This window comes from Homo sapiens, chromosome 4 (assembly GCF_000001405.40).
Source record: "Homo sapiens chromosome 4, GRCh38.p14 Primary Assembly".
Classification (NCBI taxonomy): Eukaryota; Metazoa; Chordata; class Mammalia; order Primates; family Hominidae; genus Homo; species Homo sapiens.
Window position 1 is genome coordinate 8,170,186 of NC_000004.12, and position 514,732 is coordinate 8,684,917.

Sequence of the window (514,732 nt, forward strand, 5' to 3'; positions counted from 1 at the left end):
CTGAAACTGACTATTAATGGACTACTCATCCCAATGGATGGGAACGCAATGAAGAGTTCTTCTACTGGGAGGGAGGGGGCAGAAGACTGCAAATGACCCTTATTACCACGAGAGCTGGGGGTGCGCCTTCACCATGAGAGCCTCAGCCCGGAAGCTTCACTGGGGCATTTCTAGGTTCTTCCATGCCCAGCGATAATGGTAAATAGGCAATTGCAACACTACTGACCGGCAGACACAAAGGACTCAGGGCTCGGATACCTTAGAGCTGAGGGTGTGGGTCACCAAGCCTGACTGACAGGCTGTCCAGGGTGCACGGCGGGAGTGGCTGGTGGAGGAGATGGTGGCGTCCACCATAGCCCCGGGATCACCCGCAGCCACGGGGCCGGGACTTGTCTGGCTAACCCTCCTGGAGGAGTCTGCAGAGATGGTGGGCAGCTGGTGGCCCCATGGTGGGCTGGCCTTTCTGAGGCAGTAGTGGGGGAGCCACATGGGGGTGGACTGTGGGGGCACCTGAGGGGCGGCCTTCCCATAGCCCTGGCCAGGTAGGGGAAAACAGTGGGGCAGAATTAGAATGTGACTGCACTGCTGCCTTGGCCACTTGCAGACGTCTCTCTCTGATTCTGCCCCTGGCTTCACTGACATCTGACATGGGATGGTCTTGGGGCTTCCTGGCATGCCAGCCCAGTCTTGAGAGGGAACTGGCAGCCACAGGCACAGTGACCCATGGGGCATGGGAGCCTATGAATGCACGGCCCCCTCTTCCAAGCTGCAAGTGGACAATTTTTTTTTTTTTTTGAGACAGCATCTCACTCTGTCGCTCAGGCTGGAGTGCAGTGGCGAGATCTCAACTCACCACAACCTCCGCCTCCCAGGTTAAAGCGATTCTCCTGCCTCAGCCTCCCAAATAGCTGGGACTACAGGCACCCACCACCACGCCCAGCTAATTTTTATATTTTTAGTAGAGACTGGGTTTTGCCATGTTGGCCAGGCTGATCTCGAACTCCTGATGTCAGGTGATCCACCCACCTCGGCCTCCCAAAATGCTGGGATTACAGGCGTGAGCCACCACGCCCGGCCTGCAAGTGGACAAATCTAAGCCATGTTCTGCTTGGTTCCTCTGACGATCCCAGCCATCCAGCCCCAGGTGCCCGCAGGGGAGAAGTCCATGGACAATGCCCCCGTATGGGCCGCCTCCCTCCTGGCTCCCTCTCCCCAGCCCCACTCCTGTTGCCCTGGGCCCTTTAGAAATTAACTTCCTCTTCTGGAACTGGGTCTCCAGCTCTGCTTTCCAGAGAGGGGTGTGGGTGGGGGAACCAGCTTGAGGCAGGGAAGGAGCAGGGAGCAGGAACCCAGGCTGGCGGGCAGGTACCCAGGAGCCTCGAATGCCAGGCGCAGACACTGGGCTCCTTGGGCTCTCAGCAAATGAAAGTGGCTAAGTCTTTGTGCCTGAGGTGTCTGAATAACAGCAATTGCAGACTTGACCCAGGAGAGAGAGGGAGAGACCGACAGAGACCACAGGCACCCACACATACACAACCGGAGAGAGAGAGGGAGGGAAGGAGAGAGACCCAGAGAGGAAGAAACAGGGAGACGCCGGGAAATGACAGGGGAAGAGACTGGGGTGGAAGGGAGGGAAAACAGAGTTGCTGGATGTGGAAGATCAGCCCTGCCACCCCTCCAGCCTGGGATTCTGTCTCATAGGACCTTCTGTTCACAGTTCTCCCAGGAACATTTGGGACCGGACCCTTCTGGATACCAGGGGCGGGATGGTGGCTTCATTCTGAGGATGGATGCCTGAGGGCATTGGGACTCCGTGTTCTCAGGGAGTCCTTGAAGAGAAAGGCTGAAGGGAAGGAAAAAATCAAGAGATGTTTCGCTCACATTAGCCTCCTGCCCTGAGGATTCTGAGCTCATCCCAGCTGCTGTGAGGGAGCCGTGGGACGGCATGCAGGGGTTCTTGCTGATGCTGAGTTATCTGACCTACTCTCCAAATAGCCAACTATCTGCTTTCTTGCACAGAAGGAAAGGGAAGTGGGAGGAGAGAAGACGCAGACACCAGTGGGCTCTGAACTTTCGTCAGGGAGAGGTCCCCATGTAGGTTTCTGAGCAGAAACGCCCAGGACCCGCAGGACCAGCGTCGCCATTGTCCCACTGCCACTCCCTCTCCGGCCTCACTCTTCTCGTCTTTGCAGTGGGCATGTTCACACGCAACCCGCAGGCTGGCGGTGACGGTTTCGTGGGGCGATGTGCATGAGCAGGTGCTCATGAAGCCGGCCCCGCCCACACATGCAGATGGCGCGAAGAGGGGCTCCCCCAGCTCTCTGACTCTGACAGCTCAGTTTCCTGGGAGTCCTGCACCTCCCTGCTCCCCTGATGTGTTAACTGTCCTCCAGTGCTGGGAGGCCACGCAGGCAGGCAGCTGAGAACTCCCAGCTCACCCCCAAGCTAAGTATGCTTCAAGGTCTGACCCTAATGAGGGTCCCAAGCAGTGTACCCACGGGGCACTCCTGACCTCGCCACAGAGGAATCAAAGCTGAACAGACACGAGAACCCCAGTGCACACAAACCAGATGGCACAAGGACCAGACGTCTGAGCCGTTTAGCCAGCTCCGCCGCCCGCTGGGAAAGACACTGAATTCACAGAGACCTGTTTTTAGGCCGGGCGCGGTGGTTCACACCTGTAATCCCGGCACTTTGGGAGGCTGAGGTGGGGGGATCACGAGGTCAGGAGATCAAGACCATCCTGGCTAACACGGTGAAACGCAGTCTCTATTAAAAATACAAAAAAATTAGCCAGTCGTGGTGGCGGGCGCCTGTAGTCCCAGCTACTCGGGAGGCTGAGGCAGGAGGATGGCGTGAACCTGGGAGGCAGAGCTTGCAGTGAGCCGAGATCGCACCACTGCACTCCAGCCTGGGTGACAGCAAGACTCTGTCTCAAAAAAAAAAAAAGGCCGGCGCGGTGGCTCAGGCTGGTGGATCACAAGGTCAGGAGATCGAGACCATCCTGGCTAATGTGCTGAAACCCTGTCTCTACTAAAAACACAAAAAAATTAGCCAGGCGTGGTGGCGGGCGCCTGTAGTCCCAGCTACCTGGGAGGCTGCAGCAAGAGAATAGCGTGAACCTGGGAGGTGGAGCTTGCAGTGAGCTGAGAGCATGCCACTGCACTCCAGCCTGGGCAACTGAGCAAGACTCCATCTCAAAAAAAAAAAAAAAAAAAAGACCTGTTTTTAAGAAGTGATGAAATTACCTTTTATTTTTGCAGGGGTGGGTGAGTAAATGAATGGATGCACAGGATAAAACTCAGAATGGTGAGAACCCAAACAAGGTAACTGTTACTGTATATAAAAGTTTAAAAAATAATAGTACTGAAACAACACCACCACTAGATAAGCACCCTCCTATGCTGGGCACACAGCATTCCCTTATGCTACCTAGAAGCCCTCACTGAGCCTGCACCACCATCGCCCTTGCACAGATGAGGAAACCGAGGCTGACTCAGCAGAGGGGAGTTCCCAGGGTCATGGAACCGGAGGTGGCAGTGCCAGGACTGAAGACCAGGCCCGCAGTGCACTGTGAAGTCACACAGTAGGTTGAAGTTGTTCTGCCAGGGTGAGTCTGGATTCTGGAATGTTCGTCCACTACACCAGGGTCAGTGCCTGCCCACTTGTGCCCTTCCTCCTGGGAAATCACTCCCCATAGCTTATTAACCCCCAGGGGGAACTGAAGGTACCTGCTGCTGCCCATGGCCAAGGTGGCCACACCTGCCCCTCGGGGCTGGAGGCCAGGAGCAGAGGCGCCAGCCAGCCTGGCAGAAGGGACTCTGGGGGCAGGGCCAGAGGCGATGAAGAGTGGCCATCACAGCCCAAGGCTTAGCCATGCCCTGCCTCCCCTCTCTCCCGCCTTTCTCAGGGTCTCTGGGGCCCCCTCCTGGCTGTGGCCTCCCCCGGGCTGGGTTTCCTGGTGGCCCTCTGGAGTGCAAGAGACCTGGACTGGGCCGACTGGACCGTCCCACACCCTGACCAACTGTGAGACCCAGGTGTTTCCTGAGCCCTCGCTGCTCCTCCTCCATAAAAGGGAGCTGGCACTGGCCTTGCAGGGCTAGCGAGGGGCAGAATGGCATAGGAGAAGGGACTTCAGGGAGATGTGCAATAAGCATCTTCAGGCCAGGAGCTGGAGGTTTTAGATCGATCGATGGATTGATTTGGTAAAGTCTGGAACTTGGGTGAAAAGGCAGACTAGGCTGCATTCACTCAATGGCTTCTTGCTGCCAATTAAAACTGTAAGTGTGCAGGGTGACTGTCGTTCCTACAGTTACGTGTGTGGCATCTCCAGTAAAGATGAACCTGACTAGGAATCACTTATTTTTCTGGCTAGGCTTATGCCTCGCATGTGTCACAACGTTAACAGAGTTATTTGTATATTTGGCCCACCAGTTAAAGAACCTCCTACAGATGTTACTCCCACTTTCTTGACAACAGGGGTGCTCAGTACTTTACGCCAAGCTGATTTTGAGGCCCATAACATTCTCAGGGAGTCTGGGTATGCTGGGAAAATCAGCCAGATGCCGGTGATTTTGACACCATTACATTTTGATAGGGACCCACTTCAAAAGCAGCCTTCATGCCAGAGATCTGTGGTTATTCGAACCTTTATTACTAGTGACTCCCTGACTGGTATACCTGCAACACCTGGCAATGAGATCCCTGTAGAGGTGGTATTAAAGATGGTCACTGAGATTAAGAAGATTCCTGGTATTTCTCGAATTATGTATGACTTAACATCAAAGCCCCCAGGAACTACTGAGTGGGAGTAATAAACTTCTTGTTCTATTAAAAAAAAAAAAAAAAACAGAAAGAAAAGAAAAGGCAGACTAGGAAAACTGAGGACTCCAGGAGTCAGAGGTGGGCAGGAGAGGAGACAGCGGCACAGGGCCACCACAAGTTTGTGTCATCCGGTCCACCCTGACCCACTTCACAGCTGGGGACACCCAGGCTCAGAGAGGTTGAGTGCTCTGCCCAAGGTCACACAGCCAGCTTTTGGTAGAGCCAGGAACACCAAGGTGAAGTACATTCTAATCCCAGTGTCTTTAGTGAATTGGACGGACCAAGGGGGACTGCCAGAGCATTTTATCAGATCACTGTCATCCTTGTCTTTTCAGAAAGTCAGGCTCTGTTTATTATTTGCTCTCTCAAGGTACAAACAGACCTGGGACCTTCCTGTGTTTTCTTATCCAGAAGAGACACTGCCTTTCCGGGGGCCATAGGGGAAGGGAGTGGACGCTAATGCACCGACAGCTACACGACAAAGGCCTGACGCCAGAGCAACCCTCAAGTGACTGAGTGTCCTTGGCACTTCACCTGCGTGATCTCCTCCCAACAGAGCCGGAGGCTGCTACCTGCATTTCACAGGTGAGAAAACCAAGGCACACGAGGCCATGCCCTCCCCAGTAGCCAGCAAATGGCAGAGTAGAAGCACAGACCGTAAGTCTGCTTGGCACACAGCACAGTCACAGCTGGAATCATGAACCTCACCTTGCCTTCCTTCGTTTAATCACAAACGGTGCTTCCGTGTGGGCTGGGGAGGAAGAGAGGTTGAATCCTGTATTTTTAGTGGCTTAAAACAGCATTTATTTTTGCAGTTTCTGTGGGTCAGGAATCAGGTGCCTCTGGCTGAAGGCCACTCATGAGGTTGCAGTCAGCGCTGGCAGGGTCTGTGGTCTCATCTGAAAGTTCACTGGGGGAGGATCCACCTCTGAACCTGCTCATGCATGAGCCTCATTTGTGAGATGAACAAACTGAGTCTTAGAGAGGTTAAGGGTCTCACTCCAGAAAATACAGCTGGAAGGATCAGGGCCAGGTGAATTCATCAGCCTGTGCGGAGACGGGCTCCAGGTGGATGCAGCTCCTGGGGCTTCCCAGGGCATGGAACCCACTGTCTTCTGTCTTTGCTGGCAGCTGCCACCGTGGGCACCCACAGCACACTCCTCAGACATCCATCCACAAATCCCAGCCAGGCCAGGCCTTTCTGTAATCCCGTCCTGACTTCATAGATGTCTCCGAGGCTCAGGTGGGGCAGCTGCCCAGGGTCACACACTGGGGGTTTGGTGGAGGTGGGATGCAAACCAGGTCTTCTGGCCGAAAGCCCCTGTTCTTGCTCCATCAAACAGCTTCCTGTGTCCAGTGGCAGAGACACCTGAGCCCCAGTGCAGGGCCTCACCTTGATACAATCAACTCGTGACCTGGTCATCACAAGCATGGTGCCACAGGCATGGCCGAAGACACCCCCAGGGAGGCAAGTATGATGGTGGAGTCCAGGCTGAGGGGCCAGAGTGCCTGGGCCGTCCCCACGTTCATCCCACTCCCCAGCAGGAGATGTTGGGAGCTCCCCACCCCTGCATCATCTCTCAGCTCGTCACTCTAAAGAGTGAAGCCAGAAGCTCCCACCTCACAGGCTACACTGGTGATCAGATGGGGCAGCCCAGTGGAGCGGTAGCTGAGTCAGCACATGCAGGATACATGCACGGGACACTGTCCCTCCACTGCAGAGATCCATGCACGTTCTCTGCCGTTCAGTGCAGTACTACTGTATGCCTAAGGGCTGGGGATCTCACAACTGGAGAGAGCCAGATGAAGCCCAGCCCACCACTTCCTGGGCAAGCCATGCCCCTCTCCCATCCATGGAAGGGGTTGGTTTAGGAACGTGCACTCAGGGTGCTCCCACTGAGGGGAAGCACAGGAGGGTCTCAGCCTAGCGCCTGTCCAAGACCAGAGCTCAATCCTGGGTGCTGCTGTTGTTCTTCTGATTTTCCGCTAGAGGACAGCGGCGGGTCAGGGCCGTCCTCTCCAGGCTGACACTAACTGGGCCTGTAAATGTCAGGGGAGCTGTAGAGGTTGGTGCTCTGTCTACACACGAGGAGGGACTTGCTCAAAGCTACCAGGGAGAGCTGCCCCCGGCTCCCAGGACCCATCACACGCTTGTTCACAATGGGCACTTGTGGAGAGACACACCACAGACAGGTATTGCAAACTTGTCGGGGGAGCCTAAAGGACTGCAAACTTGTGGGAGGAGTCGGGGCCCCCGTGTCAGGGGCTGCTGAAGACTGAGGCCCTAGGAGCCCCCTGTGCAAGGTGTGCTGTCCTTGGGCTGGGCCAGGGACTCTGGGCCCCTGAAGAGGGACACCTCTTTTGTCTATAAACTTTCTCAGAAACACCATCCTCCATACACTTGCACCAACAAATGGCTTTTATTATCACACTAATGACATTTCTTCTGATTGCAAAAATAATCATCTTCTGATTTTAAAAGTAATGCACATGAAAAATACAGAAAGAGGATAATGAACATTTATTCACTCCAACCTGTCACTCTGATGACCACAGCAAATGTTTCCACATTCTTCTGTCCAACTTTTTTCTTCTTAAGAGCATTTTTAGAAGCACGATGTTTTGAGATCTCGCCTGCCTGGGGGAATACATTGAGACTGTCTCCCACGCAGTCACTGTTCTACTGGAACATTGCCAGTCACTCTCAGTGGCTCCTGACTCCCTGCTGGGCTGGGCAGACCCCTGGTGTCAGGGACCAAGCTGGCTTTGGGGAGGGTGGGTCCCGGGGAGGGGTGAGGTCCAGCTCCTGTTGCCAGGTCAGAAGGGCGCAGTTCAGGTCCTGTGTGGCCTCAGTGTTACCCACCCCACTGGCCTCAGCCGTTCATTTGTGAAGCTGGGATTCCCCCACTCAGGGGGTCCAACTGTCCCTGCTCTGCCAGAGCACCCACCTTTCCTTTGCCTCTCTCTGTGTCTTGCTCTGGCCTCAGGGTATACTGCTTATCCCAGAGAGAAACAACGGAACCAGCCACTGGCTGCTGCGGGGCCTCTGCTTCTGCTGCTTGGGGTCTGGGTCCAGCAGTGTCCATCGTTATGTGGGATCTTCCAGCCTATCGTGGGCGGCCTCCACGCAGGGGGCCATGCCTGCCCTTCAAGGCCACCTTTCACCCTTCACTCCCTCACTCGCCCTGCGAACCCCTCCTAGCTGTGGGAGACTCGCCTCACGGGGACCCTGTCAAATCTCCATCCCTTTTAGGGTAGCAGGGTGGCCTGGCCGGCACTTTTAGGATCAAGACTGACCAAAAGAAGGTGAATTGGCTTTATTTATTTCTAGAAAAGTCTTATAGAGTAAGACAATACATAGGTAAGTCGTGTTTCTCTCTCTCTCTCTTTTTTTTTTTGTTTGTTTGTTTTAGACAGAGTATCACTCTGTCGCCCAGGCTGGAGTGCAGTGGTGCAATCTCAGCTCACTGCAACCTCCGCCTCCCGGGTTCAAGCGATTCTCCTGCCTCAGCCTCCCAAGTAGCTGGGACTACAGGTGCATACCACCACACCCAGCTAATTTTTGTATTTTTAGTAGAGACGGGGTTTCACCATGTTGGCCAGGATTGTCTGGATCTCTTGACCTTATGATCTGTCCATCTTGGCCTCCCAAAGTGCTGGGATTACAGGCGTGAGCCACCGCGTCCAGCCATGTGTTCTTAAATGAATTCTGGCTCCATAGTGCCAGTTCCCAAGGCACAAGGAATTATGCATATTTTTGTTTGTTTGTTTGTTTTAGAGACAGGGTCCCACTCTGTTGCCCAGGCTGGAGTGCAGTGGCACCATCATAGCCCACTGCAGCCTCTACCTCCTGGACTTAAGGGAGCCTCCCACCTCAGTCTCCCAACTAGCTGGGACTGCAGGTGTGTGCCACCATGCCCGGCTAATTTTTCGTAGAGACAAGGTCTCACTACATTGCTCAGGCTGGTCTCAAACTCTTGGGCTCAAGCAATCCTCTTCCCTCAGCCTCCCAAAGTGCTGGGATTACAGGCGTGAGCCACCGTGCCTGGCCTCACACACATCTTGTACACATCAGTGAAGCCCCTTCTCATGTGAATTCTGAGTCCACCATCTTAGAATAAAAGGAGGCGGCAGGGAGGCTGCCACAGTGTGGACGCTCCTGTCGTTAGGGAGTTCTTGACAATGAGAAGGGAGCAGAGGTGTCTTGCTCCAGCTCTCACACAATCCCGGCCTCCCTCAGCCTGCCGGAGCTGTGGGGGTGTCGGTGGAGAAGGAAAATGCCTCCCCACAGTCTGGCAGGTGGGGAGGTGCCTGCTCGGTAACTCAGCCCCATGCCCTCGCTGGAAGGTGCACAGAGCATGCCCAGCTAAGCCCTTCCAGATGCAGATGGGGAGACTGAGGCTGGGATTTTAAATGCAGCCTCTTGACACAGCTCAGCCCCGGGAGGGGACCTGACGGGCTGGGGAGAGCAGAGGTCAGAACCTCTAGCACAGAAGAGCTCCAAGTCTCTGCAACTTTAGCCATGGGAGGTGCCTGGGTGCAGACCCAGCTTGGGGCTTCCAGAGTAAGAATGTGTCCAAGCTGCTGGGCTGCGCAGACCCGGTCTCTGCCCTTGGAAATGGGGAAGGCTGCACAGACCTCACTAAGGGGTGGGGGGCGGGGGTGACACCCAAGTCAGAGGCACAAAGAGAAGCACCCAGAGAAGCCCCTGGTCCCCGCCAGGCTCCTGACCTGCAGAGGGTCCATGGTAGAGAGTGGCCTGGGACTAATCTCTTCTCAGCCCCAGGGCCTGGCCTCCCTGGTCTAGTGGCCAGGGCACACACCTGTGGCCACCAGGAGCTTGCGGCCCTCCAGGAATTCCAGGGCTCTGGCCAGGTTCCTGAGGATGGAGCCGCTGGAGGCTCAGTCACAGCTCAGCTCCGGCAGGGTGTCAGTCAGCAGGGACCTCCGTGTGGCTGTGGGGTCAGAGAGCTCACCCCATGAACAGCGGACTCTTAGCGCCTGCTGTGGGCAGGCTGAAAGTGTCGCCCCATGTGGCCAGGCTTCCTGGGTTTTCAAGAACAGCAGGATGTCTGGCTTTCGGGGGAATCTCCACCAGCTTTATTGCTGGAAACACACTGGGAAGTCTTTAAATCTCACCCCAGCGCACTGAGGGCCACTGACAAGGGTGATGCTCGGGCAATGTGAGCTCCCAAGGTGGGGCCTGTCCGAAATCCCTGGTCCTGGAGCAGTGCCCAGTGAATGTGGGGGAAGGAAGCCTCTAGTGGGAGGGACAGGGCAGAGACCCAGTGACTATTGTTACCAGATTGCAACGAGCAGGGCATTATAGAGGTAAATTTGGTGTTTTCCTAATTAAAAGCAAAGAAAAATGTCAAACAATTCACACCTCATTCATTCATTCACATAGATAACAAGAAATGCTTGGGAAGTTCCTGCCCAGCCCCGAGGACCAGCTCAGGCCCCAAGTCCAGCACTTTCCCCGTCCCCACTGAGTCACAGCGTAAGTCACCTGACAGGGCTGGGTCAGGATCACCTGGGTGCCCGATAAAAATACACATCAGGGGTGTGTGTGTGTGTGCATGAATGTACATATGTCTCTGTGTGTGTGAGAGTGTATATATGTGTACATATGTGAGTGCACCTGTGTATATGTGCATGTGTGTATGTATGTGCACACATGTGTATGTGCATATGTGTATATATGTGTATCTGTGTGCATGTATGTGTATGCATGTGTGCATGTGTGTGTATATATGTGAATGCACCCGCATGTATGTGTATGTGTGTAGGTATGTGCACATGTGTGTATGTGTATATGTGTGTGCATGCATGTATGTGTATGTATATGTGCACATGTATCTGTGTGTCCATGTGTCTGTGTGCACATGTGTATGTGTATATATGTGTGTGAGTGCACTTGTGTTTATGTGTATGTGTGTGCTTGTATGTGTATGCATGTGTGCATGTGTCTCTGTGTGTACATATGTCTCTGTGTGTATGTGTATACGTGTGTGTGTGAGTGCACCTGTGTGTATGTGTATATGGGTATATGTATGTGCACACGTGTGTGTATGTGTGCATATGTGTGTGCGTGCATGTATGTGTATGCATGTGCGCACATGTGTGTCTGTGTGTGTGTGTCTCTGTGTGTAGGTCATTGTTTTAAGCCCTGAATGTTGATTAACTCGTTTATTCCTCATAAATACCCGATGAAGTAGGCCAACTACCTATTGTTCTTCCAGCACAAACACCAGGAAAGGGAGGCACAGAGAGGTTAAGAAACTTGCCCTGTGTCACACAGCCAGTCACAAAGGCGGTGCCCAGCTCCTGGGGGTTCAGGGTGCCTGTGTCTGTCAAGGCCCCTGGTGAGCATCTGAAGGTAAGAGTGCTGTTTGGAACAGAGGTTCCCAGAGTCACCTGATGACAAGCATCGCTTAGGAGCTTGTTAAAAATCCAGATTTCTGGGCCCCACTCTGGGAGATCCTGATACAGGGGGTCCCGAGTCAAGAATCTGAATCTTTAAGGACATCCCAGGTGACTCTATCTTGAGCGAGTTTGGGGACCAGTCCCTCTGGGCACCACATGAGAGGTCCTGCCCATCTTTGCTGGCCTTGCACTGGGCCCTATGGCACAAAATAGGTGCTCAGTAAATGTTTACTGGACTCCCAGCTAGCTGCCGTGACGGCCCAGCTGCAGAAACCGGCTTGGGTGAGACTGGTTCTCCTCATCCCAGCAGAGCAGGGCCTGGAATCTGTTCCTAGGGCCCAGCCTCTCTCCTCTCTGAGCAGGGAACAGGGAGGTGGTCTGAAACCCCCAAAGCCCTGGGCAGACTGGACCGGCCCAGGAGCGCCTCAGCCAAGCTCCCTGCGGTGGCTCCTCCCCACCCTGCTTGGGAATTCTGGCCCAGGAGAGCTAACAGTTCTGACAGCTGATAAGGAGGAGGAAGGTCAGGGAGGAGAAAGCCCTTCCCAGGGTGGGGTGGGGCAGGCAGGCCACAGCAGCACAGCCAATGACCCAGGCCGGCCGCCCAGGTCATCTGATTGGAGCCCAGAGGCCAGGCTCACTAAAAATGTGCACCTTCTTGCCTGGACAGGGTGCTGGGCTGTGTGGCTGTCCTGAGGAACTGTGATAGCAACAGCTGTGGCCCTGCAGCAGGTGGTGGGCCCGGGATCCAGCCTCCCCTCTTCCCTTCCCTGGCAGGGTAAGTTCCAGAGCATTTTGCTGGGTCTGCGCTTGGAAAGCCCTCCCTGCCGAGGCTAAAGCCCTCAGCCCCATGCTCAGTGTCACCTGTCGAGACAGGTGAGGCCGGAGAGGGTTTTCATGGGGAGGGTGCACCCAAAACTCGAAACTCACCTGGCCAGAAGCAGCAGGGCGGGTGCTGCCTCGAATGGGGTTTCAGGCGAAGGGCCAGCCTGGTGTTCCCATGTATGAGAAATGGGCCAATAGCCTGATGGGTGGAGCTGGATGCTGTCAGGGTGGCAGGATGAGGTGGGAGTGCTGTCTCCCCAGGATCCCGACGACTGGGCGGGCAGGGTGCCTGGTGGAAAGGTGAGGTGCCAAGAGGCTGTGGCCAGGGGTTCTGATCCCAGCTTGCCACTGAGTGATTCCACCCTCCGTGCCTCAGTTTCCCCATCTGTAAGATGAGGCATTGGTGTTGGTGCCCAGGGCAGTGTCCGCATGTGGCCAGCAGCCATAGTTGATGGAAACAGTGCAATGCTGGTGACCCTGGAGGACGCAGGAGCCCTGGGCGGGCCCAGAGTCAGTCTTCCCCTGCACCCTGTGTCTTTCATGCTGCCCCTGCCCTCCTGCTACACCAGTGCCAGGGGTCTCAGAGGGGTTCCAGTGGCTCTCTGCATCTCCGAAGCCTCAGTCCCCCTCATGGGGCCAGGGTTCCCACCTGCCACTGGGGATGAGACCGCCTTCTCTCAGGGCTGGACTTGGGAGTGGGTTTTGAAGGAGGCAGGGACTGGACGCAGAGGCTGTTGGGGCAGTGGGGAGGCGCAGGGGCCTGACCCAGAGGAGGGCAGAGGAGAGGCTGCCCTGGGGGTGAGGGGGATCCATGGCCCCTGGCAAGGGGTGGGGCCTCTGTGAGCCTCAGTTTCTCAGCATGCCATCCGCCTGGCGACCTTGCCTCCCTCTCCCGCTGGGGCTATAGAATGGTCTGGAGCCCTCTGTGGCAGCAGCAGCCCCAGGCGAGTTCTGTTCACTACGAAGGAGCCCGTCCTCATCCTCCCCCTCGTTTACAGAGGAAGGCCGGCGCTCAAGGTGGCAGGACTGGCTGAGGACCACGGCAGGTCACGCCTGGGGCTAGGATGCCCTTCCAAAGCCCTGCCTCGGTTTCCTGGTGCTGTGGGAACAATGACCAGAAACCGGCCCTGCCCCACGCATCTCTGTGATTAACTCACTCCCTGTACAGTAGAGGGAGGCGTGGCCCAGGGAGGCTCCCGGGCTGGCCTGAGGCCCATGGCAAGCAGCCCCACCCAAGCAGGCGGCTCCAGGCTTGGCTGGGATCCCGCAGTGACGCTTGGGTGTCTTTGGGCCTTAAAAGTTCATCAAACTTGTTCCACCCTACAGGGACTTTTTGTTTGTTTTTCTTTTAATAGACTGAATTCTTTGGAATCCTCTTAGATTTACAAAACAGTCAGGAAGACAGTTCAGAGAGTTCTCGTAAAACCCCACCCAGCGGCCTCTATGATTAGCATCTCACCTTGGTATGGTACATTTGTCATAACTAATGAGCCAATACCACCAATGCCTGATTACCAGCTGCAGCCCACACCTGACTCAGATTTCCTTCGTCTTTACCTAACGCCTTCGCCTGCCCCGGGATCCCACCCAGGACCCCACTTTGTATTTAGTCCTCCTATGCAAGTCCATGGTGGTGGGCATTCACCACCATGCCCAACTAATTTTTGTATTTTTAGTAGATACGGGGTTTCACCATGTTGGCCAGGCTGGTCTCGAACTCCTGACCTCATGATCCGCCCACCTCAGCCTCCCAAAGTGCTGTATTACAGGCATGAGCCACTGCGCCTGGCCGTGTGTCTTTTCTTTTAGGCCCTCTCAGCTGACAGAGCATGAAGGCATATATGTGTACACCAACCATGTATATATGCATGTCTCTAAGTATGCCTAGATGCAATATCTGTATCTCTATTAGGTTAAATGTGAGTTCATACTGACGTCTCCAACTCAAATCCATTATTACTAAGTGGATTCCAGCTCTGCCCCACCAGCAATCTGTAACCGCCCACTCCAACATTGAGACACCTGGCTTTCACCATTAGCCATCCATTGACTTAACAGTTCTGTTCCAGTCTACATGTACGGAAGTATCAGAATGGCTGACCCATACCCCTGTGGGAGGCAACTTTATTCATTAATTTTTTGAGACAGGCTGTTGCTCTGTGCCCCGGCTGGAGTGCAGTGGTGTGAGCATGGCTCACTGCAGCCTCGACCTCCCTGGCTCAAATAATCCTCCTGGCTTAGTCTCCTGAGTAGCTGGGACTACAGGCACATGCCACCACACCCAGCTAATTTTTTATTTTTTCTAGAGACAGGGTCTCATCATGTTGCTCAGGCTGGTCTCGAACCCCTGGGCTCACGTGATCCTCCCGCCTCAGCCTCCCAAAGTACTGGGATTACAGGTATGAGCCACTGTGGCCGGCTGGAAAGCAACTTTATCAGCCAGAGTGGAATGCATCTGTGGGGCTCCTTTTGCCTTCAGTTTCACAGACTTAGTGGAACTTTCTTCCTCTCACTTCAGTGAGATTGTCGTATACATTTGTGATACAGTTATTAATTGTTTTGTCAATCTCACGAGATTGTCGTATACATTTGTGATACAGTTAATTCTTTTGTCAATCTCATGAGATTGTCGTATACATTTGTGATACAGTTAATTGTTTTGTCAATCTCATGAGATTGTCGTATACATTTGTGATACAGTTAATTGTTTTGTCACATTTCACATTCATCCTGGGAGTCCCCTGTCTGCCTAGGTTTGTTCTTTTTTTTTTTTTTCTTTAAAATATGATTTGCGTACATAGGGTGCGGTGGCTCACACCTGTAATCCTAGCACTTTGGGAGGCTGAGGCGGGTGGATCACTTGAGGTCAGGAGTTCGACACCAGTCTGACCAACATGATCAAACCCCATCTCTACTAAAAATACAAAAATTAGCCAGGAGTGTTTGCGGGTGCCTGTAGTCGCAGCTACTCAGGAGGCTGAAGCAGGAGAATCACTTGAACCCGGGATGCGGAGGTTGTGGGGAGCCGAGATTGAGCAGTTACACTACAGCCTGGGCAACAAGAGCGAAACTCCGTCTCAAAAAAAACAAAAAAAGCGCACACATTAAGGCTCCCTGTGCTGTAAAGTTCAATGTCTTTTGGGAAATGGAGTCATGTATCTGTCATCACAGCATCATCCAGAATAGTTTCAGCACCGAGAACTCCCCTGTGGCTCACCGACTCAGCTCCCCACTGTTGCCAATGCATTCATCCTCCTGCGGTTTCTTTTCACAAGTGCAAACAGATGCGAACGCATCCTAACCCCACTTTCAGACAGAAAATGGAGCAGACACTCTGAAGCTTGCTTTTTTCTGCTTAATACGTCTCAGGGATCTTTCCTTGTTGGCACTCAGAGAAAGCCTTGCTTCTGTATCACAGCTGCTGGCTACCTGTTGTGTGGCTGCAGTGTGGTTTATCGGACACCCAGGTTACCTCCAAGGCATTGCTGTTAGAAATAAGCTGTATGGACAACCACGTACCCTGCTGTTTCAGAAGTCGACAGTCATCTGCAGGGTGAACTCCCAGGAGTGGGGTTGCTGGGCAAAGGGTCAGCACAGTCGTGGTTTTATGAGCGTTGGTCATTTGCCCTCAGATGGGCCCCACTGGCACCATGCTCTCTGCAGCCTGCCCAGGGTCTGCTCCTGGATGCCCAGTGCTGCCACTCCAGGAGGTGCCACAGGGTCCCCTTGGGGTCTTTTTGCACTCCCTGACAGGGGGACATTGAGCAACATTTCCTACATTTTACGGTGATAGGCAGGAGCTGTCCGCGCGGGCCCCTCGCTGTTTTACTGTGGAGTTGTCGATTTTTTCCTCTGGTGCTTGAAGTGGAGGTCAGCTTCTCAAGCGGGGTTTAATTAACAGCAGCTGCTGGCGGAGGGGCTGGGGCCAGCCTGACTCCGAACCAAGACCAGCAGCAAAATTTGCTTGTTGCACATTAAAAGTAATGGGAGTGAGGAACATCAGACAAACCCCAGTGCAAGCACAATCACAAAGATACCTGCCAGTTCTCCCCAGAACTGTCAAGGTCAGGAAAACAGGGACATCTGAAAAACCTTCCCGGCCAAAAGGCACCCCAAAAGACGAGGTGATGAAACCAGACGTGGTGTCCCCCATGGGCTTCTGCGTGGAGCAGAAGACGGATGTTAGGGGAAACTAAGGAAGTCGAGTCGAGTGTGAATTGTGAGTAAAAATAGCAGGTCCACGTTGGTTTACTGAATGTGACAGGTTACGCAGGTGTGAGATGGTCATCACGGGGGAGGCTGATGGGAGTTTATGCCAATGCCCTGCACTGGCTTCCCAACTTATCTATCTAAAACTTTAAAATAAAGTTTAGGTTAAAAAAACACTTTTAAAAAGCCCCTTGAGGCTGGGTGCGGTGGCTCACGCCTGTAATCCCAGCACTTTGGGAGATGGAGGTGGGTAGATCACTTGAGGTCAAAAGTTCAAGACCAGCCCGGCCAACATGGTGAAACCCCATCTCTACTAAAAATACAAAAATTAGCTGGGCGTGGTGGCGGGCACCTGTAATCCCAGCTACTCGGGAGGCTGAGGTGGGAGAATCGCTTGAACCCAGAAGGTGGAGGTTGCAGTGAGCCGAGATCATACCACTGCACTCCAGCCTGGGTGACAGGGCAAGACTACGTCTCAAAAAAAAAAAAAAAAAAGGACATGCTCCTGTAGGCACATTGCTGTGCCTTTGCCCATTCTGGGACTCCTGCCCGACTTCCCTTGCCCTCTCTGACACCTGCCATCCTTCAAAGCCCTGCTCAAATGTCACTGCCTCCAGGAAGCCTTCCCTGACTGCCAGGCACAGTTAATATCCTCACTCGTACCCTCTGCCACCCAACGCCACTCCTGTTCCACACTATCAGTTGGATTTGTCTGACGTGTTTCTCATATTAGACAGGGGATATGGGTTTGGGGGAGGAAGACCACGACAGCAAAGTGCACTCCTGCTCCCATCTTAGCAAGGACACCTGCTATCAACAGGCTTTGTCATTGATGCTGTTGACCCTGGTCACCTGGCTGAAGGGTGTTGGTTGGGTTTCCCCATTTCCACACTATCCTCTGTGGAAGGACGCCACCATGCGCATCCCACAATAAAGGAGTGGGGGTCATGCTCCGCCCACCAGCCTAAGTTAGTTGGAATTCTTTTGCCCGGGGGGGTCTGTCTGTCTCTTCTCCCCCATTTACCCAGCTATCCCATGACTTATTTGTACTGGTGTGGACTCATACATATTTGTTTTCTTTTCTTTTCTTTTTTTTTTTTTTTGGAGATGGAGTCTTGCTCTATCACCAGGCTGGAGTGCAGTGGCGTGATCTCAGCTCACTGCAACTTCCGCCTTCTGGGTTCAAGCAATTCTTCTGTGGCAGCTGCCCGAGTAGCTGGGATTACAGGCACGTGCCACCGCGCCCATCTAATTTTTGTATTTTTAGTAGAGACGGGGTTTCACCATATTGGCCAGGCTGCTCTTGAACTCCTGACCTTGTGATCCACTTGTCTCCGCCTCCCAAAGTGCTGGGATTACAGGCGTGAGCCACCGCATCCGGCCTACATATTTGTTTTCTACATGGGATTGACATTACCACTGCTTTACCTGTGTTTTGTTGCTCACTTTGTCCCAGTTTTGGCCACTGGGAGCTCTTTCAGTTGATTCCTGTCTCCCTTTGTCACAGTTCCATCATTTCGGGGATCTATTGATCCATTTAACTATTGGTCGGTTGATGGATCACACTTCGTTACTTCCTGATGCGACAAGACACTCCACGCCCACTGTGTTTATTTCCTGCCAGGGAATGTATTTCACAAATATTTCACGTGTGGAGGCTGGCGCAGAGCCCCTCCTCCAGGCAGCCTCCCCAGCTCTCTACGGGCAGGACTGGGGCTGTGCAGTGCTCCCCTTTCCCAACCCCTCTGCAATGGCTGCTCTGGCCGAGCTGTCCCATCTGGCTCCATGGCTGTCTCCACCATGAGGCCGAGTCTGGGCTCTCTAGAGGGCAGTAGGCATCTGACTCATCCATGTCGGATGCTGAGCCAGGCCCAGCATCGGGCAGGCAGGTTGGATCTGGGCAACACCGCCTGCTGACCCTGCCCCACTGAATAATAATGACGACGACTGCTCTCCTTTGTGGGACCCCTCCCCTACGCTGGCAGGTGTTGGGCCTGGGCAGGGCCGTAAAGCAGCTCCCCAAGGTGCTTCAAACCTAGGCTTCAGAATCTGCTCTCCATCATTGGGTTGCACCCCAGCATGAGCTATGTGGGCCAGTGGGGGAGTTTCCCGGTCCCCCCTCTGTGGTACCTGGACCGCTACGCTACCCTTGGTGAGCAGGGGAGGGCTATGCCAGGGTAGAAGGGGTGAGGGATATATCCATCCTGCAGCAAGCAAGTGAGGGGAGACCCCGGGACCCACACCTGGCTGGACACCAAAGTGGTGGGCCACGCCCCTGTGACGCCACCTGGGAGACACCCCAGCGGGTTAGCAGGCATGTGAGGTAGCAGCTGTGGATGTTGGCCCAACAAGGGGCTGCTGCCTGGAGCCTGCACTGGGTACCCGTCACGAGGCAGCCACCTCCTCCCTGTCTCTCCGGTGTCCCAGGGGGAGGTGCAGCCAGTGCTGTAGCCAGATCCTGCCGGGCACTGCTCACAGGCACACGTGGCTCGACACATGAGGCGGGAGAGCTCAAACCTCACCTAGGGCAAGTCCGTGCCTGCTGCAAGCCGGTGGTTCCCTCCCACCCAGCTGCCCACACAGCTTTGCCTCAGCAGAAGTGCACTTGACTGGGCTCTGCCCCCTTCTGCGTGTCTGGCAGAGGTGAACCCGGCTCGGAATACATGGGGCTGTTGGCTCCCACCTGGCTTGGGCAGCCCGGCCCCCTGTCACTGGCACTTGGTTTGTTAGTCATTCAGCAAACGCTTGCAGAGTGTGGTGCTGTGCTGGGCACGTGGCCCACAGAGAGCAAGGCCCGCCAGTCTCCTCGCTGGAGGAGCCCGCAGTGCAGGGGACCTGCCTAGGAAGCAAGTGGTGGTGACAGATGATGGCCCCAGTCCCAGGAGGGGCGGAGCATGCTGAGTCTTTCCAGGGCGCAGGGCAAGGGCTGGCCGGGCCGGCGGCCGGGGTAGGCCTCTTTGAGGAGGCAACACACCGCCGTCACAGCCTGGAGGAGAAGGGGTGCCAGGAAGGAGTGGTGTGCAGAAGCCAGGGCAGGCATTGGGGGTGTGGGACAGCACAGGGTGGCCAGGGCCCCGCCAGGGGTGGGAGAGGGGAGAGCAGGGTGAGGCTGGCAAGGATGGCTTGGATGTAACCAGGTGGGGAAAGAGAGGGGTCATGCGCCAAGTGCCCTGTGGTGCCATCTGCTAAGATTCAGGGCCGGCGGGGGGCAGTAGGTGTCCAGTTCTGGCTGGGTGGTGTCTGGGCTGGCTACTGGCCATCAGAGAGGCAGACGGTGGCACTGGCACAGGCCCTCATTCTGAGCTGCAGCCTGGGGACCTCAGTGAAAGCAGATGGCTCTGAAGACCCCGCCGGCGTGAGCTCCCCGCACAGAGTGTGGCCCTTAGAGAAGGCATGACCTTTAGGGAGGAGGAGGCTGGGAAACGGGAGGTGTCCAAAGGGTGTGGTCAGCGGGTGGACCAGTGGCCCAGAGAGACATGGAAGAGGGAGCCGGGAAGGGACTGCTGGGCTTGGCCACGTGGAAAACACTGGTGACCTGTGCCTGGGTAGTTTTGGGGAGCGCGGCGTGGGTGCGTTGATGCGAGGCCAGGAAGTAGGGCCTGGAAAGTAGCACTTGAGGTTTTGCTGGGAGGCGGCAGCACTGGCCGCAGGTGCCTGCGATCACCAGTGTGCTCCCCGTGACATCTGGCCCAGTCCAGGTGGGTAGCAGGGAGTCTGCAGGAATCCCCCTTGGAGCCCTCCTCCCCTCTGCCTGCTGTGACCTCAGCCTCGGAGCCTCGAGCTCCCAGGAGATGGCTCCCAGCTGGGAGGACTTCACTCCTTCGGCGGAGTTGGGGGACTGTGTGCTTGGGTTGGGTTAATGACTGTGTAAGCCAAGGTCAGGATCAACCCCCATCACTGGGCTCTGCAGAATGCCAAAATTCCAGCTGGGGTCCCACCCCTGATTCAGGAAAGTTGGGGCTCTGAGGAGTTCGGGCCTATGGGATTGGAGGTCCTGGGGGGACTCATCTGTAAGCTGGGATCTGATGTCCCCGGGCTCTTGGGAGAATGGCAGCCTTGCAGCCCCTGCTGTGTGCCCTCATCTGGGACCTTCTCCTCTGTGCACTCTCTCGGTCACCCACACCCCACCAGCCGGCTGGTCCACAGGGTGTTTCTGAGGCTTGGCCTCTTCTGGCTCTGTGATCTTTTTTTGGAGACAGAGCCTGGCTCTGTCGCCCAGGCTGGAGTGCAGTAGTGTGGTTATCGCTCGCTGCAGCCTCCAACTCCTGGGCTCAAGCAATGCTCCCACCTCAGCCTCCCGAGCAGCTGGGACTACAGGCACGCACCACCATGCCCAGCTAATTTTTTTGTATTTTTTGTAGAGACGGGTTTCACCATGTTGCCCAGGCTGGTCTTGAACTCCTGGACTCAAGCGATCCTCCTGCCTCGGCCTCCTAAAGTGCTAGGATTACAGGCGTAATCCACTGCGCCCAGCCCTGGCTCTGTGATTTTACCCTCTCCGCACCTCTGTTCCTTGTGGTTTTAAAGGTGGAGATGCTGAGGACTGGCGGGAGCTGCAGGGCTGCTGTGGGGGCTCCTATGTAGGCAGTGAGGGCTCTTTGGTCAGCTTCCTCCAAGGAAGGAAGGTCCCTCTTCTGAAATCTCCTCTGGGGAAACAGCTCGCTTCCCTCACCACCCCCAGATGAGGAGCACTGTGCTAAGGAGTCTCAGGCACCTGGTCAGCAGGTCAGGCAGACCCAGGGAGAAGGAAGGACTGTGGACCTGCTGGGCCGCAGAGTCAGCGATTCCCTGGGCTCCAGGCTGACGCCTGCCCCGACAAATCAGGACATTCCGGCCAGTTCGGGGGTGGGTGTCTTCAGTTCCAGCCCAGGCACGAGAACTGCTGACCACTTCCTGCAGGCCTCCGACCCGGCGGCCCAGCCACCCATCCGGCTGGGGTGGCCATCAGTCATCTGGAAAGCCTATGAGCCCCGTGTCCTCGTTTTGCAAAGAGCAGTTCCTGAAATCATGGGGCCTAGAGCTCTGCTCTTCTGATCAGGGGCCGGTTTCAGCAGCAAAGGCCAGAAATAACACATGGTGTGAGCGCTGCTGAATAGGGCACCGTCCTAGCCCTTTCCGGGGGATGACTCATCATGCTACCATTCCAGCACCAGCTGGTACGGGGCTCCAGGCTAGCGGCTTATCATGCCGGCCCGGATACACCCGTCCTCAAACTTGGGTGCGCAGAGGAATCAACTCAGGAAGGAACCTCAGGAGAGATTTGTGCAGGTCCTTCCCCCCATTCTTGGGTCTGAGTAGGGCTTGATAATGCCTTGGGAGGTGTGCGGGGCCATCTTTGCTTGTTTGTGTTTCTGGGAAACACTGCGTTCAGCAGAGACAGCATTTTATACAGGAGGAATCGGAGGCCGGGAAAGATGACGGGGCTGCTCAGCGTGGAGCTGGGGTCCGGCCGGGCTGTGTTTTCCAGGGGCAGGAGCTGATCTCTGAGTTACATTTATTTATTTATTTATTTATTTATTTATTTATTTATTTATTATTTTTGAGACGGAGTCTTGCTCTGTCACCCAGGCTGGAGTGCAATGGCGCGATCTCGGCTCACTGCCACCTCGGCCTCCCAGGTTCAAGTGATTCTCTCACCTCTGCCTCCCAAGTAGCTAAGATTACAGGCACCTGCCACCACACTCAGCTAATTTTTGTATTTTTTTTTATTAGAGATGGGATTTCACCATGTGGGCCAGGCTGGTCCCGAACTCCTGACCTCAAGTGATCTGCACCCCCCTCGGCCTCCCAAAGTGCTGGGATTACAGGCGTGAGCCACTGCGCCCGGCCCTCAGTCACCTTTAAAATGAAAGGGCCACGGAATCACCAGGAACTCTCCTTCCTGTGACCTTGGGTAAAGGTCATTTTCGCCCTGCCCCTCAGTCTCCCCATTTGTAAGCCTGAAGGTTGTAAATTACAATCTTCTTATCCAACCACTTGTCTTTATTTTATTTTATTTTATTTTATTTTATTTTATTTTATTTTATTTTATTTCATTTTATTTTTGAGATGGAGTCTCACTCTGTTGCCCAGGCTGGAGTGCCGTGGCATGATCTCAGCTCACTGCAACCTCTGCCTACTGGGTTCAAGCAATTCTCCCGCCTCAGCCTCCTGAGTAGCTGGGATCACAGGCGTGTGCCACAACGCCCAGCTAATTTTTGTATTTTTAGTAGAGGTGGGGTTTCACTGTGTTGGTCAGGCTGGTCTCAAACTCCTGACCTCGTGATCCACCTGCCTTGGTCTCCCTAAGTGCTGGGATTACAGGCGTGAGCCACGGTGCCCGGCCCACTTGTCTTTATTTGTTGCCTTCTCTTCTGCTCCGAGTTTAGGTTCATGTCGCCACCTGGTGATTGGCTTCTCTGTGCATATATTTGCACAGTTGCAGGCATGACCAGGGTGGAGCAGTGAAGCGGGGCCTGACGTGATGTACCATGTTTCAAGCCTGTTTCACAGCACAAGACAGCCTCAGCTCTGTGGTCCACAAACCACATGACCACATCTGGCCCCCTGTCTTGTATAATAGATAGTTTTCTTGGCATATGGCCACACCTGTTCACTTACTGCTATCTGTCTGCTTTCCTGCTGTAAGGGCAGGGTTGTGACGGACCTGATGGCTGGCAAAGCCAAATACGCATCCCCCGGCCCTACCCAGAGCACGTTTGCCTCCCCTCTTCTAGAACGACCTTGGAGGCTCCTGCGCGCCTGTTTCTGCTGGACAGGGCCAATGGGAGAACCAGCAGCCTGCGAAAGTGGGGAGAGTATGGGTAGCCTCTAGCCCCTGGCCTCCGCATTCCTGAGAGTCACTTTTATGGCATTGTAGATTAACCCCTTGGGGTGCAAGCATGCTGGCCTCTCCTTGGCTACCAGTGTCCATAGTCCCCTGAAGTGGCTGTGGGAGCCACTTCACTGCCTGCCAGGAGCACAATTGTTTGAGCTGGCCCTGACCCCTGAGAAACCCTTTACGCCCCTGCTTTGCCTGGTTCCTCTCCCTCCAAGTCTCAGCCCAGATGCCTCCTCTTTCAGGAAGCCTTCCTTGATTTCATCCTCCTCTCTTTCCTCCCAGGCCTCCCTTTGCTGCTGCACCAATCATGCTTTGCCATCCTGATCTGTTTCCCAGTCAGTTTCCTCCACTTGTCTGTAAGCTCCTCCTGTGAGCAGCCAAACCATGGGACAGGTAGGGTCCCACAAAGCAGAGCTGAGATGGGGGTGCTGCCATCGCCAGTGGCAGGTGGGGCTCCAAGCTGCAAAAAGCAGCATTACCTGGAGGTGGGGAGTGGGACCGACCCTCAGAAGTGCAGTTTCCTGTGAGGGATGCAGTCCCCAGGACCCCTGCTGGTATGGGGGCAGGTCCGGATCACCTTCTGAGCCCAAGATGATTCACTGCAGAGAACTGAAGATGCTCTGAGACAGTGTGATGAAGCCAGAAACTGCCTGTGCCTTCCTATGACTGCAGCTGTCATCATTTGCTGCAGGAGGCTGAAAAACGCAAAGACAAAAGCCACCACCCGTGCGGGAGGTAGAAGGCAGGGCCCCTGCTCCCCAGCCAGCACCCCTGGCTTGAGTTGCAGCCTGGGGCTCGGGCCTCAGGGAGCCTGGTCAGCACTCAGGGTGTGCCTCCGAGGCTCTGGCTAGGAGCTGTCCTGGGACCTTCGAGATGGATAATTAAAAGGGGCGGCGGGGGGTGTTGGTGGTGGCGCTAAAAAGCCACAGCTGAAGGGTGTGGCTGGGGGCTTCACGCTGCTCTGTCCCAGGTGGGCCAGATTTGGGCTTTCCTGAAGGAAGGACACAGGAACAGATTTGGTAGCTTCTTTGAGCGACCTGGGAGAGTCACAGAAAAAGTCTGAAGGCGCACTCGCGTTTCCCAGGCCATCGTGGCCATGCCTGCCGCTTCTAGTGCTGGCTAGAAATCGTGTCCTGGCACCTTGTCTGCCCAGACTCCTGAGCAGCCAGACCCTGGGATGGGAAGCACTTGCTGAAAATGAGCTTGTTCCGCCCTCAGGGAAAGCCTCTGGTCAGGGTGGCTTGTTTTGTTTTCTCTCTAACTCTAACATACCTGTTCAGCAGCTTCCCAGCCCGGAGCAGGCCAGAAACGGGGAACAATCTGGTGTAAAAGGCAGGTGGGGAGATGGAGAAACTCTAAGACTATCCCCTCACCCTGGCGATGGGTCACCTTGCCTTATAATTCAGTAAAACACCAGCTGGTCCCAGAGATCAGGAAAGGGACAGAGGACGGTCGTTGCTTTCCAGAGCACCATTGCAAAGATTAACTCTGGAGCTTGGTGCTCGAAGGAGTGGGTGTTAGGTTCCCTGGAAAACCCCAGACTCCTGGGCAGGACTTGCTTCCCGGGGTTTCCGGCAATTGAGGGCACCACTGCCTTTGTCTCCGGCTGCTCCACTCACACCTTAGAAAGCCCCAGAGGGCAGTTGAGGGAGGGGTGAGGAACACAGGTTTGGTGCTGGAAGGACTGGGATCTGGGCTGGTTCTGCCACATAGGAGCTGTGTGGCCCTGGGCAGGTCATGCCTCCTCTAGACCCTCTGTGAATCAGTCCAGCGGGCATCAGGAGACACTCACCAGCAGGCATCAGGAGATACTCACCAGCAGGCATCAGGAGACAGTCAAGCTGGTGGCGCCATCAGCAAGCCCCATGTGATGACAATCCTTGTGAAGGACTGAGCATCTTCTTGGCAAGTGACAATTTGAATTTATTACAACCACATCAGGGAGCAGAACTGGAGGGCACTTAGAAATCTCCAAGCCCAACTCTACCATTTGCAAGATGGAGAGACTGAGGCCCAGAGGAGTGACAGATTGTCCCGGGAGAATTGAAGCCTGAGCTGGGGTTCGGACAGGTCCTCTGGCAGGCAGGGCTGTGTGTGCTTCTGCCCCAGTGTCTGCAGCCTCCAGTTGGGCGTGCTTGGAAAGCCCCCAGCCCTGAAGGCTCAGGCACCTTCCTCTAGGAGGCTGCTGGGTGTGCTGTGTGGAGTCGGGGTGCTCTGTGCAGTTGGGGAGGCTCTTGGAAAATTCCCCCGGCCTTGGGCCAGAAGTACAGCTGCAGAGACAAACAGGATACGGGGTCTCCAGCCACAGCAGGGGACAATGGCCAGGAGAGGAAATGTCTCCAGACCCGTGTGTGGATGTGGAGCCCGTCTGGGGGCTTTTTTCAACGTAGCTTCCAGAAAAACAAACACAGGGGAAGCCAAGCATCTCTGGCCAGGAGATGAAATGTGTTCTGCCTACTCTGGAGAAGGGGTGGAGGTGTGAGCAGGCTGGAGAACTGGGGGCACCCGCTTTGAGTCTCAGGTCACAGATGGGAAACTGAGGCCCAGAGAAGGAGGTGCCACAGGCAGGCAGCAAGTTGACACAGGTGGTCTTGGGCGCCAACTCCCCACTTCTCCCCACAGCCCCTTGGGGCCATCATCTGAGCAGGGGCACAGGGCAGCCCCATCCCGTGATGGGGGTGACGAGGCCAGGGCACTGGTAGGAGGCGCTAACCTCCCAGGGACGTCGGTTCTTCCCCACCTGCCTGTCGAGCGCAGCCCCTCTGTGCTCCTCGCTGGGCCAAGGCTGCGGAGAGGACCCGGCACGGGCATTTGTTACATGCACAGAATCTCAGTGCAACTGAGGTGTGCACCTGTGCTTGGCTTGTTAGAAAAGTCCTTGAGTCTAATTTAATCTTTACGATGACTCAGGGCCTGGCCACAGATCTCACGTCCCCACCCGCCTGACACCCAGGGCTACTTGGAGGAAGTGACCACTCCATGAGGTTGTGTTGATGGATGTGTTGGACCCGAGGCACGAATGTGACCCTCGGTGGAGAAGACTCGCTGAGCAGGGGAGGGAGCCTCAGAGGCTACAGGTGGCACTGGTGGGGACGTGGGGAGAGGAAGACCTGGAGGGGTGGGGTGGGGTGATGTTGGGTGCTTCTGTGGGCATCCACAGGTCCTGGGCACTGGGGTGGCAGATGCCTCGGGGGTGGCCACTCACCCAGGAAAGCAGCCCACATGGAGGAGAGGTGGGTGCCCAGAGTTGCACCCATTCCACAGGGAAGCTGCCAGTAGAATCCAGCTCCCAAAGTGCTCTGGGCTTCAGCAGTGGGACCTTTGTCAAGGGTGGAAGCATTACCCAGTCCCCTGAGACAGGGGAGGCAGAGGGAGCTGGACAGAGGCCTCCAGCTGGTGGGGGCTGGGCAGGAAGAAAGTTGAGCCCTGATGGGAGAAGGAAGGTGGGAGATGGGGCTGGCAGGTGTCTGCAAGGAAGGGTGGGGTGCTGAGGGCTGGAGTCCAGGAGGGGCTTCAGGATGGGGTCCCTGGACCTTGTATCGTCCATCCCCAAGGCCCAAGGAGGGGGCTGAGAGGACAGCAGGCTGCAGGGACTGCAGGCTGTTGGGGTTGAGGGGCTGTGATTGGGGGCCAATGTTTCTAACCACTGTCCCAGGCCTGCTTCACAGCTTATGTACCGAGCTGACACCAAAAGGTAGGACCACCCTGAACCTGTGAACCTGACCTTATTTGGGAAAGGAATCTTTGCAGATATAATTTCCTTAAGGGTCTCCAGATGAGATCATCTTGGGTTATTTAGGTGGACCCCAAATCCAGTGACAGGGCGCTTAAGGGAGACTGAAGAGGAGACACAGACACAGAGGAGGAGGCTGGGTGGAGACAAGGGCAAAGACTGGAGCGATGCCACCTCTAGCCGGAGCATACCTGGAGCCCCAGAGGCTGGAGCAGGCAGGAAGAGGCCTCCCCTGGAGCTTCTGGAGGGAGCATGGCCCTTCCGACAGCTTGATTTTGGACTTTTGGCCTCCAGAACTGTAAGAGATGACATTTCTGCTGTCTGGAGACCCCAGTTTGTGGCACACAGTTGTGGCAGCCCCATGAAACTGATAGAGTGACTGCCCCTCGACGAGGCCAGAGAGAACACCATCTTCCTCCTCAGACGCAGCCGGGGCTGGGGAGCCGTGTCCCCGCAGGGAAGAAGAGCTGGTCTGGGAGCTGCGGCCCCTCTGCCTGTGGGTCAGACTTTCAGATTGCTGCCACTGGGGATTCTCTCAAAGTGTCCTTTGGTGCCTCTGAACCCTCCAACCCACCGTGTGCTCACTGAGCATGTTGATGGCATGGAAGGTGGGGCCTGGCCAGGCCGGGCCGGGGAGCCTGGAGGCTGGGCCCCTAAGGGGCTTGGGCCTCACCTGGGCCATCCTCGAGTTCTTTTCAGGGCAGCGAGGGGCATGCCTAGGGCATCTGCAGCTGCACCCCCGATCCCGGGCCCTGGCCTCAGTGGGGCGGAGGGAGGGTGTGACTTGAGGGCTCACCGTGCAGGATGCAGGGACTTGAGGTAAGCGTCAGCCCCTGGGCAGAGCCTGTGATTAGAGAAAGGTGAACAGGACGGGAGGGCGAGGATGAAGGACGCAGGTGTGGGCTGGAGGGGCTTTGACCTGAGTAGCTCACCTGGGCTGGGAGTTCTCAGCCTGGGGTGACTTCACCCCCAGGGGATCAATATCTGAGCTATGTTTGGCTGCTATGATTAGAGGAGGGGGCTACTGGCATCCAGTGGGTGGAGGCCAGGGACCAGCTAAAACCCTCCAGTGCACAGGACAGCCCCCCGCCCTGCAACAAAGAAGGATGCGGCCCCAAATGTCGGTAGTGCCTTGGTTGAAAAGCCCAGCCCTAAAGCCTTCAGAACCAGTCAGACCTGGTTCCAGTCTTATCTTCTTGTTGGTCACTGGCCTTGGGCATGTCACATTACCTCCCTGAGCCTTAGTTTTCCTGTCTGTGAGATGGATACATAACTATTTGACTTAGGGATTATTCTTGGTTTTCTCAAACCAGGTGTGTGTAAAGCTCCGACCTATCACAGCACAGGCTGGAGGGATCCCTCCCATTCCCACTTCCTAGAGCTGGGCCGGAGCCCGCAGCCCACACCCACCACGTGGGTGCTCACACTCCTGTGTTGGCAAGGGCATCAGAGCAGGCAGACAGGCGGGACCAACAGGGCAATTTGAGTTCAGTTCTGCCTCTTGTCCCAGCTGACGTGAGCCCAGGCCAGGCTTCCTCAGCAGGCAGGGGCGAGATTACGTGCTTTGGCCTTGGGTCTGCCTGGCTGGGAAGGTTTCTGCTCTCAAACCTGGCTCAGGCCTGGAGACGGTGGGAGGGTAAAGAGGTAGACCCGTTGGGACAGGCCAGGCTAGCAAGGAGAGCTTGCGGTGAGGAGGAGGGGAGCCCATCTCTTCCCCTAAATGTTCCCATTGATGGAGCCAGTGGCCCGGAGGGCACCCGGGCAGAGACGGAAGAAATTGCACGTGAGCGTTTGTGTGCATACGTGTGCCTGTCCATGTGTGCACACACTTGTGCTTGTGAGTCTCTGTGTGCCCATGCATATGTATGTGTGTCTGCATGCACATGCGTGTGTGTGTGCATGCATGTATGTGTGCAGGCATGCGTGTGTGTGTGTGTGCAGTAAATGGAAGAGGAACAGAGATCAGAGCTGAGGCTGGCAGGGCTGAGGCAGCCGGTGGCTGGTGGACTTCCCCAATCCCAGCCTGGCGGGGGACTGGGTGCCCCTAGCCTCTACTACAGAGCCTGGGGGCTGGGCAGCGGGCAGGCAGGACAGGGCCTGGACCTCGTCCAGGAAAGAGCTAATGATCAACCGGCTGCGGTGTCTGTGCAGCCGCCCTGGGCCTGCCTCTCCGTCACCGGCCCTCAGGCGCAGGGAGGAAGTAGGGCAGGAAGCAGGGGGCGGAGGCCGCTGTGCAGTCAGCCTGGCTGTGGGCGGCCCCTGCCTGCTCCGTCCAGCTGGAGACAGCCCCGTGGGGCCAGCCAGCGCTGGGCCAGGAGCGGCCACCTGGTTCCTGCGTGCTACGGCCCTGTGGGCCTGGGAGCTGCCTCTGAGGAACACGCCGCAGGTATGGGGGGCTCCGGGGCAGGCGGGGCGTGGACTGGCCGAGCAGGCTGCTGTCTGCCAGTCTTGCCATGGTTGGATCTTTACACTTTCTTGAGGACTTTTCTGACCTGTTTGGGATGGGGGTGGAGCGAAACTGCGAGCTGGGGGCCTCGGGGAGGTCGTCGGCACCCTCAGCAGACCCCACTCAGAGCTCACAGGTGCTGGCAGTGCCAATCCGCAGTGATTGAGGGCAATGATTTCAGCTTTGACCAAGCACCCTTGCTTCTGGGACCTGGCCTGACCCCGTGCTGGCCCTTGGCATGAGCGGCCCTGGGGGTCTGGGAGCAGAGCCAGCCTGTCGCTGGATTCCAAGTCCAGCGGATCTCAGGTGTGACCCCAGCGCCCGGTTAGCTTGGGCCACACTACCAGACCTACCAGGGCGAGCCCAGCGCCTCAGCCTCACCCGGCACCGCAGTGGCTATAACTGGCCACTCTGATGCCGCCACCTGGGCCTCTTTTCCAACAACCAAATGGACCAGCAACTGGACCAGGGGCTTCAGCCTGAAAATTCCAGGGAGGGTCTGGGCCCAGCCTTCAACTGCAGGTGTGCCGGGGCGTGTGCTCCTGTGTGTGTACACCACTGAGACCCCCTCTGGGCCTGTGCGTGATCCCCAGGAGCCCTGGGAGCCCTGCCCTGTCTGTGAAGCGGGAGTTTCCAACCTTTTGCCGTTGACGAGGCTCAGATGAGATGAATAGCAAAGTGACGCTGGGGGGTGTTAGCGGTGTCGGCCAGTGCCAGGGCCAGGGGCAGCCTGCATGTGGGCCGGCCACTCAGGGTGTGGCCTCCCAGCGCCAGGCAGCGGGGCTGCGGCTGAGCTTGTGGCTGGAGGCAAGGCTGGGCCCGAGTCAGGTCTGGGTTTAGGATGGGTATGTGGGGGCTGGGCTCTGACCACCTGGGTTCAACCCCACCTGTGCTGCTTGGCTGTGTGACCTTGGGCAGGCAGAGTCACCGCAGCTGATGGCTCATCCGTGAAAGGGGCACAGCTGTGCCTCCCTCCTCCAGGTGAGCCGAGGATGCTGTGAGCACCCTGGATGGCCATAATTATGTGACTGTCAACACTGTTGTTGACAGTGATGACAACTGTGTCCCGTGTGGGGCGCTGGGCCAGCGTTTTTTGCATGGAGACGTCACTCACTCTTCCAGCAACACGGGTGACGATGGCCGCACAACACAGAAGAGCAAGGCAGGGCCCAGCAGCGCACGGGTGCGCCGGTTTCCCCTGCTGCCAGAGCGCAGGACACAGCCCTCTCGGTCGTGTTCTCTCGCGGCTCTGGAGGTCGGAATTCCGAACTCAAGGCGTCCCTCAGAAGGCTACTGGGCGGCTCCTCCCTGCCTCTTCCCGCTGCCTGTGGCTCAGGGCGCTCCTTGGCTGTGATTACATCAGTCCACTCTCCGCCCTGGTGGTCACATGGCCTCCTGCCCGGCTCCTCTGTGTGTCTCCGTGTCCTCTCTTTTACTTACAAGGACACCACGCACTGGATTTAGGGCCATCCTCATCTGGAACACCCTCATCCCAAGGGAAGGTCGCTTCATCTGCGCAGACCATTTCCAAATAAGGCCCCATTCTGAGGTTTCTGGGGGCATGAATTTTGAAAGGACAGTGTCACCCCAGGATGCGAGGTGACAAGCCAACCCTCCGGAGGTGCTTGGTGGCATAGGTGAGGTCTCAATGGCCCTAGAAGTATTTGTTCCGTAAGAGCCTGGCGAAAGCTTGGCCAAAGCTTCCCAAACCCATTCAGGGCTGGCCGCGGCCCTCTCCCTTCTTCTTCCAACCCACATTCACCAAACTCTGACTGTGGACCAGGAGCACTGTCCCTTTAACCCACTCGACCCACTTGTGCGGTGTGCGTGCTCATTCTCATTTTCTGGCTCAGTAAATTGAGGCATGGAGAGGCCTCCCAGACACCGGGGTTTGGCCCCACGTCTCCGTGTTCTGGAGCCAAACTCCACCCCTTCCCCCGGGGCTGGAGGCTGGCCTGGGGCTGGAGCCTGTTCTGACCCATCCAGGGCCCCCCAAGGGTTTGTCCTGATGATAAACTGAACAAACAGGATGAAGGCAGGAAGGAGAGAGTCCTGCAGGCTGCTTGGTGGTCCCCCAGCTGGGTGAGCTGGCCCCTGGGGGCGTCAACACCTGCCCGTGGTTGGGGCCTCTGCTTGTGCAGTGGTGGCTGGGCCTGCAGGGCTGAGGGAGGGGACGCTGTGGAGAAGGAGCTCACTTCCTCATCGCCAGGCTCTGCACAGGAATCCCACGCTTAGGGTTATAACAGCAGGTGGGAAATTCCCTGAGCCTGGGGAGCCCTCCTTTTCTCAGAAGACAGTCTCTGAGTACCAGCTGTGTGCCAGGCCCGGAGAAGCCCTGGATGCCGTTTCGAACAGGCCTGTTCCTAACCCAGGGGGAGGTGGTGGGCTGGGAGGCAGGCAGGTGTCCCGGGCATCAGCCAGTGGATGGAGAGAGGCTGCTGGGACTCCTGCTCTGCCTATAGGGACATAAGACCCAGCTTCTGAGGGACAAAAAGGCAGAGATGGGAGGACAAGGACTCCAAGGTCAGGCGTTCGGAGCGAAAGACCCCTTAAACCAGGGAGCTCGCATGCCCAGGGAGTGGATTCCAGCGCTTTGTTGAGACGCCTCCATGTGCTTCCGGAGAGGAGATGGGAAGACAGCCTGGCCTTGCAGGCAGGGGCTTCCTGGTGCTGCCACAGACTCAGGGCCAGGTGGTGGGCACAGGCAGCCACAGGTGCCAGGACCGCAGTCCTGCAGAGCAAGGAGGAGAAAGCAAAGTCCGAGGCTGGGCGAGGGCAGCCAGGGCATCCTGCACTGCCCCTGAAGGTGCCCAGAGCTCTCCAGGCGTGACCAGGGTCCCAGGACATGGGAACAGGGAGGGTGAAGGCCCCAGGCTGCACAGGGCATTTGATCAGTGAGGCTGTGTTCTGCGTCCGCAGTTCCACTCACGCTTCCTCCTTTGGAAAGCAAGTCTCATGGGCTGCACCCTGCTCCCACTCCTGGGCGAACAGCTTCCCCGGAGGGTCTCTTGGGTGCCTCTTGGCGTCAGATGTCTCCTGATTCACCATTCCCGGCCCCCACAGGTCCTGGTCCCTGCCCCTCAGAGGTGGTTGGGGGGTGGGAAGGATTTGGCCACAAACTGATCAATCAGATTACAGTTGGAGCAGGTGTGCAGATGGAAGGTGGGGTGCCGGGGCACTTCACAGCCAGGGGCTGTCGCCTCTGCAAGCCTTGCTGGCCCGGGGCTGATCCGGCTGAGGCCCTGCACTCTGAGCATCCCCAGGGAGCCTTCCCTGACTGTGGGATTCCCTCCCCGGCCAGAGCTAGGGGACCCTCTCTATGCCTCATAGAACCTCCCTCACGGAACCATCACTATTCTGTCGAAATTCCCAACTTAGCAGGCCTGGGTCTCCCTCCCTCTGTGTGGGAGGTGGGTGGTTGTTGAAACCAAGGACTTTAGACCGTGGGCTCCTCCCGCCCCTGCTCTGCTGATGGAGCCCAAGGTATGAGGTGAGCTGGGGCCTGGGAGGCCAGTTCTCAGGGTGACAGCCACAGCCATGGGGGCAGGGGTGATGGCTGGGCTTACATGACACCCACTCGTCCCTGTCTGCAGCCAACTTGCCCCCCATGAGGGTTTCCTCATCCTGTACTAAACATTACACAGGAGCTGCCTCTTGGGGAGCAGCCTCTGTGAAGGGACCTGTCGCCACAGTGGTGGCCCGAGCCGAGAGCAGTGCGGGGAGGGAGGAGGTGCTCGTGGGTGGGAAAAGGCATGGCAGGGATGGCAGCTTCAGTGTGCACTTCTGCTTTGGTCTGACAGGTGTGCGGGTGCGTGTGTGTGTGTGTGTGTGTGCTTGCACACAGGCTTGAGAATTGCCTAGCCCCTCAGAGCCTCAGTTTCCCCATCTCTGCACTGGGGAGGTAGGCCTTCCCTGGGGGTTGCTGGACCAAGGTGTCTGGTACCAGGAGGTGTGCCAGTTGGCACCTACTGTCCTGGGACTGTCCTGAGGTCAGTCTTGACCGCCTCTGGGTTTTCAGGCTCAGAGCCTCGGGGGAGGGCTGGGGGTGCTGGGGAAGGAAACTGGGCTCCATCTGTGCTTGATGTATGGTGAGATTTTCCGTGCTGCTGTCTAACGCAGGCCCAGCTTGCCCTGTTTGGTAAAAAACTGAGGTGGGGAAGAAATAAGCCCAGCATCTCCGCAACTCCTACCTCCCATCTCCCCGCCCCTGCAAGACATTCTGAGCAGACACTGGGACAGACTTTGTGGCGCATGGACTCGTCCCCCTGCTCCTGGCTTGAAGCTCCCAGGGGTGCCTCTCTGCCCTTCCCAGGTGCTCGATGTCCAGGGCCTCCTGCCTCCCCTTCACAGCTGCGTCCTCTGTCCCTGACTGCAGACCCCACGCACCCCCAACAGCTGCCTGATTTGCCTCCCAGTCCCCTGCCACGTTCCCCGCCCAGAGAGCAGGGTGGAAGTGGGAGATGGGGATAAGGACAGGAGGCTCTGGGGGTTGTCCTGGCAGCTGGAAGGCCCCAGCCTCGTGGGCCCATCAGGGCTCTGAGGCCCGGACGGAGGCCCTGGCAAGCCCTGGGTGCCCTGCCCCCCAGCATCCACCACAAAAGGGGTGACAGGACAGCAGGAGGCCAGACTTGCACTTTTGCTCCCAGACAGAGGTCAGAGGCATGGCCGTCCCGGTTCTCCATGCCCTGCCTGCAGAGGGGATGTTTGCTGGCCACTGAGGGGCTTCAAGCCAGGAGCAAGGGGACGAGTCCACGCACCGGAAAGTCTGTCCCAGTGTTTGCTCAGAATATCTTGCTGGGCGGGGAGATGGGAGGCAGGAGCTGCGGGGCACGCTGGGCTTATTTCTTCCCCACCTCACATTTCACCAAGCAGGGGCAGCAGAGCCTGTATTAGACAGCAGCAGGGAAAATCTTCTCACCACACATCAGGCACGGATGGAACCCCTTTTCCTTCCTCTGCATCCCCATTGCTCCCCGAGGCTCTGGACTTGAAAACTGCCCTGGCCATGGTGTTCTGGAGGGGCAGGGTGGACCTTTCCCCACCCACAATCAGTGAACAGTGAGGCCCCCCATGACCAAGCCCTCCCTTTGGGGACAGCAGGGTTCTGACTATGTGCTTGCCATCCTCCTCTCTTATTAGCGCCTCTGTCTGAGGCCGGAGCTGAGGAGGACGTGGCTGACCCCGTCCCTGCGGCCACAGCTGGGGTTTGTCCCCTGTGCACCTCAGCCCTGGCCCAGGCTGCCGTCCCCATGGCCCCTGTGCCTATTTGTGACGCTGGAAGGGGGACTCGAATGTGTCCTTCTGTGTCTTCTGACAGGCGACGGAGCACTGTTCCGGGAGCACGGTCTGTTGGGTGTGACGGCCCAGCAAAGAGGCAGTGACCGGCTCCTGAGGAGGGGCACAAGGCACCCAGGGGTTCTGCCTCGACAGGGAAGGGGACTCCAGGCAGAAAACCAGCGAGAGGAGGCCCCGTGGAGGAAGGGAGCACAGCAAACCCGAGATAGGGAGGGGAGGCGCAGCAGCGGTGCGGGATCACGCCCACCACAACACGGTGCACGGTGCGGTGAGGGGCTCGCTGGATCTGAAAGGTGCAGGCGCTCAGCAACGCTGGTGTTCTCTTTCTGGACCCCAGGCCTGGACACAACCTCCGTGCTGGTTCTGGAGGGGCCACCTCTCCTGACCACACCCCCTCTGTCCACAGGGCCAGGCATGTGAGGTCTCTGCGGGTCATGGAGAACCTCCCTGCCGTGACCACTGAGGAGCCGACCCCCATGGGGAGGGGTCCTGTGGGACCCTCAGGAGGTGGCAGCACCCGGGACCAGGTCCGGACTGTGGTCATGAGGCCCTCTGTGAGCTGGGAGAAAGCGGGGCCCGAGGAGGCCAAGGCGCCAGTGAGAGGCGGTGAGTTCATTCCACCCTCACCACCCGCCCTCCATCCCACCCACTTCTCCACCCCACCCGCCCCGTCCATCCATCCCTCACCACCCTGCCTGCCTCCAGGCCTCTTGGGGCTGGGGCTGGAGTCTGCTCTCCATCACTTCTCGTTTCCTTCCCCCGCGTGTGTTTAACAGGAGCCACTGTGCCCGCTGAGTCACTTGAGAGGCCAGGGCCCAGCTCGTGTTTTTCCAGGGACGCGTCAGTGATAACAAAACTGGCAAAGAACGAGGCAGGGGCCTTTGAACCCCCATGTTCAGAGACCGTTCCAGAAACAGTCCGATGGGTTTGGCCTTGGAACCCCTGAGAGTCCTCAGGATGAGGCATCCTCGTTCTCCAGGAGGCACCCAAGGTGCAGAGAGGGAAGGGCCGGGCCAGGCCACCCTGTGGTCAGGGGCCGGGCCAGGACGTGTGCCCAGTTTCCTGAATTCCCGGGAGACCTGAAGAGTGACCTAGGTGATCTCCAGGATCCCCTCTTACCCCCATCCTGAGACCCTGAAGGGGACGAGGGGAGAGGCAGGGGAGACCAAGGCCTGCACGGCCCCTCCCGGCAGGAGACAGCTGCGGTTGTGACCCGTCCCTGGGCCTCGTCCTCCCAGTGTCCAGCCTCAGCCCAGTCTCCTCTTAGCTGCCTATGTCCCTGTCTTGGGACTCCAGGGCTTGGCACATGGTAGGTGCTTCGTCACTGTTCAAGGGATTGATGAATGAAGGATGTGTTTGGACAGTGGCGTGGAAACCTCAGATGCTGTCGCCTGGCTCACAGCCAGGTGTGGGAGTGTTTTATACCTGCGATCCTGCCCTTCTGCTTGAGGGTGGAGATGGGAGGGGGTGGATGGCCTCCTGCACTGATCACAAAGGGGAAGTGGTCTGCAGGCACTGGCATGCCTGGGCAGGAAGGGCGGCTCAGAGGTTTGGGGTGGGGCCTGGGCCTGGGGAGCCCACCTGGCCATGGAATCGCGTTCCCTCCAGGGCAGGCCTCATGAAAGGAAGGGGCTGCGCTGTGCCCAGGGCCACGAGTGCACAAGGAGACTGAGACGCGCAGGAGGGCCCTGGCCAGCCTCCCACAGAGCCGCGGGGCCCAGGGAGGAGCTGGGAGCCTCTGGGAAGGGGAGTGGTAGGAGTTGGAAGCCTTTGCCCTGAGTGGCTGGGTGTTTCCTCCTCCGGAGGCTCAGCAAAGCACCGTGGCATCGCCTCTCCCTGGAGTGAATCTCTGTGGACCGAGCGGAGGGGAGCTGAGGAAACTTTCCCTGCTTGGCCAAGGGAAAGCTGGCTTGGGGTGGGGCTCCTCATCAGCTCCTTCACCTCCTCGTCTTCTCTGGACAATTTCAGATAGACATCAAAGGTGGCAAGAAATAGTACAGATAATTCCATTTGCCCATACCCAGGTTCCCTGAATGTTCGCATTTTAGGACTTTTACTTTGTGTGTGTACTCGTGTGTGTGTGTGTGTGTGTGTGTGTGTGTGTGTGTGATTTTCTTCTGATCCTTTTGGGAGTAAATTGCAGACATGATGCCCCTTCATCCTAAAAGGTGTCCATATTTCCTAAAACCAGTACATTCTCTTATATAACCGCATTGTAATTATTTCAATGTTAATTCCCTGCTTTTAATAACACCATCACCTCATCTACAGGCCTCATTCAGATCTTGCCATTTATCCCAATAATATCCTTTATAGCAAAAAAAAAAAAAAAAAAAATTCCTGGGTCACACCTTGTGTTCTGACGTGACCGCGACCTCTCTGAGGTACCTTTTAATCTGGAGGCTGCTGTTTTGAAGGATACAGTTTGGATCTTTTGTAGAATGTCCCTCGATTCGAGTGCAGCTACTATTTCTTCACGATCACATTAGGGATTTGGGCAGGAATCCCGCAGAAGTGATGTTTCTTCAGTGCAGACGATGTCTATTAGTCTCTGGCTGGTGACGCTAATTTTGGTCCCTTGGAGAAGGGGCGGCTGCCAGTTCTCCCCACTGCACAGTTATTTTTCTCCCCTCTGCAGTTAGTAAGTAGCTGGGGGGACAACACTCTGAAACTGCGTGAATATCCTGTTCCTCATCAAATTCATGAAGCGCTACTGTCTCATCATGGGCTGGCCTGGCTGAAATAATCCTTGCGACAGAGGCTGCCAGGCAGTGACTGTCTAATTAGGCAACCCTTCTCCATTCAGCAATCAGCTTTCAACTCTAAGGAAGAGCTGTCCCGCTCCCCAGTTATCCATTGATTTATTTCATTGTAGGCTCACACATCTTTAATTGCATCTCCATACTATATACATCATTACCTATTTTGTCATTCAAATCACCCTAGATTTGGGCTTTCCCTGTGTCTTCGTCACTTAGTGGGTGCGTCCTCACTTTCTGGGACATGAGATATTCCAGGCTTATCTTGCACTTTCCCTGCCATAGCCCTGGGATCGGCCATATCCACAGCCCCGTGTTTCCAGGGAGCCCTGGCTTTTCAACTGGAGGATGGTGTTTAGAAGCTGTTGGGCCGGAACTCTATCAACTTCAATAGGGATGGCACCTTGTTTGAGAGACTGAAGAGGAGACCCAGAGCCAGCGACCATGACACAGGGTTGATTGAGAGGACTTGCGTACAGGGTGGTTCAGCAGTGGCGGGCTGGACAGGACCCCTGTGAAAAGCATGCAGTTGATGTAGCATTTTCCCTTAGCACCCTCCCTCTACCATCCTCCACCTGGCAACCCTCATCCAACCCTTCCAAGCAAAGGGGCAGGATCTGCATGGCCTGCATTCCCTGCAATGAGCCAGGGGCTCAGATCTTCTTCAGACAGGGAGTGAATCTCCAGGCTGGCTGCTGCTGGATTCTTTAGCTCAAAATCCGAGCACACGTTCTTCTTAGCCCATGGGGGCATCTGCGGGGTGTGTTTCGGTTACCGCTGTCAGGTGCATCGGCCAACGGAGTCAAGATCTGAGCACCACATACTTCTTTCCATTTGAAACATTTCTTTCTTTTTTTTTATTTTTTGAGATGGAGTCTCGCTCTGTTGCCCAGGCTGGAGTGCAATGGTGTGATCTCGACTCACTACAACCTCCGCCTCCTGGGTTCAAGTGATTCTCCTGCCTCAGCCTCCCGAGTAGCTGGGACTACAGGTGTGCGCCACCCTGCCCGGCTAATTTTTGTATTTTTAGTAAAGATGGGGTTTACCATGTTGAAACTCCTAACCTCAGGTGATCCACCTGTCTGAGCCTCCTAAAGTGCTGGGATAACAGGCGTGAGCCACTGCGCCCGGCCCATTTGAGACATTTCTGAGCCCCCACTGCATGCCTAGCTCTGGGCTTGGGCTGGGGCTGCAGAGCAAGTGAGGCCTAGGAATGGGCTCTGGCCACACCGGGCGAGTGCACGCCACTGCAGGTGGTCAGCAAATGCGGGTGTGAAGTGAACACCGTCCCAATGCAAGGCCCAAGACCACTGTGGCTGTGCGGCGCCCAGGGCTCTGAGTGAGACGTCTAGGAGGCTGTGAAGACCGGCCACACAGAAGTTCACTACTCTCTGCTGCAGTTGCAGGTTTTCCTAATCAGATCCCCCTGGATCCTGAGGCCTGGATAGAGAAACTGCGCAGGACAGAGATGAAGTGCCCAGGCCAAGATGCAAACTCTGCAGGACCAATGGCCAGAGGGGTGACCCCCAGCAGGGAACCAAGCAACCAGTAGGGGTCTATGTCCTGGCTCCTACCTGCACAAGCTGTGAGGCTGAGCCCGTCTGTGGGCTCAGATAAAGTCCTCCAAAGATGCCCATGTCCTTATCCCCACGACCTACGCCTGCATTACCTCATCCAGCAAAGGGGACTTTGCAGATGTGATCAAAGGCAAGGATCTCGAGATGGAGAGATGATCCCGGATGCTCCAGTGGGCCCTCCATGGAATCACAGGGCTTTTGTAGGAGGAAGGCAGGAGGGAGAGGCAGAAAAGGAGATGCAGTGACAAAGCGGAAGTAGAAGTGGCGGCCACAAGCCGAGGGACGTGTGCGGCCTCTTGAAGGCGAGGAGTGGATTCTCCCCAGAGCCCCTGGGAGGAACAGGGCCCTGTCCACACCCTCACTTTAGCTCTGTGAGGCCCATTGGAACTTGAGAGCGGCGGGATCATACGAGTCGTGTGGTCTTAAGCCTCTGAGTGTGGGGCAGCTTGTCACAGCATGCTGGGAAGTGCAGGCAGCTTCCCTCCTTGCTGGGCTCTGGGGAGACTGGAGGAAGGCAGCTGTGGGAAAGGCGGCTCGTGCGGGACAGAACTCACCTCTTTTCTTGCAGAGAGACCTGGAGCGTTTGGCGCCTTCAGAGGAGCCAGGCCTTTGCTTGGTCTCCCCTAATCCTGGGAACCTGCTGTGTTGCAGACGAGGCTCCTCCTGCCCGCGTGGCTGGGCCTGCTGCTGGGACCCCTCCCTGCCAGATGGGGGTTTATCCCACAGGTAAACATCCTGGGCCCTACACAGGGCTTCAGGTTCAAATCCGGGCTGTGCCGCTCCCTGGGCATCCAAGAGTCCAACCCAGGGCTTCTCAAAGTGTGGCCTCAGACTTCCCACCTTAAAATCATGATGGGAATAGAAAGAAGGGTTTGTTAAATGCGCATGCCCAGGTCCTGCACCCAGAGGGGGACATGGCCCCTGGGGCTCCCCTAGGCATCCCTGTGTGCACCTGCACAAACGGCAGACACGGTCCTGGGGGCTCCGTGGGTGACACCCCAGGGAGGGGCTTCACAGGTGCCATATGGTAAGAGGTAGACGAAAGTACCCACTGCGTCGTGGGGTGAGGTGTCCAGGCACAGGCTTCCCAGGGATGGGATCGCCGCAGGGCACAGGTGGAGGGAGGCAGCCCTGGGCCGGGGAGCAGAGCCCACAAAGGGGGCCCAGGAAGCTGCTGGCTGTGAAGGTGTAAGAAGCCCCTTACCCTGGAGACCCCCCAACCCCCCGCTGGGGAGGAATGGAGACCCCAGCATCCATTGCTGGCTTTGCCCCTTGGCGGTGATGCCCGACTGTCCTTTGACTTTCCTTTTGTGTGGTCAGCACTGCTGGTGGCCACTCGGGATGACCAGGACGCATTAGGCAATAGGACCGTTATTTAGAATTTGAAAATGCAGGCTGGGCGCGGTGGCTCACGCCTGTAATCCCAGCACTTTGGGAGGCCGAGGCGGGTGGATCACTTGAGGTCAGGAGTTCAAGATCAGCCTGGCCCATATGGTGAAACCCCATCTCTACTAAAAATACAAAAATTAGCTGGCGCATGCCTGTAATCCCAGCTATTTGGGAGGCTGAGGCAGAAGAATCACTTGAACCCAGGAGGCAGAGGTAGTGAGCCGAGATTGCGCCATTGCACTCCAGCCTGGGCAACTTCTGAAAAAAAAAAAAAAAAAAAAAAAAAAAAGGCCGTCACAGCTCAGGAACCATTGTGGAATGATGGGCTGGTGCCTCCTGTTGGGGGAGTGGATTCCAGATTCCAGAAGTCTCCAGGTTGGCCCGGTTGGCCCTTCCCCCATAGGGGGTGAGGGTGTTTGCTCAAGGGTCCCCTAGCAGAAAACTCTCAGGCAGGTGCTTTAAGCTTATTCAAAGGTGTGAGAATCCATCTCTGTCTCTGTCTCATTTCCATCTGTCTCTCCCTCCCATTTTCTCCCCTCTCCCTCTCTCTCTTCCTCCCGGTTTCTCTCCCCTCCCTCCCTCTCTCCCTCTGGGTTTCTCCCCCCTCCCTCCCTCTCCCCCTCCCATTTTCTTCCCCCTCCTGGTTTCTCCCCTCTACCTCCCTCTCCCCCCACCTGTTTTCTCCCTTCTCCCTCCCTCCTTCCTCCCCTTTTCTCCCCACTCCCTCCCTCTCCCCCTTCTGGTTTCTCCCCTCTCCCTCCCTCTCCCCACCGTCCTGTTTTCTCCCCCTCCCTCCTTCTCCCCCTCCCGTTTTCTCCCTCCTCCCTCCTTCTCCCCCTCCCGGTGTCTCCCCTCTCCCCCTCCTGGTTTCTCCCCTCTTCCTTCCTCTCCCCCTCCTGGTTTCTCCCCTCTTCCTTCCTCTCCCCCTCCTGGTTTCTCCCCTCTCCCTCCCTCTCCACCCGCCCCCGCACCGTTTTCTCCCTTCTCCCTCCCTCTCCCCCTCCCGGTGTCTCCCCTCTCCCTGCTCTCCTTCTCCCCTTCTACTCCTCATTCTCTTCCCCTCTCCCCACCTTCTCCCTTGGGGCAGCCATGCTCTGCAGAGGCCAAAGCCCCTGGAATGCCACTGCCTAGAGATCTGGGGCCGAGTCTTGACCTGGAGGATTGGGAACACTTTTTTCTCAGCGTCTCCAGGCACTGGGAAGGGATAGTGCATAGGGCAGATGGGGTCACAGCCCCAGGAGCCTGGATTCTAGTGGGAAATTGCCAACCTCAGACATTGAGGAGGGGGCTGGATCTCAGGAGCTCCACAGCCCCCGTGGCAGGTGGCCCCTGAATGGGACACAGCAGACAGAGCACGTGCCCACCCCTGCGGAAGATTCCGCTGGATGGTGCCACAGGGATGGCCCAGAGTAGGGCCGATGGGTCGGACCATGCTGCCATGGGGTCCCAATGGCTCTGCGCAGACCAGGGGACAGACAGGAGGGAGGGCCAGGTGTGGACAGCTGCCCAGGTCAGACCCGCCAAGGCTCAGAACCACGATGGGGGCAGGAGTGGGGTGGGGGGTGGAGCCCATGGGGTTGCTGGTGGCTGATGTGGTGTGTGAGTAGGAGGTGTCATTGATCCGAGCAGGGGTGGGGGCCCTCTGCCCTCTGAGAGACAGGGAAGAAGTGGAGAGGAGCCGGCTTAGGGAGGCAGAACTGAGATTTCCAAGGTGCTTGTGGCGTGTTTGCTGGAGGTGGGTGCCCCCATGGTCCCAGACTCCCCACCTTACAGTCACCATGGGCGTGGAGGAGGAGCTTGCTAAGTGCGGCTGTCCAGGTCCTGTGCCCGCAAGTTCCAATGCAGCAACCCTCTGGGGCGGAGCGCTGAGGGGAGGGGTTGGAGGTCACGGTGACAGGGAGGAGAGACCATCTGTGCGCAGTGGTTTCTGTGCCGGCCTGGCCTGCAGGGGACATGAGTCCACTTGTCCCCACCACTCCACAGGACAGGCACTCACCCCGAAAGAAACAGGCTGGGAGCTAGGCAGTGGTCCAAGGCCTTTATAGGGGTGGGGCAAGGTTGAGATCTAAACCCGGGGCTTGGGCTCCCCAGGAGCTCACTGCCCAGGCCTTCGGGGTCAGGTGTGTGGGTTGGAGGCTGGCAGGTGGAGTACAGTGCCCCACAGACTTCCCAGCCCAGGTCAGACCAACTGCCCAACCTCCGTCTGCCCCTCCAGACCTGACCCTGCAGCTGCTGGCTGTGCGGAGGAAGAGCAGACTGCGGGACCCCGGCCTACAGCAGACCCTCCGGGGCCAGCTCCGCCTGCTGGAGAATGATAGCCGGGAGATGGCCCGCGTGCTTGGGGTGAGTAGCCCTCTGGGGCCTGCTCAGGGATGGGAGCTGGAGTCAGGGGGAGGGAGGGGCTGAGGTGCAGTGTCTGAGACTGGGGACACAGGAGGCAGGCCTCAGAGAGCGAGAGCCACTCAGGACAGTGGTGGCCTTGGAGGGGCGGCTGTGATACCCAGTGGGTGGCGAGGGCTTGTTTCTCCCACTTGCTTTGTGGAGGGCACTGTGATCGTCCCTCTGCTCTCCCACAGCCCCAGCAACAGGGGACCTCGAGCTGTCCCTTTCTCCACCTGCCCTCCACCCACAAGGACTGTCAAAGTCTCTTTGATGGGGAGTTAAGGACAAGTGTGAAGTTAGTCTTATTTTTTCTGGTGACAAAGCCAGCCTCCTGTGGGCTTCTGCACATACCAGCCTTCTGGGGAGGCTGGCACAGGGTGTGTCTTGACCTGGCAGACCTCCCCATGGCTGAGGGCTGGGGGCTTGGGAGCTGGGCTGGGCGTTACCACCACTGACTGGGGTTGGACCAGCCTGGCCTTGGCCGGTGCCTCTTAGCCTCTGTGAACTCCGCTTCCTCAGCCACATACTGGGGATGCTTAGAATTACGTCCCCGGGAGCTGACTTGAGGGTTATGTGATTAACTCACACCAAGCACCTGCAGGCTGCTGGACACATAGTACCTGCTCAACACGTGGGGCTGTCGTGCATGATGTCGGGCACAGGTGAACTGGGTCAGCATGCTGGCTCCGGGTTTGAATCTCAGCTGAGCCACTGACAGGTCAGACCTTGAATAAGAAATGGGGCCTTCAGCGGGACATGGTGGCTCACACCTGTAATCCTAGCACTTTGGGCGAACGACGAAGAAGGATCACTTGAGCCCAGGAGTTTAAGACCAGCTTCAGCAACATAGGGAGACCTCGTCTCTACAAAAAAATTTAAAAAGTTAGCCAGGCGTGATGGTGTGCACCTGTGGGAGAGTAAAATGGGTGGATTATCTGAGCCCAGGAGGTTGAGGCTGCAATGAACCATGGTTATGCCACTGCACTCCAGCCTGGGCAGCAGAGTGGGGCCTCATCTCTGGAAAAAAAAAAAAAAAGAAAGAAACGGGGCCTTATTTTTTGTCTCTGAAATGGAGACTCTAATAGTACCCCCCGACACACACTTCCCGAGTCGGAAGAGTTCCAGTGTTAGCTGCTGTTATTTTTTCATGCCCCTATCAACACTGATTAATAGAAATCAGAGGAGAGGGGATGCTGGCGGGGGGATGGAAATCAGAGCTGATGCTGCAGGTGGGGCTGGGGCCACTCAGGGCTGAGAGCACAGCCGAACAGGGACCAGCTTAGGTCGGGAGAAGCGGCGGTCACTGGTGTGTGGGGGATAAGGCAGGTAGAGTGCTGAGGGGGAGGTGTAGAGGGTGAGGAGCCAGGGCATGGGGGCCACGTGAGCTCTGGGAAGGGCAGGGGCTTCTCCCCACAGGCTCTGGGGAGCCACGGCTGGCTTGAGAGCAGGGGAGGAGCTGACTTGGGCTGTGAAGGAATCTGCCCTGGGTGTGTCGTCCCCCGCCGGGGCCACATCTGCAAGATGTCTCTGTCATGTGGACGCTGTCCTCCTGACAGATGCCCCAGAGCTCCTGGGGACCTCTCGAATTCCTATTTCTTTCTCTTAAGGAATTATCAGCCAGGCTGCTGTCCATCCACAGTGACCAGGACCGGATCGTGGTGACGTTTAAGACTTTTGAAGAAATCTGGAAGTTTTCCACCTACCATGCTCTCGGTAAAGAGGTGACCCTCCCAGAATTGGTCATGGGGACGCCCGTCGGAAGGTGCTGGTTACACACCGTGCACTTAGATTACAAACTGGTGCTTTGTTTATTTATTTATTGATGTATTGTTTTAAGACGAAGTCTTGCTCTGTCGCCCAGGCTGGAGTGCAATGGCGCAATCTTAGCTCACTGCAACCCCTGCTCCCCGGGTTCAAGCGATTCTCCTGCCTCAGCTTCCTGAGTAGCTGGGATTATAAGTACGAGCTACCATGCCCAGCTAAATTTTTTGTATTTTTAGTAGAGATGGGGTTTCACCATGTTGACCAAGCTGATCTCAAACTCCTGGCTTCAGGTGATCCGCCCGCCTTGCCCTCCCAAAGTGCTGGGATTACAGGCATGAGCCATGAATCTGTGCTTTAGAACAGGCAGGCTCACAAAGGCCTCACTAGCAAGATAACAACACTGGTGTGCGCACCTGGTGCTCAGGGAGAAATGCCGGGTAGGCGGAGTCGTAGACGGATGTGGGTCTTTGTTGCAGGAATGATTTAGGCTGTGCTTCTAGTTGCCTTCACACTCTGCCCTCTGTAATTTCACTCAACCAGAACTTGAGGGAAGCTGCCGTCCAGTGGCCTCAGTGCTGACCGGGAAAGCTGTTATTTGAAAGCTGACCCACGTGAGCTCTTCCTGGCACATTCCCTGTTCCATTTGGAGGAATTCCAGGCTCTAACGGAGCCTCCCTGGGGATCTTGCGACACCACCCTTGATTTGAGGGCTAAGTGAGTTAGGGAGTAAGAATTGTAGCCACAATTCCCCAAGCACCGGTGAGCAGGGCTGAGGCTCATCCCACTGTGGACGTGGGCTTCTTGATCCGGTTCTTGGAGGAAGTGGCTCATCTGTGGCTGCCCATCCACAGTGATGGCCATTGTGGGGGGATGTCCATCCAGAGGGCAGCAGGCTTCCTGTCTCCCTCTTTCAGAGTCCACTCTACGCTGAGTGTGGAGGCAGGATTCTCACATCACTTGCCTGTGCCTTACACGTGCACCGAGCCTCCTAGTTCAGCTGCGGTGAACGAAGGCTCACTGCCCCAGACGAGAGGGGGGAGCTCGCAGCATCCCAGAGACAAGGCTTCACCTGATAGAAATGGAAACAGATACCAGCTCATGATGCGGGGCGGGGCTTGCACATGGGCATTTCAGACCCACCTTGCTGCTGGCCCATACCCCCTGCGGCCTGCACGGCCCCCGACCATATGGTCTCCATCTCACAGAGGGGAATATGGAGGCGTGGAGAGGTCAGATAACTTGACCACGGTTGCCGCTGGTGGGTGGTGGAGCTGGGCTTGACCTCTCACAGCCCGGGTGGTCAGGCCGTGGGCTGCTGTGTGTAGCCAGCACTGTGGGCACCCCAGGGCAGGTGGGTGTCTTCCATGGTCTCCCTGGACCTGGTCAGTGCAGGGCTCAGCCGACCTGGGACCACACAGGCTTCCCTGCCTCCCTGCCCCTCTTCTGGAGCCCTCGGGTGACTGGGCCTGGCCTCCACAGGCTTCACTCATCACTGCCTGGCAAACCTGCTCATGGACCAGGCCTTCTGGCTGCTCTTGCCCAGTGAGGAGGAGGAGACGGCCATCCAAGTCCATGTGGATGAGAACGCCTTAAGGCTGACCCACGAGAGCCTCCTCATCCAAGAAGGTGAGCGTTGCATGGGGTGATGGCCGAGATCCAGCTGTGCGGGGCACTCCCGGGCCATGGGGTGACAGCCTGGATCCCGCTGTGCTGAGCATGTCTGGGGCTGTGGGCTGCGGAGCCTCTGGAGGCTGAGGGGTGCTTCAGGCAGGGAGGTGTGCTTGGTGTGGCACTGTCACTTAGCTCTAGAGACCCTGGCCAGCCCCCAGGGACACAGAGGTGCCTGGGAAACAGTGGAAGGGAGGTTCTGTCTAGTGCCAGTCCCCAGCTCGTGTCTCTGACATGGCTGCTGCCCTGGCCTTGTGGCTGGCCGCCGAGTCTGAGGAGGGGACATGAGGCTGTCTTTCCTACCCGACCACAGCAGGAGGGGGCCTGCCAGCAGTGGCTGGGGTCACTGGGGCAGTCCATGGAGAAGGGCCCTGGGGGTCCCACCTTTGGCTCCGCATCGCACAGTCAGGGAAACTGAGGCCCAGGGCGAGGGTCTGAGGCTGAGCCAGCCTCACACACCACATGGAGGCAGAGCTGGGACCTCGCCCTGGGCCCACCTCTCCTTCTGAGCCCCTTTGGGTCTCTGTGCCTGCAGACACTGGGGGGGCCGCTCCTGTGGGTGTTGCCTTCGTTGTCTGTCCGGCAGGGGTGTGGGGGGCAGGGCCACAGCTGCGCCCAGTCCGGCCACCCTCAGTGACCACCTCCATCCTTTTGAAGGGCCCTTCTTTGTCCTGTGTCCTGACCACCATGTGAGAGTGATGACGGGTCCCCGGGATGCAGGAAATGGCCCCCAGGCCCTCAGGCAGGCTTCGGGGGCACCCCAGGGAGAGGCGGCCCCGGAAACAGACTCTTCACCGCCGAGCCCCAGCGTGTCCTCCGAGGAGGTGGCAGTGGCGGCCGCCCCGGAGCCTTTGATTCCATTTCATCAGTAGGTACCGGCCTTTGCTGCTCTGAGAGCTGTTGGCCTCGCTGAGACTCCCAGGCCCGGGTCATCTGGAGGTCAAGGGGATGGACAGGGAATGGTGGGGGCCCCGGACAGACCTGGCCATGGCCTTGTTCTGCTGCTTCCCAGCTGTGTGGCCTCGGCAATTTGGCCCACCTCTCTGGGCCTCTGGCCTGCCAGCTGCATGATAGGCCAATGACATCCACTTGGCAGGGCTATCCTGGGGTTCGCTGGCACAGGAGATGTGGCATGAGCTCTCACCAGGCTCATCCGAAAAGCTTTTGAGGAAGCTACATAAAACATGCGTATCCAGAGTGAGAAGGCACACGGGACCCACAGATAGAGCCAGGGGATGTGAGGACAGGTGACATGCAAACTCCTGTTCACTTGCTGAAGCGGGGGGCATTAACTTGGGTTGGAGCTTCCTGGTAGCCAAAGCAAAGAGAGAACCTCAATCTCTTGATTTGCAGTGTCTCAAGTGACAGGCTGTGGCTTGGCTTCTCTCATTACTGAGACCCAAGAGGAGCTTCTCCTAAGAATCCTTCCTATGTGCTCTGGCCAGTGGTGTCCCAACAGGGGACACTGAGAGTGTTCTGCCATCTGGGAAAGAGGGATTGTCAGTCATCTAGTCCAGCTTCCTTTTTTTTCTGGCTGAAGGAACTGAGGCTGAGAGAGGAGTGATCTGTCCAGGTTATATGGCAAAGTCACAGTGGTACTAGGATTTGAATCCAGGCCTCCAGAGCCCCAGGCTGGGATCTCCCTCACCCCTCACTGTGTGGAGCTGGGGGAGGCAGGTGCTTTGGAGGTCTGCAGGGTTCCAGGCCCACAGGGGTGGCGGTGTTTCCAGGACACGGGCCCTAGGCTGAGGGGTGCGGGGCTCCCTGGGGGCAGTGCCACACGCACGGGGCCTGAAGGCCACACACCTGGGCAGGCATGTGTGTGTGTGTGTGTGTGCACGTGTGTGTGTTGGGGGAGGCGAGGGACCTGCTCAGGTTGCTGGGGGCTGCTGGCCTGTCCAGTCTCTGCACAGGATGTATCTGCCCCAAATCTGAAATCCCGCAGCAAAGACCTCCCTCTTCCGGCTCCAGGTGGGCTCTTAGGATCCCCCAGGACCCCATCGACGATGCCATGGGTGGCCCTGTGATGCCCGGCAACCCGCTGATGGGTAAGTGTTTCCATGGGCCTCTCTTTTTTGGGGAAATGTGTGTGCTAGGGAGCAGCACCAACATTTTGGAAGTTGCCCTACATCCTCCCTGAGCCAGAGAGATAGCTATCAGGTAGTGCAAGAGTAATTGTGGTTTTTGTTATTGCTTTCAATGGCAAAAACCGCAATTACTTTTGTACCAACCGAGTCTTCTCCAGCTTGTGAGGTCATAACTGACACTCAGGAAGCTCTGGGGGCTGGTGCAGCGTCATAGGATGCTCAGTGAAGCTGCACCAGGGCCCCCGGCCACTGTCTGCAAAGAGCTCCCAAACGCCACTTCTCAGACAGTGCAACCCAACAGTCTCAGAGTCTAGCCTTCTGTCACCATGGGAAACGCCTGGAAGGCCCTGGGCCGAGGTGGGCTGGCGCTGGCTGAATTTGCCACGTGCACTAACAGAGGACCGTGACCGCGTCCTCTTTATGAAAAGCTGGCACTGCCAGCAGCCCTTCTCCTTGGATGCCGGGTCCAGCGCTTTGTGCTCTGTGGCAAGCTGCCGGTGTCTGGATGGCCTGTGCACCTGTCAGAGCTGCCGGTGTCTGGGTGGCCTGTGCACCTGTCAGAGCTGCCGGTGTCTGGGTGGCCTGCGCACCTGTCAGGGGGACTAAAGCCCCATGCAGGAGCCGGGTGGGGAGTAGGTGGGGCCGGGGGTTGTGGCTGCAGAAGGAAAGGAGGAAAGAGCCTTGGCCTTGGAGGCTGATGGCCGAGGCTTATTTATCAACATCTCTGAGCCTCCATTTTTCTCATCTTCAACAGAGGGATAAAAACATCCCCTCTGAGGACCACGTAGACATTCCCTCCCTCATTGCGGAAACCAAGCTTTACTACGAACCTCCTAGTAACCAAAAGATGAATTCCCCATGGTTCAGGGTGGCTGGCATCGGCCCTGTCTGCCCGCTCTGGCCCCCATTTGGTCTCCCTGGCACTCACCATGTGGCTTTCTTCCGCAGCTGTGGGCCTGGCCTCGGCATTGGCAGACTTCCAGGGCTCGGGGCCCGAAGAGATGACCTTCCGAGGTGGCGACCTCATCGAGATCCTTGGGGCGCAGGTGCCCAGCCTGCCCTGGTGCGTGGGCCGACACGCAGCCTCGGGCCGGGTGGGGTTTGTGCGGAGCAGCCTCATCAGCATGCAGGGCCCCGTGTCCGAGTGAGTGGCTGGAGCCCCGCCCCTTTCCTGAACCCACCCCCATCTCACCTAAGGGGACGTTGCTGCGTCCACCTGGCTCCCCAGGTAACAAGCCTGAAAGTCACTGTGGACGATGCCTAGTCTCTTCCCTTGTCCTCAGGCTGCTGCCCCCTTGGCCCCAGTGCCTGACTCCAGGGTTCCCTGGCGTCCTTTCTCCGGGCTGCTGCAGGGAGAGCGTTCCCTCGAATGCACACCTGCCCATGTGCATCATCTTTCCGTGGCTACCGTGATAAGGCACTGCACGCCGGGGGCTTAAAGCAACAGAAATGTGCTTGTTCAGAGTTGTGGAGGCCAAAAGTCTAAAACCAAGGCCAGAAGGGCCACATTTTCTCTGGAGACTCTAGGGGAGGGTCCTTCTTGCCTCTTCCAGCTCCTGGTGGCCGTGGGCGTTCCTTGACCTGTGGCCACATCACTGCACTCTGCCGCCGTCTCCACGTGGCTGTCTTCCTCTGTGTGTCTTCCGTATTCTCTTCTTAAAAGGGTGCCCATCTCCTAGCACCCATCCAACTCCAATCTGACCTCATCTTAGCTGAACTAATTACATCTGCAAAGATCCTTTCTCCAAGAAAGCTTACCTTCTGAGGTTCCGGGAGACATGAATTGAGGGACACGATTTAATCCAGTACACACGTCGCTCTCCTCCGTTAAGCCCCAGGAAGCTTCTGGGCCCGACCTTGCAGGCCCCCATGGGCTGCACAGAGTACCTTGTGCCTTCCAAAACTGCTCTGGGTGACACGTGTGTCCTTCTGCCTGGGATGCCCCCTCTCCCTGAACCCCGTGTTCTCCTGGGGCCTTCCATCAGCCCCCGTGGCTCCTCTGGGGGGGGCACTCTTCTGGCCATACGCCTCTTCCTATGTGATTTACACGCCACCCATGACCTGCCTGCTCCCAGCCAGGGAACTCCAAGAGAAGAATTCCCTGGTCACTTCTGTGTTCTCACTGCCCAGTGCGAGCAGCAGCAGGGGGTCTTTGGAGAGGAGTCAGCTGTGCCCATCCTTTGATGGAATTCTGTTTCCCTGGCCTTGTCCTTGTTAAGACCTCAGTCAAGGAGCCCAGAGAATGTGGGTGCATGGAGAGGCCACCTTCTGGGTCATGTGATCCTGGTCCTGGCCCCACCAATGAGATGCTTGTCTTCAGTGGTCCTGTTCAATGTTTAGGGCTGCGACAGACCAACACCTCTCAGACCAGGTCTCAGAGGCCGTTTGTCACCATGCCTCATCAAGCCGTTCACTTGTTCCCCTCATGGAAAGGGTCCGTCTGCTCTGGTACCTCTGGCACCTGTGCATCAGAAGCAGCTGGAAGCTGGCCAGGCCATGCACTGATGGCAGGAGCTAGACCAGCAGTTCCCAAAGCATGTTCTCACACACTGCTCCATCATAGACTTCATCATGCCCTAAGGAGTGGGGAAAAGCTTTGTCCACATCCCTTGTGGGTGATCCCAGGGATTCCCAGCACAAACAAGGCATCTTTTTCCTGTTGAAATGCCTTTTCCACACTTACTTAACCTCCAGAATCCTCCACAACCCTGTTTGCTTTTGGCTGAGCTGGTGTTCCATGGGACACTCTTTGGGGATCCTTGGTCTAGCTGATCCCTACCATCTCCAAGGGAGACCACAAATTCTCAACAGGTCACTGGGGGCCGTGTGAAGTCAACATGTACTGAACTTACAAGGGGTCAGAGAAGAGCCAGGGAATGAGCTAGTTTGTTCCCTTCCTTTAACCCAGAAGGATGACGGGGCTGGGTGCCATTAGTCCTGTTCACAGCTGGAGAAATTCTGACTTCTCTCATTCACTCAACAAATGTTTGCTGAATATCTTTCCTATTCCAGACCCGGGGTTTTCATCTTTTATTTAGTGAACAACCTGGTAGCTCTTCTTTTTTTTTTTCTTTAACTTTATTTTTGACACAATTTCAGACTTAGAAGAAAGTTGCAAAAAGAGTATAACATTCCCACACGCCCTCACCCAGATTGCACAAATGTTAACATGTTATGACATTTGCTTTATTGCTTTCTCTCTTTCACTTCTATTTTTTTCTAAACACTTTGAGAGTAAGTTGCAAACATGATGTTCCTTTACCCCTAAATAATGCAGTATGTGGTTCCTAAAACCAGGACATCTGCTTACATAACTACAGTACAACTGTCGAAATCAGGAAATGAACGCAGATACAATGCCATTATCTACAGATCTTACTCAGATTTTGCCAGGAGCCACAATGATGGCCTTTGTAGACAATGACAATTTCAGACCACGTGTTCTATTCAGACGTCATGTCTTGCCTCCTTAATGTGAAACAGCTTTTCAGTCTTTTTCTGATGTTTTTAAAGAATACAGGCCTGTTATTTTGTAGAATGTGCTGTAAGCTACTCTAAGTTTTTTTAAAATCTGAATAAGATGCATTTCAAAGCTTCATATTATACTGGTAATTTAGTCCTATAAGCAAAAATTGCCTCCTTTCTCCTCCCCTCTCTCCCTCTCTCTCTGTTTCTTCCTGTAGTTCTTCTCCCTGACTTTATGAGAGTGCCCTGAGTGTATGTTGGGCACTCTGGGGAGCACTGAGGTTGTACAGAATCAGTGGGAGTTTACAATGTGGAGAGATTGGATTGGTTCTGTCTGCAGCTGTCACAGGGGACTTCATAAGGGAGGGGACATTTGGAATGGGGCTTTGAAGGCTGCCTAGGAGCTCACTGTCCTAGGACACCATTACTTGTTTGCATCTGTTTCAGCCTTTCCTGCTTCTGGGTATCTGCCCCTGGCCAGACAAGGCACCCCTTGAGGTCAGGATCTGGTTTTTTTTTTTTTTTTTTTTTTTTTTTTTTCAGACAAAGTCTTGCTCTGTCACCCAGGCTGGAGTGCAGTGGTGTGAACTCGGCTCACTGCAACCTCTTCCTCCTCTGTTCAAGTGATTCTCCTGCCTCAGCCTCCCGAACAGCTGGAATTACAGGCTCATGCCACCACGCCTGGCTAATTTTTGTATTTTTGTAGAGATGGGGGTTTCACCATGTTGGCCAGGCTGGTCTTGAACCCTTGACCTCAAGTGATCCGCCCACCTCAGCCTCCCAAAGTGCTGAGATTACAGGTGTGAGCCACCATGCCTGGACTTTTTGTTGTTGTTGTTGTTGTTTTTAAATCTCTGTCTCTACCCCTGGGCAGAGAGTAGTGCTCCGAGACTATCTGTCTGTCAAATCAAGGAATGGAAATGTGCTTAGTGTGAAATGCTGACTTTGCAAATATGTTGTTTTGAATAAAGCACTTTATTTTTTCCAGGTTGGAAAGTGCGATTTTTCTCAATGAGGAAGAAAAGTCATTCTTCAGCGAGGGCTGCTTTTCTGAGGAGGATGCCAGGCAGTTGCTGAGGCGGATGTCGGGCACCGATGTCTGCAGCGTGTACAGCCTGGGTGCGTGTGGGCGATGCCTGTGGTGGGGCCACTGCCCTCCCCTTTCCCTTCTGCAGCCCCTGCTGCCCTCGTCCATCCACAGATAGTGCCAGCCCCTGGATGCTGAAAGGTGAACAGACAGAGGCTGCCGCTGCCTCCAGGGCACATAGGGGCTGCAGACAAGCCAGACAGGAGAGAGGATGGGTGAGGAGCTGAGGGCGTGGGAATGTGGCCCCTGAGACTCCTGTGGGCACCAGGGAAGCCCTTCCTGCCCTGACCCCAGGCACCTGCCTGAGACGCTGGGCGAGGGAGAGGGTATGGGTCTGGTTCTAATTTGCCAGCCCTGAGGGCTCCTGTTTGGGGCCCAGCCCTCTGCCCACTGCACTTTGCCTGGGTGAGAGTGACTTTTCTCCTTGTCACAAGAGAAAGAACCCAGACTGTGGTGTGGCCTGGTCACCTGGCTGCCAGGGAGTGTCATGGTGGGACCCCAGGGCTGCCGTCTCCTAAGGACAGAGATAGTCCCTCTGACCTCAGTGCCCCTCTGTGTGCAAAAGCTTTCTCTGGGGGCTGCAGTGCAACGCATAGATGAAGTTGGCATGTCATCCACAACATAAAGAAACATGGCAGAGGCCGTGCTATCTGCTGGGTGTAGATAAACACAAATGTGTGGCTACACACCCACTTTTTTTTTTTTTTTTTTTGAGACAGAGTCCTGTGCTGTTGCCCAGGCTGGAGTGCAGTGGCATGATCTCGGCTCACTGCAACCTCTGCCTCCCGGGTTCAAGCGATTCTCGTGTCTCAGCCTCCCAAGTAGCTGGAACTACAGGCACGCGCCACCACACCCTGGATTAGTTTTGCATTTTTTTATACAGACAGAGTTTCGCCATGTTGGCCAGGCTGTTCTCGAACTCCTGAGCTCAGGTGATCCGCCAGCCTCAGCCTCCCAAAGTGCTGGGATTACAGCTGTGAGCCACTGTGCCCAGCATCTACACACCTACTTGTATACCTATGTGCACATGTACAAACACAGACATAAACACACAAATACGCATGTAAATACACACTGTGTGCATGCACACATGCACTCACAAGTATACACACACACACACCCACCCATGCAGACATGTGTGCACATGTGCCTGCAGAGGTGTATACACACATACACACATGTGCATGCACCTTCCTCACAAGGTGTACACGCACACGTACATACATATCCATGCACCCCCTCACACACATATGCACACACATATATAAACAGATACATTTCCACACACACTTTTTTCCTGCTTGCTCGATGACATGCATTACAAGACCTTTTCTCCCACCAGTATTAGAGTTAACATTTGTAGATCCCACAAATCAACTTCCCTTCCTGAATGGACAAACTTAGACTTGACCTCAGCATATCAAGGCTCAGACCCCCTGGATGGTATCTCCTGTCCTTTTTAGGAAGCAGGTTTGGGACCCTCCACACCGTGGGGTGTTGTGGGCAGGGGCATTGCAGGGTGCAGGTGTCATAAGTGGGGGTGTTGCAGGATGCAGGTGTTGTGAGATGGAGGCATTGCAGGGTGCTCCCCAGAACTGCACACCTGTTATCGCAGTTCACAGCGCTTGACGCTGTCCACATCTCCACATCTTTTTACAGCTATTTCTCACTTGACCTCCACGGAAACCCAGTAAGCAGTTAGTGTCAGCCACTTTACGGGGGTGAAACTGAGACCCGGTAGCTGCCTGCCCTGGGATGAAGAGGGTGGGGGTGCACTGGAGCAGTGTTGATCCCTGGGCTGTCGGACTCAGAGCTGCTGCCTGTTCAATGCGCCCTGCTCCCTGATGGAGCTGATGGAAGCCGAGAGCGTGCTCCCCACTGATGATGGGAGGATGTCCCCAGAAGACGGGAGAGTGGAATCCCCACAGGGGTTGGGTGGGGTGGAGGCCTGGAGATGCTAGAACATGAGAATTCTCTGGCCCATTGGCTGGTGCCTCTCCCTCAGGTGTCAGCAGTGCTCCTATGCTGGTTGCACCTGACCCTGCAACACCTCAGCCTGCAACACCTGCACCCTGCAACACTCCAGCCCGCAACACCAGCACCCTGCAACATCTCAGCCCTCAATACCTGCACCCAGCAATGCTCTCACCCTGCAACATCGACACTAGCTCAACCTGGCAGGGGACCAGAGGTACTGGCTGGGGGTGTTGATTGCTTCTCTTTTCTCCCTTGCCAGACTCAGTAGAGGAAGCTGAGACCGAGCAGCCGCAGGAAAAAGGTGGGTTTTGCCAGTGGCTCAGGCTTCCTCTGGTTATGAGCTGGGCCTTGGGGTAACGCTGGGGGAGGTGACAAAGCTGAGCACGGTGGGCATTGGGTGCGGCTGTCACCCCTCTGTGGTGTGGGCTGGGGGCTTGGGGGAGGTTGCCTGAGGTGGGCCTGAACCTCCCGTCCACTGTGGCACTGGAGGCCGTGGGGTCCCGCACTTCTTCCAATGAACATGCTGGCCCCCGCCTGGTCCCCGCCCAAGATGGAGCATCCTTTCCACTGCTTGGGTCCACTTGTAGCTGTGGGTTCCTTTCTCATGACCTGGAGAAGCTGCAGCTTGCCCTCTGCTCTGCCTCAGAGATGGGAGGCCACACTGCCCTCAGTGGGTGGCAGAATTCAGAGCCTTAGGTTGCAGGGGCCTCAACTGAGGTCCCTCAAGGGTCTGCTCCTTCCTGAGGGGCTGATTGAGGGAGACCCTTCCATCTCCCCTCTACAGCTCTGTCTCTTCCCCTCACACAGGGTCCGCATGGGGAGAGCCTGGGGATGTGGACACCCCAAGAGCCCTCGGAAGTTCCCTGGGAATGGGATCCATTCCAGTACATTTGGGATGCAGGCAGGAGGTCCCAGAGGAGGCCTGGAAGCCAGTGGGGAAGGGAAGGCTGTTGTAGGTTTTCCTGGGGGAGGGGGTGGATCCACCCTCTGCCGAAGTCCCTGGAGCAAATGCGAGTGACTCCAGCTGCCCCCAAGGCCAGGGTAATAGCTGGGAGGGGCTGTTTGCCTCTGCCGGGCAGGGAGATTTCTTAGCTAATCTAGTGTAGTCAAGTCACATTTGCCTCTAAATCATATGTAATTTTTTTTTAATTCCAAGGCTTTACAGATGAATAAGGAGACAGTTTGTAGTGAAAATATTTTTTACATGTGAGCTTGAAACAGAGAGTCTATTTAAATCTAGATTCTTTCCTTCCCAGTAATGTCTCCTTTCGTCCCAGGTTTTCCAACAGGAAATGCGCTTGTTTGCTCACCTCTGGGAGGGGGCTTTGGCTGGGAATCCACCAAAGCCAGCAGGCGCCAGCAGGCTGCGTGGGCAGCCTGGCCTTTGTTAACCCTTTAGGAACTGCGGGCTTCAGGTTTTCAGACCATCCAAGGTGAAGGTGGTCACAGGAGCCTGGAAGCTTTCCCATCCTTCCTGCAGGGATGGTCCATTTCCCTGCATGGAGCTGGGTACATGGCTACAACATCCCTGTCCTCTGCTGTGGGTAGCTTTACCAATTTTGCATAGCAGCTTTTGAGCTGATCAGTAGCTCTGACTGGCTGTTGAGGATTTCATGGATTCCTGTACCCCATCGAGGGGCCCAGTATGCTGACAAAAATTACATTTGTAGTCGTAGTGCTGCGTACACTTGGGTGCAGTTAGAAGGCTTTGATTCTTTCTAAAGGGAAAGGCATCTCTGAGGGATCACTGAGCTGACACATAGTCTCCTAAAACCATGCTGTCAGGTGGGCAACAAAGGAGGACAGGAGGGTGATTTCATAGGAGAGTTGGGCCATGGGCCTGTGTTTTCCCTGTCCCCACAGTGCCGGAGTTCCTATGTGCTCCAGGCCCTGGGTTTGCATTGCACATAATTCTCAAGGGCTCATGGCAAGCCGGTAGGGTGGTATCGTCTGGAAAGTGCTGCGCCGGGGACACAGAGGCTGGGGATGAGGGGACCCTGCCCCCAGTGGACCCAGGACTCACTGCTGGACTCTAATCTGTCTAGGTGTTTTTGTGACTTGCAGAAATACCTCCACCTTGCCTGAGCCTGGAGCCACAGGAGACCTTGCAGAAGGTGAAGAATGTTCTGGAACAATGCAAGACCTGCCCAGGCTGCCCCCAGGAGCCAGCGTCCTGGGGTCTCTGTGCGGCATCCAGCGACGTGAGCTTGCAGGACCCCGAGGAGCCCTCCTTCTGCTTGGAAGCCGAGGACGACTGGGAGGACCCAGAGGCCCTGAGCTCACTGCTGCTGTTCCTGAACGCCCCTGGGTACAAGGCCAGCTTCCGTGGCCTGTACGATGTGGCGCTGCCGTGGCTGAGCAGCGTGTTCCGCAGCTTCAGCGACGAGGAGGAGCTGACTGGGCGCCTGGCACAGGCCCGGGGGGCGGCCAAGAAAGCTGGCCTCCTCATGGCCCTGGCCAGGCTCTGCTTCCTCCTGGGGCGGCTGTGCAGCAGGAGGCTCAAGCTGTCCCAGGCCCGGGTGTACTTTGAGGAAGCGCTGGGGGCCCTGGAGGGCAGCTTCGGGGACCTGTTCCTAGTGGTGGCTGTGTACGCCAACCTGGCCAGCATTTACCGGAAGCAGAAGAACCGGGAGAAGTGTGCACAGGTGGTGCCCAAAGCCATGGCCCTGCTCCTGGGGACGCCTGACCACATCTGCAGCACCGAGGCGGAGGGGGAGCTCCTGCAGCTGGCGCTGCGGCGGGCGGTGGGTGGCCAGAGCCTGCAGGCCGAGGCCCGGGCCTGCTTCCTGCTGGCCAGGCACCACGTGCACCTCAAGCAGCCCGAGGAGGCCCTGCCCTTCCTAGAGCGGCTGCTGCTTTTGCACAGGGACTCGGGAGCCCCAGAGGCCGCGTGGCTCTCAGACTGCTACCTACTCCTGGCTGACATCTACAGCCGCAAGTGCCTGCCCCACCTGGTGCTGAGCTGTGTCAAGGTGGCCTCATTGCGGACACGGGGCTCGCTGGCCGGCTCGCTGAGGAGTGTGAACCTGGTGCTCCAGAACGCCCCCCAGCCCCACAGCCTCCCTGCCCAAACTTCCCACTACCTCAGGCAAGCGCTGGCCTCCCTGACCCCGGGCACAGGCCAGGCGCTGCGCGGCCCCCTCTACACCAGCTTGGCCCAGCTGTACAGCCACCATGGCTGCCACGGCCCGGCCATCACCTTCATGACGCAGGCAGTGGAAGCCAGTGCTATTGCCGGAGTCCGTGCCATCGTGGACCACCTGGTGGCCCTGGCCTGGCTGCACGTGCTTCATGGGCAGAGCCCGGTGGCCCTGGACATCCTGCAGTCTGTCCGGGATGCAGTGGTGGCCAGCGAGGACCAGGAGGGCGTGATTGCCAACATGGTGGCCGTGGCTCTGAAGAGGACGGGCCGGACGAGGCAGGCAGCTGAGAGCTACTACCGCGCCCTGCGGGTGGCTCGGGACCTGGGCCAGCAAAGGAACCAGGCAGTGGGGCTGGCCAACTTCGGGGCCCTGTGCCTGCATGCGGGTGCCAGCAGGCTGGCCCAGCACTACCTCCTGGAGGCCGTGCGGCTGTTCTCGAGGCTGCCCCTTGGGGAGTGTGGCCGGGACTTCACCCACGTGCTCCTGCAGCTGGGCCATCTCTGCACCCGCCAGGGCCCGGCCCAGCAGGGCAAGGGCTACTACGAGTGGGCCCTTCTGGTCGCCGTGGAGATGGGCCACGTGGAGAGTGAGTGCCCCAGTTCCTTCTGTGTGCCTTCCGGGGCCACTCGGGTCAGGGCACACCTGGGGTTTGTGATTCAGACACAAGCGGTGGTTTTTCCACCATCGAAAGTGCTGAGTCATGGCAAACAGCAGATGTTGGCAAGCGCCCTGGAGACAGGCAGTTCCCACGCAGGGCCAGGCCCTCTCTGCCCTACTGGGGGAGCCAGCTCCTCCCGGTTTGCCCAGGGACCATCCTGCCTTGAGCACTGAAAGTCCTGCATGCTGGGAATCCCTGAAGTCTGGGCAACGGGCGGTGGGTCACCCTAGACATAACCCTGGAAGCGAGGCAGGCTCCGCTGAGCTGGGACTTGGGGCCCCTCCATGAGCCAGGCCCTGAACGCCGGTGCTTGTGCCCATGTTATCTGCTTGACATCTCGGCAGCCCTGTGCACCTGTCATCCCACTTCACAGAGGACGCAGGGGCGGGTGGTTACCCAAAGCCGCAGAAAAGTTTATGCAAAAGCAGCTCGTTGTGCAGAGTGTGCCACGTCCCACCCACAAATGGGGCTTGTGGGGTCCTTGGGTGGCAGGGGCTGAGCATGGGAAAGTGAGCTTCAGGCCAGAGAAGCCACAAAAGGGTGAGTGGTGTGATGGCGGGGCAGCTCTTGGCCCCGGGTTAGGGAAGCCTCTTTAGTCTGGGGCCAGAGGGTTGAGAAGATTTAGTCAAGTAATACGTGGTGGGTGAGGGGCTGGTGGTGTAGCCTGTGTGAAGGCCCAGGGGTGAGCGAGTAGGGGTGAGTGAGTGGGGGTGTGATGGGGGTGAGTGAGCAGGGGGTGAGTGAGTGGGGGTGTGATGGGGGTGAGCAGGGGGTGAGTGAGCGGGGGTGTGAGCGGGTGAGCGGGGATGAGTGGGGTGTAAGTGGGGGTGAGTGAGCAGGGCCTATGCAGGGAGGTGCAGAGTTGGGCGTGGGTTGGTTGGGTGCTGGATGGTGAGAAGCTCTGCTGGAGAGCTAAGCAGGGCCTGGGGCCTCAGGCTGTGGCTTGGCCTTTTCCCTAAGGGCACTGGGGAGCCATCTGCCCAAGGAGGAGTGGGGGGGTTCAGACCCAGGCTTCTTCCCCAGGGCCATTCTCTGACTGCAAGGAGACCCTCCAGAAACCCGGCACCCCAGCCCCCACAGCAGCCTCCGGTGGGTCCTGGCACAATAGCCTGTGGCACCTCCTACGAGGCCCTCCCCGGGGTGCTGGGGGATTCAGACTTGGAAACGCAGGCCAGGGAACGAGGATCATGCTTCCCTGTCTCCCCACCCCGCGTTGAACAGTCGAGGAGACCGGGGGCCAGGGGACGAGGATCATGCTTCCCTGTCTCCCCACCCCGCGTTGAACAGTCGAGGAGACCGGGGGCCAGGGGACGAGGATCATGCTTCCCTGTCTCCCCACCCCGCGTTGAACAGTCGAGAAGACCGAGGGTGGGGCTGATACCCCACATGCTTACTTGTGGTCATTTTTGAGTCACTTTTGGTAGTTTGTGTCTTTCTAGGAGTTTGGCTGTTGCGTCTAGATGATCTGATTTGTTGGCATACAATTGTTCGTAGTGTTCTCATGGAATCCTTTTATTTCTGTCAGGTCAGCAATAATGTTCCCTCTTTCATTTCTGATTTTAGAAACTTGGGTTTTTAATTTTTAATTTATTTATTTTTATTAGAGATGGGGTCTCGTCATGTTCCCCCAGGCTGGTCTTGAATGCTGGCCTCAAGCGATCCTCCCACCTCGGCCTCACAAAGTGCTGGGATGACAGGCGTGAGCCATGGTGCTCGGTCTCTGATTTTAGTCATTTGTGTCCCATCTTTCTTTTCTTGGTCAGTCTGGTGAAAGATTTGTCAATTTTGTTAATATTTTTGAAAAACCCACCTTTGGGTCTGTTGATTAGCTCTTTTGTTTTTCCATTCTCTGTATTTTTACTTCCCATTTCCACTCTCATGTTTATTATTTTCTTCCTTTTACTCGCTTTGGGTTTAGTTCATTCTTCTTTTTCTAGTTTCTTAAGGTGGAAGGTTGGGTTTTTGATTTGAGATTTTTCTTCTTTCTTTGCATGTAGACATTTAGAGTTACACATTTCCCTTTCAGCACTGCCTTAGCTGCATCTTGGAATTTTTGATATGCTGTGCTTTTTTTTTTTTTTTTTTAGACAGAGTTTTGCTCTGTTGCTCAGGCTGGAGTGCAGTGGTGCAATCTCGGCTCACTGCAACCTCTACCCGGGTTCAAGCCATTCTCCTGCCTCGGCCTCCTGAGTAGCTGGGATTACAGACATGCACCACCACACCCGGCTAATTTTTGTATTTTTTTGTAGAGACGGGGGTTTCACCATGTTTCCCAGGCTAGTCTCAAACTCCTGGACTCAAGCGATCCTCCCGCCTCGGCCTCCCGCAGTGCTGGGATGACAGGCATGAGCCATTGCTCTGGCCCGTGCTGTGCGTTTGTTTTCATTCTTCTCAAATTAGTTTTCAGTTTCCCTGATGGTCTCTTCTTTCACTCACTGGTTGTTTAGGAGTGTGTCATTTCCACATATTTTTGACTTTCCCAAATTTCCTTCACTGTTGATGTCCAGTTTCACGCCAGTACAACTGAAGAACACTCCTGCTTTGGTCTCAGTCCTTTTCCATTCACTGAGGCTCATTGTGGGGCCTGGCACGTGGCCTGTCTTGGGGAATGTCCCATGGGCGCTTGAGAGGACTGTGTATTCTGCCGTTGTTGGGTGGCGTGTGTGATAGATGTCCACTCGGCGTACCTGGTTTCTGGTGTTCATCTCCGGAATGTTGCTGACACTAGAAAATCAGCAGCTTTCCACCGTTCCCAGCGCCTTGGCTTTGGGAGAGGCCCGTGAGCCTGTGGGTTTGGAGCCTGGCTGCACGGGAGGAGCACGTGTGGGAATGCCAGGGGCCGGCTTTGAGCCCCATTCCCCCAACATGATGCCGTGTGTGGCAGACGTGACATTTGGTTTTGCTCCCCCAGGGTTCCATCTGCGACAGGGGCTACTTGTGTCCCTGGCCTCGTCAGCTCGGGCTGAAGGCGGCCCTGGTCCTGGCCAGAGGGGCTTTGTGAAGCAGAAATAGATGGCCTGGTGCAGGGGCCAAGCTCGGCTAGGGCCTCAGCCCTGGGAGTTGTAAAGAAGGCCGGCCTCTACCATGGGCATCTGCACCAAGCTGTGCCCATGTCACGGTGTGCTCAGCGGTTCCCCGCCTGTGGGGCCCAGGCTCACAGAGGTGTGAAAGAGGCAAGCACACCGCAGGGGCCTCTGAGCCCAGCCAGCCTCGCTTCAATGCTGGGAGGCTGACGTCTTCCTTTTTGTCTTCTGCCCAGGCCAGCTGCGGGCCGTCCAGCGGCTGTGCCACTTCTACAGCGCCGTCATGCCCAGCGAGGCCCAGTGTGTCATCTACCATGAGCTCCAGCTCTCCCTGGCCTGCAAGGTGGCCGACAAGGTGCTGGAGGGGCAGCTCCTGGAGACCATCAGCCAGCTCTACCTGTCCCTGGGCACCGAGCGGTGAGGGCTGGCTCTGTGGTGGTGGGGGCGGGGGGAGGGGGCAAAGGGGGCGGCGGGGCGGGGGCACAGGGAAGCTGGCCCAGGGCCCCAGCAGCCCCTCTCCTTGGGATCATTTGGTTCCTTGGCATCGGATGCTCTGAGCTGGGGGGCCTGGGGTTGTCCCAGGGCTGCTGATGACCCGTGAGTCCCAGCTTGAGCTTCCCTTGTTGGGTGACACGTCTTCCCATCCCTGCTTGCACACCTCCCCAAAGGTCATCTCAACCCCAGCAGAAGCAGTTACATGCATTCTGGGCTGTTCTTCCTACCTGGTGGCTTTTGTCATCTGACCTCTGCCTGCCCCGAGTCTTCACTCCTGGCCTTCACCTGTCCCCTTAAATGTGACCACAGCAGCCACCTGTGGCTTCTCTCCCACAGAAGACAGAGCCAGTTGTGTCACCTGCTTCCCTGGGGCAGGGTTTCAAGGTCTCACATCCCACATGTGGCCCACTTGGCTCTCCTGGAGCATCCTGACCTGGTGGGGTAACCATGGCCCTGGCCACCCCACCCACAGGGCCCAGTGACATTGCTGCACTCACACCCCTTCGACTCACCAAGAGAGCAGGGAAGGAGCCGGATTCCACAGGGACCCGGGAGATCGGCTCCAGCCTTGGCCTCAGGTTCACAGCAGGAAAATGGGCCAGTGTGTTAGAGCCATGTTCTCAAAGTGTGGTCCCTGGACCAGCAGAGCAGCATCCATGTCACCTAGGAGCTTGTGGCAAGTGGGAGTTCTAGGGCCCGCCCCAGGCCCGTGGAGCCAGAAGCTCTGGGGGCAGGCCAGCAAGCTATATGGACAGGCCTCTGGATGACTGTGATGCCTGCGCACCTTGAGAACCATCGGCCTGGATAGCATCTGAACACTGATGGCTCCTGGTGCGTCTAGAGAAGACACAGGCCATGTCTGGGACGCGGGGGAGATGGACTAGCACGCTCCCCCAGCCACAGGGCAGCATGATGCCCAGTTCCCTCAGAAGGATGTCCTTCGTCTTTTCCTTGCCGTGTGTGTTCAACCCCACCCTCTCAGCAGCCCGGGAAGGGCAGGACACTGCACACACAAGAGGGCCGTTCCCAGTCCCATTCCAGATTCATCTGTCACCAGACCCACGGGAGGAGGCAGACTGGTTCCAGGAGGATGACAGCCCTTGTTCTGACACCTGTGTCTGATACCAGGGCCTACAAATCCGCACTGGACTACACCAAACGAAGTCTGGGGATTTTCATTGACCTCCAGAAGAAAGAGAAGGAGGCGCATGCCTGGCTGCAAGCAGGGAAGATCTATTACATCTTGCGGCAGAGCGAGCTGGTGGACCTCTACATCCAGGTGAGTGATGAGGGATGCAGGAGGGCCTCTGCACATGTTCACTCTCCATCCATCCATCCGTCCATTGATGATGATGATAGATGATCCTTCCATCATCTATCCATTTACCTGTTCATCCTTCCTTCCATCCATCCATCCTTCCATCATCTACCCATTCACCTATGGGTCCTTCCATCCATCCATCATCCATCCATCCATCCTTCCATTATCCATCCATTCACCTGTTCATCCATCCATCCATCCATCATCCATCCATCCTTCCATTATCCATCCATTCACCTGTTCGTCCTTCCATCCATCCATCATCCGTCCATCCATCCATCAGGCATCCATCCTTCCATCATCCATCCATTCACCTATCATCCTTCCATTCATCCATCCATCATCCATCCATCCATCATTCATCCACTCTTTTGTCATCCATCCAATCACCCATCAATCCATCCATTCACCTGTTTGTCCATCCATCCATCCATCATCCATCCATCCTTCCATTTATCCATCCATCATCCATCCATCCATTCATCCATCATTCATCCATCCTTTTATCATCCATCCATTTATTCATCCATCATTCCATCATCCATCCATTCACCTGTTGATCCTTCCATCATCCATCCATTTATCCATTCATCCATCCATCCATCCTTCCATCATCCATCCATCCATCATCCATCCATTCATCCATCCACCATCCACCATCCTTCCATCATCCATCCATTCACCCATCCATCCATTCACCTGTTTGTCCACCCATCCATTTATCCATCCATCATTCATCCATCCACCCACCCATCTACCCATTAATCCATCCCTCCATTCGTCTGTCTGTCCATTTGTTTATCCATACATTCGTCTATCCACCCATCTATCCATCCATATGTACATACATACATCATCCACCCTCCACCCATCCATCCATACATTATCCACCCACCCATACATACACACATCATTCAACCCATCCATCCATCCATCCACCCATCCATCCATTCATCTGTCCATCCGTCCGTCCATCCATCCATCCACCCACCTATACATCTGCTCATCCATTTATCCATCCATCCACCCATCCATCCATCCATCCATCCATGTACCTATACATCTGCTCATCCATTTATCCATCCATCCACTCATTCCTAAGCCACTGCTGAGCACCTGTTGTATGCCTTTCCCCTCTCTCCCACTGGTTCCCTCATATCCTCCCCCAATGGCCAGCATCTTCTCCCTGAGGGCAGAGGCACAGCCCCTCACAGTGCCCAGCACCTGCTGGTATACAGCACATGCTCAAATAATGTGGCCTCTCAGTTAACATACAGAAGAACTTGCTCCAAGCGACATGTGGCAAATCTCCTTACAAAATGCATCTGTCATAGCAGCAGTTTCCAGAGGCTTTCCCAAACACAGTGTGATCTGGAACAAACTGGGAAGCCCAAGAGCCTGGTGAAGCTTTTGTTTTTGAGCACCTGCTGTATACTTCCTTGAGCTGAGGAGAAGGATCAAGAGCTCATGGCCAAGAGGGGACCAGCCCACCCACAAACACTGTTGATGTGGGGTCCTGAGCTGTGGCAGGGATGTGGCAACTCAGAAAGGAGCCAGGGGATGGGCTCCCAGCAATCTGGGGGCCATGGAGGCTGGTTTGAGTGCAGGGGGAGTGGGCTAGGGCTAGCCCTGGTGGCAGGATTCACAGATGTCGGGCTCCTGGGCTGCAGCTGCACAGTCACCTCCTGGCACTCGGGTGCATGAGATCATTGTCCCCATGCCAGCGGTGGGGGCGGCCCTAATGCACAGGGTCTGAAAAAGGCTCAGTTGCACCTGCAGTGTGTGAGAGGAAGGAGGCTGGGCGGGGGAGTCCGACCTGGGTGGGCGTGGCCACCTCACCAGGTGTGGGTCTTGAGGGAACTTCTGCCTCCTTTCAGGTGGCACAGAACGTGGCCCTGTACACAGGCGACCCCAACCTGGGGCTGGAGCTGTTTGAGGCGGCTGGAGACATCTTCTTCGACGGGGCCTGGGAGCGGGAGAAAGCTGTGTCCTTCTACCGGGTGAGCTGGCCTGTGGGCTGATGTGGGTGGGCCCCAGGGGGGGCACCTTGAGGGCTGAGGCACAGGTGTGGCAGGGCAGAGCCCTCGCACCTGGAGGCAGGGCCGCCCATGCACATGCTTAGTTTCCTAGTGGTTTCACCGGGAATGATATTGACTGTGCCCCCCGCCCGGGACAAACACTTGGGGCCTGGACACAGCAATGGCCTTACCCTTGCACCCGATGATCTCAAGCAACCTTGAGTGGGAAGTCCTGTCCCCATCTTACAGATGAGGAAACTGAGGCTCAGAGAGGCACAGGGACACGTCAAAGGACACACGGCATGCCAGTGGGAGGCCCAGGGCCAGGGCCCAGGTCTGCATGCACCCCGAAGCGGGGACGGCTTCCCCCTTCCTCTGAGCTCATGGTGTGGCTCAGCCCTGGGCACAGATAAATGTCGTGTTTTTAGAGCAGAGAGGAGTGCAGGCTCCCCCCAGTCAGACCCCTGGTGCCCAGGCGGGAGGGGCTGGTTTGAGGCTGCCGGGTGTAGCTGGATGGGCCTCAGGTGACTCTTCAGCCCCTAGCTTGGGTGTCTGAACCGCCCTTTATCTCAGAGCACACAGCTGTGTCGAGGCCCAGGGGTAGCTGGGGCGTGGGAAGCTCCGAGCACATGTTTGAGCTCTGAGGAGGGCGCTGGGCAAGGTGGGTGCTGCGGGAAGCCTGACCCCACCTGCCTGTGTGGCAGGACCGGGCCCTGCCCCTGGCAGTGACTACGGGCAACCGCAAGGCGGAGCTGCGGCTGTGCAACAAGCTGGTGGCACTGCTGGCCACGCTGGAGGAGCCCCAGGAGGGCTTGGAGTTTGCCCACATGGCCCTAGCACTCAGCATCACCCTGGGTAAGCCCCCTGAGCCCCTGCCCTGCCAGGACCCACACTTTGCCAGAGCTCAGCCTCCAGGTCTGCAGGGCAGGAGCCGAAACAGCTGCCGGATTTTCCTGGTCTCCTGTCCAGGCAGGCACATCTGCCCAGCTGGCTCCCCCGTCCGGCCGTGGGGCACAGCCCGAGGTCCTTCACTCAGTGCAGAGCTCCCTGCCTGGCTGAGCTCTGCTTCCTGTGCCTCTTCCCCCTGCTGACCACGAGGGCTGCCCAGTGTGCCCTCTGCCTTCCAGACATGCCAGACATCTCGTTGGTCCCTGCATGTGCCAGGCTGAGTGGCACATTCCCTTTCTCTTGTGCCCTTCCCACCCTCATCAACCACACGGCTCTGTGGCTGATGAAGTCCCAGTTCCCCTTCCAGCAGCCTGCCCCTTAATGCCGGGCATCCCCCGGTGCTGTGCCAGGGTCGTCTGTCCTCTAGAGAGAGGGAGCCCCAGACAGGCCACATGCCCCAGCGCCTTGTGGCCCAGGGCCTGGTACACAGGTGTGCAGCCGCGTGGGAATGCATTGAATGCAGGCTCCACAGCACTCACCCTGAAAAGGGGAGGACACCGGAGACAGCCTGGGTGGGCTCGCGCATCTGTGGGGGGACCTGGAGCTCAGGCACGCAGTGACTCCCCAAGGTAGGGGACTCTGATGATGACACACCCAGGAAGAGTTGGATGTCATGTCTGTGGGTTGCCTGGAGCCCTGGTGCCCAGGAGCGCGTGGGCTGCATGCCTTTTGGGCTCTCCTGGTTAAAAACAGTGAGCAAAGGCAGGTGGCTATATGTAGGCACAGAGCTGGGCCATCCAAGTCCGACTTTGCCAAAGCCTCACGGTAGATGGGGGCAGGCCTTATTAGTTCTGCTTTGTAGATGGGAAAGTGAGTCTGGGAGCTGGGAAGGGACTGGCCAGAACTGCCCAGGTGACCGCAGTGCCTGGAGGCGAGCCAGGTGCTGCCGGGGTCTGCATGCCTGCCCCGGGGAGCCACGTCCTCACACCTGCCCCCTTGGCCTGCACCCCAGGGGACCGGCTGAACGAGCGCGTGGCCTACCACCGGCTGGCCGCCCTGCAACACCGACTGGGCCATGGCGAGCTGGCAGAGCACTTCTACCTCAAGGCCCTGTCGCTCTGCAACTCGCCGCTGGAGTTTGACGAGGAGACCCTCTACTACGTGAAGGTGTACCTGGTGCTCGGTGACATCATCTTCTACGACCTGAAGGTGGGTGGGGAGGGGCTGGGCTCAGGGTGTTCCCGGCCCCCTTGGAGTGGGATCTCCACCCAGACCCCTGAGGCATGTGTTCCAGCCTTCCTTAAGAATGGCCCAGTGGCCTCCCTGGAGCGCTGCGCCCGGCTGGAGGAGCTGGCAAGGTTAGCAGACACAACCCAGCTCCCGAGCGGCCAGGCCTCACCCTCAAGAACTCAGCCTCAGCCAGGGAGGCTGATACATGAGTGGGCAATGGTGGCCTCTCGGTAAAGAAGGGGGATTGTAGTCAGGGGGGCCCTCCTGGAGAAGGGGACACCAAAGCTGAGTCTTGGCAGTCAAGTGTCAAGTTGTATCTAACAAAGAAAACAGGGTAGGGAGAAGGACATTTGGGGGGATGGCATCATCCTCACATTGAATCCATGTTGCAACATCCAACCCAAATCCTGGCGCCTCTGCTAGGAAGCCTGCCAGGGTGCCAGCCTGCACTGAGCAACTCCTTCCTGGAGTCCCGAGACACCTTGAATCTTCACATCACCCAGGCAGGGTGGGGCGGGGCCGGTGTCTTACCACCTGCTTCACAGACAGGGAAACCCCAGCTCAGGGCAGGTGCAGTGGGGCGGGGCCCCAGACAGCCAGGCTGAGGCCTTGCTGGTCGGGTCTGTCTGGAGAGGAGGTGCTGGGACCTGTGCTCCCTCTGCGCCCAGCCCTGCAGGGGTGGAGAACTGGGACCGGCAGACTCGGATCTGGGATGTCCCCACCCCCTTGCCCAGCAGGCGCCCGCCCCTACTCAGCATCACACTGGCACTGCATCGGTGCTCGTTGTGGGCTGGGGGGCCAGGGCGCTCCAGTCCAGGGACTGAGCTCTTGGGGGCCTTAGAACAACATGAGGAGCTGCGGCAACCCTAAGACCCCGCCCCGTATCCCCCGCGGCAGGCCTGGGGCTGCCAGGGAGGCCCCCGCCCGGTGCTGGGGACACCTGGTGGTCAGAAGCGGTCCCTGTGGCCTCCCAAGTCCCAGCCAGACGGGGAAGTGCCAGGTGTCTGGCCCAGAGGGACGCTGCTCACTGCTCAGGGGCTGGCCTGGGACCCAGGGGACGGGCCTTCCAGAGGGGACTTTATCTCTCTTAGTCATGCCTGCTGCCCACTCCGCCCACCCAGGAGGAAGGAAAGGACGAAGTAGTCCCTGAGAGGCCAAAGTCCATGGCTGGGGTCAAGGGGCACAGCCCTCTGGGCCTCATGGTGACTGTGCTGTCAGCGCAGGCCAGCTTCCCACAGGGAGGCCCCCTCGGAATTCCCCCAGGGCTGCTGTCTTTCCAAGGCCACACCCTCCTCCTTGTGTAGAGGTGCCGGATCCAGGGCCCAGAGAGGTGGCAGAGAAAGCCGGTTTGGATGGGGCCTGGAAGGCTGGCAGAGAGGCAGGGGTAAATGGGCATCTTTGCCGATTGCCTCTAAAATGGGGTCCCCTTTAGTCTACATGTGAGAGTGAGCCCTGGAATAGGGTGGATTAGGTGTGTCCTGGCTCAGCCTGCCACCCACTAGCTGCTGCACGCACTACAGGCACATGCAAATGCACATGCACGCTGCACGCACAGGGACACACACACACACACAGAGACACATGCACACACATGGACATGCACACATGAGCACACACAGGCACAGGCACAGAGACACATGCACACATGGACACGCACACGCAAATGCACACAGGCACACGCACACACAGGCACAGGCCCCATGTACACACAGGCACATGCACAAATACACAGGCACATGCACACACACGGACACGCACACGCAGATGCACACAGGCATATGCACACATAGGCACACACAGGCACACGCAAATGCACCCAGGCACATGCACACAGGCACACACACAGACATGCACACACACAGGCACATGCACACGCAAATGCACAGAGGCACACGCACACAGGCACGTGCACACACACAGGCATACACGGACACAGGCACATGCACACAGAGACACATATGCTTTGGCTGGCTCCTTCCTGTTTAGTTGGGATGCCACCCGCTTCAGGAAGCCCTTGCCTCCCACCCCAGGCTGAGTCTGGGGCCTCCTGGGCCCCCACAGGCTCCTGGGCTTGCCTCTGCCACAGCCCTGGCCACCCTGTGTGATCAGTGTTCACTCCCAGGTCCCCCAGAGGAGCAGGGACGTTAGGCTCAGCCATGCACCCGGCACAGAGTCCAGTGTTCGGTGGGGCTGGGGGGCGTTGGATGAGCAGTGATGTGACTCGGGCCCTTCTCGCACCCCTGCCCTGTGTGTGGGGCGGGGCCGTGAGGGCATGGGCTGCTGCATCTTAGACTTTGTCCTTGGCCCTGGGAGCCATCTTGAGATGGTAAAGGGGAATGGGCCAAGCTTGGGTCTTAGAGAGGTCCCTTGGGTGACCCCCATGTGGAGGAGGTGCCTGGGGAGAAGCTGGGTGGGGGATGGGAGGGTCAAGGAGGAGGTCTGGGAAGTGGCATCCCAACCCAGGGATGGTGAGTTTGAGCCACAGATGCATTGAAAATGGGAGTGGATGTCTGGGGCATCACACTCCGTCAATATTTCAGGGAAGATTCCCAGAGAGGACACCTGGGAGATGCTTTTATACCTGGCCCGGCCCATGGAGGGCCTGGAAATGGTCAGCATGGACAGGGGCCAGAGGGAAGCCTGGGTCACTCAACACTGTGCCCCTGCTGTGGCTGGGAGCCATGGGTCCTGCATGGAACTCTCAGAGCAGGCAGGATCCGCCCCAACCTCAGCCCACGGGGAAAGCAGCCACTGCCTGCAGAGAGGGTGGGGCTGGGACAGGAGGCTCGGGGTGAGTGGGGTGTAGGGACAATCAGGAATCCTTCCAGGGGGTGCCAGGGCCGTCTCCACCTCCTGCAGCTGAGCCCACAGCAGTGTCACAGGCTTCGGGGCTCATGGGGTGAGCCAGCATTGGCCGGACATGTGGAATGACCTGGGCACAGGAACGGCCTCTGGGGAGACTGGCTCCGAGTCCCCCTTTTGCTGAGCATGGCCTGTCCCCTTCAGGACCCGTTTGATGCAGCCGGGTACTACCAGCTGGCGCTGGCAGCCGCCGTGGACCTGGGCAACAAGAAGGCACAGCTGAAGATCTACACGCGGCTGGCCACCATCTACCACAACTTCCTCCTGGACCGTGAGAAGTCGCTCTTCTTCTACCAGAAGGCCAGGACCTTCGCCACAGAGCTCAACGTCCGCAGGGTCAACCTGCCTCCTCTGCCACTCTGCGGGTGGGCCCCCTGGTTGGCCCCCAGCCACCCTCGCTGAGGACAGCATCCAAGGGAGTGGGTTTTGTGCAAGGGCTGGGGGTCTCCTGCCTCTCCTGGTGTCGCCGGTGGCTCATTTTCTGGCAAATGGAGGCACGAACGCAGGGGCCAAATAGCAATAAATGGGTTTTGTTTTTTTTTTGCAATAACTTATTGAAGTCAGCAGGGCATCCTTCCCTAGTATGCTTCCTGGGGCGTGTCTAGGGGCCAGCTCCCTTCCCTGGGGGCAGCCCTGCTGCTATGTCCTGATCTTGGGTATGAGAAGGACCCCGAGTCCAACAGACCTGTGCCAGGTCACCATGAGCCTGGGTTTCGTTGGCGGCCAGAGGGGAGACGGTGGTGGAACTCCCTGGGCAGCTGCTCGGAGCTTTTGCCGTAGGTCTTGTGCCACCCTTGCCTTTAATCCTCAGGCCACTGTGCGCGGAGGTGGGGGCTGCTAGTGCCCCCATTCGCCAGTGAAGAAATAGAGACACAGAGAGGTTAACTGTCTGGCCCACCATCACACAGACGCAGAGCCCAGTGCGCTGACCACACCACCCTGCCGGCCTGCTGCCAGGAAGGTGCCCCCATTAGGACCCAAGGTCAGTTCCTGCACCTCTCTTGTGGTGTCAGGAGAGCCACAGGGCGGTGAGGGTGGCCCAGGGGATCCCCCACTAAGTGTCCTCTGGTCCCAGACTTGGCTGGGCTGAGCCTGACCAGTCCCACCTCCAGCCACTGGTCAGTCCTGTGGGAAGTGAGATGCAGGGATCTCTGCCTGTGTAGACGCTGCTGCCCAGTGTTGAAAGCCTTTTCTGGGCTGCCCCTCAGCCCTCCCCATGTACCCCTCCCCTTCCGGCCCCCGGCCCTCATCTCAGTCCCCAGGAATCCCAGGTTTTCCTTCTTGGAATCTCTTGGCCCCAGGAAACACGGCTCACACGGTCTCTTCGCCAGTTTACGGCAAGGAAACCGAGGTTCAGAGATTGTGGGTGCCCCACGTGATTCTCACAAACACTGCACTCTCCCAGGCCCCTCTTTTAAACACTTTTAAAATGAGGTGACATTCACATCGCATGAAATTAACTATTTCAACGTGAATAATGTGGTGGCATTTGTGCACTCACAGTGCTGTGCACCCACCCACACCGTCTAGTTTCAAAAGGCATTCATCTCCCCAGAAGAAACCTCCCGTCCTCATTAAGCAGTTACCCCTCCTTGGTATCCCCCAAGCCCCTCTCCTGGGGTCCGAAGAGGGACTTGCCAGTGAGCGGAGCTCTGATAATAAGGAATCAGGCACCCACTGCTGGTCCAGGCCTGGGTTGGTTTTCCACCCAGCAGAGGTGGCAGAGCCAGGAGGGTCTGGGAGCGCTACAGGGGAGCCCCATGCTTGCCGCCGGAGCCCTGCCCCGCCCCGAGCTTCCCCACCAGGGGGCAGCAGAGAGCTTTCCAGAACCCGCCGCGGGGCTGGAGGGAAGCAGTGGCTCAGAGCTGCTGACAAACCTCATGTTGACCCCAGACCGCTGTCTCTGTGGGTTGGGCTTGGGAATTGGAGAGGAGGCCGCATGATTGGAAACATGAAGACGGCACGGCCTGGCTGGAGCAGCGGGAAGCGTCGTCACGGTCACTGAGGACACAGACCTCCTGCCTGCCGGGCCGGGCCTGCAGCCATTCCTCTCGGGGTGGGGTCTGCAGTTCCGGGTTGCTCTCAGCCCCCGACCTGCCTCAGAGTCCTGGGGGCTTTGGGACTGTGCCTCCCCATTTCCACCCACCCTGGCTGGTGCCATCAGGGGCCTGGATCCTGGGATCCTGTTCCTCTCGGGCAGCAGAGCATGGGGGACCAGAGGAAACGGTGGGTCTTCAAGCCCCACATTCAAACCCCAGCCCACCACTCACAGTCTGGGGGTTCGGGGTGAGGGAGTTGATTTCTCTGAGCCCCAGTTTGGTCACCACTAAAATGAGACTGACATACTGGGGCAGAGTGCCAGCCCCAGGGCCAATAGAGGCCTGTTTCCTACTAACAATACTTCTTACTCCTAAGAAAAGCTCCAACAACCACACGCTATGGAACACTCAACCCAGGTCAACTTGTCAGAGACATGTGAACCAGAGCAGCTCCATCTTGAATGGGGGCTGGGTAAAGTGAGGCTGAGACCTGCCGGGCTGCATTCCCAGGAGGTTAGGCATTCTTAGTCCCAGGATGAGATAGGAGGTCGCACAAGATACAGGTCATGAAGACCTTGCTGATAAAGCAGTTTGCAGTAAAGAAGCCGGCCAAAGCCCACCAAACCCAAGGTGGCCACGAGAGTGACCTCTGATTGTCCTCACGGCTCATTATATGCTAATTAGAATGCATTAGCTGCTAAAAGACACCCCCACCAGCACCATGACAGTTTACAGATGCCATGACAACGTCTGGAGGTTACCTTATAAGGTCTCAAAAGGGAGGGGAGAAACTCTCAGTTCTGGGAATTGCCCACCCTTTTCCTGGAAAACTCATGAATAGTTCACCCCTTGTTTAGCATATGATCAAGAAATAACCATGAAAATGGGCAACCAGCAGCCTTTGGGGCCGCTCTGCCTATGGAGTAGCCATTCTTTTTTTTTTTTTTTTGAAATGGAGTCTCGCTCTGTTGCCCAGGCTGCAGTGCAGTAGCGTGATGTCGGCTCACTACAACCTCCGCCTCCCAGGTTCAAGCAATTCTCCTGCCTCAGCCTTTCTAGTAGCTGGGATTACAGGAACCCGCCACCACGCCCAGCTAATTTTTTGTATTTTAGTAGAGACAGGGTTTTGCCGTGTCGGACCAGGCTGGTCTCGAACTCCTCACCTCAGGTGATCCACCTGCCTCGGCATCCCAAAGTTATGGGATTACAGGAGTGAGCCACTGTGCCTGGCCAGAGTAGCCATTCTTTTATTCCTTTTCTTTCCTAATAAACTTGCTTTCACTTTATGGACTCGCCCCGAATTCTTTCTTCTGTGAGATCCAAGAACCCTCTCTTGGGGTCTGGGTCGGGACCCCTTTCCAGTAACAAACTTGCTTAACCTCTCAGACCCTTCGTCTCTTCATCTGTCACCAAAGACAAAGCCTACCCCAAGGTTCCAAGAGTGAGGAGAGAATGCATGGGAAACGAGGGGCACAGAGTTGGTGTGCAGAACCAGGCAGCCAGTCCCGTTGTTCTGTGGTGGGTGGAGGTCAGGGCTCGGCTGGCTAAGGCCTAAGCCCACTGGTCTCCAGCCCTGCTCTGCCCGTCGGAGGCTGGTTCCCGGGCAACAACCGCCGCAACAACAACCCCCTTCAGCAAAGTAGGCATGAGATGAAGAGATGTCCAGTGGGCACGTGCCCAGCTCTACGCAGCCAGTGGTCTCGCAGCCCAGAAGCCAGCTGCCCCAATTTTAGAAGGAGGCGGCCATGATCCCCAGGTTAACTCAGTCACCTTCCCACACACATTCAGCAAGCGCCCACTGCATGGGCTGCAGAAACTGCCTCAGGCAGGTGCAGGGAACTCCAGGAGTGTTCCAGGCCCTCCCAGAGGTGCTCCTGGGACTGCAGCTGAAATCACACTCCTTGTTGGGGTCCCTGGAGACTCTCCCCTGAACAGAGATGGAAAGAGCCTTGCCCAAGGTCACACAGCCCCCTCTCCTGACTCAGAGGCAAGGGAGCTCCGCCCAGCACAGCCGCCTGCACTCTCCTGGAGCCCACATCCTTCCCTGTACTGGTTCCTCCAGGGGTAAATATCGGCCGAGTCCAAGTTGGACCCTCATTTTGGATGAGGGAGCCGAGGCTCAGAGAGGGAGGGTCACCATCCTAAGGGTATGGAATGATCAGCATCCCAAGGGAACTGGCTGACCTGCTGCTGTTCCCTTGAATGGAGAGAGCACCATCTCCACACAAGGGAACAGCAGGGCCACCCAGTTCTAGGCAGGATTGGGCAGCATACAGGCCACCATTCCAAGGGTGCCCAGCAAGTCTACATCAGCCTTACCTTCGCCACGGAGCCCAGGAGTTGAGAGGAGGTGGTTTACGGCCCAGCGTGAGGCCAAACTCTCTCCTGAGCAGGGTTCTCCGGAGATGGGAGAGGCCACCTCAGGCAGAAGTGAGCTCCCCGTCTGCAGAGGGGTTCAAGCAGGCCACAAGGGTCTCCCACGTGAGTGGAGAAGTGTGTCCGGGTGACACTGTTTGGGCATAAAGGTGCCCTTGGACTCCAGTTGGCGCCATCAGTGATCCAGACTGTGTTTCCAGGGAGCTTGGCCGCAGTCAACTCACACGCCCTGTGTCCAGCGCCCGGCCTGGGGAGCAGGCTGTGGGTCTTAGGCCGGGCAGCTGGCGAGACCTGTGCACCGGCAGCAGGGTGGGGTCTATGCAAGCTCAGGGGCAGGAAGCAGGCTTGAGTCCAGGCTCTGCCTCTCTCTGACTCGCCCTGACCCAGAGCACCGGGCAGTGGGCTCCCGTTCGTATGCCTTGCCCCTCTGCGAGCCTCAGTTTTCTCAGCTATAAAATGGGGCAATGAGATGTACCTTGCTGAGCTACTATGAAGATCAACAGCATCGTAGGAAACATTTAGCACATTTTCCAGGGCTTGTCAGGTCCTCCAGGGTTGATGGAAAAACACAGCGAAAAGAATAATATGCCTCCCCCCAGATGGAAGTGCAGGCAGGCGGAATTCTAAACTGACTCTGCGTGCCTCCTTCCTCTTCAGCACAGGTGAGTCTGGGCTGTGATAGGATTATCACTTCTGCAAGTAGGTTGCAGTACGTGGGAAGGGTGAAGAGGTCTGCAGATGTAATTAAGGTCTCTAATCAGTTGACTTGGAGTTATTCAAAGGAAGATGATTGCAGATGGGCTTCGCCTAATCAAGTGAGTCCTGTGTAAGAGGGTTCAGCCTTCTCTGATTCTCCTACTGGCCTGGAAGTAAACAGCTTCCAGGCTGCACAGCACAGTAAACAGTGGGCTCCCCACAGAGAGGCCGGCCCAGTAGGGGCTGCAGGCTCTCTAGGAGCTCAACGGTCCCCAGCTGGCAGCCCTCAAGCACACGGGACCCCAGACCTACAATGGCACGGAGCTGAATTCTGCCAACAACCACGTGAATTTGGAAGGACGCTGAATCGTGGGGGAGATCACAGCCCAGCTGGCACCTCAATTACAGTTTGTGGTGACCCTGGGCAGAGAATCACATGAGGCTTCTGATGCAAGAAGCAACCCAAGAAAGGGGCGTTGCTTTAGGCTGCTGAATTTGTGATAATTTGGTACACAGCATAGATAGCAAATACAAGGCCAAGCCTAGGAATGGGGAGGCCGAGCCCCAGGCATCCCTCCAGCCCTGAAGGACTCATGGTGGGCGGTAGCCAGGCAGCCCTTCCCGAGGTCGCCTCCTCGCCTGCCCACTTACCTGTACCAGCAGGTCCACTCCTCAAACTGAGGTCTTCACGTTCAGCTCCCACACCAGGAATTAAGGAAGAAGGGAGAAGGAGGAGTAAGGCAGGAGAATGGGGAATTGGGGTAGCCAAGGGCTGGGGCATGAGCAAAGGAATAGCAGGTGCGGCCAGTTAGAGTAAGCCAGAGAACTGCAGGGGCAGCTGGTTCTAGGCAGGACTGGGCGGCACCCAGGCCACATCCTCGCTTCTGCGATAACAACACAGAAATTTCTACCGCAGCCTCTGATGGACCGCGGGCCAAGTGTCCACTTCACCTCTGATGGACCGCGGGCCAAGTGTCCACTTCACCTCTGATGGACCGCGGGCCAAGTGTCCACTTCACCTCTGATGGACTGCGGGCCAGTCCTTCATAGGGCGTAGCCAACTGGGGGCCTCTCGAGGGCACCCAGGGGTGTTGCCAAGTTCTTTAGCTTAATAAACACGTGAATTGAGGGGCCCTCAAGCCGCTTGCTAGAGCCGCTCCCACTCTGTGAATTGCACTTTTGCTTCTTCAGGAAATGTGTTTTGGTTGCTCCGTTCTTCTGTTGCTTGGTCTCTTGTTGCTTCTCTTGTTGCTTTGTGCGTTTTGTTCAACATGCCAAGACCCTGGACAACTCACAGTAATGACCTTCCATCGGGGAGCAGGGGGGCAGGTGTTGGGACCCCTGGCCTCCACCCTCCACCCAGCTGTGTGACCCCAGGACAGCCTGGGCTTCAGGTGGCCTTCTCTGCAGAGCACAGGGCACACGTCCTGAGCCCTGGCGTGGGCGTCCTGCGAGCACGGCCTCCTGTCCTGGACCCTGTTCGTCCGCTGCCGTGCTCACCAGGCCAGCCCTCGGTAACCCGCCAGAGCCAAACACAGGATTTCACAACCCCGGCCACTTTGGCCTGGGTCTGTGCGGCATCCCAGGAAAAGAGAATTCCAGGGCCAGGAGGTCTCCAGGAAGCAGGGCCGACCTCGTCCCTCCCATAGCAAACACGGCAGCTCCTCGTCTGTGACGGCTCCGATAAGCCCAGACTGCAGGATGAGGAGACCTCTGGGGACTCATCCGCATGGGGAGGGCTGGGTTTCCAGAGAAGTCTGAGAGGGGAGGCAGTTTCACAATGCCAGCACCCCAGGCTTCAGGCCAGGCCCAGCCCCTCTGGGGAGGATAGCCGGTGCCAGTCCCCTTGCCCTGTCCCCAGAGCCTCAGGGACTCCAAGAGGCCCAGGGGCAAGCCTCTCCCTTCACCTCCTGACCCTTGTCGGCCCCAAAGGGGAGCCCCTGTGTGCATCCCCACCTCCTATGCAGGAACGCACAGCAGACTGGCTATCTCCAGGCCAGCAGGGAGGACCCCGCTGTGTGGTCACGGCTCACACTGCCGGGCCCTGTGAACACACCCGTTCCCGACAGGGCCTGGATCCAGGGCAGAGTGCAAAGCTGGGCTGGTTCTGACCTAAGCCTTGTTTCCAGCACAAGCTTCGGGGGCCCCACCCGGGATGGGCCATGGTGACGGAGGAGGAGTGATGTTACCTTCCCACATGGATCCCACATGCTCTGGGACAGCCCTCCCTGTGCCGGGGGAAGTGCCCTGGAGGGAAGGAGGCCCTGGGACCACTGTGAGCTCAGCCTTCAGCCTTATGGGAGCTTCACCCCAAGCCCCTGACCCTGTAGGGACAGATCAAAGGAACCTCCAGAGCCACCTATGCTCTGGGGTCCCACTGGTGATCAATGCTCTTAGCAAAGGAGAGATGGTGTCGACCTCAACCTGACCAGGGCTTTCTGCTTTACCTAACAGCGGACGTAAGAAGCATTCCACTCAAGTTCAAGAGCAAGGCTCATCGTGTGGTCAACATTATACTGGAAGTCCCAGACAACGCAGCAAAACAAGGAAAAAGAAATCGATTCAAAGAATTGTTAAAGAAGAAACAAACTGACATGATTCACAAATGACAGGGTTGTTTACCCAGAAAATCCAAGACATCCCAGACAGCTTTTAGGGTCACTAAGAGGCCAAGTTTCCTGGGAAAAGAGTAAACAAAAGTCAATTCCATTCCCACAGACCTGGAACAGTGAGTTGGGAAATGCGATTATAACAATTACGCAATGTTGAATATCAAGAAGATAGACACTATGTATGATGGTTAATACTGTCAACTTGATTGGATTGAAGGATACAAAGTATTAATCCTGGGTGTGTCTGTGAGGGTGTTGCCAAGGGAGATTAACATTTGAGTCAGTGGGCTGGGAAAGGCAGACCCACCCTTAATCTGGGTGGGCACCATCTGATCAGCCTCTCACGTCCTCCTCAAAAACCCATTCCTGCCACATAACAAACCCAAAGGTGGAAAGCAAAAATGATGTTAACTTCTTTAAAAAATGAGGCTATTGGCCAGCCGTGGTGGCTCACGCCTGTAATCCCAGCACTTTGGGATGCCAAGGCAGGCAGATCACCTGAGGTCAGGAGTTTGAGACCAGCCTGGCCAACATGGTGCAACCCCGTCTCTACTAAAAATACAAAAATTAGCTGGGCAGGGTGGCACACGCCTGTAGTCCCAGCTACTCGGGAGGCTGAGGCAGGACAATCGCTTGAACCCGGGAGGCAGAGCTTGCAGTGAGCCAAGATTGCGCCACTGCACTCCATCTGGGCAACAGAGCACAACTCTGTCTCAAAAAAAAAAAAAAAAAAAAAAAAAAAGATATCGTCATGAGCCACAGTGGGAAAGAATTTCTCAAACAAGGCACCTAGAACATAAAAGGAAAAGATGACTAAGTTTGGCTATATTAAAATTACAAACCACTGTGTGGAAAAGACACCATGGACACAGAAAAGACATCATGGACACGGAAAACACACCATGGACACAGAAAAGACACCATGGACACAGAAAAGACAGGCCCCGAGCTCGGAGAAGATACTTGCAGCACAGGTTTTAGTCAGGGCTCTCCAGGGAAATGGGGCCAATAGGATATATATATATATATATATATATATATATATATACACACACACACACACACATACACACACACACACACACAGACACACAGGTAAATATGTACACTTATACATCATATGCATATATGTTCATACACATAGATACACACACACATACGGAGATTGATTACGGGAACTCAAGTGACTGTGGAGGCAGAGAAGTCCTATGAGATGCTGCCTATGAAGCTGGAGACCAGGAGAGCTGGTGGTGTGATTTCAGGTCTGACAGTCTGAGAACGAGGGGAGCTGATGCTCAAGGGCAGGGGAAGACGGATGTCCCAGCTCTACAGCAGACAGGGAGAGGATTTGCCCTCCCCTTACCTTTTTGGCCCATCTGGACCCTCAAGGAATGGGATGACGCTGCCTACCCTGGTGCTGATGAGGGCAGCCTTCTTTAATACTATGGATTCAAATGCTAAACTCTTCTAGAAGCGCTCTCACACACACCCCCCCAGAAATACTTTACCAGCCCAGTCAAGCTGGCACAAAATTGACACTCACCACATGTGTGCATGGTGCGCTACGTGGAATATATAGAGTTTATCATGTGCACGTGTGTAATACAGAATCTAATAGATTTCTTATGACATTTTATGTATGTATAACATCTGCAAACGTCATGTGTAACAAAGTACACGCATGCATGTGTGTAATATAGGATCTAATGTGTCAGATATGACATTTTATGTATAACATCTGCAAACATCATGTATAAGCAAGTACACGCATACACACGTACAGTTACAGACGTATTAATGATGGGATACATTCTGAGAAACGCGATGTTAACGCATGTTTGTGTGAACATCCTGGAGTGCTTATACACACCTAGATGGTCTGGCCACTGTACACTGGGCAGAGGGCAAAGCCTCTTGCTCCCAGGCTGCACGCCTGCATGGCGTGTGACTGTACTGAACACCACAGGCAGCTGTCACAGCACGGGAAGGATTTGTCTAATCATTGAAAAGGCATAGGGAGAGTTGGGGCAGCCCTCATAGAGCTGTCCCTGCACCCTCAGTGCTCATCGTTGGCCAATCTCCCCTACACATGGGGAACGAGGGACAGGCCTATGGCCACAGGGCTGGGAGGCACCCTGGCTCCACTGCTCAGAGCTCATTGCTGTGGGAAGTCAGCCCCTTGGAGTCCTGGCTTCCTCCTCTGCAAAATGGGGACAGTGATGCTGATGTCAGAGGTTCCTGTGAGGGTCATGTGAGGGTGTGTTTGTAAAGAACAAGCCCTCAATACACAGTGCTGTTACTGTTAGCTTTTTTTTTTTCTTTTTTTTTGTTTCTGAGACAGGGTCTCACTATGTTGTCCAGGTTTGTCTTGAACTCCTGAGCTCAAGTGGTCCTCATGCCTCAGCCTCCTGAGTAGCTGGGACCATGGCTGTTTCGCAGCACATCCAGCTGTTGTTGTTATCTTTTTAATGGAAAAAGCCTGGACAGGAGAGACCGGCGTGCATGGGCAGTAATCTATCCACCCCCGTGCATGGGCTGCACTCTACCCTTGGCCTGGTGGGCTCCTACCCACCCTTCAGGACCCCATGTGAATGACCCCCTTATAAGCCTTTTCTGCCTGCACCATCCCCTGGCAATTCCCCCACCTGGCTCTCTACACTCCCGAGTAGTGTTCATTGCACTGAATTGCCACCCACCTGTTTACCCAGCTCCTCCACTCCATGAGGTCCCGGAGCCTGGAGTGGGTCTCGCTCACCATCACCTGCCCACCAGCACAGGGTCCGCGCCTAGCAGGCGTTTGTTGAGGGAATAAACAAGCCCAGGCGCGGGTGTAAGAACTCCTGAAGGAAGGCAGGTTCCACGAGTATTGAAATCCCCTGAGAGGGACCTGAAAGGGAGGCAGAAAGCTTTGCCTGGGGCTGGGGTTTGGAAGGAGGCCTCGGCCTCCGAGGTCCAGTGGCAGGTGTGTCCCATGTGGTTGGGAAAGGGTTCTGAGTGTGCGGGAAGATATCCCATGAAGGGAATCTCTGGAGGCTTCTGCACTGAACGGAATGTTCTTTGCTCTTTCTCAGAAGTCCCTGCAGCCCCTTTCCTGACTGGACCTTTTGCAATGAGTGATTGTCGTGAGCATTTTCCACCGGGGATGGACCCACCGGCTCTTTTGAATTTCCTGCTGCAGAAATCGTGGCCAGGCTGCTTTTGTTAACTGCATGTTTGACAAATGAATATTCTCGAACACCCGTTCTGAACAATGGCCTGCGCTTCTTGGTGGGCAGTTGGGGCCGCTGCCATTTTAGGGACAAGGTGCATTACAGAGATCGCATGGTCACAGCCCCTTCTCGCAGCTGAGGCCCAAAGAGGGGAAGGGCAGAGCCTGGACATCCCTGCAGCCTCCAGCTTCCCCACAGCACCTGTGGTGGCGTTCCCATGGTAACCCTGGGGGTCAGCAGGCAGGGGCATCAGCCGTCGCTGGGAGGCTGCAGCAGGAGACAGGGCGGTGCCAGCCAGGTTGCTCCACGCCACCAATCTCCCCTCATCACCTGTGTCCATCTTGACGCGCCGTGTGTCTCACTAACCCTTTATTTCTCTGTTGCGTGAGGACCCTTGGTGCACAGCTCGGGGGAATAAAAATGGCATTGCAATTTGGGGCCAAAATGAAAGGGCAGGCGTTCTTTACCTGTTGGTCTGGCCGAAAGTCTAGCTCCGCACTCCAGGAGGCCTGTCTCAGTTTCCAGTCACCGCCATAACAAGTTACCCCAGTTTAGTGGCTTGAAGCAGCAGACGTGCCTCCTCTCACGGTTCTGGAGGCCAGGGGTCCAAATCAAGGCATCATCGGCAGGGCCATGCCCTCGGAAGGTGGGGAGAGGACCCTTCCTGCCCCTCCCAGGCTGCTGGCGACCCACAGCGCTCCCCTCTCTGCAGTGTCTTTACAAGGCCTTCTGCTCTGCGTGTCTGTTCCAACCTCCCTCTGCCTCTGTCTCCTAAGGACACTTGTGGTGGCGTTTAGGGCCTACTCAGATAGTCCGGGATCATCCCTCCATCCCAAGTCCCTGGGCTGAATCCCCGTATCCCTATGAGATCACAGGTGCTGGTTCCAGGTTCCCGGCACGAAGTCCTAGGGGGCCATTTTCTGGCTGACCACCAGGGATGCGCTCCAGATGAGCCAAGAGAGGGGCTTGAAGCCCTGGTGGATTCGAGAAGCAGGAGGCCGCAGGATGCAGAGCGGTGGGAGGCAGAACAGGGGAGGGTTGGCCTGAGGGAGCTGGTCTGCGGGAGGGGGGTGACGCCACTCCTGAGGCTGGGGAGGGCTGTGCGTGGCCAGGGTGGTCAGGTCCAAATGTCAAGGGGTACCTGCCTCTTGATGGGGCAATGAGGTCATGGAGGTCATCAGCCCCAGGCAGTGGCCGGGAATGGAGACATGGACCCAGATGAACTGGAAGCATGTTTACCCCGTTTCCCAGGGAAGGACGATTCAGGGCCACCTCCAGCCTCCCCACAGCCACCCCAGCACCCCCAGCTGCCGTGTTTCACCATGGCCGGAATCAGCATGGATTTACAGTGCATTTCCTAAGCCACTGCTTGCGTCTGCTGCATGACCCTACGTCCCTGTGGTTTTCTTATCTAGCATTTTGATGGGGAGTGGGGGAAGGGTGGCGGGTGTCGCTTAGTGAAAGAATATGCCCCTCTGTGGCAGGCAGCTCTGTGCTCCGCGGCTGGCTCTCCTATGCTCTTATCCCTGGGAGACTGTCTGTCCTCAGTTTCCCCACCTGTAATGTGGGATCGCGAACATCACAGAGGGGTTCCTTCCTCTCCCTCCCTGCCTTCCTCTCTCCTTCCTTCTTTCTGCCTCTCCTTCCCTCCTTCTTTCCCCTTTCCCTGCCTCTCTTCTCTCCTTCTATCCTTCCCTTTTCCCTCCCTCCCTTCCTGCTTTGACCATCTCCATGTGGAGGCGTGCATGACTAAGAGGAGCTGCCTCGTCTCTGTTGGGGTCCTGGTGACAGCACTGGGCATGGGGTGCTCCTGGAGGTTTGAGGGGCTCACTTCTATCCACCTCCAGAGCAGGTTTCCTTGTTCAGAGCAAGTGGACAGAATGACCCCCGGAGGGTCCCTGTCCACTTGTTACCGTGCAAAGGTCCCAAGCCCTCAGGGAGAAAGGAGGTCAGACACTGTTTGGCCTCTCCGGAGTCCAAACAGACAGGGCCCTGGTGCCTGGGTGTCTGGGCTGAGGTTGCAGGCTGGGGCTTGGGAAGATCAAGACCCTCTGAGTTTGCAAATTAGCTGAGGTTCAGAAGAAGCTTCAGCTATTGAAAGTAAAAATTGCTGGTCGAACTCTGTGGCTGAGATGCTGATGAATGAATGATACACAGCTGAACAGATGGGCATTGTCAGCGAGGGAGAGGATCTTGTTTTTTGTGGGTAATAGTTTCATTTCTGGATAAGTTATTTTCTTTTTTTTTCTTTTTTTTTGAGACTGAGTCTCTCTCTGTCGCCCAGGCTGGAGTGCAGTGGAGCGATCTCAGCTCACTGCAAGCTCCGCCTCCTGGGTTCACGCCATTCTCCTGCCTCAGCCTCCCGAGTAGCTGGGACTACAGGCGCCCGCCACCACGCCCGGCTAATTTTTTGTATTTTTTAGTAGAGACGGGGTTTCACCATGTTAGCCAGGATGGTCTCGATCTCCTGACCTCGTGATCCGCCCGCCTCGGCCTCCCAAAGTGCTGGAATTACAGGTGTGAGCCACAGCGCCCAGCCGAAAAGTTATTTTCAAATAGGTGACTCTCTTGTCATCAACAGTAACTTGGAATTGAGGAAGTAAGGTTGTGTGTGTGTGTTGTGTGTGTGTGTTGTTGTGTTTTGTGGGCATGTGTGTGCCTGTGTTTTGTGTGTGTGAGAGAGGGGGAGAGAGGCTCTGGCTGCATTGAGAACCTCCGTTTTCCTCTTACCAGTATGTGAGCGTCTTGGCAGGTCTGCGTGTCCAGGCCCGTCCCTCTTCTTTCTGTTTCTAGTAAAACCCCACAGCATTCCACTGTGCCAATGCCACTGGCTCAATCCATTCATTCCTGCTGCTATCACAGAATACTGCGGCCTGGGTGGCTTACAAACAGCAGACAGTTCTTCCTCCCCGTTCTGGAGGCTGGAAAGTGCAAGTTCAAGGAGAAGTAGTTTCAGTGTCTGGTGAGGGCTGCATCCTGATTTGTGGATGGGCTGGAGACGGCCACGTCCTGATTCATGGATGGGCTGGTGAGAGCCGCGTCCTGATTCGTGGATGGGCTGGAGAGGGCCGCGTCCTGATTCGTGGATGGGCAGGTGAGGGCCGTGTTCTGATTCGTGGATGGGCTGGAGAGGGCCACGTCCTGATTCGTGGATGGGCTGGAGAGGGCCGTGTCCTGATTCGTGGATAGGCTGGTGAGGGCTGCGTCCTGATTCATGGATGGGCTGGTGAGGCTGGTGAGGGCTGCGTCCTGATTCATGGACGGGCTGGTGAGCGCCCTGTCCTGATTCGTGGATGGGCCGGTGAGGCTAGAGTGCAGTGGCATGATCACAGTTCATGGAAGCCTCAAACTCCCAGGCTCAAGCAATCCTCCCACCTCAGCCTCCTAAGTAGCTGGGACTATAGATGCATGTCACCATGCTTGCTAATTTTGTTTATTTTTTGCAGAGACGGGGTCTCACTATGTTGCCCAGGCTGGTCTTGAACTCCTGGCCTCAAGTGATCCTCCTGTCTCAGCCTCACAAAATGCTGGCATTGTACACATAAGCCACAGCACCCGACTACAATGAAGATCTTGGCACATGAATTCTGTCTTTCCATGATTATATGCCCCAAGTCAGGTCTTCTGAAGTCATAAATTGTGAGGAGAAATCCAGTCCAGGGCCTTCCTGCACAGCCCCCTATAGCTGGTGGGGCCAGGGAAGATGCTCTCTCAACTCTGGGTTGATAGAGCCATGTGCTGGCTGTGTGACCAGAGGCAAGTCACTTTCCTCTCTGACCCTCTGGTTTCTTATTTTGTTTTTTTCTGAGACGGAGTCTTGCTCTGTTGCCCAGGCTGAAGTGCAATGGCGCAGTCTTGGCTCATTGCAAACTCTGCCTCCTATGTTCAAGCGGTTCTCCAGCCTCAGCCTCCTGAGTAGCTGGGACTACAGGCGCGCGCCACCATGCCGGCTAATTTTTGTATTTTTAGCAGAGACAGGGTTTCACCATGTTGGCTGGTCTCAAACTCCTGACCTCAGGTGATCCGCCCACCTCGGCCTCTCAAAGTGCTGGGATTACAGGCATGAGCCACTGTGCCCAGCCTGGTTTCTCTTCTGTACAATGCAATACACAAAGAGGGATGGGCATGTTTCCAAGTGCACCAGAAGCAGGTGGGCTCTAAACAGGGCATCCCAGCATGTGCCACGCCAGTAAGAGATCACAGCACCGTTCATCGGTCTGTTCATAGGGCCCCTGTTTTTTAAGTCCCTGCTGGTGCTGGGTCAGGAGTAGGCTGAGAGGAACAGAGATAAATGATGCATCCCATACTGTGGAGCGGAGGTGGACACTGCTGCTATTCTAGCCAAGAGGCAGACTGGCACGGGGCACGGGGCCACAGAGAAGGGAGGCGGGGAATCCCACCTGGGAGCAAGTGAGGCTTCACAGCGGGGTGCAGTGCAGGGGTCCACCTGGGGTGCGACACCTCAGCATGTCCTGCCTCCCTGTCCTCCCCCTGCTCCCTGAGTGCTGCTCAGGCATCCCCAGGACTCAGAGTGCTTGGGGAATACGTGTTAAATCACAGAGCCAGTGAGGAAAGAGCAAACGGGTGACGGTGCAGGGAGGGGGAGTTCCAGACAGAGCCAGCTAGAGGGTGAGGCCTTCTGGGACAATGACTTGTAGGGTGTGACAGCAGTGTGGGCTGCAGGGAGGGTTCGATCAAGCAGGCTGCCAAATGGGAGGGTTTCAGTATGAGCAGCTGCTGGCCAGACCCCAGGCATCATCCAAGAGTGGGCAGGAGCCACGCTGACACAAGCATCTCTGGCATTCTTGGCTCTCTGTCCCCGACCCCTCCCCTTGGCTTCTGTCTGTGTCACTCACAGGAGACTCATCCAGCACCATGAACCAGTTACAGAGAGGTGGCTTTCTAAACCTTTTAAAACATCTAATGCCTTTTAAAGATAGTGTTCAATGACGTCAAAGATACATTAAGAGAGGCCCTCCTCCTGGAGAAAGAAGAAACCTGGTAAAACCTTCCCAGAAAGCAAGCTGGCCCAGAGTCTTTTTTTTTTTTTTTGAGACAGAGTCTCACTCTGTCGCCCAGGCTGGAGTGCAGTGGAGCGATCTCAGCTCACTGCAAGCTCCACCTCCCGGGTTCATGCCATTCTCCTGCCTCAGCCTCCTGAGTAGCTGGGACTACAGGCGCCCGCCACCACGCCTGGCTAATTTTTTGTATTTTTTTAGTAGAGATGGGGTTTCACCGTGTTAGCCAGGATGGTCTCAATCTCCTGACCTCGTGATCCGCCCACCTCGGCCTCCCAAAATGCTGGGATTACAGGTGTGAGCCACCTTGCCTGGCCCCCAAGAGTCTTAAAAGAGTTGATATTCATGGGCCTGTGAAGACTCTTATCCTCACCTTATTCTTATCTACGTCTTAACGAAGTCCCTGCAGAGGCCCTCAACGGTTTACGCCCAAGACAGTTCATCACAGGGTTAGTAATCCCAGCACTCAGTGATGGGGCTGACTGAACAGAACATAAGCCCACACCCATTGGCTGGTGTGGACCTGTTCAAAGCATGTGTTCCAAAGAAGTTTTTTTGTTTGTTTGTTTTTTGTTTTTTTGAGACAGATTTTTACTCCGTCGTGCACTGTTGTGCAGTGACACAAGCTCAGCTCACTGCAACCTCCGCCTCTCAGGTTCAAGCGATTCTCCTGCCTCAGCCTCCCAAGTAGCTGGGAGTATAGGCATGTGCCACCATGCTTGGCTAATTTTTGTATTTTTAGTAGGCATGGGGTTTCACCATGTTGGTCAGGCTGGTCTTGAACTCCTGACCTCAAGTGATCTGCCTGCCTCGGCCTCCCAAAGTGCTGGGATTACAGGCGTGAGCCACCACGCCTGGCCAAAAGAAGTTTAATAAAAGGAGAATTCACCTTTTATTTATAAGTCAATGGCCACGCGCGGTGGCTCACACCTGTAATCCCAGCACTTTGGGAGGCCAAGGCGGGCGGATAATTTGAGGTCAGGAGTTCGGAACCAGCCTGACCAACATGGTGAAATCCCGTGTCTACTAAAAATACAAAAAGCAGGGCGTGGTGGTGCATGCCTGTCATCCTGACAAGTCAGGAAGCTGAGGCAGGAGAATTGCTTGAACCTGGGAGGCGGAGATTGCAGTGAGCCAAGATCGTGCCATTGCACTCCAGCCTGGGCAACCAAAACGAAACTCCATCTCAAAACAAATAATAAGTCAAATAAGTAGAACATTCCACTATAGCGTGAGCACGGTGACAAAAATAAGTGTGCCTCATGCACATATCCTGCTGTTCATTTGCCTTTGGGTTTTCTACCCCTTTCTCTACCCTTCCCCAGTCTGTTCTGTGTCTTGGGAAGAAAATATTTCCCAGGCTCCCTTTCCAACCAGCTTTCTGCTGGGCTCAGCTGATGGGAGGTCCCCAGGTGAGAGGAGGGGAGAAGCCAGGATGTTTCTCCCGTTGTGTATGTGCACACACATGCACTCCTACATACACTCTGATATAGGTTGGCTGTGTCCCCACCCAAGTCTCATCTTGAATTCCCACGTGTTGTGGGAGGGACCTGGTGGGAGGTAATTGAATCATGGGGGTAGGTCTTTTTCATGCTGTTCTCGTGATAGTGAGTCTCATGAGATCTGATGGTTATTGTAAGTGGGAGGAGGGTTCCTGCACTAGCTCTTTTTGCTTGCCGGCATCCATGTAAGATGTGACTTGCTTTTCCTTGCCTTATGCCATGATTGTGAGGGTTCCCCAGCCACATGGAACTGTAAGTCCAAATAAACCTCTTTCTTTGTAAATTGCCCAGCCTCGGGTATGTCTTTATCAGGAGTGAAAACAGACTAATACACACTCCCTTTGTGACCTGAGCTCCAGCCAAGGAACCCCAGCCCAGGGCTCCAGCATTCCCACCTCCTGCCTCTGCTGCTCCAGTCCTGGTGGGGTAACAGCCCCCTGCTCTGTGCCTCAGTGTCCTCTGAGTGGCTTTTCTGTCCCTCCATCACCTGTGTGACCAATACCCTAAATTAATCACCTGTCTTAAATACCCAGAGTGGTTTCCATCTTTCAGGCAGAAGGTGCTTTTTATTTTTCTTTTGAAATAATTATAGATTTACAAGACTTTGCAAAGATAGGAAGAGAGGTCTCATGCACCCTTCCCCCAGCTTCCCCTAGTGATCTTATGTGACTATAATACAGTATGGAAGCCAGGAAATTGATGTGGGTACAATGCGTGTCCTTAGTTCTGTGTCATTTTATCACGTGCATGGATTCCTGTAAGCACCACCACCGTCAAGACACAGCAGTGTGGCCGCCACAAAGCCCTCCCTCGGCTGCCCTGTGGTGGCCAGACCCACCTCCCCACCCACCACAGCAACTGTAAATCTGAACTTCATCCTTATGGGTTTGTCAATTCAAGATCATATACATGGAGTCACGCAGTAGGTGACGTTCTGAGATTGGCTTTTCCCCTCAGTGTAATGTGTTTGCAGTGCAGCCCCCTTGCTGGGCCATCAGCCGTTTGCTCCTTTTTATAGCCGAGCTGTGGCCACGGTGGACAGTGTGGTCTGTGACGGTGTAATAACTCATCTAGTATGTCTGGTTGTTGACAGTTTCTGGCTGTTACAAATAAAGCTGCAGTGAACAGCTCTGTACAGGTGTTTGTGTACCTGTGTCTTCATTTCCCTGGGACAATCGCCCAGGAGCCAAGAGCTGGGTCGCATGTGTGTGTTTTGGATTGTTAAGAAACTGCCAAAGCATTTTCCACAGTGGATGTACCATTTTACATTTCCCAAGAGGGTTTTGATCAGTATGCAAATCTAGAAGAAAAACACAAAAATGATGATTATTTTTGACTGGCATAATTAAATATAATTTTTTTTTGAGACGGAGTCTCACTCTGTCACCCAGGCTAGAGTGCAGTGGCTCGATTTCAGCTCACTGCAATCTCTGCCTCCTGGATTCAAGCAATTCTCTGCCTCAGCCTCTCGAGTAGTGGGGATTACAGGTGCCCACCACCACGCCCAGATAATTTTTGTATTTTTCGTAGAGACGGGGTTTCACAATCTTGGCCAGGCTGGTCTTGAACCCCCAAACTCATGATCCACCCACCTCAGCCTCCCAAAGTGCTGGGATTACAGGCGTGAGGCACTGCTCCTGGCCAAATATAATTTTTATTCCTTGCATGTATATGCCTGTATCTTCCACATTTTATAAAATAAATCAGAAGGATATCCTGTAAAAATTATTTAACAAAAAGAACACTCTCATGAAATTATGATTTTTAAAAGGAAGATACTGCAAGGTCTGTTAGTGTGATCTTAACTATGTAACGCACACTCACACACACACTTGCCCACACACACACAAACACAGCCCAAGACTCAAGTCCACAGGAGAGCAGCCTGGAGGTCACAAGGCCCCATGCTGACTGGAGATTCAGGTGCAGTTTCCTGGGGCGGTTTTTGGTGGCTGCCATGACAAATGACCACACGTGGTGGGTTAAAGCAACAGAAATGTGCCCCCCCACAGTTCTCTGGAGGCCAGAAATCCTAAATCAAGGTGTGGGCAGGGCTGTGTGCCCCCCAAAGCCTCCGGGGGAGGATCCTCCTGCCTCTGCCGTTCCTGGTGGCTCTAGGTGTTCCTTGGCTTGTGGCCATGTCACTCCAGTCCCTACCTCTGTCTTCACGGAGCCCTCCTTCCCTCTCCTGCTCCTCCTCCGTGTGTCTCTCATAAGGACGATCATCAGTAAACTCAGGGCCTTCTGGCTAATCCGGGATGATCTCAACTTGATCACATCTGCAAAGACACTTTTTGCAAACATGGTCAAATGGTGTTTGCAAAACGCCTGGGGGCTGGGATATGGATGTATCTTTCTCAGGGCCAGCAACCCACCTACTACAGCGGGTGACTTTTGAAATGTTTGCATACTCTGCTACTTTTTAAATTACCCACAATGAGAATGTATATTTTTGTTGTTTATTTTTTTTAGACAGGGTCTCACTCTGTCACCCAGGCTGGAGTTTAGTGGTGTGATCTTGGCTCACTGAAGCTTTGACCTCCAGGCTCCAGAGTAGCTAGGACCACAGGGGCATGGCCACTACACCAGGCTAACTTTTTGTATTCTTAGTAGAGACAGGGTCTCGCTATGTTGCCCAGGCTGGTCTCGAACTCTTGGACTCAAGTGATCCACCTGCCTCGGCCTCTCAAAGTGCTGGAATTACAGGCATGAGCCACTGTGCCTGGCATGAGAATGTGCACTTTTTGTTACGATAGACGATGACTAATAATGCTACTAATAATAAACAGTTGCATAAAAGTAATCGTTATTTTTCCCAACTTGAGAATGAGCCAGAGGCAGAAAGGGAGAGACAGTCGACAGAGCTTCCTCAAACATCCCCACCAGGCGCTGAAGTGGTTCCAGTTCTCCGGCCTTGTAAACCTGCCGGGGGAGCTTCCTGCCGCTGAGCACTTGCGAGCAGCCTTGATTACATTTCCTCGGGGTAGATTCCGGGAGCTGCTGGGCCTGGGTGCACAGGGACACTCAGCTCTCGGTGGCTCTGGAATCTCTCTCTCTCTCTGGCCACCTCCCCCACTCCCCATTCTGTAAGGCACCCAGCCTGGGGTCAGAGAAGCCCGGATGGGGTGAGGTGGGGGCTTGCTCCTGAAGATGCTCTCAGGATTGTCCATGCGTCCACGTGGCTTCTCTCATGGTGCCTGCATCTGAGCCGCTGCTACTTCCTGACAGGGATACAAGGCAGGTGCACGTTGAGGGACCCTCACTCCACCCAGACCGAGGCCTGAGGGGCCAAGTGCGTGGACGCCATCCTTCCAGTCATTCCGTGGACTATCCCTCCAATCGCTGTGGCGAAACGCACTGCTCATGGACACAGCCGAGCACCTATTTCTGAAGGGTCTGAGTTTCTGGGGTCCCACCTTTCTTTGAATTTGTGCTACATTTTCATTAACTTTTCTCACCGAACATGTGAGTACAAAGAGGCACGGCAGGAAATCCCCGGTTCCCAGACGTGGCCCTCCCTGCTTCACTGTGCAGTAGCAACTGCCCCCCCCCCCGATTTCTACCCAGGGAATCAGGAGCCATCGCCCCAGCCTGTGGAATCACCCTCTGGGCCCATTTGTTCAGCAGAACGAGGGGCCCAACTGGCCAGGTGGCAGGTTCGTCTTCTGATTGATGGGGCCATTTCTGTGGCCCCTGTTGGAAGCACTCCTGCCATGGGAACCAAGACTCCTGCCAGCAGAGCTCAAAGAAAATATGGATTTAGCCTTCACTGACAATGTCACCAGCTTTAGTCCAGGCCGCATGCCTCGTAGGGGAAGCCCAGGGGCAGTGTTCGTCCAGAACCAGGGCCTCCCCGGCCTGGGGGCAGCGACGCCTAACCTGGATATTGACAGGAGGAAGAATCCACGGAAGTGGAAAGGGCACTGCAGGGCGAAGGCCTGCAGGCTGGAGAAGGCCGGCATGTCGCTGCAGGAGCCTGGGGAACCGGTGAGCCACAGCAGATGGAGGGGGGAGGCTCCAGAGCCCTCTACTCCACCGCCAGGGCCAGGCCTGCGGGCAGGGGTGCCGGGAAGCGGACGCCTCGGGGGTGACGTCACTGACCACCAGTGGCTGTAGCAGGAGTGGAAGTGCTCAGCCTGCACAAAGATACCACAAGGTCTGTGCTGACCCAGAGACCCACAGATGGGGCAGGGGTGAAGCAGGGGGGCCCCTTTGGGGGCAGGGAATCCACCGCGGCTGCATGGCTGGAGCTTCCTGCCAACTGCAGGAAAATTATAGGGGTCCTTGCCACAGCTGGAGGGAGCATACCGCAGCCCTGCAGGAAGCAGGAACACACTCTTGTCCACCCTCCGGGCCTGCCCAGGGGCTCCTCCACAGCCGCTGAGTGTCACCTCTTGAAGGGTTTGTCATCGTACATATCCATACGGAGATATTGAAGATTAAGGGGACAATGTCTCTGCACATCCAGATGCCACAAAAGTGCCCTCTGCGGACACAACCCTGGCGGGGCCACCTCCTCTCTCGACCCCAGCTGCTCCCCACCCCGTCCTTGCCTCTCCACCCATGCAGCCCCCAGCACCCCTGCCACACTTGGTGTCACATCCAAACCTTTGCCAGGGCCTGCACCCTGGGCCTGACCCCACTCTAGCCCACCCACCCCCGCTTTCACCACCCGCTGCTGCCCCACACTTGGCCAGAAAGAGCGATTCGAGGCCTTCCCTCTGTCCTGGCCTGTCCCTGCCACGCCTATTCCCAGCAGTGGGACGTTTAGGACATGCAAGTGCTGGCGGGTGGCATGGTCAATGCCACCAGCAGCACCCACAGCTGGGCCTGGGAAGAGAATTCCAGCCAAACCTGCATCCAGTCCAGGGCAACAGGGCCCAGGGTTACGGGCACTCCGGCAGGAGTCCAGGGCCCCAGGGTCAGCCCCGCCCTTCTGCCATCCCGCTGTGACCCTGAGCAGGTGATCCCGCCTCCCAGACCCTCGGCTCCGTCCCTGCACTGACTCCCACCAGCCCCTGCTGACCCAGGCTGCTCGTCAGGCCTCATGCAGCCCACAGGACAGGCACTGCCGGGAAGGTGCAGCTGTGGGGAAGGGGCAGGCAGAGCCCCCGCTCTCAGCCATGGCTGGAGGACATGGACTGCAGTCTGCAGCGCGAGGCCTGTGGGGTGGTGGCCTCCCAGGGTAGAGGCTCTCTCAGGGCCCTGGGCTGGGTTCCCAGCAAGGTGGCCGCTCAGTTCTGCCGAGTGAGCCTGGATTGCAGCATCGCTAGCCAGGGCATCTCAGTGACGGCAGAGGTTGCAGGAAGGTGAGGGGATTTCCCAATTCCAAATGTCACCTCCATCCCTCCTGTGCCAGGCTCCCAGCCTGACCTGTCTGACCTCTCTCCTCAGGCCTTGGCTTAGGTCGGGGTCCCCCAGATGCAGACGTGAGCCTGACTTTGACCTTTGTGGTGCAGGTGTGGAGCGGTGTGTGGTGCTCAGGAGGGCGCTGAGCAGTTCACGGCTGGAGGGCACCGGTGTCTGCACTGCACCCTGACACAGCCTGGGAAAAAGTGTGTGCGCACGTGGGAGACAGACAGACACGTGAGAGATGGAGCGACACACACATGCAGAGATGTAGAGACACAGAGAGAGATGCACAGAGACACAGAGAGAACAGAGACACAGAGAGAGACACAGAGACACAGAGACAGAGAGAGAACAGAGACACAGAGAGACACAGAGACACACAGAGAGACACACAGAGACACAGAGACACAGAGAGAACAGAGACACAGAAAGAACAGAGACACGCAGAGAGATATAGAGACGCAGAGAGATATAGAGACACAGAGAGGACAGAGACAGAGAGAGACACAGAGACAGAGAAAGACACACAGAGAGACATAGAGACATAGAGATACAGAGGGATACAGAGAGACAGAGACATACAGAGACAGAGACAGAAAGACAGAGACACAGCGAGAAACAAAGACATGCAGACAGACACATAGAGAGACATAAAGACACAGAGACAGAGACAGAGAGACACGGAGAGACAGGGAGTGATTGAGGGATGGAAGGAGACAGAGAGAGGTGGAGGGACAGAGCCAGAGCCAGAGCGGTAAAGCGGATGTCATAGGACGTGAGCGTCTGGGGACCCTGGGGAAGGTGCATGGCATTCTTTGTCACTCTCATGTGTCTACGACTCTATAATTATCTCAAATAAAAGCTCAGAACACGTGGAAGGAGGTGCATCTTGGAGGAGGGATGCGGGGCCAGGCTGGCCCAGCACGGAACAGGGAACGCTGCCCGAGTCAGGCAGGAGTAGGATGGCGGGGACACCAGGGCCCATAGCAGCAGGAGGCGGCGGGGTCGAGGATTGGCTACTCCTGGGGATGGGGTTTCTTTCTGGGGTGGTGGGAATGTTTTAAAATTGATGCCAGTGATGGGGGCACATGTGTGGATGTACCAAACACTGCTGAATCTCACACTTTACAAGCATGAATTGTATAGTTCGTGAATTATCTCACAAAAAAGCGGTTGCATATATATGTTACACAAATTATCTATACATTATATACAATAATATATTTTATATTAAGATAGTATATATTATGTATTATTTTTATATATTTTATTTAAGACTTTTTCTTGCTGGAGGTGTGAATAGGGAGAGGCTCCACAGGAAATCCCAGTTTCCTGACGGGGTACACCCTGCCCCACTGCACGTCCGCAGCCCCAGCCGCTTTCTCCTCGGGAAGGAGGAGGGTTCGCCCCAGCAGGTAGAACAGCCCCTGTTGCCCATTTGCTCAGCAGAATGGAGGCCCACGTGGCCAGGTAGCATGGGACGGGGTGGGCTGGAAATGGAGGCCCACATGGCCAGGTAGCGTGGGATGAGGTGTGCTGGAAATCAGGGTCTGGGAAGGTGGAGCAGTTTCAGGTGATGCTGGAGCTGGGTGTGGGAGTTGGGGCCCGGGAGGGATGGAGGAGGAAGTCCCTGCAGTGGGGGTCCTGGGAACAGGGAGGCCGGATGCACTGCTGTCCCCACCCGTGGAGTCTCTAGGACGAGGGTGGGGCTGACTCCCAGGACTTGGGAGGGAGGGGGTCAGGTTGGGTCAGGGAAGAGACGACAGCGGGTGGAGGTTTGTGTGTGTTTCAGATAGAGACGGCTGTGCATGGGTGTGAGCTGTTGAGGCATTTTGCCCGAGCGTATCTTAGAGGTGGTGGCATTTAGGGATGAGGGGTGGGGTGTCACTTCACCTCTCGGAGCCTCTGCGTTCTTCCCTAGGACATGGGAATGGTCACAGGATTCAACCACACCTGGTCAGGGAGCAGTGGGAACGGGCTCAGCACTCGCACTGTGGAGGAGGCACCTGAGGAGCAGCTGTTTCCCCGCAGGAGCCCGAGGGTCACCAGAGGCCTCCTTGCCCCTCAGGGCGGAAGCCCCACCTTCCCGGCCCTCTTCAGTCCCCCAGGCCCCTGGGACCCTACAGAGGCAGCTCAAGCATCCCAGCCTTACCCCACAGAGCAGTGTCCCCCCTACTCACCCCCGACAGCTTCCCTATTCCTGACACCCAGGTGGCCAGAACCACAATTTAGGCCATTACCTCACCCCAGCTCCCACTGGAGGATGGAGGCCTCAGACGACCCCTGGCCAGTGGCCCCTCAGAAGGTGGACAGAGGCCGAGCGGCCTCCAGGACAGCAGCACCGTCTGCGGGCAGGTGGGGCTGGCAGTCTTGGGAGAGCCCCCTCCCTGGACAGGACATCCCCTCCCAGGAGGCAGAGGCCGCTGTGGTCCAGGGTGTTCACATTCAGCCCCTCCTGGCAGGGCTGGGTGGAGTCAGGGTGATTTCCAAGAGGGGTTCGGGCTCCAGAAAGCCAAAGGAGGAGCGCCATGTGAAAAAGAAAAAGGAGACCCTTGCCCAGCTGCGTGACCCTGATTCATCGTTTCATTTCATCAGCCAGGGTGGGTTCCATGCCCTCGAAGCCATCTCCCCGCTCCTTCCCCCTCCTCCCAGCCTTCCTCCTGTGAGCCTCCACTTCGCTTCTGTACAAGATGAGTCCCTCTGCCTAGGTTCCAATCCAATGCTGCAGCTCACTCACTGTGTGATCTTGGACACAGCGATGAGCTGTTGAGCCTCTCTGTGCCTTGCTTTCTTTATCTGTGCAATGGGCATGGCAATAGTAAGACCTCCTTCAGAGGGTGTGGTAAGGGCTAGACACCTGCACAGTCCCTAGTACACAGTACATCACAGAAGCTCAATCAATGCGACCTACTAGTATCAGTTAGCCTGGTTGTCTCAGCCACCCACTTTCCCTTTGTGGGCCTCAGTTTTTCCTTCCATAAAATGGGTATGGAACAGCAGTGTGGCTCTGGAGGAAGAACATACACTTTGGGGTCAGATCCGACTTTTCCTAAGCCTGGGTCCATCACCTAAAGGCTGAGGGGCCTTCGGCAAGTCGTGTAAACTCCCCTAGCTCGGCTTTCTGTACCTATAAAATGGCTGTAACTGGCATTCCCCCTTGAGGGGTTGTTCCCAGAGCTTACAGAAGCACCCAAGGACGGCAGAGCTGATGTCAGTGTTGGGAGGTGCAGAAAGGGTGGCCCATATCACAACCTACGCCCACCCCCCACCCATCAGCCTGAGCAGAGCCCACCCTCTGAGTCACCCACTCACACAGCCACCGCGTCTTATCACAGCTGATGATGGTCTTCAAGGTCCCTGGAGTGGTGTAAGTGATGACCTCATCTGAGACGAAGCCTGGACTTGGGCAGGGGTCAAGCCAAAGGGCCGAGCCTGCCCACAGCTTGGAGGGCTCCTCTGCAGGCCCAGGATGCGCACTGCTGTCCAGCTCTGGGCGGAGATGGAGGGATGGGATGGGGCCATGGGGTCCTGGCATGGGACAAGAGTACCCTGGAGAGAGGCAGACCCAGGCCCAGCCTGGAGGGAGTGAATTCCATTCCACTGAGGATAAGCAACGTCTCATCTTATGCTTGTTTGTAAAGAACTATCAATATTTCGGGCAGGGTGACAAGCGGGAGTAAGTAGAAATGAGCGAAGGAGGGGTGTACGTAAATTAAACAAGCTTCCTGGCATTGTTGAAGAACGAGCTGAGATAACACGGGCCAGAGGGCCGGCCCTGCGCCTGCACACGTTGGCCTGGCGGAGCCTGTATCTGGAGCTCTGGGCTGACGACAGAGGCGGTCCTGTGCTGGGAAGCCAGAGACTTAGAGGAACCTCCCGGGTGGATCCCAGGCCCTTGGGGAATCCTCTCCTACTCCTGGCCCCTAAGTCAGGTGTTCAGGGTTGGGGATGGGAGGCCCCAAAGTTTACTGAGTGAGAGGCAGTGCAGGGCGGGAGCAGCAGGGGGCGCGGCTCTCCTGAGGACAGCGCTGGGCTCCTGCCAAGCTCAAGGCAGCCACTGTGAGCCCTGCCTGCCCATTTCAGGGAAGAGCAAAGGCCACCCCAGGGAACTGCATCCCAGCTGCAGAGCAGAGAAGGGTCTTTTCACTCCGGGCCTCAGTTTCCCTCTCTGTACAAGAGGACTAAATCCCCACTGCAAGGTGGTCAAGATGGTGACCGTTGGGGGCAGCATGGTCTCCAGGGAGGAGCAAGGACTTGACCTAAGGACAGGCCAAGATCTGAGGCCCACCTGCCAGAATCTCTGGCCTTGCACTCCCCCAGCCCTGTTCTAAGGATCCTAACGCCCACCTCTCAGGCGCTTCGTGAAGACTGAGTCAAGTGTATGCAGAGCGCTCCAGCAGCCTCAGGGCCTACACATCGGTAGCTGTGGTTCCTTGGAAGCTGTGGCAGGCTGTGCAAACTCTGACCTGCTGCAGCGCCGGTCCTGGACTCTCTCAGAGACTCAGTTTCCCCATTGTAGAGGAAAAGCTTAGGGGAAATGAGCTCTTGGGCCCTTCCCAGGGACTTAGTTTTCTGCGCACTGAAGGATCCAGGGATGGAAAAGTGTTGATCTTCAGGGCCAGGTGTCTGCAGGAAAACACAGGCCCCCCAAAAAGCCAGCTCTGGGCCACAGTAGCCCACCAAGGCTTACTCGAGGGGCAGGCATCCTGGGCACGTGAAAAATTCTCCTTGCGCCTTAGGCAAGCCCACCCTGCAGAGACATGAACCGGGAGCCCTGGCCAAGGTTGAGGGAGGTTCAGCCCAGCCCTGAGGTCCCCAACTCCTAGCATTCTGGGTCATTCCAAAAAATGGCCTGAAATTCTCCACATCTTCAAAGTAAAGTGCACTTGAGGTTTGTAGAGGCAGAAACGCAGGTGCTATTGCCCCTTGTCAAAGGGCCTTTTAGGGGGAGAAGCTCCAGGTCCCTTCTCTCCCCGTCCCCTGGGACCCTTCAACCTTTCACTCTCTCTGGGTCCTATGGGGGCTCACACTTGGCGCCCCGCCTCCTCCCACCTCATCCTCCCCAGACATCTTGTCTGATGGGGCCGCTCCCTACTCAACGCCTCCCCAGGCCTTTGAGGACCCAGGGCCCTCAGGGATCAGGCCCCTCCACCTTCCCATTCCCCGAGGCCCTTTAACCTCCAGCTCCCCCTCCCTCCTCTGGACCAGAGGTACCCCTCCCCATTCTTAACTTGGGTATCTGTGAACCTGGATGGAAAAACGTCTTTATTTACCCCAACAACTCCAACTGAAGTCCAGCATTCATTCCTTTGGGGGTGCAGTTGACCCCAGCCAGCAGGGCCTGTGGCTCCACGGCCAGCAGAAGCAGTGTTTACATCCCCATGTTACCGCCCTCACCGAAGGTGTCTCCAGTGGCAGCCCTCTGCACAGGGCTGCTGCGAAGTGTCCACTGGTATCAGACGACAGACCGACCAGAACCTGCCATTAACATGCTGATAAAGAAGCCCATAGGCCACGCTGTCATGAATTGTTTCATGTATTTTGATAACTGTGTTTTGATAGAATTGTTCCCCTTTGTGACCCCATGGTCTTTGTTTTATGCGTTTAAATCTACTTGACGACATCGTTCTGAAAAGGACACCCAGGCTTCGCCAGGCAGCCCAGGGTACTAGGAACACACACAGTGTGAAGACCGCAGCTCCAGGCTGTGCGCGCGGCGTTATCTCCTGCTGCCCCGACCTGCTTTTGCTTGGGAGCCTCTGCCCAGGTCACGGCCAGCTCCCGCTTCCCATCCTTCCTCTTCAGGCTTGACATTCACCTCCAAGGGGGGTTCTGCCTTCTCTCACAACTCCGCAGCCTTCACCCCATCAGCTGACGCACTGTCACCAGATTCTGACTCTCGTGATGGGACCTGGGTCTGAAGGGGCCCTGCAGAAAATGCAGGAGCAATGATGAGAATGGAAACAGCTTCCGGTTCCGTGGACAGCGAGGACTCGGGAACACTGCTCAGCCATGGCCTCTGTGGTTCTTCCAACGACCCTATGAGGTTGAGAAATGCTGTCAATTCCCCTTTCCTGGAGGAGGAAACTGAGGCACAGAGGAGACTGGACACGGACAGACCCCTCCAGAGCGGGGAGAACGCATCCCCCAACGTTTCTGGGATAGGCTGGGCCCGGGGGTCCCCACCAGAAAGGACCCCTGCGTGTCTGTAGCCTCGGGTTTTCTCGACCAGGCCGACCAGAGTCCCAAGGCCTGCCGGGTGGGTCCAGGCCCGGAAGGCCAGGCGGGGCCCTGTCGGGGCCTGGGCGGGGCTGGCGGAGGGGCCGGGCCGCCCCTTCCAGCGAGGGCGGGCTGGGCGGTCGCCTTTAAAGGCGCGGGACCCGCCGCCCGCGGACCGTCAGGCTGGAGGGAGCTGGTCCCTGCGCTCCCTGCGCCCTGGGGATGCCCCTGCCGCCCTGACGCCCGCCAGCCTGAGCCACCGGCGCATGTGACCGCGCGTCCGCCCCAGTCCCATCCGTAGGCGCCCGGCGCCCGGCCCCGCAGCGGCCTCGTTGTCCCCGCCGGCCCCCGCCCGGTCTCCCGCGCTGCCACCCGCCGCCGGCCCTGCCGCCATGCAGGCGCGAGCGCTGCTCCTGGCCGCGTTGGCCGCGCTGGCGCTGGCCCGGGAGCCCCCTGCGGCGCCGTGTCCCGCGCGCTGCGACGTGTCGCGGTGTCCCAGCCCCCGCTGCCCCGGCGGCTACGTGCCCGACCTCTGCAACTGCTGCCTGGTGTGCGCCGCCAGCGAGGGCGAGCCCTGTGGCGGCCCTCTGGACTCGCCTTGCGGCGAGAGCCTGGAGTGCGTGCGCGGCCTATGCCGCTGCCGCTGGTCGCACGCCGTGTGTGGCACCGACGGGCACACCTATGCCAACGTGTGCGCGCTGCAGGCGGCCAGCCGCCGCGCGCTGCAGCTCTCCGGGACGCCCGTGCGCCAGCTGCAGAAGGGCGCCTGCCCGTTGGGTAAGCGCTCGGGGGCCAGGGAGGAAGTGAAGCTTCTTTCTCTTGGGGAAACTAAGGCCGGGAGTTAGGGCCGAGCTCGAGGTCGCCCTTCCCTGGGCACCACCGGGTGGCCCTTCAGAAATCATCCCACCAGCCCTCTGGTCTTTCAGATGAAGAAACTGAGGCCCGGAAAGGTAAACCGCTGTCCCCAAGGTCACAGAATTAGAGTCAAAAGGGAAACCCGGTGGTCTCCTGGCCACCCGAGGGGCCTCATCTAGGACTGTTTCCAGCTCTGGTCTCTTCAGAACTGATGTCTCGTGCCCATTCCCTTGATCCTTGGACCCCTGCTCTGTCCGGGTATTGAGTGAAGGGCACTCTTTCCTGCCCTAACTCTCCAGCCGGGGTGCCCTCTTGGGTGATGCCTTCTTTCCTGGAGACTGTGGTTAAGTGCATGTCTCCACAGGACTGTGTGGGAAGGGTCAGGGTGCAGGTCCCTGAACTGCTTAGGGCGCCCCAGGGAGAGGCTGCTTGGGGGAGAGAATGTCGGGGTCAGACCCTAGAACAGCCTCCCTTGAGGCAGTCGGCTCTAGGTTGCATCTCACCGTGCAGGTTGACTCTGTACGTGGAGGAAAATGCTGGAAAACCTGCTGTACCTTTTTCCCTGTTTGGGGTGCCTCTTAGGAAAGCAGACTCTGCTGTGGCCGGACAGGGGTTCACTGAAGACAGGCGACGGGCCCCAGGTTCATGGATAGGAGTCAGGGTCCTGCGTGCCATCAGCTTGCAGGTGGCAGGGAGAGATGCAGTAGCTGCCAGAACAGGCTCCGTGGAGCCTCAGGAGCACCATGGGGAGCACCAACTGCCGGGGCTCCTGGGAAGCCTGCAGAGGGCTTCCTCATTTTTTCTGCGGTCCGCTGAACACAATTCCAAGTGTTTTCATGGTGTAAAAAGGTTGGGGAACTGAGCGCTCTATTCCTGTAGTGGAGACTCACAGGCTCAATCTATCAGAGGTTCTGAGAAAACCTGCAGTGTCCTCAATTGATGAAACCCAGGGCTTCCCCAGAGAATTTCAACAGAGAGCTCTTCTTTTCTGGCAGAACACGTGACCTCCTCCCAGCACGCTGGGGTTCCTGGGAGCCCCGTGTGGGAAGCATCATTCGAGATTAGCTAGGATTATGTGGAAGAGCCACCGCAGGGTTTGGCGGGGAGTCCCAGTCCACCTTGTGCTGGTACAACGCCTGAGACTGGGCAGTTTATACAGGACAGAGATGTATTTCTCGCAGCTCTGGAGGCTGGAAAGTTCAAGACCAAGGTGCCAGCAGGCTTGGTTGTCTGGTGAGGGCTGCACTCTGCGGAAGGGAGGAAGCTGCGTCTTCACACGGCAGAAGTGCAGGCAGGGACAAGGCCGAACGCTGCCTGTAGCCTCTCTCATAAGGAGCTTCTGCCCACGCTCGAAAGGAGGAACCCTTGTGACCTCATCACCTCCTAACACCCCACCTTTTCATACCATCACATTGGCAACACCTCTGTTTTGGAGGGAACATGTTCAAACCATCATGGGGGTGAGGGTGATGAGGTCCGGCTTGTGTTGAGACTGCCCAGGAGGCTGAGGGGTGCGAGTGTGGGGCTGCGGGGTCTTGGAGACGTTGTCATTGACTCAACGCCTGCTGCACTGTCACAGTGGCACATCAGTTTGGGGCTTGGTGCTGGGGTACCTTTCCTGGGCCTGCCCGTTGCAGCCCAGCTGTGTGCATGGGGGCCACCTCCCCACCCCGCTCCCCACCGTGGAAGGCACTATGAGAATAGGGCTGCAGGGCTCAGGGCTGGCAGGGAGCTGGAGGCAGCCTGGGTGTTCTGAGACACTCACTGACTTCTGGAGTTCGCGTCATGAGGCACTTTCTCTGTGTGCCTGGCTGGCCCCAGGCTGGTGACAGGGCACAGCCATGTAGCAGACCCTGTTGGTGCCCTCAAGCCTCACAGACCATCGAGGGGACAGAAGGGAGGAGGAAAATAGTCTTATCCCCAGAGACAGGTGCATGGGGAGCTCAGAAGGCCAGGAGGTGGCCGTGAGCGTGGGGGGTCATGGGCTGAGGCCTCAGTGCTCCGGGGTCTGCAGTCCCAGCGCACCTCTTCCCGATGAGGTGACCTTAGACCACTTGCTCACCGTGAGTTTCCTCAAATGAGAAGCGGGGACCTGCAGGAGAGCTGCTGCCAGACACGAAGGCACACGCCCCTTGCCTGATGGGCAACCCCCAGACCACGTTGTTTCATATGTTGTTATCACTGTGGCGACCGACCCAAATCTGTCTCACCCAGCAAGGTCAGGAGAGGCTCTCCAGAGGAGGCGCTTCTGTGCCAAGCTGTGGAGGAGGACTGGGAACTGCCTGGGGAAGGATGGGGAGGACAGAGAGGGCATGGGCAAGGCAGAGACCTGCACAGGACCCGAGAGCCCTGTCGCCACCAGAGCCCACGGAGCCAGGTGGGGAAATGGGGCCTGGTGGGGAGGGGAGGCAGAGAGTGCAGGTGGGAGGCTGCTGGCCATCTCCAGGGCGCCGTTCACACTGTGGGCGGTGTGCAGCCCTGCCACTGTAGCCCGGTGCACGGGGACCTTGGACAGCCAGCTTTCGGCAGGGCGACACGCAGAGTCCACTCCCTGTGGAGGCCTTGGGTGCCCGGCCTCTCCCCAGCCCTGTCTCATTTCCCACGGCAAGCCTGGTCCTTTCCCAGGCACCACAGATGTGCTGCTGGAGGCCAGGAAGGGTGAGGGACTGCTCTGAGGTCACATGGTCAGGAAGTGACCCGGCTGGGCCTGGCCTGGGTCTGGCTGGCTTTGCAGGCTATGCTCTGTGGGCCTCCTGGCTTTTCCTCTGCAAGGGGTGGCAGGGCCCCTGAGGCTGGGAGTCGGGTCAGGCCTGGGCCCCCGGCTCCATCAGGCTCAGCCTCCATGGAGTATTCCAGCAGCGTAGCCGGCTTCTGCCCTCCCGAGGTCCCAGCCAGAAGTTGCTGGGTGCCGGTCACACTTAGTGGTGTGCCAGGCGCTGCCGGGCATTTCTGGGAGGAAGTCCTGCCTGATGAGGGCAGCCTCCTGTGGGCTGAGGTTCCTTGTGCTCTCCTCTCCCCTCCCCATGTCAGCTCCTCCGCCTTCTCCCACCCTCTAGGCAGGAAGGTCTCCTTGGTCCCTTCTCGCCACCCTCCCCCCCGCACCCCCGCCCCAGTAAGCTCATCTGCCATGAAGTCCTCCCCAGGTGCTGGGACTTCGGGCCCTATCTCCAGCCCCCGGGTCTCTCCTGAGTTAGAGTCACGTGGAGATGCCTGCTGAGCCGCCTCGGGCTCTACTCTTCCCAGCCCCACTGAAAGGAGCACCACGATGTTCAGTGGGGAGCCTCGATCCCCTCCGTCCCTCCGCCCCTCATTCCCCTCTTCCCCTCACTCCCCTCAATGCCTGCTGCACTGTCACAGTGGCTCATCAGTTTGGGACTTGGTGTGGGGGTACCTTTCCTGGGCCTGCCCATTGCAGCCCAGCTGTGTGGATGGGGGCCCTTACTCCTCTCCACCCCTCATTCCTCTCTGCCTCTCACTCCCCTCCACCCCTCATTCTCCTGTGCACCGGGAGTCCCCTCAGCTCATCCACAAAACATCTCCTGGGGCGCTCTGACTTCCCCCTCCATCCTCCCTTCCATCACTTCTCACACAGCAGCCAGGATCACCTTGGTCAATCTGTCCTGCCCATGACCTGCAGGCTTCCTTGCAAGGCACCCCAGCACTTACCTTGACTCACAGGGCCCTGTGCCTGCCACCTGGCCCGCATCACCCTCGGTGCCGTCTCCCACTGTCCCCTCATCCCCTGTGCTCTGGCCTCATGGCCTCACCGGTCTCTTTCCCACCTCGAGGCCTTTGCACGCAATGTGCCCACTGCCCGGCGTTTCCTTCCCTTGCCTTAGCGTGGTGGGTTCCTCATCCTGCCTTCACCCGGATGTCCCACCGCCCCTGAGCCACCTGCCCTGGCCACTGTGCCCAGGTCATCCTTCATTGCTTGGTGAGCACACCCAGGGTCTCCGGTGGGCCCTGCACACAGATGTGACTGTGGGTCAATTTCTCTGCGTGATCCCCATCTCCTCCAGGCTCGAAGCCTCGCCGGGCAGGGGCCTGGGCCAGTGCGTGGCCTCTGTAGATGACACGAAATGAGACGAGGGCCCATGTGATGTGTGAATCTCCTCTAACCCTCTGGGCCCTTCTTGCATCCCTCCAGTGACAGAGGCTCACCACTTCTCAGGGGAACCCTCGCATCTTCTCAGGTCCATGTTAAGGCATCGCAGTTGCACAGAGTGGATAAATGTCCATCCACGGGATGGTAAAAGCAGGGATAAATGCGTTTCTGAGGGCCTGTGTGGAGAAGGGTTTCCCTTTGCGCGTAACCAGAGCTCTGAGGCCATGCAGCCTCTCCTCTGGCTGCAGATAAACAGGCCTTGGAGCCTGCCATGCGCTCAGAATGTAGAGCCCCAGAGCAGTTTACAAGGTGGCATTTAATCACCGGCTTTTATTGTGCAACCCCAAGCAGGTTCTGATGGCATCTCCCGGTTGTATTTATTGAAGAACTTGGGTTGGCTTTTGATTTGTAATCCTCTTAGCAGCTTCCTGGGGCTGCACATGCCTTGGAGTTCAGCATCTGGGACCACTCAGGCAAGATGACGCCTCCCCTCCTGCCCCGCCCACTCCCGCTGGGGCTGCAGTGCTGAGCCACAGCATCTGGCGGCACTGGAGGACTTGGAACTGCCGGCAGAGCTGCTTGGCCAAGAGCTTTCGCCAAGGCTGCCAGGAGCCAGGAGTCCAGCCGGACTGGAGCTGAGACCAGGGCGCTGTGCAGCTGCCCTTCCTGCCGGGGCTTGGCCTAGCAAATGCACCCTCACCCCATCTGCCATCCTGTGGTCTTCCCCCGACAGGCCTCTGCCCTCCCATGCAGCCCCACACAGCAGCCTGAAGGGACTTGGCGAGACCCGGACCCTCCCTGCCGAAAGCTGGGCCATGGCTCCCACGGCCTCAGGACTAAGCATAGCCTCCTGGCAGGCTCGCAGGCTTGGTGACCCCAACCACTGCCTCCTGCCCACATCACCACAGCCGCAGACCCCTGTGAAACCCCCATCCTGCATTGTGAGGGACCAATGACAATGCATGGAGCCCAGAAGAGGAAGAAACCACCTTCAGAGTGGAGAGAGGGCTAGATCAGGAGGGCTTTCTGGAGATGGGGGCGTCTAGTTGTGGAGAGGTGGGTACAAGGGGGCCTGTGCACCCTTGGCCTCCCACAGGCTCACCAGGGCCTGCCAGGTGGTCTGAACACCTTCCGCCCAGGCTTGCTTTGAGGGAGGGAGGCCACCAGGTTTCACAAGGGTGAACGGTGTGACACTGGGCACTGTTCCAGGCCCACAAAGCCTTCAACACATCATTGGGGTATTGATGTCCTGGTCCTGTATGAGAAAGGGTTCAGGGAGCTGTAGGAAGCTGCCCTCGGTCACTCAGGTAGGGATGGATGGTTCTGCCCTGAGCCCAGGTCCCCTGGTTCCCCAGCCAGTGCTCTGAATACCAGGCAGGCCCCTAGCAGCTCGAAGTGTCTGCCTTGTTTGGTTTTGATGAGGGTGTTTGTGGACTAATGGGTGGGACAGGGTTTAAAATCATAGACCGCTGTCCTTGGTGCAGCAAAGATATGGCGAGGACACGTCCATATGTTCCCCAAGCTGAAAGCCAGGTCTAGTGCAGGGGTAGCAGGTGACTCCCTGGAATTGTGCAATGTACAGCCTGCCCACCTGTGTGCATTACCCTGCTCCAGCACATAATGGGCAGAGCACCAGGACTGGGACCCAGTTCTGTCCCTCATGTCTGGCTGCTCAGGGTGGAGTCCCAGCTCTGCCCCAGAAGTCTCTGAAGCTCTTTGCACCTCAGTTTCTTCATCTGTGAAATGGATAACAGTGGGACCCCCCTCACTGGTCACTGGGCAAATGAGATGATGGACTGAGTGTGCTTTGCACGGTGCCGGGCTCATAGAAGTTGATGTGAAGAAAGGATGGCAGGTGGACGCGTCTTACAGAAGTGGAGTTAGTGAGAGTGAGGGAGAGGGGTCGAGGAAGGGGAGGAGCTGGAAGGCGGTGTCTGTGGAGGTGCTGCCATGTGCTGGCCCTGCCGGAGGGAGTTTCATTGGCCCCGGTCAAGGCAGGGAGGGCTTCCTGTAAGAGGAGGGCCAGGGGCTGTCTTCCTTGCCTTCAGTGGCATGGAAGTGCCTGACCCATGGCACTGTGCACAAGGACCAGCCTTCTTGGTAAATCACAGGCAGGCTGGCGGCAGCACCTCCTCCTCCTCCCAGGGGCTGGCTGTGGCCCAGCTGGGTGTGGAGTTTCACAGCCAGAGGAGCCAGGCTGGCCCCACATTGAGCTCGGGTCTAGGTTGAGCTTTTCTGGGGCTGGACAGGTTGTCACATTTGCCAAGGGCCAGCACGGAGCAGGGGAAGCGCCCAGGTCAGGGCTTGCGGGGCCTGGCTGTGCACCTTGGGCAGGTCCCGTGGCCTCTCTAAGCCTTGTTTCCTTGCCTGTAAAATGGACTCAGTTCCTGTCTTGCAGAATTGCTGCAAGAATTCAATGAGATCACAAACTTCGGAGCCCAGCCTGACGTCCCATGCCCAAATCGGGTCCCGCCTGCGAGGTGTGGCCCGTGGAGGGGGAGGCAGCGGGTTCCTCTGGGCCTGGGCTGCAGCCCTCATCCCGCCTGCGTTCCACATGAACAGGTCTCTGGGCTTGAGGGTGGCAGATGGCAGCATCCACCCCACGGGGAGCCACAGCTGGACCTGAGGCTTGTGGGGGCACGGTTCACTTGGGGACATGGCTCGGTGGGGCAAAGTTCACTAGGGGACAGGCAAGTTTTCCAGAGGAGGAAAAGCAAAGGAAGCTGCCCTGGGAACTAGTTAGACCCAGGAGGCAGCCCCTTTAGTGGTGGGCGGGGCTGGGGGCTGTTGAGGGGGCCCCTGGAATGGCTCCTCTGTCTCTGAAGAGCATTCATTCGCTCCCTCATTTGCTTCCTGCCCACTGCAGCGGGCCAGGTCCAGCCCAGACGCAGGGGTGCAGGCCACAGGTACACTCCCAAGGGACTAGCTTTGGGAAGGGTACGAGGTGCTGTTGGGCCCAGAAGGAGAGGTGGATCACCACGCTTGCAAAGTCAGGGTAGGCTCCCCAGAGGAGGCGCTGCTGGCCTGGGCCCTGAGGAATGACAGGAAGGGCATATTCCCAGAGGAGGGAACCACATGTGCAAAGGCACAGTGACACTTAGGAGCCTGCACGCGCAGGAAGCAGAGCCGAGGTCCACAGGGGAGAGTGGCAGCACGTGAGGCTGCAGATGTCAATGGGACCAGGACACCCCAGGCCTTGAATGCCCTGCTTAGAGGTTGCCATCTGGTCTGTAGACCATGGTCACCGTTATGGACAGATGGGCACAGCCTGGGACCCATGGCTATCCACTCATGGCTCCTCCATCCCCAGCTCACAGCTGACCACTGGGTGGCAGAGGGGTCTGCTAATTGCAGAGGGCACTAAAAGAAGGGGCAGGGACCTTAGAGATGGAGGAACAGAACTGGGTGTCAGTCCCAGCTCTGCACATTATGTGCTAGAGGGACTGATGCATACAGTTGGGCAGGTTGTGCACTGCACAACTGCAGGGAAGCTGGCCACTCTGATATTTGTCAGTAAGGGCCTGGAGTTACGCAGTGTACAAACACAAGGTATCCCCACAGAGTATCTGGGCCTCAGTGTCGCCATCTGTTCCATGGCAGTTATGACTGTCCAGAGCCAGCACGTGGTCCTCTCTCAGGGTTGGCCACAGTCCCCCAGGACTCCTGGGAGTTCCATCAGGCAGGGCTGTTGGAGCTGGAGCCCTGGCACCCTACTTGTCTCCCCTGCCCTGTTGCGCCCCTTCCTCTCCTGGGATGTGACACCGGACACCTAGCCTCGGGCCTTGATTGCTTTGCTCTGTGTGAGGGTCTCCCTGACTGAAACTTCCAGGGCTTTAGATTCCAGTTTATTGAGGAAAAAAAAAAAAAAAAGGCTAACGGCTGAATCTGGTTGAGACTGACTGTTGACTTCAGAACTTTGGCTCGAGGATGGGGTGGGGGTGGAGGTTGTCAAAAACCCCCAAATAAACAGAGTCTGCTTCCCAGCCGTGGGGCCCACGGTTTTCCTGTGGAAAGAGGCAGTGGGAACCGCGTCCTCCCTTCCCCCTGATTCATGGCTGATTCATCTGCGTGTTGGGAGGAGGAGCTGGGGCACGGGGGCCCCTGCCCCCACCCCACCACCCACCGAGGTCCGCTTAAAGGGACAGGACCTGGTGGGGCCCTGCAGGGGTGCCCCAGGCTCTGGGGTTGCCTAGACCCTGAAATCCAGCAGACCTGGGCCAGCGCCAGGCCTGCCCTCCCTCAGTGATTGATCTTTGCCTCTAAGCCTCAGTCTCCTGGGCCATAAAATGGGCGAGTGCTGCTGCTTTTGTGAGGCTGCTTGGAGACTTGGTTAATCAGCTGACCCACATTCTTTCTTCAGGGTGCTCTTTGCAGACCTACTGTGTGCTGGCTCAGAGAGCATCAAGAAGGGCCCCCTTGAACTTCTCTCCCTTCTCTCTATCTTCCTCCCCTCCTCTCTCCGCCCCTCCTCCCCCTCCATCCCTTCCCTCTGAAATGTCTCAGCGGCTGTCTCACCCTGTGCTGGTTACCACTGGGGTGTGGAAGCGAACCAGATGGTCTCTGTCCCAAAGGAGCCTGGGGTGTGGGGTGGGCACGTGCGGGCTTCTCTTTGGAGACTCTGTGGGAAACAGGCCACCTCCCAGCCCAGCCCCACGGCCCTTCTGTCTCAGGCCTTGCTCTCCCTCCCTGTTTTATTTTCTCTTTGAAAAATGAAAAAAAGTCACTGTAACTTTACCCCAACCACAAATAACCACCATGTAGTAGAATTTTGATGTTTCCTGCAAGGCTTTTACTTAACGAATATTTCACAGAGGGTTTTAAAACAAATCATCCCCTATAAAATCGAGTGTCACCTATTTTAAGTGACCTCTGGGAGACCACACTGGGGAGAAAGTCCTTCCGGTGGAGGCCGCAGTGCTGTGCAGATCTTCAGGCTGCCGCGTCAGAGCTCAGGGGCCCAGCAGCCCAGGCGCTTGAGGGGGTCCAGGGGCTGGGCTTTGGCAAGCAGGGGGTGGACACGTTGGGGTCCAGAGAGCTTTCCGGCCCTGGGTGTTGGAGTGTCTGAGTCCAGGATGGAGACACACAGGAAGGCAGCCTTTTCTAATCACCTGTGGGAGGAGAGGTGCTGCCATTCCTCCTTCTGCTGTGTTCACACTGGGCCCAGGTCCCTGTGTGCCGTGGCTGCCTGCACAGGCAATGCGGGCTCAGCCTGTGGCTTTCCATGTGCTGTGCCCCTGCCCGTGGGCTCTTCCAGGCCTGGGTCAGGGCACCTCTGCACTCACCCACCCCACGCCGGGCTCCTCTCTGCCTCATCCCTGGTGATGCTGTGCTGTCTCTGGTCGGTCACTGACTTGACCCTTGCCCCCAGCTGAACCACTGTGTCTCCAGCAGCTGTCACAGGTGGGCACACAGGAGGCACCCTGCACGAGTGGCTTGAATAAGGCTGTGAGCAGCGGCAGATTCGGTACAACTGGGGCTGCTGCGGGGCTGCCTGGAGGAGGCAGGATTAGGGCCGGGCCCAGGACCAACCAGAGCATCTTGGTAGGGAGAGTAGAGAGAGGTCGTGCAGGGGGAGGTGTAGAGAGGTGGATGATGAGCAGAAACTGGAGTTGGTGGCCCGACAAAGGCCACACGGTAGGAGAGGTAATATGGTCCCACCTGGGGGCTGTGCCCGTGCCCTGGCGCTTCTCCTCAGGCGAGGCACATGGGGCGCCAGCCTCAGGCCCCAGGGCACACAGGGGAGCAGCAGACCGGCTGAGTCCTCCCTCCTGGAGGGAGGAGGGCCTGGGCCTGGGGGTTGCCCTGGGATCCCTCTGGGTCGTGGAAATTGTGGGTCTGAGCGCATCTTGTGAGAGCTCTGAACCAGCTCCAAACCTCACCAGGGAAGCAGGCTTTGTGGCTGGTGTCCTTCCTCTCTACTTGGGTGCTAGAAAATGAACTCAAGTTCCCAGGGGCAGGGAGGAGAAGCAGACAGGCCTGGGCTGCCCACTCGGGCCGCACGGCAGCTTCACCTCACCAAGGGAGCCGCCTGCTTTGTAGGTGTCGAGCAGGGCAGCGCATCCCTCATGGAAGCAAACGTGGGCAGAGAGAGCCCTGGGCCCACAGCAGGCCCTGCCCCTGGGGTGTTTGTTAATGTGACCTCTGAACCTGAGACCCCGCTCTGCCGCAGTGGTTTGATCTATGAGGAGCCTCGCGGTGGCCGGCGTCTCCCAGCCAGGCTCTAGCCACCCCAGACAGGTGGCCTTTGATTCAGGCTGACTGAAGTGGACGAGGGCTGGTGTGGTTGGTGCCTGCGGGCCGGTTGAGAGGCAGACATCGGAAGTCTGGGAGACCCAACACCAGAGCTCGAGCCAACCCCCTAGGTCCCAGCTCAGGCTAAAGGGCTCTTCAGGGCCTTGGGGAGCTGCAGGGCAGAGGTGGGGGCACCCAGGGAAAGGAGGCCTGCGGCCTGCGTTCAGATCCTGGTTCTCCCCTCCCAGCCGTGAGTCCTTGGGCAGGGGGGTTCTTCTTACAGAGCCTCAGTGTCCCCACCTTTAAAATAGAGGAAAAGTTTCCTTCCCCTGGCTGCCCCTGGAGAGTTGGGTGAATGAATTGGGATGTGCCTGGGGATTGTGTTTGCCCTGTGATGATTCCTAGAGCACGGACCGCGGCCCGGGCCCTGCCCCCACAGTGGCATCCACCATGGTACCTTCGTGCCTTTGGACGATCCAGAAAACCAGATTTTCCCTCGGTCCCCATGCCCGGCCACTTCCCAGAGATCAAGAGAAATGTGGGCTGCAAAGCTGGAAAGCTGGACGTTATGGACTGAGCCCTCTTTGCTCCCCATTGCCAAGGTGGCTGGGTGGGTGGGTAGCCCCCCGGGCAGGGACTCGAAGTTTGCAGTCCTCCACACTCAGTTCCCACAGATGTGGTAGGAGGGCATATTCAGTCCCATTTTTCAGATGAGGAGTTGAGGCCCAGAGAACGTAAGTAATCTGTCTGAGGCCACACAGCTAGAAAGCAGCCAGGCCCAGCCGAACCCCTGGTGTGTGCAGCCCCCAGCCCAGTTGCTCATTGCGGGGCTCGGGAGCCACGAGCGAGGCTGAGCAGCATGTGTTCCAGATGGTGGGAACTGGAGAGAGCCCGGCACAGGCCCGTGCAGGGAACCCCGAGGGCTGTGGGCCCCGTGCCACTGCATGCCTCAGGCCTGTGGTCCTGGCAGCCACAGCCCCTACTGCTGACGGCAGCAGGAATCTGAGCCCGGGAAGGGTCCAGGGAAGTTCGTGAACCATCTAGCAAGTCGGGCTGGGGTGTGGCCAAGTTAGACACAGATGTAGGGCCCTGTGGACTCAGAAATTGGCAGCTCTTTTGGCCCAGAGGGGCCACACTGTGTCCGGGCCTGGGTAGCTCAGAAGGGTCACCTGGGGGTCTTCCACTACACCCCCGCCTGGACACTGCTGTAGCCCCAGGGCTCGGAGGGACCAGCTGGAGCCCATGAGGAGAGGGCCAGTTCTCTCCTGTAAGGGTATTGCTGTAGCATGAGGGAACAGACAAGGCCCAGGGGGACTAACCCGAGATCCAGCCCTGGCCTCACTCCCGTGTGGCTCACGGCAATATCCTAACCTCTCTCTGAGCCTCCTGCCCAGCCTAGCAGGGTCCAGTGAGGGGGGTGAGGAAGCCCAGCACGTGGAAGCCTTTTTAACCATTCTCGGGGTGAGCGAGCCCCTTCCCAAATGCCTGGTGTCACTGCACTGCTGTGTGGTAGGGGGTCCCCAACGGGCTCAGTGTGGGCTGAGGCTGGCTCTGAACTGGGACAGGGGTCTCAGGAAGAGCCTCCTCCTTCTGCCCACTGGGCATAGGCCTCTGGGAGCTGGCAGCATCGTGATCTCACTGATGCACCTGGCCCTTCCCGCCAGCGCAGGTCTCCACCAGCTGAGCAGCCCGCGCTACAAGTTCAACTTCATTGCTGACGTGGTGGAGAAGATCGCACCAGCCGTGGTCCACATAGAGCTCTTCCTGAGGTGGGTGAATACCCCTCGCCCCTCTCTGCCTCCTGGTGTCCCCTGGTACACCCGCCAGCTGCTGGGGCCCAAACCAGGCTTGATTCTGCAGCCTGGGCCACAGAAACTGGAGTGGCCTGGGGTCAGGCTGACCTCAGTCACATCTGCTGGCTGCCTGTGTGCCCCTGGGGAAGGACATCCCCGCTGAAGTGACTCCGCACCTGCTGGAGCTGTAGGCACCAAGAAGGTGCACAGCTGTGGGTCTTTGTCCCTTCATGCTGCTGCCCATGCTATTGGATACATGCAATGTGTTGGTCGTCCTGAGGGGCCGTGCAGTAAAGCAGACACAGACAGAACCCAGCGGAGGAGATGCCAGGAGACAGCAGGTGTGTGTGCAAGGAGCAGAGGCATGGCAGGCAGAGAGCAGGGCTCGGGGCAGTGGGAACCGGGGGCTCGGGAGGCCTCACAAGCTAAGCCTGAAGTAGGCACCCCGGGAGCTGGGCCAGTGGATGCAGGGCAGTGGGGGCAGCTCGCAAGCACCGAGGCCCGTGTGGCCGGAGCGGGGAGGAATGAGGGATGGGTGAGTGAACGCACGAATCAGTGCATGGATGAGTGAGGGGAGGAATGAGTTAGTGAAGGAAGTGGCAGAATGAATGAGTGAGGGAGGGAATGAGTGAGTGTCCAATGGATGAGTAAAAGAATGAATGAATGAGTGGAGTCGGTCAATAGGGAAGCGGGATGTCCCAGCCCCGTAGAGGAAGTGGTGTGTACCGTGTGGCTTCACCCCCGAGCAAGGCCTCTCCTTGCAGATGCACAGGCAAAGCCTCCTCCCCTTCTTCCCACAGGGCCTGCCCCGGTCCCTGCCACCATCCCCAGCCTCTCCTACTTCCCCCATCACAGAGACCCTCTGAGCTGGTTTGGGGGAGCCCTGCCTTCAGAACCTCCCGCTGTGCAAGCTGCCCAATGTCTGATCGCTCACACCGAATCCTGAGGGCTCATCCCAGATTGACTTATATCCCGCAGAAGCAGACTGAATGACTCTTCTGAAGTTTAGAGTGTTTCTCCCATCCACCTTTGCTGGCCCTTTGGTCCCTGGGTGTGCACAGAGCCGGCAAACAGCCTGATGAGGAGGCCCCGGAACCAAGCCTCATTCCACCCTGATAGGGATCAGACGGCGGGTCCAGGCGGACACGGAGCCGGCAATGAGCAGTCACCAGAGGCCGCAGGCCAGGGCTCCAGGGACTTGCTTGTTTTCACGGTACTTTCCCTGAGGCCTCCAGCCTCCCTGTGACGAGGCTCCACTGCCCTAGGCCCGGCCCTGGGGACTGAGCATCTGGTGGCTCATGGGGAGATCCCAGGAGTGATTCCTGCTCCAGCACCGCCTCCCTGCTGGCTGGCTCGGCGCTTGTCTGGTCCAAGCCCCTGTCACTAGGCGTCACGGCCCCTCTGCCCTCCCCATCCCGGGCTCTCCAGCAGAGGTCGTGCTCCTTGAACAGGGGTGTGAGAGCGCGTGACGGGCATATAGCACCTCAGCATCACATCCTCCACACCTGCTGGGAGCTCCCTGGGCTGTGGGCTGTGTAGCCCATGTTTCTCAAAACAGCCCTGGAGGCACCACCCATGCAGGACCCACAGCCCTGGTTGCCACCCTGTCCGGTGCCCCGTGCTGATGGACCTCTCACTGCCCCCTTGGCAGCACACTGACCCCTCACTGCCCTTCCCTCGAGCCCCGGGCCCTGAGACATGTCATTGAGGAAATTATAACTGGATGCACTAAGTGGCACGTTGCTGGCCTTCCAGGAGGTAGGGATGGGGGCAGCATCTTTCTGGAAGGCCCCAGCCACCAGGCTCTGAACCAACTAATTACTGACTCCAGCCCGGCTGGGAGGCCGTTTCTGCCCTCAGAGCCTCCAGTGACTGATGCTCTGAGTGGGTGGGTGAGACCCAGCAAAGATGAGACAGATGCTTTTCCAGCACAGGCCTCCCGGCTGTGACCCCTGACCTGAGGTCTGAGTGTGGGCATGGAGGCCAGTGGGCAGCCGCGGGCATTTTCTGCAGACCCCGCAGGTGCCTGGCCCTGTGAGGCACCCTGGGGCTTCCGCAGGCAAAACAGGTGCAGTTCCTACTCTGGGGCACACACGGAGTGGGTGTGGCAGAAGCTGGCTGCGGATGTGAGTGGACAGATGCTGGGGTCACCGTGTGGGGTGGCCAAGTGGCCAGATGCCCAGGCTGCCTGGGGCAGACCCCTGCTTTGCCCTTTGCCTGCCCGCCTGACCTAGGCAAGTAGTTCAGCGTCTCGGGACTCAGTTTTCCCACCATAAAGACCTGAGAGTTAGGGACGACAGTAGTTTCTTGTGGCTGCCATAACAAAGTACCACAGACTGCATGGCTTAAAATGACAGAGATGTTTGCTCCCATGGTTCTGGAGGCTGGAAGTCCTAATCAAGGTGTCAAGGTCCTAATCAAGCAGGGCTGCTTTCTTCTGGGGGATGTTGGGGGAGTGTCCCAGGCCCCTCTACTGGCTCTAGTGTTTTCCGCAGTCCTTGGTACGCCTCGGCCCTTAGACCCCTCTCTCTGCTCTGTCTCCATCATCTCATGGCCTTCCCCTCTGTGAGACTGGACTTCCCTCCCTTAAAGACAACACAGACACACTCTGATGTCACCGTAACTTCAGGACACCTGCAAAGACCCTGTTTCCAAATAAAGTCACATTCACAGTCACATGGGGTTAGGACTTGGCCGTATCTCTTGGCAGGGATACAGCTCACCACAGCACCCCCCTTGCAGGGTGCCCATGAGCATTCAATGGCCTGCCTGCCTCAGAGGGAGCACAGGGTGGCATTCGCTGCCATCTCTGGTCCTGTGGGTCACAGCGAAGCTCCTGTACTTTGCAGAGACTGTCACCTCCCTGCACGTGCCAGACGCTCCCATCCCTCCATGCTTTGTCTCTTGCTCTCACCTGCCTGCACGTGCCAGACGTTTCCATCCCTCCATACTTTGTCCCTCGCACATTTTCCTTGCTCATCTCTACTAAGCAGCCTCAGGGAGTGAGTACCTGCTCTGGGCTGGGCCCCACGCTGGGGTCCCGAAGGTTCCCACCCTGGAGAAGGTCCCAGGCTGTGTCTGGCATTCAGCCTCCTCCCCTGCTGGATGTGGGGCTGTGGTTTCTACTCAGAGAGCTCTGGTGAGAACTGGGGATTGTTGCCCATCGGCAGACACCAATGCAAACCCAGGCCAGCTCCACACCGTTCACAGAGGGCAGGGCCCAGGCTGGCCTCATCTGTGCCTCTGCACCCCTGCCCTCGGGGTGTCCAGGGCTCGGGTCCTGCATCTGCCTGCTGCCAGCACTGCCACATTTGGGGCTTTAGGCAGCTAGCCTGGGGGTGAGGGTAGAGGGAGGTGGGAATAAGCCTTCTCAGCCCTCCCAGCACTCACCCTGTCGGGATGATCAGGAATCTGCCCCAGCCTCTGGGGAGCCTCCCTTCCTGGGTACCTGCTGCAGCCCTGCAGGATGCTGTGTGTGCAATGGGGCTTTTCCCCTAGGGCCAATTATTGTCCTGTTTGTTGAGAGGCGTTTTAGAGCCCAGGCATCACCACTCGGCGGAGGAGGTGTTGTTGTCCCATTTCCCAAATGGGGAGACCAAGGCTCAGAGAGCTTCACTGACCTGCCCACGGTCAGGCAGATAATAAGTGGGTCCTGGACTTGGGATTAGCATCCTGGTCTGTCTGGCTCCGTGCTCCGTAGTCAGGATGGCGAGTGCAAGCTGGGAGTCATCTGACATGTCGCAGGCAGCCTGTCTCATCTCAGCAAATTGCAGCGAGAGGTGATCATCATCACCTCTTTATGGCTGTGAATGGGTGCAGGCGCCGGTGACTTGGCCAGGTCACAGGGCCAGGATTCAAATGGGAGCTTGAGGGACTCCAGACCTGTGTTCTGTCAGCCACACACTGGCTCTGCTCCTCGCTGACCAGCCCCACCACTGCGCCTGACTCCCCCGCGTCCTAGCCCCACCCTAAATGCCCGCCTGTGTCTCCCTGGCTGCAGACACCCGCTGTTTGGCCGCAACGTGCCCCTGTCCAGCGGTTCTGGCTTCATCATGTCAGAGGCCGGCCTGATCATCACCAATGCCCACGTGGTGTCCAGCAACAGTGCTGCCCCGGGCAGGCAGCAGCTCAAGGTGCAGCTACAGAATGGGGACTCCTATGAGGCCACCATCAAAGACATCGACAAGAAGTCGGACATTGCCACCATCAAGATCCATCCCAAGGTGGGTGGGCGTGGGTGGAGGGGCGGAAGCACCTGGGGCTGGGCATGGTGGCCTCTTCCCAGACGCCGGAACCCAGAGGCAAGCTAGCCCCACCTTCCATCAGCCAGGGGGAGGAAACTGGGCCCAGGGAGGACTGGCAGCTGGCCCAGGGTCACGGCTTGGAAAAGACCTAGAACCCAGGTCTTTGGACTCCTTGTCCTGCGCTCCCTGAGCCGCTAGGTGCAGGGCAGAGCCAGGAAGCATGTGGCCCACAGTGGGTGGGCTGTGGTCCCATATCACACCCCACGGAGGCTCTTCACTGTCTTACCTGGGCCCACTACTGGGGATGCACCTGCCCCATGGGATGGCATCTGGGTTTGGGCGTGGAGGCCAGGGGGCTGCCGTGGGGAACACTTGGGACAGGGACCCCATCCCTCCACCTTCACGTCTGTACCTCCCACCAGCTGACCCAGAAGAGGCCTGCACTGAGGCCCCCAGAATCCTCTTCTTCCTCCACCGGCTGTTTCTGGAAGGCCTGCTCTCAGCCAGGCGCTGACTGCACTCCTCTAATTCTCACCACAGGCCTGGGAGGAAAGGGCCTGTATGAGTCTGTTTTCACACTGCTATAAAGAACTACCTGAGACTGGGTCATTTATGAAGAAAAGAGGGTTCGTTGACTCAGAGTTCTGTAGGCTGTACAGGAAGCATGACCAGGAGGCCTCAGGAGACATACAATCATGACGGAAGGCAAAGGGGAAGCAGGGACATCTTCTCATGGCAGAGCCGGAGAGAGAGAGAGTGAAGTGGGACATGCCACACATTTTAAAACCATCAGATCTCGTGAGAACTCACCACCATGAGAACAGCATGGGGGAAGTCTGCCCCCATGATCCCATCACCTCCCACCAGGCCCGTCCCCCAACACATGGGGATTACAATTTGACATGAGATTTGGGTGGCGACACAGAGCCAAACCATATCAGGGACCTCATTATCTTGGGATTTCAGACGGGGCAACTGAGGCTTGGAAGTTAGGTAACTCGTCCAAGATCACAGCGCACTGGAGCAGGGCTGGCCCGCTCAGCTAGGACCCCGGCCTCCCTCCAGCTTGTTCTTGTCTTGCCCAATGCCATGCTTATGTGACCCTGGGGACCACAGTTGAGTTACTTGCAGCTCCCCATGCCATGAGGTCACTGAGTCCCATGTCTCACACCAGCGTTGGACCCGGAGCTTCCCTTGGACTGGGAAGTTCACCTTGGCTGGTTTGAATTTGGCTTCCTCTCTTTCTGAATGAACGTTTACAGCATTTGTGATGAAATCTTTTGCAAGGGGGTTTCCTCTTGCCCCATCAAGGGAGAGGAGATTTAATGGTTCCAAGGAGTTCCCCTAATGGGGACCCTTCCCTGCTTTTCAGACTTTTCACGGTCGCGATTGAGTCTGGGGGCATCACCTCCATTTTAAAGTTAAGGAAACCCACTGAGGGGTGTGCTCACGGACAGGAGTTGGCAAATTTTCTTTTCTTTTTTTTGAAATGGGGTTTTGCCCTTGTTGCCCAGGCTGGAGTGCAATGGCGTCATCTCGGCTCACCACAACCTCCGCCTCCCGGGTTCAAGCAATTCTCCTGCCTCAGCCCCCCGAGTAGCTAGGATCACAGGCATGTGCCACCACACTGGCCAATTTTTTTGTATTTTTAGTAGAGACGGGGTTTCTCCATGTTGGTCAGGCTGGTCTTGAACTCCCAACCACAGGTGATCCACCTGCCTTGGCCTCCCAAAGTACCGGGATTACAGGCGTGAACCACCGTGCCTAGCCTTTTTTTTTTTTTTTTGAGACGGGTTCTTGCTCTGTCACCCAGGCTGGAGTGCAGTAGCAGGATCTCGGCTCACTGCAACCTCCACCTCCCAGGTTCAAGTAATTCCCCTGTCTCAGTCTCCCAAGTAGCTGTGACTATAGGTGCATGCCACCACCCTCAGCTAATTTTTGTATTTTTAGTAGAGATGGGTTTCACCATGTTGGCCAGGCTGGTCTTGAACTCCTGACCTCAGGTGATCCCCTGCCTTGGCCTCCCAAAGTGCTAGGATTACAGGAATGAGCCACTGCACCCCACCCCCAAATTTTCCTTCCTTCCTTCCGTCCGTCCTTCCTTCCTTCCTTCCTTCCTTCCTTCCTTCCTCCCTTCCTCCCCCTCTCTCTCTCTTTTTTTTTTTTTCAGGGTCTCGCTCTGTTGCCCAGGCTGGAGTGCAGTGGCACAATCACAGCTCACTGCAGCGTCAAACTCCTGGGCTTAAGGGATCTTCCCACCTTGGCCTTCCATATAGCTAGGACTACAGGCATGCACCACCATACCTGGCTAATTTTTAAATTTTTGGTAGAGATAGGGTCTCGCTGTATTGCCCAGGCTGGTCTAGAACTCGTGGGCTCAAGCAATCCTCCTGCCTCGGCCTCCCAAAGTGTTGGGATTACAGGTGTGAGCCATGGTGCCCAGCCAACAAATTTTCCATGAAGCCAAATGGTAAATATTTTATCTTTGCAAGCCCTGTGGTCTCTGTCACAACCACGCATCTCTGCTGTGGCAAAAATGCAGCCTTAGGCTGCACAGGTGGGTGTGGCTGCGTTCCAGTGAAGCTTGATTCACAAAACAGGCAATGGACAGCGTTTGGGCCTTGGGCCAGTTTGCAACCCCCGCTCGAGGACCCCTGTGGGAAGAGGAGAGCGAGACTAGGGGCAGGTCTGTCTCCCCTTCCGGCGGCTGTGGCAGAATGCTGGCAGGACTGGTGGGGTGGTATCCAGGTGGGCCTGAGCAGGACGCCCCACCAGCCACCTGTGGCAAATGGGTGCCAGCAGAGCTAGTGTGATTCATGTCCTGCAGGCCCTGGTCAGCACCCATGGCCATGAGCTGAGGTGGGAAACGCCCTCCTAGCCCCTAGGCATTAAATCGAGCCATGGGAAAGGCTCCTGACCCTCACCTGTGCCCCCTCCTTGGGTGCAGGGAGGATGGCTGACCCTCCCCAGCTCACGGCCTCACCTGTGCACCCTCCTTGGGTGCAGGGAGGATGACTGACCCTCCCCAGCTCATGGCCTCACCTGTGCGCCCTCCTTGGGTGCAGGGAGGATGGGCTGACCCTCCCCAGCTCATGGCCTCACCTGTGCGCCCTCCTTGGGTGCAGGGAGGATGGGCTGACCCTCCCCAGTTCACGGCCTCACCTGTGCACCCTCCTTGGGTGCAGGGAGGACGGGCTGACCCTCCTCAGTTCACGGCCTCCCAGAGATTTCAGACGTTATTTCTGCCTCTTCGGCCGGTCAGCAATGGAAAATGTCATCTCTCCGGGCCCTCACCTTCCAATGTGCAGGCCTGGTTCCGCCACCTGGCATTCTCTCTGCCATTGACTGAAGCTTCTTGAGCACAGAGAATAGAGGAGCGGCCTGAGTCTTTCCCACACCAGCGCCCGCCCACCAAGGGCTCCCGTAATCCTGTGCGGGGCTCCACGTCGTCCCCATTATTGACAGCTTTCTCCTCGTATTGAAAGCTGCAAAGAGAAACTTTCTTATTTGACATGATGGTGTATAATAAAAGGGAAGAGGACTGAAACGATGAGAAGGACCAGTGGCCTGGTGGAGGGGAGCCATCCAGAGGGTCAGAGGCATGGGGTCCTGCCCCACTGATCTCCTAAGTTGGGGCAATGCTCTTGAGACCTGGCCGATCGCAGATCCACGGGAAGCTACAGGGTAGTGCCACAAGGTCCCAGGAGACTTTCCGCCAGCTTCCCTCAACGGTGACATCTTAGGTAATGGGTGCAAAACCAGAACCAGGAAGTTGATGTGGGTACGAGCACAGAACCGCCTTCCCCAATTTATCGTGTGTGTGTGTGCGCTTCGGCACCTTCTAACAAGCACCCGGGATTACCTTCTCAGAGTGTGCACCACGCAGCTTCTGGAACACAGAGCTTGGCTGTTCTCCTTGCTGCCAGGCTAGTTGCAGAGTCAGATAATCAGACAGACAGGCTCCGCTGGGCCCGCGCAAAAGCAGAAGAGGGGTGTGCAGGTGTCTCAGTGTGCGCGGCGTGGGGTGGAGCTCGGCTAGTGGCTTCACTTCTCCAGGCCTGAGTTCCCCCGTGTGTCTCTACTGGGAGATGAGATGGAACTGGATCAAGGATGTCAGAGTCCTTAGCTGGGCTCCAGTTGTCTGCAGATCTCTCTCCATCAAATGCATCAGTTTGTGTGTGGTGCATATGGTGTAGTAGTTTTTACCAGGTGTCTGCAGCTTTTACCAGATTTTTAGAGGCCATGTGACCATCAGATCATTGGGCTCAACGACCTTGGAGGCTGTGCTCAGCTGCACATGATGAGCACCCATGCCTGCCCTGGGGGAACCTCTGGTCCCTGGCACAGCTGAGCCTCTGTTCCGTGTACTCCAGCCCTGGGTCTCAGCACAGGACTGCCCTGGTCTTGGTCTGCACTGGTGACCTGCCTGAGCCTTCACAGTCCTGGTGGCTTTGCACAGATGTGCATGCCTTCCCTGGGACCCCCCTGCCAGGATCTGACTCCGGTCCCCGCTGAAGGTAGACGGCTAAGCCTCCCTCTCTGTGTCTTCTCCTTCTCTCTCCTAGAAAAAGCTCCCTGTGTTGTTGCTGGGTCACTCGGCCGACCTGCGGCCTGGGGAGTTTGTGGTGGCCATCGGCAGTCCCTTCGCCCTACAGAACACAGTGACAACGGGCATCGTCAGCACTGCCCAGCGGGAGGGCAGGGAGCTGGGCCTCCGGGACTCCGACATGGACTACATCCAGACGGATGCCATCATCAACGTGAGTCCCAGGGACAGGAGGCCGGGGCACCTGCCATCTGTGCCCAAGACCTCAACCTCGAGGTGGTCTCTGACTCGGCTTGCCCCCCTCCCCAGAGCCATTCTGGCACTCGACACATCCACTTGCTAGAAAGTTCTCTCTTTACATTCGGTGGAGCTCTAACCCTGTGACTTCCACCCCAGGGTGCCAGGCACGCTGGGAGTCAGAGGCTGCTGTCCTCGCTCGGGCAGCCTTTCAGAGAAACAGAGGCATGGCCACAGCCCGCAAACACCTTTGCCCAGCTTACACACCCTGGCCAACATTGCTTTTCATTATTATTGTGATTATGTTGGTGGCACGTTTAGCATTCACAAAGCACTTCACCCAGATGCCCCAGATCACGTCCATCCAGCTTTGCCGCAGCTCAGGCACTTGGCTGGAATCCGAGTCTTTGTAGAGGGCCCCCCCAGGCCAGCAGGATGGGAAGTAATACCCCCATTCTCCATGCACCAGGCGGTGCTGCCTGGCCTCCGGGGTGTAGATGCCGAAGCGTATGGTTTGTGCAGAGAACAGTGACAGTCAGACCTCGGTCATCAGGCAGCCATCCACATGGCCTTCTTATCTGTGAAATGGGGGCAGCACTGAGGCCTTTCGATGCTGCTGAGGATGAGACCTGCTTATGTGTCTCTGCACTGGTTAGAGGCAGATCTGGAGAAGGGGCTCCAGGAAGCCTCAGGCGGGGTCAGGCACAGCTAATGCTGTTTCCTCCCCTTGCAGTACGGGAACTCCGGGGGACCACTGGTGAACCTGGTAAGTGTCCCCTAGAGCCAAAATCTCTCAGGTTTCTGGGGTTCTTCTCACATGGGGGTGCTCAGCCTTGAGGTGGGACAGGGCCCACAATATGGTCCTAGAACATTTACACCAACAGTCGGGAGTGCAGCTGGGCCGGAGGCCTGGAAGGAGGAAAGACCAAGGCTGCCCCAAGCGCCTCGGGGATGCTAGTGGCCACCAGGAATGAGGACTCACCCATGAGCAGCAGCTCAGTCCAGGGCCATGTGCCTGTCAGGGGAGCTGGGGCAAGGGAGACGCAGGTGTGGGGCTGCTCACCTCAGCCCTCCCTGCCCTGGATGTACACACAGGATGACAGGGGCACCCTCATTCTCCCCTTCCCAGTTGTGTCTTGAGCCTCAAAGTCAAGCTCAGCCTCATCCCAGGTGAGATTTTTCCAGAATAAACCAGGAAGCTCAGTTCAGAGCTCCTAGGCCCTGAAGGATCGGACGGTCCCACCCCTGAAGCTCCTATCCATGGCTGGGGAGGTGTCCAGATGTGAACAAGCCCAAGCACCATGTGAGCCACATGAGATAGCTCTGGAGGGACGCTGGGCAGGAAGACCTGGCAGCTGATGTGAGATCAGGGAGGGCTTCCTGGAGGTGAGAGCATTATACAACAGCCATCGAGATTGAGGAGGACTGGGTACAGGAAGAAGAAATCCCAGGGAGAAGGCACAACATGAGCATTGCAGGAGGCTCTCAGAGGCTTAGGGAGGGGGAGGTCAGACAAGGGGACAATGAAAGGGGCTGGTGGCCCATGTCCTGCTGCCTCAGGCCTCGTGTGCAGATGGGGCTTCACCCTATGTGCCCAAGATGTCTCCCAGGCTTTTGGCAGGGCTGAGGCCGTGCCCTGGTTTCAAGGAAGCTCGTGTGTGTGGTTTAGGCTGGAGGCCAGAAAGCCAGGCCCAGGAGGCTGCTCCGCATGGTCCAGGCAGTAGAGATGGGCACAGAGGGCCGAGGGTGGACACAGAACTCAATCTACTGGATCTCACACTCGGATGCTCTTCCTGCCTCCTGAGCTTCCAGGGACCAGGAGGACAAAGGGTGCCTTGACCCAAAGCTCTGCCCCAGGCCCCAGAGGGATCCCTGGTGAGCTGGCCAGGCCCTGACAGGGAGGGCAGGGCTAGGGGTATAAGCCAGGCTGTGGGGTGGGGCTCCTTTCCAGGAGTGTGCCTGAGTGTGAGGTCCCCAGGGGCCAGGTCAGATCCTGCCCAAGTGGTACCAGCCTCATGGGGGGCAGGGCAGGTTTGGAGGGTCTCCAAAGAGAGGGATGGGGGGGTCAAGGAGCTCCCCTGGTCCCACCTGCCAGCCCCCCACTTCTGGAAGGTAGGGATAGACAGGGTCTCTGTCCCCGACAGGCCTTACCATGTTCCTCCCTCTCTCGGTCCCTCCAAACATGGCTTGGCGGTGTCCTTGGCCCAGTGGCCGTGCTTCTTAGAGGCAGAGTGGCCAGAGCCTGGGGGCAGGCCCGAGCTGCAAGCTTCCCTGGAAATACTCTCCAGGGATGGGGAAGGGGGATCTCCAGGATTTGGAGAGGTAGGGTCACTGACACAGGTGTGATCCTGAGAGTGAGCTTTTCAGGGGAGTTGGGGGCTGTAGGGGGATTGACAGCTGGGGTCAGCCTCTAGAAACAGAGCTGTGGACACAGTGCTTTGTGGGCAGGGGTTTGCCTGGGTTCCCCCAACTGATGCCTGCTCTTACCTCCCTGCCCAGGATGGCGAGGTCATTGGCATCAACACGCTCAAGGTCACGGCTGGCATCTCCTTTGCCATCCCCTCAGACCGCATCACACGGTTCCTCACAGAGTTCCAAGACAAGCAGATCAAAGGTAAAGAGCTCACCTGGAGGGGGCCAGAGGCAGGGGGCACTCTCCCAGGGCTACAGCCCCTTAACACCCCAGCCCTGGGACCAAGGCCCACCGGAGGTGCTGGGTGAACTTTGCTCACTACTGGACAGGTCCTGTCTGCCCACCCCAAAGCTGTGAGACCCCCAGGACAGCTTATCCTCAGCCTCTTTCAGGATCTTCCCCCTGCCTATCATCGATTCGTGATCGGCTTCATCCCCTGCCCCTCCAAGGCTGTCTCCTTTTGGCTGGGGAATCTCCGAGCTCAGCTCCCACCATCAGCTTCCTGGACTCCCTGGGCTCCTCTCATTTGGGCTGCTCTTTAGTTGTCAGGTGTTTCTTTCCTTCTATCCGTCCGTCCGTCCGTCCATCCATCCATCCATCCATCCATCCATCCATCCATCCATCCATCCATCCATCCATCCATCCATCCATCCATCCATCCATCCATCCATCCATCCATCCATCCATCCATCCATCCATCCATCCATCCACACCTTTCTACCCATCTACCCATCCATCCACCCACCCATCTTTCCATCCACCCATCCACCTATCCATCCATCCATCCACCCATCTATCCATCCACCCACCCACCCAGCCATTCATCCATTCATCCATCCATCCACCTATCCATCATCCATCCATCCTATATCCATCCATCCACCCAACCACTCATTTATCCTTCCAACCACCAATTCTTCCATCCATCATCCATTCATCCACCCATCCATCCGTCCATCCATCATCCATCCATTTACCCATCCATCCATCCATCTACTCATCCATTCATCCACTCATCCACCCACCTATCCACCCATTCACCCACCTGGCCACCATTTCTTCCTTCCTTTATTTTTTCCTTTCTTTTTTTCCTTCTCTCCTTCCTTCCACCCATCCACCCACCCACTCATTCACCTGTCTACCTATCCACCCATCCATCCATCCGTCTACCCACCTGTCCCTCTATCCCTGTCCGTCTATTCTTCCATCCATCTACCCACTCCTGAGTACTTCCTCTTCCAGCCTGTGGCCCATGGAGATCACATGGTAGAATATCCTCTATGCCAGGGGAGCAGAGTCCAATACCTCGTCTTTGGAAGTCACCCTCCTCCAAGCCCCCATTTCCTTGCCCCCATTTCCTCACCCCATCAAAAAGGGATACCCAGCCCACCCTGCCCACTCCTAGATTGCCATGAGCACCCATCTGGGAGAGGCCTCGCCAGGGCACTAGGCAACTCTCCCAAGTGAGAGCATGCCCATTGCCTCCTTAAGTGGGCAGTCGCAGCCACCTTCCAGAGCAGGGCCATGCTTCCAATCGCAGGGCCTTTCCTGGGGGCCTCTCCCTCCCCACCTTCTCTTCAGCCCTAGTGAGCTTCTCCCTCCTGCCATTGTGTCTCCTGTGCCCACCTCCTGGCCAACGCCCAGGCCTGACTCAGCAACTCACACTTCCACATTGCTTTGCTGTCTCCTCCCAGCCCCCTCACTGGCAGTTCATTGAGAGCAGGGGGCTTCCTCACGTTTCCCCCTCCTCCATGACCCCGTCAGCCAAGCACATGGACCCCAGTGCAGCCAAGGCTGGTGCCATGAGGGCTGGTCACATGAAGAGCTGCTGTTGAGGATGCCGCCATTGTTCTTCTGTGTCCATTATGGGAAGACAATCTGGAGCCAGGCAGAGCCTGTCTTTCCCAAAGAAGCTGAAGTCTTCTTCTCTTGAACAGTGGGGACCATCTAATCTCTTGAGCCCTTTTCCTGTTGGCTTCTAGGAAGCTCAGAGCTAGATTCAGGGGTGCACCCAGACCTGTCCTAGCATGCTCCTTTCCCTAATGACCGAGTCTTTCCTGTTGAATTATCCCATTCTCCATGGGTGCCTTTGACTTTGGCCTCCTTACTGGAAATTAGCGGAGCTGCTGTTTGCACACACTGAGCTGTGAGGTGGCTTTCCTTGGAAGTGGATGATAGTGTCCTCTTCCCTTCTTGCCTCTCTCTTTCTCCTGAGACAGGATCCCCCTGGGGCCTAGGTTTGCTCCTTTGTTGTACAGGGGCTGTCCCAGTTAGTGCTGACCTCATCCCAGAACCCCCTGGGAAATATCCCCTGTCCTCAGAGCTGTGTCCCCTCCCCAAGGACAGTGCAGACTAACTGAGGAGCCTGATAAACCTTAGCTGCATGGCACACTTGCAATTTTAAAATCCTTCTGAAGTTGACTGGTGTTTGTACTTGCTTCTCTTTTTTATTTAATAAAATCCAATGATCCAAACCCAGTTAATCTAAAGTTCTTTGAAATGAACCATCTTTTTATTAAATCAAGGAGATGTTAAGTGCATTTATTATTCTCGTCTGGAGGTGGGGTGCAGAGGCCTCTGAGGGGCTTTCAGGGTAAAGAGTGGCCACCATGCATGTTGGGGGAGCCCCAGGAGGGCTTGGGGTCCAGCCAGCCTTAGGACCAGAGAGTAGCCCCACATGGGGTGGTGTGGGGTGTTTGATTCATGGAGTGGGGCCGTTTGTGGGCATCTGCCCCTCTGTGGACTGTGGGGAACAGTGCAGTTCATAGGTGGGAGACCTCTGGCCTGGGGGGTAAACCCCTCGTTTATCCTGTGGCCCACAAGCCAAGGGAGAGCTGTAGGGAGGGGAGGGGACAGGGACAAAGACATGTGCTTTCCCTGGTCTCAGACATCACAGAGTTCCCAGATCTCTGACATCACAGGATTCCTCGATCTCAGAGGCCACAGGGTTCCTTAGTCTCAGAAGTCACAGGGTCCTGTGGTCTCAAAAACCGTAAGTTTCCCTGGTCTCAGAGTTCACAGGGTTCCCCAGCCTCAGAGGTCACAGGGTCCCTTGGTCTCAGAAGCCAAAAGGTTCCCTGGTCTCAGAAGCCATAAGGTCCCTTGGTCTCAGGCCCCTGTGCTGGGTAGAGTCCTGAGTCCTTCCCAATAGTGGAAAAGTCTGGGGAAGGCAGCCCAGCCACCTGGCAGGAGCAGGGCCAGGAGCAGGACGGGCAGGGAGGCTGGTGGCCCCATACTTGGTGTGTGTTCTGCTCACCTCTCAAGTTCAAGGAGAAGAGGCTTCAGAGTCCCCTATCCTGAGCACAGTGAGTCGTGCTTTCCCCAGCTCTGGCCCAGGGGCATTACCAGGCCTCTGCTTTCCCGCCCGCACAGTGGGTCTAAGTCAGAGGGGACCACAGTCATTGTTCAAATGCTGGCTCTGTGTCTTGGACTCCTGTGAGCCAGAGGTCCTGCCCTCCCGCTTTCCTTCTAGCAGGGAGACGGGCCACAAAAACGCCCCCAGATGCCACAGATCAAAGTGAGGGGTGCTGGGAGGAGGCTGGGGCAGGGCTGTGGCCTCGAGGGTGAGGGCTGCATGACGGGGCAGGAGACCTCTCTGAGGAGGTGACCCACCTCCAGCAGAGACTGTGGGAAGGGAGTGGGGCAGGCTCTGGAGATTGCAGGGGACTCCCAGGCAGTGGGAGTGGGAAGGGCCCATGTCCCAGGTGGGCTGTGCAGGTCCTGTCGAGGATCCCACCCCCTGGATTTAGAAGCCACCTAGAGAGTGATCCCCCGGATTTACGCCTCCAGCCTGGCCCCTCCTGCTCCAGGCTCAGACGCGCAGCTGCTTGTGGGATGGACCCACCAATGTCCACAGGCAGTTCCCACTAAGAGCACCTGTCAAGACCCCCCTGCTCCTGCAGCCCCACCTGCCGTCCCCACTGAGTTATGTCAGCCTTGTCCCTCTGTCCCTCTGTCCCTCTGGACTTCCCACATGCCTCATCCACTGTCAGCGAGTCCATTGGCCCAGGCTTCAGGATGCATCCACCCCGGGCCTCGTCGCCGCTCCGCCTCCACCTCCACCTCCGGGTCCAGCACCGGGGCACTCGCTGCCCTGGACCGTTACCTCTCTGGGCTCCTCCGGATGCTGCCCCATCCTCCACAGACCCTCCCACAGCCAGAAAGGCCCTTTCAAAACTAACGGCAGATCACGTCTGGTGATTCAAGGCCAAATCCAAAGCCTTCCAGGGCCCACTGGACCCATGGGTCAGGCCTCCCGGCCAGCTCTGACCCCATCTCCCACATGGTTTATTCATCAGCTGTTCATCTTTGGTGTGTTTAAATATTTGGCCCATTAAAAACATTTAGGTTATTTGTGTTCTTACTAGTAGGTTGTGAGAGTTCTTTCTACATTCTGGATAGGAGCCCTTTATCAGATAAGCAAATTGCAAATATTTTCTCCCAGTCTGTGGCTTGTCTTTTTCATTCTCTGAATAGTGTTTTTAAAGAGCAGAAGTTTTGTAAATTTTGATGAAGTCTGTTTTTTTTTTTAATTTGTCATGCGTTTGGTGTTGTATCTAAGACGTCTTTGCTAACCCAAGATCAGAAAGATTTTTCTCCTACAATTTCTTCTAGAAGTTTTACTTTTTGAGGTTTCAGATTTAGGACTGCGATGCATTTTGAATTAGTATATTTTTAAATAGTGCAAAGTATAGATCGAGGTTTGGGCGTTTTTGTTATTTTTGCCTTGGAAATTCAGTTGTTCTAGCACCATTTGTTGAAAGACTGTTCTCTACTGAAGTGCCTTCGCACCGTTGTCCAAAAGAGAATGACCATGTGCCATTCCAGCTGTCTGTGTTTAGGCCAATATTCAGTACTGCACTGGCCCGATTACTGTGGCCTCACGGTAGGTCTAAAAGGCAGGCAGTGTGAGTCCCCCGACTTTATTCTTCCTTTTCCAAGTTGTGTGGACTCCTCAGACCCTTTGCATTTCTATATGAATTTCAGAATAAGCTTGTCAATTTCTACAAAAAGAAAAATAAAGCCTGCTGATGATCTGATTGGGATTCCATTGAATTTACAGATCAATTTGGGGAAATTTGGCATTTTAACAATGGTAACTCTTCTGATCCATGAATACAGACTACCTCTCCATTTATTTATATCTTCTTTAACTTCTCTCTGCAATGTTTTATAGTTTTCGGTGTACTGGTTTTTGGGCATTTTTCATCAGATTTATTCATAAGTATTTCTTAATTTTGATGCTATTATAAATGATGTATTCTTTTAAATTTCAGTTTCTGCTGGTTGGTTAAGAGAATATTCAAATTAAAATGATTTTTGGATGTTCACCATAAGATATCCTGTAAGCTTGATAACTCACTTACTGCTTCTAGAAACTTTTTTTGTAGATTCCATCAGATTTCCTACATAGATGGCTATGCAGTCTGTGAATAAAGACAGTTTTACTTCTTCCTTTCCAATCTGAATGCCTTTTTTTTTTCTTGCCTGGCTAGAACTTCCAGTAAAATATTGAATGAAAGGGGTAAGAGTGGACATCCTTGTCCCGTTCGTGATCTTGGGGAGAAAACATTCAGTCTTTCACCATTAAGTACGGTGCTAGCTACAAATTTGCATAGATATCCTTTCTCAGGTTGAAAAGTTCCCTTCTATTTCTGGTTTTTATTGGGAATAGATGTTACTTTTTGTCAGAGGCTTTTTGTGCATCTCTGGAGATGATCATATGGTGTTCCTTTCTAGTCTGTTAATGTGGTAAATTGCATTGGTTGATTTTTAAATGTTAAACCAACTTTGCATTCCTGGGATGAACCTCACTTATCACTTATTTGTGATGTATTATCCTTTTTTTTTTTTTTTTGAGATGGAGTCTCACTCTGTCGCCCAGGCTGGAGTACGGTGGTGTGATCTTGGCTCCCTGCAACCTCTACCTCCCAGGCTCAAGTGATTCTTCTGCCTCAGCCTCCCACGTAGCTGGGATTATAGGTGCCCACGATCATGCCCAGCTAATTTTTGTATTTTTAGTAGAGATGGGGTTTCACCATGTTGGCCAGGCTGGTCTCAGACTCCTGACTTCAGGTGATCCACCTGCCTTGGCCTCCCAGAGTGCTGGGATTACAGGCATGAGCCACTATGCCCGGCTGTATTATCCTTTTAAATGTATTTATGGATTTGATTTGTTTAAAGAATTTTTGTATCTGTTTTCATGAGGGATATTGGTCTAGTTTTCTCTTCTGGTTTTTGTATTCAGATAAGGAGGTTAGAAGTAGCCACTCATTTTCAGTTTTCTGGAGGAGTTTGTATAGAATTAGTACTATTTCTTCCTTAAACATCTGGTGGAATTCTCCAGTGAGATCTTTTAGGCTTGAAGTTTTTTTTTGTAGGAAGATTTTTAACTCCAAATTCAATTTCTTTAATAGATGTAGTGCTATTTGCGTTATTTCTTCTTGAATGAGATTTGGTGGTTTGGAAATTTCAAGAAATTTGCTTCTTTTGTCTAAGTGATTAAATTCATTGACATCAAGTTGTTCACAATATTCTCTTATTATTCTTTTAATATCTGTAGAATCTGTAGTGATGTCACCTCTGTAATTTGTGATGTTGATAACTGTGTCTTTTTGTCATGATCGATCTTGCTAAAGATTTATCAGTTTTATTGATCTTAAAGAATCAGCTTTATTTTTTATTTTCACTATTGTGTTTCTTTGATTTACATTCTTATCTTTATTTCATTGATTTACACTCTTCATTGATTCACACTCATCTTTATTATGGATTCACACTCATCTTTATTATTGATTCACACTCTCAGCTTTATTATTGATTCACACTCTTATTAGATTCACACTTTATTACTGACTCACACTCTTACCTTTATTGATTCACACTCATCTTTATTATTGATTCACACTCTCAGCTTTATTATTGATCCAGTCATCTTTATTATTGATTCACACTCAGCTTTATTATTGAGTCACACTCATCTTTATTATTGATTCACACTCATCTTTATTGATTCACACTCATCTTTATTATTGATTCACACTCTCAGCTTTATTATCGATTCACACTCTTTATTATTGATTCACACCCATCTTTATTATTGATTCACACTCTCAGCTTTATTGAGTCACACTCTTATTAGATTCACACTCTTTATTGACTCACACTTTATTATTCACACTCATCTTTATTGATTCACACTCTCAGCTTTATTATTGATTCACAGACATCTTTATTATTGATTCACACTCAGCTTTATTGATTCACACTCATCTTTATTATTGAGTCACACTCATCTTTATTATTGATTCACACTCATCTTTATTATTGAGTCACACTCTCAGCTTTATTATTGATTCACACTCAGCTTTATTATTGATTTTCACTATCAGGTTTATTATTGATTCACACTATCAGCTTTATTATTGACTCACACTCAGCTTTATTGAGTCACACTCTCAGCTTTATTATTGAGTCACACTCTCAGCTTTATTGATTCACACTCTCAGCTTTATTATTAATTCACACTCAACTTTATTATTGATTCAGACTTTTAATTATTTTTTTTCTTCTGGTTATTCTAGGTTTTATTTGGTCTTTTTATAGTTTTTAAGACGGAAACTGAGGTTATTGATTTGAGACTTTTCTTATTTTCTAATATAGACACTTTAGTACTATTAATTTCCCTCTACCTCTACAACCTACAAATTTTAATATATTATACATTCATTTTTATTCAGCTGAACATAATTTCTAATTTCTCTTTTTACTTATTTGAAGATGAGTAATTTAGAATGTATTATTAATTTCCAAGAATTTGGGAATTTTCTGGATACCTATTATTGATTTCTAATTGTGGTCAGAACTCTTATATAAAATGAAAATTCTAAATTTATTGACTCTTGTTTATTTCTGGATCTGAGACACCTGCTAACTCACAGATTGGAGCAGCTTGGGGGATGGAGACACTATCTCAGTGAGTTGCGTGTGCAGTGCCCCAGCCACAGGGCCTGGCACATGGTTAGTACTCACTGGACATTAGCAGCGAGTATCGTTTTGAGGAAGACCAGTGGGAGGTGATGAGTTCAGTTCCAAGCAGGGAACATTTGGGGAAGCAGCAGTATGGAAGCCAGAAAGGACAGCCCCACTGGCCACTGGGGTTGGGTTGGAGCTCAGCTGGGAGAGCAGATGTCGGAGCTCACATGGTTGGATGCAGGATGCGGTGGACATGAAGCCACCTGTGGGGCGAGCCACACTAGAGCTAGAATACCCCTCAGCTCCATGATGATGGTCAGGAGAGGGCAGCTTTGCTGGACCGCAGGGGGACTGGGCCAGCTCAAGCAGAATGACACCTGCTGCTTCCTGGTCCTGCAGGGGAACTTCTGTCCTCTGCCTGTCCCCTGAGGGAGCGTGGTGGCTTTTCACAGCAGCCCTAACGGAGTCTCGCCGTGTTTCATTTCCAGACTGGAAGAAGCGCTTCATCGGCATACGGATGCGGACGATCACACCAAGGTGAGTGTCTGAAGAGTGCCATCCCCTGCTACCCCTTCCTCTCATCCCTCACCCTGACCCTCCCTCCAGACCCTGGCTGGCTGTGTTCGGCTCCTTGCAGGTGCCCAGACGGGCCGATGCACTCAGGCCTCTGACCGTTGCTCAGGCCAGTCCTTTTGCGTGGACCTTTCCCTCTTTGCCTTATAGATTCCTTCTGCTCTTTCAGGACGCTATCTCTTTCCATGGCTGCTATAACAAATTACTATAAGCCTGGTGGCTTAAAACAGCAGAAATGTGTTCCCTCTCAGTTCTGGAGGTCGGGGATCTGAAGTCAAGGGGTCGGCAGGGCTGCACTCTGCCTCTGAGGCTCCAGGGAAAGCTACTTCCTTGCCCCTTCCAGCTTCTGCTGGCTCCAGGCATCCTTGGCTTGTGGCTGCCTCCCTGCAGTCTCTACCTCTGTCTTCACTTGACCTTCTTTCTCTCTGAGTATCTGTGTGCACATCTCTCTCTCGTTTCTCTTATGAAAACATCCATCATTGGAGTTAGGGCCCACTCTAAACCAAGAAGGTCTCTTCTCAAGATCTTCAACTAATGACATCTATAAAGGTCCTATTTCCAAACAAGGTCACATTCTGAGGCTCTGGGTGTACACGAATTTGGGGGAACACCATTCTGCATTCCCAGGACACTCAAGTGGCAGAAGGTGCCTCCTCATAGCACACAGAGCCCTGGCCTCCCTCTCCAGCCTTGAACTCATCCTGCTGTGTCGGAATCACCTGTGGTGGGACCGCCCCACCCCATCCTGCCTCCTCGGCTGTCAGCTCCTTGGGAGCAAGGACTGTGACCTACTTATTCCTCCACTCTGCCCCAAAAGCAGGTCCACTGCAGAGCAGGTGCCTGGAAATGCTGAATGAGTGCAAGAAAGAAGGGGCTGGGGGAGAGGAAGCAGGGGCAGGATAGAAGGGAGGCTGGAAGTACAAACTTGAGCTTCGAGGTTTGAAGAAGGGAGAGGTCACTGCATCGGGAGCCTAGGAAGAACTCGAGAATGCTCAAGTGACCATTTCCTCAAAGCACACAGTCCCTAAAGCTGTCATTCCTCCTGTTTCACCAACTCTGCTAATCTAGGGGTGACATTTGAAAAAAATTATCAATGTCCAGTATGCCAATTTATCTTTTGTTTTCTGTCTCTTTTATCTGTCTGTCCATCCCACCTCTGTCCAGTCTTCTGTCTGTCTGTTCCATGACTCAGCATTGTCTGTTCATTCCATGACTCAGCATTGTCTGTCCGTTCCGTGACTCAGCATTGTCTGTACGTTCCGTGACTCAGCATTGTCTGTCCATTCCATGACTCAGCATTGCCTGTCTGTCCATTTCTCCTTCTATCCACCCATCCAGCATCATTCCTTCATTCATCCATCCATCCATCCATCCATCCATCCTCCCGCCCCTCCTCCCACCTGTCTACCCACTCTCTCTCCTCTCTTCACGCTTCTAACCAGCTATTGCTACCACGTTTCTCTTAAGAAGCACATCTGGTAGGGGACACAGAGTGGCCAGTGGTGGGACAGGGCAGTATGGGGGCCCAGAGGTGGCTCCTCTTCTGGTCTGGTGCTGGAGGGAGGGAGGGGCAGCTTCATACCAAAGAGCTGGGCAAAGGCTCAGGGGAGGGGCCTTGACGGCAGACTCTTTCCAGCCTGGTGGATGAGCTGAAGGCCAGCAACCCGGACTTCCCAGAGGTCAGCAGTGGAATTTATGTGCAAGAGGTTGCGCCGAATTCACCTTCTCAGAGGTAGGCTCTGCCAGAGGAGATCGCTCGAGGCATGGGGCAGGCGTGAGGTCTGGGCTGGGGCTGCCCCACTGACCTCATGTGACCTTGAGCTTCCCAGCAAAGTGACCGGGAAGGGGCAGGTGGATTCTAGCGTGTCTGCTAAGCCAGAGGAGGCTGGAGAGCTGAATGGTCCCTAGAGCCCTGACTGTGTACGTCCTAAGTCCCACAATGTCATTTCCTTCGAGAAGCAGAGGCTGAAGAGTCCCTGTTGGGCTAAGAACCCACTCCAAGCCAGACTCTTTCACTAGCTGGGGACCAGCCTGGGTCCTGGGTCTTTCTGGGACTCAGCTTCCTCATTGTAAAGTGGAGATAATTCAGCCTATTGTTTTTTTTTTTTTTTTTTTTTTTTTTTTTTTGAGACAGTCTCCCTCTTGTTGCCCAGCCTGGAGTGCAGTGTCGCGATCTCAGCTCACTGCAACCTCTGCCTCCTGGGCTCAAGCGACTCTCCTGCCTCAGCCTTCTGAGTAGCTCAGATTACAAGTGCCCACCACCATGCCCTGCTAATTGTTTTTGTATTTTTAGTAGAGAAGGGGTTTCACCACGTTGGCCAGGCTAGTCTTGAACTGCTGACCTCAGGCGATCCACCTGCCTTGGCCTCCCAAAGTGCTGGGATTTCTACCCCCAGGAGACTTTGTAGATGAAATGGATAAAGGATTGCTTTCTTTGAAGTCTTCCAGTACTAGAGAAATGTTAAGCATTGCAACACCATAGGCTGAGGCAGGCGTGCAGCGACACTACCACATGCTGGCATGGCTGACCCACTCCCAAGAAGGGCTCTGAACCAGTTGCCTCCCCTCCTTAGCCTCGGTCTTCATCTGCAGTGGGAAAAATCCACATATAAGTGGACCCACACAGTTCAGACCCATGTTGTTCAAGGGCCGACTGTACTGTGCATCCTCAGAGGCTGGGCTTGAAGGTGGGAGGCCCCGCGTGAACTTCTGTGATGAGCACAGATGGCACACTTGTCCTGCCCGCAGCAGGCCTGCAGTAAAAATTGTTGAAATTGGGTGAAATTTTCCACACACATCTCAGTTAATCCTCACTGCAGCCAGGGAGGTGCAGGCTCCTGCCCTCACCCATTTTACAGGTGGAGGGACTGAGGTTTAGAGAAGTTACTCTTCCAGGTCACACAGCTGGCATGTGAGGGTCCTGATGCTGGTGCCCACGCAGCTGAGCACAGTACCATCACCTTCCTTCCCAGCAGTGGGGAGGTCTCAGTGAGCCTCATGCAGAGAGAAGGCTGGCCCCGTGAGCTCTGCCTCCCACATAGACGTCTTCGTAACTGCAGTAACAGCAGAACCTACTCCTGGGCCTTTATAATTTGCAAAGTGCGTTTCCACATAGGATGGTAGACATGAAAACTGAGGCACAAGGGGACAGAGTGCCTGGCCCAGCTAGGAGGGCTGCAGCGGGAGCTTGAACCCACCCTTCTGACGCATGGGAGAAGCAGTTTGAAAGGTTGTTTCCCTGTCGTGTGACATTGGTTTTCTTCTGGTGTGAGAGCTTTGGGGCTGGGGCACTGTTCTTTCCCATCGAGATGACTTTTGTTGAAATGTTGTCATTGACCCTGACTGTGCCTCGCTCTGGGCCGGGCCTGGGAAGGCTGTGCCTGGGGAGGCGGTGGGTGGTGACCCCGTCTCTCCTGTTGGCAGAGGCGGCATCCAAGATGGTGACATCATCGTCAAGGTCAACGGGCGTCCTCTAGTGGACTCGAGTGAGCTGCAGGAGGCCGTGCTGACCGAGTCTCCTCTCCTACTGGAGGTGCGGCGGGGGAACGACGACCTCCTCTTCAGCATCGCACCTGAGGTGGTCATGTGAGGGGCGCATTCCTCCAGCGCCAAGCGTCAGAGCCTGCAGACAACGGAGGGCAGCGCCCCCCCGAGATCAGGACGAAGGACCACCGTCGGTCCTCAGCAGGGCGGCAGCCTCCTCCTGGCTGTCCGGGGCAGAGCGGAGGCTGGGCTTGGCCAGGGGCCCGAATTTCCGCCTGGGGAGTGTTGGATCCACATCCCGGTGCCGGGGAGGGAAGCCCAACATCCCCTTGTACAGATGATCCTGAAAGTCACTTCCAAGTTCTCCGGATATTCACAAAACTGCCTTCCATGGAGGTCCCCTCCTCTCCTAGCTTCCCGCCTCTGCCCCTGTGAACACCCATCTGCAGTATCCCCTGCTCCTGCCCCTCCTACTGCAGGTCTGGGCTGCCAAGCTTCTTCCCCCCTGACAAACGCCCACCTGACCTGAGGCCCCAGCTTCCCTCTGCCCTAGGACTTACCAAGCTGTAGGGCCAGGGCTGCTGCCTGCCAGCCTGGGGTCCCTGGAGGACAGGTCACATCTGATCCCTTTGGGGTGCGGGGGTGGGGTCCAGCCCAGAGCAGGCACTGAGTGAATGCCCCCTGGCTGCGGAGCTGAGCCCCGCCCTGCCATGAGGTTTTCCTCCCCAGGCAGGCAGGAGGCCGCGGGGAGCACGTGGAAAGTTGGCTGCTGCCTGGGGAAGCTTCTCCTCCCCAAGGCGGCCATGGGGCAGCCTGCAGAGGACAGTGGACGTGGAGCTGCGGGGTGTGAGGACTGAGCCGGCTTCCCCTTCCCACGCAGCTCTGGGATGCAGCAGCCGCTCGCATGGAAGTGCCGCCCAGAGGCATGCAGGCTGCTGGGCACCACCCCCTCATCCAGGGAACGAGTGTGTCTCAAGGGGCATTTGTGAGCTTTGCTGTAAATGGATTCCCAGTGTTGCTTGTACTGTATGTTTCTCTACTGTATGGAAAATAAAGTTTACAAGCACACGGTTCTCAGCCAGCAGGGCACTGGGGCAGCCTACCCACCACTGGCCAGGGTTCTTCCTGGGGACCCATCTAACACATGACTGGGCATACCTGCAAAGACACGGGCCTTTAAAGGGTTTCTATGACAGCTGAGCACTGGGGCACACCAGGTCTCGGGGTCATGTGGCGCTGTGGAGGGCCAGCTCCGAGTCAGGCAGCCCGGCTCAAGTCCTGGCTCCTCCGCTTACTTCCGGCTTCGTGGTCTTGGGCAAGAGATGTTCCCCTCCCTACCTTGGCCTCTGCCTCTGTCCAGCAGGAAGGCTGGCTCTGCTGTGCTGACCTCCTGGATGCCCTGGGATGCAAGGTGACAGATGCAGCACTTGGGAAGCCACCCGGCTTACGGGGAGCTCCCACTAAGCCCCACTGTGCACGTCTGGTCACATGAAGAACCCTTTCTCACATCTATTTCACCCTCCCTGCCACCCATCCAGCGATGGGGAAACTGAGGCAGAGAGCAATTTCAATGAGCAGGAGGTCCAGGGACACTGCCCAGAGTAGCTGGAAGCGCAGCACTGGGAACCGTGAACTTGCCCCCAACCCTCTGCTCCACCCAGAGTGGGCCACCCCTGCCAGGCCCCCAGCCACTCTGGGCCCATCTAGGCTTCCATCCACCTGCCAGGCTTAGGCAGCCATGTCCACCTTCCAGGCCCTGCTCTCACTCCCGCCTGCGGCCTGGGCTCTCCACACACACCCTGGCCCCAGAGAGTAGGCTGTTGCCCCTCAGTCTTTGGGCCCTGGCTGAGAGGAGCCTATTGGGTGTTGGGGGGCTGAGGTCGGGAAGAGGGCATGGAGAGCTCTGACCTTACCAATTATTGGAGAGGCGAGCACTTGGGGGAGGGTTGAGGGCCACCAGGGAAACCACGACCCCCATTCCCACAGCTCTCCCAAATCTGGAGGGTCAGCGGTAACTGTGGTGATTTCTGGGGTCCTGTAGGTTCTGGGGGAACCGGGTCTGGAGATTCTGCCCATTCACACTGTCCCTGCATCGGTGTCCACCACATGAAGCCACTTCTCCCTTGATGGCTATTCCCACCTTGCGGGGGACAAGTCTTGACACCCCAGCTCAGACCACCTTCTCAACCCCCTGTGTCTGCCCTGCAAATGCCTCAGGGGAGAGCGGATCACAAATCCCAAACCCACCCACTCACTCACAGATGGGCCATGCTCTGCCTCAGGGGAGAGCGGATCACAAACCCACCTGCTCACTCACAGATGGGCTGTGCTCTCCTGGCTCTGTCTGGGTCGCGCTCACCTTGCAGCCTGGCTTCGGAGTCCCAAGATCCCTTGCAGGGGCCTGACGAGCACAGCGGAGCTCCTCATCAGGAGGCTGAGCTCAGATGAGCCTCTGAGCCTCGGTTCCTCCACCTGTCAAATGGAGATAATGTTGTTTTCCTTTTTCTTTTTTTTTTTGAGATGGAGTTTCACTCTGTCGCCCAGTGGTGTCACCTCTGCTCACCACAACCTCCACCTCCTGGGTTCAAGCAATTCTCCTGCCTCAGCCTCCCAAGTAGCTGGGACTACAGGTGCCTGCCACCACGCCCAGCTAATTTTTGTATTTTTAGTAGGGACGGGGTTTTACCGTATTGCCAGCTGACCTTGTGATGCGCCTGCCTTGGCCTCCCAAAGTGCTGGAATTACAGGTGTGAGCCAATGTGCCTGGCCGATAATGTTGTTTTCTTAACAGTTTGGGTTCCATTGAAGGAGATAAACTGGCTGCGTGAGCACTGAATTAAACAGCATGAGGAGGATCCTACTCACACTCCAGGACAGAATGTGCCCCCGAGATGTTGCCTCCCACCACCCTCCTTCTCCCTGCCCCTGGCCCCAAATGACCATGGCCTCCGGATGCCCATCTGTGCAGCAGGGAGGTGGGACGGGGGTCTCTGAGCTTGGGAGTGAGCGGGCCTGGGCTGTGGTCCCAGTTCTGACACCCTTGAACTGACCTCTGTGGGGGTCTCCAGCTCTGGGCTTCTGCATTCAGGAGGCCTGTGGCTGCCACCTCCAGAGGAAGAGGGACAGTGGCACTCAGACAGCCCTCCCTCAGGGTCACACTCTCGCCCACCCCGGCTGGCCCTGTCGTAGTGGGAGGTTGAGACCTCTGTCCTCTCAGCCCCCGAGACCTGACTGTTCCCTCCGGGCAGAGCCGCCTCCCTGGCTGCCCTTCCAGCTGCACTCCGTAAAAAAACAACCTTTGCAGAGGCTGCCGGCTGCTGCCCCGCCATTGTGCAACCCTCTGGCTCCTGTGCAGCCCCAGCTGCTGGGCCGCCACCCACCCCTCCGCGTGTCCCGTGAAGATGTAAACAGGGTGCTCACAAGGCCAGCGCCCACCAGGAGGAGCACCCTGCCCCAGGCTGGGTCCTCAGTGAGCACCTGGAATCTCACAGGCACAGGTCCCCATGTCCCAACACCCCATGTGACAGAGACAGAAACTGAGGCCTGGAGAGGGCGAGGACCTGTTCCAGGTCACATGTGAGCCAGTGGCTGGGCTCCAGGTGACCAGCATCAGGCTCCCGTCTGTCCCTTCAGGCAGCCGTGGTGCAACTGCTGCAGGACAGACCTCCACTGCCCTGACGCGGGGCCCAGCCAGTGCCTCCAGGAGGGCAGACCCTGCCTCCCACTGCTCACCCGTGGGTCACACATCTTCCTTCCAGAGTCCCTGCCTGCTCCCTCTGGGGTGAGTGGGTTCAGAATGGATGAGCACAGTTGGAAATTTCAGAATGGGTCAGAGTTGAAGGAGAAGGGGAGTGCCCGGGGCTGTCACCCACACCTGCTTCATTCCTACTGACCATTCCCTCTATCATGGGCCGAAGAATGGCCCCCAAAGGCATCCATGTCATGATCCTCGGAGCCCTGGAATGTCTTATATGGCAAAAGGGACTTAGCACATGTGATCAAGGCAGACTCTAAAGTGGGGACATGATCCTGATTGTAGGGTGGGCCTGATGTGACACAAGGGTACTTATAAGAGGGACACAGAAAGGTTCAGCAGAAGTTAGAAAGTGGGATGATGGAGTGACAGGTGGGGGCTCTGTGGGGAGTGGCTGAGAATGCAGAGGACTTCCAGAAGCTGGAAAGGCAAGGAAAGACAGGAAATAGTCCCTTCAGAGCCCACAGAAGGAGCCACCCCACTGACTCCTTGACTTTAGCCCAGACAAACTGATTGTAGACTCTGGCTTCTAGGACTGTGAGAGAAGGAGCGTGTGCTGTCTTAGTCGGTGAGGTTCATGGTCATTTGTTAACAGCAGCCGCAGGAACCACATCCACTCTTCAAGCTGGCCTCCAACTTCACTCCCGCCGGGAAGCCCCACCCTGCCCACGCCGAGGGCCTGGGGACCCTTTAGAGCCCTCATGGTCTCTGGTTTCTGGCTTATTTCCTTGTTCCTCTGGATGTTGACTGCTCCTTGCTTCCCCACCCGCTAGAAACATTGGCTCCAGGAGCTCAGGAACTTTGCTTAAACCACAGCCATGTCCCCAGAGCCAACCCCAGTGCCGGGGCAGAGCAGGTGCTCAGTGAATGGGTCTTAGTTTGAATGGGACTCGTGGGCTTGAAAGTTCATCTCAGCTCTGTAACTCTGGGGCCTATGTTGCCATGTCACTCCAAGCAAACCCCAAAATCCAATATCCAGGAAGGCCAGGATGTCAGGGATGGGAAGATGCAGGGTCAAGAGGTGGGGGTGGGAGGAAAATGGCCCCACTCTCCTCATAGCTACTGATCCTCTGAGCCTCAGGATCCTCTCTGAAAGTGGAGGAGCAATCTTCACTCTGCAGATATCCCCTCCAAAGGAGAAGCCCACGTGCTGCCCTGCACCCATGCAGCCATCACTGATCCCTGCACCCACGCAGCCATCACTGAGCCCTGCACCCACGCAGCCATCACTGAGCCCTGCACCCACGCAGCCATCACTGAGCCCCTCTCCCAGGACCTCTCTAGGCTCCAGGGACACCCCAGGCAGGAGAGCCTCCAAGGGGAAATCCCCTCTCCTCACCTCGCCAGTTCCTGCCGCTGTCCCACTCCCTCCTCTCACTTCAGAAGAAGGGACCCCTCCTCCCTGGGCTCTGGGGCCACCCTCCATGGCTCCTTAGAGGAGAGGAGACCTTATCTCACCTCTCACCAACTGAGAGCTGCCCTCTCCTTGAGCTGCCCAAGTCCTCTCCTGTGATGTTTTATCATCACCTCACACAGTGGCCACAATCCGCACTCACCTTCCTGTCCCCAAAGAGCTCCCTTTTGCCTTCTGGGGTCCGGAGGAGAGTTCGGAGGTCGGCCATCTGCAAAACACTCCCTAACCCACTGTTCTCCTTTGACTACTGTTCACACTTTGCAGGGGACAGGCCCTGACACCTGAGCTCAGATCACCTTCTTGACCTGTGTCTGCCCAAAAATGCCAGGGAAGGAGGCGATCACCTCAAGAGGCAGGACGTCAGTGATCTTTGGGGAGAGGGCTGCTGATGGGATGGGCTGAAGGGAGGTTCTGGGGAGTCAAGACTTGGGTGCTGGTCACCTGGGGTTTGCTTTGTGATAGTGCATTGGATTGTTAGGTTTCTCTGCAAATCCTCCCAGACCAGCAAGCCCGGCCCTTCAAACCCAGGCCAGGCAAACGTCAGAAGGATGTCCACAGCACACATGAGTATGTGAACTCACAGCTCATGTGTGTGCACACTCAGATGCTTGTATGCATGGCACAGCACGTGTGAGTGTGCAAACACAGCTCACATGAGTACACACACTCGGATACATGTGCATGGCATAGCACATATAAGTGTGTACACTTCCAGCTCACAGGAATTTGCACACAGAGATGCATGTGTGCCTGCCACTGCACATGTGAGTATGTACACTCAGAGCTCATGAGTTCATGCATGCGTGCATGGGCACAGCATACATGGGGTGGGTTTTCTGGGAGCTGACAGACATGCTTGAAACACTTTTATTTTTTCAAAATCATTTTTTACTGTCAAGTGTGGCACATATAACAATGTGCCACAAACCTAAACAGTCCAATGCACTATCAAAAAGCAAACCCCACATGACCAGCCCCCAAGTCCTGACTCCCCAGAACTTCCCTCCAGCCCATCCCATCAACAGCCCTCTTCCCAGAAGGGTCACTGACGTCCTGCCCCTTGAGGTGATCGCCTCCTTCACTTTATAATTTTGCCACCTAAGCATGCATTGCTAAGCACAGTTGCACGCTGCCTGCATTTTTCACATGAAATTACACTGATGTACTCACTTGCATCTGGCTTCTGCTCAACATTACATTTGTGAGATTCATCCATGTTGATGTGTGCAGCTGAAGGCTACCAATATCCACCATTGTATAGTATCTGCTCTGGGAACATGTGGCAATTCCTTTACCTGGTCTCCTGTTGATGGCCACTTTGGGGTGTTTCTAACTTGGGGCTATGGTGCATCATGACATAACATCCTCATAGCTGTGTCTTGTGACTTGTGGAAGCATCTCTGTTGGGCGTATTTCTAGGACTGAAGCTGCTGGGCCATATAGTATACATATATTCAGTTTTGGTAGAAATGCAAACTTTTCAAAGTAGTTTAACTACTTTGCACTCCCAACAGCAGTGTGTGAATTCCTGTTGCTCCACATCCTCACCAACACTTGATGTTGTCATTCTTGGATGTGAGACATTTTGTGGGCATGCAGCGGTAACTCATGGATTTCAATTTGCAATTCCATGATTCTTAATGAGGGAGGTCTGGCAACTTCTCAAGTACTGTATTTATTGGTAATTTAGATGTCCTCTCTGGAGCAGTACCTGTTTGAGTCTTGCCCATTATTCTCTTAAATTGCCTTTTTCTTACTGTGTGGCAGGAGTTCTTTTATATACTGTAGAAATGAACTCTTTGTTTTATGTATATAAAATTCCTTCTCTTGTGGATATATCTGGAAAACATTATGCTAAGTGAAACAAGTAAGCCATAGAAGGACAAATACTGCATGCTTCCTCTTACATGAGGCATCTAAAACAGTTAAAAGCATAGAAGTAGACAATATAATGGTGGTTACCATGGGATGGGAAGAGAGAGATATGAGGAACTGCTGTTCAATGGTTATAAAATTACAGTTACACAAGATGAGTAAGTTCTAGTGACCTATTGTTCAACATGGTTTCTATAGTCAGCTATATGATATTATATACTTAAAATTTTGTTAAGAGGGAAGATTTATTTTCTGTTCTGTGGGAGAGTTTGTATAAGTTTGGCATTCTTTCTCTCTTAAATGGCAATAGAATTGACATCTGTTCTTGGAGTCTTGTTTGTGGAATGGTTTAAATTATGGATTTAATTGTTTGAATAGTTATAGGACTGTTTAGATTTTCCATTTCTTCTTGTGTCTGTTTAGGTAAGTTGTATTTCTGAGAATGTGTTCATTTCATCTAAAATGTCAAACGTAGGCTGGATGCGATGGCTCACATCTGTAATTTCAGCACTTTGGGAGGCCGAGGTGGGCTGATCACAAGGTCAGGAGATCGAGACCATCCTGGCTAACACAGTGAAACCCTGTCTCTCCTAAAAATACAAAAAAATTAGCTGGGCATGGTGGCAGGTGCCTGTAGTCCCAGCTACTCGGGAGGCTGAGGCAGGAGAATGGTGTGAACCCGGGAGGCGGAGCTTGCAGTGAGCCGAGATCGCCACTGCACTCCAGCCTGGGCGACAAAGCAAGACTCCACCTCAAAAAAAAAAAAAAAAGTCAAATGTATCAACATAAAGTTGTTTATAATTTCCTCTTTTTATTTCTTTGATGTCTTCAGTTTCTCCAATTACGTCTCTATTTTCATTTTTGACTTTGCTATTTGTTCTCTCTCTCAAGCTTTATCAGGAGGTTAAATTTTGTTACTCTTTAAAGAACCAAATTTGGCTGTGTTGATCCTTTTCATTGTATATTTGCTTTCTATTTCATTAACTGCTGCTCTTACCCTTATTATTTCTTGTCTTCTACTTTCTACCTTGGGTTTAATTTGCCTCTCAAGAAGAACTTTAAAACATATGCTGAAAGTATAAACTACCCGCTAGCACAGCTTCAGCGGTATCACTCATTGGGTTTTTCTGAACTTCTGCTCGACAAATGTTGCCCTCCTAGGTTGTTCCAGAATCAATATCATATTATGTTTAGAGCACAGAATCTGGAACCACACAATCTGCATTTGAATTTCAGCTCTGAAACTTTCTAGCTATGTGGCCATTGCCAATTTAGTTAATTTCTCTTTCCTCAGTTTTCTCATCTGTGAAATGGAGCTCATTATCATTCTCCCTTGGAGAGCGAATGATTAAACAGTATAGATACCCACTCATAATATGCTGTTAGCTATTACCATTTTATTACTCTGAGTTTTCTACCTCTTCGTCTTTGGCTATATAAATTCAGAAAGATTACCTTGACTTTTCCTTCTATTTTATTTTTTTCATGTACTCCTTCTTATTCTCAGATTGCTTCTTTCTTTATAGTAGCCTATTCTCGTTTTATGGATGCAAAATCTGAAATCTCTCTGGGGATAGTAATTAATATGCTTTTAATACAACTTGTTAGAAAGCACGGTGGGCTCTGTTTTCTCTATAGCTCTTGTCCACCCCAGACTGCCTCCTGGCCACTGGTCTTACTCTAGGGTCTGCTGGTCCTGTGTGTCTGTTTGAACATATGGCTGGAGGACCTGGCAGATTCAGCTAAGCACCTGTGTGGGTTTTCTTGGACATCTCCAGTCTCTGTCCTGAAAGAGAAGCTGGCCTTGACCTGTGGGTGCTAGGCAGGTGTGTCTACCAGCAGGCTTCACTTGAGGGGGCACCGAGGGGAGAGGGCAGGGAGGCTGCCTTCCAATCCCCAATGAGGAGCACCTTCGTTTGGAATACCGACCCCTGCCTTGAGACCTGGCATCTCCAGAATTGCTGGAGAGCTTCCTGCCACCACCCAGTTCAGCTCATCTGCAAACAAGTCTCAAATCCACCTGTGGGTTTTCTTTCCCTCTTCCCAGTCCATGCTCCAAACCTGTAAACCCCAGGAGGCCCTCCTGTGGTGCTGGTCTCCCGGCACCTCTATAGCCTTCTTTCCCTGGTCCTTCAGCAGCGGCTCCTGCACTCTCAGCTGAGATGCATCTTACAGAAATTGTCAGAATCTTCAGTTGGTGCAAGCCCCTGTTCAGAGCCAAACCCTGGCTCTGGCAAGTTTGGCAATCTCTCTGAACCTTAGTTTCCCTATCTGTAAAATGGAGTCTTTAATATGCATCTCACAGAGTTGTTACAACAGTTACCTGATCCTCCTCCCCTCTGGCCTGTTGCATGTCTTGGTGAAACTAGAAAAAGCTTCCTGTTCCCCAAGACACCTTCCTGCCATTGCTGAGGAGATTGCAGTGGCGGATGTACAGCACGCTCTGACCTTGAACGTGAATGGCACGGTCTAGGGAGGGCCTCCTGGATGTGATGGACATGGACATGTCTGAGGACCCAGCCACAGCAGGCACTGCAGAGCTGCTGTCCCCACTCCTGCTTCAGGAGAGAAACCCTTTCCAAACAGACCCGTTCTGCTCCTCCACTCTCCCCTGGCTGACGGCATTCCCTGGGACTCCTGGCCCTTAAGCAAGGGTGCAGGGGACACCACGCTCCATGTTTGGTTGGCCACACCTGAGTCACTGGGTGGCAGAGTGTAGGCATGGCAGGTTCCCGCCACACACGTGCAGACAGAATGTGCCCCTGCAGGGCCTCCTCGCCACCTGCAAGGCTGGCTCTGTGCCAGCGCCTGGCAATGTGAGAAGCTCAGGAAGCCGGGGGCAACTCCAGCCAAGGGTGGCCAGCAAGGCCCCCTTTGTGTATTTTCACATTCACTGAAATGAAGCAAAGCCTGCTTTTAGAGAGTTCGTGACCCGAAACGTGATTGCAAGGTTACCGAGTCTTTCCAAACATTTCCCTTTGCATCTGTGCTGTGGCTCCGCCTTCCCTCCAGTTCAGCCCTGCTCCGATGCTGACTCAGAGACCAAGGAATGCTCCTTGCTGTGTGTGCCCCCACCCTCCCCCACCTCCAGATGCGGCCTTCCTCACCCTGCCTCAGGCCCACCGGAGACCCGGAGACAGTGAGGGGCTTGAGACACTTTGGGTAAATTTCTTCCTCGGCTCAGCTTCATGGGCCGGCTAGTTTTAGAGTCCCCTCCACAGTCAGTGCCCAGGATTCATGCATCCCCAGCCAGGCCTCATCCGGCCCAGGCACCTGCCCAGCTCCTTCTCCTCATGCCTGGCTTCCTTCTGTCATTCCAGGACCAGGCCCCCCTGTGACCAGAACTCCTGCGACTACGCCCTGCTGTAGCCAGCACCTCTGCAACCAGGACACCTGTGACGGCCCCCTCCCTGCAACCAGGCCTCCTGTGACACCCCCCGATCCCTGCTGCAACCAGGGCCCCCTGTTGCAACCAGGGCCCCCTGCTGCAACCAGGGCCCCCTGCTGCAACCAGGGCCCCCTGAGACAGTCTCCTCCCTGCAGCCAGGCCTCCTGCAATGCCCCGCCCTGCAACCAGGCCCGCCTGGGATGAGGCCTCCCACCCCCGGCCGTGACCAGGCCCCCTGCATTCTTCTCAGCCCCTTCACCATCTCTCCTCCTGCCCACCATTGGCTTACCCTGCAGGTTGTATCACCACCCGGGACCCTCTTCCTCCTTAGGCTCAACAGTAATGCTAGTCTTGTTGTGGGCCGACAGGTGTGCAGAATAAATGTTGTGGAATCTTGGGTAAAGAAGACCTGGCGGGAGCTGAGAGCCAGGCACACACGTGTGAGCATTTGTCTAGCGTGTGAGCACGCTGTCTAGGGCCAGGGCCCCAAGCCGGGCCTGAATCAAGTATTCAGGTGTGAGTGGTTTGTTGCGAGGTGATCCCTGGAAGCCCTAGTGGGACAGCAGGGAAGCGAGACAGGGAGGGAAAGGAGCCCATGTGCCTTCTTCAGACTGCCCTGGTGGGTGCCCAGGCACCATCCTTCTGTGACCTCTGCAGTGGTGTGTGGGACACACGGCAGCCTCGCCCACCAAGGGGAGAGGGAGCTGGGTGTTCCTCCTCCACTCCTGTCGTCCCTGGCCGAGGGCTGCTCTAGAAGACGTGGCCGGCCCGGCCCCTCCAGCAGGCCCTGGGTGAGGGCAGAGAGGAGGACTCAGGCAAAGAGCTACCGGCACTTACAATAAGACACGGTCAGCAGGGTGGGGTGATGGGGGGCGTGGAAACCCCACAGGCAGCATCTGCGGCACAGGACACACCTGTGGGGATGCACACCTGAGATGCTTCAGTGCATTAGGTGTTGTGCAGCCCTCAGAGCCCACGGTTTAACCTCTTTTTGCCTTGTTTATATTCTAGATAGGAACATTTTAAGATCATGAAATATTTCAAGCACATAACAAATAGAAAACATAGTTAACCTATGAATCTATCATCTGGCCTGTCACACTGTTGCATTCTGATAATGAAATATCTAAAATATACCACAGCCTCGGTTCTGATTTCTGTCACCTGCCATTTGTTCTGCCAGCGGGTTCTATTGTGGTGGGGTCAGAAGCATGCCAAAGTATAACTGTCAGCCTTGTAGGCAAATGGTCTTTTCTCTCTAGTGGATTTTACAATCCTCTCGTTAGGCCAGCACAGTGGCTCACGCCTATGATCCCAGCACTTTGGGAGGTCGAGGTGGGAGGATCACCTGAGCCCAGGAGTTGGAGACCAGTCCGGATAATATAGGGAGATCTTGTCTCTACAAAAAGATTTAAAAATTAGGCATGAGCCTGTAGTCCCAGTTACTCGGGAGGCTGAGGTGGGAGGATCACTTGAGCCCAGAAGGCAGAGGTTGCAGAGGTTGCAGTGAGCTGTGATTGCACCACTGCACTCCAGCCAGGGCAAGAGAGCGAGACCCTGTCTCAAAAAAAAAAAAAAAAAAGATTCTCTGTCTTTGGTGTTTCAGCTTTGTCACAATGTGATTATTTATGGCTTTCATTTGTTCTGAAAAATGGTTATTGTCCTTTTAATATTACTTATCCTCATGTTAAATACATCGTAGTACATACATGTAACAGACCCCAATGTTACATACACATTACAGACCTCATCCTCCTCAGAAGGGATTCCCCAGGCCAGCCAATTCTCCGGGGCAGATGTCTGCAAACTGCAGCCTGCAGACCACATCCAGCACACAGCCTGTTTTTATATGGCCCAGAAGATAAGACTGGTTTCTATATGTTTAAAAGGTTGTTAAAAGAAGGAGGAGGAGGAATATATATATATAGCTTGCCACAAACTTTCAAAGTGAAAAAGATTACTCCTGGGGCACACTGGTACGGGCTTTTTGTAGAAAAAACAAGGAGATAAGTCTGTTTTGTCCCTAGTCTGTGTGGCAATGAAGTCTGGTTTGGTTTTGTTTCTTCATGTCAATAGAAATGATCACTTGTGGAACTCTGAGTGTTCACCAGATACCAGGCTAAGGGCTTGAAAGGCTTGATTTTTGGTTCCACATTCACGGTAACCCTGGGATAACAGCAGTGTCTGCATCCTAACAAAGTGAACGCTCAGACAGCTCAGGTAGCTTGTCCATACCAGCGTGTCTAAAACACGGCAGAGGCCCGGTGCGCTGGCTCACATCTGTAATCCCAGCAATTTGGGAGGCCAAAGCAGGAGGATTGCTTGAGTCCAGGAGTTGAAGACCAGCCTGAGAAAAATAGGGAAACCCCATCTCTATAAAAAATCAAAAAGTTAGCCGGCATGGTAGCACATGCCTGTGGTCCAGCTACTTGGGAGGTTGAGATGGGAGGATTGCTTGAGCCCAGGAGGTCGAGGCTGCAGTGAACCAAGATCGCGCCACTACACTCCAGCCTGAGCGACAGAGCCAGACCTTGTCTCAAAATAAACTAAAGTAAAATGTGGCAGTGTGTGAATTGCAATCCATGCCACTCTGACCGTGGGATCTAAGACTCTGATCACCACACTACACAGCTCACTGCCCCTCCCCTTAGACCTTGGTTTCCTTTCCTATAGAAAGAAAAGCTTCGTTGATCCGGCATCAGACCTTTCCAGAGGGAGTTGCCTGGTCTGGGCTTGAAGGCTAACAGAGATGGTCACACACAGTCCCTGGCCTCGGGGGATCTCCGTCTGGCAGAGAAAGCATCTTAGCGTGATCACTGCTCTGAGAGACGAAGCATCCAATCCAATCCAGCAGACAGGGTGTGCTTCCTGGAGGAGGTGACATTTGAGCTGGGCTTTGGGGGTGAATAAGAGGAGGATGAACTGCAAGACAGAGGAACAATGTCATGGAGAAATTAAGCTCATAGTCTTTGGGTTCAACAGATTTGAATTCAAATTCCAAACCACCTACTTACCAACTAGTAGGACAAATTACTTACCCCTTTTGAGCCTCAATACTGTCATCCATGAAATGGAATAATAAATTATCCATCTCATGGGTGGTTATGCGGGGACAATGCCTAAAATGTAGGCATTCAGTGCAGTATCTGCACATGGTGAGATCATGATAAGTAACTTGGGGCTATGATAACTTGTGTATTGCTAAGATGGTCCAAAAAGTCTTCCCAGGCCTTAGATCCAGTGGCTTTCAACTTAGTATTAATTACAATAACAAACTATCTTGAGCGTACTCACTGTAACAAGTAGGATCTCTGCTTCCTCTCTGAGGTCAGCGTGCTCACACACGCCTGGCACCATGGCCTGCCCCAGGAGGAAGCTGCCTTTTTATGAGATGAACTGCAGAGCCTTTATGCATGCATTTTTATGCTGTATTTGGTAGGAAGCACTGATGCGCCCAGGTCATCCAAGGGCTGGGTCGTGATCTGGCCTCCGTCCACTGGAAGTCAAAGCCTCTGCCAGAAGTCCATGTCATCCACAAAGAGATAAATTTTCTTCTATTTTGGTGTAGCGAAGAGGGCCTGTTCATGGAAGGGATCCAAGTTGGCCACTATCTTGACAATGTGTTTGATTTTAATGCTCAATTACATCTAAAAATAGGTCTGGGAGAGGTGACTGCCGAGGCGGCCATCCTGCTTGGCCAGCTGAAGGTTTGAGACTCAGGATGGGGTCATGGCTGAGACTATGAGGGCTGCTCGTGCATGACCCTGCCTGCTGGCCTCCATGGGCCCACTATCTGAATGTGGTTACCCTTCTCCCCAGGACCAGGTGCCACCTCCTCTGGGAAGCTTTCCCTGCCCGTCCACAGGGTATGCCTCCTTGTTCCTCTCCTGCCATCGGTTTACGTGCCTGTCTCCATCAACAGACCAGGAGCTCCTGAGGACAGGGACTGAGTCTGCCTGATTCATCTCTGCATTCCTAGCACTTACCTTGGTGCTTAGTGAAAGCTCGAACCTGCCTGGGTTCCCACCTTGTCTCTGCTACCCCCAGCTCTGTGAACTCAGGTAAGCTTCTCTCCCTCTCTGGGCCTCAGCTTCTATGCACAGGAAGCAGAACAGCCGTCCCTCCTCATGGGGGTGGTAGTGAGCCTCAGAATTTCCAGACATCCCCTTCCTTGCTGCCCCTGGACTCCTGTGCTCACATGAGCAGCTCTTTCACCTGGTGCAACCTGTACATGGGACTCAACAATAGTGGTGCACACCTCAAAGGGGTTCTGTTAGGATGAAATGGGATAATTTTGGCAAAGTTAAACTAAAACTAAAACTCCCCTCCCCAATATTAGCAACTATTGGCATTGTATGGGTCCGTTCTCACACTGCTATGAAGAAATACCCGAGACTGGGTAATTTATAAAGAAAAGAGGTTTAATTGATTCACAGTTCTGCATGGCTGGGGAGGCCTCAAGGAACTTACAGTCATGGCAGAAGGCACCTCTTCACATGGCAGCAGTAGAGAGAATGAGAGCAAGCAGGGGAAATGCCAGGTGCTTATAAAACCATAAGATCTCAGGAGACTCCCTCATTATCAAGAGAACAGCATGGGAGAAACCACCCCCATGATTCAATTACCTCCACCTGGTCCCACCCTTGACACATGGGGATTATGGGGATTACAATTCAAGGTGAGATCTGGATGAGGACACAGAGCCACACCATATCAGGCATCATCACTATCACCATCATCATCGCCATCATCAAAACCAGCATCATCACCATCACCACCAGCATCACCATAACCCACATCCTCATCATTACCACCATCAACACCATCATCATCACCATTACCCTCGTCATCACCATCCTCATCATTATCATCATCACCATCACCACCATTACCATCATCACCACCATCACCCTCATCCTCATTATTAGCACCATCAACACCATCATCATCACCATTACTGTCATCATCACCATCACTATCATCATCAGCATCATTATCATTATCATCATCACCATTACCACCATCACCATCATGATCAACATTACCCTCATCCTCATCATTACCACCATCAACACCATCATCACCGTCACCATCATCAACACCATCATCATCATCACCATCACCCTTATCTTCATCATTGTCACAATTACTGCCATCACCATCACCACTACCTTCACCATCACCATCATCATCATCACCACCATCAACATCAGTGTTTCCCAAGAAGAATCCACTTGCATAAATATAGAAGAGACAAATATTAACTTTACTGAAAATTTCCTGGGGTACAAGGGAAGGAAGGCATATCTCAGCCTCTCAGCAAATGACATGAAGATTTTTCAAGATCCCCACAGTAGGATTTGCTCCCTTTGGAACCCTAGTCATCACTGGAGGGCTGTTTTCCCCTCCAACCTGTCCCACCTGCTCTTTCACTTTCCTCTCTTCCCCTCCCAGTTCTCCCTGAGTAACGCTGAGTCCCTTGAACTGTTTTGCAGAGTCATTTTTCTCTCCCCGAGTGGCACCGGGCTCAGCAGACACTCTGGCCATGAAGGCATCTTCTGACTCAAGCAGGTCTAGATGTCTACCCCCAAGGAATCCCAGAACAGTTGATCTCTCTTTTTATTTTTTTATTTTTTGAGATGGAGTTTTGCTCTTGTTGCCCAGGCTGGAGTGCAATGGCGTGATCTCGGCTCACTGCAACCTCTGCCTCCCAGGTTCAAGCAATTCTCCTGCCTCAGCCTCCCGAGTAGCTGGGATTATAGGCATGCACCACCACGCCCAGGTAATTTTGTGTTTTTAGTAGAGACGGGGTTTCTCCATGTTGAGGATGGTCTCGAACTCCTGACCTCAGGAGTTCGCCCGCCTCGGCCTCCCAAAGTGCTGGGATTACAGGCATGAGTCACCAGCGCAGTCGATCTCTTCTATAACGTTTGTTCCATGGTGTTCTGTAGAATGTGTATCCGGCCTTGTGCTAAGCCCTGGTGCACTGCGTCTTATCCAGTCTTTCCAGGAGAAACTGTAGCTTAGAGATGTTGGAGAACTTACTCTTGCAGCACAACCCATAAGTGGTGGTTTCAGGAAGAAGATGCTTGGCACAGCACCAGCCAGGGAATTGCCCAAGTGTCAGCTGTTATGTCATCCGTGCCACTAGTTCAGTGAAACTAACATGAGACCTGGGACTAGCTGTGTGGCCTTGGAAGAGTGATCTCTTTCTAAGCCTCAGTTTCCTCACCTGTAAAAGAAGGATGATAACAGCTACCCCTGGGGTTTTGGAAGGTTGTGGAGCAGTGGGTGGTAGATGACCCTGAGAGAAACAGCATAACTGAAGCATACCCTGAGAATGACCCCATGGTCTGAGAAGAATATATGTTCAGAGTTCTGAGCTAAGGAACGTGGGAGTGGCCAACCCAGAGTTTCATTCCTTATCTGAGTAACATCTGAGCTCCTGGCCCCATCCTATGGAATGCAGGCCGTACAGGGGATTGAGACCCTGTGTTTTGGGTTATGTGAACGTTGCCAGGTGGAGGGAGGTTGTTAGGGGGAGGCGCCAAGGAAAAGTGCTACATAAACCACATGCTTTTTGCAAGCAGTTGAGGTTCTCCTGTCCACCCAGCCACCACTGGTCCATCCCTGTAAGCTTCCGTCTAATGAAGCCCTAGGTCTCGGTGCTGTCCCTGGGTCTCTTCTTCAGCCTCTTGAATCTGGTGCCATCCCTATTGAAATCAATAGGGCCTGACAGGCAGGCTGAAGAATGTGTGCAGGAAGGTCCTCTGACAAAAGGGGTTCCAACAGGGTTTTTCAATAAAGGTCCCAGGATAGTCACAGCCATGCAGTCCAGGGGGCAGTGGGTCTTGGCCACCAAGTGCAGTGGGGCAGGCCTGGAAGTGGCCTGAGGCAAACCCTGCCCCATAGTGTGCCACACACATGGAAAAGGACACCCAACCCAGTCAAAGCCTCCTCTCTTTTGGGAAGACAGTTGCTGTGCCTCCAGAGGGACACACGTTTGGATGAAGGTGGCTGTCCTGCCCAGCTTCTTCTCTGGTTCTCTTTGAATCAGGAACAGCTGAGGACCTAGGGTGGCTCAGCCGATGAGGGCACGCACTCAAGTGGTTCCCACCAGACACAATGGTGTGCATCACTTCCCCTCTCCAAGTTCAATGTCATCATATTGGTAGCTTGAAATTGGCTGTAGTGAGAGCATTTACACCATGGAAATTGGCAGACACAGTCTATATTTTGTTCTTTTGTTTTTTTCAGAGCCAACTACTAAGCCTGTAGCAGCCTCCCAAACTGCCCAGTCTTGTTCAGATGCACCTCCAGAAACACAGGGGTCCAAAATGCCCCTTCCCAGACACCCTGAGGAGTAGAACAGTGCCAGCAGGCTCCAGGGATGAGGGACTAGCTACCACATTCCCTTTCCCAAGCCTCAGTTTCCCCACCTGTAAGATGAGGGATATGGGCTCTGACTTTCTGAGTTTGGAAAATAAAGTGCTCCCCAAACTGGGCTGCTTTCTCTGCCTCAATTTTTCTTACTGGAGAGTCAAAGGCCCTGAATTACTTTCATCTAAGGGATGCTTAGGCATGGGCACACAGGACACTCACACCTTGCTGGTGGCCACACCCTCCCGCTGACCCTGCAGGACAGTTTGGCTCTGTCCGTCTATTCAAGAGGTAAATGCTCATCCCCTTTGACCCAGCAATTCCGCTCCTAGAAGCTCATTCCAGAGAATCACATACATGTGTGTGCCAAGAAGCACTTGCTCATGGGGATGTCCATCCATTCAGCTGCTAACAAGCCCTCACTTGGCCAAGCTCAAATTCTATTGTGGGGGAGGGTAACCTTGAGTGGCCTTAGAAAAACAAATTGTCGCTTCCCCAGCTCCTGCCTCTGTGAGTCACCCCCCCAAGTGCTCTGCCTGCAGCCACTTGCCCTGGCAGGAAGACCCTTGGGCAGGCCCCACCATGGCTCCACTCTGGAATGCTGGGCACTTTGCCCCACTACGCTCTACAAAGGCATCCCTTCCTTCTGGGCAGGTGAGCAGTCTCTCTATACCCCTCACCTGGCTTTCAGGCTGCATGCTCCTCTTTACCAACCTGTGGGTGGAAACACCCAGTCCTCTCCAAAACACCCTCACTCCAGTCTCTCAGCCATTTTTAGCAAACTGATGATGGGCCAAGGTTGATACACCCAGCACCCCTTAGTCTCCCCTTGATCCCTCCTTCAGAGAGGTTCTGGCTCCCTCTTCAGAAGGTGTGGGCACCCAGTATCTTTGCTCTCGGCACAAATTCTGGGCAGAGAGAGACCCATCTAACATGCCCATTACCATAGTGATGCCACGTTGACCACTCACCATGTGGAAGGCATTGTGCTGAGCACTTGATGTCCATGATGTCATCAAATCCTCAGGTGACCCTGTAACCTCATTTGTGGTCCACTTTTGCAGATGAGGAGATGTGCTCAGAGAGGTTAAGGGACATGCCCAGGATGCACAGCTGGAGGGTGGCAGAACTGAACGTAAGACTGGGCTTATCTGATTCCAAAGCCCAAGCTGTGCATACCACGCACGCTGCCTGTAAACACACCCCGCACCTCCAGCCTCTGCCTTCACTTGTTTTTCAAGTGACTAAGGGTCCTACTTTTGAGTCAGGATCTCTGAGCTGCAACTAGCCTTTGGGACAGGCTTAAGTTCAGGGCTTGGCAGTTACAGGCTGCCAATAAATATTTGTTGAATGAATGAATGCTTTGTGGCCTCTCCAGGACTGGGTTAGAGCTGGCATGAACACTCCTTACCCTCTGTTTTCTTCATCAAACCTCCCTAAGTACCTGCTTTGGGCCAGAGGAGACACGGACTCAGAGAAGAGGCAGGTGGTCTCACTGTTCAACTCCCCTGGGCCCTCGGCACAGGCTAATCATCAAATGCCGCTCCTGTGCAGGACATGGGTGCAGTCTCAGAGGTCCTCAGGTTGTCGGAGGACACAGAAGCAGGCTCCGATGATGCTCTGTCCGCCCACCCTTGGCAAGCTCACCTGCAGATGGCTTCCATCATTCCAGCTAAGGGCCACTTCTGTCTGTCTGCCTGTGGCAACCTCAGGCCACAGGACCAGCCTGGGAGTGTGCCAACCTGTCCGCACTGCAGGCCAGACATGCTGGGGAGGCAATGTCTACAGTTGCCCTCTACCAGGAGGGAGAGCAGTTTATGGGTGAAATCAGTTTTCTCGTGCCTCAGTGGGGTGTGCTCCACAGTCTCCCAGAGAGCCCCACTAGGAGTGAGCCCCAGTTGCCCACAGCTGTGACCTGTGTGTTGATGCATCCTCCTTTCTCTGACTCACTTGCCCACACCCCTACCAAGGCTTCCTGGGATCAACAACTACTTACTCCCAAAATCTTGCTCCCCAATCAGCTTTTGGGGAAGTCAAACTATGCTTATTAATGCAGTCAGGAAGTGGCAGAGAGGGGACATGTCCCCTTCCCCAGCCTGATCCCCTTTACCAGATTCCATTGCAAGGGTGAAAAAGCTCAGTGAACCATAATGGGGCTGGTCAAGTGCTTTAAGCAAAGGAGCAAGCTCTGTGGGCCCAGGAAATCAGAGAAGGCTTCCTGGAGGAAGTAGCACTGGATTCTAGCCTTGAAGGCTTAGCAGAGTATGAGGGGCAAGTCCCTAAGTGCCTTTAGGCCTCCTTGAGGCCTTTCCACTGTGGGTTCTGTAAACAGAGAGACTCAACTGTGAACTGCAGTTGAATTTTTTGACAATATCCACTCCATCATTTATTATAAAGGCCTTTTAAAGTAAAAGACCCCAGCTGGAGGAATAATCCCCTCTTGGATGGGATCTAAGCCATGGAAAATGGGATGCTTCCCAGGTGTTCCATCTCTGCAGATATAAAACACAGAGGGGCCCAGATCTCAGGCCAGCCTGAACTGAGCTTCTCTGCAGGATGATCTCCTCACCAGAACCCCTGGACAGGAGGGTCTGCCAGATCCCAGGAAGGAGATGTGTGAAGCCAGCCTTGGTGACACTCCTGGGCCCCATCCAGTCAGTTATGAAAAGTCTCTGCTGCTAAACTCATCTGCCTCAGCCTGTCTCTGGCCTGTCTTCTTTCTTTCTGCATTTCTTCCTTTTAAAAAAGTTTATTGCTCTTTTCTAATGTTAAAAGTAACACATACTGATTGCAGAAAATCCAGAAAAGCACAAAGAAAAAAATTAAAATCACTCGTAATGTCAACATGCAGTGACATCTACTGATGTTTGAGTGTGTGTCCATATAGTCTTTTTGTAAGGTCCTGGACAGAGCAAGCAAGCAGTCTTTTTTGATATCCACAGAATAACTTGCTAGGGTCTTGATTGGAATGGCATCGGGTCTATAAAGACTGACATCTTGATGATATTGAATCTTCCTATCCATGAACATGGGATATCTCTCTATTTATTTAGTTCTTTGATTTTCCAGTCTTTTTTCTATGTCTGAATTTTGTTGACTGAAAACACCCTCTAAGTAGGTTTCAGTCCTGCTTTCTCCCTTAATGTTATGTCATGTTAAGCCTCTCTCTAAGCAGAGATGTTAATTACTGCCTCATTTTCCAATATGTGGAGACACAGAAATGTGCCTAACCATTCACCATTATTGTACTTCTAGGTTGTTTTCAGGTTTGTCACTAACTATAAAAACAATAATAAAATCATGCTTGACTTTTGTTCATTAAAATTTCAAAGCAGTTCAGCAAAAAGCTCAGAAAACAGCTCACGCACACTCAACTAGCCATCTATATTACTGTGCAATCTTCACCCCCTCAGTGTCATCGCTGAGACCTACTGTATGTCGGGCCCTGGGAGAATCAGAGCCCAGGAAGCTCCTAAAGTATGGGATCAGCCGGGTGCGGTGGCTTACGCCTATAATCCCAGCAGTTTGGGAGGCCGAGGCGGGCGGATCACAAGGTCAGGAGATCGAGACCATCCTGGCTAACATGGTGAAACCCCGTCTCTACTAAAAATACAAAAAATTAGCCGGGCGTGGTGGTGGGCACCTGTAGTCCCAGCTACTTGGGAGGCTGAGGCAGGAGAATGGCATGAACCCGGGAGGCGGAGCTTGCAGTGAGCCGAGATCATGCCACTGCACTTCAGCCTGGGCGACAGAGCGAGACTCCATCTCAAAAAAAAAAAAAAAAAAAAAGTATGGGATCAGGGAAAGGGCCCATCTGCCAATGATCAACCAGTCTAAGTGTATGGGGCTGACCACTTTCTTGAGGGATGATCTATGATTTTTCAAAAACAGCCTCAGATTGATTTCTTTGGGGGCTCTTATGAGACTCTATTCCACTGTTGACACCTTCAGAATTCACTGTTGCTGAAAACCCTAAAACTTTAGAACAATTCCTTCATCCTATTTTCCTGTGATTTTTTTTTTTAAATGAACTTCTTACTGGCTGTAACCTACACACAGAAAAGGGCTCCAGTTGTAAATGTGCTGCTTGAAGAATTTTCACAGTGTAAGTACTCCATGTAACTAGCACCTGATCAGAAAGAGAACACTACCAGCCCCCCGGGGATTCCCAAGTAGAGTCTAGTCCAATGATTCTCAATCAGGGGCAATGTTGCCTACAGGGGCATTTGGCAATGTCTGCAGACATTTTTTATTGTCATAATTGAGAGGAATGCTGCTCGCATCCAGTGGATAGAGGCTGGGGATGCCGCTCAATATCCCACGGTGCGCAGGACAGACCCACAAACAGAATTGTCTGCCCCTAAATGTCCAAAGCACTGAGGTTAGGAAACCCAGTTCAAATCTACCCTAACTTCTAACTGCACAGACTAGTTAGAATAGTTAGACTAGTTGTGCTAGTCAGGCTGCTTTTCATTTAATCCAACAACTGGGCCTGGGTAGGTTTTGTCTTACAGAGTCGGCTTCTGATTCTCATCAGTTACTTCCTATCTTCTCCTCAACTGAATCCAGACTCTCATCAAATCCTGCCTGATTTAGGGCCAAAGCTCCCCGGTGGCTCCCACCCCTCGCTCCAGCCCAGGTGCAGAATGGTGCCTGACCTAGAACAGACATTCCAAGGTTATGAATGAATGAATAGGGGGATGAATAAATGATGCCACCCCTGCCTCAAAGCCTGCCAAGTCAGCATGATGCTCCCCCAGGGACCAAGGCAGCTCACCATGGTGGGATCCTCACAGGGTCAGGGGCTCTCGGGAAACATGAAAAGCTTTCTCTCAAAGTTGAGAAGCCCTGGGAGGAGTGATGGGTGGGCATCCCTGGTGTTTCTCCCATGCTGGGGACCCAGAGATAGGCCCAGGAGGCACCGGCCAGCCCCAGGACTCCCCAGCACTGTGAATGACCTGGAAACAGGTGAGCTGCATGACAGGGATATCTATGGCTAGAGAGGCAGGAGGAGGATAATCCCTGGAGGAGGCCAGGAGGAGGCTGGCAAAACTCAAGGGACCAGGGGGACGAGGAGGCTGGTCATATGCTCTAGAGCTCTGCCCGCTTTGACTTCCCAGGAAGGCAGGAGACTGGACTCTGGCCTGGGGGAGGAAGGGATGTACCAGGTCTGGGGAAGGCAGTGCCAGGAACAGGCCCAACAGGCACACAGGGTCACTGGGTCCCCCCTCAGCGATCTCCCTCATACTCACTGCTGTGCAGAGGAACTGGACCTTGGAGACAGCACAGGCCAGGTGGCTCTGTCCTCCTCTGGGCCTGGACCCCACAGTCCCTGGGACGCAGAGCTGCTGGGGCGGCGTCAGGCCCCGCAAGATGACATCCTGCACTTCCACGGCCCTGAGAGTGGGCAGCTCCTTAAACTAGGGCCCTGGGGCCCACCCTAGTCCTAGCCCTACGCAAGCCACCTAGTTTTTCAGTTAGGGCATGGGGGTGTAGGGAGGGTGCGATGGGCAGGAATGACTTGGGAAACAAGGACCCGCTTAGAAGGTAAGGCCTCCAGGGCAGGGCCCCCTGCCACTTGTCTGCAGAGCTCCAGCCCCAGCACAAAGATGCCAATGACATCCTGCACAGAACTGGCACAGATGCCAGGGAGTGTGTGATGGGATAGTTAGCCCGGGCACCAACTAGGATGGGGCAGATAGGTTTGGCCTGGCGTCCTAGCTCCCCCTCCTCCAGCTGTGAGACCTTGAATGCGTCAGGGGATCTCTCAGGCCTCAGCTTTCTCCTCTGTTGAATGGGTATAGGAGTCTCCACCTCACAGGCTCATCACGGGGAGTCTCAGATTCCCTGTGGGCAAGTGCCATGCACAGTTGCTCAGCTCAGGCTGGGCGGGCATTCACTCTGTCCACTCTCTCCTCCCTTCTCCAGCGCGTGAGTCTGAGACATGAACAGCAAAGAAGGCCACCTCCCAACCCCTCGGCACACACAAGTCTGTTCAAGGAAGACTTATGAATGGCTGTCCCTGCTCCTAGACTGGCCAGCTGGCCATGGCTGAGGTCCCACAGGCTGGCAGACCTGGGCGGGGTGAGGTAGTGTCTGGTGCCGGGCCCGGGTCTGGTGCCTGCATGGTGACAGCAACAAAAGCAGGGCCGGGTGGTGCATGGGGAAGCCCCCGGGGAGACTCTATGACACAAGCCAGTCCCCCTGAGCCACTTCCCCACTTGGGACCCTCAACCTGTGCAATGGGAGAGAAAGCCCCAAGCTGGCCTCCTGCCCAGGGGACTGAGAGGGAAGTGGGTGGGAGGTCCTCAGGCACAGTGGTACTCCTGGGGTCCCGCCAGCCAGACCATTCAAGGTCACAGGGACAGACAGCAAAACTTGATTTTGCAAAAACAAGGTCACTTGGTTACAGCAAAACACCTGCAGCCAGAGACGCCACAGAGAGTCACACACAGTCCCATGGACAGAGGCACACTGACCTGGAGGCACCCTTGGCCCTGAGCAGACCAGGCAGCCTCAGAAGCCCCGGGGCCTGGGTACTCGGGCCTGGGTGGGAGCAGCCGTAGCGGGGAGGCCTGGTCATCAACTGGCGCGTCTGCAGAAGGCTCTGGCGGCAACAAGAGTGACACCTGGTCTCCTGTGAGGAGCCAGCACTGGATATGGGCTTGAGGTTCATGGTCTCCCTCTGGTTCTGTGCAGTTACTGCTCTGTGCTCCCGGGGATGGGGCCCAGGCCGTGTGGGGACGGGGCGCAGCAGGGAACCCTGGATGGAGCTGCCACAGTGAGGTGAGCTGCCCCAGACCCACAGGCAAGGAGACCCCAGAGGCCTTTGGGGGAGGTGGGGCTGAGGCAGGGGCAGAGCCGAGACCACAGTGGCCTCCATCTCCCCGATGGATACCAGGAGAGGAGCAGACACAATGGCTTCATCCTTCACATTTTAAAGAAGGAGCCACTGAAGCTTGTGACCTGGGCATGAGAGGCATCCAGGCTGTGGCCTGTGGCCCGGGCACAGAGAGAGGGGCTAGGGAGCTGTGGGGCAGGCAGGAGACCACTGTCAGTGTCTGTGACATGCGTGTCCACACACACCCTGGACTCACGTGTCCACACCCATTGAACTCACACGCCTCACCCCACTTCGAAAGCCAAGCCCTTGGGGAGACATGGGCAGCTGCTGGGGTGGCTCCCCCTCCACTCTCCAGGGAGCCTTCTCCAGCCGCCAGCTGGCACTGTGTCCCACACATGCCGTCTCTGAGCTCCAGTGTCTAGAGGAAGGAGTGAGAACATCATGTTCACGTCAGCAGGAGGTCAGGATCTGTCCTCGTAGCTCTGGACATGCAAAGCCACCTCCCCCTGGAAACCTTGTCAGAACCAAGAAGGCTGCTTCGGAAGACTCCCAGGGCTCACTGTGGTGGGCAGAAGGCCAGAGGAAGGAAGGAAGGGGGCTGACAGGCCCCCAGGTACTCGCAGTGAAAGCATTCCCGAAAGCACTGCTTAAGCACCATTTGTGTGCCTGGCCCAGTGCTGGTCACTTGAGGGCATCAGGGATCAAAATTCTCACTGTCAGCCAGGAGCTCCTGGGACCATAGAGGGGCGGCCTTTACCACAAGGCTGCCGAGAGTGGAGGAGGCTTGTCTTTGAGGTGCAGGTGTGGCCAGGGCCCTGCCAACACATCCCTGGATCCATCCGTGCCTGGATAAGGCATGATCTCCTGTTAGTCTTATCCATTGCTGAGTCAATCAATGGCCCCTTTGGCTGAAGGTGATTTGAATTGTGTTTCTGCATCTTATGATCAAGAGAGTCCAGACAAACTCAGTCACTGGTGAGGGTTTTCTGTATCTGAAAGTCATGATCTGAAGACTTGGTCCGAGGATGCCAGGGAGGAAGCAGCTGCCAGTGAGTCAGCCTCAGGTGCTTGAATCTTGCTGAGCCCTTGTGCCCCCTCTGCCCATCTGACCCAGGCCACGCGATGACTCCCATGGGCCCCAGGAGCGTTGGCTTCAGTGGACGTCTCCCTCCATTAAAACAAAAGTTAAAACTGCGTTTTATAGCTGTGTTGGTACAAAGATGAACAGTATGCAGGCTGGATTCACTATTATACATGCATCATTATTATATTCACTTTTTCCTCTGACTTTGAAAGAAATTGAAACATTACCATGTGTGTTTTCCCAGCCAGATGGGGAGTCAGCCCTGACCTAGTCAGGATCCGAGAGGGTTGGTCCCTCAGAGACTCAGATGTTATATTCTATGGACAGAATGTCTGTGTCCCCCAGAGTTCACGTGTTGACACCCTAACCCACAATGGGATTGCATTAGGAGGTGGGGCGTTTGGGAGGTGATAAGGTCATGAGGGTGGGGCCCTCATGCAGGGGATACGTGCCCTTATAAGAGAGGCTTGGGAGATGCTCACGCTCTTTCCACCACATGAGGATGCAGGGAGAAGGCAACTGCCTGCCAGCCAGAAAGAGGCCCTCACGAGAACCCCACCATGCTGGCACCCTGACTTCAGACCTCCAGCCTCCAGCACTGTGAAAAAGAAATGTTGTTTGTAAGCTGCCCAGTGTATGGCACTTAGTTCTAGCAGCCAGGATGGACTAAGACACGTATTCATCCTGCAGCACACCCCAAACGTAGGGCAACCCTGCTGCCGAGGCAAACTGCCCACTGGGCACACTGTGCAGGAGCCCGTGAAGGGGACAAGGGGTTGCTGGACATCTGCTAAAATACCCACAGGCACTGGCACAGGATGGCCTGGCAGAGTGAGACCACTGGACCACACAGGAAGAAAAGTCCACAAGGATGGAGATCCGAGAGGTGTGATCAGAAAAAGGTGATGCTAGTAGCTCAGGTGGCCCCTGGAGACGTAGAGGGAGCCCCCTGCAGAGTACCTGGCCAGGTGCCCAGTGACCTCCTCACCATCTCCACCCATCAGCCCCATCCCTGGCACCCAGAAATCACTCTGGACACCTGGCTCCCTCACCCCACACCTCCAGGAAATCCACACCTCCACAGCCCTTATCCCAGTATTCCAGGCCCTCCACATTCTTGCCCTGCGTGTCTCTGTCTCATGGCCACCTTCCTGAGCCGTGTTCAACTGCTGGCAAGAGAGAGACGTCTGGAGCAATCCTCACTGCGTCTGGAAGGCCCCAGGCTACCTGGTTCAGGTTGCTGGACGGCTTCCATGGCCCAGCCCTACCCAGGGCCTGGATCTGGCCAGCGTTCACAAGCTGGGTTTCTGCACCCCCTTTCTAGAAGGTGTGGGTTCCCTGGCTTGACACTGGTGAGCACACTGGACTTGGCTGTGATGATGGTCCCAGGAGGACGGTGAGTGATGCTGCCCAACAGGGAGGGCAGGGGCAGGGTAGGTGCCAAGTCCTCATGAGAACCACAGGGAGCCAGCAGGCCCAGCTCGGCTTTGAGGGAAGCTCCTGCATCCCAGAATGCTGCAGCTCTAGGGTGGGGACCAGGGGGCCACAGTCTGCATGAGGTCTCAGCTTCTTGAGGATGCACTAGAGGCCTGCTCCAAGCAGAACCTCAGGAGGTGTCCATCATGAGTACCCGGGGAAACGAAACTCCCCTGGCTCTTTTGCAGGCCACCCAACACCTGGCAGTAAGAGGAATAATAGCAAATATGGGAACCCACTGTATGCTGCTCAGTGCTCGCCAAACCGCATCTCATTATTGTTTTGGTTCTCAAAATATCTCTCTTCTCCCCATTTTGCAGATGAGGAAACTGAGGCCCAGGGTTCCAGATCTCCTAACCTTAGTTTATGTAGCTGTAAAGGCAGCACTGTGATTTCAACCTTATAACCTGTGCTCTTAACCAAGACAATGCCACTTCCAGTTCATAGTAGACAGGAGGGGACAGAGTGTGCTTCCTCTCCAAGAGTTACCTGCAGCAGCGGCAGGCTCTGGAGCCTCGAGTGCCCCCCAGTATCTTACAACCTCACTCCGGGTCCATTCTCAGAGAAAGGCACAAGAGACACTGGGATGCATTTGGCAAATGCATCCTCAATGTCCCACTGGGTCAGGGTCACGTCATCTCTGCTGCCCTTGACTCCCCTCCCCCTCCTGCCAAAAGAAAGCCAATGGGCAGGGAGCGGGGGCTCTGTTCATGGCTGAACCCTCCAGAGCCACTGGAGGTCACAATGAGTGCAGGCCTCTGGGCCGAAAGGTGAAATCCGGCATTAGCATTGCAGTTGACAAGGTTTGTCACCGAACCAAACTGGGTTTGGTTTGTTTGCCTATGTGCAAGGGAAAGCTGAACACAGAAGCACCAGTGACAAAGGCTTATTGCCAGGCAGCTGAACAAGGAGACAGGAGTTGAGCTCAAATCTGTCTGCCCCCGTACCAGCCTTGCCACCATGGATTTAAGGGAGAGATTCTGAGTTTGGAGTTTCGTGGTTGGGCAGTGACTGGCTAGAAGGAAGGGAGTCTGGGGGGTCCCTGGGGCTTGGGCTGCTGCCCTAGCATGCTTCTTCATGGGTTGCATGTTCAGAAAATGGCAACATCTAATCTGGAGGTGGAGTTTCTGGCCCTCTGACGTCAAAAAGCCACTCATGGGGCACGCAAGTCTATTCTGCACAGACTCCAGTCAGCCATGTTGGTTCCCGCGAGTCTCAGCTCATGGGCGAATTTTGTTGCAGATGGAAGGCACGGTAACAAACTTTTCTCCCTTGCTGTCCTGCAAGAGCAGCTCAGAAAATTTTGCTAGTGAGCAAATTCTCTTAACCCTTTGGGGCCGGGTTTCAGGTGCTTACATTGTTTCTCCTCTTGACTTCACCTGGGAAGTCAGGTTTTTACCCCCATTTTATAGATGAGAAAGGGAAGCTCAGAGCACAAAGCAACATGCCTGACTCCCAGCGGGACATCTGTTCATTGACTCTACAGACACTGCGTGCTAGGTCCTGGGTGCTGGTGAGGCTGGGACCCAGCCTGGGTCTCCTGACCCCATAAGAAAGAGGTTTCCTGGGGTAACAGCTGCAGCCTCTGAAAAGGAAAAATCCTTCTCCAAGTTCCTGGAAATATCCAGGGCTTTGCAATGCAGGGCGTACTCCTCCCAGGGACCCTCCTGGCTTCTCTGGAGCCTTGGGTGAGTGGTCAGTGCTCACCTGCCCCTGGGGTTGTGGCACTATACGATTGGGTCTTTCCCAGTCAGGGTTCCTTCTGGAACCCACCACCCTCCCACTCCTCCCCTACAGTGATCGTCCTGGTGCTGTGCTCAGTGTCCACTGAACACACCACACGTACAGCCAACACTAGCTTCGTGAGTCCTACTCCACGCCACGGGCAATGCGAGCCTTGGGGATGTGGACACAGACACGCTGGGTTGAGACACTCAGCTGTTGTCCCAAGTGGTGCTGTGCTGGTAAATGTTTAACAACTGGCTCTTGGTTGGGGCAGTGTGACGTGCAGCATTCCCCAGTTTCCACAGTGTGAATACTCCCCCTACGTTGCCAACACAAGGTCGCTGGTGCAGAGCTGGGAGGAGATGCACACAGTTGGCTCTGCTAGCTGAGCAGGGTGAAGCCGGCACCAGGACACCATTGACTAAGGGCCATGGAGACCCAAGAGGCAGCTGTTGTAGGAGAGGGCCAGGGCCAGGTATGTTTTAGGTGTCTCAGGAAAACCTCCTGCTCCAAGCGGGTGGATGGGGAGAGAGCAGTGCTGCGGTGCAGGAGAAGATAGTTCTGGAAGCACCACCTGCCATGGGCCTACTTCACAACAGGCACTGTGTTCAGTGTGCCAGACACCACCTCAGCCAGTTCTCACAGCTGACAGGTGAGATAGTTGTGACAATAATAAATTGATTGTACTTTTAGTTCCCTCACATTGTAACGCCCCAGTGGCTCCACATTAGATGAATTTGAGGGAAAAAACAAAGCCACTGTTTCAGCCTTGAATTATTCTGAGTTTTTTTTAGTCTAGTCTCCATGACCATATGTAAAACCAAGACTTAACTTTTTTTCTATCCAAAGAACACATGAATGAGGGCCAAATAAGACTTTTCTAAAAATCAATCATTTATTTGTTCATTTAAATTTTGTATAGGTAACAGAAGAGGGAAGGGTCACATATAAAGAATTAGGAATCAGAACAGCTTCAGACTTGATGATAGCTATACTGACAGCTAGAAGATGATGAGGCAATTCCTGCAAAATTGGCCTCTGCCTGCCTTTTACTGAAGGAAAGTGATCTCCAAACTAGAATTCTATACCCAGCCGAACTGTCGATCAAGGCTGCAGATCTGATAAGGTCATTTTCAGACATTTAGGATTGCAATAATTTTTACTTCCCCAGAACCATCATTAGAAAGTCAACAGAGCATGAACTGCATAAAAACAAGGGAGATATGGAATAGCTGATGTGTCCCAAGGTCTAGAGAGGAGATTTAGACAACAGGCAGAGAGTTTGGGGTTACATTAGCATTAGGCATGCACACGCACACACACACACACACACACACAAAAACAAAAAAAAAAACAAAAAACAATATCTTTATGGGGAAAAGTTAAGAAGGGAAAAGTAATCATAGTATATTACACAGCTCTGCTCTGAGTTACATTTATATAATCATGCTTATCTATGTGGTGAGTTCTTATAATTTTATGTTGCCTCAACATTGATTTTGAATATAAATTGGACTTTCTCATACAGAAGCAGGGCTCAATCACCATCGACACGGTTTCCAGTTCTCCACTTCCTCCCAGTTCCTTGATGTGTCAATCCAGATATCTGGCATATGCAACTTCCTCCTGGTGAACACCTCCATATGGAACATCCAGATACAACCTTCTTGACTCATCCCACTGACTCACCCCACATGGACCGTGCAGATATGCCACAGTAGCCACCTCTCAGTCACAGCATGACTTCTGGAACTTGTGCCTGCTTGCTTCAAACCCACCGATTAAAACTTCCTGCAGGAAATCTGTATAGAGAATGCCCTAGACTCCAATAAAGGCAAGGGTCCTTCTGTCTCTCTCCCTCACATGCTCCCTGACTTCTGTGTGTGTGGCCTCTGGGCATGCCGTGTACCCTCAGGACCTGTAAGTAATAAAATCTTTATTTCCATCTTGTGTTTCTCCTAATCATTGAAAGGCTGCTTTCCATCTCAGAGATCTTAAACTAAAACAATCTGACACGAATCACACTCTCTTTGCGCTTGGGGGTAGGCTGATGGGAAGGAGGGTGTGAGGTTGGGGGCAGGAAATGAGGGAAAGCTAAAACCTCCTCTTCCATGAAGGGAAGTCAATAGGTCTTGACTAAACTGGAAAATTGAAAAGCAGCAATATAAGAATGTTATTTAGGAAAATACAGGCATACATTGTTTTATCGCACTTCACAGGTACTACATTTCTTTTTACAAATTGAAGGTCTGTGGCAACCTTGCATTGAGCAAGTCTATCGGCACCATTTTTCCAACAGCATGTGCTCACTTGGTGTCTGTGTCAGCATTTTTTAGCAATAAAATATTTTGAAATTAAGGTATATACATTTTAAGACAGAATGCTAATATTATATGCTTAGTAGACTACAGTAGAGTGTCAACATAACTTTTATATGCACTGGGAAACCAAAAAAGTTGTGTGACTTGCTTTATTGTGATATTCACTTTATTGCAATGGTCTGGAACAAAACTTGCAATATTCTGAGGTATTCTTACACCAACAAAATTGGCTTTTTTTTTTAAAAAAAAATAAAGGAAGTGGTTGCCTATGGGGAAGAATAATTTGAGTGGGTGGGGTAGAGGGGCAGGGCACTGCTGGTTTTTATAGAAAGCCCTGGGGATTATTTAACTTCTTAGATTACATGCACATGCAACCTTTTTTTTTTTTTTTTTTTTTTTTGAGACGGAGTTTCGCTCTGTCGCCCAGGCTGGAGTGCAGTGGCGCGATCTCGACTCACTGCAAGCTCCGCCTCCCAGGTTCACGCCATTCTCCTGCCTCAGCCTCCCGTGTAGCTGGGACTACAGGCGCGCGCCACCATGCCCGGCTAATTTTTGTATTTTTAGTAGAGACGGGGTTTCACCGTGTTAGCCAGGATGGTCTCGATCTCCTGACCTCGTGATCCGCCCGTCTCGGCCTCCCAAAGTGCTGGGATTACAGGCGTGAGCCACCGTGCCCGGCCGCAACTTTTTTCTAAGATCTTTAAAATTTTTTAATTGATATGTAATAATTATACCTATTTATTTTGTACATGTGATAGTTCAGTACATGTATACAATGTGTAATGATCAAATCAGGGCAACTGGGATAGCCATCACCTAAAACATATGTCATTTCTTTGCGTTGAAATCATTCAAAATCTTCTCTTCTAGCTGTTTTTAAATATTTAATACATTATTGTTAACTGTAGTCACCCTAGTAATTTTCCATTCATTCACTAACTTCTTCCTAAACCACTCTTCCTTACCCTTACCAGCCTGTGAGAATTACTATTCTACTTTCTATGAGGTCAACTTTTTTAGCTCCCACATATGAGTGAGATCATGCAATATTTGTCTTTCTGTGCCTGGCTTATTTCACTTCACATAATGACCTACAAAATCCACGTATCTAGACATGACAGGATTTCATTATTTTACATGAACAAATTGTATTCCATTATATATACCACATTTCCTCATCCATCCATCTGTTGATGGACACTTGGCTTGATGTTGATTCCGTCTCTTGGCTATCGGGAATACTGCCACAGTAAACATGGGAGTGCTGATATCTCTTCAACATACTAATTTCATGTCCTTTGGACATAATCCCAGTAGTGGGATTGCTAGATCATATGGTACTTCTATTTTTAGTTTTTTGCAGAACTTCCATGCTATTGTCCATAATGGCTGTACTAATTTACATTCCCACCAACAATATGTAAGAGTTCCCCTTTCTCCCCATCCTTGACAGCATTTTTTGGTCTTTTTGAATAGTCATGTTAACTGGGGCAACGTGACTTCTCACTGTGGTTTTGATTTGCATTTTCCTGATGATTACTAATGTGGAGCATGGTTTCATATGCTGGCCATTTGTATGTCTTCTTTTGAGAAATGTCTATTCAAACCATTTGCCCATTTATTTCTTTTTTTGTTTCCCTTTTTTAATTTAAAAATTATTTTTGTCATTTTTTAGTACTTTTTATTTTTTCTTATTTTTCTTTTCATATCACAGCCAAGACCAACATTTGCTCATTTTAATTGGATTATCTGATTTTTACCAAGTTATTTTAATTCCTTATATATTCTAGATATTAATTCCTTGGTGGATGAATATTTAACAAATATGTTTTCCCATTCTGTAGGTTGTCTCTACTCTTTGTTGATTGTTTTCTTTGCTGTGGAAAAGTTTTTTAGTTTGATATAATGCGCTTTGTCTATTTCTACTTTTGTTGCCTGAGTTTTTGAGGTCTTACCCAAAAAATCTTCGTCCAGACCAATGCCCTGAAGTATTTCCTCTGTTTCATAGTTTCAGGTCTTATGTTCAAGTTTTTAATCCTTCTTGAATTGCTTTTTGTATATGGTAAAAGATAGGGGTCTAATTTCATTCTTCTGCATATCAATATCCAGTTTTCCCAGTACCATTCATGGAGAGACTATTCTTTCCCCAACATATATTCTTACCACTTTCATCAAAAAATCAGTTGACTGAAAATGCATGGATTTAGTTCTGGGTTCTCTATTCTATTCCACTGAGTGATATGTCTGTTTTTATGTCAGTACCAAGTTGTTTGGTTACTATAGCTTTGGTTACTATAGTATATTTGCAGTCAGGTAGTATGATACCTCCAGCTTTGTTCATTCTAGGGATTGCTTTGGCTATTCGAGGTCTTTATGGTTTTAGATGAATTTTAGGATTTTTTTCTATTTCTGTGAAGAATGTTATTGGTATTTTGATAGAGATTATATTGAATCTGTAGATCACTTTTGGTAATATGAACATTTTAACATTAATTCTTTCAAATTCCAACAAAATTAATTCCATGAACGTGGAATATCTTGAAATTTTTTGTGTGTCCTCTTCAATTTCTTTCATCAGTGATTTATAGTTCTTGTTATAGAAATCTTTTACCTCTGGTTAAATTTACTCCTAGGCATTTCATTTTTTGCAGCTATTATAGATAGGATTGCTTTCTTGATTTGTTAATATTGCTCACTATTGGCATACAGAAATGTTACTGATTTTTGTATGTTGATTTCGTATCCTGCAACTTTACTAAATTGATCAGTTCTACCAGTTTTTTGAGGCATCTTTGGGTTTTTGTTATTTTTGAGATGGAATCTCACTCTTGTTGCCCAGGCTGTGTGCAATGGTGAGATCTTGGCTCACTGCAACGTCTGCCTCCAGGGTTCAAGCAATTATCCTGCCTCAGCCTCCCAAGTAGCTGAGATTACAGGCGCCCGCCACCACGCTCAGCTAATTGCTGTATTTTTAGTAGAGATGGGGTTTCACCATGTTGGCCAGGCTAGTCTCCAACTCCTGACCTCAGGTGATCTACCCACCTCAGCCTCCCAAAGTGCTGGGATTACAGGCGTGAGCCACTGCGCCTGGCTATCTTTGGGTTTTTCTAAATATAATCATGTCATCTGCAAACAGGAAAAATTTGACTTTCTAATTTGTCTAATCCTTTCTTTCTCTTGCCTCATTGCTCTGGCTAGGACTTCAGTACTAAGTTGAATAAAAGTGGTGAAAGTGGGCATACTTTCAACTTTTCCCATTTGGTATGATCTTAGCAGAATGCATATTCAACTTTGATTAAAAACAAACTTAAAGAAAAGGCTTTATGATCAGCCATCAACTTTTTTAAGGGACAGCTCAAATGGTGGCCTAAGGGAAGTTTGCCGCAGCAGCGGATGAAGACCCTTTCCTCCCATCTACACCTCAGGAGGAGGAAAACACGGGCCCAAGTGTCCCAGATGCACGGGGAAGTCATAGTAGAGGAGGCAGTGGCTTGGGGTGTGGGGCTGTGGCCGCTGACAGCTTCCAGAATCTTGGCCTCGCCTCCCCTGTTAGGTCTTAATGGACGCCCTTGAGGGAGGGGCCATGTTTTCCTCAGCCTTGGACAGGACACAGGCCTGGGCTGGCTGCCGGTGCTCAGCCCTGCGTGGCTGGCTGACTTGGCCAGCTCTTGTGTTCTGTGGGGGACTTTGTCCTGCTTCCTCCACCAGATGTAAAGCCAGTGATTGTTTTTTTCTATTTGAAGGCCACAAACAGAGGGAAGGCCAAGGCTCACTTGTATTCTGAGAAAAAGATGATGTTCTGGTCTCTCTACACCCTGTGTGGGAAGAAACAACCCCTCAATATGGGGGAGCGGCCAGAACCATGATCCCAGGCCCCATCTGTCTTCAGGCTTTGGGCGAATTTCCTCCAAATTACTGGCAAATTCTACAGTTCCCACGACAGCTGCAAACACTTAATTTTTTTGTTGTTGTTTTTACATTTTTTTTTTTAAATTTTTGAGACAGAGTCTCCCTCTGTCTCCCAGGCTGGAGTGCAATGGTGACATCTCAGCTCACTGCAACTTCTGCCTCCTGGGTTCAAGCGATTCTCCTGCCTCAGACTCCCAAGTAGCTGGGATTTCAGGCACCTGCCACTAAGCCCGGCTAATTTTTATATGTTTAGTAGAGATGGGGTTTCACCATGTTGGCCAGGCTGGTCTCAAATTCCTGACAGGTGATCCACCCGCCTCGGCCCCCCAAAGTGCCGGGATTACAGGTGCGAGCCACCGAGCCAGCCTGCAAATATTTTGTTTTCTCCCTATAAGCCCTATGGCCAGATATACCAGGTCCAGTTTTCAAATCCCTACATCTGCCCTAACCCCTGTGTGCCTGGGAAGTGACTGTGCTCCTGGGTGGTGAGGGGGACGTGGAGGGGATTTAACATGTACTTGGTTCTGTGCTGGGCATTTTGTAGCCCGCAGTACTGGGATTACAGGCCTGAGCCACGGTGCCCAGCCTGAAGTATGGTTTTATTCAGTGGCTCCCTTACACTGTCTGTCTCTGTCTCGGCTGCCCGCTCTGGCTCTGAGTCTCCTGTCGCTCCCACGCCTGCAGCTGCATTCCCTGGCCTGCAAGGCTGGCTCTCCCTTACAGGGTCAAAACCTTCACTCTCTCTCTCTGGGCGCAAGCCAAATGCACAGCAGCAGCAGGACAGTCATACCTTTTACAAACAGCAGTGACTCTGAGCCAGGTGATGAGCCTTCCCATGTTATGGCTGTCTGTGAAACCGCTTTGTGATGTGTGGATTCATCGCACAGAGTTAAACCTTTCTTTTGATTCAGCAGACTGGAAACACTCTTTTTGTAGAATCTGCGAAGGGACATTTTGGAGCCCATTGAAGCCTATAGTGAAAAACCGAATATTCTACGATAGAAACCATGGAGGCCTATAGTGAAAAACTGAATATCCCATGATAAAAAACAGAAAGAAGCTATCTGCGAAACCACTTTGCGATGTGTGGATTCATCTCACAGAGTTAAACCTTTCTTCTGATTCAGCAGACTGGAAACACTCTTTTTGTAGAATCTGTGAGGGGACATTTCGGAGCCCATTGAGGCCTATAGTGAAAAACCGAATATCCTGAGATAAAAACTAGAAAGAAGCTATCTGTGAGACCGCTTTGCGATGTATGAATTCATCTCACAGAGTTAAACCTTTCTTCTGATTCAGCAGACTGGAAACACTCTTTTTGTAGAATCTGTGACGGGACATTTCGGAGCCCATTGAGACCTGTAGTGAAAAACCGAATATCCCACAATAAAAACTAGAAAGAAGTTATCTGTGAAACCGCTTTGCGATGTTTGTTTTTAAAATCCTCCTCTTCCCACTAGAATGTAAGCTTCAGAAGAACAGGCTATTCATTCTGCCCACTGTGTGCACCCAGCCTGGAACGGTGCCCAGAGTGGGTTAGTGTGCGGTGTGCACGTACTGACCTGGTGGTGATGAAGGGCGCAGGAAGGACACGCGACCTGATCTTTATCCTAAGGAGCCCACACTGGAACAGGATTAGATTGAAGGTAGATTAGAGGGAAGCATGGAGGAGGAGCGGCTGGCCTGGTGGGCTCAGGAGGGCCCCCTGGAGGAGGTGAGCCAGCAGTTGCTGTCACATTCAGAGACCCTGAGGATGTCTGACTGCCCTGCGAATTGGGCTCTGCAGAGGGCAGGGGTCTGTCGATTTGCTGTAGCCCCAGGAACTACAGGCACCCAATCCATGGAGGCCTTTGTCCAACAAGTATTCATTGGACGCTTGTCATACATGTGGTTCTGAAGACCCGGAGGAGAACCGCAGAGCCATGGCCCGGCCCTCATCTCCATTGAGAGCTGGTCCCTGGTACAGAGGCAGGCTCCTGGGGCGGCAGAGATGGGTGGGGGGCAGGGCGTTGGGAGTTGAAGGCACCACTGCGGGTTGGTCTGGGAACAGCCCCTGGATGAGGAGAAGCAGGGAGGACAGTGACAGGAACGATTCTGGAGTGGAGGGAACCGCTTGTGCAGAGGCTCTGAGCAGGAGGCCCGCTGTCCCGCTTTCCTGGAGCAGCCTCAGGGGGTTCTGGAAGGCCTGGCCGGACCCGTTGCACAGAGAATTCCAGCCAGGGAGGGCCGGGCGCTTGTGAGCCGACCTGCTCCAGAGCAGCTGTCGGTGCTGTCCGTGGGTCCCGCTGCGACCTGGCAAGGGCCCACTGGGGATGAGTGGAGGACTGGAAGTGTCCAAATCCCACTCCGCTGTTGTGTTTTGGTTTGGGTGTGTGTGTGTTTAAGAAGAAACAGCTGCAAGGCCAAGAGAGAATGGATGTTTGGAAAAAGTTCTGATGCTTATAGACTCAGGGCTGGCCACGGTGAGCCCACATACCGCGGGGCTGAGCTGCCTGGTCCGGGATCAGAAGCAGAACCCAGCCACCGCAGTGCCAGGCCTGCCTCCTCAGGCCCCAGACTTAGGCCCGCACAAACTCCTCCTTCCTTCGTCCTCTCTGACGAGCTCACAGCCCTCCCGGCAGAGGGGCCTCAGACCCAGCACGCTCTGTGGGTGTCCCACGCGCTGCTGGGAGCCCAGCCCCTGGGCAGGCAGGGTCCCCGGACATAGCCATAGCATCCGGCCTGGGGATTTCTGCCCCCTGAGATCCCTCTGAGAGTGGAGCTGGCCCTGTGTGCCCTGGGGTTCCCCAGGCTGGACCCTCCTGCCTCACTCTGGTGGCTGCACGGCAGCGGCCGTCACCATCTACTGAACCCCAATATGAGCTGGGTCCGGCATCACAGTGAGTCTTCACAGGAGCCCTGCCATGTAGGCGATGCTGTACCTAGTTTACAGACGAGAAAACTGAGGCTCCGAAAGTCTGTGTCACTTGCTGGGGTTCTGGAGTCATGGCCGGCCAGGAACTCTGACACCAATACACGAGATATTTCCCTCCTAGATATCCAGGTCAGGCCCAGGAAAGGGATAAGAGCCGGTGGGTTTAGGGAAAAGGTGCAGGCCTGGAAAACCCAGAACAGGAGTCCGGCTAGATTCCTGCATCAGTGCTGAGAGCTCAGGGATGCTGAGCTCCCAAGCACAGAGCCCAGGGAAGCTCACTGACCTTCCCCATCCCTCGCTGAAGGGGGCCGGCTTCTTCCCGTGCCCCTGTAACCGCCACCGGCCTCTGCGTCCACCCTGCACACCCACAGCAGGGCGGCAAACCCAGAGCATGCCACACATATTTGGGTCGTCTGTCCACCCTTGCTGTGCCGTGTGTCATCATGAGACTTGGAAAGCAGCTTCATGTCCAGTAGTGGGGAGGGGCTGAGTGCTGGTGATCACTGGTTTCATGGGATATTAGGTCACCATTTAAAAAGAGGCGAATGAGGACGACGCAGTGCCACGGGAAATACTTACAGCCGAGGTCAATGGAGGAAGTGAGAGGAAAAGGCACATGAGTGACAGGAGCATAATTATATTCAGAAAATCACTCCAAGAACAAGTCTGGAAAGAAACGCCCCAGAATGACGGCATTTGTTGTTTGGGGGTGAGCAGGTGGGACTCTGGGAGATTCTTTTCCTTGATTTTAACATTTTACATGAAGTATTTATTTTGTTTATGATTTTATAAAGAAACCTTCACGGAGAGAAATGACCTCAGCTAGAAGGCTAAAATCAAAGGACTTTGCGTTCCAATGCCTTCACTAAGCAGGTGGAAAGAACTGAGGCCCAGAGGGATATGGTCACCCAAGGCTCCACAGCAGAGAGAAGGATCCAGGCCCCTTAATGCATGGTGGTGCTGTTCCCACCACAAAGGCTGGGCCAGCAGCTGGGGGTCCCAGGGAGGACACAGCCTCACTTCCAGGGGCCTGGCCAGGCAGGGATGGAGATGGAGTCGGGGGGAACTAGGAAAAGCCTCCCAGGGCAGCCCGGCCGTGGAGGGATGAGCGCCCGAACACGATTTGCCTTGAGTTGGAATCGCTCTTCCACGCCCTGCCCCAGGAGCTTCAGAGGTTCAAGGATCCATCTTGCAATCTTTAGGTGGACAGAACACAAATGGGCCGAGTCCCTTTTTGCAGAGGTGGCGTCAGCCTGGGCAGGGAAGAGGCATGGGCGGTGGAACCAAATCACCCTGATTTCAAACAGAGGGAGTTGGGCAGGCATTTCACAAAGGAAAGCGTCCCACAGCCAATTAACTTGGGAAGATGCTCGGCTCTGTCAGCCATCAGGGCATGCAAATTAAAACCCCTCGAGATCCTCCTGCGCGCCCACCGGAAAGGATGAAGTGAAGCGGATGGAACATACCAAGTGCCGGTGAGATCCTGGGGCGAGGGAGCTTGGGGAGGGTGCAGCTGCTGGGAGTGGGAACTGGAATGAGTGCTTTGGAGGACTGTTTGGCAGGATCCACCCAACATTCACAGGTGTCCTGGGCAGGTGGACACCCTGCGGATGTCTTGTTGGGTGCAAGAAGTTCCGCCTGTTGAGGGCTTCGCTCAGCGCGGCGTCTACCCCTGGCTGAAGGACACACGGCCCTTTTTGTGCGTCTTTTCCCTTCTGAGGAGCCCCTGCCTCGCTGAGCTTCCCCGTCCGTCCCTGAAGGGGGCTGGCTTCTTCCTGTGCCCCTTTAACAGCCATCGGCCTCTGCGTCCACCCTGCACACCCACGGCAGGGCGGCAAACCCAGAGCACGCCGCACAGCCCTGCTTGCGCACAGCCCTGCTCCCGCGCGCCCGTGGTCGGCGCCGCTCGGGCTGGCTGGCGTGTTTGGGATCACTGTTTAGAGGACAGTCCTGACACGTCCCGCTGTGACACGCGTGCTACCTCGCCGGCCGGCCCTGGACTTTGCTCTGGCGTGTGGCCGAGCACACTTGTCGTCAGAACCCTCTCGTTGGCAAGAGGCACTGGATGCAGGGCTGGGGCTCAGGTCCTTGCTGTATGATGGGAATCACGTTCCTGGCTCTTTCTGGGCCTCAGTTTCCCCATATACAGAACCGTGGGAGAGCCAGAAGATTTCCAAAGGCCCTCTTAGGTGCCACCTCTCCTGGCACACTGCCTCGGGTTCCCCGGCCTCCTGAGAGCCAGGCAGCGGGAGGTGAGGAGCCGCGGTAACCTGCGCCTCCGGAGGCTGGCCCTCTGCTGGGGAGTTCAAACACGGTGTACCATGTAGCACCCCCAATTACTCACTTGTTCAGAGCCCAGCACATAGCAAACACTTAGTAGGTATTTGCTGGATAAATGGCTCATTGCGAAAGGGGCTGGATGGAGGTGGGAAAGCCGCTGGGTGTGTCCAGGCAATGAGCTGGGGTGTATGTGGGGATGCTCTGGGTGTATGTGGGGGTGGAACCAGAGGGGATGGGAGCACTGGATGGAGATGATGGGAAGGGCTGGGTGGTTGGGAGGGGGACTGGGTAGATGTGGGGGAGGGTCAGGAGGCATGAAGGGTGAACACTGGGTTAAAATGGGGGAAGCGTCTGGGAGAAGTTGGGGAGGGGTCTCGGGAGGGTGAGGTAGGTGGGGAGGGGCTGGAAGGCTGGCGCTGATGGACGGCGGCCACCACAGCCCTCTTGTGCCTCTGAAGCTCATTATCTTAGAGTTTCAAGGTCACGTCAGGCAAGTGTGGAGCCCAGGTGGGGGCTGGAGTTTGTGGAAACCAGCCTGGTCTTGGAGCACATCAGGGAAAGGAAATCACTGCCCGGCGGCCGGCCCGGGGGCGCTTCTCCAGCCTGGCTTCAGGAAGACCGTGAGCAAACACAGACCAGACGGGGCTGAGGCCAGCAGCTGGGCAGGGAGCCACGCTGGCCTCATGCTGTCCCCACAAAGGGCTCCTGTCCCCTGGGCTGGGGATGGTGTCACAGCTTCCTGAGCAGTGTCGTCTCGGCTCCCGGAACTCCTGGTAGGTGGGCCAGGCCTGGGGTGGGATGCCTGGGCTGGGGGTAGGGGAGCAGCATCCCCAGAGCTGTTATCCTCTTCATCATTGTGGCTGCAGAGAGGGGAACTGAGGCAGGGCCTAAAACCGAGGTCACTACAGAGATGCCACCAGAACCGCAAGCCTCTGCCTTTCTGCCCCGTGCACTTTCTGTGATGGTTAGGGTTAGGGTTAGGGTTAGGGTTCATGTTAGGGTTAGGGTAGGCTTACCTCACTGCAGAGCCAGAGAACACACCCCCGTAGGGGAGCTGAGGGAGGTCTGAGCCTCCAGCTGCTGCCTGTTTCTCCATGGGTCCTGGTGAGGGTGGACCACCCCAAGCCTACCTTGAATCTGTTCCTTGACATGCTCCTTAGATTGAGTCTTTAAAACCCTGCCTGTCCCAAGTACTCAGAATCAGAAAGAATCACCCAACTGTGTTCTGTGGCACCAGGTATCAATTCCCTGTGTACCTCCATGGACTCAGCGCCATCTCAGAAGTGAGGGCGGAGGGAAGGAACCTTCTAGAAGGAGGAGTTTGCTGCAGAACATCCAGAGCCCACAGCACTGAGTCGTCTCCATGCCCCTTGCCTGTGGTTCTCTGTAGCACATGGCAGGGGGGTGGGTGGTGCAGCACCTCCTTCTGATGCGTTGAGTGTCAGCACTGCAAGGTCCCCTACCCCATGCCCAGTGCCCAGTGCCCAGTCCCGTGGGAGCTCCTCATTTGGGGCAGAGACCAGGGCAGAGGCAGCGAGGGCTCCTCTCCTCCCTCACTCAGGGGCTACAGGCTGGTCACTTGAGCTCTCTGGAAATCAGTCTCCTCATCTGGAAAACGGGGCTCATCCTGACCTTGTGATGGGCATGAGGTGATGGTATCAGATAATGTGCGCGAACGACCCTGTAAATCATAAATTGGTTGCAGTTTCTCTCCAGCGACACCCTAGTACACTTTGGAGCCTGGTGAACTTGAGTTTGCATGCCAGCTCCTGACCTCCTATGGCCCACGTCCTCACTGGAGGATGGGCTCTGGAGGCTGGAGGGCTGGTGGAAGAGGAAGTGAGATGGCAGTTCGCTGGCTTCTGCATCAGGCCCCAACTGTACCCTGGGCCTCCCAGGCTTGCACGTGCCTCCTCACAGCTTCCCTTGAACATCCTGTATCATCCAGCAGCCCTAAACCGTGTGATTTTTTCCTCTGGGAGGTGACAGCCTGGACCAGAAGTTGAAACCTGGCCCCAGGGTATGGTGTGCCCCACTGTCAGAGGGACCTCAGATGAGCCACTAAGCCTCTCTCTGCCTCAGTTTCCTTATCTAAAATGGGTGGAATCAGCTGGGCGCCGTGGCTCATGCCTGTAATCCCAGCACTTTGGGAGGGCGAGGCGGGTGGATCATTTGAGGTCAGGAGTTCAAGACCAGCCTGGCCAACATGGTGAAACCCCATCTCTACTAAAAAAATACAAAAATTGGCTGGGTATGGTGGCGGGTGCCTATAATCCCAGCTACTCGGGAGGCTGAGGCAGGAGAAATCACTTGAGCCTGGGAGGCAGAGGTTGTGGTGAGCTGAGCTCGTGCCACTGTACTCCAGCCTGGGTGACAGAGCGAGACCCTGTCTGTAAAATAAAATAAATAAAATAAAATAAAATAAAATAAAATAAAATAAAATAAAATAGGTGGAATCATCTGGTCCCTGGCTGGGCTCACAAAAATCCCACAGGGAATGAATGATTATCAGTCTACTGGGGCTGCCATAGTGGGGTTCCACAGACTGGGGGCTGGAACAACAGACATTTATTTTCTCACAGCTCAGGGGGCTGAGAGTCTGAGACCAAGGTGTCGACAGGATTGGTTTCTCCTGAGGCCTCTCTCCTCGGCCTGCAGATGCCACCTTCCCTCCGTGTCCTCACCTGGTCATCCCTCTGTGACTGTCTGTGTCCTCATCTCTTATAAGGATACCAGTCAGACTGGATTAGAGCCCACTCTGATGACCTCACTTTACCTTAATCACTTTTTTTTTTTTGACACAGAGTTTTGCTTTTGTCACCCAGGCTGGAGTGCAATGGCGCGATCTCAGCTCACAGCAACCTCTGCCTCCTGGGTTCAAGTGATTTGTCTGCCTCAGCCTCCCGAGTAGCTGGGATTACAAGCATGTGCCACCGTGCCAGGCTAATTTTGTATTTTTAGTAGAGATGGGGTTTATCCATGTTGGTCAGGCTGGTCACAAACTCCCTACCTCAGGTGATCCACCCACCTTGGCCTCCCAAAGTGCTGGGATGACAGGCGTGAGCCACCGCGCCCGGCCTAATCACCTCTTAAAAAGCCCTGTCTTGGCCAGGCGTGGTGGCTCACGCCTATAATCCCAGCACTTTGGGAGGTAGAGGTGGGCGGATCACGAGGTCAGGAGATAGAGACCATCCTGGCTAACATGGTGAAACCCTGTCCCTACTAAAAATACAAAAAAAATAGCGAGGCGTGGTGGCACACACCTATAGTTCCAGCTACTCGGGAGGCTGAGGTAGGAGAATCCCTTGAACCTAGGAGGCAGAGGTTGCAGTGAGCCAAGATCGCACCACTGCACTCCTGGAGGTTAGGGCTTCAACATACAAATTGTAGGGGGATGCAACTGAACCTGTAACACCTTGTGTGGTCATCACTCCAGGGAAGGATGTAAAGAGCTAGGACTCCCACAGCATTGTGTTTGCAAAGGAAGACCCGGGACCTTCAAGGTCTTTGTTGCTGACCTCCTCTCCCTCAGGAAAGGCAGAGGGTCATCTCCTCCCTGGAGTGGCTTCTCCCATGCTGACCTCACTTCTGGGAGGGGCCAGGAGGAACCTGCCTGCGTTTCTGAAGCCCAGCTCTAGCACATTTCACCCAGAGGCCAGGATCCCATGCAGAATGCCAGAGGCTGAGGGCAGCGGGCCGACCTCCCTTGGCAGTTTCAGAGTCTTTCTTCAGTGCTCTGTTATTTTATACAGGATTCCTATATGCGAAAAGAAATGCATACCTTACAAAATTCCTCAGTTACTGTAATTGGCAAGTAAGGATCTCTGGAAAGAGCATTTGCTCATTTAATAGGACTGGAAGGGAGCCGCAGCTTTTTAAATTTTTTTTCCTGGTGATGGTTTTTAAAGAATTTAAAATGCAATGATATTGCAAGGAAGAGTGGACTTTTCCCTGGTTGGCAGACTCCATCTAGCCATGGCATACTGCAGCAAGATTTCTGCGGCTGCCCACACGTCCTGCCTGGTGTAGAGGTGGTTCCGTCCAAGCTCCTCGGCTCACCACTGACCTCAGCTGAGCCCCTCACGCGCGGGTCCTACGAGAGGCACAGCAAGGAGACACCCGTCCCTGGTCAGGGGAACAGAGGGGAGCCGGCCCCTCATGCACAGCCCATAGTTGGGGGACAGCAGAGCCCATGTCTCCTGTGGGGAGGGCAGAGACCCACACTGGTTGGAGTGGCGAGGCCATGCCTGGAAGTCCGGCACTGGCGCACTGGCCAGCATGGCCCCCTTCCTGCTTCACCATCTAGACCTGCCCAATTCATTCCTTTAATTCATTAACTCACTTCTTCATTCACTCACTTCACTTGTTCATCATTCCCCCATTCCACTCCAGGGCTTGCTGAGTGCTTTCCCAGTGTTTGTGTGCGGCCCTGTGCTGGGAGCTGGAGACAGGGACCCTCCAGACCTGGGTCCTGGGCTCCACGAGCTTCCAGGCCGCTGAGAGGAGTGGCCAGGCCCAGTCAGTGCTGTCCTGAGGGCTGGGGCTGCTGCAGCCAATGGTGACAGAGGCCCACCAAGTGATTCCTTCTGGAGAACAGGCCATGGCTGGGTCGGAAGGTGACAGGCTCCTGTGACCCTGACGCCAGGGGAAACTCGAGTCTTGCCGCCTATACTATGTTCACATCCACACAGAGGCTGCTGGTCAGGGACGTGGGGAAGGGTGGGGAGGGCACAGAGGGGGAGCGCCTCCCAGCCGTCCTGGGTTGGGAAGGGCTAGATGGCCAGGTGTGTAGGGGTGGTGCTCACACAGATACAAAGGCCAGGCTCCGCAGGGGCCAGGCCTTCTGTGCAGGACTGGGATGCGCAGACAAGGGTCCGCCCAGAGCTCACACTGTGGCTACCCTAGATCCTGAGAAAGCCCCACACTGAGGAGGGAGAACCGGAAGCCGAGAGCAGAGCCGGCCTGGGCACACACGGGCAAGGACACAGAGAACACAGGGCGGGACTGTTGTCCTCACCTCAGCAGCTTCACCAGCGCACGGATGGCCCCTCCCCTGCCCCCAGGGACACTGACCACCCCCCTTTCCTCCTCAGAATTCAGGCCCAGTGAATAGGCAGAGGTCCTGAGACTGTGGCCATCAGAAATGTCTAAGGGTACAAGAAGGAGTACAGTTTCCTGGGCCCAGCTCCTAGGGTCCAGTCTAGCCACAGCCCCTCTGTGTGCTCAGGACTGTTAGAGACTTTCACATATATTATCTCAGCCTATGCTTAGGACTCTGGAAGGCAGGTAGTTCTACAACCTTTACATAGGAGGAAACCAATTTGGAAAGGTTAAGAAACATTCCCAATGTGCCACTTCACAGCAAATGACAAAGTTAAGATTTGAACCTGGGCCTAACTCCCAAGCCTGTCTGCTTTATACGCTCCTGTGCCATGTCCCGAAGGCTGGCAGAAAAGACATCGACCAGGGTCTTTAAGGATGATGACGTAGGAAAATCTTCCTAAAAAATTATTTTGTTTTTAGAAGCCTTGCTCTGAAGCAAAGAAAAAAACAATTCAAGAGATGTCAAGAATTTTTGGCAAACAAATAATGCATCGAAGAACAAACACCCAGGGAGGACGCGTGGGCAGCTGTTCTTGGGTTGTTTTCATTCCCCAAGTGCTCGGCCCTGTAAGACTAGATGTGTATTTTCTCTTGCAAAGCAAACAGTTCAGCACAATGTGGGCCTCCTTGCTTGAAAGAATTCAGATGGAGCTTGTGAACCACATAAAAGGTTGAGCAAACCTTGTTCCAAACTCAGTGCAGTGGCTGGGCACAGAGCCGCCCGGGACTGAGCAAACCTCCTCGTCTATCTCCTAGGCAAGGGTGTACATGGAGGGGGTGAATGGAGGAAGGTCCTTCCACAAGTCACTGCACATTTTCCCTTCACAACACAACACGGGGCTCCCACTGACCACTGCAGAGCTGGGGACATCCTCCTCCAAGCTTCACAAAGCAAACCAAGTCCCTTCCTGGGCGGCTGCTGGACAGCCTGGTGGGATGGAAATGAGCTGAGGTCAGTCCCTGCACTTGAATGGGTGCAGGTGGGTGGGGCCTTCCTGGAAGCCACAGGAACACCGGTTTCTGGGTTCTCATGCAGAGTGGCCCTGACTTCCCAGATTTAGGATCAAAGCCCAGAGCCCAAGGGAAACCCTCTGATGTAAGCTGCATGACAGCAAGTGGCCCCAGAGGGGAATGCAAAGGCGAGAGTGCCGGGGACCACGGCACAGCACATGCGGCACAGGCCCGCCCAGGCCAGAGACTGAGCGCATCTTCCCCTCCTCACATGGAGAGTAGAGGCTCCGGCAGGGCCACAGCCCCCCAGCTGGGTTCTTCTGCACGTGCCTGTGGGGCCAAGCAGTCCCCACCGTGGCCAATGCTGGGGCTCCGTGCAAGAAGTCTGTCGCACCCTGCCCAGCTGCCTCGAGCAATTAGGAGGCGGCTCCCACACCAGGAAGGCCACCTCCAAGGTTCCTAGGTCTGGTCCAGAGAGACAGGATGCTCACAGGCAGGCAGCAAGTCCAAACAGAAGCCTGGGCTCCACTCGAGCCATGGCCCCAGGGCTCAGGAGAGCCACCCAGGGTGGACGGAGTCGCATCTGTGCATGCCCACCTTGCACTGCAGAGGGACCCAAAAGTGCTCTGCCCTGGTTTTTATACCCTGGGCACCACTGGGCTCACCGAGCAGACGTGTTGCAGAGTATCCTATCTGGGAGGACCAAGGCCACACCCTGGGCTGTTCGGGTCATTTCCTCCTTTTTCCAGGGTGTTGCATTCGGTCAGTTCTGCAGGAGAACTGCAAGCCAGAGAGGGAAGAGTTGTCGTCCATCCAGGGCCCTGTCCTCCTGCAGTCACGGCCTGTAGTTGTGCTTCCACTGTGGTCCGTGATTCCCATGGCATGCCCCACTCCATAGGGTGGCTTTGGTCTCATCGTGGTGGCACCATGGCTGAGGCCACCTGAAGCTCCTAAGTGTCCAGGGCAATGTCCCCCGGAAGTGAGAGGCCACTTCTGTCCCAACGTCCCCAGCCAGTCTTTAAGACTCAACAGGACCCTTGGACTTTGCCTCATCACTGAGCCAGTCCTTGGGGCCAAGGGAATGGAAGGTGCTAGGGCACTTCAGCTAAGGCGAACCAGTGCCAGTGCTGGGGCAGGGCAGCTTCCCAAGGCTTGGGGCTGTCCACATCTGGGGAGAAATCTGGACAGAACTGGGGTTCTGTTAGTGAGGAGGAAGGGTTGGAAGTTGGACAGGAAGCCCACAGGGTCCACCACACAAGGAGAGAAGCCAAGACCCCCTGACTTCCAGGGGACCCATGGCTGGGGCATGCTTCAGATGGGGACACGGCCCCATGGGACCCATGAAAAGCCTGTGAAGTGTCTTAGTAAAAGGCCCACATGAACAAAGTCAAGGAGGAAGGCAGTTTCTGGTGACGAGGAGGTGGTCCTATGGCACATGCTGTCCCCACACAGTGCTACGTGTAGCTAGGTGTTCACTAAATGCTGGTCAGATGGACACTCCCTGCTGGCCGGCAGCCCAGGGGCTGGAACCACCTAAAACCTGGAGGGTGGGGTGGATACACAATGATGGGGGAACGTGATTCACGCTTGGGCTGAGCCGTCAGAAGTGCATCCAAACCAAGTTTCCAAGAGGCTGCTCCATGTCAACTACACATCCTAAAATGAAAGAGTTCCCACGCCTCCGCCACCATCAAGATCCTTAGCAGTGACAGCCGCAAAGACCTCAACCCCAAGATATTTCTGGGCTTTCACAGATGATGGGGTCTGGCTGATTTTTATCTTCTTCATCCGCCTGTGGTTTTGAGATGTCTCTGCAGGCATGCATCCCAGCTGGCCCCGTGTAGCCGCAGGAAGCTCCCTCTGTGTTTAAGCTCACAGTGAGAAACTTCTCTCATTCTGCAGGCATCTCCCTTGGTGAGTCACAGAGATTTCTGGCCACGGGCACAACCATGGGCACACACTTGTGTCCACTGCCAAGCAAGACTGTCTTTCCAGTCCACCGTCCACATGGCATCAAACTAATACGAAGGCTGAAGGCATTCCCATAATGGCAGACACCAAGCAATGGTTCCCCAGCATGGTGTGAAAGATTGATCCCGCAGGGCCAGCAGATGTCATTAGACAGGAAAGTTAAATGACGGGTAAAAGTTTTGGAAGGTGTATTAGTCCGTTCTCACGCTACTATAAAGAACTGCCCAAGACTGGGTAGTTTATAAAGGAAAGAGGTTTAATTGACTCACAGTTTAGCATGGCTGGGGAGGCCTCAGGAAACTTACAGTCATGGCGGAAGGGGAAGGAAACACGTCCGTTTTCACATGACGGCAGGAAGGAGAAGTGCCAATTAAAAGGAGGAATGCCCCTTATAAAACCATCAGATCTCATGAGAACTCACTCACCATCACAAGAACAGCATGGAGGTAACTACCCCGTGATTCAATTACCTCCCACCAGGTCCCTTCCATGACTCGTGGGGATTATGGGAACTACAGTTCAAGATGAGATTTGGGTGGGGACACAGCCAAACTATATCAGAAGGGTAAGGGTAAACCATCACTATTTGCCAATGATAGAGAAGGAAAACCAAAGAGAATCAATGAAAAACTGTCATAATTAAAATAAGGTTTCAATAAGGTGACCAAAATAAACATACAAAAATCACACAGCTTTTTATTACAAACAGCTTGAAGAAATAGTCTTAGATGGGAAGACCACTTACCATGAAGACAAAGATTCTCCTGATGTGAATCTAAAAGTTAAACAAAACCTCCAGACAAACTCCAGAGAGCATTCTTTAATATGGGGGTGGGAGAATGCCCAGACTTGACAAATAACACCAAAGTTCACATACATAAGACATTTTTGGAAAAGATGAGAAACGAGGCTTTATTTGCTCCAACAGATATTAAAAGTATGAGAACCACAACCATGAAAACAACAGAAGCTGATGTGAGAAACAACACTAAAATTAAACAGTGCAGACACAGGTCCAGCGACAATGATTTTAGCACTCATACAGGTGGCATTTCGGTCAGTGCATGATGATTCAGTGGGCAAAGCATTTCAGATCCTTGTCTCATATCACACCTCGAAATACATTCCTGGTCAATTAAACACTGAAACGTACTCAGAGAAAAAGAGATGAAAGTGTAAATAATCTTTGTGTGAGAAAGGACTTTCCAAGCATGACCTCAAAGGCTAGAGCATAAGAGTCTTCGTTTTAAAATGTGCAGGCATTTCTGATTTAAAAATGTAAACTATAGCAGGTTACATCAAAAAGGAAAAAAATACAGTTAAATGGCAAATGATGCATGAGGAATAATGATTTACAGTGAATATGTTACAGGTTTGCTGTGCTTAATATGTACAAATATCTTACAAGCCAACAAAATATTTTCAAAACTAAATGCCTTCTTAGATAGAGAACAAGAATGGGCAGTTATCACAGCAGAACATATATGAACAGACTTCAAGCACGGGGGAAGGTATGTTCAGCCACAGTAGGGGCAATAAGAAGGAAATCTATACAGAAGACACCAATTTTATGTTCTCATCAGGTCGGCAACAGGCAGAGAACAAACAGGCCACTGCTGGCAAGACTCCTACATTCTAGAGGGAATGAGGGCTTCCTGTTGAACATGCTGGGAAGAGGAGACTTACCATGTGCTGTCTGCAGGCCGGGCTTTGTTGCTTTCATGCATTAACCCGTTTTAACGCCAACAACAGCAGGATGAGGAAGATTCTCTTATTCATTTCATCAGTGAGGGAAGTCCCACATCCAATAGACAGTGTAGCTGGTGTCCATCCAGGAGCCTGCCCTAGACTCTGCTCCCTCATCCCCACTTGTGGCTCTACCTGCCCCACTGCCTCCCACACTGCTGGTATAAGAAATCTCCCCTGTGCAGAGCATGTCTCAGCAAGCCACTGGGACCAACTCACGCACAGTGATGCATGTGCACGGATGGCTGCCACGGAGCAGAAGCCTTGATCTCTCCATCTCTCAGGAGGAAGTTTGCTAAACTTGTACATTCATGTTACTTGACTGGGAAAATGGCTGTGCCATCACTTTAAGTGGAAAAAGATGTCCACAGAGTATGACCCATTTCTGAAAGGAAAACCACACACACGTACACAGAGGAAGAAAGTGTGCAGAATGGTGTACGCTAACATGATCCCGGCAGGTGAGAGGAAGAAAGTGTGCAGAATGGGGAACACTAACCTGTTCCTGGCAGGTGAGGGGAAGCAAGTATGCAGAACTGTGCACGCTAACATGATCCCAGCAGGCGAGAGGAAGAAAGTGTGCAGAATGGTGCACGCCAACATGATCCCAGCAGGTGACAGGAAGAAAGTGAGCAGAATGGTGCATGCTAAGATGATCCCAGCAGGTGAGAGGAAGAAAGTGTGCAGAACGGTGCACACTAACATGATCCCAGCAGGGGAGAGGAAGAAAGTGTGCAGAACAGTGCACACTAACATGATCCCAGCAGGCGAGAAGAAGAAGGTGAAGTGAGCAGAATGGTGCATGCTAAGATGACCCTGGCAGATGAGGGGAAGGAAGTGTGCAGAATGGTGCATGCTAACGTGATCCCGGCAGGTGAGAGGAAGAAAGTGTGGAGAACGGTGCACGCTTACATGATCCTGGCAGGTGAGAGGAAGAAAGTGAGCAGAATGGTGCATGCTAAGATGATCCCGGCAGGTGAGGGGAAGAAAGTGAGCAGAACGGTGCATGCTAACATGAAGCCAGCAGGTGAGGGAAAGGAGAACAGTGCACACTAACACGTTCCCAGCAGCTGAGAGAAAAGTGGACACCAGGGCCAGGAGACGGGGGCCCTCGAGGGGAATGCAGGGAGGACTCTGGGGCAGGGGCAAATCACTGTCAATGTTCAGCTTCAGTGCTGGGTGCAGGAACACTGGCATGAACCAAGGAGTACAATGAATCAAATTCTGGGCCCCTGTGGCCCAAAAGTAAATCAATTAAATTGGAGGGGCAACTATTTCTCCATGTGGAGTTATAAGTGATATCTATTTTCATCTTTAAAGTTTTCTACATTACCAAAATAGTACCTAATAATCACGTTAGTTTTACAATCAGAAAACGGTGGCAGCAAGCAATGACATTAAACTGAACATTTTTATTCCAATTATTCAAGTTTTTGCTGCACAGTATTTTCAAATGTTTTATTTTCAAAATGACTATTACAAAAAATGTAGTTTCCAGAATGTCATGGCTACACCTCAACCTACTCCACTCTTGCAGTGGGGGCAACAGCTTTAGGAGCAGGGACCGTGTGTGGGGGCTGCACCCTTGCAGTGCGTGGCCTGGACACGGCCCAAGCCCTCCGCCGCCCACAGACAACACTTTCACATTGATAAATATGCATGCCCATCAAATCCTGCTGTAAACCAAAACTAAAATTCTAAGTCCCCCAGCCAACTGAGTGCATCCCCTTGCAGCCACCGGGACCCAAAGAAACCTGAAAAACCAGTTCAGGCCATGAATGGGAAGGAGGGCTCGGGATGCCCCATTATACCTGCCCCGCTCTGGAATTTAGACACAACTGACCAACATTAAAATAAAAACAGAGATCCTAGACTGACAAAACAGACTCTCTGTAGCAATAAGATACCCAATTCAACGGGACTCCGGTATAGCATCACATGACACATAGTAGCCCCGAAGGAATCAAAGTATTTTACCTCAAAATATATTTCCTTGACATATGTTGAAATGGCCCTTGCAAAGCTGTCTCTCATGGGGGAAATGTGCATTCTGCAGAGAATCTGCTTCCCTTATTAGGCTTTTTCTGGAGACTCTGACACCTTTTAAGGGCCTATAAGAGACATGCACATCTATTCTCTCTGAAGCCTGCCATCCGGAGGCTTCATCAACATAACAAAAACCTTGGCTTCCACAACCACCCCCGCCCCCACCTTAACTCAAGCTGAGTTCAACTTTTTAGACAAAGCTTAACTCTTTCAACCCATTGCCAATCAGGAAATTTTTGAATCTACCTGTCAGAGACGTGTGAACCAGAGCAACTCCATCTTGAATATGAGCTGGGTAAAATGAGGCTGAGACCTACTGGGCTGCATTCCCCGATGGTTAGGTAGTCTAAGTCACAGGATGAGATAGGAGGTCAGCACAAGATACAGGTCTTAAAGACCTTGCTGATAAAACAGGCTGCAATAAGGAAGCTGGCTAAATCCCACCAAAACCAAGATGGCCACAAGAGTGACCTCTGGTCATCCTCACTGCTACACTCCCACCAGCACCATGACAGTTTGCAGGTGCCATGGCAACGTCAGGATGCTACCCTATATGGTCTAAAAAGGGGAGACATGAATAATCCACACCCTGATTAGCATATCATCAAGAAATAACCATAAAAATGGGCAACCAGCAGCCCTCAGGGCTGCTTTGTCTATGGGTAGCCCTTTTTTTATTCCTTTACTTTCTTAATAAATTTGCTTTCACTTCATGAACTTGCACTGAATTCTTTCTTGCGTGAGATCCAAGAACCCTCTCTCGGGGTCTGGATTGGGACCCCTTTCCTGTAACATCTTTCTGGTGACCATGGAAAGAACCATAGTGTGGAAACCCTTGACTCAAAGGTTTACTTTGGTTAAGTGATGGGGTCCTGTAACATCTTTCTGGCGACCACAGAAGTGACTATAGTGTGGAAACCCCAGACCCAAAGAGTAACTTTGGGTAAGTGGTAGGGTCTGGTAACGTCTTTCTGGTGAATCATGGAAGGGACGATACTGAGGAGACCCCTCAACCCAAAAGAAGTAGACTGCACCACTGGTTGGCCGACTTTGAATAAGTGGTGGGGTACCTGGGTAAAGGATGGGATTGGGTTAGAGGCCCAACGTAGGGGAGTTAGAGTCTGTCCTAAGACACAGTGGGTTAGAGGCCCCTCTTAAGGAAAGGTAAGGACGCTTGCTCAACCTTGGGTTAGAGGCCCAACTCAGGAGGGTTAGAGTCCCTTCTCAGATTTAGGGGGTTAGAGGCCCCTCTCAGTAAGGTCCCTCTCAGTAAAGTCGCTTCTGGCTAAGAGCAGGTTTGGCACTATGGGATGTTAACTGCTATTCTCTTGGGATTAATCTGCCTTGCACTCTTTGCTGATGGCTGTGAGTGACAGAATTAGCCACGTACAGGATTGTAGGACTTGGGGAGTTTTTTCCTCCTTAAACGGGGAAACTTGGGAGCTGACGGGACTGCTGGAAAAGATCCCTTCATGACTGACAAGCAGCCACCTAAACTTTTCAGTGTTGCTGCAATGGATGGGTCTTTCTCTGACCTCCCTGAGCGCCTCGCCTTCCCCATCCTGCCTCAGGCAATGCTTTTCTCTCTCTGTGCAAACTGGTTGAATAAATTGTAAAAAATAATTGTTTATCTCCTGTAAAGTTTTGATTAATGGAATAAAGGATTTGTGAGGCTAGTCTTAAGCTGTAGCCAACCAGGTCTGGTGTGCTTTCTGTGTCTTTCTGTATTGCTCTGTCATAAAGAGGAGTACCTTAGGATAGAGCACGGACTTAGGACACCTTTAAGCCTGCTTTTCAAGACAGCTCAGCAAACTGGTCAATTACAAACTTTGCTGCAGGTCCCTCAAAAAACTGGATGAGGTTTCCTTCTTGTCTTCTATGTTCTTGGGAGCTTGACCTTGTAACCATGTGGCCATGCTTTCTCTTTTCACAATGGTGGCCCAGGTTCAGGGTTCAATTCCTGGCTTGGAAAATAAGTTCTTTATCTTCTATGTATTTATATGTATTATGTGTGTGATGTTTATGAATGAAAGAGCTTTAACTAATTGGTTTAAAAATAAGTGCTTAAATATTTTGTCAGAAAAGTAAAAAGTGTAATGCCTTTTAGTTCATGTGACTGAAGTAATCTTTGGGAAATAAGGAGTTTTAAAGATTATTGGCAAAATAAAAATATCTTCAAACATGTAAACATTTGGTCTAAATTATGCAGGTGAGATATTAAGTTTGCTAAATGCTTTAAGGTCATAAACTGCTTCTTTGACTTTTTTTTTTTTTTTTTGAGACAGAGTTTTACTCTGTTGCCCAGGCTGGAGGGCAGTGGTGCGATCTCGGCTCATTGCAAGCTCCGCCTCCTGGGTTCATGCCATTCTCCTGCCTCAGCCTCCCGAGTAGGTGGGACTACAGGCACCCGCCACCACGCCTGGCTAATTTTTTTGTATTTTTAGTAGATACAGGGTTTCACTGTGTTAGCCAGGATGGTCTCAATCTCCTGACCTTGTGATCCACCTGCCTTGGCCTCCCAAAGTGCTGGGATTACAAGGGTGAGCCACTGCGCCCAACCTGACTTTTAAAAATTATTCAGTTTCCTACTCTGGAGCATTAGATTCTAGATAAGGCCAGGGACATGTGGAGTTAGCCACGCCCCTAGCTATGCTGGAGTCAGCCCCCTTATCTGCACTTCTGCCTGGTGTGTCCTAGGCTAAATTCCACACCTGGTACACAATTAGAATCCCCAACTTACCAAGGTTTTCACCAAGAGTAAAAGTCACTAACAATTAACATCGTCACATGTAATTAAGACTGCTAAAAAAAACAGTTTTACATGCAAGATGTGTAAGAAAAGTGAAATGTGTCTTTTGGTAAAAGATTATAAGAACACATGGAAATGTGGATTTTTCTTACCTAGATTAAAGAGTTAAAGAATTGTTTTAGGCCGGGCGCGGTGGCTCACGCCCGTAATCCCAGCAGTTTGGGAGGCCGAGGTGGGCGGATCATGAAGTCAGGAGATCAAGACCATCCTGGCTAACACGGTGAAACCCAGTCTCTACTAAAAATGCAAAAAAAAATTAGCCAGGCGTGGTTGTGGGCGCCTGTAGTCCCAGCTACTCAGGAGGCTGAGGCAGGACAAAGGCGTGAACCCAGGAGGCGGAGCTCGCAGTGAGCTGAGATCATGCCACTGCACTCCAGCCTGGGTGACAGAGGGAGACTCTATCTCAAAAAAAAAAAAAAAAAAAAAAAAAAAAAAAAGGATTGTTTTAAATTAGAATCAAGCTGAAGGTTTACGCAAGTTGTGGAAGGCTTGTTATAAGTTAATCTTGTAAAAAAATTCTGGGTGTGAACAAATGGGCTAAAGTTAAAGGGGTATTATTCAGTTTTTCTGTAAACTGAACATGGGAATAAAAGCATAACAGGTTTTTTCTTCGAGCAAAAACCTGCCTATGACCTGCTCTTTAATAAAAATGTGTAAAGGGTTATCAAAGGCTTATGAGAAACTTACCTTATGGCCAAACTGATTAAGTTTGAACACATTTGTCTATAAGATTTCATTAAGAATTAATTGGCTTTGACATCAACAGTGCACTAATGCAAGAGTGACGTTTGGCTTATTTGGTACAAAAATTGCTCAGGAAGCATTATCAAATGTGAAATGGTGTTTGGTTTTCTTTGGGCTGTTATTTGTATAAATGTGTTATTGGTATATGTTCCAAAAGTATGGGAAAATCCTCTAATTCTAATGTGACTTACTGTATGTTATTAATAATTATAATTGTTACATAAAATCATTGCATGCCACAAAGGTAACCAAATTTCATGTTTTTGATTGTGGCTGCCCTAAAATATTTTGTTATCCACAGACAATTGTTATCTTGTTTTAATCCTTTTTAGAAGGTGGTTTATAACCAACTATGGAGCTCTCACAGGGGTTCTTAAACGCAGGTTTTTAATAACTTTGGAAATTGTGATATTAGAATGGAGGAAAAACTTTCAGAACTCTCATAGAGAGCTGAAATGTTCATGAATATCAAGCAAAACAGGAGTTAACTAAATTAACTGAACCAATAAAAAACTGAAGTAATGTTTTTAACTTTACTTAAAATGTTGCTGATCCTTTGTTTCGTTTCTCAGAGTCAAGGAAACTTTTCTTTTGAGCTATGTACAGCTTTTAGCAATTGAGTAAAATATACTCCTGTGAACAAAATTTGGAGCATATTTCTCTGTTTTCTCCAGAATTTGGAAACTATTTGTGAGTATTCTTAATTTAATGGCAATATAGTTATTTGCATAAGTGCAATAAACATCTGATTTCTTTTGTAACAGGAGACAATTGGAAAAACTGGTTATTTTACCAAGGCTTTAACTGGAATGGGATGCTTTGCATTAAGGAATCAAACTTGACTTGTAAAGCCAATAAAAGCCCCTTGGCGAAATGCCTCATACCTTGTCTTCACAGTCCCTGTATGGGGTTCCTGACCTGTGGTAAATGAAGAATGTCACTTTCTGACAGGTCCAGTAGCCCCAAGCTATCTTGAGGCTCAAGAGGAGAGGAATTTACTCAACTCATAGGTATTTGAGGGTACAAACCCATGGCAGGGCCTGGCTCTAAAAAAGTCTTATCTGAGATTCCTTCTATGGAACACAGTTCCATCAAAGCCAATTTAAAAAGAGCTTATGTGAAAAATAATTATTCTTGCTGTACTTTATACAAACAATCAGGCCAAGTATAATAAAATCAGTCTTACCAAGATTTGTTTTTAGTAAAAATGGAAAATGGGAAACTAGAGAGAGAAATTATGTTTCAAGAACTATGGTACACTTCTTAAATTCTAGTTTCATTGTTGTTTTTAAGTTTGTTTCTGCAATTTAGGCTAACCCTGCTTATTCCTGTGAACCAACCAGTGATCTCTGGCTGCTGCTCAGAAGAAACAAGAGGGATGGATAATGTAAACATCTGGATCAGTATTCTAATTCTGGGCACATTAGAATCAGCTAACAGCCCCATGTCAGCTTAGTTCCAACATGCCCAGTTCATGGAAAGCCTTCTAATTTAGTTCACTTGGGATAGCTTTGCTTATTCTGTTATATTGCTGTTGTACTCTTTGTGTAGGAATATAGGACAAGCTTACTGAATGTTTTCTTAAACACTTAATAATCTTTCATATATCACCTTTTGTGAGAACTCAAGAGTTATGAATGGCTCTCACCATTCCAAGGCTTTCTGGCTGAGCTCTTCTCTACCCTGAACAGAAGAGACCTTAATAGGCAGGAGTATCATGGACCCTATTCACCCTGAAGAAGTTACAGAAGATGGATCTTCATCCCTCTGCAACCCTTAGGATTAAAGGTTGTCTTATAAAAGGGAGGGGAGCAATGTCAGAGGCATGTGAACCAGAGCAACTCCATCTTGAATAGGAGCTGGGTAAAATGAGGCTGAGACCTACTGGGCTGCATTCCCAGACACTTAAGGCATTAAGTCACAGGATGAGATGAGGTCGGCACAGGATGCAGGTCATAAAGACCTTGCTGATAAAATGGGTGGCAGTAAGGAAGTCGGCTAAAACCCACCAAAACCAAGATGGCCATGAGAGTAACCTCTCGTTGTCCTCACTGCTACACTCCCACCAGCGCCATGACAGTTTACAAATGCCATGGCAACGTCAGGAAGTTACCCTACAAGGTCTAAAACAGGGAGGCACGAATCCACCCTTTGATTATTATATCACCAAGAAATAACCATAAAAATGGGCAACCAGCAGCCCTTGGGGCTGCTGTATGGAGTAGCCATTCTTCTATTCCTTTACTTTCTTAATAAACTTGCTTTCACTTTACTCTATGGATTCACCCTGAATTCTTTCTTGCATGAGATCCAAGAACCCTCTCTTGGGGTCCAGATGGGGTCCCTTTTCCTGTAACACACCTATACCTAGAAGCCTGTTTTCAGACCTTTCTGGGCTGAACCAATGTGCACTCTCCATGTACTGACTGACCTCTCTGCCTCTAACTTCTGTCCCCTTAAAATGTATAAAATCAGGCTGTAACCCAGCAATCTTAGGCAGCTATTCTCAGGACCTCCCAGGGCTGTGTCACAGGTCATAGTCTTCACATTTGGCTCAGAATAAACCTCTTCAAATATTTCACAGAGCTTGGCTTTTTGTCAACACTGCCAGTAAAGTGTGCCAGCTCCCACAGTTGGCGAATGAGGACCTTTCCAACAGGTGGATATGAAAATGCAAACCACATGGTGACATTGTGGCATCGCAAAGCTCTCCTGCATGAGAACCCGTCGTGTCTGACATGGTGACATCGTGGCATCGCAAAGCTCTCCTGCACGAGAACCCGTTGTGTCTGACATGGTGACATCATGGCCACAGGCATCGCAGAGCTCTCCTGCACGAGAACCTGTCGTGTCTGACATGGTGACATCGTGACATCACAAAGCTCTCCTGCATGAGAACCCGTCATATATGACACCGAAGTCAAATGTGTTTTTTTCTGTAAACCTTGAACATACCCTTGACCTTGAACAACTTCTGTGACCTGCTGGTAGAAAAACAGGTAGTTTCAGACCAAAGGCTGGACGAGACCACAAACCAAGGTCCCAAGTGATAAAAAAGGCAAAACATGAAAACCCCTCCGGAGATGCCCAAAGCTGTTACTTGGGAGACAAGGACAGCTGGGGCCTGCTCTGGAGGGTGGTGAGGCAGGAGTGACCGTGACTCTAACTCAGGCTGGCCACCACCTAGAATCTAGCTGCGGGCACATCAGAGGACTTGGGAGCCTGTTCCTTCTCGCTTAGAAAAGCTACAGGTCTAGGTAAAGGAGCCGTCCACACACACACGGCCTGAGGCATCCTATGAGGGGGACCCCTGGTGGAAATCTGCATGACCCCAGTTGACAGCCCACGCAGGCCCAACTGCTCTTGGGCTGGGACCCCCAGGCAGTGGGGCTGGGGACCCCGGGCCCGTGAGGCCTGTGGGTGGCAGCCTCAGTGGGGAATGAGCCCCTCCGACACTGGCAGGCACCACTGACGTGTTCTCTGGGTTTGTACTCGGAACTGCTCCATCTAATTCGCAAGGGCCTGAGCACTCTCATTCCCATTCTCTCTGAAAGCAGGAAGAGTATCATAGACAAAACACATGTAACCCACGAAGAGTTTGTTTAAACCCAAGGAAGCTTCTAAACCAGAGTAAGATGAATTCAGGTGGGGATGCTCCTGGGTTCGAGTGACAATGGATACCAGCACCTACCTATTGCGTCTCAGCCCTGTGCTGGGGCACTCAGGCACCAGGGAGGTCCCATGGCTTCTGGTCCCGCTCGGCCACCTCCTGCTGTCTGCCTGCGGCAGTGTCCAGCCTATTGGGACCAGTCTCCTCTCTGCAGATGCAGCAAACGGCACAGCTCACCCCACGCGGTTGGCTGAGCGTCCCACGAGATGATGAATCCTGAGTGCTCAGTAAGGTGCTGGCAGGCGGTAGGTGATCATCAAAGAAGTCACTAATTACCCCTCAGATGCCCCTGGAGCCCCAGACGGGTGGGATGTGGTGGGGGGGTGGTGTCCTGACCCTTTTCTAACATGAAAATGGCTTCAGAAGTGATTTCCAGTGCTGGAAATTCAGTTTTTAAAAACATTCTGGACCATGCCCTTCAGACGCTCAAAAGTTCTCTGGGCTACCTGGAAAAATAAGAACTGGTCTTATTTGGTTCGGCACCGTCCTGAGACATGCTGGGTTACATCTGTTTGATGGGCTGTGGTGATACGAGTGTGGCCACGGGGGTCAGGGGGCACCAGAGTGACCCAACTCCCTGCTACTGAAGACGAAGGCCTTCCGTGCCCTGAGCTGATCAGAGGTTAAGAAGCAGGACCCAGATGCAAAGACAGAACTGCTCCGGGAACCTAACACTGGGAAGGGCAGCCAAGCCCATGGCCCTGCAGGGAGCAGGAGTGACCGGGGGAGGCGTGCACTGATGGCCCCGGTCTGCTGCAGTCAGGCTGTGGCCAGCGCCATGGGGACAGGCCACATGTGTGCAAGGACTTGCTGGGTAGACTCTGCAGGGACAAACAGATCATACATGTTACCAATAAAGTGATTTGTATATAACTGGCGGCAGGGGGAGGGGGGCGGTTGGAGACTGAATTGCCCATTCAAATCATTAGACTTTTTAAAAAAACATTTCCTCGATGGAAATTTCCAGTTCCACAAAAGAAAGTAATCAAACAGATGTTCCTCCTTAAGTCTTAAACCACGACATTCAGATGATCTATGTGCAAATTAATAAGGTTATGACATAATTCAATTATGTGACAAAGCCGAGGGAGAGTTGACAAAGAACCAGACTGGCATCATTGACTTCTCAATGAAGTGGAGCTCGGTAAAAAATCTAGATGAATCACAGGTTGTCTGACCAGAAGATCCCTGACAATGGGCTGTTTACTTTAGAGAAAGGAGCTGAACCCTGAAAACTGAATGTGCGAAATTCTAATTATCAAAAAACCCACGGCGCATCAGGTAGACATGATCATCTGCATTTCTTTTCCACGCTGCAAATCACCGCGATCCCAGATTAGTCCAGCCGGCCGGGTGCCTCCCTCCCGTCCGCCTGGGCAGTTGAGGCCAATCAGCAGTTTAGGCGCACAGGTGCGGGCTCAGAAAGCAGCAGCAATCTCCGGCGTGTTCTGGAATCAGAAGTTGAGGTCCACGTCTGATTAGTTCCCTTCGTTTCATTAGACTTGGCTGAATGTGTGCCAGTCCCACTAGAGCTTCGATTTCAGACTTCCTATGACAGGTTTGTTCACAGAAAACTCTGGCCACCAGGATGCCCGCTCCAACACCTTGCTTTCCTGCAGGACAGCGCCCCAGAGGTTTTTGTAGAGCTGCAAACAACACGTACACAGCAAGTGAAGACAAAGAAATAAGAAGGAAAAGATTCCTAGACGGCTGAGTGTGCAAATGCAACTCCTCAAAGTTTTTGTTAAAAACACAGGAAATTCGGCTGGGCACAGTGGCTCACGCCCGTAATCCCAGCATTTTGGGAGGCCGAGGTAGGCAGATCACCTGAGGTCGGGAGTTTTAGATCAGCCTGACCAACATGGAGAAACCCCATCTCTACTAAAAAAAAATTCAAAATTAGCCAGGTGTGGTGGTGCATGCCTGTAATCCCAGCTACTCGGAAGGCTGAGGCAGGAGAATCACTTGAACCTGGGAGGTAGAGGTTTCAGTGAGCCGAGATTGCACCACTGCACTCCAGCCTGGGCAACAAGAGCAAAACTCCGTCTCAAAACAAACAAACAACAACAACAATAACAAAAAAGCACAGGAAATTCTCTGTCACTTTTTAGAGAAATTTTAAAATGGTTTAAATTTATATGAATATTTTCTTTTTTTTTCTAGTAGAAAACAATTAGGACAATTCAATTATAAAGTACTATAAAACACATTTATAATGAAAATCACCCCTCGCCCTCTTCTTTGGAAATTATTGGCTGGGTGAGGTGGCTCGTTCCTGTAATCCCTGCACTCTGGGAGGCTGAGGAAGGCAGATCACTGGAGCTCAGGAGCTTGAGACCAGCCTGGGCAACACGGCGAAACCCCATCTTTACAAAAAAAAAAAAAAAAAAAAAAAAAAAAGCAAAAAATTAACTGGGCATGGAGGAGTTCACCTGTAGTTCTAGCTACTTGGGAGGCTGAGGTGGGAGGATCACTTGAGCCCAGGAGGTTGAGGCTGCAGTGGGCCGAGATTATGCCACTGCACCCCAGCCTGGGTGACAGAGTGAGATCCTATCTCAAAAAAAAAAAAAAAGAACTGATCGTGGCAGTGGACACGCTGTTTCTTAGTAACTGCAGCCACCGCAGGATGCTGCAAGGCTGCATCGACTGCTGCTCTGAAATCTGCTCTCACACCCCAGGCCGCTACAGGCCGCACAGGTGGCACGTGGCCACCAGCAGCAGGATGCCCTCGCCGAGTGGCCCTTACTGGCTGATTTCTGGACCTGGGCCACCACACCCTGCTCCTCTGGTCCTGCCCCGGGCCAGCACTCCCCTACGGGAGGTGCAGACTTCACTGCTCTCAGCCTAAGTGGCCTCACTGGGAAGATGGGGAGAGACGCTCCTGTCTTGGAGGAAGGTTGTACAAATGAAGGGCGAAGGGCAGCTGAGCAGACACTTCACCCGTGCAGGGTGGAAAGGGGCAGCCCAGACCATCTCCAGGGCCTGGGGAGGTGGTCTATTGTGTATCCAGCTTACGCTGACCCATTTTATTGAGAAGAAACCCCTCTGCCTGCACCCGCTAAATGCACTTAGCAACCCCTCCTCCCCACTCTGCTACTCTGGGCTCCACAGACACAGACCCAGGCTGCTGCTCCACAGGGCCTAGGTTCCAGCTTATGTTTCACAGTTTGGAGCAGCGGGCTTGATTTAAGGATGGTCTCAACTCCCCTGCAGCTCTGTTTGTTCGCTTATAGTGAATTTCTCACCTGGCAGCTCCTGGTTAATACACCAGTTCCTTGCAACTGGAAGGAATGCACTTTTTTTTTTTTTTTTGAGATGAGGTCTCACCCTGTTGGCCAGGCTGGAGTGCAGTGGCGCGATCACTGCCCACCACAGCCTCGACCTCCCCAAGCTCAGGGGATCCTCTCACCTCAGTTTTTGTAATTTTTATGGATGGGGTTTCAGTATGTTGCCTAGGCTGGTCTCAAACTCCTGGGCTAAAGGGATCCGCCCGCCTCAGCCTTCCAAAGTGCTAGGATAACAGGTGTGAGCCACCATGCTCAGCCAGGAATGCACGTTTAATAAACCATCCTGCCAGCGACACCTCCAGCTGGCTCTGGTTTTAACTATGGAACCCAGAGCCAGGGGGCCCCTCCATCATGGGCAAGGTCTCTCCTTTCCTTGGTCGTTCCCTGCCTCAGAGACGGGCCTGCCTCTGCAGAGCAAGGCACAGCAGGTAGACGCTCAAGGCCGCTCCGGCTTCTCCTGCACGGGGCAGACAGTCCCGTGTGCTTGGGGGTCCTCCATGGCGGGTCTGGCTCCAGTGTCCCTTCGAATGCCTGTCTGCCTGGTGAGCCCCCACCTCCTGGGGAGACTGCCTCTCCCAGGAAGGTGGGTAGGGCAAGTCCCTCTCCTATGCGCTCCCCCAGGACCCAAGGCTCCCGCCAAGTCTTCTCTCCCTACAGCAGGGCACAGTCTCTTCAAATCCTGGCTCTGCCACTCCCTGGCTGGGAAACCCACTGGGCTTCTCTGGCTCTCAGCTCTCAGCGGCAGTCATCATCTGGGCTGTATGGGCTCTGGGGATGGTCAGTGGTCAGTCCCCGATGCAGGACAGCAGGCCCTCTGCAGAGATGACCATCCCTGCCTCTCCTACTACGGGGAACTCTCACCTCCTGCCCTGCCCACCCGGCTCCTGGCACTACCTGCCTCTTGGCACACCTAGCCCAACCCAGGTGTAGCCTGGGCCGCGCTGAGGCCAGGCGCTGGGCCCTCCCTGGCTAAGCCGGTAAGGGCTCATGTACAGACTTCAGCATTCCCTGAGGACTGAGGGAGGGTCCTGCCCACTAAGGCTCAATCTCCATTTGGGCAGAGACCCAGGTGCTTCAGCAGGTGCTTCAGCAGAAATAACTCAGTTGCGGGGCCAGGGGGCAGGGATGGGGTCAAACCCCTCTGTGACTCACAGCCAGGGGACCTCAGGCATGGGACATGAGCATTGACACGCCGAGTCCCTCTAGCAGAAGACAGACACAGCCCCATAAGCAGTGGGGTGCTGGAAGGCACCCAGTGGACCTGTGAGCATCGCTCCTCGAGGGCATCATCAGGTGGGAGGGAGACACAAGGTCAGTGATGAGGCCAGCAAGGGCAGCACTACAGTGCCTGGGGGCACTGCCTCAGCTGGAGGCCAGAGAAGGCCTCTCCAAGGCAGCAATAGTCAGCTTATACTGAAAGAATGGAAGGCACTCCAGGCAGCCCGAGCAGCAGGCACAAGGCCCTGGGGTGGGCATGGGCCTGGCGCGACAGACGGGGAGGCCAGTAAGGCTAGATCTGGTGGGCAGGAGGGGAGCGTGGGGTGAAGGGCCTTGGAAGGATTCAGTGGCTGTGTGGGGCTGGGGCGTGGCAGGCAGTCGAGGAGGCTGGTGGAGGCTCCCTCAGGGGGGCGGCCTGACCCCATCTGCTATGAAGGAATCATTATGGAACATGGGGGGCAGGAGGAGAGCTGAGGAGCCACAGGGAGGCGGTTGGGGGAAAGCGGGGCAGGGGAGAGTAACCCCGGTGACAACCATGGATGGTCAGAGGGGACAGAGGGGCCTGGGGATTCCAGGACAGGGATGGGGGAAGAGGCCTGCAGGGCCAGGAGCATGGTCAGATGGGGGTAAGACCTGGGACCGGGGAGGCCGGGGGGAGTGGGAGGAGGGCAGAGGTCACAGTGTGTGGACCTCCAACCTCTGCCTGTGCAGGCGGGCAGTGCCACCACCCCATCTCGGGAGGAAAAGGCAGGCAGGGGATGGGCAAGTCCCCTGCAACCACAGAGCCAGCATGGGGAAGCACCAGAGTGAGACAGTCCTGACTTGTCCCGGGCCCTCCCCAAGAAGCTCCTCCATGTGTGACCACTTTCCAGAAGACACCAGACCCCTGACCCACAGGAGCATCTCAGCTCCGCAGAAATGCCCATCAACCCTTGGGGCACTCCCGTGAGGCCCTGTCCTCCCTTTACCTCGCCGTCGGCTCTGCCAATCGGTGAGTCCAGAACAAAGTCAGGAGGAGCGATCACGTCTACCAGGGCAACTGCATCGTCTTTCAGCTGTTGGAAAACAAAGCCCAGACACTTGGCACCTCCCGGGAATTTCCATGGTGACCAAAGCATAACAGCCCCGTGTGTGGTTGCCAGGACCCACTAGCAACGGGTCACCTGAGCGGCACGTGCGGCTCTGCTGCCCATGCGTGATCTCTTCACCGGCCTGGATTCGAGGCCCTTGCTGTGCACTGGAATGTTCTCACCATGCTGCTTTTCACTCAGGACTTCTAGGGCTTGTTTCTTCCCAACAAGGTAGAAAAGGCCCTTAAAAGTGACGACCCTGAAGCTCGTGAATTAGCAACTGCATTCAGAGGCTCGTTTCTAAGCCTTGGCTTATCTGGGCAACTGCTGTTCCAGTAAAGGAAAATATGTTCAGAAAACATGTAATAGAGAAGGCATTTATGAGCACTTGGAAAAGCCATAAGCATATGAAGCCTCCTCGGTTGGCGGTGGTTTTATTACTCTCCCATTCCACTGGACAAATTATTCTTCAATATGACACATGAAATTTATATGAGTGGACTCTCAAGAATTTTCTTAAGATGCAAAACAAAAATTATCCTTAAAATATGATGAAATGCCGTGGCTACACTGCATAGAACCCAGGAATGGGAGACACCGCTAATGATATGGATCAAAGGCAATCAGTCAGTACAGAGTAAGAAAGGCCACAATGGAGGAACTGAGTGCACCTCTGCGCTTCAGCGCCGCGCTCTGCAGGGCGTGGCCACCTGGTCCTGGTCCACGTGCCTCAGCACAGAGGCCGCAGACAAATGCCACTGCTCCCGGAGAGAAGCTCTCGGCAGAGCACAGGCGCTGAGCCCGACAAACGTGTTCCGTAAGGGTCCAGGTGGGAGATGTTACCGGCTTTGCGGGCCACGGTCTCTGGCAACTGCCTACTGTGCCGTGGAAGCACAAAGGCACCCACAGACGACACTCAGGTGAACGGCAGGATTGGACTGAGTTTGCTGGCCCTGGTCTAGTGGATGGCTGGCAACTTCTCCACCTGGCTGACCTTGGCCTCCCCAAGACAGTGGTATGGATGGGCACACACAGAGTGGCACACAACGGTCATCCAGCCTTGGCCATAGCCTCACTGGGAAATCAGTTGTGGCTGTCATTTTTTTGAGACGGGGTCTTGCTCTGTTGTCCAGGCTGGAGTGTGATGGTGCAATTACGGCTCACTGCAGCCTCGAACACCTGGGCTCAAGCCACCCTACCTCAGCCTCTTGAGCAGCTGGGACTACAGGCATGTGCCACCAAGCCTGGCTAATTTTTTAAAATTATTTTTTGTAGAGATGAAGTCTCACTACGTTGCCCAGGCTGGTCTCGAACTCCTGGCCTCCAGTGATCCTCCTGCCTTGGCCTCCCAAAGTGCTGGGATTACAGGAATGAGCCACCACACCCGGACACTTTTTATCAACAACACCTCCCCGCTATGCCCCCCTCTCTGGCGAGGAGACCCCCGTGCTTTCCTTGGTGCACCTGCATACTCTGAAGGCCTCCATGGGGTCAACACTGCCCCAAGGGGGTAAAATTTGGCTCTTGGAGGAGCCAAGGAAAACCCCTCCCTGTGGCCAGTTCGATGTTAAGACGAGTAAATGTGGCCACATACGTGCGCCACAATCAGACACGCCCCTCTCTGGAACCGCAGGCTCAGGGAAGGGCTTTATACAACGAATCCCGAGAGAGGCTCAGAGCCAGTCACAGGGACGTTCCACTGGTCCCAGATCAAGTGTGAAAGCAGTGACAGGGGAGATGAAAGGCCACGTCTGCAGTCACCTGAGACATTGTGCTAAAATGCAGCAGCACTCAGTCCAGTTCCTAGCAGCAAAAGTGGAATGACGTCTCCACGGACACAGTGGCCCTGCCCACCGCAGCAGCACCAGCACCAGCACAAGTGGCTCCTCAAAATCAGTGCAATGAAAGGAAATCGGAGACCCTCACTCACACAGCCGCCTTCCCCCAACCCAGCGGCTGCCGTGCTAAACAGCACAGCACTGCAGCTTCTGTCCCCGGATGGAAGAGAGATGCCGGATCAGAATGTGGGGTTGGGGCCCTCTGATTTCCTGGGTGACATAGGTAAAAGAATATAATAAACAAGGAAACTGCCAGGAAACAAATTTAAATTGGAGGCTGAGTCCCCCGAATGCTCAGAGAATTCTCAAAGTAGCTGCAAAAGGTGTGTGAGAGGGCCTGGGTGTGTGCAGATCTGGAGACGCCCCGACAGGTTTCTTTTGCAAAAATTTCTGATGTAGCCATATTTTCTTGTAATCCTACAGTTTTTACTAAACACTGAACACACGTGAATGTTTGGGTTGCAAAGGCGGTGTGTGTCGGCTCATGGGTGACGCTAAGGCGGTGTGTGTCAGCTCTGGGTGATGCTAAGGGGGTGCGTGTCGGTCTGGGTAAGGGGGTGCGTGTAGGCTCTGGGTGACGCTAAGGGGGTGCGTGTCAGTCTGGGTGATACTAAGGCGGTGCGTGTCGGTCTGGGTGATGCTAAGGGGATGCGTGTCGCTCTGGGCGGTTGTGTAACATGGATGTAGAGAACGCGACAGCACCCACGGCTCACCTGGGAACACAAAGCCAGGACGGCGCTCTCCAACACTTCTCCCGCCTGCTCACCGGAGAAGTATCCTCCTGCAAGCACAGCCTCGGTCACATGGGGGCTGGGTCCAGTCCAAAACCACCCCCAATACCAACATGCCCTGAGTGCACTTTCCAAATCGGCCATATAGGAGGCCTGTTTTGGGTGAACACATCAGTGTCATTGCTGTCCCCAGCCCAGATGTGACCCAAGGAATGTGCTGCTCAGGGGCCGAGTTCTGAGACCCTTTTCCCACTCAGGCATTGATGGTCTCTGGCCCGCGGCAGCGAGGGAGGCAAGGTCCCAGGCTCAGAGGTGACAGGTGGCCGCTGGGCTCATACCTGCTGGGGTTCAGGGAGGCTGGGCGGGTTCCTTCCTCGGGAGAAAGTGAGGAAGGGGCTCCTGGGCAGAGTGAAGCAGGGGTGCATGGCAGGGGGCGCAGGGGCGAGGGGGTGCCTGGGACCACCCAGGGGAGTTGGGGGCGGTGGGCACCTGCAGGGACTCAGAGGCCGCAGGGGGACTTGGTCCTTGGTGTCACCTCCAGCCGCTGTGGTTTCTGGCAGGGCCCTAAGAGGTCCAAGGCTGTGGCCTTGTGCGTTCGGGAGCACATCTGTGGTGGGATCTGCGTTTGCTGTGATTTCCGCTGGAGAGAACTGTGTCTCATCACTTAGGGTTTTTCTCAGGCAGCAGTGGGGCTCCTGCCCTGTGCCCGCCCTCTCTGGCAGACACTTGTGTCCCTTCCTTGGTGCACCTGAGCACTGTCAAGGCCTCCACGGGGTCAGCACCACCCTCCAGGGGGTAAACGCTGGCTCTTGGGGTGGGGAGGATCTTATTCTTCACAAGCCCAGAGACACAGGACATGAATGGATATGCAGTGTATCCTAGTACCAAAGATGCATGGGTGCCAGCCATTGGGAAAAACCACCTAAAAAGCTTCCTGGGGGGCAAAGACGAACAAAAAGTTGACAAACTTTGGTTTAGCCTATTCCCACCAATCCTCCAGGAATCAGCCCCAGCACCCCCTCCTCCAGGAAGCCTTCCAGTATTCCCAAGTCTAGGCACTCCTGGCTCGTGTCTGTCTGTGCCTTATGGGACCTAGTGGGTGGGCTTCTGCTCTCTGCAGAGCCCGGCAGGCTGCCTGGCATGAGGGGGCCTTCTGGAAGTGTTCTCTGAACCGAACCCCAAGTGAAAGAAAAATTGGGTTTCTCGGCACCACCCTGACGCTGCTCTGCCCCATATGCTTCTCATTATGGAACTGGGCTTCTCATCTGTCCACAGCGCCATCCGCCGTGCTCAGTGAGTCCCGTGGAAGGAGGACGATGGTGCAGGAAGCAGCTTCCTAGATACAACACGGGGGCCCTGACTCTGGGGAGGACAGCAAGCCCGCAGTCAGAAGCCTCACCTCGGTAGAGCAGGGCCGCGTGGCGGCTCAGGGACCACAGGGCGTACAGAGCACTGAGCCGCCCCAGCACGGCCCGCAGCGAGGGCGGCACGGAAGGCTGGTGCACGTGCTCGTGGAACCTCTGGACCACCGTGAGCTCCACGAAGGCCAGCGCCAACGGACGGCCGTGGGACACCTGGAACACAGGACGGCACCGTGAGGACCGTGAGGGTCCCAGCCCCGCCCAGATTCCCGGGGGAGGAAGTTCTCAGGAAACACGAACGCGGGTCTGCGTTCCCGTGCATGTCCTAGGACAGTAACATAAGGTGAGGCAGAGCACAGATGCGGCGCAGCACGAGACATGTTTCCAGAACACAATGGAAGAGGCCTATGAAGATGGAGCTGGGACTGCTCTGGCTCCACCGACGCCCTCCAAGGCCTCAGTCTCAGCTCAGCTCCCGTCTGGGACTGGGGTTGGCACCAGCACTGCATACGGAGCCTGGAGCCGGCCTCGGGATGCTCTGCGGCTACAGAGTGGGCGCCCACCAGGAGGCCCCCAAGGGCCCAGGACCTGGCTTCTTCCACACGGGAAGACACAGAGGAGCTGGAGAAGGGGCTTGTCAGGCTCCTCCCTGAGCTCAGAATTGACTTCACTTCTCCAAAGATCTGCCACCCCGTCCTCCAAAGCCTCCAAAGCAGGCTTCTCTCCCTCTCCCCCTGCCGTAAGGCCCCCGCAGGCTCTGCCGCTCCCATCTTTATGTCCATGAGTGCCCCATGTTTAGCTCCCACTTGTACATGTGAACATGCAGCATTTGATTTTCTGTTGCTGCATTAGTCTGCTGAGGATAATGGCGTGCAGCTGCATCCATGTTGCTGCAAAAGACATGACTGTTCGTAGTGATGGCTGCACGGTATCCCATGGTGTCTATGTACCCCATTTTCTTTATCCAGTCCACCGCTGATGGGCACCTGCGTTGATTTCACATTTTTGCTATTGTGAATAGCGCTGCGATGGACATACAGGTACATGTATCTGGCTGGCAGGATGATTGCTTTTCTTTGGGGTGTATACCCAGTAATGGGATCACTGGGTCAAGGGGAAGGGCAACTCTTAGCTCTCTGAGAAATTGCCAAGCTGCCCTCCACGGTGGCTGAACGAATCTGCGTTCCCACCAACCGTGTATCTGTGTCACTTTTCTCTACAGCCTCGCCAGCATCTGTTATTTTTCTTTTTTAATGAATATCAAAAACATTTGCTGATAATCATCAACTTCACTTATTAGCCTTTCTTTCCCTGTCTCCCATTTATCATCTTACCAGATTTTTTAAATTAGGAAAACAACACACGCATTGCTTGACTTGTTAGGATGAGCAGGTGCTACTTTTAAAATTAAAAAAAAAAAAATCCAGCCAAGTGATGAAATATGGTGTATGGGGGACTGACTGCTGCAGGAGGACCCGGCTGCATGCCTGGCCTATGACGCTGCTATGACGCTGCCCCAAATCTTCCCAGAACACAGCAGGGTGAAGCACACGGCAGCAGGGTCTCCAGTCACAAAGCCAGTGTCCTCCAGGGCCCTGCTGGGATCAGGAGCCTCGGGAAAACAGAAACCGGGAGAAGCGCCTTTCCCGCTGTGCTTCATGCCAGGCTGACTGGTCCTGTCCCAAGACCCCCGCTGGGCCCCGCACACTCCTGGGTGGGCCGTCCTGTCGGTGCCAGGAAGGCCCGTCCTGCTCCCTGCTGTCTGAGCATGGAGCATGCCAGCATGGGGCCTTGGGGCTTCCTGCCCTCTTCTGATCTCACATGCGCTATAGCTCTGGGCCTTGGTTTTGGTGAGTGAGGGCTGGTGGCAGGATCTGGACTTGCTCTGGGGCAGTAGGGACTGCCTGACAGACCCCAGCTAGGTAGGACTAGCACCCAAATTTCCCAGAGCCCTGCCGAGTGAGGTGGGGCAGCCCTCAGGCTCCCACCTGAGGCCTCTGGCAGGAGGCTGATAATACAGGCCTGTGGGGGAGCTGCCAGGTGTGGTGCTGCAGCTCCAGGCCTCAGCCCTTCCTCCTTCCACCTTCCATGAAACAAGCGGGTGACGGCATCTGCACCCCCGTAGGCTGCTCCTGTGTCCACGAGAACACGATAATTCCATTGAATCCTGCCCACACCCCAAAACGTGCTCCCACACCACGAGGGCCTCTCCTCTCGCCATGGGTCCTCTGCGAACCCAGAGATGAGGCCAATCCCAGCAGGGCCCAGGCACAGAGAGGCCGTCCTTGAACCGAATCTGAGTGAGCCCTGTGCCCCGCACCACTCTCCCCGTCGCCTGCACAGTTGCTGTGTTAGAGCGGCACTGCTTCAGTGTTTTTCCATGAAAGTGACACAGCTTGATACAGCGATGGCACAGGCCAGACATGCTGCGGGGGCCAGAAAGACAGCCCCTCCTGGAACCTTGCTGCTGTCAAATAATGCATCGCGAGTGCCAGTGAGTTTTGAAACACAGCGTCACTCGGCTCTGCAGCTCTGCGCGTGAGCAAAAGGCGTCATGGCTCCAAGCCTCAGCGTTGTCTCCTGCGTGGTGCTGCTGGGGTCAGGGCGGCTCTCTCACAGGAAGCGCCTGCGATGGCAGCTCTACTGTACTCAACGGCATCTCAGTCCCCAGGATTTGCCTGCATGATACTGCGCTGTTCTTCCAGGAAAGGTCCACGTAAGGCCAGCAGTCACCGGGGGGGACACAGGCTCTGGGGATGGGCTCCCTAAACAGTGTCTGCCATGGCAACCAGCAGAGCTGACCACAGCATTAACCAAGGTGGGCTGGGGCCCAGGAAGCATCCCATGCGGTATGGACTCTGGCGACCCGGGGGGACAGTAATGCCTCAGGTGCAGTCCCTCCCCCACGGACAAAGTGTCCCCACAGCTACGGTTAGGGCTGGCGCACTCCAGCCGAGAGTGCTCACGGCACCCAGACACATCCGGGAGCCCCACTGCCCCCACCAGCTGCCCCCTAGACAGGGCGGGGCTGGGCTCTGCTCTAGGGGGATCTTCTGGACCACCTCAGCTGCCCCTCCAGAGCTGCCAAACTGTCCCCAGCTAGGACTGTGACAGGCACTTCTCAGGCTCGATGCAGCTAAGGTCAGCTGTCCGTAAACCTTCAGCACAGGAGAGAGGAGAGGGTCCCAGTCTGGTACACTCTGGTTGGTGAAGTACATTTTAAGAGGCAATGCATACTTCAGGCAAAAAAACAAACCCCAAACTGTCCAAATTCAGACTGCAGCCATGCAGCCTGGGGAAAGGGTTGGACTCTGTGACAGCTGGCCCGGGTGCAATCCTGGCCCCGGCACGGGCGAGCTGGGGGACCTTGGGCATTTCTCTTGGCCTCAACTTCCTTCACTCCCAAAGTAGACAACGTGAAATGACCCAGGTACAGAATCCAGCGTGTGGCTCAGGGAGAACAAATGTCCTCGTCCTTGTCCGCCTTCTGATGTGCAAATCCCTGAAGGAAACCTCGAGCCCTTGTGGCAGGGGTTGGTCCCAGGCTGGAGGCAGGCTGCGGGGACGCCACCACCCATCTTTTTACTCCCAGGCTGGAAGCAGGCTGCAGGGACGCCACCGCCCATCTTTTTACTCCCAGGCTGGAGGCAGGCTGCGGGGACGCCATCGCCCATCTTTTTACTCCCAGGCTAGAGGTAGGGAGGAGGGACGCCACCACCCATCTTTTGTATCTACTGGCTGTTGAACATGTAAAGGTGTCACTCAGCCAAAAAATGAGAGAAATGCATTTTTAAAGACCTTTCTGTGCATGCCAGGCTTACAGTGGGTAAATGGTGGATAGCAGTTACTGGCAGGAGCCAGAAAATGTTTAAAAGTTAATAGATTTTCTCCACCAGGTCAAAGAGTAAGCACATTTTTAACAAAAATGGTCAGTAACCTTCCCAAAGGACACAGCCATCACCCTCTCCATGAACGGTGCTGCTGCCCAAGCCCAGCCTGATGCCTGTGGAAGTGTGGCTTTGACCTGCAGCTCCTGGCCCTGGCTCCAGGTCAGTGGCTGCTGGGGCTGGTTTCCGACCAGGCTGGCATCTATCTGAAGGAATTCCTTCCTTCCTGGGGGTGTTCTCCGTCGGCGACATGTTACGTGGGCTTCCACAGGCTGCTGTGTGTCTTCCGATTTTGTTTAGAGCGTCTTTTGCAATGCAGAAATGCTGAACCTTTATGCAGCCAAATCCGATGGTTTTTTTAACAGCTTCCGGTTCCCATCTTCCTGAAAAGGCTGGTCTAGGCTGAGGCTTTCTTGGTATGCCGTATTGCAGGGGAAGGGGCTGCGTCTCCCCTGGGCCCCCTTAGCATTCAGCCCAGGGCCCCAAGGGCTCTCAGCTATCACAAATGTCCCCTGCTCTTAAAAGCTCCGCGACCCGGGGCAGGTCTGGAACACGAAGCCCTGCCCTGGCAACTGTTTTCCCTCCAAGGCCTTGGGGCTGGTGTCTGTGGGTGTCTGTCAGCTCCACAGCTCAGCCCAGGGTCACCGTCTCAGCCGGATCAGAACCCAGGACCCCTCCTGGCCTCTGCCGCAGCCCTCCGTGAAATTCTGCTACCAAGTTCTCGAAGGAAAAGCTACAGGTGAGGAGGGGTTTCTCAGCAGCTGAGCCACACACTCGGGGTGTTGTGGGGTCACACATGCCAGGTCCCCAGCATAGATCGGGGCTGGAAGGGGGTGCTAAGGACCTACCGGGCAGTTCTAAGAGACACAGGTGTTGTTAGGAAGGGGGTCCTTTTGTGCCCCCCATCTCTGGGGTTCTTGTTTCATAACTCTTTGGAGAATCTCTATTCCATTAAAAAAATGTTTTCTTTCTTTTCTGAGACAGGGTCTTGCTCTGTTGCCCGTGCTGGAGTGCAGTGATGTGATCACGGCCTACTGCAGCCTCAACCTCCTGGGCTCAAGCGATCTTCCTGCCTCAGCCTCCTAAAGTGCTGGCATTACAGACATGAGCCAGTGCAGCAGCCTATTCCACCTTAACGCAAGGATGTGGCCTGCAGAGGAGGGAGCAGTGGAAGCTGACAGGCATCCACTGGTTTCTGAATGACCCAACCTGCTGTGTATCACCCAAGGTGGGTAAACAAGGCGGCCTGTTCTGGAAGGGTCACTTCACGCTTTGGTCACCATGGCCCTAAACTACAAGTTTTACAGACCCTGGCCACCTGCTGACTTCATTTCTTTTCAGTTATAAATTCAATATGGGTTCCTTTTTTTTTTTTTTTTTTGAGATGGAGTCTTGCTCTGTCACCCAAGCTGGAGTGCAGTGGTGCGATCTCGGCTCTCTGCAACCTCCACCTTCCAGGTTCAAGCGACTCTCCTGCCTCAGCCTGCCAAGTAGCTGGGACTACAGGCGCATGACACCATGCCTGGCCAATTTTTTGTATTTTTAGGATACACCAGGTTTCACTGTATTAGCCAGGATGGTCTTGATCTCCTGACCTTGTAATCCACCCGTCTCAGCCTCCCAAAGTGCTGGGATTACAGGTGTGAGCCACTGCACCTGGCCCAATCTGGGTTTCTTTGAGCTTGACAGGAGCCCATCCTTCCTGCCTTCTCTCCTCATCCCAGGGCAGGTGTGTCTAGCAGGTTCCTAGAGGAGCTGGCCTGAGGGGCGGGGCTGCCCCCCAGCAGCAGGCTGTGAGGTGCTGGGCCTTCCCAGAGACAGGCAGATGTGGACCTGGGTCCCCATAGCAGCTTCATTACTGAAGGTGACCCATAACCTCATGAACCGACGCTAGGGAGAAGGGGTGACAGCAGCTCTCTCCGTATCCACGGCCTCCCTGCACAACACTCATGGCCTGAGTCTCCCCACAGCTATGGTTAGGGCTGGCGCACTCCAGCCAAGAGTGCTCATGGCACCCACAGACACATCCGGGAGCCCTACTGCCCCCACCGGCTGCCCCCTAGACAGGGTGGGGGCTGGGCTCTGCTCTAGGGCAGATGGCTGGGACAGGGCTGGAAGGTTCCTGGCATGACAAGGTGTTTTATAACAGGCTATTTTTTCCCTGTGGCTTCCTGGAACATGAGAGACAGCCCTGTCCAAGTGTGAGAACCAAAGCGCTTTCCAAGGCCAACGATGACCCACTCACCATTGCCACCCCAGCCCCTCGGGAAGGCGAGAGCAACTTGTGGAAAACCAAGCAGGGCGCTGGCATCACTCCCACGAGTCAGGAGGGAGTGCTCTGAGTGCCCGCAATGGTGTCTCCGCCACTCTGTGCATCCAAGGCTCTCACAACCCAGAGCTTCACCGCTCTGGTTTACGGGCTGGGAACCGTCAGGCACGGTAAATGTAACATCCATGACCTCCCCAGCCCAGCAAGACAGGTGCTGCCATCCCTGTGTTACAGAGGAGCTGAGCAAGCAGCAAAGTCATCAAGTCATCTGCCCAAGGTCACGGGAGCTCGGGGTCTGGGGCCTGAATTGCCAGGATGTTCAAACTCCCAGGGACACAACGGCCAGGGAATTAAGAGCAAATAATACAAAAGGGAATTTTGAAAACAAATACTTACCTGGCATTTGTTCCTTGCTTCAAAGTCACTGCTTCCTGATCTTTTCTCTTGGTTTAATTTTTGATAAGTCTCTCGGAGCAGGTAGCAAACCAGCCACTTGTATGCTGCCAGGGCGACTTCGGAATGACAAACAGAAGGAGAAAAAGTAACAATAGAGAACACAGCATTTGTCACAACTCACCCCCAGGGACAAGGCACTGCCAGCATCCTGCAGGTACCAGGTTGTCTTCATTGACAACCAAGTGTATGGGGTGGGTCTGATTTTATAGGTAGGGAAACTGAAGCACAGGGAGGGCACCTGCCCAGGGCCCCCCTGGCTGGAGGCACTTCCTGGCTCAGCCCAGGGCTGTCCTGAGTTCTACACTGTTCCAGCAGCCTGGAGGCCACAGGAACACGGTGCCGCCGCTAGAGTGGGCCCCCGAGTGGGACGGCTGCACGTTCTCGCACGCACCAGGCTCGGTCTGTGTGAAGCGTGGTGCTGCCTCCACAGCATCAGCCAGGACTGCATGGGCAGCAGGACAACTGGCCGGCGGTGGCGCCCAGTGGCGAGAGGAAGGGGTGCTTCCGTTCGCCTCCCCCTGCCTGGCCCTTGGACCTCACCGCATGCTGGAGCTGTGGAACTGGGGACTGACATGGTGGGGGAGGGGGGAACCTAAGGCCTCACCCCCTGCGTGGCCCCTTCCACAAAGCTCAAAAGGGCAGGAGGGAGCAGATGTTGCAGACAGGGAGGCCCCGGGGTGGGGTGTCAGGCAGGACAGCTGGAGACCCCCCTTCGTCCTCCCCTTCCCCTGGCAGTGGTGCCCACATCTGCGGGGCCCCCCACAGCACAGCCAGAGCTGGCCTCCCACAGTACTCCGTATGGACCAGGCATGGTCCTGAGACCCCACCAGGCTGTACTGCTACTACCCCACTGATGAGGACACGGGCCCAGGGACCCAGGTACATGGCGAGCATGTGAGGGAGGGGTGCAGACCACCCACATGTGGAGGCCACGCTCACACCCACCCCCTGCCCAGGCACAGAGGGCCTGGCGCCCAGACACGAGGCACCTCCAGGCTGCAGGGGCCTTCTGCCTGGCAGCCGGTCTTGCTCAGAGATCCCAGGCAGGAGAATGGGGATCAGCCACACTGAGTCTGAGCCCAAAGGCTGAACTCAGTGGGGCTTGGGATTTCCTTCTATGTCACACAGCCCAGGTCACTGGGAAGAAAATACCCAACGTTGCTGGGCGCAGTGGCTCACACCTGTAATCCCAGCACTTTGGGAGGCAGAGGCGGGCGGATCACGAGGTCAGGAGATCGAGACCATCCTGGCTAACACGGTGAAACCCCGTCTCTACTAAAAATACAAAAAATTAGCCGGGCGCAGTGGCAGGCGCCTGTAGTCCCAGCTACTCGGGAGGCTGAGGCAGGAGAATGGCGTGAACCCGGGAGGCGGAGTTGCAGTGAGCCGAGATCGCGCCACTGCACTCCAGCCTGGGCGACAGAGCGAGACTCCGTCTCAAAAAAAAAAAAAAAAGAAAAGAAAATACCCAACGTTGCAGTTCCTGCCACAGCACACCCGACTGCTTTCGGCTGTTACATCTGTTCACCCTCACGGCATAACTGAGAAGCCCGTCACAAACCAGAGCAGGCCGTTTCCCAGGCTCACACGTCAGGCGGCTTGCCGGAGGTCTCAGCTCCCCAGAGGGAGTGGGATGGAAAGACGGGTGCTGCTGACCCCGCAGGCAGGGCACAGGCAGGGTTGGGCGGAGGCTTCCTCCATGCAGGCATCTTCAGGGAGCCAAGGCTCCCCTCGCCAAGTCCTGCCAGGCATGGGGCGCTGAATGGTGGCCCCAACTGACCCCCACAGCTGTGAATGTGACCTTTGTTGGGAAGAGGGTCTTTGAAGATGTCATGAAGTTGAGGTATTCAGGTGAGGTCATCAGGGACTCCTGGACTAGGATGGATTCTAAATCCAATGACACGTGTCCTTACAAGATGCAGAGACAGCAAAGTCACAGAGGAGGCAAAGGCTGGCATGATGCACCCACAGCCAAGAACTCCTGGAGCTGCCAGGAGCCTGGGCGGGAAAAGCCCCCCCACCACGAGAGGGAGGCGGGTAGCCCTGCCCCATCCTGACTTGGGGTTTCTGCCTCTGCACCAAGAGAGTCACTGTCTGCTGTCTTCAGTGCCCAGGCCGTGGCTCTCTGCTGCTGGCAGGCTGCCCAGGGGTCATCCTTGAGCCTCACATGCTACCCTTCAGGACTTTACTGGAAAACTCAGGTCCATTTTGCAACCAATGCTGAGGGGAGGCCCTTGTGACCACCGCCTGTTCCTAAAGGCTCTGCAACATCCCAAGCTCTCCCCAGCAGGGCAGATGGTCACGAACAGCAAGGAAAGGTAGACGCCGTACAGTTGTGCTTCCCACGACTTATTTACACAGCAACAAAACCAAGGAAACGGTCCGGCCAGAAACCACTTGTGCAAATTCCTTCTGACCACACCAGAGGCCCCCGTGTCCCACCACGCATCAGCCATGGCTGGGCTTCCCTCCCAGCCTGTCCTGGCCATTCCCAAACACTGCCCCAGGAGGTGTCCCTCTGCGGTGGACACTTCACGGCAGTTACCCGAGTTTTCCAATCTGTCTCTGCAACCAGAATTAATCCATGAGGCTTCACGTCGATGGCCAGTTAGACTGTGCTGTGGGCTTCAAGTGAGAGGGACGCTTGAGAAATGAGTTATGTTTGCACTGTGTTTTTTCCTTACACTCTACTTTTGGTTCTTGGTTTTTCGTGAAAAAATAAATCATGTCAGTCTGATGTGTTCATGTGCAGGGGAGAAGATCCCCAAAAAGCACATGAAAGCAAACAATGAAAGGTGGGTGTTGTGTGTGTCATTTTCAGAGTTAATGTGGAAGTGAAAAAGTATCGCTGAAACAAACTAGGCAGGAAAACGGGCACTGACGGGCAGTGAATTCTCTTGCTCGGAATGCGGCTGCTGGCGGCCTGAGGACACACCCAGCGTCAACAACCTCTGTCCTCAAGACTCTCCCAGAATCCTGGGTCACCACGGCCTTTCCATGTGCCTCACACCAGAAGGACTCTCGAAGGTGCCCCCAGCCGCCCTGTGCACCCAATGACTGCCCCTCGATCTGCCCCCTCCCCAGCTGGGGCTCTGTCCTTGACCCCATGGTGAGCTCTTCGCATGCACTGCCTGCCTTTCGGGTCTCGGTTTCCTCTCCCGTCTCTGGGTCCAGTCCCCTCTGCGTCAGCATCAGAGCACTCCTAACTCGGATTCTGACCCAGGCAAGCCCTGGAAAGCAAGGCCTGGACAGCGGCCCCAACTCCTCAGCCAGATCACAGGCCCGGGTCTGACCATGCCCGCCGCTCTGGTGCTCCTGAATGGCCGGTGCTCCCCAAAAGCACAACGCACGGACCCTCTGAGACACCCTCAGGTGCCAGTTTTGTGGGAGACATTCCCTGACCCACCAAGGCAGACCTCACCTGCATCTGTTGTTTCCAAGGAAGTGTTCAGGACTGTGGCCCCCCACACGCAGCAGCCCCCCACCGAGGGCACCATGGCCTGGCCCCTGCCAGGTGGCATGGGGTGACCGCATTCCCTCCCCACTGTCTCGCAGAAGGAAAACAGGCTCAGAGAGATTAAAGCCTAGCTCAAGGTCACAGCGGGGGGCAGTGCTGACCCAATAGCCTGTGCTCCCACCCTCTGGGAGCACTGTCTGCACCACGAACCCCACTGCTCACCTCATATGACCCCACTGCCCACCTCACATGACCTCACCATGCACTCCACGTGACCTCACCGCTCCCCCACGTGACTCCACCGCTCACCTGTGACCTCACTGCTCACCTCACATGACCTCACTGTGCACTCCACGTGACCTCACCACTCACCCCATGTGACCCCACTGCTCACACATGACCCTATGTCACCTCTGGCCCACATCCCATGACCTTGCAGTCCACAAATACACACGTGTCCGAGTAGTGAACACTGCAACTGCTTACTATGAATGCATACGAGCCAGCTAAACAACAGGGCCCACTGCAGGAAGCAACAGCACAGGCCCCCAAGGCACAGGGCTGTGACACTCAGCTCAGTGCAAAAATGCCTGTGCAAAAATCAGAGGAACTCAACAGAAAACCCAGCCTCCCCTACCCAAGTCAGAATCGAACCCCTGAAGGACCCGCCATTGGCTTGGCAAATCCTCCACCCTTCCTCACAGGCAAGCGCAACCCCGGAAGGGGCCTGTGTCTCTCCAGTCCTGCAGAGCCTGAGGGCCCCACATCACTTAAACAGCTTTTACCAAAGATCCACATGACGCAGGCTGCAGTCAGCCCTGAGACCTGGGATCTGTGACCAAATGCCCTTGAGACGATGGGGCTGGCAGAACCCACAAGCTTCCCTGCGGCGTGAGGGATAATGGCGGTCTCTCTCCCATACCACTTTGAACAAGTGAAAGCCATTTGCCTTTGTTACTCCGGAAAACGTTTTCACTTTGTTGCATCTTGTAAATATTAGAGCAGTTGCAGAAAAGCAGATGACTTTGGTGTCTTTCCTGATGATGGAGAGACTGTAAAATTGCTTTTGCTTTCAGTCTCAGGGGAAGGGGAGGGAAGAGCAGAGCGTGATGGGCACATGGAGAAGCTGGCTGTCCCATTTATGTTTTGATTTTATTAATATAAGGAGTGATGGTTTTAGGAAAAAGGTATTGGTTGGGTTGAAGTTACCACAATGATTAGGTCATTTTCTAGTTCTTTCTGTGGCAACATTTGGGAAGCTTAGAAAGTGACTTGCGGCCGGGCGTGGTGGCTCATGCCTGTGATCCCAGCACTTCGGGAGGCCAAGGTGGGCGGATCACGAGGTCAGGATATCGAGACCATCCTGCCTAACACGGTGAAACTCCGTCTCTACTAAAAATACAAAAAATTAGCCGGGTGTGGTTGTGGGCTCCTGTAGTCCCAGCTACTCCGGAGGCTGAGGCAGGAGAATGGCGAGAACCTGGGAGGTGGAGCTTGCAGTGAGCCGAGATCATACCACTGCACTCCAGCCTGGGCGACAGAGCGAGACTCCGTCTCAAAAAAAAAAAAAAAAAGAAAGTGACTTGCAAACATCAGAAATAGGTCATCAAACGTGTCCCCGTTTCCCACTGGCACCCAAAAAGGCAGGCTAAGATCTGCACGGTTAGTTACCGTCAGAAGCTGTAACCCAGCGCAGTGACCACGAGAAAGCAAGCAGTGATGCAGACGCTTCCTGATGACGATGCTGACGGTGCGGGCAGGGGAAGGCGCTGGGAAGCCGGACCGGCCCAGGCTCCACACCGGCTTCGGCCACGGCTGTTGTCCTGTTCTTTGCCGTGTGAACAAGGAAGTAGCCTGTAGGGCTGGAGACGGACAAGGACACACGCTCGGGGGCTGCTATCACATCCACGGCGTCGGTCCTGATGGCTGGAACGCGTCCTCCATGTGTGCCTGTCCCCTGCATGAGGGAGGCCAGTGCTCCCTCCTCCCGAGGATCCAGGGGCCTCCCAGAACCCCAGGGAAGCCTCACATTCTGGTCTCCTGAATGCAAAGCCAAGAGCATCCTCCATCTCCAAGTCCCCGCTCTATCTGCCCAGTTGAACGTGTGGCACCTCGAGGGCGGTTCCTGTCCAAACTCTGTGGCTGCTGAGCTGAGCACTGATGTGGCGCCAAGTGCTGCACTAAGTGCTTTACGTGCATGAACTCAGTCCACGGTACAAACACCTTATGAAGGGGGTACCATCCCCGTCCCCGTGCTGCAGATGAGGAAACCGAGGCAGGAAGGCTGAGGGACTTGGTGTAGGTTCCACGGCCAGCAGGAGGAGGGACCGGGATCAACCCCGGCAGCCTGGCGGGAGCTGACGTCTCTCTCACTCAGGAAGGTGGGCTACTCTTCCACGTCTCGGGTGTCACGGGAGCAGTCAGTTTCTACCTGGCCCGCCGGGACAGGGCGTCGGGACCCCTCTCGGCCCTTCTCTTCTGCACAAATAGGTGCTTTGGTGGCAAAGTGAAGACATTCACTAAATACTGCTGAGTGAGGCGATGGCGAGATGGAGGCGTTGCTGCGGCTTTGAGCTGTTCTCTGTGATACGCGGCTTTACAGACGGGGGCTGTGGTGGGAGGAAGGCATTTGACAGGGACACGGGTGGCACGGAGGTGGGGGCAGCTCCAGCCCTGCTCTTCTGTCAAATCGCACCCAGACCACTGGGCAAGAAGCATCCAGGAGCAGTAACGAGAGATCCCGAGCTTTGCGGTCCCACAGGCTTGGGTTTGAATCCTCGCTCCGCCCCTCCCTGCGCTCAGGCAGCTGGCACCAAGGGAGCCTTCAGGAGTGCCCTGTAGGACACGCAGAGCTCGGCTGGGTGCTTCTGTGTGGGGGCGCAGGGCAGACCCCCTCACCTGTCCCAGCCGCCTCTCACCTCCATTTCCACAGAGCAGCCAGAGTGGCCTTTTCCCATGAGGAACATTTTTAAAAATATGAATCATCAAAACAAACAGCACACCCCTTTCCACCAGGCCTCTTGCGCTCACCTCCCGTCATTCACAGCAGGGGAACGAGATGCATGCTCACATCGAGATGAGCTCGGCATGGGCTGGGCCCTGCTGCCTCCGCCTCCTGACACACCCGTCCATCGGGGGTCCCCATGGCTGCCCCCGCCTTTCACTGACCTCAATTCAAAGGCCAAGGCCCCTGCAAGGTGGTCACCAGCCACGCTCCACCTCACCAGCCAGGATCACTGCTTTGCAGAATTCCTGCTGCCCTAAGACTGAGGCCTTGGGATGTTTCTGTGTCTGCTGGTCTAGACTGTAAAGTCCCATGAGGGCAGGCACAGGTTCTCCATCATGCTGGCCGCCAGCCCCAGAACTGCAGAGTGAGCACATAACGAGCACGTGCAGAATTAACCCAGGAACGCGAGAGCAGCTGCTCTCCGGAGAGGGATCCCCTGTCAGGATCCAGCGCAGTCTACAGGGAAGCTGCTTTGCTTTCGATGCTGCCAGCACGGCCAGGCGCCTCATTCCCAGCTCTCGCTCCCACCTCTCTGAGCCACAGACCCCGTGTGGGTGAGGCGGAGCCTGCAGCAGCTCCCATGACACACCTGCAGGAGGCTGTCCGTGGCCAGCTCTGTGCGGGGCCCTGGGAGGACGCCCCACCCCGACCACCGCACCCACAGGAGATGAGCCTGTGCCACAGGGGCCGAGTGAAGGAGGTGCGGGAGGTGCGCCAGGGCGGGAAGGGGCATCTGCTGTTTGGGGAGCCAGCAGGGCCTGGGAGTGGGGAAGACTGACAGGTGAGGTGGCTGGGAGGGCCCAGGGACAGCAGCAGCCCAGGCACCAGGGCAGGGGGCAGAGGCTGCTTAGTGGACAGAGACCAGGCCAGGTGGCCTCTCACGCCCTTTATCCTATGGGAGGGAAAGGCAAGAGGCAAGGTATAAGGTGGCAAGTGGGCATCCTTCAATTCATCTGTGGAGTCAGCGCCTAACTCGGCGTCAGGCACAAAGAGATAGTCCATGAGCCAGCCCAGGACAAGCTGCATGCGGGGCCTCCCACCACCACTGCTGCCCCGGCTGGAACTGCCAAGGGTCCCCTCACCGAGGCACGGTGCGTTTCCTGGTGGGAATGACAGGAAATCAGGAGGCCAGGGGAGCCCTCCACCTGTGTGTTTACCTGCAGAGTCCAAGCAGTCGGCAACACTGGAGACCTCAAACTTCTGGTCAAGGATGCCGGGATAGGCGTCCAGAAAGTCCACTGACTTCAGCGGACTGCGGAAGCAAGCTCCATCTAGGACACACATTCCAGTGACTTTGGTGGAAGACAGGAACCCAAACCATTGGGAACCCCAAGCTGGGGGCACCCCAAAGCACAGAGAGTGTCCAGAGGACCCGACGGCCACAGACCCACAGGCGAGGGTCTGGGTCTCAAGGACCCTCCCCACCCCAGCCTTTGCCCATGCCTTGGGGAGTTGGTCGGCACTATCTAATAACATTTCTTTCCTTCTGCAAACCTAGGATGCATTCACAGAACAGCTGAATCAGTGAGGCCAGGAGAACCCACCCCTGCCCCAGTTGGGTTCCAGCGCCCCCACCAGTGTGCAGCAGAGCCTCACCGTGGACCTGGTGTGCCAGGAGACCCAGCAAATAGTTGCTTGTCTGCTGCAGCAGGATGTTGTTGTCACCTTCGTATGTGCAGTTGGGATCGTTGTCATCTCTAAGGACACCCAACCGGTTCACTGCAACAAAGCCACAATAGTACCATCATTTAAGACGCATATTTGAGAAGCAGCCTGTCACTATGTGAGAATTTAAAAAGCCTTAAGAGGCTGGGTGCGGTGGCTCACACCTGTAATGGCAGCACTTTGGGGGGCCGAGGCGGGTGGATCACTTGAAGCCAGGTGTTCAAGACCAGCCTGACCAACATGGTGAAACCCACCTCTACTAAAAATACAAAAATAGCCAGGTGTGGTGGTGTGTGCCTGTAATCTCAGCTACTCGGGAGGCTGAGGCAGGAGAATCGCTTGAGCCTGGGAGGCGGAGGTTGCAGTGAGCCGAGATTGCGCAACTGCACTCCAGCCCGGGTGACAGAGCAAGACCCTGTCTCAACAACAACAACAACAAAAAAAGCCATGAGTTTGAGACCAGCCTGGGCAACATAGTGAGACCCTATCTCTATAAAAAATGAAAAAAAAAATTAGCTGGGCATAGTGGCACGCACCTTTAGTCCCAGCTACCCAGGAGGCTGAGGTGGGAGGATTGCTTAAGAGCCCAGGCATTTGAGGCAAAAGTAAGCCATGGTCATGCCACTGTACTCCAGCCTCCGGGACAGGGCAAGACTCTGACCAAAAAAAAAAAAGCCCTGAACTCAGCTTGACCAGACACAAAGAACTGCCACCTGTGCTTCATATCCCACCTCCAGCTCCTCACTGCTGTCAGCAAGCCCTGCAGAGCCTCCCCTGGCATGGGGTTGCTGATAGGAGGGAGCCATCTCAGCGAGCTGATGCCCCCAGGGCTACCCTTCTTCCGTCCATAACTGAATGAACTCTTCTTTTAACACAGGAAATTTCAAGATAACTGTTTTTTGTCTTTCCTATCAGTTAGCTGGATGCCTTCACATATGTTGTCAGGCTTGCTTTCCAGACCCTCACACACTTGAGCCTGCCTACTGTGATGGAAAGTGTTCTCTGAATGTGAGGCTGGGATGGGCCTAGCAGGAAGGGAGTGGAGCTGACTTCTCACACTCACGTACTGTGACTGATGGATCCTGAGAGCATGAAAGGAGTCCTATTGCAGCCATACTGCCAACACGCTTGTGATTAGCCTTGTGATCACCTAGAACACCTGATTTTCTCCTGACTTACTGTCAAATCATGCCACGAGCTTCCTGCCACGTAACAGGTTGGCCACTGAACAAGAGCTGGGAGAGGCCTCAGCAGAAACATTTGCAATTGATTTTCTAAACCTAGATGGAGCCTCGGTCATATTGGTCTCAATCCCAGCATATGTATATGTATGTGTATATGTATATGTATGTGTATATGTATATGTATATGTATATGTATATGTATATGTATATGATTAATCTTGATTCCATCATCTTTGTTGTCTGCAGTACTGCAAGATTCAATTTCCTTATTCAACTATTTATAGAATCCCGATGAGTTACAAAGACAAAAACTACTAAGGGCATTGCGCAGAGGACAAAGCATGCAAATGAGTAACTTGTGTACAGCCATGGCTACCCGCATGTCAGTAAGTGACAAAGACAGATTGTGGTGGGAGTGAGGGGCCACGTTGCTAACAGCCCATGCTGGAACAGGTGCGAGTTAGAACTGCAGTGGTGGGCGGATGATCGCTGAAAGTGTGTGTGTAGTTCTAGATAGAGCATCACAAAAACTCTCACAAACTTGGCAAGGACCAAGTGCTCCTGGAGGGCAAGAGAGTTTTGCTGATGCTGTGGCTGTTTTGAGTGTGTACATGGCCTTCTTTGAGCAACCAGTTTTTGCCAGTTAATTATTTAAGATTAGCACACGGGAAGTTTTGCAGGTAAGCTGTAAATAATGCTGATGATAATTCTAATAATAACAGCATTAGCAAATAAAAAAGTCATTGGGCACGCACTACATGCCAGATACCATGCTTACACTTCATACGTGGTAATTCACTTAATTCTGGCAAGAACCTATGTTGTGGGTACACTATTATCACCCCCACTTTAAAAATAAGAAAACTGAGCACAGTGAGGTTAAGCAACCTGCCCACAGTTACCAGGCTGTTAGATGGAGCCAGGACTCAATCCCAGGCAAGCTGGTGGCCTCCGCTCTTAACCATATAACAGCTGCCTCAGTCATCATCAATGCCGATATAACTAACTCTTTATCTAAGTGTAAGAATTTTCTATTCAAACAAAACATGGTGCTAGTTTACTACCAAGCTGTTAACCAAATAGTTAAAATTCAAATGAGCAGATCAGCTGCTCTCTGCCTATATTTTGGCCAAGAAGCATCAGGCATCTGAAAGCAGTGGGATCTATCTAGGGCAGGGGTTGGCAAACTTGTTCTGCAATGGACCAGAGAGTAAATATTTTCAGCTCTGTAAGCCACATGGTCTCTGTCACAGCTGCGATTACTCATCTCTGCCCTTGCAGTGCGAAAACAGCTGCAGGAAATGTGCAAATGAACGGGGGTGGCTGGCTGTGTTCCAATAAAACTTTATTTGCAAAAACAGGTGGCAGGCTGGATTTGGTCCTCAGGCCGCAGTCTGCCGACCCCTGGTCTAGAGTCAAACAGCAGGGCTAAGGACAGGAAACCACCATGCGCTTCTCCAAAACCTACTGGCCAGATAGCCGTGTCCTCCACACGCCTCCCGGCATTCCTGAATTCCTTGCTGGGTGGTCCACGAGGCCAGGGGCTTGCTGGCCGATGCCAGGGCGTGGATCTCACGTCCAAGCTCTGCCTTTGGGTGAGGGAATCCAACAAGAACAGGTGAAAAGAGACTTTAGACACCAAAAAGTCATAAGTCAGCAATAGCATCAAACCACCATATCACCTCTAGTCTAATACAAGACATCCCGAAAATGACAGAAGAGGAAACCTAATTGTAATTAGAAATAAAAAAGGGTCTTTATCCAAGTATGGATACACTGTGGTACGCTCATACCATTTCACAACAATGAAAACACAGCTCTACACAGCAAATAGCTCTCAGGGCCCTAACACGGGTCCCAGAAGCAAACTGCAGAAGAATGTGCGTCATGGCCCACTTTATATAAAGTTCACAAACGTCAAAGTGAATGACACACCATGGAAGGTTGCAATTGTTTGCAGCGAAACCATGAAGAAAGGCCAGGGAACCAGACTCAGCACCGCAGACAGTGCTCGCTCCCAGGACAGGGAAGGGCCGGGACCAGTCCATTCCCAGAAGGCTGCAAGCGCCTCGGTAACTGATGGTCTGCTCTGTGTGGGGGCTCACCGTGCCTCCCTCAGGCCTAACATGTTTTATTGAGACTCCTTTGCTGTCCATGGCCAAACTACCCTGAATGAGCCTGATCTCGTGAAGCTAAGCAGGGTCGGGCGTGGTTAGTATTTGGATGGGAGACCGCCTGGGAATAGCAGGTGCTGCAGGCTTTTTTTTAAGGGGAAAAAAAAAAGAAAGAAGACTCCTTTGCTTCTGCTTGATATCTAATGATGAAAACTTAAGAGGCTGGGCCAGGCACAGTGGCTCACGCCTATAATGCCAGCACTTTGAGAGGCCGAGGCGGGCAGATCAGTTGAGCTCAGGAGTCTGAGAACAGCCTGGGCAACATGGTGACACCCTGTCTCTACTGAAAAATAAAAAAAATTAGCCAGGTGTGGTGGCGGGCACCTGTAGTCCCAGCTAGTCTGGGAGGCTGAGGCAAGAGAATTGCTTGAACCCAGGAGGCAGAAATTGCAGTGAGCCAAGATCGCACCACTGCACTCCAGCCTGGGCAACAGAGCGAGACTCCGTCTCAAAAACAAACAAACAAACAAACAAACAAAAACTTAAGAGACTGATTCAGAGTAAAAGAAGAATTTTTAATTTTAAAAAAGAAAGACAATTAAAAAGGAAAAACAATTAAGAGGAAGACACACACACGCACACACACACACACACACACGCACACACACACACACACACACACGCATGCTAAGTCCAGTGACCCATTTTATGAGTGTTTTCAACTTCACATAAGGGGCTGAGCTGAGGCCCTCCTCTGCCTGGGTTAAACCACTGAGTTTCAGAAAGAATCAGCCTGGTCACCCTTTACAACATTATTCACAGGAGAACAATGCAAGTGTCAGCTGGCAAAAGCTCCACTGACTCACGCTCCAGGGAAAACACAGGCTTAACCCCTTTAGTGGTCAGAAGCGCTCCCTCCTCAGGCCTCCAGGCCTGGGGTTTGCTCTGCCATCAATCCTGCAGGTCATCCCTTCGCCATCATCTGCCGTGAATGTGGACACCGATAATATTTCAAGATATGCTAATTAGATACAGGCTTTTTCTGATGTTGTACATAACAGCAATCTGTGGCGTTTCTCCTCTGCTTTCAAACACGGTTATTTCTTTTGATTCACATTTCACTCTTGCTCAGGAGGCAGCAGGAGGGACAATGGAAAATCAGTTCATAATCATCTACAAAGAAATCCGTTCCCGATGTCTCTTTATGCCGAGGCTGATCTCGGGATTTGCACGCTCGTTTCTGGCACAAATCCTCTGACTGTCAACTCAAATCCAGTCAGTGGGATTCAGACCTTTGTGCAGCTGTTTACAAAAGGCTCAGAACCATGAAATCCACTGAGGGGCGGGTAACGTGGATTTTGCAAAACCGTCATGTTCTCAAAAGGAGACCAACAGCTGAACTCACAGACTGGAACCGGGAGTCGTGTCAGCACATCCTTGAGAGGCAGGGGTGTGGACGCGTGCCCAGCCCGTTCAATCGCGGCAGAGGCCAAGAGCTCCGAGTGGGTGGGAACAACTGGAGGAATGCTCTGTCCTCGCAAATCAAAGGACTGATTTTGCTTTGAAATGAAGGTTGAATCTATGCTGCTCCAACCGTGTGAGATTTAAACGATGCTGCTGAGGAAGCAGACACCACCTCACCTGTCTGGCGCTGCGGTCTCCCGATGCAAGTCCTCGCTGGAGCTCCACCAGGTCCAGGAAGAGCGACTTGGAGAAATGGTCTAAGGCGTAGACAGCTGCCAGATATGGAAGCAAGCGCCATTGCTAGAACAGACAAGACACCTGCGTGAACACATCGTGGTTCCCATGAAGGGCAGCCCATCCCAGGGACCATGAAAGCCAGTGCAGGGAGAGGCCGTCAGGGCCACACACCCACTAGCGCTGAAGGTCTTCACATGTCTTCCCGGCACATCAGAAAGCCTTCACCCTGACACGCTCTCAACTCAGCCAGTTCGGCTTTCACCCATAGCCCTTGACAGACAAGCTCAAACGCAATTCGCTAAATGGCCGCTATTCACAGCTGTCCCATCAAAGTCACTACAGAACAAAGTGCCAGTCTATCTGTGAATTAAGAAGGCAGCACTGCTAGGGGCCAACTCCCCGGCACACGGACTGACTGGCTGACAGCATGAGCCTGTGAGGATGAGGCCGTCACCCTGGGACAGATGGGAAAGCTGAGGCCCACACAGAGCTGGCAGCCCCTCGAAAGGCTGAGTGCATGTCTTTTTCACTTTGTCTGAAACAGGATAGGGTCCACCTATTGTTGGATGGGGGGGTGGGTGGGTGGGTGGATGGATGCATGGATGGTGGGTGGTGGGTAGGTGGATGTGTGGGTGGGTGGATGGATGAATCCGTAGATGGGTAGATGGATGGGTGGGTGGATGCGTGGACAGGTGGGGGGATGCGTGGACAGGTGGGGGGATGCATGGATGGGTGGGTGGGTGGCTGGGTACATGGCAGGACAAGCCTGAGAGGATCCTGAGGAAACCGCCATCACCACCATGGTCTAACGTGTCAAGAGTGCTGAGCAGACATGGCGCCAGCTGCCTCCATGCCCTAACTTTGTTAATCCTCACACTGATCCTAGGAAGAAGTTTTATCATCAGTTCTAACTTACAAATGATAAAGCAAGAGCACAGAAAGGCTAAGGACCTTGCCTGGGGGCACACAGCCAGCTGGGGGTGGACCTTGGTGGTAAGGCCAGGCATGGTGGCCCCAGTGCGCTCTCTTGACCGCCGAGCTGCCCTTGGCACCCAGAGTGCTGTGACCACACACGGGAGGGGATGGGTGCCACACAGGCATGAATGGCAACACTTACTAAACAGGCTCATAGCCCTGGTCAAAGGATGTGGACAGAAACAACTGCAATTCTGTTACAATTTCCTGGAAGTTTCACCCAAATCTACCTTTATTCATGCACAGCTTGGCCTGGGACCTGGGCCTGAGTTAGCCTGTGCACTTTAACTGGATTTCTTATTTGATCCTCAGTTCTCTCACCTGTAAAGTGGGACTAAGCCCAACCCTCTTAGCTGTGAAGACCAAACCCAGAGCACAGGGCACGTTCGCTGTGACAGTTCATCCCCCTTCCATGTAACAATGTCTGTGCTTTTCCACGCTGCTGCCTGGGCTGCATCTGTGCATGTCAACAGCTGCCCCATCTCTGGGGACGTGTAGGGCCAACGCTCTGTGCCCACGCCACTGTTCTAAATGCCATCACAGTGAACAGGGCTGCACGCTCAGCTGCTGCTTCTTCCAGATCACCTGCCAGGAATCATTTCTTAGGGATGGGATGAAAGTGTCAAAGAGTGTGCACAGGGCGTGCAAGGCCACTACCCGCCAAGCTGTGGCGGCCTCACCTGAACGTGCGGCCGTGCACACACCCACCTCCCAGAGCCGCCCCATCCTTGCTTCTTTCTGGCCGGGCACAGTGACTCATGCCCATAATCCCAGCACTTTGGGAGGCTGAGGCAGGTGGATCACTGGAGGTCAGGAGTTCGAGACCGGCCTGGCCAAAACAGCAGAACCCTGTCTCTACTAACAATACAAAAATTAGCCGGGCATGGTGGTGCATGCCCATAATCCCAGCTACTCGGGAGGCTGAGACACGAGAATCACTTGAACCTGGGAGGCGGAGGTTGCAGTGAGCCAAGATCATGCCCACTGCACTCCAGCCTTGGTGACAGAGCAAGGCTCCGTCTGGGAAAAAAAAAAAAAAAAAAAAAAGACTTGCTTCTTTCCATCTTCCTTTTTTGGCTACTTCGTATCTACTCTTTTTAAATTAAAAACCATTTGCTGGAAGCCTTGCGGCCTGAGATGCCGCACTCCCGCTAACTAATCATCCTGTTAATTGCCTTAAGAGCTTTGATCAACTCCCAGTAACCAAACGGCAACTATGTAAAAGAAGTGAATTTGCATATAAAATAGAGAGACAGTGAAAGGATGCTTGAAAACCTCATACCTGCATTGGATACTCAAGCACTGGTATTTCCTCCTCCTCTGTGGGTCCAAACTGACGCCGAGTGGCTGAGAAGCGAAGAGCGATGGCCACGGCCAGCTTTAGGTTAAGGATGGCCAGGCTCACGATGGAGACCCGGCCCGAGGACAGGCTCCCCAGGGACGCTCCAAAGCGCTGCCTGACGTCCTACGGGAGGGACACAGATGATAAGCTCAAGCCCGGCTGCGCGGCCACCTTGGGCAGAGTGGCTCAGAGGCGAAGGTGCCCTCGTTTGTTCATCCAAAGTAGACCTGTGCCCACCTGCCCAGGCCCCATCCCCAGGGCGCCCAAGACACAGGACGGTGCGGCAGGCGGGTAGAGATGTCACTGATGAACCGTGGATGGAATGGGGGTGCCAGGGAGGGGACACCCAGCTGCCTGGAGAAGGTACAGTCCTAGCAGAGGGAATGGTATGACAGCGCTGGGTGAGGGTGCTCCCACTGTGGGGACTTGCAAACCATCTGCCTGGAGATTCCAAGGCCCACCTTTAACCTTGGCAAGAATCAGATGTGGCCTGTACTGCCAGAGGGCAGGGGCGGAGTCCATTACAGGCAGCCTTTCCAGGGGGTTTCACGGACACCTCTTGATCCTTGTGTGCCTGTGAACAGGCAGTTCCTTTACGTGCGTCTAGCTGGAATCTTCCGTCCACTATCTCCTCGCACGCATCAGCGGCGTCAGCAGAGGCTGTTGCTAAGGCCTGTCCAGGCTGCGGTGGGCACATCTAATCTACAGCCCTTGCCACGTGATCTGACCGTCCTTCCTGCCCTGCCCCGTGCTGCCCCATCGGGCCACTCCTCTGACCATCTAGGTCCTTCTTCCAAGGCAGCATGGTAATTGTGTGTCTGAGCGTATTAATCACACTCTCACATAGGAATCACAGTCTCGTTGTGTTTAAAAATGTATTTAAGCCGGGTGCGGCGGCTCACGCCTGTAATCCCAATGCTTTGGGAGGCTGAGGTGGGCAGATCACCTGAGGTCAGGAGTTCAAGACCAGCCTGGCCAACATGGTGAAACACCGTCTCTACTAAAAGTACGCAAATTAGCCAGGCCTGGCGGCGGGTGCCTGTAGTCCCAGCTACTCAGGAGGCTGATGCAGGAGAATCACTTGAACCCGGGAGGCAGAGGAGAGGTTGCAGTGAGCTGAGATCGTGCTGTTGCACTGCAGCCTGGGTGACAGAGCAACACTCCACCTCAAAAAATATATATAAATATATATTTAAAGTGATTTTCCTTTAAGGGTATAAAATATGATTCCACTGTCTTCATGCATTCACTGTCATGTTTGAGAAATCTGAAGTTCAAGTGTTTTTTATTCCACTGGAGTCAGATCTGGAAGATTCTAGAATTTTCTCTTAGAAATTCCTCAATTTCTCTACCGTGTGTCTGGGTACGTGCATAGGTGCTTCCTTACTTTTCCTCTTTGGTCCTCCAAGAGTCCCTTCAACCAAAAGCCTTCTTCCCCTCTCATTTAGAGACATTTCTCTCCTTTATTTCTCTAAACTTCATTTCTTTCTTTCCTTCTCTTTTGAGACAGGGTCTCGCTCTGTTGCCCACGCTGGAGTGCAGTGATGCAATCATAGCTCACTGCAGCCTGACTTCCTGGGCTCTAGTGATCCTCCCACCTCCCACCAAGTAACGGACCACAGGCACACGCTACCATGCCCGGCTAATTTTTGCATTTTTAGTAGAGACGGGGTTTTGCCATATTGCCCAGGCTGGTCTGGAACTCCTGGGCTCAAGCGATCTGCCCACTTTGGCCTCCCACAGTGCTAGGGTTACGGGCGTGAGCCACTGCACCCAGCCTTCATTTTCTTTAATCCTCTCCTTCTGCCTTCTAGAGGACAAGCTTCCAATCCCTAATTCATCCTCCTGAGATAGTTATCCCAAATGCTGTGCCTGTTCTTCCAATCATTTATTTTTAATTGATGTTGGATTAACATCTCCGTTTGTGAGCAGCTCCTGGTCTCGTGTTGCTGTTCCCACTCTGCGCACCCTGTGTGTCTCTGGGCATCCCCATCATGCTCCTTTTCCATCCGTGCTTCCTGATGTCAGATGCTGCATGCTGCTGGGGACTGTTATTCCAAGGGTGCATGCTCGGGGTGGCCCACCTGCTGTGAGCTCATGATTCCTGAGGGTCATCAGCTATGACCTGGGCCATCGCTCCCCAGGACCACGGTCTCTCTTCTGCTCTCCGTGAACTTAAGCCAGGCGTGAGTTCTGGACACCGGGGAACTCTGTTTGTCGTCCCCCTTTGTGGACAGTTCGCCAGGAGACCCGTCTCCTTCAAATCCTCAGGGAAGCATCACTGGAAGCGAGCAGTCCTCTAATCGCAGCCCCCGATGGGGAGTGGGCATTGTAAGGCCCGGACTCACCCCCTGGACACCAGCACCTGGTGCTGTGGCTGCCCCAAGAGTCCCCTTCTAGCGGGAGCACCAGAACCCGAGCCAGGAGAAGTATGCCCCAGCGACACCTGGCCTACGTGGAGGGGTCTCCTTTCCAGGTGCAGGGAGGAGCACAGAGCCAGGCCCTGCAGAGGAAGGCACCTGGGAAGCACGGCACACGAACGGCCCCCCATGCCTGTACCTTAAAGGGGCTGACATAGGTGCCCTCGGGGGTGACGTCTCCCATCCGGTTCAGAAGGCTCTGGCGAGGAACTCTGACCTTGTGGAACATGGCGAAACTGTGGGGAAGCAGCAGGGCTTCTGTTAAACAGGGGTCCTGCCCTGAGGCTCTTCTCTTCTCCAAGGGCAGCCTAAAAGCTGATGCAATCCCCGAGGACAAAGAAAATGGCAGAGGGCAAGTAGACAGGAACATTCAACCAACTTTCTATTCAAAAAAGTAGTCTAGTCAGGAACAGTGGCTCACGCCCAGAATCCCAACTCTTTGGAAGACTGAGGCAGGAGGATTGCTTGAGCCCAGGAGTTTGAGACCAGCCTGGGCAACACAGTGAGACCCTGTTTCTAAAAAAGAAAAAAATGTAGGTTAAAAAATAGGCTGGGTGTGGTGGCTTACGCCTGTAATCCCAGCACTTTGGGAGGCCGAGGTGGGTGGATCACCTCAGGTCAGGAGTTCGAAACCAGCCTGACCAATATGGTGAAACCCCGTCTCTACTAAAAATACAAAAAAAAATTAGCCAGGAGTGGTGGCATGTGCCTGTAGTCCCAGCTACTCAGGAGGCTGAGACAGGAGAATTGTTTGAACCCGGGCGGCGGAAGTTGCAGTGAGCCAAGATCACGCCACTGCACTCCAGCCTTGGTGACAGAGCAAGACTCCACCTCAATAATAATAATAATAATAATAATAATAATAATAAAAGCATTGTGTATATGGTAAGTTGTACTCCAAGTACAGAACTCCAGATATTCAACAGAAAAGACGGGAACTGTGTTTCCAAAGATTGGAATCTCTGATTCTCATATTTCAATCTTAAACCAGAACCCACAGTGTAATAATATTGGCAAAATGAGGTTTAAAACTCTTCAGTCAAACAAAATAACTGGTGTGATGGCATTGGTGCTCCCTCGGCAAGGAAATTCACTTCTTTTGAACAGCTGAGCATAGGATTACACACACATTGTTATGGATCATGATGTATTAATAACCAAAGATACCTGTTATGGTTGTCTGGTCAGGAAAACCTATTACACAACAGTCTAGGGAATAAGGCTATGCTAGGTTAAGAATATTACATAAACTGTGCAAAAACCCCCCAAAACAAACTTCAAAATATCAATAGTTCCTATAGCAACTTGTCTGATTCCTAAGTTCACTTGCAATGCCTTAGGGCAGCAGTCCGCAACCTTTTTGGCACCAGGGACCGGTTTTATGGAAGACAATTTTTCCACGAATGAGGGGGAGGTGGGAGTGGTTTCGGGATGATTCAAGCACATTATATTTATTGTGCACTTTATTTCTATTATTATTACATGGTAACACATAATGAAATGATTATACAATTAGCCATAATGCAAAATTGCAAAATCAGTGGGAGCCTGAGCTTGTTTTCCTGCAACTAGATGGTCCCATCTGGGGGTGATGGGAGGCAGTGACAGATCATCAGGTATTAGATTCTCATAAGGAGCGCTCGCCTTAGATCCCTCACATGCGCAGTTCACAGTAGGATTCACGCTCCTATAAGAATCTAATGCCGCCACCGATCTGACAGGAGGCGGAGCTCAGGCAGTCATGTGAGCAATGGGGAGTGGCTATAAACACAGAGGAAGCTTTGCTGGCTCACCCGATGCTCACCTCCTGCTGGGTGGCCTAGTTCCTAACAGGCCACAGACTAGTACCACGGGGTTGGGGACCCCTGCCTACAGAATAGTCTTTTACTAAACCACAGAAGACTCATCTATAAAGAATAATCTCACATGCTGGAAGGGAACCAGAGGCACCCGTTTCCTGCGTGGGCTCTTCCTTGAGTCCTGCTCAGGATGCCCCCACACCCCCATTGTCACCCGGTCCTGGGCTGCCAGCTCTGCTGTGCTGGCCCGATTCACTTTCTCCCCTCCATCCCCACCTAGGACCCAGCACCTCCATCCCTACTCAGCTCTCCTGGGCTGATTTCCTGCAGCAACCATATTGGCTCTTTCCTAACTCTGCCTCTTCAGCCCATCCTCCCTGTGGGAGCTGGGCCGTTTCCCAAAGGCCTTCGGAATGGCGGAGGCCAATGTGGAGGATCCCCCCAAGCTGACCTCCATCTGCCCCTCTAATTGCATCGCCACCTTGCCATGAGGTGGTCCCACCTGCCTGTGGTGCCCCATCTGCCCCTCTAACAGCATCACCGCCTTGCCATGAGGTGGTCCTGCCTGCCTGTGGTGCCCCGTCCACCAGGTTCTCTCCTGGCCTCATGCCCTCCATGCAGTCACTGTTGACACCAGGCAGCCCTCGGCCCACCTGGGAATTCTATGCCCCACCCTGGGAAGGGTATGAGGCGGACCCCAGGGTGGGATCCCTCAACCATCAACGTTCCTGGTTCCTGGGTGAGCTAGCTGCCTCTCAGCAGTCTCCCGGGGCTCACCCCCCTCCATGAGGGGGCCACCGTGCATGGGGCCTGCCAGACTTAAGGGACGGGCACGTAAGTGGCATGGTATGAACAAGTCAGGTGGGGCAGACGACATCCTCTGAGGCACAAGGGCCAGGCCATGATCCTGACTCCCAGGACAGCCTGAGGGAAAGACACAGCGACAGTTTCCACACTACCAGGAGGAGCAAGGCCCTGGGGCCGGGTGGGGACGGGGCTGGAGCTCCTTAGGGAAACCTGGGTGACCTGGTGAGGGAAGAGCTCTCGGCTGCTTTGCCAGGCCCCTGCCCACCTGCAGGAAGTGAAGGGCAGCGGGGGGGCCAGCTCCTCCAAAGCCCTAGGCCCAGCTGCCCAGTTTGGTAGCAGCTTCCCCCATGCCACAGCCGCACACTCAGAACACCCCACCTCGTGAGAAAAACCTTGCCTCGGTGCCAATGGCCCCAGCGTGCTCCAGCCTGTTACTTGAAAGCCAAGGAATGCCTTTTCCAGTATGATCCGGTCACAGTCAGCGCCCTTTTTAAGGAGTGGAAATTATTCCCCCATTCTCACCACACAGAATATATTTATACTTGCAAAAACATTCCCGTGAGTTTCAAAGGAAAGCAAACTTCCACGAATTCTCAGGGGATCCCTTCTGTTCCACAAAAGCTATTACAGTGGTGGTCACATGTGGCCAACTCAAATACAAGCCAGATCCAGTGTCTCCAGCGGGAGACGTGTGCGTGTGTCACAGGTGTGTGTGTGCACAGCACAGGAGTTGTGTGTGTGTGTCACTGGACATGCACGTGGCACGGGAGGCCTGAGTGTGGCACAGAAACCCTCACTCCAATCCCAGAAGCGCCCAGACCTCAGCACACACCCCGCGCCCTGGACATCCTGCTTCTTATTGCAGCAGCTTCCTTCCTCCTTTGGGGCCTGGAAGGGCCCCCCAAGCCCAGCCCAGCCAAGCCGCCAGAGCAGGCCGTTGAGTTCGGCAGCCATCCTCCCAGCCACCGCCTCAGCTCAGGGCAAACGCACGAAGAAAGACCCTTAAGGTGCAGCCCACCTTAAGAGTCTGGCTGAAACTATCACTTGAGAAGATCTTTATGATTTTGCTTTTAGAGCTATTTGGCTAAAATTAATCCACACAATTTACGTTTACCTTGGATTTGTAGGCAGTCATCCCACATACTCAGGAGTTCTTGTAAAGTGACAAAATCTAACCTACAAATTGTAACCACTTTTTTCAAGATAAATGATTTCAACATTGGTAACAAAAATCACTAAATTATAATGCTGATCTTGGAAAAGACAGACATCCAGGCAGAAACTGGCTGGGAAACCCGGAGGGAACACTGGTATCACTGCGCCCCCTGCTGGGTGCCCTGCCCAGACCCTCCAGCCCTGGATGGGAAATGTGCATTTCTGGAAAGGGGCGGAGAGCAGGCCGCCTGCATCACCCCGGCTGGCTCCCATCCCAGCCCAACCTAGGCCTTCAAAGGCTCAGGGATCAAAGATGGACGAATCCCACTGCATCCCTGTCACCCTGCAGAGAGACACGGTGGAAAGGCTCTGGGGGCTCAGTGACCTGGCTTGGTGGAGCAGCTCTGAACCAGCGTCAAAGGGCGGTCGTTATTGTGTTAGTGGCGATCCTATAGGAGACCGTATTTCTGAGTCTTACAAGAGGCTTTACCATATCAGTGTGATGTATTAATCATTAATGGTTTGATCTAATGCTCCTTTGAATATTATCCCAGTAAGAGGTGTGGATTCAATCTCTAGAAATACGTTTATTAGGGGGGAACCAAGTGCAGGGTTTCTCTGCAATGTCCCAAAATAATGTCAAAGCCTCTCATTCATGAAACTGAATGAGCAGTGAAGAAGAGCCTTGCTCACACCCGAGGCCACCCACTGGATGTGACAATTCACCACCGCCATATGCCCGGGTGGAGATGCCTGTCGGGCCTTACGTGCACACATAGGACACTTCAGTAGATGGGTAACAGTGCCTGTGGCTGCAGAGCCCTGAAAGGGATCAGCCGGGTCTAATAAAAGGATGCAGATTCTCCAGAACAACACAGTGCTTCCTACACCCCATTTCCTGCACAGCGCTTCAGAGCTTCTCACCCTGAGGCCAGAGCCATCCTTCTCAAACAGACCAAGCCGCATTACATCCTCCAGATGGCTGGGGCTTCCCGCTGCCCTGAGGGCGAAGGGCCTGAACAGCGACCCTCCATACCTGCTACACGGGCACCGTCCATGCCAAGCGCCTCCCAGGCACCCTGCGAAAGTAGTCATTCAAGAGAACTGACAGCCGCAGGTCGGGGTGGCGCTCTCCTCCCTGCCAGCTCCAACATTAACTAGCAGGTTCCTTGTATTATTTTAGTATAAGCCAGTGAGAACCCAGAACTCTGCAGGACAGGTGGAGTTAGGAGGGCTGTGCATATGTGTCTTGTTTTGCTTTTTTTTTTTTTTTTTGCCTGAAATCACAAGAATTTGCTTTTTAACAATGTCCTTTTACTTTCTTCTCAAGTTGACACTGTATAAAAATCAATCAAGATTTTCCTCTTTAGTACAGTCTGGGGCCCTGCCTGTTTTAAAGGGCCAAGCAGAGATTTAAGACACTCCCTGCCCATCACCCTGACTTCTCAGAAGAGACAGGCAGAAGGAGGTTTCTCCATCGCTGAGCGCTCAGATGCCCACTGGCCCATCTTCTCCCTCTGGAGACAACCTGGTCATGATAACCAGTTATTTCCAACTCCTGTAAGGCAGGCTCCTCTCCTCTCCACCAGCCTCGCTATGAAACACTATATGAAACACGCATATCTAGAAACACTCCTGAGACATCTTTCAGGCTATCAGGCTCAGGCATGGTCATACCTTGTCCCACTACCCCCAAGTTATAAATCATCTCGTGGGCACAGAGGGGTCTACACCCTGCTGGATCAGGCTCTCGGGGGAGACAGCGTGTGGAGTCCAGCATTCGCAGTGAGGGAGGCACCAAATGGGCCAGTGGCCAGGAAGTTCAAGCCCGGCCTGCTCAGGCAGGGCCTGGCAGGGCCCTGGCACAGGGACCTCTCTTGTCACCTACTTTACAGATGAGGAAATGCCAAGAAAGCTGGTCAAGGTGACACAAAGGGCCGGCTGCACATCTGTCTCATTCCAAAAGTCATGCTGCTAATGACCTGGAGCTCCAAAATCCAATCCCTCAAAGACCCTCAAGGCCCTTGCGGCCTGGCCTCCCTACCCCGCCTGCATCCCAGCACAGGCCTGGGCCTGACACTTCCCACTGCTTCCTCCACCTGAAACGCTGCACATTCCAAAATCACTGGCCACTTCTCCCCGGCCACCCAGGCCTCCATGTGGCCATCAAGCATTCATTAGTCTTTCTAGGCCCCTCCCCTCTGCACGCCCCATCCAACCCTTCAGCCAGGCCTTGGCCACACCAACCCGGTGTCACATGTGTGCTGCTAAATAGATATATGTGGGCTGATTAAACAAATAAGCCAGCGGAATTCTCTTTCTAAGTGCTGTGACACTGGGATTACCCGGAAAGGAGCAAGCCTACTCTGGAGGCAGAAACTGCAGATATGGGTCCCTCGAGATCAGCATGGATGTGTGCAGAGGCCGAGCCGGGGGAGGCTCAGGATGCTGAGGAGGACCTCACACAGAGGAGGCAGCCCCCCAGGCAGGGGCCCCACCAGTTGTACACAGAGGTCTGGGTCTGATCTGAGAGTGTGGAGCCGCCTGCCAAGGTGAAGCTGGTTTGCTGAGGTCTCTGATCAAGTTGGCCTCCCAAAGTGGAGTTCAAGCAGGACGTGGCCAGTGCATGCACGGGGGCTAGGCGTAGGTCCCCACCGCATTTGAGTCTAAGAGGGCAGGGCATGGCATCCATGGGGCCAGTGAGATCTCAGACATGAGCGACAACGCAGCCTGGGCCTTGGCAGGAAGCTCAGGGCTCAGCAGCCTCTGTCACTCACCCATTATCCAGACCGTTCTGCCCGAGTTTTTTTCCTATGTCGCCAACCATCACTCCAGGCATGGGAAGAAGGGTCTTCGGGTCCCGGATCTATACAAAGCCACAGAAAGCAGCAAACAGCAACTGTTACAATCACACAAAAATCAAAACAAATGTGTTCAGAAACCCACAGGGTGGGCCATGGGCTCAACGCTGGGCGGCTGTGGGTTAAACCATCCTCCAGAAATGATACATCCAAGTCCTAACCCCAGGACCTGGGAATGGAAGCTTATTTGGAAATAGGGTCCTGCAGATATAATGAATTTAAGAGCATCAAGATAAGGTCATCCCAAATCACCCAGGTGGGCCCTAAATCCCACGGCAAGTGTCCTATGAGAATCAGAAGAGGAGTGGGTGTGGGGAAGAGGGGGCCATGTGGAGACGGAGGCACAGAGTACAGCGCTGGGGCTGTAGGGATCAGCCCCACAGGGTCAGTGGGTTTCTCCCCGTGTGTGGAGACAAGAGAGCATAGAGATAAAGACACAAGACAAAGAGATAAAAGAAAAGACGGCTGGGTCCGGGGGACCACTACCACCAAGACACGGAGACCGGTAGTGGCCCCGAAGGCCAGGCTGCACTGATACTTATTGGATACAAGACAAAGGCAGGATAAGGAGAGTGAGCCATCTCCAATGATAGGTAAGACCACATGGGTCACATGTCCACTGGACAGGGGGCCCTTCCCTGCCTGGCAGCTGAGGCAGAGAGAGAGAGAGGAGACAGAGAGAAAGACAGCTTACGCCATTATTTCTGCTTATTAGAGACTTTTAGTACTTTCACTAATTTGCTACTGCTATCTAGAAGGCAGAGCCAGGTGTACAGGATGGAACATGAAGGTGGACTAGGAGCGTGACCACTGAAGCACGGCATCACAGGGAGACGGTTAGTCCTCCGGATAACTGCGGGCAAGCCTGACAAATGTCAGGCCCTCTACAAGAGGTGGAGGAGTAGAGTCTTCTCTAAACTCCCCCAGGGAAAGGGAGACTCCCTTTCCCAGTCTGCTAAGTAGCAGGTGTTTTTCCTTGACACTTATGCTACCGCTAGACCACGGTCTGCTTGGCAACGGGCGTCTTCCCAGATGCTGGCATCACTGCTAGACCAAGGAGCCCTCTGGTGGCCCTGTCTGGGCATAACAGAAGGCTCGTACTCTTGTCTTCTGGTCACTCCTCACTATGTCCCCTCAGCTCCTATCTCTGTATGGCCTGGTTTTTCCTAGGTTATGATTATAGAGCGAGGATTATTATAATATTGGGATAAAGAGTAATTGCTACAAACTAATGATTATTGATATTCATATATAATCATATCTAAGATCTATATCTGGTATTCTTATTTTATATTTTATTACACTGGAACAGCTCGTGTCCTCAGTCTCTTGCCTCGGCACCTGGGTGGCTTGCCGCCCACATGGGGCCACAGGCCTGGGGCCACCAGGAGCTGAAAGAGATAGGAAGGATCCTCCCCTAGAGCCTTTAAAGGGAATGCCGCCCTAAAGATTCCTCAATTTCAGACCCCGGCCTCCAGAGTTGGGAGAATACGTTATGCTGTTTCGAGCGCCCTGCTTTGTGGTGCTTTGCTGTGGCAGCCATGAGAGACTAACACGGGGGCCGGTGCTGCCGGGAGGACGTCGGGAATTTCATATTCACGTTTTAGACACAGGACTCCCTGCTAGATTTTAGTAAAGTGACAAAATGGCTGTGCAAATAGGTGTAGTGGGAGAAACGGCTATGAATATTCTGGTCAATCACCGCTCCCCAAGATACAGGTCCAGCCAGCTAATGGCTGCGCACTGTGGGAACTCGACGGAAGGACGTGGAGCTTCATCCTTGGGCACTGTTACAGCAGGGATTCCCAACCATGAGACGTGCCACCTTCCCCTTCCCCACCAGGGGACACGGGTGGTGTCTGGAGAGATTCTGGTTGTGTTAACTGCAGGAAGCTATGGCACAGAATGGCCAGACGCCAGAAGTGCTCAGCCCAGCCCTGGGCATACAGGGCGCCCCAGTGAGTACTACCCAGCCCAAACTGTCAACAGTGCCAAAGTGGAAAAGCTGCTTTAGAGACACATGGAGGTGGTGCTACGGGGAATTTAGCTATGTGCATGACCTGCTAGCTGGCTTCTGTTTATGTCTGTCAATTCACCATCTAACTTCACTGAACTTTAAAATAAAGAAACACTCAAAAAGGGCTAAAACCCAAATGTAAACATCCTCTCCTTTTCTAAAATCTTTCAGCAAGGCCCAGTAAAGATTCAGACACTGTCTCACAAAAAAAAAAAAAAGAAAAAAAGAAAGAAACCTGCAAAAGATGCCTGCCCCTCCGCCCACCAGCTCAGGTCTGGGGCGCAGATCACAATCCTGTCCAAATAACCCCAAGACCACTGTTTCCATCCCTCCTTATCAGGCAGGAGGCCGTGGCTCTGGGAGGTGGACTCAGGTGCCCTGAGCACTTGGTGCAGTGGCGAGAGGGGCGACACAATCCTGCGGAGTGTTTTTAGCACAACATAAACAAGTCTAAAACACTGCGGCTCTATGTCCCCAAAATCAGACACGCCGAAAGCTGCTGAATTCTAGTCCAGGCAACTCCCGCAAGAAGTCCACTCCAGGTAGAAATCTATAATCACAGAAACAAGGCACACTGGCCTCAGGTAACTATGATGCTGTGATAAATACATATTTGGCCTTGTCCCTGCTTCCCAGCACACGACTCCTAAAACCCTGGACTCTCTGCAGTGGTGACAGTCTTTTGTGTGCTCATGAGATGGTTGCAGACCCCTAAATAGCTTCAGGATGAAGACCAAGGTACAATTAGGGGATTGATCAGAGGCACAGGCCACAACCTGGACTTGCCATTGGCATCCAAAGGGTTGGGGAGCTTCTTGTGGGACTGAGCCCTCACTGGGGGGGGGGGGTGGGGGGGGGGTGGGGGCGGTCTGAGGCTCACCCCAGGTGAACAGCATCAGTATGGAGTTAAATTAGAGGACGCCCAGCTGCTTTCTGCTGCAGAGCTGCCTGCTGGTGGGGAGAAACCCACACACATCTAATGTCAGAAGCGTTGTGATGGCTGCATGACAGTAGGAAAAACACTTTGGTTTTGTCCTGTAACCTTACAATGAAAAAAATCTCTCTGGTCTGCAACAGCTCAAACGTCAGGTCAACTGAAAAATAAGAACATGAGCAACAAAAGAAAAAAACGTAAAACTGGACTTCATCGAAATTGAAAAACTTTGTGCATCAAATCAACCAGATGGTCTCAGAGGCCTGCAGCTCCTGTGGCCAGGAGCCTTGGCCAGGCCCTCTCAGCTGTGTCACTGGGGGACATTGGGCTGGATGTTTCTTTCTAAGGCAAGGGTGGGGCTGTCTGTGCACTGTGGGCAGGGCTGTCTGCACCGTGGGAGGGGCTGCGGGATACACTGTGGGTGGGGCTGCCTATGCACCCTGGAAGGGGCTGTGGGATATACCATAGGCGGGGCTGTCTGCACTGTGGGCAGGACTGTCTGCACTGTGGGTGGAGCTGTCTGTGCACTGCGGGTGGGCCTGTAGGATACACTGTGGGGAGGGCTGTGGGATACACTTTGGGCGGGCCTGTCTGTGCACTGTGGGCAGGGCTATCTGTACTGTGGGTGGGGCTGTCTGTGCACTGTGGGCAGGGCTGTCTGTGCACTGTGGGCAGGACTGTCTGCACTGTGGGCAGAGCTGTCTGTGTGCTGCGGGTAGGGCTGTAGGATACACCGTGGGCGGGGCTGTGGGATACACTTTGGGCAGGCCTGTCTGTGCACCGTGGGCAGGGCTATCTGTACTGTGGGTGGAGCTGTCTGTGCACTGTGGGCAGGACTGTCTGCACTGTGGGCAGAGCTGTCTGTGCGCTGCTGGTGGGGCTGTAGGATACACTGTGGGCGGGGCTGTAGGAATACACTGTGGGCGGAGCTGTCTGTGCACTGTGGGCGCGGCTGTCTGTGCACTGTGGGCAGGGTTGTGGGATGCACTGTGGACGGGGCTATCTGCATTGTGGGCAGGGCTGTGGAATGCACTGTGGGCGGGGCTGTTTGCACTGTGGGCGGGGCTATGGGATGCACTGGGGTCCTGGGCAGTGTCCCTGGTCCACTCACCAGATGCCAGAAGCATGCCCCACCCTTGTTATGACAAAAATGACTCCAGACATTACCAGTGCTTCCTGGGGGTAAACACTGCCCCCACTGAGGGCCACCCCAGCGTCCTACCTGCACGATAAAGGGATGCAGCCCATGGCACTGGTCCCCTGGCACACACAGCTTAGCAAACACCACCGCGTGAGTGGCTGTCTTGCCCATGTTGCCAACCCAAAACTTGGCAGCTTCGAAATCAGGGGAATGTATGATGAATTCCTGCACAAGGGAAAATTTAGGTTAGTTATAATTAGCAACTAAAGCACATGCAGAATTGGTGTTTTCCTTTTAGACAGATTCCATTTTCTACGTTCAAAATCTCTGAGGCAAGAGTTGAAACTAATCGCACATTTTAGTTCTTGTATGGCACAGGCAGGCCTATTTTTTAAACACAGCCTATTCCTGGGCCTTATGACTTAAAGAACCTTCAGATGCAAAATACTCCGCAGGCTGGCAAACGCTTCCAGGGAGTTTTCATTATCATATAGTCTTCAGTCCCTAACCACGCCCCTTAGGTAGAAACACTGTGGATACACTGTGGGCGGAGCTGTCTGTGCACTGTGGGCGGGGCTGTCTGTGCCCTGTGGGCAGGGCTGTGGGAATGCCGTGCAGTCCACTCAGTTCTTTAGGACCTCTAATTCACAACACACTGCTGCCCCCTTGCTGTCTCTCCCATCCACAGCTCCGTGATTGACAGTTATATCCCAAATGCCCCGAGCACAAGGCAGCCGCTCAGAACATCAGAAGGAAGGAAGGAAGGAACGCATGCGTGAACTAGCAGATGGGCTGTGGCATCACAGCGTTCGGTGTTTGGCTAGAAGGGGTGTGGACAGATCCCCAAGGAACACTGAGGGTGCTGCATGGGTCAGAAGCGAAGAGCACGTGGGAACAGGCAGGAGCTGGGCCGCTGGGGCTGGGCCTGCCCCAGGGGCGTCTGCTGGGAGCCCTTCGAGTAAGGCTGGGAGGGAGGATGCGGACCAGCAGTGCTGCATAATGTGGCCGGGATCCGCAAGGGGACAAAGATGAGCGCCTTCAGGCAGACAGCCCGCAGGTGGCCCACAGAGCTGCCCTGGGCCGCCTCGGGAGACACTGATCCTCCACGCGGAGCTTGCCAGTCACTGCTAGGGGCTGTCGTGGCTAAGTTTTGGTTCTGGTTCCAGCCCCTGCAGGGTGGGAGGCTACAAAATAACGTGCCGGGGAGGGCTTCCTCCTGTCTAACCAGTGGGATTCTGTAAACAGAGTAGTGAACAATCATCCTATAGATCCTGAAGTTTCACTGAGGAGAAGTAGGAGGTGGGGTGGCTGCCAGCCATGCCTTCTGTTCTCTTCTCTCAGGGGACCACCAGCTCTTCGCCTGCGAGGGTAAGGAGGGCTCCCAGTCTCAGCCAGGCCCTCCCCATTCATTCTTCAGCACGCGGCAGTTCTGATACCTCCACCTGTCACTCATTCTCCGCAGTGCAGGTGTGCACTGCAACACCGGCCCAAGCCGGCTCCTCGGGGCCTGCACTGCTCCACACAGATCTTTCCCACTGTCTCGACTGTCTGGCTGCCTCCCTGCGCCCCGGCATACCAGCTTTGCTCTCTGGAGGGCCTCCATGGTGCCCAGCACATCTCACTTCTTTCTGTTGGTGTCTGTGTCTCCCCCCAGCCCACAACTTCAGGACAGCAGAGACCTGTCTGCTGTGCTCGCCACTTCCAGCCCAGTCTTGGAAAGCTGTGCCTCACACACAACAGGTACCCAGCAATGCCTGCTGTCCAAATAAATGCTCAGCCAGCAGCCCAGCCTGGATCCTGGGCACCCCAACTCTACGGATCTGATGCCACACTCTGACCTCCACTTAGGGATCAAATGCCAAAAAGAAGGAGGTGGAAATGGGAAGTGGTCCTCTGATGCCCCACCCCAAGGCTACCTGGGTGCTGTTGTCCATCTGCCTGTCAGAAAGGGCCCCACCTCCTGGCACTGCAGGCCACAGGCAAAGAGGACAGCAGGAGGAGAAGCAGCCATGGGGCCAGAAAGACCTGGGTTCAGATAAAGATATCTTATGGCTTAAAAGAAAATTCTGAAAAGAACCTCATGCCCTACTTTCTCCTAGCCCCACTCTGAGAAGGAGCCTTGGCCCCACTCCCAAGGCCCCACAGCAGGGGCACCCTGTGCGAGGACCACCTCTTATCCCTGCTGGGCTACGGGTCCGCTTGAGTTCATTCCTGGGCTCTTCCATGCAGTACCCCAGGCACAGTCCACACAGCCCAGGCTGTGGAATGAATGGATGGATGAAAGAATGAATGGATGGATGGAAGAATGAATGGATGGATGGAAGAATGAATGGATGGATGGAAGAATGAATGGATGGATGAGAGAATGAATGGATGGATGGAAGGATGAATGGATGGATGGAAGAATGAATGGACAGATGGAAGAATGAATGGATGGATGAAAGAATGATGGATGGATGACTGGTTGAGCACATCCGCAGGTGCAGAGCTTCACTTCCTGCCACACAACAGTCCTCCCTGACCACTGCCAATGGGGGAGGGTGGAAGGCGGGTGAGGAAAGACTGGCAGGGAGACCTAGGCCTCAGGGACAAGCGGAGGCCAAGGAGAGTCATGTGGTGGCAGGGAGGCAGGGCCAGGGAACAGAACAGGGTGGGTGAGGACCCTCCCCATCCTCCCTCGCTGCCCTGCGCCCCTCCACAGCACTGATAGCCCTAGGGCATCCATCTGTGGCCCATCTCCCTCCACCCCTGTGCCCCTCCACAGCACTGAGAGCCCCAGGGCATCCATCTGTGGCCCATCTCCCTCCAACCCGCACCCCTCCACAGCACTGACAGCCCCAGGGCATCCATCTGTGGCCTGTCTCACTGCACCCCTGCACCCCTCCACAGCACTGACAGCCCCAGGGCATCCATCTGTGGCCTATCTCCCTCCACCCCGCACCCCTCCTCAGCACTGACAGCCCCAGGGCATCCATCTGTGGCCCATCTCACTGCACCCCTGCGCCCCTCCACAGCACTGACAGCCCCACGGCATCCATCTGTGGCCCATCTCCCTCCACCCCTGCACCCCTCCATAGTACTGACAGCCCCAGGGCATCCATCTGTGGCCCATCTCCCTCCACCCCGCACCCCTCCACAGCACTGACAGCCCCAGGGCATCCGTGTCCCGTCTCACTGCACCCCTGCGCCCCTCCACAGCACCGACAGCCCCAGGGCATCCATCTGTGGCCCATCTCCCTCCACCCCTGTGCCCCTCCACAGCACTGACAGCCCCAGGGCATCCATCTGTGGCCCGTCTCACTGAACCCCTGCGCCCCTCCACAGCACTGACAGCCCCAGGGCATCCATCTGTGGCCCATCTCCCTCCACCCCGCAACCCTCCATGCACCCCTCCATGCACTGACAGCCCCAGGGCATCCATCTGTGTCCCGTCTCACTGCACCTCTGCGCCCCTCCACAGCACTGACAGCCCCAAGGCATCCATCTGTGGCCCATCTCCCTCCACCCCTCCACCCCTCCACAGCACTGACAGCCCCAGGGCATCCATCTGTGGCCCGTCTCACTGCACCCCGTGCCCCTCCACAGCACTGACAGCCCCAGGGCATCCATCTGTGGCCCGTCTCACTGCACCACACCAGAACTCCCAGGCAGCAGCCACAATGCAGGTACCAGAGAGGTCAAGAGGATGGCAAGGACCCGAGGAGTCAGACTGCGGTGGCGGAAATGGACAAGGCAGGCTCTTCGCAGAGGGACAGCCACAAAGGGCAGAGGGCAGGGAGCATGTTGTCTCCATGGGGCCCACCGTAGAAACCACGGGCCATGAGAACGGTTTATGAATCCACTACGCATAGGCAGCCAGGTAAACAAGGCAATAAATTTTACAGAATGAGGGCTTCTTCACTGCACTCAAATTACACACAAATCCAAACCACGATCAATTCCCCATAAAGTTCATGGTGGGCACAGGCTTTGTCCTCCAATGCCTGATCTCCTGGGCCCCACTTTTCAGTGTGATGAATCTCAGTGGGTATTTCTACACAAGTGTATGTGGACAGGCCTCTTGCTTTAATGTTTTTTTTTTCTTATTCTGGGCAACGGCATTTGCACTCATGACGTCTCATATGCTCCAAACTCAGGGACCCGGGGGAAGGTAATACCTACCTCAGTGGCAGGATCGTAGTGGGCAGTTGTGCGAATGGCCTTGGTATTACTGCCGTGGCTTAATTCGGTCAGAGCAAAACATCCAAAAATCTAAATGTCAAAGCACAAAATGATGGAAAGCAAGAAAAGTTCTTTGTGCACATTCCCAGAAGGACCTCACTGCCATCTTTCCTTTAAAGATGAAACCACATATCAAAGCCCCAAATTTCCATCTACCCAACTAGTGACTTGACTGAGTCATGCTGCCACACTCAGCTGGCAACCACAGCAGCCTAAACCAAGCTGACCGCAGCTGCTCCACGTCAGCAAGGTGGCAGGAACTGCTCATCAGGAAAAGACAGTGGAAGGCCTCAGTGACAATTCACCTGGTGCTAGGAAGTCAATGTGCCTGTGTTTGCTAAAGAACAGTGCTAGCTATTTGGTGAGAAGCCTGAGAACACTAGGAAACAAGAAGAGCATAAGCCCCCTGGGCACCCCCTTCTACAATCTTCTCTTTTCACAAATCTCTACAGAGATCAAGCAAGAGAACCAGGCTCACAATTTACCATGAACCAGAACTTACCTCCATCCTGAAGATCTTTTGAATATATGTGAGATGTCTTTCAGAACCAGAACTGTAAACTGCTGATCCAAAAACCTGAAAGTATAACATCGTCCTATCAACAGGGGGCAGGTAAGAAGAGTACTGCTCTTCCGGAACATCACAACAGACAACGGCACTCAACACCATGCCCACGCTGGTTCCCTGCCACACTGCACTTTCCCCAAGGTGGAGAACAAGTGCTGAGAGGTTAGCCAGCAGCCTGGATGCCCAAGGCCAGGGTCTCCTGACACACAGCTGCCCCGGGTCCCTGAGTTCATGTGAGTGGTAAGACCTACATCTCTGTGCCGAGCACCTTGTATAAGGCACACAGAAATCACCTGGGAATTAAGATGCCTGCAAGGAGTCCTGGGGGTCTGAGGACAGCAGGGAGAGCTGTAAGGAGAGCAGAGCCCACCAGCCCATCAAACAATGCAGGCAAGGCTAAGGGCAAAGCCATTTTGCCCAAGCTCAGCTCTGCTGGTATGTTACAAAGGAAGGAAAAACACAGGTTTCTCCCTTTGGCCTACTTTTTAAATTTTTTTATTTTTTTTTTAATCATTTGTCTCTTTTTTTGTATGAGGTAAAAAAAAAAAAAGTCCCAACAGCTCCTCTTCTGATGGGACTTGAAGCTTCACCACATTGTATTTTATTCAAGGACTTATGGGTGCAAATTTACAAATACATGATGGTGGATGGGCTTGAAAATAAAAAAATGAAAAGGGGGACTGAAATTTTTTTAAAAACATTAAAAAAAAGATAATTTTTAAAATTTGCAAATATAGCTGGACAAACTGGTGTTTCTCTGCCTCTTGGTTGGCCCTGGGACAGGCATCCCTCAAGGCTCAGCGCAGCATGAAAGCCGTTTCCCTCTCCCCTAGGCCGCATGCTCACCAAGCTATGGAGGAGGTACTTGGCAGCCAGAGAAGAGTCATACATGCCCAGGCACTGAATCAAGGCGGGGACCTTCAGAGGGCTCTTGAACATGTCTTCGACACTGAGGAAGTCATACTCGAAGATCCGCTTGCATCGAAGGAAGTTCAGCTCGCGATACTTCTCCAAGGACAGATCGGCTCCAGGGGAACGAGCGAAAAGAGGGTCATTCTCAAGAGCTGAGAAGATGGTTTTCTGGAAATGCAGGAGATGGGTAAGGCTTATTTGGAGTAAAAGATGGACTCTCCATGTGCCCTTATATAGTTGACCTCCAGGCCACAGGCTTCATGGGACACAGTCTGACCCGGAGACACCCAGACAGAGATATGACTATCATTCCCAATGGACTAGAGGACTGGAGGCTTAAGAAACATCAACAATCCGTGTTCATTTCCAGACTCCTCATCAATTCCCTGAGGCCTGTCCTGGGGTGCAGAGAGGAGAGAGGCCGCGCTGCCTGGGATGAGCCTCGCCCGGCAGAGGAGGAGCTGTGAGAGCCAGAAATCCCATTCTGCTAACGAACTAAGACCCCACTGGGAAAAAAGACAAGCTGCGCACAACCGCACGCCTCACCTTAAAGCGGAGCATGCCCTCCCCTTCCGTGAACAGCGCCAGCTCCTTCCAGCTGAAGGACGCTCTTGCTCGGTAGGCATCGAGGGGCCCCCTGGGGAATTCTGGGAGCAGAGCTGTGTCGCCTCCTTCCACAGTGGATGCCATCGCGTGATAAGAGCCTGCACAAAACATGCAACCTGAATCCATGCTCTCCCATCTATGGGTTCAAACTACCCCCACCAACAGGAGAGCCCGCAACACCTTACAAATCAGAGAAAAGTAAACTTGAAATCCAAAAGGATGGCAAAAGAGAATCACTCTGTGAATGGCTAGCATCATTTTCCCAGAAGAAAAGGCGAGAAGAATTCCCTCGTCCACTCCTGAACACAGATGCCAAGGACACAGAAGAGAGCCAGGCACAGCCTGGGGGTCACCAGGCACACAGGGCAGAGGGTTTGTCAGAGTCTTGTTTTCTGTCACACAGCCTTGCCTGAGAGTACCCTGCCCTCTTGGGAGCACCCCGGACATCCAGACTCATCCCCAAGGCTCACTAAACCCAGGGTCAGGAAGCATTCCCTCTGGAATCCAGCCAGTGCCAGCTGGTCCACTCTGGCCACACACAATGGTACCTCACGTCTCCACCCACCGCCGGTCCACCTGGACACAGGGCCTCCAGCACAGAACCTCTGATCACAGGCTTCTGCACTGGCTTCTCCTCGACATATAGACACCTGGCTTCCCGCTAACACAGCAGGCCTCCCAAAACTCAGCTCTCTTGACCAAATAACCATTCTGGAATTTTCTGGATAGACTGGGTCCTTTTCCAAGTGGCTTGGCTGATGAAGGCATTGAAGGGAATGGCTGGTGAACCCAAGTCTGTCTGAGTCCTGGGCGTGGGCCGCCCACCTTCACTGTTTAAGGCCTAGAGGAAAGAGGAACTTTTGAGTCCTTTGAGCTGAAACAGCCTGCGGTGCTGGAGCCTGAGTCTGGCCGCTCAGGATGCTGACTCCCCTCTGTGCAGGGAGGTGGGAGCCGCAGGTCTGAGCACCTGTTGGTGGGCGGCGGCAGGAATCCTGCCTTCTATAGTCTTATCTTATTTCACCCTCCAACAGCTGTGAGCCAAGTACTACTGCCCCCCATGAAAGATGGAGAAACGGAAGCTCAGAGAGGCTGTGTTTCCCAAACCCCCTCCGCTGAGAAGTGGGGAGAAGGGCTCCAAGCCCAGCAATGTCTAACCTCAGAGTCATGCCTTTCAAGTACCACCTTAAGACACTGGAAAAGAAACACAAAGTAAACTTAAATTATTTCCTTCCTTCTTAAAGCAGAAGGAAGAAAATAATAAAAGATAGAGCAACTGTGAATGAAACAGAGAACAGAAAAATAGAGAAAAATCAATAAACGATCAAGTTGGTTCCTTGCAAAGACTGACACAATTGGCAAACTTTCAGCTAGACTGGCCAAATAAAAAGGAGAAAACACAAATTCCTCATCAGGAATCAAAGACGGGACATCACCACTGACCCTAAAGAAATAAAAAGGATTATAAGGGAATATTGTGAACCATGGTATGCCAACAAATGATATGAAGTGGTCATATTCCTGGGAAGACACAGCTAACAAAACTGCCTTATGAAAAACTGAAAATCTGAACAGATCTATAATGACTGAAGAGATTGAATTAGCAATCAATAAACTGTCCACGAAGAAAAACCAGGGGTTCCATTGTGAATTCTGCCAAACATTTAAAGAAGATCAATTATTCAAGCTCTTCCCAAAAACAGAAGAGAAGATAATACTTCCCAACTCATTCTATGAGGCCAGTATTACTTTGACACCAAAACCAGACAAAGACATCACAAGAGAACTAGAAATAAACATCTCTTGTAATACAGATGCAAAAATCCTGAATGAAATTTTATAAACTGAATCCAGCAACATATAAAAAAGATTATATGTGCCAGGCATGGTGGCACATGGCTGTAATCCCAGCTACTCAGGAGGCTGAGGCAGGAGAATCGCTTGAACCTGGGAGACAGAAGTTGCAGTGAACCAAGATTGCACCACTGCATTCCAGCCTGGGTGACAGAGCGAGACTCCATCTCAAAAAAAAAAAAAAAAAAAAATTCTTAAGACTCAATAATAAAATGACAAAAAACCAATTAAAAAATGGGCAAAGGGTTCAAATAGACATTTCTCCAAAGACAGACAAATGGCCAAAAAATACAGGAAAGGCCAGGCACGCTCACACCTGTAATCCCTTTGGGAGGCCGAGACGGGCGGATCACCTGAGGTCAGGAGTTTGAGACCAGCCTGGCCAACACGGTGAAACCCCATCGCTACTGAAAATACAAAAATTAGCTGGGCATGGTGGCGCATGCTTGTAATCCCAGATGCTCAGGAGGCTGAGGCAGGAGAATCGGTTGAACCGGGAGGCAGAGGCTGCAGTGAGCTGAGATTGTGCCATTGCACTCTAGCCTGGGCAACAAGAATGAAACTCGGTCTCAAAGAAAACAAAACAAACAAACAACAACAACAACAAAAACACAGAAAAATATGGTCAACATCATTAGCCACCAGGAAAATGCAAACCAAAAACCCAATGAGAGACCACTTCACATCCACTAGGATGGCAATGAGCAAAAAGATACTAAAATACTAAATGCCGGCTATAGTGGCACGTGCCTGTGGTCCCAGCTACTCTGGGGAGGCTAAGGCAGGAGGACAGCTTGAGCCCAGGAGTTTGAGACCAGCCTGGGTGATACAGCAAGACCTTATCTCTTAAAGAACCAGATAAATAGGCCAGGCGCAGTGGCTCATGCCTGTAATCCCAGCACTTTGGGAGGCCCAGACAGGTGGATCATGAGGTCAGGAATTCAAGACCAGCCTGGCCAACATGGTGAAACCTCATCTCTACTAAAAATACAAAAAAATTAGCCGGGCATGGTGGCAGGTGCCTATAGTCCCAGCTACTTGGGAGGCTGAGGCAGAGAATTACTTAAACCCGGGAGGCAGAGATTGCAGTAGCCTAGATTGCGCCACTGCACTCCAGCCTGGGTGACAGAGTGAAACTCTGTCTCAAAAAAAAAAAGAAAAAAAGAAAAAAGAAACAGAAAAATAATCACAAGTATTGAGAGGATGTGGAGAAATCAGACTCTCATGCCCTTCCAGTGAAAATGTAAAGTGACCCAGCCATTCTGGAGAACAGTGTGGCAGTTCCACAAGTGATTAAACATGGAGTGACCACATGACTCAGCAATTCCACTCTGAGGTATGTACGCAAGAGAACCGAAAACATCACGTCCTCAATGTGTGCAAGGCTCCCCGATTCACACCTCCAGACTCGTGAGCTCATTTGGCAGTCAACGGCAATTCCCCACCTCTCATGTTCTGGAGATGCCCATACTGAGTGTTCAACACTGAATTCAGCCTCTCAGCCCTGACCCAGCTTCGCCTCCTGCACCCCAGTTCCACACTGCCAGTCACCCAAGGATTACTGGAATTACAAACCCCAGTGTCATGTTGGAATTCCCCTCTCCATGCGCCATAACCTCAGTACATTACCAAGTCCACAGTGCATCTCTAACACCTTACGGAATCTTCTCATTTCTCTCCAGCCTGATAAAACCCTCATAACAACCTCCAGTTACTGAGCTGGTGCTGTGTGCAGGTGACTGTGTTAAGCAGCTACATAGACCTCAACTGTGCCCACCAAGCCCAAGTACTATCAGTAGTCTCCTTTTCCAGGTGAGGAAACTGGAGCTTCTTAGAGACATTGACCATGGTCATACAACTATTATCAAGCACAGCTGGCTCCAAATCCCCAGATCCTAACAAGTACCTATGGGCCCATGCCACTTGAAGTCACCAACCTTACTGCATTATGGTACAACTGTTAGAGATAAGGATTGTGAAGCCAGACTGTCTGGGTTCAAATCTCAATGTTACAGCTTTCTAGCTGGGTGACCTTCCTAAGATCTGTGCACCTTGGGGGTGATAATACAGTGATGCTGAGAGACAGGACTAGCTGGATTTCCAAGGCTGACTAAGAATTCCTAAGCCTAGCTGGGGAAGGTGACCACACCCACCTTTAAACATGGGGCTTGTAACTCAGCTCACACCAGACCAATCAGGTAGTAAAGAGAGCTCACTAAAATACCAATTAGGCTAAAAACAGGAGGTAAAGAAATAATTAAATCACCTATCCCCTGAGAGCACAGGGGGAGGCACAATGATCAGGATATAAACCCAGGCATTCGAGCCAGATCAGGCAACGCCCTTTGGGTACCCCCCCGTTGAATGGGAGCTCTGTTTTCACTCTATTAAATCTTGCAACTGCACACTCTTCTGGTCCATGTTTGTTCCAGCTCGAGCTGAGCTATCACTTGCTGTCCACCACTGCTGATCATCGCCATCGCAGACCCACCACTGACTTCCACCCCTCCGGATCCAGCAGGGTGTCCACTGAGCTTCTGATCCAGTGAGGCACCCATTGCTGCTCCCAATCGGGCTAGAGGCTCACCATTGTTCCTGCATGGCTAAGTGCCTGGGTTCGTCCTAATTGAGCTGAACACTAGTCCCTGGGTTCCACAGTTCTCTTCCATGACCCACGGCTTCTAATAGAGCTATAACACTCACCGCATGGCCCAAGGTTCCATTCCTTGGAATCCGTGAGGCCAAGAACCCCAGGTCAGAGAGCAAGAGGTTTGCTGCCATTTTGGAAGCGGCCCACCACCATCTTGGGAGCTCTGGGAGCAAACACTCATCGGTAACATTTGCTGGGCTCGTATGGGGATTCTCCAAAGCGGTGAGTAATATTGAACCACTTTCACTTGCTATTCTGTCCTACCCTTCCTTAGAATTGGAGGAAAATACTGGGCACCTGTTGGCTGGTTAAAAATGATTAATGTGGCCACCGGACTTAAGACTCAGGTGTGAGGCTTTCTGGGAAAAGGCTTTCTAACAATCCCCAACCCTTTTGGGTTGGGAGCATTGGTCTGCCTGGAACCAGCTTCCACTTTTACAGTTTTCTTGGGGAAGCAGAGGGCTGACTAGAGGCAGAAAGCTGTCGTCCCAAATTCCCGGCATTGGCCGGTCAAGATCATGGCGCAGCCAGAAGTCTCTACTCAACAGTTGCCCATGCGTGCACCCCTATCTCTCCTTCTGGCCCATACCTCCTGGGTCCTAACCATGACTTTCTTGAAAGTGTAGCCCCAAAATTCTCCTTACCTCTGAATCTACTTCCTCTGATCCCTGCCTCCTAGGTACTAATGCTTCAGACTCACTTCCTCTCCCAAGTATTAGAGCAAGTTGTATCTCCAAAGGGATCTAAGGAAGCTCTACGCTGTGTCCTTAAGCACCTAGGGTATGAACCCAGGGAGTCTTGTCCCTGGTGTCCCTCCCAATTTAGATATACAGCTCTCGACATGGGAAGTTATGTGGGACCTACCACCCTTGCCAGGGCCCCAAGTTTGTAAATGGCTAGGAGGATTGCTCTCCCATTGTGTAAGATGCTCTCCTCCCCCAATTTCTACCCAGCTTACCTCCCCCACTGCAATACAATCTCTAAGCCTAGACTCCTTGGCCAGGGCCTTAGAATTGATGACCCAGTACTTTAACAACTGGAACTGTGTCTACGACAACAGAATAGATCAGGAAGAAAGCGAATTGAGTAAATTAAAGGGAGGCGCATATTCCTATAGAGGCAAATGGGGGCAACGAGCGAACATTCTTCCGCTGTGTTCCCAAAATCCATCTATCAAGAGAGAGAATGAGAGGGAAAGAGAAACAGAGAGAGAAAGGAAAGAGAGAGAGAAGAGAGAGAAAGAAAGAGAGAGGGGGGAAGAAAGGCAGAAAGTCAAAGAGAAAGAGAGAGACAGTCAAAGAGAGAAAGAAAGAGAGAGATATATAAGTAGTTAAGAAAAAAACAGTGTACCCTATTCCTTTAAAAGCCAGGGTAAATTTAAAACCTATAATTGATAATTGAAGGTCTTCTCTATGACCCTATAACACTCCAATACCACTTTGTTGTCAGTTAAACAGTGTAATGCAAACATTAGGAAAAAAACTTCAAAAGTCCACCTTAGGCCCAGAGCAAAACATAGAAACTCTAATGAACTTGGCAACCTCGGTTTTTTTCACAATAGAGATCAGGAGGAGCAGGCAGAACAGGACAAACGGGCCCTCAGGCAAGCAGAAGTTCACTTCTTGCCCCCATTTGCCACTATAGGAATATGCACCTCCCTTTAATTTACTCAATTCGCTTTCATCCTGATCTATTGTGTTGTTGTAGGCATAGCTCCAGTTGTTAAAGTACTGGGTCATCAGTTCTAAGGCCCTGGCCAAGGAGCCAAGGCTTGGAGATTGTATCGCAGCAGGGGAGGTAAGCTGGGTAGAAATTGGGGGAGGAGAGCATCTTACTTTGGAGGCTCTGGAAAAGGGAAACGCTGGGCAAATCAAATGCCTGATAGGGCTTGCTTCCAGTGTGGTCTACAAGGACACTTTAAAAAAGATTGTCTGAATAGAAATAAGCTGCCCCTCATCCATGCCCCTCATGTCAAGGGAATCACTGGAAGGCCCACTGCCCCAGGGGATGAAGGTCCTTTCAGTCAGAAGCCACTAACCAGATAAGCCAGCAGCAGGACTGAGGGTGCCCGGGGCAAGCGCCAGCCCATGCCCCAGGTATGCTTGACCATTGGGGGCCAGAAGGTTAACTGTCTCCTGAACACTGGCATGGCCTTCTCAGTCTTAGTCTCTGGTCCTGGACAACCGTCCTCCAGATCTGTCACTACCCGAGGGGTCCTAGGATAGGCAGTCACTAGATACTTCTCCCAGCCACTAAGTTGTGACTGGGGAACTTCATTCTTTTCACTTGCCTTTCTAATTATGCCTGAAACCCCCACACCCTTGTTAGGGAGATACATTCTAGCAAAAGCAGGGGCCATTATACACCTGAACATGGGAGAAGGAACACCGTTTGCTGTCCCCTACTTGAGGAAGGAATTAATCCTGAAGTCTGGGCAACAGAAGGACAATATGGATGAGGGAAGAATGCCCGTCCCGTTCAAGTTAAACTAAAGGATTCCGCCTCCTTTCCCCACCAAAGGCAGTACCCTCTTAGACCCGAGGCCCAACAAGGACTCCAAAAGATTGTTAAGGACCTAAAAGCCCAAGGCCTAGTAAAACCATGCAATAGCCCCTGCAATACTCCAATTTTAGGAGTACAGAAACCCAATGGACAGTGGAGGTTAGTGCAAGATCTCAGGATTATCAATGAGGCTGTTGTTCCTCTATACCCAGCTGTACCTAATCTTATACTCACTCTGCTTTCCCAAATACCAGAGGAAGCAGAGTGGTTTACAGTCCTGGACCTTAAGGATGCCTTTTACTGCATCCCTGTACATCCTGACTCTCAATTCTTGCTTGCCTTTGAAGATCCTTTGAATCTAATGTCTCAACACACCTGGACTGTTTTACCCCAAGGGTTCATGGACAGCCCCCATCTATTTGGCCAGGCATTAGCCCGAGACTTGAGCCAGTTCTCATACTTGGGCACTCTTGTCCTTCGGTATGCGGATGATTTACTTTTAGCCACCCATTCAGAAACCTTGTGCCATCAAGCCACCCAAGTGCTCTTAAACTTCATGGCCACCTGTGGCTACAAGGTTTCCAGACCAAAGGCTCAGCTCTGCTCACAGCAGGTTAAATACTTAGGGCTAAAATTATCCAGACACACCAGGGCCCTCAGTGAGGAATGCATCCAGCCTATACTGGCTTATCCTTATCCCAAAACCATAAAGCAATTAAGAGGGTTCCTTGGCATAACAGGCTTCTGCCGAATATGGATTCCCAGGTACAGTGAAATAGCCAGGCCATTATACACACTAATTAAGGAAACTCAGAAAGTGAATACCCATTTAGTAAGAAGGACACCTGAAGCAGAAGTGGCTTTCCAGGCCCTAAAGAAGGCCCTAATCCAAGCCCTAGTGTTAAGCTTGCCAAAGGGGCAAGACTTTTCTTTATGTGTCACAGAAAAAACAGGAATAGCTCTAGGATTCCTTACACAGGTCCGAGGGACCAGGTTGCAACCCATGGCATACCTGAGTAAGGAAACTGATGTAGTGGCAAAGGGTTGGCCTCATTGTTTATGGGTAATGGCAGCAGTAGCAGTCTTAGTATCTGAAGCAGTTAAAATGATACAGGGAAGAGATCTTACTGTGTGGATGTCTCATGATGTGGACGGCATACTCACTGCTAAAGGAGACTTACGGCTGTCAGACAACCGTTTGCTTAAATATCAGGCTCTATTACTTGAAGGGCCAGTGCTGCGACTGCGCACTCGTGCAACTCTTAATCCAGCCACATTTCTTCCAGACAATGAAGAAAAGATAAAACATAACTGTCAACAGGTGATTGCTCAAACCTACGCCGCTCGAGGGGACCTTCTAGAGGTTTCCTTGACTGATCCCGACCTCAACTTGTATACTGACGGAAGTTCCTTTGTAGAAAAACGACTTCGAAAAGCAGGGTATGCAGTGGTCAGTGATAATGGAATACTTGAAAGTAATCCCCTCACTCCAGGAACTAGCGCTCAGCTGGCAGAACTAATAGCCCTCACTCAGGCACTAAAATTAGGAGAAGGAAAAAGGGTAAATATATACACAGACTCTAAGAATGCTTACCTAGTCCTCCATGCCCATGCAGCAATATGGAGAGAAAGGGAATTCCTAACTTCCGAGGGAACACCTATCAAATCTCAGGAAGCCATTAGGAGATTACAATTGGCTGTACAGAAACCTAAAGAGGTGGCAGTCTTACACTGCCGGGGTGATCAGAAAGGAAAGGAAAGAGAAATAGAAGGGAACCGCGAAGCAGATACTGAAGCCAAAAGAGCCGCAAGGTGGGACCCTCCATTAGAAATGCTTATAGAAGGACCCCTAGTATGGGGTAATCCCCTGTAGGAAACCAAGCCCCAGTACTCAAAAGAAATAGGATGGGGAACCTCACGAGGACATAGTTTCTTCCCCTCAGGATGGCTAGCCACCGAAGAAGGAAAAATACTTTTGCCTGCAGCTAACCAATTGAAATTACTTAAAACCCTTCATCAGACCTTTCACTTAGGCATTGATAGCACCTATCAGACGGCCAAATCATTATTAACTGGATCAGGACTTTTCAAAACTATCAAGCAGATAGTCAGGGCCTATGAAGTGTGGCAAAGAAATAATCCCCTGCCTTATCGCCAAGCTCCTTCAGGAGAACAAAGAACAGGCCATTACCCAGGAGAAGACTGGCAACTAGATTTTACCCACATGCCCAAATCTCAGGGATTTCAGTATCTACTAGTCTGGATAGATACTTTCACTGGTTGGGAGGAGGCCTTTCCTTGTAGGACAGAAAAGGCCGAAGACGTAATAAAGGCACTAATTCATGAAATAATTCCCAGATTCGGACTTCCCTGAGACTTACAGAGTGACAATGGCCCCGCTTTCAAGGCTGCAGTAACCCAGCGAGTATCGCAGACGTTACTTAGGCATACAATATCACTTACACTGCGCCTGGAGGCCACAATCCTCAGGGAAGGTCGAGAAAATGAACGAAACACTCAAACAACATCTAAAAAAGCTAACTCAGGAAACCCACCTCGCATGGCCTGCTCTGTTGCCCATAGCCTTATTAAGAATACAAAACTCCCCCCAAAAAGCAGGACTTAGCCCATACGAAATGCTGTATGGACAGCCCTTCCTAACCAATGACCTTGTGCTTGACCGAGAGACGGCCAATTTAGTTGCAGACATCACCTCCTTAGCCAAATATCAACAAGTTCTTAAAACATTACAGGGAACCTGTACCCGAGAGGAGGGAAAGGAATTCCACCCTGGTAACATGGTATTAGTCAAGTCCCTTCCCTCTAAGTCCCCACCCCTAGATACATACTGGGAAGGACCCTACCCAGTCATTTTATCTACCCTGAGTGCAGTTAAAGTGTCTGGAGTGGAGTCTTAGACACATCAAACCCTGGATACCGCCAAAGGAACCCAAAAATTCAGGAGACAACGCTAGCTATTCCTGTGAACCTCTAGAGGATCTGCACCTGCTCTTCAAGCGACAACTGCGAGGAAAGTAACTGGAATCGTAGAGCTCCATGGCCCCCCCCGTCATATTTTTCTCTTTACTGTTGTCTTACCCCCCTTTCACTATCACCTCACCCCCTCCATGCCGCTATACTACCAGTAGCTCCCCTTACCAAGAGCTTCTATGGAGAATGCGGCTTCCCAGAAATATTGATGCCCCATTGTATAGGAGTTTTTCTAAAGGAAACCCCACTTTCACCATCCACACCCATATGCCCCTGCACTTCGGGCCACACATTTCAATCCCTGTATCTTTAACCTCCTTGTTAAGTTTGTCTCTTCCAGAATCAAAGCTGTGAAACTACAAATGTTCTTCAAATGGAGCCCCAGATGCAGTCCATGACTAAGATCTACCGTGGACCCCTGGACTGGCCTGCTAGCCCATGCTCCGATGTTGATGACATCGAAGGCACCACTCCCGAGGAAATCTCAACTGCATGACCTCTACTACGCCCCAATTCAGCAGGAAGCAGTTACAGCGGTCATCGGCCAACCTCCCCAACAGCACTTGGGTTTTCCTGTTGAGAGGGGGTACTAAGAGACAGGACTAGCTGGACTTCCTAGGCCGACTAAGAATTCCTAAGCCTAGCTGGGGAAGGTGACCACACCCACCTTTAAACATGGGGCTTGTAACTCAGCTCACACCAGACCAATCAGGTAGTAAAGAGAGCTCACTAAAATACCAATGAGGCTAAAAACAGGTGGTAAAGAAATAATCAGATCATCTGTCGCCTGAGAGCACAGGGGGAGGGACAATGATCAGGATATAAACCCAGGCATTCAAGCCGAATCGGGCAACCCTCTTTGGGTCCCCTCCCGTTGCATGGGAGCTCTGTTTTCACGATATTAAATCTTGCAACTGCACACTTTTCTGGTCCATGTTTGTTCCGGTTTGAGCTGAGCTTTTGCTTGCCATCCACCACTGCTGATGGCTGCTGTCGCAGACGCCCCGCTGACTTCCACCCCCCTCCAGATCCAGCAGGGTGTCCACTGCGCTTCTGATCCAGCGAGGCACCGGTTGCTGCTCCCGGGCTAGAGACTCGCCATTGTTCCCGCACAGCTAAGTGCCTGGGTTCATCCTAATTGAGGTGAACACTAGTCGCTGGGTTCCACAGTTCTCTTCCGTGACCCACAGCTTCTAATAGAGCTATAACACTCACCGCATGGCCCAAGGTTCCATTCCTTGGAATCCATGAGGCCAAGAACCCCAGGTCAGAGAGCAAGAGCCTTGCTGCCATTGGGACCGGCCTGCCACCACCCTGGGAGCAAAGACCGGCCAGTAACAATGCCTTGCTAGGGCCCAGTGTCTAGACAAGGTCTACTGTCTGGGCTGCTGCATTCCAAATACGGCGACACCTGGCTAGTGCCCAGGGTCTACTGTCTAGGCTGCTGCATTCCAAATATGGTGATGTCTGCCTAGTGCCCAGGGTCTACTGTCTGAGGCTACTGTCATCCAAATACAGTGACGCCTGCCTAGTGCCCAGGGTCTACCGTCTAGGCTTCTGTCATTCACATGAGACGCTTGGAGCAGTTTCTGGCAAGGAAGTGGGGCTTCAAGATCACTATTCTGGCAACAGCTGCCTCCAGTCTTCTCTGCGATGTGAATCACTTCCCTTTCGTGAACAGCTGCCTAGTTCAATGTGTAAAGTCCTCCGAATGCCCAGCACGTGGGCCACCGGCCCTCCTGGCCCCTGCTCTGGGTAACCCTGGCCCCCCCGCCCGCGAATCCTCACAGCCCCCACACCCCCGGGCCTGGCACTTTCAGTGCCCCCGCTCCCGCCCCGTCGCGTCCGCGCCCCTGGCGCTAACGCAGCCTCCACCTTCGGGCTCCCCGGTCCTCGCTGCTCTGCACCGTCCAACTCACCCAGCAGGCGCTCAGGGGATGCCTGTCGGCCCGCGACCGACTCGGAGTACTGGGACTAGCTGCCCGCACAGCGCAGCTGTCTCTGGCCTGGCCCCACTGCTCCCCCGCCACGCCTCTCGGCCTCCGTCCGTCCCATGGGCGGGGCGGAGCCGCGGGCGCCCTGACGTCATCGAACCGCGCCACCCTCGTTGCCCTGGAAACGCGGACGCCGCTGCCACCCGGGCGGGCTGGAAGCCACGAAGCTTCGCCAGGCGCTCCCGGGCACTCTTGCCTTCTCTGCTTTTAGGCAAGGCCTGGCTGACCGACTCTGGCGAGTCGCTGCCCTCTCGGAGCGCCGTAGTTCTGAGATGCAGTTCACACCGCGGCCCTTCTTGGGGCCCACTCCAAGGCTACTGGATCAGGACCCCCAGTCTGGGGCCGGGCATTTTCAAATTAATCAGCAGGCTCTAGGTGGTGGCTCATGCCTGTAATCCCAGCGCTTTCGGAGGCCGAGGCAGGAGGATCGCTTGAGGCCAGGAGTTTGAGACCAGCCTGGGCAACATAGTAAGACCCGGCATGCCCAAGAGCTTGCTGAAGTTTGAGAACCGTGGTTCTGCAGAGTTTCTCAGAGAGCCCCTAGTGGAAGTGGGCCCTCATTGACCAGAGCAGCAACCAGCTCAATCACCCACCCTTTACTTGTTTTTCTTTGTCTCACACTTTCCACTTCCTCACTCGTGCACTCCGAGATCAGCTCCATTTTCAATTACCTGCACCCAAAGCCTCGTCTCAAGGTCTGTTTGGGGAGATCCAAACTAAGACACACACACTTCTTATGAAATTTACAGAGACAGTGTTGTACCTGAGCGAGTTAGAGAAAACGCCACTCTTTGAGACGAATTAAGAGTGCATTTATTTAGCCAGCGGCCAAGAGACAGCTAACGCTTAAAGTTCTCTCGGCCCCGAAGAAGGGACTAGATTTTCTTTTATACTTTGGTTTAGAAAGGGGAGGGGAGTCTAGTTAAAACAATTTTACAGAAATAAAGTAGGCAAAAAAGTTAAAAGGATAAATGGTTACAGGAAAGTAAACAGTTCCAGGTGCAGGGGCTTTAAGACTATTACAAGGTGATAGACGCGGGGCTTTGGGCGTTATCAATCAGACGAATTCCTGGGAATTGCGGATATTGCTCGCCACAGTATCTTATCAGTTAATTGTATTCTTGGATGTGCTGGGAGTCAGCTTGCACAAGTTAAGTCCTTGAGGAAGGGGCTGCCAGTGAAAGAGCGAAGATGGAGTCTGTCTGGCTCTCTTAGCGAAGGGAGAGTTAATTCAGGTGGAAACAAGGCTAGGTGATTAAAGGAAAAGGGAGAGTCTAAAAACAGGGTTAGTAAAAACAAGGTTGGGCATTACAACAGAATCAACTAGACTTAGCAATTTGCCATGTAAAGAACAAGGAAGAGCCAGGCGTTGTGCGCCATGGTTCTCTCATCTGCAGTCCCAACTACTCGTGAGGCTGAGGCGGGAGAATCACTTGAGCCCAGGAGTTTGAGTCTAGCCTGGGCAACATAGTGAGACTCTGCATTAAAAAAAAAAAAGTGAAAAAAGCACAAGGAAAACTAAATCCAAAGGTTTGCATTTATAGGGAACTAAAAGATGGGCAGTGCAGCTCAGTTATGGGGAGGAGAAAGAGAAGTACAATTTTAAATGTGTATCAAGTTTAAGATGTTGGTAGGACATCTGGGTGGGGATACTCAGGTCATGTTTGGAAATTCTGTCTACTTCTGTTCTACTCTGAAATACCTTCTCCTTGATTCCATGGCAACATTTTTCTTCACAGTTATTACTGTTATTTAAACAGACATATAATTATGGGTATCAGTGGGAGCGTCCGATTGCAAAAGCAGAAGGAAGGGACTGAAAGATCATTTCGGGCCTGGCAGGTACCCTGCTAAGCAGTCGGAAGTGATCCTTAGTCTAGACTAGCCTTCCCAGCCAGGGGTCTATTGTGTTTTTGCAAAGGTCCCTGAATCCCCAGGAGCAACAAGGATTGCCTGAAGACAAAGCAATCATGGTCTAATAAAAAATACACACCACTGTTTTTCAAATGTTTGGAGATACTGTTGAGAGTAATAAAATAACCATTTATTGCAGAACTCACACCTCCTTTAGGTCACAATTTCTGCCAAAATTACAACTACTAATCAATTGGGTTCACATGTGTTACTGACATTAGAAAAACATCTTTCGGCTGGGTGTGGTGGCTCACACCTATAATCTTAGCACTTTGGGAGGTCGAGGTGGGCAGATCACTTGAGGTCAGGAGTTTGAGACCAGCCTGGCCAACATGGTGAAACCCCATCTCTACTAAAAATACAAAAATTAGCTGGGCATGGTGGCGGGCGCCTGTAATCCCAGCTACTTGGGAGGCTGAGGCAAGAGAATCGCCTGAACGCAGGAGGTAGAGGTTGCAGTGAGCCAAGGTAGCACCATTGCACTCCAGCCTGGGTGACAAGAGTGAAACTCCATCTCAAAAAATAAAAATAAAAATATCTTCCCACTGGGAAATGATTTGGGTCCATTGCAGGAGTGAGAGGGAGAGGGAAGCCATTTCTAGGTAGACATTGGAAGGCAGGCTAAAGGGGAAGAGCTCAGGGCATCTGGTGGCCAGTACAGGTAAAAGACAAGGGCCTGAGATAAGGCCATCTTGGTGGAGCTGGAGGGTGGAGAGGGAGCTGAGTGGCTTTTTATTGTTGGTTCTATTTAAGTTAGGGCATCATCACAAAATGACATGGAGAAAACAAAGCACAGGTTTCCAGCCTTGGCCAGGTCCTCAGGCTCCCCTCCCTTCTCTGCCTGTCCCTTTTCACCCTCCTCTTTTCACACTTGTCTTCCTCTACCCTCTGGCTTGTCAGGGCTGGCCTGTAGCAAGTTTTGGCCCCCTGACTTCACTCTCTCCATTTAGTTTCCCAGATTGGCATCTGCAGGTCAGACTGTAGTTCTCAGCTTTGACCGTGGCTTCACCTCGGGGCCACCTTCTGGCATTTGCCTGCTCACGCTGTAGCACTCTCCATCCACCGTGCTCCCCTCCTGGGCCTGAGGACACTGCTGACCTGCATCTGACAGGGAACACGGGCCTCTCTGTGAGTCAGGGTGGTGGGGAGGTAGGAAGAGAGGAAGGGGTCGTGCTACACTCTGTTGTATTTGGGACCTGGGTGGATGGAGATGCCACTGGGACTGACACCAAGGGAGCAAATTTGGGGAAAAAAATAAGGGAATTTGGCTTTATACATGTTTGTTAGCTATTTCTGGGTGAAACCACCAGGAGCTGCACGTGGACCCCTAGTGTGAACAGTAGGGGTGGGGTGAGTGTCATCAGTAACTCAGTGGACAATGACCCACGGGAGCACTGCCATAGGGCCTCACCCACCCCCTCTCTTGTTTATCTTGACTTCTGTCCCACTTCTGCTCCCTTCGGCACACCGATTCCCTGCTCAGTTTTAGACCTTGGTGCTATTGACTGTCATTGGCCATTGTTGTTATGTGCACACATTGTTAAAGCTAAAGTTGCCTCCCACCCTCCGGTCATTTGTCTCCATTTATCCCTTCTGTCTTTCCCACCACCACCTCCTTGGCTGGTTCTGCATTCCCAGAAGAGTGGCTGGAAGAAGTCACCAGGTCCTTGGGAAGGGAATGGGTTCTGATGATTCGGCACCAAGAATGATCCATCACAGCTCAGCCACAGTCGTCACCACCACCCAGCAGCCACCTCACTTCCCCTAGTCACATCACATTAAGTGGTAGGCAGCTGAAAACGGTGTTGGGAAAGAGTTGTGGAACATAAATGTGGTTTTGTACAAGATGCACAAACAAATGGCTGTCCCTATGGCAAATGTTACTGGCTTGAGCCAATGAATTTTTTTTTTCGAGATGGAGTCTCGCTCTGTTGCCCAGACTGGAGTGCAGTGGTGCCATCTCGGCTCACTGCAAGCTCTGCCTCCCGGGTTCAAGCCATTCTCCTGCCTTAGCCTCCCGAGTAGCTGGGACTACAGGCGCCCACCACCACGCCCGGCTAATTTTTTGTATTTTTAGTAGAGACAGGTTTTCACTGTGTTAGCCAGGATAGTCTCGATCTCCTGACCTTGTGATCCACCCACCTCGGCCTCCCAATGTGCTGGGATTACAGGCGTGAGCCACCGCGCCCGGCCTGATTTTTTTTTTTAATTATAAACCCAACATATTGAATTTAACGGGTTTCTATGCTGTTAAGGTCTTGGCATCAGATGAGTTTCTGGCTGAGGCCCTGGAAGGTAATGGGGGCTGCTGTGAAGTGGCTGGAGCCATCATTCTGATCAGCACAACAGGGCTGCCACTCAGGGCGCTCAGAGCAGCCAGGGACTTCCGGTTGGAGCCTCCACTGCTGCTTCTCGAGTTCCACCCAGCTTCCAGCACTTAGACGCTGACAACTCAGAATGGAGGGGCTTTAAGGGTCCCAGGTGAGTGTCTCTAGTGCTGCATTGTTCAACAGTAGCCCCTAGCCTCATGTGGCTACTTAAATGTGCAGCAGTTAAATACATTCAATTTCCCATAAATCTAATTTAAATCAGTTCCCTAGTTGCACTAGCTGCACTCAAGTGTGGGTCAGTAGCCAAAAGTAACTACGGTATTGGACAGTGCAGACATAGAACATTGCCATTATCACAGAAAGTCCTACAGGACAGTGCTATGTAGACACTATTTCCAGCCCCAGGCAGTGGGTCAGATCCTTGACCTAAGCCTGGATATCTCCAGCTTTCTCCCTGCTCCCTGGACCCAGCAGCCTCTGGCTGGGGCCTGCTTCCCCAAAGGGAAACAGTCTGAGATAGTTCTGCCATCTGCACCATTCTCCTGACACGCTCCCTAATCTCAGTGACTGTTTCATTCAGCAGTTATTCACTATGAGATTATACTGGATTAGGGTTGGCCCTAATCCAATATGAATGTTGCCCTTATTAGAAGAAGAAAAGAGATCTGGAGAAACAAGAACACCACGTAACCACGGAGGCAGAGATTGAAGTGCTGGAGGCACAGGTCAAGGAATGCCAATGATTGCTGGCAACCACTACAAACTAGGAGAGATGAATGGATTCTCAGAGCCTTTAGAACTATGAGAGAATAAATGCGTGTTGTTTTAAGCCACCAAACTTACGGTAATTTGTTATGGAAGCCCTGGAAAACTAAGATAGCATAAAAATCAATTACTGTATGTGATCAAACACTGAATGGGCTAGGGTGAGCCAGTGTGTCTGGGAGGATACGTCTCATTTGCCTTTTACTTAATTCTACCAACATTTGGTCTGTGCTTTTATCTCTAATAAATCACATGATTTGAGTTAGTTTTCACTTTTCTTACTCCGACAGAGATCCTTTAGGGAATGGCAAAATCCCAATGGAGGGATTAATGTACAAAAGTAATTAAGAATATTGGAGGTTTTTGGATTTTACTAGAGATTCTGCAGACCAGCTGCTGATAATGTTGGGCTAAATTGGCAGTATCCAACCTTCTCTGTTCCTCCTGGGGACATGTAGTAAGGAAGGAGACCACTACTACTGCTGCCCTCCTACCCCCAAACTTGCCTAGTTCATAAGACAGGAGGAAAGAGAGAAAGCAAAAAGTTAGAAAGAAACAAAAGTAAGATAAATAGCCAGACAACCTTGGCACCACCACGTGGCCCTAGGAGTTAAAATAATAATAATAATAATAATAACATCAACCCCTGACCTAAACTACTTGTGTTATCTTTAAATTCCAGACATTGTATGAAAAAGCATTGCAAAACTTTCTGTTCTGTTAGCTGATCCATGTAGCCCCCAGTCACGTTTCCCACACTTGCTCGATTTATCACGACCCTTTCACATGGACCCCTTAAAGTTGTAAGCCTTTAAACAGGCCAAGAATTTCTTTTTCGGGGGGCTCCGCTCTTAAGCCACAAGTCTGCCAGTGCTTCCGGCCGAATAAACCTCTTTCTTCTTTAATCCGGTGTCTGAGGAGTTTTGTCTGCAGCTCGTCCTGCTACATTTCTTGGTTCCCTGACTGAGAAGCGAGGTGATTAAGGGACGTTCAAGCCAGCCCCTTAGGCAGCTTATGCCTGCCCTGTAGAGCATCCCTGTGGGGGGCTCCAGCCAGCTTGCGCGATGCAGATCCTGAGAGTGCTCCCGGGTAGGCATTTGCCCCCGTGGAATGCCTCGTCAGAGTGGTGCATGGCAAGCCCCCGTGGAGGATCAACGCAGTGGCTGAACACTGGGAAGGAACTAGCACTTTAAGTCTGGACATTTGAAACTTGGTAAGACTGGTCTTTGGAACTTGCACACTCCATTTGAGTGGAAGCGTGGCCTGATCACCCATGGCGTGCCTGTACCGGCACTTTGGTTTTTGTTTTTGACTTGACTTGAAATGCTTGATACTTTGGTTTTTGTTTTTGACTTGACTTGAATTACTTGATAAACAGGCGTGCCTTTATTGGCACTTTGGCTTTGGTTCTGATTTTGACTTGGCTTAAATTCCTTGACAAACAGGTGTGCCTTTAATGACACTTTGGTTTTAGTTTTGATTTTCCTTTAGTGTGAATTAGACGAGTGAGTAACCTTTTACCCTTTCCTTCTTGTAGTGTGAATGTTGTTTTGTCTCAAGAGAAAAATAGGTCAAACACAAAGTAAGCCCACTCCGCTAGAAACTGTGTTAAAAAAAAATTTCAAGAAGAAAAATAAAAGGAAAGTCATCTAATCATCAAAACTTACTCTATTAAAATGCATGTTACAGAACCTTAAGAAAGGTTTTGCAGGGGATTACAGAGGTTAAGCCCCCAGAGGTTAAGAACTCTATGTGAATTAGAATTGCCCTCTTTTGCTGGGCGCGGTGGCTCACGCCTATAATCCCAGCACTTTGGGAGGCCGAGGCGGGCAGATCACGAGGTCAGGAGATTGAGACCATCCTGACTAATAGGGTGAAACCCCATCTCTACTAAAAATACAAAAACAAAAAATTAGCCAGGCGTGCTGGCGGGCACCTGTAGTCCCAGCTACTCAAGAGGCTGAGGCAGGAGAATTGCATGAACCTGGCAGGCGGAGCTTGCAGTGAGTGGAGATTGTGCCACTGCACTCCAGCCTGGGCAACAGAGCGAGACTCCGTCTCAAAAAAAAGAAAAAAAAAAAAGAATTGCCCTCTTTTGGTGTTGGATGGCCCACCGAAGGAACTACAGACAGGGAACAATTGGCCATGTATTTAAGGTGGTGACAGGGGTTGGAGGACAGCCAGTGGACCTAGATCAATTCCTTTATATTGATTCATGGTTAAATATAATATAGACAAAAACCAGCATAAATTTAGCCCTGTTTAACAGCTTATTGCAAAAAAGCCAAAAGTGAAAGTAAGAACAGCTGCACCAGCAGACACAGAGTTGAAAAGGGGAGTCCCAGAAAGAGCAAGAGAAGCCAGTTTTGCAGGAGCCGCCAGAGATAACAGAAATTCTTTCTCCATATGGCCCAGCCTACCCCCCTTTACCGAGGCCAACAGCCCCCTGAGAAACGAGATTAAGGAGCTAACATGCCCCAGGTCTCACCTTGAAGGGGAAGATCGGAGCCTCAAGAGGCCAAGGAAGGAAGTCAAGATAGTCAAGTGGGCCCTCTCAGATCTGGTCTTGCTGGAGCTATGCAAATGCCTCTCAGGGAGACACGAGGACCTGTCTATTATAATGACCAAGCCCACATCCAGGGGGTGGGGCAACAGACTTTCATCTATCAGCCCTTTTTAACCATTGATCTACTAAACTGGAAACACCCTGAACCCGCCACCTTGTTCCCAGCAGCTAGAGCCCTGTCGAGCATTAACTGTGTAGAGGTGTTGGACTCAAGTTTACTCTAGCAGACCTGACCTCCGAGACCAGCCTTGGGCATCAGTAGACTGGGAGCTATACATGGACGGGAGCAGCTTCATCAACCCACAAGGAGAGAGATGTGCAGGATATGCAGTGATAACCCTGGACACTGTCGTTAAGCTGAGCTCATTGCTTTAATTCAGGCCTTAGAACTCAGTGAAGGTAAGACTAAACATTTACACTGACTCTCAGTATGCCTGTTTAACCCTCCAACTGCATGGAGAATTATATTTAAAAAAGGGCCTGTTAAGATCTAGGAAAAAGGGGAAAAAAGACCCAGAGAATGCAACTCAGCTTCAGCATTTGCAGCAGTACTAAGAGGCACTTCTGCAGAGGCTAAGAGGTAGTAGAAAAAAAGCAATTAATATAAAAAAGATTTCAGAAGTGCTTCAAGGAGCTGACAAGAGCCTAAGTCAGTTTTATAAGAGACTCTGTAAAGCATTCTGGCTTTACATCCTATTTAACCCTGAGGCTGGTGGCTCACGCCTATAATCCCAGCCCTTTGGAAGGCCGAGGTGGGCAGATCAAGAGGTCAGGAGATCGAGACCATCCTGGCTAACATGGTGAAACCCTGTCTCTACTAAAAAAAAAAAAACACAAAAAAATTAGCTGGGCGTGGTGGCGGGTAGCTGTAGTCCCAGCTACTCGGGAGGCTGAGGCAGGAGAATTGTGTGAACCTGGGAGGTGGAGTTTGCAGTGAGCCGAGATCACACCACTGCACTCCAGCCTTGGCAACAGAGCGAGACTCCATCTCAAAAAAAAAAAAAAAATCAGCATATATATATATTCGAAAAAATATATATAAATATATATATACAAATATATGTAAATATATAGAAATATATACACGTAAATATATATATTTACATATATATGTAAAAAAATATATGTAAATATATATATAAATATATATATAGTGAATACTTCGTTTGTAAAGCAAGCCCAGGGTAACATCAAGCAGAAGCTACAGGCATGAATATCACCCAGTCTATAAAAGTGGCCACCAAGGCGTATGTTAGCTGTGACCAAGGAACAAAACAGGAAAGAGCAAAAGCAACAAGTGCGGCAGCTAGGCACGCCAAGGGTTAAATTCCTCTCCCCGGCTCAGCTCTATCTAGAAAAAAAGAGGAGGCTAGAGACCGGTGCCAAGAGAAGAGCAAAACAAAAAGAAAGACTCACAGTAAGTGTAAAAAAGAGAATCAGAAGAAAATGGGAGAGACAGCAGTGCGCGGGGGCAGGGCCTGTGCCACTGCCTGGCCCCGCCAGGTGGCCATAGAAGCAGGAGAACTCAGGAAGGAAAAAGAAAAACAAAGACTTAAGGAAAAAGGCCAATCTGTTAGCAACAGCTCTTATAAAAAGAGAGATTAGCAATGCGAGAGGACGTGGACACGGATGTAGACGTGGAAGAAGTCAAGTTAGGCAAGGATTCGAGAGCCGGCCAAGGCTAGAGAGACATTAATGTGTGAGATGAAAAAAGAAAGGACACTAGAAGGGTGAATGTTCAGAAGGCAATAAAAGAAATGGCCAAGGCTGCAAGACAAAGAGGCCATTGGCCAAGGGCTGCCGCACCTTGGAGGAACCAAATACTGATCTGATCAGGCTGGCAGGAGCTAAAGAATGTAAAGACTAGGGCAGACTAGGCACCTTCTTATTAGGCTCCCAGGAGCCCATTGTCACATTAGAAGTTAAAAGCAGCAGGATTCTGCCATATCTGGATTCCAATTTCTCACTGATGGCTAAGCCACTAGATAGAGTTACAAAGGGGGGAAAGAAAAAGAACCCCTCCTCTAAGAAACTTAAACAGGAAAAAGAGCCATACCTTGTGAAAACTTGCTTATAGACTTTACAGAACTGCCTCATGCTGGAGGCTATCGGTACATGCTAGTGCTTGTTTGCACCTTTCCAGGGTAAGTTAAAGTTTTCCCCACCAGGACAGAAAAAGTACAAGAAGTGACTAAAGTATTGTTAAAAGACATTATCCCCAGGTTTAGACTGCCTCTAACTTTAAAGTCAGACAATAGGCCAGCATTTGTAGCTGAAATAGGGCAGGATTTAACAAGACTGTTAAAAATAAAATGGAAGTTACACACAGCCTATTGGCTGCAAAGTTCAAGAAAAAGTGGAGTGCATGAACTGGACACTCGAGCAGCTACTGAAAAAAATATTGCCAGGAAATTCATTTAAGATAAAATCAGGCTTTTGCCTATGGTCCTCCTTCAAGTCAGCTGCACCCTCACCAAACAAACTAGGTATTTACCCTATAAGATTTTGTTCGGTCGGCCACCCCCAAATCACAGGTCAAATTAAAGGTGACCTCCAAGAACTAAAGGAATTAACCTTAAGAAAGCAAATGCAGATTTTAGAAATAGCCATACAAAGTGTTTATAATTAAATACATAAAAATGCCTATAAGCCTGACACCCCTTTAAATCTAGTGACTCTGTTTAAGTTAAAAAGTAAAATCTAATTTTTCTAGGACCCATATAGGATGGGCCTTATACTGTAATCTTTTCCACTCCCACTGCTGTTAAAAGTTGCAGGTGTTGTGTCTTAGATCCATCACAGTCAGCTAACACTGGCAGCTCAGGACAAGTAGACCAGCCAGCAGGACACAGATCTTCCTACCCGGCTGATTCGGAGACGAGACCAAGCTGTTGCTGAGGACGACAGCCCTGCTCTGGTCACTCCGGAGGCTGACCAGTCTACACACGGCTGAAGCTTGAAGAAACAACAAGCCCGGCTCTAGTCACGCACTGGCAGCTGAATAGTCTACGCATGGCCGAAGCTTGAGGACTTGTCAAGCAAGTAAACGTAGTTAAAAATCTTAAGACTAATAGTTTTCCTGTAATACTGTTTTCCTATTGTTCTGTCACTGTATTCAATCTTTTTCCCAGGTAAGGACCTCTTTTGTCCTTGCTGGATACAAATATGCTGTATATTGTTTTGTTATTGTTACCCCCCATAACCATGCTAGAAGAAACACCTATATAAGGTGTCCCCATTGTACACATACTACTTAGTCAGGAAACCCAGACCCGTCCAGCCCAGCAACAATTCCGAGTCTTTAAGTCATTCTTTAAACACATAAACCAGAAGTTACAAGAGCCTCCTCCTTTAGCAAAACAAACAAACAACCTATTTGCTCAGCTGGCTGAAAACATTGCCAGCAGCCTAGACGTTTCTTCATGTTATGTTTATAAAAAGGCTAACATGAGAGACCAATGGCCTTGAGAAGCAAAAGATTTAATGCCTCAAGATTACTTTAACTCTTTCCCCAAGCAGATGCCAAGTTCAAGCATTTGGCTCTTAAAAACTCCTATTATTAAGAAATACTGTGTTGCTTGCTAGGAAAAAAGCTTTTAAGACCCAGTAAAAAAACTAACCTGCTTAGGACATGACAAAGTTGGCACATGTGCCTGTACTGGTTTAACACAGGTTTGATCCTAGGTCTTTATTTAAAAGATAGTTTCCAGCTATAAGAGAATTTAAAACCCTCACTGCAAGTGTATTACATAAAACACTATCACTCTGTCTCCCAAAGAGACTCAAAGTAAAAATAAAAGCGAGAACTCCCACTAATTTGTGAAAATTCTCAAAGGAAGGGATAAGGAGACCACTACTACTCCTGCTGCCCTCCTCCCTGCCACCTTGCCTAGTTCATAAGACAGGAGGAAAAGAGAGAAAGCAAAAAGTTAGAAAGAAACAAAAGTCAGATAAATAGCCAGACAACCTTGGCACCACCACGTGGCCCTAGGAGTTAAAAAAAATAATAATAATAACATCAACCCCCGACCTAAACTACTTGTGTTATCTGTAAATTCCAGACATTGTATGAAAAAAGCATTGCAAAACTTTCTGTTCTGTTAGCTGATTCATGTAGCCCCCAGTCACGTTTCCCATGCTTGCTCAATTTATCACGACCCTTTCACGTGGACCCTTAAAGTCGTAAGCCTTTAAACAGGCCAAGAATTTCTTTTTTGGGGAGCTCAGCTCTTAAGACGCAAGTCTGCCGATGCTCCCGGCCGAATAAACCTCTTTCTTCTTTAATCCGGTGTCTGAGGAGTTTTGTCTGTGGCTTGTCCTGCTACAGTAGGTGACAGATGACTTTCATCCCTCATGGGACAACGTTACATCATTCTTATGAAACAGCCATGGCTGCACTCAGACTTAGGAAGGCACTGGCTGTAATGCCAGCACTAAAAGCAAACCAGAACCCAAGTGGAGAAAAGTTAGCTTTCATAAGAGGACTCATCTTTTACGTTCACAAACTTAGGCTCCCTGACTTTTATCGGTAATCAGTACTGAGGACAATGCGTTCCACACCCGCTGGCTGGCTGATGTTTGATTCTGTAACTATACCACGCCCAGAATTCTCTCAAAAGGGAATAAAACACAGGTCAAATTCCTCACCCACACACTCCACAGTTCAACCCCTGCCAGGGAAACCAAAAGCAGGAAAGGATCTCCAGCGGCGCCATTCTCATTTCCGGTCCCAGCACCCCGCCTCCATGACGTCAACGCGCCGCGCCACCGGGCTGCGTCATCTCGGCGCGCCGCTGCCAGGGCTGTACACCTGCTGGCTGCCATGGCTGAGGTGGGCCGTACCGGGATCAGCTACCCAGGCGCGCTTCTCCCACAGGGCTTCTGGGCTGCGGTCGAAGTGTGGCTGGAGAGGCCGCAGGTGGCAAACAAACGGCTTTGCGGCGCCCGCCTGGAGGCCCGCTGGAGCGCCGCCCTGCCCTGCGCGGAGGCCCGCGGCCCCGGGACTAGCGCAGGCTCGGAGCAGAAGGAGCGGGGTCCGGGACCCGGCCAGGGTTCCCCCGGAGGGGGCCCGGGTCCCAGGTCGCTATCAGGACCCGAGCAGGGCACGGCATGTTGCGAACTTGAGGAGGCCCAGGGCCAGTGCCAGCAAGAGGAGGCACAGAGGGAAGCCGCCTCAGTGCCCCTGAGGGACTCCGGGCACCCCGGCCATGCTGAAGGAAGGGAGGGCGACTTCCCCGCCGCAGATCTGGATTCGCTTTGGGAGGATTTCTCCCAAAGTCTCGCCCGTGGCAATTCGGAGTTGCTGGCCTTCCTCACCAGCTCCGGGGCGGGATCGCAGCCAGAGGCGCAGCGTGAGCTCGACGTGGTTCTCAGAACCGTCATCCCGAAAACTAGCCCACATTGCCCCCTTACAACTCCCAGGAGGGAAATAGTCGTGCAAGGTAAGAGTGTTTTGATAGTGGACGGATATGATTAGATAAAAAAGCATTCATAGAACCTCGGGTCAATGAAAAAGTCCTAAGGGTACTAGTTCCTCTGCGATGTCCTAGGGAGGTTGTTAGGTGTTTCATAGTTTTTTGAGTGGGCGCATAGAAATGTGTGTCCTTAGTACAGAAGATGGGATAATTGATTGGGGTGGTGTCTGGAAGGCTTCAAAGAGACAGTGAAGGACTAGCTGGATATTGCGTAATACCTAGGAGTTTAGCAGGTAAAGCTGTAGGTGTAAAAGTGTTGGGGACCAGCCTCAACACCACCCGTAGGGTACTCAAAGTCCGGTGGCGACGAAGGAATGAGACGAGACAGGTTAAGAGTGCATAAAGATTGGGGGCCAGGGGGCCAATTGCAAAATGGAGGCTGCCAAAGCCTGGGAGCTCTGGTCTCCACACTATTGAGTACAATCACTTAGATCTAAGAAGCGGACGTTCGGGGCGAAAGGGTGAAAGGGAGACAGTGCATCATACATGTCATCTATAGCAGTGGCGGTTTAAATGAATCTCCTTTGTGCTCAAACAGCGTTATCTTTAACTTGTCGGAGAATAACCAGTGGGAGCGTGCTTAACTAGGAGCCTGCATGTCTGACCACATTGTAGTGATTCAAAGGAGTGTCTTTCTCCTTGAACACAGTGTTTATAGGTAAGACAGTAGGTCTCGCCCAGAGCATGGGAACATCATGACAATAAGAAGGCTTTCCTCCTCAGAGGCCTCTTGTGGCTTTCCACAACTTATTGTCTCATATTTTTATGGCCAGTTTATACAGGCATGCCATAAGCCTTTTCCCCAACATAAAGAGAGCTATTTATGCTGAGACAAATAACTGTGAAAGAGCATAGAGACTGGATGGATGGGAACCTACTAGTCCTCAGCGTTCGTTAAATCTCTGGCATTTATTTTTACTGCCCGTGACCTTGACACTTCAGCCTCAGCCACTCTTACCTGAAACTTTATTCAGCAGCATGTGTTTCGTATTGCCACTGTAACAAATTACTGCAAATTCATTGGTCAGTACAAAAAATTGATTGTCTCAGTTCTGTAGGTTAGGAATCCCCATTGGCTCTGCTGGTTTCTCCGCTGTGGGTCTCTCTCACGAGGCCAAAATCAAACAGCCTGCCGGCTGGGCTCTTATTTGGAGGTTCTGGGAAGGAATCTGTTCTCAGGCTCATTCAGTTCGTTGGTAGAATCCAATTTTTTATGTAGGACTGGGGTCCTTGTTCCCTTGCTGGCTGTCAGTTGCTGGAGGCTTCTTTCTGGTTCTTTCATGCAGCTTCCTACATCTCAGAGCCAGCAATGGGGTTGAATTCTTCTCATACTTGGAATCTCTCTGCCTTCCTCTCCTGCTGCTTCTCTCCTCCGCCTCCAGCCAGAGAAAATTCTCTGCTCTTCGTGGCCCATGGAGTTAGGCCGGGCTCACCTGGATAATCCAGAGTACTCTTCCTCTTGAGGTCTGTAACCATAATCATGTTTGCAAGTGCCCCTTTTGCCATATAATACAGTATATTCACGAGTCCTGGGTATTACGGCATGGACACTTTTGGGAGGCTCTTCTGCCTACCTCAGGCAGCAATTGCTGGGAGGTACATAGTCCCCTCTGATGGCTCCCAATACTGTCTGCCTCTGTGCCTTTGTAAGACTCTAGGTGTCCTCTCCTCCAGGGGGCCTCTCTGCCAGTCCAGTCTAGTTTAGGAGTTCTTCCAGCTCTTATCAACTGTGTTCTAATCTTAACCATTTTACGTTGTCCATCCACTGGACTGAGGATTGGAGAGGCAGTGCCCGTGAGGCCTTCATGTGTAGACTTCGCTGAACAGAGGGGTAGGACAGAATTTTTTCCTTTCTTCCTCTCAGGGAGGCAGTTTTCCCTCTCAACAAGGAGTACGTTTTCAGGATTGCTTTCTATATTCAGTTCCCGCCAGGAAGGCTCACCAGAGGACTTGTATCCTCCATGGAATATAGACAGCCTGGCTTTGAATTTTGGTCTTGCCAATTACAAGCTGTATGGCTGTGGGCAGGTTATAGAGCCTCTCTGTGCCTCAGTGTCTTCATTTGTAAAATAGGATAATAATAAAATATCTTGGAGTTGCTGGAAGAGTTAAATGGAATTAATACATTGTAAAGTGCTTAGAATAGTTCCTGGCACATGGTAAGTGCCTAATAAATGCTAGCTGCTGTTTGTGTGAAGTGGAGATGCTCTTGCAACTTTTGTATATTTCTTGGCCCTATTCTGGGTAAGATCACGAAGGTCTTAAGAGTAATGTGACTGTTCGAGACCAGCCTGGCCAACATGGTGAAACCCCGTCTCTACTAAAAATACAAAAAATTAGCCAGGCGTAGTGGCAGGTGCCTGTAATCCCAGCTACTCAGGAGACTGAGGCAGAAGAATGACGTGAACCCGGTGAGTGGAGGTTGCAGTGAACCAAGATTGTGCCACTGCATTCCAGCCTGGGCAGCAGACGGGGACTCAGTCTAAAAAAAAAAAAAAGGAATGTGACTAAGAAATCTTAACTGTTAGTAGCAGGTGACAGGATGACATAGTGGTTAAGAACTTGACTTCTTTAGTTAAAGAACAGAATTCAGTTTGAGGCTATGTGGATTTGAGACAGATTACTTAATCTGTTGAACGCCTGGTTTTCTCATCTAGAACAGAGGTTTCAGTCGGGGCAGTTTTGATCCTCAGAAGTTTGTCATTCAAACATCACATGTTCTCACTTATTTATGGGGTTTAAAAATCAAAACAATGGAACTCGTGGACATAGAGAGTGGAAGGATGGTTACCAGAGGGTGGGAAGGGGAGTGGAGGGTTGGGGGAGAGGTGGGATGGTTAAAGTGTACAAAAAAAATAGAATATGAATAACACCTAGTATATGATAGTCTAACAGGGGGATTATAATGAATAATAACTTAATTGTACTTTTTTTTTTTTTTTGAGAGTAGTCTCGCTCTGTGGCCCAGGCTAGAGTGCAGTGGTGTGATTTCAGCTCACTGCAACCTCCGCCTCCTGGGTTCGAGCGATTCTCCTAACTTAGCCTCCCAAGCAGCTGGGATTACAGGCATGTGCCACGACGCCCAGCTAATTTTTGTATTTTTCGTAGAGATGGGGTTTCACCATGTTGGCCAGACTGGTCTCCTACTCCTGACCTCACGTGATCCGCCTGCCTTGGCCTCCCAAAGTGCCGGGGTTACGGGCGTGAGCCACCTCTCCCGGCCACTATTGTACATTTTTAAATAACGAAAAGAGTGTAATTGGATTGTTTGTAACACAAAGGATAAATGTTTGAGGGGATGGATGCCCCATTCTCCATGATGTGATTAGTTCACATTGCATGCCTGGATCAAAACATTTCATGTACCCTGTAAATATATATACCTGCTATGTACCCACAAAAATGAAAAATTTAAAAATTTTAAAAATCGAAATTTATCATTGTGTAGCGACAACAGTGACAGCAGATTTGGGGTTGCCACACTGGGCAGGGAGGGAGAGGATGCTGCTGGCATCTAGTGGGTAGGGGCCAGGGCTTCTTATAAACATGCTACAGTGCACGGGACAACTCCCAACAATAAGGAGTTATCCAGCCACACATGCCAGTGACACTGAGGCTAAGAAACCCTGATCCAGAGGATGGTGAAAATAATACTGGATGATAAAGTTGTGAGCTTTATTTTACTTTATTTATTTTTTGTATAAATAGGGTCTTACTATGTTTCTTAGTCTGGTCTCTAACTCCTGGTTTCAAGTGAGCCTCGCACCTTGGCCTTCCAAAGTGCTGGGACAACAGGCATGGGCCATCACGCCTGGTCCTGTTGCAGTTTTTAAATGAGATAATTCATGGAAAGAATGATGCATTGTGTCAGTCCTCTTCTCTCTGGTCTCACTCACAGTAAAAGCTGTACTTCTATGAACTGCAAGGCCCTATGTGACCTGGGTGGGCCCTGTTACCCTTTGATTTCACCTTCTACCACTTGTCACCTTGTCCACGCCACTCACCTCCATTCCCCATGCACCTGAGCACACGCCTGCCCTAGGGCCTTTGCAATTGCTGCTCCTGTGTCTGAAACACTCTTCTTCCAGGTGCCCCATGGCACACTCCCTGACCTCCTTCGGCTCTCTGCTCAAATGTCACCTAACTAGGGAGGACTTCCCTGGCCACCCTGTATTCCATAGCAGTAGACTCTGATTGTTAGAGTTTTCTCGGCCCCACACTGCTTGCTTTCCATCTGAATCCACTTAGCCCCTTCAGCCTCTGCTTCCTTTTGGCAGGTCTTGTTCTTTCATCTGCTGTGGAAGGTGAACCACAGTTGTGCATATTTGGCCTGTGAAGTGTATATTCCTCTTTAACAGAGTTTGCAATTTTTTTTTAATATCAAAGGTAAACACGATTGATTTTAGAGATAGAACTTTATACAACCAAACCTTAAGTATCCACACAAACTGACAGAATGCTGTAAATTTAGCTTAGGAATATGCCACTCTGCTTATATTTTAATGGGAAGGTGACTGTGAAGTCCGTACATGCAGCAAGGGCTCCACACAACATAAAGCGGTTGTTAGGAAGGCCTGGACTGATATCCGCTTTCCTGAACTGGCCTCTGATGGCTGAGCAGTGTTCTGTGCCTTGCTCACACTCGAAGATCATGGTCAGGCTGTGGCAGACACTCAGTTAGGGCAGAGGTCCCCTGTTTTCTCTGATTGTAGCTCTCAAGTTCCAATAGAGTCCACATTGGCTGGCTCTTCCCTCAGGTCCTGGCTCATGCATCTCTCAACAGATACTTGCAGAGAATGGCTGCTGTATGCCTGGCACATTCTAGGCTGTGGGCTGTAGCAGTGAATGAAAGGCAAAAGTTCCTCTCCTGGAGTGCCATTGTGAATAGAGTGCTGGGGGATTGAAAGCATCGTGCTTGACTCATCCCTATTTTTAATACTGCTTCTGATGAGACGGTAGCTAGGCAGTTGTAATTTGTCCTTCTTCTCTTTTTCTTTCCAGATGTCCTCAATGGAACCATAACGTTTTTGCCTTTGGAAGAAGATGATGAGGGGAACCTAAAGGTTAAGATGAGCAATGTGTATCAAATTCAGCTCAGTCATAGCAAAGAAGAATGGTAAGAGCTGGACAGTGGACTCCTAGTTTTATGGTTTCCATTGAGGATTTCTTTAGGTAGCCAAAGGATTCTGGGTTGCCAGGGCTTAAGGTCCTGTCTCTGAGGTGGTTATGGTTTGTAGGAATGCAGTTGCTAGCTTATGTGCCCAGGCCATGTTGCTCTTCCTGTTGGTGCCTGGCCTCGAGTCTGGGTGGTCACAGCCTGGCTGGGGTTTCTGATCTCTACCTTCCCTGTGGCTGTGATGATCAGCAGCCCTTAGCATTAGCTCTGAAGTCAAACTCAAATTTCTTTATTGTTATTGTTATTATTATTATTGAGACAGTCTTACACTGTTGCCCAGGCTGGAGTGCATTGGTGCCATCGCATTTCACTGCAACCTCTACCTCCTGCATTTAAGTGATTCTCGTGCCTCAGTCTGCACAGTACAGGCACCCACCACCACACCCGGCTAATTTTTGTATTTTCAGTAGAGACGGGGTTTCGCCATGTTGGCCAGGCTGGTATCAAACTCCTGACCTCAGGTGATCCACCTGCCTTGGCCTCCCAAAGTGCTGAGATTTCAGGCATGAGCCACCAAGCCCAGCCTATTTTGTTATTTTTTATGACTTAGTAATGGGGAATAGGTGATGGTTCCTTCTGTAGTAAGTATTCAGTGATACTTATTATAAAGTAGCGGTTTAATAAGCACCCTTAATTCCATATGGTATTTGGGCCTGTATAGAAAGTATAAAATTTAATTCATACCGTTTGGTATTTTTAAAACGAAAAAGTCAGAGGAGGGGTGAATTCATTCATGACTTGTCAGCTGATATTTTCCTGAGTGCCACATCCAAGCTGTACTTTCCGAAACAGTCTTGGGGATAATGTCTGAGTAACTGGAATGAGTTTGCCCGGGGCTTCCTAGAAAGCAGAGGGATGTGGCGAGAAGAGCATGGGCTTCCCACTAGCAGTGTGGTCTTGGGGATGTGCTCTACCTCCTGGCCCTCTGTCTACTCACCTTGAAATGGGTTTAATCATTCCTGAGCCTCTGAGGAGGTGGCAGGGCTGGGCCTCACATGGATCTGTTGCAGCCTTCGTGCTTGAAAGGGGTGCTCAGGCCCTGTAGCATGAAGCCCTTTGAGAACCATCCAGAGGTTGCCCCGAGTTGTCAGGGGATCCTGCCCTGAGGTCCCTTCCTGCTAGCATGCCCTTGTTGGAGAGTGAGGAGTGAGAGCAGACACTAGGAGAAGCCATGCTTACCTGTGCCAGGCACCTCTGTGCTCGGCGATGCTGAACTGTGTGCCCATTAGCCAGAAAGTGGTGCCTGTCTTGGGGGCAGTGGGCACCTGGTGCAGGGCGGGGTTGCAGGAGGTGCTTGGCATGTGCCTGCTGCGTTGGAGTGACTTTCATTGCTCTTTGACAAGCTACTGAGGACGTGGCTGCTGCTCCCATCTTCCCAGGGTGGCATTTCTAGTCGGCATCGGAGTGACGTTCACTGCTCTTTAACGAGCTACTGAGGACGTGGCTGCTGCCCCCACCTTCCCAGGGTGGCATTTCTAGTCATAGCCTCACCGGGCCGCTATTCCTTGCAGTCTCTGGGCACAGGTCACACTTCAGGGGCCAGATGTACTGCCTTCTGAGTTGAACACAAATGAGGGGCTCCACTGTCGATGTGCGTGCTTCTTCGCAGCTGGATTCATTTTCGGCAACATTTGTTGTGTGCCCAGCATGTGTTAGGGCTGGCACGCAGCGGGAAGTGAGTCTCCTGGGGCAGTGGAGAATATCTGCTCCCATACTAGGTGGTGTAGGGAGGAAAACTCAGCCAAGCAGGACTGTGTCCCCTCAATAGAAACGGCAGAGTGTGGCCGAGGTATGTGGGAAGGCCTCTGAGAAGGGACATGGAAGAGAGGCGGATGAAGGAGGAGGCCGTATGGACCTCTGGGGGACCCTGGGGAAGAGCATGAGGCCCAGGGAAGAGCGAGGAACGCCCCTTGGGCAGAATCTCTGCAGCGCGCAGGGGCCACCAAAGTTAGTGTCAGGCCCAGCAGGAACGCTTCTGGACTGAGCAGGACAGACCTCACAGTCCCGAGCAGGGAGCTGGGCCAGGGGAAAGGTTCAGACCCACTTTGGGGTTGACTCTCTGGAGAATCTTCTGGAAGTGACTTGTGTCCCTCTAATGCACCGTGGTGGCAGAAAACCTGGAAACCACAGCTCTCACCAGACGGACCACTTGCCATTGTCCCCTCCAGTGGGGCCATGCTGCTGCCGCGCCCTCAGCACACTTGTGAGGCCCTCCGGCTCTGCCCCGCTCACCCAGTGGCTGGGATCTGCTTGTTCTTAGGAATGTCCGTTGAATGTCACTTTTATCGTAGCTTTCTCTCATCTGCCCAGCAAACTTAATGCCCTCCCCTTCCCTGTGCTGCCCCAAACGCAGCCCTTGGACAGTGTATTGTTATCTGGGTTTGTATCTGTCCCGCCAGTCCTCCCAAGGATTGTGAGCTTTTCCTCATTTATTGAATGCATCCATGAACAGTGCCTGCTATGTGTCAGCACTGCTGGGACCTGGGGGCGGAGCAGTGAGCAAGACAGACAGAAGCCCCCCACTGTCATGAACCTTCTGATGGCAGAAGACATGTGAAAGACAAAATAAGCCGGCAAAATGCACAGCAGCCTTTATCTCTGTGGCTGAGCACTTCGCCTTCTGGCAAGTAGCTATTCGGTGAGCCAGTATACTCATTTGAGTTGCACCTGTGAAAATGGTAAAGAATAGAAATGTTAGGAAAATCCTTGGACGCTTAGACTCTGGCTCCTTGTGCATGAAGCAGCAGGAGAGAGGCCTTTATTTGTTCAGCCGCCTCAGGGGCTTCGCAGTGTGTAAATATATCCTTAACAAAGTTTGCAAGAAAAGAGGGATTCTCTGTGCTTTTTACATGTTTTTCTCTATTAGATGAAAGTTCTGTAACTAGTTCTAGTTCGTTTTATGTTTTTGGTAATATAGATGTCTTAGCTTCTGTTTTCTTCATTAGGTAAATAAATAGATAATTTTAAAATAAGAATTGAACATATCTGTGCTTATTCATATTTCTCTTATTTTTAAAGGTTCATATCTGTTTTAATTTTCTGTCCAGAAAGATGGCATTCAGATGGAATCGTGTATCCCAAACCCACGTGGCTTGGAGAAGAGTTGCTGGCCAAGTTGGCCAAGTGGTCTGTAGAGAACAAGAAGAGTGACTTTAAAAGCACCCTTTCCCTCATCTCCATTATGAAGTATAGCAAGGCTTACCAGGAACTTAAAGAGAAGTATAAGGAAATGGTTAAGGTAATTCTGGTGGAGAATATCTGATTTTTCCCCCTTCATGATTTTCTTTTCTTTTCTTTTCTTTTTTTTTTTTTTTTTTTTTTTTTGCGACAGTCTTGTTCTGTCACCCCCCCAAAAAAAAGGGCCAGAGTGAAGTGGTGTGATCTTGGCTCACTGCAACCTCTGCCTCCCGGGTTCAAGAGATTCTCCTGCCTCAGCCTCTGGACTAGCTGGGACTACAGGAACATGCCACCACGCCTGGCTAATTTTTTGTATTTTTATTAGAGATGAGGTTTCACCATGTTGCCCAGACTGGTCTTGGCCTCCCAAAGTGCTAAGATTACAGGTGTGAGCCACCGTGTCCAGCTCACCCTTAATTTACATGAGGTAAAATAATCAAACTCTTCCAGGTAAAATTGTTTTTCCTGTTGCAGGCTGTACTTTGACATACTTAGGGGTGCACACAACAAAAACATAGACAGATATATAATGGAAAAGGATTGATCTTTACTTGTATATTATTTGTTTTCAAGAGACCTAAAGGGAAATATTTAATTGAAAAGTAATGGAACCTTGAAAAAAAAAATGGCTAAATTACCATAATTCTTTGTATAAACTTAAATATATTTTAAGAAAATATGTGAAAAGTTAAAATACAAAAGAGCAGTTCCCAAAAGGAGATACATTTCATAATAACATGTGCTTAAACTTTCTATCTAAGATGTAAAAACAGTATAACAAGAAACATCTGTGTTGCGGGAAGTCAGGGACCCCGAATTGGGGGCGGGTTCCCCCAATACATCTGTGTGTTTATGCCCAGCTTAAGGCAGAAGGCATTGCTGGTAGAGTCAAAGCTACTTACTATTCTTCCTAGTTCCCATCTTCCTCCCCGTCCTAGGAGTAACCACAATTTGTCATTTCCATGTTTTTTTTTTTTTTTTTTTTTTTGAGACAGGCTCTCACTCTGTCGCCTAGGCTGGGGTGCAGTGGTGCAATCTTGGCTCACTGGAGACTCAACCTCCCGGGCTCAAGCGATTCTCCCTAGTAGCTGGGACCACAGGCAGATGCTACCATGCCTGGCTAATTTTTTGTATTTTTTGTAGAGACAAAGTTTTGCCATGTTTCCCAGGGCTCAAGTGTTCTGCCTGCTTTGGCCTCCTAAAGTGCTTGGATTACAGGCTTGAGCCACTGCCCGGCTTCCATGTATTTTTTTAATCAGTCACGTCTTGCTCTGTAACAAAAGCACCCCAAAGGTCACAGGCTTAAAGCTGTGACCTTTCATTATTGCTGAAGCACCTGTGGGTCCCCGGGGTTGGCTGACTGAGGCTGGGCTCCCTCCCACATCCTGGCCTCGTGGTCCTTTGCCATCTTGTTAGCTATTTGGTACCGTCCAGAAGGTACTTTTTATGTTTTTCCAGCTTTTGAAATTGTTTCTAGTGGGATGGTTCATCTGTATTGTCTAAGGCGCTGTGACTGGAAATAGAAATTTCAACTTTTAACATTGGCCATTGGTTTTTCCTGTTTTGCCTAATGCCAGTTCTGAACATGACTAATTTTAATAATGAGAGCTCATGTTTGCACAGCTAGTGCTTTACAGTTTTCAGAGCACCTTGATTATCCTGTGTGTTAGTTGAGGCATGGCTTTATCCCTGTTTGACAGGTAGGGCGACAGCAGCCACTGATGGACCAGGGGCTGGAGCACTGGTCTCCTAGTTTGTGGCTCGCGGCTCTCCCTGCCCTAGTTTCACTCCCACGCCTAGTTTCCTTGTTTGTTGCCCTTATCTGCATAGACAATGAGCACAGTGTAGCTAAGTGTTTCCTCTGTGTCCACTGCCTCAGCTAAATGCCTTAGGTACATTCTGTTGATTGTGAAATCTTGCTTTGGATTGGATTGTTCTTGGCATGCCTTGTTTCTTTATGTAAATCTTTTATTGTAAGAAACCAGTTGTGAATTCCTGCCTTTGAGCTTATGTTTCCTATTTTAGTGTACGATTAGTCCAGTTTGATTTATGCTTTATAGGGATACTTAAAGTATTGGGAAATGGTGGTGGGGAAACCGAACAATTTATGTTTGCTCTTGAAACTGTTTTAGGTGTGGCCTGAAGTCACTGATCCTGAGAAGTTCGTGTATGAAGATGTGGCTATCGCAGCATACCTGCTGGTAAGGGTGTAAGCGACCTCAGCTTCTCTGGAGTGGGTGGAGTTTGCTACAGGCAGATGTTCCCTGTAGTGAAGGACATTTTCCAAATCCATAACTGCCGGTGCTCACAATTCTGCTGGCCAAGGTTGGTTTCTCGTGTAATGGTTTGACTTCATGTGGTCCTTTTGATGCGTATACAACAAGTTTGGGTTGAAACTTGACCTCGGGTTCCAACTTGACCTGCAGGCGGAACTGTACGTCCACACTCAGCAGTCATCGTGGAGGCACCGGCTGGCACAGGGAAGCACTGAGGAACACGTGTCTTCCGGCCCTGGCCTAGAACCTTCTAGCCCTTTCCTCAGCTGGCTCGCTAGCTGGCTACATTTGGACATGCCCTCTGATTTAATCATCTTGGTTTACTTATCTATAAGAATGTTTAGAGTAGGCTGGGTTTGGTGGCTCAAGCCTGTAATTCCCAGCACTTCGGGAGGCCGAGGCGGGCAGATCACTTGAGGTCAGGAGTTTGAGACCAGCCTGGCCAACATGGTGAAACCCTGTCTCTACTAAAAATACAAAATTAGCCAGGCGTGGTGGCAGGAGCCCATAGTTCCAGCTACTGGGGAGGCTGAGGCAGGAGAATTGCTTGAACCCAGGAGGCGGAGGTTGCAGTGACCAGAGATTGCATCATTGCACTCTAGCCTGGGCGGCAAGAGCAACACTCCATCTCAAAAAAAGAAAAAAAAAAAAGAATGTTTAGTGTAGATGATTTCAAGTTTCCTTTCACTCAGAGTTTTCTTTGACCAGTTTGTGTCTAAATTATTCTTGCGTAGAGTGAATTACCACCTGACTTTGTTTTGTTTTTCTCTTCACTTAGATTCTATGGGAAGAAGAAAGGGCTGAGAGGAGACTAACTGCCAGGCAGTCCTTTGTGGACCTGGGATGTGGAAATGGCCTCCTGGTCCACATCCTGAGCAGTGAGGGGGTAAGGCCCGGCTCCATCACCTTTTCTGGTAACTTGTCCAGAGTTTCCTCAAGTCAGGCACAGGGTTCACTGACATCTTTTTCTGCTGATACAGCCTGGATTTGGAGTCAGCCAGCTATCAGAGTAGGTAGAGACTTATAAATTTCTGTTAATCTGATAAACAAACAGCTCCTAAAACAAGGGAAACGTGGTGATCTCATTGGACCTAAGAGGAAGTCCCCGGGCCCCGGCATGGACCTATAAAATGACAGGCTTTGGGTAGCATGGATGTTTTTTTGCTGTCAGATTTTTCTTTTGAAACCCACCATCTCAAGGAGCTGGAGGGAGATAAAAAGCAAGGCAGGTTCTGCACTTGAGAAGCTTCAGGCCAGGCACGGGGCTCACGCCTGCAATCCTAACACTTGGGTGGCCGAGGCGGGTGGATCACTTGAGCCCGGGAGTTTGAGACCAGCCTGGGCAACATAGTGAAACCCCATCTCTGCAAAAAAAAGAAAAACAAATAAGAGAAGCTTCAGTTCTGGCTCGGACGGCCAGTCATGTATACACAGACAACAGTATGGAACAGTGTGGTGTGTGGTACTGGGTTTTGCCCTTATTTTCTGGATGTTCAGCTGATGCAGTGAAAGCACTCTTGGGCTGAGAGCGGCACCTGCCCAGGTAGCACGGTCAGTAGGGGTGGGTGTCTTGTGCCTGGAACTTCCTGCCAGCAACTTATACCCCTCCTGGTGCGTCCAGCGCGTCAGGTGCCATTACCCCATGATATGATGGCCAGCTTAGCCACTTCCTGCTAGGGGGCAACAGCTGGAACCTGCAGCCCAATATTGATGGTTCCAAACTGATTATCTTCCTGCTATGCTGTACTGTACAGTACTGTACTGATAGGCTGCGCATATTTGTCTACACCTGTAAGAGCTTGAAATGGTTGTTACAATGCCCTTTTTCAAGTGTGTTATTAAAGAATGAGTTTCTAATCATAATACCTATAAGCTGGTTGTGGGGGTGGTAGTGTATCAGGTGGCAGCTTGGTAGCTGGTACCTGGAGACAGCTGGGAGGTGTCTCGTGCACCCCTCCTCTTCTGCAGGCTTGGCAGAAATAAGTTTGCCCTATGAGAGCCAATGAGTGTGGCCAAGGTGCAAGAAGAGCCAGCAGCTGACCTTGACTGAGAGCAGAGAATTGGCTCACGTTCTCAGGTGTGCTCCCTGGGGCACTGGCCCTGGAAATGTTCCCACACTAAAGGCCACTGTGGTCACTCAACTCCATGTCCCATCTTGAACTCCATGTCCCATCATAATGACCATTAGCGCAGTACACCTTCTTACCTGCCTTGCAGGGGTGTGGGTATCTGTTTTAGACAGCTGAGAAATTCTGGTGTCATCCATGAATGCTAATGACACACTTGAAAAAGGGCACTGTAACAACCATTCCAAGCTCTTAGAGGCGTAGGCAAATATGTGCAGGCCATCAGTACAGTACTGTGCAGTACAGCAGCAAGAAAATCAGCTTGGTACCACCAGACTGGGCTGCAGGTTCCAGCTGTTGCTGCTAGCAGGAAGTGGCTAAGCTGGCCATCGTATCACAGGGTAATGGCACCTGGTGCGCTGGACACATCAGGATGGGTATGAGTTGCTGGCAGGAAGCTCTTCTCTTGCCCTTCGTCCTGCTGGCAGTGCCTGCAGAACTTTAATGTGTTCTTGCTAACTTATTATGAAGTACTAAGGTTAACCTTTGATTTCTAAAATTAATTTTTTCAGCATCCAGGCAGAGGGATTGATGTCCGAAGAAGAAAAATCTGGGACATGTATGGACCACAAACTCAGTTAGAGGTACCGTCTTTATTACGCATGCCCTTGATCTCAGCATGGCTTAGCTCCCAGTGGGAATTGCTGTAATGAATGTGTCTCTTTGTATAGGTCAAGCAGACATGCTGATAGTAAACCTTCACATTAATCTAAGTGCTCTGAAATTAGAGAAGAGAAAAAGAGACATGAAACTAGACTTCACAGAACCTTCTGGTTAAACTGACTGAAGGGCGCTGACCTCCAGGCAGAAGTGCTGTCTCTCCCTGAGTTTGTTGGTGCCGTTTGTATCTTGTGTGGGGTGCTCCCGTGCAGCCTTGAGGTGGGGGCTGTGCCCCGTGCATTTTGCGAAGTCTTCTCCAAGGCCTCCCAAAGGCTGCTCGTTCAGTCAGCAAGCAGTTAGTACCCTGCCTGCCAGGACTGCGCCAGGGATGGGGACACCTGCAGATGAGCCACAAAGGGCGGTGGCTGTGCCAGGGCTGGGATAGAAGGTTTAGAGGGCTGTGGGGACTCAAAGGAGGGGCTTGACCCTACTTGGGGCCTCTGAGAAGGCTTCTTGGAGCACCCCCATGAGCAAGTGGAGGCAGCCAGGTGCCCAGCACGGAAGCGAGATGCCCCCTGGCGGGATCACCTCCGGGCACACAGATGATGTGTAGGGCAGACTGTGCAGTCCCACGTAATTTCTCTCATATCTTTGGGCCAGTCCTCTTTACCCTTGACATTTCCCTTTTTTAGGACTTGAAACAGTCTCACTTTTCTTAATGCCCCTACCCAGAGATAATCACTCTCTTTTATTTAGGGAAATCAATATGTACACATTTACAGTTTTAAAAAATAATATTTGTGACCATGGTGTATACGGAACTTTGACCCTGGCTGCTTCTGCTCATTTAACATCCCATTCTAGGCATTTTCTGAAGTCTTTGACAATTATTTGCAAGCATGTTGTTAATGGCTGTACAATGTTCCATTGAATTGTAGGTAACAACAACACAAGTACAGCTGGCCCTTGAACAACACGGGATTGAACTTTGTGGGCCAGTTTTATACAGATTTTTTTCAATAAATACATTGGAAAATTTTATTGGAAATTTGCAACAATTTGAAAAAACTGACAGATGAAATGCATAACCTAGAAATATTGAAAAAAATTCAGAAAAAGTTAGATATGTCCTGAATGCATTAAATATACGTACATACTAGTCTATTTTACCATTTACAACCATGAAATACATACAAATCTATTATAAGAAGTTAAAATCTATCAAAACTTACACAAACCCAGACTGTATGTGGTGTCATTCTCTGTCAAGAGAAACGCAAATGTAAAGATGCAGTATTGAATCATAATTGCATGAAACTAACTGTAGTCCATTCAGTGCTACTGTAAAATTTCCTGGTCACTGCTCGTTCCTACTGCAGTGAGCCCAAGTGTTTCAAGTGCCCAATTAAAATGCTGTGTGACACCGATCACCTCTGTGGCACCAGCTCATTCCTCCAGTCAGTTGCATAGCCTAGTGAAACGTGATCTCTGGTATTTTTCAACGTGTTTGGTGCAATACTGTAAACCTCGAGTAGCACTGCAGGACCCATACACAATGCCACTGGTGATGCTGGAAGTCTCCCAAGAAGCAGAGAAAAGTTACGGCATTAGAAGAAAAGGCTGAGTTCCTTGATATGTCTTATAGATTTCAGTCTGCAGCTGCAGTTGCCCACCATTTCAAGATAAATGAATCCAGTGTAAGAACTGTTGTTAAAAAAAAAAAAAAAAGCAAGAGAGGGAAAGAAATTTGTGAAACTGTCACTGCAGGTACACCAGCAGGCGGGTGTATTCATCTCATATTTAGAATGCAGCTTTGATATGGTTGCAGGATTGCTACAAGAAAAGCATACATACAGACTCTAATATGATTTGAGAAAAGGTGAAGTCATTATATGACAAAGCAGAAAGAAGGTGAAGGTTCTAAAGCTGGAGAATTTAATGCCAACAAAAGATGATTTGATAGTTTTAGAAAGTGACTTGGGTTGTAAAAATATCTAGATAACAGGAGGAGTAGCTTTAGCTGACCAAGAGGCAGCAGATGAGTTCCCAGATGCCATTAAGAAAATCACCAGAGAGGCCAGGTGTGGTGGCTCATGCCTGTAATCTTAGCACTTTGGGAGCCCAAGGCTGGAGGATCGCTTGAGGCCAGGAGTTCAAGACCAGTCTGGGCAATATAGCAAGACACCCGCCCCCCCCCCCCAACTATCTCTACAAAAAATAAAACATTGTAAAAAGAAAATCATCAAGGAGAAAGGATGTCTGCCTGAACAGGTTTTTAATGCAGATGAAAGTACCCTATTCTGGAAAAAATGCCAAAAAGGAGAGAAGTAAGCCCCAGAATTTAAGGCAGGAAGGGACAGGCTAGGTCTGCTGTTCTGTGCAAATGGAATCAGATTTATGATCAGGACTGCCCTTATCTGTAAAGCTGCTAAGCCCAGGTCTTGAAGGGAAAAGAGAAACACCAGCTGCCAGTCACTTGATTGTACAAGAAGGCCTGGGCAGCAAGAACTCTAGTGTTGTTTCATCAAGGCTTTGTCTCTGAAGTCAGGAAGTACCTGGTTAGTAAGGGACTACCTTTTAAAGTTCTGTTGATATTGGACAATGCTCCTGGCCACCCAGAACCTCTTGAGTTAACACCAATGGTGTTGATGTGGTCTGCTTGACCCCAAACACAGCTTCTCTTTTCAGCCTCTAGATCAGAGAGTTACAAGGACCTTTAAGCCTCATTATGCACAGTATTCAATGGAAAGGATTGGATGCTGTGGAAGAGAACTACAAGAGAGAATATCATGAAAATCCTGCAAGGATTTTACCATTGAAGACACCGTCATTGCTACAGAAAAGGCCATGAAAGCTACCGAGCCTGAAACAAATTCCCGCCAGAGAAAATAGTGTCCAGATGTTGGCCTGACTTCACAGGATTTATAGCAGAGCCAGTCAAGGAAATCATGAAAGAGTTGTGGATATGGCAAAGGTGGGCGATGAAGGGTGGAAGTGTCATGCCTGACTTCACAGGATTTACAACAGAGCCAGTCAAGGAAATCATGAAAGAGACTGTGGATATAGCAAACAAAGGCAGGAGATGAAGGGTGCAAGATACGGATCTTGAGAAATTCAAGAGCTAATAGACTCCACTCCAGAGGAATTAACTACAGACGACCTGATGGAGATGAGTGCTGCCAACCCAGCGCCAGATGATGAGGAAGAATATGTAAAAGAGACAGTGCCAGAAAGCAAATTAACAGACAGTGTGGCAGAAGGGCCCTGATTATTCCAGACTGCATTTGACTTCTTTTATGCCATAGACTCTTCTGCGATATGCACTGAAACTAAAGGAAATGATGGAAGAAGGATTGGCACTGATAGAAACGTTTTTAGAGAAACTAAAAAGTAAAGCAGACAGAAATTATGATGTATTTCATGAAGTTACACTGAATGTGCCTGCCTCTCCTGCCTCCCTTCCACCTCCTCCATGTCTTCCACACCTGAGACAGCAAGACCCGTCCCTTCTCTTCCTTCTCCTCCTCAGCCTGCTCAGTGTGAAGAGGATGGGGATGAAGATCTTTGTGATGGTCGGTCCACTTCCACTCAATGAATAGTAAATTTTCTCTTTCTTATGATTTTCTTTTCTTTTCTTTTTTTTTTTTTTTTTGAGACGGAGTCTTGCTCTGTCGCCCAGGCTGGAGTGCAGTGGTGTGATCTAGGTTCACTGCAACCTCTGCCTTCCAGGTTCAAGCAGTTCAGCCTCTCGAGTAGCTGGGATTACAGGTGCCCACCATCATGCCCAGCTATTTTTTGTATTTTTGGTAGAGATGGGGTTTCACCATGTTGGCCAGGCTGGTCTCGAACTCCTGACCTCAAGTGATCCACCCACCTCGGCCTCCCAAAGTACTGTGATTACAGGTGTGAACCACTGCAGCCAGCCACGATTTTCTTAATAACATTTTCTCTAGCTTTATTTTAAGGATATAGTATATAATACACAAAATGTGTTTTAATCGACTTTTATGTTTATATTATTGATAAGTCTTCTGGTCAACAATAGGCTATGAGTAGTCAGTTTTGGGGGAGTCAGAAGTTATACATGGGCCAGGTACAGTGGCTCACACCAGCAATCCTAGCTCTTTGGGAGGCCAAGGCATGAGGATCACTTGAGTCCAGGAGTGCGAGACCAGCCAGGGCAACGTGGCAAAATCCCATCTCTACTAAAAAAAAAAAAAAAATTAGCTGGACATGGTGGCATGCACCTGTAGTCCCAGCTACGCGGGAGGCTGAGGTTGGGGGATCACCTGAGTTTGGGAGGTTGAGACTGCGGTGAGCCAAGATTGTGCCACTGCACACCAGCCTGGGCGACGCAAGTGAGACTCTGTCTCCAAAAGTTATACATAGATTCTTAACTGCATCTGTAGGGGTTCAGAACCCCCAACCCCCACTTTGTTCAAGGGCCAGCTGTATAGTAATAAAAACTGACAGTCATCCAGTGCTGTGTGTGGATGCCTTTCTAAAGGTAAATGTATTTTATGTACAGTAACTTACCATAATCCGCACAACAGCACTGGGAGGTTGATTCTCTTATTATCCCCATTTTACAGGCGAGGAAACCGAGGTACCCTTGGGGAGGTTAGGTCAGCCATGTGTACGGCAAGCGGTGAAGGCAGAATTATTTACTCAGCTCTTCTGTTCTTGACCATCTGTTTTCAGATTACAAATTACACTACATAAATCTTTGTGTGTAAATCATAGTCCACTTAAAAAATATTTTTCCTACCTGGACTTTAAAGATTTTCAATACATATTGCCATAATGCTTTTCGAAAAGGTCCTACTTCAGATATGCTTCATTTCAGCAAGAATTCTGAGCACTACAAGAGATGCATCCAATGGGAGAAAAAACAGCTGTACACATTTATCACATATTTGAGTGTCCCCTACCTGCCGGGCACTCTTAGGTGCTGACGATTTAACAGTGACAAGAGCCCCTGCCTTTATGGTCATGGGAAGGGGTGGGAGGCAGACACACAGCCAGTGTGTGCAGCAGGTTCGAGGGTGGTGGCAGGTGCTGAGGAGGAGGCTGGGGGTGTTGTGTAGTGGCCGCCGCTGGAGAAGAGAACAGAACAGAGGCTGGGCCAGGGTGGGCTACAGACATCAAGACACCCGGGGGTCTGGGCCTGACAGCACATCTATTCCACGCTGTCAGCCAGCCCTGGGCACTAGAGCCATGTGACCGTGGGGTTAAAGTGCACTCAGATCAGTCAGATCTTGGTCAAGAGTAGCTTGCTTCTCCTGGTACTGAGGACAGAGAAAATGACTCCCTAATGGGAAAAAAGTCATGAGTAGCCCTCAGGAGCCGTCCTAGGACAGGTTATAGTATAGTGGCTCTGTGGGCGTGGCCTCACTTTCCCAGGGTGGTGTGGGAGTGGCCTCTCCCTCTGGGTGTGACTGGGTCACAGAGCCTCATCTGCCAGAGGGCAGAATGTTGTTTTATGAGATGAAAAAATGTTGACTTTTCATCATGGAGAATGTCAGGAATATACAAAAGTAGAGAGAGGAATGTAGGTACTCCATGCAGTCACCCAGCCAGCTGCAAGGATTATTCTTTTCTCTATCACTTACCCTCAAGCAGCTCCCACTGTTATTTTGAAACAAATCTCAGGCATATCATTTCATAGAAATAGAAAATCAAAAATAAGTAGAAAAATATTCCAAAACTATTTTTATGTTTTCTGTTGGCCTCACTCTTTTTTTTTTTTTGAGAACTATCACCCAGGCTGGAGTGGTACAGTGGCGTGATCTCGGCTCACTGCAGCCTCCACCTCCCAGGTTCAAGGGATTCTTGTGCCTCAACCTCCCGGGTAGCTAGGACCACAGGCGCGCACCACCACTACGCCTGACTAATTGTATTTTTAGTAGAGACGGGGTTTTGCCATGTTGGCCAGGCTGATCTGGCTCTGGCCTCAAGTGATCCACCTGCCTCGGCCTCCCAAAGTGCTGGGATTATAGGCATGAGCCACCACACGCAGCCCCCCTTTTATTTTTTTGGAGACAGGGTCTCAATCTGTTGCCCAGGCTGGAGTACACTGATGTGATCACGGCTCACTGTGGCCTCAACCTTCTGGACTGAGTGATCTTCCCACCTCAGCCTCCGAGTAGCTGGGGCCGCAGGTGCACACCACCATGCCTGACTAATTTTGTGTTTGTTTTTTGTTGAAACAGGGTCTTCCTATGTTGCCCAGGCTGGTCTCAAACTCTGGGGCTCAAGTGATCCTCCCACCTCGGCCTCCCACAGGGCTGGGATGACAATGAGCCGCTGCGCCGGGCCAGGGTGCTTACTCTTTGCTTGTACATTTACTCTTTGCTTTGTTTTACAGTGATTGGCAGTTGCTTGTCCACTCATACATTACATTAGGAAATGTTTTCAAAACCTCAGGTTTGAGGAATGTTGGTAATCTAGCCAGTGCACTCGGGAGGCTCTGCAAATATGTGTGTAGACTATAGACTCTCACACATGTCCCAGAATCGGGCTCTAAACTTGGCTATGAAGTTAATGATCAAAGCTAAAGCAGTAGTGGTGTGGTTGATTTCAAAATTCCATGTGTCCCCAGGTGAAAAAGCACCTTTGGGTAGGAAATTCAAGCAGCAGTGAGTAGGCCATCTGTGTAAGCCCAGACCCTAGGGAAGAGCTGGCTGCTGAGGGTGCCCCTTGGAGAACGGGCGGAGGCTCTAGTTCTTTAGCTGAGGTTTCCCAGCAGCCTGCATCAGACTTTTCTGTAGGGTCATCTGACCTGGGGAAGACCCTACCCCGAGCACTTAGTCAGGAAAGGCCTGCTGTTGAGAGTTCTGTATTCTAATCAAGTGTGTAGGTTTTTTCCTTGTTACCTCCCAACCTTCAGTCTCGGTGCTAAAATAGCCATGTTTATTCTAGTGTTAAATAAATGCCAGGAGTTCTGTCATGCTTTCTGCCTTGGAGGAGCATGGCCAGAATGAGGGTGGTTCCGTTGACGTGCACATGGTGTTTGTGGATTTTCTAGTGAATGATTTCCTTCCAGCTGCAGTTGAGTGGTTTCCACGAACAGGTACAATCTAGAAAGTCAAAGGCCAGGCGTAGAATATAACTTTTTTTCTTTCTTTCAAAAACCTCATTTGATTGCAAGCAAGAGAGTGTTAAAAAACTAAAAACAAAACACCTGTTTATAACAACAGCCTGGTGGTGATCACAAATTGTCTTAATTGTGTGAACCTGTATATGAAACAGGAATATTGGAATTTGCTGTGTTCAAAATGCCAGTGAAAAGTTCATAAAAGCCGGGTGTGGTGGCTCACGCCTGTAATCCCAGCACTTTGGGAGGCCGAGGTGGGCACATCACCTGAGGTCGGGAGTTCAAGACCAGCCTGACCAACATGGAGAAACCCCCGTCTCTACTAAAAATACAAAATTAGCCAGGTGAGATGGCGCATGCCTGTAATCCTAGCTACTCGGGAGGCTGAGGCAGGAGAATCTCTTGAACCAGGGAGGCTGAGGTTGCAGTGAGCCGAGATCGCACCACTGCACGCCAGCCTAGGCAACAAGAGCGATACTCCGTCTCAAAGAAAAACAACGGCTGGGCGTGGTGGCTCATGCCTGTAATCCCAGCACTTTGGGAGGCCAAAGCAGGTAGATCACGAGGTCACGAGATCGAGACCAGCCTGACTAACATGGTGAAACCCCATCTCTACTAAAAATACAAAAATTAGCTGGGTGTGGTGGCGGGTGCCTGTAATCCCAGCTACTCAGGAGGCTGAGGCAGTAGAATTGCTTGAACCTGGGAAGCGGAGGTTGCAGTGAGCCGAGATCGCGCCACTGCACTCCAGCCTGGTGACGGAGCAAGACTCCGTCTCAAAAACAACAACAACAAAACAAAACAAAACAAAAAAACTTCATAAAACAGGTGGGGCTTTGATATCTAGTGCTGTTGGCAAGATAATATAAAATATGATTATGGTCTTTACTAAATGTCAGTTATGCTTTAATTTATTCACGCCATTTAAAGAGACAGATGGGCAAACTTAAATCTAGAATGAGTGGGAATCAAGAATAAATAGTCCCAAAGGTTTGATATTTCTGTAGATCATACGTATACCCTTGAACAATACTATTTTCAGTATTTTAACATCTATGTAAGTAGAAGCACATATGCTTATTGAAGAACCAGAGAGAGACAGAATTTCAGTTTTAGTTTTTTACTTACCATGTCTGTAAAACATTCTTGTGTTATAGTTTTGCTGTTAGAAAGAATAGCCTTGAAGAGTGAGTGTTCTCAGAATGTCTTCCCCATTATGATCAGGGAATAACTTCTGTTCACTTATCTTGGGGACTCATCCTACCACTGGAAAATTAAGAAGATTTTCAATGGTTGTGTGGTCTCTCTTCCCCCTCTCTCTTTCCAGTTTTTACTGACAGAATTGCTATTGAAACTGTTGATTTCAGTAATTAGTGATGGCCTGCTGATTATCAGAAAGGGTAGGGTGCCTATTTAAAGTTCTTAAATCATAAAAGCAAGCTGTCCTCAGCTTAACTGCAGAATTTGTCAGAATGGTTAGAGTGCCTATTCAGGGGGATCTTAATCACTTTCTGACAGTTTACAAAAGGTAATAGTCTAATGGTAAAGAATTTCGTGTATTTACATATGTAAATTCTCTGTCTATTCATAGACTTGGTTTCCTAGATTGAAAGGCCTGTGAGGTTAGACCCCTGTGTTGTATTACGCCCTTAAATCACCTTCAGACCTCTCTGCCTTCCATTCACTTCCTCCGAAGCCATTGCTTGCTCCCATGCTCTGCCAGAGGTGAAACCGTTCCGTGGCCGTCTCTCCTGGAGCTCCTTCTTATGCCTGTGGAAAAATCAGCTTTTAAATGATCCAAAGGCGATTAGCACTCAGAAAAGTGCTGTTAGTTTCTCCGGTGATTTCCCTAAAAGTTGCCAGCATTTCTTGCCCTCTAGGCAGACCTAGGGAGGATACATTGACTTCCCCGCTCTTCCCCGCTCTTGGTCATGCAGCAGGTGAACTGCGGCTCTGCGCTGTGTGACTCCAGAGCCTGTACCCTCCCGCCATGTCCTGCCCACGCAGTAGCTCTACAATGATTCACAAAACATTTCGTCTTGTTTTGTTATTCCTTTAGGAAGATGCAATCACACCCAATGATAAGACCCTTTTCCCTGATGTTGATTGGTTAATCGGTAACCATTCTGATGAACTCACACCATGGATACCTGTCATTGCAGCCAGGTGAGAAGTAGAGGAGTTATCAGGTGAATGGCTGGGGAATGCTTCATCTTCTAAACAGTGGTGTCCAAAAGGGTAGCCACTAGCTGCGTGCAGTTGTCAAGCACTTGAAATGTGGGTAGTTCCAATTGTTGAAATGTTTGCTTATTGCCTGTATTGGGTTAAATTTAAAATAAATTCCACCTGTTTTATTTTACCTTTTAAAATATGACTACTGGAAAATATAAAATTACTGAGATTGTTCACATTATATCTCTGTTGGCCAGCACTGATTGGCACTGTGATTACTTCTACGGTATTTATATCCGGTGTCAAAAGAGGTGTCCTTTTTGGAAGTTTTTTTCTGAAAACATGAGGCTTTGCCTTTAAAGGGGAAATCTACCCATCGATAGACCCTCTGCAGCCACAGTTGCCTCCGCACGGGGAGCTGTGTGTGTCCGAGAGACTTGGTCACGAAGCAGGTTGTGCTGCTCCTCGTTGACGTTTCGTTGCTGAGTCTCCTTATCTCAGATTCTTCTGAGCTGTTTTCATTCTCAAGGAGTAACTAGGTGAAAGATCAGGTCTTCGCTCAGGCTTCGTTGTGCTTCCCTTTAACCGTTCCTATTAAAAGCTGACGTCTTAAAGTACTTCAAGAAGTTTCAGATGACCCTTGATAACAGGAACTGTGGAAAAAATCATTTTTATAAAAGTAATTAGATTCTATTGAAAAGATATACTATGTTGCTTTATTTCTAGAAATTAACTTGGGGAAGGCTGTAATTCATCTTTTAATATGAAAAACAATATTACACAGCCACAAAGAAAAGGAAATCATGTCCTTTGCAGCAACATGGGGTGCAGCTGGAGGCCATTATCCTCAGTAAACTATTGCAGAAACCAAAAACGAAATGCCGCATGTTCTCACTGATAAGTGGGAGCTAAACATTGAGTACACAGGGACATCAAGATGGCAGCAGTAGACACTGGGGACTGCTGGAGTGGGGAGTGAGGGAGAGGGCAGAGTTTGAAAAACCCCCTGGTAGTTACTATGCTCACTGCTTGGGTCATGGGGTCTGTCTTACCCCAAACCTCAGCATCTTGCAGTACACCCATGCCACAAACCTGCACACATACCCCCTGAAGCTGAAATAAAAGTGGACATTATATGCAACAAAAAGAAACAATATTGGCCAGGAACATCACTTCCCTATTTTGCCCTGATATGCGATTGCCGTGTGGCTTTGTTCCGAATTTCCTTGACTGCGTCTGCTCAGGATGCTTGACCCTGTGGTTGTTGGTTCTTTTTGAAGGTCTTCCTACAATTGCCGCTTCTTTGTCCTCCCCTGCTGCTTCTTTGACTTCATTGGAAGATACTCCCGGAGGCAGAGTAAGAAGACTCAGTACCGGGAATACCTTGACTTCATTAAAGAAGTGGGCTTCACCTGTGGGTTTCACGTGGACGAAGACTGCCTCAGGATTCCTTCAACCAAAAGAGTATGTCTGATTCTCATGTTGTTCTAGGCGGTGTGTCGGTGTTCAGATGGAGAGCTCAGGGCTCTGCCACAGAGCCATGAACCATGCTGTAACGTTCAAAATGTTCTAGAACGTGCCGGTGCTGATTTCTGTGCCTCTGTCACTGATGAGGCCCAGAGGCTTGTTCTGTCCCATGGTGCCCTCCTTAAAGGCACCCGGTGCTCCCTCCTCCAGGCCTGCAGGAGTCCTCGCCAAGCCCTCCTTGCCTCTCCAGAAGCTCTGAGTGGCCCCAGGGGACCTGCCCAGAGGAGGCCTCAGTGTGGCCTGTGGCTGACCTCCCTGTGGAAAGTTCCTGCTCCTTCAAGTCGCAGATAATTGGCTGCGATTGAAGTGTGTTTCAGAAGTTCACAGTGATTTCCCATTTTCTCATTAAAGGCCTAGTTCATTCAGATTCACCTGAAATGTCATTTGGGCAGAAGTTGGCCCGGGGGCTTTCTGTAAGCAGTGGGACTGTGCCTCTGACCTTTGTGTGGACAGGGCAGACTTATGCCCTCTTGCCGCTCCAAAGGCTTGACCTTTTGAAAGTACCGTGGAAGTGTTTACAGCAGCTCACCTATGTCTCTGGTAACTTTATTTGACAAGACTGTGGCTGGCAGACAGTGTGCTTTTAAAAAATAACCCCGTCGTGTCCAGGCCACAGAATTTGATGGCTGCCTTAGCAAGAAAGGGCCCAGCTGATCTGAGTGAAGCCTCGGCTCTGCTGCTGCCCGTGGTGCACTCGGGCTGATCGCGGAGCTCCGCTAAGCCTGTCCTCACCTGTGAGACCAGGAGGAGGCTGCCCGGGTCTCTGTGGGGGCTGGACAGGATGATGTCTTCAGAGCCCACAGCGGGGAGGGCATGTTGTGGGCACTCGCTGGCCGGCTGCCGTCATAGCCGTGCACCAGGAGCAGCGTTGGCTTGTGGCACAGGCCTCAGGGCCGCTGGCGCTGTCACTGCCCTGCTACCGTGGGAAGTTACCTTAGGACTCGCTGCTGAACCGTCCCGTCATCCTCTGTGTCCTCTGTTTTTGGCAAGTCTTGGTCTTCTGAGTTCAGAATTGATTTGGGGAAACTGCTAAAGTTTGGGTCCTCTAGGCGGGTCCGAGGAGCCCGTGGCTTTGATTTTTGCACTTGCTTCTCCATTACTAATTGGTAGAGACCGTGGACTGTCGCTTCATCTCTCTGAGCTTCAGTTTTCTTATCACTGGCAGGTTTGGGGATCGAATGTAAGAGTGGATGTGAACGTGCTTTGTCATTTTTAAAGCAGTTCACACACAGCACATGTCTGGTGGGGACTGGGTGTGTGACAGGCACTGAGAATTTAAAATCCCGCTGGAAGAGCTGGGGAGCAGAGGTGTGGCTGTCACGTAGTGAGGAGGTCGGCTTCCTTATCACCCGCGCCTGGCCTTGTAGTTGATGCCTGGAGAGGAAGCCCAGAAATGAGGTGCCCTTGCTGGGGCTGGGCAGGGCCTGGTTGTCCGGAGGGGACTGTCTGAAGGGCACCCTCCATCGGGGTGTGCGGCAAAGGGAGGCAAGCACGCATGGAGCACCTCTATGGCTCCAGGCCCTCTGCGCAGCCCCCGTATGCACTCGCTGGCTCTGGCAAGGTGGGGACAAAGCTGCCTCCCTTCCCAGCCCCTGGGGCACTCTGCAACTCTGCAGCGTTACCATCAGCATGTGCCCCCGCCGGGCGGCCGAGGGGTGGAATGAGGGGCGGCAGCGGGAAACTAGGACGGTGCGGCTGCCGGGCCCAGGAGTGTGGACTCTTGAGTTTAGGCGCCTTTGTTAGATCTTGTGAAGGTCCAAGATCTAACAATGATGAGAGGGAACCATGGGCTCTTACTGTTTTTTTAATTTTTAAGTTACTTATATTGGTGTCAGTTTTTATTTTGTATTTATTTTTATTGATTTATTTATTTTGAGATGGAGTTTTTGCTCTTGTCACCCAGGCTGGAGTGCATTGGCACAATCTTGGCTCACTGGCCTCTGCCTCCTGGGTTCAAATGATCCTCCTGCCTCAGCCTCCTGAGTAGCTGGGACTACAGGTGAGGGCCACCACGCCCGGCTAATTTTTGTATTTGTAGTAGAGACGGGATTTTGCCATGTTGGCCAGGCTGGTCTGAAACTCAAGTGATCCGCCTGCCTTGGGCTCCCAAAATGCTAGGATGATAGGAGTGAGCCACCGTACCTGGCTGGTGTCAGTTTTTTAAATCAGGATTTTTTCATGATAGACATTGAAAACTTGTGATTTGTACTCCAGGATGAGAGAATTCCATGGAGAACGTTGAAATAGACTAGCCAGCTAAAATACTTGCTTTGCTTTCTTCAAACGCAGGTCTGTCTCGTTGGAAAATCCAGAACATACCCTTCCTCCAGAGAAGCTTCCGTGGATGAAAAGAGGACTCAGTACATTAAGAGCAGGCGGGGCTGCCCTGTAAGCCCACCTGGCTGGGAGCTTTCCCCTTCTCCACGCTGGGTTGCTGCTGGCAGTGCTGGTCACTGTGACGGTCAGCAAGCTCTGGACGCCAGGGTCGGGTGTGTAACCAGGGCCTGGGCCGCTGAGCATGGAGCAGGGCCCCAGGCTGAAGGACCCTGGCTACCTGGATTTCATCCCAGAGAAAAGGCTGAGCGTGTGAGGAACTGTGCCGCCCTGCCACGAGATTTTATTGACCAAGTGGTTTTGCAAGTAGCGAATTTACTGTTAGGTGGAAAGCAATTAAACACAAGAAGTTCTCGAAATGGGAGTTTGAAGACCTGGAATGGGGGAGGTAAGCTGTCCACCATCTTAGGGAGGGGCTAGCACGCTCCCAGGCTTGAGGGCAGGAATTCACGTCTTCAGAACCGACATGAAATGGTGTGGCCCTGTGACTACACACTTTGAAAAAGCCATTGATGGTGGGTGCATAGGCTCTCTTCAAGCAAATTCTTTAAAATTTTCCAAATAGCTCTTATAAACATAAAGGACTTTGTTATTTCCAGGGAGTGACAGAGTTTGGACCCTTAATTAACTTTTACCAAACATGCAGGTTTAGGGGCTAGAACTACTCATTTTCAATCTAGAAATTATCCAAAGAGAAAACAGGTTACTGAGTGCAAGCAAAATGCACTGTCCCCTTGAGTATGTGGTAAGATTTGGAGCTGTTGTGATTCGATAATTTAATTCTCTTTGAAATCCCCAAAACACAACAATCATCCATGGCAAAAGGAGAAAATTACATCGATTGTTCTCATGGGGTGAGTGGTGTGCTGAAATTATGTTCTCAGGTGAGTGGTGTGTTGAAATTAACGGCATTCAGAGAGCCAGCCAGGGCTGTAAGGACCTCGCCTCCTTCCGGGCAGGGATGCTGCTTGGCCGCCAGAGGGTGGTGTAGAGCTGCAGCCAACGCCTGGCTTCTCTTGCAGTTTTGGGAACTGGAGAAGAGCACGGAGCCCCATCCCCTCCCGGCCCCTCCGTCGGTGACTTCTGCCTGGCTGCGCATTTGAGGGAAACCCTTCTTCTCCAGGCTTTGCTTTCCTCACCTATGAATGTTGGGACAAAATCATACCCGTTTCCTTCTTCATCCTTTGTCCTCTTGTACCATGTGTACGTGGGATGGGACCGGGCCATGGAGCATAGACGGCCCCTCCAGAAATCATTCGAACCTGATGGTACCTGGTCAGCAGAGCCTCTAGCCATCTGGCGAGAGTGGCCCTGGCTCAGTGGCTGATGGGGCCGACTAGCTGCAAACCACCAGGCACCGTGGGGCCTCTGGGTTGGCCCTGCTGACTAAAGGCACCCTGCTGTGGTGGGGCTGGAGCACAGAGGAAGAAGGCTGAGGCTGGCAGAGCATGGAGCCCACCACAGGCAACTGGGACCCAGAGCCCCAGGGACATCAGTGTGGTCTGAAAGTTCCCACGTGCAGTAAACAGTGACAGTTCTTGAGTGCAGTTTGACCTTTAAATTCCCAGGAGATGACGGGCACACAGATGTCAGCTGTGCCTGGGATGGACGGCTTTCGGTGGGTGAGGAGGAAGGAGGAACAGACCTGGAGATGGAGAGCGGGGATGGGTGAGCGGTGGGCTCAGTCCTGCCTGCGCCTTGGAACTTGGGAATCAGGGCACCTAACAGGCTCTGGACCCCCGTCCCCTCCAGATGGGTGTCCGTGGGTCTGGGGCTTGTTAGGGACTCTCCACGTGGCCTTGGCCTCTCAGCCCACTGCCTCCCTCCCGCCCACAGGCGGCCTTCAGGGCCTTTGGTCGCCCCCACCCAGCCTGTCCTCAGGCAGGCACCTCTGCGTTTCTGTGCCTGTGGGCCATGTGTGGCTCTGTCTCCAGGACCTCACCCATCCTAGCTCGGCGTCTGTCCCTGTGGGACACTGCTGAGAAATAGGGTAGGAAAGGGCCCTGCCCTCAAGAGGCTCCAAGTCCTGCCTGGCTAGGAGTCAAGACCGCACACGTCAAAGGATGAGAAACCAAGAGGCCGGATATGCCAGGCCAGGAGGCACCCATGGCTGAGTGTGAGATTCCCTGTTATGGAGTCCATGCTGGGCCAGAGCCGGGGCAACAGGGAAGGCTGACTGGGACAATATGTGATCTTTTTTAAAACACTCCCGCTCCTCTCAGAATGGATTTGAGACAGCCGAGAGGTGGACTCAGAAGGTTGGCCAGGCTGGGTGGGCAGGATTCTCGCAGCAGCTGCGACAGCGGCTGCCAGCACCAGGCTCCTGGGTCAGGAGTGTGGTGTCCTGATCCGTAGGGGTCTGACAGGCTCAGCTGCATACAGACAGGCGCCGTCTCCTCCGCTCTCCTGCAGCTTGGGAGGGTGTGGATAAGATGTGAGGTGCAGCACCTGGCAGATAGGAAGTTCCTGGCAAATACATGCAGGAAAACCAGCTTTCATTCATATCCAATTTGATGTTTTGGTAATAAATGACTTTAATGTCACCAGGTTTTCTGATTAGAGCATTTTGAAATACCTGCAGGCTCTCAAAGCAGAAATTCGAATGGGAAAGAGACCATCACTGTGGTGTCTGTGCTGTTCCTTTTTTTAGTGCCTAGCATGGCCTTGCTGGCCACCCTAGAGCCGGTAGCGCCAGGCTGGCTGCCCCATGGTTGGAGCAGCCACTGGGAAGGCTCAGGCCCCAGGCTTGCCAGCTTGGCCTTCCTTCTTTAGTCTGAGAAACCCTGGCTCCAAACAGCCACCCCCCTTCATGGGTCACCAGTGAGAAGAGCTTGAGGTGACCACCCAGAGCAGGCAGCATCACCTGACGCCTGGCCCTGTGCGGGCATGGGGCATGTGTGGGGCTGCGTCTTGTCAGGCTGTGCCACCTTAGCTGGGTGGGGACGCCACGGCCCTCACGGTTTGGTGCGGTGTGGTGTGGGTTAGGTGAGATGGAATCGTCCTTCGTGCTGGAGTGCATAACGCGTGTGAGTGTATGGAACTGAAATGGACTGTTTCTGCCTGTGTGACAGGTTCGTAATATTTTGCTGTTGTTTTGGGGAAAAAAAAAACCCGTTTTTCCACAGAGAGCCTATCTCTGGCAGAAGTAGCCAACGAGCTGGACACGGAGACCCTGCGGAGGCTGAAGCGGGAGTGTGGGGGCCTGCAGACGCTGCTCCGGAACAGCCACCAGGTGTTCCAAGGTACGGAGTCCGCCTCTCCCCCGCCGTTCTTTCCTTCTTTTTCCCCCTTTTTTCAGTTAAATAATGTTTTATTTTAGAGTGGTTTAGACTCACTGAAGAATCTGACAGAAGCAGCAAGTTCCGCGGTGCCCCACCCAGCTCTGACGTGGGTGGCATTTGACCTCAGGGTGGGACGTGGGTCACCCCGTTCCCTCCTTGCTCCTCTGGACCTCGTCCCATGCGATGTCCCCAGGCTGGTCTCTCTCCCCCTATGCTGTGCTTGCTGACGCCTCAGCTCCACTTGCTCCACGCAGGACAGAGCAAGTCGGGTAGCCGCTGGCCGGTCCCCTGTTGGCTGGGGGTCATTGTTTGGCGTCATCTTTAGCTGCTGCAAACTGAAAGCATCCTGAGCCACAGAGCCAGGGTGGGGAGTGGGAAGAGTGAGCCCTGCCCCACAGGCGGAGGCCTGGACTCCTGTGGCCCTCGCCCCACGGGCCTGGGCAGGCGGAGGTCCTGGTACCCAGTTCCCCTGCTCCCCAACGCCCTGTGACTCCAGGACTGCCAGGGTATGGGGAGGCAGGAGGGCCCTCCACCCGCTTGTCCATTCACTCAGCCCGCAAAGCAAGGCAGACACATCCCTGGCCTTCTGGAGCCGGTGGTGCAGTGAGGGAGGGGGGAGATGTAGCAGGTGCTCACCCAGGTGCCAGTGGTGTACACACTTCCATCATCTGCAGCTTCCAGGTGTGCACAGAGGGGGCAGGAACAGGGCAGGGAGCCATGGTTTACCAGCGCCAGCGGCTGGGGAGTTTGCCATAACTTGCTTTGTGGCGCTTTTTTTTTTTTTTTCCTCTTTCTGTAAGTATTTTAAAGCAAATTCTAGCTAGCATGCTATTTCACCCCTAAGTACTTCCACGTGCATCTTTAAGAATAGTAGGTGTCTTCTTGTGTCACCACCATGCCCTAAGCACACATTTCTGTGAGTTGTGATGTGCAGGGAGAACTGGCCTGGCCCGAGTGGGCTCAGGAGGGCTTTACTTAGGAAATGACACTTGAGCTGGGCCTGGAAGGAAAAGAGGAGTCAGGAACAGAGAACAGCTTTAGGCAGAGCGAACAGCATTTGCAAAGAGCCAGGGTTGGGAGGAGTAAGAGTGGGAGCTGGTCGGGTTACAGCCGCCATGACCAGGAAAAGGACTGGGCCTCTGATGGGTAGGGATGACACCGAAGTCACAGTGGGAAGGAGTGGCCTGGCTTACACCCTAGCTTCTGGGTCCCCTGCCCATGAAGTAGCCGTGGGGATCAGGTGCAGTACAGTGTCTGGCTCTCTGGGTGTGTGAGAGAGCACAGGTGTGTGTGCCATTCCTCATGTGTACACAAGAGTGCAAGCGTGTGGGTTTGTGCACACACACACACTGCCTTTGTGTGCCTGCCTGCTCCTGGAGAGCTGAACTTGGCTTTCAGCTGAACTGGCCTCTCTAGGTGAGAGCTGCTGTTGGGTGGGGGGCCGGTGAGCATGGTTGGAGCCTGTGTTTCTCGGGGCAGGCGCAGAAGCGTGTCCCTGAGGCTGCCCCCAGAGTAGACACTGGGCCTGCAGTGCTGGCTGGGCTGGGCCTGCTGGCTGGGCTGGGCCTGCTGCCTGGAGTCTGCTCTTCCTTGCATAGAGCTTTAGGCAGTTAGAATACTTCCCACCTCCACGGGGCCTCTTTCTGTCTTTCCCAACACTTGTTTTTGTTGGTTTCCTGAAATACTGTCTTTTTCACCCATGATGAGTCTGCTTGTATGTCAGTGTTTTTCTGTGCAGGTCACCCTGGGGGGGCAAACTTGTTTTTGGAAACGCTTCTGAGTAGGAGGCCTGGGAATTGGGTTCCAAATAAACATTCTCCTCCAGTCATGCGAAAACTATGCTCTGAAGCTGGGTCTTATCTCTGTATGAGGTTTAGGTTTTGTTTTAAGCTAACGTGGCTAGTCTCAGAAAATGTTTATGAGAGTGAGGAATTGGAAATGTTTCCAGATGGCTTCAGGTCAGCCAGCCCTGAGCATGACCCATGAGGGCCACAAGGGCCAGCCCTGCCTCTGTCCCTGCCCCTTCCTGAGGCCGCCAAGGGGCGGCGCGCTGCATCCATGCTGGCTGGTATGGAGCCTGGCACCGTGCTGCCGGGTACACGCGGGGCCTCATCTCATCCTGCACTCATGGCAGAGCAGGCCTTTCCTCCTTGAACATGTAGACAAGTCTCAGAGAGGTCAGTGCGCCGGCCCGATGTCTCCCAGTGAGTGGAGAGGCCACGCCACAGTCCGGGCCAGGTCTGACCCAGCACTGGCACCCCTGAGCCTATGGCATCATCCGAGGACTGTAATCCTCAACCCGTTCCTCAGAGCAACTTGGTGAAAGGGAGTGTCTGTCTGCTGTCAGAAGCAGTGGTGGAGATGGCGGCTCCTGTGCTGAGGTAGAGTCCCAGGGGATGCGCACGGTAAGGAGGGAGGAGGCGGCAGGAACTTGGGTGGAGCAGACTGTGGCTCTGTGGTTCCATTTCAAAATGAGGAGCACATTTCCAGAGGAGGAGAGTCTTTCTAGCTGTTGGTTGTCTTTCTAGCTGGCTAGAGCAAGTGCCTCTGGAAGGCCGCCCCTTCTGGCACCTGGCCAGATGGGGGCTCAGGTGTTAAGAGGGGCGGCCGGGAGCTACCTGCCATGTCCAGGGTTGTAGACACGGGGAGTGGGTCAGTGAGGCTGGGCCAGCCTGGAGCCTGCCTGCGCCGTTCGGGAGCCTCATCTCTATCATCAGCGCCCGCTCCTCAGTCCTTAGACACCCTGCAGGTCCTGCTTCCAAAACATGGTTGGGTGTGCTCTTAACTCCGGAGCCGCGTGGGAGGGCCTGCCGCCAGCTGGCCTGTCACGTTGTGGTGGGGAAGGGGGTGCCGAGGCTGGCTCTGAGGGGAATCTGTACTCAGCCTTTGGCCTCAGTGATCCCCCACCCCCCATTCTCTTGACAGGTCAGGGCATCAGGCCAGAGGCCCCTCACTGTTTGGGATCATGGGGAGTTGGGGGGAAGCTCTGGCCCCTGGGGCTCCTCCTGAGCACCCTTTAGAGGGTTCCAGGTCCCTCAGTGGCCAGGATGTGCCCTTCTGTGCTGCGCCAGGAGGTGCTGCTGTGGGGACATGGGCAGAGTGTCGCGGGACTGCCTTAACAGGAGACTTCAGGTTAAGAAACCTCAGCTCCAATGTTGGGAGGCGAGACAGAGAGGCAGCCGTGGGAGGGCAAACAGGGTCAGGCCTGGCCTTGGCGGTGCTTCCAGCCAGGCTGTGAGGGTGAGCCCCCAACTGTGGCGCCGTTCTCTGGGCTCATTTCTCTAGTTTCAGGGGAAACTGTAAAACATCAGTCTGTCAAAAGCACACAGGCTCGTTATTGCCACACACAAGGTGATTTGAAGGCAGAATTCGAGCTTTAATTCCTACACTTTCAAGTTCTCTTTGGAAGTCGGTGAGCCAGACTTCCTCACTGAGGCTCCTTTATTCCCCCGAGCCTTCTGTCGTGAGCGGTTTCCTAGCTTCCAGCGAGAACCAGGAAGGAGGTGGTTGCTTTGGCCATGTTTCACGGGGAGTTGTTGGATTCCCACAAGGAAACGGCCAAATGGGAGCGTAGGGGGGTATCTCGGCCCAATTTGGGCGGCGGGGTCAGGAGGCAGCCTAGAGGAGGCCTGCGAGGCCTGGGACCCAGGTGACGAGCGGGCCCACAGCAGCCCTCTCCTGGCCCCACCCCACTCTGATGTCCCTCCAGCTCCCCAGTTTGGAGATCAGCCCTGGCCATTGGGTCCCAGTGGCACTTTCAGAGGGGGTATCTAAACTACTGCACATAGGCAGGTCCCCCTTCGTGTTCCTGTTCCAGAGCTCATTGGCCTCTGTTACTCCACACTTGCACCTGGAGGGGCTCCGGTTGGGAGGCGCATGTAAACCCAGTGCACCGGGACGGCACCAAGGAGCAGAGGCTGCCCTGCACCAGCCCCGTCCTTAGACTGCGTGGAGGGACCTGCGCCTTGCCCCTCTTTCTGCCCGTAATGCTGACACAGTCCTCAGAGGTCGGGGCTGCAGCACAGATGTTTTCTCGTGTTTCGGCTCTCACACCGTGGTCCCTCCTTCCTCCACTCAAGTGATCCTTCTAAAATGGTGGCTCTGCAGGACCTGCCTCTCAGCCAGAGGGAAGGTCGGTGGCCTCAATGATGAGGCCACAAGGGACCCAGCTCTGTCCTCTGCCCTCCCCTCTGGCTGTCCCTCGAATGTGGCCAGTCCTGGTGCAGTCTGTCCTGGGACACTCGGGTTTGCTGCTGCTTTGCCTAAAATGCTCTTCCTGGGTCTGCGCAGGGCTGCCGCTCACTTCCCGCAGGGCTCACCTTCCCCGGCCTTGCCTGAAGACACATCCCATACCTCAGTCACTCCCACTGGAGGCAGACTCACTGTGACCAGCAGGAACTCTAGGCTGTGTTCCGGTTGTATCCCTGACCCTGGATTGGCACCTCCCGTGGCGTGGGAGCTAAAGAGAGGCTGGTGAATTAAGGAACTTTCAGGTTTACTTCTCAGTGTGTCTTCTCTGTTCCAAACCACAGTTGTGAATGGGAGAGTTCACATCCGCGACTGGCGAGAGGAGACACTGTGGAAGACAAAGCAACCGGAAGCGAAACAGAGACTGCTCTCTGAAGCCTGCAAAACCCGCCTCTGCTGGTTCTTCATGCATCACCCTGATGGCTGCGCTCTGTCCACGGACTGCTGCCCGTTTGCCCATGGGCCTGCGGAGCTGCGGCCACCCCGGACCACCCCGAGGAAGAAGATTTCATGAGCTGCATCCTTGCCAGCCGAGGCCTGGTTGGGGAGGCCAAACCAAGGAGAGCTTCCCCAGCAGTCGTCAGTGCTGTGGTCTCTGCTCTGGCTGTGTTTCAGCCCACCTCCTCCCAGCTTTCTCCACATCCTCACAGTGATGAACCGTATTTCATAAACATCACACGCCAGAGAAGCCACAGTTACTCGGAAGCCCCCAGCTGACTGCCTGGCTTGTTTCAGATGCAGCCGCTTGAAACGTGCGCAGCATCTTCATATCATAAAGATTGTGCACGGATCCTTACAATGTCTCCTGGGGGAGAGCGGCTGAGGCTGCCTTGCACAGGCCCTTCCCAGGGCGCTGTCCGACGCCTGCCCCACCATGTCCACATCTGTGAAGAGGATGGGGCTCCTCGAGAAGTAAGACCGTATCTGCCAGCGTTTCTCACCACACTGGAGAGCAGCTGCTCTGGAGCAGGGATCCACCAGATTGGTATTTTTAAAAAAGGTGTCAGGCTTGCTATGTTGAGGTTGTTTTTAGAGTTACAGAGAATAAAAACACTCATAATTTCCTGACATGGGCCACTCTAAGTGGCATGAAAAAAAAATCCTAAGTGAATTGTTGACAGGGCTTTAAAAATGTAAATATCACAGATGACAAAGGTAAGACCTACACCTTCCTCCCTCCTCCATGAGACCCTCTCCCCAGAAATACTGCAGCAGTCCTTTTTAGTCCTTCCAGAAAAAAAAATCCTGATTTGTTTCTCTTTTATTTTTATGAAGTGATAGGGTCTTGATCTCTCGCCCAGGCTGGAGTGCAGTGGCAAGATCATAGCTCACTGCAGCTTTGAACTCCTGGGCTCAAGCCATCCTTCTGCCTCAGCCTGTCAAGTGACTGGGACTGTAGATGCACGCCACCATGCCTGGCCAACTTTTAAAATTTTAGAGGCGGGGTCTCGCTATGTTGCCCAGGCTGGCCTTGAACTCTTGGGTTCATGCAGTCCTCCCACCTCAGCCTCCCAAAGTGCTGGCATGACAGCTGCGAGCCATGGCGTCTGACCCCCGATGTTTCTATTTAAAGTTATTTCTATGGTTTTATACAAAAGGTCACATGCAGTCCACACTGTTCTGCCGTTGACTTTCTGCAGTGTACCCTGGTGCCTCTCCATTGGGTATATCTGCCTGATTATTGGCAGCAGCCGTGTGGCATTCCGTGGCAGCGCCGCACTCATCACACCTGAGCAGTGAGAATAAATGGGCATCTTCTCTGAAGGCACCTCAGCTCTGCAGCACCACGGGGCGGCGCTGCCACGGGCCCAGACCCTGCCCTCTGAGTTCCAAGTCAGTCCCAGAGCGCAGATCCCAGGCTGAGGATGTGCCAGGAGGTGCCTGGCCCTGGAAGTGTCCACCCTTCATCTTACTGGGAGACTGGCGCTCCGTGGCCCTTTGGGGCAGGCCCCAGTTTGTCGAGCAGCTGCAGCTCTGACTAGTGAGGCACAAGGGAGCTCTGCTGAGGCCTCTGGGGTCCCCACGCTGGGAAGTTCTCCCTGCAGGGGACACCTGGTGTAGAAGCCCCGAGGGAGCAGCCAGGAGCCCAGCACTGAGGGTGGTGGAGCAGGTAGATGGAAAGAACTCTCTTCCCAAAGACAAGCCGCAGAGCCGCATCCCTTCCCCAGCCCCTGTGTTAGGCCGTGAGGCATCTTCCTGCCAGGCTGCACCAGGGCTTTCAGGTTTTGTTGCTCAGCACATCCAGGGTCATGCACTTCAGGACAAGCCACCTGATGCCCCTCGGCCCCCCAGTCCTGCAGCCTCGCTGGAGCTCTCCCTGCAGCAGGAAGGGCTGAGGCCAACCACAAAGGGGCTTGGGGCGACATCAAGGGATGGCAGAGCGAGAGGGAAGTGCAGGGAGCCTGGCCCAGAAGACCAGCCCTGCCGCCGCCTCCTGGAAGGGGCACACCTCCTGAGCTAAGCCCAGGATGCCGCCCAAGCCTCGGGGCCTCCCAAGGTGTCCCCCATGCCAGAGTGTGTGGCCTCTGCCAGGCCCAGGATGGCTCCAGGTGGTTGGACTCCCATTTCCTCTCCCCTTCCCAGGTCTTTCCCAAGCCCAGAGCCCCTGCTTTAGTTTTCCAGTGTGGGGAGACAGGAGAGTGGCCACAGAGCCTGGTTCTGCGCTTGGTGCTGCTGGACTCCAAACCTGGCTCTGGAGCTGCAGTCCTGGTGAGGGCGGTGGCCCTGGGGAAGATGAGCTCCCCAACACTTGTTACGGCAGTTTCCAGTCACAAGCCGCAAGGACACAGTCTCAAAGGAGCATCAGATGGGGTTGGGGGCATGTGGGGTGGCCCTGGCTCTCCCAGGTGGGGTCCTGCCAGGCCAAGAGCTATGCTAAGTGGGGCCCACCATGGCCATAGGCCCCTCCGTGTCACCTGGCATAATCAGCTGGTAGAAACAGCCCTTGGGGACTACATCACCTGACCTGATCTCCAGGTTCCAGGTACCATTTCTTACTGCCCCCCAGCAGCACTGTGCCCCTGTCCACAGGTCATGTGACTGGGTGTCGGGCACGGTTCCCTTGCAGCAATGAACAGTACATCTGTGGATGAAGGTGGGCAGATAGAGGTTTGGCGGGGGGTGGAGCGGGGCACTGATCATGGCAGCCTGCTGTGGCCAGCCCCAAGGGCTTCCCGGTGACTTCTCAGAGCCTGAATGTCTCCCCTGGACAGGTGGGATCGAGGGAATGCCATGAAGGTGGGCATGAGGGGGAATCTCGCCAGGGGTACAGTGCGTCTACACTGCTTTTCAGACTAGTGCCACGCAGGCACTAGGTCTCACTGGCTGAGGGGCAGCCTCTGTCCCCAGGCGCCGCGACTTGCCCCATCTGCTGCAGAGGAGGCCCACCTGTGGTGAGCATTGTGGTCTTGGGGCCTGCAGGCGCCCTTGTGGAGTTACCATGGTGACCGCAGCCCCTTGGACTGGTGCTGGGGATTCAGACACCAGGTCACGTAGGCCTTGGCTCGTGGCATGGCCAAGCCCTGGGGTCTGTCGGGGTTGGCAGGGCAGGCTTCCTGGAGGAGGGGCTGAGGCCGCGTATTCTCCCTCTCATCCTGCCATCCGCTGCGGCTACTCTCCAGGGCCACAACTGTCACAGAACGAGGAACCCGGGCCTTGTGCAGAAGAGCCTTGTGTAGGTGGATTGAGAAGAGAGTCCCAGAGGAGAAGCTGAGCCCTCTGCTGACTTGCCCCCAGCTCATTTCTGCTTGACCTTTCCTTGTTGCCGTTTTTGCTTGGAAACTATATTGTGGACCTCATCATTCTGGGAAAAGGTGGTTCACGAGAAAGCACAGTCATGTGTCAATTAACAGTGCAGATGCATTCTGAGAAATGCGTTGTTAGGTGATTTCATCATCCTGCAACATCAGAGTGTGCCCCGCGCTCATGGATGAGACAGCCTGCCCCACACCCAGGCTGTGGGGGACGGGATGGCCTGTTGCTTCTGGACCAGACGCCTGCACAGCACATTAACTGTGCTGAATGCTGTAGGCAGTTGTAACGCAATGGTAAGTGTCTGTATCTAAACGTAGAAAAGGTATAGTGAAAATATGATGTAAAAGAGAAAACATGCTTCAGCTGTGGAGGGCACATGCTTCAGCTGATTGGGGCCTGTGGACAAGGCTGTGGGTGTCCGTGAGGGAGAGGGAGTGCCTCTGAGGCCCTTCTGCAGGCTGGATGAACAACACACTTAGGCCACACTCAGTTTATACTAAAAAAATGTCTTCAATAACACATTCACTTGAGCTTTTTTCTAACTTGTTAATTTTATGAATTTTAAAAACATTTTTGACTCTTTTTTAATAACAGCTTAAAACACACATCGTACAGCTGTACAAAAATATTTTTCCTTTTTTTATTTTGTTTTTTTGAGACGGGGTCTTGTTGTGTCACCCAGGTTAGAGTGTAGTGGCGCCATCTCGGCTCACTACAGTGAGCCTCAGCCTCCCGGGCTTAATTGATCTCCTGCCTCAGCCCCCCAAGTAGCTGGGACCACAGGCACGTGCCACCATGTTGCCCAGGCTGGTCTTGAACTCCTGGACTGAAGCGGTCCTCCTGTTAGGGGTGGCGAATATTTGAGTTGTCAGTGGTGAATTCACATGGGTCTGCAGCAGCCTCAACTCTTGCCTCCTTGGAAGAAAGAATTCATCTGAAGAGCATAAGGCGGAAAAAGGAGACTGAGGCAAGTTTCCGAGCGGGAGTGGAAGTTTATTAAAAAGCTTTAGAGCAGGAAAGAAAAAGTACACTTGGAAGAGACCCAAGCACGCACTGTGGAGGTGGAGTGCAGCATTTGACCTTTTGACTTGGGGTCTTATATATTGGCGTACTTCTGGGGCCTTGTGTCCCTTTTCCCATGATGCTTTCCTTAGGGTGGGCTGCCTGCATGCACGGTGCCCTCCTTGCACTCCGGACGTGAGCATTCGCAGTGGGTTTGTGAAGTTGTATGTATGTTTGCCTGAGGCTGCTTCCCTTTTCCGGTAGGACGCCCCCAGAAGGTCATACTCTGCCATTTTGTCTCTTAATGCGCTTGCTCTAGCCCACTTACCCAATTCCTGAGATTTTATTGGAAGCCGCTGGTGAGCAATTTCAAGTGCCTTTATCTATTGGGAAATTGCCTCTCCCTGGCGCCTGCGACCAATGATCATTTTTAGACAGCCAGTGTAACAACTGTGGGACCATCACCTCAAGGACTAAACTGATTTTTTATCTTGCCCAAATTCCTATCTAAGGGGTCTGGGGAGTCCTGCCCTGCAAATCAGAAATTCTCATCAGATGGGTTTTATTTAACCCTATATATTATGACTTACTTTCCAACCTGACCCTGGCATAACATTACAAGTCAAGGAAGAAAAATCAAAGTAGTTTACCTCAAAATGTGTTTAACCATATTTTGAAATGACCCTACAAAGCTGTTTTGTGTGGGGGAAAATTTGCATCTGTAAAGAATCTCTGTTAACATAGCTAGATCTTTTTCTTCCAGACCCTCCCAATCCTGAGGAGATTAAAACTCTAGCACCTTTTGAAAGATCTGAATAGGAAACAGTTGTCATCTATTGTCTCTAAGGGCAGCGACTATTAGACTTCAAAGAACTTTGGTCTCCACAATCTTTATCTTAACTTGAACATTTCCTTTCTATCAATCCCAGGTCTTCAGACAAACTCAACCAATTGTCAACCAGAAAATGTTTAAATTCACTTGTAGCCTGGAAGCTTCCCTCCCCTGCTCCGACCTTTGAGTTGTCCCGCCTTTCTGGACCAAACCAATGTATTTCTCAAATGTATTTGATTGATGTCTCATGCCTCCCTAAAATACATAAAACCAAGCTGTGCCCCGACCACCTTGGGCACATGTTCTCAGGACCTCCTGAGGACTGTGTCATGGGCCATGGTCACTCATATTTGGCTCAGAATAAATCTCTTCAATATTTTACAGAAAACAAATACTTTACAGGGATCTACTCTCTTCGTCGACAACCTGATGCTCAGTCACCTGACATTCCTGGTGGGTTGGGGTAGCCCTTTCCTGTCCCGCTGCTGCCTGCCTACCAACCTACTATGTCACTCCTGCCTCACCCTCCCAAAGTGCTGGGGTTACAGGCAAATATTCTTTATATTATATCAGCTTTTCTCTTTATGCTTTTTTACTTTTAAACTTTTTTGTTAAAAATGAAAAGAGAAACACACACATTAGCCTAGGCTAGGCCTACACAGAGTCAGGATCATCAATATCACTGTCTCCCACCTCCTCGTCTTGTCCCATCAGAAGGTCTTTAGGGGACTAGCACACCTAGGGCAGTCACCGCCTGTGATAACAGGGCTGCTTTCTGAATCCATCCTGAAAGCCCTGTCTGAGGCTCTTCTTGAGGAATTGTCACTCTTTTCAGAAACATGGCCATGGTGATGTGCTTGGTTTCCTTTTTTCATCATAGATTTGCCTGTAAGCAGATAAGGCACTATGAACATTCCTGTCTATGAAAGAAAGCCTTCCGTGTTGAGGTCTATGCTTCAGACTTGTTAAGGTGCGTGTCGAGGTCTGCAAAGCTTTTGCTAAACCCTTCACTGTAAATTTTCTTGGGGCTCATCTTGTTTTTCGCCAGTTGCCTCTTCTCTTGCCCCTTGTTCAGCTCTGCGTCCCTCTTCCAGTTCCAGCAGCTCATTTGTCAGTTCTTCAGGAACCGCCTGGAGGCACTCCTCAACGGCATCCTCCTCCACCCTAGACTGGAGTTGTTTGCCGTCCTAGCCACAGCCGTGTTGAGTTTTGCAGCCTCCTCATCCTGGGCAAATCCTTTGAAGTCCTGGGTGAACTCTTGCGTGTCCTCCTCTGGATGCCACTCACGCACACCTTGGCAGGCACACCTGGGTCATCACCCCTTTCATGAGCGTCCGCGTGAAGAGACCACCAAACAGGCTTTGTGTGAGCAACATGGCTGTTTATTTCACCTGGGTGCAGGCGGGCTGAGTCCAAAAAGAGAGTCAGCAAAGGGAGATAGGGGTGGGGCCATTTTATAAGATTTGGGTAGGTAAAGGAAAATTACAAAGGGGGTTTGTTCTCTGGCGGGCAGGAGTGGGGGTCGCAAGGTGCTCAGTGGAGGTGCTTTTTGAGCCAGGATGAGCCAGGAAAAGGACTTTCACAAGGTAATGTCATCACTTAAGGCAAGGACAGGCCATGTACACTTCTTTTGTGGTGGAATGTCATCAGTTAAGGTGGGGCAGGGCATTTTCACTTTTGTGATTCTTCAGTTACTTCAGGCCATCTGGGCATATACGTGCAAGTCACAGGGGATGCGATGGCTTGGCTTGGGCTCAGAGGCCTGACATTCCTGCCTTCTTATAATAATAAGAAAAATAAAATAGTGTTGAAGTGTGGGGGCGGCAAAAATTTTGGGGGGGGTGGTATGGAGAGATAATGGGCAATGTTTCTCAGGGCTGCTTCGAGTGGGATGAGGGGCGGTGTGGGAACCTAGAGTGGGAGAGATTAAGCTGAAGGATGATTTCGTGGTAAGGGGTGATATTGTGGGGTTGTTAGAAGAAACATTTGTTGTGTAGAATTATTGGTGATGGCCTGGATACAGTTTTGTATGAATTGAAAAACTAAATGGAATAAGAGAAGGAGAAAAACAGGTATAAAAGGTCTAAGAATTGGGAGGACCCAGGACATCTGATTAGAGAGTGCCTAAGGAGATTCAGCATAGTCCTGCCAGCAAAGATTATTTATTTACTTCAAGAGTTAAGAGTAGCAGTTTGGGGATAGCACCAGGAGATATCAGCTGTGATGGCTTGGAGAAACAGTGTAAACTGGCAGTGTAAACAAGAGCAGGGCATGTATGAGTAGTTGAGAACGGTGAATAGGAATATGACTAGACAGAAGATAGTAGGGTTGACAAGTTTTTTTGGGGGGGGGCACGGTCTAAGTTGGTCTGGTGTCTGGAATGAGACTGGGGCCTAATAAAAAGGAGCGTCTATACAGGAGCTCAAATGGGCTGTACCCTGTAGCATTCTGAGGACAGGTCTGACTTCTGAGAAGGGAAAGTGGTAAAAGTATTGTCCAGTCCTTTTTAAGTTGGTGGCTGGGCTTGGTGAGGTGTGTTTTTAAAAGACCATTAGTCTGTTCTACTTTTCCTGAAGACTGAGAACTGTAAGGGATATAAAGGTTTCACTGAATACTAAGAGCCTGAAAAACTGCTTGGCTGATTTGACCAATAAAGGCTGGTCTGCTATTGGACTGTATAGAGGTGGGAAGGCCAAACTGAGGAATTGTGTCTGACAGAAGGGAAGAAATGACTACGGTGGCCTTCTCAGACCCTGTAGGAAATGTCTTTACTTATTCAGTGAAAGTGTCTATTTAGACTAAGAGGTATTTTAGTTGCCTGACTCAGGGCATGTTGAGTAAAGCTAATTTGCCAGTCCTGGGTGGGGGCAAATCCCTGAGCTTCATGTGTAGGGAAGGGAGGGGGCCTGAATAATCCCTGAGGAGTAGTAGAATAGCAGATGGAACACTGAGAAGTTATTTCCTTGAGATTTCCAGGATGGAAAGGAAATGACAGGTTCTAAGAGGCGGGCTAGTGGCTTGTACTATAGCATAGCCTGCCTTTGCTGGTGTGTGGCGATTAGGCCTGGTGGAACTTCCATCAATAAACTAAGTGTGATCAGGGTGAGGAACAGAGAAGAAGGAAATGTGGGGAAATGGGGTGAACGTCAGGTGGATCAGAGAGATACAGTCATGAGGGGCAGGTGTGGTATCCGGAATAATGTGGGAGGCCAGATTGAAGTTGGGGCCAGGAACAATGGTGATTGTGGGAGACTCAACAAAGAGTGAGTACAGCTGAAGGAGCCGGAGAGCAGAAAGTATATGCGTCAGGTGTGAGGAAGAACATAGATTTTGGAAATTATGAGAGCTGTAGAGAGTGAGTTGAGCATAGTTTGTGATTTTAAGGGCCTCTAAAAGTATTAGGGCAGCAGCAGCTGCTGCACAGAGACATGATGGCAAGCCTAAAACAGTAAGGTCAAGTAGTTTGGACAAAAAGGCTACACGATGCGATCCCGGTCCTTGTGTAAGAATTCCTACTGCACAGCCCTGCACTTCAGCTGTGTGTAATGAAAAGGGTTGGGATGAGTCAGGGAGAGCTAGAGAGGGGGCAGTTTCTAAAGTTGTCTTCAAGGAACAGAAAGAGGAGTGGGGAAAGGATTTAGGATCTATGGGGTCAACTAGGTTTCCTTTTGTGAGTTTATATAATGGTTTTGTTAGGATGGCAAAACCAGGTGTCTAAAGGTGAAAGTATCCAACCATGCCCAGGAAGGAAGGGGTTGTTTTGTAGAAGGGTTGGGGTTTGAGAGATTAGTTGGACATGAGCGGCAGGGAGAGCACAGGTGTTTTTATGAAGAATTATGCCGAGATAGGTAACAGATGGAGAAGAAATTTGAGCTTTGGAGGGGGATACCCGATATCCTTTGGAGAATAAATGCTGAAGGAGCAGAAGTGTGTCTTGTTGAGAAGATTCAAAGGAGGGGCTACAAAGAAGGTCATCAATATATTGAATAAGGTGAGAAGCAGAGGGGTGGAAATAAAGTAAATCATGAGAAAGAGCTTGGCTGAAGTAATGAGGGCTGTCCCTGAAACCTTGAGGCAGCACAGCCCAGGTAAGCTGCTGGGACTGATGGGTGTCAGGGTCAATCCAGGTGAAAGCAAAGAGAGGCTGGGATGAGGGGTGCAGGGGAATAGTGAAAAAAGCATCTTTAAGATCAAGAACGGAATAGTGAGTTGTGGAGGGAGGTATTGAGGACAAAAGAATGTACGGGTTGGGCACCACAGGGTGGATAGGCAAAACAATTTGGTTGATAAGGCGCAGATCCTGAACTAATCTGTAAGACTTGTCCGGTTTTTGGACAGGTAAAATGGGGGAATTGTAAGGAGAGTTTATAGGTTTTAGAAGCCCATGCTGTAGCAGGTGAGTGATAACAGGCTTTAATCCTTTTAAAGCGTGCTGTGGGATGGGATATTGGCATTGAGCGGGGTAAGGGTGATTAGGTTTTAATGGGATGGTAATGGGCATGTGATCGGTTGCCAGGGAAGGAGTAGAGATGTCCCATACTTGTGGGTTAAGGTGGGGGGATATGAGAGGAAGATGCGAAGGAGGCTTTGGGTTGGGGAGAAGGGCGGCAATGAGATGTGGCTGTAGTCCAGGAATAGTCAGGGAAGCAGATAATTTGGTTAAAATATCTCGGCCTAATAAGGGAACGGGGCAGGTGAGGATAACTAAAAAAGAGTGTATAAAAGAGTGTTGTCCAAGTTGGCACCAGAGTGGGGGAGTTTTCAGGGGTTTTGAAGCTTGGCTGTCAATACCCACAACAGTTATTGGGGCGAGGGAAACAGGCCCTTGAAAAGAAGGCAACGTGGAGTGGGTAGCCCCCGTATCGATTAAACAGGGGATGGACTTACCCTCCACTGTGAGAGTTACCTAAAGCTTGGCGTTGGTGATGGTCCAGGGGGCTTCCAAGGTGATCGGGCAGCGTCAATCTTCAGTTGCTAAGCCAAGAAGATCTGGGAAGGAGTCAGTCAGAGAGCCTTGGACCAGAGTTCCAGGGGCTCTGGGAGTGGCTGCCAGGTGAGTTGAACAGTCCAGTTTCCAGTGGGGTCCCGCACAGATGGGACACAGCTTAGGGGGAATCTCGGGCTGCGGGCATTCCTTGGCCTGGTGGCCAGATTTCTGGCACTTGTAGCAAGCTCCTGGGGAAGGTGGTTCTGGAGGAACGCCTGGCCACTGCGGTTTAGGCATTTGGAAGTTCTTGTGTGCTGGAGATGTGGCTGGGGTTTGTCTCACAGTGGAGGCAAGGAATTGCAACTCAGGAATATGTTGCTACTTGGCTGCCTCTATTATTGTACACCTTGAAGGCGAGGTTAATTAAGTCCTGTTGGGTTTGAGGGCTGGAATTTAATTTTTGGATTTTTATTTATTGGATTTTATTTATTTGGATTTGGATTTAATTTTGGATTTTTATTTAATTTTTGGGAGCAGATAGGGTAATAAAATGTATATTGAGAATAGACGGCCTTCTGACTTTTTAGGGTCTAGGGCTGTAAAGCGTCTCGGGGTTGCTGCCAAACGAGCCGTGAACTGGGCTGGGTTTTTATATTTGATGAAAAAGAGCCTAAACGCTATCTGATTTGGGATAAAGAAAAAGGAGCATTAACCTTGACTATGCCTTTAGCTCCAGCCACCTTTTTAAGAGTAAATTGCTGGGCAGATGGGGGAGGGCTACTCACGGAATGAAACTGTAAACCGGACGGGGTGTGAGGAGGGGAGGTGATAAAAGGATTATAGGGTGGAGGAGTGGAGGCTGAGGAAGAATTGGGACCTAGCTCAGCCCGGCGAGGAGCAGCCCAGGGAGGAGGGGAGAGGTCAGATGGGTCTGTAGAAAAGGAAGATTAGAAAGACTCAGTGACGCTTGGGGTTGGGACTGAGGGGACAGGCGGGAGGGAAAGAAGGAAGGTTTGGGACGAGTTGCACTGGGCACAGAGACTAGGAAGGGACTGATGTGTAAAAGAATGCCTGGACGTCAGGCACATCAGACTGTTTGCTATTTTATGACAAGAATTATTTAGATCTTGCAGGATGGAAAAATTGAAAGTGCCATTTTCTGGCTATTTGGAACTACTGTCGAGTTTGTATTGGGGTCAAGCGGCATTGCAGAAGAAAATAAGGCATTTAGGTTTTATGTCAGGTGTGAGCTGAAGAGGTTTTAAGTTCTTGAGAGCACAGGCTAAGGGAGATGGAGGAATGGAGGGTGGAAGGTTGCCCGTAGTGAAGGAGGAAAGCCCAGAGAAAAGAGAGAGTAGAGACAAGGAGGGAAGGGGTTCGGGGGTTCTTACCCTCCAGAAAAGCGGGAAAGGGGTCGGATCGTGGAAATAAGGGGTTGAGGTGCAGAGATAAGAGGTCGGGGCATGGAAATAAGGGATGGGGCGCAGAGATAAGAGGTCGGGGTGCAGAAATAAGGGATTGGGGTGTAGAGGTAAGAGGTCGGGCCATGGAAATAAGGGATCGGGGTGCAGAGATAAGAGGTTGGGGCATGGAAATAAGGGATTGGGGTACAGAGATAAGAGGTCGGGGCGTGGAAATAAGGGATTGGGGGTTCTTGCCCCCTAGAAAAGCGGGACTTACCACTAAGCGTGAAGGAGAAGGGGTTGAGGGGTTCTTGCCCCTGCCTCAGAAAAGCAAAAAAGGGGTAGAGACATGGAGAGAAGGGGTTGGGGTACTTACCCCTCCCCCAGAAAAGCAGGACTTGCCACTAAGGGTGAAAGACCAAGGCAGGCGTCCATGAGTGGTCTGACACCTCTGAAACCTGGGTGAATAGTCAGAGAGGCGTCCCTGCAATGATTAAACACCAAGGGAAGGCTGCCTTCCCTAGTCTGTGACCGGCGCCGGAGTTTTGGATCCACGGATAAAACGTGTCTCCTTTGTCTCTACCAGAAAATGAAAGGAATTGAAATTAAGAGAAGGGAGAGATTGAAGTGTGGTGCCAAGATTGAAAGGAGAAAGAGGTTGAGTGATAGTGAGGGAGGTTGGAGAAGAGAGTAAAAAGAGGCCACTTACTGGATTTGAAATTGGTGAGATGTTTCTTGGGCTGGTTGGTCTGAGGACCTGAGGTCATAGGTGGACCTTTATCATGGAGCAAAGAGCAGGAGGACAGGGGATTGATTTCCTAAGGGAGGTTCCCCGGTCCGAGTCATGGCACCAAATTTCATGAGCGTCCGTGTGAAGAGACCACCAAACAGGCTTTGTGTGAGCAACATGGCTGTTTATTTCACCTGGGTGCAGGTGGGCTGAGTCCAAAAGAGTCAGCGAAGGGAGATAGGGGTGGGGCCGTTTTATAAGATTTGGTTAGGTAAAGGAAAATTACAGTCAAAGGAGGTTTGTTCTCTGGTGGACAGGAGTGGGGGTCGCAAGGTGCTCCGTGGGGAAGCTTTTTGCCTCAGGATGAGCCAGGAAAAGGACTTTCACAAGGTAATGTCATCACTTAAGGCAAGGACCGGCCATTTACACTTCTTTTGTGGTGGAATGTCATCAGTTAAGGTGGGGCAGGGCATTTTCACTTCTTTTGTGATTCTTCAGTTACTTCAGGCCATCTGGGCATACACGTGCAAGTCACAGGGGATGCGATGGCTTGGCTTGGGCTCAGAGGCCTGACAACCCCAAGCTCAAACAAGGTTTCTGGTGCAGCCCTAGATGCCATCCTTCCACAGTTGCATCAGTGCCTTCTCGGCAGACTCTTCAGCTGAAGCTATAGCCCAGGCAAAGGACCTCCTCAGCCAGGAGGACTTAAAAGCTGCTATGAGTGCTGTGTCCATGGGATCAAGGGAGTGGTATTTGGAGGGGGAACCACTGCGACGAAGGGAGGAAAATCACCAGTAAGAGGAGGATGTGTGGGAGCAGCACCACCCACAAGCAAGATCTTGAAAGGAACTGTGTTACCTGGCAACGCAGAAGGGATGAAAATCACCAGTAAGAGGAGGATGTGCAGGAGTAGCACCACCCACAAGTAAGACCTTGAAAGGAACTGTGTCATCCGGCAACTCAGGAGGGCCTCTTGGAAGAGGAGTGGGCTATTCCTGACTGCCTGGCTCCTGCAGTGCCCTGGCCCCATGTGCTCACTGTTTCGCTTGAAGGCCCTGGGGCTGTCATTGCATGGGATCACATTCATAGCCTGCAACATGGCCACCAGGCAAGGCTGGTGTCCTGTCCTTAAAAGCCTGGAAACCTGGCATTGACTTGGCCTCCTTATGGATGACAGTGAAACACCTATGCAAAAATTCTATCAGTGAGAAAATGATGATGGTGAAAGAGATCTGAGCTAACCCACCCCCATCTTACCTTTCCCTCAATTATTCCTGGGCCATAGGGCTGGGCTAACTTTGGAAGACAGGCTGTAGTTTTGTTTTCGTTTTGTTTTGTTTTGTTTTGTTTTGTTTTATTTGAGATGGAGTTTCACTCTGTCACCCAGGCTGGAGTTCAGTGGCACAATCTCGGCTCACTGCAACCTCCGCCTCCCAGGTTCAAGCGATTCTCCTGCCTCAGCCTCCCGAGTGGCTGGGATTACAGGTGTTAGCCACCACGCCTGGCTAATTTTTTGTATTTTTAGTAGAGATGGGGTTTCACCATGTTGGCCAGGCTGGTCTCAAACTCCTGACCTCAGGTGATCAGCCTGCCTTGGCCTCCCAAAGTGCTGGAATTACATGCGTGAGCCACCACACCCGGCCTAGGCTGTAGTTTAAATTATAATAGGCTTTGCCCCAAACTCAACTGCTTTTGTAAAGCTAATGGAAGGCCGTCAGACTGGGGGAGGAGAGGAGTCCTGCTAAGGCACAGACATGAATGATTGCCAGCCATTATATCAGAGGTTAAAGACATGCAACTTCCCCAATTACTCCTGAAAATAGCATCACTATTGTAGAATCCAAGATTGGCCTTTTGAGATATGTTTTCAGATTTTTTGCATGTCTGACACCCATGGCTCCACTTGGACCCGTCAACCCCTGCTCCTGTGGCCCCCACAGAGGCAATTCAGCCCACAGGAGGACAGCTTTGATCCTGTGTGATTTCATCTCTGCCCAACCAATCAGCAGCAGGCACCCGTTCCTTGGCCACCCCCACGCCTTCCCCGAAACTGCCTTTGAAAAACCCCTATCCTACAAGCTTTGGATGAGAATGATTTGAGTAGTGACTCTGTGTCTGGAATTGGTGGGTTCTTGGTCTCACTGACTTCAAGAATGAAGCCACAGACCCTCGCGGTGAGTGTTACAGCTCTTAAGGTGGTGCGTCCGGAGTTTGTTCCTTCTGATGCTCAGATGTGTTCGGAGTTTCTTCCTTCTGGTGGATTCGTGGTCTCGCTGGCTCAGGAGTGAAGCTGCAGACCTTCGCCGTGAGTGTTACAGCTCTTAAGGCAGCGCGTCTGGAGTTGTTCATTCCTCCCAGTGGGCTGGTGGTCTCGCTGGCTTCAGGAGTGAAGCCGCAGACCTTCGCGGTGAGTGTTACAGTTCTTAAGGCGGCGCGTCTGGAGTTGTTCATTCCTCCCCGTGGGCTCGTGGTCTCTCTGGCTTCAGGAGTGAAGCTGCAGACCTTCGCGGTGAGTGTTACAGCTCATAAAAGCAGCGTGGACCCAAAGAGTGAGCAGTAGCAAGATTTATTGCAAAGAGCGAAAGAACAAAGCTTCCACAGTGTGGAAGGGGCCCCGAGCGGGTTGCCACTGCTGACTGGAGCAGCCTGCTTTTATTCTCTTATCTGGCCCCACCCACATCCTGCTGATTGGTAGAGCCAAGTGGTCTGTTTTGACAGGGTGCTGATTGGTGCGTTTACAATCCCTGAGCTAGATACAAAGGTTCTCCACGTCCCCATCAGATTAGTTAGATACAGAGTATCGACACAAAGGTTCTCCGAGGCCCCACCAGAGCAGCTAGATAGAGAGTGTCGACTGGTGCATTCACAAACCTTGAGCTAAACACAGGATGCTGATTGGTGTGTTTACAAACCTTGAGCTAGATACAGAGTGCCGATTGGTGTATTTACAATCCCTGAGCTAGACATAAAGGTTCTCCAAGGCCCCACCAGAGCAGCTAGATACAGAGTGTCCGATTGGTGTATTTACAATCCCTGAGCTAGAGATAAAGGTTCTCCAAGGCCCCACCAGAGCAGCTAGATACAGAGTGTCGATTGGTGCACTCACAAACCTAGAGCTAAATACAGGGTGCTGATTGGTGTGTTTACAATCCCTGAGCTAGACATAAAGACTCTCCACATCCCCACCAGACTCAGGAGCCCAGGTGGCTTCACCTAGTGGATCCCGCACCAGGGCAGCAGGTGGAGCTGCCTGCCAGTGCCACGCTGTGCGCTCGCACTCCTCAGCCCTTGGGTGGTCGATGGGACTGGGTGCCGTGGAGCAGGGGGTGGTGCTCGTCGGGGAGGCTCGGGCCGCACAGGAGCCCATGGAGTGGGTGGGAGGCTCAGGCATGGCGGGCTGCATGTCCCGAGCCCTGCCCCATGGAAAGGCAGCTAAGGCCTGGCGAGAAATCGAGCACAGCGCCGGTGGGCCGGCACTGCTGGGGGACCTAGTACACCCTCTGCAGCCGCTGGCCCGGGTGCCAAGTCCCTCACTGCCTGGGGCCAGCAGGGCTGGCCGGCTGCTCCGAGTGCAGGCCCGCCAAACCCACGCCCACCCGGAACTCCAGCTGGCCCCCAAGCGCTGCACGCAGCCCCGGTTCCCGCTCGCGCCTCTCCCTCCACACATCCCTGCAAGCTGAGGGAGCCAGCTGTGGCCTTGGCCAGCACAGAAAGGGGCTCCCACAGTGCAGCGGTGGGCTGAAGGGCTCCTCAAGTGCCGCCAAAGTGGGAGCCCAGGCAGAGGAGGCACTGAGAGCGAGCGAGGGCTGTGAGGACTGCCAGCACGCTGTCACCTCTCAACTCAGTCTCCCACATGGCGTGGCCACCCTTGTGTCTGTTAAACTCTTTCTCTACAAAAATGCCATGGTCTTTCTTTGTGCAGTGGTCAGGAAAAACCCCTTGGGCAGATACAAAAGTTCTTTCAGGCATCTGTTTCCAGAATAGCGAGGTTTCCTCCATATTGAAGATTTGCTGTGGCAAGTAAATCTCCTCCATAATCAAGCTTCCAAAACTCTTCAGCTGCCTTCACATCAGCACCCACAGACTCAGCATTCATGTTAACATTATGTAATGCATAACGATCCTCAAATCATGTAAACCACCCGGAACTGGCAGTAAATCTGATACCAAAGTCAGGTCCAGCCTTTCCTTTCAACATCAAAAACATACTTTTTGCTCTGGCCATGACCGCCGTGGTGCTGAAACCGCCTCTGCAAAAATTATAACAGAAAATTATGACCGTGAAAGGACAACTAACCTAACCGACTCCATCTTGCTTCTAATCTCCAAGCTGTCCTTGTTCATCCCCGGGCGTAGGCTCAACCTACTTTGGGAGGAACTTAGTTTACAGTGTGAAAGGAAAATAAATCTTGGGGCCCCAAAATCACTAACCCAAAGCAGAAAGTCAAGCTGGGAACTGCTTAGGGCAAACCTGCCTCTCATTCTATTCCTAAAAAAGATAGCTACTACGATTAAAAAGCTACATACCTCCCTCACAAGGAAATTCCTTGTGGACAAATGACAGAACTCAAAGCCACCTCTGCTCACTGAGATAGATGCGTCTCTGCCTGCCTCCTTTGGAAAGGCCAATCAGAAACTCAAAAGAATGCAACCGTTTGCCTCTTATCTACCTATGACCCAGAAGTCCCCTCCCTGCTTCGAGTTGTCCCACCTTTCTGGATGGAACCAATGTATACCTTACATATACTGATTGATGTCCCATGTCTCCCTAAAATGTATAAAACCAAGCTGTGCCCGACCACCTTGGGCACATGTCGTCAGGACTTCCTGAGGCTGTGTCACGGGCACACATCCTTAACTTTGGCAAAATAAACTTCCTAAATCGACTGAGACCTGTCTCAGATATTTGGGGTTCACAATGGTTTAACTTTGAAACAAAGACAATAACAACTCTTTTCCAAAACAAAGTCCCTGCCTGCCTGAGGATCAGACTGCCTTTGTAGGACTAACAAATTTGCCATGAGATTAGAAATTATGGTGTAGGAGTAATGCAGCTGGAGGTGGCGGGATTCTGAACCTCCTTAAATTGCTCCTGTGATAACCTAAGATGAGTGCTTAACATCTTTTACAGACCCTGTATTCAGTGGATCAGCTGGCACCACCCAAATAGATAAATTGGCCCATCTGGTCTTGTGGCCCCCACCCAGGAATGGACTCAGCTCAAGAGGACAGCTTCAGCTCCCTAAGATTTTATCTTGGACCCGACCAATCAGCACTCCCGACTTACTGGCCCTCTACTCACCAAGTTATCCTTAAAAACCTCAATCCCTGAGTTTTCAGAGAGACTGATTTGAATAATAATAAAACTCCGGTCTTCCACACGGCCGACTCTGCATGAATTAAGCTCTTTATTGCAAATTTCCTGTTTTGATCCATCAGCTCGGTGTAGGCAGTGGGCAAGGAGAACCCTCTGGGCAGTTACAGTGCTGAGAGGCATTCACTCCTCTGTCTGGTCTTCAGTCTATGTTGGATCCAGGCACCTCTCGACTTTCCGTTAGTCACCTTGCTCTCAGCGCAGCGGATCCTTTTGGCCTCCACTTTCCATTGGTCGCCTTGCTTTCACAGAGGCTGGCTCTTTCAGCAGCTGTCGCTTTGTCCTTGCTCATCAGGGCCACAGCTCTGGTGGAATGGGACCTGCCTGCCTGGCGAGCATAACCACCTCTGATTTTCCACCTTCATGGTCCTTAGTCACTTGTCATTTCGTTTTCAGGTCAGTCACTGGCAATAATGACTCTTACTGGTCTCTTACCAGCAACATTAGCTGTGGATCTCGTATGCTTAGGGACCATGATGAACAAACCACACGAGATTAAATCAGGCACAAGAGAAAAGTGTGCAACTGAGAGATGCAGAAAACACCAGGTGTGTGAGGCAGCTGTGGGGTGATGGGACGCACAAAGTGTGAAAGGAAAATCAATCTCGGGACCCCCAAATCACTCAGCCAAAGGGAAAAGTCAAGCTGGGAACTACATTAGGCTAACCTCCCATTCTATTCCTAAATAAGATGGCTGCATAGGTTTTAAAAAGCTGCATACCTCCCTCACAATTTGTTCCCTAGGAAATTCCTTGTGGGCCCCAAGATCTTCACCCTAAAACAGTTGTGTTAAATTTCACCCTCACAATGTAAATGGAGAGCTGATATTCACAGGTACAGGACAAAGGACAGAGCTCAAAGTCATCCCTCTGCTCACCTGAGACAAATGCATACCTGATGGCTTCCTGTGCCCTACGTTTGTTTTATCTTAGTAGAAATGCAGGTTCACTGAGCCAGACTAAGTTGTGTATTCAGTGAAAGACTGATCGAGGACTCAAAAGAACACAACTGTTTGTCTCTTAGCTACCTGTGACGTGGAAGCCCCTGCTTCCAGTGGTCCCACCTTTCCAGACCAAACCAGTGTTCATCTTACATATGTTGATTGATGTCTCATGTCTCCCTAAAAATGTATAAAAGCAAGCTGTGCCCGACCACCTTGAGTGCATGTCATCAGGACCTCCTGAGGCTGTGTTATGGGTGTGTCCTTAACCTGGGCAAAATAAACTTTCTAAATTGGTTGAGGCCTGTCTCAGATATTTTGGGTTCAAATACCCAAGGGAGGTATGAAGCTTTTTTTTTTTCTTCCAGTCTTTGCAGCTGTCTTATATAGGGATAAAATGGGAGGCAGGTTGCCTGATGCAGTTCCCAGCTTGACTCTTCCCCGTGGCTTGGTGATTGTGTTCTGGGAGCACCGTCGTAGGTGTGTTCTGTGGTGGACTGAAACATCGCGATGTAGTGCATGGTAAGCATTAAACACGGGTGAACGGTGTGCTTTCACCAGCTCCCAGCTGCTCTTTCCCAACACGGGCTTTCATCCAGGAAATGGCTGCCATGGCTGTTTGGAACCACCTGACTTGTCCACCATGAGAGTCCTCAGTCAGGGGAAGACAGAACATTTGGAGACCCCAGGTTAGGGTAGGGAGACTGTTCACACCTGGAACAGGAGGCAGCTGTGCCCCTGTCTGTTCCTCACAGTCCTGCTGCACTTGGGCAGTTTGCATCCATTGTCATAGGTAAACCCCCATGGGGTGTTAGTGACCTGATGCCATAGAGGAGAAAACTGAGGCTCAGAGAGGTTAAGTGACTTGCCCAGAATCACACAGCAACTGCCAGAGTCAGGATTTCCACGCTGGGCTGCAGCCTCCTGGCAGGGCTCTTCCCTGTGAGGCCCTTGACCAGAGGGACACTCGGGTTTTAGTCTGGGGGGCATGCCTTTGTTTTTCACCCTCCAGTCATGGTGCATGGTGGTTTCTCATTGGTGATGAAGTGGAGCTTTCAAAATGAATCCATTTCAGTAAAAAAAGTGGGTCAACTAAATACAAAATATTAACTAGGTGACAGTTTATTTGGTGCATGGAGAGGGACGACATCACAAAGGCAGCCCTCAAATTATGCAAGCTTGGAAATCACTGCCTCATATCTCCTTCCAGAATCAGGAGCAGGCAGCACCCGTGTCTCAGCGCACACCCTGTCCTTGTCTTGCACCTGATAGTGAGGCAGGAGAATCGGGTCTGGAGGCAGGGAACCTGAGGCCGATTCCTGCTGACTGGATACCAGAGGCAACCTCTTTTCAACCCCTCCTTTTTTTGCTGGCAGTTGAAACATGAAAGTACCTCTGATTGGTTCCCTCCCACAAACAATCAGACTGGTTGTGGGCCTACTCTTCACTCTGGTCCTCTCCCACAACCAATCAGACTGGTCGTGGGCGGGGCCTATTCATTCTGATTGTTTCCCTCCTGCAGCCAATCAGATGGGCCACAGGCCGCTACTTCATTTGCATAGAGTGAACCAATGAGAAACCTTCATTTGTATAGACTGAAGCAGTGGGAAACCTTCATTTGCATAGAGTGAACCAATGAGAAACCTTCATTTGCATAGAGTGAACCAATGGGAAGCTGTCATTTGCATAGAGTGAAGCAATGGGAAACCTCTAGAGGGTATTTAACCCAGAAAATTCTGTGACAGATGTTCTTGAGCCACTTGCTCAACCCTGCTCCCACTGTGGAGTGTACTTTTGTTTAAAATAAATCTCTGCTTTTACTTCCTTCCTTTGTATGATGTGTCCAATTCTTTGTTCAAAACACCAAGAACCTGGACAACTACCCTCACTCAGTAACAGTAGCCTCTGACTTTCTTGTTCTTATCCCGGCCTGCAGCAGCACCTTGGTCACCTCATCTGTTAGATGGTGGTGGAACACCTGCTGGCCAGGCTGCAGCTGAAATGGAAGGCAGGAGTGTGTGTTTGCATCTCAAGCCCGCCCCATGCAGGAGCTCAACCATGCAGTTGGGACTGTCGGTTGCTACAGGGCACTTGACAGTAGAAAGACCTCTGGGCAGTTAACCAGAGGCAGCTCCTCTAAATGAGATGCAGAGGTCCCCAAGAAGGAAAGTGAATTGCTCAGGGTCACAGAGCTGTGTGATTAATTAGAAACGCGTATTAATCTATCCTGCAGATGCAGGCGGTCACTGTGGCTCCCTCAGAGAGAGAGGACTGAGCCTCAGGGGCAGCCAGTAAATTTTCGCCTCTAGGGTAATTAGGAGTTCAGTGATTTTTTTTTTCTTTTTCTTTTTTTTTTAAAGCACGAAATGGGGTTAAATTTTTTAAATTAATTTTTAAAAATTGATTTTTAAAAGGAGTTTAGTGATTTTTAATGAAAAGAGCCCATAAGAGGCCTTTGTGATGGGGCCCTGGGCTTACCTCTCACTTATTCTGAGGCAGAAATTAAAGAAAAATAAATACTGCGTTTCTTCACTCTAAGAAAAGTAAAAGCTAAGTCCTAGAATGTGGCAAGGCAAGGGCTAAAAAGAAAAGAACAAGTGTTTTTCTATTTAGCAGCTCACTTCAAGGAGTTATAAGATAATGCTGTCTGAAAAGCCAAGGCTAAAGGAATGGGCTTTAGACAACTCTTCCTTCTCCAGAGCAAGGTTGAGGGAAAAAAAAAAAAAGAGAAAGACCAATTCCTTTACTGTTACTCCTTTCCTTAGTCTCTTAAGCATGATTATGTTTTACAAATGTCTCTATTTAGCCAGTTCTTGTTTTTCGTTTGATGCAGCTGCAAGTCCACAAGCTATGCACTATATGATTAACTGCTTTTGTTTTGCTTTTGTAAGCCAGCTTATAAAAACCCTGCTCTGGGCCGGGCACGGTGGCTCACGCCTGTAATCCTGGCACTTTGGGAGGCCGAGGCGGGTGGATCACAAGGTCAGGAGATCGAGACCATCCTAGCTAACACAGTGAGACCCCATCTCTACTAAAAATACAAAAAATTAGCTGGGTGTGGTGGCAGGCGCCTGTAGTCCCAGCTACTCAGGAGGCTGAGGCAGGAGAATTGCATGAACCCAGGAAGCGGAGCTTGCAGTGAGCTGAGATCGCGCCACTGCACTCCAGCCTGGGCGACACAGTGAGACTCCATCTCAAAAACAAACAAACAAACAAAAAAACCCTGCTCTGTCTTTGTTCAAGGCTCAGCTTTTTAGATGTGAGTCCACTGAGCTGGTGTGTACCTTAAAATAAACAATCCTCCTGTTCTCCATATCAGTCTCTTTAGTCTCTCTAGTTCTCTATTTCCCACAACATTTCAGATGCCACTCAGGTGAGAGGCAGTGAGGATTTTCCCCTCAGGGTTCTGCCCTTTGCCCACCTGAGCTACCTGCACAGCATGGTGTATGGGAGCTGTGCCACTGGGGCTGGCGTGGGGGGGGCTGGGAAAATCCCAGGGGCAGGGAGCAGGAGCTGTGCCCTCTGCTGGGCTGAGAGCATGGCCTTGCTCAGCTATGCTTCTCACTGTCCCTCCCCAGCCTCTGTGGACTCCCACCCACTCCAGTGCAAATCAGGACTCAGTGGAAGACGTCAGGAGAGTGGACATGCAGGTTTTAGAGATCCTCCCTTTGTGGGTTCCCCTTCTCCGGGGTTTTCTCCTCAATTTTCAGTAGTTTGGGCAGCTGTGAACTCCATCCCCTGACTCCTCAGGGTATGAAGATGATGACATTTTGCTTGATTTGCACCCTGTGCACTGCAGGGTCTGGCAGTTTCTTCCAGAAAGCCGAGTAAATGCAGATTCTACCTCGTGCACCTCCCTTCTTGTAGGGGTGTTCTCCTGTATTCGTCTGTTCTCAAATCACTATAAAGAAATACCCAAGACTGGGTAATTTACAAAGAAAAGAGGTTTAATTGGCTCACAGTTCTGCAGGCTGTCTAGGGAGCATGATGCTGGCATCTGCTCAGCTTCTGGGGAGGCCTCAGGAGACTTACAATCATGGCGGAAGGCAAAGGGAAAGCAGGCATGTCTCCATATGGCCAGTGCAGGAGGAAGAGAGAGAGGGGCAGCGATTTTCTTTCTCAGTGTTATGGAAAGGATGATGCCTCCTGCTGTTTACTTAGATTTGATAAAATGCGGTGTCTCCCCCTGCCAGGGTGCTGAAGGAGGGTCCCATGCTGAGACAGCCACACCTACCCAATATCCACGCCTCCCCTCATTCCCAGCTGCCTGTGTTAGCTTGGGCCACAGGTCTGGCTGATGGTCTGTGAGTAGAAGCGATGCCACTGTGCCCTGTCTGGAGATGCCAGGGGCGATGTGTTCTGGGTGGGGAGTCAGCAGATACAGGGGCAGGGGGCATGGGAGTGAACCCCACCTTTACAGTTAGAGCCACGGGGCCCTCTATATTTGTCGGGGACTGGTGGTCCCTGCGTGGTCCAGTTGCCCAGAGGAGGTACCCTTGAGCTGGAGCTTGAGAGGTAAGGGGGTCCCTCGTGGGAGGTGAGTTTGTCTTTTCCCCTCTCTGTGGTTCTGTGGCTCCAGGTGCAGCAGGGGCAGATACAGCTGCAGCAGGGGCAGCTGCAGCAGTGGCCTTCAGCCCAGGAGGAGGGGCTGGAGATTCAGTTCCCCAGGAGCTTCAGAGTGTGGCCATCAAGGAGGCCTGGGTTAGAGGTGGCCTCCTGAGATGTGGCTCTGGGTTCTAGGGTCCTGGGGCTCTGGGGTGAGCTGTGAACTCCCATCCGGCACAGGAGACTTGCCCCAACACTGTGCTGAGACACTTGCCCCATCTTCAGCCTGGGCCCCCTGCCCTGGGCCGTGTCTCTAAAGGTGACCCCAGCCCCTGAGCTGAGGTGTTGTACAAGAAAATGCAATGCTGCCAAACCGCAGCCTGCCTGGCCAAACCCTTTCCAGGAATTGTCCTCCTGCACCTGCCATACATTTCTCCATCCACGGAGCCTCAGGCCTTTGCCTTCCCTCTTCTTCAACCCTCCAATTTTGGTTTCGTCTCTATTCTCCCTTTAGAATTGAGTGTGGGGGTGGGCAGGGGTGAGGTCGTGTGTGTTGGGGCGTGTGGGGTGGGGAGGGAGGGGAGTGTCCTGAGGGTCGATTTAGTGTGTCCTGAGGGTCGATTTAGTGTCATGCCTCTTTCACCACCACCACCAAAGATGAAACCAACAATAAACTAAATACCGTGTGTTCTCATCTATAAGTGGGAACTAAATAATGAGAACAGTGGGCAGAAAGAGGGGGATCACAGACATGGGGACCTACTTGAGGGAGGAGGTTGGGAGGAGGGACGGGTTCAGAAGAAAACACAAAACTGTCAGATGCTACACTGAGTACCCGGGTGATGAAACAATCTGCACCCTGAACTCCTGAGTCAGGAGTTTACTATATAACAAACCTGCACATGTACCCTTGAACAAGAAATAAAAGCCAAAATAGAGAGAGAGCTCTCAGCCTATGGGCGCAGTGGCTCATGCCTGTAATCCCATCACTTCGGGAGGCCAAGGCAGGACGATTGCTTGAGTTCAGAAGTTCAAATCCAGCCTGGGCAACATAGCAAGACCCTGTTTCTATGAAAAAAATTAAAAATTAGCTGGGAGTGGTGGCATGTGCCTGTAGTCCTAGCTACTCTGGAGGCTGAGGCAGGGAGGACTGCTTGAGCCTAGGAGTTCCAGCCTGGGCAATGAAGTGAGACTCTGTCTCTAAAAAAATAAAAACAGCTGGGTGCGGTGGCTCATGCCTATAATCCCTGCACTTCAGGAGGCTGAGGCGGGTGGATCACCTGAGGTCAGGAGTTCGAGACCAGCCTGGCCAATATCGTGTAACCCTATCTCTACTAAAAATGCAAAAATTAGCTGGGCTTAGTGACGTGCACCCATAATCGCAGCTACTCAGGAGGCTGAGGCATAAGAGAGAATCGGTTGAACCTGGGAGGCAGAGGTTGCTGTGAGCCAAGATAATGCCACTGCACTCCAGCCTGGGCAACAGAGCGAGACTCCCTCTGGAAAAAATAAATAAATAAATAAAATAAAATAAATTAAAAGCCCTAGTCCCCTTAGTCTTAGCTGAGACTCAGCTCAGTGTGTCCTGGAACCTCTTCCCCACTCCAGGGGTCTGAATGAAGCCAGTCTTGCCACCTTTCACAAGTGTCTGGCAGGCACTGTTTACTTTTTTTTTTTTTTTGAGGCAGAGTCTCACTCTGTTGCCCAGCCTGGAGTGCAGTGGCGTTGACCTTGATTCACTACAACTTCCACCTCCTGGGTTCAAGCAATCCTTGTGCCTCAGCCTCCCGAGTAGCTGGGATTACAGGTGTGCACCAACATGCCCAGCTAAATTATTTTGTATTTTTAGTAGAGACGGAGGTTTCACCATGTTGACCAGGCTGTTCTTGAACTCCTGGCCTGAAGGGATCTGCCCTCCTTGGCCTCCCAAGGTGCTGGGAAGACAGGTGTGTTTCCTGTGATGCTGGGACCCCCACCCTGTGCTGTAGCACCCATAGATAGAACCACTTCCTCAGTGTGGGGGTGAGAACGCTTGGGAAGCACTGTATGAGGGAGCTCTGCCCTGGGCCAGAAACCCGGATGCAGCCCTGCCAGGCCCCCAGCTGTGGGGCAGGTGGTCGTGCCACTGCTCAGTGGATCCAATTGAGTGCCTACTGCATGGCCGGCAATTCCATGTGCTGGGGATAGAGTGACAGCAGAGGTGATGGCTTGTGCATGTGCAGGGCGGGAGGTGGCCTGTGGTGGAGCTGGCAGGTGGCCTGAGGGGACCCCTGGTCCATCGGGGGATGTGGGGCAGGAGAGACCCCACCCCCAGTTGGCCCCTGCAGTTCGAAGTCTGAGAGATGGTATGTAGGCTGCTGCTATTAATAGCAGCATGAGCTCTGGGACCGGATGTCCTGGGTTCAAATTCCAGCTCTGCCTCAAAAACTTGCAACCTTGGGGAAGTCACTCAACTTCCTGTGCCTCAGTTTCCTCCTGGGAAAAATGGGGATGAGGATAATCTTGGCAGAGGATTGTTGAGAAGGTTGAGTACATTTGGAGCCTAACAGCTTTAGCGGGCACTTGGCCACTGTGAGAACTCAGTGAGGGTTAGCGATTTCACACAAGGGCCTTCTCACCAGGCTCCGGCAGACGGGACATTCCTTTGCTATTTGAGATGTTTTTGGACTCTTCCTCTCCCTCTTTGCCCCTTTCCCTTTTCCTTTCCCCTTCTTCCCTTCTTTCTTCTTATGGGGAGCTAGCTGGGAGGTGCTCAGTTGGGGCCCTCAGTGACTGGAGTCTCAAGGGCTCTGCTGCCATCGGCTGTGAGCTCAGCAGCCCCTGTCCTTTCTGGGCCCCAGCCTCTCCATCCAAAAACCAGAAGGCTGCCTGGAAGGTTCCAGAAGTTGCTCTTGGTCCTGACCCCTGCCCACATCTCTCTGTTGAGAAGACTGGTGCCACTCTGGGGACAGCTGGCTTCCCGCCTCTTCCCGGGTCCCTGGGGAAGTAACTCCTCTCCCAGGAGGAGACAGACAACTGGTCCTCTGAGCAGCAGCTGAATTTTACAGAAGGGCTATTGATTGTTTTGTTCAAAGAGGGAGAATAAATTTGGTTCTGTGAGTCATAACGTGACATTCTCCAAAATGGTTCTGACCCATAAAACGGGGGCTCCTGTTGATATCAGCCCTGAAGGTTAATGGGTGTGTTTTCAGAATACTCTGCCAGGAATGACTCCAGAAACTGCCCTGAGTGCATCCATGGGAATGGTCCTCGGGACAGGCAGCCGCCATGAAATAGACACCCTGCCCTGCCTTCTTCCTGTTGGTGTTTGTTGACCACATCTGCAATCCTCTGATGAAGCAGGGGGTCAGGTGGAGGGAGAGGAAGCTTCTGAATATTTCTAATCTTCAGCTGCTTAAAAAACTACAACGAACTTAGTGGTTTCAAGGACACATATTTAGCTCATGGTGCAGTGGGTCTGAAGTGTGAGTGCAGCTTAGCAAGGTTCCCTGCTCACGGTCACATCAGGCTGCAATCACGGTACCAGCCAGGGCGTTGGTCTCAGCCGAGGCTCAGCTGGGGCAGGCTCTGCATCCACACTCACCAGGATGTTGGCAGTATTCGATTCCTTGCTGGCTGTTGGCCAGAGACTTGTTGTGCCTCAGTTTCCTCTTTGGCAAAGTGGGGTTGATTTTTCCTGGCCACAGGCCCTCTCCCAGGGCCAGCTCACACACAGCAGCACAACCAGTTATGATCTTATGCAAGGCTGTCAAGGAAGCAGTGCCATTGCCTTGGTGGATGCTATTGGTGAGACGCAGGTCCCAGGTCCCAGCTCCCAGATCCCGCTTACACTCAGGGGAGATTAATCAAAGGTGTCAGTGCCAGGAGGTGGGGAACATGGGCCACTACAGGGTCTGCCCACCACTCTCTGGATTGGCCCAAGACCACTTCTTCTTCACCCTTGAACACACAACAGACACAGGCACACACAGACTCAGCACAGGCTTGAATACCATCGGGATGAGGTAATGTCATGGGTTGAGGGGGCGTTCCCCACCCCTCACCTCCCACATGAGAGGCAGAGGCCAAGGTTTGGTTTCTGGCTGTGACCCTGGGCTGCTTTCCCACTGGGTCTCTGCTTCATTATCTGTAGAGGGAGGACTTGGACTTGGCAGGGGTTCCTGGACAATTCTCAGCCAAAGAAACCCGACCCCTTCCCCAGGCTGCAGGAGCCGCATTTAGGGGTGTTCTCCCGCTCTGCACACACACCCTTGAGGGTCTACTCCATTCACCTTGCAAGGCAAGCTGTCCCCTACAGCCCCGGAAAGGGTGGCACTCTATCCCAGCAGACCCTAGGCCGTGGCTGCAGCAGTCGGACCGGCTCAAGCATCTGCCCCGGGGAAGCAGCCTAAAGCAAGAGAATCACCCACATGGGAATCCGGACCCAGGTGTGGAGGACACTGGGCTGACAGTGTGCACAGGGCCATGCACCCACCAGCAAGGGACACAGCACTCGGTCCCAGAGGTGGCCTCTGTTGTGGCCCCAGCCTGCAGAATGATCTCAGGCAGCCACCCGGATGGAGGGTTTGGTGGAACTCCTGGGCCACATACCTCAGAGAACACAGCAAAGAGTCAGCACCCAGTAAGGTGCAGAGAACTTTCCACCCCGATGCCCACACAGGGTTCCTGCCATCAACGGGAGTCAGGTGGTCACAGGGCTTCTCTTGGGAACAGAATTCCCGTCCAGAAGCTTCCTCTTCTCTTGCTTTGGCCTGGGCCCTGGCTCCCAGTTCTGTCCTATGTCCCCGCATCTCTGGCTGTTCTTCAGTGCCCTGGTTGCTTCCCCTTCACCCTCCTAAATGTTGGAGTTCCGGAAGGCTCTGAGCCCCTCTTGTTCTTATCCTCCTGGCTAGCTTCGTCTCCAGCAAGCCCTCACACGCACCTCGGTGCCAAGGCTTGCAAACCTCAGCCTGTCCTGGCCTCGCTCCCAAGCTATGGGACAGAGCGTCTCCCCCGAGGCTCCCGAGCCTGTGGTGCCCTCTGCAGTCCCCGCACCCGTCCACACCTGCTCTCTCCTGCTCCCCCTCCAGCCTCTGAGCCTCTGAGGTTGGTGGGCATCTTGGTGGTGGCTGCTGGGAGGGTCTCAGGGCGGGGCAGGGGCTGCATCAGGGGTCTGCACTGCATGGAATGGACATGGCATGGTGTAAGCCCCTCAGCCTGAGATTCAGCACCATTTCCATGCTGCTCATGTCCCCACCTCCTCGGCTTTCCCCATGGCCCACCTAAGTCTCCTGCGCTCCTGCAGGGCTGAGCAATGGCCCCCATTCACTAAGGCAGGGAATCCCCTCTGCCCGTGCCTGCTCCCTTCCCCGCCAGGTACCCGCGCCAGCTTTACTGCCTTCCCTCTTCCTCCCGGGCCTGCGCTGCTGCCCTCCTCCCCTGGAGCTGTGCCAGCTCCAGCTTTTCAGCCAGCAGCTCCTGCCCCGCCCCACTCATTGTGTCCAGACCTGGGCTCCATGCTGACCCCCAGCGTGTACGGAGCTCCTGCCATTCCTTGGGTGTGGACCTGTGCCGAGTCTGTAGTGTGCACAGGTCCTGCCAATCCTTGGGTGTGGACCTGCGCCAAGTCTGTATCCACCTTCAATAGCTCATCTCTTCCACCCGGGAGGAAGTTCCCTTCATCCTCCCTGTGGGGAAGAGGGCACTGAAGCTTGGCAGAGCTCTTCCTGGGGTCTCAAGGGTCTGCTCCAAACCCTTGCTCTTGCCCCTGTCACAACCCAGGCACCCTGGCTGCACCTGCAAACTGCACTCCATGGTGGCAGCCCTGCCCTGCCAGTGCCAGCCCCGTCTGCCTCACCACCCCAGTCCCTGAGCTCCCTGGGGCTGAACGCCACTTCTCTGGATTCTAAATAGGCCCCCGCAGGGTACCTGTTGCTGTATCTACCACTTCCCCCAGCCTCCTGGTCTGGGTCCTGCTGATTCTGGTCATTACTCACCTTCTGCTCTACCCACCCTCCCCTGCATGCTGCCCCCAGCCGCAGAGGAATGCCCCCTCCATGTCCCACTCCCTCCACCAACAACAGCTGATCTGTCCTTTCTCCTGGCTGCGTGACCTCTCAGGAAGAGGCGGTGCTACACTGAGGGCCCTGGCAGCCTCTCTAGGTCCCTGTCCCTCACCTTTCAAAGGAGAGATAGGACAGAGGTGGCAGAAACTGGCTGGAGCAGGCTTCTGTCCGGGTGCTGCTCCGGCTGTGACTCCTCACCCCTCAGAGCTGCATCTTCCATCTGCGAACAGGAGGCTGCAGCCCCTGAGGAGGTGGCATCTCTGCCTGTGGGAAGTCAGGTGCACTGAGGCCAGATGCAGGGAGGGTGCTCCAGGCTCAAGGGTGCAGGAGGAGCCTCCTGCCCTGGGAGGCCAGCACTCAGCCCCAGCTCTGCCACCTTGACCTCCCAGCACCTCTGCAGCCCGGGCATCCTAGTCTGCAAGACGTGGTAGGGTGGATGGAGATCCCCAGGGTTCCTCCGTGGCCCTGGACAGGCAGCCGGTGTGGGGGGCATGAGTCACGCCCTGTGGGGGAAGGGGAGCAGCAAATGTGCCTGCCCTCCGCTGCACTAGCTGCACTGTTTCATGCCCATGCAACCCTAAGAGATGGGAGTCCTCACTGTCACCCTCTCATTCAGATGAGGAAGCAGAGACAGAGAGGCTGAGACACTTGCTCAAGGCCACTGATATGGTTGGGCTCTGTGTCCCCACCCAAATGTCATCTTGAATTGTAATCTGCAGGTGTTGAGGGAAGAACCTGGTGGGAGGTGATTGGATCACAGGGGCGGTTTCCCCCATGCTGTTCTGGTGATAGTGAGGGAGTTCTCATGAGGTTTGATGGTTTTGTAAGGGGCTCTTCCTCCTTCTTGCACTTCTGTCTCCTGCCACCATGTGAGATGTGCCTGCTTCCCCTTCCACCATGATTGTAAGTTTCCTGAGGACTCCCCAACCATGTGGAACTGTGAGTCAAGTAAACATCTTTGCTTTATAAATTATCCAGCCTTGGGTATTTCTTCACAGCAGTGTGAAAATGGACGAATACACACAGCAAATCACAGCACCATAGTTGGGGACGAGGGCTGTGTGGCCCTGAGTATGTGCTCCTGATGAGGACATGGGACACCAGCTAGAGAAGGGGCACTCCCTGCTCTCATGGGGACATTCACAAGGAGACCTGGTGCTCAGTGCAATGTCTGGGGACCTCCTTGAGACCAGGGCACGTGGGTGTCACAAGCTGCTGAGGGGCTGTGCCCTGCTGACACTGCTGAGGGCGCTTGGAGTGCAGAAATATTTTCAACAGAAGTGGAGCAGAAGGGATTTCTCCTAAACCCTCTGTTACCCAGAAAACGGCATGGACTGGAATTCCGCATTTCTTTAACAGTCTGTTTAGCCAGATCCTGACTCCACCAAAAACAAAGAAGCCCTCAGCCGCCTGCTGGGGTGGGAGGTAGTGACTGTCCTTCCAGCCCGGGCACCACTCCATGCTCATTGCTGATTTGGCCTCACTTAACCTTTGGTGCTGGGCTCTGCCGCATTCCAGGGTCCCTGTGTGACCTGGGCAGCCCCTTCCCCCCTCAGCCTGGGGTCCTCTCGGGCTGGGAGGTGATGGCTCTGCCCCAGGGGGAGCGGGCCAAGTGCTACGTGTGCACTTCTCTGTGGAATTCTCACCTCCTGGGCCAGCCCCTGGGCGGAAGGAGGCTGCTGGCCCCGCGTGGCCTGCCCTGTTGGAGGCTCCGCCAGAGCCCACGTCTGCAGTGCTTGGAGCCATTTCTTGGCACAAATATAAAAACAACTCCAGCTCTGCCGTGCTCCAAGTGAGAAATGCTGCTTGGTGAGCTGGGCTGGCTGGGCTGCTGGCCCTCGGTCAGCCGCCTGCAACAGGCAGGGCCACGGGAACCTCATCAGCAGAGCTTCCTGGAGGCAGCGTGGGTGGAATTGTGGAATTGTCATCAGACAGGCCTGGGATGGAGCTTCCCCACTGGAACGCAGCTGGCTGTGGACAGGGAGTCAGCTGCTGCCTGAAGGGACAAGGAGGCCTGCGACCACAGCAGGTTCCCACCTGGCCTGGGCCTGGAGGCCAGCAGGCACCTTTCAGGGCTTCCCAGCTCAGCCCCCACAGCTGGATGGAGCTGTGTTCCCTGCAGAAGTGTGGCCGGCTCCGAGCAGGCACAGGGGGCTCTTTCCCTCCACCTCAGCCCTGGCCTATGTGGGCACAGCAGAGGACGTGCTCACACCATGGGGGCCCCCGACCAGGCGAGGCCAGGGCGTGTCCACATTGGGGAAGTGAACGAAGAAGGACAAGTCTATTTGAGGGGCTGGCTGATAGTTTAGAAGCCCAGAATCGCCTGGCAGTGAATTATTCTGCTGAGTAACACTGTACCCAGAGGGATGTGGCTGAAAACCCCGGGAGGGAAGGCTGCGTGCGGGAAGCACTCCCATCCTCCCCCAGCGCCTGCTCTGGGCGTTCCGGAGCTCAGCGTGCATCCTTGCCTGTGGGTTCTGGGACCATCCTGCCATCTCCCTCCCCTTTCTTTCCCCTTTCCCCTCCTTTCCTTTCTCCTCTTTCTCCTTCTTTCTGTTTTCTTCTTTCCTGGCTGAAGCCAGAATTCATTTCTGTTACTTGCATCCAAAAAGTGTTCAAACAAGCATGCTTGCTGGGATCCTGGGTCCTGCCCCTGGTCACCTGGAGGCAGGGCTGTCGCTCCATGTACAGACAGGAGTCCAGGAAAAACTTGAGGAGACACAGCGTGTTCCGGCCCCCGCTCCTTCACCCCTGCCCCGTCCCCCAGTGACAGATCCGGCAGCAGGCAGAGCCTTGAGCCCAGAAAGCCCAGGCCCCCTGGGAAGCTTAGGTGTGGCCTCACATCTGGCAGTTTTTGCTTTGATTTGTTTTGTTTTGTTTTGTTTTGAAATGGAGTTTCGCTTTTGTTGCCCAGGCTGGAGCGTGACGGTGCAATCTTGGCTCACTGCAACCTCCAGCTCCCAGGTTCAAGTGATTCTCCTGCCTCAGCCTCCCGAGTAGCTGAGATTACAGGTGCCCACCACCATGCCCAGCTAATTTTTGTATTTGTAGTAGAGATGGGGTTTCACCATGTTGGCCAGACTGGTCTCGAACTCCTGACCTCAGGTGATCTGCCTGCCTCGGCCTCCCAGAGTGCTGGGATTACAGGCATGAGACACTATACCTGGCCTCACATCTGGCAAGTTTTACAGCTCAGGTTTCTGTGTGGGGTCCTGAGGCAGCCCCTGGGCAATTTCGTATGGCTGTGGGAGGGTGAGGAGGGACTTTCAGGACGTGACCTTGTTATTAGCAGGGGCTGCGGCTGGAGGTTGGCCTGCCGGGCCCTGAGGGTGGGTCTGGGTGCCATGGGTTGTGTCTGTTGTGTGGGTTATTGGTTGGGCCTGGGGAGCCCATGGGAGTCTCCAAGCCCCCTCCCCAAGTGACCCCCAGCCAGGCCTGGCCACCTCGTCCCCTCTGCTGGGCTGCGGAGTTGAACCTGATGTCTGCTCAGAGTCACCTCTGAGTGGTGCAGACATTCGGAAGTGTCCGTGGGACTGGATGGAAGGGACCCCATCCTCAGCCTTCATGGCCGGGGTCTGGCTGACCGACTGTGGCCATGGGGTTGCGGCGCCTTGGGCGGCAGATCCCCCATGAGTGTGAGGTGCTGGCTTCTGCACCTCCCATGAGCCCACAGACACACAAACACAACCCCGTGTTTGCTGATACATCCCAAGGCTTTGGTCTGTTGGGTTTGGGGTGAGACCCTTCCCTTCCTTTACAGATGCTCACCTGTGAAGAGGGAGAACGTCGCTGTCCGAGCAAATGTCTCTTCTGTGTCCTTGGCTGCCTTCCTCCTCCTCCTCCCGCCGCCTACTTTGGGGCCCCTTCCTCTTCTCAGCAGTGCCACTGACCAGCCCAGCCTCATGCACCATCCCGGCCGTTGCCCTGGAGGGCTGGCAGCTGGCAGGACTCAGAGAGGGCCCAGCCATCACCCCTCTCTTGAGCAGATGACAGAGTAACACTGGGAGTTACTATGGACACTGGAAAAGAGAACACAGATGCGTCGGAGATTTTGTAGTTGCAACTCTTCTCTGGTAACCAAAAAACATCAGGACATTCATTGCAAGTGCAACGCTGAGGCTTTGAAGGAACCAAAGAGATCCTTTGCAGCCCTGAGGACGGAGGGAGGGAGGGAAAAGGGAGTGGGGTGGGAGGGAGGGAGGGAGTCCACTGCAGAAAGTGGCACTGATCCCTCTGAGCCTCTCCGGCCTCATGTGTAAGATGCCAGCTGCCCCGGAGTGGCAGTGGCGAGTGAGTGGCTGTGTAAGGTGCCCAGGCAGGAGCTTGCGGGCAGCCCTGTGTGAAGTGGGCAGCCTTGGGCCGGGTTCCCTAGAAGCAGAGCTGAGATGGGGATTCTTGTTCATGCGATTGGAGGTGCTTCCTAAGAAGTTGCTCCCTGCCCCAACTCCGAGCCAGGGCAGCACTGACCATGGGCAACTTTCCCTTGCAGGGGGCACTCCCAGCTGCCGGGGAGGGGCAGTGGCCCTGAAGGGGCCTGGTCAGGACCAACAGTTTTCTTGGCAGTGGTGTGTTTGTCCCCATTTCGCAGATGAGGAAACTGAGGCTTGGAAAGACCCAGGTCCTTGCCCAGGCCCCACACCACACCCAGGAGGGGCGGCGCTGGAGTCCTGCGCCACGTCGCTGTTCTCACCAGGAGGAGGCCCTTGTTTGCTGCGTCCAGCGACCCCATCTCCATGCTGCAGGCAGGAGGACACAGCCGGGGGTGAGCCATGAGCGAGGCCTCACGGGGAAGCGAGAGCAGCGGTGTTGCCATCTGGATGTCAGACGCGCTCACTTGCTTCTGCCGCACACGGGACTCTGAGCCAGGCCTTAAGGTTTTGGCTCCCTGGGTGTGGCACCCAAGGGGGTGGCCAGGTGGGGTGGAGTGTGAGTTTGAGTGATTTGGCATCCCCGTGGAGATGATAGGGAGAATGAGTACCTGTGTCTGCAGCTGCAGAGCGAGATCCGGGCTGGACGTAGACATGGGGAGCCACACAGTGGAGGTGGCCTGCTTCTGTTTGCAGCTACAACAAATCACCAGGACCTCAGCAGTGGGAATGTCCAGACACGTGATCGGTTCTCACTGGACTTGGTTATCCAGGTCCTGTGGGCTGAAGTCTAGGCGTCGGCAGGGCTGGGTCCTCCTGGAGACTCCAGGGGAGAATCCGTTCCCTGCCTTTTCCAGCTCCTGGAAGCCTCTCGCGTTCCTGGGCTAGGGAACCTTCCTCCATCTCAGAGCCGGCCATGGGGTGTCCCCTGACCTTCCGCAGCCATGTCCCCCTTCGATGGAGCTCTGCTTCTGGCCCTCCCTCCACACTGAAGGCCCCTGTGATCACATGGCCCACCCGCCAATCCAGGTGGCCTCCCTCCAAGGTCAGCCGGTGAGCTGCCTTCATGCCTGCATGGTGTCTCTGACCCTTGGCCACGCAACCTAACATAGTCACAGGTCCTGGAGATTTGCACTGGGATATCTTGGGTGAGGGGAATTATTCTGCTGACCCCCGATGGCAACTGCAGTGGTGGGAGGGGAAGAGAACACCAGGATGTGTTCAGAGAGAGAGGCGTGGACCTCAGGGGGTGTCAGGGGAAGAGGGCCCGGGAGGGAGAAAGCATTTGGTTTAGACGTGTTGGGTGTGAGGTGCCCATGGAATAGCAGGGTGGAGCTGGTGGGGGAAGCTGGGGGGCTGCCCTGGGGCTCTAGCACATGGAGGCCAAGGAGGGAGTCGTGGGGTGGAGGGGGCACAGGGCTCCCCAAGGTCCTGGGTCTGCCTCAGGGCCGCTGCTACTCCACACCCCTCCTCCCATGCCTGAGCACCCATGGCAGTGACCAGCAGTGACCATCATCACCCAATGAGGATGGAGAGAAACTGAGGCTGGCCTGAGATGTCCTGAGGAATGAGCTGGCACCAGAGTCCCACAGGTGAAGGGTGAGCATGGATGGGCCGGGAGCATGCTCCCTGTAATTGTGCATGGCGCAGAAGGTCAGGAACGGCCTGGTGGCCCCGTGGGAGACTGGTTACTCCAATCTGGTCCAGCAGAACCCCAGGCAGCCTCGTGGCAGCGTGGGGGAAGTGTCTATGCTTAGTGATGTGGCAGATGCCCGGAGTGCCGTGAGCTTTAATAACAGTGAGTTACAGAAGTATGTGAGCCCGTTCCTGAAAACACACACAGTCTGAAAAACGTCCAGAGGGACAGGCCTGAAAATGTTAAGAGCACTGCAATCCTGGGGGTTGGTTGTGGAGGTGCTTCCCTTCTCCGTGGTGGTCTGCACTTGCAGTTTCACTGACTGGGAGTCAGAATAATGTCCCCCCTCCCCCACAAAATGCCCACCTCTTAATCTCTAAAACCTGTACTTAGGACCTTACATGGAACGGAGACTTTGCAGAAGTGATTTTGGATCTGAGATGGGGAGGTTATCCTGGCTTGGTGCTGGTCATTACCCCAAAAGACACAATCCCAAAAGCCACTATCCGGAATGTCAAAATCCTGAAAGATCAACATCCCTAAAGTCTAAAATCCCTAACATCTAATTGAATCCCTAAACCATAATGACAGATTTGGAATTCGGCTCAATCAAGGCTTCTAAAAGCACATTTCAAGTGTTAGCAATAATGTTTGTTTTTTTCCATTCAGCCCAATGCATTTGGCAAAAAAAAAAAAAACATCCAGATGAGTGGATTGGCCAGGCAGTATGGTAGTGACAAAAACTTCGATTTAAAACTGCATTATTTGCCTGCACCGGCATTTCTTCCAGCTGATGAAATTCTAGGAGAGTCCATGTCCTAAAGGATAAGAAGCAACTATTCGTTGAGATGAGAGACTTCAAAGATAGTCAATGATCGTGAAAGTCGGCCAGCCTTTCTGGACCATCTCGTGCAATTGCTCTAATCTATCCCTGCAATAGATCCCTTTAATACACTTTGTCATATGTTGAATTTTCTTTTTAGTTTTTAGTTTTCTTTTGTTGTTGTTGTTGTTTTCCCATTTTTTAAAATTATTATTATTGTGGAGACAGAGTCTCACTCTGTCACCCAGGCTGGAGTGCGGGGGTGCGATCTCGGTTCACTGCACCCTCTGCCTCCCAGGTTCAAGCAATTCTCCTGCCTCAGCCTCCTGAGTAGCTGGGGCTACAGGCACCCGCCATTATGTCTGGCTAATTTTTGTATTTTTAGTAGAGACAGGGTTTCACCATGTTGGCCAGGCTCGTCTCAAACTCCTGACCTCAAGTGATCCGCCCACCTCGGCCTCCCAAAGTGTTGGGATTACAGGCGTGAGCCACCACACCCAGGCCCATTGTTTTTAATTATCAACGTTATTTTTGTTATTCTATGTATTTCATCTTTGCATGATTTCCAGTATGGGAGGTATAAATTGTGTAAAGACGTTGAGAGTTCTAATTTGTTGTATGCATTTTTTACAAATGTGACTCTGTGAAAATGATTATCACAACATTGACTTTATGTGTAAGCGTTGTGTGTGTGCGTACATAAAATCGTCGAAACTTCCTCAATAAATGAAGAGATGTCCTTTTTGTACGCCTGAATTTATGAAAGGTAAATTTCTCGAGGTCTTGTTTCTTTGGGCAGCTGCGTGTGCAGTGCTGACCCATGAGTGTCTGATCGATCACGTCACCAGACGTAGGGTGTCCTTCATGGGTTTTCAAATGACAGCTGTTATCTCAGGAATTTCTTTATGAATGTGGTTTGTCTGCTCATCACCGAGTGTCTATGCTTGCAAAAATATGTCTGTTATTACTGCCTATTTTATTGTGTAAAGTAGCCTGTGAGATGTTCCATTGTGTTTTTGTTTCTTAAATAAATCTCCTTTAAAAATGTAAATAAACGTATTTTATTTGAGACAGAGTGTCACTCTCTCGCCCGGGCTGGAGTGCAGTGCCACAATCTCAGCTCACTGCAACCTCCGCCTCCTGGGTTCAACCAATTCTTCTGTGTCAGACTGTAATCTCAGTAGCTGGGATTACAGGTGCCCGCCACCACACCCAGATAATTTTTGCATTTTAGAGACAGGGTTTTACCATGTTGGTCAGGCTGGTCTCGAACTCCTGACTTCAGGATAAAGAAATACCTGAGACTGGGCAATTTACAAAACAAAGAGGTTTATTGGACTTACAGTTCCACATGGCTATGGAGACCTCACAATCATGGCAGAAGGCAAGGAAGAGCAAGTCACATCTTACATGGCTGGCAGCAGGCAAAAAGAGAGCTTGTGTGGAGAAACTCCCATTTTTTAGAACCATCAGATCTCATGAACTCGTTCACTATCACGAGAACAGCACAGGAAAGACTGGCCCCCATAATTCAATCACCTCCCACTGGGATCCTCCCACGACATATGGGAAATGTGGGAGTTACAAATCAAGGTGAGATTTGGATGAGGACACAGCCAAACCATATCAACCAGGAAACATAAAGTCTAATCATAAAGGTGAAAATGGATAAGTCAGACCATAATAGAATGAAAAATGTCAGCTCATCAAAAGCCACCATGGAGAATAAACAGATGTCAAAGAGCAGGAGAAGATTTTAACAGTACATAGACCTGACAAAGAATTGGAACCTAGAATATATCAAGAATCACTACAATTCAATAAGAAAACAGTAGATCAAACATAAAAATGGATAAAGGTTTTTAAAAAGACACATCACAAAAGAGCATATTCAGATCATCAATAAACATGGAAAGGTGTCTCATCTTGATCAGCCATCAGGGAAATGAGGATTGAGACCACAATGCCAGATCACTACACACCCACCAGGGTGACCAAAACCCTCCCGGCAGATACCTGCAAGTGCTGTGTGGAGCAGCCAGAACTCTTGGGTGGGGCTGGTGGGAAAGGATTGGTTCAATGCTTTGAACCACTTGGTTTGAACCCAAACCATCTAGCAGCATCAGCCACGCTGTGCCCAGGCATTCCCACTCCTGGCGAAACCCCCAACTGAAACATACACATATGTGCACCAAAGCACAGGTCCAGCCTACTGGAAGCCACCATGCACCCGTCCATAGGGAGTGGAGGCACTACACGTGTTCCACACGTGCAACAGAAGCTTAGGTGAGCAGGGAAGAGCCAGCTCTGCACAGGGCACCTGGCACATATCACTGCCAACAAGCCAAGCAGACTATGCACCCACAGGACGAGGCCTGGGCTCTGATCTTTTTTTTTTTTTTTTTTTTTGAGACAAAGTCTCGTTCTTTTGCTCAGGCTGGAGTGCAGTGGTGTGATCTCGGCTCACTGCACCCTCTGCCTTCCCATATTCGAGCCCAGTGGTGCGATCTTGGCTCACTGCAACCTCAGCCTCCTGAGTAGCTGGGATCACAGGCGCCCGCCACCATGCCCAGCTCATTTTTGTATTTTTTTTAGTAGAGATGGGGTTTCACCATGTTGGCCAGGCTGGTCTCACACTCCTGACCTCAGGTGATCCGCCCGCCTCAGCCTCCCTATGTGCTGGGATGACAGATGTGAGCCACTGCGTGCACTACCTTTTACTCAACGCTCCAGCCAGGCGAAAGCATTTGTGGGGATGGAGGGTGAAACGGTGGCTGCCCTCATCCTTTGAGGCAGTAGCAGGGGACCTCAGAGTGAGGTCATGTTCTACAGTTTCTGATCTGGGACCCAGTTGGGGGGCAGCGCTACATGGATGTGTCCACTTGATAAGAATTCACTGAGTTGAACGGTTTTGATACTTTCTCTAAAAATGTTGTACTTAACACAGTTACCTGCAAAGGCCCCCAAGCTCAGGCCCACATAGTAAGAGCAGCAGCAGTGTGGAGCACACAGGCATGTTGGGAGGAGACAGGGTGTGGAGCCGCAGAGTGATGCCTGCTCCACGTGCACTGGGCACTTGGCGGGGCACCATTCAATTTATTTATTTGTTATTATTATCTTGAGACAGAGTGTCACTCTGTCACCCAGACTGGTGTGCAGTGGCATGATCTCAGCTCACTGTAACCTCCACCTCCTGGGCTCAAGTGATCGTCCTAACTCAGCCTCCCTAGGAGCTGGGACTACAGACGTGTGCCACCATATCCAGCTAATTTTTGTATTTTTTTGTAGAGACAGGATTTCACCATGCTGCCCAGGCTGGTCTCGAAATCCTGAGCTCAAGCAATCCTCCCGCCTTGGCCTCCCAAAGTGCTGGGATTACAGGTGTGAGCCAATGCACCTGGCTTCACTTATTTATTTACCACCCAATTTGTTCTGGGTCCTGTTCTAGGCTCAGAGGAAATGGTCATGGAGGATTCGGGCTGACCACTGGGAACTCACGGTCCAGCGAAGGGCAGCGGTGAACAGCTGTCCTGGCTTTGCCCCTGCGGCAGGCCCATAGAATGACGAGAGCAGTTGGCATCCACAGCATTTCCTGAGCAGATGCTGCCCTTGCTCCCAAGCTGCTCCCAGCCTAACAGAGACAGAGGAACAGCAAGTGTCACCAGGGGCAGGGCCAGGGCTGTGGGAGCCCAGAGGAGTGCCTTACCCAACCCGAGTCGGGTGAGTCAGGAAAGGCTTTCAGGGGGATATGACCCCTGGGATGGCCTGAGGGCCATGCAGGAGGCGGGGCAGGGAGCAGAGGCTGGGCTAGGGGTTGGGGTGCTCCTGACCAAGGAGCAGGCTGGTCCCTCTGCCCAAATATTGTTCCCCAGGCACTGACACAGTTCACTCCCAGTGCCCTCAGCCTCCGCTCAAACGTTCCCTCCCCAGTGCGGGGTGACATGGGGCTGGTTCAGGGCTGTGCCCACTTGGTGAAAGTCCATCAAGCTGTCCTCTGATGACATCTGTACTTCTTCATGTCTGTTATAGTCCAATAAGAAGTGGGAAGTGCCTGAAAATATTGGAAGAGCTCGCCAGGCTTTCCACGCCTCTCTGTGACACCCTCCTTTGAGCGCCTGCATTCCTGGGAGTGAGATGGTTGTCCGTGGTCTCTCCCCCACGACAAGATGGAAGTTCTGCCCAGCTGTACGCTGGGGGTCTGAAACCGTCCCTGTAAACTTCATAAAATTAACCAGGGAAGAATAGAGGGGGGAAAACAAAAATGAACTCAGTGCGGCGCCCTCTGTGCTCGTCCCTGGGTGGCCACGCTCCAACCCACCACCTTGTGCCCATCTGCTGCTATGGCCCCAGAGTCACGCAGGCCCGGCCACAAGAGCATCGCCCCCTCGACTGCTCTGCAGACGACAGCCTGAGCACTGGGAACGTGTTTTCCCCTGAGATACCCCTTCAGGCTCTGCGTGCCAAGGACACTCCTGACACCAGCTGTCCTGAGGACCCCAGAGGAGCTGACTCGCCCAAGAACATGGTCCCAGATACTGATGACTCATCTCCCTTCCCTGACCTGACCAATCAACAAGCCTAATTCTCCAGCCCCTCACCCTTCACCATTCCCTGAAAAACCTCACCCCAGCCCAGGCTAGGTGCAGTGGCTCATGCCTGTCATCTCAGCACTTTCGGAGGTCAAGGTGGGAGGATGGCTTGAGGCCAGGAGTTCAAGACCAGCCTGGGCAACATAGTGAGACTCCATTTCTACCAAGAATAAAAAAAATTATCTGGGCTTGGTGGTGTGTGCCTGTGGACCCAGCTACTCAGGAGGCTGAGGCAGAAGAGTCTGAGTCCAAGAGATTGAAGCTGCAGTCAGCCAAGATCGCACCATTGCACTCCAGCCTGGGCAACAGAGCAAGACCCTGTCTCAAAAAACAAAAAACAAAACAACAAAAACAACACCATCACCAGCCCAGAACTCATCAGAGAGGGTTGTTAGAGTTTCACCCATCTTCTCATGAGCAATGTGGCCTTGGCAATGATGTACGGTTGTAACAATGTAACCTTGTAACAGTGTAACCTGAACAAGCTTCTTGCAGATATCTCTTCTGGCTGATTTGAAACCCCAGTGAACGATTGGTGTGCAGATGGAGCCTCATGAGGGCCATGGTCTATTGCCCAGTTCATGAGTGTCTGGGGAGAGAATGGACTTGAAAGAGGAGCTAAGGACTCAGTGCTGATTTTAACAGCCAGAGGCCTTCGCTGGACTTGGGGTTCCAGCTGCTGGGGCTGCAGCAGGCACTGGCATAGTTGTCAACAGCCCCATCAGCCAAATGAATTATTTACAAGTTTTCAAGAAAGGAGACTGCAGGCAGCTGTTGGACCAGACAGAGGATAGAAGCCTCCAGGAGAAATAGGCAGTTTTCAAGGTTTCCTGGTATAATGATTCATCCAGAAATTTATTTGAAAAATTCATTTGTATCTAGTGGTGATCATGGCACGTCAAGACAGGGCCCTCCTGAGTTTCCTGCCCCTCTTTCAGTGCCAGGGAGCAGAAGAGGGAGGGGGGCAGAGGAAGCAACAGTCATCTGGTAGGGAGCTTGATGTCTCCAGGGTTCAGGAGGGGGCAGCAGGTGTGTCCCGACTCTGTTCCTCAACCTGCCGTGTGAGGCTGGGGGAGTCGTGTCCTCTCTGGGCCCCTGAATCCTCATCTGAGACCTGCACACAGGCCACGTGGCTCTAGGGTCCTTCCAGCTTAGCTGTCCTGAGTCCCCTGACCTTGATGACTGGCTGGATGTTATGCCCTTTCAAGAAGTCTGTCTTTGGCCCCATGAGGCTGTGGCTCAGGGGAGGGTAGGGCATGCAGGAGAGAAGGCACCAGCTCTGGGGTCAGACACACCTGGCTTGGTACCCGGCCTTGCCCATGCACCTGAGTAACCTGCGCTAGGCCCTTCCTGTCCTTGCCTACACAGGGTGGGCACTCGGATGGCACCTCCTGGCTTTCAGGGAGGGAGTGTGAAGTGGGGCCAGTGGGGTAGCTTTGGGTGGGGCCCTGTGGGGTCTGCATACCCCTGGAGCTGAGTGACAGCATGAGAGGGTCACCAGCACAGCCGAGGGCCTCTCCTGCTCCACCTCCAGCCCCTCACTCAGAGAGCCCCCAAAGGCACGACTGCCGGAACCCAGTCCCTCGGCAAAGGCACGCCTGCCAGAGCCCAGTCCCTCTGGCCGGGGCAGGGCCTGACACTTTGGCATGACCAGCTTCTTCCTGCACAAGCTCTGGAAGGTCCCATTTCTCCCTGGGGTGACCCGGACTTGAGGCCACGTCAGCAGTAGGCCATGGCTGGGAGGTGCCCATTTCTCTCGAGTTTGCACGAGGCACAAACTTCTGGCGTGGACAAGAGAGGGCGGGGGCCTGGGCAACTGCTTTTGCTCTTTTGGCTGAGAAGGAAAAAGTGACTTCCAAGAACTGAGGCGCATTCTAGAATCTCTCTATTCTGAAAGTGACCTTTCTCTGAGCCGGCACTCCTAGAAGGAACTGATTCTGGCCATGCAGGCTGCAGCTGGGCATTAGGGCAGAAGGGAGGGCGGGAAGCTGCTGGGCTTCTCTTTGCCCCAGAGAGAAGCAGCAGTGAAGATGCTGGGATTTGGGGAGTGTGGGCTCTGGCCTGGACAATTGGGTACCAGGTCTCGCATGCCCCCAGCTAATATCAGGCAATTTACCTTAGCCATCCTTATGCAAAATGAGAAAGGAGCCCTCACCATGCGGGGTGGCTGGGAAATGTCAGAGGGTGTCCCCACATCCTGGGTCAAGAATAGCCTTCGGGCCGGGCGCGGTGGCTCACGCCTGTAATCCCAGCACTTTGGGAGGCCGAGGTGGGCGGATCACGAGGTCAGGAAATCAAGACCATCCTGGCTAACACGGTGAAACCCCATCTCTACTAAAAATACAAAAAATTAGCCGGGTGTGGTGGCAGGTGCCTGTAGTCCCAGCTACTCAGGAGGCTGAGGCAGGAGAATGGCGTGAACCCGGGAGGCGGAGCTTGCAGTGAGTTGAGATCGCACCACTGCACTCCAGCCTGGGTGACAGAGTGAGACTCTGTCTCAAAAAAAAAAAAAAAAAGAATGGCCTTCGATACAGGCCCTTCTCTGCTCACAGCCCCTCTGGGAGCTGCCTCTCCTCTTCTAGCTGCACCAGCCCAGCAGAGGTGTGATGGGGACTCCTGGGCTGCCCCTGTCAAATGGACAGGGGTGCGGGGAGACACAGAGGCAGCTGCAGCTTCATCTAATGTTTTCTCCCATTCTCTCTGACTCTGATCATCTGAAGGTGGGGTGGGATGTGCCATGCATGGGGTGTCATTTGCCTCGAAATCTTCTTTTCTGTCCCAGTATTATCTCAGTTGAGGAGAAGGGCAAATTGTCTGCCATCCCAGGGGCTGTCAACTCCCACCTAGTCAGTGGTGCCGTTGGGGCAGCCCCAACGCTCATGCTTCCAAGGGCCCAGAGGTCTAAGCCCAGGAGGCACTCAGTGAGTGCCTGTGGAATTAGAGTCGTTCATTCCCAGGTACCAGATGCCTCTATGCAAAATCGCACAGCCCTGCTTCTTCCAGAGTGTGCACGCGTGTCTGTGTTTGTGCATGCACTTGCGTGTGTGTGTGAGATCCCTCACTCTGGGAGATGGGAACATGAGTCAGCAGTGTCAGGTACTGAAACCCTGCTCTAGGAAGACAAAAGGAACCTTCTTGGGGTACCCCATCTGCAGCTCTGCTCTGGTCTGGGTCAGGGTGGAGCAAACCTGTGGGGTGAATGAGAGATCACTCGTGATAAGTAAGACAACACCCAGCCATGTTCTAGGGGGCTCAGTGGCACCTGGCACACTTACCCTGAGACGACTCATTCAGCTGCTTACTGGGTGGTCTTGGGTCCACCTGGTCAATCTCCCTAAATGTCATCTTCAAAGAACCAGAAGGAATGCAATGGAAGGAGCTCTGGCTACGAAGAGTGGCTGGTGTGGTTGCCCTGCTTGGCCACTAAATTTGTGAGTGACCTTGGGCCAAACACCTTTTCTCTGGGCCTCAGTTTCCCCATCTGTAGAACAGAGGAATGAAGACCATCCTCTGGGTCTTAGTTATGGAAGGTACCCTGGCTTCATTGGGTGTGGGGTTGTGCTAGGGGCAAAAGGAGGTATTAGGGATGGTGTGGCATGGGAGAGGCCCCAGGCTAAAGGCAGAAGCAGGCAGTTTAATCTGTAGGGTGGGACCCATGGGGTGCAAGTGGAATTTACCTGAGCGGACTCCAGGAAAGTTCCCTAAGGGAATAGATAAGTGGTGCTCACCCCTCCTGACCCCTGCCCTTCCCTTCTTCTTGGCTGGGATGCAGATGTAGTTATTGGAGCTCTGGCAGCCAGATTGTGACTTTGAAGATGGGCACCACATACCAAATATGTTGAAGCAGAAAGAGAGAAGCAGACAGTGTGGGGTTGTCACACTGGCCCCAGACTGCCCATCTCCTGATATCTTTTATTTTACCTGAGAGAGTAAACCTTTCATCTGCTTAAGCCACTGAATTCTGCCCTCTGTTGTATACAGTTGTACCTAGCCCTACCTTGCACTACCATCCCATGGGGCAAAACTCCATGCAGGACCTGATGGTACAAATAGAGGTGAAGACAGTGAGAATATGTTTGGGAGATTCCAGGAAGAAAGTGAAATAACTATTGGAAAAGCTAATGGAGCATGTCTGCTTGAAATATTATTACTGTTTTGTAGGAGATCCTGTTTGGGCAAAGCCCAACAATATCAAAATCAAGAATGAGAGGGATGACATCACCACAGGCCCTATAGATATTGAAAAGAAAATAGAAATAATCTGAACAACTCCATGCCAATAAATTCAACGACTTAGCTGTGATGGACAAATTTCTTGAAAGATGAAATACCAAAGATCACTCAAGAAGAAAAATATAACCTGAATAGCTCTACATCTATTAGAGAAATTGAATTTGTTGTTAAAAACTTCCCCATAAAAAAATTGAAGTCCAGGTGGTTTCACTATCAAGTTCTACCAAAAATCTAAGAAGGAAATAACCCCAATTATACCCAAGCTTTCTAGAAAATGGAAAAGGAAGGGATATTTCTCAACTCATTCTGTAAGGCCAGCATTACTCTGATGCATAAACCTGACAAAGACATTACAAGAAAATAAGCGAATACCTCTTAAGAACATAGTGCAAAAATTTTAATAAAATTTTATCAAATTGAATCTAATAATATAAAAATAGGATGATAAATTATGACCAAGGCATTTTTAGCCCAGGAATGCAAGGTTGGTTTAACATTTTAAAAGCAATCAATATAATTTACTACATTCACAAACTAATAATGAAAAACCACCTGATCATCTCCGTAGATGCAAGAAAGCTTTGACAAAATCTGACATCTATGCTTGATAAAAACTCTCAGCTTACTAGGAATAGAAGAGAACTTCTATGCTGAGCCACCATGCGCAGCATCAGCAGGCTTTTTTTGTAAAAATCAATAAATCAGTTCTAACAATCATATGAGGCCAGGCACGGTGGCTCCCACCTGTAATCCCAGCACTTTGGGAAGCTAAGGCGGGCAGATCACTTGAGGTAAGGGGTTTGAGACCAGCCTGGCCAACATGGTAAAACCCCATTTCTACTAAAAATACAAAAATTATGCAGGCATGGTGATGTGCACCTGTGATCCCAGCTACTCAGGAGGCTGAGACAGGATAATCGCTTGAATCCAGGAGGCAGAGGTTGCAGTGAGCCAAGATCACCCCACTGCACTCCAGCCTGGGTGACAGAGCAAGACTCCATCTCAGAAAAAAATAAAATAAAATAAAAAATAAACTAAACTAAACTAAAATAAAATTCATATGAAAGTGCAACGGACCTAAAGTGTCTAAAACATGTTGAAAAATAACAAAGTTGCAGGATTAACATGACTTGAAGAAGACAGGTGTTATAACACCTTTTTCTCATGACATCCTCTCAACAGCTCTAAAGGGTAGCTGGTTTTTGACAGAGTAGGAAACACATTTGGGAAAGTGACTGATTTACTCAACATCACACAGGAGTGAGTGCCAGGGGCTGAGGCTCGGGAGGGCAGGGCCGTGCTCGCCCTGCACACTTCTGCATCCTCAGCTTCTCGCTTGGTGCTGGGCACATAGCAAGGGCTTGAAAATACAAGTTGTAATAATGGTGATAGCTATTGGTCCTTGTGCACTTTCTCTTCCCAGCACTGTTCTAAGCGCTCTATTGATATCCTGACACTGTTTGGATGGAATGTGGGTGAAGGTGGTCATAGAATGCATCTTCCTCTGCCTGGTTTCCTTACCTTTCCTAAACCTTCCAGGGCACTGGACGGCCCTTGCCCTGCTCCTTGCCCTGCCTTTCGGCGGGGAGGGAGTTGTCTGCGGGGAGGACACTGTCCATGAGTATCTGCTGCTTCTCCATTCTTTGCCCCAGCTCTGGGCGTGGTCAGCTCCTTCCAGCCGCCAGGCCTGGGGAAGCCCACTTGGGGAGGTTGCGTGGCCTGTGCTGCTTGCGGCTGGGCGGTGACCTAACCCTGGTGGCATTAGGAAGTCATTGCTACACATCTGCAAATGTTCTGAACCCAGCCTTTTTTTTTCTTATTTGATAAAGGTGATATTTTATATTCATTCCTGTATGCCTGATGTCTTCATCCCTAGGTTCCAATCATAGGCAGGGTAAAAGAGAGAGTATGGTTAACTGAGATTTCACCCATGAAGGAAATCCACGTCGCATTCCTGTGGGGTGGGTGCTGAGGTTATGCTCATTTTGCAGATGGGGACATTGAAGCACAGAGAGATGAATGAATGAATGAATGAATGAATGAATGGACAGTTTGGCCCCAAAGCTCAGGGTCTTCGAAATGAGAGACTGCCTTTGACAGGAAGAGCCAGGTTTGGCCGGAGGGAGCAGGGCAGGAGCTGGGCCTGGCTTGGTCGTGAATGTTCTCGGTGGTGAGGACAGACCCTTGGACAGGAGAGCCAGAGGCCCTGACACTGTGACTGACTTGCTCTGTCGGCCTCGCCAGCTCCTTTCTCACATAATGTCGTGGCCCAGGACTTGGGTCGCTGTCCCCGAGTGGAGGGCAGGGTGGGGTCTCCATCCTCTCCCACCTCCTGCTTTTATCACAGGGCTGGACGCCGAGAGGGCCCGGGGAAACCTTGCTGAGAAAACTGATGCCTTTTAAACATTTGAAGTTGCCCGTTTTGACTTTTAGTTGGAGAGAGGACATCGAAGGCTGAGATCTCAATGCTGAGCCTGCTCAGCTATGTCCCTGGTGGGGTGACAGGCAGGCGGGGATTAGGGGGAGGCCAGGGTGGTGCCGAGGGGAGGACTCCTGTTCCCAGCAACGGCGCTGAGCTGCTTCCAACTCTGTGCCCAGCTCAGGGCTGCTGAGGGTGGCTGGAGAGTGTTTAGCCAGAATGCAACCAAGGCCTTCCCGGGCCATCTGGAGAAGTCCTCATAGAACTTGCCAGGGCTTTGTACCTTGAGCTGGGAGGGTGCCAGGTCTGATTTTCCACAGTGAAAGGAACGCCTGGAAGGGACGAGGTGGCCACGTAGACTGGAACCCCCTTTCTCTGCCAAGCCCGAGGCTGCTCTGTCTTCTCGATGTTCCTCTCCCCATCGATGGCCATAATGGCACCCTCCCTTCTTCCCGCCTTCGTCCAGGGCTGTGTACACCCAGTTCAGCAAACAAAATGCCCCACAGGCAGGCCTGGGGGCAGCCCCAGCTCCTATGCCCAGGCAGTGCTCAGTCTTGTGGGGAAGCAGCCAAGGAAAGAGGTGGCTCTCACATCTGCAAGCAGCACTGGGGCCATAATAACAATAATTTCTAAAGACCTCCTGATAGGCCAGAAAGCTTATAAAGATGATTTTACTTAATATTTGCCTCAAACTTCATGACACACATTAAAATCTTTGTTTTGTCTTTGTAGACAAGGAAACTGAGCTTGGAGGAGTCAAGGAATGTGCCCAAAGTCACACAGCTATAAGAGAAACAGCTCCAGCCTCTGACGGCTGATCCCAGGGGGTTGGATGGCTTGTCCACTTATCTTCTGCTGTTGACAGATGGGAACAGAGAGCTAGTGGGAGCCCAGAGGAGGCACCAAACTTGGGCATTCCTGGAGGCCTGAGCACACCACTGGGTACTGAGGAATGAACAGGAGTTGGCCAGCGGAGGAGGTGAGGGAGAGCACACCAGGTTCCTCGCCAGACAGTGGCTGTGGCTTTTCCATGTCATTTGGTGTAGAAAGGGCAGTTACTTTGAGAAATAGGGCTGGAGTCATAGCCTGTCTGTACGGACAATGAAAACGTTTCAGCTCTATTTTACGCCACGCATAAAAACAAACCTGAGGTGGATCAGGGATCTAAACGTGAAAAGCAAAACTCAAAAATGTTAAGAAGGGTTGGGCGCGGTGGCTCACGCCTGTAATCCTAACACTTTGGAGGGCCAAGACAGGCAGGTCACTTGAGCCCAGGAGTTCAAGACCAGCCTGGCCAACATGGTGAAACCCTATCTCTACCAAAAATACAAAATCAGCCAGGTGTGGTGGTGCACACCTGTAGTCCTGGCTACTCGGGAGGCTGAGATAGGAGAATTGCTTGAACCCAGAAGGCAGAGGCTGCAGTGAGCCGAGATCACGCCACTGCACTCCAGCCTGTGCAGCGGGTAACAGAGTGAGACTCCATCTCAAAAAAAAAAAAAAAAAAAAAAAAAAGAGAGAATGATTTCTCAACTGGGACATGAAGAGTTCAAGCCATAAAGGATTTTATATACTCTGCGTGCAGAATCGTGCCACAAGGAAGGTGCAAAGACAAACCACAGATGGGAGAATGCTTCCCACACAGGAACCGGAGGACTGGCATCCAAACCCACACCACACTTCCAGAGATCAGCGAGGAAAAGACAGCTCCATCCCTGCACTTGTCCCTCCGTGCACTCATTCCTGGCTCACACTCTCAGGCGCTGATTCCTCCTGCCGTTCCTTTACCAGGACACCCTGTCCTGGGGGGCTGGGTATGTGGGGTTGAATGGGATGTGGTGACCTTGCTGGAGTGGGCCCTTTGGCCACAGAGCTAAGGGGCCCCTACAGGGTGACACAGCACAGTTGACAGATTGGGGTCTGTCTGCAAAATGTTTGTTCCAGGCCCACAACAAGTACAGAAATCAGAGTATTTGGAGACTTTCTTGTGGTCTGGCCTTGCGGTATCACCCGGGCACATCCCTGGGAGATGGCTCACCTGGCTGGAGCGTGTGCACACACCTGTTCATGCAGTGAGTCTCGTGTGCTAGTCACACTCAGAAGGACTGCAGATGGCCTAGGGTAGGTTAGTTCTTCCCACAGATGGCTGGACATGTGCTGGCCCAAGGAACCCCGCTGGGAGAAGGGGTGGTGGTCAGGGGGCCTTCCTGGAAGAGGTGTTTCCAGGGTGACATGAGCTTCAGATTCCACCTCCTGGAGCCCCATCACCCTGGTCTCCCTGGCATGGGGGTTGAAAGCTCACAGCTTCTCATGGAGACCCCTCAGGGAGACCCACTCAAAAGACCTCCCAGTGAACCTCAGGAGTTTCTGGGCCTCAGGGGAGGCCAAGGGCGTAGAGAAGCAGGATTGGAGGAAGATGCATTTCAAAGGAGGCCCAAGAATTTGCAGCTTGGGAAATATTCCTGGAAAAGTTCAATGGGGCAACTTGTGGAATTCCAAATATTCCAAGTTTACAAGAAATGAAAATTTATGTTCCTGGGCCATGAGGGCCGAGGAGGCCTCTGGAGATCAGCTTGCCTAGGCTCTCGTTTTAGGGGCAAAACTGCCGGCTCCAGAGGGGCAGCTCTGCGGTGAGGCGGTGAGCCTGGGCACTTCTGGGGAGCATGTGGGCCGGTGTCGGGGGATGAAGGGGGCTGCGGCAGAACCAGGCACCCAGTGGTGTGGATCCGGGAGCCGAGCCTCAAGACGGGAAGCATTTGGGACAGGTTCTGTGGGCCTCGCTCCCCATCCCCGCTGCTTGGGCAGAATTGCATCATCTGTGTGTGGCCATCCTGCTGGGCTGCCATCTCCTGGCTGGCTGGGGGTGGCCTTTCTTCTTTACACCCCAGGCCAGCATAGTGGGTGGCTCGCAGGAGGCTGCAAGAATAAATAAATACCACATGCCCTCCACTCCTGGACACCACCCACTGCAAGACGTGGTGGCATCATCTCCACATCACTAAGAGGAAAAACTGCTGCCAAATAAAGCATGTGTGGCGCTTTTCCTTCTGCCACCAGCTGACAATCTGAGGACATTGTAAATGGCAATGAAACATCACTCATGCGTTGCCAAAAGTGCATGGGACTTGCCGGCCGATGACAGGCTCAAGTGTGAGGGTGCTGGGTGCAGCCCATCTCAGAGACGGGAAGTGGGAGAGTCAGTCGATGAGCTGGGATCTTTACGTCTCTTTATTTCTGTATCTTCATGTCTTATTTCTACTTTCATAGCTAAGGAAACCGAGGCACGGGGAGAGCCTGTGGCTGCTCTAGGTCATCCAGTTTGAGGGGGAAATGCTTGGGTATGAGCTCCCTCCCAGGACCCAGCGTGGTGCCCACACATCATGGATCCAGGGTGGTATTTGGAGAGACTGGGACTCCCTTGGGAACCCAGCTCCCTGGCGGTGCCCTCGAGAAAGGGACCTGTGCTCCCTCCAGCCTCCTTATTCAGCGCAGGCAAGGCCCTCCCGCAGCCCAGGCCTCAGGGGTAAAGCGAGGTTGTCCAGGTAGATGAGGTGTGTGCAGGAAAAGCTGAATGTGGGAGGCAGAGAACCTGCCCTGCCATGGACAGCCACACGTGGTTGCGTGTTGGGCACTCTCCTCTTCGTGCCTCCAGGGGCCCCTCTGCCCTCACTGGGGAGTGGACTTCTGCTCACCTATTCACCCAGTGGATGTGAAGGATGCACTGGGAAATGGTGGAACTGGGCTCTGTGAGCGGCAAAGTCCTCCGCGTATGGAGTGTGTTTTGTGAAAACAAAATCCTAGCATCCTAGCCGTGATGATCTTCCACCTTCTCTCAATCCAGGGTCCCCAGGATGTCTTTTCCTGAGCTGAGGTTGAAAAATAATTTTTTTAAAATTTGTATATTTTACTTTTTAGATTCTCATGCTGTCAACGTATCTTTTTCGGTGCACAGAGTTATGAATTTTAACAGGTGTATGGATTTGTGTGACCCCCCCCCCCACTGCAGTGAGGACGCAGAACCGCTTAGTCGCCCCAGAGAAACTCCCCATGCCACCCCTTGTCATCCAGCAACGGGTGACCTGCTCTCTGTCACTTTAGCTTTGCCTTATTGAGAATGCCACATGGCTGGGCAGGGAGGCTCACACCTGTAGTCCCAGTGCTTTGGGAGGCCGAAGCAGGTGGATCCCTTAAGCCCAGGAGTTTGAGATCAGCCTGGGCAACATAGTGAGACCCTGTCTCAGTGAAAACAAAAAAGAACAAGAGAATGCGGTGTACATGGAAACCCTCTGACAGAGACTTTAGAGCCGCTGTTACAGGAGTGCTCCAGGTAGCAGGGCTGTGAGCTTGGCATTGCTGCCCATGCCAAGGGCCCTTCCTTTTCCGTGCTGAGCAGCATCTGTGTGGGCTGTAGGTGTTGCCTACTTTGTTCATCTATTTACCTACCTGTTTGGTTTGTTTCCAGTTTATGTCTTTTGCCACATATGGGACATTTTCAGCCATTATTTCTTTCAATATCTTTTTTTCTGCATCAACCACTTCCTCTTCAGCTTCTGAGACTCTGATGAGCACAAACTTTGGATGTTTTATTGTGATCCCATACGTCTTTGTTTATTTTTTAATTGTATTTTTAATTGAGATGTAGTTCTCCTGACATCAAAGTCACTCTTTTATCCATTTTAAAGTGTCCGCGGGTTTTGGTAAATTCTGTGTTGTGCAACCATCATCACTCCCCAGTTCCCGGGCAGCTCCACCACCCCAAAGGGAAAGCCTGTGCCAATCATCGGTCCTCCCCAGGCCTTCCTCCCCCATCCCACCCCCAGCAACCACTCAACTATTTCCGTCTCTGTGGATTTGCTTTTTCTGGACATTTCATATAAATGGAATAATAGATGTGGCCTTTTGTGTCTGGTTTCTGTCACTTAACATGCTTTTACACGTGTTCATCCATGCTGTGAAATGTATCAGTACTTCTTTCTTTTTATGGTTGAATAATGTTCCATTGTATGAATATGAACATGCTATAATTTTTATTTTTATTTTATTTTATTGAGACAGGGTCTTGCTTTGTCACCTAGGCTGGAGTGCAGTGGCACAATCATAGCTCACGCAGCCTCCACTTCCTGGGATCCCAGGATCTTCCTGCCTCAGCCTCTCGAGTAGCTGGGACTACAGGCACATACCACCACACCCAGCTAAGTTTTGTATTTTCAGTAGAGATGGAGTTTTGCCATATTGGTCAGGCTGGTCTTGAACACCTGGCCTCAAGTGATCTGCCCACCTCAGCCTCCCAAAGCGCTGGGACTAGAGGCATGCACCACCATGCCTGGCTAATTTTTGTATTTTTGTAGAGACAGGGTCTTACTATGTTGCCCAGGCTGGTCTCAAACTCCTGATCTCAAGCAATCTTCTCACGTTAGCCTCCCAAAGTGCTGGGATTACAGGCGTGGGCCACTGCGCCCAGCCACATACAACAATTTTTTATCTGTTCATTAGTTGGTGGACATTTGTTTCCATTTTTTAGCTATTTTGACTATCAACATTTGTACACAAGTTTTTGTGTAAACATGTTTTCAATTCTCTTGAACACCTAGGAGTAGAATTGCTAGGACATCACACGACTCTATGTTTAAGTTTTTGAGGAACTACCAGTCTGTTTTCCATACTAGGTGCATAATTTTAAATTCCCACCAGCAGTGTATGAGAGTTCCAACCTCTCTATATCCTTGGCAACACTTGTTTTCTGGTTTTAGTTACAGCTGTCTTAATAGATGTGAAGTGGTATTTCACTGTGGTCTTGATTTGTGTTTCCCTAATGACTCATGACCATGAACATCTTTTCATGTGCTGTCTTAGTCTGTTCCTATGGCTACAACAGAATACCTAAGACTGGGTAATTTACAAACAATAGAAATGTATTTATCACAGTTCTAGGGAATGAGGAATATAAGATCAGGGTACTGGGAGAGTTGGTGTCTGGTGAGGGCCCACTGTCTGCATCAAAGATGGTACCTTCTTGCTGTGTCCTCACATGGCAGAAGAGGTGGATGGAACAAATCTGCCACTCAAACCCTTTTTATAAGGAAATTAATCCAATTCATGAGAACAGAGGACCCCCCAAAGAGCCCATCTCTTAAGACCACAATCTTGGAGGTTAAATTTCCACATATGAATTTGGCAGGGACATCAACATTCAGGCCATAGGGCGTGGTTACTGGCCATTTGCAGATCTTCTTTAGGGAAATGTCTACTCAGATCCTTTCCTCATGTTTTAATTGGGTTATTTGTCCTTTTTTTGTTTACTTGTGAAAGCTCTTTATATATTCTGGACACTAGACCCTTATCAGATATATGATTTGTAAACATTTTATCCCATTCTGTGTGTTCTTGTTTCACTTTCTTGAGAATGTCCTTTGCAGCAAAAGTTTTACATTTTGATAAAGTTCAATTTAAATTTTTCTTTTGTTGCTTTTGGTTTAATATCCGAGAAACTTGCCTGATCTAAGGTCACAAAGATTTACACCTATATTTCTTTCTAAGAGTTTTATAGTTTTAACTGTTACATTTAGGACTTGAGAGTTGTGAGTTCAACTTTGTACGTGATGTGAGGTAGGGATCCACATTCATTCTTCTTTGCATATGAGTGTCCTATTGTTCCATCACCATTTGTTAAAAAAAGATTTTTTCCTTATGAAATGATCTTGTTACCCTTGTCAAAATCATTTGAGCATAGCTGTATGGGTTTCTTTCTGGACTCTCAATTTTGTTGCCCAGGCTGGAGTGCAGTGGCTCAACCTCCAAGGCTCAAGCAGTCCTACAAACCTCAGCCTCCTGAGGAGCTAGAACTACAGGTGTGCACCACCACACCCAGCTAATTTTTTTTTTGAGACAGTCTTGCTCTGTTGCCCAGGTTGGAGTGAAGTGGCATGATCTCAGCTCACTGCAACCTCCACCTCCTGGGTTCAAGTGATTCTCCTACCTCAGCCTCCCGAGTAGCTGGGATTACAGATGTGCATCACTATGTTGGCTAATTTTTGTATTTTTTGTAGAGGCAGGATTTCACCATGTTGCCCAGGCTGGTCTCAAACTCCTGAGCTCAAGCAGTCCACCTGCCTTGGCCTCCCAAAGTGCTGGGATTACAGGTGTGAGCCACCACACTTGGCCCCAATGTTGTTCTTTTTTAAAGATTGTTTGGCTATTGGGCTTCGTTGCAATTTCACATGAATTTTAGCATCAGCTTATTCATTCTGTGCAACACACCATTGGAATTTTGATAGGAACCACACTGACTCTGTAGGCTGGTTTGAGGAGTATGGGCATCCTAATAAGTCTAGTCTTCTAATCTATGAATACAGAGTACCTTTCCATTTATTTAACTCTCCTTTAATTTCTTTCAACAATGTTTTGTAGTTTTCAGCGAATAAGTCTTGCACTTCTTTGGTTAAATTTATTGAGTATTTTATTCTTTTTGATGGTATTGATGCTATTTTTTTCTCAATTCCACTTTTGGGTTGTGTGTTGCTTGTGTACAGGAATCCTACTGACTTCATATATTGATCTTGCATCCTGCAAAATTGCTCAGCTGTTTATTGGCTCTAATACGATTTTTTGTAGCTTTTATAGGATTTTCTACATATAAGCTTGTGTCATCTCCAAATTGAGAGTTTTACTTCTCCCTTTACAATCTGCATGTCTTCTAATTATTTTTCTTGCCTAATTGCCCTTGCTAGGACCTCTAGTCAGTGTAAACCAAACTGAGAATGGGTGCCTTGCTTTCTACTTGCTCTCACTGGGAGAGCACCCAGTCTTTCACCATAGGGTACAAGTTAGTTGTGGATGTTTTGCAGACACTCTGTCAGGTTGGGGATGCTGCCTTCTATCCCTAGTTTGTTAAGAATTTTTATCAAGAATGGGCATTGGTGGCTGGGTGCGGTGGCTTACGCCTGTAATCCCAGCACTTTGGGAAGCTGAGGTGGGTGGACCACTTGAGATCAGGAGTTTGAGACCAGCCTGGCCAACATGGTGAAACCCTGTCTCTACTGAAAATACAAAAAATTAGTCAGGCATGGTGGTGTGCGCCTGTAATCCCAGCTACTTGGGAGGCTGAGATGGGAGAATTGCTTGAACCTGGTAGGCAGAGGTTTCAGTGAACCGAGATTGCACCATTGAACTCCAGCTTGGGCAACAAGAGCAAAACTCTATCTCAAATAATAATAATAATAATAATAATAATAATAATAATAATAATAATGAAGGGCAATTGGATTTTGTGTTCATTTTTAAATATTTTCTTCACTGCTGTTCATGTTGAATAATTGTATTGCTTTAGCTTTCTTTTCTTTTCTTTTTTTTTTTTTAAAGGGACAGTGCCCTGCTCTGTTGCCCAGGCTAGAGCACAGTGGCACAATCATAGCTTACTACAGCCTGGAACTTCTGGGATCAAGCGATTCTCCTGCCACAGCTTCCAGAGTAGCTGGGTCTACAGGTATACACCACTATACCAGGCTAATTTTTTTATTTTTATTTTTATTTTTATTTTGTAGAGATAGGGTCTTGCTGTGTTTCCCAGGCTGGTCTTAAACTCCTGGCCTTAAGCATCCTCCCACCTCAGCCTCTTGACGTATTGGGGTTGCAGGCATGAACCATCATGGCTGGCCCATTGGTCTATCTTCAAGTTCACTCACCCGTTCCCGTGTCATTTTTGTTCTACTATTGAGCCCATACAGTGGGCTTTCACATTTCTGATTACTTCATTTGAAAGTTCTGCATTTTTCATGTGGTTCTTTGTAGCTTCTGTTTCTTTGCTGACATCTCCTATCTTTCCTCTGAACTCAATAGTGTTCACCTCTTCCTCTTGGATTACTTCTGCAACACTTGCTTTAAAGTTTTCATAAGCGAATTCCAACATCCGGGTCATCCAGGTATTGGCGGCTGTTGATTGTCTTTTCCACATGAGCTGAGGGTTTCCTGGGACTTCCTGGGCCACATCATTATGGGTTACATGGTGGACATTTAAAATTTTATGTTGTTAGGCTGGGCAGTGGCTCATGCCTGTAATCCCAGCATTTTGGGATCTTAGGAGGCCAACGTGGACGGATCACCTGAGGTGCAAGGCTATTTCAAAATATGTCAAATAAATATATTTTGGGGTAAAACGCTTCAATTTCTTTCAGGGCCTGCTATCTGTCGTGTGATGCTGTACTAGAGTCCGGCTGGAATTTGATGCCTTGTTGCTACAAAAAGTCTGAAGGTCTCCTCTGTTTTAATGTTAATGCTGGTCAGCTGTGCCTGAATTCCAAAGGGGGGAGGGTAAAATGAAGCATGTCTGACCCCGCTTCCCATCACGGCCTGAACTGGTTTTTCAGGTTAACTTTGGAATGCCCTGTCCTCTCTTGGCAGAGAGGAGAGGCCCATTCAGTCAGTTGAGGGGCTTAACATTTAATTTTTAGTTTACATCATCCAGTGTGACCTAGGGCCACACCCCAAGATGGCAGAGTCCCCACAACCTGAATCCCTAAATGACTGAGTGGAGCAGAGCACCCTGCCCCCACCACCAGGAACATCAGCACTGGGGTGGGGGTGAGGGGAGGTGGGAGATAAATGTTCATCACATGAAGCTGCTGAAGTTTGGGGTATTTTTTGTTATATTATTCCAACCAAGTCACTGGCCATTCATTACAAAAAACATTTATAAAGAAAGAATAAAATATGAAAAGGAAGGAAGAAGAAAAAAGTAAAGTAAGCCTTAGTTAATCTTTTAGGTAATCTGTCAGGAATAGACATCGAAATAAAGATTTTAGTGTCTGGGCACAGGGGCACACATCTGAAATCCCAGCATTTTGGGGGCTGAGGACGGTGGATCACCTGAGGTCAGGAGTTCGAGACCAGCCTGGGGAACATGGCAAAACCCTGTCTCTACTAAAAATACAAAAAATTAGCTGGGCGTGGTGGCACATGCCTGTCATCCCAGCTACTCAGGAGGCTGAGGCAGGAGAATTGCTTGAACCCGGGAGGCCGAGGTTGCAGTGAACCAAGGTCATACCACTGTAGTCCAGTCTGGGCAATGTAGCGAGATCCTGTCTCAAAAAAAAAAATAAAATAAAATAAAATAAGGGAAATGTTGTGTTAATGTTAAATCAGCTCAATGTGTGTTAATGTTAAATCAGCTCAATGTGCTGAAATAAATTTGAAATTACATATCAAAGTGATAAACTGAAAAAAGGAGATAACCACACAAAACTTTGGGTAAAAATCAATGATTCCATGAATGTAAAAAGCATGAGAAAGCAAGAACAAGAATAAAAAGTGAAAATCCAGAGGCAGAACCTTAAACAACTGGAGGGCAGGTGCAGACATGAAAGTGAGAGGGGCAGGTGGGTCATTCCTGGAAGCACTGAGCATAAACCAGTGTCTGAACAACAGAAAAACCACCAATAGCAGATTTTCTTCTCTTCTCTTATTTTTATTTTTTATTTTTTTTGAGACAAGGTTTTGCTCTGTCACCCAGGCTGGAGTGCAGTGGTGCAATCTTGGATCACTGCAGCCTTGACATCCTGGGCTCAAGTGATCCTCCCGCATTGGCCTCCTGAGCAGCTGGGACTACAGGTGAGCACCACTACGCTTGGCTAATTTTTGTATGTTTTGTAGGGACAGGATTTTACTATGTTTCCCAGGCTGGTGTCAAACTCCTGGGCTCAAGTGATCCACTTGCCTCTGCCTCCCAAAGTGCTGGGATTACAGGTGTGCACCACCATGCCCCATCAATAGCATATTTTCAAAGAATTAAATGAAAGATCCAGGGTAAAGGGAAATAAGAAAGGAACACCAACAGCAGCAGGGGTGGAAGACCTGAACTAGAAGGTGAAATAGACAGACTGTGTCTACGCCAAAAAAAGAAAACAGCTCGCACCCTCTTCATGAAGGCAACAGCACCTTTTATATACAGTCACTGGAGCCATACCAGGACGCAGGGACATGGAGTCAAAGTGTCCTCTGGGAGGCCATAGCCCGTCACCACAGCAGGATGGGTTTGCTTGGTCCTTAGCTGGCTAGTGGCCTCAGGCAGGGGTGGAAGGAGGCAGGGCTGGCTCGGCCATAGACGAACAGGGCCCTAGGCTTGGGGTTTAGTGCCCTGGAGTTGGCAGTTTATCTTTGAATCTGTGTCTTGTGTGTAAAGTCTAAGGGAGAGTGGAGCATGTGCTGGGGACTTGGAGCCTGTAAACTGAAACTAAAATTCTAAGCTCCCCAGCTGACTGAATGGTCCCTCCTCTTGGCCAGGGGAATTCCAACGTAAACCTGAAAAACTAGTTCAGGCCAAGATAGAAGTGGGTTGGACACGCCTCATTATACCCCCTCCCTTTGGAGTTTCAACATGACTGACCAGCATTAACATGAAAACAGAGATCCTGAGGCTGACCAAACAGACTCCTTGTAGCAATAAGATACCAAATTCCAACCTGACTCTAGTATAGCATCACATGACAGATAGCAGGCCCTGAAAGAGATCGAAGCAGTTTACCCCCAGAATGTACCTATGTTGAAATGGCCCTGCAAATTTGTCTCTTACTGGGAAAACCTACAGTCTGTAGAGAATCCTTTTCCCTTTCCAGTCTTTTCCTGATCCAGGAGAGAGTTAACTAAGGAGAGTCTGACACATAACAGGAACCTTGGCTTCCACATTCCCCCTTCTCTTAACAACAAACATTTCCTTCTGTTGACTTCAACTTTTCAGGCAGAGCTTAACCCTGTCAGCCACTTGCCATCAGGAAATCTCTAAATCCACCTATGACCTGTGTATTTGTCTGTTTTCACACGGCTATAAAGAAATATTCAAGACTGGGTAATTTATAAAGGAAGGACGTTTAATTGGCTCACAACTCCACATGGCTTGGGAAGCCTCAGGAAACTTACAATCATGGTCAAAGGTGAAGGGGAAGCAAGGGCCTTCTTCACATGGCGGCAGGAGAGAGAAGGGTGTGTGAAGGAGGAACTGTCAAACACTTATAAAACCATCAGATCTTATGAGAACTCCCTCACTGTCGTGAGAACAGCATGGGGGAAACCATCCCCATGATCCATTCACCTCCCACCTGGTCCCTCCTTAGACACATGGGAATTAATTATGGGGATTACAATTCAAGATGACATTTGGGTGGGGACACAGAGCCAAACCATATCAAGCTGGAAGCCCCTACTTCAAGATGTCCCACCTTTCTAGGCTGAACCAATGTGCACCTTACGTGTATTGATTTTTGTCTCTGCCTGTAATTTCTCTCCTTCTAAAATATGTAAAATCAAGCTGTAACCCAACCGCCTCGGGCACCTGTTCTCAGGACCTCCTGAGACTGTGCCTTTGGCCATGGTCACTCATAGTTGGCTCAGAATAAATCCCTTCACATATTTTACACAGTTTGACTCTTTTTTATTGCCAAGCCTCTGTTTATAGGTTGATACTTGTCCCATGCCTCCTGCCCTCACCTGACAATCACTGCTGCCCTCTGCCCTGGGGCCTGGGTTCAGGGGCAGGGAAGTCAGAGTTGGGATCAGGTGCCTGGCATGTTGAATTGCACAGCAGGGTCCTGAGTTCCTGTCTGCATCTGTCCTCACCCTGTAAGCATCCATGTCCAAGGGAGAGTGACATCAAATAGCAAATTAAAACACCATGACAACTTTAGAGAGAGAGAGAGAGAGATAACTCTGAAGGAAGGATAAAGATTTCCTCCTGCTTTTTGAACAGGAGGCTGTGTGTTTTCATTTTGCCCAGGGTTCTGGGCCTACAGGAAGGCCCCCGAGAGAGCTCTTACAGGAAGCCCCCTGGGTTTTCTCTCCTCCCTTGACTGAGCTCCCCACTGCAGACCCCAGCCAAAGGACCATGGCTGGCCAAAACCAAGGTCCCAGCAATTCAGCAGCAGCCCTGGCAGGCCCTGGCGGGTGATGCCAGCTGGCTCGGCTGCTTCTTCCAGGGATGTGTCTGTATTTTGTCATCCCTCTAGACCATGCACTCTTGGAGACTAAAGACCACGACTCTTAGCCATTTATTCTGCAAGTGTGTGTTAAGCAGCTTCTTTGGGGCAAGCCCTGTGCTTGGCTTGTTGAGGGTAGAGCTGTAAACCAGGGAAATAGGCCCTGTTCTTACGGGGAGGGTAGGCATCAAGCTGAAAGTAGCCCCCCAAGTCCTCCAGTTGCCTGTGAAGGAATAAAGTCTACAAAGGAAAGGAGTCATTTCTGTGTCCCCCACAAACCCAGAGCATGCAGTAGTTGTGCCTGGAACGGCTGCATGGAAACGTGGAAAGAGTGGCTAATCAGAGCCAAGAGAAATGGCACCAGGGCCAAGGACAGGGTCACCATCACCCTGTCCTTGGGCGATGGGACACCCCATGGGAGAAGGGGGTGATTTTAGAAACCAGCACAACTGTCCACTATGGCTGGGGCTTATCCTCGGGTTGGCAGCACGCGAGTGCCTATTCACGCATGGGCCTCCAACACCATTCCAAGGGAGGCATGGGAGCAAGGCTGGCCTTATCTCACCCTGGGTGCCCCACATCCAGCACAGTCCCCAGGAACCAGCTCCCACTGAACACGTGTGGGATAAAGAAGTGGCAGGAACTAAACCGAGGGCTGGTACTGACTGAGGGAAGGCAGACAGGGCAGGGGCCAGACAGGCTCGGCACCCATCCTTTGCTGCCTCAGTCAGGCACCTGCTGAGCCATGGGGGGTAAATGCTCTGCACCTCACTTTTCTCATTAATGAGGGTAATAGAATTTTTGTCCCAGATTTGCTGTAGGATCAAGGAAAGGACATCAGTTGTCTGGCCCCATGTTATAAGATCAAGTCCCCTTCTCCATCCAGGTCTTTCTGGCACACACAAGTACTGGGGGACGAAGGGGAGGAGGGGCCATCACCTCTGGCCGGGACCTGTTTCATATCTAGGAAAGGTCCAGTGATGGAGACAGGAAGGGCAGTCTGGTGGAAGGCCCAGCCTGAGCAAAGGCTGAGAGGCAGGAAAGTACAGGTATTCCTGGGACGCAGAGGCAGCACAGCTGCCTGGGAGATCTGCTTGTGCTGGTGGAGCTGGGGCCTTAGCTCAGCTCTGCTGACTCTCGGGAGATCCTTCCAGAACACTGACCATCCACCCACCCTTCCCACGCTTGCTCAGGTTGGTTTAGCCGAGCCGAGTGTAATGTAATCGGTTGCAGAGGACAAAGGGAGAGTTGGGGCCAAGAAGAGCTCTCATCCTTCCTGTGATTGCTGAAGTCTGGCACACGTTCAAACTGCGGAATGACTCAATCGAAAAGTGAAAGTGGCAGAGTGAGGAGGTCAGTGGCAATGGTTTCACAGAGACTCCTGGACCAGGAACCAGGCTGCCTGCTTCCAGCCCCTCCATTCATTCTGTCTGTCCACCTGCAGACCTTTTGTCACGCCCCATGCTCCATCGCCACTGCTCTTAGTCAGGCATGGGATCTGGGAGCTGAGACCCTCCTAGGGCCTGAAGACATGTTCTTTCCTGATAGGAGAAGGCTGTCAGGGGAAAGGGGAGCTGAGACCCTCCTAGGGCCTGAAGACATGTTCTTTCCTGATAGGAGAAGGCTGTCAGGGGAAAGGGGAGCTGAGACCCTCCTAGGGCCTGAAGACATGTTCTTTCCTAATAGGAGAAGGCTGTCAGCGGGGCTGGGAGCTGAGAACCTCCTAGGGGCTGAAGACCTGTCTTTTCCTGATAGAAGGAAGCTGTCAGGGGAGCTGAGAGAACCTCGGCAGGTGGGGTGAGGTGGGGTCTTGGCTTGTAGGAAGGGCAAATTCTCAGGTGACATGTCCCCTGAGCTGGAGGTCATTGTGGATCAGACCCCGGCCCAATTGCCCAGGGCCAAGCCCTGCCTGGGTGTCAGCATCATTAGCCACGTGTTTCTGGATACCAGGAGGAATGTTCCAGAGACCCCAGAAAAGGCCTCTTCTTGCTCAGACTGGCTCTTTATTGCCTTTAATCTGGCAAACCTCAGGACAAACCTTCCCCCAAGGCCTTGTGGGATGGAAATGGGGAAGACAAAACCCTGGGTTTACAGCCCTGGCCTCCTGGGATGGACTAGATTTGGGAGGCCCAGGGAGAGAAGACGTGGTGGTGAGAGCAGAGGGCGGCATCCAGGGCGCATGCAGGGCAGGTCTGCAGTCAGGCGTGGGGTGAGGATGCAGCTTGAGCAGCAGTGGGGACAGAAGTGGGGAATCTGAGGCCAGGTTGGGTCTGATCCGAGGGCAGTGGGAAGCCACCTGAAGTTCTTGAGTGAGGAAGTTGAGATCCAGAAACAACCTTAGTCCCTTGGGCCCATCAGAGTTCTTCACTTACAAGTAACGGAAGCTGACCCTGGCCGACTGGAGCCAACGAAGAAGGTACTGAGAGCACTTGGAGCCCTTGCAGGGGCGAGGGAGATGCTGCGGGACCAGGGTCTGAAGACAGCAGAGTGAGAGCAGGGCCCCAGGGAGGCAGGAGGGCTGGAGTGTGACTTCTGCGTTCTGTGTTCTCTGCCTCCAGATTGTGCTCCAGGGAGGGAGCACGGGGGACCAGGGGGAGTTTTGTGTGCCCCTCCCAGCCAGGCCAGTGGAGGCTCACTGATATCTCATCAAGACTGTGGGTGATGATAAGGGATGAGTTCCCAAGGAGATGTCTGTGGTCCCAGCAAATATGGTTGGATGTGGGGCAGGCAGAAGGGGGAGTGCTCACGCCAGTCCTCATCCTCACCCCAGAGAGGCAAGTGGCTTGCTCAAGGACACAGGTGAGTCAGTGGCCAAACCGTGCCAAGTGGCCAGCTCACTGGTGACTCAGGCCTCTGTCTTCCTCTGCCAGTGGGTCATGGGATGAGTTGAAGACAACGTTTGATGAAAACAAAACTTCTGGGGATGTATAAGATGGGTACTGAGAGCAGGTGGGACCAGACAGAAGGAAGAATGGCTCCAGGACATGGCCATGGGCTCCGCAGTGGTGTAGATGGGTTCCAACCCCAGCACGGCCACTTGCTGGCGGTGTGGGACTTCACACACATTGCAGAACCTCTTTGATCCTCTCTCTAACTTCCCTGAGGGGCATGGTAACTGTACAGGGCCATCGTGAGCATCAGAAAGGATGACGTATGACGTGCCTGGCATGCAGTCCGGCCTGATAGGTGTGAGTTCCTTCTGGGTCCCTGCCACCAGGGGAGCTGGAAGGAGCCCCAGAGTGAAGTCATGAGCACTGAATTCAATTCCTGGCGGCTTTGCTGAAATTCGGCTCCAACCTGTCCTGGCTCCCAGACCACCAGCAGCTGTGCCACACAGTGTCTACGGCCTGAGACACACTCATCTGCCATCCCCAGCATCACGTCAGCACCACGGTGTCCTTGCTATACTGAGGGGTCCCCCATCTGTCCCTCCTACTCAATGGGAGCCCCTTGAGGTCAGAGATCACCTGTGGTCACTTTTTGCCACCAGCACCCAGGAAGGGACCCAGCATCACCAGTGACGGGTGGATGATGGATGAAGATGAAGCAGTGAATGTTCCACTGCAGAAGAGCCCTGGCAAGCTCCAGTGCCAAGCTCCTCTGTGCACACAGAGGGTAGTGACTGAGCTGCCTTAAGCCTGACATGGGATGCCCTAGTGCCCGGGGGTTTCTAGCTGCCCCTAGTCCTGTTTGCACCAAAGGAGTATGTGTAGGATTGCACAGGAGCCATCACCTGCTTGGCACCTCGGTCTTTCTTTCACCAGAGGAGAAGGAAGTGAGGAGAAGGCTTTGGGGTCCCATGAGGCTGGGTTCTTGGGGCATCACCTGCTCTCGAGTGTTCTGCAGAGCAGACTCACTAGCCCAGTGCACATCACTCTGCCACTCTCAAGAGTGTCCGGGGCATACCGCATCCACCTAGAGATGCTGGGGATTTCCCAGTGAGATTTGCTGCCACATGGAAAATTCTCTCTGCTCTTACAAGAACAGGCTCATTGATAATGTTTGATTGAGGGGGCTTTTCCTACATTCAAAATAATGCTCATTTACTGTCAGATATTTGGAAACTACAGAAAAACACTGTGAGGAGAGTATGAATTGCCTTTCAAAGAGAAAGTAACTTCCTGCCCTGTCTCTGGGTATGCAGAGGCATAGAGACACCCACACTCCCATGAGCTCAGCTCGTGCACACACAGGACCAGGAAGCCGGGGCGGCCTGGGTGGCTGTCTCGCTTCTTGCTTCCCTTTAACTCAATGTTGGATCCTGAACATGCCGTCGCACTCCTCGCCTGCGATGAAGGCCTCTGCCTCTGTGGTTTTATTTGGTTTCAGAGTCAGCACATCCATCTCTCTGCTCCCAAACAAGAAAAAACAACACAGTAACAGCCGGTTACAGAATGCCAGGAGTTCTCAGAGTCCTGCGCCTTCTTGCACAATCCTCTCAGCAGCCCTGGGAAAGATGGTGGCTATTATCCCCGTCTTACAGAGGAGGAAACTGAGGCACAGAGAGGTTCCGGTGGGGCAGGGGCGGGGCCTGGGGCTGTGGGCACCATGTGTGTCACCTCCCCCGTGTGATCCATCTGTCCCTTTCTAAGGTACAGAAGCCCAGAATTTCAGACTTGATAGCATCTGGACCACGTTTCTAGGCTGCCGAACAAAACACCACCAGAGTGGCTTCAAACAGCAGATGTGTGTTCTGGGGGCCGGAAGTCTGGGATCCAGCTGCCAGCTGGGTTGGTTCATTGTAGAGGCCTTCAGGAAAATCCATTTCACGCCTCTCCCAGCCTCTGGCGGCCCCAGGCATTCCCCGGCTTGTGGCCGCATCCCTGTACTCCGCCTGTGGGTTCCCAGGGCCTCCCCACTGCGGGCCTGCTTCTCTTCTCCAAGCATCTTCCCCAGTTGGGCCCTGGACTCAGTGGCACTGGCCACTGGATTTAGGGCTCACTTGGACAATTCAGCAGGATCTCATCTCAAGATCCTTAAATTAATTGTGCTAAGAGCTTTTTCCAAAGATGGTGACATTTGGGCCCCCATTCACTCAAAGTCCCCTGGCTGAAGCCACCCCTTACAGCAGGGAAGCTGAGGCACGGGGTGGGGAGGGCCTGCCCAGGTGCCCGGCCCCGACTCCTTGCTCGGGGTCTTCAGCTTGAGTCGCCTGCCATCCTAGGCTGCCAGAGACTCCAGCACCCCACTCCAGAGACTGCGTCACGCTGTGGCCCTCAGCTCAAGGATCACCCATTCGAAAGCCCACTTTTGAGCACCCACTGCAGTGACTTGGGGTACAAATCACCCCTCATCCAGTAACCCTGCCCATCTGAGAGCTGTCTTCCCAATATGCCGGTTCACATGGACTCAGGTCCCTGCCTCTATTTTGTGAGGTTGGAGCACAAAAATGATACAGGGCTCTTATTTTTTATTTTTGAGAAGAGGTCTCACTCTGTGACTCAGGCTGGAGTGCCGTGGTGTGATCACAGCTCACTGCAACCTCAAATCCCAGGCTCAAGTGATCCTCCCACCTCAGGCTCCCAAGTAGCTGGGACCACAGGTACACACCACACCAGGCTAAGTTTTGTATTTTTTGTGGAGATGGGGTTTTGCCATGTTGCCCAGGCCTGGTCTTGAACTACTGGGCTCAAGTGATCCTCCTGACTTGACCTCCCAAAGTGTTGAGATTATAGGCATGAGCCACTGTGCCTGGCCAGAGCTCACTTTTATGGGGTCATAGAAAAGGGGGAGTGTTGGGAATGAAAAGGGAAGCATGACAGATGGCCTCATCCATTCATTCTTACACTCAGAAATCTCACTGGACATCCGGGTGTGGTGGCGCAGTGAGATGAGATCGCACCACTGCACTCCAGCCTGGGTGACAGTGAGACTCTATCAAAAAAAAAATTAATTTTCACTGGCAGCCCGCTCTGTGCCCACTGGGGATGCAGTGGAAGATAAGATGGGCCATGCCTGCTCTCTCGTGTTTGGGGTGACAGAGTAACCAGCTGAACATGCTTTACGATGATTTCAATAGTGGCCACAACATGATGAAATCAAGGTGATCCAATGGATGAGGGTGGCCGGGAGAGGTGCGGGTGCTCAAAAGTGGGCTTTCGAATGGGTGATCCTTGAGCTGAGGGCCACAGCGTGACGCAGTGTGGCCACATGGGGAATCAAAGGGAGGCAGTGCGTGCTAGCAAGAGGCACAGCGGGTGACAAGGCCCTGCAGCAGAAAGGAGAAACAGCCAGGCAGTGTGACCAGAGCCTCATGGAAGACGGAGAGGCAGCAGAGCTGGGCTGAAAGGTTCTAGGAGGAGGCTTTTCCAGGATATCAGCCTGACTGCGGTATCTGTTAGGTTGACATTCTGGCTCTCTGCCCTGGCCTTGAGGTGCTGGCCTTGAGGTCCTGGGAGAAGGATGGACACCCCCAGATAAGTGTGGGGGTCCCAGAGCTGCAGGGACGGTGGCTCGACTTCATGAGGGAATTGCAAATCTGCACAGAGCAGCTCCGGGCCCTTCCGCTCCTGGGTGCAAGTGCGTGTGCATGCGCACACATGTGTGTCTGTGTTTGGAGATTCCCAGCTGACCAGGTGATTGTGCACAAGGCCCTGTGTTCTGAATGGAGAGGGGCAAAGCAGCCTGGAATGGTCTGGAGCAGTGGGATGGCACTCCCTGCAGAGGGAATAGTTTGCATCCTGCACACCTGGGCCCTGAGTGGTGACCAAGCAAAGCACTTTCATTACCAGCATCTGGAACACAGAGCCTGCCAAGTGCAGCGATCATAAGTGCAGTGGCACGCAGCTGAGGACTGGCGTTTAGAGCAGTGTCTGTATAGCTGAGCTTCTCAGAGCACCAGGAGGTCTCACGCACGCACTTCCTTGGGCTCTGAGGTCATGAGTTCCTTCATGCATTTAGCACTGAGTCAGGCTGGTGGTGTGCAAGGCTGTGGGGACAAAGGGACAAAACATGGACCCTGCCTGCATGGGTTGGCAGCCCTGGACAGGGAGTGGCCAGTGTGGTGAGTCCCAGCCCAGAAGTGTGAGGCTGTGATGGACACTACACTGGGGTTCTTCCCCCAGGCCCCTGGAGCTGGTACAGGCAGGGCACACAGGCCATGAACCGCAGGATGCGTGGGGAGGTGCCTCCGCATCCAAACCACCCACTTCCCCGCCCCTGCCCTGCCAAGGCACCAGGAGAGCCACTTTCCTCCCCTCCTGGACTGTGGGTCCCTTGGGGAAGTGTCACTGATTAAAGCATGAGGCGATGGGCTTCTGCGACCTCATGGCTGTCCCCACTGCCCTGACCCCAGCCTGCGAAGCAGCCCAGGGCAGAAGCATCGGCATTCCTGTCTAGCACCCGGCTCCTGTTAACCTGGATGTCCACCTGTCATTCCGGTTCTTCCCCTCGATGACCCTGTTCACACCCTAGGGTGCAGGCCCTTTCTCTGGAAGGCCTTGGGTTTCTTATGCACCTTGCACCTCCTTTGCGAGCCCCCAGCTTGGCAAGGGATAGTATTGGGGTCTACCTTGGGGGACTGATAGGGTTAGGCTTTGTGTCCCCACCCAAATCTCATCTTGAATTATAATCCCCATAATTCCTATAATCCCCAAAATTCCTATAATCCCCACATGTCAAGGGACAGACCAGGTGGAGGTGGTTGGATCATGGGGGCGGTTTCCCCCATGCTGGTCTCGTGATATTGAGTGAGTTCTCGTGATATTGAGTGAGTTCTCGTGATATTGAGTGAGTTCTCGTGAGATCTGATGTTTTTATATGGGGCTCTTCCCCCTTTGCTCAGCACTTCCTCCTGCCGCCTTGTGAGGAAGTTGTCTTTATTCCCCTTCGCCTTCCACCATGACTGTAAGTTTCCTGAGGCCTCCCCACCAATGCTAAATTGTGAGTCAATTAAGCCTCTTTCTTTATAAATTACGCAGTCTCCGGCAGTTCTTTATAGCAGTGTGAGAACGGACTAATACAGGGACCTAAAAGGTTCTATTGCACCCCTCCCACAGGGCAGGAGGTAAACAGCACCCACCTCTCCATTACCCAGGAAGCCTGCTCAGGTGACTTGAGAGGGCAAAGCTTCAAGGTGACTTTCCATCCCTTTCTGCACAGAAGCAGCTGCTGCTTCCATGGTTTAAAATAAACAGTCTCAGCCTTAACACATCTCAGGCTCCGTTCCTGACCTGGGAAAGCAGGTGTGGCCCCTGTCCTCCTGGAGTCTGGCAGTAAGAGGAGAGCTAAACCCACCATTGTGAATTGTGCTGCCAACAGCCCACATCACACAGGCCATGTGCTGGAGTGGGGGAAAGAGGATGTCTCTGGAGAGCCTGTGTTGGGGCTCCAACAGACCTGGAGGGTCAGGAAGTGAGGTGTCACCTGAGGCCTGGAAGGAGACCCAGCATAGCTAGGCAGGGAGCAGTTAGTAGGCTCATGATGGGAACAGCAAGTGCAAAGGTCCTGTGGTTGGGGGGGGCTGTGGCAGGAATGGGAGTGGGGGCAGAGAGGGGAACAGGGCCTGGTCAGATGGAGCCTCATAAGCCCCGCGGTGGGGTTTGGATCTTATAAAAGCCACAGAGAATCCTTGATGGGATTTAAGAATAGAAGGAGTGAGGCCGGGTGCATATCTAGAGAAATTCTTGGGAGGCGTGGGGGACGGAACCTGAGGCATTTAACACAAGAAGGGCCTGGTGCTGCTTGGGGGCACTGAGGAGGGAGCGTTCAGGGCGATTCTCCGGGTTGGACTCTGGGTGCCTAGGTGGGTGGAGGTGCGCAGTCATGGTGGGGGACGGGGGACTCTTCGCTCCCAGATCCTGGTCAGCACCGCCTTGGTCAGGCAGCCTGGCGATGACGCTGCTCTGCGTGACTGTCCCCAGTGTTATTTTCCCCAGGGCAGTTGGCTTGCACTTCCTGCCCCACTTACATGGGAGTGGAGCTGAGCGTGTCCCCGGCAGTGGGGGCACCAGGGTCTGCAGGACGCGGGGCTGGAATTGGTCCTGGCAGCCCCAGGTCGGTGGCAAAGAGCAATAACTGCTTCCCAAAGGGCTGCTGGAGATTCCTCGAACGCCTAGAGAGCAAACCGCGGCCCCACGGCTTCCTGTGATGGCTGCTCCCTTAGGACTTTTCCCAGCTGCTTGCGGGATTGGCCACATCCGGACTCCACCAGGGCCTTGACCGCGCCCGCATCTGCTGTGTCTCCCAGGACTACAGCAACGGCCTCGCTGAGGTCCTCTGAGCCTCCCCTGCTTTGTTAAAGCCCCCTGAAGCTTTGCATCTCTGGAGGAAGAACTAAAACTCCGTGACCTCGCTTCCTGGGGCGCCCCCTCCCCGGCCTGCCCACCATGGCCACTTGCTATTCCTCGCCCTAACCAGGCACATGGCCATCCCAGGGTGTCCCCAACGGGGGTCCTTCTCCTCCCCGGACAGCCCCGTGCTGTCTCTCGATTCCTCTGTTCTCTGTTCGACATCACCTTCTCGGCAAAGCCATCCCAGACCTCCCTTTTAGAACAGCCCCCTACTCACTCTACCTGCTTCCTTGAGGACCGCAGCTTCCCCACCCTCCCCACTGAAACTCCGCCTTGTCCCCCAGGTGGCCAGGACTTGCTGGGCATTCCTGGCAGGAGACACAGCCACCCCTCATGAAATGCATTCCGTCCTCCCCTTGTGTTCCCCACCTTCCTTTTGGCCTGCCCAACATGCCTTTCCTTCCAGGAATATTTATTTTTCCAGCCTAATCTTCCCTTCCAGGGGTGGGGTAAGAGCAGGACTCTGCGGCTAATGGGATAACACACCTGTGTGGACTCCTCCCACCTCCGTGTGCTGAAGCTGAGTCCTCGTTTAGCCAAAAAGTGATGGGGGCAGGGGTCTCAATCAGTAGAGGCTCACAAGCCAAAGTGTGAGGACACGCCTAAGGAAAACACACGTCCCAGGAGCATCTGTGACCTGCGCGTTCCAAAGAAGGTTTTGGGAACTCAGTATTTAAGGGGAAGGGAGTACTTAAGGAGAGGGAAGGCGGGAGGGGTAGGCAGTGAGGCAGATGCTGACATTCTTGTGAGACTTTGAGTAAATGTACATTTTATGTAAGATAAGGTGAACAAGTGAAGGGAAGGGGGAGAGGGGACAGCTGTGCATCCGGCTCGGGACAGGTGGAGAGGTGACTTCTGATCTTGTCCTTCTGTACCTGGAAAGATACGCTTGCAGTCCATAGGCTGAACGGTGGCCTCCTAAAGATACATCCACATCCCAGAACCTGTGGCCGCGACCTCATTTGGAAAAGGATCTTTGCAGATGTGATGAGACTGATTTGGGGCTCCAAAATTACTAAGTTGAAGGGAAAAGTCAAGCTGGGAACTGCTTAGGGCCAACCTGCCTCCCACTCTACTCAAAGTCACCCCTCTGCTCACTGAGATAAATGCAGATCTGAGTCCTCCTTTGGAGAGGCTGATCAGAAACTCAAAAGACTGCAGCCATTTGTCTCTTATCCACGTACAACCTGGAAGGCTCCTTCCCATTTGGAGTCTTCCCGCCTTTCCAGACTGAACCAATATTCATCTTGCAGATGTCGATCAATGTCTTGTGTCTCCCTAAAATCTATAAAACCAAACTGTGCTCTGATCACCTTAGACACATATCATCAGGACCTCCTGAGGCTGTGTTACGGGCACACATCCTCAACCTTGGCATAATAAACCTTCTGAAGTAACTGAGACCTGTCTCAGATTTTCAGGATGATCTGGTGAACGCTAAATCCTATGGCAAGTGTTCTCATGAGAGACAGAAAAGAAGGCACCAACACAGAGGGAGGAGGAGGCCACACACGGAGTCGGAGGCAGGGAGTGGAGCCGTGTGGCCACAGCCAAGAGACGTCTGGGACTACCAGGAGCAGGGAGAGGCGGGAAGGAGCCTGCCCGCAGAGGCTTCACGGGAGCCAGCCCTGCCATACCTTGGTTTCTGACTCCTGGCTTACTGAGCTGTGAGAGGATGGTGGTTTTAATCATCTCTCACACCCCCTCTTGGGGTAAGTTGTTTGGGAACTCAGGGTGTGGAAGAGGAGGCCAGGCGAAGACCCTGGAAAGGGCACAGAGAGGGGGCCTCTGAGCTTCCATGAGGACATGGAGGCTGGGACTCCATACACGGGTCCTGCGACCTCAGGTTCACCGCATCTCTTTCCTTACCTGTAAAATGGGTGAATGGCGCCCTCTTTGGCCATTTTGAGGATTTGGTAGCCTGTTGCAAACCAAAATAAAATTCCAAGATCCCCCAACCATCTGAATGGACTTCCTCCTCGGCCAGGCTGCTCTAAAGTTTAACCTGAAAGACTGGTTCAGGCCATGAGAGGAAGTGGGGGTCAAACGTGCCTCGTTGTACCCTCCCTGAACGGCTCCTAAGATCTGCACTTGAGATATTTCGTAGACCCTGAACTTGATGGATCAACTGGCGCCACCCAGTTCAATAAACTAGCTCATCTGATCTTGTGGCCCCCACCCAGGAACTGACTCAGCACTACAAGACAGCCTCCACTCCCAATGACTTCACCCCTGACCAGTCAGCACTCCTGGCTCACTGGCTTCCCCCGACTCACCGAGTTATCCTTAAAAACTCTGCACCCTGAATGCTCAGGGAGACTGATCTGAGTAATAAAACTCTGGTCTCCCGCACAGCTGGCCCTGCATGAAATACTCTTTCTCTTTTCATTCCCCTGTCTTGATGAATCAGGTCTGTCTAGGCAGCAGGCAAGGTGAACCCCTTGGGCGGTTACACTGAAAGCCTCTATTTCCTCACCTGTGAAATGGGCTTGTGCCTTTTCTTGGGCTGAGATGGCCAATGAGGTGGCGTTGAGGCTAGTGTCTGGCCCAGGGCCTAGCAGAGCCTGCAGGCTCTCAGAGCAGGGGAGTCTCATTCCCATGAGATCAGGAGGAGGACAAGGAAAAGCAGGGACTCCCTCTGGGGGCAGCGGGACCTGCCCTGTGAGCTTCCTTGTCCTCTAGCTGCATGGCCCCTGGAGGTGTCTAGGACATGCCATGGTTTAGACAGGCTCCCTAGAGGCAACTGCATGACTGGTGCCACACACACGTTAGGCCCCACACATGGAGATGGGGGGCAGAGGGCGCATCTGGACACACACCCTGGGGCTGTCTGGGGTGGGCCCAACAAGGCTTGGTGTTTGTCTTCTGTCTCCCACAGGCAGTGGTTGCCGGGGTCGGCCGCTGCCTTAGGGCAGATTGTTACACGCTCAGGAATGTCTTGCGCAGGCTGATGCTATGCATCAACTCACTGGGGCTTGGGGGTGCCCAGGTAGCTGCCGCTGCAACATTATTTCTGGGTGCCTGAGAGGTGTTTCTGGAAGGGACTAGCATTAGAATGAGGAAACTGAGGAAAGAAGATGGCCCTCCCCAGTGTGGGCGGCATCATCCCATCTACTATGGGTGCAGAGGGAACAAGGCAGCGGAGGAGGGAGGCAGTGGTTCTCTGCCTCCCGGAGCTGAGACGTGCACACCTCCTGCCCGCGGTCCTTGGCACCTGGTGCTCCCAGTTCTCAGGCTGTGGGACTTGATTGAGTCATACAACCTGCTTTCCTGGGTCTCCAGGTTGCAGACGGCAGATTGTGGGGCTTCTTGGTCTCTGTAACTGCAGGAACCAATTCCCATACAAAAATCTGTCTCCTCTCTCCTCTCTCCTCTCTCCGCTCTCCTCTCCTCTCTCCTCTCTCCTCTCTCCTCTCTCCTCTCTCGTATTGGTTCTGTTTCTCTGGAGACCCCTGACTCAGACCTCTGGGGAGGCAATTGTGTCATGGTTGGAAGCTTGGAGTCGACCAAGATGAGAGTGTTTACACCATGAAAATTGGCAGGAGTTACAGAGCAGGGCCATCCACAATTCCTGTCCTTACCAGCCCCCCCACTGCACAGGGAGGAGATGCAGGTGACTCACCTGTGCCCAGCACCTTCTTTTCCTCCCAAGAGAAACTGCTTCCCCTCTCAGAAGCCCGCATTACATCTGCTCTTTTCTGACGCGGTGCCATCTGGCGGATGCGTCTTGCGCACTGCTGACTGGCGGGCCCAGGGAGTGGTCGCATCTCCCGTGTCTCTGGTGTGTTGGGGGGGCTTGGTAGCTTCTGCTAATACATGAGCAGCTTGTACCTCCTTTTTCCCATCACAGTGCCGTAGAGTGGCTGCCTGAACCCCACAGCTGGCAGGCATCAGGGCTGGACAGGAGAAGGCAGAACCCATGACCTACTGGCTCTCTGTCCTGCCCCCAGAGCCCAAACACAGTGTTTGCTGAGTGAGAAAACACGCAGGGCTGAATGAAAGCACCTTGCAGGCCCTTCCTGCCTAAGCTTCTTTGCTTCTGGGCCTGCTGCCTTCCAGGAAGTGTCCCCAGACACTCTTTCCTGGAACCTGGAGGACACGGCCTCTCACTGAAGAGCTCCTGGTTCCGGAATCGGCACCACCCAGAAGGTGGCAGGATTCTGGGCCCGTCGGTGGCAGCAGTCTTGCTCTGTGATGGTTCGCCTTGTGAGGCTGAAAGCCGGCGGCCACCTCTGCATGTGGGGGTGGGAGGCCGGGGTCAGGGAGGTGCATGGAGTTTTCAGATCACAGCCTAGCCCTTATCAGTGGCTGCCCCAGAACCTGACAGTGGGCTTAGCTCCCGTGAGCAGTGAGCCAGGGGGTCTGCAGCCTCCCTGCTGTGGCCTCCTCCTTGGCCTCCCTTGTCCCTGCCCCACCTGCTGCCAACACTTTGCTGTGACAACGATAAAGGCTGCCAAGTTGGGACACACTGCAGGGAGGCTGAGGCCAGGAGTGTAGGCCCAGGGTCTAGGAGTGGGCTCTATCTGCCCTGTTCCTGGGGCTGAGCCTGGCTGGACACCCCCTCCCACCCTACTGCACGCTTCTCTCTTTGCCAGCTGCCCTCACTGGGGACCCTGGTTGGTGGTTTCAGCCTTTTGGCCTGAGCTTTCTAGGAGTTAGCATGAGTTTGGCCCCATTTCCTGCTCTGTCTCCTGCATTCCCTTTCACCTTCTGCCTTCCACCATGGGATGACCCTTCACTAGATGCCAGCGCCATGCCCTTAGACTTCTCAGCCTCTGGAACCAAATAAACTTCTGCTCTTTATAAGTCATTCAGGCTGCAGTATTCTGCTATAGCTGCAGAAAATGGACGAAGACAGCATACCTGTTTGAAGAAATTAACTTCCCCATTATTGCCCGATTTATTTGGAGGAATGACATGTTCCCAAGTCTAATGCCACCTTCCCTGCTGACTAGCATAGGAAAAACATTTCTTTTTCTATTCCTATTTTTCATGGCAAGGGGAAGAACCCTGACATTCTGTGAAGGCACGTTCTAGAGATTTCTACAGTAGGGAAATTGCATGCCTTAAGTTTTGCCCGTAAATTGGGTTAACCTCCGTTCAAGGTACAGCCTCTCATTCCTAATAAGCAAGTGAGTCCATGAGAACTGTGGGCTGTGGGCCTGGGTCTTCCATTTTCATAGAGTGAGTTGTATTTTGAGCTGGACTGGCAGAGACTGGGAGCTGCTCCCTCGTTGCCTGGCCCCCCTTCTTTCTTTCTGACAGAATCCTGATTTTATGCTGCCCCACTGTCAGCCTGGAAAGCAGAAACCCATCCAAGAATTTCAAGCAGGTGGGATTTAGTCCAGTGCAGTGGTCAGAGCATTTGGAAAGGCTGCAGGAGCGAGAGGAAATGCAAGGAATGCTCCAACATCAGAGGCTGCTGCGGCAGCAGGGCTGACCCCGAGTCTGGGTCTGCTGGTGGAGACGCTGTCAGGCCCAGTTCGGGGGCCACTGAAAAGCTGCTACCTTGGCCAGCTGCAGCCACTATCAAGGACATCGCTGCTGCCATTGCAGGTGTCTAGAGACATCGTGAAGAACTGGAAAGAGCAGGAGAGTTCCCCTGTCTCCTTCCCCGTCCTACTGCAGGACCCTAACCGGAGGCCAGCTGGCCTGGGAGGCTGAGGGGTGCACAGGTTCTGATCATTCATGGCAGGAATGAGGCAGAGAGCAAAGCAGCAAGTGACCAGCCCAGTGGTGATGTGCTCACTTAAGAGACTGTATCCTCATCTTCCCTGGTCACCCAGGATGGTCAAAGAGATGTAATGGGAGTCACTGAATGTGGCTACTGGGAAATCTTCAAAGGAGTACAGGCTATTTGTTTTTGTTAGTTGGTTTGTTTGTTTGAGACTGAGTCTCACTCTGTTGCCCAGGCTGGAGTGCAGTGGCATGATCTCAGCTCACTGCAACCTCCACCTGCTGGGTTCAAGCGATTCTCGTGCCTCCGCCTCCCAAGTATCTGGGATTACAGGCATGCACCACCATGCCTAGCTAATTTTTGTATTTCTAGTAGAGATGGGGTTTGGCTGTGTTGGCCAGGCTGGTCTCGAACTCCTGGTCTCGGTTGGTCTGCCTGCCTCGGCCTCCCAAAGTGCTGGGATTACAGGCCACTGGGATTATAAGCCACTGTGCCCGGCCATTGACAGGTTATTTGTATATATCCTTTCCCTCTGCCTCCCCTTTCTTTCTGCTTTCTGCCTGGGACTTGGAATGTGATGGCTGGAGCTCCAGCAGCCATATTGTGGCAGGAGGTGACTTTGAAGATGTAAGTTACTCTTCAAGGATAGTGGAACAGAAGGATGGAGCCTGAGTCTCTGATGACCACGGAGCTGCCTACTGGTCCTGGCTTTCTTCCCTCTGGACTCCCATATGCAAGAGACAAAACCTCTTTCTTATTTGGGTTTTCTCTTCATAGGCAGCAGAGCCAAATCCTGATTGGTGTGTTGATTTTAGCTGTCACCTTACAGGACTGACATGCAAGTACCCCCTGCATAAGATGGGCATAAGAAATGTCTATCAGTCTGTTTGTTGGAAGGACTGCACCATGGGTGGCCAACCATGGCCTAGGACCTGACTTAAGAATGCCAGTTGCCCTAGGAAGGGAGTGGGAGTGTGCAGCCTGGGAAGCTGTCTATCCCCTGATTGGGAATGAAGAATGAGACTTTTGGTGTGGCTTCTGGGCTCACATTAATTACTGTGAATTAATGTTGGGGTTTCCAAGGAAGCAGCTCAGGCCTGGGATGGGGCATGGTGGTGTTAAGACAGTCCCTGGTCCCCAGAGTTCAGTGCGGTGGCCCACATGAGTGGGTGATTGCAATGCAGTAGGAGAAGGGACAGTGAAGGCTGTGGGTTTACTCCTGCTTGCACCCCCAGCTGGCTGGACTGCAGGGCCCCTTTCCTGGGAGTGTGGCTCTAATCGGCTGCATTTCTTTCCAAATGCTTCCCGGCCTCCTCCGGCATCTTTGCTGCTTTATCTCAGCTGCCCATGACTTAAGTCCCTCTCATGCCTGCAACTTTCCTGGAGTTCTCTCCCTGCCAAGGGCATCCCCATCCTCCCGACTGTCCAACTCAAACCCTCAGAAGCATCTGTGGCTTCTGTTGCTCTGTCCTCTTGCTTCTCAGTCCAGCTGCAGGTCCTGTCCCTGTTCTTGGACATCAGCCTTTGCTTAGACACCTCCAGGAATGGGGAACTCACTTACTGGTAAAGCAATTCATTCCTTCATTCTAACAGCCTTAAATTTCTTCCTCTTAACCTCAGGTCTTTGCACATGCCATTCCCTCAGCTGGAGTGCTCTCCCAACTCCACCCCAGCCTCCGCTCTCCACTGCCTCTGACTCTCCACCAGGCCTCACCTCTAGGGAACCATTGCAGACCCTTCCTCAGTCTGGGGCACATGCTCCCCCTGGGTCCTGACAGCCTCAGGCCTGTTGGCAGTAAGGTCTCTCTGGGCATGGTGCCTTTAAATGACCCAAGGAGGGGTCTTCTCACCCTCCTGCCTGGTGCCAGGTATGCAGGGACCCCAGGTGATAATTAGAATTTTGGCAGGTGCTTCTAGGCTGCTGGTTGAGGAGCTTGCCTGGCTTCCGTTGCCTCATACATGCCAGCATCGCTGCTGTGGGTAACCCGAGGCTGGGGACTGCGCTGCATCTGCTTCTATGCCCCCAGGCCCAGCAGGTGCGAGCCCAGAGCTGATGCTCAGCACACGTCTGTTGAGTGAATGCAAGGATGACCCCAGTCCTTGTCCTAATTCACCTGTAGCCTCCATAATTCTCTTCCAGCACGGGCTCTGCTTCCCACATGTAAAAGGGGCATGTGCCATCTCCCAGGGTGGTTGTGAGTCCTAAATGAGAAAATAAACAGCCCGTGGGGCCTCAGTTTCCCCACCTGTAAAACAAGCGATGGCATCTGCCATCTCCAAGTGCACATGAGCTATAGCATCAAGAATTGCAGGGCTGGGCCTGGCCTAGATTCTGGAGCTGCAGGGCCAGGGGTGAGCCCCAAAGGCCAGAGCCCCAGGCTAGGCTGCCCATGTAACCAGAGCTGCCACCTGAGCGTTGGTGCCCAGCACAGACCAGCTGCATCAGCCGCCCCACCCGGGAGGTCTCCAGCTCTTGAGAGGTGGGAAGAGAGCTCTGGGGACCTTGCCAGGCAGCCAGCGTAGTCTTGGGGCTGCAGGTGGCTAGAAGGGAGGGTGCAGGATAGCGTCTTCATCAGCGGATCCCAGGGGCCAGGTTCCCTGGAACTGCATCCCCTCTGATCCTGGCTCCTGGTGCTGGAGCTCTGGCAGGATGGCTAGGCCAATGGCATTGGCAGCAGCTTTTCCTGTTCCTGATGTGGCTGTGAAGGGGAGGGGCAGCCGGAGAGAAATACTGAGAGTTCTTTTTTTTTTTTTTTAGTTGGAATCTCACTCTATCACCCAGGCTGGAGTGTAGTGGTGCCATCTCAGCTCACTGTAACTTTCACCTCTCGGGTTCAAGCGATTCCCCTGCCTTAGCCTCCTGAGTAGCCGAGATTATAGGTACCCACCACCACACCTGGCTAATTGTTCTATTTTTAGTAGAGATGGGGTTTCCCCATGTTTGTCAGGCTGGTCTCAAACTCCTGACCTCAGGTGATCCACCTGCCTCAGCCTCCCTAAGTACTGGGATTACAGGTGTGAGCCACTGGGCCCGGCTGGCAGTTCTGACTAGTTCTGCAAATAATGACCAGAGGACTAAAAGCCTGGGCAAGTGCTCAAAGTACCATTAGGAGGGCAATGCGCAGGACGCCACCTGGCAGGGAGCGAGGGCTGCAAGAGTGAGCCATGACTGTGGCGGGAGGAATTCCGAGATGGCCCCAAGATCACGCCCCTAGTGTACCGCCCAATATAATCCCCTTGGGGGATGTGGGCCTGCTGTGAATCTGCTGGGATTTGGCAGCTGTGATTAGGTTATCTCCTGGTACTGTGGACCTTAAGAACGGGGGATTATCCTGGGTGGGCCTGGCTAGTCATCGGAGCCTTCAAACCGACGGGGCTCCTCCAGGAGGGAGGGATTTTACAGGAGAGACCGTTCTTGCTGCTCTGAAAATGGGGCTCCACCTGGCAGGGACCTGGGCAGGAATTCTAGCTGCCGAGAACAAGCCCTGCCAACAACCCTGGGAAACCAAATTCCACCAAACCTGAGAGCTTGGAGGAGGCCCCTGCGTTTCAGATAAGATCACAACCCAGCGGACACCATCACTGCAGCCTCGTGAGATGCTGAGCAGAGGACCTAGCTGAGCCCTGCCCGGATTTTGCCCTGCAGAAATGAATATGTGGATGTGGGGTGGGTGAGGTTGATCATTCCTTACACTGCATAGGAAACTAACACCTAAGTAAAAGGGGTACCTGTGACTCCCTCCTCTGGCCTTCCACGTCCTCCGTGGTGCCCCGGCATCCCTTGCTCTCTGGTGCTATCTGCTTTTGTGCGAGGCCTTCCCCTGCTCCTTGTGCGCATCCATAAAGCCCCACGCATCCTGCGAGGCTGTGTTCGACCAGGCTTGGAGGAGCCTTCCCCGACCCCAGCGACCCCCAGGGTGCTGCCGATTCCTGGGCCAGCCTCACTCCAGCACAGGCTCTGCCTCCACGGTGTGTGTTGAATGAATGGATTTTTAACTACAGTTGACCCTTGAACAACATGGATTTGAACAGCGTGGGTCCACTTATACATGGATTTTCACCCACTTCTGCCACCCCTGAGCCGGCAAGATCAGCCCTCTTCCTCTTCCTCCTCAGCCTGCTCATGGTGACGATAATGAGGACGAAGACCTTCATGATGGCCCGATTCCACAGTGAATACATCTCTTCTTCCTTATGATTTTCTTAATGTTTTCGCTAAAGCTAGATGGTCAGATTCTTCCTTCATTGTTAGAATACAGTAAATATTTGTGTTCAGGGACTGTTGATGTTATTGGTAAGGCTTCTGGCCTGCAGTAGGCTCTTAGTTAAGTTTTGGGGGTGTCAGTCGAGCATGGTGGCTCACACCTGTAATCCCAGCACTTTGGGAGGCAAAGGCAGACAGATCACCTAAGGTCAGGAGTTCAAGACCAGCCTGACTAACATGGCAAAACCCCGTCTCTACTAAAAATACAAAAATTAGCTGGGCGTGGTGGTGCACACCAGTACTCCCAGCTACTTGGGAGGCTGAGGGAGGAGAATCACTTGAACCTGGGAGGCTGAGGTTGCAGTGAGCCGAGATTGGGCCACTGCACTCCAACCTGGGCAACAAAGTAAGACTCTGTCTCAAAACAAAAACAAAAACAAACAACAACAACAACAAAAAAAAAACCACAGACACACACAAAGTTTTGGGGGAGTCAAAAGTCATACACAGATTTTTGGCTGCCCAGGAGTTTGGTGCCCCTAACCCCACATTATTCAAGGGCCACCTGTAATTCCTAAGGATTGCTCTGGTGCTTGGAGGCCCTGGGTTCCCCCGGGGCAGGCCTGCACCCAGGACGGAAGCTGCTGGGAGTGGCCACCTGTGACTGCCTCCCTCGTATCCAGTGTCTCTTGGCAAGGGGAGGCTGGCGGGGCCTGCCATGGGCACTCCAGCCCTGTCACCAGCCTGCAGAGGAAACCATTTCAAGCTGTTCTTCAAGACTGAAAATACCTAAGAGGGCTGATGTGTATTTTTCCACGAGTTCTCTGGGGGTAACTATACAGAAAATTGTTTTGAAAATAGCATTTTTATTTTAAAACATGGCATAGGGATGTCATTAGGAAGCAAGGCATTAGGGATATCATAAAGAAGGGATATCAAAGAAGTAAAAAGAAATATACAGAAAATTAGAGGAAAAAGAGATCGATGGAGGCCCGTGACCAGAGAGATGGACGCTGGTCTTTTGATGAACATGATTTCAAGGTCTTCTCTGGGCACATGAAGGTTACCCCCTTCCACACACACACCCCTCCACACCCCAAGCCCTCCCGTGCACACTCAGATGTGGACACATAGTGAGATCATATGATGTGCCATGTATGATCTCCTGTGTTATTTTTTAAATCAACTCCATAAGCCTAGGCAGATTCCTGTGCCCATGAATGTGGAACTGGCTCGCGGATCTCACAGCTCCTGGTGTTTCCTTGGCAGGGAATCCACTCTCCAGGTGTGTGTTATATAAACACCGCCGTCCTCTATGCATCCAAAGCATTGGACTCCTATGCTAGGCTCCTCGGTGTTAAATTCCTGGACAAACAGCTGTCAGACTTTACAGGCACTCAGTAAATGATTGCGGAATGGATTTAAAATTGTGCATAAGGATAAGCCTGTTTTTAGTATCAATGCCCAGACTGCCCCTCCCTGCCAGCAGGGCAAGCGAAAAACCTGTGTCCATTTTCCCCATCACCATCGGGAGGCAATTTTACCAACCTCATGGTGAAGAGCTCTGTCTCTTCTTTCCCTATCTTTAAGGACTAGGACATTGAGACCACTTTTTTTTTTTTTTTTGAGATAGTTTTACTTTTGTCACCAGGCTGGAATGCAGTGGCGCAATCTCATCTCACTGCAACCTCTGCCTCCTGGGTTCAAGCTATTCTCCTGCCTCAGCCTCCCGAGGAGCTGGTATTACAGGCATGCGCCACCATGCCCGGCTAATTCTGTATTTTTAGTAGAGAAGGGGTTTCACCATGGTAGTCAGGCTGGTCTCAAACTCCTGACCTCATGTGATCCACCCGCCTTGGCCTCCCAAAGTGCTGGGATTATAGACGTGAGCCACCCCGCCTGTCCGGGACCACCTTTCACACAGTTTTGCTATGGTCCATCTGTATACAGTATTTACGTTTTTTTGTTTTTGGTGAATTTCCTGTTCATTTACTTTGTCAGTTTTCTGTTGGGCATTTTTTTCCTCTTATAAAAACAAACAAACAAACCCGGAGAGTACTTCTTGTGTGACTGGTCCCGAGGCCTGGAGGTGAGGAGGGGCCTGAGCATTTTGTGCAGAAAGTCCGAGGGCAGTGTGACCTGAGCATCCAACTAGGGGACCCTCGTGGCTCCTCACTGTGGTGGGAGGCCCCGCCAGCGGGTCCTGTGAACAAGCGGAAAGTGGGTTCTGGGAGGGAATTTTTAGTGAAAAGAAGAAGGTACTCAGAGTGCCAACCCTTCATGGCATGTGGAAAGAGAGGTTACTTACCCCAGAGCCAACATGATCACAAGGCAGCCAAAATGGGCGGGGGCCATTGGCAGCCTCAGTTTTCTCATCTGTGAAGTGGGTGCTGTGAGCCTCCTTCCCTGCCACATCCGGGCTCGGGCCCTTGGCGTCCTCTCCTCGGGACAAGTGGGGCAGCCCTTCCCCAGCTCTGGGACACCTGTGCCCCTCCCACACACCCTCCGCTCAGCACAGGACCCTTTAAAGCATCTGCCCCCGCTGACCCGCTGCTTTGGGAATCCAGCTCCAACAAGAGGCTTCGAGCTGCCCCCAGCCCACCACAGCAGTGTTTGGCACCCCTGCCGCTCCCTCTGCCACGGTCACTCCTCCAGCCTGCTCCCAGCTCCCACCCTGGCCCACAGCTCTCGGCACAGGCCCCAACCATTGAGAGCTCACCCCAGTGCTCAAGGTTGGGCTGGGGGCCTCCCATCTGCCCCTCCTGATCCCTCACCTCCCTGTGCCCGGGTCTGTCTGTCTGTCCACCCCAGAGGCCACCCCTCCTTGATCATTGCTGTGACCCAGCACCTGCCTGAGGACCCTGGGAGCTGGTTCAGGTGTGCTTGGGGGGCGGTGGGGGGGCACTGATTAGGCAGGGCATGTTTGGTGCCACCTACCTGTTAGCTCGCCCACCCTGTCCCCAGGACTGGCTTCCTGGCTTGGCACAGAATTTGGCTGGCTTTCCCACTGAGAGGCGGCAGTGATGAAGAATGGGCCAGGGACAGTGCTGGGACTCGTGGAAGGGCAGTGAGGGTCAGCTGGGCTCTCTGCTTCCCGGCCTTCCAGGAAGTCACGGGTCGCCTTCTCTACCTTAGCCTCAGTTGTGCCCCAAGGAAGGGGGTGAAGTTTCCCATTGTTCCACGTTTCCAGGGTGGGAGTTGGGATCTGGGGGCAGTGGAGAGGCGGGGTGCCATGCTGGGGAGGTGTTGTTAGAATGGCCATGGTGGCATGCTGTACACTCTTGCCCTCCCCCAGCCCCACCCAGGCCTGCCTTGTTCCTGACTCACCCAGGCTTGTCCGGGAAGCCCGGCCAGAGCCACCATGCAGAATTCAATCATCCTGAGTGTGGAGCCAGGCCCAGCCCTCACTGGCCACAGCTCGGCCCCCATTTCCCTGGCCAGCACCGAGCCGCAGGGGAGGGTGAGAATCTTTGGCATCTTGGCATACGTTTGTTGTTCCAGAGTCGGGCTGTGCCGAGGGAATGTGCTGCTTCCCCCATTTTGCAGACAGGGACACTGAGGCTCAGTGAGGGTGAGGGCTCACCCAGGTTGCAGAGCCTGCCCAAAGCTGGGTCTTCTGGCTCCAAGTCGGGAGCACGCTGCACACCTCATGCCATGGATCAGGCCTTGAAGCTCTCCGTGAAGGTGTACATTGTGCCCCTCATTGACCGGCAGAGAGCCAGGCCTCAGGGACGAGATCCTGGACAGGTGAGTTTGGGTGGGAAGAGAGGAAAGAGAAACTGATGTAGTTTAGGGAGATCTCTGGTGGCGTGGATGGCAGGGCCCCTGGAAATGCTGGTTCAGCCTCAGCAGGAAGGGGTGCCGACCGACCACAGGATCACCCAAATTAGAGACCCGCAATCTGTCTCTCCCAGGCTGTAGCTTCCCGCAGCAGGGCTGTGGGCGAGGCAGTCACCATCCTGCATGTTTTGGGGCAGCAAATTTCCCTTGCACCTGCTCACTTCCTGGGATCGAGGGAAGACCAAGTCACAGACCCCAGCCTCAAGGAGCCCGAGAGGAGACAGGCAGGCAAACAGGCACCCAGTGAGGGGCAGTGGTGATGCTGACGAGCTGTGCCTTCAGCTCACTCTGATGGGCATTGGGAGGGTCGGTCTTAGCTGTCAGCTTGGTCAGGCGATGAGCCCAGGTATCCAGTCGAACATGAATCCAGGTGTTGCTCCGAAGGTATTTGTGGGTGTGATTAAAGTCCATAATCAGCTGTGGGTGTGATTAAAGTCCACAATCAGCTGCCTTTAAAGGAAATTGTCCTAGATCACCCGGGTGGGCTTGATCCGGCCAGTTGAAAGGCCTAAGAGTGGAATCAATCCTGGGGGCAGCAGCTGCAGCCCATCTGAACTTCCAGCCAGCCCCGCTGATGACCTGCCCTATAGACCTCAGACTCGCCTAACTGGCTCCGTGATCCTCTAAGCCAATTCCTTGCAATAAATCCCTTGTGATAAACCTCCCACTGGCTCTGCTCCTCTGATTGAACCCTGACTGATACCATCGTCATAATCCAGCTGTGAGAACTAGGCTTTTTCAACTATTCTTTCATTCCACAATTATTTGTTGAGCACCTACTATGTGCAGTCTCTGGAAAGGCTCAGAGTCTAGCAGAGACCACAAAGTTCAAGCCCTTACCCCTGCCTCTAAAGGGGGAGGCCCATGATTAAACAAGCCCAGAGGTCAAGAGTGGACCAGGTGCCATTGCATTGTATTTGAGGAGGTGAGGTCATCTCTAGCCTTATCTAGGGAGTCTCTCCGAGGGCACAAGTGTCAGACAGGCTGGAGTTATTCAGGCAGGCCCTCCACAAACCCTTTCACCCTTTCACTCTCTCTGAGCCTCGGCACCCCGCCCCACCATCTGAATAGATGGCACCTGAGCCGTGCTTGGTAGATGCTTAGTTTCTGTCTGTGCTAGGGGCTGAGAGGTAGCCTCCCTCCCTCGCTCCCATGGACAGGCATCCGTCCTGGCCTGGGTTTGGCTTTGTGGCATCAGATGGAGGACAATCAACGGCAAAGCCTTAACTCTGGAAACGGATCTGGTTTGGGGTCTTGTCCTTCCTACTGGCCTGCTGGCTGCAGGGCCGTGTGGGGCCTCAACACTGTCAGCAGCTTAAGGCAGGCCATTCGTACACCCCTCCTCCATGCCTCAGGGTCCCCAGACTTGGCCTTGCAGAGGCCACAGCTAGGGGGAGGGTTGGGGCCTGGACAGTGTTGTGCTGGTAGATGTTGAACAACCAGCCCCGCAGGACAGGAGCCTTGGTTGGAAATGTTTGTCGGTTCCACAGTGTGAATACTTCCACTGCAGCCCATCTCCAGTTACCAATGCGGGGTACTGTGCATGGAGCTGGAGAGAGGTAAGTACAATCGCTTCTCCACCGGGCCCGGGCTTCTCTCAGGTTTGAGGCTGGAGGTGAGTGAGCTCCCCCTGGGAAGAGGCTGGGCTGCCGGGGGAGGAGCTGTCTGGGGGCGAAGAGGGGCCCACTGAGCCCAGGACTCTGCAGCCAGCCTGGCTCGCTGGCACAGCCGGGAAGATTTCCCTAAGACTCACCACTCTGTGTGGGGCTCTCAGTAAATGTTTATTGAGTGATGCATGATGGATGTTAAGACATTGAATCAAATCTTGCTCTGACCTTTGAGTCAGTCTGTTGGGTGTGAAAGAACCAGCTTTTCTGCTCTGTTTGCTGGAAGCGTCTGAACCCCTCCTGGGGCCTCCTGCTCTCACCCTCCTCCCCTTCTCTGGGACCGTCCTCAGGGAAGGCCTCTGGGCTTGGCGTTTCACACAGCCTCTTTCCCACCTAATCTCAGGCGTTCTTGCAACAGCCCGTGGAGGTAAACAGCTGTGTCTCTCAGTTCCACCACTGGCCACAGGCAGGGCCTTGGGTGAGGTTTTCATCCTCCCTGGGTAGTGGTTTCCTCTCTCCAAAAATAGAGGGAGTAACAATATCTACTGCATAGGCTTGGCGAGAGGACTGCATGGGGTAACACAGGAAAGTGCCTAGGCTGGGTGCGGTGGCTCACGCCTGTAATCCCAGCACTTTGGGAGGCTGAAGCTGGCGGATCACGAGGTCAGGAGTTCGAGACCAGCTTGGCCAACATGACGAAACCCTGTCTCTCCTAAAAATACAAAAATTAGCCAGGGATGGGGGCAGGCACCTGTAATCCCAGCTACTTGGGAGGCTAAGGCAGGAGAATTGCTTGAATCTGGGAGGCGTAGCTTGCAGTGAGCTGAGATTGCACCACTGCACTCCAGCCTGGGCGACAGAGTGAGACTCTGTCTCAAAAAAAAAAAAAAAAAAAAAAAAGCTCCTAGCATGGGGCTTGGGACACGGTGAGGACAATTAAATGTGAATATCACCCTCGTTATTATTGCATATCATCATCACCACCAGCAGCACCTTCATGACCACCATCAGCACTACCAGCATCACCGCCATTATCAGCACCGCCACCCTCACCATTGTTGCTATCATCCTTGTAAACCAAGAAGTATCTGAGACAAGTCTCAATCAGTTTAGAAGTTTATTTTGCCAGGGTTAAGGACCTGCTCAGAAGAAAAGAACACAGATTGACAAAAACGGTGGGTGGTCTGTGCCATTCTCCAAAAATGATTTTGAGGGCCTCAATATTTAAAAGGGAGAAGCAGGCTGGAGGGGAAAAAGGGAGGGTGTGGTTGCATTAGTGAATCCTTATGTTGCAAGAGAAAGGGAGCAGGTATGGAAATAGTCAATTAGGTATTTGTCTTGTGCTCATAGAGTTGCTATCTGTGCAAATAACTTTTTATCTGTAGCTCTCTATCTGCTTAGGAACAAGAGGAAAGGCAGCTTCTTGCACAGTGGGGCTTTCAGACTAATGTTCTTCCAGTTGACATAGTGAATTGTGCTCAAGATTTTATTTTCCTTTCACTTTTCTCCTCCCACCCCCATTAAAAAAAATCTTTCAAAGAAAGCATCTTAGAAGAAAACTGAGTCTCTGGTCTTGGGTTTTGTCTGATGTCTCTCGTGGCTAGGATGGTTTATTCTGAGATGGCTTAGGTCCCAGGTGGTTAGGAAAGCTGACTTTTAGTAAGTTATGTAGTCTCGAGTCTCACAGAGAAAAATAGGGGAGGAAAAGAGAAAAACAATGGGAGGAATAACAACAAAAAGGAAAACAATCCTGGAAAACTGACATAGGCCATATGCCTCTGAAGTCCATACGTCAGTCAGTATGCAGGGATGAAAGTAGCTTAGGTCTTAATATATCAATAGGTTGCTGTTATTGTCTTTCAAGGTTTGTCTAGCTTCAGCTCACAGGGCTTAAAGGCACCGCTTTAATTTTTTTGTGATTCTAAATCAGGAGAAGATGGAAGGGAAAACAATGAAAAGAAAGAAAAAAATTGAAAATATTATTCTGGAGACTTGTAGCCAGGAAAAATTGTAGGATTCAGTCCAAATTGTAAAAAATAATAAAAATTGAAAAATCCTGGACAAGGCTACAATCTAATAACAAGTCTATTATAGTTTTTCTTGAGACATAATTTTTCTCTTTCCAATTCCCCAATTTTGTTAGAGACAAAATCATAGTAGGACCAATTTATTTGTAAAATTACGTTTTAGTTTAATGATAGTTAGCTTGATTATTTGCATAAAGTGCAGCAAGAATTATCTGCCGTATAGGCTTTAAAAAATTTTTGCTTGGCTGGAAACTTTTTCATAAGGAATCTAAGATTAGACCTTTCCAAAAGGCTTGAGCCCAGCCAAGGATTTATCTGTGCCTGCAGATACCTGTATGAATTGGGTGACTTCCTCTCTTTTCGAGGTCCCAAGAAAACGATCCTGGGCCTGTCAGAAAGTGACATTCTCACCCGCCACAGGTCAGAACCCTGTAAAGGACAAGGTATGAGGCCAGTTTTTCAAGGGGCTTTTATTGGCTCTATAGGTCAGCTTCATTTTCTCAAGGCAATCTGAAGATGTCATTCTAAGCAAAGCCTTGGTAAAATACCCAGTGTCTCCAATTGTGTCCTGCTATAAGATAGAACAAATTCTGGTTGAACCTATGTAAATAACTATATTGCCATAGATTAAGAATACCGACAGATAGTTTTCAAATTTCGGAGAAATTAAGTAGAGAGAAAGGAATTAGGTTTTAAATTTTGCTCATAAAAATTTACCTTAATTGTTTAAGAGTGTAAATATCTTAAAAGAAGAAAAACAAAACAAAAATAATCAAATGTTTTAAAGAGTCATAAAAGATTATTTCAGGCCAGGCACAGTGGCTCACATCTGTAATCCAAGCACTTTGAGAGGCCGAGGCAGGTGGATCACCTGAGGTTGAGAGTTCCAGAACAGCCTGACCAACGTGGTGAAACCCCATCTCTACTAAGAATACAAAAAAAAAAAAAAAAAATTAGCTGGGTGTGGTAGCAGGTGCCTTTAATCCCAGCTACTTGCGAGGCTGAGGCAGAAGAATCACTTGAACCCAGGAGGTTGCAGTGAGCCACTGTGCCACTGAACTCATGCCTGGGTGACAGAGCGATATTTAGTGTAAAAAATAAATAAATAAAAGATTATTTCAGGCCAGGCATGGTGGCTCATGCCTGTAATTCCAGCACTTTGGGAGGCTGAGGCAGGCAGATCATAAGGTCAGGAGTTCAAGACAAGCCTGGCCAACATAGTGAAACCCTGTCTCTACTAAAAATACAAAAATTAGCTGGGTGTGTGGTGACACACGCCTGTAATCTCAGCTACTCGAGAGGCTGAGGCGGAACTGCTTGAACCTGGGAGGCAGAGGTTGCAGTGAGCCAAGACCACACCACTGCCCTCCAGCCTGGGCAAAAGAGTGAGACTCCATTTCAAAAAAAAAAAGATTATTTCAATCTACTGTTAGTTCAGTCCATGCAATTAACTCCTGTTCTGCTTGGTATTGGGTCAGGAAACCTCACGAATACATCAGCTCTTTATGAGAACCCTGGAAGTTTTTATCTTTATTCCAATGGCACAATCTTTAAAGTTATCAGAGTACTTCTCAGAATTCTATAGCTGATTATAAACCATGCTATTGAAAGGATTAAAGTGAAACAATTGTGGATGTCAAAAGTGTTAGAACAGCCGTAGTTAAAGACATAATTGACAAGGAAATTTGGTTATTTCTGTGGCATACAACAATTTAACGTAATAATCATAATTGCTACTGATAACATATATTGAGATATACCAGAATCACAGGAATCTGGTACAATTTAGGAACACATACTAATAACACACACACACACATATATATATATATAATCCAAAGAAAGTTAAATACCATTTCATATTCAACAATGCTTCCTGTGTGATTTTAACATACCAAATCAGCTGAATATGTTTCTTTTGAACTTCAGGACCTAATATCAAAATAATTAATGAGGTCAAAAAGACTGAATTAATCATTTAATTCTGGAAAGCTTGTCAAACAGCAAAGGTTTAAAACTCTTGATATCACAAAACAGGGTCACAGGTCATTGTATCATTCATTTATTTAGATATAGTGCTGACTCAAACTTTTTTTTTTTTTTTTAAAAAGGCAAAAACTTTTACTCTTTGAGAGGAGGCTTACTTTCCCAAACAATACAACCTCATGAAGACAGCATGAAGTCAATTAAATTTGTCTCTCTCTTTCTCTCCTGGTCCCCCCACGCCCTCTCCTTTGTTTGTTTGTTTGTTTGTTTAGTTTTCTCAAAGGATAGTTGAACAGAAATCTGTTTCAGAAGAGAGAAAGACAAATTTTACCTCTATATGAATATATCACTTATCCTGCCAAATTTAATCAAATAAACAAATGTTTTATTTATTTTCACCATAAGATACAGTTTCTATAAACCTTTTTTTTTTTGAGATGGAGTCTTGCTCTGTCATCCAGGCTGGAGTGCAGTGGCGCGATCTCAGCTCACTGCAAGCTCCACCTCCCAGGTTCACGCCATTCTGCCTCAGCCTCCCAAGTAGCTGGGACTACAGGCGCCCGCCACCATGCCCAGCTAATTTTTTGTATTTTTAGTAGAGACGGGGTTTTACTGTGGTCTTGATCTCCTGACCTCGTGATCCACCTGCCTCAGCCTCCCAGAGTGCTGGGATTACAGGCGTGAGCCACCGCACCTGGCCTTCCATAAACCTTTTTATAATCTTTTATAATTTTTTTACTTTTTAAATTTATTTTAAAAAACTAATCCCCAGTATTTATACAATTATTATTATTATTATTATTATTATTATTAAAGAGTGGGTTAATGCTCCCAGAAACCTTGTTAATCTGACACAGAGGCCCAGATACTGGTCTTATATCAGTGTGCGTTTGATGTTAATGTTTAATTTGTAGAGAAACTCTGAACTAAACTTTATCTCTCAAAATTTGTCTTTACAATCTCACGCGTCCACCTCTTCCATGATAGTCCCTTGGCCTTGAGAGGTTGAATGGTTTTAATTTCTGGCCCTGCTTCTCATAAATGCAGCTTATTTTGATTATCATCTTCTCCTGGGTCTGAAGATGAGACTTTAACTGCTGTCAGTGTTTAAGGTTTAGCGGTCTTGGTGTCCTTTTGGACCCAGCCATCAAATCCTTGTAACTTAACAGCACGAGGACTTTAAAAGCAATACAAGGCCAGGCTTGGTGGCTCATGCCTGTAATCCCAGCATTTTGGGAGGCCGAGGTGGGTGGATCACCTGAGGTCAGGAGTTCAAGACCGGCCTGACCAGCATAGTGAAACCCCATCTCTACTAAAAATACAAAATTAGCCAGGTGTGGTGGCACGTGTCTGCAATCCCAGCTACGTGGGAAGCTGAGGCAGCAGAATTGCTTGAACCCGGGAGGTGGAAGTTGCAGTGAGCCAGGATTGGCCATTGCACTCCAGCCTGGGCAACAAGAGTGAAACTCTGTCTCAAAATAAATAAGCAATACAGAAAGTTACATGGACATAATAATTTTTTTTTAAATCTCAGTTTTAGTAAGCAAATAAAAAACTTAATAATGATGACATAGGAATTATTTCAATAAAACATGAAATATGGCCAGGTGCGGTAGCTCATGCCTGTAATCCCAGCGCTTTGGGAAGCCAAGGCGGGCAGATCACTTGAGCCCAGGAGTTTGAGACCAGCCTGGCCAATATGTCAAAACCCCACATCTACAAAAAATACAAAAATTAGCTGGGTGTTGTGGCATGTGCCTGTCATGCCAGCTACTTGGGAGGCTGAGGTGGGAGGATCATTTGAACCTGGGAGGTGGAGGTTGCAGTGGGTCATGATTGCAGCACTGCACTCCAGCCTGGGCGACAGAGAAACAAACCCCAAAACATAAAATATGTTTGTTAGGCCAGTTACCAGAAGCCAAAACAAAAACCCCACCTTCTGCAGTGTGATTTTTTTCCCTATGGGAAATCCAGTTAGTTGGCCTTGCAAGTCAAAACTGAAAACGGTACTTGAATTAATTAGACACAGGAAGAGTGTCTCCTGGTTCATAAGAGAAGGTGTTGGGTTTCATAGAATGATTTAGACAGGAACAGCAAAGAGTACAGAATGTTATAGTAGAAGAAAATACCCTTTAGGGCCGGGCACTGTGGCTCACACCTGTAATCCCAGCACTTCGGGAGGCTGAGGAGGACGGATTGGATCACAAGGTCAGGAGATCGAGACCATCCTGGCCAACATGGTGAAACCCGTCTCTACTAACAATACAAAAATTAGCTGGGCGTGATGGCGCATGCCTGTAATCCCAGCTACTTGGGAGGCTGAGGCAGGAGAATCGCTTAAATCAGGGTATTGGAGGTTGCAGTGAGCCAAGATCACCCCACTGCACTCCAGCCTGGTAACAGTGAGACTTTGTCTCAAAAAAAAAAAAAAAAAAAAAAAAAGAAAATTCCCTTTAGACCTTTAAGATAAAACATCTTTAGCATCAGATCACAACAATAGTTAGAATCCGAGTAAAAAAGTGAGAGGAGTTGAGAAAAAAGTTGAAGGGGAGAGATTATCTCAGACCTTCTCAAATGGGAGAGAAAGCTAAAAATAGCATGTCGACGAAGAGTCAAACTCTAAAATATTTAAAGAGATTTATTGTGAACCAAATGTGAGGATCATGACCCCCTGGCACAGCCCCAGGAGGCACCGAGAACAAGTGCCCGAAGTGACTGGGTTACAGTCTGATTTTATGCATTTTAGGGTGTCAATCGAAGAAAATGACGAGACAAGTTTCAATCATTTTAGGAGATTTATTTGCCAACATTAAGGATCTGCCTGGGAGACAGGTCTACGCCTTTCTCTGAAGATGATTTTGAGGGCTCCAAATTTAAAGGAGAAAGGGTGGGATATTGAGAAGCTCAGTTTTCACATTAAAAAAGGGGCGAAGGAAAAATGTGGGGAACCTGCATTTTACATAAGAGAACACCGACAAAATGGGGTAGGGGAGCAATCAGACATGCATTTGGTCTGGCGGTGGGGTGGGGGGGCCAGTGTGACTACACCCGTAAAGATAAGCTATCAATTTGCATTGCCATCATGAAGTTTTAACAGCTCACTAGGAATTTACTTGTGGGCAAAATATGGGGGAGGCTGGTAGCTTTTCATCCTGTAGCCATCTGATTCAGGAACCAAAAGATGGAGGCAGGTTTGCGTGACCCAGTTCCCAGCTTGACTCTTCCTTTTAGCTAAGTGAACTTGGGGGTCCCCAGATTTAATTTCCTTTCACAGGGGAAACTGAAGTTACAGGCAGATGTCAGTCAGTACATAGAAGGTATACATTGGTTCAGTCTGGAAAGGCAGGAGCACTGGAAGTGGGGGCTTCCAGATCCTAGATGGATTCAGAGATTTTCTGATTGGCAATTGGTTTAAACAGTTAGGATTATGACTTAAAGATCTAGAATCAATAGAAAGGAGTGTCTGTGTTAAGCTAAGGGATTGTGGAGACCAAGGTGTTTTTATGGTGCAGATGAAGCCTCCAGGTAGCAGGCTCCAGAGCTCTGATCAGACATGAAAAGGTGCCAGACTGTTAGCTAATTCTCTCCTGGATCAGGGAAAAGATCTGGGAAGGAAGGGGATTCTCTGCAGGATGCAGATTTTCTCCACCAGAGACAGCTTTTTAGGGCCATTTCAAAGTATGTCAAAGGAATGTACTTTGTGGTAAAATACTTCAGTTTCTTCCAGGGCCTGCTATTTCTCGTGATGCTAGGCGAGAGTCAGGTTGGAATTTGGTGTCTTATTGCTATAAAGAGTCTGTTTGTCCTCCTTAAGTCTCTGTTTTAATGTTAATGCTGGTTAGCAGTGCTCGAATTCCGAAGGGAGGAGAGTATTATGAGGCATGTCTAGCCTGCTTTTCATCATGGCCTGTGCTAGTTTTTCAGGTTTCTTTGGAATGCCCTTCACTGACTATGGGTCGGGGGTCCATCAGCTTGGGGGCTTAGAATTTTATTTTTGGTTTATGAGCAACACGCAATAAAAGTTGAACTTTTGGGTTAAAAATTAAAATCTCTTGCAATTTTATTAAGAATAAATACTTTAAGAGAATTTTGTTCTAGCCAATTCTTTAGTGTATTAGTGCATTTTTTAATTTTCTGAGACAGAGTTTTGCTCTTGGCATCCAGGCTGGAGTGCAGTGGCAGGATCTCAGCTCACTGTAACCTCCACCTCCCAGGTTCAAGCAGTTCTCCTGCCTCATTCTCCTGAGTAGCTGGGATTACAGGGGCCTGCCACCATACTCGGCTAATTTTTGTATTTTTAGTAGAGATGGGGTTTCACCACATTGGCCAGGCCGTATTAGTGCATTTTTAATATCAAGGCCTAATCTGTAGAAAGACTATTATACATAATCTCCTTTTAATTATAGACAATTTAATCACATAAAGTTTATATATATATATGTATATATATATATATACGTACAAACACACATATATATATAAATTCTCTTTTTATAAACCTTATTAGGACTTGCACAAACCATTTATGACATGCCTGGCCCTCCCATGTTATCCTCAACATTCTTTTTCTTAAACAGTCATTTTATTTCAGGACAAAAATTTATCATAGGAAATTTTTTTCTCATATAAAATTATTTTTCTTTTAAGCTTTCTTGCCAAAAATGCCTGCATATATGTATAACTTTGTTTACATCTCTCTTTTTTACCAGTTATTTTTACTTCATTTCATAAACTTTGAATTAAACAAAAATTATTTTCCTTTTAATAACACGTTTTTTTGAAAAATGTTTTACTGTAATATAATTTTTTAAAAACTTTAATGAATATTTAATATGACTTTAGATTCTTAATTATATATAAATTTATTTATAAGTTTTTTTTTTTTTTGGAGACCCAATCTCACCTTGTTGCCCAGGCTGGAGAGCAGTGGCACATTCTTGGCTCACTGCAACCTCTTCCTCCCTGGTTCAAGCGATTCTCCTGCCTCAGTCTCCCAAGTAGCTGGATTACAGGCATGCATCACCGTGCCTGACTAATTTTTTGCATTTTTAGTAGAGACGGGGTTTCACCATGTTGGTCAGGCTGGTCTCAAACTCCTGCCCTCAGGTGATCCACCCACCTGGGCCTCCCAAAGTGCTGGGATTGTAGGCATGAGCCACCGCACCCAGCTTACTTATAGGTATTTATTCTATTACATTTACCTAATTAGTTATTATTTTTATTTTTAATAGTTTACTTAGATTACTTATGAAAACTGGGATGGTCATTATTTAAAGTTATTTTCCTGTTTTAACCATTTTTATAGCCTGTGAATATCAGGTGTTTACTTAAATGAGAAACTTAAGGTTAAATAAATGGGATTTTTGCCAATAACTCAGGATTTAGCTGTTTTCATTAAATAAATAATATTAAATACTTATCAACAATTATTCAAGGGTCATTTGGCTTCAGGCTGGATTTATAGTTTTATAACCTTCATGCCAAACCTTGACACCTTATAATATCTAGCAGAGATAAATATAAAACTGATCAATAAACTTAAACAATAAGGTATGCTGATAATTATGAAGACATCTCTAATTTTATTTTACTAATAATTTTAAAGCCAGCTTATTTATAAAAGATTTACTTAAGTCGCATTAACTTGAAAAGCACTAGGGCTTATTACTTAATTTATGAGTACTTGTATTTTTAAGCCAATTTGGTAACTTGCCATAACACACATACATACAAGTAAACACATCTAAGCATACACATACACACATACAAAGATCCTGTAGCTTTTACTTCAGAACTCTAGCCATGAGATATCAATACAAACTCACCAGTATGCAAAAAAAAAAAAAAAAAAGATGCCAACTAGTTGTTACCTCAACACCAGTAGAAAGGTCATGGCAGATTTAAAGCAGGCAGAAAAGAAAATAGAGCAGTAGGCAGAGAACTTAGGAAACCTATAGTCGCAGGTCCAACTTTGTGCTCTGAATTTTTCTTGATGAAATTTGCCTATCAGTTTAAAATCTGCACAAGAACAGACCATCATATGTAACCAGCTGGAGTACTAGAAAACCTGGCATGCTTTTGACTTTCCCATTTTTTAAACCTTAATTATCCTCATATTTTCTTAGGATCTGAAAGAAAGCTGCAACAACATTAAAAAAAATTATCTTTTGTAGAGACAGGGTTTCACCATGTTGCCCAGGCTGGTCTTGAACTCATGACCTCAAGTGATCCAACCGCCTTGGCCTCCCAAAGTGCTGGGATAACAGGTGTGATCCACCACACCCAGCTCTACAACAACAAATTTGAGAGAACTTCTTAAATTGTTGTTTGATTCTGCAGGAGTAATGTCACTTGGGGTGCCCACATAGAAGGGACCCCCTTAACCACAGCATTTACCATGACCTGGGTAATGGGTATATTCTATGGGTGAATATCCTGGTCATCATAAAGCCAGTCCCACATGGCTTGTATATGAAGCATATCAGTTGCTTCATCTGGGGTGCTCCACTTGGCATTTATAGGAAGAGTTGGGCAGTCCCCTTCTCAGGGTAAACAGACTCCATGGTGGCTTTCATCTAGTCAGACAGGCTGGCCGTTGCCTCAGGCATAACCTCCTGTGCAGCTGGATCACATATACTGATCAGGGAGTGTTCAATAGTGAGCTGTGGGTCCTGCATCAACCCAAACGTGCCCTTTCATTCTGTAGCATTTAAAATTAAAGATACTGTCCATGAAGTAGTTACTCTCACCACCTATTTTAGTAAAAGTTTCACAGGAAGCTGATGATACCAATCTGTAAAATGGAACAATTCCTTGACACCACATCCTCTGGGTTTCATAGTTAGTTGGTTTTTCCCTTTCTCCACATGGACTGTCTTCTTGGTACCCACAGGTCTCAGAGGTACTTTCTGCTGCCCTGGCTTAATTTTTCCTTCTGTGGATAGCTTTGAGGCTGGTGATCTGAGCCCAGACAGACCATATCTGAGTTTGGTCCAGCCTCAAGGCTCCCCACCCCAGGCCCAACATTTCATTTGACTTTTAGTTTAGCTATTACAGATAACAGTAACCAAGGGGCTGAGTATGTTGCTTTATGCATCCAGTGAACCAACTCAACAGTGTGCCCCATCTCCAAATTCTACTGGTGCCTTTGACCCTCAGTGACTGAGGCAGCCCAGCTGCAGCTCCATACCATGGGACACTTAGTAAGCACCTGCTGTATGCTTAGCCTGGGCTGCTTCCAACTTGTTTTATCTCTTCCTGCCACCCCCGACAATCTAAGCAGATGGCTCCTGCTGTCTTGCAGAAGAGGAAACTGAGGTGCAGAGAGATGAAGTGACTTGTCCAAGGTCATACAGTGACCCAGTGTCTGAGCCAGGGTCGGGACCGCTTTGCCAGATGCTGGCTACAGAAGCTGGTGCTCTGCCTCCCATAGGCACCCCTGAGTCACCAGCCACGGTGCAGAGTGTAATTAGGCCTGACTCATGCAGTCATTATACTCCAGGTTTTAATTATCCGCCTCCTCATCCTGGTGTCCTCTTTGGGCCAGTTATGGAGGCCATGGGACAGGCCTTCTGGCTGGGGTGTCTCCTTGTATCTGTCAGGCAAAGAATTGAAAAACTGTTGGGGACATGCCCAACAGTGGCTGAAACAGAAATAATGGGTGCTGTGCAGAGTGACAGGGAGAGCTTGAGTTCTCTGCAGGCAACTTAGCTGCAATTCAGCAACTGGAATTCCCAGTTTGGCCACCAGCATGGAGGGTGGGCAGGGCCCGCCTAATGACTGCTTGGATTCCAGCTGGTGCCAGAGGGCAGGGTCCAGGGCTTGGAGTCCAACAGTGGGGGTGGTTCAGGCTCCTTTCAGCTCTGTGGCCCCAGGCCAGCCCCCTGGTCTCTCTGGGGGCAAGTTTCTCCAGTGGCAAATTGAGAAGAAAAAAAAACCTGCCTCATTGTTTGGGTGCTTATCAGATGGGGTTAAGCAGGTGAAATGTCCAATGCACTCTAAGAGCTGTTGACAATGTTTGCCTTGTGTCTTCATCCAGTCATTGCATATAAGCCGTGGTGAGTAGATATGGCTCACGGGAACTGGGCAGGTGGAATCCACACCTCACCGCGTTGCTGGGAAGATGGAGGAGGTGACGCATGGGAAGACCTCCCCAGTAAGTGTTGGCTGCTCCCAGTATCACGAGAATGATTCCTGGTGGAGGTCATAACTGTGTTACCATTACCTGCGATGTCTGGAAACATTTTTGCCAAAGGTGGCACTGCCTGTGCCCAGGCTATGTGTCCTGTCCAGACCAGGCGTGTGGTGGGCTCCTTCTAGGCTCCTCAGAGGTGCATTTCACATGTTTATGTTGTGTGACAAACGCTGGTTTTATCCATCTTGTCCTCAGACCTACAACCAGCATTTCCTAAATGAACAGTTGGACTGTTTATTTAAAATGTTATTCCCATGAAGGCTAAACTCAGATTGAAGCCTTCCTGGGAAGCTTCACACATCCTCTCCCCAACCTCTTTCTTCACATTTTCAACCAAGTTTCTTTTCTTTCTTTTTGAGCCACAGTCTCGCTCTGTCTCCCAGGCTGGAGTGCAGAGGTACAATCATAGCTCACTGCAGCCTTCAACTCTTGGACTCAAGCGATCCTCCTGCCTTCCAGAGTAGCTGGGACCACAGGTGTGTGCCACCTAGGTCCACCATCCAGCTTCTTCCCTGGAACCATGACGCAGGTGGTTTCTGCTCTGACAGGGCCTCCCATGTCCTAGGTGGAGGGGCCGCACCTTGCGGGGACCCACAGCCTCAGCCTCAAGCAAGCAGTGGGCCCTTGTGGCCATGGAGGCCCCACTGTGTCTCTTGATTCCTACTTAAAGATACACCATGGTTTCCCTTACCTTCCACCTAGTGAGAATCCTAACTGTTCTCATGGTAAATGTCACACTTACTGTGCCTAGGCGTCCATGAGAGACAGGAGAAGTTTCTTCCCACACTAAAGATAATAAGATGGCGGAAAGATGGTCACCTTCCCTGCCTGAGGCCACTCACATCCAGGAGGCAGCGGGGGAGGGGAAGAGGGGAAGGATTTGAACCCAAGGGAGAGCCTGTCTCTTAGGCCGTTCTGACTGCCCAGTGAGAACTGATGGCCTCTCCTCTGTGGCCTGCTGCGCCTTACCTGCACCCCTCTCTCCAGGCCCCTGTTCCACCCTGGGTGTGGAGGCAGCCATCAACCTCCTGGTTCCTGGCTCAGCCCTGGCGCATAAGAGGGGCAAGCGCTTGTGGAATAAGTGGGTGAAAGGATGCCCATGGGTCTCCTTTGTCCTGGCTGCAGCCCCTCTGTGAGTGCACCTTGGGTGGCATCGTCTGAGCATCGGCGTGTCCGGGTGACCGCTGTGGGGGCGGTTGTGACACTCGTGGTGACACTTATGCCTCTTTTATTTATTAAAAAAATGTTTTTTGGGGCCAGGTGCAGTGGCTTGTGCCTGTAATCCCAGCACTTTGGGAGGCCGAGGCGGGTGGATCACCTGAGGTCAGGAGTTCGAGACTAGCCTGACCAACATGGTGAAACCCCGTCTCTACTAAAAGTACAAAAATTAGCCAGGCGTGGTGGTACACGGCGTGTAGAGTGCCACTACACTCTAGCCTGGGTGAAAGAGACTCTGTCTCAAAAAAAAAAAAATTTTTTTTTTTTGAGACAGGGTCTTGCTCAGTCGCACAGGCTGGAGTGTAGTGGTGTGATCTTGGCTTACTGCGGCCTCTATCTCCTGGGCTCAAGTGATCCTCCCACCTCACTCCCCTGAGTAGCTGGGATTACAGCTGTACACCACCATGCCTGGCTAATTTTTACATGATTTTCTGGAGATGGAGTTTCATCATGTTGCCCAGGCTGGTCTCAAATTGCTGGGCTCAAGTGATCCGCCTGCCTCAGCCTCCCAAAGTGCTGGGATTACAGGCATGAGCCACTGTGCCCAGCAACTCATGCCTCTTTTAATCCTCATACCAACCCTATGGGGAAGCTTCTGAGTTCCCACGCTGCAGATGAGGAAACTGAGGCTCAGGGAGGATGAGGCCATACTGCTCAGAAGAGAAGGTGCAGAATCAACCCAGGCCTGAATGGCTCCTCAGCCGGAACCCTTTTCCTTCCTAGTGCCAGAGTTTTCTTCCAAGTATCGGGAGACACTCTTACCTTGGCTGTGGATTCTTTCCATCCTGATGTCCTCCATCTGGTTGAGGCTAGGGCCTACCTCCTCAGCCTCCTGTTGCAGGAGGCCTGCCAGGGTGGGCCACCCCTGGGGCCAGAGCAGCCAAGGGGCCCGGTTGGCTCCCTGCACTGGGGCTGCCTCTGGGAACAGCTTTCCAGAGTTGCAGGTGCTTCAGGAGGACAGGAGGCCAGGTGAGTGGCCCAGCATGATGCCCTGGCTGCAGGGTTGTCTCTGAGGATAAAGGGACCCTGTGCAGGTGATCAGGTAGGCAGGGCTCCGGGCTGCTTCGTGACCTTCAGCTGAGACTCTAGGACCAGCCCACACAAACCCCTTTCTCCTCTGGAGGGTTCTTCACACAGGGTGGGGCCAGTGCAGAGCTGGTCCTTCCCAGCTGAGAGCTTCTTAGCAGCAGGAGCTCAGGCTGCACTGACCAAGACCCCAAAGGCCTCCAGGGCTGCCAGACTGAAAGGTCAGGACACAGCCCCTGCCAGCAGCCTTTGCTGACATCCCACAGCCTCTAGGACAAATCCCAAATCACTTAGCCTGGCATTCCAGGTTTTTTAGGGGTTGCCCTGGCCATAGTCCACAACCTTGAACTTTGCTTCCCGCTGACCCCTTCCTCCTCCTTACCATCTGATAATCTCTTACTCATCCCTTCTTGTCAAACTCTGCTGTCCTTCAAAATTCTCTTGCTCTGGGGAGACCCAGGCTGGGTCAGGTGCCACCCAAGGGTCCCCCAGAGCCTGGAGCCTCCCTCAGCCTCAGTCATACCTGGAGGAGTCATGCCCAGTTTCTGGCCTGCCCTTGGCCCCCGGCCCGTGAACTCCCAGAAGACAGGGACAGATCTTATTTGCCCTGTAGTCACAGGTCCCAGCTCCATGGCACTGAGGGACCCTTCCGTGTTTCATTGAGGAATTAGTGGGAATGTGTTGCTGCTGAGGGCATGTGTGATTTCTAAGTGTGTGGATAATATTGCCAGCTGTAATACTTTCCTACCTCTCTGCTATTCTAAGGAATTCCATGCTCATGATCTCTCTCTCTCTCTCTCTCTCCCCCTCCCTCTCCCTCCCTCCCTCCCTCCCCCTCTCTCTCCCTCCCCCTCTCTCTCCCTCTCTCTCCCTCTCTCTCCCTCTCTCTCCCTCTCTCTCCCTCTCTCCCCCTCTCTCCCTTCCTCCCTCCCTCCCTCTCTCCCTCCCTCCCTCCCTCTCTCCCTCCCTCCCCTTTTCTCTCTCTCCTTTTCTCTGTCTCTCTCTTCCCTCCACATTTCCTCCCTCCTCCTGGAAAGATAATTTCTACTGGGATTTTACAAAACTAAGATGCTCCAAGGCAGGAAAACAAAATTAAATCCAGTCATGATGGTGAGGCCTCCAGATGGAGTGCTTGATCTAGGCTTTTCTTCCTGAGTGATTTTCTGATTTTCAAAGCATTTCGTGCTCTCACAGAAAATGTAAAAGTGACAGGAAAGTGTAAAGACACAGAAAAACAACCAACCACTCCTAGCTCCATCAGCCATTGGTGACCATGACTGGTGGCCTGGCATCAGGATCCGGTGCTTCTATACCTTGTTCAGAGGTCCCAGTGTTCTCAGTGGTTTCCGCTAAACAATCCACAGTGGGATTTTTCCTTGGGACATCTGCTTTTCTTTCTCTCTCGCTCTTTCTCCCTCCCTCCCTCCCTCCCTCTCTCCCTCTCTCCTTTTTGTCTTGTCTTTTCTCTTTTCTTTTCTTTCTTAGATGGAATCTCGCTCTGTTGCCCAGGCTGGAGTACAGTGGCACGATCTCAGCTCACTGCAAACTCCATCTCCTGGATTCAAGTGATTCTCCTGTCAGCCTCCTGAGTGGCTGGGATTACAGGTGCACACCACCATGCCTGGCTAATTTTTGTATTTTATTTATTTATTTATTTATTTATTTATTTATTTATTTATTTTTAGTACAGATGGGGTTTCACTATATTGGTCAGGCTGGTCTCAAACTCCTGATCCACATGCCTTGGGCTCCCAAAGTGCTGGGATTCCAGGCATGAGCCACCATGCTGGGCTGACACCTGCTTTTTAATGGCCGCACAGGACTATGCTGTAGGGGAATAGAATCACGCACTTGCCGCCTTCCCGTTTTTGGAAGTTTCATTCATTTCCCTGTCTTTCCACCTTCCTCCTTTCTCTTTTCCGCCTGTCTATGAGCAATCATTTTTGTTAACATGCCAGATTGTTCCTTCCAGTTGCTTTCCTGCAGTCAGGGCTTGATAGCTGTGGGCTCCCCCAGCCCCTCCAAGGCTTCTAAGTGACCATGTGCGTGCAGCTCTGGGGAGTGGTGGAGGTGTCAGGAGGTTTCACAAGGGGACTTTGGTGTAGCCACTCACAGCGGCCCCTGTCACCTCTCAATGACTCCAGGGGGAGACGATTTCACTTGCAGGGGAGCAGAGAGCATCTCTTCTGAGACATGAGCGCAGGGAAGCTTCGCCAGCCTGTATTACGGAAAGGCAGGCCATTCACTCATCTGCAAGGATGTACTGGGCACCCAGCGTGTACAAGAGAATGTGCTGGATACAGCAGACTGTGGTGATCACACAAGGCTTGATTTCTTCACTTTGTTGAGCAGAGAGAAGACGTGGACAAAGTCAGATCTGATCAATACAACCACCCTGGCCCCCCAGGAGAAACAGCAAGCTTATTTTGTGAGATAAGTGAATTGTATCAATTACATCATATTGCAGTGCTATCACTGATGACAAATTCATTTCCACAGATATACACCGACAGCTTGTTACATGCAACTGGGGAGGAAAAATGAGAAAAGCGGGAAAAGAACAATGGTTAACTGAGCTCATTTGATTTTATTTAAACTTGCTTTAGTACTAAGCTTATTTCTTTTACACCTATTGAATGTAACCTTATTTAATTCTTACCCCACCCCTCGAAGATGGGTCTTCCTGCCCCTATTTTTCAGATAAGGAAACAATTAAGCCATTCACTTTAATTAAGCAGCAGTGGCATCTCAGCCTCTGCACTTCATCTCAGCCCAGCACTTCTGTTGGGGCTGAGATGGAAGTCTCGGAAGGTGCTCTGAGGAGGTGTGACTCTCCCTGGCTGACAGGGGAAGGCTTAGCAGAGCTTTGTCTTAGAGGAGTAGATGAAAAGGAAAGTACAGAGAGGGCATTCAGGCCAAGTCAGCAACACAGACAAAGTCAGGTAATGTGGGTTAAGTGCATGGGTGATGAGTAAAGGGGATGTGGCTAGATGGTGTGAGTGTGTGTGTGCTTGCATGTGTGCCTGTGTGCGTGTGTGTGCATGTGTGTGTCTGTGTGTGAGTGACAGCAACAGCAAAGGGCCCGTCATGAGTGGCTAAGACCAGATGTAGGTAGACTTGGAGGGGCTGCTAAGGAATTTCATAGGCAATGGGGAACCATGAACTATCACTAGGCAGGGGAGGAGCCTTCGGGAACTAATCCTGAACTTTATCATTGCAATGCGTATCTCAGCAAGAATGGGCAGGATTGCATAGTTAGGAGTACTGCCTTACTTTTTAAAGAAGTGGTGAAAATATTTAATATTTTCATATACTTTTTCTTTTTGGAAGATAAAAGGATTAGGTCCAGCATTTCACCCTACAGAGGATTTAAATTTTTCATCAGGAATGAGATTTGAGTGTAAGAAGATGAAACGATATTATACTGATAAGACCACAGGGTTCAAAACCACCCCCTACAACCCAGGGAAGGGGGGCAGCCAGGCTGGCAAGATCTGAGGCCAGAAGCACTGGGGCTTTGGGGAGAGCAGCAAACAGAACAGATCTAGACCTATCAAGGTGCCCTCACCAGAGTCCAGAGATCTCACCACACACATTTTCTCATTCATGCAGTTGTCCAGTACATCCTTGCAGATGAGCAAATGGCCTGCCTTTCATAATACAGGCTGGTGGAGCTTCCCCATGCTCATGTCTCAGAAGAGATGCTCTCTGCTCCCCTGCAAGTGGAATTGTCTCCCTTTGGAGTAGTTGAGAGGTGACAGAGGCTGCTGTGAGTGGCTAGACCAAAGTCTCCCTGTGAAGCCACGTGATGACTCCACCGCTCCCCAGAGCTGCACATGGTCGCTCAGAAGCCTTGGAGGGGTTGGGGGAGGCCCCTGCTCTCAAGCCCCCACTATCACAATCACTTTGTCCCAGCTATTCACCTGCAAACTTGCTTGATCTGCAGAAGCTGCAGAGTGGCCCACTCTTCCTGGACATGTCAGGAAAACTTTGACGTGGCTGCTCTAGCTTCAGGGAAGGTCTAATTTGGTGAAAATTTGAAAGCAGGTTTGTGGGAGTGCCAGGGAGAAATGGGGAGAGAGAAAGCCTCTGTATTTGATGGATGGCAATGGCTTGGAGCTGGTGTGATGGCCTCTCTGGATGACAAGGACATTGGACTTAGAGCCAGAAGGACTGAGGTATGAATCTCGGCATTCCTGGTTTGTAGTTATGGGGACTTGGCAGAGACACTTGAATGAAACTTCCTTTGCCCAGGTATAAGACGGACCCCCTAATAAAGGTTGACTGTGTTCTGATCCTTCACTGCCTGCTGGGATGTCCTCAGCATTTTGTGCATGTTGGCCAATTTAACCCTAACAGCAACCACCAGAGGCAGATGCTATTGCTGGCTATTAATATCCCCATGTGACAGATGAGAATGTGAGGCCCAAGGGGTTTAAGTGGGGCTATGAATATCCCCATGTGACAGATGAGAATGTGAGGCCCAAGGCACAGAACCAGGGGTGCCCCAGCATGCCAGTTGTGCACCTGTGGCTTTTCCCTTGGCCACTTTGCAGCACCGGCACGAGAGAGGCCCACAGGGTGAGCCTCCACACCACCAGCCACCCTTTGTCCCTCAGAAAGGGCTGGCAGAGCCTGCAGGTGAGGGTGGGTGTGGGGAGGGGTGGGCAATCGTCTGCCCTTCATTTCTGTCATGTTGTGGCTGTCACTGGGGAGAAAATGCCAAAAAGCTTCCTGGAAGAAGCAGCTTCCAGGAGGCTTCACCATATCCTTGTCCTGCCAAGTGGCCACGAATGGATTAGAAGATTCCCACTGGGTGAGAAGGCTCAGAAGCCACCACAGAGGATGGCGGAGGTGGGAGAGGCCTCGCACCGCGGGGCTCCAGGAGCCAGGTGAAGGACAGGCATTTCTGTATGGCACCCAGTTCTGGGTGGGTCCTCCCAAGGTGCCCCCTTCTTTGTCTCTCCCTCTGTTGCTTTTCTCTCCTCTTCCCTCTTCTTCCCCCCACTTCCTCTTCACTTTTTCTTCACTTTTTCTTCTTCTTCTCTTTCCTTCCCCCATGCCTTTCTCAACCTTGTTTCCACTTCTTGTCGCTCTTCTTGCTTCAACAAACGTCGATGCAGTCACAGTTCCTGGGCTGAGGCTGGGGGATGGGAGGAAGTCCTGAGGGCAGCCCCCGCCCCCTTCCCCGCCCCGTCACTCCCTCTGCCCCGCCTGCACAGCTTCTTGCCAATTCATTCCCGCCCCTACCGCCCCTATAAGCCACCAGGTCGCTCCAGTTTGGTGCCAGCGCCTGGAGGGAGAGGCGTGGCGAGGGCTGTGCTGCCTAGGATCCACTGAGTGGCTCTTGCTGGCGTGTCAGCTGCGCGCGAACCAGGGCTGGGAGGCTCGGCTGGAGGTGTGACCAGGGCAGGGACTGACCTGGCCCGGAACAGAAGCGCGCAGAGTCCCATCCTGCCACGCCACGAGGAGAGAAGAAGGAAAGATACAGTGTTAGGAAAGAGACCTCCCTCGCCCCTACGCCCCGCGCCCCTGCGCCTCGCTTCAGCCTCAGGACAGTCCTGCCGGGACGGTGAGCGCATTCAGCACCCTGGACAGCACCGCGGTTGCGCTGCCTCCAGGGCGGCCCCGGGCTGCTCCTGCTCCGCAGAGCTACGCCCTCCCCCCGGGTGCCCCGGACCCTGCACTTGCCGCCGCTTTCCTCGCGCTGCTCTGGACCTTGCTAGCCGGCTCTGCACCTCCCAGAAGCCGTGGGCGCGCCGCTCAGCTGCTCCATCGCCTCACTTTCCCAGGCTCGCGCCCGAAGCAGAGCCATGAGAACCCCAGGGTGCCTGGCGAGCCGCTAGCGCCATGGGCCCCGGCGAGGCGCTGCTGGCGGGTCTCCTGGTGATGGTACTGGCCGTGGCGCTGCTATCCAACGCACTGGTGCTGCTTTGTTGCGCCTACAGCGCTGAGCTCCGCACTCGAGCCTCAGGCGTCCTCCTGGTGAATCTGTCTCTGGGCCACCTGCTGCTGGCGGCGCTGGACATGCCCTTCACGCTGCTCGGTGTGATGCGCGGGCGGACACCGTCGGCGCCCGGCGCATGCCAAGTCATTGGCTTCCTGGACACCTTCCTGGCGTCCAACGCGGCGCTGAGCGTGGCGGCGCTGAGCGCAGACCAGTGGCTGGCAGTGGGCTTCCCACTGCGCTACGCCGGACGCCTGCGACCGCGCTATGCCGGCCTGCTGCTGGGCTGTGCCTGGGGACAGTCGCTGGCCTTCTCAGGCGCTGCACTTGGCTGCTCGTGGCTTGGCTACAGCAGCGCCTTCGCGTCCTGTTCGCTGCGCCTGCCGCCCGAGCCTGAGCGTCCGCGCTTCGCAGCCTTCACCGCCACGCTCCATGCCGTGGGCTTCGTGCTGCCGCTGGCGGTGCTCTGCCTCACCTCGCTCCAGGTGCACCGGGTGGCACGCAGACACTGCCAGCGCATGGACACCGTCACCATGAAGGCGCTCGCGCTGCTCGCCGACCTGCACCCCAGGTATTGGCCCAGTGCATGCCGACAGGCCCAGGCCAGGGACTTGGGCGCTCCCTGGGCAGTTGGCTTGAGGAGCCTGTGGGCATCACCACCGTTACTCCGCCCAGAGTTCACCAGCCACAGCACTGCCCCTGCACGCTGCTCACAGGGGTTTCCTGTTGGTTCATTGGTGCAGACACTGCGGGGGCCTCTGCCTCCTGGGATATGTGCTCAGTGCACAGGGAGCTTTGCGCAGAGCTGTGGGGTGTGCTTCTCCGGGAGGGGTTCCGCGGGCTCTGCTGTGGGCGGCCAGACACACCCCTCCTGTGCATGGCTGTGGGTCTGAGGCATCTGCTTGTTTCTGCCCACTGCTGACCCAGTGCCCTTGCATGGACTTGGGCTTCAAGTCTTGAGCAGGGTCCATCCCCCATGCTTTCTGCTCACTACTTGGCAGGATTTGTCTCCTGAATCTCTAGCTGGTGTCGCCATTGTTCCAAATTACCTCCTGTAGGTGTTCCCCTTTCCCCCTTGGCCCCCCACAGAACACCCAAGAGGCTCTCCTGCTCCTGGGGTGGGCAGGCCACGTGACTTCTCCCTCCTTGAGGGCCCCAGCCTTGCCCCTCCATCAGCAGCCTGCCTCAGTTGCCTCTGTGTGGAGAAGGATGAGCCAGAGGGAAGGGAGGAGGAGCTGGCCCTTCTTTCCAGACTTCCTTTATTTCACCTACAAAAAAGCAAGCCTACCCCTTGTTCTTTCTCTCTCCCCCATCCCTCTGTCCTCCTCAGGTTCCAGGCTAAACATCCTCCTGAAACCCTCCTGTCTGCCCTCACTTCAGCCCCTGGGCTCTGGGCCTGGGTTCTGTCCCCACCCTGCCATCATCCTGACCACTGTCCTCTGTCCCCACAGTGTGCGGCAGCGCTGCCTCATCCAGCAGAAGCGGCGCCGCCACCGCGCCACCAGGAAGATTGGCATTGCTATTGCGACCTTCCTCATCTGCTTTGCCCCGTATGTCATGACCAGGTGGGTCCTGGCAGTCCGGCTCCTGTTGTGGGAACAGCTGGGTGGGCTTGGCCTCAGTTGAGTAGGCCTCTGAGGTTTCCCAGCAAGATATCTGGAGGGCGGCCACCACCAGAGGACCCTCCTCCACACCTGACGGGCTCAGGGCTGTGCTTCAGCTCCTGGGAAAGATCCTGGGAGGGAGGTGGCACTGGCTCCCATCCTGTCCTATAAATGAGGAGACTCTCCTTGTCCAGGCACAGGCAGATATGGGGTCTGTGAATCAGCACCTGGCTCTTTAAACCTAGAAAGCTTTCAAAATCAGGCAACCTGGGACTAACTCAGGCCTCAGACTCCGCATCTCCTGGGCGTGGAGTTGGGAATCTGGGTGGAAGCTCCAGCTGGAGCCTCGGGGCAGTAACACTGCCAGGTGAGTGTTCTCTTTGCTTCTCTCTTTCCTGGAGACCTTGGCCTGAGTGCTTGTCAGGTCAGAATTACCTGGAGTCACAGGTAATTTGGGAAAGAGTGTGTGTAAAGGGCCTGCTGGTACCATCATCACAGTGCTGTGCTGAGGGGCAGGGGAGTCTGTAGTTTTTGCCTCCGGGGTTCCTGGGTCACCCACTCGGCCACTTGGTTACTACCTTAGCTCCACTCAAGGAAATGTGTGCACCCTGCCTTGCTGGAAGGCACCGTGGTTAGAGGGAGGCAGGTTGTTTATTAGAGATGGTGACTGCTTGCTATTACGTTTTGCCTTTCTTGGAATCTCCATGGAATTTCTGGCCAGGCCCCTGAAGCGCTCAGGCTGTCTGGGAGGTCTCCACCCTATGTGTTGAGCCATAGCAGGAGGATACCCTGAAGGAAGACGCTCCTGGGAGGGGTCCATGGCCCTCATCCTCAAGGGGCCCAGGTCCCCACCCCAGGGGAGGGAGCCAGCAGGGAGTATAGTACCAGGATCCTGGCTCTGTTTGTGTAGGGTCCTCCTGAGGTTGCTATCTAATGCCCTACAAGGTCTGCCAGCCTGTCCAGGATGACTGCTTGTCTTCCCAGGTTACTGGGTGGCTTAGATATGTTGTTGGGTGGGTGGGGGGGAAACAGTTGTGTCCCAGGAACCCGGGAGGCCCCAGAGTGCCCACGCTGAGTGGCACCAGCTCTCTCCTGCCTGCCAGGTTCCCTCTGAGCTCTTCAGAATCAGCACGTGGGACAGGAGCTCTTGGCACCACTGATCCCATCTGGCTTAGGGACAGGGAGCCAGGTTTCTTGTGGATCACAGGCATCCTCCTTCCTCACATAAAACCTGGCAAAGGCCTCTGGTTCTTAGGAAACTTCATGGGCACAAGTGTGGATGGGGAAACTGTAGCATCCTTCTCCCGGGAACCAGCTATTTATCTGATTATCATGTTTGTGTGTATGTGTGCCCATGTGCCTGCGCATGCATGCATGTGTATGTTGTGAGGGTTCATGTGTATACACACATGCATGTGTGTATTCATACATGCACATGCATGTACATATGTGTAGAAGGTGAGTGCTAAAATTTCAAGAGCTCCAGCATTTAGTTTTGAAATTTTAAATGAATGATGAGTGAGACTGGCTTACTCAGCCATATTATGTTGATTCATGGGTGTAACTGTTATTTTCCTGTGTGTTTACAATGCCCTGAACATGTATGTGAGCATGCATAGCTATGAGTGTGCACACGAGTGTAAGAGGAAGAATCCCAAACAAAGTCATGAAGCCTGCCTTTGCAGTGTTGTTTCCACAATGTCGTTACCAACTCTGGGATCTGGGCAGCTCAGGCTCTCTTCTCTGTGAAAAATGTGGGTACAATATAGCACTAACGAGGTTATATATTTCTTCATGCACTCACTAAGCATTTAATGAGCACCTACTCTGAGCTGGCTTTGTGCCTGGTCATGCAGTTACAAAAGCAAATGGAACACAGGCTCCTCTCGGTTCTGATGGTGGGAGATGCAGGTCAGCAAGACCAGGCAGGTGTTTCAGTGGGGGAGGGGTCTTGAGGGCTGGCGCCTGGGAGCAGCACAGCTGGACCAGTTTGGACGGACCTGCCTCACAGGCGCCTCTCACATCATAGGAGTGAACCGAATCAGAACCTCACTCCTGAGTGTGTGTGGATGAGGTTCTAATGCAGTTGGTGGCTTAACCCACAGGAAGTCAGAGATCCAGGAGTGTGTTGTCCCTGCTGCCCCTTAAAAGGTAGTGCACTCATTCCAATTGTCCTGCAATTGCTGAAAATATTTCAGAGCTCTTCTCCTGGGAATTGTTTTCAGAACTGGGCTGCATTGTTAGACTCTTCTGTGGACATCTAGAAGGTGAATTTAATCTGGTTAGAAATAACTCCAAGTCACCTTGAGCCAGTTCATGCGGATAAAGCAGGTAAAGGAGATGGGGGACATGGGATTTTTATTTTGTTTCTTGGTTGTCACTCTTGAGTTTTACTGACTCAATCAGTCGTGCAGATGAAGCCCGTGGGGTGTGCGGCAGTGAGACCAGGAGGGCAGGGATACAGAGCCCTCCCTTGTGGAGTCTGTGGTCTACTGGAGACGGGGGAGGGCAGATGGCTACGGTCACAAGGTGTTGAGCAGCAGTGGACACGTGAGCGAGCCCTCTTCTCTGCAGGGTCATGGCTGGTAGTTGATACATGAGTTCTGGTCCCATTGTGGCTCCAGACACAGCCTCAGCTGGGTGTTTCTGATGACTTCCACCTGCACCGTGGCTTAACTAGGGGATAGACACTCTGGCATGTGTGTGGCTTTCTTACTCACCTGCAGCCCAGTCCCCTAGTGGCTGAAAGAAATGCCAGCCTCCTCAGATCCTTCGATAGGACCTTCCTTCCCACTTGCCTGATGGTTGGCTGTGACCAGTCTCCAGTCTATGCCTGATATTGGGCTCCCTGTATGTGGGGGTGACAGTGTACCTGATGTGCATGTGCTGGCCGGTGGCAAAGCCCTTTCCGGACTATCACTTACTGTAACTGGATCCTCACCACAGCCTGGGGTAGGTGGTTAGAGCCATGACTGCCTTGGATCTGTGTCCCTGCCCTGATTTTTGGATTCTGGATGCCTCTGCTCTGGCTGTGCCCCTCACCTTCTCTCTGTCGTCACATTCTGGCCCTGCCCCTCAGCTTGAGGTGGTTGCCTGCCTGCCTGCCTGCCAGCCTCCTCATCCCCATCCCGCCGGACTGGGTGCCTCGGAGGGAGGGAGTCAGTCTGATCCATTGCTGCACCCCAGCAGCTGCTGTGTTTGTGGGTGGTCCAAACTAATGAGTGACCCAGCCAAACTTGTAAATCACAGGGCTGCAGTCCTTCTGAGTGGGGGTGGGACATCCTGGGACAGAAATTCACTGCCTGGGAGATCATCAGGCTGTGGGGGAAAGCCCTGGCCTTTGGGGGCCCTGGTTCAAAGCCAGGAACTGGGAGGTGGAACAGCTGCCACTGGTCAGCAAGTGTGCTTGTGACAGCTGTCAGAAGCCTCGTCCTCACTCTGTGGCCCCCACCTAAGGCTGTGCTGCCGCTGGTCAGAAGCCTTGTCCTGACTCCATGGCCCCTACCCTAGGCTGTGCTGAGAGCGGAGGGGTCCGTCAGAGTCCCCAGAGGCCCATCCCCCTGCTGCTTTCCCCCACGCAGAGCCCAGTCCCTTCTACTCTGAGTTCTAATCTGATTTCAGAAAAGCACTGGGCTCAGACACAGAGTGTGAGACTGAGCCTTTCTTATGGGAGTTGTGTGCCTGGTGGTCCTAGAGACACCCTCGAGCTTCTCTGAGTGATGCTTCGGGACAGTGGGTAGGGAAGCACCCTGCGTGGTGTGTGGTGCCCGTGGACATCCTGTGAGTGACTGCTGTTCATGTGGGTGAGGTGGTCACACTTGCTCAGGGTCTGTTCTGCAGCCCAGGTTGACACCTGTTACTCCAACCTGGTTATGAGCATTGTTCTGATCTGTTCTCAACATTGTCCAGGTTTGGGAGATAAATGCCAGAGGAGAGTCTGGTTGGGGGCTCCCAGAGCTCACATCTGGGGTGTGTTGGTCTGCAGCCTGGTAGTGGTAATGGCTCCCTCGGTAGCTGGTTGTGTGTGCAGGTGTCCGCGGCAGGTGTACGTGCAGGTGGGTGGACTGAGCTGAGTGTGAGGATGGTGGGAGAAGGCCTTGGTGACGGTGGCAGTGCTGCCACCTACTGAGCACCTGCTGTGTGGTATGCGGGCTGATGTCGGCTTGCACCGCAGTCCCAGGACTGGGCCTTGTAATCCCATTTTAGGAAGAGGAGCCCAAGGCTCAGGGTGCTGGTGCAGAGCCCCCTGGCTAGTGAGCATCAGGGCTGCGGTACGTACTTGAGTATGGTTCTAGCACCTTCCCCCGGAGCGTGAGTGCGTGGCAGGTGCTGTCACTGTGGCTGAGTTAGCTGCTCCGCTTCCCCAACAGGCTGGCGGAGCTCGTGCCCTTCGTCACCGTGAACGCCCAGTGGGGCATCCTCAGCAAGTGCCTGACCTACAGCAAGGCGGTGGCCGACCCGTTCACGTACTCTCTGCTCCGCCGGCCGTTCCGCCAAGTCCTGGCCGGCATGGTGCACCGGCTGCTGAAGAGAACCCCGCGCCCAGCATCCACCCATGACAGCTCTCTGGATGTGGCCGGCATGGTGCACCAGCTGCTGAAGAGAACCCCGCGCCCAGCGTCCACCCACAACGGCTCTGTGGACACAGAGAATGATTCCTGCCTGCAGCAGACACACTGAGGGCCTGGCAGGGCTCATCGCCCCCACCTTCTAAGAAGCCCTGTGGAAAGGGCACTGGCCCTGCCACAGAGATGCCACTGGGGACCCCCAGACACCAGTGGCTTGACTTTGAGCTAAGGCTGAAGTACAGGAGGAGGAGGAGGAGAGGGCCGGATGTGGGTGTGGACAGCAGTAGTGGCGGAGGAGAGCTCGGGGCTGGGCTGCCTGGCTGCTGGGTGGCCCCGGGACAGTGGCTTTTCCTCTCTGAACCTTAGCTTCCTCACCCTTGTTCTGGGGTCATGGCGATGCTTCGAGACAGTGGGTAGGGAAGTGCCCTGTGTGGCATATGGTACTCGTGGGCGTGCTATAAGTGACTGCTGTTCATGTGGGTGAGGTGGTCACTCTTGCTCAGGGTCTGTTGTGCAGCCCAGATGGACACCTGTTTCTCCAACCTGGTTATTAGCATTGTTCCGATTTGTTCTCGGCATTGCCCAGGTTTGGGAGATAAATGCCGGGGCGGAGTCTGGTTGGGGGCTCCCAGAGTTCACATCTGATAGTCTGTGGTCAGGACCTGGCAGGCACGGGCAGTCCCTGGGACATGCCCATCTCTGGAAGCCTAGGGGTCCCCAGCTCCAGGCCTGTCCGCTGTGACTGCCTGTGTGGGCACGCAGATGGAGCCTGTCTCCTGCCTTCCTTTCCATGGTTTGCCAGGGGTTTGGCATCTTGACTGCGGAAGCTGTGGAGTCTGTGTGCTCAGAGCCTTTTCTGGTGAAGATATCATCAGAGCATGTGACCTCTGTTTCCTCCCCCTGAAGGCCACCGCTGGGCCTCTGGATCTTAGACATGAGACGGTCAAGAGATTGAAGTAGTAGCCAGGGCCCAGGTGTCCAGAGAGGGTGGCCTGGGATGGGGAGGGCCCTTGCTCCCCAACAGCAGTGCTGGGGGAGCCAAGAGAAGGTGGAGCATCCCTGAGTAGTGGTGTGCATCACCCCCAGTTTAGTAATCACGGGGTGCCATTCCCCGGTGGGAGCACCCACCATCAATGTCATTGAATGTCCCCATGGGACAGTGTTGAGGACTTTTGTGACATCTGTCCTATTTCACAGCTCAGGGAAAGGTGCACAGTGCACACGGGCACCCGGTGGAGAGGTGTGTGTGTGAATGAGTGAGCGAGTGAATGAATGGACACGATTCTCTCTTCAGCCTCTGTCATTGCTGTTTTCTTCAAGGCCCAGGGCCATCCCCTGCAGAGGTAGGGTGGGCTGCAAGACCTCAGGCCCCTGCCTCATGGGACTCTCTGATGGGCTTCAACCGTGGGCTCTTGCAGGCATGGAGCCTGTATCATGACACCTTACACCCAAGGCCAGCAATGCAAGGAGAGTATGGACATCAAATTCTTTCCTTCCAGAGGCTGAATTCTTCAAAGACACACGCGGTCGTCACTTGCTCTTGGCATTAACGGTGGAGAACCCAGCTGAGGTGGCTTCACAGATTCTTCCCCAAAAACACAGGTGTTATTATTATACTTTTAAAAAACTTTTTGAGACAGGGTCTGACTCTGTTGCCTAGGCTAGAGTGCAGTGGTGCAATCTCAGCTCACTGCAGCCTCCACCTCCCATGCTCAAGCCATCCTCCCACCTCAGCCTCCTGAGTAGTTGAGGACACAGGCACGGGACACCATGCCTGGCTAATTTTTGTATTTTTTTTTGTAGAGATGGCGGTCTCACTTTGTTGCCCAGGCTGGTCTTGAATTCCTGAGCTTAAGTGATCCTCCCACCTCAGCCTCCCAAAGTGCTGGGATTACAGGTGTGAGCCACCACACCCAGCCAAAACCAGGTGTTATTTGCTGACTCACCAATGCCTCCCCCAAAAGGATAAATTTAAAGGTGTGTATAACCCATGAAGTGTAATTCAAATAAAACAAATTATCGTTTGGAATAATAACAACTATAGGTATGTGGTCAGGAAGCAGTTAAAAACATTAAAATACAGACCTGGCCAGTTCAATCCAACCCAGGGGTTCCAAGCAGGAGGTGGGGCAGGTGGGCGTCATGCCCTGATTCACAGAGGGCACAGGTGGGTGTCATGCCCTGGTTCACAGAGGGCACGTGAACTCGAGACCGTGCTGCACCCCGGTGCCCCTGTGCTTATAAGGGAGGGCACGTGCACAGCAGAAGCAGGTTGTTCCCCATTTAAAGTTCTGGAGCCCAGGCTGTGAGCTCCTTGGCTGAGCCCTCTCCTGTCCCTGGGAGCTCCCCAGGTGCGAGGAGCCTGCCAGCCAGTGGGGCCTACACTCTGTGTTATTGCATCTCCGCCAGGCTAAAAGCCTTGGTCACTACTTTAGAGCCACTCAAGGAAACGCGTGCACCCTGCCCTGCTGGAAGGCACCATGGTTAGAGGGAGGCACACTGTTTCTTAGAGACGGGGACTGCTTGCTGTCATGTTTCGCCTTCCTCGGCAGCTCCATGGAATGTTCTGGAGCAGGCATCTTAGGGCATTCCCTCCGCACTTCTCTGCCAGCCCATGTGGCTCCCACACTGGGCTATCCCTTGCCTTAGGCTTGTGGCCTTTTTTTTTTTTTTTTTTTTAATTTGAAAAATATTTTTCATGTGCACTTAAACGTGTTGTGGAATGATGCTGGGTCTCAAGAATGCTGTGAATCAATAAACATTTTATTCAGAGGGTGTCTCATTTCCATGGAAAGGGGGGAATTCTGCCGTGCATTAGCCACAGTCCAATTACCAGGATAGCAGAGCTTTCTAGATGCCTGGGCTTGCAGGCAATCCCCTGCTGGGCTTCCAAGACCTCCAGGCTAGGCCCTGCACTGTGTGCAGCGAGCGAGGGAGCCTTCTCCTGTTGTTTTGACGGTGGAGCTGCAAGCTTGGGAGGCTTTCCCGTGGGTGGGCGGGAAGCAGAGAGCCGTGGGGGCTGTGAGGCTGGCAGGGAGCTTGCAGGACATAACTGCTCATTTATTTTATTTGGGGGACCGGAGTTTTTTTATTGATTCCATCTGTCAGAGGGCTGCAGCATTCCATGACGGGTAAGGCAGAGGGAGGCCCTGTGGGAGCCCAGAGTGACAGTCCTCTCTCTCAGCTTGCCTTCTTGTCCTTTTGAGACCATGATCTGCTTCTCCTGAGCCTCCCTCCTGTTCACATGGGATACAAAACTCAGCCAGAAGGGGTTCTGAGCCAGGAGCCCTCTCTCCATCCCCTCTGTGCTTGCTGACCCTCGCCCTCCTGCCTCACCTGGGCACCCATCCGTAGCCAAGCCTCCAGAACCCTTCCTGGTCCCTGTCGAAGCAGTCCTTCCTCTCACCCACCCTCCACCAAGCAGAGCCAGCTCCTAGAAATGCAGCTGAGAGCAGGTTGTGTTCCTGCCAGAAGCCCTGAGAAGTCCCCAGGCTATGGTCTCTGCTCCTGAGCCTGGCATTGCTGGCCCTTTCTGTTCTCTGTCCTCACTGCTCCCCACTCCTATCTACGTGGCCTCGGGCTAAAGTACTGGGTGCCCTAGTCTACTGGCCTCTCCCCAGGGGGCCTGGATCCTTTCTGGGCCTTCTCTTGGTACTTCCTCCTCCTCTGCTTAGCCAAGTCCTTCCACCTGACTGAGGCAGACACAACCCTCCCTCCTCAGGTGCTCATAGCCCCAGCACCCTTCTCTCAAGGGTCCAGCCATAGGGTGGGTAGGAACAGGGTCAGACCCACTTTTATCCCCAGCACCCGCTCTGCAGCAAGTGCTGGGGATGCCGGCATGCACACACCATGTCCAGCTGGGGAGCAGGCTTCCAACGACTGACAGGCTCCTCCGGCTGCCATGCTGACCCTACCCCAACCTCATGAGCCCCAAGGTGGGCCGCTCTTTTGAGCGGTGAGTCTGTGCTCTTTTGATGACACAAAGTGGCTTCTCTCCTAGAAACTTGTCCTGCAGGGCACCCCCCATGGGACCACACACCCGGCCCCAGGGGCTGTGCTCTTGCAGACTTGGCTCTGGCCACACCTGCTGGTTCACTGGCCCCACCTTGACTGCACAGGTGTGGCTGGGTCCTCTCCCCGTGGCCTATTGCCCGCTGGGCTGGCTGGACAGTGTCTGGGGATTTGGTGTGATGGGGACGACTTGGATGCCTCTTTTACCCCTGGGAACGATTAACCCTGTCTTGTGATTTGCCCCTGATGAACCATTTGGTGGGTTGGGCCCTCGTGGGTGAGACGCTGTGGATTAGAGGCTGTCCCTTCCAACTTAACTGTGGAAGAGAGAAGCTGGTTCCAGGAAAGATGACCAAATTCTTCTCCCCGAGTCTTAAAAAGTGACACAAGCTAGCACTCAATTTCCTCAAATCTAAAATGCCGTTGATTTTAAACTGTCTGTTTTAGGTACCACTGGGAAGGAAAAGCCCAGAATGAGGGCTGTGCTAGGAGACACCCTCAACAGGTGGGCCACTCACGGCTGAACGCTCAGCGTCCACGAGAACTAAGCCTGCCACAGCAGGGGACAACAAGGAGGCACGGTGTCCCCACCCCAGCTCTCAGGGAGGAGGAGGAAAACCCTCCCTGGGACTGTGCACTGCCAGCTGGGGCTCGGGAAAGCATGGAGTCTGAATTCGCCCTCAGACCTGGGCTGGAAAGCTCAGACAGGGAAGTCAAAGACTGTGGCCCCGGAGGCTGGCCGGGGCAGTCAGAGTTGCTTCTGGAAGGACCCAGCTGAGTCCAGGCAGAGAGAGGGCAAGGTTGAGCACCAGGCGCCCCAGATCCCGGGGGGTATTGAAATGGGCATCTTTGAGCAGATGACCTGCAGGAAGCAGCACCTGCTGGGTGCCAGCAATGAGTTGGGGCCACAGTGAGTACTGTCTCCATTACCCCAGCCTCTGGGCGAAGGGGCTTGTCCTAAGTCTCAGGGCTGGCTGAGTGGCAGCTGGCTCTGGGGACTGCTACTGGTGCACTGGTATAGCTGGCAAAGGAACCCATGAGGCACATGGCTCCTAAAGGTCCAGCCACCCAGCAAAGCCCCCTCCCCGCATCCACACAGGGGACAAGGGTCAAAAGGTGGGGACATGCCTTCACTTTCCTCACCTGACAGGCCCTGGTCTGCTGGGATCAGCGCTGCAGCCAGAACCCGCATTCACCCGCGACGCAGCCTGTGCAGGGGACCAGGGGTTTTAGGCAGGATCAGCAGGGAATCTGCATACCAGCTCCACAGTGCACTCAGGTGGCAGATGGGGAAACTGAGGCCCAAGGAGGGGCGGGGAGCCCCTTGGACGGGGCGGGGCACTCCGCCCGGGGCAGGCAGGGGCCTTTATCTGCTGTCCTGCCCCTCCTCCTCCCCCAGCGGCATCCTCTCTCTAGCTTCTGGCGCTGCCCACTGTAACCCGACTCCGGCATTTGCGTTTGGGGCGCCCTCCCTGCGCCGGGGGCGGGAGCCCAGCGAGCGCAGAGCCCCGGCCCCGCGCGGCCCGAGTGCCACATCACTGCGCTGGCCGTCCAAGGTCCGCCGCCCCACCATGCCGCCCCCGCTGCCGCTGCTGCTCCTTACAGTCCTGGTCGTCGCCGCTGCCCGGCCGGGGTGCGAGTTTGAGCGGAACCCCGCCGGTAAGGCCGTCCCCTGCCCCCACCCTCCACCCTCCACCCTGCAACCTCTGGGGAGTGTGATCCGTCGCTTCCCAGGGGCCCGGGAGCTTTCTTCCAGTAGGTCACGCGCCTATGGTCCTGGCGAGAACGTCTCCAAAGTGGGCAGCATGTGGCCTGGGACTGGTAGTGTGACCTCTCCCCTGGACGGGGACACCAGGGAGGCTCTCTACGGCATCCAGGCCGGGACCCCAGGCAGCAGAGGGTCACCACGCCTGGGCCGGGGGGTGAGATCTTTTTCCTGTCGGACACAGCAGCAGGGGCGCCCTGCAGGTGGGTTCGAGGGAGCAGGTGCCAGGACTTTGCAGGGTGAGAGGCCATCTAAGGTCCCCGGGTCTTTCCAGGAACGGGACAGTCTCTCTGGGCTGTGGCAAACTCTTGACCCCTCCCTCCCAGCTGGGGCTGTGATGTGGACAGCAAGTCTCCGGAAGTGGCCCTAAGGGCTGGGAGGGGGCGTGGGCCCCCTGGAGGGATCTGGGGCCCGGAGAGGGAATGGACGCAGGGATCCTCTGGGAGGTCTGCCCGCACGACCTCACCCAAGGGGTGTGCAGCGGGGGTGGGGAGCAGGAAGGTAGAGGCTGGGGGCTGGATCCTGGGCTCCCGTCTGGCCTCACGGCCTCTCCAGGTGTGGGGGTGCATCTAGCCAACCGTGCTCAGGACTCTCATCAGAAGCAGACATCTGGGCTCCTGCGGGAGTGGGGCCGTGTGTGGGTTCAAGGGTGCAGGGTGTCAGGTTCTGAATCGCTTGTTCTCTGGGGTTTGTGGATACCTGAGAACTGCCTGAGCCCTGCGAGTGGATGTGCCAGGACCACAATACCCCACCCCAGTGCGCTGTGTCGACACTTTTCCTTTCCGTCCTGTTGATGCCTGGATTTTCCTCCCACCTCTGCTCCTCGCCTTACCTCTGGGCTCTTTTCTACCCGCTGCGTGTGTGCTCATGCAGGTGTGCAGGTGGGGTGCTGCTGGAGCTTGTGCCGTGTTGTGGGTGGGCCTCCCCTTGGCCCCTGAGAGCCCAGACAGTATCTAGAATCATAGGCTTGTTGGAGACCACAGCCCCCTCCTCCAGGAAGCTCTCCTGACCTGCCCTTTCCCAGGAAGAAATGCAGCCTCCTCCTCTGCACGCAGGCAGCACAGACCACCCTGTCCTCACCCAGCAGGATGCATGGGCTGGTCTCTGTCCCTGGCAGGTGCTGAGCACAGCCGTGGCATCGGCAAGTGTTTCTGGGAGAAATCACTCATCCCCCAGTCCAGTCTCCCCTCTTATGGACGAGTGTGGAAGTCAAGGACGTTTCCAGCCCACAGGCAGAAGTGGGCAGAGCCGGTCACCTGCAGTGCAGGTCCCCCACCCCGGGCTGCCATGTCCCTGTCTCGCCATCTGGGTCTTGCTGAGAGCAAGCCTGGTGCTCTCTCCTCTCTGCCTCACCCTTCCCTGGTGGAAGATTCCCTGTCCTCACTGGAGCCTGGGGACGGAGGTAATTTTCATGTCCTAGGGTCTGGGATTCAGATTCTGACTCCTCAACTCTGCTGTGTGACCTGGGCAGATGGCCTGACCTCTCTGACCTCATTCAGGTCTCATCCCTGACCCAGGCACAGCCACTGGTCAGTTGAGGAGGGGGAGGACTGACGGGCTGTCACTCCCCTGTTGAAGAAATGCTGCCACCTCGTGGTTAAGAGGCTTAGAACTATTTCAAAAGCCGCTTTCAGACCAGTGCTGTCCAACAGAAACACAAAGCCATCCACGCACAGAATTTTATATTTTCTAGTAGCCACACTAATGAGGTAACAGAAACAGGCGAAACTGATTTTAATAACAAATTCTTTTTTTTTTTTTTTGAGATGGAGTCTCACTCTGTCGCCCAGGCTGGAGTGCAGTTGCGCAATCTCAGCTCACTGCGAGCTCCACCTCCCGGGTTCACGCCATTCTCCTGGCTCAGCCTCCCGAGTAGCTGGGACTACAGGCATCTGCCACCGCGCCCAACTAATTTTTTGTAGTTTTAGTAGAGACAGGGTTTCACCGTGTTGGCCAGGATGGTCTTGATCTCCTGACCCCGTGATCCACCCGCCTTGGCCTCCCAAAGTGCTGGGATTACAGGCGTGAGCCACCACGCCTGGCCTGTAACAGATTCTATTTAACCCAATATGTCCAAAATATTCCAGCATTTTGGCATTCATATAAAAATTATTAATGAAACACACTGTTTTTAGTACTAAGTCTGAAATTTGGTATGCATTTCACACATCGCACACATTGGTTTGATCTTGCCACATGTGAAGGGCTCAGTGGCCACGTGTGGCTCGTGGCTGCTGTACTGGAGACCATGGCTTGAGAGCCTTCTAGGGGCATAGGCTTTCACCCCACTGTGCGTTTGCAAGTCTGCAGGGGGATCCGGGGATGTCTGTGTCCCACGGTGGTTGGGGTGGGGAAGCAATGGTGAATAGCCTAACCAGCCACAGTCGTCCTGGCTTTGCTCTGTGGCTGCCAGGGCAGGTGCGGCCTGGGAGAGGCAGAGGGTGGGCTTTGGGTCAGCAGGCCCACCCCCGTGTGGTAAGGGGCAAAACCAGAGGCCTACGGAGGCCAAGGCAGCTGGCAAAGGCCCAGCCACATCATGGGACTAGCTGTGTGGTCTTGGGGCAGTTGCAGCCCCCGAGGGCTCCTCCCAGACCATCCTGACTCTCTTGTGGCCACAGCAGCACCCACTGGGGCTTGCTGATTGTTGGGGGAAGAATTGTGTTTTCCAGAAAAGACATACTGATGATGTAATCCCTGGCACCTGTGAATGGGAGCGTACTTGGAAACAAGGTCTTTGTGGATGAAATCTGATTCAGATGAGGCCTCACGGGATTAGGGCAGGCCCTAAGCCAATAACTGGTATCCCTAGAAGAAGAGGGAGATTTGGGCAGAGACAGACACAGGGACAAAGTTCACACATGACAACAGAGGCAGGGACTGGAGTGCTCTGGCCACGAGCCAAGGAGCACCTGGGGCCACCAGGAGCCGGGAGGGGCGGGAGAGTTCTTCCCTTAGAGCCTTGACAGGGAGTGCGGCCCTGCAGACCTGCAGACTTCCAGCCTTCCAGCCTCCAGGGCTCTGAACTGTTGTTGCTTTTTTTTTTCAAGATAGAGTCTCTCTGTCACCCAGGCTGGAGTGCAGTGGTGTGATCTTGGCTCACTGCAACCTCCACCTCCCAGGTTCAAGTGATTCTCCCACCTCAGCCTCCCGAGTAGCTGGGACTACAGGTGTGTGCCACCATGCCCGGCTAATTTTTGTATTTTTAGTAGAGACGGGGTTTCACCATGTTGGCCAGGCTGGTCTTGAACTCCTGACCTCGTGATTCACCCGCCTAGGCCTCCCAAAGTGCTGGGATTACAGGTGTGGGCCACTGCACCCGGCTGTTGTTGATTTAACCTAAGCATGGTGGGCGCTTTGCTAGGGCAGCCCTGGCAAACAAACCCACCCCTCTCTGTGCCTTGCACATGGCGGCCAGTGGAAGTGGGGGTGACCCAGCCAGCAGACACTCTTCCTGCCCCTTGGGAAACCCCGATGGGGCTGCATGGCTTATTGTGGGGTCACAGGGGATAGTCCTGCTCCTGCCCACGATATGCCCCAAGACTCTGTGTGTTGAGCATTCACTGGGCACCTCACCCTCCTGTTGTATTAATCTTGATGGATCCTCCAACAGCCCTATGAGGTAGACGTGATCCTTATCCCAATCTACACATGAGGAAACTGAGGCACGGGCAGTGGTTCATCCTGGAGTCTTAGTGCCCTCATCTGTGAACAAGGGAGACTGGAAGCCACAGGAAGCCAGGAAGGATCGCCTGTCCAGTCCCTGTGTGATGGTCCAGTCACTTGTGTGGGCGCTTGGTGGCTTTGGAGGAGCAGGTGCAGGGATGGACACCTCACCTTGTAGCTCCCTGAGGCCAGCAGAGTTCCCAGGGTCAAGTCAAAGTTAGTTCTTCCAGTCGCTCATGTCTGCTGAGTGAATAAACAAAGTTCCAGGTTCACCCAAGCTCGCCAGCTCAGGGCCAGGCCACGCTCAGTGCCAGCCGGGCACCGTCAGAGCCTTGTGATGGGTACCCAGGGAGTGGAGCAGGGGTGCTGGGCTGAGATCACCTTGACCCTTGAGCTGACTGTGCTGTAGCATCTGCCTCGGTCCAAGCTCAGTGCAGGATGAGACCACGGGTCAGCTGAGTGCAAACCCTGCTGCCAGAGTGGCCCCACTGGTGGCCAGCTTTGCACACCGGTGCTCGCTCAGGGCCCTGCACAGGATGGGTGCTCACACAGGGCCCTGTGTGGATGCCAGCCTTTTATCTGCTCTTCCCAACATCACCCAGTTGTCTTTAGCCACACTGACAGGGGGGTGAGGGCACAGTATTTCAAGCAGAATCCCGGACCAGCTTTTTTTTCATTCCTTTTTTCCTAAAGTTCAAGCTGTCATGCCTCCTTTATGCTGCAGATTGGTGGAGTCTGGGGACGCTCTGTCTGGACCATGAAGGCCTGGGAGTCACGTGAGGGTGCCAGGGAGGGTGTCTGGACAGTCTCACGCCCACAGGCCCGTGACAGTCATCCAGGGGGACTCAAGCTCCTCTGTGCTCATCCCAGCGCGCGTTGTGGGCGTCCGCGGGCATGGACGGGCAGGTGGGCACACTGCAGCACCCCTCTTGGGTTAGGGCCGCCCCACTCCCAGGTGCTTTAGGAAAACAGTGCCCTTGCCTGCTGCTCTCCCACACTCAGCACAGCAGGGCTCCTGCAGCTTGTCTCCGGGTTGTTCTGAAACCATCGCAGGAATGATGCACACTGTGGCTGATGGAGCCTCTTCCCCCCGGAAGATCGTGTGCTGGGCTCGGACCATAGGTCGTCTCATCTCACAGTATTCCTACAAAATGATTATAATGAACCCATGTGAAATGGGGGAAATGGAGACACAAAAGAGCCACTTGCCCGGGGCCCCCGGCTGTGATGTGGCGGTTGGCACCTGGGCCCGGTGGTCTGGGGCTGGGCATCTTCCCTGCCTTCCACAGCCCTTGTGGTTCATAGTCCATGTTCCCTGCCAGCTTGGACAGGGAGGGAGAGTGAGCCCAAGGGCAGCCGTGTCTTCCCCAGGGCCGCCCGCACACGCCTGTTCCACGCCCGGAGAGCGCTGTGTGGACCTCTTTTGTCATCTGTGATGAGGATGGAAACGGGAGCTCTCCTAGGAGTGCCTGGTGGAGGACTAGTGCCCTAAACGTCCCCATCCCACAAGAGCTCTGTGAGCTGAATGGTGTAGGGATCCAGGACTGTGGTTGCCCAGTCCCCAGTGGGGAAACCCAGTCCCAGGAAGTTCCCGAGGGTGGGAGCTGCCTGGCCACAGAGCAGCCCAGGTCTCTCTGACCTTTGGAGAGTTGCCATATGCTCAGCCAAGTTTTCACAGCCCCCAGATCCTAGGGTGAGCTCCGAAAAGCGGCCTGCACTCTCCTGGCCTCAAGGTTCTGTCCCAGGTTTTGGCTGGAGGTGAAGTCACAGCCAGGCAGGCAGGCCTTTTCCTCTGCTCCAGCCTGCTTGCCCCCTTCTCCCTGGCCCCCTGCACCCACTCCACACGTCCTGCCTGTGGGTCACGTCCCCTTCTCCGGGTTCCTGCTGCTCCCACTGCCCAGCCTGCCCCCTCTCTGGCCAGGTGGGCTCCGGCATGGGCCCGTCCCAGCACTAGCCGGGTTTTAAATCTGATGCCGGGTTCCCCGCCTTGGATGCGTTCTCGCTGCCTGATGCACACAGAGCCTTGGGTCCCACTTCATACAGGGCCCTTAGCAGCCAGCATTGCTTAGGGTTGGCTGTGTTTGGCCTTCTCAGAGGCCTTACTGTTGGGTTCACATGTCTGGGTTCAGAAAGGGCCCTCGAAACCCCACGATTGTGAGGATGGTTTTGTGTGTTGATCCTTTGTTCTTGGAAGAGGGCCCCTGATTCAGGAAATGGGGAGAGGCCACACCCTGGTGGTGTCCTTGGGGGCACGGAGCCTGCGTGGCTGACTCTGGGAGGGGCCTGGGTCTGGGTGCAGCAGTGCCTGCTGGTGAGGGCTCCGGGGGCTGACAGTTAAAACTTTTGGAATCTTCTGAGGACTCAGCGGCTTACGGTGGGAAGCTTGAGATTGGCCACAGTAGAGGTACTTGTGCCCCAGCACTCACAGATGCCACCTCAGGGCTCTTCTGTCCTGGACATCAGGCTTGTGGGCACCATGGCCCAGCCCCGGGCTTCGAGCCAGATGGATGCCACTGACGCCTGCTGCTGCCTGTCTGTCCTTAGGCAGGTCATGTGACCTCTCAGACGCAGCTTTCATGCCTGGGAAATGGGGGTGACTGTGGTGTCTGCCTCAGGGGCTGCTGTGAAGACTCCATGAGATGGAGCTGGCGGAGGGTGGCCTGGGCTGGTCCCTACCTGCACTCAGGGCCCTGGCCGTGTGTTGCCCGGTGAGTGAAGGATGGCGAGGCAGGTCCCTAACAGTGCCATGTCTCTCTTTCCAGGTGAATGCCACAGGCCACCAGCTGCAGACAGCGGTACAGTACCGGGACCTCCCTGGCTTCTGTTCTGTAGGAGGGCTGCAGCCCCCACACTGTCAGAGCACTTTAGGCAGCTGAATCCGTGATTTCAGAAGTGGGTAATGGATAACACAGCCCATTAATCAAACTAGAACCCCCTCGTAAACAGCCAGAGAAAAATTAGACATAACAAAAAAAGACCAGCTAGGAAAAGGTGCACCAGCTTCCCACCGGGCTATGCCCACCCCAGCCCCTGCAGAGATGTCCTCTCCATCCCTCTCCAGTCCCCACTGCAGTCACACGTCCTGCATTTGGGCCTTGTCCACATGCATTTCATGGTCACTGGCTCTGTGCCGGGCCCCTGCTGAGTCTGGGGTTTGGGTGAGTCACCTCCCCCGCCAGGCCCCGATTTCCTCCTTGTGACAGGAGGAGTGCTGAACGAATCTTGTGAGATGGTTTCAAAAGTGACGTGGGAGCCAACCAATGTGAAGTGCTCAGGTCAGGGCTGAGGACAGGGCTTTTTCCCTGAAAGGGGCAAACATTTCATTGTCGCCTCCTGACGGATTTGGGCATCTGGTGTATTCTAAGTGGAGGCTTTCAAAATATCAGAAAAAAAATTCTGGGTACCAAGTCAATGACATATGTAAAATGTCTATTTTATTTTATTTTTTATTTATTTATTTTTATTTTTAGAGATGGAGGTCTTGCTGTGTTACCCAGGCTGGTCTCAAACTCCTGGCCTCAAGTGATCCTCGCATCTCAGCCTCCCAAAATGCTGGAATTACAGGCGTTAGCCACCTTGCCTGGCTGTAAAATGTGGTGAGCAGGGCAATGTGAGGCAGAAAGAATCCTGTCCTTTCTAGACTTTGACATGAGACGTGGCAAAATGTCATGACTTGTCCTATGCGATGCCACATCGGGAAAGTCCAGCTGAGGAAAAGAGGAGAAGGCCATCTGGGGGTGCGAGTGTGGAGCCAGCGGCTGCGGGGACACAGTCAGCTCCCGACGGGGCTGGAGGGCCCTGCTAGGCCGATGAGGGCCTTAAAGATGGGGCTTTTGGAGCTAAACAAACAGCTGTGATGAGGAAGCAGGAAGGTGCCCAGCAACAATGAGGACCCTACCCTCTGCCTGGGCTTACGGCATCCCTGCGAGCTGCAGAGCAGAGATGAGCCGGCTGAGCCGCATCTGTCATTATCCACTTCTCATCCAAGTCCTGAGCCCCAACTGACCCATTAGGGTCCCCAAAGACACTAGACGCCCAAAGCAGGATGTGTCTTTTGGGACGTCTTTGTGCTGCGGCTGTGGCTCCTGGGTGGTCTGTGCCTGTCCCTGCCTAATGCAGCATCAGCTGGCTGCCTTCACGGGCCCTTGTGTGGCACAGCTGCTTTGCAGATGGAGACGCCGAGGCTCAGGGCAGCCTGCTGCGGCTGGCTTGCTGGTGGGTAGTTGAATCTGGTTGGTCTTAGGCTCCTCCTCTGGTCTCTCACAGGCTCTGATTCCTGCACAGTAGCTGTTGTCCTGGTCCTCCCCTGCCAGACCGTGGGTGCCCCTCCCTGCAGGCCCTGGCCCTGCGTGGGGTCCCCTACGTAAATGTCTGATGCGTGACGGTCAGGGCCACTGCAGGAGGGACTGACCTGCCGACCCTGCCTCCCCAGCCACCTGCGTGGACCTGCAGCTCAGGACCTGCAGCGATGCCGCCTACAACCACACCACCTTCCCCAACCTGCTTCAGCACCGGTCGTGGGAGGTGGTGGAGGCCAGCTCCGAGTACATCCTGCTGAGCGTTCTACACCAGCTCCTGGAAGGCCAGTGCAACCCGGACCTGCGGCTGCTGGGCTGTGCTGTGCTGGCCCCCCGGTGTGAGGGCGGCTGGGTGCGCAGACCCTGCCGGCACATCTGCGAGGGCCTGCGGGAGGTCTGCCAGCCCGCCTTCGACGCCATTGACATGGCCTGGCCCTACTTCCTTGACTGCCACCGCTACTTCACGAGAGAGGACGAGGGCTGCTATGACCCGCTGGAGAAGCTTCGGGGTAAGGGAAAGTGGCGGGGGCCTGTGTGGTCATGGGGTCCAGGTGGTCAAGGAGGACCAAGAGCCACACTGGAAGGAACTTGAGGGCTTTTCCATCGACAGTGACGGTGCAGGCATTGGTAGAGGGCGGGGCTGCTCCCCGAGGCAGCATGTTCCCCACAAAAGGGTGCCAGGCAGGGTCGGGGGCTCAGTGCAGATGGAGGATCCTCTCGCTGCCCAGGGCCCCCTAGCAGAAGTCTCCAGCCCCTTAGAGGCAGGCTGGGGTGGAAGGGTGCTGAGTCCAAGTGGGGGCAGTGCCCCCGCCCAGGGTGCAGTGAGCAGGCCTCGTGTGGGGGAGCCTGGGCTCAGAGTGCAGGGCTGGCCCTGGGGGTCCAGTCCTCAGCCACAGACCCTCCAGAACCATAGTGCTTACCCCTGGTCAAGGGGGGGCGGGGCATTTACATCCCCCGGGAGGTCTGGCGGGCAAAGCTTCACGATTGCTCATCGCTGGGCCTGGAAGATCACACAGAGGGTTTGGCTTGGAGTGACTCCTCCAAGCAGGGTCTGCACCGCCCTGTGGGCTCAAGGAGGGAGAGGAGCTGTGGAGAAATGCTTTGATGTCTCTTGCAGATGAAACAGTGGAGGGGGAGTGGGCAAGACTGGGCCACCATGGGCCACTTGTCTCTGAGGTGTGCAAAGAGGTGCCAGAGGGCCACTTGGCAGCGGGGCTGGTTGGGGGCCCTGCATGGAGTCCCCTGTGTCTGTTGTCTCACGAGTCGGTGTCCACCAGAGACCCTGCATGATCCGCAGCAGTCCTGGCCCGTTAGACCTTTCTGTGTAAAAGAAATGTTCTATTGTGTTCTGTCCAAGACAGTTACCACTGGCCGCATGTGGCCCCCAAGGCTTGGGATGTGGCTCTTGCCACTGAGGCCTGGATGTGGGCGTTTCATCGCATTTGAATGAGTCTGAACCTGTCTTTGAAGAGCCTAGGGCCAGTGTGTGCCACATTCAACTGTGCAGGGCAGTGTCCGCTCATGGTTGGGTTCAGAGGATCTGACTGCGGGTGCCACACATGTGCTAGCTCACGCGAGTCTCACGACAGCCTTGCTCCATGGAAGAGGAAGTGGAGCCTCGGGAAGGGTGACAGCAGTGGGGTCTTTAGCTGGAGTGGCCCAAGCCCATTGCGGATGGAGGGATGGATTTGGCCATTTGTCAAACAGCTACCGAGCACCCACTGTACATGTGGCTTTGTGCTGGGACATTGAGGAGGGCAGGAGAAGGAAGGCAGACAAACACCCGGGCCGGGCTCCAGCAAGCCCTGGGTTCCGGGCTATGTCAGGTGCTCAGGGCTGAACCTGGCATGTCTTGCAGCCTCTGGCTCCCAATCTGAGAAGGGTGGACCCTGGGCTCCCATGCGATGCAGCGGTAGGGGGGGTGCCCTTTGCCAGCAGGTGGGAGCCGTCTGTCTGCAGAGCTCAGTCCCTGTAGAGGTGGTGGAGCTGCCTGTGGGAGGCCAGGGAGGCGAGGAAGGAAGCCAAGCCCACAGCCCTGGGAAAGCCCAAGGAGTCGGTTGGAGATTATTTTGGGCATCTCTACCACCAAATTGCCGGCTTCCTCTGCTAGTCTTTCCCCTGGAGAACCGTTTTGAGCAGAAGCAAAACCACAGGGCAAGGAGAAGCTTAGAGGAGCACATTAACTCTCTGTGGACCCAGGAACAGCCTGCGGGCACCTGCGTCCTGCTCCTGTGGGCCTGACTGCTGCAAAGCCCCTGGCGGGGTGGAGGGAGCTAAGCGTCATCGGGGTGGCCCTCAGGGCACCTCTGTTCTAGTGGATGACAGGATGGTGGGGAAGCTGGTGCGTATGTGGTGTAGAGACGTTCGTATTCTAGTTCCAGAACCCCTCCCTCTTCCCCAGCCCCCTTTTTTCTTCCTCCCCCAAGTACTTCCCAGAGCCCCCCTTTCTGTTTCCTTCCTGGACAGGCACTCACTGTTGTACCGATGAGGTTGTAACAGAAACACTGGGAAGCCTCACAGCAGCCGGAGGGGGCACCACAAGGAGCCTTCCTGTTTCCACCATTAGCCAAGCAAATGAAGCAGAATACTGAACTGCCTGAGTGCCACTGTCATGGAAAACACGCCCAGGAAAATCCCCTCTGCACACCCAGCAGGGGTTTGCCTTGGGGGGTCCAGGACCCCATATATCTGTCTTCCTTTCTGTTGTCCTGCTCCGTATTTTAGGAGCTTCCCACAGTGGCCCCATAGTATGTTTACTCACAGTCACGTTAGGAACCATGGCGCTGTGCTGTGTACATACCTCAGGTGCCGTTTGGCTTAGATATCGTTGTAGGCACTGCAGAGGGAACTCTAATTAAAGATAGAGATGTCCAAGCATGGCTGTCGTGCAGAGGGGACTAAGGGTGCTGTGTGTGGTCAGCGTTCCCAGGCAGTGGTAGGAAGCCTGGGGGCCTGACACTGACTGAGCCCCCCCACTGCTCCCCCAGGAGGCCTGGAGGCTGACGAGGCACTGCCCTCAGGGCTGCCGCCCACCTTCATCCGCTTCAGCCACCACTCCTACGCCCAGATGGTGCGTGTGCTGAGGCGGACGGCCTCCCGCTGCGCCCACGTGGCCAGGACCTACAGCATCGGGCGCAGCTTCGACGGCAGGGAGCTGCTGGTCATCGAGTTCTCCAGCCGCCCCGGCCAGCACGAGCTGAGTGAGTGCCCTTGGGAGAGCCTGGCCTGGCCCCGTTTCGGGAAAGGGCTTGGGCCGCTCCACCTTCGGGTGCACAAGTTGGTGGGGTGTTTGGGGTCCTGGGCAGAGCTGGGGGCCTCAGGGAGCTGCTTGGTGCAGGCCACGTCCCGCTGGGCATGTGCAACCACTATATGTATAAAGAAGAATTTCTCCAGATATCCATCTTACTTCAAAATGTAGGGTGGCAGACTAGGTTATTTCATAATAATGGAGACATTGATCTAGTGGCTGAAAAGATATAAAACAAACAAGAAATTTTATTTTATTTTTTTGAGACAGAGTTTTGCTCTTGTTGCCCAGGCTGGAGTGCAGTGGCACGATCTCGGCTCACTGCAACCTCTGCCTCCTGGGTTCAAGCAATTCTCCTGCCTCAGCCTCCCGAGTAGCCGGGACTCCAGGCATGGGCCACCACACCAGGCCAATTTTTGTATTTTTAGTAGAGACAGGGGTTTCACCATGTTGGCCAGGCTAGTCTCGAACTCCTGACCTCAAGTGATCCGCCCAGCTCGGCCTCCCCACTCAAACAGAATCGGTTATTTTAGAAGCAGCCTCCATTTGACCCTTGGTCATCACCAGTTACTGAAAAATGCACCTGCTCTTTGTTTATGGACTCAGGGCCTTTTCAGTGCTGGCAGCCTCAGCCAGTCTTCATCCTACTGGTCTGGGCAGCATGAACACCATGAGCCCAAAGGCTCTATCTCTTACCAGGGGCCAGAGGCCACCTGGCCACACCCTGGCCCCCAAGGCTCACTATGTTCCCTCTCCAACTGTAACATGCTCTGGGCAGGAGGCAGAGGCTCTCCCTACAGCACTGGAATTTGAGGGCAAGAGGTGCCCCTGTGCAGAAGGCCAAGGGAGGTAACCAGCGCAGAAAGCTCCCAGGTCATTTATACCCCGGGATGTGGCATCTGAGGAACACGGGTGTTTCCTCTCATCCCTGGCTGTCCCTGGGCCACACACAGCTGGGGAGGGAGACATCATTTTCCAGGGGAGCAAGTGCGAGGCTTAGAGAGGAGGAGTGACTTGCCTGCAGTCACACAGCCAGTAAGGCCATGGGGCCTGGTCCACTCTTCTTCCTATAGTCCATTCATTTATTCATCCATCCATCCATCCATCCATCCATTTATTCATTCAGCCATTACACATCCATCCATCATCCACCCATTCATTCATACATCCATGCATCCATCCACTCATCATCCATCCATTTATTTACACACCCATCCATCATCCGTCCATCCATTCATGCATCAATTTATCCATTATTTCATCCAGCCATTATTCACTCATCCATCCATCATTGATTTATCCATCTATCCATTCATCCATCATTGATATATCTATCCATCCAGCCATCCAGCCAGCCATTATTCATCCATCCATCCATCCATCCATCCATCATTGATATATCCATTCATCCACTCAAGGGCCAACCACCTTCCCAGCTAAGTACCAATGTGCACTTTGACTTATTACACAAACATGAAGAGAGACCATCAGTTAAATTTGCATGAATCAATGATAACATATATTATTCATATTCTTGAGTTATGCTAACTAAGAATTCTGGCTAGGCATAAAAAACGAGCTTAACAAAAGTGATGACCTTGATGAGACCTCATTATATACAGAGGTTCTTGAGTCAAAACAAGTATGAATTGGTCCCAGCCCATCTGGTCATTCTTGCTGAGTGGGGGGGCCTCATGCCTTTGGGGACCCCCGGCTTTGAGATGATGCCCCAAGTCTCTGTATTTGCCCCCAGTGGAGCCCGAGGTGAAGCTCATCGGCAACATTCATGGCAACGAGGTGGCGGGCCGGGAGATGCTCATCTACCTAGCCCAGTACCTGTGCTCTGAGTACCTGCTTGGTAACCCCCGCATCCAGCGCCTGCTCAACACCACCCGCATCCACCTGCTGCCCTCCATGAACCCTGACGGCTATGAGGTGGCAGCTGCCGAGGTGAGCGCCCAGATGCCTGGATCCTGTGGGCCACCGCCCGAACCACCCCCTCATTCATCCATTTATGAGTAGTTTATCCCAGCAGTGCTTCGTTCCTGCCTCTCTAGGAGAGGAGCATTCAGCAGGTGTCGATACTGGCAAACCCCTGCTTCAGGGGCTGGGGAGAAGGAAGGCACTGAGAATTCTAGGTGAATTAAAAAGGTGATGCGTGTGATAGAGGAAAATGATGGAAAGGGAGTCGATGGTGCCCGTGTGTGTCAGCGGGGGGTCAGGGTAGCTCTCGGGGAGGTGGGCAACGAGCAGAGCAGGTGACTGTCGAGGGCGCCCCACTCAGGGGGAGCAGCCAGGGAAGGCCCCAAGGCTGTGACATCAGCAAGGAGCCCCGGGGTGGAGAGGAGGCCAAGGGTCAGGCATGCCCCCGAGCTCATCACATAAAGCCGGGGGAAACCGCAGCCCCTGGCCTTGACCCTCAGCCCAGCGTGAGACCCATCTGGAAGGAGGAGGGTGGGGTGTGCTGACCCCACCCAGTCGGGGGTTGGCCATGTTTTCAGGGTGCCGGCTACAACGGGTGGACGAGCGGGAGGCAGAACGCGCAGAACCTGGATCTGAACCGAAATTTCCCGGACCTGACGTCCGAGTACTACCGGCTGGCGGAGACCCGCGGCGCACGCAGCGACCACATCCCCATCCCCCAGCACTACTGGTGGGGTAAGGTAGGAGCCGCCGCTGCCCATGCTGGTCTCCACCAAGGCATCCAGGGGTCCCTAGTTATTCCAGGCTCTCTGGAGTTGTCCTTCCCTGGGGACAGGAGAGCCTGGTGCTCCCTCCCTGCCTCAGTTACCTGTCTGTGAAATGGGAACACCTCCTTGCTGGGGTGTTGGTGAGATTCAGAGATTCATGTTGGAAACGCCTAGATCCCCGCAGGGGCCCAGTGATGGGGGCCGAGTCCAGCTGGTGCGTTGATGTAGAGACCGTTAATAGTCTGCACCATTGGAGCCCAGAGGGCTGCTGAAGCCCAGGGCATGGCTGCGGGCCAGTGGGAAAGCCCAGCCCTGAGGGCGGCCTCGTCTGTCCTGGGCAGGTGGCCCCGGAGACAAAGGCAATCATGAAGTGGATGCAGACCATACCCTTTGTGCTCTCAGCCAGCCTTCATGGGGGCGACCTGGTGGTGTCCTACCCCTTCGACTTCTCCAAGCACCCCCAGGAGGAGAAGATGTTTTCTCCCACGCCCGACGAGAAGGTGAGAGGGCTGTCGGGTGTGTGCAGGGGAGGGAGACAGTGTGCGCGGTCCCCTTGGAGCTGGTGCCCCTCCAGTCCTGAGCTCAGTGAAGGCAAAGCTCCTAGGAACCTCTACTCAGAGCGGGTCAGCACCACCTGCTCCAGGCCCAGCTCTGCAGGGAAGCCCCTTCCTCCTGGAAGTCTGTGGCCTCAGGGGCCGTCGCTCCCCTGATCTCCCCGAGGCTGGCTGCACTGTCTTTCACATGTCCCCGTCTGGGAGCTCCTGGGGTGGGGACCCTGCCTCAGCGCTGCTGTTCCTTTGAGCTCCGCCCCGCGCCTGGCGGGGTCCCCAGTGCTTCCCACCGCAGAGGGGTGCGTTTCCGGGAGGCGCCGGCAGAGGGCAGTGCTGCAGCGCGCATGCTGCCCGCCCGTCCTGCTTCCCGGGGGTCGTGCTTGCTTCTCACGTGCTGGGCTCCTCCGGATGGGGAAGGAGTTCTGGTCCCACCGTCCACTGGGCCATTAGGTGAGGCCCTCCCTTTTCCGGGCCTCAGTTTCTCCTACTGTTCGTAGAGCAGCGGGCGATGAGACCCGTGATGATGCTGGGACCCTCCCAACCCACCCTAACCTTAGGACGACCTGCTGGGGGAGGGCGCGGAGTTGGTCCGTTCCCACACTGTGGATAAGAAAGCGGAGGCTGAGGGAGGGGTTGTGATCTGAGGTGGGCCCCAGCCTCCAGCCCCCAGCCCCCAGCCCCCAGCTGCGGATCCTGGAGCTTAGCTGCCTGAACTGCCCCTAGTGGTCCCCACTCCACCGGAGGCTGGGCCTGCCCTCCACCTGGCCCCTTGATGGCCCAGAGTCGCTCCCCAGGCTTCGCGTGGAGAGCCAGGCCTGCCCTCCACCTCCCTCCCTGCACTTTCCCTTGGTGTTTGGGGGAAGGAGCAGGGAGAGAGGGACTGGCCCTGGGTGGGCAAGTGCCAGGTGCCGGGCCCCTCATAACAGCAGTCACACATCGTTTGTTCTCCTTTCTGAGGCCACCCGGCCGAGCACATAGCTGGGCCCCTGGTTGGCACTCAGGTATCAGCCCTGCCTCACCTGGGCCCCTCCCTGTCCTGGGGCCATCATTGGGAATGCAAACGGGACTGGTCCCTGCGCTGGGGGTCCTCAGTCTAGGGTGGGAAATGGAGCCAGAAACTGGCAAGGAGAAGACTGCCAGGGCTGCAGGAGGGCTGTGAGTGCACGTGTGTGCGTGTGCATGCATGTGCACACGTGCATATGTTGGGGTGGGGAACCCCCAGCCTGGTCTGGGACTTCAGGAGGGCTTCCCTGAGGTGGCGGTTTCCCAAAAGGTCTCCACAGGTGAGGTAGAGATTTCCAGCTGCAGGGCAGGGAGGGGCACTGGAGGCACAGGCCACCTGGTGCAGAGACCAAGGGGAGCCCCAGGGAGCCGGGTGCAGGGGCCCATGCCGAGTGCTGTGGCCCAGCAGGAATGGGGAGAGCAAGCTGAGCACTCTGCAGACCAGGGGCAGTGACAGCAACACCTGGGCCACCGGCGCATTTGTCCTGCATTTGTTCATTCTTCCACCCATTCACTCTTTCACTTGTTCATCATTCATTAACTCACTCCTTCACTCACCCATTCACTCCCTCCCTCCCTCACTCCCTCACTCACCACTCATACATTCACCCATTCACTCACTCACTCCCTTCCTCACTCCCTCACTCATTCACTCATTTACTCATTCACCCACTCCCTCACTCATTCACTCACCCATTCACTCAGGCATTCACTCACTCCCTCACTCACTTACTCATTCACTTACTCACTCATTGTCACTCATTCACTCATCACTCACTCATTCTCTTATTCATTCACACACTAATTTTCTCAGTCATTCATCCATTCACTCATGCACTTATTCACTCACTTTTTCACTCACTCATTCTCTCATTCATTCACTCACAAACTCATTCACTCACTCTTATTCTTTCACTCATTGGTTTATTCCCGCACTCCTTCCCTCACTCATTCATTCATTGACTCTTGCAGGTAGTGCACACCAAGGGTGCGAGGGGTGAGGTGTCTGGTTCTCTGCTCAGACCTCTGCAAGTGCCCGCAGAGGTGACTGGGCGGCCTCCACTTCTGGCCTGGCCTTGCACCCCTGTGCTCTTGGGGGCCATGGCTGGGCAGGGCAGGTGTCCCCCTCTGCACAGGCCCAGTGTGTCTCAGCCTCAGAGCTGGCAGGGCAGGGCAGGCATCCCCTCTGCACTGGCCCAGTGTGTCTCAGCCTCAGAACCAGATGTGAGAAGACGTCCCCAGGGGGGATGTTCACCCCAGTGAGTCCCATCAGAGCCAGAGAAAATAACACTGTTTCCAAGCCATCAATCATCGGGCAGTGATCATGCAGCCCTGTGGCCGGCAGTGATCTCTGGAAACCAGGGTCCCAGGAGAGGCCTGGGTTTGGCAGGGGAGCATGAGAGGGGCTGGCTGGGGTGTGCCAAGGTACCCTTTCACCAAACTTCCATGGTGCCCTACGGACGAGAGCCAGTGCCTGGGGACAGTGTTCAAGGCCCTGCAGGCTGGCCATGGCTGCCTTTTGCTGCTCCACACGTGCCCCTTTGCCCGAATCCTGCTCATGCTGTGTCCTGCCTGCCAACCCCTTTCTGGCTTTGCCAACGCTTGCTGTGGGAATGAGCATAGCCAGTTTCCCAAGGGCTTCCTGGGGCAGGAGCTGGGTGGGCTGGGTTTCCCACGGTCCTCAGCCTGTGTTTCTGGGTCCCCATTCAGTCCCAGCTTCCCTGCTCCCGCCTGGTTTCATTTATCTGTGTCTCTTCCTTGCCCATGTGCGCCCAGCCTCTGGACCGACAGCTCCTCTGATGTCCTTGTCCTGCACCTGCCCTCCCAGGTCAGGCCTGTGTTAGCCAGATCTGGGCCCCTGCACCCCAGGGTTTTGGGGACTGGTGGTCGGCAGCCACCTTCCATGCCTTAGCCCTAGAGACTGACCAGTGATGGGAGGGAGGCCCCAGGGCAAGGGCAGGGAGGAGGGACTGTAGGGCAGGGAGGCCTTGTGGGTAGAAAGGGTGACACGGTGGGTTGGGTCAGGAGCAGACTTTGGAGAGAGTCTTGTCCCACCCTCCTACCCCCCGAGGCTACACCCTGTCAAGCTGACGGATAAAGGCAGGTCAGAGGTGGGACACAGGTAGAATGTAGCAGATGTGGCCTGGGCAGATGGACCGTTTGTTGGATGTGATTCATTCTTGATGGGAAAGTCCGCTGAGGCTTCCTGCTATGAGGCAGGGCAGGCCACTCCTGAGCTGATGCTGCCCCACCCACAGGTGCAGGGGCTGCTGGCAGGATAGTGGTCCATGGTCTGCCACCCTGGAACCACAGGGCCTGAGTGGGGTTGTGTTTGTGCCCTTGGTTTGTGTCTGTGGGACTGAGTCCAGATGGCACAGCCTCACTTCTGAGAAGCTGGACCCATTCCTCACCAACCCCAAACCTCACGTCTGGGAGTCCGAGTCTCATGACCCCCACCAGGGAGAGATCTTCACTCTGGCCTGGAGCAATCACTCATTCACTCAGTCACTCACTCTTTCACTCATTCACTCACTCATTCACTCATTCCCTCACTCTTTCACTTGCTCACGCATTCGCTCACTCACTCATTCACTCATTCATTCGCTCATTCACTCACTCACTCACTCACTCACTGGGCCCTGCCTGTCCACCCTCTAGTGTCCTCCACTCCTCCTTTCTGACAGAGGGAGCCCCCTCCTCAGCACAGACCTGTCCTGCTTGGTGGGGCCCTGATGAGCTCATGCAGGGTGAGCCCTTCGCCTGCCTGACCCACCAGGAGCCTCTGCCCAAGGTCAGTCTGGGACTTACAGACGGCCCAGAGCCCCCACAAAGGAGGATCTGTGGACTCTGCCTGGGGGATGGGCACAATGCGGGGAAGCTCTGGGCTGGGAAGGGAAGCCTGTGGGGAGGGACCCAGGATCCCAGCCACACATCCAAACATGTCAAGGGTGGCAGATCCTGTGAGCTGTGTTCTGTCCCTCTGCCAACTGCAGTGGAAGCTGGAGGGTGGGGTAGTCAGGGAGGGGCTTCCTGCAGGCTGAGTCCCAGCCTCTGATGGTGCTGGTCAGCCTGGAGGTGGAGTGGGGTGGGGAATGAAGCAGTGATTATTCATAGAAGTAGTTGGCTTTGGAGATGAAGTCGGGGAAAATGCAGCCCACCCTTGCCTTCACTGCTCCAACAGCCTGGGCTTTATAAACTGTCAAGCCAACCTGCACACACCCTGTGGACACCATGTCTGTGTGTAACCTCAGGAGAGAAAGCCCACACTACCCGGCCAGGTGTGCAGAGTCTCGGTGATTACCCCAGTTACCCATGGGACCTGGCCCCGAACTCCAGCAGTGCCAGACCGCCTGTGACCCACCTCTGGGCCTTCACATACACTGTGTCCTCTGCAGGACACCGTTCCCCTCTCCTACCTGCAGACACCATTCCCCTCTCCTATCTGCAATGCAGGTGTTTGCACGCGCAGCTCCTCCCCTCATTGACCCCAGCTCACAGGACGTCCTGCAGGGGACCCTTTCCTTATCTGAGCCAGGTTTCTTTTCCAGATGTTCAAGCTGCTGTCCAGAGCCTACGCTGACGTCCACCCCATGATGATGGACAGGTCGGAGAATAGGTGTGGAGGCAATTTCCTGAAGAGGGGGAGCATCATCAACGGGGCGGACTGGTACAGCTTCACGGGAGGTGCGGCTTCCGCAGGGCGGGACTGGGCGGGGGGTGGGGGGTGCAGGGGCTGGGTGGGGCAGGGGCAAGGCGTAACTCCACGGTCTGCTGCTGGGATCCAGCTGGAGAGCCCGGAAGACAGGGCGATGCCTCACCTGGTGGAGAGGAGGCTGGCGTGAGTTTTGTTTCTGTCTTGATGAAAAGCTGTCGTGTGACTGTTGTGGAGGACCCAGGCCCGTGGCTCCTGTAGTTTATTTCATGAACACTCAAATGTCACGGTTTCACCCATGACCAATACCTTTGTGACATTAGGGAAGTGGAGTTGCCAGATGAAATGCTGGACTTCCAGTTAAATTGGAATTCCAGAGAGACCGTGAGGAATTGTTTTTAGGACAATGTAAGGATGTTCCAATGCGTGGGATATGCTTACAAGAACCCGCATGGGGTGGACTGATACTACAATTGTATCTGTGGTTTCTCTGGAGCCCGACTTGAAGCGTGTACATCTTTATCTGCTAAATTTGCCCTTGGGGAGGCTGCACAGGAGCAATATAATGGGCATATGCCACTGTGTGTCCTGAGGGGTACCCGCCAGACCAGGCACACATGCTCTGGGCCCTGCCTGCACCTCTCCATGCCGGCACATCACAGATGAGAGCGCTGGGCTCAGCTGAGAGAAGGACTTGCTGGAGGCCCAGGGCCACAGGTGGCAGAGCCAGGACCCACGTGGCATCCCCTTCTGCCCCCTCTTCCCATGCAGGCGGGCAGAGAAGGTGGCACTTCTTGCACACTCTGAAGCCATCTTCGCAGCCTGCTCTGAAAACTTTTCTCTCCTGCTCAATGGTTGGCACCTGTGATCTTTCCCTGGTGCGGCGCAGCCTCTCTCCCTTCCAGAACCCAGGCAGAGGGCCCTCAGCCCCCGTCATAGCCCTGTGACTGGGGTCTGCAACAGACACCCACGAGCAGAGCTGGGAGAGGCCCCTCTCTGTTCCTTTTTTTTTTTTTTTTTGAGACGGAGTCTCGCTCTGTCACCAGGCTGGAGCACAGTGGTGCGATCGCAGCTCACTGCAATCTCTGCCTCCCGGGTTCAAGCGATTCTCCTGCCTCAGCCTCCCGAGTAGCTGGGATTACAGGCGCCCACCACCACACCCAGCTAATTTTTGTATTTTTAGTAGAGATGGGGTTTCACCATGTTGGCCAGGATGGTCTTGATCTCCTGACCTCGTGATCCGCCTGCCTCGGACTCCCAGAGTGCTGGGATTATAGGCGTGAGCCACTGCACCTGGCCTCTGTCCCTCTTGCCCCTGATACGGCCCTGGGAAAGCATGAAGCCGGGGACCAGAGCTAGCTGGACCAGAGAGACGGTGACTGTGGCTACACTGGGGTCTGGGCAGGGACTGTCAACAGCAGCTGCAGGCTCTGCGGCTCAGGAGCCTTGAACTTCAGAAGGGCGTGGGCTCCCTGTGGCCCCCGACACAGCCAGCCCTGTGGGTGCTATCATCCTAGGCCTGCCTTGGAGATGGTCATGGCTTCTGCTGAACAAGAAGCTCCAAGAGCAGATGGCACAGAGGGCAGAAGCGGGTATGGCTGGGGTCGACCCAGCTTGCTCTGAGGCCTTCTCGGCTGGCCAGGTGGCTGGTTGTCCACCCTAGCCTGGGCCCGTGGTCTCCCTGGGAGATGGAGCTAATAGGACCACCCTCCTAGACTCTGGTCAGGACAGCGTCTGGGTAAATGGACATTGTCACCATGGGGTCTCCAGGCCAGCAGCTGGGATGCCAGGGGCCTGTGCGGCTGCCCCGTGCTGTGGGCTTTTCTGTTAGAAACCGATTCATCCCTGACCTCACCAGAGACAGCATGGGGGTGGGGAAGCCTGTGGACTTTGCCGCCAAGCGGCCTGAGCTCAAGATGCAGCTCTGCCTCTTCCCATTGCGGGACCCTTAAATGCCTCATGCCGCCATCTGCGGATCTGCAAAGTGGGGATCATATGGTCCACCTTGCAGTTGTTCAGCCCCTCAGCTGCAGGAGGGGCGTCTGTGGCGAGTACCTGCTGCACTCACCTGCCTGCTGGGCACTTGGCTGACACCCCGACGTCCCGGCTGTCTCTGCGCGGCTGACACCCCGGCGTCCCGGCTGTCTCTGTGCGGCTGACACCCCTGACGTCCCGGCTGTCTCTGTGCGGCTGACACCCCTGACGTCCCCGCTGTCTCTGTGCCACAGGCATGTCCGATTTCAACTACCTGCACACCAACTGCTTTGAGATCACGGTAGAGCTGGGCTGTGTGAAGTTCCCCCCCGAGGAGGCCCTGTACATACTCTGGCAGCACAACAAGGAGTCACTCCTGAATTTCGTGGAGACGGTGAGTTCTGACGGTCTCAGGGCTCTGGTCCAGCTGTGGCCTGGGTGGGGTGGGTCACATTCAGGCCCCCAGGGCAGCCCCCGTAGCCTCACTGCCCCATACACACATGCTCCTTTTGCCACCACTTGTTTTGGGGTTAACTGTCCACCATGCACAACTTGAGATACAGTAGCCGGCTCTCCTTTGCGTGCTCTGTGGGTGCTGGGGTGGCGGTGCCATGTGTTGGAGTCCCTGTGAGCAAGGATGTTACAGCCTAAAGCAGCACAATTAAACAAGGGAGCATGGGCCTGGGCAGCCCGGCGAGGTGTCTGACCCAGCCTCAGAGGCTGGGGGGGCTTCCTGGAGGAGGCAGCCGCAGGGCTTCATCTTGAAGAAGGGTAGGAGAAATCAAACCACAGGACAGGGAGAGCTCCCAGCAGAGGGGAGCATGCTAGAACCCCAAGGGGACATCAAAACCCTCGAGAGCCGCTGGGGCTGTGGTGAGGACTCGAGCCGTGGGATGGGGCGGGCACTGTGCTCCAGGAGGCGCAGAAGTGAGGGCTCTGGGCAGTGGGGTAGCTGTGTGGTTCAGGCAGGGTTTTGGGGCCTCAGAGTGAAGGGTATAGGCAGGAAGTGGCTGGCAGAGGCTGGGGGCGGGGCAGGGCGTCCTGACTGAGGGGTGACTACTATCGTGAGGCTGAGGTCACCCAGAAGCAGGCAGGTGGGAGGTGAGTGGGGATGGCTGAGAATGTGTCTAAAATGACCCCCTCGCTGCCCCAGAGAGCCAAGGTCTCCCTAGCACTCAGTGTGAGAGTGGGGACTCTGTGCCCATGTCTGCTCCCCTTCCAGCACAGCTCACACCGAGGGTGCTGGGGACCCCAAGAAGGGTCCAGGATGTCACAGGGAAGGCAGCCTGCGTTCGAAGAAGCTTCTGCTATTTTTTTCCCAAGCGTTTTCAAGAATCACATAAATTGCATATGAGCACAGATGCCCAGTGAGAAGCAGGCCTCAGAAAGAGGGTTGAGCTGCAGCAGCAAGGAGAGGTGAGGGCGCAGCACCGTACAGTTGGCGCCCACCCACACAGGGCAGCCGGTTCTGACACCAGGCCGGGCGGCAGACGGGGCCGTCCCATTTTATAGATGGAGTTGAGGTTCTGGCCTGGGGTCTCTGGGCCACACACAGGCTTGTGCTCCAGGCTCCCAATGTCTGCGAGCCAGCCAGAGGAGGAGACAGAGGGTCAGAGAGTGACATGGCCTGTCTGGTGTCGCCCAGATCTGCTTCTTCCCAAGCCCTCTGTCCATGAGCCCCCTCCTTTCTAGAAAAATCAGGAACCTTCCTCCAAGTAAGAATCGAGCGAACTCCCTGGGGCAGCAGCCGCTGAGATAGGAAAGAAACAAAGCCCCACACAAAGTAAAATGGAACATTCTGCCATTTGAGTTTCTTTCTGATGGCTGTGCCGCAGCCCTGCACCACCTGTGGCGAGTCCCATTCTTCTATGAGCTCTCGCGCCAGGCCTGTGCACATTGCATTTTGCGGCTGTCTGATGAACATGAGGTTGAAGGAGCCTCGGATGTGGCTGGCATTGCTCCTGGATATTACACATGAAGTCTTGGGATATGAAGATTTACAGCAAGCGTGGACCTTGGAAGGCTGGGCAGCTCGCTGGCTGGCTCTTGAGACGGACGTCTTACAGGAGACCTGGGCGCGGGCTCCTGATAAGGATCAAGCCTGTCGTGGCCAATTGAGGCTTTTTTCAAAGTGATCCTGGCCAGGCCTCGGGTGGGAGTCTACATCACCTGGGGCGAGGGGAGGGGCGGCGTGGCAGCTCTCTTTCCCCACCAGAGAACCGCATGTGCCCTGTGTTTCATGAAGGTGACCCGTGGGCCCAAGAGCAGGGACAGAAAAAAAATCCGTCCACTGCAGGCTGATGCTGAGGGCCTCCTGTAAGAGACCCTCCTGGGAGAGCCCCTGCTCTCGGGTGGGGCTAGGGGAGGCAGAAGTGAGACCAGGGCTGGCAGAGAGGAAGACTGGGGCCGTGGGGCCCTGGGGTAGGCCCCCAGTGTGGCTGGTCATCAGGGAGGGCTTCCTGGAGGAGGAGGAGTGTGAGCTGTGTTTTGAAGGGAGGGAAGGAATCGGCCCGGTGAGGGGCTGGTGAGGGTATTCTTAGCAGAGAAGGCTCAGATGCTGTCTGGGGGTGAGGAGGAGCCACAGGGTGGGGTGGCTGAGGGGCATGGTGGCTTCTCGAGCTGTCCAGTTTCTCTTCATCACCTCTCATGCAGGAAAACCTTACTTTTTATGCTCTCCCTCCCGCTAAATGCGAGTCCATGAGACATTGTTTCAGGAGTGCGGTTCCATTAAGCAGCGAAGTGTGGACAAGAGCATCCAGGGTGGGGGTCACGAGCCCCAGAGGGCAGGGGGCAGTGGCTGTCAGTCCCTCTCCATCGCGTCAGGAGGGCTGGGACCCCTTGATGTGCTCATCATGGATTCCATGTGCTCTGGGTTCCCGAGATCCCTGTGGCACAGAGATAAGTGCTAGCATGTGCTTTGTGGAGCTAGACTGGGTGCCCACTCCCCTCTTTCAGCCACCTGCACCACTGACAGCTGGGCGTGAGCCTGGAACAGCAGTTAGGTGCCACAGGGTCTGAGCTCACGGGCCGCGTGTGTCAGGCCAGTCGGTTTCTGCATCGGTCACGGCGGGGGTCAGCCGCGGTGGGATTAGAGTTCACATGCTTGCTGAAATCATCGGTCCTGCAGAAGCCAGAGCTGCTTTGGCCTCATGAACATTTTACAGCTGAGGAAACTGAGGCACCCAGAAGCAAAGGTTTGTCTGAAGTGAACAGTCACTACGGCAGAGCTGATTTTCTGGCCCAGAGAAAAACCAGCCCCTCTCGGGCTAATGTCCCGGGGCCAGGGAAGGAGGATGCTCCTGTTGCCAGGGCTGCTTCCTGACCCTGTGGGCCCAGGCTCTTTGCTTCTGTGGACTCCTCCCTCCATATAAAGTATTTAAAATTATACAACAGTCGACATAAAGATGAATATATAGGAAAACAGTCTCTCCAACCTAAAATGTTTTGCTTTTATCCTGATTTTAAGAGGAGCAAGATCATTTTCATAGTTTCTGGAAGCACAGCAGGGCCTGGCTGGGAGCCCTTTCCCTTGAGAATCTGTTGCTGCTGAGCCCCGTGCAGGGCCCGGGCAGGGGGCAGCCTCGCTGGACGGACTCCTCTCCCCACAGGCATCCTGGTCCTGCTCAGCGTGACCTTCAGCATCCTTGGACCCCACGTTGTTTTCTGCTGACTAGAGCAGGGGCCGTGTGGGTGGTTTGTCATCAACTGTTTTACAAGAAATGTGGACAGGATCAGGCAGCTTTGGGAGGGCTTTCCAGGGTGAAAACGTTGGAGCTGTGGGCGTGCAGGGAGCTTGTGTGTTCAGGACCAGTTCGTGCCAAGGCCAGGCAAGCAGTAAGAAGGCAGGGCGTGTTATACACGTGTACGATGAAGAAACCGCGCTGCTCGAGCGAGGGTCCGAGCACTGTCCTCGTCCTCTCCCATGCCCACGCCACCTTCAGGAGCCTCAGCTCAGAGGGACCCAGGGAGTCCCGCTGGGGCTGGGAAGGCAGGGAAGGAATGCCGATCAGGCAGAAGAGTGGCAGGAAAGGGTTCTCTGCTCAATGCCCATAGAGATGGAGTCAGCCAGGCCTCGGGTGAGATGCAGGGTCATTCAAAAGCCCAGAACGTGCTCGGGTCAATTGCCAGGGAGGAAACTGAGGCCCAGAGAGGGGAGTGACTGACTCGTTAAAGATGGCAGAGCGAGGGCTGGCAGAGTGGGGCTCTGTGGGGTAGTTCCCCCTAGATACCAAGCTCTGAGGAGCATGTGGGGAACGAGCTGACGGCCTCCACGCTCAGCAGGAGAGCTCACGCCATCTCCCTGGCCTCCCCTTGGTCTCTTCAGGTGCACCGGGGCATCAAAGGTGTGGTGACAGATAAATTCGGCAAGCCAGTCAAAAACGCCCGGATCTCAGTCAAAGGCATTCGCCACGACATCACCACAGGTGAGCACGTCCCTGGCTGTCCCCTGGGGACCACGTCTGCCAAGGAAATGCCACACCGTGGCAGCCGGCACCCTCAGGCACTCACAGTGTGCCCAGCCCTCAGCAGGATGGCTCCATTCCTCCCCAGGCTGGCTGGGTCGGGGAGGGTGGGCAGGAACCAGGGTCTGCGTCTCCTTACAGCATTTGGTGAGGGAAGAGCTTGCCCAGCCGTAGCTACTGAATGATGGTGGATGCATGCTCTGTATTCCTAGGAAAATGCCGCCTCCTCCAACATTGCCGGGGAGAGCCACCTCCACCCCTAAGCCTGTTTGTTTCTATCCCAAAGTTCATACCCTGTTGATAGCTGGGGTGTCCAGCCCTGTGCGGGCTCTGGCTGTCCTTACAGGAATTTCACAGCCGATGAAAAATGACGGTATGCTGTGATATGTGTTACCTGGCAGAGATGTGGTCCAGAGAAGAGGGGGACTTTTGCTAACTGTGGGGTGGGTATGGGGGGTGGGAGTGGTCATCGAAGGTTTCAGAGAAGAGGGGTGCCTAAGCAGGGTTTTGAGGTATAAATAAGAGTTTGACAGAGAAAAGGGGTGGGAAGGACGTTCCAGGCCCACACAGAGGCAAGTGCACATTTGGCGCCTGCCTCCCATGCTAACCTCTCCCCACTCATATCCATCACCCATCACCCCGTGGCTGGGTCTGCAGTCCTCGTGAGAATCATTTTTAATCTATTTGTCCACAGCCCCAGATGGTGACTACTGGAGACTGCTGCCCCCAGGTATCCACATTGTCATTGCCCAAGCCCCTGGCTACGCCAAAGTCATCAAGAAAGTCATCATCCCCGCCCGGATGAAGAGGGCTGGCCGTGTGGACTTCATTCTGCAACCTCTGGGGATGGGACCCAAGAACTTTATTCATGGGCTGCGGAGGACTGGGCCCCACGACCCACTGGGAGGTGCCAGCTCTTTGGGGGAGGCCACGGAGCCCGACCCGCTCCGGGCGCGCAGGCAGCCCTCGGCCGACGGGAGTAAGCCCTGGTGGTGGTCCTACTTCACATCGCTGAGCACCCACAGGCCACGCTGGCTGCTCAAGTACTAGCCCCGGCCCCAGCACCCGCCAGGATGTGGAGACCGAGGCCCATCTCCGCATCCCGGGCTCCTGGCTCTTGATTTTGTCTGCCACAGACATCCCACAAAGCCGCTGCCATTTTATTAAAGTGTTTTGATCCACTTTGCACTGGAATGAGAGGATCTGTGTAAGGCACTTTCCAGGGAAGGCTGGGGACTGACCCTTGTTGCCTGAGGGCAGCTGTGGCCTGGGCCCCACAGGGCAATCCCGGGCAGCTATCCTGCTGCCCACAGGTCCGGATTGCAGGCCCGAGACTCCAGCCTATCTGTACTGGGCCAGGTGGACTAGCTGGCTTTTCCCAGACCACCAGGCCTTGAACTGACTTCAGATGGGAAACTGAGGTGGGCCAAGGGTGTGAGCATCTGTAGGAGCTGAGCTCCGGATCCTGCAGCTGAAGCTCATGTGTCCTGGAGTGTAGAGAAGGAGGGGCACTGAATGGGAGGATGGGGGTGGGCAGGAGGTGACCCCAAGGTAGGGTCAAGAGCTCAAGGGCGGGAGAGCTGGCCAGAGCCTGGGGCCTCATGGCATGATCGGGGGGACCACACTCAGGCTCACAGGCTTCCAGGGGGGCCTGGCTCCATGGGCGTGGATATTCCTGGGACCTCCCTCATCCTGATCATGCTACTTGGGTCCAGGGACCCTCTCCTGTCCCCTCTCTCACCATCGAGAAAGTCTGTCAGCCCCGGGATCTTCCAGGAAGGGGTCCCGTAGCCTGAGCAGAGAATGCAGCAGAGAAGGCACCTGAGCCGGCCAGGGCTGTGTCAAAAAGCAGCAGAGACCTGGCGCTTCAACAGCAGAAGTGTGTCCTCCCACAGTCCTGGGGGCTGACGTCAGAGCCATGTCCCCAGGGCGGGCTCCTTCTGGCACCACGCTCCCTGGCTCTTTGGCGGTCATCTTTCCCCCACTCTTCCCATCATCATCCCTCTATGTGTCTCTGTCCACATTTCCTCTTCTTGTATTGGGCTAGGGCCTAATATAAGACCCTAGCGACCCTCATTTTAATTTAGTTACCTTTACAAAGATGCTACCTCCAAATAAGATCACACTGAGGACCTGGGGCTAGGACTTCAGCAGATGAATTTTGTGGGAGGGACATGGTTCAGCCCCTAGGAGAGGGCAGCATCTCCCATACAGTGGCTCCTCACATGCTCCTGGCTGTGCCATCGGCCCCCCTGGTTTCCAGAGCTCCAGGCCTGGGCAGGTCCCTCCATGGAACTGGGCATCCACTCTGAGCAGTGCCTTGACCTCAACTGAATGACAGCATGGTCCCCACCAGCACCCTCAGCCTCGTTCCATTGCCTCCTGGCAGCTATGCCCTGAGGCGAAGGCCTCGGGGTTCCCAGCTGAAGCCCAGAGGAGCAGGCACACCCCCGGCGCTGGGTGGCGTGCTCTCGGGGGAAGGCATGGGGAGGGCTCAGGCAGCCTACAGCCCTCAAGTCTTACACTGGCACAACAGCGCTTGGTTTGCGGAGCAAGAATGATCTGGAGTGTTTGGGGAACATCTCACAGCCTCCTGAGCCCCTGCATCCTACATTCACCCATGCGCCTAGTGACTTGTAAGTTTACATTTATTTGGCTCCACTGCATACAGGGCACCGTGCAGGGGTCCTCTGAAATCCCGGGAGGCCCGTGGAGCAGACCTCTGCTTCGTGCTTTGCTGAAGTGGGTGTGGAAACAGCAGGCGCAAGGTGCCCAGGACTCGGGGTGTGCAGGTGGCCGCTCAGTCTCAGTCCCCCCGTGGGGCACCTGCACGAGGCCTTCCCTGCACTTCATTCTGTCCCCACCCGTTCACGCTGTCTAGGGAAGAGCCTGCTGCAGTGGGTGTGTGGGGTGGAAGGACTCATTCCAGAGCCCAGTTCGTGTCAGGGGCCAAGGGCCAGGCCCCCGGCATAGAAACTGGGCCGAGGAGTGGGTCAGGGAGCCTTGGGGAAGGCTGTGCAGGGGGGCCGTGGCAAGAGTGGGGGCCGGGGAGGTGGAGACGAGGAGATAGCATTCTCTTCACACACCACCCCGGATCCAGCCAGCGGGGGGCCCTTCTGCACTTCCATGTCCTTTTTTGTTGGTTTGTTTTGAGACCGAGTCTCACTCTCTCGCCCAGGCTGGAGTGCAGTGGCGCGATCTCGGCTCACTGCAACCTCCACCTCCTGAGTTCAAGTGATTCTCCTGCCTCAGCCTCCCAAGTAGCTGGGATTACAGGTACCTGCCACCACACCCGGCTACTTTTTGTATTTTTTTTTTTTTTTTTTTAGTAGAGATGGAATTTCAACATATTGGCTAGGCTGGTCTCAAACTCCTGACCTCAGGTGACCCACCCGCCTTGGCCTCCCAAAATGCTGGGATTACAGGAGTGAGCCACCACGCCCGGCCCCTTGTCATTTTGCTAGAACCTGCACAGTCCTTAGTGACGTCCTTGCCTCTGGCAGGATCCCCTGGCTGGGCCCTGCTGCCCCCCTCACTTTCCTCAGTCCCTGCTTTCCAGTGTGAAAGCTGTCAGAATCAAAATGGAGACACTTGTCTTAAACAAAACAAAACAAAACCCCAACCAATAGAGCTGGGAACAGCCCTGACGGTATTCCCCATAAAACCATCACAGAAGACAGCAAACACCACAATCGTGAGCAAAGTCCATCACAACCTCACACAAAAAACACTTCTGTGAGGACACCTGCCCAACCTCAGACTGTTACCACCCGTGTTCTCGATTCCTGTGGCAAGGATAAATATCCCAAAACAATTCTGTGATTCTCTTCACTTTGCCATTAAAGCCTCTGTGCTTTTACCTCCCTGAAAACGCACAGCGGACTCCAGCATACGTATTTGCACGCAATGCCCGACTCCTGAACGAACCTCGTTTTCATTTGGAGAGCCTCTCTGGCGGTGGTTCGGGTGGACGCTAGTGTGGACATGGCATTGGGAAAACGCTGCCTGTGCACCAGGGCTGCCTGTTGCTCCAGGGGTGCTCACTGCTTCCAGGCCCGTCCGTGGACAGAGCTAGATATCCAATTGTTTTTAAAGGGAAAACACAAGGCCAGGCGTGGTGGCTCACACCTGTAATCCCAGCATTTTGGGAGGCCGAGGCCGGTGGATCACCTGAGGTCAGGAGTTCAAGACCAGCCTGGCCAATATGGTGAAACCCTGTCTCTACTAAAAATGCAAAAAAAAAAAAAAAAAAAAAAAAATAGCTGGGCAAGGTGGCAGGCTACTCTGGTGGCTGAGGCAGGAGAATGGCTTGAACCCAGAAGGTGGAGGTTGCAGTGAGCTGAGATCACACCATTGGACTACAGCCTGGGTGACAGACCAAGACTCTATCTCAAAAACAAAAACAAAAATAAAAAACACAGAGGGTTCCTGTTGCTACTTCCAATTCCAAACCAGAATGACCTTCTCCTGTGCAGAGAATCCCAGATTTCAGGGCAAAGGAGGGGAAGGACAAAGTAGAAAGTCACACAACTGTGCCTGCTTGATCCAAAGCACACACGACAGTCTCACAGCCCAGTGCTAGTCCGCTACCCACAGTGCAATCACTGCAAACAGCTCCAGTTGTTTCCTCAAGTTCCTTTGGTTCTGGGATATAACCCACTAGGGCTATATGTAAGCTCCGAGGATTGGCTTTTAATATTCCTGGCAGCTGAGAAGAACAAGGTGCCGTGAAGAGCCACAGCCCCTCCAGAAACTGCACCTGGGCAGCGGGCCGTGTGGCCACAGCTGAGACCCTGAGGAGTGGGTCCCCAGGGGACTGGTCTCGGGGAGAGGGGCTGCCTCTTAAAACACGACGATGGACAGACAGATGGATACGTTCAACAGCAGCATGAACAAGTTCTACAACTAGAAATCATTATTTGTAAAGGAAAAACCCATTTACGAGTTGAATCAGAGGAGAGGCTCGTGTCTCTGAGTTCTGAATTCATGTGGGGAGGAACAAATAGAGGAATTACCTGAAACGTAAAGCAAAAATACTGCCTCGAGGAAGTTATGAGGGAAAAGAGATTTTGAGAACAGATCCAGTAGCCCCATATGCAAATAATAGGGAAATAAAATATAATAGAAGAAAGGCCGGGCGCGATGGCTCACGCCTGTAATCCCTACATTTTGGGAGGCTGAGGTGGGCAGATCACTTGAGGTCAGGAGTTCGAGACCAGCCTGGCTAACATGGAGAAACCCCATCTCTACTAAAAAATATAAAATACAAAAAATTAGCCGGGCATGGTGGCAGGCACCTGTAATCCCACCTACACTCGGGAGGCTGAGGCAGGAGAATCACTTGAAACCATGAGGCAGAGGTTGCAGTGAGCCGAGATTGTGCCACTGCACTCCAGCCTGGGCAACATAGTGAGACCCTGTCTCCAAAATAAATAAATAAATAAATAAAAGAAGACGGACTGATGTTTACAAAGCATTCAGAGGAAAGGGCTCTGCCCTGACACTCTATACCCCAGCATGGATAATAATAATAATCAGTGATATAATAATAGCCGATGCCCATGGACAGTTTTCCCTATCCAGGCACAGCTTCAGTGTTGTCTGAGCTTGTTTAATTTGTTTCCTCTCCTTAAGGAGAAACATATTAGAATTATCTCCATCTCACAAGCACAGACAGGTCAAGTGACTTATGCACCATCACACAACCAGGGTTAGAAACCAGAAAACCGGGCCAGGTGCGGTGGCTCACGCCTGTAATCCCAGCACGTTGGGAGGCCAAGGCGGGCTGATCACGAGGTCAGGAGATCAAGACCATCCTGGCTAACACAGTGAAACCCCGTCTCTACTAAAAAAAAATACAAAAAATTAGCCGGGCGTGGTGGCGGGCGCCTGTAGTCCCAGCTACTTGGGAGGCTGAGGCAGGAGAACAGTGTGAACCCAGGAGGCAGAGCTTGCAGTGAGGCGAGATGGCGCCACTGCCCTCCAGCCTGGGCGACAGAGCGAGACTCCGTCTCAAGAAAAAAAAAAAAAAAAAAAAAAAAAGGAAACCAGAAAACCTGGCTTTGGGATGGGTCTGTGTTCTCAGCCACTCTCTCACTGCCTCTGCAGATAGAATGCATGGGTCACAGAGAAAGAAAGACATGTCCAGGTTGGCAAGGATGAAGGGAAGATGACCTCCGGACCCTCCTCTGAGCAGACGAGCATGGACTTAGCACAGAGCCGGCAGGAGGAAGAGGAAGGAGGGCTACTCACCTCCGTGAGACATTCAAGGCGACGTGAGAGCCACCGGAAAGTGAGGTTTGAGTGTGGAATCAGGAGCATGCGATAGAGAGGCATCCCACGGCTGACCTCCTAGGCCTGGGGGTGTAAGTGGCCAGAAGCCCCCGGGGGCTCAGGCGCGGTGGGGAGAAGGTGCACCCAGTCCCTGGTGGAGGGTGGCGTTCCGGTTCCTGTCCTGCAGGACTGGGAATCTGATGTTGAGGATGCAAGGGAACAGCGCCGCCTGGTGGCATCGGAACACCGGGACCACGCGGGGACCCTGAGCAGGAGCGAGCCCTCGGTGGAAACCGGGAGAGAAGCCTGAGCCAGCTGCAAACCCAGGCAACTGCAAAAGAGCCACAGGAGGAAGAATGGGGAGGACCAGGAACCCGCAGAGCGGGAATCGGATGCGGGCTGCACTCCTCGTTAAAAGACCACCCGACTGGTCTGAAAACACGTTGCATGCGATTTAAAGAAGCGTGATTACGGGCCGGTGATAAGGCTTCGAATAAAGTGATGCCGGCTGGGCTCAGTGGCTCACACCTGTAATCCCAGCGCTCTGGGAGGCCAAGGTGGGCGGATCACGAGGTCAGGAGATTGAGACCAGCCTGGCCAACATGGTGAAACCACGTCTCTATTAAAAATACAAAAATTAGCTAGGCGTGGTGGCGGGCACCTGTAATCCCAGCTACTCGGGAGGCTGAGGCAGGAGAATCGCTTGAACCCGGGAGGCAGAGGTTGCAGCGAGCCGAGATCACGCCACTGCACTCCAGCCTGGCAGACAGAGCCAGATTCTGTCTAAAAAAAAAAAAAAATGATGGTGCCAAGCAGCCGCAGGTCGGACAGCAAGGCACGCTTTAGTACAGAGGCGGCGAGGTGAAGAGCAAAGCGTGAAGTGGGAAAGACATTGTGAACAAGTAGTAAGATAAAAAATAAATCTGTATTATACATGAATCAATTCAGCAGGTAACTCTATAAAAGCCAAGTTATTTAGAAATATAAGAACTTAATAAAAGCAGGATCCCAGATGGTCCCATGCTGGGTACCATCTTCAGAATCAGACCTCCCTCATCCTGATCATGCTACTTGGGTCCAGGGACCCTCTCCTGTCCCCTCTCTCACCATCGAGAAAGTCTGTCAGCCCCGGGATCTTCCAGGAAGGGGTCCCGTAGCCTGAGCAGAGAATGCAGCAGAGAAGGCACCTGAGCCGGCCAGGGCTGTGTCAAAAAGCAGCAGAGACCTGGCGCTTCAACAGCAGAAGTGTGTCCTCCCACAGTCCTGGGGGCTGACGTCAGAGCCATGTCCCCAGGGCGGGCTCCTTCTGGCACCACGCTCCCTGGCTCTTTGGCGGTCATCTTTCCCCCACTCTTCCCATCATCATCCCTCTATGTGTCTCTGTCCACATTTCCTCTTCTTGTATTGGGCTAGGGCCTAATATAAGACCCTAGCGACCCTCATTTTAATTTAGTTACCTTTACAAAGATGCTACCTCCAAATAAGATCACACTGAGGACCTGGGGCTAGGACTTCAGCAGATGAATTTTGTGGGAGGGACATGGTTCAGCCCCTAGGAGAGGGCAGCATCTCCCATACAGTGGCTCCTCACGTGCTCCTGGCTGTGCATCGGCCCCCCTGGTTTCCAGAGCTCCAGGCCTGGGCAGGTCCCTCCATGGAACTGGGCATCCACTCTGAGCAGTGCCTTGACCTCAACTGAATGACAGCATGGTCCCCACCAGCACCCTCAGCCTCGTTCCATTGCCTCCTGGCAGCTATGCCCTGAGGCGAAGGCCTCGGGGTTCCCAGCTGAAGCCCAGAGGAGCAGGCACACCCCCGGCGCTGGGTGGCGTGCTCTCGGGGGAAGGCATGGGGAGGGCTCAGGCAGCCTACAGCCCTCAAGTCTTACACTGGCACAACAGCGCTTGGTTTGCGGAGCAAGAATGATCTGGAGTGTTTGGGGAACATCTCACAGCCTCCTGAGCCCCTGCATCCTACATTCACCCATGCGCCTAGTGCCTTGAAGGTTTACATTTATTTGGCTCCACTGCATACAGGGCACCGTGCAGGGGTCCTCTGAAACCCCGGGAGGCCCGTGGAGCAGACCTCTGCTTCGTGCTTTGCTGAAGTGGGTGTGGAAACAGCAGGCGCAAGGTGCCCAGGACTCGGGGTGTGCAGGTGGCCGCTCAGTCTCAGTCCCCCCGTGGGGCACCTGCACGAGGCCTTCCCTGCACTTCATTCTGTCCCCACCCGTTCACGTTGTCTAGGGAAGAGCCTGCTGCAGTGGGTGTGTGGGGTGGAAGGACTCATTCCAGAGCCCAGTTCGTGTCAGGGGCCAAGGGCCAGGCCCCCGGCATAGAAACTGGGCCGAGGAGTGGGTCAGGGAGCCTTGGGGAAGGCTGTGCAGGGGGGCCGTGGCAAGAGTGGGGGCCGGGGAGGTGGAGACGAGGAGATAGCATTCTCTTCACACACCACCCCGGATCCAGCCAGCGGGGGGCCCTTCTGCACTTCCATGTCCTTTTTTGTTGGTTTGTTTTGAGACCGAGTCTCACTCTCTCGCCCAGGCTGGAGTGCAGTGGCGCGATCTCGGCTCACTGCAACCTCCACCTCCTGAGTTCAAGTGATTCTCCTGCCTCAGCCTCCCAAGTAGCTGGGATTACAGGTACCTGCCACCACACCCGGCTACTTTTTGTATTTTTTTTTTTTTTTTTTTTTTAGTAGAGATGGAATTTCAACATATTGGCTAGGCTGGTCTCAAACTCCTGACCTCAGGTGACCCACCCGCCTTGGCCTCCCAAAATGCTGGGATTACAGGAGTGAGCCACCACGCCCGGCCCCTTGTCATTTTGCTAGAACCTGCACAGTCCTTAGTGACGTCCTTGCCTCTGGCAGGATCCCCTGGCTGGGCCCTGCTGCCCCCCTCACTTTCCTCAGTCCCTGCTTTCCAGTGTGAAAGCTGTCAGAATCAAAATGGAGACACTTGTCTTAAACAAAACAAAACAAAACCCCAACCAATAGAGCTGGGAACAGCCCTGACGGTATTCCCCATAAAACCATCACAGAAGACAGCAAACACCACAATCGTGAGCAAAGTCCATCACAACCTCACACAAAAAACACTTCTGTGAGGACACCTGCCCAACCTCAGACTGTTACCACCCGTGTTCTCGATTCCTGTGGCAAGGATAAATATCCCAAAACAATTCTGTGATTCTCTTCACTTTGCCATTAAAGCCTCTGTGCTTTTACCTCCCTGAAAACGCACAGCGGACTCCAGCATACGTATTTGCACGCAATGCCCGACTCCTGAACGAACCTCGTTTTCATTTGGAGAGCCTCTCTGGCGGTGGTTCGGGTGGACGCTAGTGTGGACATGGCATTGGGAAAACGCTGCCTGTGCACCAGGGCTGCCTGTTGCTCCAGGGGTGCTCACTGCTTCCAGGCCCGTCCGTGGACAGAGCTAGATATCCAATTGTTTTTAAAGGGAAAACACAAGGCCAGGCGTGGTGGCTCACACCTGTAATCCCAGCATTTTGGGAGGCCGAGGCCGGTGGATCACCTGAGGTCAGGAGTTCAAGACCAGCCTGGCCAATATGGTGAAACCCTGTCTCTACTAAAAATGCAAAAAAAAAAAAAAAAAAAAAAAAATAGCTGGGCAAGGTGGCAGGCTACTCTGGTGGCTGAGGCAGGAGAATGGCTTGAACCCAGAAGGTGGAGGTTGCAGTGAGCTGAGATCACACCATTGGACTACAGCCTGGGTGACAGACCAAGACTCTATCTCAAAAACAAAAACAAAAATAAAAAACACAGAGGGTTCCTGTTGCTACTTCCAATTCCAAACCAGAATGACCTTCTCCTGTGCAGAGAATCCCAGATTTCAGGGCAAAGGAGGGGAAGGACAAAGTAGAAAGTCACACAACTGTGCCTGCTTGATCCAAAGCACACACGACAGTCTCACAGCCCAGTGCTAGTCCGCTACCCACAGTGCAATCACTGCAAACAGCTCCAGTTGTTTCCTCAAGTTCCTTTGGTTCTGGGATATAACCCACTAGGGCTATATGTAAGCTCCGAGGATTGGCTTTTAATATTCCTGGCAGCTGAGAAGAACAAGGTGCCGTGAAGAGCCACAGCCCCTCCAGAAACTGCACCTGGGCAGCGGGCCGTGTGGCCACAGCTGAGACCCTGAGGAGTGGGTCCCCAGGGGACTGGTCTCGGGGAGAGGGGCTGCCTCTTAAAACACGACGATGGACAGACAGATGGATACGTTCAACAGCAGCATGAACAAGTTCTACAACTAGAAATCATTATTTGTAAAGGAAAAACCCATTTACGAGTTGAATCAGAGGAGAGGCTCGTGTCTCTGAGTTCTGAATTCATGTGGGGAGGAACAAATAGAGGAATTACCTGAAACGTAAAGCAAAAATACTGCCTCGAGGAAGTTATGAGGGAAAAGAGATTTTGAGAACAGATCCAGTAGCCCCATATGCAAATAATAGGGAAATAAAATATAATAGAAGAAAGGCCGGGCGCGATGGCTCACGCCTGTAATCCCTACATTTTGGGAGGCTGAGGTGGGCAGATCACTTGAGGTCAGGAGTTCGAGACCAGCCTGGCTAACATGGAGAAACCCCATCTCTACTAAAAAATATAAAATACAAAAAATTAGCCGGGCATGGTGGCAGGCACCTGTAATCCCACCTACACTCGGGAGGCTGAGGCAGGAGAATCACTTGAAACCATGAGGCAGAGGTTGCAGTGAGCCGAGATTGTGCCACTGCACTCCAGCCTGGGCAACATAGTGAGACCCTGTCTCCAAAATAAATAAATAAATAAATAAAAGAAGACGGACTGATGTTTACAAAGCATTCAGAGGAAAGGGCTCTGCCCTGACACTCTATACCCCAGCATGGATAATAATAATAATCAGTGATATAATAATAGCCGATGCCCATGGACAGTTTTCCCTATCCAGGCACAGCTTCAGTGTTGTCTGAGCTTGTTTAATTTGTTTCCTCTCCTTAAGGAGAAACATATTAGAATTATCTCCATCTCACAAGCACAGACAGGTCAAGTGACTTATGCACCATCACACAACCAGGGTTAGAAACCAGAAAACCGGGCCAGGTGCGGTGGCTCACGCCTGTAATCCCAGCACGTTGGGAGGCCAAGGCGGGCTGATCACGAGGTCAGGAGATCAAGACCATCCTGGCTAACACAGTGAAACCCCGTCTCTACTAAAAAAAAATACAAAAAATTAGCCGGGCGTGGTGGCGGGCGCCTGTAGTCCCAGCTACTTGGGAGGCTGAGGCAGGAGAACAGTGTGAACCCAGGAGGCAGAGCTTGCAGTGAGGCGAGATGGCGCCACTGCCCTCCAGCCTGGGCGACAGAGCGAGACTCCGTCTCAAGAAAAAAAAAAAAAAAAAAAAGGAAACCAGAAAACCTGGCTTTGGGATGGGTCTGTGTTCTCAGCCACTCTCTCACTGCCTCTGCAGATAGAATGCATGGGTCACAGAGAAAGAAAGACATGTCCAGGTTGGCAAGGATGAAGGGAAGATGACCTCCGGACCCTCCTCTGAGCAGACGAGCATGGACTTAGCACAGAGCCGGCAGGAGGAAGAGGAAGGAGGGCTACTCACCTCCGTGAGACATTCAAGGCGACGTGAGAGCCACCGGAAAGTGAGGTTTGAGTGTGGAATCAGGAGCATGCGATAGAGAGGCATCCCACGGCTGACCTCCTAGGCCTGGGGGTGTAAGTGGCCAGAAGCCCCCGGGGGCTCAGGCGCGGTGGGGAGAAGGTGCACCCAGTCCCTGGTGGAGGGTGGCGTTCCGGTTCCTGTCCTGCAGGACTGGGAATCTGATGTTGAGGATGCAAGGGAACAGCGCCGCCTGGTGGCATCGGAACACCGGGACCACGCGGGGACCCTGAGCAGGAGCGAGCCCTCGGTGGAAACCGGGAGAGAAGCCTGAGCCAGCTGCAAACCCAGGCAACTGCAAAAGAGCCACAGGAGGAAGAATGGGGAGGACCAGGAACCCGCAGAGCGGGAATCGGATGCGGGCTGCACTCCTCGTTAAAAGACCACCCGACTGGTCTGAAAACACGTTGCATGCGATTTAAAGAAGCGTGATTACGGGCCGGTGATAAGGCTTCGAATAAAGTGATGCCGGCTGGGCTCAGTGGCTCACACCTGTAATCCCAGCGCTCTGGGAGGCCAAGGCGGGCGGATCACGAGGTCAGGAGATTGAGACCAGCCTGGCCAACATGGTGAAACCACGTCTCTATTAAAAATACAAAAATTAGCTAGGCGTGGTGGCGGGCACCTGTAATCCCAGCTACTCGGGAGGCTGAGGCAGGAGAATCGCTTGAACCCGGGAGGCAGAGGTTGCAGCGAGCCGAGATCACGCCACTGCACTCCAGCCTGGCAGACAGAGCCAGATTCTGTCTAAAAAAAAAAAAAAAATGATGGTGCCAAGCAGCCGCAGGTCGGACAGCAAGGCACGCTTTAGTACAGAGGCGGCGAGGTGAAGAGCAAAGCGTGAAGTGGGAAAGACATTGTGAACAAGTAGTAAGATAAAAAATAAATCTGTATTATACATGAATCAATTCAGCAGGTAACTCTATAAAAGCCAAGTTATTTAGAAATATAAGAACTTAATAAAAGCAGGATCCCAGATGGTCCCATGCTGGGTACCATCTTCAGAATCAGACCTCCCTCATCCTGATCATGCTACTTGGGTCCAGGGACCCTCTCCTGTCCCCTCTCTCACCATCGAGAAAGTCTGTCAGCCCCGGGATCTTCCAGGAAGGGGTCCCGTAGCCTGAGCAGAGAATGCAGCAGAGAAGGCACCTGAGCCGGCCAGGGCTGTGTCAAAAAGCAGCAGAGACCTGGCGCTTCAACAGCAGAAGTGTGTCCTCCCACAGTCCTGGGGGCTGACGTCAGAGCCATGTCCCCAGGGCGGGCTCCTTCTGGCACCACGCTCCCTGGCTCTTTGGCGGTCATCTTTCCCCCACTCTTCCCATCATCATCCCTCTATGTGTCTCTGTCCACATTTCCTCTTCTTGTATTGGGCTAGGGCCTAATATAAGACCCTAGCGACCCTCATTTTAATTTAGTTACCTTTACAAAGATGCTACCTCCAAATAAGATCACACTGAGGACCTGGGGCTAGGACTTCAGCAGATGAATTTTGTGGGAGGGACATGGTTCAGCCCCTAGGAGAGGGCAGCATCTCCCATACAGTGGCTCCTCACGTGCTCCTGGCTGTGCCATCGGCCCCCCTGGTTTCCAGAGCTCCAGGCCTGGGCAGGTCCCTCCATGGAACTGGGCATCCACTCTGAGCAGTGCCTTGACCTCAACTGAATGATAGCATGGTCCCCACCAGCACCCTCAGCCTCGTTCCATTGCCTCCTGGCAGCTATGCCCTGAGGCGAAGGCCTCGGGGTTCCCAGCTGAAGCCCAGAGGAGCAGGCACACCCCCGGCGCTGGGTGGCGTGCTCTCGGGGGAAGGCATGGGGAGGGCTCAGGCAGCCTACAGCCCTCAAGTCTTACACTGGCACAACAGCGCTTGGTTTGCGGAGCAAGAATGATCTGGAGTGTTTGGGGAACATCTCACAGCCTCCTGAGCCCCTGCATCCTACATTCACCCATGCGCCTAGTGCCTTGAAGGTTTACATTTATTTGGCTCCACTGCATACAGGGCACCGTGCAGGGGTCCTCTGAAACCCCGGGAGGCCCGTGGAGCAGACCTCTGCTTCGTGCTTTGCTGAAGTGGGTGTGGAAACAGCAGGCGCAAGGTGCCCAGGACTCGGGGTGTGCAGGTGGCCGCTCAGTCTCAGTCCCCCCGTGGGGCACCTGCACGAGGCCTTCCCTGCACTTCATTCTGTCCCCACCCGTTCACGTTGTCTAGGGAAGAGCCTGCTGCAGTGGGTGTGTGGGGTGGAAGGACTCATTCCAGAGCCCAGTTCGTGTCAGGGGCCAAGGGCCAGGCCCCCGGCATAGAAACTGGGCCGAGGAGTGGGTCAGGGAGCCTTGGGGAAGGCTGTGCAGGGGGGCCGTGGTAAGAGTGGGGGCCGGGGAGGTGGAGACGAGGAGATAGCATTCTCTTCACACACCACCCCGGATCCAGCCAGCGGGGGGCCCTTCTGCACTTCCATGTCCTTTTTTGTTGGTTTGTTTTGAGACCGAGTCTCACTCTCTCGCCCAGGCTGGAGTGCAGTGGCGCGATCTCGGCTCACTGCAACCTCCACCTCCTGAGTTCAAGTGATTCTCCTGCCTCAGCCTCCCAAGTAGCTGGGATTACAGGTACCTGCCACCACACCCGGCTACTTTTTGTATTTTTTTTTTTTTTTTTTAGTAGAGATGGAATTTCAACATATTGGCTAGGCTGGTCTCAAACTCCTGACCTCAGGTGACCCACCCGCCTTGGCCTCCCAAAATGCTGGGATTACAGGAGTGAGCCACCACGCCCGGCCCCTTGTCATTTTGCTAGAACCTGCACAGTCCTTAGTGACGTCCTTGCCTCTGGCAGGATCCCCTGGCTGGGCCCTGCTGCCCCCCTCACTTTCCTCAGTCCCTGCTTTCCAGTGTGAAAGCTGTCAGAATCAAAATGGAGACACTTGTCTTAAACAAAACAAAACAAAACCCCAACCAATAGAGCTGGGAACAGCCCTGACGGTATTCCCCATAAAACCATCACAGAAGACAGCAAACACCACAATCGTGAGCAAAGTCCATCACAACCTCACACAAAAAACACTTCTGTGAGGACACCTGCCCAACCTCAGACTGTTACCACCCGTGTTCTCGATTCCTGTGGCAAGGATAAATATCCCAAAACAATTCTGTGATTCTCTTCACTTTGCCATTAAAGCCTCTGTGCTTTTACCTCCCTGAAAACGCACAGCGGACTCCAGCATACGTATTTGCACGCAATGCCCGACTCCTGAACGAACCTCGTTTTCATTTGGAGAGCCTCTCTGGCGGTGGTTCGGGTGGACGCTAGTGTGGACATGGCATTGGGAAAACGCTGCCTGTGCACCAGGGCTGCCTGTTGCTCCAGGGGTGCTCACTGCTTCCAGGCCCGTCCGTGGACAGAGCTAGATATCCAATTGTTTTTAAAGGGAAAACACAAGGCCAGGCGTGGTGGCTCACACCTGTAATCCCAGCATTTTGGGAGGCCGAGGCCGGTGGATCACCTGAGGTCAGGAGTTCAAGACCAGCCTGGCCAATATGGTGAAACCCTGTCTCTACTAAAAATGCAAAAAAAAAAAAAAAAAAAAAAAAAAAAATAGCTGGGCAAGGTGGCAGGCTACTCTGGTGGCTGAGGCAGGAGAATGGCTTGAACCCAGAAGGTGGAGGTTGCAGTGAGCTGAGATCACACCATTGGACTACAGCCTGGGTGACAGACCAAGACTCTATCTCAAAAACAAAAACAAAAATAAAAAACACAGAGGGTTCCTGTTGCTACTTCCAATTCCAAACCAGAATGACCTTCTCCTGTGCAGAGAATCCCAGATTTCAGGGCAAAGGAGGGGAAGGACAAAGTAGAAAGTCACACAACTGTGCCTGCTTGATCCAAAGCACACACGACAGTCTCACAGCCCAGTGCTAGTCCGCTACCCACAGTGCAATCACTGCAAACAGCTCCAGTTGTTTCCTCAAGTTCCTTTGGTTCTGGGATATAACCCACTAGGGCTATATGTAAGCTCCGAGGATTGGCTTTTAATATTCCTGGCAGCTGAGAAGAACAAGGTGCCGTGAAGAGCCACAGCCCCTCCAGAAACTGCACCTGGGCAGCGGGCCGTGTGGCCACAGCTGAGACCCTGAGGAGTGGGTCCCCAGGGGACTGGTCTCGGGGAGAGGGGCTGCCTCTTAAAACACGACGATGGACAGACAGATGGATACGTTCAACAGCAGCATGAACAAGTTCTACAACTAGAAATCATTATTTGTAAAGGAAAAACCCATTTACGAGTTGAATCAGAGGAGAGGCTCGTGTCTCTGAGTTCTGAATTCATGTGGGGAGGAACAAATAGAGGAATTACCTGAAACGTAAAGCAAAAATACTGCCTCGAGGAAGTTATGAGGGAAAAGAGATTTTGAGAACAGATCCAGTAGCCCCATATGCAAATAATAGGGAAATAAAATATAATAGAAAAAAGGCCGGGCGCGATGGCTCACGCCTGTAATCCCTACATTTTGGGAGGCTGAGGTGGGCAGATCACTTGAGGTCAGGAGTTCGAGACCAGCCTGGCTAACATGGAGAAACCCCATCTCTACTAAAAAATATAAAATACAAAAAATTAGCCGGGCATGGTGGCAGGCACCTGTAATCCCACCTACACTCGGGAGGCTGAGGCAGGAGAATCACTTGAAACCATGAGGCAGAGGTTGCAGTGAGCCGAGATTGTGCCACTGCACTCCAGCCTGGGCAACATAGTGAGACCCTGTCTCCAAAATAAATAAATAAATAAATAAATAAAAGAAGACGGACTGATGTTTACAAAGCATTCAGAGGAAAGGGCTCTGCCCTGACACTCTATACCCCAGCATGGATAATAATAATAATCAGTGATATAATAATAGCCGATGCCCATGGACAGTTTTCCCTATCCAGGCACAGCTTCAGTGTTGTCTGAGCTTGTTTAATTTGTTTCCTCTCCTTAAGGAGAAACATATTAGAATTATCTCCATCTCACAAGCACAGACAGGTCAAGTGACTTATGCACCATCACACAACCAGGGTTAGAAACCAGAAAACCGGGCCAGGTGCGGTGGCTCACGCCTGTAATCCCAGCACTTTGGGAGGCCGAGGCGGGCTGATCACGAGGTCAGGAGATCAAGACCATCCTGGCTAACACAGTGAAACCCCGTCTCTACTAAAAAAAAATACAAAAAATCAGCCGGGCGTGGTGGCGGGCGCCTGTAGTCCCAGCTACTTGGGAGGCTGAGGCAGGAGAACAGTGTGAACCCAGGAGGCAGAGCTTGCAGTGAGGCGAGATGGCGCCACTGCCCTCCAGCCTGGGCGACAGAGCGAGACTCCGTCTCAAGAAAAAAAAAAAAAAAAAAAAAAAAAAAAGGAAACCAGAAAACCTGGCTTTGGGATGGGTCTGTGTTCTCAGCCACTCTCTCACTGCCTCTGCAGATAGAATGCATGGGTCACAGAGAAAGAAAGACATGTCCAGGTTGGCAAGGATGAAGGGAAGATAACCTCCGGACCCTCCTCTGAGCAGACGAGCATGGACTTAGCACAGAGCCGGCAGGAGGAAGAGGAAGGAGGGCTACTCACCTCCGTGAGACATTCAAGGCGACGTGAGAGCCACCGGAAAGTGAGGTTTGAGTGTGGAATCAGGAGCATGCGATAGAGAGGCATCCCACGGCTGACCTCCTAGGCCTGGGGGTGTAAGTGGCCAGAAGCCCCCGGGGGCTCAGGCGCGGTGGGGAGAAGGTGCACCCAGTCCCTGGTGGAGGGTGGCGTTCCGGTTCCTGTCCTGCAGGACTGGGAATCTGATGTTGAGGATGCAAGGGAACAGCGCCGCCTGGTGGCATCGGAACACCGGGACCACGCGGGGACCCTGAGCAGGAGCGAGCCCTCGGTGGAAACCGGGAGAGAAGCCTGAGCCAGCTGCAAACCCAGGCAACTGCAAAAGAGCCACAGGAGGAAGAATGGGGAGGACCAGGAACCCGCAGAGCGGGAATCGGATGCGGGCTGCACTCCTCGTTAAAAGACCACCCGACTGGTCTGAAAACACGTTGCATGCGATTTAAAGAAGCGTGATTACGGGCCGGTGATAAGGCTTCGAATAAAGTGATGCCGGCTGGGCTCAGTGGCTCACACCTGTAATCCCAGCGCTCTGGGAGGCCAAGGCGGGCGGATCACGAGGTCAGGAGATTGAGACCAGCCTGGCCAACATGGTGAAACCACGTCTCTATTAAAAATACAAAAATTAGCTAGGCGTGGTGGCGGGCACCTGTAATCCCAGCTACTCGGGAGGCTGAGGCAGGAGAATCGCTTGAACCCAGGAGGCAGAGGTTGCAGCGAGCCGAGATCACGCCACTGCACTCCAGCCTGGCAGACAGAGCCAGATTCTGTCTAAAAAAAAAAACAAAAAAAAAAACGGTGGTGCCAAGCAGCCGCAGTTTGGACAGCAAGGCACGCTTTAGTACAGAGGCGGCGAGGTGAAGAGCAAAGCGTGAAGTGGGAAAGACATTGTGAACAAGTAGTAAGATAAAAAATAAATCTGTATTATACATGAATCAATTCAGCAGGTAACTCTATAAAAGCCAAGTTATTTAGAAATATAAGAACTTAATAAAAGCAGGATCCCAGGTGGTCCCATGCTGGGTACCATCTTCAGAATCAGACTAATTTAGTAGATGACAAATAAATAAATTAGATTTTAGAGAATTGAGCCACGTAATCAGCAAACTCGATTTAATAGTTGTGTAAAACATCCCCTACTTCACATAGAGACAGTTTTTCAAAGTCCCATTGAGCATTTATAAACATTGATGATGTTTATAGTTGCAAAGAAAACCTTAAGAAAATTGAAAAGGTAGATTTTTTTTCTAGCTGTATTCTAGAAAAATTAGAAATAATAAATTTTTGCTCCTCTACCCCCAGAAACCCTCACTACATGGAAAGTAAGCAATATACTCTTAAACAGCACTTTTTATGTTACAGAATAGGTTTAGCTGCATGGCTGAGAACAACCAGAAGAGTGGATCACCATGATGGAAATAAAAATAACTTTTTTGTTATTTCTAACACAAAAGTCTGGGCTGTGTGGTGGGCGGGGAGCTGGGTGCTCTCTGAGCACCTAGGCTTCACCATGCTGCTGGTCCACTGTCTCATGGGGTGTCCTCCTCCACACAGTCCCAGCTTGCTCACCACCACACCTGTACCCCAGCAGAAAGACACGGAGGGTGCCATCACTTCTGCTCATACCCCATTGGCCAGACATAGTCACATGGCCATGCCTGACTCAGGGGATGCTGGGAGATGCAGCTTTTATCCTGGGTGGAAGTGGACCCAGTAAACACCAAGGCTGCTGTTACTACAGGGAAAGGGGAGAGGAGATTTGGGAAGAGAATCACTCTGTATGACATTCTTGGAATTAGAATGAAAGCTGGAATTAGAAACTAATCTGACAGCCACAAAAAGGGAAGCTCCTCAGTAAGAAACAAGAAAGCCTTAAATACTTTCAGTATTGAAGAAGAAAGACTACAAGAAAGGAATCGATGTATCACTTTAAGAAAGTATTAGAGGCTGGGCGCCACCCCCAGTGGCTCACGCCTGTAATCCCAGCACTTTGGGAGGCTGAGGTGGCTGGATCACTTGAGGTCAGGAGTTTGAGACCAGCCTGGCCAACATGGTGAAACCCCATCTCTACCAAAAATACAAAAATTAGCTGGGCGTGATGGTGGGTGCCTATAATCCCAGCTACTTGGGAGGCTGAGACACGAGAATCTCTTGAACCTGGGGAGGCGGAGGTTGCGGTGAGCCAAGATCATGCCACTGCACTCCAGCCTGGGCTATAGAGTGAGACTCAATCTCAAAAAAAAGAAAGTATTAGAAAAAGAGATGAAAGTGACAGAGATAAAAGATGAAATTAAACAAATAGAAAGCAAACGAAAACAGGAGAAAGTACTCAGAAGTCCCCGAGTTGGTTCTTTGAAGACACCACAAAGTAGACACATCTGTCATAAACCTGATTAAGAAATAAAGCAAGCAAAAAAGACACAATGAAAAACAAGAAAAGAGTTGGGACTAAAAAATGGGAAGAGGTTTAAAATATTTTTTTAAAAAAACTTCATAGAACTCTTTATATAACTCTTCAATAAAGTTGAACCCCAAGAAAAAAAGAGATGACTTCCTAGAAAAATATGAATTAAATATATAACATATACTAAAATATAAATATAAGTGGGTAAAATTGACCTAAGACAAAGTAGATGACGTGAGCATCTCGTTACCATAGAAGAGATGAGAACGTGGTCGCCAGGGCTGGGGGTGTGTGTGACTGTGATGGGCACGGAGTTTTTTGGGGGATGATGAAAAAGCTCTGCAGTTAGAGAGTGGTGATGGTTGTACAAATGTGAAATACAAAAACCCAAAGAACAGCACTTCAAAATTGTTAAAATGGTGAATACTATGTTATGCGAATTTTATCTCAATTTATAAAAAGGAGTCACGGAGAAGGCTCTGTGGAAGAGACCAGGAAGGAGTCTTCAGGGAGGAGGAAGTGAAACCAGGCGACAGTGTTGACAGGGGCATCGAGGGTGAGGGGATTTGCAGAGAGCATACGTGTGGGGTCTGGTGCACACCCAGGGCTTCCCATCGTCCTGGTCACCGGGTGCTCAGCTTGGCTCACAGAGTGTTCTTGCCCTGTCTGGGGTCCCTGCTGACCTGTGAGCCTGTGTGAGAGGGAGCAGTGAGCTGTGTCCGTCTGACACCCTCTGCATCCCAGGTCCGAGCAGAGAGCTGGCCACCCTGATGCTCACCGGGCAGAGAAGAGAGGATGAATGAAATGAATGAATGAATGAACAAGAAATAGGAGGAAAACTGGAAAATAGCCGTCGATGTTGGTGGTGTGGATGTCACAGAGACTTGTCAAAGGCGTCTCTGGGGTGTGGTGGAGGGTGGACTGAGCCATCTGTGAGGGGAACAGGGTACCAGGCCTCACTGGGGTGTGGAGGGAGGCCAAGGGAGGGTGCTTATCCTCTGGAAGGGGGATCAAAACGATTCTAAATCATACATGTCTGGAGCCCCCAGTCTGAGTTGGGAAAGGGAGGTAGGGGGTGGGTAAGGGGGAGGGGAGAGGTGGGCCTCGGCCCCTGCAGGGGCTCTGGGCCTGGGGGGCTGGAGCAGCAGGAAGGAAGGTGAAATGGGTGTGGTGGCTGGAGGCTGGGAAGTGGAGACCCTGGCTGCCTCCTGGCCTCTGTTTTCTCTGAGCAGTGAGAAAATAGCTGTTCTCGGAGAGTGAGGGGCAGTGGGAGAGTGATGGTCAGGGGAGCCACCCCTGGAAATGGGCAGGAGCTGAACAAGACGTGGGGGCCTTGCAGGGCCAGAGGCTTCCCTGAGCCCCGTCCTGGGCCCCTCCAGCTCACTCGCGGTATGGGCTTGGCACTCTTGAGACACCTGGACTTTTGATTTTGAAGCCATCTTGAAGGGCACCTAGAGACACCTGCACCCAGCCCAATGTCCTCTCCAGCGTCTCGGGCAGGGGGGCCTCTCAACCACCTTTGCCAGCCACCTTTACCTAGACACACCTGCACCCAGCCCGATGCCCTCTCCGGAGTCCCTGGGGCCCCTGTCACCACCCTTCCCAGCTACCTTCACCTAGACACACCTGCACCCAGCTTGATGTCCTCTCCAGCATCCCTGGGGACCACGCTAACCACCTTTGCTGGCTGCCTTCACCTAGACACACCTGCACCCCACCCAATGTCCTCTCACCACCCTTGCCGGCTGCCTTCTGGGATGGGGTGAAATGGGGTGATCAGCCCCTTGGGAAGCTGTTGCTCCTGGATTTTTCTCGTCGTGAAAAAGCACTTCCTTACATGGATCCCATTTCTTCTTTGAACCGTCCACCGAATGTGGCCCTCGGCAGCTGCACTGGCCATGTCCTCTCTCTTCCCTGTGACAATGTTTTGACCGCTGGGCAGATCCTGTGGCCTTGCAACTTTTCTCTCTGCTAAGTGCCGTGTTCTCTTCTCCCAGGTGGACAGGGCACAGGCAGCGGAGAGAAGCCGTGTAGGGCCGGGTCCCGTGTTCCACCAAGCATGACACCATAAAACACTGGCGAACGATCAGGGCCAGGCCCCGTGTTCCACCAGGCATGACACCACAAAGCACTTGCAAGTGATTTTATGAGAGTCATTTTTTCTCTTCCATTTTCGTATACAAATCTAATCTTTGGAGAACCCTCTCCCTTCTAACTCACATATTATGGGCTTTCATCAATAATAATATACGATCAATTACTCAAATGTAATTGATTAGTCGAGAGAACCGTATTTCCCCTCTTAGTTTGTGTCTGACTGGTTATAAAGCACAGCCATTGCTGTGGGTGGTGGCCCTGCCCTTTGGCCGTGGGCTATCTTTACCTTTTAGCTGAGATTCAATTTATATGCAATTTGCTAACGTTAGCTTAAGAAAAATCCAAAAGGGCACTTTGCGGCCCAGCCCCGCAGAGGACACCAGCCCGGCTTTGCTAAGTGGCCTGCGAGGCGGGCCTGCGGCTGAAATGGCCTTTTGCGCTGGCTCTCAGCTTTGTTCATCTTTATTTGGCCACACAGATAATTTTTTGTCATCAGAAAGTTGAGTTCCACAAATCCAATATCCCCCAATTCAATAAAGAGAATCAGAGCCTGTTTTGACCAGTCTGCATCTCTCTCGGCTGAAACAAACCCGTGGTGTTTTACCAACATGGCAGCGATGCCCAGACAGCGCCCAGCACAACAGCACAGGGAACCGCAGGCCCCGGCCCAGGACACCATGGCCTCCCATGTGCAGGGGAGAGCGGAGGCTCCTAGCACCCGGGCTTGTGCCTCTCACAACCGCTGACCTGTCTGCCTGTCTCCACGTTCCCGCCTGGTGATGTGGTTGGCTCAGGGCGGGCAGGATCCTGGGAGTGCAGGGCCTGTGCCAGAAGGCTGGAGCGCAGCCTGTGCGGTGACGCTAACTGCGCCTCTCTGGCTTCCTGGGAGAAAGGTGGGCGGCAGGCCCCGACACTGGGGGCTTAGGAGGTGTCTGCAGGTTGGCCATGTCTACAGCCAGGTTGAGACTCCTGAAGAAACAGAGTAGAAAGAGGGGCTCCTTTGAAGCCCCATGTCCCTCAAGGCCCCATGCAGATGCTCCCCGTCCACGTCAGCTTCACCATCGCCCTGGCAAGGATTAATTTCTCCTTCCCACCAGTCCCACAGAATGGAGCTGATACCTCTCTTTAAGTCCTATCAGACAGGAAGAGAAGAACACGAGGAAGAAGGGAAAATAGCGAAACCTGCACCCATCACCTCACAAAGCACATCAGGGTCATTGTCTTCAAGGACCCTGGGAGGCCAGTGGTGCCGTCTCTCTGGCGTCGCCTCTCCTCTGTCCTCGTCACACTCAAAGGCCGGGAAAGGATGGCTTTGGTGAGAAGATAATTCCTCGCTGATGATCCACTTTCTCACTTCCCATGTGTCCCTCTCTGGGCTTTGACCTCAGGACAAGCCAACAAGTGCCTGTTCCGGTTTCACAGCTGCTGGCAGGAGACATGAAGCTCCCGGGTCAGAGACAAAGAATGCCACCACTCCCAGCTCAGCAAGCACAGGAGTGTCACTGCCCCGTCCATTTCCTGGTCCCTGAGTCCCACAAGAGTGATTCAGAGGGTGACACTACACACGCAGCCGGTTTGCTGCGGAGGAACACGGGGCTGGGGCGTCTGCTGCTTTTAGAGCAGGCCTGCCCTTTGTCCAGGAGGGAGGTATCGCTGTATCCTCCAAGGTTGCTGCTACAAACCAACTCTGAGAGATGGTCTGGGGACAGGGTGGTCAGGGTCTTGCCTTCCGGGCACCCCAGCATGAATGTGCAGGACCGCCAGAGCCACAGTGGAGTGCCTCACCCAAGCCCTTTGGCCCCCAGGCCCTGCAATCTGGCTTCTCCGACACCCTAAGGCTTCTTACCAAGTCACTCCACTCCTGGTCCTTATCCTACTGGGTCTTGAGTGTTGATGCTGCTGGCCACGCCTCCCTGCTTGGACTGGGGTCCTCTGTTGGTCTTGGGTCATCATCCACCTGACCCCTGCCCAGCTGTCTCGCTGCTTTTTCTTAGTCCCCTTCATGTTCAAGTCTTATGTGCTGGGGGCACAGGGTACCCCGCAACACTGGCCTGCTATTCTCCTCTCTCCCTGGAGGGGAACATCCACTTATAGGGCTACAACCACCGTCGAGTTCTCCTGCCTGCTGGAAAGGCTTCTTCACCCTCATGCCGCTGTCAGCTGGAGCCGCAGCCTCTCAGGCCATTGCTGTGGGTGTGCTACCTTCTCCTGGGCCACCCACATTTTCCTTCTTGTCTGTCACCCACCCCTGCCCGCCCAGACCAGGAGCTCTCTGAAAGCCTTTCTGGAACAAAGAGAGAAATAATATACACCCATGTGTGTGCACTTGTACACACACACACACACACGCACACTCCAAGCTCCCTGAGGAAGGACCTGCGTCTTGTTGTCCCCAAGGCACCCTCAGCATTTAGCACTGGGCACTCAGTGGCCCAGTCATTTCCAAATTACTGAATCAACTCTTGAGTACTTACCGCAGCCAGTTGCCGCAAGATTAGATAAGATAACCCATGTGAAGTGCTTAGCAGGAGGGCTGGCTCTGTGGAGCCCCCCACCCAGTAACCACCGTTTCTAAAAGTGTTCTCAGGAGGTGAGAAGTGCAGGTGCCCCTCCTCCATAAGCCTTCTCTCCGAGGGCTTCCTGCAAAGTCCCCTCCAAGGAGCTGGTTCCCCAGCATTCCCTGGAGACAGAATCAGAAGAACCACACCTACGTTGCAAAGCACACTTCTAAGCACTTGCCTCAAAAAAGCCCCCCTCAACCCTGTAAAGAGAAAGAGGATGAATGGTGAGCTCCTGTTTGCAGACGCTGAGATGGTGTCACAGCTTTCACATTGCTTCAGCTAGAGGCAGAGGTATGCCCAGGGTGAGGGCCCCACCTGGGCTGCAGATGCCTCCATGGCCCTCTGCAGTCTCTGGTGTGATGGACTTAACATGTGTATCTCCCCTAAGCCCCCGTGTGATGGTGTCTGGAGACCAGGCCTCCGCAGGGTGAGCAGGTATAGATGAGGTCGTGAGGGTGAGGTCCTCCTGACAGAATCCCTGCCTGTCCAGAAGACATAAGCGTGTGCTCTCTCTCTCTCTCTCTCTTTCTCTCTCTGTCTACCCACAGGTACCAAGAAAGGCCACCCAAGGCCTTAGGGAGAAGGCAGCTATCTGTGCTCCAGAAGGAGGCCTCACCAGGAATGGAACGTGGCTGAACCTTGAGGTTAGACTTTGCAGTTTCCAGAACTGAGAGGAATAACTGTTTGTCGCTTAACCTCCCAGTCTGTGGCATTTTGTGATGGCAGCCCTGAGCTAAGAGACCTGGATTCCTGAGGGTGACAGAGTAAGGGGACCCCCGGGGGGTGGCCTCGCACCGCTGGCTACATGGAAGGTATCTGGCACTGGAGTTCTCTGCTCTGAACCTGGCCTGTAAGGCACAGGCAGGGCAGAGGGCATCTGATGTCCCTCTGCAAGTGCCACCTGGACGGGCGGTGGTAAATCCCAGCCTGACCGAGTGTTGACCCCGGTGAATGGCAGCAGCGTCCACCCTGGCTCTGTAGGGGCGGCCTCTGTGCAGCTGAAGGCGTCCGTCCTGAGGGGCCGCCTGACCCCTGGCCTCACCCCCCAACAGGGCGGCGGCCAACTTGTGAACAGGAGCGTTTCGGCCCCGGCTCCTGAAGCCTGCCGTGGAAGCCCTGCGCCATGCCCGGCCCTCGTTCCTCAGGGCCTCAGGCTGGAGTGGCGGGGAGGGTGGGCGAGGCTCCTGCCTGGCTGCATGCTGGCACTGTCAGAATCGTGGAGTTTTCCAAGCTGGAAAACGGAGACTTAGTGACTTGCAAAGGGGCTTTCCAAGCCTCAGGCCTGCATCGGATTCCTGTGGCTGCTGTCACAAAAGCCCTGCTCACCAGGGCCTAAAACAGCAGAGACGGCTCCATCCCAGGCCAGGGAGCGGCAGCGCCACATCAAGCAGGGCCAGGCTCCCTCCCATGGCTCTGGGGAGGCTCCTGGTGGCTCCCTGGCCTCCTCCTCCTGAGTCAGTCTGTGTGTCCCCATCTCCTCTTGCAGTTCCACTGGATCAGGGCCCACCTTGCTCCAGCAGGACCTGCTCTTAACTGATGACACCTGCAATGACCCTACTTCCAAAGAAGGCCACATTCCCCAGGCGCTGTGGGTTAGGACTTTAACATCTTTTGCAGGGGACGTAAGTCAAAAGCCTCCCTGGGGCAGCACCCCCGGAGGCCCCGGAACAGGCGCTCCTGGGCCTCTCCCCTTGTGGCTGCTTTTGTCCCCAGGGTTACTGGCATTTCCTCCTAGTTCTCCCTGGGACATAGCAGAGGAAAAAGTCCCCAGCAGGGAATGGAGCAGGTGATGGCTTTCCACCCGCACCGTGATCCATGCTGACCCTGCACCAAGGGGTAGGCGCACCTTGTCAGCTGCCTGAATCCCAAGAAGGGGGTGGGTTTCTGAGGATCCTGGCACACTGGAGCGGGGGCTCCCAGAGAAGCAGCCGTGTGCATCATGGGCAAGGCCGCGTGCAATGCCAGCGTGGCGCCGTGGCTCACTGAGTTCTGTTGAGTGGGAGATTAGAGGACAGAAGAGGAGGAGGCTCCGGGCCTCGGGCTCCCAGGATCCCCTCACACTCTGGGGTGTGAACCCAGCTCCACTGCTTCCTGGCTGCCAGCCCTGGGGCAGGTACTCAAATACTCTGCCTCTGTGTACTCATCCAGAACGTGGGACGATGATACGACCATCCTTACGGGCTGCTACGGTGACTGAGAGGGAAGGCTGGTGCAGCCCCCATGTCTTCAGCCATGGTGGGGAGAATGAGGGGCAGCTCCCCTCTGCGTGTGTGGGTGTGGGGACATGGGGACAACCTGCCCCTGTGTAGCATGAATCACCATCAACAGGACACCTCTGGATATCCCGGTGCTGGAGGGAGGCAGAGGTGAGTGCCTTCACCGTACTGGGATGGGGGCTGCCCGGGTGGAGGTGGTGGGAGGCCTTGGAGATCCCTGGTCCTTCCTGCCCCTCATATCACAGGAGGGGAGTCTGAGGCCTGGGCTTGGAGACTCACCGCAGTAGCACAGCCTGTTGGTGACTGGTTGGGTACTGTGCCCCAAGCATCTTCTGGGGTCAACACCAGGCTCCAGGTAGGCCCCTGAGACCGTGGCTCCCGCTGTGATGTGGCGTGTTGGGGAGGAGCGTGGTGTGGCTGGCAGGGTGGTGCTGTGTGCCCGGGGCAGCTCCTGGGCCGCAGTGTCCCCCTTCCACACTGGTGACAGCCACCCTCCAGCAGGGTGCCAGCGAGAGCTATTTGACGCAGATGTCGGAGTGGAATTTTGCAGTACGAACCCTGACTCTGCCTGGCCACGCGGTGTGGCCAGTGCTTCTGTACACAGCAGCACCTTGTCTGCAGGGAAGGAGGCAAAATTGCACGTCCCCTCCTGGCGAAGGCCACTTGAGGCAGGGCCGGCGCTCACTGAGCCTCAGAAAAGGCAGTCCCCGTTGTTGATGAGGATGGTTGGACCCTGCTGTGGCTTGGGTTGTGGTGTCCTCAAAAATACTGAAGTCCAGCCCCAGGTACTGTGACCTTATTTGGAACGAGGGGCCACTGTAGATGTAATGAAGTTAAATGAGGTCACCTGGGATTTAGGGTGGGCCCTAACCAGTGACTGGTGTCATTATGGGAAGAGGAGAGGAGACGCACAGACGCCAGGAGGTGACAGCTGAGGCCGAGGCTGGAGGGAAAGGCCACAAGCCGAGGGAGGTGAAGGCTGACCGGCGACGCTGGGATCTGTGAGATGCCGGGAAGGACCCGGAGCGTGGTCCTGCCAGCACCTTGATTTCGGACTCTGGCCTCCAGGACCGTGTGAAAATAAATGTCTGCCATTGAGGGCACCCCATTGGTGGGGCTTCCTCCAGCAGCTGTGAGAGACACTCACAGACCCTACCAGGAGACGGCTGCGCCTCTGTGCGTTTTTGCCAAGGTGGCCGTTTGAGGAGAGATGAACTTGGGAGTGGTTCCTCAGGAGCTACACGGCATTCTGTTTCTCCCCCCTGGGGGTTGGTCATTTTATGAGAGAATTGGAGGAAAAAAAATCCCTTCCGACGCTCTAAGCCCGGGCCAGAGTGCCTGGAGCTCAATGGAGCGGGCATAATTTGTTTGCTTTGCAATTCTCTCCCCTCAGTGGAGACAAATTGATTTCTACGTGGAAATGGGCCGTGGCTGGGAGGCGGCGGGCTTGTGAGAGGGCAAGGTTTGCCGGGTTTCAGGAAGGGCTGGTCCGGGCCGGCAGGCCACGGCCCACCCACTGCTGGTGAGAATGTGCCCAGGTGAGCCCCTCCGGGACCCAGAACCCTAAAACTGCTCAGAGAGTTTGCTGTGGAGCCGCGCTGTGCCGAGCCTCTCCCGGTGCTGTCCCAAGCCTCTCCCCACGAGTCTGTGGGTGCAGCTGCTGGCCATGTGTTTACGGAACATCTCCCTCAAACAGAGGGACCCTGGTGGCGCCAACAGAGGCAGGGAAAACATGGGAACGGCGGGCCTGCCCTGGGCTGTGGCCTCCTGAGACATCAGACGCTGAGGGAAGTGTTGAAAGGCTGTATGATGACAGCCGCCATACAGGAAGGCCAGGGCATTGTTTAGCAAATAACAATTAAAAATTTATACTATTACTATTATGATGTCACCCAGAGTGCAGTGCACTGGCGCGATCTCCGCTCACTGCAACCTCCACCTCCCAGGCTCAACCAGTTCTCCCGCCTCAGCCTCCCGAGTAGCTGGGACCATAGGTGCACGCTGCCACACCCGACTTTTTACAATTTTTGTAGAGATGGGGTCTCCCTAGGTTGCCCAGGCTGGTCTCGAACTTCGGGGCTCAGGTGATCCTCTCACCTTGGCTTCCCAAATTGCCATAATTATAGGTGGAGCCACTGTGCCCAGCCTAAATAATTATTTTTTTTAAAAAGCCCAACTACTTAATATTCCACAAGAGGAGACAACAATCCCAGCTGCTATACCGAAGAATGAAGCTGATGTCTGGGAAATTCTCGCGTCCACCAGGCGGGGGGGTCTTCCTGGGTCTCATCTGGCCTCACCTCTGCACCATCCCCAATTGGTGAGTCCCAGTCACTCCCCGCAAGGGGGCCTCTAGGATGCCATGAGATGCAGCCGTGAGCAGGTGTGCATGGGAAGAAGGTTCGTGCTGGAGAAGTGCCTTTTCATGGGATCTGTGGCAGCAAAGTGCAGTGCCAATGACTCACGGCAAACACCCGCCAGGAGAGGTGCTCAGGAGAGCCACCCTAGAGGGCTGCTGGCACGAGGCGCTCAGGAGAGCCACCCTAGAGGGCTGCTGGCACGAGGCGCTCAGGAGAGCCACCCCAGAGGGCTGCTGGCACTTGTCCCTGGGCTGTCATGACATGGGCAGTGTTCATTTCGTTTCTCTAAATGTTTAGTCTTTTTCAAATTTTCTGTGGTGAGCATTGGTTATAGTTTGAATCTGGAGAAAGATGGTTGAGTGGACTCAGCATTGATTTGGAGAAAGTCATCTTATTTCTGAGTGGGGAACCTGAGCTGGGGACCCTCAGGGGGTCTTGAGGGAGCTGCCTGTCCTCAGCTGGCCCAGGTGTCCCACATGGAAAAGTCAGAACTTGGCTGGACGTCGGCAGTCTATGGTTCAGATGTGGGCAAGACCTGACTTATCCAGGGAGTTCACAACCCCACCCCTCCCCTCCTTTTTGGGCAACTCAGAGAAGGAGCTTGATTTCTCTGAACCTCAGTGTCTTCATCTACGAAATCAGCATTGCATCCAGTTCATGGGGAGAATCCACACCAATGCTAGGCAGGTTCCGCCATAAGCAGAAGGCACCGTGACGCAGTGAGACGCACCGCTGAGCTGAGGAGGAGCAGCAGGCCACCCTCTAGAGGCCCTGGCTTAAATTCATTTTTCATTTAATTCAAGTTTACAATTGAGATCTGCTTGCCCATGGAGAGTTTATACATGGGCTTTTGAAAGTATCTGATCCCATAACACAAAAGGTCCTACACAGCTTATAGAGACACTGCAATAAGGCAGGATGTAATTAATAAGTGATGGAATTCAGGCAAAGAGAAAACATGAAGGGAAAAATAAGAGAAAGTCGGAGGTAAGAACCAGGTAGAGGCCACAGCCCTACACAGGCATGTGGGCTTCAGACCAAAGGTGGAGAAAGGATCCTTGTATGAGTCCCAGAGTCCCCCATCTGCAGCTTCAGTTATGCACAGGAAAGATGGCATCCTCATTCTGGCCGAGTGCAACTGGTAAGACAGAGTGGGTGATGACCGAATGCATTAGGCAGATGTGGATGGGGGACCTTCCTAGGTGTCCTGTGCTGGGGATTCAGGGATGAGCAGTCTGTGGGGCCTGCGGGGGATCCATGTTCCCTGTGCCGCTCACCTGTGCACTGTCCTCAACCTGACCACAGCCCACGTGGCAGGCATCGCCAGTGTCACCTTACTGGTAAGAAATCCGATCGGATTCTCTGATCCTGCCCTGTTCAAGACTAAAATGTGAGTGGAGGAACGCGTGGATTTCAAAGCCTGTGATCCACCCAGCCTCTTTGCACAGAATTTCTTACCAGTAAGCTCCTTGCGCCAGGCCCAGCCTGGAGCAGGCGGCCTTGAATACACGATGAGAACAGGCAGGAAGGTGGGAAGGATGGAGCTGCTGGTTACAGCCTCGCGTCGGGCTTAGCCCATGAGGCTGTCCCGAATGACTGACGGCAGAGAAGTTTGAACAGAAAGAGCAGTGGCCCCATCGGCCCAGAATCTGGGGTCAGGCGGTCTCCGGGCCAAGCCCATGATGCCAGAATTAATATGTAAGATAAACAGACCCCTGGAGGCGCTGATCGCATTCTCCAGGCCCAGGTCAGAGGTCTGCTCTTTAGGTGTGAGAAAAGGTTTAGGGAGTACCAGGGTCAAATATTTGCAGCCCAGACAGGCTGACAATGGGCTGGGTACTGGCCTCCCCCAGGCCAGCGGGGCTCCCTGGCTGTGCTTGGGGGAAGGGGAGCGGTCAGAGTGGACTCATTACTCGGAAAGCCCGAGAAAGTTGTCTGCAGCTGCTCTCGGCTGCCAGAGCACATCAGCATCAGCCTCTGCCCGGGGCCCCCGGGGCCGGGGGCCCCGCTGCCCGCCTGCCCCACAGTTCCAGCCCCCCACCTGCCGCAGTTCCAGGGAGGGGAGGGCTGATCGCCGAGGGCTGGGGCCGTGGGGTGGAGGACTCAGTCCACGGCGCCTCACCCTGCACACGCGGCCCTCAGCTCCAGGACGAGGAGCTCACTGCTTCCCAGGGAACTTGGGAGAATCTGACCATCGGTGACAATGCTGAGGTTTTACCAACTTTCATCAGGCTTTCCTGAATGTGGCCAGAGTGTCAGGCCCCTGCTGTGACCGGGGAGCAGGCCCGGGTGGGGTGTCTCTCCCTGTTTTACGGTTGAGGGCCTTGGTCAAGCCCTGCAGCCTTGAGGTTCCGTTCCTCATCCAGGAAGCCCGCGAGGCACGCTGCAGGCAGGTCCACCGGCCCGCGCATCCCGGGAGGTGGAGGGAAGGGTCTGGCTTTGCTATTTGGTCAATGGCTCCAGCTGGGATTGCAAGGCCTCTTCTCTTAACCCTCGATTGGTATAAAAATCTCATCAGGCATTTCCTCTTCATGTCCTAGCCTTAGGTACAATAGCAGCTGCTGATAATATTCACTGCTGCCGCCGGGCTTGGCTCAAACCACTCTTTGTACATTTCAGAGTCTCTTTCTCAAGAGAGCGAGACAGAAGCCACCCCTCCACCTGTGTGCCCACCGTTAAGTTGGGACTGATTTAAACTAGAAGTGAGCAAGACAAGGCAAGTGTTTGAAATCATACATTCATTCTGATATTTTTACAAGGAAATGTACAACCAGGTCTCATGCCAATAAAACCCATGAGCTGGGGGACATCTGAGCCACAGTCATCACTAAACACTCTCCCCACTGTGGGAATGTCCTCCTTCCCCCAGATGTCCGTCTGTCCTTCCACTCCTGTGCTCATTCGTCAAACTCACCCGCTGAGCACTCAGAGTGGTCCCAGGGACCACCCTGGCAACTAAGGACACAGTGACAACTAAGCTGGGGGTTAGGGCAGTCACGGGCAGGAGAGGATGAAGAGCATCGTGGTGGACGGGGTCAAATGCAGTCACTGGACAGCAGGGGAGTGAGCTCCTCTGCCTCGGGTGGAGTGCAGCATTCAAGGAGGGCTTCTGGGAAGAGAAGGCACAGAGTGGACCTTGAAGGCACATTTGGAGCTCCCCAGGGCACTAGCAGGGGAGAGCATTAATGGACAAGGTGCCTGGGGGTACCTCGTTCCGCCTTTCCTGGATCTGCTCTTTCCTCGCAGGCCAGGAGAAAAAGGCAGAGGAAGGAGAGTGTCTTGAAGATGGACCCGGCTCAACTGGCCTGAGGGGTCTGGGCTGTATCCCTTTTTAAAAATATTTATTTTTTGAAACAGGGTCTTGCTCTGTTGCCCAGGCTGGAGTACAGTGGTGATCATAGCTCACTGCAGCCTCAAATTCCTGGGCTCAACTGATCCTCCTGTCTCAGCCTCCCAAGTAGCTTGGGACCACAGGTACATGCCACCACGCCTGGCTAGTTTTTTTTTTTTTACTTTTCTATAGAGATGGAGGGTCTCAGTATGTTGCCCAGGCCGGTCTTGAACTCCTGACCTCAAGCGATCCTTCTGCCTTGGCCTTTCAAAGTTCTGTGGTTACAGGCGTGAGCTGCCACACCTGGCTGGCTTTATCTCTTCACCCAGAAAGGAGTGCTATGGAGGAGCAGACCTTTGAGATGCCCCACAGAACAAAGAGGGCCCCTTGGTCAAGTAAGTTTTCCGGGATTATCTTGGAGGTTCCCATGGTGGTAAAGCCTCTGAGAAGTCCTGCAGGAAGGAAACAAGCTCACTCTAATCCAGGGCCCCTCAATTTGTTTGACCATGAACGCCTTTTTGCACCTAGGGAACCCCTGGTAGATGGACATAGTGGGGTGCATGGGCGCTGGTGACCAGCCTTGATGGTACAATCTGTGCATGGTTGTCACTCACAACAGCACCTGCGGCCATCCAGCACCTCCAGCGCTCCTCCCCTACGAGAGGAGGCTGGGGCGGGAGCAGAGATGACGTCCACCCAGGCCTGCCCCGGTGAGGGTTTGAATGCTTCAGGGACACCTGCTTCTCTGAGCTTCTTGACCACTGGAGAGTTGGGAGAGGAGGGAGGGGACGGGAGGAGCTTGCAGGGAATGAGCCTGTGTGAGCCAGCCCTCAGGCTCAGCTAGGCCCGCTCAGGCCGGGGAGAAGCCCGTGGTCTAGCCCAGGGCAAGAGGCTGGTGGGGCCAGGGAGGAGAGTATTTTGTGGCCAGGACGTCCACTCTGATGCCCGTGCTGGGAGTCAGGACTGCAGTTCCCCTACCCTGACGGCCACCTTCTCACCCAGGCAGTCCGTCAGAGTCCTCTGCCTGGCCGGCCTTGAGGGCCTTGAGGGCCTTGAGGGACGAGCGTAGATTCCTCCTGGCCCCTGAGCAGAATGCCCCCTGCCCAACCCAGCTCTGGTGCGGCCAAAATAGGAAGCAGATCCTTCTGCATCCCTAGATCCAGCGATTCAAACCCAAGTGGGCCGTCCTCCGAGAAAGAGAGGGACAGAAACCCCAGCTCCCAGGAAGATGTGGGTAAGGATGCCTGATTCGCCCAGCGGGAAGGACAGGTGTTTGGGGTGGAAGCCCCAGGTCGGGGGTGGCCAGCATGGCCAGTGGCTTCCCAGGGGCTTGAGGGCTAGAACCTGGGGCACCAGCTTTGCACAGAGCCTGCGGGCCGGCAGCCAAAGCGGGCTGCTCCCAGCTTCTGCCAGCCTTGGTGTCCTCGTCGCGAAGGTGACCGTGGGCCTGGGTCCCCAGGCAGGGTTGACTGAGCACCTCCTCAGCTGGTCCTGGGATGAGAAGGCCAAAAGAGGAAAGCACCTCTACCCCAAGCCAGACCGCCTGGCTCAGGCAGTAGAGCTGTAGAGCAGGCTGGCTAACAGTCACAGCCGCCGAGCTGGCTGTCATGAGGATGAGTTCCTCTCCTGGAGGGACTTTGCCACCCCTGCTGCCTCCACCCCTTGGCCTGGCTCCCTTCTGCTCCCTCAGACCCGGCCCAGAACACCATGTCCCCACAGCAGAGCAAGATCTCAGCAGATGCACGAAGAGCTCCCGTCAAGGGGGAAGTGGAGGCTGGGCTTCCTTCATCTCAGGCTCGCTGCAGGATGCACCATGCGGAAGTCTCAGGTTAAGCTGGAATGAGGAGTGTGACCCCAGCTGGGAAGAGCCTGATGTCTGCCTGTGTCATCAACAAGCCCATGGCAGGCTCTGGTCATGGTTGCTGCTCGCCGGCCCACCCTGGCCCTCTCCCTCCTCCGATCCTTCCCTCCCTCCCTCCTGCCCTTCTCATTCCCTTACCACTCTCCCTCTACCTCTCTCTCTCCTCTCTCCTTCCCTCTCTCCTTTCCTCCCATCATTCCCCTCTCTTTCCCTCTATTTTTCCCTCTCTCACTCTCTCCCTCCCTCCCTCCTTCCTACCCACTTTTCTCTATTCCTTCAACAAGTATTAACTGATCACCACCGGGTGCCATCACTGTCCAAGACTTCAGCGACACAGCAGTGAACACCTGATGTGGAGACAGACCATGCTGTACCAGGTAAGGAAAGGCCGGGAGGAAGCCCACCACCGGAGTTGGGGCATCACAGAGGAGCGTCCTGTGGCCATGGGAACTCAGCACCCAGGCCCGCAGGTCGATGTTTCCATTTAAGGTTATGTGCAGGCAGCTGACCACAGGCGCTTGAGAGCGAGCCCGGTGCTTTTCTCATGCAACCAGGCAGGTGCCCAGGCTGGGGTGGGGCTCCCTCCTGCAGCAGGGGTGGAGTTTCTGCTCCCCGCCACCTCATTGCGGGATCATGTGGCCCTGTTCACGATGGTGTCTGTGCCTCCAGCCACTGGGGTCTGGGCAGGTGGTGGGGGGTGTGACGGGGGAGAACTGTTGATTTCCTAAGAGCCATCATGACAAAGTACTCCAGCCTGGGGGGCTTAAACAGTGGAAGTGTGTCATCTCACGTTCTGGAGGCCGGAAGTCTGAAATCAGGGTGTGGGCGGGGCTGGCTTCTCCTGAGGCCCTGTGGGAGAATGGGTCCCATTCTCTCGCCAGTTCCTGGTGGCCGCAGCCCTGGGCGTTCCTTGGTTCGGGGAAGCGCCGCCCTGACCTCTGCCTTCATCTTCACCAGGCACTGTGCTTGTGCGTGTCTCTGTGTCTAAATTTTCCCTTTCTACAAGGGCACCATTCATGTTGGATTAGGGCCCAACCTGATGACCTCATTTTATTAAGTTTAATTTTAAGTTCTGGGATACATGTGTGGGACGTGCAGTTTTGTTACATAGTTAGACATGTGCCATGGTGGTTTGGTGCCCCTATCAACCCATCACCTAGGCATTGAGCCCCGCATGCATTACCTATTTATCCTGGTGCCCTCCCTCACCACATCCCCCAACAGGCCCTGGTGTGTATTGTTCCCCTCCCTGTGTCCATGCGTTCTCATTGTTCAGCTCCCACTTATAAGTGAGAACGTATGGTGTTTGGTTTTCTGTTCTTGTGTTGGTTTGCTGAGGATAATGACTTCCAGCTTCATCCATGTCCCTGCAGAGGACACAATCTTGTTCCTTTTTGTGGCTGTATAGTATTCCATGGTGTACATGTACCACATTTTCTTTATCCAGTCTATCATTGATGGGCATTTGGGTGGATTCCATGTCTTTGCTATCGTGAATAGTGCTGCGATGAACATACACATGCATGTATCTTTGTAATAGAATGATTTATATTCCTTTGGGTAGTATATTAGTTCGTTTTCAAGGTGCTGATAAATACATGCCCAAGACTGGGAAGAAAAAGAGGTTTAATGAACTCACAGTTCCATGTGGCTGGGGAGGCCTCACAATCATGGCGGAAGGTGAAAGCACTTCTTACACGGCAAGCAGCAAGAGAGAGTGAGACAGAAGTGAGAGAGGAAACCCCTTATAAAACCGTCAGATCTCGTGAGACTTATTCACTGTCACAAGAACAGTATGGGGGAAACCGCCCCCGTGACTCAATTATCTCCCGCTGGGTCCCTCCCACAAAACGTGGGAATTATGGGAGAATAATTCAAGATGAGATTTGGGTGGGGACACAGCCAAACCATATCAGGTATATGCCCAGTCATGGGATTGCTGGATCAATCGGTGGTTCTAGGTCTTTGAGGAATCGCCACGCTATCTTCCACAGTGGTTGAACTAATTTACATTCCCACCAACAGTGTAAATGTTCCTATTCCCCCACAGCCTCACCAGCATCTGTTGTTTCTTGACTTTTTAATAATTGCCATTCTGACTGGCATGAGGTGGCATCTCACTGTGGTTCTGATTTGCATTCCCCTAATGATCAGTGATGGTGAACTTTTTTGCATGTTTGTTGGCTACGTGAGTGTCTTCTTTTGAGGAGTGGATGACCTCATTTTAACTTCTCTGTAGAGGGGCTGCCTCCAAATAAGATCGCATTCTGGGATACTGGGGGTTAGGAATTTGGGGGGACGTAATTCTGTCCATAACAAGGAAGAAGAGAAAAAAGTCTGTCTAGATCACTAGGTCTTCCCCAAGTATCAGGAAAGGGAGGCGCTGCTGTGGCCCCACTCTACGTCCAGCGGGCAGGACCCTGCCGTGCTCCTCCCTAGCTGCAAGGTCTTGTGTGGGGGTGTGGAGTTTGTTTCCTCTCAGCTGAGCATGTTTCCACCCTGACCAGGATGGGGCTCCCATCGGGTTAAAGGAAGAGAGGATGATGGGCATGGCGTGCCCGAGGTTGGAGGGTCATGGTTCTTCGAGCTGACTTCCAGGGATGGGTGGGAAAGGTAGAGGAGACACCAGGCGAGTCGTCCTGGAGAAGCGGCAGAGAGATCACCGGCCTCTGCACAGGGAAGCAGGAGGAACCCTCGTCCCTGGGCCCTGCTGGTGCCGGCCCCCGTGGGCTCTCTGCCTCCATGAGCTCCCGATAACCTGGGCCAGAGGCTGGTGATACAGCAAATGCAGGGGAGATAACTTGCTCTTTTTTGTTTCAAGTGATAAATTCTTCAAGACCCTTATCCATGAGGACAGAGCGGGGTGCCTAGGCAGACTCCCTTCTTACCTGGGTCAGGGCAAGTCCGGGAAGGGACCAGGGCTGGATTTGCCCAGAATGCCCCTTCTGGGGCCCCGGGCTGGCAGAGCCCTAGGGACGGGTGAACCAATTGTAATAGGGCAGTGGCCTCTGCAGAGGAGTGACCGCACCCCAGCCCCTGCCCGACTCTGATCTGTCTCCTCACTTCCCCAGGACGGGCCTGCTGCTTGTGGAGTGTTAAATGAAGCCCGACCAAGACGATCGATGGAAGGACGCGCCCCTCCAGGTGGAGACTCCCTGAGCGAACCTGTCTTGTAATGAGTAATGAGCATTTATGGAGGAGAGATTGATGGGAGCTTGGGAAAGCTTTATCAATGCACCAGCGATCAGGACAGACTGGAGTCCAACAAGAAATGGCAGCCAGCGCTGGGGCTGCCAGGAGTCCTGCAGGGGACACGGGGGTGGGAGCAGGGGACAGTGAGCTGAGAGGCAGAGCCTGCAGGTCAGGGCGGTGGAGCCAGCAGGCCTGGCCGAGGGGCCCAGGTGGATGGGGCCAGGGTTCCTGGCCTCCTCGCAGAACCAGATGTGTCTGCAGGGCCTGCCTCTCTCTCTACATGAAGAAGTTGGTTCAGAAGTTCCCGGAGGTCTCCGCGAGGCTACGATTCTAAGGTGAGGACAAGTCCCTTCCGAAAGAGGCTGGGGTGTCTGCTGTGGAGATGTGTACATGTGTGGGGTCAGGGGAGGACAGGGGCCCTGCACGCATTACCATCTATATGTTGTCTTGGCCCAGGCTTTAAATTGAAACGCTCCAGATTCAAATCCACCCCCGGCCTCAGACACCACTCCTGACACACAGGTAGAAATCACAGTGGGAATCTCGGGGCTCGAGGCTTTTCGGGGGAAGCCTGTGAGTTCCTCATGGAGCGGGGAGTCTTCCCTGCTGGGCCCTGTTCAGGCTCCAAAGGTGGCCTGGCCAGCTGCAGGGAGCCCCAGGCAGGAGCAGGGGCTGGGTGAGCCCGAGAGGAGGAAACTGAGGCACAGAGTCATGCGGTCTCCCCATGGCCCTGCCACGGTCGAGGCAGCACCCAGGTCTGTGGGATCTCAGAGTCTATGCTGTCTGCTGCACGTGCACGTCTCCTTCATTGCCAAAAATAACCTGCATTCAGGCTTGTGTGGGTGGCTCTCACCGAGGCAGCACCCTCCTTCCCCACAGCAGCTGGGCTTCCCGAGCTTGGGCACCCTACCTCCACTGCAGCAGAAACCAGAGACCATAATCATCTTTACGCTGCGGTTTTCTACAGAAGGAGGCCTGGCCAGAGGGTCCCAGCTGGGAGGGGGTGAGGGAGAGGAGAAGAGAGCCTCAGGGCCCTCTCACCTTACCCCATGCTGAGGCGAGGTTTTCTGGCTAATTATTGCTCCCCGAGGCCTCCTTAGCCACGTGGTCCCTGAAGGCATGTGTTCTGGGGGCTCTCTCTGCCTGGGAGTTCATTAGGGGGATGTTTGAAGGGGGAGGCTCATTCGACCCCAAGGCCCCCAGCCTTGCCACCCACAGTATGGACTGGAGAGAACGCAGGAGCACGGGGGAGGCCTGTGGCCCTGTCCCCAGGTTGTGTCTCGGCACTCATTCTCAAGGGCCATTCCAAATGACCACGGCAGTTGGCATAAGCCCCCTGATCTCCGGTGTCCCCCTTGCTCCCAGCCTAAAGCCTAACCTGCTGTTCAGGCACTGCTGGGGGGCACTGGCGGCTGCTTCTCCTCCTCAGCCTGAGGCTGCTCCCTACTCACTGACTTCAGCCTGCACCACACAGCCGTCCCTGCTGGCCCTTGCTCTCCCAGGCCTCAGTCAGTGGAGACAGTGCAGGTACCGGGGCACCTCCTGCCCCTCTCCCTCCCTCCTTCCTCCAGCTCCTCGCCCCAGTGCGCCTCCTCTGAGTTGAGGCTGGAGGAGGCCAGCTTGAGGGCATAACAACCAGAACTCAGATCCCAGTTTCTCCATTTACCCACCGGCCCTGTTCATTCATTTATTCATGCATTCATGCAACAAATATTTACCCAGAGTCTGCTGCAGAACCAGACACTGCACACTTCCTTGTGCCTGGTGAACACACCCACCATGGACCTGGCCTCTGGAGCAGGCTGTGGTCTGTTTGCCTAATTCTTCACCAATAGGACTCATTCCCCAAAAGTGGACATACAACTCACATACCACAAAATTCACCCATTTAAAGTGTGTAATTCTGTGGCTCTTAGTATGCTCACAGAGGAATCCAACCATCACCACAATCAATTTTAGAACGTTTTAATCACCCCAACAAGAAACACCATATAGTCATTCCCCGTTAGTCCTCCCTCAAGCCTCCTGGCAACCCTAATCTACTTTCTGACTCTATGAATTCGCCTATCCTGGGTGTTTCCTATGAGTGGAACCACATAATATGTGGTCACTTAGCACAAGGTTTTCAAGACGTATCCATCCTGTATCCTGTGTTCATGCTCCATTCCTTTTTGTGGTCAAAGAGTACTCCATTGTCTGGATAGGCCACATTCTGTGTATCTGTTCATCAGCAGATGGACAACTGGGCTGTGTCCACTCTTTGCCTATTGTAAACAGAGCTGCTTTGAAGATCTGTGTGCGCGTTTGTGTGTGGCTGTGGATTTACCGTTCTCTGAGGTAGATGCCTGGGAGTGAGACGGCTGAAGCAGGGTTTGATTTGCTGGAATTTTATAAGTCATGCTGATATCTGAAAGGACAATCCCCCACAATGTTGTTTTTCAGGAGTGTCTGGGTAATTCTTGAGTCTTTGCTTTCCCATAAATGTTTTAGCATGAGATTATTAAGTTACACACACAGACACACACACACATATTGCTATAGTTGGAATTATATTGAGTCTATAGATTGGGTTTAGGAGTACTGACATCCTTAAATTCATGGGTCCCTGTCTTCAGGAATATGGTCTATTTCTGCATTTATTTAGGTCTTCTAAAATTTCTGGCAGCAACATTTAATAGCTTTCTCCACAGAGCTCTTTCTGATCCTATTTTACATTTATTGCCAGGTGTTTGATATTTCTTGCTGCTATTATAAAAATTTGATTTTCTGTTTGTTGCTGGCTTTTAAAGTAATGCATTAAAAAATATTGATCTAGTATTTAGAAACCTTTCTAATCTCTTGGCCCGGCATGGTGGCTCACACCTGTAATAACAGCACTTTGGGAGGCCCAGGCAGTGGGATCACTTGAGCTCAGGAGTTCAAGACCAGCCTGAGCAACATGGCAAAACCCTTTCTCTACAAAAAATACAAAAATTAGCTGGGCATGGTGGTGTGTACAAGTGGTCCCAGCTACTTGGGAGGGTGAGGTGGGAGGATTGCTGGATCCCAGGAAGTTGAGGCTGCAGTGAGCCATGATCATGCCACTGCACTCCAGCCTGGGTGACAGAGCAAGACCCTGTCTCTAAAAGAAAAAGAAAAACCTTGCTGAACTCTTATTAATCCTAATAGTTTATAGATTATTTCAGGTTTCTACAGAGAACAATCATGTCATATGAAAATAATGACAAATTAGATTCTTCTGCCCTAATCATTCATTGTCTTTTCCCTTCCCTTCCCTTCCCTTCCCTTCCCTTCCCTTCCCTTCCCTTCCCTTCCCTTCCCTTCCCTTCTCTTTCTCTCTTTCTCACTTGTTTGTTTTCTGAGATGGAGCCTCATTCTGTTGCCCAGTCTGGAGAGCAGTGGCATGATCTTGGCTCATTGCAGCCTCTGCCTCCAGGGTTCAAGTGATTCTCCTGCCTCAGCCTCCTGAGTAGCTGGGATTCAGGTGCCTGCCACTATACCTGGCTAACTTTCTTTTTTTTTTTTTTTTTTTTGAGACGGAGTCTCCCTCTTTCCCCCAGGCTGGAGTGCAGTGGTGCCATCTCGGCTCACTGCAAGCTCCGCCTCCCAGGTTCACGCTATTCTCCTGCCTCAGCCTCCCGAGTAGCTGGGACTACAGGCGCCCATCACCACGCCCGGCTAATTTTTTGTATTTTTCGTAGAGACGGGATTTCACCGTGGTCTCGATCTCCTGACCTCATGATCCGCCCGCCTCGGCCTCCCAAAGTGCTGGGATTACAGGCGTGAGCCACCGCACCCGGCCTAATTTTCATATTTTTAGTAGAGACGGGGTTTCGCCATGTTGGCCAGGCTGGTCTTGAACTCCTGGCCTCAAGTGATCCACCCATCTTGGCCTCCCAAAGTGCTGGGATTACAGGCATGAGCCACCAAATCTGACCTGTCTCCTTCATTTTTTTTCTTGTCTTGCCGAGCTGGCTGGGACCTCCAAGTCATGTAAACTTGAGATAAATACCCTTGTCTTGTTTCTAATTTTAAAAAGAGTTTTATTTATTTATTTATTTTGAGACAGGGTTTTGCTCTCTCACCCAGGCTGGAGTGCAGTGGTGCAATCTCAGCTCACTGCAACCTCCACCTCCTGGACTTAGATGATCCTCCCACCTCAGCCTCCCAAGCAGCTGGGACTACAGGCGTGCACCACCACGCCCGGCTAATTTTTGTATTTTTTGTAGAGATAGGGTTTCACTATGTTGCCCAGGCTGGTCTCGAACTCCTGGGCTCAAGAGACTTGCCTGCGTCGGCTTCCCAAAGTGCTGGGATTACAGGCATGAGCTGCTGCACCTGGCAAAATAATGTTTTTGATAGCTCACCTTCAAGCACATTATTTGCACAGATTTGGTAAATATTTAAATTCTCTTCTAGCCTTATGATATGGTTTGGTTCTGTGTCCCCACCCCAATCTCATGTTGAATTGGAGGAGATTGGATCATGGGGCGGATTTCCCTCTAGGGAGTGAGTCTTCAGGAGATCTGATGCTTTAAAAGTATGTGGGACTTCCCCCTTCGCCCTCTCTCTCTTCTGCTTTGCCCTGGTAAGATGCGCCTGCTTCCCCCTCCCTTCCACCGTGATTGTAAGTTTCCTGATGCCTCCCAGCCATGTTTCCTGTTAAGCCTGCGGAACTGTGAGTCAATTAACCTCTTTTCTTCATAAGTTACCCAGTCTCAGGTAGTTCTTCATAGCAGTGTGAAAGCAGACTGCTACACCTTCGTTTGCTAAGTTGTTTTTTAAATGTTGAAAGAATACTTGCAATGTTTGTGCACACTACTTTATTGTTTCACAGTAACCCATGAAATGGGTGCAATTATCCTCACTTTATAGAAGAGGCATAGAGAGGTCACACCCCAGGGGTGGCAGAGCCTGGGGTATTAACCACTGCACTGTGCTGTCTCTCTACAGCAGGAATAAAACAAACACAAAAGTAGCAGAAATGGCAACAAAATTCAAAATCTAGATCTCTGAAAATATTAATTAAAGAAAGAAGCTTTCACCAAGGCTTCTTTTGTTTTGAGATAGAGTCTCACTCTTGTCACCCAGGCTGGAGTGCAGTGGCGCGATCTCAGTTCACTGCAACCTCCACCTCCCGGTTCAAGCGATTCTCCTGCCTCAGCCTCCTGAGTAGCTGGGATTACAGATGCCCACCACTACGCCCAGCTAATTTTTGTATTTTTAGTAGAGACGGGGTTTCACCATGTTGGTCAGGCTGGTCTTGAACTCCTGACCTCAGGTGATACGCCTGCCTTGGCCTCCCAAAGTGCTGGGATTACAGACGTGAGCCACCAAGCCCGGCCTCACCAAGGCTTGTTAAGCAAAAACCAAAGGGACACCAAGAAGTTATGCTGGAAGGGAGGAGGGCAAGTCCAGAAATACAATTGAGGTGGTGGCATTGTGAGAAGCTATTATGTTCCTACTAGTGAAAGAGAAATTTAATAAAAAAAATTAAGAAAGAGAGTATAGTAGAGGAGAAAGAAAGAAGAAATATAAAAAAAGAAACTGCTATGAACAACTTCATATGACTGTTCCTGGAAAATCAGAAGAAATAGATTTTTAAAGGCAAAATATGTTTTCAAAGTTTTATGTAAGGAGAAGTGGAATATCTACAACCATAAAAAAATAGCACAAGGCATTTTAAAGGTGAGTTTTAATGCATCTTTAAGTAGCAGAAAATCTCCACCTCACTTAAACTTTCAGAGGATAGAAAACAAAGCTGCTGACTCATCTGAGGAGGCCTATATACCCTGACATCAAACCTGCGTTTTGTGGAAGAACAGACAAATTAGGATCAGATCCACACACACATATATCAATTCTTAAGTGAAGAATCAGCAAATTAAATCCAGCAGAATATACGAAAATACATTATGTAAAAGCAAGATTTACCCTAGGAATATAAAGTCATTTTAGCGGCCGGGCACAGTGGCTCACTCCTGTAATCCCAGCACTTTGAGAGGCTGAGGCAGGCAGATCACGAGGTCAGGAGATCGAGACCATCCTGGCTAACACGGTGAAACCCTGTCTCTACTAAAAATACAAAAATTAGCCAGGCGTGGTGGCAAGCACCTGTAGTCCCAGTTACTAGGGAGGCTGAGGCAGGAGAATGGCGTGAACCCAGGAGGCGGAGCTTGCAGTGAGCTGAGATCGTTTCACTGCACTCCAGCCTGGGCAACAGAGTGAGACTCCGTCTCAAAAACAGGTTGATTTAGCAAAAATTACATCTACGCTGTACATGAAACTCCTAGATGGATTGAAAAAAATTTTTTTAATGTGGAAAACAAAATGATTAGAAGAAAATATATGAAGCCTGGTCTGGAACCTCAGGGTAGGAAAATTCTGAGTTGGGGTACAAACAGAATAACTCATACGAGAGAGTGATGGATTCAATTACACCAAGCTCTAATTCGTGGAACAAAAGACACAATTGAAGATAAACATCAAGCCACAGACAGAAGAAGACATTTATAGCATATAGAACAGACAGAAGATTAATGTCCAGAACACAGCTTATAAATTACTGCTACAGCTCAATGAGGAAAAGAGGCCAATGACCCAGGAGGAAACAGACAGAGGGTCCAGAGAGAAGAGTCCGAAGAGCCAGTGGACCTATAAATGCACAGAAAGATGTTCAGGCATCTTTTACATTGGCTCAGCCGCCCTGGAGGGCAATGTGGCCATCCCCAGTGACACGGCAGGGTGCAGCGTCCCAGCTCTTCCCTCCTAGGGATCCACGCAGAAGGACCAGGGGACTTGTGCCAGCTCTGCTTATTGTGGTAAAACACCGGGGCTGGGCGCAGGGGCTCCGTTTGCCATAACATAACTCCTTGGGAGGTCCAGGAGTGTGCATTGCTTGAGCTCAGGAGTTCAGACCAGCCTGGGCAACATGGTGAAACCTCATCTCTACCCAAACTACCAAAAATTAGCTGGGCGTGGTGGTGTGCACCTGTGATCCCAGCTACTTGGGAGGCTGAGGTGGGAGGATCGTTCGAGCCTGAGAGGCAGAGGTTGCAGTGAGCTGAGATTGCACCACTGCACTCCAGCTTGGGCAACAGAGTGAGATCTCATCTAAAAAAATTTATTTTGAAACAAAAATATTTCTTTAAAAAAATAATAAAACCATTGGGAATAGCCCATGTGCCTATCAGATGGAATGGATAAATTAAAGGGAGTTGTCTCTACAGGAAGAAATGCTACAGTGAAGTTAAAATAAAATGTTCATTTTACATAAATTTTTAGACCTACAATGCAATACTGTTGATTATTTACAAATGCCTACATACGTAGACTAGAAAAGCAAACTGCAATGAGAAAGAGCATTTAGAATACACAGCAGTGGCCTTGGGGGTGGACAGAGGAGAATGGGCAAAGGCCATTTTAACTTTACCTGTGACTTTTATTGCCTTCATTTCAAAACGTGAAAATATGGCCAGGTGCAGTGGCTCTCTCCTGTAATCCCAGCATTTTGGGAGGATGAAGTGGGAGGATCATTTGAACTCAGCAGTTTGAAACCAGCCTGGGCAACATAGCGAGACCCCATCTCTACAAAAAATAAACAAAAATTAGCTGGGTGTTGTGGTATGTGCCTGTAGTTCCAGCTACTCAGGAGGCTGAGGTTGGAGGATCGCTTGAGGCCAGGAGGTAGAGTCTGCAGTGAGTCATGACCGTGCCACTGCACTGCAGCCTGGGTGACAGAGTGAGACCTTGTCTCGAAGAAGAAGAAAAAAACCCAAACAAACAAAAACTCATGAAAATAAAAATGACAAAATGTGAACATTTGTTGATCCTGGAAGTTGGGAACCTGGGTGGAATTTTTTCTCTGTACTCTTTTGTGTTTTTAAAATTAAAAATATATATACTGAAAGAAAAAGGGCAGCAGGGATGAGAACAGAGGTGGGGAGGAGAGGAGGGGGAGAGGGGCCGGCCTTCGAGGGCACCTGGGCTTCCCGCGCCCTCCTGGGGCCGTGACTCACCAGGCCGCCCAGCTGGTGGCTCCACGCGGTTCTCGGGTATTGATCGGAGATTTCACTCTCTGGCCACAAGCTCCCTGGTTGATATCTGCAGCAGTAGCTCGGATCATGAGAATTGCCACAGCCTAGTGTAAGCCAGGCAGGCTGTGCAGAGAGCAAAGCAGAAAAGAAGTTGGACTGGGAGCTGCAAGCCTGCTCCCGGGCCCAGCTGCACCTCAGACTTTCTCTGTGGCTTTTGTCACAGACCCTTTGTCACCCACGTACTGGCAAGGAGGGTCTGGCTGACTCTAAGGACGATTCTGAGGCCCCTTCATCACTGCATGCATCATTAGGAAGCTGAAGAAGACCTCCTGGGAAGGGCGCATCCACTTGGGGTATTTAGGGATGCGTAGGAGTTTGCAAGACAAAGCAAAGAAGGTCACTCCAATCTGAGGGAAAAGCATAGACAAGGAACTTAAGGCAAGAAAGGCCCAGCAAGCTCAGGTGGCTGCGAACACCCCTCTTTGGCTACCCTATCCCCGTGGATGCTCACTACCTCCCACCTGTGATGCTGGCATCTGTTACCTCTAGAGAGAACCAGCTTGGTAACTGTCAGGAAACCTCACCTGAGACACCATCTACAACCTCTATTTTTAACCATCTCCCCAGCCCCAAAGAGGTGGGGGGCATTTGGGATGGTGCAGCCCCTTCTGAATCCTGCATGGTTTTCACTCTGGGCTCCAGTATGAGAGAATAACAAAGATATCCACTTCCCAGAGATATACGGCTGCTGCCAATGACAGCAAAACCAATGCTGCCTCCTCCATTATCATTCTGGGCCAAATCAATATCAAAACAACCGAAGTCTAGACGCATAAATGTCAAACTATTTAACAAGAAGCAGTTAGTGCAGAAAAAACACTTAAATAGCAATTGAGGGGGTCTGATGAGCCTTAAAGTAACTTAGGAGGATTTATGGAAGATAAAAACCGTTTAACTAAGCCTGGAGCCGAGCCCCTGGTGGCCTAGCATGGGAGGCCATGCTGTATCCTCTCTGCTAGGCTGCCGAACCGGCTGCTTGGTCAGAGAAAAGGGGCCCTTGTTCTTCTGGTCATTTCTGCCCCAGTCTGTGCTTCAGGTTGTGTTTTTATTAATGATAGTATAACGTGATGTGTGGACCACACAGTGCCAGGCTGCAGAGAGGGAACCACAGCTCTGCGTTTCAGTTACTGAGCACCCTCCCATCCATTCTGTTTAAATATAGCAATAGCTGTGATGTATTGAGGGGCCACCATGTTCCAGGCACACACATGACCGCATGTGATCTTCCCTGCCTGCCACGAGTTGGGGTTTTCATCTCTGAGTTGATGGAGAGGAAGTGGGTGCCCCGAGTTGTTGCTGAAGGTCACTGCTGGGTTCACATCCAGATCCCTCTGCCCCAGAGCCTCTGCTCTGCCTGCCTGGCTGTGCCTCTGTATCCAGATGAAGCCCGGTGCTGACCTGCTCCTTCGGCTCCGCTGATCCAGTCGGTCCCCAGGGATGGGGGGGCTTTGACTGTCCCCAGGGAGGGAGGGAGGTGGGCTCCCATGGGGACCCATCTCAAGTGCCCTAAACTGCCCCCTTGCTATTTATGGGATCAATGGTGGCTTCTTAATTGTTGGTAATGACTTCAGGCCCATCCAATTATTACTGCACTTAACAAGAGTCTGTAAATCACCTTCAGTCTAATAAGATTGGAATTTGAAAGTGACTCAGGTTTCCATGGACTGCACGCCACCCCTCCTCCCACCTGCTCCCATGGTGAATCAATGCTATCCTTCAGAAAGACCTCCTGCAAGCAATGCCACAATCTTCAGGATGCATAGCTGACTTCCACAGTCACGACCGAAGTCCTCTCTAACGGAGCTAAGGCCAAGCGTGGCAGCTCCCCATGCAGTTCCTCCTACCGCGACCTGCTTGCTGCATCTTTTTTGGAGCGACCACAACCTCTGGTCCCTTCTGCCTGCTGCCAAAGCCTCGGACTGAAATCCAGGCTGCAGCCTCCATGGCTTGTGGCCACCCCGTGATTGGGCTGTGGCTCTGCCTGCTCACCACTGGACTGGGGAGCCCTCTTGGGGTAGGCACAACACCCCGTATACGGTAGGTGCTCAATGAATACATTCTGATGAATAAAGGGATTTTTGTTTCTTTGAAGTTAAAGGACCTCCTTCTGGCAATGTAACAATCTAGATGTCTGGAGAAAATAGCCCATTTCAGAACAATTCAAAAAGTTGGATGAAATAAATTTGCATTATACACATATTTTATATGTTTCATGTAAAATTTTTAAGATACGCATCTGACTAGCAGAAAAGAAAGAGAAACCCTCGGTGGTCAAAAATGATGAGAAATGTAATTCTGAGAACTGGACAAACACAGAAGATGGGGTTCATGGGGAGCTCTCTCCCGCCTCTGGGGACCTAGAGCAGGGCTTCAAGGGGCCCATGCAATTGGGGGACAGGAAACAGACTCAGGGCGAAGCAACTCGTAGGTTGGGACAGAAACCCCTACATAAGCCAAGACTTCTGAAGTGGCATGAGGAAGACATCCACCCCGCAGAGGGAGACAGTGAGCCCTGAGGAGAACAGAAAAAACCCTCCACTGGGAATTCCTCCCCACCCGGGTCCACCCCCGTGAGGACCCCAAATCACACTGCTCATGTGCCCATTCCTCAGCCCCCTCCACTCCAAAAAAAAGGAAAGGTGAAAGGCTGAAAGTGGTCCTAGGATACTGGTGGCTCCAGGTGAAGTAAAAGCACATCTTTCCAGGAGACATGTATACAGAGTCTCACTCTGTCTTCAGGCTGGAGTGCAGTGGTGTGATCTCGGCTCACTGCAGCCTCCGCCTCCCAGGTTTGAGCAATTCCCCTCCCTCAGCATCCCGAGTAGGTGGGACTACAGGCATGCACCATCATGCCTGGCTAATTTTTGTATTTTTCTTTTTCTTTTTTTTTTTTTTTGGAGACAGAGTCTCGCTCTGTCACCCAGGCTGGAGTGCAGTGGCACAATCTCAGCTCGCTGCAATCTCTTCTTCCCAAGTTCAAGCAATTCTTCTGCCTCAGCCTCCTGAGTAGCTGGGATTACAGGTACCTGCCACCATGCCCAACTGCTTTTTGTATTTTTAATAGAGATGGGGTTTCACCATGTTGGACAGGCTGGTCTTGAACTCCTGACCTCAAGTGATCCACCAGCCTCGGTCTTCCAAAGTGCTGGGATTACAGGTTTGAGCCACCGTGCCCGGCTTAATTTTTGTATTTTTAATAGAGATGGGGTTTCACCATGTTGGCCAGGCTGGTCTCGAACTCCTGGCCTCAGGCGATCCACCCACGTTGACCTCCCAAAGTGCTGGGATTACAGGTTTGAGCTACTGCGCCTGGCTGGGAGAAACATTTAAACCCAGGCCTTAAATAATTTCTGCAGAGTAACTTACAATTAAGATAAAATTACAATTAAAAATTAACATCTGTGGAGAAGTCACAAAATTTAAAATCTGTAGAATTAGGTCCATGAAGACTGTGACAATAGAATTAGCAGATAAAGAATAAATATGTTTTATATATTTAAACAGTTAAAAGGTGATGTTGACAGTTTAGCCAAGGAGAAGAGCTATCAAAGTTGACTAATCTTACTATCATACTGGTCTTTAAGAAAAGAAGAAAAAAAAGGTTGACTACACTGATTTATTATTTTTTGGAGACACGGTTTCACTTGGTTGCCAAGGCTGGTGTGCAGTGGTGTAATCATGGCTCACTGCAACGTCAAACTCCTGAGTTCAAGCAATCCTCACACCTCAGCCTCCTGAGTAGCTAGAACTCCAGGGAACATCACTATGCCTGGCTACTTGTTTTAAGAGATGGAGTCTCACTATGTTGTCCAGGCGGGTCTCAAACTCTTGGACTCAAGCCATTCTTCTGCCTTAGCCTCCTAAAGTGCTGGGATTACATGCGCAAACTACCATGCTCAGTTATCTAATCTGATTTGAAAGAACAAATATGAAATTCTAGCAGTAAAAAATATAAAAATTGAACTTAGACAATTAACCAACAGAGTTGATACGGCTAAAGAAAAAGTTAGTGAAAGGCAAAAGAGACATGTAGAAATCATCCAGGCTGTGACACAGAAGACAGTGACATAGAAAATATGAAAGAGAAGTCAAAAGCACAGAGAAAAGTGTGAGAGGCTCTATAAACATCAGAGCTTGGAGCCTCAAAAGAAGAGAATGGAGGGAGTGGAGAAGAGAACATCATTGAAATAATCAGACAAAGGTAAAATGCCCAATTAAAAGATAAAGATCAGATGGGATAAAAAATCTGTGTTAATGAAAGACACATTTACAACATAAGGACAGAGAAGACTGAAAGAAACATGATGAAAAAAGTCCCTAAGGAGATATTAGTTTTAAAAAAAACCCTGGAATATCTATAATAATATCAACTGAATAGACTTAAAGTAAAAGCATGGCTACAGATAGAATTATTGAATTTACATAAATGTTTCAATTTGACTGTAATTCTAAACTTGTTTACACTTAATAACTTCAAAATATATAAAGCAAACTTTGTCAAGCTACAAGAAGAACTGCAAAACAATTGAACAAATCCTGTCATAGAGGGATATTTTAAAACACGTTTTGTAGTGACTGAAGTAAGGAGACAAAAAGTTATCATGATGGTGTAGAGTAGCTTTACAACACAATTAAGCTTCATATAATAAGCGTGTAGTGAAAGCTGCGCCCGGCAACGGGAGGGTTCACATACTTCTCAAATGCCCATGAAAACATATTAAAAAATAATACTAGGTCATAAATCAAGCAAGCAACAACGGATTTCAAAGAATGGTTATCAAAGAGACCACATTCTCTGCCCACAATGCAAGTAAATTAACATCAATAAAACATCATACATGGTGAAACTTTAAAGCACACTTATAATTACCTCATAAGCCAAAAAAGAGATTATGAAAACTGAGCATATTAGAAAAGAATGACAGCAAAAATAATAAACATCAAAATTTGTAGGGAGCATCTATAAGCAGTACTTAGGAAAAAATGTATAACCTGAAGCTCTTATGTTAGAAAAAAATGTTTAAAATTAATTATCTAAGTAAACCCAAAGAAAAGAAGTCACGAAGATAAGAATAAAAATAATAAAAGAATAGAATGAGCAAATTTATAGCACAAAATAAGAAAATGTAGATGAGATGCCCAGATTTTTAGAAAAATATAAGTGCCAAACCTGAGTTAAGAAGAAATAGGACAATGAAATGATCTCATAAGCATTAAGGAAATTGAATCAACAATTTAAAATCTTTCCAGAAAGAAAACATAAGTCCCAGTGTTTACAGGTAAGTATAATCTAACATTCAAAGAACAAATAACCCCCATCTTTCACAAATTCTTTGAGATAATAGAAAAATAAACATATTCCAGCTCATTTTTGACCTAAAAATTAGATCCAGTAAGGCAACCTCACTCTTGAACATAGATGTAAAAATCCAACAAAAAATACAAGCAAACCAAGTTATGTAGTACATAAAAGATAAGAAGTCATGATTACTTGGTGTTTATTCCAAGAAAGTAATATTCTTGATTTTTTAAAAATGTTGAGACAGAGTCTTACTCTGTCATCCAGGTTGGAGTGCAGTGGTGCAATCTTGGCCCACTGCAACCTCTGCCTCCTGGGTTCAAGTGATTCTCACGCCTCAGCCACCTGAGTAGCTGGAATTACATGGCGCACACCACCATGCCCAGCTAATTTTTTTGTATGGGTTAGTAGACATGGGGTTTTGCCATATTGGCCAGGCTGATCTCAATCTTGTGGCCTCAGGTGATCCACCCACCTTGGCTTCCCAAAGTTCAGGTGTGAGCCACTGCACCCAACCAACAATATTCTTCCATGAGAAATGTTGTTAACATAATTCATTACCTAGATAAAAAGAGAAAAAGTATATGGTCGTCTCAATAGATAGGGAAAAAAATCCATAAAAATTTACGATGAAAATCCATTAAGAAAACTTGCTATATTAGTAACTAGGGTTAGAATGAAACTTCTATAACCTGATAAAGAGTATCTACACAACAAAAACAAAGAAATTCTACTTCAAACATTATACTTAATGATGAAATGATAAATCCCTTTAAAATCAGATTCAAAACAGATTCCCAAGTGCTATTCACCTTGTACTGCAACTATTAACCAATGCAATAAGACAAAGAAATAAGCAGTATAACAATTTCAAAGGAAGAAGTAGAACTGTCATTATTTTCCTGATTTTTTTTTACACAGAAAAACCTAAAACAATCTAAGAGAATCTTCCAGAATTGATGACAGAATCTAGCTGTTTCTAGATTTAATATCAATAAACTAAAGCCAACCGCATTTATATTTCAATAGTAGTTAGAATATGTAATTAAGATATTATTTATAATAGCAATGAAAACAAAGTGTACAGGAATACATCTAACAAAAAATGTATGGACTCATCAGGTGCAAAATCATAGAAATAAATACTACTGGAAAATAGCTATGAAGACCTAATGGAGAGCTGGATCATGTGTGTGGATGAGAAGCTTCAATATCACAAAGAGGTCAATTATTACCCAATTAATCTATAGCTTAAACACAACTCCAAATTCCTGACAGATTTTTAAAAAATAAAACCTCGTAAGCTCATTCTAAAATTTAAATGGAATAGCAAAAGGCCACAATTACTCAAGACACTGATATGGTTTTGCTGTGTCCCCACCCAAATCTCATCTTGAATTCCCATGTGTTGTGGGAGGGATCCAGTGGGAGGTAATTGAATCATGGAGGCAGGTCTTTCTTGTGCTGTTCTCGTGATAGTGAATAAGTCTCATAAGATCTGATGGTTTTAAAAAGGAGAGTTTTCCTTCACAAGCCCTCTTCTCTTGTCTGCCACCATGTGAGACATGCCTTTTACCTTCTGCCATGATTGTGAGGCCCCCACAGCCAGGTGGAACTGTAAATCCATTAAACCTCTTTCTTTGGTAAATTGCCTAGTCTTGAGTATGTCTTTATCAGCAGTATGAAAATGGACTAATACAGACACTTATGAAGAAGAAGGTGAGGGTGGAAGGAATTCGCCCTACTAGATATCAAGAACTATGAAAAATCTAGACTAATAATGGTGGTGTGATATTTGCACATAGGTAGATGATAGTTAAATGCAGTGTTAAGATACAGACCTCCCTGTGTGTGATAACAACTTATGATACTGTACTGGTGGGATGTAAATGGATAGAACTACTTCTCAGCCTACCCCAGATCTATGGACTCAGAAATTCCAGAAGTGGAGCCCAGCAGCCTGTGGCTGCCCTTTCCAGAGCAGTCTCTGGGGTAATGGTAAAGCCAGGAGACCAGGGAGGAGGCTTTGGAATGATCTCGCTGAGCGACTGTGGTGGATCAGCTGGGGAAGAGCAGAGGAGAAGGTGGGAGGGGAAGGCTTTTGAAGGCTGAGCTCCAGGACTTATTGGCAGCTTGGATGTGGGATGGGAGGACAAGATAGACTTCGTGGTGACTCTGGGATTTATGTTCTGTACATCGGGAAGGATGGCAGAGGGCTGCAGGTTTAACAGGACTAGGGAGGCTGGGAGCTCAGTTTCGGACCCACGGGTGATAATGTCTGTTGGGCACGTGGACAGCTGCCCTGTGGATTGGGAATCTTTGGCTAAAAATCAGTGAGACCACCCAGAAATGCTCCTCCAGATAGGACCAAGGACAGAGCTCAGGAGAAGAGGCAGAGCCAGCAAGGACCTGAGGCAGGAGGACTAGAGAGCTGGAACCCTGCACCAGGGCAGACGAGAGGCCACATCACATGGACACGGTGGAGGCTTGTCCAGGGCAGTTCCTGGGAGTGGCTGGAGGGAGCCCACCTGGGCAGGAGAGAAATCAGAGGCAGGGACCTCAGGTGTCACTGTAGAGAGAAGCGGAGAAATGAAGTCGGAGCTGAGGGCAGCAGGTGGGAGGAGGGGCTGTCCAGTGGGGAGAGGGGATAAAGGGAGGATGGTGCCAAGATGCTGTGCTCTTTGATGCTGGGGACCAGGCTGGGTCTCAGCATTCGCCAACAACTCCCAGCAACATTCCCAGCAGCTAGGGATGGGAGTGGGGGGAGTGGGGGAGGGTGAAAGGGGTGGGCACCACCAGGTAAGGGGATCTAGGGAGCAGCTCAGTGGGGTCTCTGAAGTTGCAGAGCCAGGATCACCCAGGCACTTGTTGAAAATGCAAATTCCCAAGTTTGGCCCCAGACCTGCTGCCTTGGAAACTCCTGAGTTGGGACCCAGCAGTTGATGCTTTATGCACCTTTGCAGTGAGGCTCCCCAGGTTTGAGAAGCTCTGCACTGCAGGATTGATTGCCCAGGACCCCCTGTCACACCTCAGCCTCGGTCACTTCACAGGTGGGTGTCGGAGGCCAGGGAGTCTCAGGCAGCCCTTCACGCTGCTCACCTGCCAGAAGCTGCCTGCTCTGCTGGCTCCTAGCCCAGGTGCGTTAGTGTCCTCGGCCGCTGTAACAGGGGACTACACTCTGGGGGCTTAAGTCCAGATAGATTCTCTCACGGTTCTAGAGGCCTGAAGTCCAAAGTCAGGGTGTCGGCAGGACCTTGCCCCCTCCAAAGGCTCTGGGGGAGGCTCCTTCCTGCCTCTTCCAGCTTCTGGTGGCCCCGGATGTTCTCTGGCCTGTGGCCACATTGCTCCAGCCTCCTCTTCTGTGCATCTTATCTCTGTGCATCTGTGTCTCTTCTCCTCCTCTTCTGAGGACACCAGTCATTAGATTTAGGGTCCACCTGCTTAGTCCAGGATGATCTCATCCCTTGACTCTGACCTTAATTATATCTGCAAAGACGCTATTTGCAAATAAGGTCACATTCTGAGGCTCTGGGGGACATGAATTTGGGGGCCACTATTCAATCCACCACCCCAGTTCTCCTCTTACCACGGTATTGATTTCATGAAAATATGTCAGAAGCATTCCCTCCCACTGTGCCGTGAGACCTTGGAGGCAGGGGTGGCCTCAGACTCCTGACTGCATCCCTGGCGCTGTGAGGGGCTTTTTCCCGCCCCCTGGGGTGGGTTACCTGGTAAGCACTTGCTAAACAGGGAACAGGAGGGCCGGGCACAGTGGCTCACACCTGTAGTCCCAGCATTTTGGGAGGCTGAGGCAGGCAGATTGCCTGAGGTCAGGAGTTTGAGACTAGCCTGGCTAACACAGTGAAACCCCCTCTCCACTAAAAATACAAAAAAATTAGCCAGGCATGGTGGCATGTGCCTGTAATCCCAGCTACTTGGGAGGCTGAGGCAGGGGAATTGCTTGAACCAGGGAGGTGGAGGTTGCAGTGAGTCGAGATCGCACCACTGCACTCCAGACTGGGAAACAGAGCGAGACTCCATCTCAACAACAACTACAACAACAACAAAAAAAAAAAAAAAAAAAGAGGGAGCAGAAGAAGCACAGGCTTTGTAGTCAAAGGGGCCTGGGTCTCACCCCAGCTCTGCCATGTACAGCTGTGCCCCGGGGAAGCTGTGTCCCCCTCTGGGCCTCCGTTGGCCCATCTCTAAACCAGCAACAGCATTTTAGGGTTTGTCTTGAATGTGAAGACAGAGCCAGCCCCTCGTATCTGCGGGTTTTGCTTTGCGGATTCAACCAACTGTGGATCCAAAATACCTGACAAAATAATTAAGAATTATAATACAATACAATATATAAATAAAACTCCAACAGCTGTTTACATAACATTTACGTTATATTAGGTAGTATAAGTCATCCAGAGATGATTTCAAGGATGTGGGAAGACTTGTATGTTCCATGCAAATACTATGCCATTTTACGTCAGGGATTTGAGCATCCTTGGATTTGAGTGTCCTTGGAAGTCCTGGAGTCCACGACCAGGCATTCAATGCATACCCCATAAATGCCAACTGTCCCTCAAATCACTCATGTTTCTTGATTGATCCCAGCAGAGAAATGCGGTATCTTGGAGCTTGGGAGGCTACAGCTGGAAGGGACATCAGACACCACAGTGTCCATACCCTGATGGGTGGGTGGGCACCGAGGTCTTCCCATCAAATCCCTGTGATGAGCGGAGATGCTTCTTGCATGGAGAGGGGGCAGAGGCAGGAAGCAAGCTTGTTTCAAAGCACACTTTGCCCACCCATTCCAGGAACAACCTGTCAGAGATTGATTGTGGGGATGACGCTGAGGAACCGGCTGCTCCCGGTCCTGCTCAGCTGCTACCTGGGCCACCCGTCCCGCCCCTGCTCTGAGCTATTCTGGTCACCAGCATCACCTTTCTCGTCAGAAAGAAAAGACGCTTGCCTACATTTAGAAGCTTTTCTGGGAAGAGAAGGCACAGGGTGACAGTCAGGGGAGGATGACGGGAACATCCCCAGACCCACCACCTCCCCGGCCACACCGCAGACACTCACACAGCTCATGCTGGAGAGATGGGAGGGCGGAGGCACAGTCTCCTCTGCCAGCTTCTTCTGGGAAAGGGGCGAGAACCCGTGGGGTGGGGCCCTGTGGGGGTGAAGCAGTGAGCCCAGCCTGAAGGAGGCCAGCACAGGCCCCCAGATAAGATGAAGTGGGTGTGTTTATGCTCCTTCTGTAACTGAATATCCCCAGCTCAGAGAGGGTGGGGACGCACCTACAGTCACACAGCGGATGCGAGGAGGAACCTGGATGGCAACCGGGTCCCTGCTTAAGCCTCTGTTTCCAGCCCCTCTTCTCTCTGCAAAACAGGGAGGTTATTTCTCCTGTTGACTGCCTCAGGGTGCACGGCCAAGGTCTCTGCTCTACAGCCAGCTTGGGGTCCTGTCTCTACCTCTGGCGGTGGATGTTCAGAGGAAGAGAGGGGAGAAACCTGCCAGGCCACAGCTGGGGAGAGCCTCAGCTTCCAGATTCACCAAAGGAGCTTCCAGATTTGCCAAGGGAGCTTTGGCTGCAACAGGCATGATGGAGCTGTCTTTGGGTCAGGTATAAAGCTGAGCCCCTGTCCCTGTCCCCGTGTTCTTCTCACAGTGCAGGAGCTCTTGCCAGGGGTTGGGTCTGGTCCTGCAGTCCCTATGCAGTTACCTCCTCAGTCAGATGACCTCAAGGTCCCTCTCTGCACTGCTGTTTTCAGATTCATCAAATGCCTCCCATTCGATTTCCCTCCCAATGAGGGGGTCAGAACTTACTGCCTGAACCCCATATCCTCTGAGAAAAGAGAATGGCACTGTCTGATGAATCCTGGGACCGCCAGAGTAGATCAGGACACAGCAAGAACCAGGAAGGATCTTCCCCTCTCTGGTGAGGGCTGTTGAGGGCACCGGGCTGGAGAGGGGCGCTGCGGGGCTGAAGTCACTGGGAGCTGTCCCCGGTGCTGACCTCAGTCTGCTTCTCAGCCAACCAGGCACCACCGGCCCAAAGGCTGACCCAGTCTGACCTAACCAGGCACCGCCCACACCTAAGGCTGACCTAATCTCTGTCCTAACCAGACACCGCCAGCCCAAAGGCTGACCCAGTCTCCATCCTAACCAGACACCGCTCACCCCTAAGGCTGACCCAGTCTCTGTCCTAACCAGACACCGCTTGCCCCTAAGGCTGAGCCAGTCTCTGTCCTAAGCAGTCTTCCGGGCTTTCCCATGTCTCTCGCCAGATCTGATTCCCATTTATAACTTTTCACTTCCCTTGTCCAACATCATTCACCAACAGGCACTGTCATCAGCCACAGCATTAGCTTGCATAAAACATAGAGAAATTGGATTTGGCCCTGCCCTCAGAGAGCTCACAGTCAGCAGGGGAGACAGAGAGGTGGGGGAATTGCTCTCCTGGGCTGCCAAGGGTTTGGAGCTTTGAGGGAGATAGGAGGAGTAACTTACGCAGGCGCCCTGGCCCTGGCCGCTCAACAGTAGTTGCTGCGTACTTGCTGCACCAGGCTTGGTCCATCTGTGGAAGCTGCTCAGGAGCTGTAGGCTGGCTTTACTCAATGCTACTTACGAATTTTTAAAAATTTGAATTTCAATGTTTGGTCTGAGGCCAAAGGTCCGTTTCCACCCCCAGAGGTGCAGCCGATCTTGGGCCTACTCCCCAAGCCTTGGCCTCCTTCTCTGTGGAACAACAGACCCCGATCTGTCTACTTTGGAGTACTGTAGGAAGATCAAATATGATCATACACAAGAAGCACTTGGAAAATAGTGAAGTCCTGTGTAAGGGTTAATATTAGTTTTTAGTCAAGAAGTAAAACCTTGTGTACCAAATAATTCCAACAAAATATATTCAACATGTGTGTAGCACACCAGTTCTTCCACTCCTTCATCCAGGTTCTCAGATCTGGTCCCATCAATGACCTCTCTGCCAATCATGTCCCTCATAAGCCTTAGACTCCCATCTCTGGCCCTGGGAAAATAGCATATTACCCGCAGAGGCGCTGGAGGGATACATGGTAGAAATCATTGTCTGTTCCTGGGAACCCCTGCCTCACCTCTTCAGTGATTCCCACAGCCTCTGAACTCATCCCCTGGCCTTTATCCTCCCTCCCCTACAACCTATTCTGCACAGAATGGTCAAGGATGCCTCCTCCAACATAAGTCAGACCCCAACATTGAGCATCTAGCAGCTCCCGCGGGACTCAGGGCAGGATTCGAAGTCCTCACCGCACCCGCCTGCCAGGCCCTTGAGCTCCGCAGTGCCTCTTTCCTGACCGCGCCGCCTCTCATTCTCCTCCCCTCTGAGGGCGCTGCACACACAGTCAAACCTGTGGGCAAGGAAGGTGTCATGGGCGTGAAGGCCACATCAGAAAGACTCAGGCCCCACCCCACACCCACAAGGATGGCTGTGATAAAAAACAGTCACAACAATAAATGTTGGCAAGGATGTGGAGAAACTGGAACCCCTGTGCACTGCTGGTGGGAAGGTCAACGGTGTGGCTGCTGCAGAAGACAGACTGGCAGTTCCTCAAAAAATTAAAAATAAATCAACATATGATCTAGCAATTCTACTTCTGTGTATACACTCAAAAGAATGGAAAGCGGGGACTCAAATAAATATATGTACATTTGTGTTCATAGCAGCATTATTCCGAGTGGCCAAAAAGTAAAAACAACCCAACATTCATTCATGGATGAATGGATAAACCAAGTGTGATCCATCTATACCTTGGAATATTATTCAGTCATAAAAAGGAAAGAAGTCCTGACCCAGGCTACAACTTGGATGAACCTTGAAGATGTCGTAGTAAATGAATAACACACAAGGGCACAAATGTAGTCAGATTCCATTTGTAGGAGGTCCCAAGAGTATTCAGATTCATAGAGACAGAAGATGGGTCTCAGGGGCTGGGGATGGGTAAATGGGGAGGGAGTGTTTAATGGGGACAGAGTCTCAGTTTGGGAAGGTGAGAACATTCTAGAGACAGATGATGGCTGCACAACAATGTAAATGTGCATAATGCTACTGTACTGTACACTTAAAAATGGTTACAAGGGCCACACGCGGTAGCTCACACCTGTAATCCCAACACTTTGGGAGGCCGAGGTGGGTGGATCACGAGGTCAGGAGATCGAGACCATCCTGGCTAACACAGTGAAACCCTGTCTCTACTAAAAAATACAAAAAATTAGCCGGGCATGGTGGCAGGCACCTGTAGTCCCAGCTACTCAGGAGGCTGAGGCAGGAGAATGGCGTGAACCCTTGAGGCGGAGCTTGCCGTGAGCCGAGATCATGCCACTGCACTCCAGACTGGCAGAGAGAGTGAGACTCTGTCTCAAAAAAAAAAAAAAAAAGAAAAAAAAATGGTTACAAAGATAAATTTCATGTCATGTGTATTTTATGACACACAAAAAAAGATATTGGAGAAAAAGAAAAAGACTCAGAAGCCAATATGATGAGGCCCCTACTGGCCAAAGGTGGAGAATTTGACTTCCCTAAGGATAACACAGGTAATGACTGCCATCCGCTGAGATGCACTGGAGATGGTCACGTTCACGAGTCTGTAAAGATTAAAACAGAAATCTAACTGACCACATCTGAGGGACATTGCTGTGAGCATTTATGTGGACATATAATTTCATTTCTCATATGTCGACAAACAGGAGTGGAGAGTCAGTGGCAAGGACCTGTTTAACTGTATAAGAAACTGCTGAATTGGTCTCCAGAGAGGCCAGCCTCCCTGCAAAGCCTCCAGCAGTACATAAGCATTCCTGTTGGTCCACACCTTTGACAACACTTGGCATTATCAGTCTTTTTAACTTTACCCATTCTCAAGGGAGTGCAGTGGTGTCCCACTGTGGTTTTAATTTCCACTTTCCTAAAGCCTGATGGTGTTGAGCTTATTTTCAGGCACTCAACAGCTATTAATAATCTTCTTTAGGTAAGTATCTGTTCAAATCTCCTGCCCATTTATTATTTGCTAACGTTTTTAAATTTTTAATGTATTACTATTATTATTTGAGACAGGTCTTGCTCTGTCACCCAGGCTGGAGTGTAACGGCACAATCATAGCTCACTGCAGCTTCCATCTTTGGGCTCAAGTGATCCTCCCATCTTAGCCTCCTGAGTAGCTGGGACCACAGGTGTGCGCCACCACCACAAGCTAATTTTTGTATTTTTTGTAGAGATATGGTCTCACTATGTTGCCCAGGCTGGTCTAAAACTCCTGGGCTCAAAAGATCCTCCCACTTCGGCCTCCCAAAGTGCTGGGATTACAGGTGTGAGCCGCTGTGACCTGCCTGCCCCCATTTTTAAATTTGGTTATCTTATTATTGACTTGTCAGAAATGTTTTAAAAAATGTATATTCTGGACAATTTTGTTTTTTTACCAGGTACGCATTTTTACAAATACTTTCTCCCAGGCTGTGGTTTGTCTTTTCATTTTCTTTAAATGCTTCTTTTGCAAAGCAAAGCTTTTCATTTTGGTAGAGTCCAAGTGATCAATTCTTTTCTCTTGCGGTTTGTGCTTGTGCTTTTGTGTCCTGTGGAGAATTTGCCTATCCCAAGTTTATTTCCACTTTCTCCATTGTTCCTTCTAGAGGGTTTATGGTCTTGGCTCTGTCATTTAGCTTTATGGTCCACTATGAGTGATTGATGGGTCCCAGGCTGAGAAGGGCCTGTGTGGTTCCCATGAGCTCCTAATGGCATTTGGGGAGATTAGAAAGAGCCAGCATTCCAGGTCGGCCATGGACAATCATGAATCATGATGTCACTAATTCTCCCTTGCAGGATTTTACCATCCAGAAATCATTTTCTCATCTGACCTGCACAACATCCTGACACGGAAAGAAGATTGGACCGGACTTCTCCATTCTGTTGTGCAGGGCAAAGAGGCTAAAACACAGAGACATTCAGACACCTGCCCAAGGCCACACAGCTGAGCTAGGATTTCTGTCCTGGTCTCTGCCTTTCTGCCCCAGGGCAGACCCCTCACCCCTCACTCACCACAGGTTTCTCACCTGCTTGGAGATTACTTGGTACCTGGGTCAGGCCTTCTCTCTCAGCCTGCTGGGTAACCTGGCAAAGCTTGGAAATTGCCCCACTTTTGTGTCCCTGTATTTGTTCACGTGACAAACACTGGGATCAGTGTACTGGCTGTTGGGGGATGGGTGCAGACCACCTGGCTGAGTCGGGCTCACAGCAGGTCCTCACCAAGGCCTGGTGAGCCTGCGTCTTACGTGGTAATTGGTTTCCGTCAGGGTAGCAAGCTGAGCCAGGACCCTGTTGTTGGCTATGCCAGGGCTTCCTGCTTCTCCCGCTAACATGGCATTATCAAGGGACTTCCGGTTGTCAAGACACCAACAGGATCAGATGGCACACTTAACACAGGGTGGCAAGAGGAGGGTCTAGTCTGGATGGTGTGGTGTAAGGGGCACAAGGAAGGGTCTAGTGCCTGGGTTTGCTGCAGCTGAGCTCTTACCACCTCTAGTCCTTATGGGACAAGGTAGGCAGGTGATTATGGCAGAGAGAGAGAGAAACAGAGAGAGAGACAGAGGAGAGAGGCAGATGGCGAGACAGAGACAGAGAGACAAAGAGAAAGAGGAAGGAGGGAGAGAGAAGGAGGGAGGGAGAGACAGAGAGACACAGTGATAGGAGAGAGAGAGAGAGAGAGAGAGACAGCAGAGGGAGGGACGCTCAGCTGGAGGACACTCCAGCTCCCGGCAACCTCGTGGGGAAGAGCCAGGGCACTGAGGACCTGATCTTGCTCTTCTCCCTCCTGCTACTCTCCACTGGGTTCCCTTCTGGACAAACCTGGCTGGAAGGCACAGGTTGCAGAAGTCCAGAGATACACCCATGCAGGTCAGCACAGTGGAGCAAGGGGCAGCAGAGGGAGGACGTGGAGAAACAGAAGTGGAAGTGGAGAACTCAAGCTACCCTTGGGTTAATGCGCTATGAGTCACCCCATGATCACTAGACCTATAAGTAAGCATATAGAGGAATCCCCCATTTCCTCCCCAAAAGGAGGGGAATATAAGTAAATTCCCACTTTGAGTGTGTGTGTGTTGGGAGGTAGAATAGGAGGATTTCTGCACTGCAAAGCAGCCTGCCTCCAGAGGCTTGCAGGCAGAAGCTAGAGGGAACTTTGGAGTCAGAAGAGACTGGACGCAAGGTGTGGGCCTTCCAGGGAGGCTGCATAGGATGGTGGAAGATGCCCAGCTTTGGACCAGAGAGATCAGGGTTGAAACAACAGCTCCCCAGCTGTGGGATCCAGAGGCCAAAGATGCCCCCGCTTTGAGGCTTCTCCGCCACATCTACAAAAGGGTAAAGCCGCCTGTTTTCAGGGGTAATTGGAGAGATCATGCTAAGTTGAATGAATGAAGTGCCTGAGAGTTGCTAGTCAGTGCTGTCAACCTGCAGATTCCTGAGAGGCATCAGAGAGCAGGAAGCCCCAGGAGAGGCATGTGGCTGGAGCTGCCCAGGACTGGAGAGGCGACAGAGCCCCCAGCCTTGGTGGGGAGGCATTCTTCAGCAACAGAGTTTTGGGGGCCCAGACATTTGAAAAACATTTCAAGACATCTAAAGAGCTATGAAGACACGTGGCTTTGCTTAGGCCCTGACTGGAGCCGCCTTTCTTGTGGGATTCGGCCCCGTTCGCTCTCCGGGCCCAAGGAGCCAAGAGGGGAAAATGAAAAACAAAGTTTTAAGGAGTTATCGCAGCTTCGTTCCTTCCTTGCTGCCTCTCCTTCCCTTTCAAGTTGACAGAAGAGAGCTTCTCCCCCTCCCAGCTTTTGTGCAAATGTGAAATGGAGCATTTTCGCCGTCTCGGGCACCACATTTGATTCCGATTTGCACCTGGAGTGTGATGACAAGCACCCTTGGCCGGTAATGGACGAGGCCAGGCTCTAGGCAGGGGAAGCCCCAGGCACCGGTGTTATTAGTCTTGCTGCTGTAGCTATCACCAAGCGGGCCAGCGAGTACTAGCAGAGTCCCAGCGCCATGGGGGGTGGGGAAGCAGGAAGCCACATGGCCACTCCACCCTAGAGGGTCAGGGGTCACTGTGGGGGAGCAAGTGACCATGCCAGGCCAGGTATGGACAACCCTGTGCGTGGACTCTGTGGGCAATTAGATGGACCAACAAGGGGGAGGTAATGCAGCTGCTGGAGTGTCTCTAGCCAAGGTAGTTTGGACAGTGGTGGGGCTGGGGAGTCTGGTGATGGTTAATGCATTTGCCTCTGTCCTAGGGGACAAAGTTACCCCATTATGTTGTAGACCCTGAATCCAATGCCATTCTCCTCCCCAGGTCTTTGCCCTGTAACCTGGAGGTGTCTTTCCACTCTGGCTCTGCTCAGCCTGTGACTTTCTTTTGCCAATAGAATGAGGCAGACATGAACGATGTCAGTTTCGAGTCCTGACCTCTTGGAGCCTTGTGTGTTCCTTTGAGCTCTCCGGTTCCTCCACTCCCCACATGAGCCTGTGCCCAAGCCAGTGGGCTGGAGGAAGTGATCCCCACAGCACAGAGCCACATCCTCCCATTGTCTCAGCTAAGGCTTGCCAAATCTGCAGAGCCCCCATGGTCCCTGGTCGGTCCCCCAGCTGACCATAGACACCTGAGCCATGAATGGTCACCATCATACCCCACTGAGTGTGGGCTGGTTTTGTTAAGCAGCAAAAGCTACCCGATGCAGAGGCCTGCTGCAGGTGAGTATCCTGGCGATCACCTGCTACTCCTTTGTTACCTGTTCACCTTCTCCATCGGGCTGAGGATGCTGATTACCTCCAGGGCCCTTCTACCCCAGGGCACCCAGACTTTCCTCACCCCGACTTGAGCCCACCCCCAACCACAACAGGACAAGAAGCCACATTGAGAAGCAGCAGCACCAGGGACCTGAAAGCATGCTGCCTTTGGAGGTCCGTGTCCCAGCTCTGCCACATGCCAGCCATGGGACTTGGGCAAGGGACTTAGGCTCCTGATGGATGACCTGTGCTGTTAACTAGCACCTGGTAGCCAAAGTTTCTATGCAGGCTACACTTGCCACATATAAAGTGCTGGACATACACTTTATGTTGGCACTCAGCAAGTGAGGGCCCCTGGCAGCAGCCCATTCAAGAGTCAGGAACAGCAGCAGGACCTCAGGCCGGGCTCTCATCCAGCCTCTCTGTGCAGTGTGCTACCTGGCTGGGCTGGATCTTTCTTCCCTCTGGGAGAGTGAGCAGGAGAGACGTTGCCAAGTGCAAATTTGATAACCAGACACCGCGCTGGGGCTTGCGGACAGCCCAGCCTGCCTTTGATCCCAGGCTGTCTGGGCTGGCTGCTCTCTAGCCGCCAAGGGTCTGTTTTCCATTTTGAGTTCAGCTGGGCCCGCCCGTACGGAAGATCGGTTTTCAGGCCCCAGCAGACAAAGTCATGGGCAGGAAGGAAAGGCACACCCTTTTCCCTTTCTCTGTGGTGGTTCCCTCAGCTCCCCTGGCCCCCAGGAGCAAGAGGAGGGCTGCTGGAAAATTTTCCCATGGGATGGAAATTTTCCCAGATGCTGGAAAATTTGCCGTGGGTTGGAAACAAGGATGCTCCCAGATGGGAGGAGCTCCCAGAGTGGCTCTGCAGGGCCTCAGCACAGTTGAGGTCACCAGCTGCATGGTAATGTGCAGAGCCTGGGTGCCAGGTCTCCATTAGGTTTCTGAGAGGTTTGGCAAAGCAGCAAATGAGGATTCTGAGGGTGGGAATTAAGTTGGTGAAGGAATAGGAGGGTCTTGACCTTGGCGGTTGCTCAGAGCATACTTGTTGAATAAATCCATGGATGGGTGGAAAAATAGGTAGATGGGTGGATAGCTGAGTGGGTGGGTGGATGGATGGATGGGTAGGTGGATGGATTGGTTAATGGGTGGATAGATAAGTGAGCGGGTAGATAGATGAAAGAGTGGATGGGTTAAGGGATGGATGAGTGTGTGGATGGATAAGCGGATGGATGGATGGGTGAGTGGGTGGATGGGTGGATGGATGCATGAATAGGTGGATGGATGGATGGATGGATAAATGGGTGGGTGGATAGATGGATGGATGGATAGATCGATGCGTGGGTGGATAGATGAGTGGATGGATGGGTGAGCCGGTAGATGGATGGATGGATGGATGAATGGGCAGATAGATGGATGGATGGGTGCATAGATAAGTGGGTGGGTGGATAGATGGATGAGTAGATGGGTTAATGAATGAATGGGTGAATGGATGGATGAGTGGGTGGATGGATGAGTGGATGGATGGGTGGATGGATGCATGAATGGGTGGGTGGATGAATGGATGGATGGATAGATAAATGAATGGGTGGACAGATGGATGGATGGATGGGTGGGTGAATGGGTGGGTGGGTGAGTGAGTGGATGGATGCATGGTTGGGTGGATGGATATGTAGGTGGATAGTTGAATAGATAGATGCTAGATGGATGAATTTCACCCTGCTTTGGCTCTAAAGAAGAAAGGATCATGATGTTCTCATTGACAGAAGGATAGTCATAAGCCTTGGCCTGCTCTCCTCTTGGGGTAAAACAAGGTAATGGTTTGAGAGTCATGTGGGATGACAATGTGTGTCATAAGAAGAAACAGAAACTTGGAATCAGACTTGGAATCTTGGCCAAACTACTTTCTCTCACTGTAGACTTGGGCAAGTCCCCAGATATCAGGTTGGAGAATGAGGGGCCTTGTCTCTTTGCTTGCCTTTGTCCATGCATCACTGCCACAGAATTAATTGTGTCCTCCTCCCTCACCACCCCAATTCATATGTCAATGCTCTAACCTCCCATGTGACTATATTTGGAGGTAGGGCTTTGGGGAGATAACTGAGTTTAGATGAGGTCCTGAGGGTGAGGTCCTTGTGGTGGGCTTAATGCCCTTATGGGAAGAAAAGAGACATCAGAGCATGCACTCTCTCTGCCATGTGCAGACACGGTGAGAAGGTGGCTGTCTACACGCCAGAAAGACTCCTCACTAGGAACTGAATTGGCACCTAGACCTCAAACTCCCAGCCTCCAGTACTGTGAGGACATACATGTCTGTTGTTTGTCTATGCTGTCCAGTCTGTGGAATTTTCTTAGGGCAGCCTGAGCTGACTCATCTGGCACACAGTAGCAATGAAACACGCATTTACCACCCAGCACAATCACTCTGAACCTCCGTTTGTTCAAGTGAAAAATGGGGACAGTAGTAGCCACCCCCCTCCTGGAGGGTGTTGTGAAGTCAGCCACCGTGAGTGGAGCTGTAATGGCTGCACACGGTGACACTCTTTCATTTCATTTTATTTTTTCATTAAAA

At 52.9% G+C, this 514,732-nt stretch overlaps 6 protein-coding genes, 4 long non-coding RNA genes and 2 pseudogenes across 71 annotated transcripts, besides 86 other annotated features; 9 read left to right on the forward strand and 3 right to left on the reverse strand.

Moving 5' to 3' along the window:
- Window positions 3,859–4,358: an enhancer, noted in NCBI's record as "H3K4me1 hESC enhancer chr4:8175771-8176270 (GRCh37/hg19 assembly coordinates)". NCBI's record gives its function as "activates a minimal SCP1, AML or CMV promoter by ChIP-STARR-seq in naive H9 embryonic stem cells {active_cell/tissue: H9 hESC(naive)}" and the evidence as "EXISTENCE:reporter gene assay evidence [ECO:0000049][PMID:30033119]".
- On the forward strand, window positions 4,236–4,835 carry GMPSP1 (guanine monophosphate synthase pseudogene 1; annotated as a pseudogene).
- Window positions 5,841–6,686: an enhancer, noted in NCBI's record as "H3K4me1 hESC enhancer chr4:8177753-8178598 (GRCh37/hg19 assembly coordinates)". NCBI's record gives its function as "activates a minimal SCP1, AML or CMV promoter by ChIP-STARR-seq in naive H9 embryonic stem cells {active_cell/tissue: H9 hESC(naive)}" and the evidence as "EXISTENCE:reporter gene assay evidence [ECO:0000049][PMID:30033119]".
- Window positions 11,887–70,918, forward strand: SH3TC1 (SH3 domain and tetratricopeptide repeats 1). Of its 17 annotated transcripts, none has more exons than XM_011513488.1 (18): window positions 11,887–12,025; window positions 34,982–35,181; window positions 39,563–39,637; window positions 42,516–42,643; window positions 44,290–44,395; window positions 45,926–46,072; window positions 46,772–46,982; window positions 48,086–48,162; window positions 49,150–49,345; window positions 52,655–52,785; window positions 54,990–55,031; window positions 56,795–58,459; window positions 61,791–61,971; window positions 63,178–63,328; window positions 65,248–65,370; window positions 66,093–66,243; window positions 67,289–67,485; window positions 70,513–70,918. In XM_011513488.1, exons 2-18 carry the CDS (start codon window positions 35,010–35,012, stop codon window positions 70,768–70,770), a joined length of 4,011 nt encoding a protein of 1,336 aa, XP_011511790.1. In that variant the 5' UTR covers window positions 11,887–12,025; window positions 34,982–35,009; the 3' UTR covers window positions 70,771–70,918. The 17 variants fall into 17 exon arrangements, 13 of the variants coding, with proteins under 13 accessions (XP_011511790.1, NP_001397641.1, NP_001305409.2 ...); NM_001410712.1 differs by having other exon boundaries at window positions 49,150–49,264; NM_001318480.2 differs by lacking the exon at window positions 11,887–12,025 and adding an exon at window positions 29,105–29,220 and having other exon boundaries at window positions 39,480–39,637.
- Window positions 17,634–18,160: an enhancer, noted in NCBI's record as "H3K4me1 hESC enhancer chr4:8189546-8190072 (GRCh37/hg19 assembly coordinates)". NCBI's record gives its function as "activates a minimal SCP1, AML or CMV promoter by ChIP-STARR-seq in primed H9 embryonic stem cells {active_cell/tissue: H9 hESC(primed)}" and the evidence as "EXISTENCE:reporter gene assay evidence [ECO:0000049][PMID:30033119]".
- Window positions 19,737–20,262: an enhancer, noted in NCBI's record as "H3K4me1 hESC enhancer chr4:8191649-8192174 (GRCh37/hg19 assembly coordinates)". NCBI's record gives its function as "activates a minimal SCP1, AML or CMV promoter by ChIP-STARR-seq in primed H9 embryonic stem cells {active_cell/tissue: H9 hESC(primed)}" and the evidence as "EXISTENCE:reporter gene assay evidence [ECO:0000049][PMID:30033119]".
- Window positions 21,315–21,839: an enhancer, noted in NCBI's record as "H3K27ac-H3K4me1 hESC enhancer chr4:8193227-8193751 (GRCh37/hg19 assembly coordinates)". NCBI's record gives its function as "activates a minimal SCP1, AML or CMV promoter by ChIP-STARR-seq in primed H9 embryonic stem cells {active_cell/tissue: H9 hESC(primed)}" and the evidence as "EXISTENCE:reporter gene assay evidence [ECO:0000049][PMID:30033119]".
- Window positions 22,875–22,924: an enhancer, noted in NCBI's record as "active region_21281". NCBI's record gives its function as "activates an Ori minimal core promoter by ATAC-STARR-seq in GM12878 lymphoblastoid cells {active_cell/tissue: GM12878}" and the evidence as "EXISTENCE:reporter gene assay evidence [ECO:0000049][PMID:35858748]".
- Window positions 28,342–28,441: an enhancer, noted in NCBI's record as "active region_21282". NCBI's record gives its function as "activates an Ori minimal core promoter by ATAC-STARR-seq in GM12878 lymphoblastoid cells {active_cell/tissue: GM12878}" and the evidence as "EXISTENCE:reporter gene assay evidence [ECO:0000049][PMID:35858748]".
- Window positions 28,792–28,911: an enhancer, noted in NCBI's record as "active region_21283". NCBI's record gives its function as "activates an Ori minimal core promoter by ATAC-STARR-seq in GM12878 lymphoblastoid cells {active_cell/tissue: GM12878}" and the evidence as "EXISTENCE:reporter gene assay evidence [ECO:0000049][PMID:35858748]".
- Window positions 29,122–29,311: a silencer, noted in NCBI's record as "silent region_15258". NCBI's record gives its function as "represses an Ori minimal core promoter by ATAC-STARR-seq in GM12878 lymphoblastoid cells {active_cell/tissue: GM12878}" and the evidence as "EXISTENCE:reporter gene assay evidence [ECO:0000049][PMID:35858748]".
- Window positions 29,942–29,991: an enhancer, noted in NCBI's record as "active region_21284". NCBI's record gives its function as "activates an Ori minimal core promoter by ATAC-STARR-seq in GM12878 lymphoblastoid cells {active_cell/tissue: GM12878}" and the evidence as "EXISTENCE:reporter gene assay evidence [ECO:0000049][PMID:35858748]".
- Window positions 30,122–30,171: an enhancer, noted in NCBI's record as "active region_21285". NCBI's record gives its function as "activates an Ori minimal core promoter by ATAC-STARR-seq in GM12878 lymphoblastoid cells {active_cell/tissue: GM12878}" and the evidence as "EXISTENCE:reporter gene assay evidence [ECO:0000049][PMID:35858748]".
- Window positions 30,302–30,451: an enhancer, noted in NCBI's record as "active region_21286". NCBI's record gives its function as "activates an Ori minimal core promoter by ATAC-STARR-seq in GM12878 lymphoblastoid cells {active_cell/tissue: GM12878}" and the evidence as "EXISTENCE:reporter gene assay evidence [ECO:0000049][PMID:35858748]".
- Window positions 31,182–31,391: an enhancer, noted in NCBI's record as "active region_21287". NCBI's record gives its function as "activates an Ori minimal core promoter by ATAC-STARR-seq in GM12878 lymphoblastoid cells {active_cell/tissue: GM12878}" and the evidence as "EXISTENCE:reporter gene assay evidence [ECO:0000049][PMID:35858748]".
- Window positions 32,252–32,301: an enhancer, noted in NCBI's record as "active region_21288". NCBI's record gives its function as "activates an Ori minimal core promoter by ATAC-STARR-seq in GM12878 lymphoblastoid cells {active_cell/tissue: GM12878}" and the evidence as "EXISTENCE:reporter gene assay evidence [ECO:0000049][PMID:35858748]".
- Window positions 35,707–36,208: an enhancer, noted in NCBI's record as "H3K4me1 hESC enhancer chr4:8207619-8208120 (GRCh37/hg19 assembly coordinates)". NCBI's record gives its function as "activates a minimal SCP1, AML or CMV promoter by ChIP-STARR-seq in primed H9 embryonic stem cells {active_cell/tissue: H9 hESC(primed)}" and the evidence as "EXISTENCE:reporter gene assay evidence [ECO:0000049][PMID:30033119]".
- Window positions 35,970–36,019: an enhancer, noted in NCBI's record as "active region_21289". NCBI's record gives its function as "activates an Ori minimal core promoter by ATAC-STARR-seq in GM12878 lymphoblastoid cells {active_cell/tissue: GM12878}" and the evidence as "EXISTENCE:reporter gene assay evidence [ECO:0000049][PMID:35858748]".
- Window positions 36,050–36,139: an enhancer, noted in NCBI's record as "active region_21290". NCBI's record gives its function as "activates an Ori minimal core promoter by ATAC-STARR-seq in GM12878 lymphoblastoid cells {active_cell/tissue: GM12878}" and the evidence as "EXISTENCE:reporter gene assay evidence [ECO:0000049][PMID:35858748]".
- Window positions 36,209–36,708: an enhancer, noted in NCBI's record as "H3K4me1 hESC enhancer chr4:8208121-8208620 (GRCh37/hg19 assembly coordinates)". NCBI's record gives its function as "activates a minimal SCP1, AML or CMV promoter by ChIP-STARR-seq in primed H9 embryonic stem cells {active_cell/tissue: H9 hESC(primed)}" and the evidence as "EXISTENCE:reporter gene assay evidence [ECO:0000049][PMID:30033119]".
- Window positions 38,832–39,596: an enhancer, noted in NCBI's record as "H3K4me1 hESC enhancer chr4:8210744-8211508 (GRCh37/hg19 assembly coordinates)". NCBI's record gives its function as "activates a minimal SCP1, AML or CMV promoter by ChIP-STARR-seq in naive H9 embryonic stem cells {active_cell/tissue: H9 hESC(naive)}" and the evidence as "EXISTENCE:reporter gene assay evidence [ECO:0000049][PMID:30033119]".
- Window positions 45,215–45,779: an enhancer, noted in NCBI's record as "H3K4me1 hESC enhancer chr4:8217127-8217691 (GRCh37/hg19 assembly coordinates)". NCBI's record gives its function as "activates a minimal SCP1, AML or CMV promoter by ChIP-STARR-seq in primed H9 embryonic stem cells {active_cell/tissue: H9 hESC(primed)}" and the evidence as "EXISTENCE:reporter gene assay evidence [ECO:0000049][PMID:30033119]".
- Window positions 45,780–46,343: an enhancer, noted in NCBI's record as "H3K4me1 hESC enhancer chr4:8217692-8218255 (GRCh37/hg19 assembly coordinates)". NCBI's record gives its function as "activates a minimal SCP1, AML or CMV promoter by ChIP-STARR-seq in naive H9 embryonic stem cells {active_cell/tissue: H9 hESC(naive)}" and the evidence as "EXISTENCE:reporter gene assay evidence [ECO:0000049][PMID:30033119]".
- Window positions 56,769–57,438: an enhancer, noted in NCBI's record as "H3K4me1 hESC enhancer chr4:8228681-8229350 (GRCh37/hg19 assembly coordinates)". NCBI's record gives its function as "activates a minimal SCP1, AML or CMV promoter by ChIP-STARR-seq in primed H9 embryonic stem cells {active_cell/tissue: H9 hESC(primed)}" and the evidence as "EXISTENCE:reporter gene assay evidence [ECO:0000049][PMID:30033119]".
- Window positions 58,428–58,687: an enhancer, noted in NCBI's record as "active region_21291". NCBI's record gives its function as "activates an Ori minimal core promoter by ATAC-STARR-seq in GM12878 lymphoblastoid cells {active_cell/tissue: GM12878}" and the evidence as "EXISTENCE:reporter gene assay evidence [ECO:0000049][PMID:35858748]".
- Window positions 58,780–59,450: an enhancer, noted in NCBI's record as "H3K4me1 hESC enhancer chr4:8230692-8231362 (GRCh37/hg19 assembly coordinates)". NCBI's record gives its function as "activates a minimal SCP1, AML or CMV promoter by ChIP-STARR-seq in primed H9 embryonic stem cells {active_cell/tissue: H9 hESC(primed)}" and the evidence as "EXISTENCE:reporter gene assay evidence [ECO:0000049][PMID:30033119]".
- Window positions 59,208–59,267: a silencer, noted in NCBI's record as "silent region_15259". NCBI's record gives its function as "represses an Ori minimal core promoter by ATAC-STARR-seq in GM12878 lymphoblastoid cells {active_cell/tissue: GM12878}" and the evidence as "EXISTENCE:reporter gene assay evidence [ECO:0000049][PMID:35858748]".
- Window positions 67,686–68,546: an enhancer, noted in NCBI's record as "H3K4me1 hESC enhancer chr4:8239598-8240458 (GRCh37/hg19 assembly coordinates)". NCBI's record gives its function as "activates a minimal SCP1, AML or CMV promoter by ChIP-STARR-seq in naive H9 embryonic stem cells {active_cell/tissue: H9 hESC(naive)}" and the evidence as "EXISTENCE:reporter gene assay evidence [ECO:0000049][PMID:30033119]".
- Window positions 68,283–68,332: a silencer, noted in NCBI's record as "silent region_15260". NCBI's record gives its function as "represses an Ori minimal core promoter by ATAC-STARR-seq in GM12878 lymphoblastoid cells {active_cell/tissue: GM12878}" and the evidence as "EXISTENCE:reporter gene assay evidence [ECO:0000049][PMID:35858748]".
- Window positions 68,547–69,405: an enhancer, noted in NCBI's record as "H3K4me1 hESC enhancer chr4:8240459-8241317 (GRCh37/hg19 assembly coordinates)". NCBI's record gives its function as "activates a minimal SCP1, AML or CMV promoter by ChIP-STARR-seq in naive H9 embryonic stem cells {active_cell/tissue: H9 hESC(naive)}" and the evidence as "EXISTENCE:reporter gene assay evidence [ECO:0000049][PMID:30033119]".
- Window positions 71,875–72,436: an enhancer, noted in NCBI's record as "H3K4me1 hESC enhancer chr4:8243787-8244348 (GRCh37/hg19 assembly coordinates)". NCBI's record gives its function as "activates a minimal SCP1, AML or CMV promoter by ChIP-STARR-seq in primed H9 embryonic stem cells {active_cell/tissue: H9 hESC(primed)}" and the evidence as "EXISTENCE:reporter gene assay evidence [ECO:0000049][PMID:30033119]".
- Window positions 72,153–72,282: a silencer, noted in NCBI's record as "silent region_15261". NCBI's record gives its function as "represses an Ori minimal core promoter by ATAC-STARR-seq in GM12878 lymphoblastoid cells {active_cell/tissue: GM12878}" and the evidence as "EXISTENCE:reporter gene assay evidence [ECO:0000049][PMID:35858748]".
- Window positions 74,459–74,960: an enhancer, noted in NCBI's record as "H3K4me1 hESC enhancer chr4:8246371-8246872 (GRCh37/hg19 assembly coordinates)". NCBI's record gives its function as "activates a minimal SCP1, AML or CMV promoter by ChIP-STARR-seq in primed H9 embryonic stem cells {active_cell/tissue: H9 hESC(primed)}" and the evidence as "EXISTENCE:reporter gene assay evidence [ECO:0000049][PMID:30033119]".
- Window positions 82,041–82,547: an enhancer, noted in NCBI's record as "H3K4me1 hESC enhancer chr4:8253953-8254459 (GRCh37/hg19 assembly coordinates)". NCBI's record gives its function as "activates a minimal SCP1, AML or CMV promoter by ChIP-STARR-seq in naive H9 embryonic stem cells {active_cell/tissue: H9 hESC(naive)}" and the evidence as "EXISTENCE:reporter gene assay evidence [ECO:0000049][PMID:30033119]".
- Window positions 82,548–83,053: an enhancer, noted in NCBI's record as "H3K4me1 hESC enhancer chr4:8254460-8254965 (GRCh37/hg19 assembly coordinates)". NCBI's record gives its function as "activates a minimal SCP1, AML or CMV promoter by ChIP-STARR-seq in naive H9 embryonic stem cells {active_cell/tissue: H9 hESC(naive)}" and the evidence as "EXISTENCE:reporter gene assay evidence [ECO:0000049][PMID:30033119]".
- Window positions 89,333–89,834: an enhancer, noted in NCBI's record as "H3K4me1 hESC enhancer chr4:8261245-8261746 (GRCh37/hg19 assembly coordinates)". NCBI's record gives its function as "activates a minimal SCP1, AML or CMV promoter by ChIP-STARR-seq in naive H9 embryonic stem cells {active_cell/tissue: H9 hESC(naive)}" and the evidence as "EXISTENCE:reporter gene assay evidence [ECO:0000049][PMID:30033119]".
- Window positions 97,105–97,254: a silencer, noted in NCBI's record as "silent region_15262". NCBI's record gives its function as "represses an Ori minimal core promoter by ATAC-STARR-seq in GM12878 lymphoblastoid cells {active_cell/tissue: GM12878}" and the evidence as "EXISTENCE:reporter gene assay evidence [ECO:0000049][PMID:35858748]".
- On the reverse strand, window positions 98,421–99,996 carry LOC105374373 (uncharacterized). 2 transcript variants are annotated; one of them, XR_001741572.2, is made up of 2 exons: window positions 99,922–99,996; window positions 98,421–99,211 (listed from the first exon to the last, which is right to left on the reverse strand). It is a non-coding gene; the product is annotated as an uncharacterized LOC105374373 (long non-coding RNA). The 2 variants fall into 2 exon arrangements; XR_925108.3 differs by lacking the exon at window positions 99,922–99,996 and adding an exon at window positions 99,359–99,425.
- On the forward strand, window positions 99,569–136,913 carry HTRA3 (HtrA serine peptidase 3). Of its 3 annotated transcripts, NM_053044.5 has the most exons (9): window positions 99,569–100,168; window positions 112,252–112,351; window positions 116,376–116,598; window positions 121,185–121,379; window positions 122,136–122,168; window positions 123,902–124,016; window positions 132,278–132,326; window positions 133,999–134,094; window positions 135,786–136,913. In NM_053044.5, the coding sequence occupies exons 1-9, from the start codon at window positions 99,784–99,786 to the stop codon at window positions 135,949–135,951; spliced, it is 1,362 nt and encodes a 453-aa protein (NP_444272.1). In that variant the 5' UTR covers window positions 99,569–99,783; the 3' UTR covers window positions 135,952–136,913. The 3 variants fall into 3 exon arrangements, with proteins under 3 accessions (NP_444272.1, NP_001284488.1, XP_011511898.1); NM_001297559.3 differs by lacking the exons at window positions 132,278–132,326; window positions 133,999–134,094; window positions 135,786–136,913 and adding an exon at window positions 125,510–126,293; XM_011513596.4 differs by lacking the exons at window positions 132,278–132,326; window positions 133,999–134,094; window positions 135,786–136,913 and adding an exon at window positions 125,580–126,293.
- Window positions 121,473–121,972: an enhancer, noted in NCBI's record as "H3K4me1 hESC enhancer chr4:8293385-8293884 (GRCh37/hg19 assembly coordinates)". NCBI's record gives its function as "activates a minimal SCP1, AML or CMV promoter by ChIP-STARR-seq in primed H9 embryonic stem cells {active_cell/tissue: H9 hESC(primed)}" and the evidence as "EXISTENCE:reporter gene assay evidence [ECO:0000049][PMID:30033119]".
- Window positions 125,044–125,287: a silencer, noted in NCBI's record as "fragment chr4:8296956-8297199 (GRCh37/hg19 assembly coordinates)". NCBI's record gives its function as "represses an EF-1alpha promoter that drives an FKBP-Casp9 reporter gene in an ReSE screen in phorbol 12-myristate 13-acetate-treated (for megakaryocytic differentiation) K562 erythroleukemia cells {active_cell/tissue: K562(+PMA)}" and the evidence as "EXISTENCE:reporter gene assay evidence [ECO:0000049][PMID:32094911]".
- Window positions 125,493–125,992: an enhancer, noted in NCBI's record as "H3K4me1 hESC enhancer chr4:8297405-8297904 (GRCh37/hg19 assembly coordinates)". NCBI's record gives its function as "activates a minimal SCP1, AML or CMV promoter by ChIP-STARR-seq in naive H9 embryonic stem cells {active_cell/tissue: H9 hESC(naive)}" and the evidence as "EXISTENCE:reporter gene assay evidence [ECO:0000049][PMID:30033119]".
- Window positions 144,295–145,124: an enhancer, noted in NCBI's record as "H3K4me1 hESC enhancer chr4:8316207-8317036 (GRCh37/hg19 assembly coordinates)". NCBI's record gives its function as "activates a minimal SCP1, AML or CMV promoter by ChIP-STARR-seq in naive H9 embryonic stem cells {active_cell/tissue: H9 hESC(naive)}" and the evidence as "EXISTENCE:reporter gene assay evidence [ECO:0000049][PMID:30033119]".
- Window positions 145,125–145,952: an enhancer, noted in NCBI's record as "H3K27ac-H3K4me1 hESC enhancer chr4:8317037-8317864 (GRCh37/hg19 assembly coordinates)". NCBI's record gives its function as "activates a minimal SCP1, AML or CMV promoter by ChIP-STARR-seq in naive H9 embryonic stem cells {active_cell/tissue: H9 hESC(naive)}" and the evidence as "EXISTENCE:reporter gene assay evidence [ECO:0000049][PMID:30033119]".
- Window positions 149,991–153,780, forward strand: LINC02517 (long intergenic non-protein coding RNA 2517). Of its 2 annotated transcripts, NR_149125.1 has the most exons (4): window positions 149,991–150,337; window positions 151,772–151,847; window positions 151,941–152,058; window positions 153,534–153,780. It is a non-coding gene; the product is annotated as a long intergenic non-protein coding RNA 2517 (long non-coding RNA). The 2 variants fall into 2 exon arrangements; NR_149126.1 differs by lacking the exons at window positions 151,772–151,847; window positions 151,941–152,058.
- Window positions 153,724–154,224: an enhancer, noted in NCBI's record as "H3K4me1 hESC enhancer chr4:8325636-8326136 (GRCh37/hg19 assembly coordinates)". NCBI's record gives its function as "activates a minimal SCP1, AML or CMV promoter by ChIP-STARR-seq in naive H9 embryonic stem cells {active_cell/tissue: H9 hESC(naive)}" and the evidence as "EXISTENCE:reporter gene assay evidence [ECO:0000049][PMID:30033119]".
- LOC124900658 (uncharacterized) lies at window positions 165,147–166,730 on the forward strand. Its single transcript, XR_007058013.1, has 2 exons — window positions 165,147–165,260; window positions 166,314–166,730. It is a non-coding gene; the product is annotated as an uncharacterized LOC124900658 (long non-coding RNA).
- Window positions 183,104–183,654: an enhancer, noted in NCBI's record as "H3K4me1 hESC enhancer chr4:8355016-8355566 (GRCh37/hg19 assembly coordinates)". NCBI's record gives its function as "activates a minimal SCP1, AML or CMV promoter by ChIP-STARR-seq in primed H9 embryonic stem cells {active_cell/tissue: H9 hESC(primed)}" and the evidence as "EXISTENCE:reporter gene assay evidence [ECO:0000049][PMID:30033119]".
- Window positions 185,120–270,538, reverse strand: ACOX3 (acyl-CoA oxidase 3, pristanoyl). Of its 23 annotated transcripts, none has more exons than XR_007057969.1 (19): window positions 270,463–270,538; window positions 246,193–246,350; window positions 245,581–245,814; window positions 244,669–244,743; window positions 244,107–244,196; window positions 240,027–240,170; window positions 235,770–235,858; window positions 229,371–229,467; window positions 226,752–226,934; window positions 224,435–224,557; window positions 222,148–222,268; window positions 219,427–219,549; window positions 218,988–219,101; window positions 211,307–211,422; window positions 204,793–204,967; window positions 203,376–203,443; window positions 200,723–200,809; window positions 195,271–196,895; window positions 185,120–194,563 (listed from the first exon to the last, which is right to left on the reverse strand). XR_007057969.1 is itself a non-coding variant. In XM_047416230.1 (19 exons), the coding sequence occupies exons 3-19, from the start codon at window positions 246,334–246,336 to the stop codon at window positions 196,776–196,778; spliced, it is 2,103 nt and encodes a 700-aa protein (XP_047272186.1). In that variant the 5' UTR covers window positions 246,337–246,350; window positions 258,166–259,487; window positions 270,463–270,538; the 3' UTR covers window positions 196,097–196,775. The 23 variants fall into 23 exon arrangements, 18 of the variants coding, with proteins under 18 accessions (XP_047272186.1, XP_047272185.1, NP_001362713.1 ...); XR_007057970.1 differs by lacking the exon at window positions 270,463–270,538 and adding an exon at window positions 258,166–258,263 and having other exon boundaries at window positions 185,120–194,560; XR_007057968.1 differs by lacking the exon at window positions 270,463–270,538 and adding an exon at window positions 258,166–258,263.
- Window positions 204,426–204,926: an enhancer, noted in NCBI's record as "H3K27ac-H3K4me1 hESC enhancer chr4:8376338-8376838 (GRCh37/hg19 assembly coordinates)". NCBI's record gives its function as "activates a minimal SCP1, AML or CMV promoter by ChIP-STARR-seq in naive H9 embryonic stem cells {active_cell/tissue: H9 hESC(naive)}" and the evidence as "EXISTENCE:reporter gene assay evidence [ECO:0000049][PMID:30033119]".
- Window positions 206,073–206,590: an enhancer, noted in NCBI's record as "H3K27ac-H3K4me1 hESC enhancer chr4:8377985-8378502 (GRCh37/hg19 assembly coordinates)". NCBI's record gives its function as "activates a minimal SCP1, AML or CMV promoter by ChIP-STARR-seq in naive H9 embryonic stem cells {active_cell/tissue: H9 hESC(naive)}" and the evidence as "EXISTENCE:reporter gene assay evidence [ECO:0000049][PMID:30033119]".
- Window positions 211,297–211,896: an enhancer, noted in NCBI's record as "H3K4me1 hESC enhancer chr4:8383209-8383808 (GRCh37/hg19 assembly coordinates)". NCBI's record gives its function as "activates a minimal SCP1, AML or CMV promoter by ChIP-STARR-seq in naive H9 embryonic stem cells {active_cell/tissue: H9 hESC(naive)}" and the evidence as "EXISTENCE:reporter gene assay evidence [ECO:0000049][PMID:30033119]".
- Window positions 211,897–212,495: an enhancer, noted in NCBI's record as "H3K4me1 hESC enhancer chr4:8383809-8384407 (GRCh37/hg19 assembly coordinates)". NCBI's record gives its function as "activates a minimal SCP1, AML or CMV promoter by ChIP-STARR-seq in naive H9 embryonic stem cells {active_cell/tissue: H9 hESC(naive)}" and the evidence as "EXISTENCE:reporter gene assay evidence [ECO:0000049][PMID:30033119]".
- Window positions 222,445–223,250: an enhancer, noted in NCBI's record as "H3K4me1 hESC enhancer chr4:8394357-8395162 (GRCh37/hg19 assembly coordinates)". NCBI's record gives its function as "activates a minimal SCP1, AML or CMV promoter by ChIP-STARR-seq in naive H9 embryonic stem cells {active_cell/tissue: H9 hESC(naive)}" and the evidence as "EXISTENCE:reporter gene assay evidence [ECO:0000049][PMID:30033119]".
- RNA5SP152 (RNA, 5S ribosomal pseudogene 152) lies at window positions 222,830–222,939 on the forward strand (annotated as a pseudogene).
- Window positions 223,981–224,948: an enhancer, noted in NCBI's record as "H3K4me1 hESC enhancer chr4:8395893-8396860 (GRCh37/hg19 assembly coordinates)". NCBI's record gives its function as "activates a minimal SCP1, AML or CMV promoter by ChIP-STARR-seq in naive H9 embryonic stem cells {active_cell/tissue: H9 hESC(naive)}" and the evidence as "EXISTENCE:reporter gene assay evidence [ECO:0000049][PMID:30033119]".
- Window positions 224,949–225,914: an enhancer, noted in NCBI's record as "H3K4me1 hESC enhancer chr4:8396861-8397826 (GRCh37/hg19 assembly coordinates)". NCBI's record gives its function as "activates a minimal SCP1, AML or CMV promoter by ChIP-STARR-seq in primed H9 embryonic stem cells {active_cell/tissue: H9 hESC(primed)}" and the evidence as "EXISTENCE:reporter gene assay evidence [ECO:0000049][PMID:30033119]".
- Window positions 225,915–226,882: an enhancer, noted in NCBI's record as "NANOG-H3K27ac-H3K4me1 hESC enhancer chr4:8397827-8398794 (GRCh37/hg19 assembly coordinates)". NCBI's record gives its function as "activates a minimal SCP1, AML or CMV promoter by ChIP-STARR-seq in primed H9 embryonic stem cells {active_cell/tissue: H9 hESC(primed)}" and the evidence as "EXISTENCE:reporter gene assay evidence [ECO:0000049][PMID:30033119]".
- Window positions 233,239–233,436: a silencer, noted in NCBI's record as "fragment chr4:8405151-8405348 (GRCh37/hg19 assembly coordinates)". NCBI's record gives its function as "represses an EF-1alpha promoter that drives an FKBP-Casp9 reporter gene in an ReSE screen in K562 erythroleukemia cells {active_cell/tissue: K562}" and the evidence as "EXISTENCE:reporter gene assay evidence [ECO:0000049][PMID:32094911]".
- Window positions 249,310–249,359: an enhancer, noted in NCBI's record as "active region_21292". NCBI's record gives its function as "activates an Ori minimal core promoter by ATAC-STARR-seq in GM12878 lymphoblastoid cells {active_cell/tissue: GM12878}" and the evidence as "EXISTENCE:reporter gene assay evidence [ECO:0000049][PMID:35858748]".
- Window positions 258,077–258,306: a silencer, noted in NCBI's record as "silent region_15263". NCBI's record gives its function as "represses an Ori minimal core promoter by ATAC-STARR-seq in GM12878 lymphoblastoid cells {active_cell/tissue: GM12878}" and the evidence as "EXISTENCE:reporter gene assay evidence [ECO:0000049][PMID:35858748]".
- Window positions 265,302–265,641: an enhancer, noted in NCBI's record as "active region_21293". NCBI's record gives its function as "activates an Ori minimal core promoter by ATAC-STARR-seq in GM12878 lymphoblastoid cells {active_cell/tissue: GM12878}" and the evidence as "EXISTENCE:reporter gene assay evidence [ECO:0000049][PMID:35858748]".
- Window positions 265,942–266,121: an enhancer, noted in NCBI's record as "active region_21294". NCBI's record gives its function as "activates an Ori minimal core promoter by ATAC-STARR-seq in GM12878 lymphoblastoid cells {active_cell/tissue: GM12878}" and the evidence as "EXISTENCE:reporter gene assay evidence [ECO:0000049][PMID:35858748]".
- Window positions 270,426–270,665: an enhancer, noted in NCBI's record as "active region_21295". NCBI's record gives its function as "activates an Ori minimal core promoter by ATAC-STARR-seq in GM12878 lymphoblastoid cells {active_cell/tissue: GM12878}" and the evidence as "EXISTENCE:reporter gene assay evidence [ECO:0000049][PMID:35858748]".
- Window positions 270,426–271,217: a biological region, named in NCBI's record as "H3K27ac hESC enhancer GRCh37_chr4:8442396-8443129".
- Window positions 270,484–271,217: an enhancer, noted in NCBI's record as "H3K27ac hESC enhancer chr4:8442396-8443129 (GRCh37/hg19 assembly coordinates)". NCBI's record gives its function as "activates a minimal SCP1, AML or CMV promoter by ChIP-STARR-seq in naive H9 embryonic stem cells {active_cell/tissue: H9 hESC(naive)}" and the evidence as "EXISTENCE:reporter gene assay evidence [ECO:0000049][PMID:30033119]".
- TRMT44 (tRNA methyltransferase 44 homolog) lies at window positions 270,592–346,765 on the forward strand. Of its 17 annotated transcripts, XM_047449682.1 has the most exons (14): window positions 270,592–271,256; window positions 276,291–276,405; window positions 279,484–279,703; window positions 281,775–281,843; window positions 282,697–282,804; window positions 284,557–284,628; window positions 293,800–293,906; window positions 295,193–295,376; window positions 297,729–298,161; window positions 300,899–301,015; window positions 338,613–338,925; window positions 339,441–339,614; window positions 340,077–340,818; window positions 341,646–342,729. In XM_047449682.1, the coding sequence occupies exons 1-11, from the start codon at window positions 270,638–270,640 to the stop codon at window positions 338,624–338,626; spliced, it is 2,058 nt and encodes a 685-aa protein (XP_047305638.1). In that variant the 5' UTR covers window positions 270,592–270,637; the 3' UTR covers window positions 338,627–338,925; window positions 339,441–339,614; window positions 340,077–340,818; window positions 341,646–342,729. The 17 variants fall into 17 exon arrangements, with proteins under 17 accessions (XP_047305638.1, XP_047305641.1, XP_047305636.1 ...); XM_047449685.1 differs by lacking the exon at window positions 341,646–342,729 and adding exons at window positions 345,127–345,398; window positions 345,708–346,765 and having other exon boundaries at window positions 338,613–340,818; XM_047449680.1 differs by having other exon boundaries at window positions 338,613–339,614; window positions 339,916–340,818.
- Window positions 270,686–270,895: a silencer, noted in NCBI's record as "silent region_15264". NCBI's record gives its function as "represses an Ori minimal core promoter by ATAC-STARR-seq in GM12878 lymphoblastoid cells {active_cell/tissue: GM12878}" and the evidence as "EXISTENCE:reporter gene assay evidence [ECO:0000049][PMID:35858748]".
- Window positions 270,946–271,005: a silencer, noted in NCBI's record as "silent region_15265". NCBI's record gives its function as "represses an Ori minimal core promoter by ATAC-STARR-seq in GM12878 lymphoblastoid cells {active_cell/tissue: GM12878}" and the evidence as "EXISTENCE:reporter gene assay evidence [ECO:0000049][PMID:35858748]".
- Window positions 298,664–298,783: an enhancer, noted in NCBI's record as "active region_21296". NCBI's record gives its function as "activates an Ori minimal core promoter by ATAC-STARR-seq in GM12878 lymphoblastoid cells {active_cell/tissue: GM12878}" and the evidence as "EXISTENCE:reporter gene assay evidence [ECO:0000049][PMID:35858748]".
- Window positions 301,080–301,728: an enhancer, noted in NCBI's record as "H3K4me1 hESC enhancer chr4:8472992-8473640 (GRCh37/hg19 assembly coordinates)". NCBI's record gives its function as "activates a minimal SCP1, AML or CMV promoter by ChIP-STARR-seq in naive and primed H9 embryonic stem cells {active_cell/tissue: H9 hESC(naive and primed)}" and the evidence as "EXISTENCE:reporter gene assay evidence [ECO:0000049][PMID:30033119]".
- Window positions 308,957–309,251: an enhancer, noted in NCBI's record as "tiled region #4448; K562 Activating DNase matched - State 5:Enh". NCBI's record gives its function as "activates a minimal TATA promoter and a strong SV40 promoter by Sharpr-MPRA in K562 cells {active_cell/tissue: K562}" and the evidence as "EXISTENCE:reporter gene assay evidence [ECO:0000049][PMID:27701403]".
- Window positions 310,536–311,262: an enhancer, noted in NCBI's record as "NANOG hESC enhancer chr4:8482448-8483174 (GRCh37/hg19 assembly coordinates)". NCBI's record gives its function as "activates a minimal SCP1, AML or CMV promoter by ChIP-STARR-seq in primed H9 embryonic stem cells {active_cell/tissue: H9 hESC(primed)}" and the evidence as "EXISTENCE:reporter gene assay evidence [ECO:0000049][PMID:30033119]".
- Window positions 320,131–320,847: an enhancer, noted in NCBI's record as "H3K27ac hESC enhancer chr4:8492043-8492759 (GRCh37/hg19 assembly coordinates)". NCBI's record gives its function as "activates a minimal SCP1, AML or CMV promoter by ChIP-STARR-seq in naive H9 embryonic stem cells {active_cell/tissue: H9 hESC(naive)}" and the evidence as "EXISTENCE:reporter gene assay evidence [ECO:0000049][PMID:30033119]".
- Window positions 320,955–321,473: an enhancer, noted in NCBI's record as "H3K27ac-H3K4me1 hESC enhancer chr4:8492867-8493385 (GRCh37/hg19 assembly coordinates)". NCBI's record gives its function as "activates a minimal SCP1, AML or CMV promoter by ChIP-STARR-seq in naive H9 embryonic stem cells {active_cell/tissue: H9 hESC(naive)}" and the evidence as "EXISTENCE:reporter gene assay evidence [ECO:0000049][PMID:30033119]".
- Window positions 328,466–328,966: an enhancer, noted in NCBI's record as "H3K4me1 hESC enhancer chr4:8500378-8500878 (GRCh37/hg19 assembly coordinates)". NCBI's record gives its function as "activates a minimal SCP1, AML or CMV promoter by ChIP-STARR-seq in naive H9 embryonic stem cells {active_cell/tissue: H9 hESC(naive)}" and the evidence as "EXISTENCE:reporter gene assay evidence [ECO:0000049][PMID:30033119]".
- Window positions 333,997–334,884: an enhancer, noted in NCBI's record as "H3K4me1 hESC enhancer chr4:8505909-8506796 (GRCh37/hg19 assembly coordinates)". NCBI's record gives its function as "activates a minimal SCP1, AML or CMV promoter by ChIP-STARR-seq in primed H9 embryonic stem cells {active_cell/tissue: H9 hESC(primed)}" and the evidence as "EXISTENCE:reporter gene assay evidence [ECO:0000049][PMID:30033119]".
- Window positions 340,811–341,310: an enhancer, noted in NCBI's record as "H3K4me1 hESC enhancer chr4:8512723-8513222 (GRCh37/hg19 assembly coordinates)". NCBI's record gives its function as "activates a minimal SCP1, AML or CMV promoter by ChIP-STARR-seq in primed H9 embryonic stem cells {active_cell/tissue: H9 hESC(primed)}" and the evidence as "EXISTENCE:reporter gene assay evidence [ECO:0000049][PMID:30033119]".
- Window positions 352,763–353,264: an enhancer, noted in NCBI's record as "H3K4me1 hESC enhancer chr4:8524675-8525176 (GRCh37/hg19 assembly coordinates)". NCBI's record gives its function as "activates a minimal SCP1, AML or CMV promoter by ChIP-STARR-seq in naive H9 embryonic stem cells {active_cell/tissue: H9 hESC(naive)}" and the evidence as "EXISTENCE:reporter gene assay evidence [ECO:0000049][PMID:30033119]".
- Window positions 363,851–363,990: an enhancer, noted in NCBI's record as "active region_21297". NCBI's record gives its function as "activates an Ori minimal core promoter by ATAC-STARR-seq in GM12878 lymphoblastoid cells {active_cell/tissue: GM12878}" and the evidence as "EXISTENCE:reporter gene assay evidence [ECO:0000049][PMID:35858748]".
- Window positions 364,071–364,210: an enhancer, noted in NCBI's record as "active region_21298". NCBI's record gives its function as "activates an Ori minimal core promoter by ATAC-STARR-seq in GM12878 lymphoblastoid cells {active_cell/tissue: GM12878}" and the evidence as "EXISTENCE:reporter gene assay evidence [ECO:0000049][PMID:35858748]".
- Window positions 369,742–369,831: an enhancer, noted in NCBI's record as "active region_21299". NCBI's record gives its function as "activates an Ori minimal core promoter by ATAC-STARR-seq in GM12878 lymphoblastoid cells {active_cell/tissue: GM12878}" and the evidence as "EXISTENCE:reporter gene assay evidence [ECO:0000049][PMID:35858748]".
- Window positions 370,102–370,261: an enhancer, noted in NCBI's record as "active region_21300". NCBI's record gives its function as "activates an Ori minimal core promoter by ATAC-STARR-seq in GM12878 lymphoblastoid cells {active_cell/tissue: GM12878}" and the evidence as "EXISTENCE:reporter gene assay evidence [ECO:0000049][PMID:35858748]".
- Window positions 374,338–375,025: an enhancer, noted in NCBI's record as "H3K4me1 hESC enhancer chr4:8546250-8546937 (GRCh37/hg19 assembly coordinates)". NCBI's record gives its function as "activates a minimal SCP1, AML or CMV promoter by ChIP-STARR-seq in primed H9 embryonic stem cells {active_cell/tissue: H9 hESC(primed)}" and the evidence as "EXISTENCE:reporter gene assay evidence [ECO:0000049][PMID:30033119]".
- Window positions 389,786–390,500: an enhancer, noted in NCBI's record as "H3K27ac-H3K4me1 hESC enhancer chr4:8561698-8562412 (GRCh37/hg19 assembly coordinates)". NCBI's record gives its function as "activates a minimal SCP1, AML or CMV promoter by ChIP-STARR-seq in naive H9 embryonic stem cells {active_cell/tissue: H9 hESC(naive)}" and the evidence as "EXISTENCE:reporter gene assay evidence [ECO:0000049][PMID:30033119]".
- Window positions 404,486–405,040: an enhancer, noted in NCBI's record as "H3K27ac-H3K4me1 hESC enhancer chr4:8576398-8576952 (GRCh37/hg19 assembly coordinates)". NCBI's record gives its function as "activates a minimal SCP1, AML or CMV promoter by ChIP-STARR-seq in primed H9 embryonic stem cells {active_cell/tissue: H9 hESC(primed)}" and the evidence as "EXISTENCE:reporter gene assay evidence [ECO:0000049][PMID:30033119]".
- GPR78 (G protein-coupled receptor 78) lies at window positions 410,207–419,838 on the forward strand. 2 transcript variants are annotated; one of them, NR_045511.3, is made up of 3 exons: window positions 410,207–410,519; window positions 412,346–412,459; window positions 416,869–419,838. NR_045511.3 is itself a non-coding variant. In NM_080819.5 (3 exons), exons 1-3 carry the CDS (start codon window positions 410,798–410,800, stop codon window positions 417,176–417,178), a joined length of 1,092 nt encoding a protein of 363 aa, NP_543009.2. In that variant the 5' UTR covers window positions 410,207–410,797; the 3' UTR covers window positions 417,179–419,838. The 2 variants fall into 2 exon arrangements, 1 of the variants encoding a protein (NP_543009.2); NM_080819.5 differs by having other exon boundaries at window positions 410,207–411,465.
- Window positions 410,367–411,028: an enhancer, noted in NCBI's record as "H3K27ac-H3K4me1 hESC enhancer chr4:8582279-8582940 (GRCh37/hg19 assembly coordinates)". NCBI's record gives its function as "activates a minimal SCP1, AML or CMV promoter by ChIP-STARR-seq in naive H9 embryonic stem cells {active_cell/tissue: H9 hESC(naive)}" and the evidence as "EXISTENCE:reporter gene assay evidence [ECO:0000049][PMID:30033119]".
- Window positions 416,923–417,423: an enhancer, noted in NCBI's record as "H3K4me1 hESC enhancer chr4:8588835-8589335 (GRCh37/hg19 assembly coordinates)". NCBI's record gives its function as "activates a minimal SCP1, AML or CMV promoter by ChIP-STARR-seq in primed H9 embryonic stem cells {active_cell/tissue: H9 hESC(primed)}" and the evidence as "EXISTENCE:reporter gene assay evidence [ECO:0000049][PMID:30033119]".
- A 2,741-nt stretch (window positions 419,839–422,579) lies between the features above and the next one.
- On the forward strand, window positions 422,580–449,567 carry CPZ (carboxypeptidase Z). Of its 3 annotated transcripts, none has more exons than NM_001014448.3 (11): window positions 422,580–422,736; window positions 429,268–429,397; window positions 430,772–431,312; window positions 433,791–434,003; window positions 435,804–436,000; window positions 436,552–436,713; window positions 437,082–437,240; window positions 441,842–441,977; window positions 444,174–444,313; window positions 448,244–448,343; window positions 449,077–449,567. In NM_001014448.3, exons 3-11 carry the CDS (start codon window positions 431,228–431,230, stop codon window positions 449,430–449,432), a joined length of 1,548 nt encoding a protein of 515 aa, NP_001014448.2. In that variant the 5' UTR covers window positions 422,580–422,736; window positions 429,268–429,397; window positions 430,772–431,227; the 3' UTR covers window positions 449,433–449,567. The 3 variants fall into 3 exon arrangements, with proteins under 3 accessions (NP_001014448.2, NP_001014447.2, NP_003643.3); NM_001014447.3 differs by having other exon boundaries at window positions 429,268–429,300; window positions 430,938–431,312; NM_003652.4 differs by lacking the exon at window positions 429,268–429,397 and having other exon boundaries at window positions 430,938–431,312.
- Window positions 423,583–424,257: an enhancer, noted in NCBI's record as "H3K4me1 hESC enhancer chr4:8595495-8596169 (GRCh37/hg19 assembly coordinates)". NCBI's record gives its function as "activates a minimal SCP1, AML or CMV promoter by ChIP-STARR-seq in naive H9 embryonic stem cells {active_cell/tissue: H9 hESC(naive)}" and the evidence as "EXISTENCE:reporter gene assay evidence [ECO:0000049][PMID:30033119]".
- Window positions 435,542–454,984, reverse strand: LOC124900659 (uncharacterized). Its single transcript, XR_007058014.1, has 3 exons — window positions 454,635–454,984; window positions 444,014–444,544; window positions 435,542–442,111 (listed from the first exon to the last, which is right to left on the reverse strand). It is a non-coding gene; the product is annotated as an uncharacterized LOC124900659 (long non-coding RNA).
- Window positions 436,689–437,256: an enhancer, noted in NCBI's record as "H3K4me1 hESC enhancer chr4:8608601-8609168 (GRCh37/hg19 assembly coordinates)". NCBI's record gives its function as "activates a minimal SCP1, AML or CMV promoter by ChIP-STARR-seq in naive H9 embryonic stem cells {active_cell/tissue: H9 hESC(naive)}" and the evidence as "EXISTENCE:reporter gene assay evidence [ECO:0000049][PMID:30033119]".
- Window positions 437,257–437,824: an enhancer, noted in NCBI's record as "H3K4me1 hESC enhancer chr4:8609169-8609736 (GRCh37/hg19 assembly coordinates)". NCBI's record gives its function as "activates a minimal SCP1, AML or CMV promoter by ChIP-STARR-seq in naive H9 embryonic stem cells {active_cell/tissue: H9 hESC(naive)}" and the evidence as "EXISTENCE:reporter gene assay evidence [ECO:0000049][PMID:30033119]".
- Window positions 437,645–437,704: an enhancer, noted in NCBI's record as "active region_21301". NCBI's record gives its function as "activates an Ori minimal core promoter by ATAC-STARR-seq in GM12878 lymphoblastoid cells {active_cell/tissue: GM12878}" and the evidence as "EXISTENCE:reporter gene assay evidence [ECO:0000049][PMID:35858748]".
- Window positions 446,593–446,786: a silencer, noted in NCBI's record as "fragment chr4:8618505-8618698 (GRCh37/hg19 assembly coordinates)". NCBI's record gives its function as "represses an EF-1alpha promoter that drives an FKBP-Casp9 reporter gene in an ReSE screen in K562 erythroleukemia cells {active_cell/tissue: K562}" and the evidence as "EXISTENCE:reporter gene assay evidence [ECO:0000049][PMID:32094911]".
- Window positions 460,123–460,623: an enhancer, noted in NCBI's record as "H3K4me1 hESC enhancer chr4:8632034-8632534 (GRCh37/hg19 assembly coordinates)". NCBI's record gives its function as "activates a minimal SCP1, AML or CMV promoter by ChIP-STARR-seq in naive H9 embryonic stem cells {active_cell/tissue: H9 hESC(naive)}" and the evidence as "EXISTENCE:reporter gene assay evidence [ECO:0000049][PMID:30033119]".
- Window positions 483,442–483,958: an enhancer, noted in NCBI's record as "H3K4me1 hESC enhancer chr4:8655353-8655869 (GRCh37/hg19 assembly coordinates)". NCBI's record gives its function as "activates a minimal SCP1, AML or CMV promoter by ChIP-STARR-seq in naive H9 embryonic stem cells {active_cell/tissue: H9 hESC(naive)}" and the evidence as "EXISTENCE:reporter gene assay evidence [ECO:0000049][PMID:30033119]".

What these genes read in the sequence shown, in the direction of transcription:
- GPR78 (NM_080819.5), top strand. Translation starts at nt 410,798, where the DNA reads ATGGGCCCCGGCGAGGCGCTGCTGGCGGGTCTCCTGGTGATGGTACTG. An exon ending in CTCGCCGACCTGCACCCCAG is followed by an intron (nt 411,466 to 412,345) that starts GTATTGGCCCAG and finishes CTGTCCCCACAG; the next exon opens with TGTGCGGCAGCGCTGCCTCA. An exon ending in GCCCCGTATGTCATGACCAG is followed by an intron (nt 412,460 to 416,868) that starts GTGGGTCCTGGC and finishes CTTCCCCAACAG; the next exon opens with GCTGGCGGAGCTCGTGCCCT.
- CPZ (NM_001014447.3), top strand. Translation starts at nt 422,649, where the DNA reads ATGCCGCCCCCGCTGCCGCTGCTGCTCCTTACAGTCCTGGTCGTCGCC. An exon ending in GTTTGAGCGGAACCCCGCCG is followed by an intron (nt 422,737 to 429,267) that starts GTAAGGCCGTCC and finishes CTCTCTTTCCAG; the next exon opens with GTGAATGCCACAGGCCACCA. An exon ending in ATGAGGTGGCAGCTGCCGAG is followed by an intron (nt 436,001 to 436,551) that starts GTGAGCGCCCAG and finishes CCATGTTTTCAG; the next exon opens with GGTGCCGGCTACAACGGGTG.
- TRMT44 (XM_047449678.1), top strand. Translation starts at nt 270,638, where the DNA reads ATGGCTGAGGTGGGCCGTACCGGGATCAGCTACCCAGGCGCGCTTCTC. An exon ending in GGATTCCTTCAACCAAAAGA is followed by an intron (nt 295,377 to 297,728) that starts GTATGTCTGATT and finishes CTTCAAACGCAG; the next exon opens with GTCTGTCTCGTTGGAAAATC. An exon ending in CAGCCACCAGGTGTTCCAAG is followed by an intron (nt 301,016 to 305,586) that starts GTACGGAGTCCG and finishes TCCAAACCACAG; the next exon opens with TTGTGAATGGGAGAGTTCAC.
- ACOX3 (NM_003501.3), bottom strand. Translation starts at nt 246,336, where the DNA reads ATGGCATCCACTGTGGAAGGAGGCGACACAGCTCTGCTCCCAGAATTC. An exon ending in CAGAACGGTCTGGATAATGG is followed by an intron (nt 229,468 to 235,769) that starts GTGAGTGACAGA and finishes GCTTCCCCACAG; the next exon opens with TTTCGCCATGTTCCACAAGG. An exon ending in CCTGGCACACCAGGTCCACG is followed by an intron (nt 219,102 to 219,426) that starts GTGAGGCTCTGC and finishes TGTGTGTCCTAG; the next exon opens with ATGGAGCTTGCTTCCGCAGT.
- HTRA3 (NM_053044.5), top strand. Translation starts at nt 99,784, where the DNA reads ATGCAGGCGCGAGCGCTGCTCCTGGCCGCGTTGGCCGCGCTGGCGCTG. An exon ending in AGACGGATGCCATCATCAAC is followed by an intron (nt 121,380 to 122,135) that starts GTGAGTCCCAGG and finishes CTCCCCTTGCAG; the next exon opens with TACGGGAACTCCGGGGGACC. An exon ending in ATGCGGACGATCACACCAAG is followed by an intron (nt 132,327 to 133,998) that starts GTGAGTGTCTGA and finishes GACTCTTTCCAG; the next exon opens with CCTGGTGGATGAGCTGAAGG.
- SH3TC1 (XM_011513488.1), top strand. Translation starts at nt 35,010, where the DNA reads ATGGAGAACCTCCCTGCCGTGACCACTGAGGAGCCGACCCCCATGGGG. An exon ending in ATGCAGGGCCCCGTGTCCGA is followed by an intron (nt 49,346 to 52,654) that starts GTGAGTGGCTGG and finishes TATTTTTTCCAG; the next exon opens with GTTGGAAAGTGCGATTTTTC. An exon ending in GGAGATGGGCCACGTGGAGA is followed by an intron (nt 58,460 to 61,790) that starts GTGAGTGCCCCA and finishes TCTTCTGCCCAG; the next exon opens with GCCAGCTGCGGGCCGTCCAG.